Source organism: Meleagris gallopavo, chromosome 1 (assembly GCF_905368555.1).
Source record: "Meleagris gallopavo chromosome 1, MGAL_WU_HG_1.1, whole genome shotgun sequence".
NCBI lineage: Eukaryota > Metazoa > Chordata > Aves > Galliformes > Phasianidae > Meleagris > Meleagris gallopavo.
Window position 1 is genome coordinate 136,800,650 of NC_139404.1, and position 576,716 is coordinate 137,377,365.

At 40.2% G+C, this 576,716-nt stretch overlaps 5 protein-coding genes, 3 long non-coding RNA genes and 1 pseudogene across 26 annotated transcripts; 6 read left to right on the forward strand and 3 right to left on the reverse strand.

The window, feature by feature from the left end:
* Positions 1 to 29,924: 29,924 nt before the first annotated feature.
* On the forward strand, positions 29,925 to 80,091 carry NAXD (NAD(P)HX dehydratase). Of its 6 annotated transcripts, XR_014880830.1 has the most exons (13): positions 29,944 to 30,171; positions 30,893 to 31,692; positions 32,706 to 33,077; positions 36,308 to 36,458; positions 37,723 to 37,768; positions 39,600 to 39,688; positions 52,047 to 52,155; positions 67,216 to 67,266; positions 67,347 to 67,451; positions 67,809 to 67,929; positions 75,577 to 75,697; positions 77,786 to 78,048; positions 78,489 to 80,091. XR_014880830.1 is itself a non-coding variant. In XM_085215514.1 (12 exons), exons 1-12 carry the CDS (start codon positions 29,978 to 29,980, stop codon positions 77,934 to 77,936), a joined length of 2,310 nt encoding a protein of 769 aa, XP_085071640.1. In that variant the 5' UTR covers positions 29,945 to 29,977; the 3' UTR covers positions 77,937 to 78,190. The 6 variants fall into 6 exon arrangements, 4 of the variants coding, with proteins under 4 accessions (XP_085071640.1, XP_085071641.1, XP_085071644.1 ...); XR_014880831.1 differs by lacking the exons at positions 77,786 to 78,048; positions 78,489 to 80,091 and adding an exon at positions 70,936 to 71,055 and having other exon boundaries at positions 29,925 to 30,171; XM_085215514.1 differs by lacking the exon at positions 78,489 to 80,091 and having other exon boundaries at positions 29,945 to 30,171; positions 77,786 to 78,190.
* Positions 80,092 to 80,551: 460 nt separating this feature from the next.
* On the reverse strand, positions 80,552 to 123,228 carry CARS2 (cysteinyl-tRNA synthetase 2, mitochondrial). Of its 9 annotated transcripts, XM_085215523.1 has the most exons (17): positions 121,232 to 122,007; positions 120,994 to 121,106; positions 120,199 to 120,406; positions 118,178 to 119,277; positions 111,702 to 111,819; positions 108,671 to 108,742; positions 107,884 to 107,989; positions 107,099 to 107,182; positions 104,974 to 105,103; positions 102,214 to 102,347; positions 95,268 to 95,335; positions 92,167 to 92,233; positions 88,734 to 88,872; positions 86,881 to 87,004; positions 85,417 to 85,515; positions 82,246 to 82,509; positions 80,552 to 80,710 (listed from the first exon to the last, which is right to left on the reverse strand). In XM_085215523.1, the coding sequence occupies exons 5-17, from the start codon at positions 111,753 to 111,755 to the stop codon at positions 80,636 to 80,638; spliced, it is 1,416 nt and encodes a 471-aa protein (XP_085071649.1). In that variant the 5' UTR covers positions 111,756 to 111,819; positions 118,178 to 119,277; positions 120,199 to 120,406; positions 120,994 to 121,106; positions 121,232 to 122,007; the 3' UTR covers positions 80,552 to 80,635. The 9 variants fall into 9 exon arrangements, 7 of the variants coding, with proteins under 7 accessions (XP_085071649.1, XP_019465601.2, XP_085071645.1 ...); XM_019610056.3 differs by lacking the exon at positions 120,199 to 120,406 and having other exon boundaries at positions 120,994 to 122,007; XM_085215519.1 differs by lacking the exons at positions 118,178 to 119,277; positions 120,199 to 120,406; positions 120,994 to 121,106; positions 121,232 to 122,007 and adding exons at positions 116,830 to 116,880; positions 116,962 to 118,171.
* Positions 123,229 to 123,317: 89 nt separating this feature from the next.
* On the forward strand, positions 123,318 to 128,923 carry ING1 (inhibitor of growth family member 1). Its single transcript, XM_010728585.4, has 2 exons — positions 123,318 to 123,459; positions 127,282 to 128,923. Exons 1-2 carry the CDS (start codon positions 123,318 to 123,320, stop codon positions 127,983 to 127,985), a joined length of 846 nt encoding a protein of 281 aa, XP_010726887.2. The 3' UTR covers positions 127,986 to 128,923.
* A 25,267-nt stretch (positions 128,924 to 154,190) lies between these two features.
* On the reverse strand, positions 154,191 to 188,592 carry ANKRD10 (ankyrin repeat domain 10). Of its 3 annotated transcripts, none has more exons than XM_010728589.3 (6): positions 188,238 to 188,592; positions 181,871 to 182,023; positions 174,236 to 174,327; positions 162,384 to 162,619; positions 158,692 to 158,787; positions 154,191 to 155,850 (listed from the first exon to the last, which is right to left on the reverse strand). In XM_010728589.3, the coding sequence occupies exons 1-6, from the start codon at positions 188,436 to 188,438 to the stop codon at positions 155,384 to 155,386; spliced, it is 1,245 nt and encodes a 414-aa protein (XP_010726891.2). In that variant the 5' UTR covers positions 188,439 to 188,592; the 3' UTR covers positions 154,191 to 155,383. The 3 variants fall into 3 exon arrangements, with proteins under 3 accessions (XP_010726891.2, XP_010726890.2, XP_085071653.1); XM_010728588.3 differs by having other exon boundaries at positions 154,191 to 155,868; XM_085215527.1 differs by lacking the exon at positions 188,238 to 188,592 and adding an exon at positions 187,358 to 187,493 and having other exon boundaries at positions 154,191 to 155,868.
* Positions 188,593 to 188,648: 56 nt separating this feature from the next.
* On the forward strand, positions 188,649 to 194,282 carry LOC109363728 (uncharacterized). Its single transcript, XR_002109542.3, has 3 exons — positions 188,649 to 190,751; positions 192,014 to 192,051; positions 192,871 to 194,282. It is a non-coding gene; the product is annotated as an uncharacterized LOC109363728 (long non-coding RNA).
* A 19,321-nt stretch (positions 194,283 to 213,603) lies between these two features.
* LOC104917403 (uncharacterized) lies at positions 213,604 to 219,623 on the reverse strand. The gene is made up of 3 exons (XR_004162493.2): positions 217,465 to 219,623; positions 215,114 to 216,113; positions 213,604 to 213,699 (listed from the first exon to the last, which is right to left on the reverse strand). It is a non-coding gene; the product is annotated as an uncharacterized LOC104917403 (long non-coding RNA).
* Positions 219,624 to 220,077: 454 nt separating this feature from the next.
* Positions 220,078 to 328,685, forward strand: ARHGEF7 (Rho guanine nucleotide exchange factor 7). 4 transcript variants are annotated; one of them, XM_085215526.1, is made up of 24 exons: positions 220,078 to 220,267; positions 230,607 to 230,720; positions 250,645 to 250,684; positions 259,893 to 259,921; positions 261,384 to 261,468; positions 264,592 to 264,722; positions 267,168 to 267,369; positions 273,078 to 273,166; positions 279,532 to 279,626; positions 279,931 to 280,026; positions 287,978 to 288,100; positions 297,833 to 297,971; positions 298,829 to 298,888; positions 300,085 to 300,231; positions 301,514 to 301,600; positions 304,141 to 304,219; positions 305,226 to 305,365; positions 306,011 to 306,235; positions 308,167 to 308,260; positions 310,626 to 310,715; positions 313,924 to 314,100; positions 322,383 to 322,482; positions 323,056 to 323,110; positions 325,502 to 328,685. In XM_085215526.1, the coding sequence occupies exons 1-24, from the start codon at positions 220,103 to 220,105 to the stop codon at positions 325,622 to 325,624; spliced, it is 2,685 nt and encodes an 894-aa protein (XP_085071652.1). In that variant the 5' UTR covers positions 220,078 to 220,102; the 3' UTR covers positions 325,625 to 328,685. The 4 variants fall into 4 exon arrangements, with proteins under 4 accessions (XP_085071652.1, XP_085071651.1, XP_085071650.1 ...); XM_085215525.1 differs by lacking the exons at positions 250,645 to 250,684; positions 259,893 to 259,921 and having other exon boundaries at positions 220,079 to 220,267; positions 230,607 to 230,693; XM_085215524.1 differs by lacking the exons at positions 250,645 to 250,684; positions 259,893 to 259,921; positions 313,924 to 314,100 and having other exon boundaries at positions 220,081 to 220,267; positions 230,607 to 230,693.
* Positions 328,686 to 362,218: 33,533 nt separating this feature from the next.
* LOC146545632 (uncharacterized) lies at positions 362,219 to 363,000 on the forward strand (annotated as a pseudogene).
* Positions 363,001 to 395,758: 32,758 nt separating this feature from the next.
* Positions 395,759 to 399,661, forward strand: LOC146545633 (uncharacterized). The gene is made up of 3 exons (XR_014881268.1): positions 395,759 to 395,808; positions 396,408 to 396,523; positions 399,627 to 399,661. It is a non-coding gene; the product is annotated as an uncharacterized LOC146545633 (long non-coding RNA).
* Positions 399,662 to 576,716: the final 177,055 nt, after the last annotated feature.

The window sequence follows — 576,716 nt, forward strand, 5'->3', positions numbered from 1 at the left end:
GACATCATGTAATTACAGCGAGGCTGCTCATTATCCTTCCTGGCAATGTGGCGACGTGGCCACCGTGCTTGGTCTCCAGATGGTTTGGAATTCAGACACTTGGGACAGCTTTCGGAGGTGGGCGGCACACTGCATTCTCTGTCTGATTTCTGTGCTAAAGTAAAATCCCTTTGAGAGCAGGAAGGTCAGCCTGTGTGCCAGCCAAAAAACCTGAGCCAAGAATCACTGTAGAGGCACCAGAGCAGTTCAACTTTCTAGTATCCTGCAGTCTGAAAGCTGCCTAATTTTGCTGGAGAAAATTAGAGCCTGTTTATTTGCTCCCTTGCTACATTTCCCTACGTATGTTCATATATCCCTGAGTATGTTCCTATGGCAGGATGTCGTCCTTCCCACAGGCCCCATTTGGTCTCAAGGCGACAGGTGTTTTGTAAGTTCACATGGGGTGAAATGTTTGTCACAAAACAGGCTTGGTTTTTGCTGAGCTGACCTTGTTTTGGGGACAAATTGAGCAAGTGGTGGAAGGTATTTGCTACGCCAGCTACAGCTCAAGTGCCCCAGCACGTCATGAGTGTGCTGGGACCTTGTTAAATACCTGTGTCTATCTCTGTTTTACTTCCTCTCATAGTGCCTCTGTGTCCTTGGAATGTTGAATCCCACCACCAGCATGGAAATATTGCAGGGGAGCTGAATGGGACTGTTTGTAATGATAAAGGTGGTGCTGACAGAAACACACTGCTCTTTAAACACAGACAAATCCATACAGCAGGGCTGTGTGCCTCAGTTATTCAAAGAATGCTAGGTCAGGAGGAGAGTGACAAGGAAGGCCCAGTCCTCAATGTCAGATGGTGGTGGCATTCTGCTTTGTGAGCTGCCCCTTGGTGAAGTATGAGGTCACCGCATGACCTGGAAACAGCTGGAAGTTTTTGAAGCATGGCAATATCTGGCTTTGTTTGTGCTTAATGTCTTCCTTTATGACTTCTTTATTTGAAATGAGCAAATAAGTGTTCATGCTCATTAAACACAGGCATTCCCACTCATCATCCCCTGAGCAGCTCTAAATACAGCTCTCTCTCAAGACACTCTCTTTTAAGTTGCAAAGCCCAAGAGAACCATCCATTGCATTGCGTATTTATCCTTAAATAGACTAGATTCATGCTCTTCATTCCATGGATCAGTCCACAGCCTACCTTCCCTCCCTCATCAAAGCAAATTACTTCATAAGAATAGTTAGTCTGCTTTCTTCCTCTTTTCTCCCTCCCCTTTTCCCTCCCCTTTCCTTCTTTTGAGGCCACCAAGCTCCAGGTGGACCTGGTGAGCCTGGTTTCTCAGGAGGTGTCCCAGCTCTGCCCCACTTCCAGCCACCCGCCCTCCAAGCTCCTCAGCTGCAGGGCCGCTTTCTGTCAGAGGTGGAAGGAGCATGTGGCTGTGTTTCTGCTGCCTGGCAGTGTCTGAATCACAGCACATTGGAATAAGGCCTGTGAGTCAACAAGCTTGTCATGGAAGATCCTGATTGAATGATTAGAATTAGTCTGTGCTAACTAAGAAATCCTTACATGAGAAGCATAAGGCCACTTCAGCTGTATGGTCACTGAGAGGTACACTCTGCCTTGGGGCTCAGATGATAGAGATGCAGACAAGACCAGGGACTGAGAAGAAACTTCCCTCCCTATTGCCTCAGTCAGAAAGTAATCAATTGTGGTTCAAAGTGATTGCACAGCCAGCAGTTCTGGCAAGTGTGCAGTATGTGAGTTTGACATACACTTCTGGTTTCTGACTGCAGCATTTAAAGGTCTCAATGAACTCCACTAACATAGGATAAACCAAGTCTATCTTACTACTGTATTATCCTAGAATTCAAGAGAGCACTGTGTGTGTAAGGGAAAAGAAATTCACATGCCCACAAGAAGTCACAGAAGTATGGCGTTTTAAATGAAGACAGGCTGAGGGAACTGGGCTTGTTTAGTCTGAAAAAAAGAAGGCTGCAGGGTGATCTAACTTCAGCCTTTCAGTACCTAAAGGGAGCCCACAAACAGGAGGGGAGTCAACTCTTTGAAAGGCTAGATAACAGCAGGACAAGGGGAAATGGTATTAAGTTGAAGGAGGGAAGATTTAGGTTGGATGTCAGGGGGAAGTTCTTTACAGAGAGAGTGGTGAGGTGCTGGAACAGGCTGCCCAGAGAGGTTGTGGATGCCCTGTCCCTGGAGGTGTTCAAGGCCAGATTGGATGGGGCTGTGGGCAGCCTGGTCTCGTATTAAATGGGGAGGTTAGTAGCCCTGCCTGTGGCAGGGGGGCTGGAGATTCATGATCCTTAAGGTCCCTTCCAACCCGGGCCATTCTGTAATTCTTTGAAACGATTTCTTAGGATTTTTCTCTTTCCAGCATCATGAAAGCAAGAAGTTAGCTGATAGAAGTAAAACTGATTTTGATCTACTTCTTATAAAATCTTCAAGATTCTTATATCCTGTTTGTGACAAACAGGTCCACATCTACACAGAATCATAGAATCCTTAGAGTTGGGAGGGATCTTTAAAGGCCATCTAGTCCAGCTCCCCTGCAATGAACAGGAACTACAGCTAGATCACGTTGCCCAGGGCCTGATCCAGTCTCCCCTTGAAAGTCTCCAGGGATGGGGCATCAACGACATCTCTGGGCAATCTGTTCCACTGCCTCACCATTGTCACTGTAAAAGACTTTATCTCTAACTCTAATCTACTCTCTTTAAGCTTGAAAGATCTACATGAAGACCTACATGAAGACCTACAGACCTCAGCAGCATGCTGGCATGAATCTGAGCGCAGGCCTGACAGAATCAGATGGCACAAGCCCAGAGACCAATAATGACATGAGCCTAAATGAATGCAACCCGTGACCCTTAAATGTAAACTTTCTGGCAGTTGGAAAAGCTTTTTTTTTCATTTGCAATACTGTCATATTATACATATTATCATTATACTTCAATTCTAAGTCATTTCTTTAGGCTCTGAGCCATAGCCACCATGCTTCTCCATGAAGAAAAGGTGCCAAGCTCATCAGTGCTGCTGCTTGAATGGCGCAGAGGAGTGCTGCAGACACCACTTGAGGGCAAAACCAAGTCCCACCAGCAGTTATGCTTCCTCCCACCCCTATCCTCATTGCTACATTTTTTCCTCTGGGCTGGATGAGCTGTGATTACTTTTTCCCTTCCCCTTTGAACTGCTGCCCACCCAGAGTGCAGACTTCTCCTCTGGGCACTTGGTAAAGATGAGAATTCGATTAAATTTGGCAGTAAAGAGAAGCTGTCCTCTCTTTACATAGAAAGATAACATTGTAATATTTGAAGTGTAAAGCGATCATGTGAAATGACATTTACAGCAATGACTGAATAAGTTGGATATCAGGAAACACTTCTTTACAGAAAGGGTTGTGAAGCACTGGAATAGGCTCCCCAGGGAGGTGATTGAGTCACCATCCCTGGATGTGTTTAAAAACCATTTGGATGTGGTGCTCAGGGACATGATTTAGTGGAGGGTTGTTAGAGTTAGGGTAGTATGGTTAGGTTGTGGTTGGACTTGATGATCTTTAAGGTCTTTTCCAACCTGAACAATTCTGTGGTTCTATGATTTCTCCTAAAAATGTGAAAGCCAATCATGAGTTCTTACTTCAACCACCTAGGCTTGGCCCTTGGGTTAGGCACTCACCAGATATTGATGAATAATGAGATTTATTTAGAAAGGATACACTGATGTAGTGAAAAGGATAAAGAGGTTAACAATTCAATTGTATGTATGAAGATGGGATTTGGAGATGAGGAGAAGGAAGGATGATCAAAATGAGATTTCAAATATGCAGATGTCATTATGTTTTGTGTGTAAAATATTCAGTATTTCTCATCAAGTCACAGTTTACAAATAGAAAAAAAAAAAAAAAAAAAAAGGTGCCATGGTAGTTTTCTTAGTATCAGCTATTTTTGTAAAAGAAAATAACACAGTGGGAAAGAAGACTTCCTGGCTGACTTCCTCTGACCAATGTAAAGAGACCAAAAAGCAAACAAATAAACAAAAACCCACTTTACAGGACACTGTCTATATGTGCACTAAGGCCTACTAAACAACTCTGCACTTTATTTATTTATTGATGCATAACATCATTACCTTTGAAGGTTTGCAATACTATGACAACCTGTAGAGAATTCATATAGAATGCCACGTTTAGAATTTCCTATTCTTCTCTGTGTTTTTAACCATATATACATATATGCACCCCTTTACCTTGCAGTGTTTCAAGGAATTCCTTTGCATGTCAGTTCTTAGATGAGTTTCAATTTCAGCATGTAGGAATTTGCTGTTGATGAATCCTACAAAACTATGATGTTTGGCTTTTCTGCTTTCTTTTCAACAACTACATTTTCCGCTGTTACCTTGGAAATCTTGTTGAAATCACTGGAACTTCTATGAACTTCTCAATAGCCAAGATACAAATAAGCATGATGTGATTTGACCTTACACGACCTCAAATGAAATATTCTCCCATCTAATTACACAGACTTATTCCTGCTCTAAATTCAAGAGCAAAAAAAACTTTCAAAATCTCCTCTGACAGACAATGTTTACTGTTTGCAGCTGAAATCCAAACTTTTTTTTCCTGCATCTCTAGTACAATTATCCTCTGTATCATCCTGCTATGGGAAAATTTGACACAAATAGCAATCGCCCATGCTGTGTATTTTTTGGCACTTTGTTTCTGAGTTGCTGTGAGTTGCGTGCTACTGTTTGACATCTTTCCAGACTGTAGATGCTGCTGTGTTTCTTGGGAGCCTGGGAAATTACCTAGAAATGAAACTCGTAGCTGCTGATTTCCTCTATAAAAGCAAGTTGCTGAAGTAATTGCTTTGGTACTTCCTGTTCTGGCTTCAGCTCTGAAAGTCTTATTTGAAAAATTGCTTGCTTGCTTTTTTTTCGACTTGAATTACCAACCAGGAGGTAGGCATAATTGCAGTTTGCTTTTCTTTGACTCTTTAGTTATCAGTAATATTCCGTATTTTTGTGACGTTTTCATTTTCTGAGCATTGCAGAAGTGTAACCCTCTGTTCTGTACTGATTGACACTTCTGCAAACTTCACTGCAACATTGCTTAAATTGCTCATGGGAGCAAATCAGTTTTATATTCAGCCTGACATCACTGATCAGTACCAGCAGCTTGGAGCATAAAGTATTCCAACCTTCCTTCACACCCAGAGGAAGCAACTCTTAAATCAGAGGGAGAAGCTGGGTCCATAAAGGATGGGAGAAAGGAAGGAGTGGAGAGAGCAAGAAGCAAAATGCCTGAGGAAAATGTTCCACTCTATTAGGAGGTATTTTTTCATAGAATGGATCCTTTTAACTCACTGAGAAAACAGCTTCCCTTCTGCAAGGGAAAGGAAGTTACAGAAATGTTTGTTGAAATTTAATCTAAATTCCTAATTTAAGCAGAAGTTCTGTGTGAAACCCATTCCAGATTTAATATGATATAATCTAATTGATTTCGAACACTTGCTGGTGTCTAAACTGCTCTGTTTAAAGAGCAAAAATAACAAAGAGCAAAGAACACTTCTAGAACATACAGGAGATGTTAACGTAAGATATTATTATTGGAATGAGCCCATTCCTATTTAATTCCAATAAAGAAGCTTGTAATTCTCTAAAGCTCAGAGGAGATTACTATAAAATAACGTATCAAATTTGCTATTCTAAAATCAGAAAAAGAAAGAGAAAGGAGAAAACTCATTTAATATGAACAAACAAAACTGAATGGCAGAAATAATCGAAACTAAAAAGTGAAACAAAGATTTTTTGTCCAAAAGTGAAGAGAGAGGGTACAAAGTGTAAAATGAAAGCTTCTTTAAGAATGTGTTCATGGAAAACAAGAACAGACATGGGTGAAAAAAAATAACTGGGTATATGCACAGTGCTTGGAAGACATCAAGGGCTGCAAGGATTTCCTTTCTCAGTGAAATGGCAGATTGGGATTTCATAGCCTGTTGCTGGTCTGCTGCTCAGTAGAATTTTCTCAGCTCTTAAGAGCACTGTTAACAGTTAAAAATAAATCTAATATACAAAACATACATATACAAACATTAAAATCTTTGCTAAAGTTATGCTAAAGTTATTCAGTGAAGAAGGAACTCCTTGATTTTTACACTTCAAAGTTTTTATTAGGGTTATATATTAGCTAACTTCTAGACATGCAGACAATGAACCGAAACAGAAGGAATTCAAAAACAACCGCATACAAATGGAGAAATCACAAATAACACTTCTTGGCTGTATTCTTCTGAGCTGGTAAGAAAAAAATCCATCAATTTCAGGCAAGTGTTAGATCAAAACATTTTTTGGGTTTGGATGGATAACACAAGCAACTACACAATATATTTATGTTGATGCTAAGCATGGGTTCCCCAGGGCAGTGTCATGGCCCCAAGCTGCTGGCATTCAAGAGATGTCTGGACAATGCTTTTAGACATAGGGTTTGAATTTTGAGTGATCCTGTGTAGAGCCAGGAGTTGGATTAAATGCTCCTTATGGATCTCTTCTAACTCGAGATATTCTGTGATTCTATGATTTATGAGACATTGAGGTTTAGTAGTGCACTCAGGGCAGGAGGTGACTGTAGAAGGGGGCTGCAAAGGTCTCCTGGATTCTGGACCGACTCATCTCTAATATAAACTAGTGCAACATGACGACTAACAGCTGTCCAAGGTTTTATTTTTTACATTTTTAAATAATAAGATGTAAGTGCCCTCTTGCTTCCTTATTATCAGCTGTAAAGGTCATAAAACTTGTGACAATATGACACAGCTAGTTGAAAGGAAGGAAGAAATTAAGCAGTGTGGATTTTAGGAAGTAGTAAAGTATACAGTGGAATTAAGCAAAGAAATGTAGAAATCATATTTAAAATCAAAGAATTGAAAAGATCCTGCAAAAACTTTGTAGCTTGATCAAACCTTGCATGAGGTTAGTGTTTGAAGGAACTGCCTCCCAGTCTTTCAGCAGGAAGATCAGTAAGTATATCAATAGAGTGTAATTCCAGTTTGGATAGACCTTAAGCTCTTATAAATCTCCTTTAAAACTAGAAATTAAAAACAACAACAACAAAAACAGTAGGGACCAATCCTAGAATGGTAGAATTTGAGTTGATGCTGTAAGTCTAATGTATCTTACTATCTGATAGAAGTGGTGACTTATTGTTTGGGTCTTTGCAGCTTCCTCCCATTTGGTCTTCTATTTCTGAGAGGTTTTTCTGTCAAGCTTTTACTTGGTCTCCCTGGTAAGGCATATAGCTGCTTGTGCCCCGCATGTTTCTCTCTGGAAATAAAATCAACTCACAAGAGGCTACAGATATAAGTGGCACATATTTTCATTCTGTTAAAATGAACATTAAGTCTGAGCCCTCAGATGTTTTCAGGTTTTCTGACCCAGAGTTTATCAAGCACTTGAAATAAACTGTTAATTATTAACCAGTAAATGGAGGCTGGGATGGTCACATTCTGAGATCAGCTATTGCTTAGGGGTAAAATGACTCATGTCCTTGACAAGTTATGTTTTTGATTGTAGGGGAAAAAAAATCTACATCTTCATTATTCATCAACTGTTTGTGCATGTTAAGTGCATTAATATAATATGGTAACAAATGCAGTGGTAGAAGTAACTGAGCACCAGCATGTACTGGTGGGTCTTCAGTTTTCACAAAGTTCATCTGAATTAGCAGAACTGCTTTCTAGCTTTCCTTAAAGTCATGGATGGTATCTGAAAAGCTCAGCCCTCCATGGAAAGCATCCTGTGGGAAGCATCCTGAAACTGGAAGTTGTCCTTTCTACAACACAAAGGATATTATCTACCTGTACCCAAAGGCAAAGTAGATACCATGCCAGCAGCTTCATGAATCAGGCTGCCTAAACACGTCATCTCTGTTCTCCACAACTGCATCTGAACTGAGCCATGGATACGTGCTATACTTTGTCCTGAAGTCAAGATCCTGTGCTCAGGAGTGTTCCTCTGCACTGGTGCATCCATGATGTTCTTTCCATCTATTAGCCGTATTTATTTGTCTTTGTTCCCAGATTGAATGGCTTAGACATATACTTCAGGTGTTTTCAAAGGTCTTCTCTAGGAGATCCTGTCTGCTGATTATAGATGTTCCTAGGGTGAATTTCCTTACATTTATTGACTGTATGCATTTCTAGCACGTTTTCCACTTGATAGTTATATTTTTGTTCCATAAAAGTAGTTTTGCTGTCACAGTTGGATGCCTAATCAAGTACTGTCACTCTAGAACATTGAATCTCTCTCTTCTCCCTCAAAGTATGGTTCTTTAAAAGTGTTCCTACATGGAGGAAAAAAGCTAGCACAGTTTACCCAGACTTTTAAAAAGCTTTAACAAGATTGGCTACATGAGGTTATCACAAATACTGAATAAGTCAGGGATCATCCAGGAGAATGTAGTAAACATTCTGCTAATTTCTACTGTACACTTTTTCCTTTGAGACTTCTTGTCTCCCATCTGAACTTCCAGATGCTTTTATTTAAACACGCACAGTAACACAGTAAATTGTTAATTTGAAATGAATTAGAATTTGCACATGATTCTGTAGTTACATGATTGAATGCTCCACGTCCTCTCCTTGATACCTTTTCCAGTAAGTAAGATGAAAGAAAAAAACCTGCTTTCCATGTGACTCAAATTATGACAGAGAGAGGAAAGCTAAGTCAATATATCATTGCCCCATACTACTGCTAGCAGAAGCCTGTGGGTGGCAATTATGATAATTTGAGCTACTTAGAGCTGTATTCATGAATTTGGCTGCAGTGTAGGTATACCCACTGGGGTGTTTCTGTTTTGGCTAAGAAAGTGAGGATTTTAATGTGTTGCATCAACTTCCTCTCTCTGACTAAGAACATTTTTCATCAGAAGCTGAAAGTGGGAGCTCTCTGCTCCCACGTACCACCCTGTGTAGATGCTTTACAATTTTCAGGGTTGCATCCAAAGTCATGGGAGCCCAGTGACTGTGCACCTTGCCTCCTCTGTCATGATGCAAAAGGACATCATGATGACCATAAGACGTGTCAGAAGAATTGTCACTTTCTACACATCTAAGGGATTTGTAGTGATGGGTCTTTGCATAATCTGCAATGTGAGTTGGTGCATAGTCCAGTGCTACAGTATGTGAAGGTTTTAAGAACTTATGTTGCCAGGTCAAAAAGCACAAACTGGTCCGAGCACAAATGGACATTCAGAATATGAATTGCCAAATCTGGATGCTTAAAATTCTTATTTCATGCTTGGAACACCATACGCAGCCTGTTGCTGTTCTTTTTTCCAAGTAGAATAAAACTTGATGTTCAAGCAGGAAGGAACTACAGCAAACTTTATCTGACAAAGTAGGGAAATCAAGACAGCGGGCAACACTGTGCAGCATACATGCCCCAGCAGCATTGGCACAGCCTGTGCTGGCAGAATTACTTCTGAAACAGACTCTTACAAAGGAAGAAGTGATTACCATTTCTCCTAGACTCAATATTTCAAAAATCACATGCACATAGCATGTGTTATTTGTATTTATATTACAAAGTAGGATAAAATCTTCTGACTGAATACCTGGGATATGTGTGATCCCAGATGAGTTTTAAAAACAGAAGGCAATTTCTGGAGATGAGTATTGCTGGTCATGAGGGCACAGGAGCAGAAGATGTCCTGGTTATGCTGACCTCACCCCTTCCACAGGGTGAGCAACAAGTGGCAGCTACAAAGGGGAATTTGAAAGCAGAATTTGCGAAGGGAAAACCACCATCTGTGATGAACCGAAGATCTGGGTGTCTGCTTTTAGAGAGTAAGGTGTGTGAGGAGCAGCTGAGGCCCATGAGTGTGCTCTGCAGAGCAGAGGAGCTGAGGGGAGGCCAGATGGCGGCTGCAGCTCCTCACAGGGAGCGGAGGGGCAGCGCTGAGCTCTGCTCTGTGTGATAGCGACAGGGCCCGAGGGAACGGCATGGAGCTGTCAGGGGAGGGGCAGCTGGGGGTTAGGGAAAGGGCAGTGGGCACGGAACAGGATGCCCAGGGCTGTGGGCAAGGCCCCCAGTGCCGGAGTTCAAGGGGCATTTGTACAGTGCCCTCAGACGCTGGGTTTGAATGCCGAGAAGCCCTGCTTGCAGCTCTAGCTCTACACCGCCAGGTGGCAGCAGTCCTTCTTCTATCGGCTCCGCCTCAGCGCCGTTCGCTGTGGCTTCGGGGTTTTTTTCCTTACCAGTAATCGTTAATTAAAATGAGCTCCAACTTCTCTGCCGAGGCTCCCTCGAGGTCTCCAGAGGAACGGTCTGGGATGCTCACTGAACATCCATCTGCTCAACGGCAGTGTTTGCAAGTGTTTCATCGGGACGGAAGAGACTCTGGAAGCTGAAGGGCTGCATCTGCACGGCTGTGCGTTTGGACTGCTGAGCCAGCAGAGAAGTGGGTGAGGAGAAGTGAGACAGACCTCTGGTGCAAATCTTTCTGCTGAAAGCCCCCTAATCACAATCCAGCCCCAAAAGAAAGGTGGTAGTATGGACGTAACTCAATGAACTACAGCATCATGGAACTGCCGGAATGCTGCGACAGTTAGGGACTGGCATTTATCCTATTTGGATACAGCTCAGCTACCACTGCTCTGAATACGAGTGATCTCATCCGCAAATTAAACTGAACGCTTATCACAGCACAAAGCACTTGATGAAGAATGTCAGAGACTGCCCACGTAGCTTACCCTGTGGGAAAGCTCTGCTGATAAGAGCTTTGAAGGTACTGTAGTGGAGATGGAGAACGTCTTCCCCCAGATAGTCACGGCAGGAGCCCACAAGTCATTTGTATTGCTGTCACACAACGCTGAGATGTCAACATGCATGGGATATTGTGAGCATTCCTTGTCACACGCCAGAATCTGACACTGTAATAATCCAGAATGGCCGTGAACCTAGAAAGAAAAGATCTAGAGGCCAGTGCTGAACTGAAAGAGGTGAAGGGGGGTGTAGTATTTTAAAGAGCATTGATAAGATCATCACTTGATTTGTTATTTCCCAGAATAATCTGATACCATTCATCAGAAAAGTGCTACTAAGGCAGCAATGTGGATGTCCAGCCCAGTGTAAATGATTTCTCACAGTCTCTGAACTGGACAAAGTATTGGTAAGTGCTGCTGGCAACCGATGGCAAAGGATTGATCACGTATCCCACCACCAGGTGTGTGGTGAGCATCCTGTACAACTTCATGCTTGTCACAGCAGTACAGGGACTGCACTGACAGGGGACTTACAGACCAACATGAGATCCCTCCTCACACCTGCTGTAAATGGTTGCCATGTGAAGAGTGCTGAGTGTAAGATTCCTTGAGTTTCTCACAGATGCAAAGAGCCACTTCCATGTTTACATCACTGGAATTGTAAGATTTTTAACCTTCAGTCATTTTTTTCCTTGATTTTACAGCAAGTTTTCTGTTATGAAGTACTCTTCCTAAAGATAGTTTACATAAACAACAAAAGAAATGTAATTGCATCCAGAAAATGCTCACATGTAGACCGATGCTGCTAAGATCACACTTATTTCTGTGGAAAACTTGTTCACTATTTGTTTCTGACAAGCACAGGGACTGACAGCATCCCCTAAAGACATGAAAACAAATAACTCCCTTTCAAGAACGCTCAGTACTCCTTGCATTATGCTGGCACAGCACAGTGCATCCCCTGGATGAGTATGCAGTGCTGGATGGCTGCCTCCTCACCTGCAGGGCTTATGGAGCCCTCACCTTGCTCAGATTACCTGAGGATAACTTCTGGACTGGTTTGTGGCTTTGGGATGAGGAATTCAGCCCTCATCACTGCACATAGCCTATGGGAATGAGCAAGCATATGGAATTAGGCTGCTGGGAGCAGAAGGCACCAAGTGAGCTTTCAAATACTCCATCAGCAGTCAAGGAGCATTTTTCACCTCTTCATCCCTTACTTCCCAAATTGTGCTCTATATTCATGCACATTATCTGTGTATCTGTAGTAAAAGAATGACTAAACATTTTGTTTCCTCACCTACCTTGGAAATTACCTTCTAAATGGACTAGTACTCTGATAACAAGAAAAAATACTGCTGTTGATATGTTAAGGAAGTATATAAATACTCCTGAGTTACCCGTGGTTGAAATATCCTTAATCCAAATCTGCTTAGTTTTTTTGTTTGTGTGTTTGTTTGCATTGCAAAAGTCAAAATGAAGAAGGAGCAACTGAGAGCAAAAAAACCTCCGTATGTCCTTTGATGCCAGCTGTGGTGCTGTTAGCTTTAGATCTTTGTTTTTGCCCCTCATCTTTAATTAAGCTTAATGATAATGTGTGGTTTCTCAAATGTATTTTAATGGTGTAGGTTGCTCCAGGTGAATAAAAAATTTTGCATAGCTGTTACAGGGCTCTGCCAGCCCTGGGCATGGGAGCAGCAGTGCACTGTAAGCGTTACTCTGTTATCTGCAGCTAACTGATAGAAATGCTCTTCCAAGCAGCAAAATGCCTTCTTCCCAGTTTATCAGTGATGCTGCATGTCAACGGGTTATTCAAAAGAAGTGCCACTTTCAGTTCTGCTGAACTAAAACGCAGGTGACAGGAAAAATCAGTGCTTTTCAAACTGAAAGAAAATACCTTTGATTCCTGCTTGCTGTGCATCCTGAGTATGTTTGCATCACACCGGGAACCAAGTGAGCAGAATTTGATTCAATACTACTAACAAGATGTGTTATTTTCAGGTTCATGAACAAAAACCATTGGTTCATTTTTCTTCTTCCTTTATCTTTTTTTTCCTCTCCTCTCCTTCCCTCTTCAACTGTTGATTCATTCTCAACTATAAATCATCCTGGCTGGAAATTTTGTGTAAGCAATTAGAAATGAAGACATAAAGTGACCAGCTGAAAAGCTAAGGAGCTGCAGCTTGACACCATTTCCAGTGCTGTAAATGCAACAACCTGAACAACTTCAGTGCAACAATGACTGCTTTTCTGAAAAATTAAGCAACTTTTTAATGGAACATTTTGGAGCCAGTAGATTTATATCTATTTCACAATTGAAACATCTCCAAAGTCCAGATAACATTAAATTTTGCATGAGCTTCTGGGAAATTACAGAAGTTATTTTCCTTAAAGATGTAGAACAAAATTTCAGAGGGAAAAAAAAAAAAAAAAAAGAAGGTGCATGTGTGTTTCTCTAATAAGAGAGTTGTGATTCAGGATAGATAATCTCCAGGACAGATAATCTCTTTTTACGTAATCATGAGAGCGGGCAGAAAAAAATGCCCCCGATGTAAACCATGTACATTAATCAAACCATGTGCAACCTGAGCTGTTCAAGAAGTAACAGACAGTTGCAGCAGGCAAAATGCATTGTAGTTCATATTGATCTAAAAAAGCTATCGTATGTCTGTTTGGTCAAGTCACACAGATCACCTTCTGAGGGCAAGATGAAGTAATTATACTGTAGCTAACATATTTGATTTGTTTTTCATTTCTCCTATGGTCACCAGTCTTTCAAACTGTTCGTTAAAACTCTCAAAGCTGCATATATAACAAGTTTCTGATAGCTGAGGTAACAGACTGCTTATGCATCTGAGCAGAGGATCCAGAATATCTCTATTATTTCTAGCAGGAGCAGTTCTCTGCTGTATTCCTTGCTCTGTTGAACACTCCTAATTTTGATTCATTCTGTTGGCATTTTAAGCTGAAGGCAAAAATACATATACATACACAAAAAGGTTATTGCAAAGTCTTCATTAACTTTTTGGGAATGTACCTGCCTGCCCAAAACCTTGGGAGCAACTTTTCTTTTTTATTATTCACATTCCTTCCTTATTCCATCTCTCAGTTCACACCTCCAATTAAAAGGATAATTCAGTCCTGATCTTCACATTTTTATTTCACATTCTAAGAGGCACTTGAAACAAGCACATGGGAATCATATTACATAAATCTTACTTGTATGCATTGTACATGTTCCTGTCAACGTGCTAGTGATACTCAGCGTGGTTCTAGAATGTTTGCATACAAATCACGTTGCTGGTTACCCCTCACTCTATTACAGAAACAATTCACAGAACCATAGCATAACAGGTTGGCTGAGGCTGGCAGGGATACCTGCATCCCTTTGGCCCAATTGCTCTCCAGCAGGGCAACCCAGAGCAGGGTGCTCAGCCCCCACGCCTGGCAGGTGATCTCCAGGGAGGAGATCTCACAGCCACTGGGCACCTTGTGCCAGTGCTCCACCAGCAGTACAGTAACAGTGTTTCCTGGAGTTCAGAGGGAACCTCTGTGCTCCAATCTGTGGCTATAGCTGCTTGTTCTGGCACTGGACATCTCTGAAAAGAGCCTGGCTCCATGCTCTTACCAACCTTCCCTCAGGTATTCATATACATTGATGAGATCCCTCTGAGCCTCCTCTTCTACAGTCTGAACAGTCCCAGCCCTCTCAGCCTCTCCTCACAGGACAGGTCCTCCAGTCCCAAATTATCTTGGTGGTCCTCCATTGGAATATCTCCAGTATGTGTGTGTTTCTCTTGCACTGGGCACCCAGCACTGGATGCAGTGCTCCAGGTGTGTTTTCACCAGTACTGAATAGAGGGGAAGGATCATTTTCCTCCACTTTCTGGCCATAACTTTCCTAATGCAGCCCAGGACATCACAGAATCACACAGAATCACAGAATGGTCCAGGTTGGAGGGGACCTCAAGGATCGTGAATCTCCAACCCCTTTGCCACAGGCAGGGCCACCAACCTCCCCATTTAATACTAGATCAGGCTGCCCAGGGCCCCATCCAACCTGGCCTTGAACACCTCCAGGAATGAGGCATCCACAAGCTCTCTGGGCAGCCTGTTCCAGCACCTCACCACTCTCTCTGTAAAGAACTTCCCTCTGACATCCAACCTAAACATCCTCACGCTTCTTCATGGCAAGGGCGCTCTGCTGATTCCTTTTCAACGTGGTGTCCACGAGGAACCCAGGACCTTTCCTGCAGAGCTGCTTTCCTGCTTGGCCACATACTTGGCCTCAGTATATCCTGGTGCCTGGGTTTGTTCCTCCTCACCTATTAATCTCTGCACTTGTCCTCCTTGAACTAACTCAACTGTGAACATTGTTTCCTAGTGCTGAAAAACTGAAGCGTGCAAAAAGAACACGTAAAATGAAGTTGTGTCTGTAACACAATTCAAAAGGGGCTAAAGGGGTGTCAAAACCAAATTAGATCAATTGCGCTCATTCTTGAAAGCAACGTAACTGTTCTACTATGAATTGGCCCACACTGAGACCTTCTCCAAACAGTACCAGTAGCCAGTTTGGAGGCAGTGGGCAGGTAAAAAAACCTGCCTCTGCAGGGTCTGGAAGGATTACTGATGACAGATTCCTTAGCTTCCTCATATTTGTGATACCACAAAGTGTAGAAGACAACAGTGAACAACCCTGGTTTGTCTGTGCCCACATTACAAGAGCTCCCCTCATCCCAACCCCATCCCTCTGATGGTGCAATACTGCATTTTCTGTGCTTATCTGGTCAGACATGCTTCTTCTCCAAATCATGTCAGAAGTGTATTCTGAAAAACCCAAAGCATTTATTCCATACTACCTCAGCTTTCCAAGGAATGAAGAACAGATTTTGTTCCTGGCTCATTTAATTGCATCCGGACACTTCGCAGAAAGTGTAAAATGAAGCATCTGTGTCCCCAGCCAACCTCAGTGGACCACCTGGCCAGTGCAACTGTTCAGTGAATAAGATAGCCTGTGCAGTTCTGCATTGGGGTTTATATTTTGTATGCCGCTGGCCAAGTGTTCAAGCCAACATACTCATGATGGCATGCTCATAGCTTTTACCGAGTCTCTTATATGTCAAGTGGTATAAAGCATGAGCAACTGTGACCAGCTGCACTCCCATCCTACACCATAGACACGAAAAAATGCAGAACCTGCAACTTAGCAAGTGGATGTATTACAGCGATTTCAAAGAAGAAACTGATCCTTTACTCCATGAGACAGTTGAACTGATTAATACTGTCAAAAGACTTTAAGGCATAGTTGAGTAAGATATAATTAAAAACAGAAACAAATGAACAAACAAACAAGAAAAACAACCATTGCTTATCTTCAACTTCATACATTTTTTCAGATCTATAATATTTTGTTAAATAATTGTATGTGCATTTTATGATAGTTGGATAGTTCAATTCACTCTAGCTGATGATACTACACTTGAAACTTTTCCATGTACTGGTCACAAGAACAATTCAAGTTTAAACTCGTTCTAAACTGATAATATTACCTCTTGCTTCCTTTCACCAGCAGATCAAATTTCTTTTACAGTCCATTGTGTGAAAGTTCAGCCAGTAAACAGTTATCCTGTTTTTCTCTATTCCTTTCTTTAATTGGTCAGAAAGCTGCTAATTTGTCCTCAAATCACAAGCATCTCAAGATTTTATCATTCTCTATTAACTATTACTTCCAGTAATTAAGATTGGTCAACATATTTGAATTTCTTTAGCACAAATACAGTGTTTGTATTATTCAGGATAATGCAAAAATAAAATATCTATAACTTAGCTGGTATGTCAATGGCTAGAGTTAGTCAGGGTTAAGGTTTCATGTCAGTATTGCCTAATAAATGTGAGAAGATCACTTGTAGATATTTAACAAGTCAGCTGTTCCATTCTTTATCACTCCTGAATGTGAGCCATCCAGTCCTGTTGGTTACTGTAAATGTCTATCTCAGGTCTTTCCAACATTTATTAGTATGACCTCATTCTATTTTTGTTACCTGCAATAAGGGATACCAAGCACTGAGTTATTGATTGCCTAACTTTTTATGGACATTCCTTCTTTTTAGGATGGCATATATCTTTTATGGTGCATTTGCTTGGTAATTGATTATAAAAGGAGCCTACAATGAAAATCTGAGTCTTGGTGGCCCTTGGGGTCCTGGTGGACGGACATGAGCCATCAGTGTAACACTGTGGCTAAGAAGGCCAGTGGGATCTTGGGGTGCATTAAAAAAGCATGGTCAGCAGGTCGACAGAGGCAATCCTCCCCCTCTACCCTCCCCTGGTGAAGCCACATCCAGAGAACTGTGTCCAGTTCTGGCCCACTGGTTCAAGAAAGACAGGGAACTTCTAGAGACTCCAGTGGAGATCTACAAGGATGATTTAGGGCCTGGAACATCTCTCGTATAAGGAAAGGCTGGGAGACCTGGGGCTAGTCAGCCCAAAGAAGAGAAGACAGAGGGGATGTTATCAACACTTATAAATATCTAAATATATTTAGATATTGTTGAAAAGGCAGCAGTCAAGAGAATGGGGCCAGGCTCTCTTCATTGGTGCCCAGTGACAGGACAAGGGGTGGTGGGCACAAACTGGAACACAGGAAGTTCCATCTGAACATGATAGAGAAGTTATTTCCTATCAGTGACGGAACACTAGAGAGGCTGCCATAGAGAGGCTGTGGAGTTTCCTTCTCCAGAGATGTTCAAAATCCTCCTGAATGCTTTCCTAAGTAGCTCACTCCAGGGAACCTGTTTTAACAAGGGGGATTGGACTAGATGATCCCCAGAGGTCTCTTCCAACCCCTTTGAATCTGTGATTCTGTGTTTCTAAATACTTTACTTTCTGACACCTAAATTAAAGCAAATGAATTCTACTCTTACCTTTAACCTTCACAAGAAATGCAAAGAGGCTTTGAACATGTGCAGAAGTAAAGGCACATGAACCTTTTCACGGGCAGTGGTGTAACTTCAGATCTGATTCTGTCTACAATCGAAAAAGAGGTTATTTTGTCCCTACATCCTCACACGACATTAGTGTAGAAAGAACATGACAAAGGCACTACAGTCACCAAATAAATTTCTAAGTCCACCCACACTCCCACAGAATAATAACAGCATGATCAAGCACATACTTGAACTAAAGTGTTCCAATTCAGACTGGGTTTACCAGCATAACCTAATGACTACAGTAGCCAGAACAAAAGAAGACATTCACTTTTCTTTGGCAGACAGAAGGTGCAGACAGCTGCTGAATAGGTGTGAGTTAAATCACCACAGCTATTTGATCCAGTGCAGGTGAGTCAGAGAATTTCGAAGGCCAACACTTCTTGGCACAATTCACAATCTTTTCTTGGAAAGAACTTTTGCAATGACCCAGTGAACATAGTTAAGTAAGGGGTCAAAATGTAGAACTTAACAAAGACCAAAAATCTCACTTGCACAAAACTTTGAAATACTAAATAGGAATTTCTCCCTTTCTTTAAAAAGTATCAAATCCTCTAACATCTTGATAAACCTGGAAAAAGATATTACTTCTATGGCAATATTATCTACAGGTTCAGAGTAAGACCCAGAGCTGCACTGAACACTGGACAGCACCTGATAATTATTCCATTAATCTCCTTCACCTTCAGTTGAGGGAGATAACTTCAATCTAGAATGCATATAGACATGTGCATGAAGTATTATCTTGTTTAGCAAGCATGATCAAGAGAAAAAGGGCTTGTCCACCTGAGAATAATATAGGAATGTTTTCAGGACCTGTAGGGATCCAACAAGGAAGACTAAGGGACTTTTGAAATTAAAGCTTGCAAAGGAGGTAAAGGAAAACAATGAAGGTTTTATTAAGTATGTCAGCAGTAAAAGGAAGATGAGGGAAAGTGTGGGTCCCCTACTAAATGAGGTGGGTGCCTTAATAAGAGGCGGGCTCCTTTTGGTAGTGCGTTGTGATAGGACAAGCAGTAATGGCCTAAAACTTGAACATAGTGTCATTGGTTTACGGGCCAGTTCCATGCTAACATGCAGAACTTCTATACAGTAAGGGTGATGGAGCACTGAAACAGGTTGCCCAGAGAAGTTGTGGAGTCTCCTTCTACAGAGATATTCAAGACCCAACTGGATGCCCACTTGCAGGGTACCTGCTTTAGCAGAGGAGTTAGTCTCAATGATCCCTTGAGGTCCCTTCCAAACCCTGTGATTCTGTGATCCTGTATATATCCAGCTGCCTAGGAGGACAGCTTTGGGTCTGCAAGATTTTAACCATGGGCACAACTTTGAGCTTATCAACATCTTCTCTCCCATCATGGAAACTGGTTTGCACACTTGAAGTTAACAGATCACAGAATCACAGAATATTCTGAGGTGGAAAAGTCCCATAAAGATCATTAAGTCCAACTCCTGGCTCCACACAAGACCACCCCAAAATCAAACCCTATGTCTGAGAGCACAGTCCAGATACTTCTTGAACTCCAGCAGCTTGGGGCCATGACCACTGACCTGGGGAGCCTATTCCAGGAGCTAACATCCCTCTGGTGAATGCATGTGTTTTTGCAGGTCTTGCTATGAAGAAGTGACCAAGCTAAAGCAGAAAGAGGCAATGGAATACATTCCTTCTTACTTTCGTGTTGATGGCAAATAGAGTTCCCATATTCCCACTTGTCCTATTGGTGTAAAGGATGATTTTAGCAAACTGTCTAAGCACAATCACACCAGCACAAAATGACATGCATGAATTACGTGTTGGGAAGAAAGCATTTACAGAATTAGAAAGCCACCATCTGCACATTTGCATTTTCAGTACTACGTAAACTGTCCTATGGCTTTATGCTTAAAGAAAGACAGGTACTATTCTTAGTTCTGGTTAAAGCCCTGGCAAGTTTTCTCCTTGCAGGATGCTCACTGAACTACACTACAGACCTAGATGCTCTTTAGATTTATTAAGAGTGGATTTCAATGCTGATATTTTAATGCATCTCCCTGACACGCTTACTAGTCACAGGCTTTCCCTTATTAATGATTTGAGACTTCATAGTTCAGCTGCTCAGAACCAGAGACACTTCACCCCTACATAGATTCTTTAGCAGCTGTCTTCCTGTAGCTCCAAGCTTGTGAGCATTTGGATGCTTTGTTTTCTCACTTCTGCCACCTGTGAGACAAAGAGTCTCACAGACTTCCAGGCTCTCCAAAAATTATGTATTTTTGTTCTAACTGGAAGAAATGTTGGAAGAACCATATAAAAGCTAAAAAAAACAAGTGCTATCCTTCAATCTTTTATTTTCAGATGGTGTGGCACGGGTTCAAAAATGGATAAAGAAGGGATGAGGAGTTGTGCTATCATGAATAAAGATACCAAATCAGTTCACAAACACAAAACTGGACCATTTTCAAAAAAGTCAGGTGCACGGTGAGTGGAAGCTGTTCCAAGTCTCATGCTTATACAGCAGCCCACAGATGTTGTACGTCCATGTCTGAGCAACCAGCTGTCTTCTCATCAGTATTAAGTGTTCAGCTGACATTAAAGGGACAGACAGCACTAAAACTGAGAGCTCAGAAACTTGAATGGCATTTCTGAAGTTTGCTGTGCCTATGAATTATTGTGCATACTTATTTTTTTCTGAAACAACGGTATTACTGAGCATTTAAAAAAAAATGAGAAAAATCTTGAGACTTGCCGCAGAGCCATAAGCAACTTATTAGTACTATAAATATTCCCTAAAAATAAGAGGGAAAAACACGTATGAAAGCAACATCATAAGATTTCAAGAGATCATTATTAGACACAGAAACTAGAGAGAAGTGGCATCCAAAGGCCTTTGAGTACCATCATATTAACTTCCTTCCCTTCCTGGATTTTCTGACCTGCTTTGTAAAATAGTTTCAGATTTGTCTATCATATCTGATAACTCAAAAAAACAAACTACTATTATACAAGAAATATAAAAAGAGGTTATTCAGCATGATAAAAAAAGTTCTAAACATGCAAAAATACCAAGACCTCGTCAACTCCCTTTCTAACTTGTGCTATAACACAAATGATAACAAACGATTCTGTGATTCTGCGGTGCACCAATGAGCAGACTAAAAGGATTGAGATGAGATGAGTAGCTGTGAAGGCAGAGATGTTCTAGGGATAAAGGATTGTATTGCAAAAGGTAAAAGTGGTTTGAGGGAAAACTCAAAAAAAAAAAAAAAAAAAAAAAAGGAGACACTTTTTTATCCCGGGAATTACCTAATGTGAACTATGCACTGATCACACTTGTTTGGATAGTAAAGTCAGGCCTCATAGTTTGTGTCTAGCCAGCTGAATACAGCTAAGAAATTTGTAACAGCAATATACATACTTGTTTCTGGTGCGTAACCTTACATCTTATATGTCCTTCAATCTTCTGTCCTGACAGCAAAAGCATAGCATCTATATTCATGACCTACTTTTGGTTATTAGGTATATTTAGGTAAAATAAGAGATCACTGTTTTTCAGAGCAACATTTCCAAAACATGTCCCTGTGCAAATGCCTGCAAGACTTCTCTTTCATATTTACCTTCCCTTACACTCCTTGAAATCACCTGCTCGGTCCTAGAGAAGCTCAGTGCAGAAGATAAAAAGCTAGAAAATTCTAAGTTCCTGTTCTCTTTCCTTGTTTTACACAGTTTCCAGTGCAATGTTGTCCTCATTAGTATGTAGGACTTCTAAGCACAACAGTAATTATGAATGAGGATTCTAACAAAGCACAGTAGTTCTTCCCGTCCTCCTGATATCAGCTTTATGCTGTGCAAGTAGATAGGAAGGATCACTTTCAACCGTGGGCAAAAATTATCTGCAAGATTTAAGTACAGTTTGAATGCAAGGAACTCAACCTGAAAGTGATGCCTAGGTTATAAGTCAACCAGAAGAGTTATGCTGTCAGTAATGATTACAAAGGGCATAGGAGAGAGAAAATCTTTTGCCAGGTGGACAGCAGAGCACAGTGATATATACGGGTTACAGGAGAGGAATCACTTCTCTTTCCAGCATTCTTGCCTAAAAAGAAAGAAATCAAGAAAAAGAAGGAGTAGATTCACAGCACTGACACTTAACTGGGCTGCTCTATGTCTGCATTAGCAGTGAGTTGTATGGCAATTTTTTCTCCATCTGGAGAAGTGGCCCAGAAGTTCAGACCCAGAAAATTCACTTCCTGGAGGGATCTAGTAGTAACTAATTGAAAGATGTGCTGTTGTGAGCTGAAGGTGATCCTGCAGTCCCTGTAATCCAGCTAGTGTTTTTGTAAAGAAACATTTCTATGGCATACTGCCAAAGGACAATGAGAGTCTTTCAGAAGCAGAATTTTGCCCAGAACAGATGGATATAACAGCCTTTAGTTGCAAACAGAAGCCTAACAGCAGCAAAAAGGACATGACTGTGTATATAAACAGCAGCACAAAGCTGATAATGCTTTTAAAGCGGGCGTGCACCAGCAACACCTTGTGAAGGGAACGTGCAGTGAGCAGTGAGGGACCAAATGCTTTCTTGTGAAGGGCAAGAGAATTATCTGTGCATACAGATACTCTTTTGTTAGCTGATTGCATCTACTCTTAGTCGCTGCTGTTATGGATTCATGTGCACAGATTTTATGCTGATCTGCATGATCATACTGTATTTCCAAAAATGCTCTGTACTCATCTTATGTAAAAATTAATCAGTCCTTAAATTCTTGCACCCTTGTGCAATATACCAAGACAGCTTATAACCTTGTTCGTAAAGTCAGCAAAGAAAGCGGTAAGAATAAGTTGTGATAATGTCATTGTGGATTTCTTAGGGATGTCTGTTTTTTGTTTTGTTTTGATTTGTTTTTTAACTTCTAGGCTGATCAGAGGTTAGGATAAAAGAGAAATACATGAGGAAAGTGCCCTTTCTCTTGTTACAGGAGTGAGCTATACATACACTCACTGGCACTATAATATTTCTTTCTAGCCTTCTCTACACATTCTACTTATACTCCATATCTATACAGTGCTAGGGTTCTCATGCCACACCTTTTCAATTCATACAGTTTACTGTAGATAAGAGTGGCTACATATCTAGTTACCCTTGTCATGCAGCCACGAGTCCTACATCTTAGTCCATAGCCACATTATCAAGGCTGTGCCCATATCAGCCAGCCTGGATGAGAGATTCTGAACAGAGGAAGGTCCCAGGGGCAGCTGATGCCGTGTGTATTTCTTCTTGTGTCTACCTCATTAAAACAAGCAAGCAAATGAGCAGCTCTGGGGACATGCCCTTTTGGGATGTTCAAGAAGACTTGCACTGAAGGGTGTATTATACTCAGCTGTCCCAACCATCTAGCGTGTTTCTTTGTAGGCAAAAGGGTACATAATTCCCCCTTACCAAAAAAAGTTACCAGAGAGATGCATGTGGCTCCTTTGTCTTTGGAGAAACCAGAGTATCCTCAGGTACTCTAGACGCCTGGATACGTGCCAAGCAGACTTGCTAAAGTTAAAGCAGTACCTTAGTGGTAGCAGGAGTGGGGCTTTGACTGACTGGCCTGGTAGATATCTAATTTAAGATGAGGACAGTAGCTCTCCAGGCCCCAGTAACTCTAAGGACTTGATCTCCATTCCTTGAAATGGAAGTTGAGGTATGTGGATCACAGGCAGTTACCTACATTTAATAGCTAAATTTAGATGTCTACAGTCTGGAGCTGAGTTACACTCCATATTTCCTGTCACAGCTCTCACGACCTGGCAAAAATACTCAGCCAGAAGCATCTTCTGAAACAATTTGACCTCCTTTACTCCCACTTTTTTCCACTACTTTGAAACAGCTCTCACACACCTCCACAATTAGGTCATCCTTGTCACTTTGACCTCTAATTCTGAGTCTTTTCACTCACACTGAATAGGCTAAGAGCCTTTTAGTAACAGACATGGCACTTTGGAAGCCCAGGAAAAAAAAGACTATCTCCAGCCTGTGCACACATGAGATGTTTGTAGATTGATGCATCAGGAGGTATCCTTTGGGTCTTTGAGATCATAGAATCATTACAGAGTAGTTAGCATTAATCTTATGGCTGATAAAAGAGTCTGAGAAGCCTTTTGCCCTCAAGAAAAGGACTATACCAGTGAATCCTGGCTCAACAGGACAAAAAAAAAAAAACAAAACAGATGGAGAAGGGCACTGACAGGGAGCCCCTGAAGAGGGTTGAGGAAGCACGTGCAGGAACACAGGCTTGGCAGAACAACTAACAACCTGAAGCACCTGTTAAACCTGATAAATTATTCTTTTTCCATCAAATGTTTTCCATAATTGAGGCCAAGCTCTTTTCAGTGGTGCCCAGTGTCAGGATAAGAGGCACTGGACAGAAACAGAAGAACAGGGAGTTCCATATGAATATGAGGAAAATTTTCTGCTCTGCGTGGGTGACAGAGCACTGGCACAGGCTGCCTCAGAGGCTGTCAGGATTCCTTGGGGATCTCTACCAGCTGCTTGGCCGTGGGCATGGGCACCCTGCTCATGGGTGGCCCTGCTGGAGAAGGGGTGGGCCAGATGCCAGGCTTAGCAATTCTCTGTTTGCGGTGTAATGGTATTCTTCAATGTTTTTATCTTGAAATTACATGATACTTTCAAAAGCTGGCTATTTCTTGCGTCGCCATAATGAATAGTAATCGGTCAGCAGCTTTAATAAACGCAGGGAGGGAAGGAAGACCTAAGGTCTCCAATTTGCCCTACAGGTATCAGAAGTACAGTTAAGTCCAGAGTCGTAGCACTTCTTTTTCTTCACTGATTTTCATAAAACTACTTCTGAGCCTGATAAACACAGGGTGGATTAAGACTGTGTGTGCACAGCTGCAAATGAAAGGCATCAAATTTTATCTCAAAAGAATGGCATTCCATTTGGTGATTTTCCTAACCAGCCCATCTGCAGTGAAGCATTACAAAAGAGCACTCCCAGAGAAAAACCAAAGGTGATTAAATTTTCTTTCCAATGATTTCTCTCCCCATTAAACAGCTTCTTATTAAAGACAGTTCTGAATGTCTGAACAGAATGGGCAGCTTGTTAAATCCTTTCAGGTTGCTGCGACCTTAAAAACTTGTGCCACTGCAGTTGCCTGAATAGACACAGGACTGGTCACTATAGGCCTCAGGAGGTAATTTTTTTGCCTCTTTTGCAAGGGGAATCTTTCTGCTTCTTGTGACAGATGAGCTGATAAGTGACCAGATAGGGATTGTGAGTGACAATGGAAGGTGGGAATTTGACATATCATTATATTTCAGAGACCAAATGGAATTTTTACTGACAGAAAGGTAGCTTTTATTCCTCCCTAGGAGTGGATCAAATAAGTTCAGCCAAAAAAAAAAAAAAAAAAGCTTTCTGTATAGCAGGTGGAAGCCTTTGTAGCCACTTGGAAGACAGTTTTTAAAGACTTCTTTACAGCAGGTAACTCGCTGTCTGGCAGTTGAGATTAAGGCAGCTCACAGACTATTTCTTTCCATCTCTGTTGTGGCCTGCAGAAACTGCCCACCTGTGGCACATTTGGTATATTATATGAAAATGCACAGTAATGCTGCAAATGCATGAGCCCAGCTGTGCTGCCTGCTCCACAGCAATGTGCTCTCTTGCAGTCAACATACAACTGAGATTCACTTCATTTCCAGAAGAAAATGCAGAAAGGGGAAGAGTCTGAAGAAGAGGGACATGTAATTACAGAATAGAGTGGGTGAGATGTCAGAGTGGATGTACCTGAAAAGGGTTTTTAACCTTCTTCCTTTCTAAGGAAGTGAGTGTGGGGTTAAAGAGGTGTGTGAACATAGTAGGAGTTCACCTGACGCTGCAAACTGAAGATGATACTTTTATATGGTAGTACTGTCCACTTATTCCAGCTCTGCATCTGAGTTCTCAACTCATTATCGATCCAGAAGGGATGAGCTTCTCTGTGGAAAATCGTTGGCCAAATGAAGTAATTTAAAGTTGTCATAGGTTATTTGGGATTTGTCAGTCAGAAATAGGTACCATTTTAATTGTCATTATAGACTAAAGTAATAAAATTCCTCTGCCATCTCAACTTCTTAATATGCCCATAGTTATACTTACATAAAGGTGCTTCATACTGGGATAGCTATTTCCATATTGTGAGGAAAATCATCATTCTGATGTCTCATCTTTATAATGACATAATTACATGCAACATAGAACTCTTACCCTATTTTGGCTTTTATTTTTAAATGACATTTCTTTTCTCCAAGTACGATTAATTACACCAGTAAAATTTGTAGGGCTGGCCTCAACATTAAGAAAATGAATTGTTGCTACTCATACATTTATAAGCTGAAGTAACAACAGAAAGAAATAATATACATGCTTATATGCTGACTTTCAGGTAGAAGATACTGAAATGAAACTCAGGTACATGTGCTAAATTACACCTGCATACTGAACAGCAAGCGCATTAAGGACTAGAGTGCATTTTCCATATATGAGATCTCACAAAAAAAAGAAAAAAAAAAAAAAGAAAAAAAAAGTAACATAAACAGCTCTCAGAGGGAGAAAGGAGAACTGCAACTTTCCCCTTTGAGCAACAAAATTATGCAGAACTCCAGAAGTAGCTGGAGGCAAAGACACCAGCCATGGCATGCAGCAATCTGAGACTGAAAACAAATGCTAGGTTTAGATGGTTATGGGGAAAGCTACTACAAAGTCTCTAGAAACACCTGCGGACACAACTGAAATAGGTGACATGATGGATCTGCATGATGACTAACAACACATTACATGAAAAGAAAGAAAGCAAAGTATTTGAGCAAAGCATTTTTCACTGTTCAAATCCATTTCTGGATATAGCATGTAGTTCTTCTTCTAGCTGTCATGTCCAATACATACTGTGTTTTTCCTGGACTGACATGAAATGTGTCAGTTATGGTAAAACCAATGTATACTTTACAAATCTGTCCATCATTTTGAGCGTCTGTATCTTTCTTACATGCACAGAAAGCTGTGTTTTGTGGATGGGGCTGACTTTCGTGTATCTACAATTGATAAGAGGAGGCAAAGCTCCCATGCTCAGCTCTAATACAACTGAAATGAAACAACACACATGGCTATTGAACATTAAAGGAGTGATATATGTGATTTGATTGGGTGTGGTTGTACTTGTTACCATTTCCTTTCCCTTCTTCATTTGACTTTCCTATTCAGTAAATGTTATAGGGAAGCCAAAGCATACTGATGTTTCGGTTTTTTTTGTACCTGCTTGTCATTCATTCATTGCTGCTGTCATCTCTGTTGAATATAATAATGCACAGAAGTGTCATGACAAGAAGAATTATTATAGCTCGAGGCTGTCTTACTAATCAAAAACATGTAGTTTCTTTGCAGCTCAGAGAGACATCAAAAATAACAGACTAAATAATTTGCATGGTATAAAAACTTGTTTAGTCCTGTAGTAAGACAAATGCAATATTTGGTGTAAAACACTCTAATTCCACTTACTTTTATGGCAATAAGTTGTACTGATCATAACGTCTGCAGGATTGACCCTTTATTTTTTAATTTTAACACCTACCCTACTACTATCTTCTCTAGTACTACAAGCAATTCCAACTCCTACTTGTAACTAGGTAAGCGTTCAAATGAAATTAGGATTTCTGACTTTTTCATCTTTTTATGGTGAAAAGTGTTCCCACATTCCCGTTCCAACAACAACAAAAATGTCTCAGGCTATATTTTACGGGCAGCTTCAAGCTACTTCTGAGCTCTTCCATTCCCTCACTCCACAGGAATGTTTAAACCTTCTGTAGCAGTTACTAACGCGGATATGTTTTCTGATCTAAAATGGTGATTCCAGTAAAGGTTGAAAATTATTTGAAAGGAGAATGCAATAAAAGGATGTAGCAAGTTCTGCTGTTGCCACCTGCTGTTCACATTCCCCTTGGAATGGCTGGGAAAGGCAGGATTGCACAATCCAAGTGAATGGCAAAGACCAAAACATAAGCGCCGAGCGTGTACAAAGTGATCAGAAGTAGAAAGGAGTGAATGAGTGAAGATTCAGCAGGAACCCATAGATGAAAAAGAACAGTGATCCAGAGAGGTCACACTTTTGGGGTTTCTACATCTAGATTACAGCCCACTCCTCACCTCCTCTATGTATGAACATCCTGTTCCCAGAAAGCATGTGCTGTCAGTAATTGCAGCCATCTACTACCAAGTCAAGCCTCCAATTGTCTGCCTACCTTGACAGCAGCAGGAAACTCTCAGGTAAGCCATTGATAGGCAGCCTTTCTTTGCAGTAATTATTCCATTAAGGAGGAGGCTCTGCTGTGTTGACAGTGTGCTAGAAAAGGGGTTAAATGCTAGAACTGAAAGCTGACATCAAGACCTAGGGAAGAAGGCACAATACTCAACAACAGGTAGGGACCAGCAATGGAACATGTAGCAGAGCAATGATTTTGTCCAATGTATGAAAGGAAACCGCATAGTCATTCCTTCCCTCCATGTGAGAGGAGACAAGCAGACAAAGGGACAAAACTGTCAGAACAGGAAGCTCAGTAAAAAGTGCACCATTACATTTTCTCTCTCTTTTGTGGGGCACAAAATACATTTTTGATGGAAATTCTGATACTTGGTGGGATCAAAACCCATCTGCACTGTTCATTTCGGATTCTCCCAGCCTTTAAATCAGTGCTAGAGTTACTGGAAATCAACATGGACTTCCTCCTTCCAGCTGGAATCCAAACATGAGTGTAAGTAATGTGGTGTTCTACAATCTGGTAATTCTTTTCTAGGCTAGAATTTTTGCAGAAGCTAAAAGTAAATCTTCTGGGTTGCCATACAGCCAGATAACCAAAGGGTAAAAAGTACTACTTGTGTTGACTGCATACAAGGCAAATTTCACTGACCTGGTGTTGCTTTCAAAATCATATCAGATAACCAGGACCTAATGAAGAGAAACTTTTCAGCAGACAAGTTAATACTTGACAGTGCACTTGTCAGGCAGCCATGCTGCTGCCATAGTCCCCGAGTTACTGTTCAGTATGGGCAACTAAAACTCAGGTTGTCCATCTTGCAGTTTGCAGACAGCATGGCTTTTGTAAGTGATGCCTCCAAAATTGAAGGGTACAAATAACTACTGCTCAAGTTTGGTCCAAGTAAACCTGACAGATCTGTTTGGCCACATCATATATGTGTAAATAATAATGCAAAGGACAATGTTGTTTGGGCAGCCTGCTCTGGTGGGCTTTGAGGTCCCTTCCAGCCCAAGTCATTCTGTGATATGATACAATTCTATGAAATCTTGTCTGTTTTCAGCTTATTAAAAAAAAAAAAAAAGCAACCTGAAAGGAGATTGTAGTGAGATAGGGGTTGGTCTCTCCTCCCAGGAAACAGCGATAGAATGAGAAGGAAGGACCTTAAGTTGAGCCATGATTGGTTCATGTTGGATATCAAGAATTTCTTCTCAGAATGAATGGTGATGCATTGGCACAGGCTGCTCAAGGAGGTGGGTAGTCTAGTCACCATCCCTGGAGGTGTTGAAGAACTGTGTAGCAAAGGAACATGGTTAGTGGGCATGGCAGGGATGGGTTAGTGGTTGAATTTGATGATCTGAGAGGTCTTTTCCAACCCTAATGATTCAATGATTCCACAATTCTAACAATGCTAGAAGCTTTCCTGAGTTGTTAACAAGTCTTGCTCAAGTTACCCAGAACCGTCAGACAGAGATTAAAATTGTTTTGAGCTTTCAGGTGTCTCATGCATATAATCCCACCAGTTTTTCTTGTGTTTTGATTTACTGTGTAGATAAAGCAGGTGCTGCAGGACCACTGATGAACGCTAGCTGGCATTCCCACTGCCTCTCGTGTGTTTTAAAGAAAAATACTACAAGAATACTGCTTTAAAGTGATGTATTTGAGATATAAATAGCACCTAGAAATTAATCACGCTCATAAATCAGAGGTTTGCTCCAAAAAGCCCGGTGAGATGAGGGATGAGAAGTGCTTTTAAAAGCTGGGAGCAATAAATACAAATGGTAATTCCTAAACCTTTTAAATTCAATTACAAGGGCCGCGAGGCAACCCGAGGTCCGCCGAGCCGGGCGCACCACCGGGCCCCTTTCCCCGCGCCGGGGATGCGGGGTGCAGGCCGCAGGCGGCGCGGGGAGCCCCGTCCCTCAGCGCGGCCGCCATTGGCTGCCGCCGGGGGGAGGGGGAGCATGGCCGCGGGGCGCCGCGGGGAGGCGCGGAGCGGAGCCGGGCTGCCGCGCCCGCGTAGGCCGGCCCCGCGCTGCCCTGCCCGGTCCGGCCCGGCCCCGCCGCGGCGCGGAGCCGGAAGCCGCGCCGATGAGCTGGGTGCGGCGTTGGGCTGCGCGCTCGGCGGGGGGTGGCGTGAGCCTCGCGCCGTGGCCAGGTAAGCGGAGAGGCCTCTCACGGCGGGATGTGCGGACGGGCCGCGGTCGGCGCGGCGGCCGCGCTGGCTTTGGCCGCGGCCCTCTGGCTGCGGTGTGACGAAGGTACAGACAATTCCGCGGCGGAGCTCTAGCGAGGAGGGGGTGGGACCCGCCCGTGAGGCGGGGGCCGGGGCCTGGGAGAGCCCGGGGGGGAGCGGAGCGGAGCCTTCCGCCGGTGCGCGCCAGGGAAGCGGGCAGAAAAGGAGCAGCGGAGTCGACCCCGCGTGTCCCCGCGCTCGCACCTGCCCCGAGAGGCGCCGAGCCCCAGCGAGGGGCTGTCTCGTTCTGCGGGGCCTCTCCGGCCGCCGAGCTGCAGCGCCGTGCGCGCGTGTGTGTGTGTGTGTGTGTGTAGGGATCGCGCTCCACTGCGGCGGGAGGGAGGGGAGGAGGAGGGGGAGGAAGGAGGAAAGGAGGAGGGCGCTGCCATGAGCCGGGCCTCCGCGTGCCGCCCGCGCCGCCGTCCTGCCGCCCCCGGAGCTGCCCGCGGCGGGGGAGCGGCCGCGTGGGGCTGAGCGCCGAGCGGGGCGGCGCGTCGTGCCCGGAGGGCGGTGGGTCGTGCCCTCATCTCCGTCTTCTCGCCGAGGCAGGGCGAGAGCTGCGGGGGAGGCTTTGTGCGTGTCGGGCTCGGTTAGTTGGTGTTTTTTTTTTTTTTCTGTTTGTTTTTCCGCTCCCTTTCTGCAGGTGCCCGCTGGAAAGTTTGGCGGGCGTGCGGCCCGCGCTGGGATGCGGGGCCCGGGGCCCGGCTCCCCGCCGCCTCCCGCCGCACCGCGGCCGGGGCTGCCGTAGGCGCCCCCTGGTAGCGCGCAGCGCGGGTATTAACCTCCCCCCCCGCTCCCTCCCGCCGCCCCCCCGGCACCTCCTCTCTCCGTCCCTCCCTCCTCCTCCTCCTCTCCCGGTGCGCGGCCATTGCAGTGACCCCGGCCGGCCGAGGATGATCACGAACACGCGGGGCTTCTTGTGGTCGGACCTGGAGACGCGGGCGCTGCTGGAGATCTGGGGCGAGGCGGACGTGCAGTCGGCGCTGGACGGCAACTTTCGGAACAGCCATGTGTACCGGGACGTGGCGTGCCGCCTGGCCGAGCTGGGCTTCGAGCGCACCCCGGAGCAGTGCCGCATCCGCATCAAGGGCCTCAAACGGCAGTACTACCAGGCCCGGGACGGGCTGAAGAAGAACGGGCACGCCCGCAAGATCTGCAAGTACTACGACGAGATGGACCGAATCCTCAGCTGCCGGGGGGGGCCCGACGGAGCACCCGAGCCGCCGCCCCCGCTGCCCGACGGTCCGCAGCCCCTCGGAGGGCCGCCCAGCCCGGGCGCGCTGCACAACGGCCGCGAGAACGACCCCGAGGCGGACGAGGACGCCGGGCTCGAGTCCCCCCGCGACAACTTCGCCGAGGACTCCGGGGAATGCTCCTCGTACGCCGAGCGCCCCATCAAGGTGGAGTGCCCCCCCTTCGCCATCCCGGTGCCTCCCGGAGACGGTGAGTAGCGAGCGGCCCCCCCACCTCAGCCCTGCCGGTGCGGCCCCGGCCCTGCACCTTGCGCGTCCTCGGCAGCCTCGGCCCCGCGGGAGGGGAGGGGAGGGGAAGGAGGCAGCGCCGGGAGGTTCTATTGGTGTTCAGCGGCGGGGAACCGAGGGAACGCTGGCGCAGAGCTGAGGACGCTGCTGGTAGCGCTGTGCGAGGACGCGGCTGTCCTTCTCACCCAAGGGTTTTCCCGTTCCCTTTGGGTTACGGTGATGATGGAGATCCCGCTGAAAAATCTGCTTATTGTTGCAGATGGGGCAGAAGGCGAGGGGGGAGCTTTTACATAACGAATTGCTTGAGTTCTTCCATCAGCGCTGCTCCAACTTCAGCAGGCGCGCAGCCATCAGCCTTCACGCAGTGCCTCCCCCCTTCCCCTTCCTCCTTGTCCTTTCCCTGCAGCTCCGTGTCCGGGTTGGGGGTGGGGGGAGGGGGGGGGACAGCGCTGTTTGTTTGTTTTAAATCTAGATTAACGCTGGGCTTTAATACAAACATGAACCTGTCTTCAGCAGTTGACATCACTGAGGCATCAGCCAATTGGTTGACGTTTAACCAACCTTCTTTTTACACATAAACCCCATCAAAGAGTTGTTTACACTCGTGTGCTTTTGAAATGCAAATCCAGAATGCCAACAGACTGAAACTCAATTTAGATTAATGTAATTACCTGCAATACACAAACGAGCCTATACTATTTAATAGCCTTCACTTAAACCTTTTTAGAAGATCAAAAAGGCTCCTATTGTTGAAGTTCAGTACTACAACAATTATAAGATGTCTGCATGATTTTTGTGCTGCCTTTATAACTTTATAGAAGGCTGTGGGTATTTTTGCTTAGATCTGAAATAATGGCAGTTAGCATTGAAAGAGTAATAACGTTGTGACGCATTTGGTCCACGTTTCGTAGGGAGATTTTTTGCTGCTTTCTTCTCGGTCCTTCAGAAAAATAATTCTCTCTCCTCTTGTTTTAGGCTTTAAAGAAATGAGCGCTCCGACGGTTACCCCGCCTCTCAGTCAGCCCAAAAGATCAAAAAAGCGCCATGCAAATTTAACGTTGGATAAAATGATGGAGAAATTCCTGCAGCAGAGCGTGGATACAGAAGAAAAATTTTATAGATACGAAGAGCAGAGGCTCAAAATTGAGGACAAACGACGTGAAGCTGAGCACGCTCGAGAGCTCCAGATGCTGCAGATGTTGGGACAGATGTTGTCAGGAATTTCTTCGACAGTAGCACAAAGGGCACAGTCTATACCAACGAGTCCACCTCAGAGAGCAAACCATCGTTCATATGGGGATAACTTTAATTATAATGCTATGACAGCAGCACTTTCTCCACCGATAGGTACTTCCTTCTATAGCATAAATAAAAGCGAGTCTTTTTTAAAGTTCTGTGTGAAAGCCCTGTTAGTAAGTAGCTTTTGCAAATAAAAGGTAGTTGGAATAATTTAATATTGTGGTGAAGGTGTCTGTCTGATGTCAAATGGAATTAAAACGTCGTTTGTACCATTGTACTGATTATTTAATATAGATATGTTAGTTACAACAAATTTCCTTGACTGAATTAATGCTTTTCAAACTCTATAAACGTTGGGCTCTTCTTTCCACAATCACATCTCCGTGAAATGAAGTTAAGGAAGTTTTGTATATAAAAGGCAGGTGGGAAGAGGAAGTATGTTGTAGCAGAAGTTCTGCTGTTGCTGAAGCTAACAGGCCTGACTCAGTGTGTGAAGTTAAGGATGTGCATACGTTTTTTCCACGTTGGGAAGGGAGTGGCATTTTGCCTGCGCTCCAAAAAAGTCAAATGTTAAAATCCAGCTTCTTGAAAACTAATTTCATTATGTAAAAATTACCGGTCTCCTCAGTAAATATCACGTTACTGCAGCAGATATGGTACGATATGGAAACGTTGGCATTGCCTTTTATTCTCTGTCAGTTCATTTATAAATTCTTTGGGGGTCTGAATTTGATTTTATAGAGAAAGACAAAGCAAATGCGCTTGAATTAATTGCACAGACCTTTTCTTCTGTAACACGTGTGGGCCAGAAGTTGACAATCAGATCCTAGCATTTATTACCAGACTTTCTAGAGCCGTGGTTCTGTGTCATTTATGTAGTCTCCTTATGTGGAGGTATGCTGTGTGGGCAAGAGGAAGGCTGGTATTTGGCTGGTGCTGAAACCAGAGTGAGCTTTGGGCGCAGTGGTTGTATCCTGCTGTGTGAAAACAAGTCTCTTTGGGTTTAATTCTGTACTTCACACTGCTTGAAAGAGAAATTCTGGTTCGAAAGGAAAAAAAAATACAACACCCAAACTCACAGCATTGAATAATAACCCCACGCTTTGGATCCTAAAAGGTGCACACTGATTCCTGAGAGGATCTTTGAACCTTTACCATTCTGTGTTAAATATGCTGGGTGTCCCTGTAGATGGGTCAGGAACTGGATGTTCAGGCCTGCTAGGGGCTTAGGATAGGTGTTTTCTGATTGGATAGTTGGTCTGCAGGATTCCTCAGTGTCTGAAGGCTTTTCTAGATAAATTACAGCAAGTATATGGATTCTGTGTGTAAATGTTTCCTGTGAAAGGAAACCTGAAGTGCTTTAGAAAATCTCTGAGGAAATCATTGGACATTCTACACTGGTATGACAGTTCCTGCAGGGGTTTACCACTGTTTTTAAAAAACGTTTTTTGCCAGAAGTTGGAAGAGTTTTATTATCTGTAAAGGCTTGAAGCTACAATTTAGTGTCTCTTATTGGATTTCCTTCTGCAGGTGTACAGTTATACTACGCTGTGCAAAAATGCATTGCATATATCCCACTGTATTAAGAGAAACTTTGAATCTTTTAAATGTTGAGGGTGTAACAAAGTGTTTGCAGTGAAGTGCTAAAAATGAAGCTCTTCAGGCAGCACATCCTTTAAGGAATTAGTTTTCAGTTGTTTATAGCTAAGTGTGCCCCACTGTGTGCACTGGTAAGCGGGACTCTATTGAGAATTCCTTTCTGGCAATTCTGTTTTCTTTCTGTTTGTTACATAATTGCTTGTATTTACAAGATCCAGCAGCAAACGAACAGAGGACTTTCTGAAGTCCTCCTGAGGTGGAAGATAGGTATGTTTCTCATGTGGTTGAAAGCCAGTTAATGTATGAAGTGTGATTCAAAGAAAATAATCTGCCCTATTTCCAGAGGAGATGAGTGTTTTGTTTTACTCTGGGTTGCTGCAATGCTATTTTGGCCGTGGTCCAAAACAGGGTGGATTTAATTTTTTTTTTTTTTTTATCTCAATAGGAGAGGAATGCCTGTATTATAGAAGGATTTTAGAAGCAAAAGATCAGCCAGGAGTATTTATCGTTATAGAACACTAAAGCATTCTATTACTGAAGATTAGCCTGTCTGGTTTAGGTTTAGATTCTCCAGAGGATGGAGAAAAAGATGCTTTCTGCTGATAGTGCACAGATGCAGTTTTTCTTGCTTAGTACATTTTTCTTTCATTTTCTGGTACAGTTTTTTCTTCTCCAGTTTTTGGGGCTGGGCTTACAAAATGTTACACAGCTGGAAGCTGTGGACTATAGTGCAAGTTATTATTACTTAATTCTCTGTTAATATTTAGCAGTTCCTTGAAAGCTTCTTAGAAGTTCTGTAAGAAAAGAAACCTGACTGAAGTGTAGGAGTAGCTTTCCAATCATATAAACTGCAATTCTGAACAGGCTTCGTGCAGATATGATGAGTTGTGTCAAAATACAAGAGTTTTATTTTTTCAGTTTATGGCTAATATATTGTCCATTTAAGTACTGATGTTCGAATTTGCCGTGCATTGGGTGAACTGTTTAATACTCTTCAGTTATGTAGTATAATTGTTGAAATATGTTTTTCTTCTACATTTTTGCAGTCTTCTGAAACAGCAATTTGAATACGCAGCATTCTGAGTGTATGGTTGGTTTAATATGTAGTTTCACACTTAACTTTGCATCAGAGATCAATAGCTGCATTCTAGCTAAAAATGGTGGGTTTTGTAATGCTTGCAGCTAGTGCAGTTGAATTAGAGTTTTGCAGAATGGCTTCTGTTATGCTCCGTATCCACCTGCCAGAATAAAGCAGTGAGATAGGCCCCGAATCTGCCAAGAAGTGGAAGTCTGAGGGGAAATGGAAATAAAGTAGGGTATCTATATGGAATGTGGGTTTGGCTGTTGAGTACTCGTCTCATGTCCAGGTGTGTTAAGTGCTCACCAAGTGTACGTATTTTAGTTGAGCTGAATTATGGAAATGATTTGAGACTGAACTAAGAAGGTAGCCTTGTGAACGTTTTGCAACTTAAACTATTCTGGGGGGGTTGTTTCTTTCTGTTCATGAGCCCTAAGACTGTAAGCAGTGGGAATACTCACTGCATCAGACTTGAAATGCGTGTAAAAAAGTGATCACCTTCCCTAGCTGCTTGGTGTTTTAAAGGCCTTTAGGTGGTAAATCTTTGGGTTTTTACAAGGACGTCAGTTTGTGAATCTTTGAGTGACTTCGTTACTGTCTGAGTACTTAAATGCTGATGTGTAAGAAAGAGCATATTTTAAAGTAATACTTCTTTTTTCAGTTATAGAGAGATCTTTTTCACTGCACCGAAATCACACTCTAAAGGATATGGAGAATATTTTTCAACTGGTGCGCAACGTTATCCCTCCTCTAACTGGGAAGAGGCATAAAGGTCAAGATGGACGTATAGGCATTGTTGGAGGATGTCGAGAGTAAGTTATTCAGAAATTGGAGTGTTGTTTCCAAGAGGTTGAAGATGTCATTACTACTTGTAGAAGCCATTTAAGCTTGCCTTACATTTAAAACACGAGTATTTTTCAGAGTGCTTTACTAGTCCATCGTGATCTTTCTTATGAATGGTCGTGTTGCCCAGAGGTCATGACACAAACTTCCAGTCATGAATGTGACTGAAACTTAGAGTGCAGTTTGTACCTGTTTTTACTTCTCAGTCATTTTTGACTATGGTAACACTCTGCATTCAATATTAATGTCTTTTCCCATTGCATGACAAGGTTATGGAAGTAAATGGACTAGAATAAGACAGTTGATCTTTGTTGTATTTTGGTATCTTGGGAACTAGATCTCTCAAGTCAGGAATAGAAGGTTGCTGAGATCATCTTACTGTATGCTTATTATTTTGATGAATTATGTTGTTTACTAGATTTTATTAATATCCTGATTTATGTTCTCGAGCAATAGAAATAGCATGCTTCAGAAGAAAAATATATAAATCAGTTATATTGATCTAGAAATAAAGCCTCTGTTCTGTTTCTTGGCCACTTTCAGTAACGTGTACAATACTTTGAACAAGGTACTATACCTTCCTGTTGTTAATTTTCCCCTTTCAAAATAGAGGTGGCATCTTTCTTCTGTGAAAGAGATCTGCCTTTGGAGATCTGCCATTATATAAAGAGCAAAATGTGCTGTATTGGTTAAAATGGAATTAGTTTTCCTTTTGGTCTGCTAGGCTTGGGTTCTTACCTCTTGGCCCAAGCAGACACCTCTTAGAGTGAGTCTGCCTGTACCTTGCTCTTCAGTCTTCGTAAAGAGAATTCAGGGCAACTGGAATCACGATTTAGGCAATTTGGTTAAGCATCTGAGACCAGATGGGAGTGATCTAGGTCATGGATCTCAGGCTTGGCTTGCAAACAATGCTCGATTATTGTTCTCTTTTATTTGTCTGTTTTCAAACTTCCAAAGTTGATTGTCTGAAAAGAATTTCCTTTTTTACATCATGGTCTTTATAAATATTCCCGTGAAGAAAGCAGGTGACTAAAGTCGCTTCTTTGAAATTAAAGCAAAGTTTGAGATTGGCTTTGGCATAGCAGGATTTTTATCTGTCTTTGACAGCAAACATAAGAGAAAGCTTTTTAATTTGCCCTCGTATTTGAGTCTTCTTTAAGGCAGACTGATTTCCAGTTTATCTAACCTCATGAATGTGTTTCCTAATCTAAATTGTTTTTCATTTCATTCTAGATACACAGGAGCACCATATTTTGCTGCAATTACAGCTCTCAAAGTGGTATGTGTTCTTCTTCTATATCAATCCAAAATGAACTTTTTCATCATTTATGTTGGCTAAGTGCCATTTTATAAAAGCATTCGGTCTGTGCTGTGCTTGAAATTGGAGTTCTAAAAGGTGTTCTATTTAACAAAGAAAATCCTCAGTTTTGGATTTGTAGAAGTACTTTGTATGGATGTGTCACTTGCTGTTTCCTGTAAATATTTTCTCTGTATAACGTATAGGTAGAGATACTCCAGAAAATGGAAGGTTTTAGAGAGAAAATTGTTTTACCAGAGGCTTGGATAGCAAATCTGAAAACTTGCTGAAGTAGTTTCTCAAGTAACTTTAGATTAGTGTTTACTGTTGCATTTTCAGTGTTGCAGTCAGAACTCTTGGTAAGAATTGAATGAAGTAATCTTCTTTTGAAATCAGAGAATCATAGAATGGCCTGAGTTGAAAAGAATCTCAGAGATCATCTAGTTTCAACCCTCTGCTATGTGCAGGGTCACAACCACCAGACCAGGCTGCCCAGAGCCACATCCAGCCTGGCCTTAAATGCCTCCAGGGGTGGGGCAATGTGCAGCTTTAGGCTTGTAAAATTCTTTGGTGCTGTAATTCTAAACATTGTTGGTTGAATTCAACGTATCTTTATAGTGGCACACTTAATTTACATTATAATCTTTAGCTTTTAGGCTTTTTTTTTTCCCTAGAAGTGTCAACTTTCTTATTTTAGTGACAAATTAAATGACTAAGGATAAACTTAGTGCACACTACATGAATACTGTGGTGATTATTCAAAAGTACCCGAAACATGCTTACATAATATGTATATTTTTCAGAGCTCTGTGATCAGTACTTTCCATTCATTGTGCTCCTTTTGTAGGTTTGTTTGAATAAGCACCAATTCAGTACTTACTCAGTATTTCCTCCCACCACAATCTACACCCCCCCCCCCCCAAGACTTGCAGTCTCTCAAGGATTTTAACTGAAATTATATCATTTATTAATCTTCTGTAAAATATTACAAACTACTCAGCCTTCTATTCACTGTGTGCAAATACAGAAGTACATTATGGGAGTCCCCTCTTTGAGTAACTCGGTCTCAACTCATTGCAGCTTTACATAAGGAATCGCAGGATCATATTTATGAATTGCTTAGTAGTTTGAAATGTTAAATGTACAGGTAGTAAAGCAGAGGAGATGCTTTATTAACCTTGGGAAATTTCAACATGGAAGACAGATAGCAGATCAGGTTTCCTACATATTACATATTTTTATAGTGTATTTGTGTTTTTTTTGAGTTGTTAATGGAAGCTTGAGACTAAGCCCCTTGGCTTCGTTTAGCTGAAGGGAAGTTGTTGAAATTGTGCCAGACTTTATCTAGTATGGATTTGGCCCATTGAGTGAAAATGATAGGGATGGAATAGTACTGAGAGATTCACATAGCTGTGTTGTGCAAGTATAGTACCTTATTATTTTCCTTTCTTAGTGTAGCTTGTCTCTTGTTTAACTCTGTTCTCTTGCCTTTTTTTCTTGTCATGTGTGTGATGTTTTAATCTTTACTAATCTACTAATCTGCAAATGAGAACCATTGTTCAGATGAGCAAAGATTCAAAATCAGTCATCCTTCTGGTGAGAAACAGAAGAAAATATTTTGGAGTTTAGATGCAAATATAAGTTTTCTCTAAAATATTGCATGTTATGCTAAGTCAAAATAGAAAAAAATGAGAAAAGTTCCCTTTAACTACTGAGAAATAGGAAAAGAGGTGAATTATTTGCTGACTAAGCTTTGGAATTCTGAAGTTGTTGCTGTTTAATTGATAATTATTTTTGCAATTTTTCTTTTTAGGGTGCAGATTTATCCCATGTGTTTTGTACCAAAGATGCAGCAACAGTGATCAAATCATATAGTCCCGAGCTGATTGTTCATCCAGTTCTGTAAGTGACCTCTGTTTTGTTTAAATGAGTGGGTCAGGAGTAGTGGTTTGAACATTTCAGTCTGACACTTGATTAGTTTACATTAGTTTACACTTACTCTCACTTTTCTTCTTAAGTGTCTTGCTTTATTAGATATACAGCTGCTGCTGGGAATAGAAGGAAAAGATTTATTAACCAGAAGGTGAAAAGTTTAATAACCAACTGTCTTAATAGGGAAGATCCATTTGTGCTTTCCTGACTTTGAGTTCTGAAATGCTTTAGGGATGGATGAACTTGAGGTGGATAAATTGTTTCAGTGAGGTGTTACAGTGGTTACAGTAACGTGGTGTTTTGTCTGATACTGTATGATAACTAAAAAGACAGAAAATCTCCATGGGAGTCTTAGCTTCTAACTGTGCTTCCACTTGGAGTACAGCATATGGCTGCCTTCTAGGAAGGGTTGACCTTTCCTTCAGGGGAGCAATTTTAGAGTTCTTGATATCTGTGATAATAGAAAAGTTTTATATGAGGAAGAGAAGCAGCGTAATCAAAAACAGATGTGACCATGAACAGTAGAAATATCTGAACAGCAAAATTTCTGTTCATGGAGAACTGAATTGTGCCTACTGAATGGAGATTTTTTACTATGTAGGTTCTCTGTGTTGTCTGTGGAATTCAGATTCCAGTGAAGTCTTTAATCCTTCTATTTGCAAAGAGAACTTCTGAGTTAAACTTCAGCTTTTCTGTGAATTCCTGTAGATGTACAAAGTATGATGAATCTGGCAATTTTCATATCCGTATTGTATTAAGACTGAAAATCAATGATAATGTGTTTTACTTTTATTGCAATTCTGATTAATTTCACCCAGGCATCTGGCTAATTGTGTGAATCTGTGGTTCTGTAAACATTGCTTATATGACATTAAAAATGAAAAAAACAGGCAAATATCAGAATGTTCAGAATTTATTTGTTAAAACATCTCTTTTTTTTTTAGTCTCTTCTGAAAGCAGTCTTCTTCAGTGAGAAAGGAAGAAATCTTGACTGACTGTACTGAGCCCAGGCTTTAGTCAAATTTACAGTAACAACCTGTTTTTCCTGTAAAAGACTTTGTCTCTGATGTCACGTTTTTATATGATCTTTTCAGTGTAGTGAAGCAGTTTGAGTCCTGCTAGCATTGCTGGCCGCTCTTGATTCAGAACCTAATCAAGTCTTTGTACTTTCTCTTGAGCCACGCTTCATGCATGGGAGAAACTCCGGGTAAAAACCACTGAGCTATGACATTGTTTTCTTTTGTGTCCTTCCCTAAAACTTTGCTTTGTTATAATTTCTCTGTGACCCTTCAGAGTAACTAGGTAGCTGTTGTACCACTCTCTTATTATGCTAATCGTAATTATGGCCCCGTGTACTTCTCAGTTCACTGGTTGAACAGCTTGGCGTTTTGCCAGGGTTCAACTGCCATTTTGTACAACCAGAAGTCTGACATTTTATCATCTCCTCGGCAACTCGGCTGCTGCTACCTTTCTGTACAACCTTCACCTCAAGGGGGATCAACTTAAGGAAGGAACATCTTTTTGTTGCTGCCCTCTGAATGTAGAGGCTCTTCTGGCTCATCAGAGCTGCTGCAGCTGATCTTTGGTGGCAGGAGTAGCAGAGGTGTGTGAGAGCTAGACGTTGTGCTAGTCTGTTTCAGGTCCTTGGCAAATGCCTGTCGCTTCAAGGATGTCAAGAACATTATGTGTGAAGGATTGAGTAGGATTGTAGAAGGAGAGTTATGAAAATAACCATCCCTCTTGCAGAATTACCAGGGTAATTCCTTGTGGCCACGGCTGCGGATCATCCCAGATTCATTTAAAGTGTAACGTCTTGTGCTAGAGACACCCTATGATGCAAGTTTCTCTTGTAATTTATCTTGTGACTTCATTCTGTGTTCCTGTGTGTGAAGGTAAAAGAGCCAGAACTGCACTTTGTATCCTGGGATTTGGGAAGATAAAGCTTTAACACCTGGCTGTGTGTGTCCTCACTGCCTGAGTTGAATAATGTTCACCGTGTTTCTAGGAACAATGAATTGTCAACATTATCTATAGCGATATTTCCTTCTTATTCAGGGATTCTATCAAAGGCATCATTGATGACTTGGTAGTAATAAAAGTAGCAATAATAATTTAACCAGCTATCCAGTTCAGTATTTTTGTCTGACTTTTTGCTTACCTGTGGAGAAGTGAAAATTACAAAAGTCAAGGTCCTTTGGAGAATGGACTGCACTGTGTTTTAGTCATATCTACCTTGCTCTTCCTACTACCACCCCTGTTTTGTGCTACATTTTTCTGTGTTTTTTTGTTTGTTTGTTTTGTGTTTTTTTTTTTTTTAAATCACGCTCTTCCTACTAACTTTACGCAAATAAAGATAAAATAATACTGAAATGTGAAAGCCAAGGTTTATTGCAGGCATGTCAGTTCTTTGGCTTAGTTCATGTCGAGGAGACTTCTTCAATACCTGTTTTGAGTTACCTTTCTCTCTCTTGATAGGCCAGTGATCATAGAGCTGAATGAGCTATATGAACCCAGTTGGCTATATTTGAAAAGACAAAATAAATCTGTTCTGTTAGATTGCCTCTTAGGAAAACGTTTTCGTAATTGTACAGAGTTTTTCTTTGGCCCTTTCTCATTCAAAATGTGGAAAGGAGATTCAAAAACGTTGTTAGTTTGTGGAAGGAGGCTCATAGCTTTTAGTTTCGTTAGTTAAGAATAGCTATTAAACACAGTGAGACTAAACTGTATTTTGAGTAACCTGCTGGAAGAAGCGAAAGGATTTTTGTTACTGAAGCAAGTCAGAGAGAGAGCACCTGTCTGACCAAAGAGACACCTCCTGAATGTCTTGGTTGCTGGATCCTTACATACCTGTAGTGATAAAAGCATGCATAAACTGTGTGATGTTTATCTGAAACCACATTTAGACAGCAGCCTGGCTAGGAGTCACATGAGAAAGTTGTGTTTGTTTGTTGGTTTTCTTTCCAAAGCACTTAGGGTGAGATAAAGGTCAGTTTGCATGAGTGCTGACTCAGAGGAGTATACTTAAGCTGCTTCTAATCATGTCGTGCAGCACCGTGGACAAAACTTGTTTACAGACCTGTGTTCTGTGTCCAGTGTTCTTGGGAAGAAAAGCTGCTGCTTCTTTCCTGAACGCTGCCAAGTGAATAGAAGAAAGGAGATGCATTCATCTCCTGCTCTGTCTCTTTCTTCCCTGTTGTTGCAAGGATTCTCATCCCAGGTGAAAACTTAGAGGTGAAGTTAAAGATTTGTGGTGTCACTGGTGACTCTATTCTTGCTTCTTCTTGATACATAAAAAAGAGAAGCATACATATGTAGACACATTATATTCCAGTTAGGTCCTGGAATACAATCATCCTTCTGAATGCTTGCCATGCTGCTGTGATTTGACATCAGCATTACATTTCTTTGTTATTCGATCTTTCTTGAGTTTGAGTGAAGGAAGGCATGCCTGGTATTTTCTTTATTTATTATTGGAAGCTTTTAGGGTCTTACTCTTTTTTTTAGCTGACAGTTACCAAAACATGTTTTGACTGAGACTTATTCTCTTGTGTGTCCACAGCTGATTTGAAGTACTCTAGCTTTCTAGGTATTGGTTCAACTGTAGTCTGTACCTTTGAATTCAAGTGTAAACTAAAGAGTGATATCAAAGTGATAGAAACTTGGCACTTCATCAGCCAACATTAATTAAAAAAAAAAAAAAAAAGGAAAGGAAAGGAAAGGAAAAAAAAGTGTGTATTTGTTTTTCTAGGGGCAATGCTGTTTCATTTTGAGGAAGGTTACCTTGTCAACTCAGCTTCATGCTGTGACTTACAAAATTACAGATTTGGTTTGATTGCAGTCATTCCATTTGGGAGAGATTTTGACAGATTCTACTTACAAAGGCAGTTAAAGGAAATATTAATAGGTCAGGACTGCTTCTGTGAACTCTAAAATGTGAAAACAGCTGAGTCGAGACATTTGATTGTTATTTTACTTTTGGGGGGAACTGCTGTATCACACATTGGTAATGTGATCTAGATCAGAATGTACTATAACTGCTTTGACGATTAGGATATATCTAAAAGAAGACTGTAAGATAATTGTGGTATCTTTACAAGGCTGGAAGAGCTGCCCTTGAGTGCTGTTGCCATGTCTGTGTGAGAAATCTCCAAAAGCAGATTTAAGTGATAGCTTCTTCTCCTTCGGGGCTCTTTCTCACAGGATATGAGATGCTCTGATCCGAATAAGAGAAGTGACCCCATTTGTGTAGTGAGTTGAGGTTCATAAAAAAGGAGGCTGTGGTTGGGTCTGTTGCCTATAGTGCACTGACAGTATACCTGGTGAAATGGAAGATCTCATGCCTGTATGAGAGTCTTTGGTATCTGAGTAGCAGCTGTGGAATATGTTTGGGGTTTTATCAATAAGAATGGTATGATATGGTAACTTAGGCGTTTTTTGCAAATACGTACATTGATAGGTCATCCACACTCTCTCTACCTGAAGGTGGAACATGGAGCAAGGCTGTGGAATATGCAGATTGAGAGCAGTGTTTTGCCATGAGTGTGGGAGGCGCTCAGCTGCTGGATTGCTATTCTTGCTGCTGTGTTGTTGATGTTCTAATGAAACCTGTCATATATACATTTTGGTGTCTAAGTTAGTTTATCCGATGACTGAAGAGGAATAATTAATTTTATTATGATTCATTCCCTCCTTCACTAGGAGGTAATTTTTTTTTTTCCATTTTGCTCCCTGTCCTTTAGTCAGAATGTAGCAAGAGAATAACTACTGTCTATGAACATTTGTAGATTAAATATTGTGTAAGTATCCTTCAACAGCCCGGTAGGTGAAAATGATAGTTTTGTCTTCTAAAGTTTCTTTTTGGAATTTTAATGTATTTAATTCACTAAATATCTCTTTTTTTGGTCTCAAAATGCATCCAGCCAACTTCACGATACTGTCATCACTGAGATTTGCTCCACCTCATTGAAGTGCCTGGGGGGAAAGCTATGAGTTGACCATGGATCAACAAGATTTTCTAGAATAAGCTGTTATTTGTAGCTCTGCTCAAGGGACTAAGAGATGCTACGTGTAAAGTTTGGATTTCTGGGAACTTGGAGTAAATTTACAATAATGATTTAAGTATTGACAAATACTTACGATCGTATACTCTATGAGTATATTATTAATTTAATTTTATGCTCTCTTTGGTTTTGCCTATAATTCCTTTTACCTAACCTTTGTGGAATAATCTCTATCCCAGTCTTATTTGCCCATTTTCCAATACTGTCCTCACCTCACTCAAAGTTCACCACAATAGTTAATAATTAGCTTTCTGAGAGAACTGCCTACATTCTAGAGCTACACATTATGTCCTGTCTTTCACTCTTTTGATGTGCTGTATAACATGACAGGATCTAAATGTCAGCAGGTCTAGTGTTTGATTCAGATTAATATAATTACCTGTGGTAGTTGGACAAACAAAACCAAAAATTTCCATCCTCAGATCAGAGACTTGTTCTCATCTTTGAAGATAAGATTCTAGACTGGCTTTTGAAACTGCCCACTTAAAATGTCTTTGAGTTTACCTTTCTGACTTTTGCAGTGATACATTTTAATGTATTTGGAGTTGGCCTCAATCACTATAGCTGTGTGCTGATAAGGTTTTTAAAAATGTGTTCTCCAATAAGGTGCTGTATTGATGAGTTTGCAGGAATTTTGCTTGTATCCCTTGACCTTCTCTAGTAGGAGATCCTACTGATGGTGTTTTTATGAAGTCCGAACCAGATCTCTGATTAACGAGGTGGTTCCACCTGCCTGAAACAGAAGTGAAGAGCTGTGGTCCTGCTGTCTCCTGTCTGTGCTGTCATTCCTAGTTATCTATTATTTCCATAGCTCCCACTTACACCTGTGCTGAATTTGCTTCACAGTTTCTTGTTTCTATGTAAAATCTGACAAGGCTGCAGCTTTTCATGTTGTTCCTTTTCCCACTTCTAGAAAGCAATGACAGTAACTGTCATTCCTGTTGGTTAGGAAATGCTGCTGTGTTTAGAGCTTTCTGTGATAATTTAAAGCTATTGCCTTGATGGCTTTTGATCATTTGCTGAAAGCCACTCTTTGAGTAAAATATGGCATACAGCAGAATTTTGTTTGTTTTGGCAGCTGGAGAGCAGAGTTATGTTTCAGGCCCAAGCTGTCAAGTGTTCAGTTCTGGACAGTGACCAGCTTAGAGCAGACTTTCATATAGGTGGTGACTACTGAATACTGGTTACAGACTGCTGTGGAAGATGTTTAGAAACTGTGGGGAATCCTAGGGCTATAGCCACCATCTATTTTCAAGCTCTGGGTATTTTTTGGAAATGTCTACATCAAAGTTTCACCAAGATAAAGATCTATAAAACTGTCTTATATCAGTTTTTATTGTGTGATAGTGAAATATAGAACAGTTCTGAAGAGCAAAAAGCTTGACTTAAAGCAGTTGTTCTGCTTACTAGAGTTCAAAACTGAGAGGTATAGAAGGCTGTGTGGCTGTGCATGCAGATAGGAGGTAACACTGAGACTATGCAATACCAAATCCAGCAATTACTGTCATAAGCACAACAACTAAACCAGTACTGTTCTTGTACATAAAAATAGCTTGTGTGGAAAGCCAAGAGGATTTCTGTCAGCATGTGCTAATATTGGTTTGACAGAAGTTATCTGAAGTTACCAATAATTCACAAAGAAAATTTGTCCTCGCTTCTTCAGAGACTAGGTACTGTTTAATTTGAAGAGAAACTATTGTTTTTTCAGAGTTTTCCATTAAAATTACGTTCTAAAAGACAGATAAATGAGTGAAACATATAATATGAGGGTAAACATATAATATTCTTAAAACTGTGCCTTGGACCTCTCTATGTAAAGTTCAAGGAAGGCAAAGGATAAAGCTGTTTTGTCTCTTTGCAGGAGACTGCAGTCTTCTCAGCATGCAGCGAGCAAGGCTTTGTCTCTCTCTTACCTGTCAGTAATAGCAAGGGAAGTTTGATCAGAGAAACATGTTTGAAGTCCTTTTTCAGTGTTCCACTGTAAGACTGCGTATTTGCTTCTTTACCTCTGCTTTGACTAACAGACAAAAGTGTAAAGTTGATTGTTAGATAGGAGGTTTTCTTTCTGACACTTAGAATCATAGAATCACCGAGGTTGGAAAAGACTGCCAAGGTCATCTGGTCCAACTATCCATCTACCACCAGTATTTCCACACTAAACCACATCCCTTAGTACAACATCCAGATATTACTTGAACACACCTCCAGGGACAGTGATTCAAACATCTATCTGGGCAGCCCATTCCAGTGCCTGACCTACGTCTTGCAGAAGAAATTTTTCCTAATATCTGACCTGAATCTCCCCTGGCACAACTTGAGGCCATTCCCTCTAGTCCTGTCGCTAGATATGTGGCAGAAGAGGCTGACCTCCACCTCTCCTCAGCCTTGTTTTAGGCAGTTGTGCAGAGCGATAAGGTCTCCTCTGAGCATCCTCTTTTCCAGACTAAACAATCCCAGCTCCCTCAGCCACTCCCTGAAAGACTTGTGCTCCAGCCCCCTCACCAGCTTCATTGCTCTTCTCTGGACATGCTCCAGGGCCTCAATGTCTTTCTTGTAATGAGAGGCCAAAAATTGAAGACAGTACTTGAGGTGCATCTTCACCAGTGCCAGGTACAGATGGATGATCACTTCCCTTCTCTGGCTGACTACACTAATTCTGGTACAAGCCAGGATGCTGTTAGCTTTCTTGGCTATCTGGGCACACTGCTAGCTCATGTTTAGCCAAGCATCGATCAACACCCCCAGGTCCATTTCTTCTGTACAGTTTTCACGCTACTCTACCCCAAGCCTGTAGCTTTGTCTGGAGCTGTTGTGGCCAAAATGCAGGAGCCAGCACTTGGTCTTGTTGAACTTCATTCCATTGGCCTCAGCCCATTGATCCAGCCTGTTCACGTTGCTCTGTAGGACCATCCTGTCCCTAGGCAGATCAACACTTCCTGCCTACTTGATGTCATCTGCAAACTTACTGAGGGTACACTCATTTCCTTAGTCCATGTCATCAATAAAGATATTAAACGGGACAGGACTTGACGTTAACTTTAGACTCTTCCCTACCTACTAGACTTCAAAGGAGTTGGGTGGCTTAAGCAAGGTCCTTTTGTTGGATTACAGTTGTTATTTACTTGTTTATTCTGTAGTTGTCCTTTTCTGTATGTAGGCAAAGCTTTATCAGTTGCTCTCCATGCAAGCTAAAAATTTGAGGAAGCTTTATGGGTTTTGGGAGGGCGTTGGTTAGTTTCTTGGTTGAGCAACAATGAGCTGTCATCATCTAGATTTCCTGTAAAATGGTGTCTGATAGTATTTCACTTAACAGTGGTTAGCTGCAAATTAAGTAATTCTTTAAAGATGTAGTCATTGCCTCCAAATCTATAACTGTGGTCTCTCACCATAATCTTTATTGCTCACATCTGCACAATGTTACTGTTGTTCATTTCTCATGTTTACAAGTGTTACTGCTTACATTCAGCTTCACAAATTATTCCCATTGTGTATATCCATGGTGTGAGAATATATTTTTAAACCATGGGAAAGCCAGATTGTTTCCCAATCTCCTACTCCATCTCCTTCCAAAAAAAGCTTACTTTACTTAGGAAAATAAAAGGCAATAGAAAACTGGAAAATAAACAGGACACAGGAGGCAATGGGCACAAACTGGAACACAAGTAGTTCTGTGTAGACACCAGGAAAGTCTTCTGTGCTGTGTGAGTGACCGGCATTGATTGCCCACAGAGTTTGTGGAATCTCCCAACATGGGATCCTTAGCAGTCTCCAGAAAGTGCCTGGATATGGGCATCCTGTTCAGGGTAGTCCTTCTGGAGCAAGGGGGTGAACTAAATGACCTCCTTAGGTCTCTTCCCACCTCCACCATTTTGTGATTCTTTGAAATCCCTAACTTCTAGTGAATCAGAGTCTTGATCTGGGAAGGTAACATCTCTTTTTCCAAGATTTTTACACTCTTCAGAAATGCAAATACTATTTTCTTGTGACCTTGTAAAAGATCTTCTGAGTCCATTTTATATTAGTATTAGCTTTGTTCTTCAAAGTAGAGGTATTGCATTTGTGATTCCTGTTTTGTAAGAAAGCTGGGTTACTTTATCTTATGGCTCTGTGGTTCTGAATACAACTCTGATTCTTGCTTACTGGATTTTGGTCCATCCAAGCTTGAAGATCACATCTCTTTTGATCAAGAAGTTATCACCTTCATACCTCGTACCTTTTTAGACGCTTTAAATTAGCACCATATTTTTTTTTAGGTTGTGTGCGCACATCTTTGGCAGTGGAGGCGATAATTAAATAGAACAGTTTGAAATCGGGTTAGTAATCAGGCAGAGAAATTGGCATGAAGGGACAAGGGAGGCAAACAGTTAGTTGTGTGAGCACAGTACGCAGAGAACAGCTGAGAACCTGACTTGTATTGTGTGCTGGTATCTCTGGAAATATTATGGTTTTTTGATTTTTTGTTGTCGTTGAAGAGTGCATGTTGGCTTTGTCTGCAGTAGTAAACTGAGCAGAGCCAAGGCGTATGTATTCCCAGAGACCTGAAAATTATTATCTGTACCGTCAAATTATCCGAACAATATTGGGCAAGATTCTGCCTTATGCCAAGCATCCTCTCCTAAACAACTTCTTGCACTGCTGAGGAATTAATACAGTCCAGGCACTGTAGTAGGCAGCTTGGATGTTCACATTGCTCTGAAGCCTTGCAGTGCAGAGGCGAGTTGACTTCTGTATCAGAAAACCAACTGGTGCATGTTTGAGTTTTGTATGTAGATTGTAGCTGTTAAGGGCAAAAAGAGTTTCTGTTTGTGCTAAATCCCATGGTCAGGAAAGCTGGAGAGGATACTTCTTCATTATCTTCCCAAAGAAAAATGATCAAGAATGCTGATCATTTTTACTGTATCAGCTTGAAAATGTTGCTGCTTTGATATCTGTGTGTAGGAACAAGCAGTTCCTACAAGCTAGCATGATAAGCCCTTCTGCTTTGAGAAAAGCCAGAGAGACAGGATAGTGTACAGTGTCCTTAGCTGCATAATTGCAGCTGTTGTGAACATCTTGGATCTTAAAGTGAAGTTGGTGTGATGCTACTAAGAGGCAATTTTTGTTCTGCTTTCTTTTATAAGGAATAGAAATTCATCAGCTGTTTTTCAGTATGTTTTTATAGCTGATTTTGCAATGTAATAGTCATTATCACCATTTTAAATCTTTTGGCCCTTTGTATGCCGTGGGTTGCCTCTTGATGTGAAATTGCAAAGGAGTTATGTGAAACGTAATGTTTGTAAAATGCTTTGAAGATGAAAAGCTCTACAGTAGATTTTTATTATTACCCGAGGCAAAGTGAGCAGGAGCAGCTTAATTTTGGACTGTTCATTTCCCAAGAGATGGCTTTGTTTTGAAGAGCGTATGTAATCCACTGGGCTGGAGTCAGAATGATCTTATTTCAAGTTGGAATATAAATAAATTAGCAAACTTTCTACCTTGAGATTATTTGCATGAGAGGTCTGCGAAAGAGCAGAGAAAGTTTTGGTGCAATCTCGGCCCTGTTTGAAATAACATTTATTTGGTGTGTTTGGCTTCTGCTACCCAAATGTATTTCGAATCCAATCCTTTCAAACATCCTTATCAGTGAAGCAGCGTTTTGGCACAGATAAGCTCTTCTACAGCTATGATCATTTTCTGTATTTAATATGTGAACAATCGTGTCTGCATTCAGAAATGGTGACAGTTTATTAGAATTGGGTTTAATTTGGTTTTAATGCTCTAACACGTATAGAAAAATGTTACTTCTACCCCGGATTGAGATCATAAGCTAATAGGTGGCTGTAGGAATGTGCTGTATTGCTGCTGTTCCCTCAGCCCTTGGAGAAGGAGGAGCTGTGTGGCTCCATCAGAAATCCAACTTCAGCTCCCATAGCGGGGAAGCTGCTTCATGGACACGGCTGTCATCACGTGCCCCGCCGTCCCCGTCGCCCCTGCGGTGGGCCATCAGTTCCAGCCAGCAGCATTGTTTTGACAGAGCTGTTCTGTAGTGTCAGCACCGGGTGCCTCTGGGGAGCCGGCACGGCCGGGATTTCTGAGGCGGCTATTGTTGGTGAAGGGGCTGCTGGGCCGCGGCCAGGCGCGAGGCACCACAGCCCTACGGCCTTGAGCGGGCCGCTTCGCCCGCCGCAGCTGCGGCCGCTCTGGGCTCCTGCCTGGCACTTGCAGAAATCGCTGTGGAATTTGCTGATTCTGCCAGAGCGGAGCTAAACACTTGTTCCCAAGTGGTATGGCCCATCAGTACAGCTGCCGGTTACGGAAAACATGCGAGGGCTTTTATCCCTAATAATTGAGCTTTGTCAGATTATTGTGAGCTCAAAATGGTTGGAGTAATGCTATCGTGGAGTACCTCCTTGCTTAGCTTACAGGAAGCTTTTGCCCCTCGTGCTTCAGTTAAAATGTTCATCTATTATTGGTTGCTTAGCCAGAGGTGGAGGGGGAGGCTAAACTTTCCCTCCGTATTGCTGGTAAGAGTTAACTGGCATTGCCAAGCTGTGCTTTCATAATATTCTGACCTATTTACACAACAGAATGGATCAGAACAAAATAGATGGTTCTGGTGAAATACTGAATGCTGTATTGTAACAGTTACATTTGGCAGTGGGTATTCTCTTCATTTTTTCATACATAGACAAAATCATAATGCTGCCGAAACCCTAAGTATCAACCATCAGTGAGTAGCTTGTTTCTTCTGGGACAGTTTGGTTGTCATTCAGTTGGAACAAATGCTCATAAAGCAACTGACCAAAAAAGCTTATGAGTAGCTTCATCATTTTACCATGCAGAATAATCAATAATTGCATAATTTCCAGCAATTTACAGAATATATCTGGAAATATGGATCTTCTCTCCAACGTGTAATCTCCTTGAAGAAGCGTTAAGTAGGAAGCATGAAACTGTGACAGACTGTAGGAAATGTTGGTTTCCTGCCTTTTTTTTTTTTTTTTCTGTTTTGTAATAGCTATAGGGGATACTTGTAATTATTTCCTCATTTTTATGTGGTATCCCTTAAGGAATGAATTGAGAAGGAACTAATGTTTCATTTTAGCTATTGGACAATCGTTCAGTATTTCCTGAGCAACAAATGTTTGGTAGTTTGGAGGATACAGTTGCTTGATGCTCAGGACAAGAGATCTCTCTTTCTATCTTGCACCTGGAATTCAGATTCTGAGAATATTAAAATGGAGGGTTTTTTTTTAACGTCTTTTTTTTTCCTTCCTAATTCTGTTTAGTGATAGTCCCAATGCTGTCCATGAGGTGGATAAGTGGTTACCACGACTGCACTCAGTTGTCATAGGACCTGGCTTAGGCAGAGATGAAGCTCTACTTGAGAATGCTAAGGTAATGTGTTTATTGAGGTTTTATTCCCTGTCTTCATGTTGAATTTTATTAACCAATTTCGTATCTTTTGCTTGATTACACCGATGTTTCTGATTAAGGTTACCAACTCACAGATTAAATAAAATTGTTGCAATATATTTCCATAATTGAAACTGTGATATTTTCCACAGTTCATTCTCACCCACTTTCTTAAGAAATCTACATAAAATTGGTTCTTTTTGTTTGATTTTTATTTTTGTGTTGTTGTTTTTTGTTTGTTTGTTAATGAACGGTTAGTATTTATTGTAGCAATTATAATTTAAAGGGAAGAGTTTAACCTGGTATTGTTGATGGAAAATTGCAGCTGTTAATTATGGTCTTCATTATTAAAATTCAGAGGGATATTTTAAGTTAAGAGACCCAGATGGTTGTTTTGATTTGCTTTTGTTTTCATTGTTAAAGTTGCTAATTAGAAATAGATATTGGCATATCTAGGTTAAGGGCTCTGTGTTTCCTTAGGTGCTGAGCACCTGTTACTGTAAGAACCTCAGTATGAATTTGAGTTCCTAATTTTAGGAGCTATATTTGGCAGCATGTGCCAGGAGGTGTACCAAAGAACAGAGATTGTGTCCCCTTGCAATAAGAAATAATAGTCTTAATTATAAAATGTTGCAGAATTGTACTCTGGATAAAGAAGTAATCCTATTTTCTCTCAAGTCTTAATGTTGACTGAAAACAGGAGCTTAGATAGCTCTGTACGTTAAGCAATAGGCACCCACACAGCCTTCCAGATGCTCTGTGCTACTCCCAACACATCTTTGCATGTTCAGAGTGTATGTTTCAGTTCAAACAAAATTAGGTTGATATTAATTTTAAAAAGTCTGAGAAGTTACACTGAATTAATCAGTGGTACTAACAAGTGGAATTAATAGAATTTACAGAAATGTTGGAAGTTAAACAGTGGATTTACAAAGCGTAAGAAGCAAAAGATTAAAGACCATCCAAGCTGTCCAAGACATGTGGAATGCCTTGATAGTAGTGAAGGTCATTTTTACTAAATTTTTGTTAGAGAAACTTGCCTTTGAAAGTTCTTCACTCCTTTAAACCTTCTCCTTTCAAAAAATGTCTTTTATGACATAGAAGTACAAAACTAATAAAAAACATGGATTCAGAGTGGCAATAAAGGAATTTAGTACAGCTGATAGTAAAGCAAATTTGATCCTATATGAAAATTTTTATCAAAGATTTTTAGAACTTTATTAAGAATTCTTTCTCCAGCAAAAAGATTTGAGCGATGCTTTTTCATTTTTTATTTTTACTTTTCTTTCTAAAGAAAAGTGACTTTAAACAAAAGTAAATAACACTTTGTTTAGAATATCTAAAATACTGAAGCTTCTTCAGTACAAAAATTTCATCTGGATTTTAAAGATATCTGTCATGTTCTTATCTGCATTACAGAAGTATAGATATTTTTTACTTTCTTAGTAAATTATAATCATGCTTTTACTTCAGCTTATGAGTATGGTTGTTGAGCTTACTTGCAGTTAACAAAACAAATACAGCCAATGAAGACCATCAATTTGGAAGTTCATGCTAAAATCTAGGGCCATGTTTATGTGAGCTGTAGGTCTGACCGTGTTAATTTCAAGCCACATTAAAGCTCAAGTTCTTTGTCTTTGCTATAATTATGTAAATGTTAGTTAGTTATCCAGTTACATGCGGGTTTTTTTGCTTGTTTGAATCCCACAACCATTATCTCCTAAATTCTTCATTCAACCAAAAGCTTAAATAAGTCCATATAACTGGGGGCGGACACTGGTTGCGTGCTTAAGAAAGGCTGGTGTTTCTCTGTGCTGAGGAAAGGCTGTCTCCCTCTTGTTTCTGCAGTGAATTTTAAGCTTTGTATCACTCTTCACATTTCAAAAACCAAGCAAGTGATGATAGCATTGCTATATTAAACTTTTCTAGATTCTGGCTGAATGTGTAATTCTCTCGGTTCCCTTTAAGCATGCTGTCATTTGAGTACATTGCTGAGATGTAGATTAGTGTCTGCTTTTGTTTCAGGGTTTTGTATCAGAGTGGCAGTGACAATGAGAGGTTTCCTCTGTTCCTCTTTCCTCATTGAAGTGGTGAGGCTTAGTGGTCCATCGGCTCTCTGATGCTGTTTCTATTTGGGTCTTGTCAGAACTGTACAGGCACATTGCCTGCAAATGTATTTGTCAAAGCAGGCATGTGTTTGCTTTTTTTCTCTCTTCTGAGCTTTGAGAAATCAAAATGCTAATTCAGTATTCTGCAGTTTCTGGTATCGGACAATGGACAGTGACTTACTGCGAAATAGCTGTAATATTTGTTGACAAGAGTATGTATCTTGTCACTCGAAACCAGAGATTACTTTGCTTTCATGTTGTCATAGAATCATAGAATGGTTTCTGTTGGAATGAATTAAAGATCACAGAATCACAAAATTGTAGAGGCTGGAAGGGGCCTCTAGATATCATCGAGTCCAACCCCCCTGCAAAGCAGGTGTCCTACAGAGGCTGCACAGGTAGGCATCCAGGTGGGTCTTGAATATCTCGAGAGGAAAATCCACAACCCCCAGTTGTTCCAGTGCTCCATTACCCTCACTGTGAAAAAGTTCCTTTGCATGGTGGTGTGGAACTTCCTGTGCTCCAGTTTATGGCCATTTCCCCTTGTTCTGTCCCCACAGACAGCTGAAAAGAGGTTGGCCATGTCCCTTTGATGCCCACACTTAAGATATTTATAAACATTAGTAAGGTCACCTCTGAGTCTTTTCTAAAGGCTAAATGGACCCAGGTCGCTCAGCCTTTCCTCATAGCAGAGATGCTACAGGCCCTTTAACATCTTCGTGGCCCTCTACTGGACTCTCTCCAGGAGATCCCTGTCTTTTTTTGTCCTGGGGAGTCCAGAAATAGATACAGTACTCCAGGTGAAGCCTGACCACGGCAGACTAGAAGGGGAGGATCGCCTTCCTTGACAAGCTCCAAACCCCCCACTGTGGACAGAGCTGCTCCCCACCAGCTCAGGCTGCCCAGGGCCCCATCAAACCTGGCCTTGAGTGCCTCCAGAGATGGGGCACCACAGCTTCTCTGGGCAGCTGTGGCAGTGCCTCACTGTCCTCTGATAAAGAATTTCCACCTAATAGCTAACCTATTTTTCCCCTCTTTTAGTTTAAAGCCATTCCCCCTTGTTCTGTCACTATTAGACTTATGAAATGTTGCTCCCCTTCCTGCTCATAAGGTCCCTTTAAGTACTGAAAGGCTGCAATGGGGTCTCACTTGAGCCTTCTCTTCTTCAAGCTAAACAAACCCAACTCCCACAACCTTTCGCTGTAAGAGAGCCCTTTGATCACATTAATGGCCCTTCTCTGGACTTGCTCCAACAGCTCTGCATCCTTCTTTTGTGGGGGCCCCAGACCTGGACACAGGTTGACCTCAACAGACTTGAAAGGTGGGCCCAGGTGAACCTAATGAGGATCAGCACAGCAAAGTGCAAGGTTTTGCACTTGGGCTGGAGGAATCCCAGGCATTTATACATAATGAAAGGAGCAGTCCTTGAGAGCAGCCCTGCAGAGAAGGAGCTGGGGGTCCTGATGGATGAAAAATTTAGCATGAGGCAGCAGTGTGCTCTTGCATCTCAGAAAGCAAATGGTATCCCGGGCTCCATCAGAAGAGAGGTGGTCAGCAGGGACAGGGAAGTGATTGTCCCTCTCTACTCTGCTCTTGTGAGGCCCCATCTGGAGTACTGTGTCCAGGTCTGGAGCCCCCAGTACAAGAAAGACAGAGCTGTTGGAGAGGGTCCAGAGGAGAGCCACAAAGATGATGAGGGGGCTGGAGCACCTCCCCTGCGAAGACAGGCTGAGGGAGCTGGGCTTGTTCAACCTGGAGAAGAGAAGGCTGTGGGGTGACCTCATTGCAGCCTTTCAGTACCTGAAGGGAGCCTACAAACAGGAGGGGAATCAACTCTTTGAAAGAGTAGATAACAGCAGGACAAGGAGAAATGGTTTTAAGTTGAGGGAGGAAAGATTTAGGTTGGATGTCAGGGGGAAGTTCTTTACAGAGAGAGTGGTGAGGTGCTGGAACAGGCTGCCCAGAGAGGTTGTGGATGCCCCATCCCTGGAGGTGTTCAAGGCCAGGTTGGATGGGGCTCTGGGCAGCCTGGTCTCGTATTAAATGGGGAGGTTGGAGATTCATGATCCTTGAGGTCCCTTCCAACCCTGGCCATTCTGTGATTCTGTATCTTTATGATACACTTACTTCCTTCTCACTTATAGAATCATGGAATTGTTTGAGATTAAAGGGACTTTAAAGGTCTTCTAGTCTAACTCCCCTGCAATGAACAGAGACACCTACAGCTCGATCGGGTTGCTCGGGGCCTGGTCAAGCCTGATCTTACATGTCTCTAGGTGGAGTGCATTCACCATGTCTCTGGGCAACCTGTTCCAATGCTTCGCTACACTTATTGTAAAAATTTTTGTCCTTATATCCAGTCTAAATTTCTCCTGCTTTAGTTTGGAACCATTTCTACTTGTCCTATCACAACAGACTGCTAACAAGTCTGTCCCCTTCTTTCTCATAGCCTCCCTTCAGACACAGAAAGGCTACTGTCTTAATGCCCTCAATGGGCATGGTATTTCAGGTCCTTTCAACAACCTGTTGGAAAAGAAACATTTTATTGTCAGTTTCCTTTTATGCTTTTCTTCAGTGCAGTGATACTCTTTGAAGACATACTCTTAAGTTTCCTGATTTTGGTTGTAGTTCCATTTACAAGACATGCTACAAGAAGCTACTCAAAAAGTTATATCCCACTCTCTTGTGTGAGCCTGTGCTAAAATCTTTATATACTACTCCTCAGATGCCTGGGTGAGATCTGATGCTTCCTAGGTATGGGTTTGCAGGATCAGGATCTGCAGTTTCACAAAAAATGTACTAATGAAATGTTTTTTTGGGTTCTAATACTTGTCAAGCTGGATTCCATGCAGATATAGAAGCTCTAGACTTAGCCTCTGACTCCTGGAGCAAATAAGCAGTCCAAGCTATTCTCCTGAAAGAGAAAGGAACAAAGGATCATTTCTCCTCCACTTCTCAGCTCTGGACCATGCAGATTGAATTATCTCTGTTCCCTGTTCTGCTTCAATCCTCCAAAGTGCCATTGCCAAATCCTTTGTGGAGATTGTCTTCTGCAACCAACTTCCTTGTAGGCAACATCAGGCTATTTCTTTTTCCCCTTCAATATCTCTGATATTGTCTGAGACAAAAGTACCACTGCTTCCTTGTGTTCACTGCTGTTGGTATGCAGCTGGTGCTGGTTTAGACTCTCCTAAGACAGAGTTTAGCTGTCATTCAAGCAAGCCCAAGGTTGCTCACGTTGTTGCCTGTCAGAGCTTAAAGGCAGCATGTTTCCAAAGTTATTGGCTATTTTCCTTTTATTTCACATGGAAGTACTGTGCCCCTATCATGTCTGCCCACCACAAGGACTTTCATTCAACCATTTCAGGAATGTTTGCACTTCTGGTCTTAAAGTGATCTAGGTTTTCTTGTAACATGAGTTGAATTGAACCAGGGCAATTCCCACCCGAAGAGCAGTTCCTCAGGTTTGTGAGAAGACCAAGTTCCTCTCCTGCAGGATGATGAATGCAGCTCCTAAGAAAACTTTGGAAAGGAGTATTATCCTCCTTGTGTAGTTGTTGGGAAGAGCAAACAATGATTCCTCATGCTTTCAGATGTTCTGCATTCTGCCTTCTGCCTGGCAGTTACATGTTTATGGGCTTCGCTGTGTCCTGTATCACTTTCCAGCCTCTTTTCGTATCTCTCCCTTTCTCATCCTGTCATGAGTGTGATATTCCTGACAAATTTTGTGCTTCTGAGTTTGGTGAGTCTCTTATTGGGTACGTTACTGGCTCTGTTCTCAAGTGGACTGATACAGAATTGCTGTTGGAATAGCAGTATTGGTATCTATTGGTATCAGGTAGAGAAAAGCATTCGTCCTTATGAAGAGCCTTATCCTAATTGAAGCATGTCTGATGTTGAAATCATTTTCTGTTGTCACTGGGCTCACTGTCTCTTTCCCTGAACTAGTAGCACTGAATCCTGGACTCAGCCTTTCTGTGTTTCGTCTGACAGCAGCAAAGCTAAATTGCTGTTCTCAGCAGAGCAGGCTTACTTTCATTCTGTATGAGAGGTAATGATTGATAGCAAAGTAGCTCTGTGTAACTCATGTTACAGGGTAAAATCGACTGGGTTCTCAAACTGCATGCTCATTCCTCTTACTCAATTCTCAAGCTTTGTTTTAGCTCCAATAAAATGTGTGAAATACCAGCTGGGGTTCTTCTCCTGACTGAGGCCCTTCCTGGCTGCCATTTCTGACCGCTGGTGTTGGTAGATAACACCAGCCTTCTCTCTTTCCCCAATGCTACCCTCCCGAAGCTCACACACCAGTTGTTCAAAGAGCATTTTCTACTGAAGATGTCTATCTGCAGGGATATACGCTTCAGAAAACTCATTTTCTCTTGAATCTCTAGTTAAGGTTGCATGGAATTTTCTTGGCTTTAAATACCTCTTGTTGGGAGTAACTGAAGTTTGGGCCATTGTCATGGATCACCTCCATAGAGCCCATTTGAAGATTTTTCTTTTAGTGGATTCCCGGTCCCACATCAAATGAAGTATCAGCCTTTCTGCCTTTCTGTTTTGTTGCTGGGATTCATTTCCCACCTTCAGGCCCCACATCTTCAGGATTTAAGCTGAGAAGATCTTCGCTTAGGATGAGGCAGATGCAGGGATATGATAGAGTTGTGTTTCTGTTGGAGCTATACTGGTGCAGGTACAACTTGGGAACACCAGCACTAGGCAGATAAATGCCGTTGGTTATGCTAAGCAGTATTGCTGCTTATGCTCAGAACTATTAGTATTCAGTGGCTTCCACACAGATGTCTTGATTAGAAGAACAGTGTTTGAAAATATGCTAACAGAACCTTAAATACAGGTTTATGCAGTTTGCAAGCAGAATTTATTCTCTAATATATGTAATGGGCCTTGATGAAAGTCATTCACGGTTAAGTGGGATGTTTATTTGCTTTCTGTGTGCAGGCATATACTGTTGTCTAACTTGATTTTGAAGCTTGAGGTGTTCGTAAGAAAAATGTTGGCATTGAATGCCTTCTCACCTCTTTCTGAGCAGTATTCAGCAAGAAACTGTTGCTGCTCCTGTTCAGATATTATTTTCAATTACGTTGCTTTTAAAATTTAGCATATGACTGAGGCAAATGTTAAGCTGTCGTTCCTCCTCCAAGTCAGCAAATGATCTGCTCTGAATTTAAACAGAATGTACAAGTAGATCATTCTTTCTTATTTTCCTCTTTATGTAGAACAGAACTGTTTTGGTAACTACCATCTATAGCACTTTCAGTCCTGTCAGTTTGAACAACAGCTTTTAACATTTCCCAAAGCACTTGATGAGGTAGCAGGGTAACTCTTTAAGAAAGTTGTTTTCACCATCTGCCTGATTTAAATGAAATATTTTCCTGTGTACCTGAGGTTTTGGATAGAAGGGCCCAGCACATGACACTAGAGTTAAAAGACAAAAGACCCAGTTACATTGAATACCACATAAAGTATGAAATAAAGATGCTATTTGCATCAGGGAAGGGATATTTTTCTCTGTTAAATGTTTCTTTCATTCAGGTAGTATGAGTGGTGGTCAGTAGTTAATCGTCTCATATGTAAGGTTCGAGATCTTGGAGTGATTAATGAGCTAGTTGTAGTTATGCATACAGGAGTATATAAGTAAAACTGAGGCAGTTGGGCAGGTGATATATATAAATCTTGCCCACAAAGCAAGACTTTTGACATTGCTGAATTTTGGAAGGAGGGCGAGTTCTTGGATTACTGTGTGGGAACTAACAGAGACCAGAGCAGGACCTTTTGATGTTAACTGCATGTTTCCACCAGTAGCTTAAAAAAGCAGTTAACTTGGAAGATGGCTCTAATGCAAAGAATCTCTAGCAGTGGAACTCCAGTTTTCACATTTTTTTTAAACCTTCTGTAACAAAGCTATGCTGTTTAGGGATGTTCCTTTCCCTGCCCACCCCGCCATCCCCAGCAACTGTGGCTGTAGCCTTGAGCACAGCCTGGACTTGGAATATTTGCCTGCCTCAAGCTGTGCAAGACGACAAACTTATGCTTGCTAAGCCCGTTTTCCAAGCATCTCTGCCACAGAGCTGCCTGCTGACCTCTATGAAGCTGAGTCCATGCTAACTCTGCATTTTTGCAGGCTCAAAGCAAGGAACACCGAACTACTTCCTAGGGGTTTTAGTGGCCATCTGTAGGAGCTGGTATGCAGTGTGCTAGGGAGTGTGCTGCCTCGAGTCTGGCTACTCCAGCTTAGTCAGACGAAAGTCCAGGTCAGCCCAGTGTTTTTAGGTTAGTAGCACGTGCTGAACGCTGGAGCTAAACTGTAATGTCAGTCACCTCGGTGTCACCAATATTTCTGAACTAGTATCTGTGCTTTTAGAGAACGATCCTGTCAGCCTCTTTGATTACCCTGCCAGAGGACTGCAGGGTAGGATAACTGACCCTCGGGTCAGTACTGGGACCAATGCTCTTTAATATTTTCATCAATGACATCGACAGTGGGAATTGAGTACAGCAAGATCCTAGATGACACCAAGCTGTGCGGTGCAGTCGACATGCCTGAGGGATGGGATGCCATCCAGAGAGACCTACACAGGCTTGAGCAGTGGGCTGAGGAGAACTTCATGAGGTTCAACAAATCCAAGTGCAAGGTCTTGCACCTGGATTGTGGGAACTCACCCCCACTCCCCAAATCAGTGCAAGCTGGGGGATGTGAGGATAGAGCACAGCCCTGCTGAAAAGGACTTAGGGATACTAGTGGATGGCAAGCTGGACACAAGCCAGCAATGTGCCCTCACGGCCCAGAAAGCCAGCCATATACAAAAGAAGCATAGGCAGCAGGATAAGGGAGGTGATCCTCCTCCTCTACTCCGTGCTGATGAGGCCTCACCGGAGTACTGCATCTGGATGCAGAGTCCTCAGCACAGGAAAGACACAGACCTGTTGGAGCACATCCAGAGGAGGGCCACAGAAATGATCTGTGGAATGGAACATCTCCCCTACGAGGACAGGCTGAGAGAGCTGGGGCTGCTCAGGCTGGAGAAGGCTCCAGGGAGACCTGATAATTGCCTTTCAGTATCTAGAAGGGGGCTATAAGAAGAGGGGACTCTTTAGCAGGGTGATAGGGCGAGAGAAAATGGTTTCCAACTAAAAGAAAGGATGTTTAAACTGGATTGGAGAAAAAGGTTTATTACAGTAAGGTTGGTGAGGCACTGGAACAGGTTGCCCAGAAATGTGGATGCCCCATCCTTGGAGACATCCAAGGTCAGGCTGGGCAGGGCTCTGATTGAGCTGTGGGTGTGTAGATGCCCTTGTTCATTGCAGGGGAGTTGGATTAGATGAGCTTTAAAGGTCCCATCCAACTCAAATAATTCTGTAATGCTGATGAATTTCTCAGGCCTCAGCTGACTGGAGTTCCAGGTACATGGACATAGACTCGGTCACAAGGTACATTGTGCCCAGGTGCCAAGGGAAACTGGCAGTTACCTATTTGGATAAGTGAAGACATTATTCACAGAAGTCTGGTTACTGGCAAGTTGTAGACATGCAACCTGTTGTTTAAAGGACCTCACCTGCTCAGTAGCCCACTGAAGATATTTTGTCTTTACTTTGGAATATCTAGCAGAAAATTGAGTTGCATACTTGGCATTTTCAGATTGAGGTAGAAGGCACTTTTTATAGAGATTATAGCAAGGCTATACTGCTTACTGGGGTGTTGGAATGATTTTGTGGTCAGTGCTATCCAGTATTATGGTATGCTGAGTTTTGAACTGTCTTCAAACACACAGGTTAAGGTATTTTGCCAAGAATGGTCTGGGACATGGCTCTTTTTAAGGGACCTAGGAAATGCATTGTTTATTGCTGATGTCAGTAAAGGAAACCTTGCCCATAGTATCTTTCCTTTGCAAGGTAAAACGATGAGAGTGTGATGTATCTTTAGAGAAAATTAATTACTATTGTGAGATAAATGTTGCTGTTTCATATGCTGCTACAGTAGCTTTCTGTTTGTTTCATTAAGTTTCAATCTTTTATTGAAATCATTGACTCCAATTTCCTTATTTTTCCCTTTCAAATACTGAATGCCGAGGTTATTATGTAGTTAAACCAGTTCATCAGGAAAACCACAAGTTTACTACTAATAATATTTCAAATATCATTGCAGATATTCTTTCTGCCCATGCACATCTAATTTAAAAAGCTGAAAAGTACACTTAAGTCAGATGTGGGCAGAACTTTACGCAATGGCCTTTTCTGAGATCCCATTGAGGGCCAGGTTGTATACTGTTGAACAAAGGCAGAGTAAACAGAATACGTGTGCAATTGCTGTTCCATGCAATAGATGGGAGGAGTTCTGACTGGCTTTAAGAAGCTGTGGATGTTCCCTTGAGCATGCTGCCTGGTGTCTGTTCCTTGCGCCTTAGGATTCATGCTCTGTGAAGACTTCCTTGGTTGTCTGATCCTCCAGTTGTACCCAGGAGCTCCACAGCAGTCCATTCCTTCTCCATGGAGGGAATGGAAATGTTCCCTCCATTCTGCTCCTAGTTCTTGTTTCTTGCAGACAGTGTTTTATACTCATTCATATCAGTCCACTCCCTTTTTTCGATTAGAATGGTGAATCTGTGCAAGAGTCCTGCATGTCTCTGTTACTGGGGCATTGGTGACCATCGTGTTTCAAGGCAAAGATCACAGGCTGTAGGCTGGATAAACCATTCAGAGGGGTGGGTTTTTTGCATTTTTTACCTTCTTTCAGTAGTATCCTGCCCATTTGTTTCTCCAAACTTCTTTCTCGTCAGGTCCTTTCCAGCATGGATGATCTTGATTTCATGTATTTTTGGTTCTGGTTTTCATAGAAGCATGGAATGATTTGAGTTGGAAGAGACATTTAAGATCACCTAGTTCCAATCCCCTGCTATAGGCAAGGGAAACCTCCCATTAGACCAGGTTGCTCAAAGCTCCATCCAGCCTGGCATTGAACACCTCCAAGGTGGAGGCATCCACAGCCTCTCTGGGCAACCTGTTCCAGTGTGTTACCACCCTCACAGTAAAGAATTTCTTCCTAATATCTAGTTTAAATCTACCATCTTCCAGCCTAAAACCGTTTCCCCTTGTTCTGTTTCTTTCAACAAAGAATTGAAAGTTGGCTTTGGCAATCTATTTTATAATTGCCATTTGAAAGCTGGAACAGAAAATAGAGATTTCTATTGAAATTAATGCATTGCATTTCAGGGAATAAACATGGAGATTCTTTGCCCTTACTCTGTAACTTTTCCCAATTACAGTGAAGGGTTACCTTTATCCAGACAGAGCACTGGCTCCTACTGTGATACAGCTTGTTTCTCAGTTCTTACTGAGTAGGTTGCTGGCATACAGGTCCCAGATGGCCAGTCACAGGAGAAAGATTTTTCAGGGAATTGTGTGTTTCAGGAGTAGAGTGGGAGTAAATTCAGGTTAATTTTATCCTCTCTGGTTCCCTTCCTTTTAGGACCTCCACTAAAAATTGTACTCACCAAAGGACACTATTTTGGGCATTCCTAAATGTCAGGTATTTCTGGCCACTAGCAAATGATAACCTTGTGGAAGGTTGTCCCTTACAGCACCTTCAGGGGGTGTGTGAATCTCGGGTCATTTCAAAAGGCAATGTTTAGTTTCATCATTGATAACTGTATGTGCTGGCGTTTAATTGTGTGCAAACCTACTTTAACTTTGGAATTTGGGTGTTTTATTAGCAAAATTTCTTAGTTGTTTTAATTAGCAATATTCTAAGTCCTTTCCCATGTGATTATTGCTTGGGACAGTAGTGAGCAGCTAGTTCTTGCTCGTAGGAGGAGTCCTACTAGACAACATTAAATAGATTTTGGTGTGAAAGTGAAGTTATCCTGAGCTGTATTTATTATACAATCACAATGAAGGTTCTTCTAAATACACAGGAAAGCTCATGCTGAACATGGAGGTGCATTTTCAGATGAAAATTCATTTTTCTGCTTCCAGAAGTAAAACATTCCCTATAGAGGATGTAGCCATTGTTGCTGTAAGCACCTCTTATTAAAATAACTCTTGTATGCTGTATTTGCAGTAGTAGAGTGTTTAAAAGGAGGGGTGGGGGTTCATCTCACCTAATTCTTGATTCCTGAAAATACAGTAGTTAAGTTTTCTCTGCTCTCTCTATGAGAACTGAGGAGGGACAGATACATCTGCAGGTGATCCATGCCACCCTAAATGCAGTGCCTAAGCCAGATGCACTCCTGTTCTGAGCCTTTTGACCTTTAAATGGCAGCAGGTGAGATGAATCCTGTCCGCAATCGATAAGAGGCAGAGGTTCTCCAATGAATATTGTGCCCTTCAGGAGGTGATTATGTTGTGAGGGCTCTCTTATTTCTGATTTTTATGGTTACCACATTATCCCTTTTCTCCCCACAACTTCCTCTGTGAGGTTCCGTGTCTGTCAACAGACAGCTTCTGTCTGGATTTATGGAACAGGAAGAAAGGAAAATAATTACTTTTGGATTTATTTTATTTTTTTGAATTAAAAAAAGCTTTCTAAATAAGGGAATGGACTTTGTATCCCCTTATTGTTTTATAAAGGTAGAAAGAGAAAACAAAGATCGTTTCAATGTTAGATTAGAAATTGATACCTCAGAGACTCAGTACACAACAAAAGTTGTTTGGCCAGTAGATTTTACTTAACAAGATGGAATTTTTCTTCAGAGCAGAGGTCAAATGCCTCACTTAGATTGTGGAAAGCGTGTTAGAGAAGTGGGAGTTCAAAATGTTATTAGAAAGAAATGTCTTATTTCTCTGGGGTGTGCCAGTTACCTAGCCTTCCAGAAGCTATTTACCCGTACCTCCTGTGCTTGTAAATTCCACCTTTTTTTTCCCTTAAGCATAAATTCTTGAGGTGAACAGTGGACCTTGAGAATTCATTGATTTAACCTGTTGTTGTATGTATGTGTAAAGAGAAATTCTAGCTAGTAGCTGGGGGACCAGACACTAACAGCAACAGCCAAACCTTAATTGTTTCAGAAACAGAAAACACTTTGGCAAAATTAATTCACTGGATTGATTAAAATAAAGTTAAAAGAATTGTTTGGAAAGATATTGACTTCTGAGGTGTGATGTCTTGCATCAGACTTGGTTACGAGAAATATTTATTCTGTCCTCGAAAAAGAAGTGCCATGATAGATTGGTGTACTGAAACCAGAATAAATTGAGGATTCATCTTAATTAGAAGTGGGGCACTAATCATTTTAAGTGTACTGAAGGAATTTGAGGAAGCTGCTAATGAACAAAAAATATTATTTCTAATTAAAACTGATTATAAAACGAGGTTGCAGTGAATGGTATTCATATCATCAAAAATTCTGGGGGATGTTTCTTCTTACATATTATCTTGTTAATTTCTTGGAGTTCAGTGCTATATGATATCTACTAAGAAGAGCCTAGCACAGTTCAAAGGTAATTGGACTTCTGGATGTGTAACATTCATTTATACAGAAGAAAATACGAACCTGGGTGCTAGATCCGCAGCACTGTCTTATTGTAACCACTGAGTCAAATCAAATGTAATTTAAATTAAGTTAAAACAGCAGGCACCAAGCAGTACAGTTTCTGTGATGGAAATGTACGCATCTGTGTGCACATAATTTTAATGAATAAAGAATTATAGAATCATAGAATGGTTTAAGTTGGAAGAGATCTTAAAGATCACCTAGTTCCAGCCCCCTGCTATAGGCAGAGACACCACCCACTAGACCAGGTTGCTCAAAGTCCAATCCAGCCTGACCTTGAATGCCCAAGGAGGTTGTGGATGCCTCATTCCTGGAGGCATTCAAGGCCAGGCTGGATGTGGCTCTGGGCAGCCTGGTCTGGTGGTTGGAGACTCTGCACATGGCAGGGGGGTTGAAACTAGATGATCATTGTGGTCCTTTTCAGCCCAGGCCGTTCCATGATTCTTTTATCTCATAGGTTTTTTTTAAAATCTTTCAAAGAGAGGCTACCTAGTGTTCAGTATGTTCCTCACACAGCTGCTGAATATACTTATTTGTAAATTTGAATATTTTTATAGTAGCCGAATGGTATGAGCTGTATGAAATTTGCTATTCAGAGTTATATAAGCAGCTGAATATAAAAGAGGACCTGTGGCTTCCCAGGTGGGGATTACACGTGGTAGACTGTGAAACGCAGCCCAAGCTGAGAACTGTGCAAGTGTGTACATGTAATGGAGAGGTTGATAATCTGTAGTGGCTCCTAATGTAGCTGCAGCTGTGTACTGAGAGAAGCCCTCAGGCTTGTTGCAGTGGGTCGTGTTTCAGTCTCACGCTTACATGAAAACAGTGCCCAAATGAGCAAAAGTAATGTTGGCTTGAAACACACTGCTATGTTCTGGTCATCTATTTAAAAACAGAAGGGAAACATTGCTACTGCAACTGGAAAAATTAGAATCGTGTAGGAGTGAATGTGGATATGTGCATTCCGTCATCAGTAATCTACAGGAAGCATTGTGGGCTGTGTTTATTTTGACTGTAAGAACAGAGGTACATGTAGTACCCTGGGAATTAATTAATTAACGTTACTTCTTTGGATTTTTCTCTTCTTCGTTACTTGGAGATGTACATTTCCTATATGTGACTTAAGTTGGCATCGTGAGTCTCCTACATCAGAGGAGTGAGTTAGGCATTGTTTTCTTCTTTGCTTATTAATACCACTGTGTCAATTGTATGTAGGAGCCTTCTTGTCACTGCTTGAACTAGGGAGGGAATGATGCCACTGTAAAATTACCAATGGATGTGAAAATGTCATCTTTTACTTTAAAGAACGTAATAGAATTTATTTTACTGTGAAAAAGCATGTTATGTGGCCAGACTTACAGTATAGCACCTACCTTTTAGACAGGAAGAAAATGCAAGTGCCTTAAAGTTATCTGCATTTTTCTTTGCAGGCTATTATAGAAAAATCAAAACTGAAAGGAATTCCTATCGTTATCGATGCCGTAAGTATATTTTTGATTGATTCAGTGGCTTGAGATTTAAGAATCTATTCAGAAAATGTTTTTCTTCCTGTTTCTTGCAGGATGGACTGTGGATAATTTCCCAGCAGCCTTCTCTTATTCAAGGGTACCAGCGAGCTATTCTTACTCCAAACTATATGGAGTTTAGCAGACTATATGAGGCCATGGTGAGCTGTTTCCCTTTTTTGATACTTAAGTACACACAAGTTTAGTCTCGTAGGCTTTAAACGCCCTATTACTGGGCTAAACATCACGTGATGCCTCTTATATGCAAGAGAAGCATTGTCTGGGTTTTCATTCTGAGGCATAATTGCTTCAGCAATACATATTCTTAAATAGAGCTCTCCTTTACAGAAGACCCTTTCTTAGGTATTTCTGGCACTGCAATGGGTATAGAGTAAAAATACCTGGAAAGACTGATGATGATGCTTTTTCTTTTCCCCCCACATGCTACAGTAGCATGTGTTAGAATGTTTTGTTCTAGTAATAAAATACGTACTGTGTGTGGAATTCTTGTGTTATAGCTTAGAGACCCCGTAGACAGTAGTGACCATCATGGATGTGTTTTAAGACTCAGCCAAGCCTTGGGGAATTTGACAGTTGTTCAAAAGGGAGAACGAGATCTTATTTCAGATGGAGAGAAAGGTAAGTGAAATCTTTTGCTCTTAGCAATGTGATTTGTTTGTTTTCAGTTGAAGTCCAGTGGCTGACTGTATACTAACTGGTTGGCTGTATTCTGACAATTGAGAAGGGGGAGGAAAGGCTGTCTTTGCAGATCACCATTAGGTGCCTTATGTAAGTTGGTATTTTAAAAAAGGGCAATTTTCTTGCTGAAAAAAAGTTGCTGATTTTATTTTGAATGTAAATGGCTGTAACCAATGTCTAATACTAAATGCGTATTAAGAAACTCATTCACAGAATCACAGAATGGCTTGGGTTGGAAGGGACCCCAAGGATCACCAAGTTTCAACCCCCCATTCATTATTTTTGTAAGCTGTTTAAAAGTCCTTCACTGAGATGGTCTAAGTGCAGGTGTCACTGCTAAATCCATGCAGAATAATGCTGTTGTTACACCATGTATTGATGTGTCTGAAAAGAAGATGCCTTGAGGTTCATGGACTGCTTAGTTGCTTGTTATTGTCCTCCATGGGGTTGTAGATTAGCATGTACCTATATGATTTATGTATTAGCCCTGACAACTTTTCTTTAATTTAGCTCTAGATCATCATTACAACTTTTTAAAACTGTCACTTACTAATATAGTTTAAGTATACTTAACAAAATTAGCTGCTTGTCTTGTGTTAAGATTGTTTGCTGTGATAAGTATAAAATGAATTCATGAGTGTCTTCATCCCATTTTGACTCCATGGCATTATTTCACATACATAACAAGCAGCAGCCCTGCCCCTAATTACTTGAAATGCTGAACTCTGATAAGTACTGATGTTTTCAGAATATTTTTGCATATCTTTTTTTATTGTTAGGAGCAATGGGAGTCTTTTATAACAGAAAAACACGTGTAGTACCACAGTTGGTTTGTGCAGAGCCACTTTCCACGTAGCTCCATTAGTACAGCTACTGTAGCAGACTGAAGCAAGCTGAGATTGGAAACGGTGCAGTTACGGCTGCGTGGTGAAGGACTTTGGGTCATGCAGCACCCAAATTGCCTTACATAAGATCTGCTGTCATATTTGTACCAACGGCAGGCTTGATTTGCAACCTTGGAGTATCAGTCCATCCTTAAGGGAGAATGATCCATGCCAGAGGAAGAAATACCATGGCTCCAGTTTACGTCAGTTAGAGGCCTTTAGAGGACTGTAGCAAATCTTCTTCCTGTGGTTTTTCTGTCAACCATGTTATTTTTGTGCAGGCTTGTTGCTTTTGTGAGGAATGTTGGGAAAACTGGGTGACACTTTTGACTGAGCACATTGCCTCGTGTATCTCTGTTCTTTTGAGTTGCTCTTCTCAAGAGAAGTATGTTCTCAGTGCTTGCTGGAGAGAGGAGACACTCAGTATCTGTTGTCTCTTGTCGTGCAAGGTTCAAACAAGGGAGGAAGCAACTAAAAGTCTGCAATTTCAATTTTGAATGGTCAGGATGGCACAAATCTGGTGTCTTCCTCATGTGTTTTTGGGGCTTTCACTGTTATTTTTCCCCCCGCCTTTTCCTTTGTCTAACATTCTGATTTTATTTCTTTTAGCAAAGCAGCTTTTTAATTGGAAATAAAAACAACTCTGTGCCTTTGTAGCAATTGTTGATATAGCTATAGGCCGTGTTCCTGTTCTTACATTGGTTATATGATTGATGGCTTTCTCTCTCCTGAATTGCAGACATTACAGGTAGCATTACTGAGCCAGGAGAAAGCAGTTGTCAAGTTTAATACAGATTATAGTGTCTACTACAAACACTGTGTTCAGGTTTTGTGTTGCTGGTAAAGAGCTCCTGAGAATTTTGCAGAAAAGGCTTCAGCTTCCTTTTAACAATAACGTTCTCTGGGTCTGAGAAACACCGTTGGTCAACTTCTGAAGGGCTCCTCCAATGCAGCACAGAGCATGCTGTTGTGTCGCTGACCTTCAATTCTCTCCCAGGTTTTTCATTCTTAACTTACTGCTTTTTTCATCTGTCTGTCCTTTTGATCCGATGTCGTTATTTTTCAGCTGAGGCAACATACTTGATGTTTCCAGCGTGGGGGAAATGCAGATCACTGGATCAGGCAGTGTCCCCTGAGCACAACCAAATATTATGAAAACATCTGTGTTCTCCTTTTGCCTTTTATTTTTCATATCATCATCTGTCTATCATGCTTTAGCCTTATCTGTTTTTAGGCCTTTCCTGCTTGAGCTCCTGTGCCTAGCGCAGCAATACTGACGTCTAGCATCACTTTTAAATGTTCTCCTTTGAGCAGATAATGCATGCATACTTTCTGAAGAGTTAAGTGTCACTGCTCTCCAGAAAAAGTAGAAATTGCAAACTTAGCCATGTAGGTAAGTAGTGTGGTGTGCAGTGCTTGGCTGGTGTGGAAAGAAAGCTTTTTGAGAATACAGGGCTTTGCAGCAGGGAAAACAATGGCTTGATGAATACTTTTTAGCTTAGGTCTGATTGTAGTGGGTTTTTTTCAGTGTACTTTTTATTCATGTGCCTGTAGGAAATACATTTGACAATTTACTTGTGTCATAAAGTGCTTTGATAGTGGGCTGGAAGTACAGGCGTTGTTGGTGAGGGGTTGCTGTTAGCAGATAACTGTAATCAGAACAAACCAGCACAATAAGCTCTGATTGGAAGCTGAAGTTTAAACAAACTCACATCACGAGTAAGGCAGATTTTATTAAGAGTCAAAGAAATTAGCTATGAGAATAACATACCAAGAATGCTGATAGATTCCCAAACTGTAAAATGTCAGGACACCTTTAAGGTTGTTTTATACAAATCCCATCAGATGATTCAAGTGGTTCTTTGAAGCCTTAAAATCAGAACTGAATCACATACGTGGCCTCTGTGAAATCAGTAACGATCCTCCACTACAAATGAGGCTCTCCTAAAATGTCTCAGTTTCAGTTATGAGCTGCCAACTGCCCTGTAAACGTAATTGGCAAGATTTTAAATTAAGTTTTATATACTCTTTTTCTCTTTCCTTTTGCAATTTCACGTTATAGCTTGGTCTACACTTGTTGATTCCCTGCTCTACAAAGATGAGCTTCACCATGCTCTTAGTAGGTGATATCAGTGCCATCACTGACCAGGGTAGGAATGAGTACTCAGCCTATGGGGAAAAGGTAAGTCAGCTTTTATTCACTATGGCACAGCTCTCTAAGGCTTTCTTTTTATTATTCACTGGAGAACTGGTCAATAATAAAGTGTGGTTATACCCATCTTAGTTCCTAGCAAGTTTAAAATTTGGCTGGGTCCTTGAAGTAGAGAGTTTATTTTGCTGATTGTTTGGGGTTTTTAGTTTTTGTTTCATTTTGATTTAATGCTGAGTTTGTCCTATACTTTTGCCAGCACCTGTGTTTGTGCTCTCCTCCTTTCCCAAAGCAGAACTCATGGTAACCAGCCAGTTGCTGCTTCTTGTCTTCTCCTACCTGGAGCCAGTAACAAAACATTTCTCTCCTGTTGCCCAACTGCATGGACAAGAAGAGCAGAGCATGTGAAAGGGAGTAAGGTTTACTGATACGGGGTAAAAAACATCTCTTGCCCCGAATCCCCAAAAAGTACTTAAGAGTTTCTGCTATTTATTCCATACATGGCTAGAAAAGAAGCTATTTGGTGCCTGTCAGTCTCTGGCTTGCTTAGCTAAAAGCTGTTATGGTATCCAGCTGTCCTGTAGATTCTGCCTAGATTGTAACTGAAAGGCACTGCCTTCAACTCCACTCCTGCTTCTGCAGTCCAGGCAAAACAGAGCTTTTGGTTACCATCCACGGTCCCACTCTGTTGTCAACTACATGCACAGCTCAGCCTGTTGTCTCCCTGTCATTACTCGTCTATTACAGCATCCATCCCCTGGCTCCTGCACCCATCCAAGGAAAGAAATACAAAATTTGTTTTCTTTTAACTTACATTACCTGTATTACCTAATATCTCACACTCAAGGACCTAGCTAAGTTTTAGAAGCGTGATTAGTGAATATAAAAGTATAAGCACCCTTTATATAAAAGCCAACTTACATTTTTCCACATCAGTTGAGGGGTTTAAGGGAGCTTACAAGCAGGAGGGGGGGGGACCAACTTTTGCATGGTCTGATAGTGATAGGATAAGGAGGAATGGCTTTGAACTAGAAGAAGGGAGTTTTAGTTTAGCTGATAGGAAGAAATATTTTGCTCAGAGGGTGGTGAGGTGCTGGCATTGTGGAGATGCTGTGGGTGCCCCATCCCTGGAGGGAATTAGAAGCTGCCTGTTTATAGATAGCTCTATCAAAATTCGTGCTTCCTAGTCAGCTCCCAGTGCTTGATATCAGCAAAGCTGCTAAGTTCTAGTTGTTTTTTTTTTAAACTGTCATGACAGCTATTTTCATTTACATCACAGACTGTTTGTTTGTTTGTTTGTTCATTGTTGTGTTTTGAATTAAACATAGAATAGCAATAAATGTGTCATGCTTTTGGGTTTTGACCTGTCTGTGCAGTTTGGGCTGTGAGTTCCTCTGGCTCAACGCTTGCTGGTAGAGATAAAGGGTAGCGTGAGGTCATGGTCTGAATGCTTCCCCAAATGCTAATGTTTATCTTATCTTTAAGGCATGCTGAGAAGGGACTGATGGTAACTTATTCTATGGCCTGATATGTTGGGCAGAGAGCCACTAAAAAACTTGCCCATAGTTATCCAGGAAATGTGGGGCTCAATATTGAATTGTTGAGTATGTAAAGCTTGTGAATTTCTACTTTCCAATATTCTGGCAGTGTGACAGCCTTCATTTCTTCTTCCTGTTGTTACAGATTGTTTTAATGGACTTCTGTAAGCAAGAAACCTGTGTGTGACTCTGTGTGCCAGGGTGTTGTATTTGCTGCATACAGCTCTGGCAATGTTTACGTGCTGTTTAATTGCTGAAATGGTGTTGAAATTGTTGTAACAGGGCAGTGGTTGTTCTGACCTTAGTAGATCTTTCTTGCCTTATTTCATTCAGCGATTTTTTCAGTTACAGCATTTTTACTTCAGCTGCTTACTACAAGTCTGTGTGCTCCATAGGATTATTTTTTTTTTTTCGGAAGGTTGCCTGGCATAAATTGGTTTTCATTACAAGTCTGCCATTAATTATAGTGAGTTAGTTTTTCAGTTCATCACCCTGTGAAATAGTGACATCAGATCTGGTTGCCAGGAACTGTTAAAAAACAGAGCGGGGCACCTCGATCCAGCTGGCATCAGCTGCCTGTTTTTGCCTCTGAAGGTCTTGTTTCTCTGTTTACCTCGTCCACTCGTGTCCGTCCAGGCTGGATGGGGCTTTGAGCAGCCTCGTCTAGTGAGAGGTGTCCCTGCCTACAGCAGCAGGGTTGGAACTAGGTGATCTTAAAGCTCCCTTCCAACCCACACCACTCCTTGATGCTGTGATCTAACAGAGCTCAGGTAGTATCACCACCAGTTGGCACCGCTCGGGGCGGCGGTGTCAGGAGGGCACCCGCGTGGTGGCTGAAGAGCTGCTCCGTGCAGGCAGTGGGGCACGTTCAGTCGGGGTGTTGGCTTGGCAGGGGTGGGGAAGGCAGCAGCGTGTTCTTATTGTCGTAGGAGAAGGTTGGGAAAAGCATCTGGGAGACTTTGTCCTGTGCGGGTTGGGCAGCACGCCAGGCTGTCGCAACGCTGCTGTGGGATTCCTTCTTTTGTTTTAAAAGCTCTCAACAGCGACTGTTGTTCGGAGGAGCTTTTCATTCCTTTTCACACTGCCTGTTGTAATGTTCGTCATCCTTTTATTTAGAGATGTTCTTTGAGGAATGGAGCCTCTGTGCGAGAACTGGCCGGGCGTTATACCTTTCCCCCTCATTCAGTGAATTTCCTGTAATTCTGCTTCTTTGAAGCTATTGCTTGGATTTGTTTTCCACCATCTCTGTGCAGAGTACAAAGGTCTGCCTTTGTTGCTGCCTGTGAGGTACTCTGCACATATTTGAGACTTGCAAACAAAAGAGCACGTTTTTTTTTTTCTAGTGGGGTATTATAATTGGCCTAGTTTGAGGAGATCTTACTTCCCTGCACAGCTCAAAACTGACTGTAAGGTTGTGGGGCTGCAGAATAGTGGCAGATGGTGACATACAGCTAATAAGCAGGGGCTTGTGCTCAGCTGTCAGTCAGAAGGCCTCAAAGCTTTTGAACAGAGGATTTCCATCCTGCCTCCTGCCAGGAGTTCAAGACCTCAAAGTGAAAATCCTGTGAGATACCATCTTCAAAGTAACAGAATTAGAGGTAATTTCTCCAAAGCACTGTATTTAAAAAAAAAAAAAAAAAAATCCACCTAAGAGGGCATACGTTTTTCAAATACCACCCTCAGAAGAGTATTGCACTTGTGAAATTTGACATTAACTACTGCTCACTGAGAAACACCTCCGGAATCTTAATTTGGGGCTGGGGGAAGGGAGGGAGAAGAGCAATTGGGAAAATTAAGTGCTGTCTGCCGTGTTGGTGGTGACTAATGAATCTTTGCCCTCCCAGTGGCAGCAAAAACGCACAGCTGCCCAGCCTTGTGAGCCCAGCAATTACTGCTGGAAGAGTTGGGAGGCAGTGGAAGCGACGTACAATTCTCTGCTGCACTGAGTAACAAAGAAATGAACTATGCAAATGAACTGGAAAGGGTTTGCTTGTGTTAAGTAGGTTTTTTTTAATCTTGTTATTTAAGGCTTACCTGCAAGGCCTTCGATTTGTGCACAGATTTTTCCCATTATCTGAAAGAACACGGTTACTCTAAAAAATACGAATGGTAATCCCTTTAAAACTACTGAGCTGCTCTGTCACACACCTTGGAGAATCCCAAGGGAAAAGCTGTTGGCACAAGCAGTGCCTTGCTTCGTGCTGCCTTGTGTGCCTTGCTTGCCCAGGAGTATGCTAATAACTGGCTTCCTACTTTTGGACTTGCTGAGAGTGGAGAGCAAGGGTCTTACAATCTGTGAAACCATCTGCATGTCCCTCATAGTTAAAGCTCCACAGAGATCAGTTTGACCAAGGACCTTGGTGTATCAAAACCAGAAAGGCAGCAGCTGCTATGTGACAGAGCCTACCCACAGCGACACTGCTGACAGAGACATGCGTGGACTCTCAGGACACTGCTGACTGGCAGAGATCTCTTTTTGCCTTTGATTTCTACAAAGGCTAAAGAAAAGGCTGTTTACAGTAAACTTGCTTTCTGATGTGCACAGGCGGCTTCAGAATTGAGTTCCGTTTTGCACTTGCTCCTTGTAAAACACCTTGGTTTATTGGTGTAAATCCTGAAGTGCTGAGGCTCTGCAGAGTTGCACTCATGCAATGGGGAGATCTGGGCCTCTGTGGGGTGTGTGTGCATATAAGGCAGCATTGGTGGTGTATGGAAACATGAAGCACTGAACTGCTGGGCGGCAGCGTTCTCTGCAGGCTGAGTGGAATGGAAACAGCAAGGTCCATGCGTTGTGCCACGTTACCTACAAAGGATTAAAAAGTAACTGGAAAGAGTGTTGTTGTTTTTTTTTTTTAATATTAACACAATTTAATTTTGTTGTTGTTAACAAATAGCGTATTTCAGCATATGCTGCTGCCTGTGAGTTCCCTCAGAGCTTCACTCCCACAGCTGCAGCAATATCACGGTGTCTAGAAGAAGAAATGCACCTGACTGGTTTTGGTTTGCTCGTTCACAGTGCTTGTATGCAGTCACGAAGGAAGCAGCCGGAGATGTGGAGGACAAGGAGACCTCCTTTCTGGTTCCCTTGGAGTCTTAGCACACTGGGCATTTCTGGCTGGAGCAGAAAAAACAAACGGGTACGGATATTATTAATAATTTCTTAATTGCTGTGAGTCTGTGTTCCCCTGTGGCGACTGCTGTAGTCCTGCTCTAGACATGTCCAGATAAAATTGGAGGAGACACTGGGACTGAAGGATCCATGCAGTTTTGCAAGTGTGCTCTGGAGGTAAGGTGCATCACAAGACAAACGCTTCCCAAGTTTGAGGCAGAAGAAGAGTGTGATCTTGGCTCAGTTCCCACAGACACTTATGTATGGAGTGTGTGTTTCCAAAACAGCTGAATGTAAGCAGGAAGTGTGAAGGGTAAGCAGGTGGTGGTCACTCTCAGTAACACCTGTGTAACTCAGAGCCAAGCTTGGTGCAGTTTTGCTTTTGTAACTTGGTGAATTACCTTGCATTCACCTAAGTAATATAGAGGAGCAGGTGGGTTGAAACTCAAAATACAGGTTCCAAGAGGGTGACAGTTTTAAGGCCAAGCAGCTGCCCTGTTTGCTCATACATAAAGCAGACATTCACCTGCAGCTGGCTGCTGGCTCTTCTGCTGAGTTACATCAATTCCCAGCTGACTGCTTGCTCTGTAGAGTTTTGTGGTCTGTGAAAGAAGCTGCTTTAAGTGAAATGTAAAGGATGACAAGCAGTTGTTAGAGAACAACAGTGCTTCTTCCCAGAATGTAGTGAGCTATATAGAATGTAGACTGCAGTCTGAAGTAATGAAGCATCAGGCTTTTTCTTAGTCTAAATACTCATTTAAAAAAAAATACATTTAGTTCATCCTTATTTTCAATAATTTATTATGTTTGTTAATCCACTAAGCAAAAAGATTTCCCCAAGTACTTCTCAAATATGTCGTTAATGTGATTGTACATCCCATCTAGTGTTGTAGCAGTAGCAGTAATATACCCTTTGGTAGTATATGAAATGGTAGTTTGCATGAGAAAAAGATGTGGAGTGTTTCATTTAATTTGCTGAGCAAATGTTGGTATTACCATCTTATTGTTTCTTCCAAAGATTGTATTTTCAGCATTTCCTCACACGGCAGTCTCTCTCATTTGCTAGGTTTCTTTCCAATTCTTTCTGTATTTTTTTCAGTCTTGGATATTTGGAGAGAGGGTATCCAGGGCTGAGCACAGTTTTGAAGCTTAAGGCTGAATTCTGCCTTGCTGGGTGCCCCACTGAGTGTGGCTGACTGCAGCAAATGCCAGATCCCTGCTCCACTTTTCATCTTTCTCTAGTTAGTGTGCTAAATATCATCATCTCCTCGTTTCCATCACATAAATCGTAACATATCCAGAATGGAAAATGAAACCAGGGTTGTTGGTGTAGCTGAAGTTGCAGCTGTCAGTAAAAGAGTAACTTGATTTTACATAATGAAAAGGGCGAGTTCATTTGTGTGCGTGGCGTACACTGGATACCCAGCACATGTTCTGCAGACGCTCTGGTACAGCACACAGGGTTCTTCTAGTAAGCAAGCAGGATGCTGAGGTGATGGCTTTGCAATACCATAGGCATGAACCTGGTGCTAGGGAACATAAGAAGTGTGTGCAGGCTGTTGGGCCTCATATCTATGCTGCCTTCTTTGGGGGACGATCAGTGCTAGCGTTCATGCTAGGCACAGATACACTGTTAGGTAGTTTATCAACGTAGGGAGCTTCAAGAGAGTTTCTGTTGTGGCTTTCAGGTGTTACAGTGCTCTTGTTAAGCTGATTTAACGATACGTAATGACCTTCTGTGCAGTTCATGAGGTGTTCATACATCTTCTCACTGACTGCCACCTGGTTGTCCATGACCCCAACACTGCCTTTGAGAGCAGAGTCCCCTCTGTTGCTTATGGGGAAAGGAACTCCAGTGTTACACCCAAGGGCGAGAAATAAAAGTATGGTATTTTTTAGGGGCCAGCTAAGGTGAGGGCTGGGTTGCCATCCCATTTTTAAGCACTTTTTTACACCAGTGTGGCTGCGTAAGGGCTTGGTGTGCTCCAACTCCATCACTGAGGAGCTCCCTGGTCCATTATAGGGTTATTTGCACTGGCTGGATCAGTCTTACACAAGACTTGTTTAGAAGCAGAACGTTCAGCTATGGTTTATAATTTTATTTTTTTCCTTTTAGTCAAAATCCCTTCCTCGTGGCTGCATTTGGAGCTTGCTCTCTGACGAGGCAGTGCAACAACCAGGCCTTCCAAAAATTCGGACGTTCAATGACAGCCTCTGACATGGTTTCAGAAGTTGGAACAGCTTTTAGCAAACTTTTTGAAACCTGAAGTCAGAGCAGCTGAGAAGAGAAGGAAGACCGACGACTGCAAGAATCATTGCATTTACAGTAGAATTTAAGTAATGCACCCTTCAAGTGCTGTAGCAGCATCGGTATGCTAGGTAGATTTTTTTTTTATTTTTAAGAATAGAAAAATATGATTAATGTAGATATTTTTTAAGAGTTTGGAATACAGAAATGTTTTGGCTGAAATAAGCTGTAGTTGCAGATCTGTTATAATATAATAAAACTAAGCTGAAAGTATTCCTCTGTTCTTTTTGATAGTTATTGAGCAATAACTGAAATATGAACAGCAAAACAATGCACTTGAGACTTAGGTAAGAATAAAATTCTTCCACCAGCTCAACCGAATTTCTTAGATTGCACCACGGTTGTCCTGAGTTCATCCTTAGACCCTCTGTCTAGAATCTAACGATTGCACTTCATGTTTTGCCATGTAGTATAGTCACTTTAAGAAGCAGAAAGTCAGCCTCCTTGGAAAGGGAATGCATGAGCATTGCTTTAGATGTTGAATGTAACTAGTTGCCTTTTCCATTCCCAGTCCCAGAGGCAGCATTCATTTTGACCGGACATCCTTCCTTCAAGGTCTCGGCTTTGGGAAGATTCCCCCATTGCACAGTAAGGATATACTGTAGGTATATTAGTATTAAACAGCATTTATGCTTACCTGAGAGAAGAACTGTTTTCTAGTCCTTTAGCTGGTCTCAGTCATCCGGAACTGGGCACGATGACTTGTGTCACGTTCTCATTCAGAGAGGTGCTACGCAGGGTAGGAACCCAGTGCCACTGAACCGACCTGCTCAGGCTCTTGGGTGTAATGGCAAAGTGTTGTAGAACTCAAAGTGCTGCTGAACTGGAGCTCTGAGAACGTGAGCACTTACATACGTAGGTCGGTATCTGTTAGCCAACAGGAATACAAACTGGAGGAACTAACAGCAGACAACAGCATGTACCTGTACATCAGAGCTAAGGCAGGCAGCTGTGTGCACTGTGAGCCACAGGAACAGAAAAATGCTGGCAGGGGCCAAAGCTCTTTGTGGAGCGGCTATGCAGAGACATGACCAAGACAGGTCTGCCCCTGTTTGTTAGGCTGGCTCAATGGCAGAACAGCTCCACTCTGACATAGGGTTTGAATGCTGGAAACCTCCTGTGTGGCGCCAGGAGTTGGACTGGATGATCCCTGTGGGTTCCTTCCGATTTGAGGTATTCAGTGTCGGATATAAAGGGGAAGTTGAATGGGATTCTGCATAACAATCATTTTTCATATTTTTAGAAATTCAGTCAAAGCTTGCGAGGATTGACCCAACATGGAGAGAGGAGCATGTTCATTCTGAGCACTCTCAGAGAGCTGGCAGTAAGTGGTGCTACCACTGAACCTACACTCTAGCTCCCGCTTATTTACTCATTGAAACGCAGGAACAAGCACACAGTGGTGTGCCTTGTATTAAAACAGGTGTTAAACATTCATTGCAACCACTGTTTTCCAACTCTGAAGTGGAGGCAGATCGTGTCCTCATAGCTTGCAATAGCTTCCCACAGAAAGCACCTGGCTGCTCTGCCTATTGCCCCTCTGGCCCTTAGCATTACTACTTCTGTATGCACTGTGACTACTACCTCACCCCAATGCGTTTTGTTTTTCTTTTTAACCCAGTTACCTATTTTGTAAAATGGGTTTTTAAATGTTCGCTCTTTTTGGTCTATGAGGGTTCACAGACTTCTTAGAGCCTGTCTACTCAGAAGAGATGGATTTCTGGTGTTTACTTTAAGCAGTTTTCTACCCTCCCAATGTGCTGGGGGAAACCAAGGTACCATGATTTTTCCCTCTTCATTGGAGAAGCCCAACTCCTTTAAAAAATAAAAAAAATCAGCAAACTGATTTAAAACAGCTACTAGATCTCCTGCAAAACACTGAGCAAAAGGTTTTGTATCTAGAACATCAGTGGCAGGGTATCAAAATGGAATTTGTAGACCAAGCCAATGTATCTCCATCAGTACAGACCTCAACCTGCCATGTTGGTTAAGTCTACACAAGAGCTGTAACTTTGTTATTCACCAATGTACTCAAATAATAATTGTTACAATTTTTAAACATTCTGGAAATGTAGCAATTCCTTTCAGTAGGAAATAAAAATATAGCAACTTAATACTGTGTATTTCCCTGTGTTCTGAGCACCTTTGTCCCCCCAAAGCTGGGCTGCGTGAAAACCGCTGCTGCTTCCAGGTCATGGCAGCACAGAGTTACAGCAGCAGCACACGCACAGCACATGGCCTCACCCCTATCTTTGAAGCACACGCAGCCAAAGCAAAGAGGCATTTGATCTCACCTGCACTGTAATTGCCTTTATGGCTGTCGTCAAACCACACCTGACAGCCCCTTGGGTTTCAGTACTGAATGCTGATTCAAGCTGCCCCATACAGAGCCACCCTGCAGCCCTGGGTGAGGCTGGCACAACCCCTCCCACTCACCCCTGTGCTGTGTGCTGGCTGCTTGCTCCGTAGAGGCTCAGTAATGGGACCAGTAGTGCACTGCATGCACCACCTCCCTCTTTCCAGTACTGACAGACGCACCCTGAGCCCCTGAAATCACACTCTGCAAAAGCAAACTGAAAAGATTACACCTTATACTTTATTAGGATAGTGGCAGTATTTACAACGCAGCAGTTAAACCAGAAGTCCAGCGCTGAAGGCTCAGCTCTTCTCCTCAGCCTGCTGCTCTGCTCGCCCGCCTTCTGCCATTTCCCACGTCGAAGCTGTGCTTCTGTCCTGCAAGAACAAGCAGTGGGTCAGGCCTAGCAGCTGGGATCACAAAGGGTCTGTATCTGCCTCACACTCGGTCTGGGTGCCCCATAATGTACTATGTGCAGTACTGAGAGGGTTCAAATTTATTTCCTTATTTATTTTACTACATCACCCTTGTGCAGCAAAGCCATTAATCAAACGGGGAACAGAGGTGGTGATGCCATCCCCCAGGAACGCCTTTGGTAGCAGTAGGTTGATGGATATTTCCACCTGGTTGCTCGAAGCTCTGTAATTCAGACAAACCTCACATGCACTGAGCGACACGAAAGACAGCACGCAGAAGTCATAAACTCAATCAGTTGAAGAAATTGCCCTTTCTTCAAATCTGACTTTTACTCAATTCACTTCTAAGCACCCCCTGAGCTGCTACTACAGCCTACAGCAGCCGAGCCCTCCCTGCCCAAACCCCTCAGGGGGTGCTGGGTCAGTTTCAGCACAGCACAGAGAAGAACCCCTTGTGCTGCAGCTCCAGCAGTCTCAGAACAGCACCAGAGAACGGAGGTTCGGCAGAAGGCAGATGTGTACACACAGGGAAGCAAACGTTCCAGCTTCCCACAGCTCCCTCCGCTTTCACAGCTGCAGTTCAGCACCGCAGTGCTCTGTCCCTCAGCCCAATGCTTAGCAGCACGCTGGCTTCCATCTGAGATCCTGAGCTTTTAAGGGCAGCACTGACAACGCCTCTCACACTCAGCAATTAACAGGGATGCCTGTGGTCACCCCCTCACGTGATCCTGTTTTGTATCTGCCCAGTGGTAAAACGATGCAAGGACGCTGAGCACGGCTCATGTGCAAGGAGCAACGCGAACTGCTGAGCAAAGCAGGGATGATTCTGCATATAAAAAGCAAGATGGAACTGAGGGCTAAAGCTGAGGTGAGAACGCAGAGCCGGAAGCTGCAGCACCCCCTGAAGCAGCAATGCAGCATCTTGAAACCAGGAGGAGACAGCAACCCAGAGGATGACTGGAGGGGACTTCTCTTGAGCACAGTCAGGGTAACGCAAAAGGAGAAGATTGGTATTAGGAACAGACTAAAAGCAGAACGCACCATGGAGAGAGAAGTGGTACAGGAACCAGGGAAACAACTCAAGAGCGAGGAACAGACCCTCATGTGAGGACCTACCCTTTCGATACGGGTGTGTAGGTAGAGGGAAGGCAATATTTCCACCAGTCACCTCAGTTTACTTTCCCGTTCCTTTTCAGTCTTTTAAAACAACGCATATCACTCCTAGCCCTTCTGCTGTATTGAACTGGGACAATTTCAGGATTTCTGAACACAATGGGATTTTCAGTGGCAAAACAACACTCCCCTGGCAGCTGCAGAAGGAGCTACGGCTTGCACGGGGACACAAGGCTGAGGATCAGAAGGACAGGCCATTAGCTGCCTCCTGCTACTGCTGTTGTACAGGGAGAGGGCACAGTGATGGGAGCTGTGAAAGGGCACAACCGGATGCTGCCTGACAAACCATAGCCCATCTCATACGGGGAGCAGCTGTCTTCTACCTTGATGTGGATTCCAAAGGCAGCCAGGTCCCCACGCAGGCTGTCACAGGCCTCCAGGAGGGGTTTTCTCTCCTGCATCAACTGTCGTCTCTTCTCTTTCTGTTCTTCTTTTGGTCCTTTTGCTCCCACATCACCTTCCTCCATTTGCACAGTCTCTGTGGCTTCCGGCAGCACAAGAGCATAGTTCCGAACCTTTGTGCGGAAGCTCACGAGCTCATCCATCACATTTGAGAGCAGAGCTGTATTTCCTCCTCCTACTGCCACCTACGAACCAAACACGTCGTTTTAAAAACATCTGAGAACGATTTCAAAGTCAATCACAATTCAGCAGCCTTGCCACCTCTCTTGGATGCGTGCCTTCCATTACAGTGATGTAACTGAAACATCGCAGCCCATTCCTCACACTGGACAGAAGTGCAAAGAATCACAGAGTCACCCAACACTTTGGGCTGGAAGGGACTTCTACAGCCCACCACCCCAACCCTGTGCTATGGGCAGGGCTGCCCCCCACCAGCTCAGCTGCCCAGGGCCCCATTCAACCTGGCCTTGAGCACCTCCAGGGATGGGGCACCACCTCACTACCCAAAGTTATGGCACAGTCATACTTTCAAGTAGCTCCATGTGTTTCCAAACATTCAAGAGCATGTTGGAGCACGGGTACCCGTGTGAATGTAGCATGCTGCATAACCCAGCTGTAAAACTCATCACCACAGGAATTTTTGCTGCCCAAAGCATGCATCACTTACAGGAGATTGGACAAATGAATAGCAGCAGGGCCTGGCAGCAACTCTCAGCACAACAGAAGCCCAGCCCAACAGCTATGAGCTCCCCAGGAGTGAGCACACACACCAGCCTCCTACCCTGTGTATGAACCCCAGCCCTCTTCAAGGAATACAACCAAGGAAAATGAGGCATTTTTTAATCAAAGAATCATAGAATCACTTGAGTTGCAAGGGACCCTTAAAGGCCATCCAGCCCTACTCCCTACGGTGAACAGGGACACCTACAGCTCAATCAGGGTGCTCAGGGGCTGGTCCAGCCTGACTGTGAATGTCCAATGATGAGGCATCCACCATCTCTCTGGGCAACCTGTGCCAGTGCCTCAACACCTTTATTGTAAAGAAATTTCCTTATAACCCATCTAAATCTCCCCTCTTTCGCTGTCACATTTTTTTATTACATTTTACTTCTACTCTTAGTAAAGCACAGCAGTGCTGGAGGGCAAGGTGGCTGCAGTGATACTTGGCTGGGAGCAGGACTGCAGCTGAGTAATTAAAGCCAGAGGGGACAGCATGTCATCACAGAGCAGCAGGATGGGATGAGGAGGAGGTGCTGCAGAGGCTGGGAACAACTGGAGGGGAGGAACAGAAGAGAGCTATTTGAGGGCTTGGAGCTTGAGATGTTCAGTGCTCTGCACTGTTGTGAAAGACAGCAAACTTTCAAAAGAAATAAACATAGAATCATAGAGTGATTTGGGTTGGAAGGGACCTTAAGATCACCTGGTTCCAACCCCCTGCTATAAGCAGGGACACCTCCCTCTAGACCAGGTTGCTCAAAGCCCCCTCCAGCCTGGCCTTGAATGCTTCCAGGGAGGGCATCCACAGCCTCACTGGGCAGCCTGTTCCAGTGTCTCACCACTCTCACAGTAAAGAATTTCTTCCTGATAAACATTCTGAAGAAGTAGTTTATGGGACTGAAAGTAATAAATCTAAGAGCCACGAACCTAAGGCAGGGAGAAGAGCATAGTAAATGCTTGAATGCAGAAGGGAAGGAGAGTAAAGATGAATGGTGAATGGGGCTGAGCAGCATGCTTCTACAGGCACTACTGCCAACATTCATGGAAGCACTGATCCATGGCACAAAGGCAGGATCCTCCCCATGGAGGACAGCTCTGAATATCAGATCAGTATAACATGCCATGTAAAACACCACATGGGCTCTGAGAGCTGAGCTTAATTTTCTTCTTCTGTAGTAACAATCAATTCAAAGGGCCCATATGGAGTTTTCTAAGGAAATGTGGTCCTTGCCTGTCCCCAGGATGATTACTCCTGGAACACTGAACTCCATGGGAGAACTTAGGCCTCACCTTGGATTTTTGGGTGGACCTGCGTGGAACCAGGCATTGGACTCAAAGATCCTTGTGGTTCTTTCAACTCAGGATACTCTGTGCTTCTATGATTCTTTGCTCAAAAGCTCCAAACAGGCAATGATGCCTTCCATGCGTGGGCCAGAACCCCAGCAGTAACTGGGAGGGCTGTGTAAGAGAAACATCTACTGAGACTTCTGTCTGGTCAAATCCATCGTAAGTGCAAAAATGCATTCACCCTACCTGCCTGTGGCTGTCCAGGCTCCTTCTCTAACCCATAGAGAAAGGTAGCTTGCACCCAGATGACTGTACAAAATGGGACTACTGCAGAAGTACAGGGAGTTATGTTAGACTACATGGCTCACCAGCTGCAATGAATTGCATCTTAAGAGCAGGACAGACCCCCAAGCTGTATGCAAGTACCCCAACCCAAGTGCTGCTCCCAGCAGCCTCTTCTCTCATTTGTCAGCATGGCAGCAGCCAGCTCAGGGAGCCTCTCTTCTACCTGGTGACCTCACACCAACACTGTCTGCTTACCCTGATACCCAGAGTAACCAGTGCAGCACACAAAGAAGGAAAGAATTAAGGTGCTTTGAGTTCAGTGAAAATACATATCCAGTGACACTTGCTTACAGACAGCTCAGTCTGAAGGAATGAGCTGTTCTCCCTCTCCATTCCTGCCCTTCCAAGTACTAGGAGATACGTGAGGTAAAGGTCCTGGATGCAACTATCAGAAAAAGAGGAAGAGCCAAGTACATAACACATACATAAGGGTACCAATGTAAAGGCTTTCAAGTGCCAACTTTCTCATTTCATTCCTCAAGTGTGCGTTACTACAACACGACAGCTGCAGAAGTCATACAGGGACACCCACAGGAAGAAACAGGCTCCCACAGGGCTTCATCCTTTTCTGCCTGCTCAGATGCTTTTCTAACACACCGCAGCAGAAACCACAAGCAATGCAGGAAGGTTTACTGAAGCCATAAACAGCTCTGTTCCCTCTGATGCTTTTAGCAAGTGCTCCACAGAGCATAACGCTGACACTGTTACTACACACCAGCACATCCCAAAGAGGAGTTTCATACCTGCCTTTCTTCAAAGGACATCCCGAGGGCATTAAAGAAGCTTTCTACATAGGAAGTAATGCTCCCGTATACAACCGAGCTCCTGGGAGATCCAACATCCTGTTAAGAAACACTCAGAAGAGATTGTCTGGTCAATACTCATTACAGAATTCAGCTCTCGACAGCCAAGCCCACAGGGGAAACCACTGCTAATGGCACAGTTCCACCCTTACCAGTGAGACCCACCCAGATGGGGAATGACACGGCTCTGAAAGCACCCTCAGCCACCTCACCTCATAAAACCAAGGGGAAAGATGCACACGCATGGAGGGGGGCTGTTACCAGCAGGCACACTGAGGAAGAGATGCATGAAACCACAGCATGTTGTGTGTGCACAGCGAATGAGGCCTGAAAACTGCACTCTGTGCATGGAAGGGGCTCCACGCATGAGAACCAAATGAAGACAGAACTACAGGTTCAAGGGCATTCTTAAAATAAATGACCAAAAAAAAAAAACCACACCACCTTCACTGAGTGTCTTACTGATCTAAACAAGACTGCTCTGAGATTGCTTGTGGTGTTGTGCCATACCCTGCTAGCACCAGCAGTATATTTAAGAACAGAGGCCTTTATTTATTTCCTCCACATTTATTTCAGTTTTAAAGAAAAAAAAAAAAAAAAAAAATCAAGATTAAGTGACAGATTGAGAAGAGATTTAAGGTGCTAAAGCTTGCCTAGAAAAAGAATAAAGACACAAACAACCAAATTAGTAGCTGATACTGGGCTTTATCCAGTATCTCCAGTAGAATCTGAGATAAACCACAAACTGAAAATTGCAAAGGATCTGAACTGGAAGGAGCTGATGTGAAGCACTGAGGAAAAGGGACAGGAATGTACCAACTGAGATAAGGATTATGAGAAGATTAAAGAGGAGAGAGCCACGTTCACATGAATTCACTCACAGTCGTTAAGGAGGAAAAGTGCACACCTCTTGCCCAGGAGTTGAAGCCTCAGGAGTGGGGCTGCTCCCAGACACGTTCCTGAGGGCTCAGAGCTGAGCTCAGGCACCAGCATGCACCTGCAGCTCGCTGTGCCTGCCTGCCACAGCCCCCCAAGAACAGCCACCTCCTGCTTCCCCTTAGGTCAATTTCTATGCACGGACAGTAGGCAAAGAAGCACAGTAAGGCCATAAAGCCTGCATTACAATTAGCAGCGTGGCACCATGGCTTCAGGCCTTTCAAAAACCTCAGGTATAAATAATAGAGGGCAGCAAAAGAGACACACTTTGTCCACAGCGAGGCATAAACAACAGCCATATACAATTCCTGCTACACAGTCAGGACAAATGGGTACCATTAAGGTCAACAATTTATGGAGCTTTGTTTCTGCCGTTTTCTTACGTGAACAATAAACTAATCTGTCTGTGTTAAACAGTGGGACAGTGGACAGCTGTCATTTTCTGATCTCTGTATCCTAATGGGTTACCTTAGTAACAGCCTTAAGCTGTCTGTTGCCATGGTGAATGAGGTCCATAATTGCTGCAACAGCCCTGGAGGTGTCAAAGTCATCTGCAAACGCAGCCTTCACGTTTACCTTTGTGCTGGCCAGCCTGCAAAGAGGAGAGGCAACACTGAAGATAAGACAAACAAGATGCCAGCAGTATGCTGAATTCATCAGCTATTCAGCCAGATGGAGTCACTGAAAGGACACTGCCATTTCCTTCTTAGCTGCTCTGGGAGATGCTGCACTGGTCAGGAAAGAGCACATTCTGCATCTGCAAAGGGAGAAATTAGACGCCTGTCAAAATCCAGAGCGTTAAACCTGTTCAATAAACATCACTAACCAAAGGAACCAGCAACAGTAGAGCAATGCTTGCCTAATCATTTAAAACCACATGGAAAATTCACTTGATATTAAGCACATCAACTATTTGCTAAGCCCTTTTTCCCCCCAGTAGCCCACTTTTTGTGCTATCGGCACATTTCTCTTCCAAAGCTCTGTCCCACGCATCGCCCCAGTACTTGACAGGAGAGCTTAACCAGGGCTGCAAACAGTGCTGGCAGCTTTCTCTGGTCAGAAGCCAGATGAACTGCACACTGATAGGCACTGATCCAGGGGCCGTTTCACAATGATGCCCAAGGAGCACGGTTATCTGGGGACCTCCAGCTACTCCGGCTCTTCTGAGGCTCCTCTTTTCCCTGTTTTGCCTGTTGCAGGGTGGTTTTGCCTGGAGTGCCTGCCTCTCTATCAGATTGCTGCTACCCTAAACCCATCCCCACCCTAAGCTCTTCCCTGTGACTTTGCCCTTCTCTGCTCAGTACCTACCTCTTACCAAAAATATGAACTTTGTACCACCTTGGTTGTCTTTGTATTTAACAATACACAAGCGTTGCCCTCTTACATTTTCCACTGACAATCTATTTTGATTTCTTTACATGCCTCACACCTCAAAGCCTTATCCCCACCAAGTGTCCCACAGCCTCCAGCTGAAGCTGTCAAACACTACAAGCAGTTAATTCAGCCTCCCCTTCCTGTAGCATGCTTCAGTGCTTCCTGTGAGCCACAGTGCAGCCACAAGCTCTTCAATAACTACACACATGCACCACCAAGAAGTTCTCTCCCTTCTACAGCAAAGACCACCCTTCCCTCTCACCACATGCCTCAGAGCTGCCTGTATGCGTGTCACTTCAGAGCATTCACTGCCTCTCCTTCTCTCCTTCCAGAGCACCACACTCCTCAGTTTCACACCCAGCAGAAACCACATCTCCCTACCCTGGAAGATAGTCCAGTTTTCATAAGGGACTCCAAAGATATTCTCCTTGTCATTGTCAGGGTCCCAATAACCATAACTTCTTTCCTTATGACATCTGTCTTGGCCAGTTTCTGAGCAATCCTTCTGCCCTCTGCCCCACACTAAGCTGTCAGCACATCTGACTATAAGCTCACGTGCCCAAGGCACATTACTTCCCAGCTGTCCAGTCGCTAACACACATTCCTTCTGACATCCTGAGTAGCCTTACAACTTCACAGATTTTCCTTCTACATCAGTCAGGAGGTGCAAAAAAACCTACAATAGGTCAGGCATAGTAGAGAAGTAACAAGGATACAACAGATACAATAAAGCAAGCATAGCAAACTATGAGCAAAAACAGCTGGCAAGAAAAAGAAGGAAAAAAGCCAGATGAGGGGTGGCAGGGAAGATTGCTTCTCAGTCCTTCATCTTGTCCTGCTTCTTCGATAGAACTCAGTAAGCTACTGAGTTCAGCCCTCTAAGCCTGTCAGCAATTTGCAAATCATTGCAAATAATCACAGTCTTTAGATAGAGGAAGCACACTTACCTTTCCCACAGTACGTCTTCTCTAACAGGGTCACACACCAGCTGTCCTTTTATATAAGCATTTGCATCTCTAATAAATGAGGAGATTGCCTGGAGAATGTTCTTGGCATCATTCATGGTCTCATCGCTAAATTCTACAGCTAAGAAATGAAAAACAAAATATCTGAGCATTATGATACAGAGGATGTGGCTGTCACAGTTAGGCACAGTATTCTGACACAGTCATTCCAGCAAAAATGTTTGTTACTCTTTGTCACAGCAAATTTTTCTTAAAATTACTTGCACTTCTAATTAGACAGCATCCTTAAGTTGCAATAAGTGAATTATGAAGATCAACGTAAAAGACAATTCCTATATATGACAACGTATAACCTACTGGAAAAGAATCAGGCTGTTTTGAAGACTGTCTGGAAGCTCACTGAGGCAACAGCTCAGGTTTTTCTGTACTGAAGTGTTGGATGGGATGTATTTCTGATTGTCCCCACCAGATTTAAGCCAGGAGGACACAGCTTTGATTTCCCCCCGAACTCCATTCCTGTTCTAATTTAGGCAGGCAAGACCTGTCTTTGGAGATATCCAAGGGCACCAAACCCTAAGGCACAGACCCTGTGAGGGATACAGGCACTCACAGTTAGAGGACTGCTTCACCAGCACCAACAAATCTAGGACTTGGCAATCTGGATCATATATCTAGTACAGAATCCAACTGCAGTACCAAAGCTGAGCCAGCCATACCCATTTGCCAAAGTGACTCCCAAAGAAAATACAGACTGGTGGCACTCATGAGGGCCCACCTGTGCTGCGATCCATCACACCCAGCTCACACACCGACCCTTAAGCCCTGCTGACCTGGACTGCTAGCACACTGCCTGATGGCCAGTCAGCTCAGCAGGCTTTGTGGGAGCTGAGTCTGCTAAGTGTGCTCCTTCCAACAGTACCACATCAGCGTCAGTCACTTCCATTGAGGGGCCATAAACAGTTGGTGTAACATCACTTCAATTCTCCATACCTGGGGAGACCTAGCTGTTTGAACAGACTTCCCGTGGGATTCAGCCCAGGAGAGATGAGGCATATAACCCTGGGCTGTGTTTGTCAGATTTTCCACTTGTGTGCAATTAAAAATCCACATTACTGTCCCACTAACGCTGGTCTTAAAATTAAGCTTTATGAAGCTTTTTAAAAGGCTGAGGTACTGACTTTCAGAAAACGGCGAGGTACTGAAAGAGATCGTTGATATCTGCTATGATTACTCAACCCATCGCCCTGGTTACAGGGCTCTGAGGGGAATACTTGATGGAAGTTTATTCTGATGAAGCTTTGATTAAATCCATTCTTCTCCGCTGATTCAGGGCATTCTCCTGAACCGCCACGCACTGCACACACACTGCACACCACCATTCAAGCTCAGAAAATCTCTTAAGCCTGTTCCAGAGAGCAGCAGAGGGTTTTGGAGGTCAAACTCCAGTGCCCACAGCAGCTTCACCCATGTGCAACAGTGAGAGCAAAGCCACACGTGATGGAACGCAAGAGGAAACCCAGTGACTCGGGGTTGCAGGCACAGCATCTCTCCCCACCAGCTGCACCCAGAAGCAGCCAAGAGGGCACCACACGCTTTTACTGTGCTGCATTCAGGATAGACCATTTCCCTACATGGACCCAGCTGCAATTTATGCCAAGAAGAGGACACCCACAGGTACCAGGAGGAGAGCACAGTCTAGCACCAAGGCCCTTTCCATCTGGCTTTTTCAGCTTTCCTGCACAGGTGAGGCATCCAGCTTCGTGCTGCCACAACACAGGGTACTGAGCGTGCGACTGATGCCCTCACACTGATTTATTCGTTAAGTACAGCACAGAGGCCAGAAATCATTGACAAAAGCAGCATCGGCAGCTGAGCACATTCGCTCTTCTGTAAGCATCTTGTTGCTCCCCGACCCGCTGCGGAGATGGATACACAGGGTGAGGTGGAGGCAGGGAGCACATGTGGAAGAAGCACACGTGGAAGAGCCACCCAGCATTTTCCATCTGTTTCCCTGAGAGGAGGAGCCAACCCCAGTCTCCCACTGCTGCAATACCAAATTGCAGCACATCTCTTTCCACAGGCCACATCAATGTCAAACCATTTTACTGGCCATGTCTCTAAGCTGTGTGCTTCTACTGCTCAGTAATGCCAATGTCTGCAGCCAGAAGTGACACCCTCTAGGTGACCCCCCAGCCCCAGGGAACACAGCCTGATCTGCACAGAGGAGCTTTATTCTGGTGGACACCACCTCCACGTTCCAGAGAAGCGCTCTCAGACACTGGCCTCACCAGAGCGCTCCTAAAGGCCTTTCATGAGCTCACCCTGATGAGACCTTTAATAGCATCCAGCTCCCCAGCACAACCTCCTTCAAAGTCTGGGATGGCAGGAAACATCACAAATAGGTTTAGGCTACAGAAACCTTTTTAGGAACAAAAAGGAGGCGCTTAGGATCTCATTTCTGACAAAATCACTTTGGAAGCAGACAGCAAGACAAGAAGGAATGAAGCAAACTTATCTTTGAGCAGAACTGAGCTGATGGCATGGACACTTGCTGACGGACTGCATAACAAGTACCTGACTCTGCCTGCTTATCTGACATAGTTCGTGCCATCAGCATCACATCCTGACAAGCACTGCAGACCTTCCAGCAATTCTTACCTACCAAGCAGCATACTGGCACTGTATTCCAATACACCACCACCACTTCCTGTTATCAAATCTGCCTGGATTTACAAGGTAGCCCTCTGCTTTTATCACAGGAAGACGTTTAACCGCTTAGAATTGTCACATCGTTCTCATATGTGTCCAGATGCAACCAGTTCAGGAGCAGCAGAGAAGGATGTGCAGGCACTTGTAGGGCTCAGTATCATTCCTCACCTTGGAGGCAACCCAGCATCAATTCCTGCTTACAGAATAAATATGTGCATGACAGTTCTGTAGGTCCTAAGCCTTTTTCCTTCATCCTTTGTTTCAGTAACACACTCACATGAGATTCTCACATGCCCCCAGCTGCAACCCAGCACCGCTGGAGCATGCACAATTTATTTCCTCCCGTGAGGAAGGAAGGAAGGTATTCAGACAAACAGTTAAGCACTGCCCTTGATAAAGATGCTTTTCTAAATGTTGGCTTAAGAGCAGTCCTATAGGGAATCAGAGAACAGCTTGGGTTGGAAGGAACATCAAAGATCATCCACTTCCAATCCCCTGCCCTGGGCAGGGCAGCCAATCACTAAATGAGGCACAAGACCAGGCTGCCCAGGGGCCCACCCAACCTGGCCTCGAACACTTCCAGGGACGGTGCTGCCACAGCTTCTCTGGGCAGGGAACATTTCCACCCACAAGGAGAGAGCTCCAAGGCACCCCTGGAAATCCAGGCTGGGAGGAACGCGATGAGCCACACGCACCTTCTTCTTACCTGAGCTGTACCTGCTGCGCAAACAGAACATCCTGAACTGATCCGAGGAGAATTTCTTCAGAAAATCCTAAACCCGACCCACAAAAAGATTATATCATTAGCATCACATCAAACCGTTTCTCAATCTGCTGTTCAATCCTCTCGCACTAGTTTTACAACATTTTACAGCATTCAGGCAGACAGATTTTACAAAAAGCCCATAATCATACTTGAAGACAGGATTAAAACTTTAAATTAGAGATCTGGTCTAACGTCTAAACTGAAGTCTACTGCCATGTACGTATAAGATAGATGAGTATATATAGATAGAAGACATCAATATACATGAAACGTCAATCACGAATACATGGCATTGGTAAATAATTTGGAATTATTATCTGTGCATTGAATAGAGACTTTTGCATAAACAAACCAAAGCTATCAGACCAAAACTAGGACGTGACCTCGCAGGAAAGGACAGCTACCAAGTTTTGCAAAGCTTATGAAAGACTGGAACAAGAGGGCAACTTTTCTGGAGCATGTGAAAGAAAACTGAGTGAATAAAAATAACTCTTTTTTTAATGTACATATATATATATATTGCTGGAATTTATCTATGCTGGCTGCAAAACCTCATTAATTTCACCCTACTACTTATCTAGCTTTAAAAATAATTTATTACCCCTATAAAGAACTATTTAAATGCGTGGAAGGTACACTGATAAAACATTCAATCACTCAGCAGCTCTGCTCTCAGCAAGAAGGTTGGACAAGGTGGACGATTAACTGCCACTGCTTTCCTGATTTTTAATTTGAAAATCAGTGACAGGAAGTTTGTAACACTAAAGCACCACTGCCAATACAAAATCATAGGGTGAAGTCAGCGCAAGTAAGAAAATGTAGAAATGTCATTTGCTTAAAGGTGTACTTTTTGAAGTTTAGCTTCTGCTAGCAGCCCGAACATCGAAGAGCCTGAGCATGGAGGGCAGCACACATCAGCACTGTGCAGTCTCTCAAGTGGAAATAGAAGCAACAGAGGCAATCGGGGCAAGCTAAATCAAGAAACAGATTGTAATACTAAATGGCTGTTTTTAAAATCAACTCTGTGTAACTTCATGTGCTTGGCGCTCTCAGAAGCTTTATCACAGAATCATAGAACAGCTCAGGTTGGAAAACACCTTAAAGATCATTGAGTCCAACCACAACCTAACCATACTACCCTAACAACCCTGCACTAAATCATGTCCCTGAGCACCACATCCAAATGGATTTTAAACACATCCAGGGATGGTGACTCAACCACCTCCCTGGGGAGCCTATTCCAGTGCTTCACAACCCTTTCTGTAAAGAAGTGCTTCCTGATATCCAAGCTAAACCTCCCCTGGTGCAACTTGAGGCCATTTCCCCTCATCCTGTCACCTGTCACCAGTGAGAAGAGACCAACCCCACTCTCGCTGTAAGCACCTTTCAGGTATTGGAAGGGAGCAATAAGGTCTCCCCTCAGCCTCCTTTTCCGCAGACTGAACAGTCCCAGTTCCTTCAGTCTCTCCTCGTAGGCCATATTCTCCAAGCCCTTCAGCAGCCTTGTTGCCCTTCTTTGGACCTGCTCCAGCACCTCAATGTCCTTAAGGCTAATATGTGATAATACTAAAACAAGGAAATGAATTCTAATGAGGAAAACTTTGAATCTGGGAGGGAATTTCCAGAAATCAGTTCATTAAAAACAGAACATGGAGAAAGAAAGTACCGTAGATATTCCAAAGCTGGTTGCTTGGCTGTGCATCACCGCTGATTTTGGAGGTGAGAATTAACAGCCATTAAAGAAAACAAGACTAAAACACAAGAAAGAAACACAGAGAAAGGAAGAAGGGGGAAGAAAAATAGTGCAGCTGGACAGAGAGCATCCAGCGAGGCAGCAGGAAAGGCGAGCCATGCCTCAGTGCCTGCCAGGAATGTGCTCTGTGCTTCTCTGCCACCCCAGACAAAGGAAAAGCTGGCGGCACCATCGGAGGCCGTGAATTGTTCAGAGCACACTCACAAAGTTCCACAGAGGGCTTAATGTCCAGGATGCAGGAAGGCCGCATGGGAAGAAATGTGGTTCGCTGGGCTGCAAGTTACTTGCAGGAGAGGATTAATACTTGCTAACCATGTCTAATTGTGAAATTAAAAGACGAGACCAGCATGGGAAGAGAGCTGGTCTTGAATTTTTTGTTGTTAAGCACATTGCTACAATTGCCTCCTGCACAGCACTTTCCTCCATGCAAAGAAGCTCCACTGCAAAAATAGAGGGGAATATTTCCATACTTTTTTTTTTTTTTTTTCATTGCACGTGTTGCATTAATGGTCACTTCTCTGTCCTGCCTACAACATCTGCTCAGACTCAGGAAACTGCTGTGAAAACTGTGAGCGATGGATAATATTCCTGGGGGAGACAGGGCTTAACTGTATGCAGACAAGACAAGATGGGGAGAATTAAGAGTAAAGCAGCTCATGCCGATTTAAAAGGATTTTAACTAGTTTTCCAAGGGGCGGAGGGGAACATATGTGCTGAAACTGCCTCTAAAGCTTTGTCTCAAGGAAGCAAATTACCTGCTTCTAACAACAAGTGCCAGCTATCATGTTGGTGTTACGTACAGTGCATCACAGATGTGGTGACACAGAAACCCTGCTCTGTGCTGCACTACAAACTCGAGCTCAACCTCTTCATGGACCTTCACGGGGAAAAAAATAATGCAGAAGCTGCTGAATCACTGAACTCTCTCTGGTTAAGGGTTCCCTCTCTCTGACACACCAAAAGAGGACATAGTCATGCGGCCAGGTGGTAATTAAAGCTCTCTGTGCATCAGCAAGAAAGTGACAATAAGAAAAATATAATAAAGAAGACAGGAGACCAGTGTTTATGGTCCCACATGTGCTCTCAGCTCAGCCAGACCTAAGTTAGGAACCCTGAGTGAGAGCAGGCTTCCTGCAGTCAAACAGGTACACTAGCACTAGAAAAAGAACACTCTGCTTCACTTTCCCTGCTGTATAAGCACATGCTCACATTTTTTCTCAAAATAAGACTGTCGTTAGTATTTACATATTATGTATACACATTTCTTCAACACACAGATATAGATTACCTTGATCGTTATGTAGTTTTTTAATGACTTAGACATTTTTTCTTGACTTCCTTTAACATGCAAATGCCCTATAACAAAACAAAACAAATTCAATAAGTTAGTGTGCTTCTGAATGGGCACTGAACAAGAAAAAGCTCTGCACTGAGACACTGGAGTCACAGGAGGCAGCAGATGCATGCCAACCATCTCAATGCAATGCACAAGTTACTGTTCATAACTGTTAGCAGTCCTGCACACCTCCCCACCCTCAGCTCTAGCTGGGTGAATTGTAAAACAGAAGAAAATGTTATTCATTGAAGAACCAGGGTATGGATAGAAACATTAATAAAGAAATAACAAAGTCCCCATTAACTATATTGATAATAGATTTTTTAAAAATTAAAAAAAAAAAAAAAAAAAAAAAACAAGGAAGCATCCTTCATTCTTCACTGAAAAGTACCTTACCCTTCACAGAATCACAGAATTGTAGGGGTTGGAAGGGACCTCTAGAGATCATCGAGACCAACCCCCCTGCCAAAGCAGGTTCCCTACACCAGGTCGCACAGGTAGGCGTCCAGGCGAGACTTGAATATCTCCAGAGAAGGAGACTCCACAACCTCCCTGGGCAGCCTGTTCCAGTGCTCCGTCACCTCACCGTGAAGAAGTTCTTACGCACATTCGTGCGAAACTTCCTATGCTGCAGCTTATGTCCGTTTCCCCTCGTCCTGTCTCCACGTACCACTGAAAAGAGACTGGCCTCACCACTATGGCCGCCACACCTCAGATATTTATAAACCTGGATCAGGTCCCCTCTCAGTCTTCTTTTCTCAAAGCTAAACAGACCCAGTTCACTTAGCCTTTCTTCACAGGGGAGATGCTCCAGGCCCTTCACCATCTTTGTGGCCCTCCGCTGGACTCTTTCCAAGAGATCCCTGTCTTTTTTGTACTGGGGAGCCCAGAACTGGACACAGTACTCCAGATGAGGCCTTACCAGGGCAGAGTAGAGGGGGAGGATCACCTCCCTCGACCTGCTGGACACGCTCTTCTTAATGCACCCCAGAATGCCATTGGCCTTTTTGGCCACGAGGGCACACTGCTGGCTCATGGCCAACCTGTTGTCCACCAGGATGCCCAGGTCCCTCTCTGCAGAGCTCCTCTCCAGCAGCTCATCCCCCAGCCTGTATTGGTGCATGCAATTATTACTCCCTAGGTGTATGACCCTACACTTGCTTTTGTTGAACCTCATCCAGTTTCTTACTGCCCAGCTCTCCAGCCTGTCCAGGTCTCGCTGAATGGCAGCACAGCCTTCAGGCGTGTCAGCCAATCCTCCCAACTTCGTATCATCAGCAAACTTGCTGAGGGTGGCCACTATCCCCTCATCAAGGTCATTGATGAAGATGTTGAACAAGACCGGACCCAGCACAGACCCCTGGGGGACACCACTGGTTACAGGTCTCCAGCCAGACTCTGCACCACCAACGACGACCCTCTGCGCTCTGCCAGTCAGCCAGTTCTCAACCCACCTCACTGTCCACTCGTCTATCCCACACTTCCTCAGCTTTGTTATAAGGATGTCGTGGGAGACAGTATCAAACGCCTTTCTAAAATCAAGGTACATCTACCGCTCTTCCCCCATCCACCCAGCATGTGACAGCACCATAGAAGGCCACCAAGTTGGTCGAGCACGACCTCCCCTTGGTGAACCCATGCTGACTACTCCTGATAACCTCCTTCTCTCCCAGCTGTCTGGAGATGGTATCCAGCACAAGCTGTTCCATCACCTTTCCAGGGACGGAGGTGAGGCTGACAGGCCTATAATTACCCAGATCTCCCTTCTTGCCCTTTTTGAAGACCGGAGTGACACTGGCTATCCTCCAGTCTTCAGGAACCTCCCCTGTTGTCCAAGACCTCTCAAAAATGATGGAGAGCGGTTCGGCAATGACCTCCGCCAGCTCCCTCAGCACACGTGGATGCACCCCATCAGGTCCCATGGACTTGTGGACCTTAGTACTGCCTAGGCGCTCACGCACATCCTCTTTCCTGACTAAAGGGAAGTCTCCCATTCCCCAGACCCTCTCACTAACCTCCAGGGTGTGGGAAACCTGAGGGAGAGCCTTTTCACTGAAGACGGAAGTAAAGAAGGCATTCAGTATCTCTGCCTTCTCAGCATCCCCCGTTACCAGAACTCCCCCCCCTCCTCACTTAGTAAGGGGCCCACATTCTCCCTAGTTTTCCTTTTGCTGTTAACATACTTGAAGAAGCCTTTTTTATTATCCTTTATCACTTTAGCCAGATTCAATTCCAGGCGGGCTTTAGCCTTCCTCATTGCATCCCTGCAGGCCCTGACTACATTCCTATATTCTTCCCAAGTGGTCAGATCCTTTTTCTACATTTCATGGACCTTCTTCTTTCCTTTGAGCTTGCGCATGAGCTCCTTGCTCATCCACACAGGTCTCCTGCCACCTTTTTCCGATTTCTTGCTCACAGGGACGCACCGATCCTGAGCTTGGAAGAAGAGCTGTTTAAATGCTGACCAGCTCTCAGAGGCCCCCTTACCTTCTAACACCCGAGCCCACGGGATAGCTCCAAGAAGGTCCTGGAAGAGATTGAAGTTGGCTCTCCTGAAGTTCAGGGTAGCAATCCTACTTATTGCTTTGCTTCTTCCACTCAGGATCTTGAACTCCACCATCTCATGATCACTACAACCCAAACTGCCCCCAACCTTTACTTCCTTAACAAGTCCATCCCTGTTGGTGAGAATAAGGTCCAGTAACACCCCTCCCCGCGTCGATTCCTCCACCACCTGCATCAGAAAGTTGGCTTCAACACATTGCAAGAACCGTCTGGACCGTGCGTGCCTGGCCATGTTGGTCGTCCAGCAAATATCTGGATAATTGAAGTCCCCCATAAGCACCAGTGCCTGGGAACGTGACGCTACATCCAGTTGCTTTTGGAAGGCCTCATCAGCCCCCTCATCCTGATCAGGGGGCCTGTAGTACACACCCACAACAGTGTCACCCTTACCAGCCTGCCCCTTGATTCTCACCCATAAGCTCTCCACTGCTACATCACTCTCCCCCAAGTGAAGTTCAACACATTCTAGCTGCTCTCTCACATAAAGAGCAACTCCACCACCCTGCCTAGCCAGCCGATCTTTCCTAAAAAGCACATAGCCCTCCCTTGACTTTCCAGAAATATTTTAACATTTTCAAAGGTAGTCCAGTGATACCTTGAAGACCCAGACGTTTTTCTAATATGTAACAATTGCTGGTGGCTATCCCACTACATTTTTTTTTTTTAATTCCAAAACTGTATTGCATTGATACAAAATACATTATGTGTAAAATTTTCTGCACATTGCCAATTCCAAAACTTAATCTACCAAAACTGTGGAAATAGCTGTTCGTCAGAATGGATTAGACAGGATAAGGAAGACACTCAGATCTGCGTTTCCTGAAGTTCTATTTTAAAAGATTTTTGAAAAGCAAAGGGTAGTTTTTACAAGTTGCTTCTCAGAAGCTACTTTGTGAAAAACAAGTGTTCATTCTAATACTTGCAACGAAAAATCTGACAGGAGCTTGAAGACATACAAAAAAAGCCTGTGAGGAATATTGTATTTGGGAAATGAAGTCATAGATGTTATCTGGGAGTCTGCTCAAATTGGAGCTAGTGAAGGAACATGTGGGGAACATCAGGGCAACACAAGGTGGCCATCCAGATTTTCTACCCTTAAATTGTGTTCCCCTGTTCAGCTATTAGCTGTGCCCCACCAAGGACACAAGGCTGTCAGCCACAGCCTCCAAAGTCTGGCATCTCCAGAGCACTCCAGGCAACAAGGAGCATGTCTGCGTGGCAACAGGGGCTGCATGCTAATGCTGCTCACCAACAGCACCTTCATGTAGGCATGACTCTGACCAGCCCCCACGAAGGACTTCCATCAGAACCAACTCTTCGTCTGCTGCCTTGGGGAGTTTCATCAGATAGAAGAGAAACATACCCTCTGTCAAGGAGGGGTAGCAAAAGATCAGGGGATCCATAGATCCAGAACCAGCTACAGGAAAAATGCACAAGTCAATCAAAACCTCATTTCCATCATGTTTGCCCTGACTGCTACCAGGTGAGGGCATTTTCATTACATAGTTAAATTTAGTGCCCTAAGCAAAAACATGCAGATTGCCAGGAATACTGCACACCTGCAGCTGTAATGACTCCAGTAAAATCAACAGACACTTTTGTGAAGGGAAAAAGAATAGCTTGGGTGTGATTTTTTTTTTTTTTTTTTTTTCTTTTCTAAAGCTGCCTAAATATTGACTGACTTAACTTTTGGCAGCCAAATTTCTAACAACTTAGCCATGATTTCCTAGGAAAGTATCAGTAACATCTGAATTTGAAATAATACTCCTCTTCAAGAGTTTCAGTACTTAAAGAGAATGATTTCATTAAAGAATCACAAAATATAAGGATTTTCATAACTTTGGCTTGGCACTTTTCCCAGAGTACAAGCAGTCTAAAAATAAAGTCCTTATAAGAAGATTTATCCCCAGTGCAGGGGATTTTCTTCCTCTAATGGGGATTGCTCCTCCAATTCTGAGCCTGCTAAAATTCTGAAGTCTATTACCAGAATAAATTGTTTCTGAAGCTGATTCGTTTGCCTTAAATAATTCATGCTATCGTCCTCCAGCAAAATTTTTTTGAATTAATGCAATCTGTCAACTCCTAGAGAACCTCAGCATCCAAACTGCTCTTGCAATCAATGTTTTTTGTTTTCTTCTCCGAGAAATCTTTAATCCTCTTCAGTTTGTCTCAAAGAATACTCCCCCTGTAGTTATGAGTCCAAGCTCAAAAACTCGGACTGACTGTTTTATTTAGCAGAAGGCTTCAGCTGGCAGTAACCAGTGCATCTCAGGAGAAGCACAGAGAAATCCCCAGCACTGCAGGAGTAAAGCACACCCTGGAGGATGCACCAGCCTCTGGACAATTTCTGTTGACTTATAACAGCCTCTGCATTGGGAACTGAAACTAGAATTTAAAATTCATCCCAAACTGTACAAACAGATGCATATTTACACACACCAAAAAAAAAAAAAAAAAAAAAAAAAAAGCCAGACTAATTCCCAGGGTGTACCACAGGCTGTACAACTCTTGCTCAGACAAGTAACTCAAAGACTTCAACAAGAGATGATGCACAAAGTATTGTTCAGTAAGAAGAGAAAACAGACTGCAGTTGACTTTCTATTTCCTTCAGTACTTTGAAAACCATCCAGAACCACTGCAACTACAGTAGGAAGTATGAACTTCAAGCTTTCTAGCAGAACAACACCACCAGTATGATCGTAAAATGATGTAGTTCAGAGCACTTTGCAGCAGAATCTTCACTGAAGGACCATCGTACGAGGCAGCAGAGAACAGTTTTACACAACACCAATCAATATAACGCCAAAGATTGAGTGAGTAAAAGACAATTTGGCACAATTTAGTCAGGTGGGAGCAGTAAAGTCACTTCTGGGGGAAGAAGACAGATATGTAGAGGATACCAAGGCCAAGGTCAAGTTGAGTCAATCACTCTCTGTAGGATAGGCAGAAACTGAGGTTGGGCTGAGGGGGTTAAGGGACTATGGTGACATGCCTCACTGCCTCTGCTCTTCCACAGCACTGAGGGCTGGATGGGTTGGGTTGGGTTGGATGGGGCCCTGGGCAGCCTGGTCTAGTAATAAATGTGGATGGAGGTTGGTGGCTCTGCCTGTGGTGGCGGGGTTGGAGATTCATGATCCTTGAGGTCCCTTCTAACCTGGGCCATTCTGTGATTCTGGGAGGGGTGAGTAACTTGGTCTAGATGTAGCCCATAGGTGTTACAGACCTCCTTCTACCTTCCCAGCAGCAACTTCTTTAATCGTGCCTGAGCAGACTCAACCAAAGTGTCTGACTCACTCAGTCCTCAGTATTAATTCTGTGTCTCTTACTCATCACTCAATATAATGCTACTGGAGTATTTAAAGGAAAAGAATATTTATAAAAGCTTCTCAGGATAATTTACATAGTTACAGATACGTGAATCACATGTTCAAAACTTGCAGTTATTAGTCACTAGAGAATACGTTTGTTAGGTTTTCCCCACATTTCAAACCATGCAAAACATCTCAGCTGAGATGCTTCTCTGCAGGATCACTGCTGTGAGCTTGGTTGGTTCGTTGGTTCATGCAGCTTTGCATCCACTCTATTCTTATCCTCCAGTAGTACAATGTCTTTTTCCTACCATGATTAAAGGCTTTCACCATACTTACTATTTAGCTCAGCACTCGACTTAAAACTTCCTTTCAAGCCCACAAGCAACTGGTACTGAGATATACTGGAGAACTGCAGTGGTTTATTCCAGTTTCAAAGCTTTTAAATTATTATGATCAGCTACCTATCTAGCTGGCACCTTCATTCACCCATTTCCAGATACTGAAGGTTCTATCTTTAAGACAGCAGGAATTTCTACTTTCAGAAGAACATACAGAAAAGATCAATTATTTCCACTCTCTTCCTGCAGGACTGTTATAACCAAAATAAAATTTGAAAAGAAACTCTACCATAAGCATAAAAATTTTGGAGAAATTCAAATGAAAGAGAAAGACACTACAGGAAGAACTCCTCTTTCCACACTTTTCATTAGGAGTAAATACCGTATGTGGGTAATGCACACACTGTTATTATTTGGAGATTGATTTGGATGATATCTAGTATTTCACTGTACCATTTCATAAATAAAGGCATTCATTGTACAATTTCAAGGTTCACTCTCATTTTTGTTTCTTTACTTAGTGAGGAAGAACCTGGCCACTGTAGTACAGTATCTATTTGTAAAGTTTCCCTCACATTTCATGCCACAGAAATAGCAAAACTAAATAAAATAAAATAAAATAAAATTCCCTACAGCTCTACATGCCTCATCTACATATCATCAGGTGATGAATATTTCACTTACCAGAATGCAAAAAATAATTCCCCCACTGCTCACACTGATGATACACCTCGCACTGTGCAATTTCATTTTCATGATGAGGAAACGCAAGATCTATTCCACCGGTATGGATATCCAGCTGCTTTCCAAACACTGCACTGTAACAATATTTTCCTGATCGGTAAGTAGAACACTACAAAAACTTTCAGTAAAAAAGAAGAAAAAAAAAAAAAAAAAAGATGAAGCAATATAAATACATTATTTAATGACTGTAACGTAACATCAAGAAAGAATTTTTCACAGATCCTGGATATCAAAATTGCAGCAGAACTACACGTATGAGCAGGACCATATCTGCCCACAATGAATTTTCCTTGGTATGAATGATTATTTTTTCTAATTTAGATTAAAGAATGGTAAGCTCCTTTCCTTGTCCTGCTACAGTATCAGACAGCTGCCTTCATCTGCAGGCAAAACAACTTCAGATTTGGTATTACCATTCTTTTATTTTGTACCTGTGTATGGGGCTGCTGAATCAGGGCCTGAACCTCTGATTGATCACCTGAGGCGAGCAATGAGTCAGCCACCGGAGCACAGGTGAAGGCAATTCACCTGTGCTGCAGGACAGGGTGGAGCCTGGCTTCACCTCTCCTAGACCCATTTAAGAGCTGACTGCCAGTGGGGAAGGATCTCTTCTGGAGATCTGCTCCACTGGACTCTATTTTGTGAGCCCAGGATAGGGTGAGGGTCTTTCTTTTCTTACTCCAATATAACAATTAAATCAGCCAAGCTCCTGGATATACTGTACCATCTATATATTCATTGATTGTACAACCTGTCAGACAACAACCACCCAGAGCAGGATGCCCAAGGCCACAGCCAGGCAGCTGCTGGAGACCCCCAGGGAGAAGGCACCACAGCCTCTGTGCAGCCTATGCAGCACTCCATCACCTGCACAGTGCAGAAGTGCTCCTGGTGTTCAGAAAGAGCCTCTACATTCCAGTTTGTGGCCACGGCCTCTTGTCCTGGCATTGGGTCTCACTGAAAGGAACTTGTCTGTGTCCTCCATGCACTGTTCTTTCAGGGAATTATAGAAATAAATCTGTACTGATTGATATGTTTTTAAACCACCTCAGTTGGGGCAGAAGAAAATCAGAAGAGGAAGACAGTGTTTCTGTGGCCATTTTGAAGGCCTGTGCCCCTCTGTTTCTTTTCTGCCTGCTCGAAAATCAGATTAAGCATGGATTTCTGGAGACCTCATCTTGCCTGTGGAAGCACAGTGCATCCCATTGTAAGTTAAGCCCCAAAAAGGAGACCAGATCAAAGTCACACCAGATGGTTCCCTTCTGCAGGACTACACCAGTGACCACTGCTCCTCTGTCACCTTCCTACACATGCACTTCAAAGATATTTCAAAATTAATTCACCTAGCTCCAAGTGCTTGGAGATCTTTGGCAAAACAGACAAGTAGTTACTGCTTAAAATGGGTACCTGACAGCTGACTGTGACAGCAAAACACTTTACATAACTTAAAAGTCTAAGTTTCCCATTTTTCACCGTCCCAGATTACTATACTTACACTCTCTGCATGACTCAACACCTATTTACACGGCAAGAGCCTCATCCAGACACAGTAAAGTAAGTTTTTACAGAAAGAGACAGATACTTTAAGTAGCATCACAATAGCAGATATGCAATTTTGTAAAGGGTTGTTATTTCTTATCTGGAGTGCACTTCTGTCATAGGCTGCACTTCAAATGCAGCAAGCTTTTGTGTACTTCAGTTGCTTTAAGCACTGTTCCATAGTGCAGAAATTGTTTAGTGACATAAAATCTCTTTTTCTAAACGTTTTTCACTATCAAGTAGTTATTACTACCAACTTTAGATATACCAGCACAGCCTGTGGAAAACAAAACTAAAGCAGTTGTTCCACATGCTTTCAGTTTATTTCCAAACACTCAAGAGAAACCAGCTCAGGTCTCAATAATTTCTTATTAGCTTCCAAAGAAGACTTGAGACTAATGAAAACTAAGTACCATCATCAATCTTTCAGGATGAAAAGAGTTAAAGAGTCTTTTCTAAACACAAATTAATCGGTCATAAATTAGAACTGCACAAAACAAAGTACTACTATTCTGTGGAGTAAATAAAACAAAATTCCAAATTAAGAGCAAATTAATTTAAACCAGCTCTAAACAAACTGCTACCATGCACAATTTGCATCATGCTCACAGAATATACTGCCACAGAGAAAACAGAATATGTAAAACTGCAGCTGACTTTTAAAGAAAGCTGTGTAATGAGAGATGTAATTAGCACACGCATCCACAACTGCTGCTAAGACGAGGCCAGCAAAGTCTTTTATGTTCACTGGAGCTGGGATGGATTTCCATGCCCTGTCCTCCTCATACTGCACCATAGACTTGACCAGGTTCACTATGGGTTGCACAAAGTGGAAGACAGATGAAAGACATACTGTAACTTTTATGAAAATGCTGGCTATTCAGTTGAAGCTAAAAGACTCCTTAATGTGATCCTGTGTGGCTTATTCTCTCTCTGTGTGACGTTTTCTCTCTTTTGAGAGAAAAGTGACAAAATAAAACCAGATGCTGCTCCCTTAAGGTGGAGGAGGAGTTTGTGCCACACTCAAAATCCCCAAACTGCAGCAAATAGATTAAAACTGGTTCTTTCTACTGATGAGAAAAAAAAGCAGCACTGCTGCTACCATTGTACCGTGACTGAGAATGAGAAACAGCAATGGATTTAAAATACAAGAAATCTGACCTTGATATCGTGGAGCATTCAATGTGCCACCCAGGTCTTCCCTTTCCCCAGGGAGAACCCCACGATAACTCTTGAGGTTTGGCAGCTTTCCACAGGGCAAAATCTCTACCATGCCGCTTATCGGTATCAACTGCCACAGAAAAGAGAGTCGTTAATGGAACATGCCTCAGAAAGACAAAGTGAACAAATGAAAGAAAGTAGAAATGCATGCTTAGTGAACTACTCAGATTTTATTCCCCTTGCCCAACTTTTCCTCCATCTTTCTTTCTCTGCTTATACTGGGTTTTCCAGTCTTCTCATTCTGTTTTTTAAAAAAAAATTATATATATGTTGAATCAGATTTCTGCAGGCTCAGGAGATGGATAAGCATCTGGATTTAAGATTCTTTAATACATCATATCCTTCCAATCCTTTTGGCCTTCTCCGGTCTTATATCATCCATTCGCTTACTTATCAACCAGTTTCCTAGGACAAACAGGTTGCACTGTAGCAGCAGAATTTAAAAAAATCCTTCAATAGTCAACATTGTTCATCTGTTTCATCAGCAGATAGAAGTTAGATTTACTTCTTTTCCCTGCTTCTACCAGATCACTAACAAAAACACTGTGCACGACTGGGTCTAATCTCATCCCCCTAGCTTTCCAGTATCAATACATTTTTGGAGCTCAGATGGTCACTTTTCTCAATCTATTCTAATTGTACTTTATTGATATTATATAAAATCAGTTTTAATTCAGAATGTCATGCAATATTAAGTAAAGCACTTCACAAAAATCCATTACACCTGCTTCATCATTCAAAAATTGAGAAGAAATAAAAGGTAGAAACACAGCCCAAGTTTTATCTACTGAATCTTCACTTTGGCTCTTTCGCTATTTTGCCAAGCCCTGGCTGACTTGTGCCTGTTGATTCCATGTCTCTCCTGATTTTTTTTCAGCATATTTCTATCAAAAAAAGAAAATCACTCTTTGTCTACTCAGTTATAAACTCAATAACTGTCGCAGAATCTTCAGAGATTAGAGTAAATTTAGTAGCAAGTGAATTGAAGGGAAACAAGGTAAAACATGAGTGGTTGAGGCTCAGTGCAGGAGGCTCAGGGTCACATCCTGTGGAACTGTGAGCACCCTCAAGGGAAAAGACTTCACAACCTAGTGCTAGTATCCTCTGCCCAACTACATTCTTGTTTAGTACTGTATGCAGAAACCCTGTGAAGGCAGCAGGTTTAACAGTACAGTGAAACACAGCACATCCTTAGCCGTACTCAGTGGGGACCCCTATGCTACTAGGTGCCTGCAGCTAGTCAGGAAGATGGTTTCAGCCTGTCAGGAACTGCCTCTATAACACATTCCCTTTGTGGACTTTAATGATACAACTCCAGAGCAGAGCTGTAAAAAGCTTCTGGCTGCAGCTCACCTGAGTATCACCTCCTGGGCATTTTCAGGAATTGCAAACAGAACATTTTCAATGAAGACACAGTGAACTTCAGGACACAAAAGATGCAGGAGATCTGTTTTAAACTCTCCTACACAGAGACTTGACCATAGCTGATTTACAGAAACTATGGAGAAAATCAGCAATCCTGCTCAGCAAAACTGCAGCGAAAATAGAACACAGCTAAGGGTACCCCTGCATGTTACCACCAAAAGAGCTCACACGACCACTTTGCTTGACAGTAGTCTGGTGGTAACCAATGAAAGATGTAAATGCATCTGGTTAGTGCACACCAGTAGGGTCCAACTGCCCAACTATAACAAGGCAGGCAATGCTTCTTCCTGCCAACCCTCACTGCTGCCTAGTGTGTGGGCTGAGAGCATCACTTCACTATTCAGTCTGTATATACTGCTCCAAGGATTTAAATAAAATTAATAATCACAATTGTTCTAAGGTACTGGAACAAAAGTGGAGAGAAAAACAAGCATTTTTTAAAAAGACATCACTAAGCTTCCTCTTGCACTGGCAACACCTCAATAAGTTACTACTAAAACAATGATGCCCTAATTAACTAAAAAAGCTGTCTATATACAACAAGTTAAAAAATTGCTTCAGACTGTTGAATGAAGATTTATATATCAATACATCATGAGTTCAGACAAAGCATTAACACAAATTGCTACCAGGAACTTACCTGCTTCACTTTGTGTATCAGCAGAAACAGCAGTTAATACTCCATACCTTTCTCCCCAAGACTGGACATCAAAATAAACATTGCCTAATAGAAAAGAAATATTTAGCTTCACAGTAAAGATGGGGAACGTTCACCCATATACAATGGAGACAACATTTCCACAAAAGCAAAACAAAACACCCTTGGACTTCCATTTGAAATTCAGAAATGCTACAGCAGTAGCAGCCCACATTTCCCCATTACTAGCTTTCCAGTAACCTAACTTACTCATTTTGCACTGAAGATAATGTTGTTTTCTGGAGATCTCCCTGGGTTCTTCCCAGGACAAGTGATCCATCCCACAACTGAAGCATTACCTATGCTGTTCCAGTTACAATACACTTAACACTCTTCTACAAGCATCAGCTCTACTAAAAATTTCCCACACTCTGTTTGCAGGCATTACTTTTACAGAACATATGAGATGCCCAACTCCTGTTCAGAGCTAGCAGAGCTAACCCCCAGCTCCCTCACAAAACCTAGGCCAGGACTTCCCCACAGGAGCTGAGACAGCAGCTTATTACAATAAACATTTATGTTCAGTATTGAATTACTTCTTGTTTAGATATTGACTCAAGAGTTGTTCTGCACAGTTGCATCGTAACAAGCAAGTTGCTCACACCATGATAATCAACACAAAGAAAATCTGGTACAGCATATCTCATCTGACCCCGAAACAGGATCCCTTTTGAGTGCTTGTTTTCCACGCATGCAATAACAAGGAGTTGCCTTGCTACAAATCTTACCTTGGGAAGTTGCATAAGCCTGTCCATTAGCAATTATTGTCTTTATGAAGGAAATTATCTGAGGAATGTTTTCAGTCACTCTCATATATACTGTCGGAGGAAGGACCTTAAGTGAAGAAATTGTAACAGTTCATTAACCCACACGTAATGCACTGCTGACAAGCCACTCCAAATTAAGAAACTGACTTCAAAGAACATCTGTCCCAATTCTTATCTTAGCAAAAAAAAGAAAACCAACCTGAATATATCGTAAGAAGGTCACAAGCAGTACTTAAAATGCAGATAATATTAAAATGAAACTGAGGAAGAGACAGATATAATAAATAAATAAATCTACTAGCTTTCACCAGAGGCCTATTCCCTGCTTCTGGACAAGAAGCAAAGTCATCTGCAATCAAAGAATGAATATTAGATGCTTTATATACTTCAGGTCTGGATATTTCTGCATGACACTAAAGACATATTATTATTTGTGAATCAAGACCTTATTACATAGGGCAGAAAGTCTGTGCTCCTTTACAAATTCAACTTGTTCATTCCCCCTCTCTGAATAGCCAAGGTTTGCTTCCTTTCCCACTCTTAACACAAAAGACGTGCAATACAAAGCCTCTGTCTTCTCAGAAGAATGAAAAAGTAAAACACTACCCAGTCACTGAACAACACTTCATAAGACAAGCAACCAATCATGTTGTTTTTTTCCCCCTCAGATCAAACTGTCAAATTCAGATTCCTGACCAATATAACTGCTTGGAAAGACTCTAAAATGCAGAAGCTCAAGTGTCTGTACCTTTAATGATGCCATATCTTGTTTAAAGTCTTCTTCATACATACGAGCAAGAGCTACTGGCGATATATTCATCTGAAAAAAAAAAAATTAGTAAATCAAAATAACAACATGAAGTACCACAATCTTTTATCAGACAGTTAACAGCTAATTGGAGGACTTACAGAGCCCCCAAGGTAACGAGGCAGAGAGGCTTATTAATCTAGCTAACACTCATGGTGAGGCGATGCCAGCTATTTATAACTTAAGAGCAGTATTTCATCTAGGTTTTTGAATTGCCAAAATATTAAGATATCTTTTAAGAGAAAGCAACCAAATATTAAAATAATAAATTCTTTCCCTCCTCCTTTATTTTCCTCTTAAGAGGGTCATCTTCCATTTCCAGTGACAAGATATACTACAGCACATGGATATAAAATGCATTCCACCTACTGGCAAGGGACACCGATACCACCAAGATGTCAGAAAGACAGACCAGAGACTCGTAGGATGAGTCAAGATATTAATTTGCAGCGATTAAGAAAAATAAGATATTTCAGCTCATCATTACTCACATATTTCAGTACAATCAGGAAAATTAACTGTGAGCCAGTTCCATATTTTTCCAGGTGCAGTACTTCTCAAACATCTCCACATTTCTCATTCACGGACTGACTGACAGAAACAGGAGTACTCACAGAAATGCAATCCAAAAGGAAAGAGGCAATTTAAACATGACAAGATACTTGTCTCAAGTATTCAGAATAGGCCAAGACTTGAAAGACACGTGATGGCAAATCCTGTCCTAGCAAGCAAAAGCATGATGTGATAGGATATATGCTCTTGTGAGACTCCACCTGGAGTCCTGCGTCCAGTTCTGGAACCCCCAACACAAGAAAGAAAGGGAGCTTGGTCCAGAGGAGAGCCATGAAGATGATCAGAGGGCTGGAGCACCTCACCTACAAGGACAGGCCAAGAGAGCTGGGGCTCTTCAGCCTGGAGATGAGAAGGCTCTGGGGGGACTTTACAGCAGACTTCCAGTACCTGAAGGGGCCTACAGGAAAGCTGGGGAGGGACTTTTTGTAAGGGCATGTAGTAAAAAAAAAACAATAAAATGTTTTTAAACTGGACGAGGGTGGATTTAGAGTAGATATTAGGAAGAAATTCTTTACTGGGCGGGTGGTGAGACACTGGAACAGCAAGGTTGTGGATTCCCCCTTCCTGGAAGCATTCAAGACCAGGCTGGATGAGGCTTTGAGCAACCTGTTCTAGTGGGAAGTGTCCCTGCCTACAGCAGGGGTTGGAACTAGGTGATCTTAAAGGTCCCTTCCAACCCAAACCATTCTGTGATTCTACATGAGACCATCTCAAATCCAAGCTTTTACATCTTCTCTGAGTAAAAACCCACCAAGAAGAAGCCAACAGCCACTCTCTCCAGCTTGCACATAATCAAATCATTAACACAAGAAATCCAATTTTTTTAGTAGAGGATCTTTAAGGGGTGGGTATCACATCTGAACAAGCTGGTCTAGGTGGGAGTTGTGGTAAAAGACAGACATGACGCTCATCCAGCAATGGAAGGAGGAGGATGCTCAGCACTGAGACAAAGCCATGCTTCTGCCTGCAGACCAGACAGAGAGCTCTTACTGTGATGTGGTTCATCTCAACAAGCGAGTCAGATGCTCCTTTGATCAACAGAAAGACATTCACTAGGAGACAAGGAAATCCCTCCCATCCAAATGGGCATCCAATTTATCTCTTCTTCAAAGGACCATGGGGAGAACAGAGCATTCTCCTCACAGAGTGGATGCCCAACTTTCAGATTCTGTATAGATGAGTCCCACCAGAGGATGGACAACAAAATCAGATACATTGATTCTGGTTTTGTAGTGTTTCAGATACAGAGGTCCTCAATAAAACGTGCACAGAAGGGCAAGTATTTCAAAAAGAAAAAATATGTCACACAGAAGATTTCCTCACAGAGCCAAAGAATGGAATAACTAAATACATTACCTTCAAAATAAAATCCCATAGGGTTCTGACAAAGAAAAAATGTAAAATACATGCATATAGATTTAAAAAGGTTGTGGCTTTTTGTTGTTGTTAGAAAGTACGAGCCTTAAAAATAAAACCTGCAAGTGAAGTTTCTAAGGGAACAAATATATTTCTTAAAGAGAGCAGCGCTAGCATTCTTTTCAATGCAGTACTGCAAGAGTAATCATTTACGTAAGGATTAAATAAAATTATACCTGTCAAATTATCTGGCTCAAGCTTAAGACTTGCAACTGTAATTACAGTTCATTTTATTCACAATCCAAATTTCAAAAACCAATACAATGTTTATTTAAAAGAAGTTTATAAAGCAGAATACATTTGTGGCATTTTACAGTCCAAAAAAACATTAAAAAAAGAAATTGGAATAGTCATTCACAAGCTGTTACAAAAGGTCTGATTAAAAACCAACTAGGGGCTACTTACAGCCATAAAGCTTTTAATTAGGCCAATAACTCTGAGAATTCAGTGAAAAGTTGGATTGTGTTGATTATTTTTTTAATTCACAATTTTTGCATCGATCTTGTCACCGAGCCCCAGTCTTGTCAAGACTTACCCATACATTGTGTCAGCATTTACGCAGGCCATGACCTCAGACAAGGTTGAGGAGACTTCTGAAGGTGCTGACTCTGCAGCTAGATGGTGCTCGGCACCTTTTAGGAACTGCCCTCAACCTTGAGTATCGTCATTTACATGCAGTCTTTAACAATCAGTGACATAGAAAACACAACTCTCCTGGCTGCAAGTTTCAGTTCGTTTCAATTCTAATAAAAGGACATCATGGCTTTTTATTTCCCACCGTCTTCCAGACAAGGCATGAGGCTATGAGGACTACTGTCTCAGGTGCAGATAGAGGGCTAAAAATCTCAAAATTTCTTTTCTAAATTAAAAAAAATATACAGTACTAAAACAACAACCAAACAAATGTAGAACATTTTCCTATATAACTAGCAGTAGGACGTACCAAACGTTTGGGTCTAAAGCTGTAGTTTTATACACCTACCTCACTGGCTCTTTTTATGATCTTGTCATCTATGTCTGTAATCCCCATCACCATGATAACTTCAGTTTCAAAAAAACGAGTCAATATCCTTCGGATTATATCAAACCTAACATAGGAGCTGGAAAAGAGAAAGAGGAGCTTTTAGAGATGCAGTAAATGTGAATAAAACTCCGACAAAAATAAAAAACTCTGACAAAAATAAAAAACTCTGACAGCTGTACAAACACCCCAAATACCCAAATACTTGGGAAAGAAGGTCTCAAGCACATAAAATGCTTTTCCAAAATTAGTTCCGATCTGCACAGAAGTCAAGTAAATTTCAGTTGAACTGCTCTACCCTCTTCTGGCATTAGTGACACATTACAGCAAATTTTCCCCATTCTCTTGCATCTCTTTATGATAACAACAGGGTACTTTTGAAACTGCCTCTTAAGCAAAAGACTCTTCCAAAGAACACAACGTGACATATGAGCTGATCCTAAAAAGAAAACCACCCTAGTGCGTATGCTAGCAAGTTCTCAAAGCCCGCAGCCCAGAACATGGAGAAACAAACCAACTCACTTCAACATTGCTCACAGATGAGTAGTAGCTACAGATACAAGCACAGCTACATTTCATTAACACAACACCACAGATCTTTTTCTGACAGCAAAGAAGAGTTGCTCTGGGGGGTTATTTTGTTTTTCCAGGCTCTACATGACAACACTGAACATTCAGTGTGGACAGACAGACCCACATACAAGTGCCTTCTGTTGTCATGGGCTCTGCACTCTGAATTCTCAAAACACGCTTCAACTGGGTAAAGCCCAGCTTCTGTGAGAAATAAGAAAAGGTGACTGCAGACTCTCAGTCCATTCTGCGAGACCAGGAGAAATCTCAGCCTCCTCTGGCTTTGAAGAAGGCCGAGTGCACTGCACCTGCAGGACGGAGTAAAGGAAACCTCAAGAGCTGCAGCTCTCCATGGTACCCACTGCCCTGGCCGGGATGCACCCACAGAATCTGTCAAAGCAAATACATGTAGGAGAACACCATCAGTGGATCTGTACCCTTTTCCTCAGCTGCAGATATCAGTTAGCACTAAGAGAAACAGAGCTTTTGGAGTGGGTCCAGAGGAGGGCAAAAAAGATGATCAGAGGGCTGCACCACCTCTCCTACAAAGAGAGGTTGAGGGAGCTGGGGTTGATCAGCCTGAAGAAGACCCCAGGGAGACTTCGCTGCAGCCTTCCAGGAAAGGCCTACAGGAAAGACGGGAAGGAGCATCAGGGAGTGTAATGATAGGACAAGGAGTAGTAGCTTTAAATTAACAGAGTAGGTTTAGATTAGATACAAGGAAGAAACTCTCTAAGGCTAGGGTTATGAGGCACAGAACAGGCTATACAGGGAAGCTGTGGATGCTCCATCCCCAGAGGTGTTCAAGCCATAGAGTTGGATGGCAAGGTGTCCCTGCTCATGGCAAGGGGTTGGAACTGGATGGTCTTTTAAGGTCCCTTCCAAGCCAAACAACTCTGTGATGATTTCAGTGTGCAGTATCTTAAAGAAGAAAAATACATTTCTGATGTTGTATGCACTGTGTCCATATCAGAAAAAGGCCTTTTGGAATGTGCCACATGCTACCAGGGAGACAGCTGGTATTAATGAATACCAGCTCACTGGGAGCAATATTCATCTCATGTCATGACACTGTTCCAGAAGAATATTAAATTATTCTTTGGATCCCTTTCAAAGGGACAATAGCAGCATCAAAAAGCTTAAAATCAGATTTAACAGTGCTGCAGATTTAATTTCCAGAGCATATGCAATCTCTGAGCTGTTTTCTCCCCTCTGATCTTCTAACTTAATCGATGGAAGAAGCACTGCAATAGCCAAAGCAAATCTCAGAAAGCAGGCTCCCTACAACTTCAGCATCAAACTGCAAAGAAGAAAGCAGTTCAAGTGAAGTAGGTGCTCCAGCAGCCCAGAAAGCTAACTATACCATGGGCTGCATCAGAAGCAGCATGCTGAGCAGGTTGAGGGAGTTGATCCTGCATCTCTACTCTGCATTGGTGAGACTTCACCTGGAATACTGCATTCAGATGTGAAGTTCAATACAGGACAGATGTGGAGACCCGCTGGAGTGTGTGCAGAGGAAGGCCACAAAAATGATCCAAGGGATGGAACACCTTCCCTATGAGGACAGGCTGAGAGAGCTGGGGAAGAAAAGGCTCCAGGAAGATGTAATGGTGGACTTTCAGTATCTAAAGGGAGGCAAAAGAAAGTAAAGGACAGACTCTTTAGTGGGATCTGTTATGACAGGACATAAGGAAACAGTTTCAAAATAAAAGAGGGGACATAAGTAAGTTTTTTCACAGTAAGGGCGGTGAGGCACTGGTTGCCCAGAAATGTAGTGGATACCCTATCCCTGGAGACACTCTAGGTCAGGCCAAAGGGAGCTCTGAGCACCCTGATCAATTGGACTAAACGACCTTACAGGCCCCTTTCAATTTCCTATAATTTTTTAGAGGTGCCATACCAGTGCATGCAGGATTTATCATAGAATCATACAACGGCAATGGTTGGAAGGCACCTCAAGGATTATCGACTTCCAACCCCCTGCCACAGGCAAGGCTGCCAGCCATTCGACCAAGTACTAGATCAGATTGCCCAGGGCTCCTCCATCCAATCTGGCCTTAAACACTTCCAGGGATGGGGCACCCACAGTCTCTCTGGAAAACCTGTTGTAGCACCTCACCACTCTCAGTAAAGAACTTCCTCCTGACATCTAATCTAAATCTCCCTTTAGTTTAAAAACCATTCCCCCTTGTCCTATCACTGTCTACATGTGTAAAAAGTTTATTTCCCTCTTGTTCATAAACTTCCTTTAAAAATTGGAAGGTCACAATGAGGTCTCCCTTCAGCCTTCTCTTTTCCAGGCTGAACAAGCCCAGTTCCTTCAGCCTGCCTTCACAGGAGAGGTGCTCCAGCCCTTGGATCATCCTCGTGACCCTCCTCTGGACCCTCTACAAAAGCTCCACATCTTTCCTGTGTTGGGGGTCCCAGACTTGGGGTATTCCCAAAGCTGAGGCCTCATGAGGACAATCACCTCCCTGTCCCTGTTGGCCACTCCTCTTCTGATAAAACCCAGAACACCATTGGCCTTCTGGGCTGCAAGCACACACTGCCGGCTCATGTTCACTTTTTCATCAACCACAACCTTTAAGTTCTCCTCAGCAGGGCTACTCTTAAGGAGTTCTTCTCCCAGCTTGTATGCATATGTGGGATTACCTCGACCCAAGTGCAAAACCTTGCACTTTGCTTTGTTAAACCTCATTAGGTTCACAAGGGCCCATCTTTCGAGTTTATCAAGTTCCTTCTGGATGGCATCCCTTCCTTCTGCTGTATCAACTGCACAGCTCAGCTCAGTGTGATCAGCACACTTGCCGATGGTGCGCTTGATCCCATCATCTATGTCACTGATAGAGATGTTAAACAGTATCAGACCCAGGACAGACTCCTGGAGAACACTGTTTGTTACCAGTCTCAACCCAGAAATAGAGCCATTGACCACAATCCCCTGGCTGTAATCTTCCAACCAATTCCTTATTCATCAAGTAGTTCACTTTTCAAATCGATTTCTCTCCAATTTAGAAATAAGGATGTGGAGGGGACCTTGTCAAAGGCCTTGCAGAAGTCCAGATGACATCATGCCTTCACTTTTAGAATTCTTGAGATCAGATGCTGCAAAGATGCAGCACAATGAGGGACTTCTATAGGAAGGACACCACAGCAAGAGATATCACTCCACTTGACTTTATATTTATTCCCAGTGTGCTTCTGGCCTGTAGACTCCCAGCAGCAGCATTCCTCTCAGCTGTGCCAACCAAAGCAATATCTTTACAGCTCTACAGATGGGCCTAGCCTATCTGTAACCCTAAAAATACAATATAGAATCATAGAATATTCTGAGTTGTAAGGAATCCACAAGGATCATCAAGTCTGGCTTCACATAGAACCACCCAACAATCAGACCACATGGCTGAGAGCAGTGTCCAAACACCCCTTGAACTCTGGCAGCTTGGAATCGTGCCCACTGCCCTGGGCAGCCTGTTCCATGCCCACCATCCTCTGGTGAAGAACACTTTCCTAACCCCCAGCTGCCCATCCCCTGACAGCTCCATGCTGTTCCCTTGTGCCCTGTTGCTGTCACAGAGAGCAGAGCTGCCCCTCTGATAATAACAATAGCAGCAATAATAATAGTAATAATAATAAAGTATGTTCTGTCATCCAGAAGAAAGCAGCTGAGCAACAAAACGCCAAAACTGACATACACATGACTGCAGACACTGGAAGGAACAGTTAATGCCTCTCTCACTGAATGGTTCACCTGATCAAAAAAGAGGATGATCTTCAGTGCAGGCATCTCACTCTATCATAGGAAACAACCTGTGAAGGCACTAAAGAAGCAGCAACAGAATGGTAATGCTGCTGCTTATCTGCATTACACACTGCTCTGGGTGTGACACTCAGCCCCAGCTGTTCTTTCATACAACACTAACTGAAGCTTGGAAGTGGTTGTTTGGGCACAGCATAAAAAGATATGGGTATGAGAGCAACCAGAGCGTGCAGGGCTTCCTTTCAATCAGAATAAGACGGAGAACCGCCGACCAAAATCAACACTCAAGAGATGCAGAATGATGTGAGACCAAAAGGTGCAGTCCTCTGCCCTGCTAAATGAATAGGCTCCCCAAGGAGGTGGTTGAGTCACCATCCCTGGATGTGTTTAAAATCCATTTGGATGTGGTGCTCAGGGACATGATTTAGCAGAGGGTTGTTAGAGTTAGGGTAGTATGGTTAGGTTGTGGTTGGACTCGATGATCTTTAAGGTCTTTTCCAACCTGAGTGATTCAATGAGTCTTAGCTGCTCCATTGTCCTGCTATGCAAGCTCTCCTTCTTCAGAACAAAGTTTCGTTAGTGATTCACCCGTTAAAGCAGCATCACACGCGCCCAAGCAGCACTAGCAGAAGAGAGTAAGACAAAGATGAAAGAACTAACAGCTGCCATATCGAGACTTGGAACAACCCACTCCGCCAAAATCACACCGACACAAAGGGAGGGTCTCCTCTACTACCCGCCCACGATACCCGCACTCACCAGGCGTGCCCGAGGTGCGCGTGGTCGTACACGGTGGGCCCGCAGCTGTACCTGCCGAGAGAGCACACACCGCGCCCGTCACCCCGCGCCGGGCCGAAGGCGGCACCCCGCAGCCCCCGGGCGCCCCGTTACCAGGTGGCCACGCCGTCCTTGGCCAGCACCAGCGGCTCTTTGCTGCGGCTCCGGCTGTTGTACGCCACCACGCCGCACGCCCGGCCCGCCGGCGGCACCCACTCCCTCCGCCGCGCCTCCCCGCTCCGCCAACGCCGCGCCACGACGCCGCCGGCCCGGCACCGTCGGACCGCCGTGGCGAGCAGCATGGCCGCACCGCCTGCCCCGCCTCTCCGAGAGGAGGGAGGGGACGAGAGAAAACGGAGACAAACAGCCAGCCGCCACAGCCGCGCCGCTTGTGCAGAGAGACAGGCGGCGAGCGGGGTAGCTACAGCCGCGCCGCAGGAAGAGGAGGGGCCCGCGGCGCCGCGCCTCCCGGGGCGGTCCCGCTGTCGGCCTTCTTGGGTCGGAGCGCTGAGAGGAAGCTGGGGTTACACCGCCCGGATCCGCTCTGGAAGTTCTGAAGTGTGGAACCGGAGTATATAAAAGTTCGATGGAACGCACGCGCGGTTGCTAGAAGTCTTTTTAAGCTACTGCTTGTTTTAACCGCGCAGGTACCAGGGAAACAAGGGAGAACTTCGCAACTGTTCGCCGTATTTTGCCTGCCGCTCTCCAGCCTCTGAGCTGCTTAGGCTGCTGCCGCTTTCAGGAGGAGTCCTGGCGGTCTATGCTGAGCCTAGAAGCTGGTTATCCCACCTGCTGCAGCCCGCGGTGCTGCCTGCTGAAGCGTCCTGAGGGGCCCGCCAGGATGGACACGCTGGGCACTGGCTCTGGTGAGCTGCCTGCCTCACAGACATCGTGTCCTCTTGAATCTGTCGGGGACTTCTTTCATGGGCGTTCCTCGTGTTTAACAACAGCATTCAGCTTTCCCGAGGGAACGGCACGAGGGAACAGGATGCCCTGGGCTGTGGACACGGTCCCCAGTGCTGGAATTCAAGGGGTGTATGGATACCTCTCTCACAATGTGGTCTGATTGCTGGGTGGCCCTGTGTGGAGCCAGGAGTTGGATACAGCGATTCTTGTACCTTCCTTACAACTCAGAGTATTCTATGATTTTTTTATTATCATAGTAATTTCTCCCTTCATACAGTCTGCCTATACCTCACTTAGTTACACAACATCAGATATAGAGCTCTACCACGAACAAACGCTTTCTCTTCTTAATACGCAGCTGCTTTCCGTAACACTTCCCATTGAACAATCCTAACTTCTTAATCAAATAAGAAAGCTATCTTACTGTTTTGCAACTTGGAGGATGAAGCTTGAAGGAACCTTGTAAATGTTTGCTTAGTACGTTTCACAAGCAGCTTCACAAGCCCGTTATTTCAGTTTCCATAGCAAGCTGGTTTAGATGTCTTCACCGTTCAGCACATCTTGTTAGGAGTTGCCATTAACTCCGTTGTCTGCTTTGTTCAGTACAGTGCCGAGCACTTTCAGACCGCCAAATCAATACTAAATAACGCGTGTTTCACTGGCATGTTCACAGGAATACATTGCTGATATCTGTGGCCCTTCTAGAATGATTCTAGCCCAGGAACCTGGTGAGGAAACTGATCCTGAAAAGATAAAGGGGGGAAAAAGGCTGTGAAGACAAACTACAAACCATAGGGGAAGATGAGTTAAATCCACTGCAGTGGGCTGAGCTTCTTAGAGCTCTGTAGTAAACTGCGGTCACCATGTCCCAAGAGCGTGTATCAGCTCAGCCAGAGGCCAGATCAGTGTCTGTCTGATGTTTCCAGCTGCTTAGGTACATCTCTGGAAATCATGGTGGGATTCTGGAGCTCCTTGATCCATGTTGTATCTGAATTTTCTTCTGCCCTGGCCTTGCAGCACACTGTCACTGGTTGTAGTCAGAATTTGCATGGCACCCTTCATGCAGTGCTGTTTAAGCTCACAAAGCACAGCAGATGTGAATGGCAGCAGCCAGAAAACACATGTGAGGCAGTGAGACTGACAGTCCCAGGGCAAGCAAAGAGATGAGCAGCTGTATCCAGTGAAATACCTTTCTTCTTAAGCAGGGCTTAATCCTTGTTCTTCTATTACAATACTTTTTAAAGAACAAAAGGCCTAGGTTAGGTCAGTTCTTCCTGGGAAGCAGCAGAGAGACTGACTCAGTGACCCAAATGTTACAGTTCCATTAATCCCACACCACTTGTTGACACAAGCAGATATCTCTGTTCCAAACAGCTGTAAATGGTGCACGCTGCCCAGTGCACAGACAGCGCCTATTGGATGACAGTCTGAAGTGTGACTTCTCTGTTGGTCTTAGTGCTTGCAAAACTCAACCCTGCTCATCTTGCATGTTAAACTTCTGCTGTTTTGTTTCCAAACCTTCAGCTGTAAGCAAAAGTAATAGAGTTGTAAAATGCCATTATAATCTCCAATGTGAGTATGAATTCAGTCTCCTAAAAAAATGGACAAAGAGAAATGAAACAACAAAAACTACCTGTATGTAACTGTAGAAGAGAGAGATAAAGCTATTAAATGGAGAAAAAACAGCAGTTCATCAGAAGGAATAATTCATCTGAGTTGTCTGTGCCTATGAAGTATGATGACCAATGATCAGAAGACACTGTTTTCTAATAAATAGGGACACAGCTGTAGCAATTGCACAGTATTTCATGCAGTAATACTCAACTAAGGCAGAGAAAAAAAGTAGAAGTCCTTATATATCCTCAATATCTGCATTTATGTTTGAATGTTTGGAATTTTATGCTGCTTATATTAAGAAGTCAGAATGCTATGCTGATGAGCTGGAGACAATTTCTGGAATATTCATGTTACATGAATCATATATTATATACACAAAGTATGTTACACGGTAGCTGTATGAGCTGTTGATGTGGTTACAGGTTCCTCTGATTCTCCTTGCAAAGAGTTCAGCAAGGCTCCACGGCTCCAATAAACTTCCAAAAAAAACTTAAAATTGGGTTTCTAAATAGGAAAAGCCTTCGTACAATCAGAGCAGAGGAGCTTGGGAACAGGAGGAGGAGCGTTAGATACACCATCCTCCCATGAAGCACAGAAAATAGGAAGAACACAAAAGCCCACAACTCCCTTACTTCTCTGACACACGGCAGTTATTCCCCACGCTTGTGTTTGCTCTGTCACTGTAAGGAGTGAGCCTCTAATAACGAACTGAAACTCCAAAGTCTTCCATCTCATCTTCCTACTTCAGTTCAGAGGGAAAAGGCCCAATGTAAAATGTAGATAAGGAACTGTGAAAGGAGTTACCAAACACTCAGAACTCAGCCCTACCCTTGCTGCAAGACTGGCGCAAAGCTCAGCAATGCTTTTTCTGTCACTCTTCTGGCCCACACCAAAGGGCAAATGGAAGAAGACTGAGCAAACAGCACCCCTGCAGCAGGTGACAGTTCTCCATCCTCAATGCATCCACCGCCCATCTGCTTTTGAGCACATCACTGAAGCTTGGCAGGCCAGAGCTACACTTGGAAGTTACACCTCCCTATAACAAGGAATAGAATTTCTCATTTAGCAAATTAACAGGTACTTTTATGAACTGATTTCTTACTTGTATGGCAAAAGTGCACAGCTAACAGTGGTGATTGTTAAAAATCAGATGGTGATTTGTAGCTGAGTATTTGCTCTATCAAATAGCATTATTGTGCTCTTTGCACCTGTTGTAGTTTCCATGGAAATAAACAGGAGACATTACTTTCAGAGCTCCCTATGTATAATTACTCCTGTGTGTCTAGGATGGCTGTGGCCTTTCTTGTAAGAATGGCTCTCCCTGGGATTCACCTATATTTTTGTTAAACGTCTGGTTTCTACCACATTACAGCTATCAGCTCTGGTTCTCATGCTACCGGGGTCTGTTAACCATCTTTAATCGCTGACAGCAGTCAGCTTCTTCAAGGCAAGAGCGAAGGAGTCTGCGACTGCCCAGGTGGAGCCAGCGATTCAGTTGTGGTGCCTGCAGGCTGCTGCTGCCACTGCACAACTCTCTCAATGCCGCTGTAACTCAGAACGCGCGGGGCCAGGAACGCCAGCTTGGAGCGCTGCCTGGATGCTGTAGTACTCATAGTAACTTACGTAAGAGCTCAGATGAGCAACGTCTGCTTCAGCAAGCACAGCAATCCACAGAAACAGAAAACCAGGGGAAGAACCGAGAACTTAAACGTATCTTCAGGAAACAAGAAGCCACCCTGTGAAATAATAGAATCATAGCGCGCTTGGGTTGGGAGGGACCTTAAGACCACCCAGCTCCGACCTCTGCCGGGGCAGGGCTGCCAGCAGGAAGGGGTACGCGGGCTGCAGTCCTCACAGACACCTCAGAAACACAATCCTCGGGCACTACGCCGACCTCAGCCGCAGAACTGCCGGGCGGGCGCGGAGGCCCTTCCCGTGCCCCATACGACAGTCAGCAGAACGGCAGCGCCTAACGCACAACCGCACCAGCAGGTCTGGGCTTAGAAGCCATGAGTCAGTCCCCTCAATTAGGGGATTGCCGGTGACTTTTTAAGAAAATAAGACGGCGAGCGTTTGTTTTGCTTCGCGAGAGACAGGTTAGTTTTTCCAGACTCTCCCCGCCTCTCCTAACAGAAACCGGAGATCTTCGGGCGACCGCGGGCACGCCGCGAGAGGAAATTCCAGGTAAACAGGAGCACATTCCCTCCGAGCCGAGACGCAGCCGCCCCCATCCATCCCTTCAGCGCCCGCCCGCCCGAAGCCCTCCTCCCGGCAGCGAGGCCGTCGTCCTGGCAACGGGCCGTGACCACTGAAATAAAAAGGAGATTAAGGCGCTCCGCAGCGGCGGTGACGTCTTCCCGCGGCACGCGCAGTGAGAAGAGCGCGCTGCGTCCTGTATTTAGCGAAGAGCAACGTGCACGGCCCCGCGCCGCTGCATTTCACAGGGCGGGAGCACTGAGGTGCAGCCCCTGCACCTCGGAGCACCACCCCGAAGGGGCGGCGCCGGATGCGCGCGGCCACCCGCGGCTCTTTCAGTTGCCTCGGCCGGGGAGGGCGGGGACGCGTCGGTCCGGAGAACGCTTCGCTCCCGGCTCTTTCCGCCGCTTCAGCCCGTTAGGGCTGTGGAACACGGCAGCGGTACGCCAGCACCTCAGCCCCAGGGAGGAGCAGAATACTGCCGCCAGTCACTGACCCATCCCTCGCCACTAAGTCTGCCGGGAAACATAGTCCTGCCCTACCCCGCCAGAACGCGGCTCCATTTTCTGCTCGCGGGGCGAGCGTTGCGCATGCGCACTCCGCCCCCCTCTTTTTTCCTTTCTTTTTTTTTTTTTCCCCCTTCCCTCTTCCACACCCCTCGGCGCGTGTTCCCGCCCCTCCGGTATCCCGGGAGGGCGGTGTTGTCACCGCTGCGCCCTCCCTCCCGCCCGGCTCCGATTGGCCGAGCAGCCGCGGGGCGGGCCACGAGGGAGCGCGCGATTGGCCGGCGCGGCCGCGGGAGTGATCGATGCGCCCGCCCGCTGAGAGGCGGGAGGCCGCGCTGCCCTCCGCCGGGCCCGGCCCTGCCCCCGGAGCGGGGCGGCGGCGCCGCGTGGTCCCCGGCGCCCCGGCGGCGAGCGGCCGGAGCCGCTTCTCGGCTCGTCCTCGCCGCCCGTGCCCCAAAGCACCCCGCTCCCCCCCGGCCCCGCGTGCCCTCAGCGCCCAGGCGGAGCCGCTCTCCTCCGGGCACGACTTCTCCGGAGCCTCCGCCTCCCTCTCCCCGCGCCCACACTGCCTTCCTCCCCCCAAACGTGAGTAAGGGGCGGAGGAGGAGGAGGGACGAGGAGCGCGGGGCGGTGCCGGGCTCCGCCGCGGTTCCGGGCGGGGGAGGGGAGCGTGCGCGCGCGGTGTGTGTGCCCGCGTCCGTGTGTCCGTCCGTCCGTGTGTGTACACAGCGCGGGGAGGGCCGCGCATGCGCCGTGCGTGGCGGGGCTGAGTGTTTCCCAAGTGTTTGAAACTGGGATTCGGCTCCTCCACGTTGGATCGAGCGCGGCGTGCGGCGGCGGGGAGGCTGCGTTCGGGCGGCGGAACGCGGGCCGGGGCGGGCCGGCTCTGACAGCGCCCGGCGGGGCACATTCTGCTGGCGGCTTGTTTCGGAGGGGCTGGCCCGAGCCCCCTCCCTCCTCCTTCTCCTCCTCCTCCCCCCCCCCCTCCGCACGCACAAATCCCGCTGATTGTTCCTACCACCTCCTCCGTGAGTTCCCCACCGCGACAGCCATTCAGTCAGCTGCTCGGGCTGTAGGGACCGGCGGGGGCTGCGAGCTCGGCTGTGCCTGGCAGCGGGCTCCCATGTAGCTGCCGGGGGAACGGGGCACGGACGGCGGCGGAGAGAGGCGTGGGGAAGGAGGAGGAGGAGGGTTTTTTTTTTCCCCCTTTTTTTTTTTTTTTTTTTTCCCTCTCCTCTTTGCCGGATGAAAATGTTGAGTCCTGCAAACGGAGAGCAGCTGCACCTCGTGAACTACGTGGAGGATTATCTGGACTCCATCGAGTCTCTGCCCTTCGATCTGCAGAGAAATGTCTCCTTGATGAGGGAAATCGACGCCAAATACCAAGGTAAGCGCTCTCCCTGCGTGCGTGTGTGCGGTGCGGGGCTGGGGGAGGGTTGTCTCTGCCTTTCTTCTCCCCGCAGCTGGGGCTCGGCTGTTCGTGCCCCCTGCGCTGCGGGGATGGCAGCCGTGTGCCGGGGGGCCGAGCCGCAACGCTGCCTCTTGTCACGGGGCGGAACAAAAGGTCCCCGGCTCCTCGTACGGAGCGAGGACTCCGCTTCGCCGTGCGAATCGCCGGCCGAGAAGGCGGGGGCAGGGAGCGGGGCGTGCGGGGCACAAAGGGGGGCCCTACGCCGCCGCGGGGAGGCTTCGGGGCTACGGAGGAAAGTGCCGCGCGGACGGCAAGGGAGAGATTACAGCACAACATAGAGGAATGTACAGTATTCATGATGGCTGGAGTAGGGGAGAGAGGCGGCCCATGGGGGGGCGGGCGGGCGGGAGCGGAGGGGGGTTAAACAGAGCGGGGGGCAGGGTGTGCTTTCTTCACTGAGCCCGGTGAGGCGGCCCCGCTGAGCGGGGCGGGGGGGGGCTGGGACCGGCGGGTGCGTGGTGTGTATGCCTGTGTGTGTGTGTGTGTGTGTGTACGGGGGGTGGGGGTCGGCCGCGCTCACGGATGTGCCCAGCGCCGGGGTACCCCTCTCCTCCCCTTGGGGCACGCTGTACCCCTGCCCCACGGGCGGAGGGAGGGCAGGGCCGGGCCGGGCTAGGCTGGGGGTAGCTTTGTCACTCGCTCGCCGGTGTCCGCTCGGAAAGGGAAGGGGGAGGGGAGGCCGTAGCCGGCAGCGCTGACAGCCAGGGCGCGGGGTGGGGAGCACCCCACTCGCTCAGCCCCCGTGACCCCTGCTCGCGGCTCCCGGGGAGGTGGGGAGCGAGCCCTGCGGTGCTCGGCGGGCATGTCGCCAGGCGGCCCCTGGGGAGGGAAAGGGACGGGGGAAACTTCCGCGGGGGCTGGGCAGCGGGTGGGGAGACGGCAGTGGCGGGGCAGGGCAATCGGCGCGGTTGTGCCGCGCTCCAAAACCCTACAACCAGCGGGTGCCTCCGCGCTGTGGTGGGGATTTGGCGTCGGCGTGGCTTTTATAACCACCCCTCGTTAGCATAGCGCCGCTCGCCCCGCCCCCAGACGTGCTGATTGGTGGACGCCTTCCCCACGGGCCGTCCTCGGCTCGCCTCCTCTCGCTGATTGGGCCGCGGGACGGGTCGTTCCGCCTTTCGCCCCGCCCCCGTGTGACGTTTCGAGAAGCAACTTTTCTGTGGCGTTGATTTGAATATGTCGACCTGCCCCGGCCTCTGGTCTCCGATTGGCTGCAGCGCCAGCAGCGGGCAGGCCAACCTTGGGCGTCCGGAGGCCGGCGGCGTCGCGGGAGGGGGGAAGCGGCTGGACCCGCCTCCTCCCGCTCGTGAGTGGCGCGGCGGCACTGGAGGGGCGAGCGCGACGTAGCTCCGCGCGCTGTGATTGGCTCTTTGCTTTTTTTACTCTTTGCTTTTTCCGGCTTCCGATTGGGCACGGGGCGCCAGCAGGGGCGGGCTTCCCTCGTCGCCCACTCTGATAGGCGGAATGGCGGGAGGGCCGCCTCCGCTCCTCTCCGGGTCCCTCCTACCCCGCTTCCTCTGCTCCGGCTGTTGCGCTGCGAACCGGGGGACCGCCGCCGGTTTCCTGCCGGAGAACAATAGCTGCTCCGTCACATCCGGGGCGCGGCCGGCACTGCCGTGCATCCCGGAGTGCCGCTGCGGCTCCGGCGCTGGGAACGGACGCGTTGGGGAGTTGAGCCGCTGGGAATTAGCGCCGCTGGGTTCCGCCGCTTGCCGAGTGCTGCACGTCCCGACTTGTTGAGCTCGGGAGGGGCGGAGCGTTAGCTGGAGTAGTGAGAGCCGAGCTCCTTGTTGGAGGTAGCTGGTAACAGCGTGAGGTACCGGCGTTAGTCACGCCGGTGACTAACAGGGCCGTATAAAGCCTGTGTGTGCTTCACGTGTCAGCGCTGCATCTTCGGAATGGATTTGTTCAATTTGCCCAGGGATGGCAAAACCGCAGTGCCAGCACAGAAGTGGACAGCATCGAGATCTCTTAAACCAAAACACCACCCCCAGCAACAACAAAACACGTTAGGATATATTCCAAGCAGCTTTAGCAAAGACGTTTGCGTATGCGTTGATAATTTGCACTCGGTGAGTTGGGGTCAGATTCCGTATCTGTGTGCATCCTGCTCATCGAGCCAGAATGGACTCACCTGGGAAAAAGGAAAGCTGTGAGCAGAACGATGGCAGGGGTGTCTGTGAAGCCAAGTCCTCGTGAGTTAGGATGGCTGAGTGTGTGTGAGTACCACAGTAAAACTCCAAAAGCTCTGCCTAAAGTGAGTTTGTAGGTATACCCTAGAAATTGTCACAATTACCTCCTAACTCTTATCTCTTTTCTTACAGTAAATATTTAGTGAAAATTATGTTTCTGCATTTGGAAAAGTAAGTTGTGGGTGGTTTGCAGAATACGCAGGGCTGAAACAGCCTAGACTTCTTGGTTATTGTAGTTGTTGTGTCATCATCAGGGGTCTAATTGGCCTCATATGCTCAGCAGTAACAGAGCAGTATCAGATGGCACTTGCTGTAACTGAATGCCTTGCTCGGTGCATTTGGAGTTCTTCTGCATCAGCTGTCAAGTGAGATAGCGATTATTAAGTAACTCACTGGCTAACTTCTGTGCTGGTTATGCTCTCTCTCTCTCCCACTCTCAGTCATTCGCTACAAATATCTGTGTCATTATACAGAAAATGTCCTAGGAAGTATTCTATTACTTCCCCCTTCAATTCGGCAATTGACGTCAGAACTTTTGGTGCATAGTTTCTGTCATTATTATTACTTTCTTAAATCATTGATAAGGGTTTAAAGAAAAGAATTGTCAAAGTGCATGAGATTGTTTCATCTTTTTTTCTTTTTTTCCTTAAATCGGCACTTGCATTGTCTTCCCGAGGGACCTACTGGACAAAAGCAGTCCACCGGAGTCATGAGTCCCTGGGCAGATGTCAGCTTCAGGGAATTCATCATTGATCACAGAATCACAGAATGGCCAGGGTTGGAAGGGACCTCAAGGATCATGAATCTCCAACCTCCCCATTTAATACGAGACCAGGCTGCCCAGGGCCCCATCCAATCTGGCCTTGAACACCTCCAGGGACAGGGCATCCACAGCCTCTCTGGGCAGCCTGTTCCAGCACCTCACCACTCTCTCTGTAAAGAACTTCTCCCTGACATCCAACCTAAATCTTCCCTCCTTCAACTTAAAACCATTTCCCCTGGTCCTGCTTTCAAAGAGTTGACTTTCCTCCTGTTTGTAGGCTCCCTTCAGGTACTGAAAGGCTGCAATGAGGTCACCCCACGTCCTTCTTTTCTCCAGGCTGAACAAGCCCAGTTCCCTCAGCCTGTCTTCATAGGGGAGATACTCCAGTCTCCTGGTCATCTTTGTGGCTCTCCTCTGGACCCTCTCCAACAGCTCTCTGTCTTTCTTGTACTGGGGACTCCAGATTTGGACACAGTACTCCAGATGGGGCCTCACAAGAGCAGAGTAGAGAGGGACAGTCATCTCCCTGTCTCTGCTGGTCACCCCTCTTCTGAAGGAGCCCAGGATACCATTTGTTTTCCAAGCTGCAAGAGCACACTGCTGGCTCATGTTAAGTTTTTAATCCATCAAGACCCCCAGGTCCTTCTCTGCAGGACTGCTCTCAGCTGATCAGCTTTGTGTGTTACAAAAAGGTGTTGCTGCATGGGATGAAAAGTACAAGAAGGATTTGTTTCATCATGCTCTTTATCTGAGATCCTTACTGGTTTTATTTTTTCTTTGCAGAGATTCTGAAGGACCTGGATGACTACTATGAAAAATTCAAACGAGAGAATGACGCCGTGCAGAAGAGAAGAATGCTGCACTGCATTCAGAGGGCATTGATTCGGAGTCAGGAGCTGGGAGATGAGAAGATCCAAATCGTCAGTCAAATGGTGGAGCTGGTTGAGAATAGATCCAGACAAGTGGACAGCCATGTGGAACTGTTTGAGACTTGCCAAGAGACTAATGACACCACTGGAAACAGTGGGAAAGCCAGCCAAGATAAGTCAAAGAATGAGACAATCACTCAATCTGAGAAGCCCAACAATAAGAGGTCAAGGAGGCAAAGAAATAATGAGAATCGAGAAAATGCTTCAAATAATCACGACCACGATGACATCACTTCAGGAACTCCAAAGGAGAAGAAAGCAAAAACATCCAAGAAGAAGAAACGATCCAAGGCTAAAGCAGAGCGGGAAGCTTCTCCCCCAGACCTTCCCATTGATCCTAACGAGCCAACATACTGCTTATGCAACCAAGTCTCTTATGGAGAAATGATAGGATGCGATAATGATGAGTGCCCCATTGAGTGGTTTCACTTTTCGTGCGTGGGACTCAATCACAAACCGAAGGGCAAATGGTACTGCCCCAAATGTAGAGGAGAAAATGAGAAAACTATGGACAAGGCGTTGGAGAAATCTAAAAAAGAAAGGGCCTACAACAGGTAGTTTCTAGACTTTTCGTGGAAAAGAAAAAGAAAACCACCAAACCAGTGTATTTATTGTCAGTGTCACCTTTGTTGAGGTGAAAGGATTGTAAAATGTATATTTTTAAAGGAGGTTTAAAACTGAACCATTCCTGTTACAGGGACGGCAATAAGAGCAGTTTTGTTTTTCATTTGGTAAGCTGTAACAAGAATATGGTCTGTGGACCAATGTATTCCAAAAGTAAAGTTATAAGAGTTCAAACTAAATATCCAGGTGGGTCTTAAAAGATAAATAAATAACTTTTTTTTTTTTTTTTTCCTCCCAGTGCTTGTAGCACAGCAACCATTAAAATGTTGACGACGAATATTTCTGAAATGTAATTTCTTTTTCCTTATGGAAGAATGTTACTTACATTTGAGCAGAATTGTTAAAATAGTTGAGCCCTCTGGTTGTTTCTGAATAAAGCTGCAATATATTACACATGTCATTTCTTTCAGTGATGAGCAGTGCAAGGTCAAACTGAAGGAGGGTACAATTTGGTTCCTGCTACAAAGTGCCAGTATAACAGTTCGACAGCAAACATTTTAATAGGCTTAGGGGATTATTGAAAAGAAAAGCCAGTGGTTAAATTTTACACGGCAAATATTTTATATTCTGGCCGAGTACCACAAAAACAATTTTAAAATGATTGAATATGTTTTATATTTAACCAGGAAGTGGTTTAGTAATGACTTAACATAAACGAAGCTTTATACTGTCACCGATAGTAGTGTAGCAATCCTTAATTTGTTTAAGTTGTATAAATGTACATTTTTAATTGCACTTAATGTATTATACTTGGAAATGCAGCCAAATGCCATTGTGTAACTAATGTGCATTTCCTGCTGTATGTATGAAAATTGTACAGCTGTGATATTAAGAAATAAATGAAACAACTTTGACAGTTTGCTTCTTACCAATTGTGTTTAACGATCATTCCAAGAGTTTATTAAAAAAACATAATTTGTCTTTAACCTTAGCAGCTCCAGCAAGCTGCTGCTAGGAAACCTGAAACTATTGTAGTGGTAACCAAATTACAGTTCTGATAATCAATCTTTACAGACTAACAAGAGCACTGGAGAGTCAAAGCAGCACTTAACCTTCTGCCCAGCTACTCTTTCTTGTGCTTGCAGTCGCTCCCAGACCTGGCCATTTATCTGAAAATCAATTGCACGGAGCTGGTCTTGCTCAGTTGTTTTCATGCCTTTCCACGGTAGATGTAAATTATGCCACGCTTGTGTTATTGGCAGAAAGTTCTTTTGCATTACAGCGTTTTCAAAATAGTGTTGCAGCTGCGCCGGGGAAGGTGTTTTTATTTTTCACGGTCACCTCTCGTGAAAATCCATCAGCTGTAATAAAGGTGCGATGCTGTGGGTACCCAGATCTGTGCCGCAGCTTTGCGGCGGAGCTGTCACGCCGCTTCCTCTATGCAGGATCTCGGCTCTTCGTCCCCCTGCGGGCCTTGGCTGTAAGTGCAGAAGGGACCGACGGTGGAAAGGCGCTGGCAGCAAAACGCGGACGGAGAGGCTGGGACATCCACCGGGGTCAGAATGCAGCTGTGTAAGAGTGCGAGAGACTGGGGTTGGGATTTTGGGAACACGGTGCTCTCTTAAAATCCGTAATTGTTTTGCTTCCTGGATGCTGAGACCGTAATCCTAAAGTAATGCTTTTTTTCCCTTATGTATTCGAGCTGAGCTTCCTATTGGAAGAAGGAGAAAGAGCTTTGGACACAGGCAGACATAAAGGATTCGATGAGGCTGAGTGTTTTCTGAAGATGTTCAGGAAAGACACCACTGGTTCACCTCTCATGGATACTCCCCAGCAGGCAGGCAGACTCGCGGTGATGAGCAAAAATCATGTTGTATTTCTCACTAGGTACGCTACGTGGCTCAGGACACTACAGGCTGTCAGACCCTGTCACCTTTGCATTGCTCAAATGACCACTCAGCCCACCTCCTGTTCCCAATGCACTTTAGGATCGCTGTTATCTGCTGATAACCTTCTCCTTTTCCATCTCCACGACTGACCTTATTAAAGGCTGCCTTCATAATCATAATAATAGAACCATAGAATGGCCTGGGTTGAAAAGGACCACAATGTTCATCTAGTTTCAGTCACCCTGCTATGTTCAGGGTCACCAAACACCAGACCAGGCTGCCCAGAGCCACATCCAGCCTGGTCTTGAATGCCTCCAGAGATGGGGCATCCACAACCTTGATCCTGATAGCTGGCAGGACCCACGCTGTACCATTTGGAGGTCTGGTTTCAATCTGTGAGCACAGTTCCTTACTGTAGTTCAATTCAGGGGCTGCTCTCGGTGACCATTTCTCACTGTGACTGCCAGCAGAAGGCTCAATTAGGAGGGACACACACTTCTAGGAACTGAGTATTACAGCATTACCGGTATTACAGCATTAATTTCTAATATATAAAATACAGCACAGCTGTTTGTTGAAGGGGAAGTCATAGCAATAGGAATCCTAAACTTTTTAAACTTCTCGCTGAAAGCATTCAGGCAGCTGTACCCACTGCTGATCTGGATAGATGTCTCAGGGAAGCCCAGATAGTGTTACTGAGCACTTGAGCTGGTGATAAAATCCTTCTGACTAATGAAAACCACAGCTTCAACACTTGGGCAGAGGGAGCTGGCAGCAGACCTCACACTTGAGTCGTCTCCATCCTCGAGGAGCAGATTTGTTCTGCGAGAGGGCTGGTGCTGAAGGCACAGCTGGAAGGTGAAGGCGGGCAGCGAGGGTGCACTTCATGCACAGTGCCAGCTGCAGAATGCTCCTAGTGGGACAGATACAGGCTCTGTCAGGCTGAAACATGAGGCAGAGCAACGCGTCACTTCCAACCGTTCTGTCACCTGAAAGCCTCCCAATTAAGCACTGTCTCCATTAAGCAGCACCAACCCTGGCCATGCGTATCATTAGGTTTAAATAGGTTTCTTACTAATGGAGCACAGCTGCTTATTAACTGTGTCTTCATACAGAATGAATACAATTGAATTGGACTACTCCACTGGTCTTACTTTTCAGAGTATTTTTACTTAATCTTTTAGAATTGTCAAAATATTGTAAATGGTGCGTGATATGAAGAAGTTCACAGTAGCAGGAGTGTTTCAAAGCAAATGTGAATATTACGGGGATCCATTCTGTTGCTTGAGTTAGACTTAGAAACATAGACTCATAGAATGGCCTGGGTTGAAAAGGACCTCAAAGATCATCAAGTTTCAACCACCTTGCAGTGTGCATAGTCACCAGTCACTAGACCAGGCTGCCCAGAGCCACATCCAGCCTGGCCTTGAGTGCCCCCAGGGATGGGGCATCCACTTGCTTCATAGCCAGTTCAGTCTCTAGAAATAACGCTGCTTGTGCTGGCCACAGTCCGAAAGAGGTAAGAATTTCTTGCATTCAGTGCAACACCAAAACTAAGTGAGCTCATAATACTACACATGGCTTCTTAGTTTATTTTCCCAGGTATTACTGAAGTCCCAGATCTAGCAAGCAAAAGGAATGGCACAGTAGAGATGAAGCATCTCTGTGAAGTGCTGAGAGGCAGGACTGAGGTTTTCTCATCAGCTCAGAGTGGCTAGATTTCCTGGTAAGCGTTCTTTGGTGGTGGTAGTCAAAAAGAGCTGACATACCCATTGGAACCAGAGGAGCTGAATTGGTGGCTAGAGCAGGAGGGCTTCTGCTTGTTGGTGAGTGTCACATTGCTCCTTGAGCCCATGACCATGGTCACCCTATAGGCAGCTTTACAGGGCCTTACGGAAGCTCTGCTGGAAGAGATGTTGCTTTTAATTTTCAACAGCTGACTTTAATAATTCAGCCTTCATATGCTGCCATCAGCTGGGGTAGAAGGCTTGCAGGAGACCCCTGGAGCTGCAGGAGATGCAGACACCGCTGGCTTCATGGTGGTGAGATGTCTGCTCTCCACAGGCGTGCCGGATGAGCTGGGCCTGAACCTCCGCTCCTCACTTTTGCTTTGGGAAAGGGATTGTGATACAAAGACAGCTCCATTTGGCTGGTAGGGCCCAAAGAGATAACACATCTAGGGGCTGCTAACTCAGCATACGTAAACACATATATATGCTTAAAATAAACTTGGATCTTTCAAGTGTAGAACTTGGTGGAGACAGATGGAATTATCTCTTGCACTCTCACTTTGTGGGAAAATTAATGCAGTTTCACTGACTGTTGTCCCTCCAGTGCTATACATCCTGCACTCCCACATCATACACTTCACTGATTCTTTTTTTTTTTTTTCCAAAATAAAAATCAAACTTGCAAAAAAAAAAAAAAGGTCTTGGAGATAAGGATGAGAAACCCAAGTGAACTGTGTATAAGTGATTTACCTGAGTATGGGAAAGAATGTTCCACTGTGTTAATTATTAGATATACATCAGGGGACTTTATCCTTCTGCCGGCCTTCTCTCTCCTTGAGATTTGCATGGTCTCATCTGAAATAAAATGCTCCGTTCTCATAATAACTTCCTCAACAACTCTGGGAGCAGACAATTTATTGAGAGCTGTATCAGTGAAAGATGAGTTGTTAGATGCGTGTTCCACAAGGTGATTTTATTCAACATCTGAAAGATAATGAGTAACTCTTTCAGAAAGGTCCCCTGAGTTCTAATGCTTTGGTTTGTAGGTGCCCCCCGAGGACACGGCCATTGGAAGGAAATGAATGTAGCACAGCTTGAACCTTAATCAATTCTAATCTGTGGTCACAATTACCTAAAAACTTTGATCACAATAATATCATTTTTGGCATACTTCGCTACAGGACAGAAATATGATTGCTTAGATGCAGTGATTTCCACGCTCTATCAGGATTTGATTTATTTTGTAATTTGTCTCAGCTTTTTATCTGCTGAACCTCTTTTGCTTGGACTGGAGACAGCTTCAAGAAGGCAAAAGCAGTATATTTTAAACTGGAGTTACTGATACTACTCTCAGTCTTTGTCATACATACACAAACACGTGCATATATCTCAAGATACAGAAGATGTCATGAGAACTCTGTTGTGCTGAGCCTTTAGAATCAACACAAAGAAACCTTTACCAAGGAAGAGAGGGCCTTGTGAGGGGTGGGAGATGGAGCACAACAGCAAAGTAAACAGCTGGACTTCTGTATTAGAAGTAATCCTTTCTGAGCCATAAAATATTTAAAGGAGTTATAGCTAAACAGGTTCAAAAGAAACAGAACATCACATTTCCTGAAAAGATAAATACAAAATACATGAGACTTTTGCACTTCTGCTGGTTTTGATAAAAGGTCTGGAGGCTATTATCTACAGACAGCAGCAATACCCTGCAAAGCCAGAACTATGGCATGCCAAGCAGGAGCGTGTTGAAGAACTGCTACAGGTGGATTGCCAAGGTGTCATATCACCTACAGACTGTATTTTACAGGACATGTTGCTGACTGGGTGATACCATCCATGTCTGCAGAGGTGTCCAGGGAAGCTGTAGAACCTTGTCTTCATAAGCCAGAGGCAAGGCAGGGATGCATTCACTGTGTCAGAGCAGAAGCAGATGAAATTACATTCAACTTCAACCCACTGTGAAACCAAAGCTATGTGAATTTCTACAAAAAACATCATGAATATTAATTTCCATGAAAAAACCATTAGTATTTTTTTCACACTGAGGATTGAAAGATTCTATACTTATTTTCAGGAGAAGGCAATAGCAGTAACTACAGAGTCGCTTTTTCTTGATCACTGTTGCTGGAACAACAACAGAGGTTTTCAGGAACGGGTCTTGATTTTTGCAACAGGTACAAAGAACTGGGATTCCCAGCAGCCAGACATCTGAAGGGAATTGCCCTTCACATAGATATAGGCAGTTATCATCGTGCCTCTCAAATTTTAGGTGAACTGGGATGATCAAGAAGGAGACCATAGGACAGAGGTAGAAGGACTACACATGGACTATGCCAGGTATGCAGATGATTACTTGTATGTAGCATGGTTTGGAAATAACATACAATAATATTTTTAAAAATCCAATAGGACAATCTGGGAAACTACATGTGGGTCAGCCACAATTTACTGCCTTGGAAAATCATGGAGCAAATTCCCCCAGCACACGAAGGATGTAGAGCTATTGGGAAAAGTACAGAGGAGGGCCATGAAGATGATCATATGGCTGGAGCACCTCTCCTACGAAGACAGGCTGATAGAAGTGGGACTCTGTAGCTGGGAGAAAAGGAGGCTTCAGGGAGACTTTATAGAGGTTTTCTGATGCATAAAGGGGCCCCACAGGTAAGATGGGGAGAGACCATAACCATACCAGAGCATGTAGTGGTGTGACACGGGGTCATACCACTAAAAGAGGACAGGTTTAGATATGAAGAAGAAATTATTTACTCAGATGCCCCACCACTGAAGGCATTCAAGGCCAGGTTGGATGGGGTCCTGTGCAGCCAGATACGGTGGAATGTATCCCTGCCCATAATAGGAGGGTCGGACCAGGTCATTCTTAAAGTTCTTCCAACTCAAACCATTCTGCAATTCCATATCATCGTTCTCAGTATGCAGACTCAATGTCCTGGGCCTTGAAATGAAAGAAGCCTGAAGCTTTTATTGGCAGCTGTTATCTCCAACTACAGGTAGATTTTTTTTTTTGCCTCACTTCTTCCCACCAGCTTTGTTACTTGAGAGGCTATTGCCAGAGCAGTAATTTTCTCCTCTACCTGTTTACGGCTTTGTTCCTTCATCCAGTTGGAGAAAGAATGTCACTGCCTGAAAGGTTGTTCAGAGCTGGGTGCGTGGCCTGAAAGAGTGCAGTAATTTTGTGTGGGATCACTTGAAGCAAGCACTGCTGGTAAAATCCGTCAGGCTGAGCTATGCGGAATTCGTGACCTGAGGGATTCCTCCCAGCATTACCTGTAATCAGCAGCTTTTTTTTTTCAATCCCCTGCTTTCTGTGGTAGCAGCAATGGGCAGACATTCAGTGTTTGTGACATCCCAGGAGCCCATGGCTATGAAGTGAATACTGATTGCCACTTGCTGCTGTTGAAGTAGTCTGATTCTCACTTCTACTAAGGTTGTCTTCACATCTCTACAGAGGGCCCTGTCAACAGTGGGGTATAAAAATGTACAATCCACTCAAGATAGCCCTTTTTAAAACACTTCTCAGTTTTTGTACAGCAGGATGATGTAGAGAAGAACTGTGTGAGAAGACCTTCATCCCCATGGTCACAGGATAGTATGTGCACAACCATAGCTCCTGGAGCTACCAGTGACCAAGCAGCACAAGACTAAAGCTCTGGGCTGGCTCAGGTTTCTCTCTGTTGCCAGGGTGGCTCCAAGTTGCTGGAGACTGCCAACAACTATGCCACAGCCAGAAGGGCCTTAGCTGTGCCTGATCACCAGATCCATCTTGTACCTCCTCTCCATGGTTTGCTCTTAAGTTTGCTGTGCTCAAGCACCTTGCCATGCTTTAAAATCCTGGGCTCTGAGTGTTGTTTTTAGACACTAGATGCAGTGCCTGCTCTGTGTGACAGCAACAGGGGCCGAGGGAACGGCATGGAGCTGTCAGGGGAGGGGCAGCTGGGGGTTAGGGAAAGGGGCTGCACCACAGGGCGGTGGGCATGGAACAGGATGCCCAGGGCTGTGGGCACGGCCCCCAGTGCCAGAGTTCAAGGAACTCTGCTCTCAGGCTCAGTGTTTGAATGTTGGGTTGTTCTGAGTTGAACCAGGAGTTGGACTCGATGATCTCTGTGGGTCTCTTCCAACTCAGGATATTCTGTGACCTTACAATTCTATAAACTCCCATGAGAGCCCGGCCAGACTGTCACCTCCCACAGGGACTGCAGCCGACAAGACCCCCATGTCCTTTCTTATCATCCCTCCTCCTGCTCTTCCCACATTTCTGAGGAGGTTTTATGTGTTTCAGCATCACCTGGGGAGCTCTGGTGGCTGGAAGGGTTTGGTGTAGTTGCAGACCCTCATCGCCCATGTGAAGACAGAGCTGGAAGCAGGAGGAAAGCCAGGTCCTCAAGAAAGGTACATCAGACACTTCTAATGGAAGTGCAAACTACAGAACTATGTAACACTTATTAATGTTCTATTAATAGATAATAAAATTACCTAATCTACTAATCTATTCTCTGATGATAATTTGCTGGTTTGGACTGCCCTCTTTTCTGTTTATCTGAAGATCTCTGATGGCATCCAGTTTAATTTCCCCTTTCATTGAGAAACCATGTTTCCAAGTGTGAGAACTGTTTAGTGGGCTCTGCCTATTTAGCGATAATGATCTTTGTTGAGGCAGGCTGCATTCAGACAAATCCAGTTAAAAGTGTTTTTTCCCCCATCAGCCTCACCTGTCAGGCTGCTTTTTGTTGTTTTATGCCAACCACACCTGGTGAATTTTCCATACACTGAGGCCTTTGACACTGGAGGAGCTCCAGGCCTACGTGGCAAGCCAACAGTGTTCTGCCAGTAAGTGGTAGGTGTGCAAGCCTGGGTCACGTTATGAAGGCTCTTTCCAGGATTAAGGAAAACTTTCTAAATGAGCCATAGAGAGAAAGTGCTGAGATTTTTCATAGCTCCCTGTATATAAATTGGAATTTACTCAGAGGAAAACCAGCTCTGTAATGTGCAGAGATCTAGAGTACACCGTTAGATTGATCCCTTCTAGATGAAAATTACCCTCACTATTCTGTTGCATACAGACATCTTAAATTGTTAATGGAATTCCTGCCTGAGGGTAAACATTGTAGATTCACATTCTGAGATTTTTAGGAGCTCATTGGATGCTCACAACCATGGCTGTTAAATACAATTATTTGCTTTATACGTCTTAAAAAGATCAATATCAGCTGAAGAAAAACTAGGAAGATGGGGAATGGGACTGAATGTGTAAGAAGTCAGTGGAGAATCACTGTGCCTCAAACTGCCAGGAATTTCTGGATCTGACCAAGGTTATGTCCCTTAACCCAACTCTAACAGTGTCACTGGCCAGCCCTCAACTCCCTGGTGAATTCTATGCTGCTGTACTCAGCACAGGTGCTTTTAAACAAGAGCCAAACTCTCTCTCTTCATCACCTTTTCCAGCACTCAGCTCCAAGCGGCTCCTCGCTCACCTCCTAGGTGGGATAAGGAGAGAGACAGAAGGGCTTAACTTGTTTTGCTTAAAAGAAACTGTGAAGTGGTTCTCTTTCTGATGTGAAGCAGTTTGTCAAAGGCTACTTTGAGAGCCCTATTTCTCTCTTCCCATGAAAAACATGATTTAGTAAGGTAAAAGGTGCCTCTTCCTTGGGCACCTTCAAGGCACCCCTTTCTACCAAAACTTGTTCCCATGCATTGCTTGCAAGCAACATTACTTCCTGCAGAGCAGCTGGGAACCTGCCACAGAACTCCTGTGATATCCCGTGAGCTGTTTTCCTGAGTTGTATGGTGGCCCAGAGGACATATTTGTGCTTCCTTCTCCATTTAAGAAGCTTCTTTTTGAAAAGATACACTGCTAGAAATGTCACATGGGCTGTCACTTTGCTGCTTCGTCTGTTCTGTGCCTCAACCCAGCTCGTGGTGCTGCTGTTCTTCCTGCTCTCCTCTCACCAGAGCTGGCTTCCTTCTGCCACTGCCACATCAGAAAAGTCATACTGAGACAGAAGGAGCTGCTTTGCCTTTTTCTTTCCAGGTTCCCATTTGTGCTGTTCCTCCTCTTGCAGCTGTCTTAGGGTAAGGTTTCATGTGATGCATGAGCCAGCATAACAGCCAGTTGCTGCCAGGCAGGGCCAGCTCCCTCCCCATCTCCTTCCATCACCTTTGCTGGCTACACCACATGTTGGGCTCCTCTGAGAGCTATTTCGGGAGGCAAATGGTCACAGGAGAGGGTCCAAAAGGCACTGGCCATGGAAGACCAGCAGTGGGCCAGCATGACCAGCAGCCAGGACCAGCTGTGGGTCGCTCTGCTGGCTCAGCTGTGTGTGAGCCTCCAGTTCAGCTCTCTGCTTTTTGCAGGTACTCATCTCTCCCCATGCAAAACTGTCGCACCTTTGGATCGGCAGGCTTCTGTGGATGCTGCAAGTTCACTCATGCAAATAGAAAACTCTCCTCCAAGCAGAAAGTAATCTGTTCTCCATCTTTGAAATGTAATTATTCTTACAAGTAAAATAACTTTGTGCTTGGGGATCCCATTAAAAAGAGAGACCAACCCAGCTATTTTATTTTTAATCCAAGTTAAACCTATGCAGGCACTGGCATATCCCTTCATATAGGAAGAGTCATTCTATCCGATTTTACTCATCCCATTACTATCTGTTCCATTCAGCCTACACATTTCCTTATGCAACCCTTCAACAATGTCAGAAAACTTCAGTGTTGAATCACAGAATCACAGAATCTCCCAAACTGGAAGGAACCCATAAGGATAATCACATCCAACTCCTGGCTGCACAGGGGCCTGCCCAAAATGTGCTGCAGTGGTGAAGATGGTATATATAGCAAACCTTGTTGGAGAAGAAAAAAGATTGGCCCTCCAACATTGTGGGGAGAAGTGTTGTCACATTTGATAGCTCATTTGCTGCAAATGGTATCTTAATACAAGCATGTTTCACAGTATGTTAATCTTAAATCAAGCATGTAATTATTAAGACTGATGTAACACACCTGGAAACACGGAAGAGCAATTACTCTTCCTAGTGCCACTAGTTCAGAGCGTTTTGAAATGAACAGTGACGTGGAAGAATGTGACAGAATATGTTCACAATTCCCAGTGAGTAAATCAGATAATGCCATCCAGCCCAGTGTCCCCTAGGAAGTGGTCACATATACCATAATATATCCAAATGTATTCAGAATTTGGAATCCAGAAGGAATTAATAAGATTTTCTAGTCTGAATAGGCTGGATGGAGTTACGAGGTTGGCTTTTGAGCCGGATTTTAAGTGGATCCTGAAGTACTTTGTGGTGTGGCCCATACCTGTGAACCAGCTCAGCTTGAGAGTCAAAGGTCATCAAACTAAAAAACCCAACAATATTGGTTGTGATGAAATTACCTCTTCAGAAACCTTTGGGACGAGAATGATCACGTTAGCAAAGCACAATCATTCAAAAATACCTAGGAAATGAAATCCTACAGGATGTTGACACTAGAACAAGTTTCTGATGACTGAAAGCTCAGCTCTGATCCCTGAAGACTTATTTAGCCAGACTTGACATTCAGGCCCAGAAGGCTGTGCCAAGTCGTGCAAAAGCCCAGGACTTCATTTTCAGTCAGCCATTCCTACATTACAAGTGCACAAATGCCATTCTAGGCTGACCTAGAAAGAATTACATGACACTAATATTGTAACACGAGTCCATCCCCAGGAGCAGCCACACAGTTGGGGTTTTGTCTGCAAGCGCTCAGCTCCAAGCAGCTCCTCGCTCATCTCCCAGGTGGGATGAGGAGAGAGACAGAAAGGCAATATGAGAACCTGTGGGATGAGAGGAAGGCAGTTTACTAGTAAAGCAAAAGCAGGGCAATGCAAACAAAGCCAAACGAGGAGTTAATTCACTGCTTCAGCCACCGCTAAAGAAACAGTACATCACGAATAGCAGTATCTTCACCATCACTGCTGACATCCCCAGCTTCCTTCTTTCCTTCTTCTTTCCCTACATTTTTTATTGCTAAGCATAACAGAATATGGTATGAAATATCTCCTTGGCCAGCCTGGGCCAGCTGCCCTGGCTTTGTCGCCTGCTGCTTGGCACCCTCAGCTCCTTGCTGGCAAGGAAGGTGCCTTGCTACAAGAAGTAGAGAAGTCCTTGGTCTGTGCAACACTTCTCTGCGACAACTAAAGCACTGGTATGTTAGTACCACTGTTTTCAACAGAAATCCCAAACCTAACTCTATCCCAGGCAAAACCACGACAGTCTGATTTGTCACATTTCTAAAGCTGAGGTTCAGAAGTCACAGTGCAGTAGTTTGTTAGCACTGGCATGCAAAAGCTATCTGGCATAAGGCAGGAAAATCCAAAGCTGTGGTATTTCAGCTGTCTCCAGGACTTCAAATACAGCTACAAACAAGGATGAAGAAAAATGTTTGAGGAAAATATCTTGAATGCATCACAGTCAATATTGGATATCTATGTCAGTGAGGTCAGACCATTAACCATCATCGCATCAGAGAGTGTTACAGACACTCCTCAGACATGTCCATGGTCCAAAACCTTCAGTGATAAAAACCAACCTGTTCAGATTTGAGGAGAGGATAAATGATCCGTCCCTGGTACATCGCTCTCCATCAGACTTCTGGAGGGGTCGCAGGCTGCCTCCGGCCCCCCTTGGCTGGATAGAGTCAAGCAGCAGCTGCACAGAGCCTTACAGATGAAGGCAGTGCACACACATGCACTTGGACAAGTTGAGCATCCCCTCGGACTCCCACTGCTAGGAGCAGAGGCACCCATTTATTTTCCCTTTGAGCATCAAGTGTATTCTTCTCAACCATGGAAAATCAGCAAAGAAAAAAGAAAAAGGTTTTTGTCAGATGAAATATTTCTCCTCTGGTCATTACCTGGCATTACTAGCTCTTACACTTAGAAAGTAACCCCATGAAAACATGTGTGCTGCTCTTGATGGTCTTCAACACCCATCCTGACTGTCACACAGTGCTCCTGTGCCTCAAGCCACTCATCCTGCAGTTTGCTCTTTCTGAAGAGAACACCACCGCCTCCCAGCTCACTGCAAGATCAGCTCATTATCAGACCAGACTCAACATGAGAGTAAAACAGTTTAATTTGATCAAAGCAAAGCATTAAGCAAGTACAAAGTGTTATCATGCTTACAAAGAAAGGCAGAAAGCAGGCTGTCTTAGCTGTGTTTTCCTTCTCTTAGCTGTCCTCCCTGCTTTGCAGGGTACTAGTTCTAATAACTTTTAGCAAGGGATCCTGTTGCCACCTTTCTTGTTCCATTTGCACTGGAAAATGTTCTGGTTGCTCTTGAAATGTCAAAGCACATAGCTATACGGAGGTAAGCACCCTGTATCGTGCTGATGTTTAACCATTCCCTGCACCACTTTTACATCTGTGGGAGAATGCTAATAAGGTATTTTTAAATGTGAGCTGTTTGAGCAAGGAGACCTTAACATGCCAGTTTTTGCTCATCTGTTCACCCCTTCTCTCAAGGGCCAAGCACTTTGCAGCCATCATCATTGCACACACACACAAAGAGCCCTCGGGGACAGCACTTTCTGATTTCTCTTTCTGGAGACAATAGCTTGCAACAGGAACTTTACTCCAAGCTGCATAAAAATGTGCAACTTGCACACTCTAAAACGCCTGACCTCTGATATGGTTCTGTTCCCAGCATCCATGTGATGCCCTCAGTATCTCAGGGACGCACATGACTGCTGGTACAGAGGTGCTTGACCCCACAGCCTATGTGCCAGAGGGGCTCGCTCACAGCACACCAGCATTAAAGTTTTGTGGGATAAGTGTGCTTCAGGAGGAAATGGGAAATGTCAGACAGTCACCATTGCAATTAGCCTCATGGTTTTGTTTCAGCTTTTTGTCCTTTCCCTTCTCTTGCTCTCCCTTGGCAATTCTTACAGATTTCTCCTTCTGAAATCAGTGTAATTATGGGCTAGCAAAGGCATAGGTGGTATTACTCCAGCCTTCATCTCGAAAATTCAATGCTAACATAATATAAGGTGAGTAAACAAAAAAAAGGAAAACTATTTTTTTTTATTTAAAGATTTTTTTGTCTTTCTTGCACACGAATCATTCTTGCTTAAGGGATCAAAATTTATAAAGCAGCAGATCTCTGTCATACCAAGACTTCAGTTTGGTGTCAAGTTTTGTAGCCCTTGGATTAGGCTGTGAGAGAAGCAACAGGCAAGAAAGGAAAGGAGGAGATGAGCTGGTCTCTCTATTGGATGGAAGGCACAGGGCTAAAAGCAATTTCTGTGTTCTCTGAGTAGCTTCATCCAAGTGGAAAGTACCTCAAGAAACCTCCTGTGCTCTAAGTGCTCCCTTCACTGCTGGCAAATGCACACCAGCCAGCTTCAGGAGCAGTGAGCAAGCAGCACATGATGTGTGTGAAACAGGAAAGGTAGACTTGCTTTGGGCTGGAGGCACCTGGATCTCCTGCTAAAAGAGGAGTTGGCCTTCATGGCCTGTGTTGAGTGAGAAGCTGGAGAAATAGGACCATTCTTGTGATCCTTTGGTGTCTGTGTCCAACACATGTCCTGAATGAAGAAACACCTGCTCCTCCCTTCATTCTGGCTTCCCAGGGAAAATATGAGGCAGGTGGGCTTGAAGCCGAGTCCAGTTGTGAGGTGGCAGGTGTCCAGCAGAGTGACATGCTCCCTCACATTTAATCTCACTTCAGAAGAGGTTGTCCTTGGACTGGTGATGCTGCTGTGGTAGACATTTCTCAGGGGCCATCTCAGCTTTGGCAGAGTGACTCTCACAGGCCTTTCTTGGCCACTGCTGGGGTGAGGAGCGAACAGCAGACATTTCTGGGGTGATATCCTGCATGCAGGACGGAGAACTCCCATGGCACATCAGTGTTCAGAGTGCACTGGTGCCACTATGGAGCTGCTTCATACTTCAGCTGCTTCATACTTCAGCCTCCAGCAGGCCTGGGAGAGATGAGCTACCTCATGAGGGTTTCACTGCTTCACAGTGAAGTCTCCTTCACTGAAGGAGACAGGGTACGCACCAGCGAAGCTGGAGCAGGAGTTGGGAAGGCCAATGATTTGGAGGAAAGTCTCCATTGCAACACTGAGGCTTGGTGTACAAGGCCATGAGGCTATTGCAAGGCTTTTGAGGAGGCCACAGGGAGCCACATCCAACCTGCATGGCAAGCAAGCAGTGCAAGGTGTAATGCCACCAGCAAGCTGCACACACCAGCAGAGAGGAAGGCAGAAGCTGCATGCCCTTTAGTTTTACAGCTGACGAGCACCAAGTTGCTGCTGAAGGCAATGATGCCTTTGCAGGACAGGGTGAACAGGCCTGGGAGCAGAGAGGTATCCTGGCTCTCACAGCCTGGCCTCCCAGCCCAAGGCCTGTCCTCAGCCCTTCGGTGTCCCTCCACCAGGTCTTCCCTATGCCCCACTGTATCTGTGAGTAGGGACTGCCCAGCAGAGTGAGAATCCACAGAGTGGGAGCCATGTGTTTCATAACAGCTAGCCACCCACTGCTCTGTATGGTTTAGGGGATTTCCTCAGTGATTTTTTGCTGGTTTTCAAATTAAAGCTGCAGCCTCTCCCTGTTAAAATGATATGTTTCCTCACATATATAATAATTTCTCAAACGTTACAGCAAAAGGCACACAAGTGTCACGTTTACACCAGATCCATCTTCATTTCAGGCAGGTTACAGGAAAACGCTGGGCTTGCTGCAGCCAAGGGTAGCCCTCTCTCTTCCCTAATGAAGCTGTATGTTTTGAGAGGAAGGCAATAAGGCTCCCACAGCATCTGTCAGCACTGCATCGCACAGCCTGCTGTCTGCAAAGCAGCAGGAGCACTCCTCCCTCCCACACGCTCAGACCATTCCTCCTTGCAGATCCGGTGAGCCAGCACCTCTCTTTCCTCACAAGGGACCACATGCTGCCAAGGCCCCAAAAATGCAACCTGGCACAAGGCATTTGTTAAGAGCCTTCAGTTTTAAAGAAAGTGTGTCGTTTTCTAATAACTGATGTAGTTTTATACCTAATAACTGACGTAGTATGGGCATCTTCTGTTGTGGATCAGCCATCTTCTGATGGTCAGGCCGACAGACATCCTGTGCTTTTAGGATTTTTCCCTAGGTAGCACCTATTGCCTATGGAAAAGACTTTGAAGAGTACTGATGTACCTATGAAGGAGGTTTTGCCCACATTGCAGTGCAGACAGACTACCGCACCAGTAACCAAACACCTGGCAAGCTGCTCAGAATAACACAATTGTGGAAAGGGCATTTCAGCATCAGCTGCCCAAGAGATCCTGCAGGAAATCAGCTTTGCTCTGCAGGGAGCGGTACCTCTTTTTCCCTGACTAGAATGTGTCTAGAATCCTGTACACTCCACGAAGACTGCAGAGCAGATTGTGACAGACCACTTGTATTATTAACAATTTCAGCAGCAATTAAAAAAAAAAAAAAAAGAGAGAGAGAAAAAGAGAAAAATTGAAAAAAAAGTAACTTCATCTCAGCACCCATTCCATGTACCATTTCCAGCTGTTAGCTTAATGGTGCTGTTTTTCGTCCTGAAGGATGCACATGAAACAGTTTGCTCAGCCAGATAATGCCCATGTGCACAATTTGTAGGGGATGCATCAGGTGCTGGAAATATCAGGAAATATCTCAGAGTGCAACCAGGTGGCAGTGTCTCAGCTGGCAGCCAGGACTGCTGCGGAGATGAGTTTCATATCTACCTACGAGAAAGACAGTAAGGCCCTAGAGTATGCCCAGAGAAGGACAACAAAGCTGTGAGGGGTCTGGAACACAAGTCTTATGGGGAGTGGCTGAGGAAAATGGGATTGTTCAGTCTGGAGAAGAAGAGGCTCAAGAGAGACCTTACTGCTCTCCACAACTGCCTGAAGGGAGCGTGTGGCGAGATGGGGATGGGTCACATGTAACATTAATAGGACAGGAAGGAATGGCTCCAGGGGAGGTTCAGATTGGATATTAGGGAAAATTTCTTCTCCAAAAGAGTGGTGAGACACTGGAATGAGCTGTCCAGGGAGGTGGTGGAGTCACTATCCCTGGAGGTGTTCAAGAAACGTTCGCAGATGACAGGCCCAAGGATGTGCCTCAAATGAACATGCCAGCAAAAGAAAATTGGACCTAATTGGTAGGAACAATTATTAAGAATAGCTAAGGCTCTGTCAGGGAGAATGATGGATTTCAGGTGTGAGACTTCATACTATATTCAAGGTGAGGCTGCACCAATGGGAAATACAGTGGGATCATCTTTACTCAGTGGAACCATCACTTCTAACGCCTCTAACATGTTGCGGCTTATGGTGTTCAAAATATTTGTAAGTGATGTAGGGCAAAAAAAAATAAAACCATAAATAATGAGGCGAGAGGATTTGTTGGTCACGCAAAACTATCCAAAGTTATCTGAACTAAACTCAACTGCTGAGAATGGCAGAAGGATCTCAGTACTGGGAACTGGAAAATGAATTTGGGTGGAAGCAGGCAGGGTAATTCACACGGGGAAAATGATCTTAACAACACAAGCAGACATAACAATGAGCTCTCCGTTTTCTGTCACTATATAAGAAAGATGTTATTGTGTTTTTGAGCAGTTCTTTGCAAACACTGGTGTAATGCTAAGCAGTAAAGAAACTGTTGGTAATTACTAGGAAAGGAACAGAGAATAAAATAAGGTACATCATTATGCTGTGAATTTATGATGTGTCCTCTTTTCATGTGCTGTCATCTCATCTCAAAAGGTTGTGGTAGAAATGAAAAACAGATACAAATAATCAGGATTTGCTGTATAGGTCTGCTTCATATAAAGTACTAAACAGAATATGATTCCTCTCCTTGGATAATAGATGATTGAGGAGAAATATGAGATAGCTCTACAAAATTGTGTGCCGCATAAGAAAATTTATTCACTGTTTCTCACAGTACCAGGGGTCACCGAATGAAAGAGTCAGAGAACAAGATTAAAACAAACAAAAATGAGCACTTCTTCACGCAGAGCGTGCTGAAATGGTGGAGCTCATTGTCAAAGGATGTTGTAGAAGTGGAAACCCTAATTCCTTTAGCGTGAGATTGTCAGAGGTCAGAAAGTTTTATCAGGGAAAATATGAAATTGGATAAGACTGTCCCTGAGCCAGACTCAGTTCATCTGTTTCTTTTTTATTGAGTTCTTACGAAGAAATAAATGTAGGCAGGAAAAAAAAAAAAAAAAGAAAAAAAAAGACAGAGGGAGAAAAAAAAGAAAAAGAAAAATGATAAAAAGGTATTTCAGAGACTTCAGAGCACAATTACATGAGAAGAAGCACCAAAACCTCTGGGTGACCTGGGACTCGTGATGAGATGAAACTGTTACTGTGCTTGGCTCCTGGATTCCTGCAGAGCCATGGCGAGGATCGGAAAGCTGTTTGAGGCACCCACGACAGTGTGTGCATCCCTGGCTGCTTAATTTGATTGTTCTTATAAATAGGGCCGCTCAGTCCCACCTGCCCATAGCTTTAGCCCAGGGTTGCAGAGGTGCTGGTTAAGGCCTCCAGCGCCTCGCAGGGTCTGTAGTGCACTCATCAGGCTCCTGAAACCTGGACCCACAGCTGCCATCAAGTGCTGTCTTAGTCAGTGCCTTGTTCCACTTCGTGTAGGAGCCGAGGATCAAGGTTAAAGCATCTCACTTCTCTATCCCTGTGCAGTATGGCCTGGTTCCCTAAGGAAAGCCTTACACTTCCAAGTTAATTGGTATAGATGTTTCTAAAGTTTGGTACTACAAATCAAGCAAGAAATTAATTTCAGAGAGTGGGAGCCCCTACTTTCTCTCCCTCTCCAGCCAATTTCAAATGCTCCGCTCTACAAGTTTCTCTTCTTTTCAATTACAGTTCTCCCACGGTAGTAAATAAATTTGTTTCAAGCACACGCGTTTCTCTTCTTTTCAATTACAGTGCCCTCGCAAGTAATCCAATTTCTTTTAAGTCTTCAGTTCACATTCAACTTTCTTTCCAACAAATGTATATATCAGGTGGCAGAAATACCTCCCAGGCTCTGTCCTTACATTGAGGTTTTGGAAAGTGTTTTTTGTCTCTGTTACCTCTGAACTGACTGAAAATTCTTCCCAAATTCAGCAAGGAGTACACAGACCAAGTGACTCGTAGGAGTGCTGTGCATGCCACTTCTGTTCAGGCCATCTCCTTCAGTCCCAGTAGCTGCTTTAATCCAGCTGCAAGAGTGATGAGAGCGCTGTGTGTCGGAACTCCAGCCTTATGCTGATGGAAATGCATTCATTTTAACCTCCAGCAATAGCTGACACAGCAGTGAAACCCTCTGAAGGCTCCATCATTAGCTGTTGCAGTCCAATGTTTGTCTCCCTTGCATTTTCACTGAGCATTAGCAGACATGCAGGATAGGGCTGTAAATGCATGTGGGAAGTAGATGGCCAACCAAAGAAGATGGAGGTTGAGGACTGCCCTGTTGCTGAGGCTGTGAGGATTTGCACAGCCCCAGAAAATGTTGCTCCAGGACTCACTAAAGGCACCAAATAAGGAGGCAGGGCAATCTGCCAGTACACACACTCTGTCTGACCTGTGAATGGACATGGGGCTTCAAATCAAAGTCCATTTGGGTACCTTCCACATGTGCCATATTGAATATTCAAAAACTGAAATATTGGCAAAAATGTACTTAACTTCATAATAATAGGGACCTCATCTAAGCTGCCCACATAAGAATAAGGGGTTCAGACAGATACATGATTTGTAGTTCACACTTAGCATGCCACACACGTGGTTGGATTCTGGCAGTGTAAATTAAGCCGGCTGCATTACCCAATGAATAGGGAACAGTATGTTTCTGATGCTACAGCCACCTGTCAGCGGATGGATAGAGCAACCAGTAATCCATGAAGACCCTCCAAAGAGCTTTCTTTTGGTTTTGTTCATTTCATAGAATCATGGAATGGCTCGGGTTGGAAGGAACCTCAAGGATCATGAATCTCCAACCCCCCTGCTGCAGGCATGGCTGCCAACCTCCCTATTTAATACTAGACCAGGCTGCCCAGGGCTCCATCCAATCTGGCCTTAAACACCTCTAGGGATGCAAGCGACGGCCTGAAGTTGCCTTATCATTGCTGCTTGCATCTGGGATCAGGCTGAGCATGCACACCTCTCCTTTCCCACCCTGCCAGACAGATTGGTTGCAGTGCCTTTGGTGGAGAGCCACTGCTGACTCCTGGTGGCCATGGGAAATGGATGTCCACACTCACTCTCAATTAGACATTAAAACAGGAAGAGTAGCTCTATTTTCATTCTCCTCATCTAATTGCAGTTCATTTCCTTTTGGATGTGGCTTTTATTTGCACCCCACTAACAGCCATTTTTATTTCCTTAGTCTGTATCAGATGAGATTATGCCTTTTTTTCTCCCCATTTCCCTGTAGCTGTAGATCATTCAGCAGATCCCTAATTCGATTACTCTGTTCTGGGATCTGACCACAGCATTTGCTCTGCCTCTCGGCTGATACCATACTATTTCTTTCCTTACAAACAGTTGTTCTCTTTCCTTCTAAACTGTGCAGAGAAGCCCGTATGTTCCCTCAGACCATGTGCTATAAAGCACAGTAAATTACTGTTTAAAAAATCTTTCTGCAGTCCTCCTTGCACTGATGCCATTCCCACTGACACTAGAAAGTAGTCTCGTGGAGAAGGGCTCCAGAGCTGCTGTGCACAGTGGCAATGGCAGTGCAACTAGAGGTCGACTCAACCAGTGCACACCACATGCAGTGTTCTGCAAGGCAAAGCCTCCCACCTTCTACATGCACAAGGCACATGCTGAACAGCACTCCCCTTCCCACGATGCACAATGATTAAAATCCTTCAAAGATATCAATGTGCTCCAAACCCCTCCTCTAACCCTTTGGAGCAGACAAGGCAGTGTGTAGGAGTTCACCGATCTTTCTCCTCTAGCAAAACATTTGCTGGGGGCTCATTAAATGCCTTCCACACTTTGCTTTTGTCCCTTCTCGCTTCTGTGTCAAACATTCATTCTACCCACTTGCTGATGGAGGCTGCTGTTACAAAGGCATTTTGATTTTACTCTACCGGTGCAGCTCCTTGAAAGCCTCAGGAGTGGAGAACATGAGAGTGACTGGTGCTTCTGATGTGGCATTTGTATTTTTTCCCTATGCGCTATTTTTCCTCTTTATCACTTTCTTTCTCCTCAACAGGTGTAGAATATTGTTTGGGTTTTTGTTGTTGTTGTTGTTGTTGTTGTTGTTGTTGTTTGTATCTCTGTGTCTCTTCAGTTTTAGGGCACCACACACTCATGGGGTGACATTGTGGAGAATCAGGAGGAGGTTGAGAGCAGAGCTGGAGCCCTGGCCAGGCAAGAAATAGCACATCAATAGGTGCGCTCTGGAGAACCCTGCCCATTTGTGTTGACTAGAAAGCCAGAAGGAGATCTGAAAATGAGACCTCAGATGAGGTGAAAAAAGGAGATTTTGAGGCTGACACACTAGAAAGGTAGGATATGGAGGAAGCTTTTCTTAAATACAAACTAAATCAACCTTTACTTGCAAATAATCACAATGAGACACAATCCATAACATTTGCATTAACTGATATTTTCAAATATATCTCTACAGAGAACGTGTAAACAAAGAGAAGAAAAAAAAATGCATCACAGTATTACTGTCATCAGACATTAGAATTTCTGCTGTGTGCTATGACGTTTGGTTCCATCACACCATGGAGCCCAGATTAGATTTTTAATTGATTAGTGTTGTTGGTGCTGCTGTTGTTATTCCTAGAAGGATCTGCTCAGATGGATGGGGTGATCAAGAGAAGGACAGCACAAGCCGACATGATGGCAGAAGGCTTTGCTGATTGCTTGGAATTTTGGAGACACCCTGATGCCCATCAGCCCTCACAAACTTCTGCTCCTGAATATGAGGAAACGGTGTTCTGCAGTTCCTCAGGCCCATGTTGGGCTTGGATTGGGCAAATTCATCTGCTGCTTCAGTAAAAGGAAAACTCAATCTGCATCAGGTAAAAATGAGGGTGGATAGTGGACATGATCTGGACATGATCTTGGGTAATGTGCTCTAGCAAACCCTTTTTGAGCAGTGGGGTTGGGCCAGGTGATCTCCAGAGGTCCCCTCCAACCTCCCCCACTCTGTGATTCATTCATTCTGTGGTGCTAATTGTGGCAAAGAGGTTACTACAAGCCCCTAGGCCAACAAAACCCGCTCAGTATTTTCATCACTTTGTTTTGCTGCTTGGTCTGTGCTCCTCCTCTGCTTTGTGACATCCATGCTGCCTTCAGTCGTTATTGGATTTTCAGAAGAATTCTTTCTATACTGGGAAAATTCTGGTGAATCCCTGAGAATCTCAAAGAACAGCTCCTGTCCAGGAGGCCACCTTTGTCTCCTTTTGTTTTACAGCAAGGTGAGTTCATCACTCATTTTCTTGATGTCTTTCAGCATGAGATCATGCTCATGTTTGCTGTCTTTATTCTCATACTACTCAGTTGTCCTGAGCAAGAGGTCCCCTGTGCGTATCTTAGTTCTCACACCAAGCAAGTTTAGTCTGATGATGATGAATCTCATTCCTCTGTCTTTAGGTTCTGTAGGATTACTCCCTCAGCCGCTCTGCCTTTTTCTATTGAGGCCATGACAGGCTTAACCTCAGGCAGTGTACCAAAGACCTAATAAACTGAGCTCCTTATTTTGGGCTCAGCGCCACACTGACCTGCTTACAAAGCTTCCCACTGGCACTTGTCTGGGCAGGGACTGTTATTTTTTATACTCTACCAAAGTAATAACCACCTTAGCAAAACTATCGAGATGTGAAGGGCCCAGTGGGAGGCTACAGTGTGTGTCCCATCATCGAGGTTGTGGATGCCCAATTCCTGGTGGCAATCAAGGCCAGGCTGGATGTGGCCCTGGGCAGCCTGGTCTAGTGGTTGGTGACCCTGCACATAGCAGGGGGGTTGAAACTAGATGGTCCTTTTCAACCCAGGCCATTCTATGTCTGTGCATGTGGAGGAGCAGTCAGCTGCCCATCTCCTGCTGCCAATTCCCCACTGTGCAGGGGTTGAGGGGCCTAGAGGACTTGTTGCATTAGATGTGCTGCCATGAGTGGCAGGCTGGTGAAAAAATGAATTTGTTTTTCTGATTTTGTTTGTTTGTTTGTTTTTAAGTATGTGGTTTTGCACAGGCTGGACCCAAAGTAAGTATAGAAATATGCAAGGCTGTACTTCAGAAAGTGTGCGTTACCAATTCGGACTTGTACTGCAGGTAGGCACTAGCATGTAAGACAGCAAAGATTACTTTTTAATTCTAGTTTTCTTTTGTTCTCGGGACTTTGATGTTTTGCGAGGTAGTGCTTTTGAACATGTGCATTTGTAACCCAAATGGCAGAAACTCCTTAGTGATTTATAGCTTGATTATAAATATTAACCTGGGGTACATCTTCAGACCGCACAAAGATGATAGCTTGTTACAGAAGTTTATTAGAAAAGACTCACAGAGAAACTTTTCTCAAGGAATATGAATCTGAATCTGAACACAGATCAAGACGTGAGCACAGCCAGATGCAAGATCAGTGTTTGGAGAAGTACACGCTTGCAAAGGGGTTCCCATCCCTGGAGACGGGTCAGGCTGGAAGGGGCTGAGCACCCTGATTAAGCTGTAGGTGTCCCTGTTTGCTGCAGCAGAATTGGACCCGATGATCTTTAAGCGTTCCTTCCAACTCTAATGCTTCTATTATTTTCTGATTTTGATATGCTTCAACTTATAGTCAGCGCAGAGCAGAGGAGCTGAGGGGAGGCCTGATGGCGGCTGCAGCTCCTCACAGGGAGCGGAGGGGCAGCGCTGAGCTCTGCTCTGTGTGACAGCGACAGGGCCCGAGGGAACGGCATGGAGCTGTCAGGGGAGGGGCAGCTGGGGGTGAGGGAAAGGGGCTGCACCACAGGGCTGTGGGCACGGACCCCAGTTCCGGAGTTCAAGGATACCACCCTCAGACACAGGGTTTGAACACCGGGTGGTGCTGTGTGGGGCCAGGAGTTGTGCTCAGTGGTCCTTGTGGCCCTTTCAACTCAGGATCTTTCATGATTTTAAGATTCTGTTAGTAGTGATTTTAAGATTCTGTTAGAATTAGTCTCCTCTTCTGGAGAAGAGGAGGCTCAGGGGAGACCTTATTGCTCTCTATAGCTACCTGAAGGGAGGTTGTAGTGAGCTATGGGGGTTGGCCTCTTCTCTCATGTAACTAGTGACAGAACCAGAGGGAATGGCTTCAAGCAGTGCCAGGGAAGATTTAGGCTGGATGTTAGGAAATACTATTTCTCTGAAAGAGTGGTCAGGCACTGGAATGGGCTGCCCAGGGAGGTGGTGGAGTCATCGACCCTGGAGGTGTTCAAGGAACGTTTAGATTTTGTGTTGAGGGACCTGGTTTAGTGAGTACTACTGGTGTAGGTGGATGGTTGGACTGGATGATCTTGAAGGTCTTTTCCAACCTCGGTGATTCTGCGATTCTGTAGTGTCCGAAATGTTATTCTGTAGGTCTGAAGAGGGCTTGTGGGGCTTTTAAAACTTTTCAGCAAGTCTAATGACGCAAATAGCAAGATATTTAAAAAAAAAAAAATGCCTCCCGTCACTGGTGGTTATGTATGGAGAGACATGACTATGCCTGGTAGAACTTGGTCCACGTTGAACAGTATAAATTCTTAATGTAGTTAAGTCAACACCTTAAGTCAATCCATCAGTGGTGCAATTGGATCTGTTAGCTTCATTACTCTTGCAGTTGCATTGTTTGTACATAGCTGAAATTACAGGACAAACTGAAAAAGGTTAAATTCTAATTAAATGCAAGAAAACCTTTTTCTCCCATGCCACTGGTATGGGTCCTAACAGTGGCCTATGCTTAAGGATTGTATCTGCCAGTCTCAATCATGTTGTGATTTGAGAACTCCGTGTCTCAAGTTCTACTGAAAATTTATGTGAAAATTTAAAAACAAGATTTTAGGTGGCCTCTGCTGTTGTTTCCAAAAGTACCTATAAGGGCAGTCTGAGAATTCTTGTAATTTTTTATGTATAAAGAATTGCCGTTGTGTGATAGTGATAGGACAAGGCGGAGTGGTTTTAGATCAAAAGAGGTGAGATTTAGGTTAGATATTAGGAGGAAATTATTTACTTGGAAGGTGGTGAGGCACTAAGCAGGTTGCACTGTCCCTTCAGGTGCTCAAGGCCAGATTGGATGGGGCCCTGGGCAGCCTGAGCTGGTGGTGGGGTTGGGGCTGGGTGGGCTTTGAGTTCCCTTCCAATTCAAGCCATTTTATGATTCTGTGATTACACATCTCAGCTTTTGTCTGAGACATTTTCTACCACAGACTTCTGCCCTTTGACATGTTACCAATAATGGAAGGTACCTAGCAAACTCACACAGTATGTCTAAGTCATGCCTTCACTGATCTTCTACACTGAATTAGAATTTAGTACTTTGTTTCCATTGTGCCTGATAAGAGATAAACACCTTGATATCTCTACTAGTGTGTGGCTGAACACTCAGATGAAATCACAAGAAGTGCTTTTTAAAATAAAATGTTAAGACTTCTCTTTGAATTTGAAATACAGTGTCTTCTGAAGCATTCTTAGATAAGAGACGTGAAAAGCAATTGAATAAAACCAGAGTGTATACATTTTTTAAGATCTTCCTTTACAGACTATAAATCTTGCTATGTTAGAATTCTGTACCTAAAATTTTAATGTAAATGGACACATGCAAATTTTGTTGACACCCAAAGAAAAAATCCTTTAGGGATCAAGTTATAGCCAAGTACTTCTGATGACATATTTATTGTAACTTAGTGATGCTTTGATTTATTTGAAAAGCGTAAGAAAGCACATGCATGCGGCAAGCTCTGCAAATACAAAAAAATAATACTGTTGTTGTGTTAGTATGATGGTAATGGCACGTGCCTCTGGACACCACATAAACAAATCAAATTGTGTAAGAACAGAGCCTGGATGCAGTTATTCAAGCACGTGCAAGTTATGTGCATGCCAGAAAGAGTGCCTCAGGTGAGAGTCACCTATCCTTAATTGTCTTGTTTGTCCCCAGAAGGCACTGAGGAGTTTCACTGGGTTGGCCAACAACTTGCAGAATGACTGTGCAGCTGCCAGTGCAGCTCAGTGAGAATGCAGCTCTCCATCTGAATACACTGCAGGTATCTTATATGTAGATAGTAAACCATTTACGGCGTATTTAAAATACTGATTTCTTTGCAGTCTGTATCATTTTAAGCACAAAGGTGAGCACAATTTGCATGATCAGACAGTATTTTCAACCAGTTTTTGGAGTTCAGGGCTGACAGAAACTTTAAACCCAGGATATCTAGTATGTGATTTTCTGATTCAGTCAAGGACAACTGACTCAGCTGGCCCCATCTGCTTCCACATACTGACAAAATTATGAAGTTCTACAGTCGCTCTGAGAAAGATTATGGAGAAATGTGTTTTAAAAGCTATTAAGGACATGTTCAAATATCCAGTAAAAATATCATGTCTAAACAAAACATTCAGATACAATGTAATATGTTTATTTTTTGAATCCAAATGGTAAAGGTCCCTTTTTAAACAAAACAACAGAAAAAATAATCAACACAATTCAGAGGGCTTATCTCATTTACCATATTCTTCCCACTCTTCATTTATCATATCACAAAGCAGCAACTTATATTATTAGTGCTTATATAGTGCACTTATATGAGTTTTGATTTATGTATTAAGCTTTAAATACAACGTATATCTATGAGCATAGCCCAGAATACACAACATTACATTTTCAAAGCATATGTTAAAAAAAGGACAATAAATGTATATCCGAGACGGTCAAACTCAAATATTCTGACTTGCCAAACTCTATAACAAGTAACAGTAATTTTAAACTGCATACAAAGCAGAACAGTGCCAACATGCCTCCGGTCTGTGAGCTATGGTAAAATATCAAGCATACATATAAAGAAGAGAAGCAAAAGGAAAATGCCACAAATTCAGAACTAACCTGAGGCACACCTGACTGCGACTGCACAAAGGCAACCCACCTTCCCACTCTATAATGCAAAGAGCCCAACAACAGAAAGCAACTTCTATGCTATAGTAAAGTGAAACATTAACTTTTCCAAATTTTGCCTCTGCATTTTTAAACAACTTGCTCAAAAATGTGAAGATGAACATCTAATTATACTGAACAAATGTACAAACTATAAAGTCAGAGAAGCTCCATAAGATTGCCACTTTTCAACCTTGCATAGTGATAGTTGGCATTGATATTACTACCATAGCTTCGGCAGAAGATATGGAAAAGGAAAATCTTTACTTCTAAGTGATGCACATATGTAACATTTTCTTCACAAAATTCATTTAAACATAGTTTTAATAAAAGGGAAAACAGCTCTAAAAAGAGAAAAAGAGAAAGATAGTGTTCACAAGCTTAGAAATAAAAAAATACAAAACCGGAACATTCCATAAAAAATGAAAATAACCATTCCATCATAACAGCACCTACTTTATCACTAAACAAGCCCCATACATGCAACAAACTAAAACTATTGTATAAGGCTGTCAAATGAAAGGTTTACTTTTTATATAAACAAAGTGTAAAAATAGCAGTAAGTTGCAATTTTCAAATGTAATGCTATGTGAAGATTTTGTGCCCCCAGATTCATTTGGTAGCAATTTCAATATGCGTGTGATATAAAGGTCGTTGACCTAGGAGCCATGGTACAAATACATTGTGCCTAAGACAGTATTGTCATACCTCTGTTCAACTTTAACAGAATTGGAATGCTCAACGACACTACTAAGTTCAGGGATGCTTTCAGCAGTATCCCCAAAACCGTGGTAGTGTCCATAGTGCAAAGTATCTCCGGGGTCTTCCACCCACGAGGGGCGGTTAGAAACGCAGCTACTTGGGCTTCCATTCAGATGGAGAGATCCACACATATCAGTGGGATTATTCATGGCCTTTTCTGGCTCCTCGGTGCCATTACTGGTATGAATTCGATGCCTACCGGGAGAAGTTACTCCAGGAATTATTCCAGTAGGTGTTAATGTTAAACATTCTTCTTGCCTGGTATCCATCCCACTGAGCTGTTGTGCGGCGGTGAAATCCAAATGTCCATTGATGGCACATCCATTTGTCAGTGCATTCAATATGGAGCTACTGCTATTCATATCTGCATTAAGAAATACACCTGTCACCAAAAATTAAGAATAAATCGAAATACAACAAAACGTCTCCACTATACTCCACTGATTTTTAAAATGTTTCCATACACAACTTTGCAAATAAGCCTACCCTTTCTTTATCAGTAACAATATACGCAGTTCATGTTCGTAGGAGCTGGATTGAGGCATGGATTTTAATGTCAAAAATGCAACTATCTTATCTACATTCAATTATATTTCTATTAATCTTTCAAAGACATCGTGAGTTTTTCAGAAATTATTTCCTATAAGTGTAGCAGACTGCATTCTTAACTGTAATGCCCTCTTGGGTTCTAAGGTTGTAAATACACAATAATAGAGTATCTGTGACAGGGTGAAGAGTTGCCTTTTTTAAAATATTATTTTCTGTAGTAATTAGTCTGTGACTCATTTCTTTCTTTTCAGTGGTCATTCTTACAGCACAGAATACACTGAAGTAGGTTGAATAAAGAAATGTTATGCTGGGATGCTAATATAAAATGTGTCAATGTTCTTTTATTTAGAAAGTTCTTCAACTCATCTAGCAGCTTGCTAGATGAGATAGTGAGGTTTATATTAATGAGTTTATAATAACATCTGTACAATCCACATGCAAAAGGCCATACAATAGCAACAGCAGAGTGCACAGAAAACTAAAAAAAGGATTAGTAGTAGGGAACAAAATTCTAAAAATGTGCATGCAAAAAAACAGACAACTGTTTTAAAGCAATTTCTGTTGGATTTAGTAGTTAGTACAATCATTATTATTTCCATCAACAGAATTTCATCAGCATGTCTGAAATGCAATTTTTTTTTTTTTTTTGCAGTGGTACTCAAAAGTACTAGCTCAACAACTAGCAGAATACACTCTGCCTTAAAATGCCCACAGGTAAAGGACATCTAAAATTTATATCTGTATTAGTAAAGAATAGCGAGGCAATGTAGAAACCTACAGGTCTACACAGCTACATTTAAAGATTTTATGTCCCGTTGTTGTTCTTGGATATCTGCACGTATGTTTGTGAATACATAAATGCATAAACCTACGTGCAAAACAGGACTGCTTTTAAGTTGCATTTCCAAATCGAGCCAGTAAGTTCGTCTGCCTGCTGGTAATTTTCCACATTTAAAAACAACTGGATTCCTGTTTAAGTGACACGAGTACCACTGTTTGACAAGGAAGAATCAGAAGCTTTGGTTATTAGTCCATTGCATGGATATGTTTTGAAATATGGATACACCAATACACAAAGCCAAGAAATGTGTTAATTTTGTACCTCACTGTGTATACTAACCGGAGTTTCCTGTTTCATCCCTTCATGACGTCAACAGAACTCACTAACAACAAATTCTGATTGAAAATGAAAAAAAAAACCCCACCCAAACCCATCGAGACACCAAAGCTAATATTTCAGTGATGAAAACGCACAGAAAGAATTTCAGATAGTGTTTATTAACTGAAAAGTGCGAAATTTTAACTGCTTAAAAATAAATCCTTATAGGCTGGCTTTGCCAAGTCAAATTTAATAGAAGTGGCGCTACCCATAGTTAATATGCAAAAGTAGGTAATGAATAATTCTAGTGATAATTATAGAACGTTACTACGCATTAAAAATTAGCACCTATAGTAATAGAGAATATTTATGAATGACAATCATTTTTCCATAAATAAGAACACTTAGTAATTATCACTGGAAAATATCATAATCTACTTTTTAAGAACTGACTGCATATATATGTATATATATTTATTTCTAATATATTAAAATATCTGTCCATTATCATTCCCTTTGGCAAATCTGATTTGTGGTACAAAGCATAAACATTTTAATCACAGAACAAATTAAGGTAAGATATTCATTTCTCATTATAATAATGCACTATCATAGTAACTCCATGCTTTACCTACAAAGTGCATGGAAAAGCTGACCCCAAACAGGTTTTATCAAAGCTCTATGCACACCCTGGGGTTATCAAAAAGCATCGGATTGAGCAGCCCTGAAAAAAAACACCGTTAATATCCACTAATACCTCTAATATTATGACTGTTCCGTGAGGAAGAATCAATGTACAAAGTCCAAACAGCTTTCCGATACGGCAGTTCCAAATTTAGTTCCAAATTAGTTTAAGAACATCAGTATCCAGTCTTTTTTTTTTTTTTTTTTCCCCACTGAAACTCACAAATTTGTTCATAGCAAGATCCTGTGCTTATATTGTCTGAACAAATTTTGAACACATTATGTAGTCTAGACTATTCTTTATAGCATTTGTTAAACTATGCTGCGTACAGTTTAGTTGTAACATATATTATTTTCAAAGCTATATAAGCACTATGATATGTTTCCCTATCAAGTCTTATCAGCAAGTAAAACTATTTAATGGAAACAAAGTGAATCATTTACATTACTTCTGAGTTTCCGTTAACCTGAAATCATAGCAACTAAAAGCAAGGCACAACGTAATACAAGCCTCAGGTTAGAAGTGAAACAGCCACTGTGGATTTCTGTTCATCTGAGAACTGCTATTAAACCTTCTCTTTCACCATTACAATATATTGCATGAAACAGCTAATTTTAGACACCTACTAAAACCCCATGATGTTGGGTGTTACAATACAATAGTTTTCAAGACTCTAGTCAATCATGTGCAAAAGTAAAGAATTAAGTCTTAAAAATAAAATGCGTATTGGTTCTTGCAATGACAAGGCGTTTGCATTGCAGAAACAGTGTATATTTCAATTTCTTTTGGTCCAACAGAACTACTCTCCTGTTGTTTGGTGTCTTCGACCATTTGAATGTTGTTGTAGTTAACAGGAAACTGTCCACTCCCACCTGATACAACAGCAAACTCTCTGTCAACGTGCATATTGTCAGCATCGTCCTCAACTCCTCCATTCATCATTGGTATTAAGCCATCAAAGCTGTAAGCTGATTAAAAAAAGAGGTTTGCTTAGTCACTGGTGCACACTTGAAAACTCAGCCAACAAACAGATGAGTACTTTCACTATTAAAACAAAAGCTTTTTACATACAAATCTAAATTGTTCATGTGTGAAAGCTTCTGACCTTTGGGATAACAAGTGTGAAATAACAAAAGGTGAGTAGCTGCACCTTCATTACTATTCTAAAAAATGCATAATTACCACCGTACTTATCAGACTGCACCTATGTATCACTAGGTGTAAGTTGACTAGAGAGTAATTTAGGTTGCCCAGGTAGCACGCCCTGTGGATATAAGCAGACTCCATCCCAGAGAGCATTCAGTGTCAGTTAGGAATTTTCCCCCTTTGCTCCCAAGTTCCAGCTCCTATTAACTCATGTCCTACTCATGAGATGTTCCAGGGACCATCCAAGAACTGAACATAGATCTCTCCTGGTAAGAGCCAAGAAGCGTCGAGATATGGGAAATGCTTTAATAAGTGAAAAGGGTGTGACTGCACTCTCTCTTATCAGCACCCTCCAATGCACCCCTTCAGTATTAGCCCAACGGACCCTGCACTGTTTTGTTTTTTTTTTTTTGCTGACACACTTTTCTATACTCTGCACACACACCACAATATAGAGGGCTACTTCAGTAGGCTGCAAGTCTTTTGCATTACCTTTGGCACATGGGAAATCTTAGTAAACTACTTGCTTTTAATGAACCTTAAGCAGTTGCCAGGGCTTCAGGGCTCCAGAGTTAACATAGGTCTTAAAGGAGACCAGAGTTCTTAGAGAAGTGAGATTCATATCACCCTAGACCAGGAAGAGACATTTTCTCTGGATACCTAGAGGAATATGGTGTGCAGTTTCATGCTGGCATATGCAAGGGTACAGCCACTCAGCAATCCTCCCCATCTTCATCCCACAAACATAACCCAACAGCAGCTATGTCGAATGCCATGACATGCATGCAGGTCACCTCCTGCACACAGCAAACTAAGTGTGTTGAGCTTGTACAGCACAGTGCAAAAGCCAGTTTGCCAAAGGCCGTGGGCTAGATGGATGAGGAGGAGTGCAACAAACACACAAATGATCAACTGGCCTGGCACACATCATCTTTGCACTTGACTGTGTGACCCAACCGCCTCAGGAATCAAAGAGAGATTTCTGGAACTTACTTCTGAAGAACTGACATAAAATTCAGCTGACGTTTCTAAGTTAAAAGTGGAAATGATTCAGTGTGCATTCTGAATGCAGAGTTGCAACAGAAGCTATCAATGTACATTTGTTTAGCTTCTGGAGCTTGTTCTTGTATTGCATTTGCTTCCATCAGTCACAGAGCATCTTGTGTCAGCACTGCAGAAGCTTGAGGCTGAAGGCTTTTTTAATACTATGTGCCCAATAGCAGACTTGTGTGCAAAAAAAACAAAATCGTGTACATAAAGTTCATCTCCTCTCCAGTTTAGCTATTCCAGATCAAAGGATGAAGCCTGTTTCAGTATTTTTTTTCCCTACTCCACTGCTTACAATCTCATTGTAAATTGTGTATACCGTGCCAAGGCACTGTGTAGGCTTTTCTAAATTGCTGTAATCTGGTCATAACTGCCTGCACTCTCTGGATATCTTGACTCCCATGTGCAAATAAATGGCAATGCTAAAGGCAAATCTGCCTGAATTTGCTCATTTTTTTAAAAAAGGCTAGCTAAGCCCAAAGATGTACTGATGACTCCTCATTACTCACCTTTGTTGTTTACAAGGTGCCTCAAGAAAGGTGACTCATTCTCATTCCCAACAGGCTTTTTACATTACTATGATATTACTGATGTTGATGTCTTTGAAGGCAGACACTGCATCAGAAACTCCAAGTTTGGGTGCATCTCTTAATTACTCTAAAAATCTTCAAGCAAAGGCAGCAGAGTTTCTACCTTGTTTGCAAAGGTGTTAAAAGTCATACTGGTAAAAAAAAAAAAAAAAAACTCAAAAAAAAAAAATCTATTCTGATTGCTTCCCTACTATCTTGGTAATTGGCTAGGAGACCTCGTTCATTGGAACATATTGTACTTGTTTGCTTCATCTCACTTACCCATTACTCCAACTCCTTATGTAGAAAGATAACGCAGATATTGCTATTTCATGGCAACATATCACAGATGGCCCAGTGCCACTCCTGCAGATTCTGGGGGAATGCTACCTACTGACTACATTAGAACAATTTTCTGAAACCAAAGAGCTTGCTGGTTATGAATATCCAGAAGGAATAACTCTTCAAAACTAAAGGTGTGTATCTCTGACTTCAAGCAACGTCTTCTCATACCAGAACATGAATGCACTGAAAACATCATTCCTCAGTTGTTACGTCCATCTGTGTACTGTACTTTCTCAATCCAAGAAACTACTTAAAGACTTTATTCCTTGAAACATAACCTTCCATTTAATTGAATACACGCTCTTCTCCATCAGGAATTTATTTAGTTTGGAACAACTAGATAAAGTGGTATATCTTAGATATGTTTAGCTTCAGAGTAAACACATCCAATCCTCCAATCCCAGGACAGCTGAAATGGTGGCTGGATAGTAAGTACTAAAGCAAATGCTACAGAGTGACAACGTTGTTGTGATTTATTTTATTCATATCAGATTTTAAAATGTTGGTCCATTTCCACTCTCACTACCTGCAGTTAAGCACCAGTTAAGCCCAGCTTTTTTTGGCTCACTGTAAACCACACTTACTAGAACAAAACACAGTTTCATGAAGATGTCTTCAGTGATGGTCTATAGAGTCCCTATTCCATTGCTGGTACAGGAACAAAGGAGGTTTGAGTACAGAATGCTCAATTTGTCTTCAGTATGAGTTTAACAGGATGTCCACAACAAGGCAACAGGATATTCTCTCGCGTTATTCATGCAGTATTTAAGATTTGAAAAAGATTTCTTCATATAGCCACCAAAAATATCTTCAAGGTATTATCCTATCATTGCTGGCAGAGAAAGAAGCAGCATCTTCATCGCACTGGGCTGAATATGAATCCCTCAGATTCATTCCCATCTGATATTCTTGTATAATCTAACAGTTCCCCTTAGAAAACGATCCTGGATATTTAGTGTATGCTCACTTCATGTTACAGACACAATCCATACCAATTCAGAAACCTTTCTGCATCAAATTTATTTCACCCATCTTGCTTAGTAAACCATTTCTGAAGAATGAATCCCAAAATGGAAAATTACCATCGGAACATCTGGGCTTCTTTGTGAATTATGTGGCTCTCCTAAATGAGAAGAAAGCGAGGAAAGCAGAAGCTAATTTCAGCTTCTGCTCTTCTATATGTTATTCTTGGTGTTGTGTAACTACAGTACTCTCTGGGAATAGAAATTTCTGAAGACGTCAAGATGATGACAGGGAGAACTGAGATCATATGACATGTGTACACTCTTCAAAGGATGGAACAACTGTATTTACCTGCTTCTTGTATCAATACTTAATTTAGATATGATGGTGAGTTCGTGAATAACACTCGACATCCACTCTGAAAGGCTTTAAAACGTTTATTTTCCTCTCTCAGCAACAGTATCACCCCATCCCTTTTACCTCTAGGATCTCACCTTCCGTTCTAGCTTTCTTTACTCCAGCAGACTCCACATCTTCAAAGGATCTCTTTCGACTTGTCCCACCACTGAATGGATTGGGACCTGCATTCTGATGACCCCCATTTAAGGTGCCATTGCTATAGTAACAATTCAGATGACAGTTCTGGAGGTTCAAGAGAAACTGGGCACATTCTTGGAAGCCCTGGGTATGTGCAAGGTCTGCTGCTGTCAGGCCACTGGCATTTCTCAAGCTGTACAATACAAAGAAACTGAATTACACTCATTCATCAATCTAGCTCGTTGCTGCTGCTGCCCTTACTATCTATCTGCTGGCGATGAGAGAAAACATACACTTAGTAAATTTCCATTAAGAAATTAGTTATCAATCATAGTTTTATAACTAACTTAACTTTTCTCACATACATCTGTCTTCTAAGCAAAATTTGGGAGACAATACACTTTAAAATAAAATCAATATACTATGTGCTTTAAAAAAAAAGCATCTTCCTATTTAAACTTCTCAGAATGCTTTAATCTAAAATAGTCTGAAGTACCTGGCCTTTATGTAAACTTCAGACTAATTAAAGCCTTGAAATTAACCATCTATGATCTTCTGCAGTTTATTTTGTAATCTATATCTTGAGTAAAAGATCAAATACTTGAAACAAACTTAACATGACTTGGCAATTGTCCATGGCATTCTGGTTTCTAAGGTAACAATAAAATATACACACATAAAGAAAAAAAAGACAAAGATGCTATACTTAGTTATGCTTTGCTTATAGGATTTTTTTTTTTTCTGGTTTGTTTCTTATTTCAAAGTGTGTGACATCATAAGTGTTGGGACTTGCTTTCTTATTTGTATCAAGACTGTTCTCCATGTACAAGAGAAATGACACTGGAATTTGAATACTCTAGAGCACCAAGAATATTATAAATGAGAACAGGTAAGATACACAGACTTATGAAGGTTTAATTTGAAAAAGAGTGCAGTTATCACACGTATTTAAACAAACATACATGTCTGTGCACAGAATACAGAGTAATAAGGAAATGTGAATAAGTGGTGACAAGAGGGCTAAAAATGACAAAAGATGCCAATACGTCTTTCCTAATTTTTCTTCCTCCTTTCCAATATATCAGAAAATTGGATTTGTATCTGGGCTTCAGTAGTTCAGACAAGTTCATTACTTGAAAATTCAGAAACAGACTAGCCACAGAATAAGAATTGAGAGACTGATAAGACCTAATTCCCCTGTTGAAACTCATATGAAACAGAAATCAACTTATTCCAGCTCATGTGAAGAGCACAAAGAACAAAGCTTAGCTTTTCTTCCTAAAATGTTGCAAGCAAACATAACACAATGCAACAAAAACTTCAGGAACATAAACTTGAAAAATAACCATTCTGAACAAAAACAATAGCTCAGTTATTTCTAATCCACCTTATATTTGCTGGCCCCTGTAAGGCACTGAAATAAATTTAGACAAGAGCAAGTGTGCAAGGCTGCATATACCAAATTTTGAGAAAGGTTTGTTTCCCAGAAAAAAAAAAAAAAAAAAGAAGAAATGGAAATGTGATCTGAAGTTTCACCTATTTTATAATGTAATGAACCTACTAAGATTTTTTTCAGATCTCTCCCCTTCCCATATCCTAAAAAGTTTGTCCCTAATAGGTAAAGAAAAACTGGAATACTTTACAATGGGCTGAAGCACACTGGATGCAACATTCTTGATTCTGACAACTTATAACTTTTTCTCTTAAAAATCTGAATTTAACCTATAATTTTCAAAAGAACTTCCTTTGTCAGGAAATCAGGAAAGTGATTGAAAAAAAAATACAAACAAATCAAATAAAAAGATATTACTGGATCTAGATGACTAGAAACTTGCTGGCCAACTGCTACGTAAGAGGAAACAGTTTCTTACTATAAAAAAAATTCATTATAGAAACGAGAATAGAAATTGTTCACTGCACTGACTACACAAGACACAATAAGGAGCTCCATTTCTTATATGCAATCCATCTCTATACCAGTCCTTGATTATAAACTCTAATAATGTAAATTATTAGAAGGAAATCAAAGTAATCAAAGATTAACTTTGATATTAAGAATACTGTATGTGATGTGGACTGCACTGTCAAAATATCAGAAGGATATTCAGAGAGGTAATTACCATACTGGAGTAAGTTTTCAACTACCTCAGTTATTAGAAGGTCTCTAAAGAAATATTTCATTTCTCATAGCTGCTTCTGGAAAGAATTTGAATACATAAAAAGTATTAAAGTAAAGTGAAGATGGGCTGTGAAAGAAAAGCAGTAAAAAACAGCTTTGGACAGCACAAATGGAATACCTCAAAATTTTTTATTTCTTGAAAAACCTTTTTTTCCACCTATCCTCCATTTTTTATAAGTTAAAAATCCCTTCAGTTCTAGCTTTGAGCTGACTATCCCTAATCTTGAAATGGTTGAAGCTCAAAGAAACTCAAAATATACTATCTGATATTCAATCTTCAGGCAAGATATCCCTTTGTTTCTTCTAATCACGCTGCAAATGTGACAGCTCTATTTCACTATTACTCATAATTTAAAACCTAGCAAGGCTTTTTTTTGAAGAAGAAAAAGAAGATACTGCACCTGAGGACACCTGAGGACAGTTTTGTTTCAGGTCTCTTTAAACTAGGCTACCTAGCTAAAATAAGATCAAGGAAATAACTAGCTAGGTAGATTGGTATTTTTCAAAACTATTTTACAAAACAGCTGCCAGCAATGAAAGTATGAAAGGATGGAAGAAGTAATATTAAAGAAAAGAAAATCAAGCTAAGCCTTGTGCACATTATGTGCATTTCACAATTAGTCATCTAGTAAATAGCATTCACTGACTTGGTACTGTATTTTCTAAAGGTTGGTCGAATTTCTATCAAAACAGATATGTTCCAAAAAAGTAACAATGAAAACTACAGTCCTGAAAACATAATTCCACTTATTGGCACTTACTCCACACAGAACTGTGTCCGACACAATTCCGTTGCAGCGCTGACAAACATGAGAAAAAAAACGACTTTACCTTACTGAGGATCAAATACAGTTTTTGGTAGGTTGTTACACAGTTGATGCATTGTACACTTGGAAGGTACATGCATGTTACCATTTCCAAAGAAATTCATGAATTTGAATAAACAAATGAGTCCTGTTATCCTGTTAAGATTACTTAGAAGTATTTCATTTCGCTTTGCAGTTCATTCACTATATCTACGTACTCATATTCCTGCAGATAAATTAGAAGTATGGTGTTATTTACCCTCAACCTTCTTTATGGGCTGAAAGCCAGGCGCTGGAAATGATAAGGACATAATATTTACCTCAAAGCACAGAATGAGATGCTAACTCCAAAGCAAAGTAAGGAAAATACAATTGGAAAGATAGTTTTTCATACTATAAAGTTATTACAAATAGAAAAAATTCACAAGAAAAGTTGAAAGAAATCTGGATACAGGGAAGTAGGGGATCTTGAGGTTCCTTGACAGATTAAATTTAACAACTGAATTACTCTGTAGTGACAAGCGTTTCATAAATGAGCTGAAAATATGCACTATTAATTAAGAGTTAAAGCTCTGACTTTTGTATATACGTTCGTTCACATACCTTACACAGTGCTTAAAAAAAGAAAACACTCTTACAAACCAATTCTTCGTCATCCATCAATTGATGTCCTCAAGGCAGTCTTCAAAACTGACTAATTTTGGCATGAAGGGGACTCTCATTTTAATCTGCTTTTCTCCCTCCAGTTGACATCACAATCAATATCAAACCAACTATAAAGAAGATGCTATTGAAACTGAAATGCTTTTAGAAAAAGGCTGACCACGTGCCTAATTCATTCTTCAAAAGCAAGGGAACAACTATCCTGGCCAAACAGGACTGGTATATAGAAATGTAAAGTTAACTTTCAATTCAGCTTTAGTTTAGGAAGATTTTTTACTAACAATTTAAATGCAGTTGTTGTTTTGAGAAGCTCACTAGAGGAAGGAGAAAAATCTGAGGCAAGCTAGCAGAAAATATGGAAAATAATTCCATCATCATGAGCTACAGAAAAAACAGAAAAAATAACTTGGAATTGCTGAAGTGTACCTTTTTGTAAGAAAGATTTACTTCAAGATAATTAAAAAAAAAAAACTTGCTTTTAGAAGAATCTGTAGAATGAAAAGATGAAGACCTGTTGTTCTTGCTGAACTGAATTATAAATCATACTGAAGTTACATAAAAAGAACTTGATTCTAAGTTGTTCTATATAAACATGTTAAGCTTATTGAAGGAAAAAAGCAAGTACATTTTTATGCATTTTTGATATTTACTACTTGAAATACACCCTCTTCCACTTATAATGTCACATACCTTGAAAAACAAAACAAATTTTTGCTATAAAAGTCAACATTAAATCTCTTTGGAAAAGCATTCATAAATGTAGAAGAAGCTAAATGTATAATTTTTAAATAGTGATCACATCACCTCCAGCTTACTTGTGTTTTTGTTAATGCCATGCGACAATCTAAGAAATAAACCACAGTTTTTGTATATCAATGTAATATCTGTTAAAAATACTGATCTCAATTATCTATTGTTAGTTTACAAATAAAGTAGATAATCGTAAATTAGGGTAAGCAAAGCATGCAAATCTATAGATTCTATATCTGAATTCCTAGATTAGCATTAAAACCAATCACCGCAACAAATACCTCAACAGTATGCCTTGTGTGCAGAAAGGAAGCGATACTGAACATTCAATGCCACAACTGTAAGGTTTTCGGAGAAGCACCTGTGGCAGTTTCAGCAGTTTCTATATGGAATGCTCCCCCTTTCTAGGATTACTTGAAAAAATCAAGTCAATTCGAATTACGTAGCTGTAAAACATTGACATGTGTAGTTTTCACAGTTTCAGAATCTTCTGTTTGATTTAAACGGGCAATGGTGCATAAACAGGAAACTTATAATCATAAGGGATCACATATTTGCAGGCAACAATATGATTAAAAGTTACATTAACATACATAAAGTGCTGTAGCACATTATTCATTATGTAAGCCATTATCATGTGACCACCTTAACAACAAGATACTAAGCCTTTTATGCCTTTAAAGTATTATTACTTGCATCCTGAAACCCATTTGCCAGTTCTTCACTGAAATTTATATAGAATAAATTAAAATTACCAGTCAACCCATGGCTTCAATCACTTTAAATTTAGTAGGCTGTATCTCAAAAGAATTAGTAACTATTCCTATATAAAAATTAGCAGATACAAGGATTAAAACAAAAGGAGAAAGAAAAAAAAAGATCAGAACACGAAAACGCCCACAGTGAGAAAAAAGTTTCCTATAAACACCAGCATACTAGTCTAAAATTTCTACAGCAAAGTGATTTTAGAATACTAAACTTTAACTGTTTTAACCCTTTGGTGTCCAAATACAAAAGTTGCAAAATAGTTTTAAAACTTTTTTCGGATACCAAGATAAAAATATTCTTAACCAAACAGATGTGTGCCATTGCTGGGGACAGCTATAAGAATTCTAAAAATCCATGCTAGAATTACATCTTGGGCGTCTACAAAAGCACAAGTTGGTGCCAAGTTTTTATTTCACAACAAAATGTGGCAGCTGAAATCATTTTAGACCTTTTCAAATCATGGTAGAGATTCTCAGAACATCTTCCAAAATGGTAATGTGGTGAGTATCCTGGAAAGAAGGAAGCTCTTTGTGTAGTCTTTTTTTTTTTTTTTTACCCATCTTAGTCTTACGGTTCACAAAGGATTATGTAGCTACACCTACTGACACAAGAAAGAACTAACTAACCATGGTATACCACATTGGAAATACTACAGTCATCACCATCTGACGGTGATTTACTGCCTCAGTTTCTGGCTTAAGTGCTTTAAGAAAGACCTAAAAGAGTGGACTTCAATTTTCAGTATCTCTTGTGGAAATGTGAATCATTTCCACGTAAATTTTTGCCTGAAGAATATACCACTGCCTGACTTTGCCTGCTAGCAGCAATTAACAGTAGTTTTTAATTTATACTCTACTATGTAAGAGAGAATTCCTAACACAACTCATAAAAGGTACCAAATGAATATGTTAACCCTTAAAATGATATCATGCTTAGAAAAAACAGAAGAGACCTCCACTACTGAAGTGAAAATAAAGGCTTCCTAGGTAACTAGCAACAACACATTTCAAATAAGCATCTTGTTAATACTGTAGCCTCTAAGTCAAAAGACAATACATCCAGACAGTCATGAAAATCAGATCTAACACTGATGTTGCTATTATGTCTCTACAACCAGGATCTCCAATGCTTGCAGTAGGAAAGCATTATAGAAGACCATTAAGGAAAAGTTCAGATCAGACTCTGACTTGAAAAGATCAAGTCTTGTAATGCAGATTCTGAAAGGTGCCTCTGGTAGCAAATACAATCACCTTATTTCTCTTTATATAAATTGAAAGGCAAATACAGCCTGAAATTTGAAAAAGTAAGAAAGCAAGCTTCTTTGAAATGTGCCAAATACTGAAGAAAGTTCAAGAGATTTAGTAGAAAAAGCATGGACTTTTGCTTGGGAAAACTAAAGAGAGAGAAACTCCTTTTAAACAGATATTCTTGTGCCAAAGGGAAGAAAATATCAGGAATGAAAAAACTAATCAGATGGACTTGTTATTTTTCAATAACAGACATGAAGAGAGAAAAATTTTTCAAACTACATGAAATGTTAAATTTTTGTGACTTGACGCTCTCACTCACACAGAAGATTTTTTTTGGATTAAGAAACTACTGATGCACATGGAACATGCACATGGAAGCTTCAAAGGTTCAAATGTTCAATTTACATTGTCTTTCACACTAAGGAAAACTTATCTACCACACACCAGCAACATCTTGCAGAATACATAGAAGGAATTTGTATGAAATGTAAGAGTAACATTCTAGCTAAGTAATAGCTCCCAAAACTCTTCAAAAGGCTCACTAACCCTCCATGCAACGAGATACAACTCATAACCTGTAGCGTAAGTCACACAGCAGTAGAAAATCCTTTCTGACCAACCTGAACATGTTTTGGGCCATGCTGCAATTGTCTATGTTTTTTTTTTTTTTTGTCCAAGTCCAAAGAGACTTGCTGAACTGTGATCAACCAAACTGAAAAGACCCAAAGTTGAATAGCAAACAAAACCCGTATCAACACATTTACAACCAAAAGTTAATTAACTGCAACTTGCTTGCTCTAACAATTCTCCAATCACAAACTCAATCAAAATTTATCAGCAGATCAAACATGCCATTCATCCCCATCATCAGTGTCAAGACTAACCAACAGAACCGATAGGACTGTTGTATTTGGGAACATACCGTATCCTTGTTTCTTCCACTGTGTGTAATACCTCTCCTACCCAAGCTCCTCTTTGTAACGCTGGCCTCTCACCTACTTGCTGTCAGTAATAGTTTATTTTACAGAAAAAAAGACCTGTCTGAAAGGAAGCTGCACAGGAAGGAAAATCACTTCCACTAACAAAAACAAACAAAAAACTAACAACATTGTCAGAAATCTAAGCTACTGAGATTTAAAATTCTTATTAACACATTATTTTTCTTTACCCAGTTCTTTCGCACTGAAGTCAATAAAACCACCATAACTCACAGAGGCTTGTTACTAATGACTAAGCTCTCCTATGAAGCTAGATTATAACCCTCTGTTCTTTCTTCACATTTCAGAAGGGTCACAAAATATCACTGCTTTAATGAAGGATTCAACTTTACTCATAAGAAGTGTAACCTCTTGCACTCCTCCCTATTCCTGAGCTTCCATCAACAACTGCTTCCACTAAGAATAATCCACTGTGAAACTGAACATGAATTATTGAATTTGCTTCAGTTCGAAGTAGCCTGAGCTTGAAAAGTACCCAACAGATTGTATAAATATCAATATACTAATTAACCCATAAGAACTGTCTGTTGAAACACCACCTCACTCTTATTCCTAAACAGTTAGAAGCAGAAGCATTATTTTCAAGATGGGGTTCAAGACCATAAGAAAGTTGATGTTGCTTTTTCTATACTGAATCAATAGGACACCTCTGAATGTACAACAGTGACATAATAATGACTGTTCACATCACACATATTGTAACACCACAAAGAGACTGCAGACATATATTTAAAATTGGGTCGTTGACTAGCTAGGAAAACAAGCACGTGATAAAAAAGTAACAAGTTTCTGCTAAATTTTTAAGAGAGTCGGAAGAAACCCAGAAATATGCAGCCTTACTTTCCAACAAGCACAAATGAACCAAAACCGATGGCTAAAACCTGAGAACAGGCCATAAGAGTTTCCTGAAAAGGAAACTGATAGAAGTAGTAACGAAGTAATAGATGATTTCTACTTTGTTTATTCTCCTGAAATCTACATAGTTCTTCTGCCTGTCTACTAAAGAGGCAGAAGAGATTTTGAAGAAATTTCAGAAAGCAAAGAAGTCTCAGAGTTAACAAGAACAAAAGCTGAGACACTGTAGGAGTAGCCACAATCAAGATTTGAAAAATGTCCTATGACCAGAGCATGGGAAATCAGAACAGAGAAGTATTTCTCAGGGTCTTGCAGCATCCCGTCATGGTACAGCAAAGTGATTTTTCCAAAACCTTTAAGATTTCTGGCAAGAAAATATGAAGATTCCTACCTCAGTATTCAAGTACCTTGATCAACAAAACCCTGGAATGACCTAGTAATCATGTTCAATTGGATGCATCTCAAGTCACACAGAATCACAGAATATCCCAAGTTAGAAGGGACCGACAAGGATCACTGAGCCAACTCCCAGTCTTGGTAGCACAGGGGCTTGTAGAGACGGCTTCTGCAAGAGGAGGCAAGAGGCTGCTTTGTGCCGAACATGGCCTGCTCCAGATGGCTCCAATGGGCCCAGCACAGGCACAGCTGAGCCCGTCCTAATCCAAAAGGTACATCTCTCTATCCCAAAGAAATATTGCATTTGAAACTTCTCTCCTAGCTCCAAACCAATTCACTCTGTAATGCACAACTGTCCAAATTACAGTTCTAGAAGATCTTTTATTCAGAAATATTCAAACTTGCCATACAAGTGAACTGTATGGAAACACAGACATGGAGAGAAACAATTAAGTTCAAATTAGTATAATTAACAGCTGCCTTTGCCTACTTTCTTTTAGTTAATAGCGTCCTGCTTTAATAGCTGATCTTTGTATTTTATTTACATTTTATACATATATATATATACATATATGTGCTGTGACGCTACCTTTGAAACCATTTAACAACCCAGCATTTCAAAAATCACTTAAAAGAGCAAAACAAAACATGGCACCAAGAAGGCTTTTCCTCTTTAAAGAGCTGTGGATACTAATCTGTCACCATAGCAAATACACAGTTAACCATACATAAATTGCATTAATTATGCTGTTTCAGCGAAAATCCAGCAGTTATTATGGATACTTTAAAAAAAAAAATACTATCCACATTAAAAATCATTTACACAGCAAACCTTTTCACTCATATGAGGACATTGTGACCACCTGCTTCCCCCTCTTCAAGGGTCCATGAATACCATAGTTAGTGGAGTAACCATTTTTATGGCTGTAGGACATACTGTGCACAGAATATGCTTCAGCTAAAATGAGAAGGTAAATACCACAAAAAAATCAAAATATTTTCACTAGGGTACAATTATTATTTTTTAATATTACTAAAAAATTTACACAGGAATAGAGTCCCAAATTCTCTCTCATCAATTAGAAAAACAATGCAAAACTTCATGAAATTTAGAGACTGTAGGATATAGTATTTCTCTGTAAAACTAATACACTAACAAGCCTGAAATGACGTAAACTAGAGCAATTCAGGTGAGACAATTATTTTATCCTTACTAGACTATCATCAGTATTCTTCGGCTTCCAACACAACCAAACAAGTGAAGTATATGGGAATAGGGTAGACACCAATATCATAAATTACACTAGTCCAAGTAACTTCATTGTAACAGCAGTGTTTCAATAATTGCTCATTAGTAGAAAATAGCATTTTGCAGATGCTACAAAAATCAGGAAATCAATATAATCATTACAGATATGGGTCCAGTTTTCAAATCCAGGTGACCCAAAATTGAATCATCAGAGAAACACACATCAATTTGGCCTAATTTAACATACTGACACTGAAAACCGCATTCCATGGAATAAAGCTCCAACCCAGTCAGTCAATTAGCTATCTCTCTTAGGTGACAGCAGCAGAATTTCATCCAAGTCCTGTTGCTCTAAATGAGAAAGAAACATGGGTTGCTCCACAAGCCTATTGCATTGGCATCATTGATTTTATGATTTCCTGGATAGAATCTCATACTTCATTTACCTATAGAACCTGTGAGAAGTTTATCCTACTGTAAAGTAGATAGAATTCAAAGTTAGAAAACAGTGAATTCAAATAATTTCTTATTCACTAGAACTGCTATAAAATCTATGTCATTTCTGCTGCCAAGAGCTTTGGTCAAAGGCAAGAAACGCATTCCAAGGTTTTTGACTGTGGCTTGCAGATACGATGTTTAAGCGAGCAAAATCCAAATTACGTAAATTTAAGCTGCAGCCACAAATCCAACCTCAACCATTCATCTCCTATTTTTTAAGGTCCTATGGATATAACAGCTTCTCTTCATTTACATCAGACTCAAGTCACATATTTCATGTTGTTTATGCACTTTCATAACTTCCTTTGACTGGAAACTTTCTAAAAACCACAAGATCGTATGCTAATTGATGATGATAATTAAGGTTTGCTCAATTCCACAGTAAATTTAAATTCAAGTTTATCAGAAAACATCTGGAAGTGAGTACAAAATGGGAATTTATTAATTTATTAATGATTTAATGAACTGGACTATAATTTACCTGACAGCTGCATGAGTTATTTCAGTGTCATTGTCTATGAAGAACATCTTTTCATATAAAATTATTTGTTGATTACTATTAACATAAAAGGTTCTCTATTTCCTGAACGCTCTACGATTCCACTGAAAAAGTTAAAATTTATGGTAGATTTATCAGGGCAGCATTACAAAACAGTAAGATGGAAACCAAAGGGTAAAACAAGGAGTTAACTACATGATTCTTACTTCACTTTCAACTCAATAGTTTCACATTGCAGGTCAAAATACAACAATTAGTTACCATTTAAGATAAAAAGGCTAGTTCTAATTAAAACAAATTGCTAAAGTATTTACATTATAAGCCATAGAGCTTATACTCAACATTTCTAGGTGAAAACTGCATCCATATTGTCCATGCTGTAAGTTGCAAAAGTTTGTGAGATTTTCTGAATGTTTTTGCAGTACATAAACCTTTAAAGAAAAAAGTTAAAAGGGCAAATATACACGATTTACTAGCAAACAGTATTAAACTAACTGCAAAAAGTGTGCGAGATGCTATTTTGCACGTTTTTGCATTGTTTTCTGCATTTATTTACCAGTGCAAGGTGTCAATTTATAGTAAAAAAAATAACAACAAACTAAATAAAGTGTACAGTTCGGGGCCATCTCACAGAAGTGGGATACATTTTTTAATACATCACTTAAATGCAATACTAATATAGCACACTGGTATCACTTCAGTAAAGTAAACTTTATTACTAGACATGCGAAACATCTTGGGCTTTACTACAGTTGAACATGTCTAGCCGTCTTTTAATCAGGTGTCTGCTGTTTTGATTTTTCTTTCTGATATTAGTATCTATGTTTACCAGTCTAAGTTAGTCAGCTAAACGCACAACAATCAACAACAACAACAAAAAACCAACCACCTCACTTACTCTATTTGCGCACCGTGAGCCACAAGGGCACTTATGGAATCCACACTACCAGACCGTGCTGCTTTATGAATAGGAGTTTCACCAACATAATCCTGCAAAGACAAACTACATTTTGTCAAGCATAATAATCTTTCTAAAAATGACAGTCTTTTTACATTATTCATTTTAATTAAGAAAGCAGATAAAATAAAAGCAGCATTTATTAGCTAGCAAATATATCAGGTACTTTATGAAATGTTTTCTGCAGTAGGCTCTTACATACTTTAAGTATTTAGCAAGAAACAATTATAAAGGCATGAATCTCACATGATGAGCCTTTATCGAACAACTAGATTATCGAAGTCATATGCAGCAAAATTTGTTAGAAAAGATCAACACGTGATACTGTAACAAGTTACAGTAACATTTATCTCCCAGCATTTTAATTCCCCAGTACCCTGCACTTTGCAAGCCATCTTGAATTCAGAAGCAAGATGCAAGGTATGTGGGACTGCTACTACTTTGAGATCCTGCTGTCACTTGGTACTGTATGGCACAATAAATACTCACCAGGTGAGAGCTATCTATGCGTACCTCTGCAGTAACATAAGCATGCCCAGAGCTCACAGGACAGGTCAGATCTCTCCTAAGATAGGCACATTTGACTTATGTGTTCTACATACCATTGCTTTCTGTGTAACCTTTACTCATTTAAATTCCATTAGTGCTAACTAATACATTCAATCACTTCAACTTTTTATATTAAATGCAAATGTAATAAGAACAGAGTATTCTTTACAGGTCCTCTACCCAGCTTCACAGGTAAGAGGGAAAAATCTACGCAATTTTATATATGCAATTGGTAAGTAGCAGGTGAATTCCGTGCATCGTGACCTACAGGATAGAGGTGAAATTCAGTACTTGCAATTAAATTAATAATTTATTATTAACTTAATAATTTTACTTAACGTTAATAGTAACTAAGTAGTAGGAAACAGAAGAATGTGAAATGAAACACAGCTTTGAGGTAGCAAGTAAATGTTCAGTTACTGTTTTGTTACATTTTATCACAGTCCTCAACATTTCCATTGCATAGCAAGTTTTTTGTTCTTCTTCCTTTTTTCCACTATTCTTCTTTTACTGAAACATCAATACCAGCTTTACTAAGTCAGCAGTCTATACACAGAATGGTGGCCCATGCTTAGCTCTGCACTACTGGCTACACTGGCAGCTCTGAGACATGAGTATACTGAGACATGAGTATATTCAAAAAAGGATCACACCACCATCTTGACGTAAGGAACTAAGCACTGGAAATTTTCCACCAAGTTTCTGAGAAATTCAGTCGCATTTTCTAGACCATGTAAATGTAACTTGGAACGAAGGAAGGAAATTTGGATTATGTTCCATATATTCAATTTGCTAATTATGAATTTTATTTATTTATTTTAACACATTACAAACTCATGGAAGATAAACAAGTTTATCACTGTTTAAGACACATATTCAGCCCCAGCAAGGAACAGTCATGGAACAAGAAAAGGTTTACCTTCTTATTAAATTAAGGATAATTGCTGAGGTTGGCAAAGAGTTTAGAGACAGAAAAGAACAGAAAACTTCTTGTAGTCCTTAGTTATTAGGAAAGAGTGATAAATTCCTTCTTCCAAAACAGCTGTATCTCATGAATCGAAGACAGCTTAAGATGGTGAGGCACAGGGACAGGCTGCCCAAGAAACTCAGGATGCTCCATCCCTAGAGGTATTCAAGGCCAGGTTGGATGGGGCCCTGGGCAGCCTGACCCGGTGGCTGACAACACCGCTCACAGCATATCAGTTGGAAATAGATGATCCTTAAGACCACTTGCAAGCTTTGTGCTTTATAACTAACTTTGTATCATTTATTTTATTTATAGCTTTTCTAGAAGTTACAGAAGACTGATAATCCCAATGGAAGACAATTTTATTAACTATATGGAAACTCATCTGGCATTAATGCATCCAGAAAGATTTTTTTTATGGTGCAGTAAAATTTCCCATCATGGCACCTGTCATCAATTGCACCACTTTGTTATTGTTTCCATTCCCCATTTCTGTTAAACAGATTTAAAAGAAAATAATTTCTTTTTTATACTTCTTTTTCATTGCTCAGCATTAGTATTTATAGTCTCACCTTTAATTTAAAACGATACTCATCAATACAAAGTTCAGTTTAGGACAAGTCAGCTCACCTTGCCAATGCATATGATGAAGATGACAAAAACCTCTACTCGTTCAACAAATCTAATATGTTGCCCACAGTAAAAGCTAAACCAAATTATGAAGTACTGCTGCTGGGAAGTGTTAAAAGGATGAGAAAGGACCTTTGCAAAATGCTCCTTACCACAACATTATGAGAATAAGCTGTGTTTATTAGTTGCTCTAAACTTGTCACCAATAACCAGAAAAAACATCAGTGTCTCAGAATGTATGTCTTGAGAAGGACTTCTTTCAATCACTAGCCCAGAAAAAGCACACACTTCCTTGAAGCTAAGGAATTGAGAAAATAATTTGAGAATAAAATGCATGGATTTAGATTGTAATAGCTTTTTTTTTTTCCTTCAAATTACAACACCTATTTTCTATATTTACTAACATTAATTATCTTCTTCTGAAGTTCTCCTGTGGAACCACAACTATTTGCTCTCCCTATTGTCTAACATAGTTTCCTACATAGCTTTGTAAAGGAATTCTCTTTGGGTTATAAGCTATACTGAGAGGAAAAAAAAAAAAAAAAAAAGAGGGTTTCCACTACAAAACAGCTGTAGTTTATGTATTTTTTTTTTAACAGATTAAAAAAAAGAGGAAGAAGCACTCTACACGACTGAAAGCAACTTTGTTGACTGAACAATTGGAGTGGATGGCACTGAACAGAAAATGCAGTAAGATAGAGGTTTTTCTAAGAACACTGTCAAAATTAAATTTTGGGGTCCTCATTTACCCTTCTTATGTAGCACTGTACCAACTGACCAGACTTCTCTCATAATCCAGAAGTCACATAGCAAACAGATGTACAGGAAAAAATGTTTCCTAGTATTAACACAGCATTCAAGATAATACAAATTTGTTTGCTTCTGTGAAGATGATATTTTGTGTGCAGTGCTTCTGAACAGATGGAAGTGTCACAAGGCACCATAAACACACTTCCACACACTTTCCACAACTCACTGTCACACTACATCCTCCTCCGTCCCCTTGGAGGAGTGCTACTTTTATTTTGCAAAGACAAAGCTTTTCTCCTTTATTCAGCTCGGAGACATACTAGATTACATTTGATGTTTTTCATTTTACTGACTAGCTATACAGGTTAATTCCTTACTTTGCATTTATAAATGTGTCTAGGAAAACTTTTGTTTCTGTTGATTATTTTTTCCTTCAGTGAATTCATCTCAGCTTGGTTAATCAGTTTGCCTTTTGGTACAATGCTGCTTAGCCTCAAAAGACACATCCTTCATAAATCTCTCCTCAGACTCTGAGTTTCTCCAGACTTCTAGAAGTTTTTATTTGTTCATCAGTTCATTTTGTAATACTTCCTCCCCTTCAATTTCCCCCAGTTCTGTCTTTTTAGAATACAAATTTGTTGGTGTTACAACATTCCAGTTGAACTTGGAGTAGAAAGTGGAAAATTTGCTCCTGAATGATTCAGTTAATTTCACCTCTCATACATTTACTTCCCTTCCTTCTAAAAGTTACTTACCTGCTATATATTTTTTTTTCTTAAAGCTCTCCCATGCACACTTATACTGAAGGGTTTCGAACTACACAAGCAGTTGTATAATGCTTCTGGTACACATTTAAGACATAGAAGCACTATTTTACCTGACAAGAAAACCAATACCATCCCTTATTCAATTGATTCAATTTCAAAAGCCTGTATCTGACCACATTCCCCAAACGTGGTCAGATTTGCTAGGCCTAGAAATCTAACTAACCTGTCTGAAGCCAGAAACCAAAAGTTGGGAAGATTGAACTTTTTCCCACGTTCTTCAATAAGATTTGCTTTGAATCCATGATTGTTTTACCTTCTGGATTTTCAGTACAGACGAGAAATAATGGATTTTTTTTAATCTGGATTTAATCCAGCAGGCATAGACGGTTAACAAAGCTGCTAAAACACATAAGAAATGACTTTTTCCCTCCTCATCAAGGATATTAGTATGTTTACAGTTGTTGCCAGTATAGATGTCTACATTTCCTTTATCTGTCTGCCCTCACTACCAAATTATGATAACTAGTGGGACGAAAAGTTAACATCATCTGTAAGGATGCAGTATTTCTTAGCCCTTCCCCTTAAGGCAGGCCACATGACATTCTTCTGTTTATTTTTGCCAATTATGGAAGGTAACACAGAAGAAACATTTGATATACCGAGGTCAGAGGGAAAATATACTTGAATGAAATAAGAGGCTTTTATCAGAAAAAACTTATGAATATCTGCTGCATTATCTTGCACAACAGCACAGAATCAGTCTGCATTCTGACGTGGATAAAAACAAACAAAAAAAAGGGAAGTAGCAGCATAATTGCTTTGCACTGTTAGAGTGAACTAAAGCAGGCAGGAAGCTAAATGCAAGTTTTGACTCACAATATTAAGAACTATTAGTAGGCACTGCTCATTGAATAGAAAAAGAAATAACTTCCTGTTGTGTCCAGTGGCAGGCAGAAACAGGCAGGATCACTGCTTGGCTCTTTGGCTTTCTCTGACCCTTAGTGGGTAAGGGACAGCAGGGTATAACTGCCCACCAATCAAGGAGAGGGAAAAAAAAAAAAAAAAATGATTCTAGCCAGCACATACAGTTAAACAAGAGGGCTGGACATCATGGGATATACTCACAGAAATTACTTTGGAGAGCAAGGTAGAGTTGGGACAAGCAGATTTCAGCATTTATCCTTCATTGCTGCCCAGGACCTGTCTCAGACAACTGCCACCAGCATTAAGATATGCATTTTAATGTTTTCCTAAACTTCATGGCAGGCAGTATGAGCTACAATACTTCAGGGTAAATAAAAGGAAAACATGCACGCAAGTTCTACTGAGTACCAGAGCTTTACATTAGGACTGGGAGACTCGAGTGGATTCCTTTTCAGAAGCTATCCTTTTCTTTTTCCAGACGTGATTGGTTAGTCTGTAGCCAGTGACCAGGAGTCAGTTTGGAAGGGAAGTTTTACTAGTTTAAATATCAAGTATTCCCCGATCTTTCTCAGCATGTGTTTTGTATCCAGTGTCCATGGAACACTTGTCCTCACACAAGCATTAGCCAGTGACTATGTCTGTTTGAAGTACAGCATCAGTCAGCGAGCTGGAAGGAATAAACAGAATACACATCAGGAAATAGCGCTCCAAAACCTCAAGTGTGAGTGGAAGCCCCAGATGATCACCTCAAAGAGCTTGCAATTAAGTAAAATCATATATTAAGCAGTGCAAATCAAACAAGAATAGCAGGTTTTTGACTGCAATTCTATAAACATCTTGAAGGAACTGTGGAGAGCAAAGCATGCACTATGCTTTACACACTCGTGTGAAACATCACAAGTATCCGTGGGCTTCTTTTGCTGCAGGTATCACAAAAGTAAACTATCTAGCTTTGAGTGCTCATGCATGTGAAACCAGTGTGACTGACCAGATGCATCTTAATAAAGAGCTATTTTTGTTTCTACTGTCATTCTAACTACTGAGACACCCTCCATCATCAAATCAAACCTAAAATTTCTTCCTATTGTTCAATTAATATTTTGTGGAAGCAAAAAAGGAGTTTTTACAGAAGTATAACTTGATCCTACTATTATCAACAACATACGCAGCTTCCCACAATATCAACTCTCAAGTGCTGTTCATGCTGGTATCCTCTATCTGTAAACACCTAAATTTGCCTTTCAAAGTCTGTAGGATACTATCAGCACTATTTCATTTGAAAAATTCAGAATCACATTATTTCTTCCTCCTCTACTGTTTAGATTTGCTCTTGTAACTGGCTACCAATTTTTAAAGACTCCTGAGTCACTGGCTAGTCACCAGAACTAGCCTCCTCTAGGTGGGATGAATTACCAGTCTATTTTTAAACTGCACATCATACTGTCTTCTGCTTCCCTTACAATCATCTGTGCATTGCCCTCAGTCCACAGATAGCTCTCTGCATTCCTCTCTTCTTGAGAGCTAGCTGCTATTTTCCTCTTGCTTTTTTTTTTTTTTTTTTAAATAACCTCACACTGTAGATGTTCCAGGAGAACATCTAGAAGATATTGTTCTAGAACAGTGGTTCTTCAGCTCCATTTCAGCCTTACTGGTCAGTTCTTCTCCTTATCCACAGATGGAAACTTTCATTCTTCTCATTCATTCTCATTCATTCTTTTCTTCTCATTTGGAAGATATCTGTATACATCTTTACTCTGTGCATGCCATGTCTCCTCTCTAATCACAGTTTCTTTACATTCTTACCTGGACTCCAGATGCATTTCTAGTTCTTGTATTTTCTCTTCTGAAGATTCTACCACTATGCAGCAATAACTTATGCAATAAGTTACTTTTGTCAGGTATCAAGGAGAAGATGCCATCTATAGCCTCTGCATCCCGTCACCTTCATTGTTTCTACAATTCTCCTGGTGTCTCACAGCTGTTCTCAATGCACCAGCCTTCTTTTCTGAAAACTCAACACAAACTTCCCCATTTCTTATTTTTGCATAACTTAAAAAAAAAAAAAGCAACTACAGAAATGCAAAGTTCAAGTTCCCCAGCAATCTTAGTTTAACTCTAGGAATAATTGCTCTCATATAAAATCATAAATAATTTTGAGTATTGCTGTAAGGGAACACATTATGTATGCATAGCATACATAATAGATCCATTCAATACTAGAAACGTTTTCTCCAACAGTATACTATTTTTAAGCACTTGATTCTGTTACCATACCAGAGCATGAAAGCCCTTTACAAGAACTTTATGATATTAATGCACTCTGCTATCAAATAAATCAATATCTATAACCATGGTAACAGTAATAGAAAATTATCAATTAAGAAAAACTACACATGTATTCACTATTTGTTAGTAAAGAGCATGTTTCTGATCTACCTGCAGAAGTTATTAGAAGAGCTTTAGACATAACTTAAAAGATGATATCAGGATGAAACCAAACACATCTTACAGTAAGTCATGTCTTTGAAAGATGTCACTAGTTAGATATCTGACTAGTCATCAAGGACCCCAAAGGTCTCATGGCTCCATAGGCAATGATGAATTAACTGGCTAACTTTCCAACTCTTACATATTAAGATGTATCTCACTAGTCCTTTTTGCTTTTCCCCTCATGTGCATTACAAGATCAGAGCATTGGGTAATGCTGCCAACACCAGAGCAGCATGACACCATTTTGTTCGAGAAGGAGAAAGATATTAGTTCCTAAAACAAATGTTCTCCAGGACTTTAGTGATCTACAACATTTATGAGCCCTTCTCTACTACAGTGACATCTTAATTGTCAGATAAAGGGCTTTATTTGTCTTTTGGAGAGATGTTAAAAATAACCTGTCTGTACATGAATGTAAGGACCACACATACAGCAAGAAGGGACCAAGACACTCCTTACAGAATCATATGCGGACATGAAACACACATTAAATCATACCTGTTTGTTTATGTTGGCCCCCACTTGGATCAACCAATTCAGGCATTGTGGATGTCCTCCAAAAGCAGCAATGTGGGCTGGTGTTTGAGCAAACCGTGTTGTACTGGCATTTACAGAGGCTCCAGCTCTGACTAACTGCATTAGGCACTCCAGCTTTAAAGACATGAAGGAAGAAAATCCAAAAGCTGTTACACAGATGTACCACAGTTGGCACCTGCCAAATACATAAGTTAAGCCCAGAAAAACTCAACTTACTAGCAAAACCAAGTGATGCAAAACAAGGGAAGACATGAACACTAGGATTTGCCCCCTCCTTCAGCCACACAGCACACCTGAAAAATACTTAATTCTCAACCCCAAAATTCAATTCCAGCATTTATTTTTTGAAATAGGAGAGAGCCCAAGTAATACCTCAGAGCTAACCACAAAAGCTATTTGGTTCACTTCTGTCAGTGAAAAGTTTCTGATCTAGCAAAGCTGCAAATCTGCTATTAAACAGACATTAGCTGATGTTTTGCAAAACAAAGCACTGTTAGGAGATACACAGATATTTCCAGAAGAGTTTAAATGAAAATGCAAGAACGTTTTTACACTTCTTTAATGTTTTTCTGAAGTGAGAGAAGCAGATAATTAATTGCAGCTAATACCATTAATACCATGCTAAAAACCTATGCATGCAATCCATTATTCTCACAGTTTTCTTGTTATGACAGGTGAAGAAATGTTAAAAACAATACTGCATGTTTATGGCAACACCAAAAAAAAAATGATCTCTTTGCTTTGAACAACAACAACAAAAAAATGCAGTGTTGCCAAGCTATATTCTGACTTCTATTTTCCACTGGTATACCAGAAGTATCCAATATCCAGCTACTATATTTAACTGTTTGCAACATAACATTTGTAGAAGCTACCCGAACTACAGCCAGGATGACCTCAACTTTTACAAATAGCCTAAAAAAAAAAAAGTTCCTTTCCTGTCAAATAGTAACATTGCCTTGCTGTAGACAGGAAAGTTCTGCTGCTACAATAAACAGTTTAGTCTAAGCTTCCATTTGTTAGGGTTAAAAACAACCCTCCAAAACAACAAAACAAAAGAAACATCACATTGACTGTGGTCATTGGTTCACATACGATGAAAACCTCCTGGTCAGTGTTTTGCTGTTAAAGAAAATATTTATTAGCTATAGAATAGCTACAAAATAAGCTGTTCATAAAGAAATGATGAAGAAGCATCCAATGGTCAAATGGCAGCTTGATTATGAACTATGGAAGTGTGAATACTACAATTCTAATTTTTTTTTTGGTGCTGTACAATGTCTATTTTTATCAGTAATTATGAGTTACATGTGATTAAAAACATCAATCCTGACAGTATTTTCTACAGATCTGCAGATGTACTGCAGACTTCAACTTTATTTTTCCCCCTACACAATTCAAAGAAACATACTAAGCTTACTCTTTACAAGCAAGATTCCTTTGGATGGTAATCATAGGATCATCACAGAATGGTTTGGGTTGGAAGGGACCTTTAAGATCACGTAGTTCCAATCCCCAGCTATAGGAGGTGTCCCTGCCTGTTAGACCAGGCTGCTCAAAGCCTCATCCAGCCTGGCCTTGAATACTTCCAGGGAGGGGGCATCCACAGCTTCACACTGGGCAACCTGTTCCAGTGTCTCACCACCCTCACAGTAAGGAATTCCTTCCTAATATCTATCTAAATCTATCCTCTTCCAGTTTAAAGCCATTTTCCCTGATCCTGTCACTGCCTGCCCTTATAGAAAGTCCCTCCCCAGCTTTCCTTAGGTTCCTTCAGGTTCTAGAAGGCTGCTATAAGGTCCCCCCCCAAGCCTTCTCTCCTCCAGGCTGAAGAGCCCCAGCTTATCAGTTTAACAAAGCCGTACCATTAACTTACCACAAACTAACTGAACTACTACAATTCTAACAGCTCCACCTCCAGAAATCCCAATACTACTGAAGAAAAAGATAACACTTTCCCCACAACAAACAAGTACATTTGCTAGGGAAAAAAAAAAGTTTCATCATATATTTTTTAGAAGTGCAAAAATTGTGTATTGCTAATGCTAAATTACCCAAATAAATTTTATATTTGTTAACCTTAAGATTTCCCTTAGAGTCTACAACCTAGAATCTCAATATTGCTTAAATCAACCTTTAATAATGACTAAGAACTGTAATGCTGTAATCATTAGAAAGTGATGCGATAGAAAAAGCACCAGCTACCCCAAGAGGCTCCTCTGCTTCAAACAAAAATAAAATCCATGCAGTTTTTAAAACACCAAGCTTTTATTATAATTTGAAAACAATCAGAAACATTACGACTTCAGGAAATAGTTCCTGCACAGAAATAGCTGAATCAAATTACGTAGACACTGTAGCCTGGCAATTGAAAGGGGAAAAGCATTAAAACCAGTGCACCAGTGTCATCCCTCACTGTTTAAATTTGCTTTCTAAAAATGCTACATGATTAATTATAATTAAACTTCATATTTAAACATTCTTTTTGCATAACTTCCACATACTTTTTCCTCGGACTCTTGTAAGTATAGCAGTGAAAATGCATTTGCAATATCATCTACCTGACAGTCATACTCTCCCTCTCCATGGAGCTTTTTTGGGATTTTAACAACAAAGAGAATGTTTCATCCCATTAAAACCTGAAGCAGGGTCTTCTGCAGCACAGCAGTTAGAAGCTCCTACTTCTGACACTATTAAAAGAGCATGGTAAATTACTTGTGCAGAGGAAGAGAAAAACCAATATCCCACTGGAATACTTCTGCTCTGGATCAGGACATATCAGTCTGTATTTTTAAATAACATTTTAGAAGATATTTTCCACTGTACTGCTATACCTAAACTGATTTAACAAAGAAGAAAGACAGGCCTCAATATAAACCATACTATTGGCAAAACGCCAAGGAAGCAATGTGTGGTTTTTATTTATCTGTACCACTTTTGTTCCAGAAGAAACAATGTACTTACTGTTTCACTTCCTATAATGTAAACAGTCAAATGACAAAAATAGAAGGAGGAAGAGAGCACAAGCAAGCAGATAAAACTAAAGAAAACAGAAAGGCACATGCTAGTGGTTACAAAGAACAAAACAAAGGTAAGTGTAAGATATCACAGATGTTCAAACCAGCAAGTAAATTTGAACACGCTGCTATCTAAATCTGTACTGCCTTCTGGAATCAAAAAACAGGCCATACTGTCATTAAATTCCAGATATTGCAACTAGGAATGCTTATCTATCATTTAGAAATGACTCTGCTGCTGTTTCACTTATTGGGTAAGTGTAAGGTCCACAGTCACGTTCCAGAGTAAGTTATGTATTTAAAGTACATAATGTTTTCTTGTTTTAGTCATAGGGTACTATATTTTTATTGATACTAATAATAGATCAGTAATTCCCAATAAAAAGTTGTCATCTTCTGCACATTCACTTCTAACTTCACTCCTAAGTTAATTTTTTTGTTCCTTCCCTACTGCAGTGCATCTACAACTATGTGTAGCAAGGCAGTTCTATGTAGCTTTATTCCAAAGTGATTTTGCATTGTCCTTTGGTGCACAGACTAATGCTGTGCCTGCATGCATGCATGTGTGCAGAAAGGGTTTTAGATGTTACTGCTTACAGCAAGTTGTTCCGCAAGGACTTCTTGCAAAGAGGAACTAAATCAGCTTTGTCATTTCAGCCTCTCACAGGAATGCACTTACAATCGATCGTGCCTGCTGGACTGTGCTGCTGAAGTGTCCCGTATCAGATGAACGGCCATGAAGTTCGGTTGCCATTTAATCTCTTACAGGCAAAGAAAAATCAAGTGAAAACCCCACAAAATCCAATGTAACAAGTAACTCTCAGAAGAAGGAAAAGAATGTCATTTAGTAACTCCTAGTGAATGTTTCAAAAATAGAAGTTTTAAAGCCCCAGTGTTTTGAGATACAGAGAAGCTTCCCATTTGCAATAATGATGATTCCAAATTTTAGAAAAAACATAAATAACATATGACATGCATATAAAAACAGTTACTGTTTCACTTTCGGCCATCATCTATTAGCTGGTGAGAAGTAAAGTCAGTCAAGCATTGTACCTAATTACAGAAATGTAACTTCTCCAGAGCACTGAAACACAGGAGAACATCAGGAAATACTTCTCCCACTGTGAGGTGACTGGTAACTGGAATGGTGTGCAGTCTTCCTCCTTGGAAATCTTCAGAAACCACCTGGACACGATCAACCTGTTCTGGCAGCCCTGCTGCAGCCCAGGGTGTTGGACCAGAAGGACCCACAGGTCCCTTCCCACCTCAGCCACCCTGCAGTTCTGTTGCACAGTCTGACTCAAACATTACTTAACAAGGCTACAAAGCATGCAGGCATCTTTCACACACAAAGTCTACCTAATCTGCCAGAAAGCTTTTTAAAAAGTTTCACTTCACTTGAAAAAAAATAAAATGTTTTCTCTCTAATTTAAATGCAAGAAGTTTTAAGACAAATCTTTACTTTTTGGTGAGGTACCTAGGAGCGAACACAGCAAACAGGGTAGCTTGCACACTGACTTGCTCTCTCTGACAGCTTTCTATGCAAGAATCACTCCAATAGGAAAGAAGGTACACACGATTTACTTATTCCAGGTAGCTAGCAGAAAACTGAAGGTGCTTAAGGAAAACAGAACTGAACATATACTTGAAGGACACTAATGTGACTAACACACAAGTAAAGGATTCCTTTGATATGCTAAAAGAAACAGAGGGCTGGAGCACCTCTCCTATGAAGAAAGGTTGAGGGAACTGGGCTAGCTTACCTTGGAGAAGAGAAGGTTCCGGGGAGACCTCATTAAGGCCTTCCAGTACTTGAAGGGAGTGTATAAACAGGAAGGGGAACGGCTGATAATGAGGGTGGATTGTGATAGGTTAAGGGGGAATGGTGTTGAACTGAGACGGGGAGGTTTAGGTTAGATATTAGGAGGAAGTTTTTCACTCAGAGGGTGGTAACACAGTTGCCCAAGGAGGTTATGGAGGCCCCATCTCTGGAGGCATTCAAGGCCAGGCTGGATGTGGCTCTGGGCAGCCTGGGCTGGTGGTTGGTGACCCTGCACATAGCAGGGGGTTGAAACTAGATCCACTTTGTTTCTGAACACAGAAGATTACTTCCTGGATAGATAAATAGGCTTGGAGTTTTTGTTGTTTTGTCTTTTTTTTTTTTTCTGAGAGACAGTAGGACTACTTAGCTCTGCTTCTAAAATATTTTTTAAGCACTGCAGATGAAATCACTTAACATACAGAACCCATCTCTTCATGTACTTGCCTAAATCATTACACCTGCATGAATACATTGATCTTCCTTCCCTGGCACACCATCAATACACAGCATTAGGAAAAGAAGGGAAAAGAAGAGAGAGCGAGAGCACAGAGCATAAGTCCCTGAAAATCAGGAGGCAGACAAATCACTGAGGAAAAAAAAAATACGCACCCCTAGGCCTGAACGCTGGGTAGGCTGAACGCTTAGAAACAGGGAACGCCCAGCTCAAACAAACACATTAAGGCACCAGTCCTCTTCAGGTTCGAGGTTAGCGATAACACAAGGAAAGGAGGGCGTTTTAGAAAGCTTTGCGTATCTTTTTCCATTCGTAAGGAATTATAAACGCCCGCGTTCGAGCTCGTCAGTCGAACACAGGTAACGAGGAGCTCAGCGTCTTTTAGTACGGCAATACAATTCCCACTCCGCGGAGCTGCCCGCACCGCCGCCACTTCACACCATCGCTCAGGGGCTCTCAGGAACCGGAGGCCGAGGAACGAGGCCAAGCCAACGCTGCTACCCTTCACCTAAATAGCGTTCTGCCCGCCGGATCCACAAACAACATCCTCAGCTCAACGCTGCCGCTTCTTTTGATTCTCTACCCGCACGGCGACGAAGCCGAAGCGCTTCGCCTCCCAGCCCGAGGGCCGCGCAGGAGGCACACTCAAGCACACTCAGACACGCTCATCTCCCCAGGCGCCCAGCCAGCCCGTTGCGATAACACGGCCGGCACAACACGACCGTCTCCAGGTGCGGAGGAGCCTGACGGCGACGGCCGAGCCGGGGCCATCGCAGCGAAGGGAAGAGCCCCCCCCCCAGGGACGACGGGTGCCTTTCCCCAGCCCGGCCGCAGGGGCGGCTCTTCCCGACGAGGAAGGCACGAACGCCCGGTGTTGACAGGTGCCGCCGCCCCCAGCCCCTCTCTCTGAGGCGGCAGCGTCGGCGCCTCCCGGCAGCGCGCGAAGGGGTAAAGATGGCGCCGCGCGCCGGCCCGCCGCCCTCCTTCTTCTCCTCCTTCCCTTCGCCTCCCTCCTCCCGCCGCGCCGGGCCCCACCTTGCCGAAGTGCGCGGCCCAGTGGATGGGCGTCCAGCCGTAAAAGGAGTCCTCGGCGGCCAGGTCGGAGCGGGGCGCGCTCTGGAGCAGCGCGCACAGGGCGGGGAGGTCGCCGTCGCGGCAGGCGCGGTGCAGGGGGAAGCGGAGGGTCAGCAGCTCCTCGCTGGAGAAGCCCGCCTCGGGGCCGGCGCCCAGCGACATGGCGGGCAGGGCGAGGGAAAGCGGCAAGAGGGATGGCAGCGGGGCGAGGGGGGGGGGAAAGCGGGAAGGAGGGGAAGAAAAGGAGCGGGCGGGCCGAGACGTGCGGAGCGGGCTGCGAGCGGCGGCGACTGCGGCAGCCGTTACCGCCCGAGCACAAAGGAAGCGGGCGGGGCGGGGCGGCGCCTCCCCGAGCGGGCGGGGCGGGCGCGAGGCAGGGCACGGCGGGAAGCGCGCGGCGGCCCCCGCGATCCCGGCTCCTCCAATCCGCTTCGCGCTCCGCCGGGATGGGAGGGGGGACGAAGGTGGGGGGGTGGGGAGAGTTGGCTCGCGGTGCGCGCGCGGCTGGACCGTTTTTTCCCGTTGCCCGGGGCGGAGGACCTGTTGCAGCTGCCTGAGGGGGCAGTGCGGCGGGGAGAGGGGGAGCTCGCGTTCCCGCTGCTCGCCCGGAAACGCAGCGCTGCCTCCAGGCGGACAGCCGTCGGTACGGTGAGCCCCAAGCTCGGCTTGGAGCACTGCGAGTCCGTCTGACGGCCGTCGTGTGGTGTTAGCGACTATCAGTGCCCCGGTAGAAGGGATACTTGTCAGTGTGAATCACACGCACAAGATTTGTTTGAAACCTTGCCTCATCGGCCCCTTTTTTTCGCCAAAATAAAATAATAGTTACAAATCTTAGGATGTGTGAGGGAGGATGAATTACAAATGAGCCCTTCCATAGGTGGTGACGCTGAAGCACAAAGAAACTGAGCACTGTGGCCAAGGGAGGGAGCGCTGCCCACAGCCCCACAGAATCACAGAATGACCAGGCTTGGAAGGGACCTCAAGGATCATGAAACCCCAACCTCCCTGCCACAGGCAGGGCCACCAACCTCCTTTAATACTAGACCGGGCTGCCCAGAGCCCCATCCAACCTGGCCTTGAACACCTCCAGGGACGGAGCATCCACAACCTCTCTGGGCAGTCTGTTCCAGCACCTCACCACAGTCTCTGTAAAGAACTTCCCCCTGACATCCAACCTAAATCTTCCCTCCCTCAACTTAAAACCATTTCCCCTTGTCCTGCAGTTATCTACCCTTTCAAAGAGTTGATTCCCCTCCTGTCTGTAGGCTCCCTTTAGGTATTGAAAGGCTGCAATGAGGTCACCCCGCAGCCTTCTTTTCTCCAGGGCTGAACAAGCCCAGCTCCCTCAGCCTGTCTTTGCAGGGGAGATGCTCCAATCCACTGATCATCCCAAAATGGCTTTGAACATCTCCAGAGATGGGGCATCCAAGGCTGCATCTGGCCTTAGCTTTCACAGTTTATCATCCCATACACACTTCCTCTTTTGTGAGTTATGTGTATTTTTTCCCCACATCAAACCACCCTAGGCAGATGCTCGCTGTTTGACTTGCTTTGGAATTAAAGGTACCATATGATAGAATAGTTGAAAGAAGGAAAAAAAAAAAAAAAAACCACACACACACACACACAAAAAAAACCCTACCAATAGCTTATGTTATAAAAATGGTAATTACCAGAATGTCTGGTATTAAATGAAACAGCTTCTTCAACTGAAAACAGGCAAGCTGCTTTTACAGTGCATATAAGCACTGATGTTTGTAGTCACTCGTGTTGTTTATGATTATCATAAAAAGTAATGAATATTAAAAATATTTCTTTATTATGATGAACAGAAATTAACCAGTACTTTACTGAGGATTCATATTAAGGATTTGCATATGGTTTTCATCTCTTGCTGGGATATGGAAACTACCACACAGGTAGACAGTGGACTTTCTAATTTCCTTATAGAAATTCATTAACTCACTAACTTCCCCACTTCCTGAAAGATAGCTGAGTTCGGTTGTACTCATATTACAAATGAGTAAGTGAAATACCAAGAAAGGAAGTGGTTTAACTGTATTATGCAGGAATTCTGCTTGTGGAACTGAATCATAGCATCATTAATCACCAGAGTAAGTGGTCATCCGCAGGGACCTTGACAGGCTGGAGAGGGATGACAGAAATGTCATGGAGTTCAGTAAGTAGAAGAGCTGAATCCTGTATCCAGACAGGAACAGTTCCTGGAACCAGGACATGCTGGGACCACCCAGCTGGAAACCAGCTCTGCAAAGAAGGACCTGAGGTTGTGGCAGCCCTCTTCTCAGTGCTGCTAAGGTTGCATCTGGAGAACTACTGGGACTCCCGTATAAGAGAGACCTGGACATACTGGAAACAGTGCAATGGAGGGTCACCAAGATGGCTGGAGACTGGAGTGAGGAGAGGCTGAGAGGGTTGAAGCTCTTCAGCCTGGAGGAGACTCGGGATCTCATCGATGTAAGTAAATACCTGAAGAGAGGATGCCAAGAGCATGGATCCAGGCTCCTCTCAGGGGTGCCAAGTGCCAGAACAAGCAGCAGTAGGCACAAACTGAAACACAGTTTAGTTCAGAGTTCCCTCTGAACAGCGTGCAACACTTCTGGCACAGGCTGCCCAGAGGCTGTAGATTCTCCTCCTTGGAGGCCTCCTAAAGCTGCCTGGCTGTGGGCCTAGGCACCTTTCTCTGGTGGCCCTGATGATGAGGGGTTGGGCCGAAGGGACACAGAGGGCCCTGCCAGCCTCAGCCTCCCAGTGAGTCTACAGGCTTAAGTTTTATGACTAGAATTTTTGTTGTGAGGTTAACCTTTTTTATTTCCTTACTGGTTATCTACACCAAATATTCTAAAGTTTCACAGAAATGATATTATACTGGTTCCTTATTCAATTTGTAGTCAGCATATAATTTGGAGAATCACAGTTGTTTCTCTGTTTTTTTTTTTTTTTCCAGTTGTGATTAACTGCCCATAAAAATTTATAAATATGTCATTTTTAATATTCTGCTTTTCCACTGACTTCCTTAATATATCTTGGCAATGAGTTTTGTAGGTTAATTAATTGTAATTGTAATTAAATTCAACTGCAATTAAAAATGTTTTTTTTTAACTGCTGTCATATGCTGTGAAACTGGAACACAGGAATTCTGGATTTAACATTTTTTCTACATTTCATTACATTTACATTCTAATTCATTCTCTTCTCTATCATTATCCTGGTTAGACTTTATACTGAACAGTACAAGGCTTAAATATATTTCTGACAATCTTCATGTGTAAAAGTTTAGGTAAAGAGCATATAAATCTGTTATGTGGTTCTAACTTCCTTCTAGACAATAGGATTTGTTTCCCTAATATAGCTGCCTTTATGGTCTGTGTGTATATACGGTAATCCAGGAAACTGACCATTAGGTTTAAACTGTAACTTACACCCTCTTAAGAAAAGGAAGCAGTAATATATAACAACATGTTGGATTCTGGTTTGTATGAAGACAGATTTCTGCATTTAGTGTGCATTTTATAAGATACAATTCTTTAATGAAGTAGAGTAAATATTATTCTTACTGTATTACTTACACAACAAAATATATTCCTAATTTCTTATGACTCAGACGAGTTCAACCACTAAGTTTAGTTGCCCACATATATGTGTGTTTGGAAAAAATATTGTTATTTGCAGGCCTATTTGCATTAATTTTGTCCTCTTTCTATTCCTGATCTTTTAAGGGAAGTGAGAAGCTTTCTGTCTCTGTCAGTTCAAGGAGGTGGGTCTTCTGCTTACTCAGGAGTTTAACAGAACAGCATTTCCCCCAAGGGAACAAAAAAGATGCAGTTTTATTTTAGCTGGTTTTACTTTTATGTTCTCTTTTGCCTCAAGGGTGTGAAATGAAATAGTCTGTAAACGAGGACTTCTTGAATATTCGGTAGAGTCTAATAAGTATACATTTAGATACTGAATACATTATTTTAAAGTGTTTTGTTAAAATGTATCTCCTGAGCTCTGGTAAGGCTGCATCTTGAGTACTGTGTTCAGTTTTGGCCCCTCTCTACAAGAAAGACATTGAGGCCCTGGAACATGTTCAGAGAAGGGCAGTGAAGCTGTGAAGGGTCTGGAGCACAAGTCTTATGGGGAGCAGCTGAGGGAACTGGGATTGTTTAGTCTGGAGAAGAGGAGGCTCAGGGAAGACCTCAGTGTCCTCTACAACTAGCTGAAAGAAGGTGGGAATCAGCCTCTTTTCCTGGGTAACAGGACGAGAGGGAATGGCCTCAAGTTGCACCAGGGTTCGGGTTTGATATTACAAAAAGCTTCTTACCTGGGAGAGCAGCCAGGCAATAGAACAGGATGCCCAGGGAGGTGGTTGAATCACTGTTCCTGGACATGTACAAGAAACATTGAGAGGTGGTACTAAGAAACATGGTTTAGTGGGCAACGTTTGTGGTAGGTGGATGGTTGGGCTAGATAATCTTAGAGGTCTTTTCCAGCCTTAATGATTCCATGATTTACACAACTCTGTAATGTACTCTGCATTTTCTATGTGCCATTCTTGTACAAATTAATTACATTTGCTGATTTTTCTTTGCAGGAAGGTTGAAGATGGAGGACTTTATGATAAATCACACAGAATGGTCTTGGGTATTTTTGTACAAAAACAAAACAAAACCACAACCACTCCAACTTTGGAATTTAATTGAATACATACTTTGTTCAAATCCCTCTTTCTTTCTTATGTAGAGCTTGCACTGGTTAACATTTAGAGTTTTATTTAGTTGCCATACATACTTGTCTGGTGCCATTTGAGACGCCCAGGAGTATTCTTGCCTGTTGCCAACTGCTGCAGGAAAATGGTACAAGCTTACGTAGGTTCCCTGCCACTGTGCAGAGCTACATATCTCTGAATAACAGCCTTGTTAGGTTGCATTAAGAATCTACATTCTGACAAATAGGCCCTTCCTGAATATCATTTGCATTGATGAACCTGGTCACACAGGGACTTCTTCACATTTTATCTGGAACTGATTCCCTTAAAACAACCTGTATGTGTCGGAGTTTGTCGTGTAATTCCATGCTGTCCAAGTACAAAAGGACAAACTAATTCTGACATTATTCATTATTCATTTTATTTTGGAAATCTGTGAACTGTGATGAAAATGTAGCATCTCTTAAGATGCCATGTATTTATTTTAGCAACGGTGAGAAACTTTCTATAATTTCTTTAGTGCAAATAGAATCTGACTCATCATCTTCAGAGATGAGTTCAAAGTTTAGGTTTACTTCCTGGTTTTTCTTACACTTAAGACCACGACTAAGCATTGTACCACTTAACATACTTTGTTCGTTCTTTTGTGGATTTTTTTCTATCTTCACCTTTCTTCCATGAAGACTAACTGTTCTGTTGTGTTTGCTCCTAAAACAGCATGGCAAATCAACATTATTCCTTCTGGTGGAAGTTACTGGGAGAAACAGCTGAATTTTTTTGTAAAAGTTATTTTAATAAACATAGAAGCATTAAAGCCCAAGTGCTGAAATTAAATTTGCATAGTATGTGAGGCTTCTCAGGGCAAAAAGACCAGAAAATTAATAGCAGCAGTAGCTGCTAACATGGAAAGAAAACCATGAGTGGAAAAAGAGCAAACTGAAAGTTCTTTGTCCTCCTTTCCAGCCTTCAGTTCCCAGAATTTTGTTTGGCAAGGAAAGCAGGGAATCTGTCTGACTTTCAAATAATTACTGACGTATTACTCCATTGCAGGCAAGTAGCAAAGAGCAGCTGCTTATTGCAGCCGGAGCCAAACTCTCCCTTTGCCATCCTCCATTTCTTCCTGCCTTCCCTGGAGAAAGCTATCTTGCTGTTAAGTAAACTAGGATTGGTTTGCAAGATAAATTAAGATTACATTAGAAAAATATTTACTTACGCAGAAAGGAGCCTTTTAAATAATCTTCACTGCTTAGGAAACAATGTGATTTTGTGGGTAAAAAATAAAAACAAATTTGTTACTCTACTGTTGTAAAGCTGCCGTCTTTTACGAGCCTGGGAAGGGTGACCTTATTCATTGTGAGTTTTTGCCAATTCTGCCTCCACACAACTAATTCTTTTCCTGATTCATGATGGGACTTATCTGGGCCATGTTTAACAGAGTTCTACTGCCCGACAGTAAAGGAGTTGATTATGATTTTTGGCTTATTGACAAGTGACTTATTTACTTTTCAACGTTCCTTACAAGGTTTAACTGAAAATTAAGATTTCTTGAGAGAGAAAATATCTTTTAAAAACAAACAAGCAAAAAATCCAAGAAGAACCACAGCAACCTGTAAGAAATCAATATCAAACCATTTCCATTTATACTGAGGCTAAACCTTTGCAATAAAAAGGTCCTTCAATGTTCTTGTCTTCCAATAAATAAATAAATAAATAAATTATCTGCAACGGTACCTGAATACTGAAAGTTCATTTCTCCATTTATGTCCACACCGAAAATGAATATAAAACTGAATTCCCTAGTACTTTTATTCATTAACAAACTTCCATCAGAAAATAAAAAAAAAAAAGAAAATGTATGTGTGCGTGGAGGAGTGTTGCTCAAGTTGCTCTTTAAGCAATTCACACGATAACTCCCTGAATTCCTCCTGATTGTTCATTAGAGAAGATGACTCCCTGTATTCCTCCTGATACTTCATTAGAGATTCTGTCTTCCTCCCTTGTTAGGCACTAGTGAGTAGTTGCCATGTTCCACCCTGCTGTGCAGTGGTGGAGGAAGCAACCTGTACGTGTTACTTTGTGCTCTGTGCTATGCTGAGATGTAAGGAATGCTAATGACTGTGTGAAAATTTCATCTCTTGCATCCAGAAGGATACTGTGGGGTGCTGCATATTGTAGCTCTTGAAATTCATGGCTGCAGATGTAGAGTCTATGCAACTGAGCATGATAAATCACACCAAACAAATCTTTCTACATTAAGAATCTCTTTACAAACAATTACTGTGTAATATTCTGTTTTGCGTTTGGATGGAAGAAATATATTTAGGTAATATTTATTTGAATGTTAAATGAAATAACAAATAAATCCATGACATGACTGCATTTACACAGATGTGGAATTAATAAATCATCTGATTTTCCAATTCCATAATCTGGAAATCTTTCCATGGGGAAAGAAAAACATGTATTGAAGTGAAAAATGCCATATCCTCTTACAAAGAAAACAAACAAAAGTCTTGAGAAAGATGAAGAGTATGACACGTCTATTTCTAAGCCTGGCAAGTATTCTTGAAACCCTCAACCTGAGATTAGATGCTATGTTTGAGGGTTTAAGTCTCCTCATTTCAGAAAGAACGTGCTTCTCTCCTAACTGTGATTTAATCAAGCAATTGTAGCTCCATCTTTTTGTCAAAGAAGATGGTGTCTGGTGTTTTTCTTCATGAAACAGAGAAAAAAGACAGAAGCAGCTCACGTTATTACAAGGTTTCTCTAGCTAGCATAGTATGAAAGGAGCCATCTTGTGGTTGTCTATTTTGCAAATAAAATGTTGCTACAGCATTGCCTTGAAAAGCTGAAGTTACCTCTATAATTCTATACATTATATATAAAACTACCTCTATAGTTCTGTGACAATTTTTCTTCTACTTGTTTAGAAATGTTGCATTTTGAGTAAGACTGTTTTCACTCAATCTTTTTCATTCTATCAGATTTCTTATTTTACCAGACATTCAATCTAACCAAACAGAATTAAACTTTGTATGTTCATTCTATGTCCTCTATTAGTCAACCCACACCAATATTTACCAGTCCTCTGAGTTCTTACATCCTTTAATTTGCACTCTAAATTCTGCTTTAAGCTGCAGTCAATCATATCTCTGAAATACAACTCTCCTAGTAGAACTGATTTCTAAATAAGTGCCAAATTATTATTATTTTTTTAAATAATATCCATTGAAATTGGATCCTTGGGAACTCTGTGTATTCCAGATGCAAAACTGAAGTAAACTGACCTTCAGATTTGACTTGGGGAGACAACATTTGATAATCAGTCTGATAAATGATACAGTCTGATTTCTTGGCCTCTTTGATAATACACAATGACACTTAGATTAATCTTCACAACCCTGAGCAGATATAGATAAGTCTATTTCATATAGATTAGCTCACTGATGTTTGTATTAGGTTAATTAAATCTATTTTAAAAATCCCTTAGACAACTCAGAAGTTATGTATAAATAACAAGCCTAAGTCATAACTCCTGAAGTTAAAAATCTGATTTCTTTAGAATCATTTTAATTAATTAATTAATAATAGTAAAATTAAAAGTCAAATTCAAATTTTTGGACACTAATAATTTTATGTCCTTCTTATGTTGTAGCACCCAAACCTGCCCCCAGTGCTGGAAGTGAGGCCATCCACCACAGAGCACAGTGAGACAACCCCTCCGCTCACCCAGTGGCAGCGCTGGGCCTGGTGCCTGCCAGGGCACTGTGGATCCTTTTGCCTGCCAGGGCACACTGCTGGCTCACATTCAACTTGCCACAACCCCAATATCACTTTCCACGGGGCTACTCTCCATCTTCTTGTCTTTAGTCTGTACATAGATCCAGTGTTGTCCCATCCCAGATGCAGAATCCAGCACTAGCTCTTGTTGAACTTCATGCAATTCGTGATTGCCCAGCCCTCCAATATGCCAAGATCTCTCTGCAGGGCTTGTCTGCCCTCAAGGGAGTCAACAGCTCCTTCTTGGTGTCATCTGCAAGCTTATTTAGTATACCTTCAAGAAACATATCCAAGTAATTAATAGAAACATTGAATAGAATTGGACTTAAAATGGAGCCGTGTGAAGCTCACTACTGACAGACCTAGCGCAACCCATCAGCCAGTTATTCACCTCTCATGTTATGTTTTTGCCTAGCTGTATGCTGGACATGTTGTCCATCAGGATACTGTGAGAAACAGTGTTGAAAGCTTTGCTGGCATTCAAAAATACTGCACCAAATGACGTCCCTTGGTTGATTGGATCTCCTTTAATAAAGTGAGCCTCTGTGTATTTCTGAAGACAATCACAGCAGTGATCAAGGATCACAGGCTGATCTCTGTCTCTGCGTACTTGAGTGGGACTTGAAAATTTATTATTTATGCATTTCTATGATAATATGGATTTACTTCAGTGAAACTGAAGTCAGACTTAAGTACCAGGCTGACGTAATTATACAGTTTCTTTGATATTAAGAAGTATGAAAGTCAAGAACTTTTACAATTATGGTATGTTGTGGAGGAGAATAAATACGCATTCCAAGAATCATGGAATATAATGAATTTAAAACAGGATCAAATGTGAGAACGGACCTCTTGGAAGAGCATGTATTTTTATGATATTCTCTCTACTGTCTGAACTCTGTGAAAACCTGAGACTTATCAATGTATCCTCATTTAACAAAAGAACTGAATTTAGTTTATTAGAATTATTTGGATTCAACTTCCAGAAATTTCTTGTTGCTGGGGAATTTTGTAATCAGATATATTTTTAGTTTTAGTTTTTCTACAGAGGTCAGTATTTCCACATCAATAAACAAGAAGTAGGGTAAGATTTTCCTTGGGTATAAAAAATCCCTTCTGTCCACTACTTAAGGAGGCTTACAGCAGATCAATCATAATGGTATCTTCATACATTTTATGCATGTTTTTGTTTCTGCTAGTTGGGATTTCGTTGATTCTACAACCAGAAATTATCTTATTCAAATGGCAAGGAAAGAAGTAGAAGGATCTGGAGGAGAATATTGCAGTTCCATCATCCATAGTAAACTACTCGCCTACTAAAAATGAAATGAAATCCTTTTGGTACCTTCTCCTTTCTCCTATGAAGAAAGGATGAGGGAACTGGGCTAGCTTAGCTTGGAGAAGAGAAGGCTCTGGGGAGACCTCATTGTGGCCTTCCAGTACTTGAAGGGAGCATATAAACAGGAGGGGGTATGACTGTTTACATGGGTTGATAGAGATAGGACAAGGGGGAATGGTTTCAAACTGAGACAGAGGAGATTTAGGTTAGATATTAGGAGGAAGTTTTTCACTCAGAGGTTGGTGACACAGTGGAACAGGTTGCCCAAGGAGGTTGTGGATGCCCCATCCCTGGAGGCATTCAAGGCCAGGCTGGATGTGGCTCTGGGCAGCCTGGTCTGGTGGTTGGCAACATAGCAGGGTTGAAACTAGGTGATCATTGTGGTCCTTTTCAACCCAGGCCATTCTGTGATTCTATGATTCTACGATACGGAGGAACATTTCATACGTCTGTGCAAAAATATTTGTTGTTTTTGTACCCCAAGAAGCTTTCAGACATAGTATGTGTAGAACTGAATATAAAGTGTGAGAGTCTTCTGGATTTTAATCAGTGATATTTCTTGCAAATTCACCTCCAAATGCCTGTTGTCTCTTTCTGTCACTTACTTGGGTATTCACTTGTTCTTTCTTTTTATAAAACCTTAATCTCAAGAAGCATGGCATTTTTTATTTATTTTTTAAACTATTTTCTGTAGATGGTAGACATCATTTGAAACAGCTGAACACTACTGGAAGCCTATTGATCAACCTCAGTTCTTGCAGACATCAGCTTGTTTTTCACCAGTGTTGTCTCTTCTACAGTAGCTGGGTTCTGGTTCTGATCTAATCAGAGTGGGTTGTGCTTTCATTGACCTACCCAAAATAAAGAGAACTAAACTGAAATACCTGCTTTGTTTATTAGATTGGGAATTTTATTAGATAAACCTTTACCAGTGATAACTGCTTGTCTGGACTGAAGAAATGGCTACTTCCCAAATTCAGCTATGTGGTCTTTTACTGTGAAAACTTTGCCTTATGTGCAACTTCAGAACATTCTTCCTGTATCTGCGAGGTATGTTAGAATACTTTCTGAAATAATACAATTCTGAGCAGAAATTACCAATACTGGCCTTATAGCCTTTAGGCAGTATAAAACAGGAGGTTTACCTGTAAGCATCCCCATGTAATACTATTTATTCTAGCAGATGCTCTCACCTTCCAGCTGTAATAGTGACATACTTACAGTGAAATTCAGTATCCTCACATGCTGATATTCTTTTCACTGACCATACTTTCTCTAACAAATACACTGATATTTTAGGGGGAAAAGAAGATGTGTTGCCATTCTGAAGATGTTTGTGAAATTAGACTTAGCAAGCTCTATGGAGCATCTTACACAGAAGCTTAAATCACAGCCATTATTTATACCAACATTAAGTAATTGTGTAACCCAAAAGGAATGGTAATTTGTTATTTTAAGCAATCAGACAAGGCCTAAGAGACTTTCTGATATCACATGATGGCATGAAGATTAATGCTGAAATCTTTAGTGATAGCATGTTTAAAAATGATAGATAGTACTGCTCAATGTCTAAAATGAGTTATCTTTTTTGAAACAGTTTTTTTTTCCCTGTGTGGGAAATAATTGTTTGCCTATAACAGTATGCAGATGCATGACCACACTTGCAAAACAGCCTTAGCTTTCAAGTTTTGGAGAAGCTGATGAATATCCAAGTAATTAAGATACCAGCTTACATTGTAACGTATCAGGTTTGGTTCATTTGTTCTTATGGGTTTTCTGTGTTATCCTGGATAAGATTTATCGTCCAGATTAAAAAATGCTTCGTGCTACTATTGAGAGCAGCTGAAATCCTCTTCAAATAGCAGTTAAGTTTCTTAAAAACTTTATTGTGTCTGGAACTAGGTCTATATCCATTGGCAAAATAAAGAGGAAGACTGCTGGGGTTCCATAGTTTTCCAGTGTTTGTAAGGCTAAATATTATTTATGTGAATTAATCAACTGCTACAAAAGCTATGAGTATGGAAACGTGTAAAGAAAAGTTTACATGTTTCCAGGCAATTGTAATACATATAGTTGTAGAAAGTAATAGTTCATTGCTTTCTATGAGTGTAACAGTACATGAAATTTTGGCAAAATAAGGCAACATTTATTAACTTGTTTTCTCAGCTTAATGCAATTTATGATTTGTATTCAAGTTTCATAGATTGAAACCTGAACACATACGTGTTCACCTGCATGTCAGAATCAAGTTGGAGCAGTTTTTCTTTAAAAAAAAAAAAACATAATTCTGACTTTTTTTTGTATGTCCAACCTCAAACTTGTGGATTTCCACTGTCTCACCAGATGACTGCTGTAACTATTCTCCAAAAGAATAGCAACACTGTTATTTTCTTCGTGTTCTAAAGAACATTTCTGCTGTATTTTGTAGAGAATAATTAAGGTAAGTAATTATTAACATTCACCTCACTGAAGCTCAGGTTACAGCCCATTAATTTTGCAAGTGCATATGTGTGAATGGTGCTTTTTCCCCTCGTATTACTGTTGGCTAGTTCACATGGTCCAAACTGAACATATTGGCAGTTTTGGATTCCTGTCTGAACAGATTCACTATGTGGACACTCTTCTTCCCTATGTTCTGTTTTCTTTTGTCTGGCTAGCACTACCATGGAAAAGGTGAACCCTTATCCACTCTCGAGGCAGGCAAGGAGAAAGTCAGCTATTTTTAAGTGCTTATTCTGACTGGGGATTCCCCCTAACCCCAGCTGCTCTGTATATGTGTCAAGGCACCTTCTGGGTTTAAAAACATCCAGATTTCTTGATGGTGCCAAAGTGAAGAATGAAGTTCTTTGTAAAACAAAAGACACGGCAAAGACAGCAACAGGAATACAGTGTTTAGAGTCACTTCCTTGCTTCTCTGTCTCAGTCTTGACCAAAGAATAAAATCATTATGACTCATTTTCAATGTCTGTCCAACCTTCCATTTTCTCTAAAATTCTAGAAAAAAAACAAAATGGATGCGCACTACTGTTGGTGGTTTTAAAGATTCTTGAATAAAACTGTTGAGATGTCTGACCTCAGAAGTTAAAGTTACATATGTACTCTGTGTATTTAAACCTTATTTTGGAATATGAATGCTTTCCAAAGTATATAAAGCTTGATATAAAAAAATAAAGTGTATTTAAACTTTTCAGTTTTGGGGTAAAAAGCTTTACAAACTACAGTGAACTCGGAAATTCACTAGGGAACTTCAAGGATAATTGGGGATGAGGTTTGCAGTACTACTGCCGAAGGCAACTTTAGTTGGCAGACAGTTCAGGAATGAGCTAGAATCTCAAATTAATGGGATGTCTTCTGGAAATGAGAGCCAGGAAGGAAAATCCTACTGATTATTTGAGTCTAACTTTCTGTTTCTCACCTCTAGCCACCTGCCTGGACTGCTCTGACCAAACATGAGAGAGCTCTGCCAGGGCAAATCTTGCATAAGATGTTCCATGATTCTAGTTTAATCCAGCACTCTAGATTTGGGACGTATTTGGCTATTTCCAAGATCTGTTGGATCTGGGTGGTTTTTTTTTTGTTTGTTTGTTTTTTTGTTTTTTTCCCCAGAATTTCCATGGTTTTACTGCCAGGCAATTTAGCTGAATGCAGTTCAAATTTCCCCTGTATCTCATACTATGGAAAAGAACTCATAATAGAACAAATAGTCAGGGGTTCATATGGTATGATGCCTTAGGATTTTTTCTTGCAGTTGTGACGTAATTCTTACACAATGTTTGTGCTAATTTGTACAGTTGACGTACTGCAGGGAATGTGAATAGAAAGCTATCACTTAGGTCTATGTATCTATAACAACAGTGAGTTAAGAATTGGATCAGAGTGCTCTGACTCACCAGTGGTGATGATCAGCTTGTGATGGCTGTAATGATTCCTGCTCCCAGCTGCCCATTCCACCCCGTGACATGCCCTTTACAAGCCCCAGTTGCAGAGGTGGCTCAGCTGTTCATGTAGCAGCTGCTGTAGTTTGGCAATTTGTAGCTAAGTATATTAAAGTAACCCAAAGTAGTTTTTGACTTACTATAAAACACTGGGCTGCCAACAATAGTTCTTCACCAGCTGTTCTCCATCCAAAATATAGTCTGAGGAATATATATAAAATATATATAAAATATATCTCTGAGGAAAAGGGAACAGAACTTCTGTCAATAACCCCAAAGATCTGAGATGTTGGATGGGGGAAGTTATGCTGTGTACTGTGCTGCAAAACTCAGGAACATTGCCCTAGACTTAACCCAGCTTCAGATTCAGATGGAGCACAACCAAGATAACTCATCTCTGATTGTGAATCAGAACTCTTGGAGTAGGAGTCAGATCCAGATCGAGATTAAGTTTGAATGCCTATAAGGTGAATTTAGATAGGTGAGGAACATGTTCAATGTACAAAAGATTCAGTGACAATGGTCAGTGGAGCCTTGAGGCTCGCTTTACATCATTTTTAGGTTATATTCTCTTCCTTCATTGGCCATGCCATAAGTAAAACTTAATGACTCACATTCATCTACTTATTTCTGAAAGTATTAAGAACGCTGTACCTCTTTTCTTTCTTGGTCAATGTTTCTCTTTCCTATCTTCTGGTAACACTTCTTGAGTCTCTTTGGGATGTAACTGTCAGATTCTTCATGCACTCCTGTAGGAATCTCATGAATGTTAGTGGATTAAATAGTTTTTGCTCTACACAACAGACTCAACTTAGAGATGTGGCAATTTGGCTCAACACTATAGACAGCAGAGGGGCAACTTTCACAATTTGGAGTCTCTCACACGCAAATTGCCAAGTGTCTCATTGGATCAATAAGATTTTTAAAGATTGTGGGATGGCTTGCTCTTCTTTCTGTCTCTCATCTGCGCGAAATGGCATTGTGTGTTGCCTTATTAATCATTCAGATGTGCCTTTTCCTCCTGTAGTCTCTTTAGGAGCACAGCTGTTGTCTTGGGCTCAGTTATAGTGAGTCCTTTGTGGTTCACTGTATCCCTTGGTGACTTCATCTGCCATGAGATTGCCTTTATATCCAGAGCACCTTCAATTTTCTTCCAATATTCCCAGTATTTTAATACTAGAAGAATTCCCCTTAGGTTTGAAATGTACCCCTGTGGTGACCATTATTATGTTTCCCCTTCCTTCCAATATTATATTTTCCAGTGTTTTTCAACAGCTTGTCTTTTTAACACTGTTCTTCACAAGTGTGTCTGTGATTAAAAGGGTACATTGTTCAGAGATAAAAGGGCTACTGGTAGAACAGATGTCACTTGCAGGACTACATATCCCCTTCCCCTGGCAACCGACAGAAGTTCTGGCTAACTTGTAAGTGGGCATCATGCCCTCCCAACAGATGGTCAGAAGTGCAGGGAGCCAAATACCCATCTATGGGCATGAAATATGCTTAAGAGGGTCGTGTCTAGACACAAATGTTGAACCAGCTTTTGAGGCTGAGCTTCTGTGCCCACAGTCAATCTAAATGAAAGGACATGTTTTTTTAAAAAAGGAACATTCTACATTAACATATGGCTGCTTTGGTGTTTAGAGCTGCTGATGGAAGATCAAGAAGTAAGCAGCGTAGCTGAGTTTCACAAAGTTAGTTCAAGGAATCAAAGAAATCTGCAGTGCAGTTGCTCAGATAAACACATGTAGCCTTACAACAGAATTTCACATTTGTTTTCATAGAAAATTGAACTTGTTCTCTTATGACTTTCACTCTGTCATATTTACCAGCAACTTTAAAAATCAGAACGGTTTTTATTGTCATAAATCTGCCTCAGAAAATAAAGAAGTTACAACATGGATTAATAGAACAGTTTTGGTGTGTGGCTTTTTATTACGCTTATAATCATGCAGAAGAACCTGATTAGTTTTTAGCAAGTTTATAGGAGAAAGCCTATGTTGTATGCTACTGCAGCTGAGCAAGGAAATGTATCTTGCAACAAGGATACATAACTAGGTCAAGATTTTTGCCTTAATTTTTTTACAGCTGAAAATGCTTACTAAAATGCAGCCTATACTTTACTCACTTTGCTCGTACCTTCGACATCTGAATCTAAAAATCAAGCAGGTTTAAATCAGTTTCATGGTGTGCTAGATAAAGCCATAGCATGTCGTGACAAATAATAAATTTACTGACTGATATTAAGAAACTGATGGAGATTTATATGCGTCCTCAGCTGCAGAATTTGTTTTTGCATATTTGTAACGGAGGAGCTGACTTCAGCTTTGAAGGAGAAAAGAAGTAAGGATTCATGAACTGAGAGTGAGACAGTATTTTCATGTGAGATGAGAAACTGAAAGAATTGCCTTGTTTGTTGCTGTGTCCTGAGAAGGATGGCACAGGTGGATCACATACTGGTACAAAAATGGGGCAACAGTCCATCTTCACTCTGCATCACTTGAGGATTGGGACAGCTTTGGAAGACTGTCTTTCTTGAGGAAAAGGAGAAGTCAACTTCTAGGTAGTTCATGCTCTGGCAGAAACACTACTCACATGCAGCTCTAATTTGGAAGAGTATACCTTTCCCTGTGGTGACCTGGCTAGAGATGATTAGGATGTTTCATTTACAAGTAGTAATAAACAGGTATTGGGTAGTGATTTTTTCATTCACCACCAAGCCTGTTTTGATGATCACGGGCTGAAAAGTCATGTATCACACTGTCATTCACTTTTTGGATCCAACTTCATTCAGCTTCATGTAGATTCCCCAACTACACTGTGATTTCTGAGTATTATGAATTCTGGCATTTTTTAGAGTATCCAAAATCATTTGTGTTTTTTATAATTTCATTTTGTATGGATGTGCTATTTGACTTCACGCATATGCTTCTATAGCTGATGGAGATTATGAAGTCTGGCAGTAAGTGAGACAGCAGCATGCATTCAGCATCCACATTAGTTCATACAAGCATGTTTTTTTTCAGCTTTTCAAATGCTGTACCAGTATACAGTGCCCTGTGAACCCAGTTCCAGCTTCCTGGTATTTACCAGCCTGTTTTCCATTCTTTTTGGCCCAAATTTCTGCAGCCCTAAACATTACTATGATAAAATACCAGCTGACATGAAGACTCATAAGCAATGTGAAGTTTGCTTTTTTGAAGTTTCTTATACAAATAATGAACTTCACAACCGTGTTGAATTATGATGCTTGGTGTTTTCAGGCTCCTTGTCTTTCTAACATTTAATGCACATGCAGAAGGGTTAAGGAATGGGGACACAGTAGAGAAGTGTGTGTGTGAACACTGTGAAAATGCCTAACCAAGTACTTACTCAAGAGATTGTGGAAGCTACATGTTCTCCCAGCAGGTCTGGCATGGACTTTTCATATTTTTCAAGAAGGGAAGTAGTTTCATCCTTGTTTATAGGCACAAGTTAAATACGATCCCAATTAATACATTATTTCATATGTTTACAGAAAAAAAAAAAATCTGATTGTGAATCTCTCTGCAATGGTTTTGGGTAGTAAAGGAGCATGCATCACAAGTTGCTGATCCAGTTGCATGCTGAGAACACAGACATACATCAACCACCATAGGAGTGTCTTAGCCACTGGGCTGTGGTTGAAGGGGCAGGGGAAGGATAAAGGATTTTATCTTTCGTGTTGAGGCTGAGCTACTTTGTGGCATAGGGAGCTTGAGGAGGCTGAAGGGCTAAACCTTCAGCTCTTGAGCAGTCTGGAGGATGACAGTTTTTAAAATGTGTGGCTTCAGATTTACCTGCCTTCTGCACAGAAAATAAAATGATCATCTCTGAGTCTGAATATGCATTTTGCACAGGATCCTGCCTGTTTTCCCCACTTAGAAGCTTCTAGCTTATTAAATTATCCAGTAGTCATTCGGTTAGTAAATGTGTCTTGTCAGTGAATGATTATTAATTGAACTTGCTTATGCATTTTACCATGGTTAATTCTACACACTTACTGCAGAACTGCTGGGTGAATTAGGAGATCACTGGTGTGGTTAATTTGTATGCCACATACGATGCATAATTTGGAGCTTTGCTTTCTCATTTGTAGAGAGAACTGTTGGGATGCAGGGTGAATTGAGAGAGTGGGTGGACACCACCACCTCATGTAAGTTGTTTTGAGTTGTTCCTCAGATTAAGCAGATACAGGCTTGCTGACCTTCCTGGTTCTACTGTGACATTCCATGTTTTCCCTAAAACTTCAGCTCTTTTTTAATAACCTATTTTCTTTTCTTTTCTTTTAAATAAAAATAAAGCTTCCAACCCTAGATATTGGAGGGAATTGTCTGGGAATGTTACAGTGAACATGAGAATCCTGGATGGCAAATAAATGGAGCTGGGAATGAATTAATGGAAAACAAATCTGAGACTTTTTGCAGTGCAGTCCTCTCTGTATCTGAGGAACTGATTTTGAATTTGTAAAGACATGGTGTGTGAAACATAAAAAAATATGTAACAAAAAGTCCCTTTTTCTACGGTTGGTTATTATCAATGCTTATTGGGAGGATGACTGAATGGCTACACCAAGTGGATGGCGAAGTTATCTCCTAAAGGTTTGGAGTTCATGTTCCTTGGCATCACAGACATTTTTTCTTAATCTTTTCAGATATGCATTTGCAGACCGTCTGCTGTTACTTTGGTTATTTTCTCTCAGTTTTCCCCTAATTTGGTACAGTACTGTTTTGTTAATCATGTCACTTTAGGATATTTATATATATTTTTTAGAACTTCATGTTTCCTCAGCAAACTCGACTTCTGAATTATTAGCTTTACAAACCAATCTCAGCTTTCATTAGAAATAAAGTATCCACACATTTCAGTTTGTAAGAAAATGTTTGAAAATATGACTGGAGCACACTCTAGAGGCTTAAAAACTCAATGGCAGATAAATAACTCCAAATTTATTCATATTTCAAATCTCACGATCTTAAAGCCAATCTCATGATTTATTTATTTTTCAAGTTTGATTCATTTCTGAAGAAGATTTGAAGCACGACTGGTGAATAATATGGATTTACTTATCTCCTGTTCCTTGGAGGAACTGTTTTTTATTACTCTTTATCTGCTGACGAGGAGTCGAGTGTTATATCATCCTGATTGCTAAGTCTTATAATCTAGGTCAGAGATGGATTAAACTCTGCCAGTACAGAGAGGTGCTGGTATTATTTCCAGACCATTTTGGAAGTTTGTAAAATTTATCTTTGGGAGGTTTTACGAAAGCATTTTGTCCTGGAAAGAACAAATGCTACATTTCATACATTTGTTTGGAAAACTAGAACACGTGTATATGTAAATTCAGAAAATTCTGAACAGGTCTATAGATGTCATAAGATTGTATAAAATTTAATATGCCACTTAAAAAGGGTCACTACTTTAAATTGAGGTTATATGTTCTGTGCTGTTTTACATCTTGCCATTTGGTCTTGGAGCTTGCATGGAGAAATGGAAGCACAAGCTTGTTGTATAGCTTCATTTATACGTTGCTTCAGATTATGTGACCACGTGTCTGTCCATCTTCACTTTGCAAATAATGTTTATCTATATAAAATTGCCAGTAAAATGTGAAGCTTTTCAAGTGTAGCAAAGCATTAGTGCATTCTTGACTAGTGACTTCTGACACTTTAGGATAAGGCTTAGCAGTGAGTTCATGTTACCCTCTTGAAGCATCATGCAGATAGGGCTAAATGTCTGACTGAGTGACCTGGACAGCTGAGCGTTATTACTGTATCTGAGCAGCAGTTTGTAAAACCATTCATGCTTTATTCCAAGCTGTCAAATAGGCAGCTATCAACACTGTCACATTTTTGTTATTTTTTGCAGGTATTTGTTGAGCATACATATTGCCTGTTTGGATTCTGTTGATCATATATTATTTTATGCTGGCACTCCAGAGACTCAGAGATGAATCAAACCAAGGCATCTGTGTCTGGGTGTGGAGTTCATATCCAGTAGTCACAAGACCTTTCTTTTTTTAAACTGCAGTTGCTGTCTGTTCTCACTTCTTTGGCTGGTCATTGCTTCAGGATACAGAAAATTCAACCTCTGGTCCTAATTCCTGCATCCATTACACTGCTTTCTGGAGCACCATAGGGCAGAATAAAGTACCACCTTACACATTTACATTCCGATTTTTATTTATTTATTTATTTTGCTTCTTCAGGTGGTGGAAGGACTTCAGATTTTGGAAATTGTTTGAGTCACTGTAACAGAGCAGTTAAATGCTGTGATTGTAGTTACCAAGCCCTGACAGAAAACACACAGCTGGAAGTCAGGGATAAAGGGTCAAAAAACCTCTCAGTGATAAAAAAAAAAAATACTGATGAGGAGCAAAACCGAAAACACTTATTCTCCCTACATGAAATACAATGAGAACACACCTGGGTCACAAGAAGAATAAGATCTCTCACAGTTACTGAGGTGAGGGAAGGCCATGGTGACGAAAGCCAGTACATGAAGAAAAACAGAAAGAAATAAAGGCAAATGTCATGCTACTGAATCCAAAGAGGGAAGGAAGATGTAATAACATCTAAGAGAGTTAATATGTAGCCCTTTAACTGTCAATTAAATAAGGGAAATCAACAGCTATACATAAGACAGGACCATCTTAGGGATGACACCATTCATTTTTGCTTCTTTCAGTGAGTTTGCTACAAGTCAGTGGGCTTTGCTTTTTTTACAGAATATTTGTACTGACATTAAGAAAATTTGGGCTGTTTTTAGCTGCTATTACACACAAGCACGTGTAGTGTCAGCCTGTGTGGACTGATTAAATCACACTGCCTGAGTAAAATCTGTATGTATGCTGTGGTCTGAACTCTGCAGCGCAAGTTGGAGGGAGGCTTTTACCACTGGGGATGTGACAGGAAGCAGAAGATGCTCTTGGCTCTGCCGTGTAATGAAGTTAGCTCCAATTCATCGAGCTCATCTTACTGGTGGGGGGAAGCACTGTGAAAGTAATTATTAAGAGACAGAGCTAAGAACGTCACTGAGCTCAGCATACTAAGCTTTTGAGCCTTTGTGATTTTATTAGATGCATGAATGAAGTCACCTTTTTTTAAATAGCTGAGAGGAAAGGAAAGAGGCAAAGATGTGTGTTGCTTAAAGTCACGCTGCTAAAGAAGCCAAGGAGCCACTTGCTCAGACCCAGCAATTTATTTGGGGCTGCTATTTTCCATATCCTGAAAGATGAGCTGAGAAATTTGGGTTGTCCCATTCTGCTTTCTTTACCTGTAAATTCTTGAAGAGTAAGTCAGAACCCCTTTCCTAAATACAGCCTCTACTCCTGGAAAGCCATAAAGCAATCCATGTCATCATTTCAGTCTTTCTGGTCTTGAGTGACCAAAGAGAAAGTCTGTTTTTCGTCCGCGTTTCAAGAATAGAAGCACAAGTGATTGGATAGTTAGACGTTCTCCATACGGAGGATCCGTTTGATAACTGGCTGCTGTCTCATCTGCTTGCTCAGTGCTGTGTAAAAAAATGCCTTCAGCTTATTTCTATACAATTTTCCTAATGTCAAGGTGATTACTGTGGATTCTCTTCAGCAAATACTGCCACAAAGAAAGGCTAGCCATTTTTCTCTAAAAATTCGTGATTGCTGATCTTTCATTTACAGCTGTAATTTCAGTTCAGATGGTATTTTAGACCCTAATTTAGACCCAGAAGCGTTTCTTTGTCCTTTTGCTTGATATATATAGAAATTTCTGTATGAAATCATCACATTTGAAAGGGTATCAAAGTTCACGTAGTGCATCTTCCCGTTCCCAGGCAGGAACATGTAGAGATAGATCACTTCTGACAGATATTTGTCTCGTGTTTTCTTAAAGGTTGCAAACAATGTTAAGATTACAGCACCATGCCAAAAAAGCTGTAAAGACATTTCCCAGTGTTGAATCTGAATTTGCCTTGCTGCAATTTAAACCTGTTCCTTCTCATTTCACGCACCACAGAAATGGAAAACACATTATTTCCATCTGTTTTGCAATAGCCTTTTAATGTGTTTGAAGATTTCCTCCATCTTTTTGCATAGGTTATACATTTTCTGTATTTTGCTCTTGCTTCTTCCATGCATTCTCACACTCCCCTTGCTGTTATCAGTAGCATCATTAGCATATGTGCCTCTTGCTATTCTTAATTTTATTTTTGCATCAAATGCCTGCAGTTAGAACCTTTACAGGGAATTACTTCTTGATAGTGAGTCATCAAAACTTGTTATATTTTAGTAGGATTGTTCTAAATAAAGATTTCCAAAGTCATTACATCAATATTTTTGCTAAGTCATTGAAATTCTAATATTTTATTTGAATACTGCTTTCAGTATTCATACAAATACTCGTTTCACTTTTCAGCTCTGCAATGTAAAAACACCCTCTGCCTAAAAGTCAGGTGTGGATCACTCCTCTTTGCCTCTGGTTTCAGGATGACAGGTCAGATGATTTTTGTGGAGGTCACAAAACCCCTCCAGTCCGGGTCCCTGCTCAAAGCCAAGCTACCTGCAGCTAGGTCAGCTTGCTCAGGGCTTTCTCCAGTTCAGTTCTGAATAATTCCAGGATGGTAGATATTCAGCTCTTTCTTCTGGGTGACCCACCCCAGCGCTTAGCTGCTCTTCTGCATCATTTTACTTTTCATGCTGCTCCTTGCAGTAACACATGTCCTTTTCCCCTCAACTTCAGTCTGGGTACCTCCAAGGGGTGTCTGGCCCATCTCCTTTGCAGCCCCCCATCAGATTAGTGGAGGCCACAAGCTGATGCCTCCACACCCTGCTCCCTTCCGGGCTGACTTGGCCAGCTTTCTCAGCCTCTCCTTTTATTTCATGGGCTCTAGCCCCTCATCCATCCTTGTGGCCCCATGCTGGAAGGTTTCCAGATTGCTGAAAAGTCTCTTCTTGTTCTGGGAGGCCAGAACAGGATGCAGTGCTTCAGATGTGGCACCACAATTGGGAGCCATCCCTTCCTCTGCCTTGCTGGCTGCACTCCAGCACTGAACACATGAGGCAGCAGGACATTAATATGGCAGAGCTGAAGTTTCTCTGCTGACTTAACAGCTTTATTTTTCTCCTTTTGCTTCAGGCTGTTTCTGTAAGTTTTCTTCAGAAGAAGTAATATTTTCTCAGTAGCCACCATGCATGCGGTTTTACTTAGGGTTCAGCATCACTGCAAGCACCTCTCTCCATAGTCCTCTTTTACTCCTTTCTGTTACTAGTGCTCATGCTTCCCGCATCCTCAAACAAATAGGAACAGAAAGCCATGCTGAAAATTGATCTGTTTGCAGGCTTGCATCATCTGGATCCTTTGAAGGAATATCTCTATCATTTTCTTCCGTAAGATGTACCAGTATTATTAAGCAAACATTCATTCATCTCATCACCATGTTAAAACCCCCCTGCTAGAGTGGGAAGCGGAGCCTTCATCGTACTGTGGTTGGCAAACTCCTCGACGCTTTATTTTGGGAGCTCAGCTGGCTGCTGCAAAGGGACAGTTTCCGCTCTGTCTGAGCACATCCTGTGCTGGTTAAATACCTCAATCATGAACATATGTTACAGGAAATGCAGTTGTAGCACATAGTTCTTCTTTTTTTAAAATTTTTTTTATTCTTAGGCTTATGACTAAAGGGCAGTGTCAGAGTTCATGGTCGAAAAGACAAGAGTTCTTGACAGCCATCTTTTTTTTTTTTAGGTTCTTTAACTTGAAACATGATTCTTTTTTGTTTTAAATGCCTATTTAAAGCTGTAATTTGCAGTAAACAATTAAATACCTTTGTTGAAGCTGAATTAGCTTATGAGAGACAGATCCTAATGTTTACAAACCCAAAAAGAGAGTCTTACTTGACTAGAAGAATTGAATACTTTCTAAGTTTGTTTGCTTAAGTTCTTCAGAGTTATTTTTTCCACTGTTTGGAAAAGGAAGCTGCATTATATCCAGCTTTGTAGTCCTGCAGGCATGAGATGCCATCACTTCTTTCTCTCTTATTTTATTTTGCTGTAAAATACAAATATGTACACTTTACATAGAACCATACAATTTAATAAATACAGCCCTAAAACATATTTTAAAATAAAGCAAATAATCTGTCTCATATTTTGCAAATTAAAGCGTTCAAACAGAGTCTTAAGCAAAAATGCCCAGAGCATGAACTTTTATCTTCTTATTGTATGGATCAGAAGCTCTTCCTCAAGCAGTCCTGCTGTGTCTTTTTGAGGAGTTAGGGCCTCTTCCATGCAAATAAGACTTTGTCACACGATATTTAATTATGTTTAATTAAGGCTATAGAACATCTGCTCTTATAGTTGTTTAGGCACAGATCCTGTGTTAGCTAGTAGGGTCTGAATAAAAATTGTAGGGTTGGACTGTAGCTACTATGAAGCCAAATGCACGAGACGTTTCTGTGTAATGCTTATATGGTATTGAATACTTGATCCATAATTCTCACCAGTTAAGCCTTTGATAACTGTGCTACTAGCTGAAAGAACATAAAGATCTCAAGTAACTGCAGAACTCATTGCTTTATTATTTCCATTTATTTTTTATTTGTGCAAACTGTTTAGCTCTGTTCCAAACACAGTGTTGCATTTGTTGAATATATAGCTTGTTACAGCTTCTGTATAAAAAACAAACTTTGTTTAAATCAATATTCAAAATCCTGTGAGATTCAGAGCAATTTTCCCTGGACATGAATTATTTCTTCATGCATTAAAATCAAGAAGAGAGAGCGAAGAAGAAAAATCCCTATAAAATTCCCCCTGGAGAACTTATAATTTGGGGGGGAAAAAAAGGAAGTTTGTATTCTACATAGAGAAGGAAGGAGCCTGGAAAGCATGTGATCTTCTTGTGTCAGTGCCCCTCCAGTTGTTTTACAGTTTCTCCATAACCAGTTGGATCCATTCTCTAAATATACAATGGTGCGTGGTGGTGTATGATCCATCTTCTGCAGCAAAAGAGAAACATCATTTCTGGAAGGATACAGATTCCAAAGGATGCTCCCTTGCTGGAGCTGGTAAATGGTCCAATTCCACTTTTAAGGAAATAGCAGCAGTGGATGGTGTCTCTAGGTTTCCATTTGTTATTTCAGAAAGTTATTAATGACAGGAAGTAGCGATACTTGCCTTTCACTCTTGAAATATTTCAAGATGGAAGATGTTCAAGAGACTTATTTTTAAGCTGGTTTGAGCAAATGGAGTGCAGTTATAGAGGCATCAGAGTGGCTGATGGCATTTTTTTCCTAGCTGGTTTGGAAAACAAGCCAAACTCTAAGCTAAACTTCTGAGCAGCTTTAGTGTAAGGAACAGCAAGTTGGAATTGGTGCAGGGGACACCATCCATGAAAGATCTGCCTTCTCCTGGCTCAGTCTCATCTGTTTTTTATTGCTAGAGTTCTCTGAGTTTGAAATCTCAGGTGGAGCATTTTTGATGGAAGTCTGTCTGTCCCCTGAGTGTGCCCTCTTGCTATGCAGATTTATATGATATATATAGCCTAGGAAGTTGCACCAAAGAAAACATGATGCTACCTTTAGCTTATTATTCAATTTGATGGAAGGGATTATTCTTGTCAGGAGAATTTGCAGGCAGAAGTTACGACAGATGAAATTGATCTGCAGTGATGTCTTTTGGGAAGAAAAAAAAAAAAAGATAATATGAAATTTCATACTTTATGTTTAAAACATTACTTTTCCTTTCCTTTGCACTGGAAAGTAGGAGAACAGTCAGATTCGGAGTGGCTTTTGAATGTTTTGTCAGTCCTTACTCATGTAACACTTAGAACTCATTTGTGAGAATTTGCTTGAGAATGTACTCCAGTGTTTGACTCCATACCAACTGGTTCAATAATCCTATTTTGGAGAAGTACATGACCAGGAGATATAAATGTATGTGCTGAAGTGTAATGGTGTTATGGTAACCATTACTGGTTCAGACAGTTGTATGGGTTTGGATGGAACAAAAGGATGAGAAAAAAATATGAGTTTGAATTGCAAGGGCTACATTCAATTTCAACCTTTTTTTTAATGCTTTCCCCTCCCTGCCCCTTCCTCCCCCCCCTTTTATTTTTGCAGACTTTGTCTCATTTCCTAGTATATATTTGCAAGGTTAAATAGCTAGACCAAGTTATTTTGGTGGTGTTACTTCTTCACAGCAGCATGAAGCTGTGACATTCAATCCACAGCAGTGGAGCCAAATAGCGTTTGAGGATCTCTGCGTACATTATTTATGTCAGACATCAAAGCGGGAGGCTCACATTTAGGTCTCACCTCAGCCTTATGATCAAATTTAAAGGCAGTGGCAATGCTGTTGTGAGTTACGCATCAACTGTAAATTGTTTACAAAACATACCTGAATGTTAAACCACCTCAGATCGTTGCGGTGTGATTAGATGGTGAATGTAATTTACGTGCCGAGCAGCAGAGAAGTTCTTCCTTGTGCTAACAAGCATGCATTAAAGCTGGCTCTTGCTGGCTTCCTTCCCTTAATATCCTTTGCTTCTGAAGTTATTGTTTGATACACTTCCCCATCCCAAATTAGTGCAGGTAGTGCTGATTTAGCGCTATTTAGTGTTGATGTAGTAGCTGCACATGTTTCTTCTGACCGCCGTATGCGGTGAGAAGCTTTTCCTTTCTGAACTGAACAATTATAGACTTGTTTTGCTGTTAAACTGAATATGCAAATAATTATGAGGAAAATAGGCAGCGCTCCCAGTAAAGCCTCTGGTTTCCAAGTTTCATCCAATTAGTACAGAAGGAAGCTTTCTCACACAGCTTTTATCATGGCCTGTTTCACTGATCAGCTTTGTAGGCAGAGAAGGGACTGAACACTCTTCAGATCAGAAAGCAAATATAGAGCCAATCCATTGCAGTAATCACTGATTAATGCAATGTAAGCTTATAAATACCTTCACGTTCAGTCATGGCAGGTAATATGTTGGAAATAAATAGAGATCTTCAGTATTTTGGAAGTGCCCTACAAAATCCAAGCCAAACAACGAGAAGCTTATTTTGCTTAATTTAAAAAGAGATTTTATCTTACCTACGCTGTTTCCCTTTTGTAGCTGTATCTGATAAGGAGATGGAATATGCCCGCTGGAAACTTGCTGAATGATGCTGAAGCAATGATTGTAGTGCCGTCTTTCAAAATATATTTGACATAAATGCAGAAACTCTCCATTGGGAGCTTAGGAAATATCAGCAGAGAAATCAGGCAATCCTCAGCCCACAGTCCTTATAATGTTTTCTGACCTAGTTACCATGCTTAAAAGCAAGAATATCCCATTGCTTTGTTGGAAGCGAGGGATTTATCACAAGGCCACTCATTAACAGAGGTCTGGCCTCTGCTGACGAGGGTCATTTTCACATTGGACTCCAAAAAACTGCAGGAGAAATTTAGAGAGGTCTAACCCAAAAGATGCTAAATGACAGCAGTATGCAACCACTAGAATTCTATGAAATCCAACATGCCAGCGACTCTCTTGTTTCTCCTCTCCAAGCAGATGTGGTGTGACTCTGAGTATATACCTTGGCTTTTATATGTTTATACATCATCAGGATTCAAGGCCTCTAGAAGATCCTGTTTGCTAATCTGCTTGTTGTCTGACTGCCAGTTCATCAGAGCATACTTTGCAGAGTTACTTGGCTAAAAGGAAAAGCGCCGAGAATGGCAATGGCAGCACACAGGACTACAAAAGCTAAGGAAAAATGCACAATTTATCGGAGCTCACAGAGAGAAAGGCAAAGTGCTGAGCCAAATAACCATCTCCATAGCCCATCTCCAGCAGGTAACTGCAGTTTTAATCTGCAAAAAAAGTGGACCTCCACCCTTCTCCTGGTGCCAGATAACAGCATCAGAGCAAACCTTTTAGTCTGGGTAGGTGAAACTTCACTGAGCCAAGTGGGTAGATCTTCAGCAAGAATTTTGCAGGAATTGTTCATTTTCCATGAGGTTTCTTTCAAAAGGAGCACTTGGGGAACTTGATGCTGATGGCTGAGAGTGGCAGGAGCAAAACTGGGGTGAAAAGCGGTGATACAGAAACCTACAGCCCAAATGGATATAATATAAATATGTGATCAGGAGGGCTGAAAGGGTGCAGATGCTGACTGTAAGGCAAACGGTGACATTTATTGATTGTAACATTTATTGACTGCAACATATATTGGCAGATCATTAAATGGCCTCTATCACCTTGGCGCTTCAATACCAACTGCATGCAAAATACACATCATCAACAAATCATACTGTAGGACTAAAAATAAAAACCCTATAAACTCACGTGGTATGATGCAAAAATAGCCCAGGGAGGTTTTACATGCCTGGTGAAGCCGACAGCTGCTCGTGCTGAGCTGTGCTGCGTGGGGCCAGCAGCACAACCCCTGCACCCAAAAACAGTGAGGGATCAGCAGAGGGTAACACTTGCACTGCCAGATAGAGATGGTGATTTACCATGCAAACCTGGACTGATCCAGGTTTATGACTGTATCAAACATTCCCAGTATGCTGAGGAATCACACAGTTGTAAATCAGGATCCCTTCCAAAAGTCTACAGCTATTCAACCCCACCAAATGACCAGGTTTCGTCTTCTTTCTACCTGCTGTTTGCACTGCACTCAAAGTGTGGAAGGGTTACCACACCATGAACAAGCACAAGCTGGCAGAGGTCTGTGGCAATCTTAGATAAGACTGAAAAGCATTTGTAGAAAAGGACCCTGCAAAAGACACGCAAGGGCCACTGTGCATAGCTTCTGGCCCAGAGGTCCTATAGCTCAGAGATTTTCTTCCATTAACCCAGTTCACTAAGTGAATTCTCCATGCAGTGCTGAACGAATGTCGTTAGCATTCCCTCTGAGAGGAGGAAGGGCTTAGAGTGTGGTTCTGCATGTTTGACTTGCACAGAACACTACCCACCATGACGAATACTTGGCCCAGTCTGATTCTGGTAGAGACAGGGCTGGGTGAGCCCAATCCCTGCTGCAGCCAAGTCACAGATCTGCTTTAACCACTCATCGTATGCCCTTCTAAAAACAGCTGGGCTACCTTCCCCACTGTTTCTTAACAGCATTGAAGGATTTTACAGACAGAAGGATTTTTTTTTTTCCCCTGAATTCTAGCATTAATGTAATCAGAATCTGCTTATATCCATTTATTTTTGTGATAGCACTGTCCTTAAGCTCACATGGCTCCTGTCTACCTGCAATATTTACTCACAGTGGTCCTATCCCCTTCTCCAGGCTTTCTTTTGCCAGATGGAATGAGCCAAGCTCTCAGATCACTGCCACGCTTCTAAGGAGTCTGTTCCAGTGTGATTTCAGTTTTCCTGAACACAGCTGTCCAAGTCTCCATGCTGCAGTCTAAATGAGATTTTACCAATGACTCTGCAAAACACTTACCCTTCCTCTGCCCCAGTTCCCCATCAGGCGTATCTTAGAATCCTCTTTTTGTGGATGGTCACATCAGTGCTCTGTGATCAATGTTTGCAGCCAAAGTTTTAGGGCTCGTTCCTTACCGATGTCACAGATTCATCAGCTCGATAGAGCAGTGACAGCTGCTCCCAGCCAAGATCTTCCCCTGCAGCTCATAGGACGCAGACCGTGCTGGGACCTGGAGGCTGCCAACTTTCCTGCCCCCAGGACCTTACCCAGGGGAACTACCGATTCACTGCCACCCAGTCTGCAGCATTATGAAGGTGCTTACTGCATCCCGTGCTAACAGAACACAGGGTAAATGGTAGTAAATACACATGAAAAATAATCTGAGAATCTTGAATCCTGTTTAATTGAAATTCAGGACCTTTTCAATCATTTGTAGCTGCTTTGATTCCTAGCCGTCTTGTTCTCATTCTTCATTTCTTTCCTGGTCTTCATTAAGTGTGAATAAAATACTTCAAAAATGCCAATCAAAATAGATTTCTTTCTGCAGAGGGAGCCCCGCGTGACTCTGTTGTCCTTCTCCATTTCTCCCTTCCCCAGCTCTAACCTTCATCTATCACACGTGATGTAGACCAGGCGAGGACCGTGCTTCTATATTCATCTCTGCCTCAAGCAGAATGCTCATTATTGGTTTCTGAGAGAATAAAGAACACAACAGATCAATGCCATTATCTCAAGCTGCACTTAGAAGACAAATGTGGTGCAGCTGTTGCACTGATGGTCTCAGGAGTACAGAAGCAGGGCTACATTTGGGGCTGTGGCAAAATAGCCAGAGGGCTCTGAGGGCACTTCCATCCAAAGAACACAGCCAGGGTAGAAGTTACAAACTCTCCAAGGATATAATGCTAAGAGTTGTCTTCACTGACCTGAAAAATGAAGCAGATGTTAACAGAACTTTCAAAAGCGATCTGACCCGGTGACAGCATTTCTGCTTCGGCATGGCTCTAATAGCACCTGCCGTGAGGTAGCACAGCGACTGGGCTGTAGGCTTGAGGGCTTTAAGTAGTGCCAGGGGAGGCTCAGGTTGGGTGTTAGGAAAGAAGGAGCTCCTCAGGAGTTGTGAGGCACTGGCACAGACTGCCCAGGGAAGGGGTGGAGTCACTGTCTCTGGAGGTGTTCAAGAACCGTGTGATGTGGCACTGAGGGACATGGGCATGGTGGGGGTGGACTGGGGTTTGGACTAGTGGTCTTTTCTGACTTCAGTGATTCTATGATTCTATGAAATTGTAGCTGGGGAAGGTTTGAGTATTTTGGAGGAGAGTGCCCGCTATCCCCAGAGTATGTCTGGCTGGCTGGGTGTGACTTGTGGCACCAGCCATGGGGTTTTGCCTTCAGTGGTATTCCTCTGCGAGGGGAGGGATCTCTGCCTTCTGCAAGCATGTTTTAGAGATACATCTTGTTTTGTTTTGTTTTGTTTTGTTTTGTTTTGTTGGTTGCTTGTTTAAATAGATGAAGTGGGTCCAGAGGAGGGTCATGAAGATGGAAGAGCTTATTCAGTCTGGAGGAGGCTACTGGGAGACCTCATTGTGACCTTCCAGTACTTGAAGTGACCTTACAAAGAGGAGGGGGACCTTTTTACACATTCTGACATTGACAGGACGTGGGGGGGAGGAGCTTGGGGGAGGGAGGATTCTTTACTTTGAGGGCAGTGAAGTGCTGGCACAGTTGCCCAGAGAAGCTGTGGTGCCCCATCCGTGGAGATGCTCAAGGCTGGGTTGGATGGGGCCCTGGGCAGCCTGAACTGGTGAGGGACAGTCCTGCCCATGGCATGGGGTTGGAATGAGGTGATCTTTAAGGACTCTTCCAACCCAAGCCATCCTGAGATTCTGTGATCTGTGTGTTTATTGTGAAGTACTGCTCTGTAGGGATGAGACTTTTTCTCAGGAGGATGTAAACTTCCATAGGGTGAATCTCTCTGTGATAGTTACCTGCTGCTTGGGAGCTTTGGTTTCTGGTCAGACCGATGTTCAACCAGTTTCCTCCCCACTGAGATCCTGACCTTGGTTTGGCACAGGGAGAACTGTACATCTATCTAGAGCACCTCCTCACTGCTCCAGAGGCTGACAGACGAGGTAGTAACAGCCATAAGAGCCCCGTCCAACCTGGCCTTGGATCCCAGGGATGGGGCGCGCACAGCCTCTCTAGGCAAACCGTGCCAGCGCCTCACCTCGCTCGCAGTAACGGATCGATCCCGAGCACCCTCCCGCTGCAGCCCGCTGCCCCCGTGTCGCACAGGCCCCGCCGCAAGCAGCTTGCGGAGGCGGGCGGCTCCCCCAGCGCTCCGCATCCGCGGAAGCTCCGCGCCGCTCGGGCCGCCGGGGGGCAGCCGCCGCCCGGTCCGGTTCCGCGGGCGCGGGGAGGGGGGGGGGTCCGCGGGCGCGCAAGCCCCGTGCCGTCACGGGGCGGGGAGGAGGCGGCTCTGCGGCTGCATGTGTGTGTGTGTATGTGTGTGTGTGTGTGGCGGGGCGTCGTCATCCGCATTCACATGGGGGAGGCGGGGGCCTCGGCCTGAAACCCCCGCCCGGGGAGGGGAGACAGCGATCCCATAAAGCCGCCCCCCCCCCAACCCCCCTTCCCTCCAACCCAGCTCCGCGCGGCCATGACTTCGGCCGAGCAGACCGTTACGTGGCTGATCGCCCTGGGCGTGCTGGAGTCGCCCAAGAAGAGCATCGCCGACCCCGAGGGCTTCCTGCAGTCCTCCCTGAAGGACGGCGTGGTGCTGTGCCGCCTGCTCGAGCGCCTGCTGCCGGGATCCATCGAGAAAGTGAGTCGGGGGGAGCGGGCTTTGTCAGGCCGGGGGCGGCGGCACGGCGCGGGGGCACGGCGGCACGGCGGCCTCCGCCTCGGAGACCCCGAAGGTTCGGTGCTGAGTTCCTCCCGGGGAGGATGGAGCCGGCGGGAGGGAACAAAAAGCGCTCCCTTAGCCCCGTGGCCGCCCCTAACATTCGCGTTTCACAATTTAATTTCCTTGTGCCGCTGTGTAATGCGGGCTGTTGTCCTGCTTGCTTGCTTTCTTTATTTTGGCTTTTTGGGGGCCTCCGTGTGCTGGCACACCTCATGGAGCCAACTTTCCCCATCTTGTTGGTGACTACTGAAGGTCACCTGGCAGGTGGCTGTGGTCACCTGGCGTGTGGCTTTCTTGAGCCTCAGAGTTGGAAACCTTTGTAGGGTGCTGGGTTCGGAGCGGGCTCTTCAATTCCCCACAGATTGTCACTGCTTTGTGCTGATGTTCACCCTGCTACGTTTGGTGGCTCGGTGCTGTCCTCATGGACTGCAAACAAATGGGGGATGTGGAAATGACACTGGAGCCCACAGGTGTTATGGAAATGACACAGGAGCATGAGTAACACAGGGTCCAGCGCAGAGACAGCTGGCTGGGTCTGCCGTGGCCTGGAGCAAGCTGCCCATGGAAAATGTGGAGTCTCCTTCTCTGGAGTGACTCAGAACCCACCTTGGTGCTGTCCTGTGTGACCTCCCCTGGGGAACCTGCTTTAGCAGGGGGTTGGGCTAGATGGATCTCCAGAGGTCCCTTTCAACCCCTACGGTTCTGTTATTCTGTGTTTGTGATGCAGCTGGAAATAATGCGTGTCCACTCCTTGGCAGCAGTCACACATTGGGGTGCAGACCCCCTCAGGAATAGTTTGTTGGTACATCCTTCTGTCTGCACGACAGCCGTAGTGGTTTCCCAATCTGTCTTGCTGTGCCTCCCTGCCTCTGGTCTCCAGAGCCCCACGGAACTGGATGCTGAGCACTGGGGCAGCACAGGGCTATCCCTGCTCTCCTGGTTAGCCTGGGAGGATGGGGTCTTGAGATGGAGTAGGGAACAGGTTCTGCTGCAGGCACACTGAAATAGATATGAATGCAATGGAAATAAGTGCTAGGAAAGTGTTTTCCAACTTCACGTGCTTCTGTGTACGGTGCAGCTAGGAGTGGCTTTGATGTGAAAGAGAGGCATGCTCTTGTTGTCATGTCAAAGGAGACAACGCTTCTGATACTGGGGTCCCTTCCCAACCCCAGACTTAGAGGAGGCTGTGCAGGGGCACAGGAGGAGGCTGTGCAGGGGCACAGCTTCTCGCAGGAGCTGTCAGTGGGGTGCTGCTGTCCATTCTGCCATACAGAGGTGAGCCTAATGGTGCAGGGATGTGCAGAGAGTGATGATGGCAGAGGAGAGAAGGCCTCTCGACCTGCCACCTACCCCAGCCAGCCTGTGTCCAGCTCTCTGCTAGAGCTCTGTGTACCCACTGATTTCTTTGTTTTGTGAGCAGAACTATACGTAGTTTTTGGTCTTTCACACTGTGCTTTCTAGCCCATAGGTGCCTTTGAAAGACTCACAAACTCATGTTTCAGTCCAACTTTGTGCATATGCTTTCTCTGTAGTTTCAGTGCGTACCCCACAGTGGTAGCTGGGAGCACGAAAGGAGTATGTCTGAACTATTTGCATAATACTGTTCTCTTTTTTTTCTTTTAATTCCTGTGGCTTGCCAATAAAACATATAACATTTATATCCCTATGTCTTTGCATCCTGGTATTTTTTTTTCCTCCATGTCTTTTTTTTTTTTTTTACTACTACTGTTCATTTATAGAGATTTTTTTTTATACTGAGCACATTTTAAATATGAGTCCCTTTATTCCCTATTTGTCCTGAAAGACTTCAGCTCAAACCAGACTTGTCTGAGCTCTCACCAGTATCTGGTTTGGGCCACAGATGGTTCAGCTCTCAGTATCATTTAACATCACAACTTTCTATGAATATCTGACATAAGCAAGAAATTGGAAGACTCCCTCAGCTTATCTTTCTGTTAATACAAAGTAGCAACTAAAACCAACAAAGAAGGATTGCTTATCAGTTTCTTGAAGATGTTTTCTAGCAAATGCTCTAAAAGCATTTCTTTCTTTCAAAAACTGTTTTGTAAGAGGACTCAACACTCATAGGAATTTAATAATGTATTTTTGGCATTTTGTGCTTTGAAAGCCTCTGGGTACCCTGCAAGTAATTAGAACAATTTTAGTAAATAAGGGTTGTCTGCCCATAGAAAGAGCAAAGCACCTGAAGGTCAGCTAGCAGATTGTTTTTCAGTCGATAAAATGAATTGGTGGGTTTGAGGGCTGGTCGGTGTTCTTCCTGTAGATTGCATTGTGTTTGTGTGCTGTCTTTGTGCAGGGTAACTCCTTGTCAGGGAGCATTGGCTGCGTTTGCCTGTCTTGAGCAGCAGACAGGTATTCAATTCATCTGATTCCAGGAACTGTGAATGAGAGTGCATTGGAAGGCAGCATTACCATGCATTGCATCTCTTGCTTTTGGGCTACTGCTGGCCACTGTGCTGCAGTTGCGTTGCTTTTGAAGAGTAGCCACGAGGAGGTAAAGCCAGGCAGGATTTGGGTAGAGCAATGGTCCTGATGAACAGTCTTGTAACATGGGAAAGGGGCAGAAGGCAGAACAATTGCCTGCAACCAACAGGGCGATGACTGCCACCTTCCTTTGCCCAAACCCAGCGATGCCTCAACTCCTTAAAGCTCAGACTTGCGTTGCGTTGCATCAGTCTATGGATCTATGCTAGTGGATGGAGAGCTGTACTAAAAGTCATTCGAATGGGAAGCCAAGGTTTTGTGTTACAGCTTCTTTAAGGCTGAGCAGCCCTGGGGTCAGGGAGAGGCTGCTGCAGCCGTACTGCCATGCAGTTGTTCACTGCTTGCGTGTCTTTTGCTGCAGAGATCATTCTCCAGACAAATCCCTCCATCGCAGGCCCATTTGACCCACTTTTGGTGTTGTAAATAGAGATTAAAACTGGAGCGAGAATTTTCCTTGTCATCCGTTGCTTCGCGCTCCATTAAGTTCTGTTTGTACTTTCATTTTTGGCCAGTTGCTCGACTGAAACATATTACTTTGAGGACGGCTCCGTTGGCTTTGGAGGAAACAGGATGTTCTTTTGGGGAGGAAGGAGTACTGTCTCTCAACTGGGAACTTCTGTGAGGGTCTGTGACCCCTCTGCTATTGGTACATCCCAGGGACCAGCAACAGCCTTGACTGCTATGCCTGTGGGGCCTGGCCTCCTGGAGGATGTTCCAATGGTGGGTGTGCAAGAGCAGCCATGGGAAGCTGGTGGGTAATATGTTTCCTCACTGACGGAGGCTCAGCATATGGTCAAAGCAAATCTTGTTTCTCCCTGTAGAGGACTGGGCACTGGGGTCAGCATTTGTGGTTATTTGTCGGTGCTGGGTTGGGACTAATGGGAGGTTTGACCTAATGGTTGAGGTCTCTGGAGAAAAGAGGCATTCTGAATTTTAATTTGGGAAGAAATGAGCTGTGTGAGAGTCCAAAGACGAATGGAATACTCTTCATGAGCACAAGTGCTTGGAGTCTGAGTCCCCAGAAGGAGTGTCCAGGCTGCCACGTGTGGTGACCATCTCAGCGGCCTTGCCTTATGGTAAGTGTAAATGCCCTTTGCTTTGGCCAGATGAGCTCTGTGTTCATAGAATCATGGAATGATCTGGGTTGGAAGAGACCTTAAAGATTGTCCAGTTCCTACTCTCTGCCCTGGGCTTGTCAACCACTAAATCAGTAATTTGGTCAGCTTACCCAGGGCCCCATCCAACCTGGCCTTGAACACCTCCAGGGATGAGGCATCCACATCTTCTCTGGGCAGCCTGCTCACTTCTCACTGATTCCACTTAGCCAAGTACTTCTCTCTTGGTGACAAAGAGTGACCTAACTGCAATGTTTCAGACTTTGCAAAGAAAGGGCAGCCAGCACTGATCAGAAGCAGCGAATGTTGCAGCCAGAGACCTTTGCAAGAGCACAAGATGAACTGCAACCAAGGTTGCAGGGACTGCAATCAGATGCTTGTGAGGCAATATGAGCACCCTGTGAGCAGTGCCACCCATCAAGTGGTAGTGCCAGCTGACTAAGCAGTCTGAATTTGGGAAGTAGCTCTGGCACTTGTGGGGCTGCTAAGGTACACCTGGCTGAACCAAGAGACTGCCCTGTCAGTGCTCAGCAAGACCCAAGGGAAGGCACTGAAGCAGCAGCAGGTCGTCTGAGGACTAGGCCAAGGAAGGGAGAAGCAAAACCTGCATTTGATGTGCATGTGTTCTCTCCTCTTAGCAGCAATCCTTGCATAGAGACTCCCAAGGAGATTATTTGCGCTTCTGGTAAGAGTATTCCCAGCTGGGCAGCTGTGGCTGCCTGCAAAGGGAGACTGATGTTGCTGCAGGGAGGGTGAGTCCAGCTCCTGGGGAAAGCTAGCCCAAGTGAGATTGTTAAAATGCTGTTTTGGTTTTTTTTTCTTTTTCTATGTAGGTCTGATTCTCAAAAGTGTTCCTGTGAGCTTCCTCATGGGACTGTTTGGTCCACTTATGGAGTTATCATTGACCACACTGACTTGCAAGTACAGAATACAGAAGGGGCACTGGTGGAGAGTGCTGCTGCTTTTTGCACTTATTTGCTGGTTCTTTAATTCTGGTGGCTCTGATGTCCAGAGAAAGACAGTGTGCCAAGGAAGCAGAGGACCAGTATCTGCATTTGCTGTCCCTTTTCCTTAAAAATCACACCCTGTTAATGCTGAAAGATCTAGACAGACCTTTTGATATGCCAGGCCTACAGAAGAAAGGGTAATTAACGAAGCTATTGATGAGGGAATTGTTTTAATGAGAAAAAAATTCAGAGGAAATTTAGTTTTGCTGATCTTGTAATAATGCCCTCTCCATAGTTCCTAGAAGATACATTCTCTCTAGGTTTGTGTGTAATGCCTACAACAGAAGCGGCACTGCCTTAGCCCTTGGGTGCCCTGCTGTTACCCAGACCATCCTCCAAACCACATCTGTGGCTAAGAGAAAGAGCTCTGGGGTGCCCAGTGTGCTAGGGAGCAGAATGCTCTGCATCATTCGGGTGAAGATGCCTATGGTTGTAACTCAAGCCTTAGAAAAACTGCAACTGTGGCCTTAAAATGGAAAGGCTCATGTGAGCCCCTGATGTGGAGCAAAGCAGTGCTCTCTCCCCTCAGCATCGTAGATGTGAGGTTGCAGCTGTCAGCCACCACTGATGCAGGTGATGAGCTGAGAAGTTTCTGCAGCCCAGTTCTTCCCTGTGGACCTCAGCAGGCAGAGACTCTCCTGGTGCACGAAGGGCTATTCTGGTCTAGGAGAATGTCATTCAGGTCTCCATTTTCTGGCTCTGCAGTGAGTGCGATTGGAAAATGCTGGCACTGTGCCCAGGGCAGGGTCTCTGCTGTGGGATTTTAGTAGGCCTGTGGAATATTTTCTCACATCGAAGTGAAAAAGCCATCAAATCCCACACCCCTGGCAGATACAGCTGTGCTGACAGAGCTGTGCTTTAGTTGGCTCCATCGATGTCACCGGGGGAAGTACGGTGCGGCTGGCAGAGGAATTCCCTCTCTGGCATATGTTCCATCCACACGGAGGACTGGTGCCAGCACCGCTAGCAGCAGAGCTCTCCCAGTGTAAACAAACCCTGAGTGATTGGGCTCCCACCGCCTCAGCTCGTGCTGCGCAGGCGGTGCTGCCGGGGCTGTGGGAGGGTGCGAAGCCCCCACCTGCCTGCAGGGTGCTCCCCAGTTATCCGCTGCAGTGGGTTTCCAGCAGCCTCTGCCTTCATCCTGGAGCGGAATTTCTTCGTGTTTCTTCGCCGAGCAGCTCCGAGGAAATGCTCCTCTTCCTGTGGGCACTGTGTGTTCGTTCCTGCAGTTCAGTGGGGCTGGTAATATACATCCGCATGCATGCAGATACCATCTTTTTATGTTAAAACAGAAAGAAAAAAAACAAAAGAAAGGATTTAGAAATATCTGGAAATGCTGGAAAAAATACTCATCCAGATGTAACCAGACCTCTATGTGCATATTCATGGTGCTTTGTGCATCAGTAGAGTCCCACCTGGTTCAGTTCACAGGGTGGGTCTACAGGTGGCTCAGAGCTGCAGCTACAAAAAAAACAGCTTTCATCCTCAGTTTTCCATGCTTGACATTCTCAGTTTCTTTGTGCTGTCTTAACATAGGGTTGTTTTTCTTTTTTTTAGTGTGCTTGGAGATATAAAAATGTAATGGAAAAACTACATGTAATGTAATGTGAAAACAAAACTATCATTTGGAATACCATGATGCCCTTAACTTGATATGTTTATATCTTAGCCTTAATCAAATATCTGTCTTGTGGGAGCTAGTTTATAAACTCTGATGGGAATTTGATCAGGGTCCAAGGGAATTAACAAAAGCACAGTACTTCCACTGCAAAGAACATACTGTTTTGCTGAATGTTGTTTAATACAGGTGCAGATCTGACAGGATGAGCTCCAACAGCTGTATCAGGCCCACAGTGTTATTTTCAAATGGCAGGTTAGAAAAGAAAAAGTGGCTCTAAGTGTAGTGTGGGACTCAAAGAAACAGCTTATTAAGGCTGCCACAGGTTGACATTCTAAGAACACTGCAAATTTTCTTCCCAAACTTGACGATATTAGCTGAGGGCTGCTGGGGGCTATTTGCAGTAAGGGAGAGGAGCAGCTAAAGCAGAACATCAGTGTGTTTCAGTGCAGGTCACTGTCGATGAAGGCTGGTTAGATGCAGCAGTGTTCTGGGACACGTGCAGAAGAAGAGCTCAGAGCTGGAGAAGCCATCACCCGAAGTGTTCTTGATCCCGGGTGCCCTGATGGAATAGAAGCCAGGTGAGCAGGGAGTGCAGCTGGTGTGGCATCAGGCATTACAGGTTGGGAAATGTCAGTATCAAAGAGCTACAGTACAGCAGAAACAGTAGGATGCATTGCTCCATTGAGCCTAAAGCCCAGGCTATGCCTTTCTAAGAATCCTGCTCCTTATTTTTAGTTTAACTATCACATTTCTCTACTGCCACCTCATATCACAATTAATATATGGGAAAAATGATCCAGTGACACACTGTGGCATGGGACTGTATTCTTGTGATACTTACAGGAGAAAAACACATTCTCTTATGGTTTTATTCTTTTGTAACGCTCTTTAAAGCACAAGGCTGGCCCTTTGTAGGGTTTTTCTCCTGGTGTGCCTGCCTGAAGGCTGGATCTTTAAACTACACTCAGGCAGCTACACTCACAGCTACACAGAACACCATTAAGATTGTGCTGGACACAGTTGCTGGTTGGCAGTACCTGTTCTGTTTGCTGGTGGTTTCTGTTTTCTCATAACTGGGGTGGTCTCCCTTCTCCCTTCTCCCTTCATGCTAAACCACTTTGTACCTACTAGGTCACACTACATAAATGAATGAATGGCAACAGAATTACTACACAGAAGTTTTAAAAAAATCAGTATTTTGCTGTTGTCCTCATTCCTTTTTTAAAAAAAAAAAAAAAAAAAAAAAAAAAAGATTTCTGTTATTTTGGCCCATTTTGCTCATCATACAAATGCAAGCAGGCAGCTGGTTTTCCATATACATAGCTGATGATGTCGCCTTCTTATTAACTTATAGTTTACTCCTTACAATCAAGCAGCTATCTTTCTGTCTTTTAAACTCATTTATTACATTATACATTCCTCACTTAATTTCTTTGTATACTTTCCCTGCCCAAAAGGTGGCCTTTTTCATATTTTTTTTTCTTAATGCAGCTCCAGTTATGGTTTTGCTCCTGTTATGTCTCTGCTTTGCCCTTTTTAAAGTGCGTTTGCTGTTTTGCTTAAAGCCGTAGACTTCCTGGAATCATAGAATGGCCTGGGTTGAAAAGGACCACAATGATCATCTAGTTTCAACCCCCCTGCTATGTGCAGGGTTGCCAACCACCAGACCAGGCTGCTCAAAGCCACATCCAGCCTGGCCTTGAATGCCTCCAGGGATGGGGCATCCACAACCTCCTTGGGCAACTTGATCAAAACAAATGTAATTTCAGCTGGATGATGCCATCGATTTGTATCAGACACTGTTTCTGGGTGGCAGAAAAATGTAGTCCACTTTTTTGCAGTTGTGGTACATTGCATACGCGTCCTTGCTGAGCTGTCCCTAATTTCTAGAACTGCTCCCTGAGAGATTCAGCCTCTATCAGAGCCTGTCCGTGAACCACGCAGAAGTGGTGTAGGCTGTTGCTCCTGCTCTGTGCATTACCTTCCCTTGTCTCTCTGAATTCCACTGTGGAGCTCTGATCCTTAATTAAGAATCTGTCAGGTTCCTCTGGAAGTCCTGTCTTTTCTAATTACATGTATTCCTTTTTATTTGTATGACTGTAGCACGCAGAAGTTCCACTTGAACACTGAGGCCCCTTTGTGCTACGGGTGCTCCAGGCCTGTAATAAGAGGGCAGCCCCTGCTAATGAACTGGCAGCGTGAGTCCGTGGCAGCCAGGGGAGGAAACAAGTACTGGATAGGAAAACTATATAAGCTCTCCTTTTCATTGCCTTTACGTACAGGCAGTCTGTTAAGCTAAGTAATTCTGAAGTATGACCCTACTTCAATCACTGAGGTTTTATATTTTGTTGTTTATCCTTGCTTTCTGAATGCATTTCCTTTCAGTACTTACCTGCCTTTACCCTGCAGGGTGATCAAAAGCAGCTGCTATGCAAATAGTTTAAGAAAAAAAATTGTAGAGTGCAACTGTGTAGTTATTGTGTATCCCATGTCAGATAGGAATATGAGGTAGAGCAACCTAGAAGGGTAAACGTGGAAATACTCGCAACACTCTCCAGAAGTGTTTGTAACAGTGGGTGTTGGGATGGTTGGCTAAGCTTGAGGATTCCTACTTCTAGTGAGTGAATCCAAAGAATCACAATGTATAGCACACAGTAAATGCAAAACTAGCATAAAAAACCAACACGGGAGGGATGATACTCGCCATGTTCCCTGCAGGGTCCATTGCCATTTGTGTGCTTTCCGAATGCGCTGTGATTGCTTCTCAGGCTGTTGTATGCACGTGGGACTTCCTTGGCACTGCCTTTACCTTCTTGTGTAGTCAAGGGGTTGTTCTCAACCCATGGCAGTTTACCGTAGTACCGATCGATGTGTTTGTGTGCATGTTTGCTTGAGAAAAGTGGAACTTCTTCCATTCATATTGCTGCCAAATTACTTGTATTGTGAAAAACTGTGGTGTTTGTGTAAAATTAATTTGAATTTTGTCTTGAGAAAGCAATAGCAGCTCATGTTTTACATTTCTTTATTCTAAGGTGTGTTTGCTGATGCTTGTGGTACTGTGAGGTCAGAATACTGGATACAAACTCCGCAGGACAGCCCTGCCTTGGTTGCAGCTTGATGTTTGGACTCAGCCTTATGCTGAGCTCCACGTGCTGTGGAGGTGGATATTATGCATGTAGATTAATTTCCATCGGTGTGTATGCAAAGCAAACCTTCCTCTCTAGTGTAATGTGCAGGCAAAGGGCACAGCACCCAGAGGCTTCCAGAGCACTTTGGCTTTCCAGCTCACACAGAAGGACGTGCCCGGGGCTGGAGGTCTGTTTATCTCTTGGTTTGAGCAATATTTTGTTTGGTGGACTAATTTGTTTAAAAAAAAAAAAAAAATCAATTTTTTTCTTTTTTGGGGGGGATGGGGTGGTGAAACAGTTCTCGTGTGTGCCATTAGGTGAGCTAAGCAAGGCTCCAGTACAGATTCTGCATAGAGGCTGAGCTGTGCCAGGCGTGAACGTGGCGTCTTGGGCTGAGGTTTCTGAGATCCAGCCACGGCTTTCTACTGTGGGGTTCCTCTTTTCCCGAGGTAGGAAGGGGCTGAGGCTGACTATCGAACCACGGACAAACAGAGCTAGTCAGCACTGGGCCCTGCAGCCAGTGGATTATTAACCGGGTACCGACACATTTCCCACGGAGCTCTTCCCAGGCTTTTCTCTCAGTTATTTCTAAAACCCGCCCAGGATTCCGCTCTCAGAGCAGCCCGGTGCCAGGCGGCGGCCGCGCCCCGCCCCTCTCGCTCCCGTTCCCGCTCCCGTTCCGCGCTGAGCCGCCGGGGCCGCGGCAGCCGGGCTGCGCGCTGTGCCCTCCGCCCTCGCACGCCATTTCCTGCGCTCCGTGTTTACTTCCCGGTTCAACCCTTTCCCAGGCAGGAGCGGAGGGAGCGGGAGGTGAGGGAGCGGGGGCCGGGCCGCGCCCCGCGGGGCCGGGTCCGCGCTGAGCCGCCGCCTCTTCTCTTCCAGGTGTACCCGGAGCCGCGCACGGAGGGCGAGTGTCTGAGCAACATCCGCGAGTTCCTGCGGGGCTGCGGTGCCTCGCTGCGCCTGGAGGTGAGTGGGGCGCCGAGGGAAGGGGCGGCGGGGCCGGCCGGCTCGGTGCCCGGGGGAGCGGCGCTGCCGCCTTCGTGCCTTTGTGCGGACAAAGATGGTGGCGGCCGCCCCTCCCTCGCCGTGCTGCGGGTCGGGGGCTGCGGGGTCGGGGGCAGCGCTGCGCTTCGGCTCGGCTCCCGGCCGTGGGGAGCTGCGCGGGGGGCTGGTGGAGGAGCCGGGCTGCGGCGCGCCGGACTGCACGCCGTGCCCGTAGCGCTGCTCGGAGTGCGGCAGCGCGGTGGTGCCGGTGCGGCTCTGCCCCTCTCGTGCGGCGGGCTCTTCGCAGCCAGATCGTCCGCTTTGAGCGGCGCTGGGGTCGGCGTGTGGAAATGAAGCGCTAATGAGGGAAAATGGTAGATGTGGTTTCTCCCGAGCATCCTTCGGGTTACATAAAAACCCAGCGAACTGCCATATTTCCCAAACATGTGTTCGCAGGGTTGCACATTAGCGAGTCCCACGTTCCTTTTATATTTAGCTGTGAGAGGGACGTGCTGCTGCCTCGCTTCCTTGATGGGTGTGTGGGAGAGAGAACTGATGTAATCCAAAGCACTGCCCGACTTCTCCGCATTGGAAAGGGAGAGGCACTGTAATCTCTGTTCTTAGATGCTTTTTTGGGGTGGAAAAGATGGTTTCTGGTGCTTCTGAATGTGAATTGGCTCTGTGTTGCCTTAATGAATTCTCAGGTTCTTGCAGTGCCTCTGGTCCTCCCTGTAATGCTGTGGGGCTGAATATCATTTAAGCAGACTGAGCTTTCCTGAGGCTCCGCACAGTGAGCTATCATTACTGAAATTAGTGATGCAGGGCTTGCACTTAATCCTAGGTTCTGTTCTGGGAGAAGATTAAAAAATAGTTTTTAGTGCTGTCCCTTGTGAAATTAGACTTCCCCCTTCAAAGAAAATCTGCTAGGGAGGAAAGAACAGTTTCTATGGGATTCAGAAACCGGGCTCTGGGCTGAGCTTTGCATTGTCTGTAACGTTTGGTTTTCTCTTGCAATAGCTGACTTCCCATTCATTTTTTATTTCACGTCTGTGTTAAGTTTTCCATATTTATAACCTCTCTGTGTGAGAACTGACCTAAAATTCAAGTAGTGGAGATACGTGAGCTACAGGGAGTTGGTGAGGGGAGATGCTTCAAGTCTCAATTCAGAAATAAATTGCAAATACGAAAGCGAAAGGTGGGAAAAGATACAGTGAGTATCCATCTCTTTGTACTCATTCCCTTGGTAGGTCTCTCACTGAGCTTGGAGCTTTTCCAGTTGTAGTTTGCAGAAAGCTTTTGTCAGCTCTTCTGCTCAGAGTGGTAAGAAAGCGAAGAACAGTGATTTTAAAAAAAGATAATTTTTGTCTTATGCTTGGAGCCTGAATATTTTTGAGCATAACCAAATTGTTAGCATGGCTTCTGGGGCTTCTCAGCAAGGTTGCCGGAAACTCCTTTCTTACGTGGAGGCACTTGGCTGCAGCAGCTTCCAGCCCAGCGTGTTGGAACAGGAATTATCCCAAGCTACCAGGAGAGGTGAGAGCCTGGCAGGAAAGGGCACAAATGCTTAGGTTTATGGAGCCTTCTGTGTTTGTCTTAGGAACTTTGGTTATGCTTGGAGGTTGTCCATTCCCTGTTGTTTTCTCATTAATTTTTCCAACCCCCTGGCTGTGGCCAGAGATGAGAGGAAGGGCAGCCCAGATTCAACAAGTGAGTATCTGGCAGGGGCCTCTTGGCCGCCTGCTAACCCTGGGCTCTTTCTCCTCTCTGCTGTAACAAGGTGTGAGTCAGCCCTTGTGGATCTCTGCCTCACTTGCTGTGGGAACTGGGGAGGTGCCATAGCTTCTCCATGCAGCATTGATGTAATGCTTCCTTACTTGTGGTTGGGTTTGGAAAGAGGGTGGCTGCTTGCTTTGAAGACCGCCTTCTGTTTTTGCATTGAGTGAAGAGTGTCTCTGAAAACAGTGGCAGAGATTTTTCACGGGAGAGCAGATTAGATAATGAGTTAGTGGTGAGTATAAATATTTGACAAATCAGTGGATGTGATTGTGATCTTTAAATAGAATAAATGTTTGAATAGTGCAGGTAACAGGAAACTAGATTGGAGCGGGGACATGTCACCTTCTGTGCATGGATGTGGTGATTTTTGTAACATATGTATTCTGCCTGCAGTTTTGCATGGCTTTACACGGAGCTGACTTAGACTGGCATTTAGTTGTATGTTGTCAGGTTGGGTGCTTTCTCTCTTTGATTTTTGGAGCATGGTAAGAACACAGCACTGGTTTGCTTAGCCTGGGTTCAGCAGTGCACAATCTCTTCTTGTTCTTAGATCTGAAGTTATCATGAGTAAAGTAGAATTGTGGTTTTACAAAATTGTCAGAGCACTTTGCTTTTTATGCTGTATGATTCTAGCTTTGGAACTTAGATGTGTGCCTGAGAACTTGATGAACTGCTATGGTTAACAGAAAGATGTGTCTCAGTGGATAGTTTCTTTCAGATGTTTTCCTCTATGGTTTCTGTTTGTTGAAGGATGTGATGACTGCTCTCTGTCCTGTAAAGATAAGGGCAGAGGTGAGAATCTTTGTTGGTTTGGGAATATTCTGATGTCTGGAAGTTATCCTTATTTTCATCCTTTGCTCAATGAGTTTAAACTGTTATATATGATGTTCAGAAAGCATGGTTCAAATTCTAATGAGAAGTATTGCTGTTCCTCAAGGGAAACTAATGGATCCATTTCTTCCTTCCACGGTATTTGATGTGTAAGTGTTCCAAAACAAAATGAGTGCTTAATCTGGGGCTTGCAAATAAACCTTTGTAAGTTGAAATCTGAGTTGGTAAAACAGAAATAGTTTCAATTAATAACTGTAAGATTGTTCTACAAGTGTTTTCTTAACACTTCTTAAAATACTGATTTCTCATATATAGATTAAAAAATATTAGACCTGTTAACCACAAAAAATGTTCCTGAGATCTCAACTAGAGTTGAAAGACTGAATTTTCAACTCTATATTATTTCTCCCTTCTGGAAGCTGTTAGTGTTTGCTTAGAATAATCGTAGTGTCAAGTGGTTTGAAGCTTTGAAGCTTCACTGCGTTTGACAAATGTCTGCATAGATGGAACAGACTGTAGGAACAGCTGGCTACTTTGCAAGTTCATAATGTAGTGTGCAGTTTCCTTAGGTAAGGAGACAATTTGCTATATATTGTTCTTACCAATTTTGCTTTAAGGGCTATTTTTCCACACAGTTTCACCTTTGTGTGAAAAGATGCTTAATGACGCTCCATTTTTGGAAGAATGACCTCTTTGTCAAAACAGGTTCCCAGGAAAGGCCTGCAACATAGTGGTTGTGCATGGCAGACTCTGTTCTAGAAGAAGATTATTAGTTAGATGTACTTGATATGGAACTCGCTGCAGATATGCAGTATCTTCCACTGGACGCTGGCAGGAGAGACAGAAATGAAGAAGTGATGGTCCTAGAGTGTTTGTTCCTTCCTGAGACACCCTGAGTTTGTCTGTGATGATTGTCTTGTTCCTACATTGGGTTACTCCATCACTGTTCTTTTTTTCTGAGAAATCTTAGTTTCCTGGGTATTTGAAGTCTGTCTTTGACCAGAGATGTGTAACAGTCTGTGGGGCCAAAAAGAAGCCCTGAAGAACTTTGTCAACATCAGCAGTGGAGGAGTTTATTAAGGGAGCAATTAAATGTAGGATAATAGTAAGTAATATCTTAAGAGAAAAATAGAAGTACATTATAGTGCTCATTGTTTAAAGCACTGAACACTTGGTGTATCACATGAATGCCACCTACTTTATCGAAGTAGTAAAGTCCTACTTGATCAAATTCCCAGAGTAGTATCTTGCCAAGTGTATCTTGATCTCAAACATACTTTGTATTTCTGGTTGTTACTGTGATGGAAAAGATGACAGCAGGCTAATAGAAAAGTACAGGTGAGCCATGGACTTGAGAATCTTTTCCCTACCTGTCAAGAGACCTCCTTACTTCTGGCATTCATGATAGTCAGTTTATTACAGAGGAAGCAATGCCAAAATCAAAGTTTTGCTTCCTCAGTGAAATAACTAAAGAAGAAATAAAGCAAACCTGGCAATGCCATGGAATCTAAGATCCCCTTTTGTTCATCAGTAAATCTCTCGTGCAAGAATTTGCCCTTAAGGTTTTGAATGCTACATGCAAATTTGGGAAATGAAATCTTGGGAGCTATGATTTATATCAAGATATGCAAATATGTCTGTGATACAGCTGTAGCCCTGGGGAGAAGTTTGCAAGAGGTGTCAGTGATGTTCTGTTAGACCAGCTCATCTTTTGGGAGCAGGGTTACGCACCTTTTTCTCTTCTTCCCTGTCCCACTCCTTCCACAACCATAGCAATTAATCTATAAGGTGATGCTGCTTTTTCTCTCCGAGCCTTGTATATTTCCCAAGATAATGATGGCTGCAGTCCTGCTGCCTTTGTGGCCTTGGAAAGGTATTTTGCAAGTCAACACTCGAAGATCTGTTTGTGCAAGGAAAGTGTCGAGTTAAGTTGCTGTCATGAAGGGAGCTACATGATGTCTGCTAGTGAATTAGGAATGCCTAAGGTTCTAGTAGAGAAGAGTGTTAGGCTAATATTACGATCAGATTTTGTTGGAGATTTTTATTAGAGATTGGAGATTAAAATTAGATTTTAAATGTTTGTATACCTGCAAATTCTTTTGTATTGCATGGTGACCTAATACTTGAAGCACACACACAAACTAGTGTGCATGTGGAGTGAGTGTGTATGGCATGGTGAATGTGCCATGGACATTGATCCGTTTGTCTTAACTTCATGGACGTTGTACGAGGGGTGTCTGGCATGCCGAAATACACCTAGAGCATTTCAGTTGTCACTGCATACAGGGGGAGTTGGGGAGGTGTGCACGCTGTGCTTCTTTGCTGTAACTGTTACCTAGTATGTATCTGCTCAGAGCGGTTTTGCAACAGCTTGAATGGGTAGCTCTGTGGTTCAGGATAGGCTTCTGTGTTACTGCTTAATTTGTGTGGTTCATTTTATTTCGAAGATCTGAATAAACCCTTGCACAGTAATTAAAACAAAAATATATTGCACAGTTAATCTAGAATCCACAGCAGACTTCAGCAATGCACTCTTATGCTTGAATACAGCAAACAGTTTTCACAAAAGGGTTTCAGTGTTTCTTCCTGACAGAAGGAGCGTGGAAGCTAGGAGAATCAGGAGAAATGGGTCGGTATAGAGAGCCAGAGGAGGGGAAGCTTTTGCACAGAGCATCAGGGCACCAAGGAAAAAAAGGAGTTAAGAGAATACAAAGGTAGTTTGATGGCTTCTGCTCTTCTCCTGGCTTGCTGGAGGAGTTCTTGCCCTGATTTCTTTAGCCCTCCCCTGCCTTCCAGCTCTTTGGTGTGAATTTCAGCAAGGAAGGGCTGCTCTGTTTGCCCTGCAGGAGGAGGAGGGACTTATCTTCTGCTTAGTACTGAACAAGGTGTGAAGGCGGCTCCTGAGCAGAGGAGATGTGAGCTCTAGCAGGCATGGTGACAGGAGGGACTAAACACAAATCACCTTGCTATTAGGTGTCAGATATTTCCTAAGCCTGTGTGTGACACAGATAGATCTTTTTTCCTCCCTACATACAGTATGTGTTATAGATAGTATATTCTGAAAACTTGAATACCAGCAGCTTGAGTTATGTAGCATTATGTGCCTTTAAGGTGTATTTTTGGACTCAAGCTACCAAAAAGTAGTTACATCTGTAGTGCATCCTACAGTATATAGCAAGTGGCATTGGTTGGTCTTTGGGAAACTTTTCTATCAAAAATAGGATGCAACCAGAGGAAAGTTTTACCATAGAATATCCTGAGTTGAAAAGGAGCTGCAAGAATCATGGAGTCCTACCCCTGCCTCTGTGCAGGGCCACCCAACATTCAAACCCTTTGTCTGAGAGCAGTGTCCTCATGTCCTGTGAACTCCGGCACTGACGGCCGTGCCCACAGCCCTGGGCATCCTGTTCCGTGCCCACCGCCCTGTGGTGCAGCCCCTTTCCCTAACCCCCAGCTGCCCCTCCCCTGACAGCTCCATGCCGTTCCCTCGGGCCCTGTCGCTGTCACACAGAGCAGAGCTCTGCGCTGCCCCTCCGCTCCCTGTGAGGAGCTGCAGCCGCCATCAGGCCTCCCCTCAGCTCCTCCAGGCTGAAGAAGAACTGAAGAACGATTCCAGGAGAACGGTTACTTTGAAGGTTACTTGAGATGAGGACTGCACAGAAGAAAGTCTGGATGCATGAAATGGGCTGTTGCTATTTTTTGCTGGTTTCAGCATAATATTTCTCTGATTTGTGTTTGGGAGCTTATATGTTGATTCTTGCGTGTGACAATGACAAGATATCAAATCTAGGTCATCTTATGACTTGATGTAATTTCTTAAATGCTTCCAGCGTTGCTACTATTCCTGATTTCTGCTCGCATGCAGATTTCTTGGCATGTGTGGGAAAGGTGATGTACGCCCTGTTGAGCAGAGGAGGTTTTGCAGGCTTGATTTTACAAGATTGTCTTGATGAGAGGAGAAAGTATCTTGCTTGCTTCCTCTAGTTTAAAGGAGAAGGCATACTTAGAATGTGGTGATTTTCCCCTTTCTTTGGGGGGAATTAATCTTACTGTGTTGAGCTAAATATCCAGCTAGTTAATAGTTCTTACATGTTTTCGCTTGTGCCTTCTATTTCACTGTAGTGACTGTATGTAGGCATTTCACCAGTTGCAGTGCTGCTTGTGGCACTATTACTGAGAGCTAGCCTGTGGGAAGCATAATTTTTCTGATGTTATTCACTTTTCCTAGGTCTTTACATCAGGAAGCATTGAAAAAATTCTAGATAATGGAGCAAGTTGTAGTGCTGATAACCTCGGCCTCGTCTTACTGACGGTAAGGTGCCGTGTCCTCCTTCCTCCAGCCTCACCGTTCTGATGGCAGGTCCGGAGGCTGTCAGTGGTGTGGGAAGATGAGGCGATGTTTCAGTAGGTGGCAGTCTTCTCTGGATCGCTGCAGAGCGCTGGTGCAGCCCGGTGTGGGGGAGAGGGGGGAAAGAGGGAGCTGCGTCTTTCTGTCAGTGCCATCTTGTGGGCCGGGCACGAAGCCGGAGCCTGGCGATTCATAACAAAGAGGGGAAATAAATCCTTCTTATTCGGGGATGACCTGAGTGGCTTCCTCAGGTGTTTCTGCCCCCCCCACGTCAACCTTTGCTGTGGCGAGAGTGAGCAGCCCGACAGCTGTCTGTTTCAGTGCCCTGGTTCAGTGTGGTGAGCTGCTGTGCCTCTGGGGGAAGCGTGCAGGCTGCCCTTACGCTCTGGCGTATGGGGTCAGCAGAAGACTGGGGTGAGGGTATGCTAAGTTGTTTCCTGAAGAGGTTGGGCTCTTCAGGAGCCCCTAGGCTCATAGCTAATGGGTGATATTTTTGATTAATCCTGATTAATCCTTCTATCCCTGTAAGCTGTAGCTGGATTTACAAACAAACAAAACAACAGCAACAAACAAATAACAAAATAAAAAGATCACCAAAAACGAAACCCTGAAACCTCACCAGAGCACCAGCCCTTCCAATTTCTTTTGACTTGTGTTTTCATGTAGCATATGACCACTGCTCTATTCATCATCAAGTTGGCTGAGCTTCTCTGAGTGGAGTATTTAGAAACAATTAACTTGCAGTTGCGTTTGAGTCTGATTTAGAAACAAAACGTCAACAACTGAGCCAAGCCCCTGCTTCAGTACAAATCCTCAGTGCTACTTGCTTTGCCAGCCCTACAGAAAGCACAACATAGCAGGGAACTGCTTCAGGTGGTCAAATAAAGGAAAAACTAGAGAGGGAAACAAGCAAACAAATAGGAGGCATTACTAGCTGGTGTACTGTTTGTGAAGGACAGATCCTGGCCTGGTAGCTTTGGGTGATTTTAAGTGATTTTCATGTACTTACAGTTTTACGTTCCCACCCCTTATTTTCTACGGCCCTTCACTTATTTTCCTTTGGGAAGGGGGCACTACTACAGTGGTCATCAGAGGGAGAACAAGTGGTGTGGTTAGTGATGACATGGTAGTGATGTGCTTAACAGTTTTATTATGCAGGTACTTGTTAAATATCCTGTGAAATTTCTGCCTGGTGAAGCCATCTCCCTCTGATGCCCACTCTAGGCTGCTTTGCGTGATCAATTTAAGGGATCATTAGCTGCAAGTACTAGTGAAAGCAGTAGATCCTGTTATAGTCTGGAATAGGTGTCAAGGCTGCAAAACAAGCCAATGCCCTAGTTCTATTTAGGTTGGATCTCTTTCCATCTCCTCCCATTTCTTCAGAAAGGGGGCTTAACTGGTTGGACTCCCTTGTGTAGATTGCTGAACTGGTGGATGGGAGGGGTGAGGGGGGATATCATTACATCTTTTCTTTAATGGTGTTTGCAGTGCTGGAGAAAAATTAAATGCTCCTCAATTTGTGAGGTGACTTAAGCGTACTGAAATTTGTCTGAATAGCACTCTAGTCTCTGGGCTGAAAGGGCAATCACTCTGTTTTGTTCTTTTGCACCTTTACAGAACACCAGTGACAGGGATCGAGGGCATCCCAATACTGTCTGCATGCTGCTAAACATGCTGCCTGCTCTGGCAGTGATGGAGCATAGTACAGCAGGGCTTCCACATGCCTCCCTGTGGCTGTGCACCAGGCTGCGTCCTTTGCAAACAGAAACTGGAAGTTCAGTTGCAGTAGAGCTAAAATATTTGGTAATGCAATTTGGTATGGCTTGGTATGACATCGCTGGTGGTGAATCTCCATGATCTGCCCATCTGAGGAGTCACTGCAGCCACGATGGAGGGGTCTGTCCATTTGTTTTCTGGGACCATCTCTGCTTAGCTGTTTCATCCTGTGCTACTTCTGGTGTGTGCCAGATACCTTCTGGAGCCAGCTGCCCTAGTAAATCCACAGAAATCCAACCTGTTCCCTCCCTACACCCTAAAAAGGAAACGAAGCAGAACTGCCAGCAAGAGAAAATCTGCTTCCCCCAACCCCCCAGTTGCTGATACAATGAGCCTGGCTGCCTCAGTGTGGAGTCTGTGTGCCAGGTTTGGAGGAATTAGGGATGTGGGTTAAGGCTGTGTATTTCAGCATTTGTCGGGGTGAAATTTGGAGTCCTGCTGTAATCTTCAAACAAAGTAGTTTTGGTAATCTCATTGATGGGCAATCTCTGTCTGTGTAATTGGAGGCTGGAGAGAAAGAGAGTGTCACACCAGGACAGCACCCTGGTTTAGATGAGTGCAAGCTGCTATGGAAACACCCTTGGCCAGGCAGGCATCCACCGGTTTGACTTTCCTTACAACTCTGGCAGCAAGCATGCATTGCCCGAGTGCTATTTTTACTTTTAGTTGTGTTTAGCCTGTGTTTCATGTTTATTTCTTGTGAAGTGTGAGCAGAAACACCCTTTGCTTTATTTTTAGATGAACTGCCAGGCTCACTGTTAACTGTTTGGTGCTTTCCTGCCGGTCTCTGGTGGATCCGATTTCTTCCATCATGACTGCCTTCTCCCCCTCCCCCCAAAGTGAACCAGAGTGGAGTGGCTCAGTGACTGGCATAAAGGACACAACAGAGAAACAAGTGGACTGGGGCCTCCTCTTTTGGCAGCAGCAGGCTTTTGGCATGGCTTGACTTTTTGGCATAACACCAAAAAGTACTGGGGACTGCCAGCCTAAGACACTGCTGTTGCTTATTCCTCTTCTTTACTGAGTGTGTCAGCATAAGAATTATTGGGCTAGTTTGTGAAGAACAGGGAAACAACCCCAACCAAAAGTGAGTATAACTTTGCAGCTGGGGTCAGTTTGTGTTTCAGATATTCTCAGTTTGCTCAGTTGATGGGAGACAGTGAAGCAAGAAGATTCATCAGCCCCCTACCTCCAATACTCTCACGTAGTCTCTCAAGTAATGAATAGAAATGAGGTTTGGGGAGAAAAAAAAAAAAAAAGAGCTCCTAATTCTAGAAGTCTGTCAGCAGGCAATGCCTAGAAGCAATTTTATTTAGATCAGCAGAAACAACAAACAGAGGTAGAAGTATTTAAGTGGTTTTACATGCAAAACATGTTGGAACATTTTTCTTGCGTGTTCTATATGTTTATTAGCTCCATAGAGTGTCTTTGAAAATGTTCATCTTAACTGATTGCTGTGTGCAGTCTAAAAGCAGCTTAAGTGCAGGAATAACATTGTAGTTCATCACTTCCTGTCACTTCATCAGGTTCTTTGTTCTGTATATTGAAGCATTTTAAGTGTGTGGAGATGGAATAATATCCCACTTCTTCCTCAAGATTGATACCCAACATTTAGGAAAGTGCTTACACTACAAATATGGAACAGGGTATTAATCTATACTAATATAATCATCTTTAGAGTAAGCCATGCAAATCTATCCACCCTACAGGCTTGCGAGTAGAGTATAAAGGAAATTACAAGAGAATGCATTTTCATACCCTTTGCCATGGGCTACATCTTGTGTCACAGGAACATTTTGCAAAAGGGAATTTTCGTCTATAAATACTGCTAAAGCATTTTTGGTGCTTGACAGTGAAACTGAGAGCAATTCTTCATTGTTAAGATACAGTTGTTGTAATTAGCTGACTTTGATACTGTAAACTACTGATAGTTGAATTGACCATATCTAGGTAATATTTATGGCCTAAGTTAATTTAACTACCTTAGAGGGTTCTCTGGATTTGCTGTCAGCTTGTTCATTTCTTTCCTGCCTATACTTGCTTGTTAATATAGTTTATGTTTTAAGTTTTTGTTATTACTCCTAACAGGGAGAACTATCCCATTTTCAAATGTCAGTCTGTCTTTCAAAATTAAGTGAATGATTGCGATTTTATTTAGAGCTGCTGTCAGCGACTGAGGAAGAAAATGTAGATGTGCCTTTTAGGGATATCTGTGATCTCAGGAAATCCTCTTTGGTACAGAAGTGAGCAGGAATATTTATCATCATTCATCCAGTCACTTTTTTTTTTTTTTTTTCCTGAAGTGAAGCACTGGAGCATTTAGTTGGGGCTATTTTGCACAGATGTTTAAAAGAAAAGAAAAGAAAAAAGATGGTTTAAGCTTTAAAGTAGGTGGGGTGGCTGCTTACCTTTTCATTACAAAAGCATCTCAGGCCCACAGCGCAATTTTTGCATATTAAGCTTCCCTCAAGTCTAATGTAGTGGTGAATGCTACTGAGACGTTGAGAAAACTGAAGAGAAGCTTTTAGGTTTGGCATACGTCTGTATGTGCTTTGTGATCATATGTCACTGCTTGGCTTTCTGTAGGAAACTGTCCTAGTTTCAGTTGGAAAGCTCATGTTTCTTCTGTGCGCTGGGCTGGAAGAGGTGCACACATGCTCAACTGCTGTGTTACTGAAGCAGAGGAATGAACATGACTTGGTTTATACATTAAGCTCTCGACAGCTGTTTCTGTTTCAACTTTTCCATTCTCCCTTTCTTGTTGGCTTTGTTGTCCCACTTGTCAGGGGGTTTACAGTCCTGATCCTTCCTTCTGCATGTGCTCACTAGTGGTTTACCATGCTGTTTTCTTTTTCCTGTCATTGTTAGCCTAGCATCAGCTGTCTTATTCCTGGCTTTCCAGGTCTCTGGGACGGTGTCATCTCTGCTCAAGAGAAGGGTACTTTTCCATCTCTTTCTGCTGCTCACTGTAGAGTGGCGTGGTACTTGTCAGTTCCCTGAAGCAGTGGAGAACTACACCTACCTAAAATAGTAGTGCCAAAAGCAGAGTGGTTCGGAAACACTTATCTACTGTGACTATGGTCAAACAATAGGCTTCCTGAATGTGTGGCTGATGCTCCATGTCTGGCAGTGTCCAAGAGACTGTTGGGCAACTGTGTAGCTGAGAGCAATCTGGGGAGACGTGGGGTTTGCTAAGACTACTTTCTATAATACTGTCCTTCCATTGCTTCCGGCTCCGTCTGCTGGACTGCAGCTGAAGTTAGTCATGGAACCTTCCTTAGATAGTCAACAGAAGAAGCACCTCCCATGAGCTGCATGGGATGCATGTCCCTCTAGGTGTAGACGTAAAGGGAGACGGCACGGACATCTGAAAATCTGTTCCCTGAAATGAGGTGAAGTGCAGTCTTGGCTTTGTCGTTCTTCTTTACCGTGCCTCCTTAGTTCTGAATCTAGCACTTGTGTGCTGATGTTTGAGTTGGGCACTTGCTTTCTGGTAGAGACTCCCTCTGCTGGCATTAGCATCTGACCCATTCTTTGTAGGTGGAGTCCTCTGTGAATCTTTAACAGACTCAATCTTTTCAGTGTATGTTTATAGACCGGTTTAAAGAAAAATGAAGTGAAGCCAGAGAGTCTTGAGCTGATCAAAATTAGGTGGTTTTTTTATTTTTACTTTTTCTGTCTGGGAACAGTTTCTGGTACATTTTAGAAATAAAATGACAGAATAGAGAGCCCTTTAAAACCGTGCTGCAAAGCAAGCGTAGCTGAAAGTTTGAATTTCTACAAACTGAGTCCTGGCAAGCATTGTTTTCTTGATCTCGTTGCTAGTAATGATGGGGTTGGGACCTTCTGTACAAAATACTGTTAATAAGGTAAGGCATGAGGCAAATGCACTACGTGAAGAATGTTGGGAATGTTTGAACTTTAAGACAGTGTAATAGAAAATAAATCTAATACTGGGAAGCGTTAGCATTGCTGAGACTGCTGGCCTTGACACTTCAGTTGTGTATTCATGGCAGGATTTTGTACCCTTATGTGGTGCACGTGACTTGAAGTTGAAACTTCTCTTGTGCAGAGGCTAAATTGGCCTTAAGTCAGACTCGTAATGAGAGAATTTGTGCTTTAGCAGCACAGAACTGGCCCAAATCAGCCATCTGAATTTGTTATAGTATAAAAAGTATGTATTGCAGCGGAATAACCAAAATATGCTGATTGCAGAAAGGTTGCTGATTTGTAGTGAGGCCTGTCAGACATCTGGTAGTGCACTGGTACCACAGTGCTCAGCATTTCAAATAGGATCTTTGTGTTTTTGCTTCACTACTGAGAGTTGTGGAGCCAGACTGAATTTCACCTAATTGCTGTCTGTAATTGCCTTGGAGTCTGGGTTTGTTCTTGATAGTTGTTAATGCAGGTCTCATCAGAGAGCAGCCTTGTTGCTAGCTGAATTCCAGTAGTTTCACCAGATAAAACTGCCCAAGTGGAATAAGTGTACCTTTGTGGTCATGTCTACCATTAGGTACCTGCGGCGATGCTTGAGTTGAAGTACACTGAGCTTTGTTGGAAATAATCATGATTTTAATATCAAGTTTTTTCCATCTTTGCACGTATCTCAGCTGTAGTAGAATATGGAAGCTTTTTGTCTGAAAGAGGAAGCTTCAGGTGCTCACCCTGCATGTTAATGAAAGATGTGAAATCCCCCTTAGAAGGTGAAACTCCTCCTTTGTTTTCCTGGCTTTTGGAAACAGTCTCTCCGAGGGGATTTCTGGAAGCAGATGCAGCCTGCATTTGGAGTTGTTGAGCTGGCTATTTTGATTGTTGAAGTACTTTCTGCTCAAGCAGCTTGCAGAGAGCGCAGCTGCTCACCTACTTTCTGAGTTGGAAAAGTTTGGGACTGAGTTCTTTGGCCAGCAAGCAGCAGGATAGCATTGGGAGGGAGACAGCCTTGTGTTGAAAGGTACTAAGGTGTTATGTAGGACTTAATGGATTAAATTGCTCAGAAAACAGTAGGTGGATGACTGTGTAGCTAGGGTGATGCGTTGTCACAAAGTAGAACTTCTATTGCTTTGGTACCATCCAGAAGTCACATCACAGCTACAGCTTCCTTTGAAGCGTGTTGTAGTAACTCAGACTCGGAAAGTAGTAATTAAATTTTAGAAAGAAAGTATAGGTTGTAGTTTGAATGTCTGTCTCTGGCAGAAACTGCTTTCGCAGCTGCCAGAAGGTATAATGGGAGCTATTGCTTCATGCTTTAAGAGCAATCTTCACAGCTGGGTTTGTTGTCTGGCCACTCTGAAACTAATTACGCTCCAAAGCACTGAATGTAAGGAGTATATACTGTATGCTATTACTGTATCAGGTGCGCAGTATTGTACAACATGCCAATTTTGTACAAAATAAAGCAGGCTATTCTGAAAGCCTTGCAAAGGCTGGTGTTAAAACCAAGGTGGCTTGACTGACTTTGACAGAATAAGCATTTTCAGTCTGTTCTTTAACTGAAAGAAAAATGCTTTTTAATAACTATGGGTCAGATTTGTTCTGAATGGTGTATGCTTTCGAACATGTGGTGTTACTTCTAGGAGGATAAAAACAGTATATTCACTTGAAATTGTTCACTAGGAGTTGAGATGTATTAGAGAACTCAGCATTGTCCTAGGCTGTTTAGCCATGCATTCTGTTTCTTGCAATGTAAGTGAAAAGATTCTCACCTTTGAAAGAACTTAAATGTATTCCTCTGAATATGAGTCAACTTCTTAGTGTTGTCTTGTATGCATAACATGTCTGAGACAACAGCTTTTTGAGATAAAGTTACTGGAGACTGTTAAAGATGTGGTTCCAACAAAGCAGAATTGCTTGTTTTCTGATGTTTCTGGAACATCATATTGGAAAGATTTGCTTAGTTCTTCAACCTGGAACTGCATGTTTTATTCAGTTGTGTTATCATATTGCTTCCTTTCATCCTGCTTGCAGTATCTGGTGTCACTTCTCATTCATTTGAGAGGAAATAATGGGACTTGGGAAAGTTGTCAGTTTGCAGACATTTGTTGCTTTTTGATTGGGAAAGAGGAAGATATGCGGTGACTGTTGAAATGAGATTTGGATTTAAACACAGCTGAATAAGATACTGCCCAGAAAGTGAGCATCACCGTTCCAGGTACATACAGGACACCCTGCATGTGGAAACTTTGTGCTTCTGAATGCTTACTGATGGCTTTTTAGTTGCCGACTGTGCCAAGGATTTGAAGTCGTGCTGTCATTGCTTTCTGTTGCCCTTTGTTGTTTCAATTTGAATCAGGATTAAAAATTCCTGCAAGTAAATACTGTCCCCTCCTCCAGGAGCAACCCTACAGTGCCTCAGCTTTGTGCCTTCAGCCTGCTTTCCCTGTTTGCCCAGTTATAGGTAACAGAGAAGCATTTTCTGTTGTGTTTGGACAGTTTGTGGCACAAGCTGCAGTAGGCTTCAAACACAGCATAGGTTGCAGTATTGGTAACATCTTTATGTCATGGGCTGTATTTTTGGGTGTGCTTAGACAAAGAAAAGCTTTTGCCCCTTCTGTAGCTAAGCTAGATATTAACAGCTGATACCACCTTTGCCTTAAGAAACAAGGAACACAAGAGGGCATCACCTTGGGCATTGCTTGATGTGATGCCTGCTTTTGCCACGTGCAGAGCATCTTGCTCATTTTTGTCTTGAATTCCTGTGAGGCTGGATTCTGTTTGCAGTGCAGTGTGGCTCTCTGGAGATCACCAGGACCTTCTGTGATCTCAGAGCCAAAAGGTGGGGAGGTCTTAAGGCTGACTGGTGTCGGTCACATCCATGTCCTCAATGTGAGCTTCACACGATTTTTGGCCATGTTATAATGGAGATCATAGTCTAAATAAGGATTATGAGTTCTCTTATTTTGGCTGGTTTTGATTCATGCTAAATGACAGAGTATTGTAGCTGTTTATGGCCTTACAGTGACTTCTGATGGAGTGTTTCTCAGAATGCGGTAGCTTTATGCAATTCAATTGGTATCCTTTCTTCTCAAAGTGTTATGTGGATGGCAACTTCAGTTTTAAGTATTTCCCTCTAGGTGTTTCAGTTGCTCTGGAAGCCACATCCTTCATCATACATCATATTTCACATTGATGTATCAAAGAAATTAGTGAGCTACCAGCAGAAGTCTCACTTGCACCAATTGCTTCGACTCAACTCTGTTGGCTGTGCAGACTGAGATATTTAAATAGCAAAGGTTAAATGGGGAGGGGAGCAAAATACCCAAAATGTGTTAACATACCACACGACACCTTTTAATAACAAACTATCGTTGCTATTCTCTACCATAGTTTCACCATAGTGGCACAGTGATACACGTGGTGGACTTGTTTCTTCTTGCCTGTCTTCTTATTACTGAAATCTAAATGTTTCAGTGAGCTGATCATGTAGAAAATGTGGAGGCACGTGGGGTACAGTACAGCCATGGGGTGCCCTGAGTCAGGATTGGACCTTTAGTTGAGGCAATTGTAGACAGAGATGATGGATGTATCAGTGTTCTTAATAGCTTGATGGACTTCTGTAGCTTTTTTAAAGCTTTCTGAAACTATTTTGAGCTTTTTTTTTTTTTTTTTTTTTTTTTTTACCTCAACATCCCATGGCAATGAGTTCCATGGATTGCTTATGCATTTTATAAAAACTTCCTTTTGTTTGTTCAGCTGCTGCAGCTGATGCCAACAGCTACTCTTGTTCTTACGTTATGGATGACCTTCTCCATGCTGTATGTGACTTCATATGGCACAGTAACAAACCTTACTGCATCTGTGTCCTGTTGCATTTTGCCATATGTTGATGAACCAGAATGGTTTTTAAATTGTGGAGATAGTATGGAAATAACAAAAGCCATTAACTTGTTGCTTCGATCTTTCCTATTTATTTCCAGCATTGTTTCTTTAGAATGTCATGAAATCTGGAGTTATTAACTGACTGTCCTCTTGTATTTATCAATGGGAATAGCTATTACAGAACGTTTGTTTTTAATAGTGAAGGTTTCTCCACCCTCCCTTCAGTGAGGTCCTCCAGTTGTTAGCACTGGATTTCACTTGCCATTGTAATATTTGGTCACCTCTAAGATTCTATGGTAGCTATTTGTTATGAATAAGGTAGTGATTAACTTGAGTGATTAGATATTCCAGCAATGTTCACTCTAGGCTTTTTGTGAAATGATGTGTGTTGAGTACTGCGGGTCCTAAATAGGATCCTTCTTGGACACTTCTTAGATGATCTCTTCCTAGCAAAAACCAATTGTTTGTGAATAGCTTTTGTTTCTTCTTGAGTATTTCTGACTTTTCGCAAGAAGTATTTTTTTTTTTTTTTTTTTTTTTAAATCTCAATGTTTAGATCAGATGTAAAGAAAGAGTTTTTTGTGATAAGGGTCGTGAGGGACTGAAACAGGTTGCCTGGGAGGTTCTTGGATACATTCAAGGCTAGGTTGGATGGGGCTCTGAGCACCTTGATTGGGCTGTAGGTGTCCCTGTTTTTGCAGGGGAGTTGGACTTAGATGGCCTTTACAGAGTTTAAGTTCTTTACAGAGAGAGTGGTGAGGTGCTGGAACAGGCTGCCCAGAGAGGTTGTCAATGCTCCGTCCTTGGAGGTGTTCAAGGCCAGATTGGATGGGGCCCTGGGCAGCCTGGTCTAGTATTAAATGGGGAGGTTGGTGGCCCTGCCTGTGGCAGGGGGGTTGGGGATTCATGATCCTTGGCCAGGGTTGGAAGGGACCTCATTCTGTGGCCTTTACGAGGTCCCTTCCAGCTCAAACCATTCTATCTGTGACTGCTCTTTATTAGAGCTCTTGTCAGTTTCTCAGGCTTAGTAGACACTGGCTTTATTGGTCTGCACTTCTCTTGACTCCTTCCCTTCTCCCTTTTCCTAGATCTCTAAAAGCCTGTCTGTGTTTGCTGCCTTCCATTCCTCCTTTTGTGGCTGTGTCAAATACAATATTGTGTTCTATCCTTAACATTTCAATTTGGTGTCTGGCTTCTCTTAAGCTGACAGGTATCATTTGGGGCTGGTAAGTCACAGATCCATTTGATCAGTCTCACTGACTCTCCTGTGAATTCTGGCATGGAGATAACCAGCTTTGTAGTAATACCTGGGAGAAAAGTATTTAAAGGAAGCAGTCAGCCATTTGAAGACTTAACACTGATTTTTGCAAGAAAAAGTAAGCGTTGGAATCTATGTGAACTGCCAGCAGATGTGTTGACTCTTCCTTCTACTTAAAGAAGAGATGAGTATCTGAAACAGTGTCACCTGCACAGAGGTGTTGGTTGTTTCTGAGTGGTGGGAGTGCACCTGGGGCCGGGCTGCTGCCATGATGGCATGAGGTGAGGCCTGCACAGGTTCCTAAATTAGGCAGGGGGTTACCCTGCACTGCCTGGCACCATGGTACTTATGGCCATAATGCTGCAGGTAGGTGACTGGGCTCTTCTCTGGGGTTGGTCAGGGTGGTGAAACCTCATGCTGCTGGCAGGCCTGGGGGTGGTGAGTAATTGCGTTGAGGCTGCATGTATTGTTAGCATTGTGATTTTATTTCTGTTTTCCTCTTCTGTCTAGATAAATAGCTGGTGTATTCTCGTGAAAACTGCATTTAGTTTCCAAGTCTCTCTCTTCCCGATTCCAGGTGGGGACAGTGAGTGAATGAGTGGGTGGTGCTAAACTGCTGCCTTGCTGCCAGGGTAAACCGCAACTGGCAGGGTTGGGACAAATGCTTTGTCACACTGTAACCAAACTGTTACCAGGTGGTGGCCAAAGCTTGCTCTGTTTTGATGAGGAAGCCCAGTGCTGCCTTGTGGCTCAGGATGCCAGGTCAGGGCCCAGACGGTGGTGAGGTAGGGTGTGCATAAGTAGGCAGCTGGATTCAGGACCCTGTTTTGTAAAGGTCTGAATGCCTGTGGTTGTGTTACTGGGAGAAAAGGAGTACGGGAGATCGTACTGCTGAGACTGTTTGCTCACAGCAATGCCTTCAGTTCTCTCTCTCAGCTGGGATACCCAAGGCCATTGGCTAGTGAGTCAGAACCTTACAACTCCTGCAATAGCTAGTTTCTTGGAAAAGTTCTCTTTATTTCCTTCAGCTTGCATCCCCAGGCATTACTATGAATAAACAGAATTGATGTGGATTTTGTTTTTGTTGTTGTTTGCAGTCTGCCATAGGCCATCTTTTATGGAGTTTTAGAAATACGTGTTAAAAAATTCCAAATTCCATAGACTGCAAGTGTGAATTTCGTAAAGAAATCTGTTGTCCAGCATCAGTGTGATGTTGAATAATTAGAATAGGGAAGGCTGTAACTAGTTTTCCCTGTTGGAAAATACCTGACTTGTGATGCTTCCTGTTGCCTCAAGTAAGTCTTCTTCCTTTGACAGACAAAATGTTTAATGTTTCCCTCCCATGTGTTAGCTTGGGTGCTAATTTGGTCCTATTTTGGGCTGGTTTAGCTCATGAAAGTTGCAGCAAGCTTCCTACTTCTTGCTGGATGCATTCTGTTTTTTTTGCCATGTCAGCTGTTAGAATGAGATTGCTGTGGGAGTCTAATGAATCCCATGTTAAACGAGTGTGAGGTCGTGGGAGATGGGAGTAAGGGAGATTCCCCGTTTCAAACTGTGCACTGATCTGTGGGCTTTTGAACCTGAGTCAGAAGGTTTACTTGAGGCTGTACAGTGTTTCTTGCCCCTAGGGATCTGCCTCACCCTTGGCAGGGATGATTGGTCTTTCCTGGCTGCTGCTGAATAGCCTCAAGGTGCAGTCTGTTGTGGTTAATAGGCTTTGGCTTTTGATGTTCTTTGCATGAAGATGTTGGGCCCTCTAGCTGCCCAGCTGTGCTCAGGCAGCTAACCCAGCTTTGCATCTGGAGTGGTGACTGACGCAGAGCGGGGATGGTGGAACTTGTCCCTGACTCCTAAATAAAGTCCTGTGCTTTAGAATCACAGAATGGCCAGGATTGGAAGGGACTTTGAGGATCGCTAATCTCAAACCCGCCTGCCACAGGCAGGGCCACCAACCTCCCCATTTAATACGAGACCAGGCTGCCCAGGGCCCCATCCAAGCTGGCCTTGAACACCTCCAGGGATGGGCATCTGCAGCCTCTCTGGGCAGCCTGTTCCAGCACCTCACCACTCTCTCTCTAAAGAATTTCCCCCTGACATCCAACCTAAATCTTCCCTCCCTCAACTTAAAGCCATTTCCCCTTGTCCTGCAGTTATCTACCCTTTCAAAGAGTTGATTCCCCTCCTGTTTGTAGGCTCCCTTTAGGTACTGAAAAGCTGCAACGAGGTCACCCTGTAGCCTAGAAATGGTGGGTGATCCTGGATCATGTTATTGCATGTGGCTGGAAGAGAGGGAGAGATCCAGCCCTGGACTTTGTTAACAGTGTTTGTGCTTGCTGAAATCAGAATTGCAGGCTGTGACTAGAAAAGGGCTCACTTCAGAGGAGCTGTAGCTCAGAGCATGTGCATGGTTCTGAGCAGTTAGTGGATTTTGAAATGGAAGTGTCAAAAGGGGTAGGCTTGGATCCAGCTTAAACTTTTTTTTTTTTTTTTCCAGGCTAGCTCATTTCAGCTAAATGTGGCAGACTTACTGTTTTTCTTCCATTGATTATAAGTGGAGGCTTCAACAGGCCCTATGGAAATTCAGTAAGCCTTTGTTCTTTATTTTGCCGCTTTCCATGGTATATTCAGGAAGCAATTGAGATTTCTGATAAATTCTCTGAGCTGAAGGATGGTAACACTCCCTTGTTTTTTGTTGTTCTTGAATTTTTAGGCAACCTTTCCTTTTCCTTCCCACATTTTTTTTCCCCCCCAAACTTATGCATTCTTATCATGTTTACTCAAATTCTGACCTATGCCAGAAATATCAAAATCCATTCTCCTTCAGTCTGCCTCCTTTTGCTTTTAGTACACATTTAACTATACAAGCACTTTCCTTTTTTGACAGTTAATGCTTTTATTTAAAAAATAAGTGTGTATGTGAAGTGCTTCTGCATGCTGATGAGCAGCAGGCCAAAGGTGGTGCTAGTTTAAGGTCAGTGGGACTGTTGTTGTGGCTCATGCCTTGTCTATGGCTCTTCCACCACTGATACTGAATCTGTGCATCGTCTGACTGTGGCTGGCTTGGCTGGCTGTGTGCATTTGTGGCTTGGCTGTGTGCATTTGCTCCAGATGACACGTGAGCACGTGGTAGCCTTTAAGTTGTGGTTAAATCATGTGGTACTGTAGTAAAACAGCCAGCAGGCTATTTTAAGAGGGCAGGCGATAACCTCATGTAGTACAAAATCTTTTGCAGTAAAATGACTCTTCTGTAACACCTCCCTCCTCCACTTTCAGCTCTTACCTTCTGCCCTGCTATGTCTAAACATTGGTGTTGGAAGTCTGTGGTCTCACTATGTATTATGGTAGTGACTTAACCTGGTATTTAGCTACTGTCATCTCTGTTTTGCAAGCAATTACTGATAGGACAGGTAACGCTACATGTTTTGGATCAAAATAAACTGTTTTTCCTACTTTTTCTGCAGATTTTTCATGATGTAAATGAGGTACTTGGCTTCATTACATAGCACTCTTCCCACTCTGTACAGTATGGCTTTTGATATTGAGTTGATACTGAAGAAATCATTTGAGAATTGTTGGCAGAATATGTATCTAACAGAAGGCATCTGAGATCAGTTGTGGTAAGCCATCCTTCCTGTGTTTTTCAGTAAGAGAATGGAAGTGTTTACAATTTAGCTGATATGTACATTGTTTTAGAAAGTAAATCAAATATTAACATCTCAGTTCCTAATATTAGAAGTCCTTAGCTTCAGGTTTCTTGATTATATTGTCTCCCTTTTCATTAATACTCGGTTGATTTGGAGCCTTCAAAGATAGGATTCGATGTCGCTATGGAATTCAGGCATCGGCAAATGGTAGTTTGACTCTTCAAAATTGAATTCTTTCTATGGAATATTTATGCTGACGATTAGCCTTCAGAACCTATTCAGAGGGCTGAGTTTCCTCTAGTCTTCAGCCCAATTGGACAGTTGGCTTCTGAAGTCCTAAGTGATTCTCATTTATTGCTGTCCAATCATCTCAGCTCCTGCATTGATTGCATGTGATCCTGCTCTGGGGTCAGTCTTCACTTTCATTGCTCTTGATATTTTCAGTTAGTGTGACGTGTTGGCCCAGAGTTTAAATGTGAAGAGCCATTTCTTGCATTCTTTTTCCTTTGAAGTTTTTTCCTAACTTGTTTCTTTCTAACTTAATATTTAAATGGTAAAAAAAAAAAAAAGCCATGAAATGATATGCAGCTGTGATGCATGGATTGCTAAATAACACTAGATTCATTCACTTGTTTATATATCAAGGCAGGAAAGAGTTTGAAGGTTTTTTTTATAGTTACTTGAAAGTATGAAGCTTTCTTCTTGTCACGGGCAAGAAGGTGCAGATCTGATCTGCCTGTAAGGTTTACATAATACTTCAGGACATGACGTATTTCCTCTAAACTGTATCTCAAGGGTGCTTGCATTCTCCATGCTGTTTCTTCATGGGGGTGTTGGATGGAATTGGTGTGGAAATAGGTGCCCAACAAGAATCTGAAATAGAGGATATGGAAAGAAGGATTAGCATCCCAAAGCTGATCTACCACTCTGACTTTTAAAAAGGAAGAAAGCTCAGCCACTCCAGTGACCTGCATCCATCCAACTGCTGAGTTGCTCCAGTCACTATTGCTACAGGCATCCTAGGAATGTAGAAGACCAAACTCTCCCATTTAATTTTTTTAAGCAATTGCTAGTTATTTACAAACTGATTCAAACATCCAAAGGCCTAAAAACACAACTGACTTGACCGGCTTTATCCTGCTGCGTTGATTCGTATACATTCATATGAGGGAGAAGAAAATGGTTTTGAGTATAAGCAGCTATTATTCTCAGAATGACAGGAACAGTCCTCGAGTAGATGTCAGCATTGTTCTCAGAAAAGCAGGAACTAGAAACTGCCTTCTTTTCCTGCAACCTATTTATTTTGAGACAGTCTCCTGGTAGTTCTGTGTGCCTTATTGTTTGCTTTGTCTGCGTGTTTCTGAAACTTGGCCTGGGCTTCTTAATTATGGCACTACATCCAGTCCCATTTACAGCTTTGGCTTCTGATCCTCTCAAATCCTTCCGTGCTGCGTTAGTTTGTCGTCTGTGGTGTCTAAAACACTGAGATTAGGAGCCTTTATTATTATTTTTTTTTTAAGCCAAATATTGCTGATAAACTGTAGTTTGTTTACACCAGTGCTATGCTGATAGAGGCTTCAGAAACACTTGCATTCTGCTTTTATAGGGCTGGATGATATTGCTTTTCAAGAAGAAAATTTCTTTGACATTCTAGAGAAAACCTGCAGCATTCTTGTGAGTTCTGCGAGCTCACTGACATCCTCAAACTGAGGAAATCATGTAACTTGAGATACTGAGCACCTGATCTGAGGCATCAGAAAATGTTATTATTTTGTACAGTGTTTTTTTGTTACATACACACATGCTCGAGCCCTTCACTTGGCATGCGCTGCAGTTTTTACTCCTCAGTTCCTTCAAATATCTTTAGTGGTTTTGTTGTTAGAAACTGGGAGGTGGAGAAAGTGGATTTTCTTAGTTCTCACTTACAGAAAGAAAAACAACTTAGAGTTCAGTAAAATAACCTTTACCTTTCTCTTGTGGTTTTCCCACAGTGTGTATAGCTATGTGACGGTGTCAGATATGTTGGCAGTCTGTGCTGGATTGAGAGTTAATTTCTCTTCCTCTTGTGAAAGCAATAATGAAACTTCATAGCAGTGCTATCTATATTTCCAAGCATGTAATTTATAGGCTTTTTTGGTTAGGTTGTTTAGAGTGCATTCCTCATGCATTTTGACCTGGATGTCCACAGCTGTGTTTCCTTATTTAGGAAAGATCTTTACATAGTTCTTGTCTCTATATATGAGAAATAAAGGTGAGCTTTACCAGGCTGAGTCTTTCTTAAGGAATGTCTGTCTGAGTTTCCTTCCCTGCTGAGATAGCTCTCTTCATGGACACTGCATCTTGTTTAGCTGAAGCAAAGCAGTTGCATAAGGATCCATTCTAATCCGTTGTGCTGGCATTCACCAAGGAATCTCAGTTTTGGTGTCCTGATGAAATTTTGTTAGTTTCATCCCAACAACTTCTATCTGTAGATCCAAGAGTGGGAGCTTCTTGAAATCCCCATGACTCAATCATTTACTAGTATTACATGTCACTAAATGACTCTCCTTTTCCACTCTGTCCCCCGGTGACAAGGGTTTATCAGTCTGTAATATCTTTTAAGATTCAAAATGAACAGGATAACTCAGGTGCTCCTGCTCCAGCAGGGGGATTGGACTCAGATGATCTTTCGAGACCCCTTCCCACCCCTGACATTCTGTGATTTGCAAGTGAGTTAGGATGGGTTATGATAGCTGTACTTCTCGTTTGCCTGTGCAGGTAGAAATATGGAGCAAGCTCTTCTTGTAAATGAAAAAACACATGCAGCTGTTGCTAACCCTCCTGTATTTATTTTTAAATCACATATTTTTGGCAACTGCTAAAAGCCTATACTTTAAAGTACAAGGTTCTGTAACTTTCTTATTAAAAAATCCTTTTGGAATTCATTTGAAGATGCTAAATTGCCATGTTTTGTGTTTAAAAAACATACAAAATTCGGATAATCCCGGGAATTGTATAGCTCATCTGTGCAGATTGTTTGCCATGTAATTTTTTCTGAGGTTTGTGAAAACTTGTGTATGCTTAGTTCTGGTGATGTTTAGACGTTGCCTTTGAAGCAGTGGCTTGGGTGGAATGTTGTATGGTGTTTGAAGTGAATCATTAGTGCCTCGCAGCTGGCTTTGGGACAAAACGGAGATGGAAAGCTTTAGTACATCTTCAGGAAATCTAAACAAGATTTCTTTAACCTTTATCCTTTTCAGATTTGTGTATTCAGATGAATGCGTGCATCTGTACACACAGGTGTGCATATTGCAGACTTCTATATGCTTTTACTGCCTGTGCCTGCTTTAGTAGATAACAGGTTTTTAAAGTATTATTCATTGTGGAGATTAAAGCTATTTATGTGATGTGGTGCTCGTAGTGCAATTAAGCTCTTTTGGTTTTGAGGAATACATTTATATGAGCAATAAATTTTATTTCAGATCTGAATCTTTATATGTTCTTTACCACTGAGTTTTAATTTCCCTCGTGAACTGTTACAAATAGCCCAGAAACCCCATACTGCAGATCTGTTCTCCCACTTATTTGTCTTGCTCTTAATTTGTCAAACGACTTGATTTATTTAGCTTTCCCTTGTGCTGTGCATTACAGTTTGGACGACTGGATGCATCATACAAATTTCCAGAATGCTGTAATCTTCTTCCCTTTTCCCCCTTCCCCTCCTCTCTGTTGTCATAGCTCCCCGCTTTCCTTATCTCCCCTTTTACTGCCGCAGCTTTCAGATGATAATTCCCTGCTCCCAACCAGCTGCTGCATAAAAGCTGAGTGAGGCTGAGCTCTCTCACAGCTGACCCACCGTTGGAATGAACAAAGACATCGGTGCTTTGCCTGCAGGCTTACCTATGTGCTCTGGGTGCGTGAGGGTGAACCACAAGGAGGTGAAACACACGGGTGGCCTTAGCTGGCACCTCACCAGCTGCTGTGGGCAGGAACACACCGGAGTAGTGGTGGAACTAAAAGAGTTGCTGGAGGTTCTTGTTTGTGAAGGTCACTATTTCCTCACTGAGAGGTTTGTTGTTTTTTTTTTTTTTTTTTTTTTTCCCCCCTCCCTCTTTCCCTGCTGTTCACTTCTCTGTGCTCCCATGGCCAAAAGCACTGTGGTCTGTCTGCCAGGAGCAGGTGGGATGACGCATTGCATGTGGTCATGCTGCTTGCTGCCAAACCCTGCAGGTGATGCAGAGACCCTGCTCATTTCCTTCCATTTCCTCCGGGGGAGCAAGCCAATGTTCTTTTAATCTTTTACATAGGGGGCCCTAGGCCACCGAGCTGAGCTAGGAAGTGTCCTGCTGGTTTGGAACACACAGCCTGAGGGTCACAGCTTGTTGTAGGGGTAGGTTAGCAGCGGCAGCCTATCTGTGATTCACAGATAGCGGGGCTGTCCCTAAATTAGCTGCTGTTGCTCACAGTGCTGGGCTGTAAAGAAAGCTGTCATCTATCTTCGTCAGATGCTTGAAATGTTAATATCTGCTGAGAACCCTGTGCAGTAAGTTTGAAGCATTAATCTAGTAAGGAAATATATATTTAAAACAACCTTTTTATCTTCACCAGTATGTGAACTTACCTTACTGTGAGATGCAGCTTTACTAATACCACAATAATTTAAGCCAGTTCAGATTGATAGAAAACTTACTTGAAGGAAGTGTGTGTGCGCCTGGAAGCTTGTCCAACCACCCCTAGTTTTTCTTATCTCACAGAATCACAGGGGTTGGAAGGGGCCTCAGGAGATCATCCAGTCCAGCCCCCTTGCTAAAGCAGGTACCCTACAGTAGGTTGCACAGGTAGGTGTCCAAACAGGCCTTGAATATCTGCATAGAAAGAGACCCCACAACCTCTCTAGGCAGCCTGTTCCAGTGCTCTGTCACCCTTACTGTAAATAAGTTCTTCTGCATGTTTGAGTGGAATTTCCTATGTTCAGGTTTTAGGCCATTGCTCCTTGTCCTATGGCTACGCACCTCTGAGAAGAGTCTGATCTCATCCATTTATGTCCCACTGCCCTTTGGATATTTATAAATGTTTATCAGATCTCCTCTCAGTTGCCTTCTCCTTAGGCTGAACGGACCCAGATAACTCAGCCTTTCCTGATACGGGAGATGCTCCAGGCCCTTAATTATCTTTGCAGCCCTCCTCTAGACTCCTTCTAGGAGATCTGTGTCTTTTTTGAACTGGGGAGCCTAAAAATGGACACAGTATTCTAAATGTGGCCTCTGCAGAGCGGAGGGTGAGGATCACCTCCCTTGACCTGCTGGCCACGTGTATTTTTAATACACCCTAGGATGCCGTTGGCCACCTTGACAACCAGGGCACACTGCTGGCTCATGGCCAACCTGTTGCTCACCAGAACCCCCAGGTCCTTCTTTGCAGAGCTCCTTTCCAGTAGATCATCCCCTAACCTGTGCTGGTGCATGTAGTTATTCCTCCCCAGGTGCAATATTCTACACTTGCACTTGTTAAACCTCATCAAGTTCCTCCCTGCCCAACTTCCCGATCTGTCCAGGTTTTGTTGAATGGTAGCACAGTCTTCAGGTGCATCAGCCAGTCTTCTCAGCTCTTTATCATCAGCAGGCCTTGAAGATGGTTAATTTGAAAACAAGTCATTGCTGCACATTTTTGGTATTGCTTAGTTTGCTCTTACTTGACCTTATTTTCTTTTTTTTCTTTCACCTATGTTTCACAAACACTCTGCCAGTGTGTTTGTGACTTCAGTGGATGCTGCTCCTCAGGGATATAAGGGATGAGTATTCCTGTGTTGGTTTTATTTCACTAATATTAGGTCATAAACACCTTTTGAACAGAGTTCTCCACTCACCGAGGGCTGACAGCTCAAGTGATTTAGAATGACCTGAGTTTATTACTGTGGCCCTTTTTCATGCATTGGGATTTAAGTGGATGGATACAGAAGTCAGTTGTGCTGTGAAATGAGAGTATGGATTTGGTAGCTGAAAACCATTACATGGGTGAAATGGATCTCTGAGGCATTTAGCTTGATGTTTAGGAAACATCACTAATGGGAAAATCAATATAGCTCCTATGAAATGAATTTAAGAACTGTCTAATTAATAGCCTCTAATACAATTATAAGTGAAGAATTACCATCTAAGGTACATCTTCCTATAGGGTATTTGCTGCATTGGTACCTGCTCATGTTGTTTAACATTTCATTAATTGCAGGAGAAGCCATTATATAATTGAAAGTAATATTTGCTTCCTGTTGAAATTTTAGCTGCAGGAAATCTGCTGGCTGTGACCGAAAGGGCTGCTGTGCTCCTGGGAGTGTGTAGTGCTGTGAGTAATGCAAGGCAGTTTGGTCAGGTCTGCTTTAGAATATAGCATGTGTCCAGGAGATTGATAGGTAAGACGTTGAAACACAGGAGAGGAGAGAGAAGAACGTGCGAATGATGTTATTGGCCTGTTTTCCTGTTCCTGAACAAGAGGTGTAAGGCAATCAGTCTGCTCACCTTCTGGAGTTCAGTGATTTCCAGTGAACTGTAAGGAGTTTCATAACATAGTCCTGCTCTTTCCTTTATTTAATAGCTATGCTTCATGTTAATACTTAAAAGGCATATCTGCTTGTGGTCACTTCTGTGGAATTTGAAATCAAAGGGCTGATATTTATTTGCTTGAAATCGTTTGCTGGAAGGATTTGGCTTATCTGTGTCCTCGTGCAGCGTGACTTATGCAGTTGTACAGTCACATCCTGACTGATGTTTTTCCCTAAGTGGCGTGGGGGAAGGTAGGAGGTGGATGAATGGGAGGGTAAAACTTCCTTGCAGGTGGTGTGTCTGCAGAGTTCAAAGTTGTTTGCCTGTGCAGCAAGGAAGGATACGCTGGAAGAATTTTTCCATGCGGATTTGCTTAGTGTCTGTATAGCCTGTCACACAGTGTTTAAAAGACAGTGGCGTTATTCTCAAGCTAATATATTTTGTTTGCATATTTAGGTTCTAAGAGCTATGGCAAGGATGTGCAAGTCTGAACTCATGCTATGCTTCTGCAGTTTGAAAAGTGGGTTATACTGCTGTCATGGGAAGTAATTTAATGTGCAGACTTTCTTTTGGTAACGGTGTGCAGTATGAAAATAACTGAGCTCATTACTCGCATCTCAAAATTCAGCCTTGGTTCTGTCAGTTACCAAAGTGTGCATGGATGTCCTTCTGGCCGTGCTGAAGGGAGAAGCTGCTGAGGGACTCTCCCATCCAGATGAGATGTTTCAAGGGTCAGCTCTTAGGTCTGCATGTAAATAGCAGGACGGAGATGGCAGTCCATCACACACCCGACTTACTGCGAAAACCTGCAATTAAACCTTTTCTCTAGAAATCCCACGAAGCTCCTCATGAAACATCTTGAGATAATTTCACTTAGTTGGAGGGGCTTCTTGGGTGTACTGTGAAATCAGCGTGAGGATGTCGTGGCCCTTTCATTAAAAAAAACAAACGACCTACTGGCTGTGACAGTGCCGAGGCTTCCTGTTGGAATGGCTCTATATAAAACCACAAGGAAGCAAACGTTTCTCTTATCCTCTCATTGTGCTGCTTCCTGTGAGGCAGATTGGATGCATACCCTGGATACAGGCATTTTTTACGACCTCAAACATGTTCTAAGGCCCAATCAGCTCCTTCTGGGTCCCTCATAGTCCCAGCACAACAGGAAACGGGGCACACTCGCATCCCGCTGTGCTCCGCGTAGCTGGCCTGGCAGAGCCCTGGCTGAAACCAAGCTCAGGATGAAGGTGAGCTGAAAATGTAGTTGTAATTATGCTTATTTCTTACATTTCTGTAAGTTTTAGCTACAGTTCATAATGTTTTTCTTAAAGTATCTTTATCTTGTTTATCTTAAAGTATTTTAATAATTCTCTCCCCCTCTGCCTGACCCCTTCCCCCAGTACCTTTCTGATTCAACGCCCGTGCAAGTGCCTGTGTCTATTTCCATTCTTTCTTAGACTCAGGGCCACTGTTTCAAATATTCTTTACAAATACCCTTTTGAACTACCTGTAGCACAGTGAAACTTGGTGAAAGTGATCTTAGTTAACTCAAGCGGGAACTGCTTGGTGTCTGTCAGCTCTGCCCCTGACTGTGGGATCCTCAGGCTGTCCGCCAATTGGGAGATGCTGGCAGCAGATGATCCTTTGGTTTGTCAGTCTGTGATGTGGTTACTTTTAAAAGCTTCCACGAAAGCTTTCACTGCTCCATTTCAGCTGCTTCCCAATGCTCCGTTCTCTCTCCTGAGGCAGCAACCTCTCTAACCCTGTAGGCTGCTGGAGGATAGGTGCAGATCTGCTGGTAGGATGTGGCTGTTATCAGGAAAACAACCAAGTTCTTGCTGACTTTTTTAGTTAACAGTTGGGACATTGCAGGAAACTGAATTTTTTTTGTTTCTGAAATTAGTTGGCACAACAGTGATAGCTGCCTTTTTGCTGTCCTCTTTCTAATCTTTCTAATCTTACACAAGAGAATACTGTTATTCCTTTGAATCTATGCAGAATCAGTTGTGAGAGCTGTTTTCATGAGATTTTGGATAAGTGTTTTCATTACCTCAGGCAAATATTATGAATTTTTTCTTTTTCTCCCCTTGAAAATTCAGATGTTTAATGTCATCACTGCTTGCTTGAAAGCTACTAGCACGTTTTCTACAAGATAGTTTGAGGTTTGAATCTACTTCCCACAGTTAAAAAATAAAATCATCCTCAGCTTTCCAAAACTCATTCTAATTATATAACCTATCCAGCAATGTAGAATTCATTGACTTCAAGGAACACTATTTTCATCTCTGTCTTGTAGAATAAAGGAGTGTGTATGCTGCTGTAATATTTTAAAAGTATGTTATGAACAATTGGGTACAGTGCTTGCAAGCTCCTACGGAATAAGAAGAGTGTGCTGAGAGGGTAGTGCAGCACTCCAAACTTTTTTTTGCCAGGATGACACTTGATATCTTTAGCTTATATTTTCTTCCTTTCTTTTTGACTCGAATTCATCTGTTCCTATGTTTTATTTCTATTGAAAAGCAAGTTTTTTTAAAAAAAAAAGGGGAAGAGAACCCCACAGTTTGACGGATCTGTGACAGCCACCTGAAGACTGATGACCTTGAACAGGAAATAGCTCCTCCAGTTATGGTTTGCATAAGGATAGAAATGCTTTGTTTAAATGCTTCGTTTAAATGGTTCCGTGCTTAATGTATGTTCTTTTGTTTTCAGACTTTTGATGCAAATGACCTATATCAGGGTCAGAACTTCAGCAAAGTTCTCAGCTCTCTGGTTGCTTTAAATAAGGTGACTGCAGGTAAGTGCAGCTTACTCTTTTGGTGCTCTCTTGCCTTGTGTTCAACTTGCAGCAATGTATATTTATGCCTGTTGCTATACTTAGGATGAAATAAGTGTCTGCAGCCTTTTAAGAGGTATGTTTCTTTTTTTGGTTGTTGCATCTTGTTGTTAAAGCTTTACCATTGGCCCTGTGGGTTCTGTAGTCTCTTCTTCTGCAGCAGGAAGTTTTGCTGAGAATCTAAGACTGAGCCTTTAAGCTAGCAATAGCTCTTAGAAATCAAGGACCTTTGTTTAATAGTGCTATTAGTATCTTGTCCCTGTTATGGTACATCTCTGGTCCATTACTGAAGAGTTATTTTTTTTTGTTTATTGATTTTCTTATGTCAGGTGTGATTTCTGCAAGCAAATTATTAGGGCTAGTGAATGGGCATGGAGTAATATCATTCAGTTCTTTTGAAGCTGCTTATACTACTGCTTCTTATCTTAACTTTGAGTGGAAATGTTGATCACTTTCAGTGCATCTTTAAAGCTGCTACTGCACACTGACCGTAGCAGTCTTCATGAGGAGGGGAAAGTGTGTCTGATCCAAACATCAGTTGAGTAACATTCTCATCAAAAAGTCACTATTGCAGGTGGTCTTAGAAGGGACCTTGACTGGTTCATTTCATGGAAGTAGGGAGGTAGTAGTGTTGATACATAAATCAGAAATCAAAGCCAGGTGCAAATTGTGTTTGTGCCTCTTTTATAGAAACCAAAAGAACTGCGTAAGTCATCTTGACCAGCTGTTCCTCCTAACAGTTTTCTTGTGACTGTAGGCCTTTTGGACTCTAAATATCCCTAGTCTAGTATTGAAAGATGGCTTTCAGATCTGGGTCTGCATAAATTACATGGATACACAGATTCTTGAGATGGATCTTTGCACACAGGAGTGTGAGTAATGAGCCTGAAGATTGTCTGATGAAAGGCTAAGTGTGAACACTCCATTGAGTTCTTTAACTTCAGGAGGGATAAGTTCAAGGGATGGGTTACCTTCTGTAGATGGGTAAGGGGAGAGGAACTGGTACAGGGAAGTTGAGATAACTGTGAAGAAGTGTTACAAACCCTGGAAATCTTTGGATAGATGGAAGATTCTGTGAAACTAACAGATTAAATATTTATCTAACATGCAGACTCTGTTACTAGAGAAGATTCTTGAATTTTTTTATTTTTATTTTTTTTTACCTTCCTGGACAATAATCCTTTTGGAAGCATAGAATTAACAATAAAGTTATGACTTCCAAATGAAGTCCGTGATCTTGTCCCATTTTTCTCCAAGCAGTTTATGAAAACGAATTTGAATATTCTTTCTGTAGTGGACTATAATCACCACTGTTTGTATTAATAGTTAGTTTTAATACAGTGGCCTCAGGTGCTTTTAAGAAAGCAACTTCAAAGGGGGAAGTTTTTACGACTTCGGTGCACAATTATATCCTTACAAAATACTCAAATTAAAATGAATAGTTTTAGTCTTGCACTATTTGAGTAATAAGTTTATGCTTCAAAAAGTATATAAATGTAATGACTAATTTAAAAAGATATACCCAAACAAGGTAATAATTGTAGGCGTAGGGCATCCTCTGCCAGCATTTTTCTCCTGTGCTCATTGCCAGTCTCACCCTTGTCTTCCTGCATTTCAGCTACTGTTAGATGCTGTACTGAGGTTGAAAGGCGTTCTCTTTGAGATTAATAGAGTTGTCCCATTGGATTTGATGCGAAACAGCAGATGTACGTTGTTCACCTAACTCTGTGTGGAACGGAACCTGCTTGTGTCACTTTGCTATACCAAAAATAATTAGGATTGTGTAATCACAGTTTTAGTCTGAAAGCAGCCAAACGGGAATATGGTTGTCTGTGTACCTCTAATGTAGGTCAAATGCTGGAGGTGCACAGCAAGCTACTAGGAGGGATTAGCAGGCATAAAAATCGGCAGAGCAGGTAGGATGGGAGACTTGTGCAGCCTCGTGGTGTCCAAGGTTGGGACACATGGCTTATAGGGCTCCTTGAAGCTCAGATGCTCGCTCAGTTTCTTTATGTATGGAAAACATGAGGGAAAAGGGTGACTTGTGGTATACAAGCAAAGGAGCAATGTTTGCTTGCTTTAACGTGCCTTGTGTATAAGGGCCATAAGAGCATTCCCCATCCACAAGGCCTGGCTGTGAGGGCTGGGAGCTGGCTGAGAACTAGTGCAGCTGATAGCAGCCCCATCTCCTTGTAATGCTGGATGGAGCTCCATGTGGATCTCTGTGGTGGGACCCTGGCATGGAGAAGATGCTAATGCACAGCTAATGCCTTGCTTGAGCTGAGCCCCTGCCCTGCTAATACACAGCTCTACCCCTACCATGGGTAGGCTGATGTTGGGAGGGCTCGACTGATCACCTCCTGCTGCCCTGATACCCAGTAGGCTGGCAGAATGAGCCCAGCCCTGCTCGTTCTGACAGCCCCTCACTCTCAGTCCTTTGGAGAGGATACATCACAGGGCTTTTTTTGTTTGTTTTTTTGAGAGAGACTAGTGAAAGAGTGGAAAAGTTAGCTTTATTTATTTATTTATTTATTTATTTTTTTGGGGGGCAATGCTGGTGTTCTTTCCTTCAAGCAAGCAGCTTTCTTCCTATTCCGCTATTCCCTCTGCCCTCAAAGAAGAAGAAATAGCTGATCTGGCAAAAAGGATGGGAGAGGAACGTAGGAAGACAGTGGAAAGAATGCTTTAATTGAGAAGGAGATGGTGGTGGTGGGGAAGAATTAAGAAACAGATGTGGCTGGCTTTACTTCAAGCAGATTCTATGCATTTGAATTTCGTAGCCACCAGCTAAAATGATGTTGGTTAATTACCTTTAAAAAGACTGGTAGTGGGTAGGAATGGAGAAATGCAATCCTAACCCTCCTCTTCCTAAGCAGCTCAAATTATTTTCCTGTCTGTACGTGAAAGAAGCTGAGAGTGTCTGGATTTCAGATCATACTGTTGCTTTAACTTTTTAAAACTGGAGTTATTGAGCAACTACGGATACCTTAAGCCTGCTTTAAGCATGCGAGTTTTTCAGAAGTAGGCAGAAAGTTAAATGCAGATTTCTCAAATTCTAATTGTTGCTTTGTGTTCCTTCCCCAGACATAGGGCTGGGCAGTGACTCTGTATGTGCACGTCCCTCATCTCATCGGATAAAATCTTTTGATTCTCTGGGATCTCAGTCTTTACACAGTAGAACTTCAAAGCTCTTTCAGGGCCAGTATCGGAGTTTGGTAAGTTCTGTAATTCAGATGTGCTGAGATGTGCTTTTTAATTTTTTTTCCTTTTTACTTAATTTATAAATAAACAGTTGTGTAACAAACAACTGATTACTGTTTTTCTTCTTTTACCCCTGCATTTCAAGCCTGTGAAGTTCTGTTTTTGCAGCTTTTCTTACGACGTTCCAAAGTACTATGCAGCTTTCTGTGACCTTCTAGGGTAGTGGTTTTTTTTCTTGGTGGCTTTTTGCCTCTGTTTTTTCCCTTTCTCGATTACCATTCCATGTTTGCACGTAGTGTTTTGCAGCATTTATTTCATACTCTGAAGTATAAGGTCTTTTTTAATCCTGTGTTTGTCACTGGTTGCACTCACTCTGAGTTCTGGGAGAATTAACGAAAGATATTCAGACCTCAGCAAGGATGGTACTTCTAGTGTTGGCAATACTGGTAGTTATTCCCATTTACTGTTATGTTTCAAGATGAATCTTTCAAACAGCTTTCAGGTAACGGAGTGGCACGGGCAGTTGCTTTGCACTGCAGCCTTAATCAGGGTGGGGTATGACATTGAAACTAATTGTGACAAAATGTGCTTATAGCGACTGAAAGCTTGGTAAGGAAGGTTCCAATCTGTAAACTGCTTTTTTTTTTTTCATGCTTAAAGGAGGCTATTTTGAACTATGTGATGATTGTTGTATGGAACTTTAACACAGTGCTACGTGTGGCTTGCTGTGTTTTCTCTGCTATAGCAGAGCCTATGCAAGTTCTCGCCCTAGGCCACTAATTCCAGCTCCCACTGTGCTGTTCACCACCCACTCTGTTTTGCTGATGAAACCATTTGTAGGACTAGCTGTTAGCTGGATTACTGAAATAAGCTTTAAGAATTTGTATCAGATCTGAACAGCTGTGCAGACAGTTGCAAAGGGATGGAGAAGCGCAAGAATGAGGAGAAGAGAGCTGGTGACAGAAATGAGGAAAATATATCATTTGGTTTTGCTGCTGTAGATGATCAGTTTGGAACTGTTCTCACCAAATATGTTGCTCATTTGATTCTGCTGAGGAGCTACTCTGTTAAAGTGAATTGGCTGTAGTTGATATAACTATGCAGTGTTGCTGCTCATTTTGTGACTTCTTGCTGTTTACTAATCTTGCTAAGCAGTTTTACCAAGTGAAAACACATGACATACAAGCAGAGGGCTAAGGCAAAGATAATTGTTTGAATCTGTGGCAATATAATCATCAGACATTTTGCAGCTTAGAATATCGTGAGGCTTTCTGTATATTTTCCATGTTGCATTTTCCCTCATCTTCCTACATTTTCTGAGTTATTAAGTCTGATTGTTAAAGTGAGATGTGATACAGTAACATAGTTGCTACAAATACGAACTAAGCTGAGGCGTTGTATGTAACGATGGAAAAAGAAATCTACAAGGGAAGTATTTTAATCACCTCAATGCATACCTAATATGTAAGTGGAATTCTGTTAAGCTGGAGAGCTGACTAGGATCACTCACACAGAGGTTTTCTCACATATGTTAGATTTTTTGGTTATACAGGTAGCTGGCATTACTGTGTAAAGATGGGTGTGTTTAGTAATCTTATTCTCGCAGTTACAGTGCAGTGGTTTGTATTTGGATTACTTAAAGCTGTTCAGGTACTTAGCTTTTTTAGCTTTTTTAAAGCATAGTAGTTTGTCCTAATTCTACATTGCTACGGGTAGCCGAGAAGAAAATGCCAAGTTTGAGCATTGTTCGTTTGAAAGTAGCTGTGAGCATTTAGTTATTACAGAACAATAAACCTCCTCATTTTTATGAGAGATAAGCATATGATGTACGTTCAGCTGCAAGCTGAATGTGCATCCAATTAGTACCTATTCTAACCTTGCAGCAATTGATTTTGTAAGTACTTATTTGATGTAGATTGCATAACTGATTCTTAGGCTTTCTGGAAGGACACAGTCTTCCTCTGTGGGCAGGCCACTGTGACTTGCACATTCTAGGGAGGGGAAGCTTTAAGTTGCAAACTCTATTTGTTATCCAGCAGTAAAGGTTCTGAGTCAAACCCAACTCAGGAACCACCACTCCTGATCTGGAATGAGTTAGAAAACTCTCTGATATAAAACTGTTGCATCTTTGTAGCTGCAAAAGGCATTTTCAGTTTATGCTATATAGAGAAAAGAGTTGTGTTTTTTGTTTTAGTAGGAACTACTCTCATTTTTTAGTTCTGTTTCCCCATTTTGATTTGAAGAGGCTGAAATAAAGTGATATACTCTGGGGACTTGCAGATATCAAGAAATGAAAATGAGACACCTCAGAAATGGCAGATCATCCCTTGCGAATCCTTAGAATGAAAATATGCAGATTTGTGTTTTGGGGGAAGAGGGCAGGAACTATTTGTATAAATGCTTCTGTTAATGAAATAACTGTTTAAATATCTAAAGTTATCCTTCTGTATTCCTACTAGGACATGACAGATAACAGCAACCATCAGTTGGTGGTGAGAGCAAAATTTAATTTTCAGCAGACAAATGAAGATGAACTTTCTTTTTCAAAAGGAGATATTATTCATGTAACAAGAGTGGAAGAAGGAGGCTGGTGGGAAGGAACTCTAAATGGCAAAACAGGGTGGTTTCCAAGTAACTACGTACGAGAAATAAAATCAAATGGTGAGTTTTAAAGTAGATTGTATTTATACGATTCTTTATTTTGGGTTGAGGTGGATAGTTGATTCAAAACTGTACTGTTTTCAGTTTCAGCTTGACTGTATTTACTGAAGTTCAGTCACAGAACACATTAGTGCTTAGGAACTCATACTCCTTGTCCAGTTTGCTATGTGGATCACTCCAGGAGTTTAAGTTAACAGTAAGCATGGAGAAAACTTCCACATTCTTTTGTCTGTCTCTCTTTTGAGTTGGATTGCTTTGACTTCCTAGAACACTAGATTTTGCTTCTAATGTTGATATGCTTTGAATTGATGCTTTGGGTTTAAGTAGTAAGGGATTTCCTACAAATATTAAAAAAAAAAAAAAAAAGAATAAAAAGGAAAGAAAAAAGAAAAGGAAAATCGTGGCACGAAGCAAACAAAAGTGTGTCGTTCCTGGAGGAAAAATCCCTAGTTCTACCAAAAAACTTCATAGAGACAGTTTCTTTTTGTTAGGCAATACATTTGTGATATTTTTATCTTTACTGTTCCCACGTCTTCCTCTCTTCTTTATACAAGCCGTGCTCTTACACCAATCCTAGATGCTGAAAATCATGTGGTGAAGGTGCCTTCTGTGAATGTCGTCTTCATGACTAAATATCAGAACAAATTTTTTTACCTACTTGAACATTGATGTGGGTGACATGATGTACTTTTTGTCTCTTCCCTGTCTTTACCTGCTTTTGTTGACTGGAAACAAACCTTTTGCTCTACCCCAAGAAGCTCTGTAGCTTTGCCACCTGTAACCTTGTCATAGCTCCAACCAAAACAAATTTTTCTGGCCCTTTATTAGGCAGCTGAGACAGATGCTTAGTTGCTCAGGCTGTGAGGTTAAAACCCCATTTTAAAATGTATTCTTTCTCTTCCAGTTGTACCCTCTTACATTTTTCTTCCTCTTCCTCCTAATTGCAGAATGTTGGAGTCTCAAATATCTGCACCTCTGTTTTTATTTTCAACTAGATTTCTCTAAGATGTACTCAGAACATCTGTAGTGTTGTGGCAGTCTTTCAGCCATGATGGACTTAGCATTGTTACTCACGTAAAACATTGCTGCATAGATCTTGTTTGAATTGCATCGGTTCTGACGTCATCGGACTCTGGAGATTGGAACCTGGGTTAGCCAGGAGGCTCCAGAATTGAAATAGCTTTTAACACTGAGCATATAAGAACCAAAAGCTGCCAGCAACTGGAAGGAAGGTTGTTACAGTCTTTTGAGAATACTTGACATGGGTAAAGTGACTTTTCTAAGCAGGAAAGCCAGAAAGCTATGAAGCTGAGGTTAGTACAAAGTACAGCTCTTGCCAGTTCTTGCAGCCCTTCCTAATATCTGATTTCTAGGGCCAAAATGAACTGCTTCCAGGTTTAAACATTCACTTCTCACAAACGGAAGAGTTCTCTGCTAAGATCTTCATTTTGCTGTGCTCTGTAGGAATGTTTCCTGTGTGGTTTTCTACTTCTGTAAGGCTGCTTGCATTCTTGGAGCGCTTTGTGCTGATTCCCTTCTCTGGAAGGGAATAAGTGCTTATTTGTAATAGTGCTAGCACAGTATGCTAGCTGATATGATATGCGTATGATACTTGTAATGAATGGTTGTAGAAAAAATAATGAGATTTTTGAGCAAAACACAGCATTGTTTTCTCATGCTAAATGATGACTTCGTAAACTTTGAGGAAATAAATTTGATTGGGATAGGAAAGGATTTTTATTTTACAAATAAGGCACTATCACATTTAAAAGCTTGCTTTTTTAAATTTCAGAATGGAGAAAAAAAAAAACCTTGAAATTTGGTACTTCACATCAAACATACAAGTAAAAGAGAAACTGAAGTAGTATGGTTTTCTTTTTCCAGGTATATGCCTACATATATGCCTACACTGTAAGGAAGAGATGGTCTGTTTTTTCTCTTCCTCTGTTCTATGCATGTTTTCAGTTTCCACTTCTCAAACTCTCACATCTTGTCCTTTTTAATGTTCTCTGATTGCTAGTCAGAAATATTTTAAAATGTGAGGACCTAGTTTCATGCTGCTGTAATGTTGCACGTGGCAGGATGAAAGATTCGTACCATCTGAGTTTATTAGATATTTGACACTGTGGCTTTACTGTGCTTTTTCCTTGCACAAAGCCAGGAGAGAATGTGAAGACTTATGTGGAGCCTTGTGTCTTAAACTGTTGGTCCTGTCTTGCACAGGAGAAAGATTAGGAGATTTAGAGAGCTGAGGGTTACCTACTGATGAAAGAATAGTATTTAGCCAGAACACGAAGCACTTCTCTTAGCAACTGTCATTAGCCAATCAGTTTTATAAAAGAATTCACATGGTAGCTTTCTGGGTTTTATCACTGTAACCCATTTAATGGCATGATTATGCAAACAGGAATATAGCTTTGAAAAATGACATTTGGTGTCACAAACATTTTTCTAATTCTTCAAAGAAATTAATGTGTTATTACTGTCTAGCATCTCTTCTGTTATGCTCTCTTGACAGTTAATGTTGATAGCAGGCCCAGTACAAATCACTGTTAATAGTTCTTCTGTCGTGGGAAAAGTCAGTATGGAAAACCAAAGTGCATCTGGTGGTCCCATCCTGTGGTGCATGGGGAATGGACAAATACACTTTCAGCTTAGTGAAAGAAAGAACGGGAATGCTGGTTTTCCTCTCCGCACCCATGCATACTTGAAGGGATATTTTCTTCTGTCAAGTGGAATTCTACAAGCAAAAACTGATTAGAGTAATACTTGAGTGGGTGCTTGTTTGGTTTGAATTTGGTCCTGTGCTGTCCGTACTGCATTTTCAATGCTAAATGTAACAGGTTTATGTAGGGACTAAAAGACAAGTAGGCAGAAGAAAAGAACCTTTTGTATGGTGAAGCCTGATTAAGGCACACTTGAAAAATTACGGCTTTCAGTACTTTGAGAAGCAGCACTTAGGTGTTGGGATGGGTAAGATGCTAGGGTTTAACTAACGTTGCTGAAACATATGGATTTTGTGGCTTAAGACCTTTATACGTTCCCAGTATGTCGGATGTGGGTCACACCTGCTTGAAATATTTATTAGATTACGCTGCATGTTTGTGAAAGTACTCTGATGTTCTATCATAAAGAGTAACAGACAGTTATTTTTGTTTATGCTGAGAAAGTGATATCTTACGTGCAAGATCAGGATTTTCTTCTCTGTAACACACTGTAATAGAGCTAATTGCAACAAGACTTTTATCCTTCCTTATGAAGCAAGGCAGTGCTTAGAGGCAGGATACCAGATGTGATAGATGGACTGATTTACTGTGCCTAATTCTGTTTCTACAATAGAAACAGCCTTTGTGTTCTACAAGCTGAATGTTGATTATGGCTGTTCAGGCAAAAGGATTCTAATGCACGATTCTTTTTCTGTGTCTTCTCTTTAAACCTGAATTTTATCTTGTGTGTGGATAACTGAGTCTGCTGAGCAGCTGGTAACATAAATTACTGTTTATTTCAGCAAAAATTTCCTATCTTCAGCAGTTTAGGAGAAGATTAATGTTAGGGAAGAGATATATTTTTATACCCTTTAAGATGACAGAGTAGCCAGTATTCTGTGACCAGTCAATTTGCTCCAGAATAGCAAGGGTCAGGCATCTGTATTGTGACATAGTTCAGTAACAAGTACTTACCTTTCTGCTTGAGTATATCGGTTTCGTCAGCTCTTCCTTTCATGTTTTTTGGGAAGTGGAAAACCTTCAGGTTTTTAATGAGCCTGAAAGTCACGATAAATTGTAGAATCAGATGAGAGCTCCCACAGAGAATGAAAATAAATCACTTATGTGCAAATGACACTTTCATCATTGAGTACAATGAAGCAAGTTGTAATTGTCCCATAAATGAGCAGCATTCTACATAAATATGTAAATAAGTAACTGTGTGTAGAGTGTTAACTTAGGTGTTTCTTTTGCATAGACTGTGTGATCACAAGTCTGCTTGGGTTTTTGGTGGCAGTAGCCATCATTTGGGATTACTTGATTGTATAGTAGAGCACCTAGTGAGAGCATCAGTATTTCCAGCTGCACTGCTGGGAGCTAATGGGATTTTGTGCTCTCTCAGCTTACAGCTGACTTGAGGTGGGGGTTCTTCACCAAGAGGGTTCTCATATCATCTCAGGGTATGGTATGGAGAAATGTTTTTGCCCATGTTTGGTAGCTCTATGACCGTACAGTATTTTTAGAATAGCTTCTCTGAGAAGAATTCCAATGCAATTCAGAGAAAACCCTCTTCAAGATGCCACGAGTGGCCCTGGGGACTAATTGGCCTGCTGGCTAACCCCTCTGACTAGCCAGCATAGCCAGGAGGCAGGAGGACGGCCTGCAGGCTGTGTGCCTGAGGGGCCTGCTGGGCAGCCTGCGAGAGCACTGAGTCACTGCACCCTGGGCACAGGCCCACGGAGGCTGGTGCCTTATGGATCATTCTGCTGATGGTGTTGCCTTCCTGGCCATCTTTTCTGGCATGGGATTTCCCCATAGCTGTCCTACAATGGAGCTGACTGGGTTTTTCTTGTAAAGACAGTTCTGGGTCTGAGACTTGCATAATTTATTCTTAATGACCATGTGGTATCATGATAACTAGAGTTAAATTGTATATGCTTATTAAAATGTTTTTGAAATAGAAACTTGCTTTTAAAATCAACATAAAACTTTGAGTAGGTGTGCTCTGATGATGCTTTTTTTGTATTGTTTACATTAATACGACTTGAAGTGCTTATCTGAAGTTTGCATGTTTAGGCAAGCGTGCTTATTTGAAACAAACCAAAACACCACAATGTCCTGACAAACACCACAGAGCATCCACACTTGCTGGTGTGCTAAGTCAAATGTGAGAGATCAAAATGAGGTGCTATAGATTTTAACTTGTGTTTTCCCAGCGTGCAGCATGATCCTCACCTGAGTCAGGGGAATAGTTAAAGTGCAAGAGGAGACTTTAGTGTTATGTCTTTCCATTTTGGGAGCCAGCACTCAGCTTTCAGGACAACAGCTCCGATCTTGAAGACACAGGCTCTCCTTCCAGAAGAGCACGTGTAGCTGAGGGTTGATTTCCTATGGGATTATTATATAAAGGCATACATTTATTGCTACAGTAGATTCTGTTCTCAAGTACATAAGCATGGGAATTTTTTTTTTTAATATTTCATTGACGAAGCTTATCTTGTTTCTTTCTCTAAATGGTTTTCTGAGATAGGCGCGTGGTAAATCACTTTATTGTACTACGTGGTGATTCTGTTTGAAATGTCTTGCCTCTGGTATGTTTGACCTTCATTTGCTCGATTGTTTTTACTGAGTTCATTAAATTGATACCAAAATTTGCTTGAAAGTGCCAGTAGTGTGTAAAATACTTTTATTTTTAATTGCAGTCTATGATGTTTTGCCTTTAAATAAATATATTTGGAAAAAGCTGATTTTATTAACTGACTATCTAGTTCCAGGAGAAAGAATGGAGAGGTTTTGTTTGCCTTCAGTGAGATTAGTGTTACATTTATTATGACCATATAAACAATCTTGATTCCTTGCCAATAATCCCTAGCATCATAAATATGAACATTTCCTAATGAAGCATTATTTTTTCCATCTTACTGTTTTAAAGTGGTTTGTTTGACCTCTAGTGTTAAGCTATGAAATTGCACCCCATTGACACAAAAATACCTTTTATTTCAGAAAAGCCGGTCTCCCCCAAATCAGGTACATTGAAGAGTCCACCTAAAGGCTTTGATACATCTGCAATCAACAAAAGTTATTACAATGTGGTGAGTGAACCTTTCTTCTCCTTGTGAGCATATATAGTAGAACCTCATTTAATTAAATGCTCTTGTCACTATAATGAAATTAAGCCTCGTCAGAACACTACTGTTGAAACCGGATAGGAATTTTAGTGAGTTCTCACACAAACAAGATCATTTCAGTTTAATGAAATATCATGCATATGGATTCTAAGCATGATTCAAAATTGTAGTCTAAAGTAAGTGAATAATATGCGTTACTGTAATGTATTCTGCTCATTTGACTTGCTTGGCTAGTTGTTAATTTCATTTCTCTCACCTTAATATGCAGTCGCTCTTCTCCAGCCACTATAAATTAATGGAATTCTGATGTATGAAAATGATTAAGAATATTTTGTTCTTTTGTTGAACAAGACGTTGAACATCTGGAATGATTTACCTTCTTTGTATTCATGCTTATACATCGACTTGGTTATTAACTTCCAGAACCTCTCCCTTATAACTGACGAATTGATTTCATGGCAGAATTTGCATAGCTAGAAAATATGGATCGCCTTTAATACGCACCCAGGGGTTCTGTAGTTGAGTATTCGTACCTCTTTAATAGATAATAAACATGAAATTTAATCTTTAAACCTGATGTAACCATTTTGTGAAACCTTTGTTTACTAACAGGAGATACTTTAGGAAGCAAAAACTGTATGATGCTTTTTGTTAACCACTGCTCCCTGCTGGTGTACGAAGAAAGCACAAGCATTCTTTCCTTTTTCTTTGAACCACTGTCTTTGGTTTTCTTTTCTCTTCATCTTATTTGTCAAGGTTAGAAGGACCATCAACATCATTTCATGCTTTCATCTTTTGTGATTGTGGCCTGGATAACGTGAGCCACCTGGAGAATGGAGCAGCTTTGCATATAGGCCCCTATCTGAAAATATTGAAGCACCCTCCTGCTCCTCCCCACTCACTTGCATGATGCATCTGTCAACAGCCATAATTGCATGGTAAATGATGGGCTCTGATGCTTTGGCTGTTGCGTTCCACACCTGCTAGTTTTGATGAAAATGATTGACGAAGGCACATATCTTCGAATAGCAGAAGTAATGCTCTCATTGTACTACATGCAGCAACAAAATACCAGATTGCTTCCCTTTTTACTTTTTCCCTGTGTATCTTCATAGTCCATTTCACTGTTTTTTTTTTTTTTGAAGTTGCTGTAGTGTGATGGTTGTTTCTCTTTAATTGCTGTTTTGATGTTAAAACCTATGGTTTTTTTCCCTACAAGTAAACTGGAATGAATGCACAAATACAGCAAAGATAAGGTTTAATTGTTTCAGTGGGTAAAAGAGTGCCTCTTACTTCAATTGAATATATGTCCATTATGACATTTTAGTCAAAATAAATTGACATTTTATTTTTTTTTTTAAGCCTAAAGAGGGCTGCTAAATCTTAAGGTTTCTCTGATAGGTCCACATATTACATAAAGTCATAATAAATATACATAACGTAATAATAAAATGTCATGTGTTAAATCAGGGTTTAGTTAAAGCTCCTGTTTGACTGTGTCCAAAACGAGTTAAATATTATGTTTGCCTACTTGAGTTAATAATTTAGGCCAGTTTCAGGGGTAACAGTGTACCTCATTAAAAATAAAGTAAATGTTTGAAAGCAAATGGCTAAAACCATAGTTAAGGAGACTAAGTTACAAAAGGCCATACAGTTTTGAAGTAATGTCTTTGTTTTCTTTTTATAATTGTTTCCTGAATAACATATTGCCATTATCACAAAAATTTGAGTTATTATTCGCTTTAGGAAGCAGCTAGCCATAGCTACATTCTACAGCTGTCTTTCTTCCTGTTGTAAATGATATGTAGTGACATTGGTGACATCACACACTCAGAACCAGGCTATTTTTCACCTTGATCAGGTGCATTCATCTGATGGGATAAGTTTCCTTCTGTTTTGACTGCTAGCTGTTTATTAACTAATGAGGGTCTGTCGTGTCCTGAGGGGGAAAACAGACTTATCCATAATAATAATAAAGATGGTAAATTAAAGCATTGGCCCTAGAATATTGTTCTTAAGTCTGTCAGCAGTGAATTAGATAATTGTTTTGTTTTTACCTTTTTCCGCACTGTAACAAATACCTCCAATTTTTAATCTCCTTATCATTTTTATCCTTATTATTTTTGTTTAAAGAATGAGAGGCTGTGCTATAGCATGCACTTTGTTTCCAAGAGGTAAGACTTTATTGCTGTTCTTAAAACTTAAATTAGGATAGATAGCATTTACATTTTCTTGAAAAATTCTAAGTGCTTACTATGGCAATATAACCCAAATAATTATTTTTAAGTCATTACTATGTAGTGATTTTTATAGGTAGATGAATATTCGAACAGTTTAAACTGTGAATTGAGTTTTTGTTCTGTTTTGCTGCGTAAGCTGCAACTCCTGCTTTATATAGCTGGTCATTGCTACAGATATGGTTCTTCCCTACGATAAACATTTCATCATCAATCCACATGAAACCCATACTAAGGGTCAAAAAAGAGTAGCTCCTAAAGAACTGTAGATGAAAGAACATAGTCTGAGTTAGAGTAAGCATTAAAAACTGTGTTGCTGTCAGTTGACAGCCAAGCATGTTCTGGGACTGGCATGCTGGGATTCCTTGCTACCGTTGAGTTGTGACTGTATTCCTTCATACATACTGAGACCCTGTAAACCTCATGATTATTTGTTGCTATCTTTCCTAGGGAAGGATTTGTGCTGCAGGTAGCACCTGTGAGTGTGTTGGTCAGCCTGAGGAAAAGAATCAAAGGACAGTTTAGAGGAAACTCAGGAAGTGGTAGGAGGGGCTTTGCTAATCTCCCCTTCTGGGAAAACAACTGCATAGGCTCAGGAAAGTGCTTAAAATGAAGATGAGACTGCTTTCTTCTGTTCTTCATCTCCGTGTAAACGTGTTTATGGATTTGCAGAACTCCAGCTGAAGTTCGTAACGCAGATCATGATGGTCTCTGTGCTTTATTAGTGGTGCCTTGCAGTTGGGGTTGCTTGAAAGTATGGGATACGTTTGGTTTATTGTTACACTTTGCCTAGCTGGAGATTGTGGGTTAGTGGAGTGACTGTGCTGCAGCATCTTCTCCATTTGTTGGTACAAGTCTGAACAGGGTATAATATGAAGCAGACTCGTTGGGAGTGTTTCCAACTTGACCATGTAGAAGTAATTCAGTAGCCTGCCGCTGAAAAAGTGATCACATTATTGCGTGTTATTCCCACAGTACAGAATGGGTTATGTTTTATTTTTTCTTGTTGATTCCTTGAGATCTTAAAACTTGGCATCCCACATAAAATTATCTTGGCTTAGAAGATAATTGTGTGGAGTCTAAGCAGCTTTTCTAAAAGCTGGTAAAGAAATGGACGGCATTCTCTCCGGTATGAGTATTTTGATAAGTGATTGGAAAACAACTGTGCCTTTTGAGGCCCTGCTTTTCAAGTTGGAGCAAGTATTTGTATTTATCAAAGTTCATGGATGTTTGAGAGGGCACTGGAGATAATGGGATGCTTTTATGGTGCTTTACGCTGCTCCTCTTGAGACCTCTTTTAGGGAATATAGTCTGAGTTTCATGATCCAGGAACATTAGACATTGACTGCTTTTGCTGAACATGTGATACTCCACTTGAATGCTTTACTGCTTGCATAAAATGAGAATGTGCTGCAGGATCATGCCCAAGTGTCGCCTTTTTCTCCTCTGTTGGAAGGTGATCAGCTTTGTGCAGGTCATTTAAATCCATTTTTGGGTGGTAGCTTTCCCCTTAGGGAAATGACTGAGGTTTTGTGTGACAGAATTGTTAACCAAGCTTGAATTTTCCATGCCTTGTGATTGAGAGAGCTTGTGCTCTGTGAGCTCAGTTTTCTGTGCCTGCCATTCATCAGTGTTACGGATTGTAAAAGCTGCCACTTCAATGCTGCTCTTTTGGTACCCAGACTTATCTGTGCAAATGTTGTGGTGGAGCTGTGGAAACAAGGTCTTCGAGGTCTCATGGGGTCTTGCAGCAGCCAGAACACGCGGAAAACGGGAAAGGGAAGAAAGGTGATTATCAGAGTTTACAGGCAAGATGTGGATATGAGGAATATAAGGGTGCTCTGGTGCCAGAATACGGAATTACAATACGGAGCACTTAGTGCTTCAAAGCATAGCCAAGGATTTTATCCTTGTTGCTTCGTCATGAGGTTGGTAAGTCAAGCTGGAAGGATGCAGAACTTTACAGAACGGATGTTTTAGAGTGATGTGAGCAAGACTGTTCTCTTTCAAAACATATTCGGTTAGAAGTATGTTGTATGGAAAAAAAGAAAATAGGCTGAATGTACTTTGAGAGATGTTTAAAGCTGTGTTTATGTCTGAACTATTGTGCAGAATAATGTAAAGCAGTATAAGGGTACCTACTTCAAAACCTGTACAAAGTATTGTTTTATTTAGTTTTTTTTTTTTTTCCAATTAACTTATCTGGATGATGCTTTTACTGAAGTTTTCCCATTTTTTTTCCCTTCATCCTTTACATCTTTTTCCTCCAACTACTTCTACATATTCCAGAGAGCCTTCAAATAAAAAATCCTAGTGAGCACAGGAAAATAATTGAGCTGTTAGACATGAAACTAGTTTTATTTCAGCCTTCTCAGAAAGCTGTTTGTAGCAAAGGGTGGCAAATACTCTGAGAAAATGGAGCACAGTCCTTCAATGTCTCTGCAAACTTGTTGATCTTTTTGTCTTTTCATGTTTTCTGAAAATGTTCAGTGTTTCACCAAGTTGCTGTTTTCTTGTCCTTGGCTTGGTCTCCTTTTCCCAACTAATGACTTTAGCAGGAAGATTTTTGTTGGAAAGGCTGTATTTGAAAACACTGATCTTGCATTTGGCTTTGAACCATATGGATCACAAGTACTTTTATGCTCTCATGTTAACAGCTGACTTCTTTTGTATTATATTTGTTCTAGAAAGCAAGTTTTAATTTATTTTATGATCAATGGATGTGTATTTTTCTCTTGTTTTTCTTTTACTGCTTAGACCAGAGAAGACTAAAAAGATTTTGATTCTTTTTTTTTTTTGAGTAATTTTTGCTCCTGCGTTGTATTTCATGCTGTAGATTCCTATTTAATAGCTACAGCTTTCCTTGTGACATTTTTCTGTCATCATGTTTAGCAGAGAATGGAGACATTTTAATCTTCAGCTCAGGATTCAGATTTCCAACAAAAGAATGAACTCAAAAGTGGTCTCTCTCTTTCTCCAAATGAATAGAACCATTCAAGGAATAAGCAGAATCAATGACACCAATGAAAGGAACAGTGAATTCTTCATTGACATACTGAACTATTTAAAGTTATTTCATCAGGTTTGCGTTTAGGAATGAATGGCTTTTTTTATTTCCTAAGAAAGAGTATTGACTACAACACTGAATAATGCACTCAATTACAGTCGTTACTATAAATGAGATATTGCTGTAGGCCTGGCAAATATGGCATGTAGCAAAAAAGAGGCTTGTGGTGTGGCTTATCAGCAATAATTTTCAAAAAGTTTTCAAAGCTTACTGTGTTTTATGTGTGGCATTTAATTCTGATGAATCTCCTGCTAGATCACTCGCTTTTTGAAGGCAAAAAATAATTTGTGTGCTAGAAGCACTGTAGATTTTGACATGGTTCTCTTAAAGCAAGCTCCTTAGAGATGACCCATTAAAATGCTTTCTTGTACATAATTGGGAGTATTCCAGTGTTTGATTCATGTTCATCCAAAAAGCAAGTGTATACTGTACATATATATATATTTTTTAATTTCCTTGTGGTACTGTATTTTACTGCTCTCTTGATGGAAGCTTGAGCATCCTCATTTAAAAAGATCCTTGCAACAATACTAATCATATTGCAAAGTGAAGTCGTCGGTTATTTGATATTTATAAATCTGACCTTTTAGCGAGAACAGCGCATCTGAATAAGCAAACTCTTTGCTGTAACTTAGACTGAGAAAACAAGTCGTTGTTTGTTTCTCTTAAAACTTCTAATGTGCTTTGCCATTTTCTGATCTGTGACCATTCTGAAGTGCACAGGAGGAATAATTACTCCTAGCTCTGGAAGGACGCACTCTCTTTACGGTAAAAGTTAGTTAGCATAATGTAATTATTGTTAGCACTCCTGGTGTGTGGCTGAGGGGTAGCTTGTGTGGTTGTGTATGTTTTTTCTCTTTGAGTTCTGTGAGTATATAGTACTTAATGCTTTTCTGCTGATGCTAAATGTCTTAATATAAGAGCGTTCTTTTAAATTTTCCCAGTGCTAAATAAATACGTTTTAAGACTGGTATTTGTTTGAATGTTTTTGAAAAATACCCATTAGCCATTGTCATTTATTGTAGGTGCTACAAAATATATTAGAAACAGAAAATGAATATTCTAAGGAGCTACAGACAATGCTTTCAAACTACCTGCGACCATTACAAGCCAGTGAAAAGTATGTGAGTTTGTTTTAGCTTTTAAAATAAGGCTGCAGACCACTTGGGTACTGGGGAGGGATTATGTCATTAAAACTTTAGTTCTAGTGTTAATGTGCATTTTCTTGTGTGGACTGAGATCCTTGAGGCAGGGGTTTCTGTCTCAAGTTCCTGTCATTCTTCTTGCTTGCTGACTTGGACAGGTTGCTTCTGGCTCCTGATCAAAGAATCAGTAAGCATTTTTTTTAATGTTCTAGATTTTCTTAAAGAACAAATACTCGATAACTACAAACATAAACATGTTTTGTTTTACCTTGGCAACAGGTTAAACTCAACAAACACTTCATACTTAATGGGAAATCTGGAAGAAATAAGTTCTTTCCAGCAGATGCTTGTACAGTCTTTAGAAGAATGCACCAAGTAAGTACTTTGCATACCGGATGGTGTAGAATTCTAACAAGCAAATATTTTATTATTACTTAATTTGTTGTGTAAGTTAACGTTTGAGATAAAATTTTGTATCTCTCATTGTAATGGTATTTGCTACAGAAAAAAAAAAAAAAAGTAATAGATGTGTAGATAATCATTCTTTGCTGGTACAGGTAAATATTGACCCTGGGATGCAAATGCAGAGGTAGGAATTTTAAAATAGTTAGGAAAGAATTTATATATTTCCATAATGCAGTTATGTGCTAGCAAGGAGGTGATAAAAAGTGTGTTTTTTATTGTAGAGGCAGGATTTTTTAGGTCTCTTCTTAAGAGTGTAAGAAAATGAAGGTAGCTTATGCTGTGATGGAACAGTGGAGGCGAGGGGGGAAGTGAGTTGGATGAAGGACTCCATGAAAAGAATTTTGGTCGATACATTTTTGTCCCAATCAATGGAGGTCATCAACATTTGCTGGGATATGTATATAGAATAGACAGAAAGAATAATCTGAAAAAAAAAAAAAATAAAAATCAGTCTTAATGCCTGTACTGTATTATCTAAGAATCATGAAGCAGAAAGGAAAAGTGGCATGAAGAATGGAAACATCTCTTTTCCTTCTATGGGTTAGATGAGTTGTAGCAGGATGTTTTTCACTATTCCTGCAGTGAAGGTGTAAGAAAGATGGATATCACATTTGTGTTTTCCCAGGTTTCTGCTGTTGAAACTCCGCAGAAAGTGTAGTTCCTCCTCTTAATCTTGCTTGAGTCCTTTTCCTTGCTTGTGTTCTGGTTTTGTCTGACCACGTGATGAGCTACTGTGACTGCTAATCCAAATTTGCTAATTTCCTGCCAAGTCAGTCATTTAAATTGCTACTAAAGGCTGAGACAAGTTTTAGTCTGTGCAGGGGAAATACTGGAAGCACTTGGCTGCGAGTAGGAGTGAATGTCTTGGACGGAGGAGAAAATACCTATCTTGGCAGCACTGATTGTACTCCGTGTATTTTATTTTGACTTCTTCCTCCTCTGTTTCTCTAAGCTGATCTGTGTTAAGAGGAAGCTTTGACAAAGAGTTAATTGTGTCTCCTCTAGACGTTAATTTCTGTCTGGGCACGTTGCTGACTTTGGATCTCACGTCCTCCTACCATCTGGCTTCTCTCCCTCTCTTCTTTCTCTAGACAGCTTATACTGGAGAGAATGGAAAGGAGCTAATGATTTAGCAGTGGAAGGGAGGCATTCTCAAAATGATCTTTCTTCCATGCTGCATTTGAGTAAAAAGGGTATTCTTTTTGGCAAGTTCAACTCAAACACATAGCTGACCAAGTCGCAAAGCCCTGAGGATGACTGTATGCCCACGTGCTTAGATATTTTGTTGTCTTTTCTCTTATCATTTCACTTCCTATTGTTGAATTATTTTTTACTATTATCTTGCTTCTATAAATCACAAGTTAAGAAAATGAGCAGCCTGTCGTCTTCCAAAACTTTTGATTAAAGTGCTTTTAAGAAAAATACTGCCTTCAAACAAATATTAATGCTAGCTTCATTTTAACTTGATATGTAGATTAATGCTTTATCTTCAAGCTTAAAGCAATGTTTTAGAGTTCTTTCTGTGATTTAAATATTAGCACACTCTTTCATAATGTCCTTTGTTTTTCTCCTGGGTAAGTGAAATATTACCATGTAATAAATTAGGAAACATAATGGATCATAGTAGGTGGGTAGAGGAAGTGATGCTTCAGGATTACTGGAGGGTTACTACAAATGTTTTTAATTATTTTCTTTTTATAAATACGCTGATCATGCCAAGTTATATTTTCAGTTCAATTTTCATCATAGCGTATCAACTTGAGCATCCAACTTCCTCCTGTTTTGAATCTAATCCATCATAATTCTTGTAATGTAGAAGAGTGCTTGCCCTGCTGCCCTGTTTTTTGTCATTTTGCCATGCTTTTTTGGCTGGTAAACCTGTTCTCTAAACTCCCAGGCTGAAAATAGATTTATCATTTTATTTTATTTTTGGCAGGGAACTTACAGTGCCATCATTCAGGCACTTCAAGTTGCAGCATCCGGTGTGTTGTTCTGTTTATTTTTTTTTATCTTAAACTTGTCAGAGTGACCAAACACAGATGTTCTGCCACTTGTTGTGTTGCCAGTCAACACAGCTCAACAAATTCTTGCCCTTGTGCTTGTGAGTTTGAATGTGAGTTGGGTTCTGAACTCTGCTTGCATCTATTTGTTGTTTTAGTTCTCTTTAATAAATCCTTGAATGTGGAACTTCCTGGTGCTATTTTTCTTTTTGCCTGCACCTTGTTGACTTCTTCTCATCTTCATGTTGCTAAACATTGGTTGCTTTCACAACACTTCATGCTGTAGTGGGTTTTTTTGGTGTATTTGGGGGAGAGAGGCATTTGGATACAATCAGATTCTGATTGTGTGTCCCACTTCCTTCCTACCCTGCCTGATTTTTCCAAATCTGAAAGCTTTGCTGGTGCATTGCTGAAGGTTTGTCCTCTTTGAACTTGTCCAGGTTGGCTTCACTGCAATGCAGCTGCTGTGCTCCTGTGCACTGCTCAATCTGTTGCAGTCTTGGGAGTTTTTCTGTCTGGCTGCCTGAATGCTAGGGACCGTGTAGCAGATGCTTTGAGGTTACGTCTGCTTTTGCAGTTTCTTTTTATTGTTTAGCAAACAAAAACAGTGTTTTAAATGAGTCTAACTAGCATTGAATGAGAATCTTCTGACTGATCGCTTCTTTTCAAGTGTGCTTAGTTTTGATGGATTGCAAAGCACAGCAATGGCCAAGATAGAGAGGTGCTGCTGGAGTCTTCAGCTTACAGAGAAGGATTTATGATGGCAAAACAGAGTAAGAGTGCCCCAGTCTCTTGAAGAAGGAGTGGTCCATTGTTCTAAAGCTCTTTGCAGATCTGTGATCCAGTATCAAATCTGAGGAGTGTCTCAATGAACGAATCTCATTTTGATTATATCTGGGCTGATCCAAGTGATCCCTACACTGCAGTGCTGCTCTTTAGATGTTTTTGGAGCAAGTGGTTGATCAGATATCTCTTGCTGGAAAAAAAAAACCTCATCCATTCAACTAGGAGTACAAGCTGTCAGTCTGTGGCTGCAGTTCTTAGGACAGGTGTGCCAAAATCAGCCAGAGTGCCTATGTATTATCTTCTCTGTAGCAAACTGAAGTCCCAGCTGCTTTTTATGTAGCAACGTATCTTCCTGCACCATCACACCCATAGTGGGGTTTTACCTTCTGTTTCCCTCACATCCTCACTCTTGCTCATCACAGCTATGTTTTTCACCTTGTTCTGGGGTGGTCCTGGAATGGTGGGGATTAAAAACAGGGAGTGGGGTGGAGGGGAAGGGTCTAGTTGTGAGCAAGAGAATGCTTCTCTGTAACCCAGGACTAATGGGTGTTTCAGAATTGATTCTGAGTGTTTGTCTGTCATGTCTGTTAAAGGCTCGTTCTGATACCTCCTCTTGCTTTTGGTTATTGTGACTATCAATAAATAAGGCTATCTATGTTAAGTGAACTTGAACACGTTACCTTCAGCTTGTGTGAAGCAAACATGCAACTTCACTGATGTTAGAGAAGTAAGGTAAATATGTAATGAAAGGTATGACACTGAAGAGAGCACTGAAAAGTAGATTGATTACAAATTGAATAGTGTCTCAATTTGTGAAAATAATAGCTTGGGAGACTGTGAAAGTTTTCCTTATTTCAGCAACCCTGTTTGTGTCATCTCCTCAGGCTTTGCAGTTGTTTCACATTCCTTTCACAAACTGCACCTTTGAAGTTATTAGCTGCCTTCATCATTTAATCATCTTGGTAGACCTTCACTTGTTTTCAATCTTGCACTTGTAACAAATGAAGTTACCATTGATGCTCAAGGCCTTACATAGAGATGGGAAGAGAGACAGGAAATTTCTTGTGGAAGGAGATGGAGAGGAATAGAAAATGCTGCCGAGATAATACACAGAATTGTAAGGATTGGAAGGGAACTCAGGAGACCATCGAGTCCAATCCCTGCTAAAACAGACTCCCTAAATTCCTTAATGGTTAGTCTCCAGTTTGTGACAGGCTATCTAATTGTATGTGCAGGGACAGTGCATGACAGTCTTCTGGTAACCTTACAACAAGGTGAGATTTAGAGTTGTAATCTCATCCTAGCAAAAAAGAAAGCTTACAGGCAGCATGAGATGCTGATTACATTATCTGTATTTCTTTAAATTTGCCTTTGTTAACCTTGTTATAATTTGTCTGGATTCATCAGTTTACAACAACCTTTACTGTGGTGTTGTAAAGGTCAACAATGCAAAAAATAAGATAAACTTCAGAATACACAGGATATAATTCTGTAGTGTTGCTGTTTCTCTGTTGGCTGCCAGTCAAGCTTCAGTCCAGGTATGATCACTGATCATGAGAAGTCATTGTCTTTCTTACTGCTCTCAAATTATTTTGCTATAGGAACCCACTTTAAATCTGGGGAACAGAGCTGGTAGCTATCAGATATAGCAACAAAAAATGGTAATTACTCAGTAATTTAGATGCTGTTGTACAACAGTTGTGCCTGCATAGGCCTTGTTAATGTTCTCTAATCCTGTAAATGAAATTAAACATGTCCTTGGCTTTCTTATAACTGAAGCTTTTTTCATTCTTTTAATATATCTACATGTATATATGTGTGCCTGTATTATGTATACTGTTATGCTTACAATTCCTTTTTAGTTGAGGTATTAAATAAGAGAATATTTAGATGCCAACATCAGAATAAATTATAAAACTATGCTCTTTATTGAATTGGAACACATAATTACCAGAAGGTTTGTATGATTTGGTGACAGGCATTAAATTGTTGTTTTTCTGGCAATTAAAAGAAATGGAGATAATTTATTAATTATTCTTGTAAAATTAGTAGAACACTCAATTAGTGTATGTAGTTGAAAAGTTGAAGGGAATGAGTGGCCACCCCCTCGTGAAGTCTGTTGATTATCTTAATTCAGCAAAGAATATGTAGTATGAAGTTACAGTGCATGTGCAGCATGTGAGAGAGAATAATACCGATCTTTCTGCTAAAAGAACAGCAGGCTGAGGAGACACAAATGTCTGCTTGATGTGAGAGGCCGTAATTCACTTCCCACCACTCCCCTCCCTCTCCCCCAGGCAATACAGTATGAAGAGACCATTTTTACCATTTTTAGCAGTTGTTCATTGGGGCCTCTTACTATTTAATGCTGAGCTGTATTCCCTGTGTGTGTCTACAGAGTCTGAGATTCTCACTGCTTCTATTGCTTGAAGAATGTATTGTTAGCTCATGCTTAGATTTATTGAAGGAGACTGACTGCTGGAAGGGAAATCCTGCAAGGATGGCTGTATGAATAGCATCTCTCAGTTTACTGAGGAATGCTCCTGGTTTCCCCCAAACGCCTGCAGAAGCTGCTGCCCTGTTAATGTCAAAATTAAAATTTTATTTCAAGAGAAATAGTTAAAAAATATGGGCCCTGGCTTTTGATGTAAGGAGCACCTTACATCAAAACAGTGTGATCAAAATGCAGCTAGCATGGTGTGCTAATGGGGAATTCAGTCATCATTTTCTGGATGTCTTCAAGTGAATGGTGTTATCGGATAAGGTTTCCCTTGTCTCACATCTGAACATCTCCACAGTCAATTTTGATTTTTCAGTGACTTGGTCTTCCTTTGCTGTACAAAGGGAGTAGACAGCATCTCTCTTCAGAAGGAAAACACTTTGTTGATATTTAGAAACATTACGAAGATATTAAGAACAATGAGATCTTTGATTTTGAAATGAAAAACAATATTCTACCTGAGAGAGTTGTCTGAACTAATGTCAGCATGAAACCACCAAACTGTGCTAATGGTAGTCTGTTGGGTGTTTGCTGAGGACTCATCTAGCTTCGGAGCAATGTGAAATATTGGATTTAAGAGTAGTTAAATTGATAAAACAACAGCGAAAATTCCTGTTTTCTTGAGCCGGTTGGCAGGATGTGTCAAAGGCTTGGCATGTTGATGTTAGGAAATGCAGCCTTTATGCAAGAAAGGGAAATGTATGAAGGAAATTAAAACACTATTTTAGACAAAGGATCTCAGACAAGCATTATAATCTAGGATTGCTGAAAACTTTACACTGTCTTCTAGGTAAGTTCATTGTGGGTTATGCAATCAACTATGGTTCATGTCATAGAATCATAGAATGCCTGGGCTGAAACAGGCCTCAAAGTTTCAACCCCCCTGCTATGTGCAGGGTCACCAACCACCAGACCAGGCTGCCCAGAGCCACATCCAGCCTGGCCTTGAATGCCTCCAGGGATGGGGCATCCACAACCTCCTTGGGCAACCTGTTCCAGTGCGTCACCACCCTCTGGGTGAAAAACTTCCTCCTCACATTGCTGGCTTGTGTCTATTTTGCCATCCACCAGTATTCCCCTTGTCCTTTTCAGCAGACTTGTTCTTTATCCTTACATCCCCCAGCTTGTACTGGTGGTGGCAGTTGTCATGACCCATATATATACATCCTGCTCTTGAAGACGCTTAGTCTTTCAAGTGGAGGTTTCCCTGTTTTAAAATAAGAAAGTAGTTTCATCCATCCTTACTTGTGCTTGTTAGTCCGATTCATTCTTTCTAGTATGGATATTTTAATGATCAGTTCTGAGAATGGTGGTGTGGTAGCAGTAAAGAAGCAAGACTAGACAGACTTCATACTTCCTGTTGGTGTATGTTCAACTTAAAGATTTCTTTGTATTTTTAAAAAGTGTGAGAGTGTTTTTCCCCATGTAAGAGGTATGCAGCTTAAGGAGATGCTAAAATAGAGCAAATCTCACAGTCTTGTTTGTGCTGCTTATACTGATCAGAATCAGAGCTCAGGCTTTCTGCAAATTGTTCAGGTTCAAAGCTGTTGTGATTCAGTCATCTTTGTATATTTACACTCCAGATGTTTTCTTACTGCAATTTGAAATGACAGTTTCTGCTACAACCTTTTGAAAAACATGTTGTACATTCATATTCTTTTTTCCTGTTCCCACCACCTCATCACTTACATGCAAAAAATGCATGTGTATCTTTCTGACAAACGTTATCAAAACTGATTAGGTTCACCAAAATGTGTATTATTCTATTTCACTTGCAGAGTATTTTTTTTCTTCTAAAGTAACTAATGCTACTGTTACAATGTTATTCAACAAAAAGAATTTTTCTGCACAAAAAGGCTAAGGTAAAATTTGCTGCTTAGCAGATGTGGCTCATTCTAGCATGGAAGACAAAGTATGAGTTGCAGGAAGTATTTCTGTATTGGTGGTAAAGCAGTATTTTTGTCCTTGTGGCAAATGAGCCATAAAGGTGTTTTGTGATGCTTAGAAAGCAAGATGAGGGATGATTGTGTGAAAACTACCTGTAGTTGCTCCAGAACTGGCTATTTGTTCTATCAGAACTTAATATGGTACTTTCATGAGTATTTTAAGCACGTCATATTTGTTGTTGAGGATAGAGAGAGAATCCTATTGCTTACTTGATCCAGTTTTGCTGAAATGCTGTAATATTCATTTCAAGACTTGGCATGGTGTATACATGGATAGTAACAATAGATGCACTGTGTAAAAATCAAGCTCCTAAAAAATATGCTGATTAATTCTTGAAAAAGGCCAGCCGAGAGAATGCCTTACAAATATGTCATATTATGCCTACGCTTTGAGGATGTAACCAAGCCTGGCAGATACAGGACTGAAGTTGTAAAGAAGAAAGAAGATGCTGTTGTTTGCTGGCTGATGCCCAGAGAAACCCGTATGTTCATTTAAAATAATAATGAAGAATTAACGTCGTATAAACTGGCTGGACTTGACTCACAAGAATATACTGTTTAGCCTGGGTTTAACTTTCTTCTTTGGTTCATATAATATGAATGTAATTTCTTTGTTACTCCATTTTTAGGTTGCCTGAAGCTCAGCAGAGGGTTGGAGGATGTTTTCTAAATTTGATGTCACAAATGAAAAGCTTATACCTTGCCTACTGTGCCAATCATCCATCAGCAGTAAATGTTCTCACAGAACACAGGTATGTTTACCTTGTGGTCTTCAAAGAGTTGTACAGGAAAAGTGGGTAGCAGGCACTCGTGCTGTAAAGGCTTGTCTTTTGTTGACATGCATTTGGTATAGTAGAACTTGTTTGGGGAAAAAAAAAAAATAAACTCATAGCTTGAAGTTGGTTTGTGTCCTCGTGGCCAGCCTGTAACTTTTGGCAGCTTCTTATCGGTTCAGAAAACGTTACCATTTACAAAGCACATACTGAACTCTGGATATGTAAAACAAACCGTATTCATTGTCGTCATCTGCATTTTAAGGATGTAAAGATTTAAAAAAAAAAAAAAAAAAAAAAAGGTTGTTTGAAGTAGGCATAATTAACATGTCTACTAGTAGGCTTTTAATGCAGTTGGCTAATTGTAACTTATCTTAGCCTGTGCTTTTGTTAGCATGTACTTAACTTTGTAATAGAATAATGGAATCACAGAATAGCTCAGGTTGGAAAAGACCTTGAAGATCATCGAGTCCAACCACAACCTAACCATACTACCCTAACTCTAACAACCCTCTGCTAAATCATGTCTCTGAGCACCACATCCAAATGGTTTTTAAACACATCCAGGGATGGTGACTCAACCACCTCCCTAGGAAGCCTATCCCATTGCTTAACCCTTTCTGTAAAGAAGTTTTTCCTCATATCCAACCTAATCCTCCCCTGGTGCAACTTAAGGCCGTTTCCCCTCGTCACCTGTCACCAGTGAGAAGAGACCAACCCCGCTCTCGCTGTAAGCACCTTTCAGGTATTGGAAGGGAGCAATAAGGTCTCCCCTCAGCCTCCTTTTCCCCAGACTGAACAGCCCCAGTTCCTTCAGTCTCTCCTCGTAGGCCATATTCTCCAAGCCCTTCAGCAGCCTTGTTGCCCTTCTTTGGACCTGCTCCAGCATATCAGTATCCTTTCTGTACTGAGGTGCCCAATGATATGCCCTTGGGTTGCTTTTGAATAACATGAGGAGTGTGAGCTTTTCAGGCTTACATGATTTGTATTTCTTGTGTGTAAGATGTAGGATGCTGAGTTAACAATGTAGAAGTTGCACAGTTTTGGAATGACCTTGGATTTGTATAGAAAATAGCAGAATCGCATCTAGGATGGAGTGTTGAGGCCAGAATTTGATTTTAAGTCTACTTTCACAGAATTTCACTGTGTATTCTGATGAGCACATGCTGCAACAGCTGTTAACTTGATGCTGTTTGTTTGCTTGTGATGCAGTATGGAACCATGACCTTCTCTTGAAGGTCAGACGCATTCTGGCATCTTCCCTGGTTTTTTTTTCCTTTTTTTCTCTTTTTTGTCTTGATGTGTTGGACCAAAGTAAAAATATTTTAATATTCTTAACTCTACCTAAATTGAGAGTAGTATAATGGTCTTGTTTTCTATGCTGCTAAGTTCTTCCAAGAACTCACATTTTATTTTGACAGCAGCAGTTTGTATTGTATTTGTGACACCTGTAATAGTACCAGTCCAAAAGCTCCCAGTTACCAAAGACTGAGTTATCATGTACATTAGTAAAACTTTTGTTCTACCTTGCTTTGAAAAATAGGACTGCAAGTTCACATTGCAATCCAGGCTGTTTTTAGTTTTAGTGTTTAGTTTATTTTTTTTTTCAGACACAATGAAAATTAAGACAATTTATAAAATAGTCATGAAATTCTACTAGTATTTTCTTTCAGATAGCTTATTTCCAGTACCATTATCAGTAAATACTAAAATGTTTAGATGATTCAAGCTTGTTCTTTTAAAATAATCTTAAGTTTAGAGTTGTTGTTTGTGCCTTTATGCTCTTTTCATACAGAGATCTGGGCTTTAATCTGTAGGTGGGAGGTGGCAAGTGATTGTGAAGTGAGCACATGCATTTAAGATTTTGAGGCATTTGTAAAGGATTATCTTAATTTTCAGAAAGCTGTTTCCTTTGTTTTCCAAAAGTTGTATTTGAGAAAGTGATAAAAATGTGGGGGAGGTAAGTGAATTGTTTCCCAAATCGGGAAGAGAAGTGTTTAATCTCCTCTGCGTTGCTTTGGGCATGGGCATGCAAAAAATAGCTCCTGATCTGTGAAGTCAGCTTCGTGTCAAGCCCTGATGGAGTTGGTACTATGGGATAATTAAGTAAATCAGGTGTGGGAATGAGCTCACAGCAATTGTGTTGTTTGTAGGAGATAGCTCAAGGGGGAAGAATTTTTGATAAACAGTTTTATTTAATGCTACTGTGTACCAATGCATGAGTCAAAAGAAGTGAATCCTCTATTTTATTATTCTGAGGCTTTCAGTTTTGTTGACTGCCAATGCTATAGGTAGCAAACAGCTCAATGAAAGTTTCTGCTTGAGGCAGTTGCTTTGAAGAAGTTAGAAAATGGCTTTAAACTGTTTTGCACTTCTTTCTTCTCAGAATACGAGGTACCTTTTTAATTACATAATTTTAAATGTAGGGACAAGGAAGACACTTTTGCCTGGAATAACCAACCTGATTGAAGGCACGGAGAAAATGAAAGCAGTGAGCACTGTCTCCTTGTTTAACTAGTTGAAATGACTTTATTGTATAGGAACATCCTTACTGTGAGATTTGAGGCTTGTTGTGAGTGTAATAGTAATGAAACAGATACATGCATTTAATGCTTGATTAATATTAAAATGAGATCTTCCAGGGATCTCATAGGCAGGTTTGGACTTCAAAGACACGATGATTTGTTTTCTCTTCCTGTGGTATGGCTTTGTGTTTTAATACGAAGAAAAATGTGGCAGAGAAAAGTTTCAATTCTTGGATTTGAGTATCATGTTTCTAACAGCTGTGCTTTTCAGTGGCATGTTAGAGTGAGGAAAAGGGAACAGACTACAGCAGTTTGATGCAGAATATAAATTCTTATTGTCTACTTCAGATTGTTTCTTGCCATAAACACTGTCTGCTTCATAAAGGGACCGTGTGCCTTAACTGTGAAACACACTCTACAGAAAAACTAGTAGGTAATTTTAAGTCAGATTCTTAAATCACAAAGTTAGTAACGTCTGCAGTTGATTAAATTCATTTTATTTATTAAACTCACAAAAACAAACCTAAATCTGGGTGGTTGCTCTAGGTGCTATCATTTTGAAGTATTAACTGTGCTGTTTCTTTAGCCAGTTAGATCACTAATATCAAAATTCCTGTAAGCAGTCACCTGCCTTAATGAAATATACCACCTCTGAAGATCTTGTATCACTTTTTGGACTTGCATGTGTTCTCTTTGAATAGTATTGTAGTGCCTGTTAAGGGGTCGTTGACATCTGGTAAAGAGTCTGCACATCCGTGTATACGTATGCAAACTGATACTAAATTATACAGAGTTGTTTTGATCTTGTAGTGAAAAGATATTTTTGAACAGCAATTTTATAAATAAATGGTAATAATTTTAAACAATTCTACTTGAGATTTAAAAAGAGGCAGTCAGTGAGAAAGTGACATTTCTTCCCCCATGCTGTTCCATGTGGATGCCGGCCTGATGTTTCCTGTTTCTATCGTCTGTGCTTCTCTATCATATCTAAAAGCAAACATGGGTAGTCTTTTCCTTCATAGAAAATAAGGTGTTTGTGCATATATATATGTATGTTCAGATGTATGTGTATAATACAGAAAGGGATTAATCGTATTACTGTGTATGAGCTTTTTCATCTTCAGACCTTAAAACCACAAACATCTTTCATTTCCTTAAGTTAATTATTAATAGTTAAACTACTAAAATGAATATGAAACAGACTTACGTGTGCGTGAGTACACAAGTAGGAATGAAACCCAATACAGTTCATAGAGGTGTTCAACAGCTAAATGTTTCTCAAGTTATTTGTCTCTGACAACAACAACAACAAAAACAGCAATCTTCTGCTGTGTCATTTCTGTTAAGGTTGGAGCATTATGAGCAGATTCTTGTTTCTGGTTTCAGTTATATTATCCAAGTGTCAAAATAATTTTTCCAGCCTTTCATACAGTCTTGAAATTTTGTAGGTACCTTTTGGGGACTTGCTTCTGAGCCATGGCGTATTTTTTTCCAGAATTACGATTCGTTTGGTGTAAAAACTCAAGAATGTTAAAGAATGGAGTAATTTTTTTCTGAGGCTTGTCACCAGATTTTGTAATTGTGTCTTAAGCCACAGGCTAGAGCTTAAAAGATGGAGCTTGCCGGGCATAGCTAGGTGGTGACCCCTGCTGAGATCAGTGTTCTGCTTCCACCACTGTGTGTTGTCCACGTTCCCTTCTCCACCAGCTCTCACAGTAGCTGTGGTGCCACTGTACACAACCTATATTTTCTTTACTGCATTCCGTAACAGTCATACCTCTTTGGCAGCATTGTATGAGATATCAGTTTCACTATCCCATAGTTTTTCTTCAAGATCCCAGTTCAAGCGCAGGGGTGGGTGGTCAACTGTAATAATGCTATGTTATTTTTTGGAGAAAATTGGTCAAAGCTGTCCCACCTTAAGGGCATTAAATAGTGTTATTTGCCATTTGTGCTTCTTATCGGGGAAATAGGCTTGCCTTCTAGTAAGTGAAAGAAACAGGATGAGCAACCTAAGACGTGAAAGAATTTCCCGGAAACCAATAAAAAAAACCAAAACAGTTGAATACAAAGTACAGTAATGAATAATTCCAGAGGAGTGAGGAGTCCCAGGAACTTGAGCTGTTACCTACCCCTGGGGAAGATCAGAAACCACAAAGTTCAGTGCAAAGGCAGAGTCCAGCAAAGAAAAAGAGGTGGCAGTAGCTAGAATGGGAACGTTTACAGCATACAAAGGAAAAAATATTTAAGTATAGAACTACCTGGAAGGTGGATAATGTAATGTGTGGGTGGGGGTACTCTCAAAGCCTCACTTGTCCGGTGGGACCTTATAACTCTTCTTAATGAAACTCTTCTTAATAAATGTGGAGAAAATTAATCAGTAATAAATATGTAATTACTGGGGAAAGACAGGTTTTTTAAGCTTTTTGACTTTCATTTAAAGTAAACATGGAATTGTTTAAGCGATACGGATGGAAAATGTTTCTAAAAGAAAAATATTTTGCTCAAAAAGAAGCCTCAAATCAGTAATCTCTGTTGCTTTTATTGCAAAATAAGTTCTGAGCCAGTTTTCAGCTGGAAGAATAGCTGGGAGCTATTTGCAGAACTCCACTTGTTCAAGTATTAGTTTTGTTGGATCCTTCAGTTTTTTTAGATAACAAGTCCCACATATATTCTGTGTTTGCATCACTGGCTTAGCAGTCTGGAGAAAGCTTCTGAAGCTGAAACATCACAATTACTCCGTGTAACTGGAGCATGGAATACAGATCAGCCTGACTCAGAAAGCTCTTTGTGCCTCCCCCATTTATGTGCATCTCTGAGCTTGCAAGTGTGCAGGCTGATGTCATACGCTGATCAGCAGTCCTTGAGTGAGGAGCTCAGCTGAGAAGTTGGGAACTGAAAGCAGCGGTTGAGGGGTTGCTGAGCTGAGCTGTGCCGCAGCGCTCTCAAAATGCGGTGCCTGTGTGCAGTCCTCAGACCTCTGAGCAGTGATAGCTCGTGCTCCATCTATTACAAACAGAGACCTACTTCAGAAGCGTGAGTTGTGATTTTAAAGCTGCATTTTAATTCCTGGATGTGTTTTTCTGTTACTGTACGCGCATCTGAACTTGTTTTCTTCCTTCCCCCCAGTCTGATTTGCAGCTGTGCTAAGAAAGATTTGAATATGTTAATATGGCTTAAAGATACTTTTCTAAAAGTTCCTTTGCTGTGAGCTAACTTTAGTCTGGAGAGGAGGGAGAACTCTTCTGCTCGAGATTTGAAGCACAGCGTTTTTTATTCTGTAAAGTGATGCAGGCTGTGTATTGAAATCTTGACCGCTTCTTTCCGAGAAGTTACTTACGTAGGCAGTTTTGAGTCCATTGATGATTTAACAGTTAAAAAGCTTTTCTTGTTCAGCTAAATTGATTTTTATTTTTTATTCTTTACTAAAAAAGCAGACAACAACAACAAAATAACACAAAACTACAAGAGTAACATATGGCTTAATTGTGGGCTAGAGCTTGATTTAGTATATACTGACTGGGAAGTTGGTACTTATAAGCATCAGTTGAAACAGTGACATGAAAGAGCCATTGTCTTTGTCAAAGCAGCTGTGCTCTTAAGCTAACAACACGGATATTTTAAAGCTGCTATTAATTAAAGAAACTGTTGTCGTATTCAAACAGTGTTTTAACCCACCCATATTTTATTGCAAGCAAGTCTTTCCATTATGTTTCAGAGTTGAGTTTGTCCTTTGTGAATAAATGAGGGACGGTCGCTTTGAGCTAAAATCATTTCCTTCTTTGCCAGGTACTTTTTGTTCCTGTACCTGTAGAGATAGGAGGTTGGTTTAGGTTGAGCCAGAGAGGTACCAGGGTCTGCACCGGCACACCGTTTGAACAAAGCTTTGGCTCCTGTTGTTAGGTGTGCGTGCAGGTTCCTTTTAGACTTTGAACAAGTGAGCATGTCGAAACTTGTCAGAGCGACCTATAGAAGTGAATGAAAGAAAACATTGTCCTCTTGGGAAAGTCGGGAGGGAAACTGCGTAATTCAGTTTTAATTGCACCTTTTAACACAGCTCTGTGTAAAAGGCTTCCTGGTGATGCAATTGTTAAGCGAGTTTTTCAGGACTCTGTGTACATTTTAAACCTCAGCTCACTTCAACTTGCTCTGTAAGCTCTTGCACTGTGATTAAAAATGAGGCAGTAAACAACAGTGTCCTGTTCTAGAGAGCAGTGGCTAGCATGGCAACCGCTGTAACCTCGCTTAAGGGTAGAATCGCTTACTTAAAGCCAGGGGTTGCAGAGTAGGCAGAGAAGATTTTGTTTATATTTTATTTCAGATTTCAAAGTAGTCACCTGTCAGGCTTCAGTGAGCTTTTTCCCCCCCCCCCCCCCCCCATTTTCTGACATGTCTGTGTTACAGTGCTGAGATCAGGAAGAAAAGGCACAGTGACAAACAAAGGGAATATGAATGTGGGTGAAATTGAGTTGGTAGGCACTGTTTTCCTCCTACTGTAAAGGCATTAGATAATGAAATATTTATTTATTTTAAAAAGCATTGTGTTGTGGGATAGCTCAGCAAATGCCATTTATATAATGGATTTGTATGCACACAGCAGCATGGAGATAGCCAAAAATAATTAGGGATGTTTGTGTCTTGGCAATCTAAAGATGAAAGAATGGTATATTGAATGAAGGGAATCAATGGTTGGCTTGTACTATGAAATGTACTAATATTTTTGAGATGAAAGAAGCTTGTATGGACACGTACGTCTATCTGAAGTGGGGATGAGTAACGAGGCATGAGAATAGAAATAGTTTGTAAAGTTAGGCAGCAGAGGCTGCATCTGCCTGAAGTAAAGAAAAGGCAAAGAATGAGTTTATTTTCTGTTAGTTCTTGTGGCAAGAAAACAATAATAGATAAGGGGACATGGGGTGCTCACAGGGAGAATTAATTAAAAACAAGATAGATCAACCTAATGGTATACCTGAGATCGATTCTATATACAGAGTGAACAGAAACGTAAAGCATTGTATCTTGTGACAGAAGGGCTTTCACAGGTGAGCTTTGGTAAAGCTTTGTGTAGAATCTAGCTGTGGTGCCCTGATTTGTCATCGTCCTCTCCCCCCATGTCACTTTGCACATTCACTTGTCTGAGGCAGAGGATGTGGGACCACACCACAGCCAGTCAGTGTAACGTTCCAGGGAATCAGCCATAAATCCTGGGTTGAACGAGTAGCTGGCAACCCTGTAAACCAACATAAGTATGAGTAGTAGTCCCTAAGTCACCTTGAGAGTGCCACCTGAATAAGTTGATAACTTTTTTTTTTTACACTGAGTAAGGACTCAGGCTGACCTGGAGTCACACAAGTGTTCTGCTTGTAAGTGATGGAGGAAGGAGGCCTACCTCCTGGGTGCTCTGCTGATCCCTTCCCTATACAACTTGACAGTACAAAGAAGGTGCTGGGAAACTTCCTGGTCTGCTTTCTTAACTTTCTATTTCAGAAGTGCAGACACACACCCGGTATGCACTGAGAAGTGCCAGGGCTTGGGCTTGGTGTCCTCTGAAGGAGGTTATGTGAGGTTGTGCCCTACCAGGCGGCAATACAGAAGCAGTATTGGTGTATTTAAACAAGGTAGTATAAGTAAATAGCAATTAACTAAAGGCAAATAAGAAAAGTACTTTCTGTTCTTTGAACCTGAAGAAAATAATAGCTGGAAGGAGAGAGATTTTGGGGAAGATGTATCCGTATGAGAAGACCTTTGTTCTTGGTTTGCTCTCGTTATCTACTTGGATAAATTATGCTAATAGAAGTGTCAGTCCTTCTGAGATGGGAAGGGATGTGTGTGTGGGAGGAGGGGTAGACAGGGTCAATTTTGTCTTAATCTGTGTTTTTATATGGACAGCTCACTGTTATTTGGACCCATGTATTTTTATGTATTATAGCAATGTCCTGTCAGTGTTATTTTTTTCCTTAGGGAAGCTGAACAGATCAAGATTTGCTTTCTTTTCAGTACATCAAAACACTGTGCCCTAAGTTTGGGGAAACTTGCCCCTCCTAGATTGTCACCTAGGCTTAAGTGAAAGAATTTTGTTAATGAGACCCTAATGTGCAAGTATTCCTCCTTTATTGCAAATAGTTGTTTAACAGTTACATTTTCTTAATTTATTTACTGTTTTCAAAAGAATTTAATCTGACAGCTGACAAAGGCTTTCTTTGAAAAGTAAGACTACAAAGGCAAACAAGTGTTTTAAGCCTTGATTTACAGGGAAGTAGTGTTGTTAATGAGCTGAAAGTAATGATTTTCAGGATAGCTTACAAAAGATTTTAATGATTATCACATGATAGTATAGGGGTTTGTTTGAGAACTAGTTAATTTACAGTAACAACTGCTCAAAATGCTAACAGCTCCATCTGCAGATGACTAGAATGGCATAGCTTGAATGCAGAAAGGATTTTCTTTTTTATAAGTAGCTTTCTGAATTTTCTTAACTAGATTTTATATTCAGATATGCATGTACTTCTGCAGCGTGTGTTTTCTCAAGACTGGAAATAAGCCCAGATGCTGCTGTACCTTCCTTTCCTTAAAGAAAAGGCTGATTTTTTTTTTTTTCCTTCATTTTTTTCATTTATTTATTTATTTAATTTTAGATGACCAGTAGCAACTTGTCCTCTACCTTATTTCTCTGAAATTTCTGCTGTGTAAGGAAGCAGAGAATGTAGATAACACGAGCTTCATTGGTAGCAAAGTGAACTTTAATTCTATTAAAAGGTAGCAAAGCGACATGAGAATTAATGTAACAACTGGAAGGGATGTGCTGCAAGTCAGTTGTGAGAAATGATCCAAATATGAAGACTATGGGTAGAGGAAATACCAATTCATGATGTTTGAGAGTGTTGGTTTCTTAACACGTTTCTGACATCAGCGTTAGTTTATGTAATTATAAAGACCTTGAAACTCTAGCTCATGAGGATGGACTGCACACCAGTTTCTGATTATTTACTATTTGTATGGCTGCTGGTTAGTTGATCAAATGAGAACTCTTAAGTTGTACTTGAGTTCTTGAATTTTTTAATTTATTTGAATTAATGTTTTATCTGCAGAATTAATTGTGTGTGAAAGACTGAAGAGAAGAATCTAATTTAATTTTAATTTTCTTGGTAATTTGATATTAATTTGCTTAAATATCTTGTGTGTGCAGTGAGGAGCTAGGAGAGTTCATGGAGGTGAAAGGTGCCAACAGTCCTGGGATCCTTGTACTGACCACAGGCCTCAGCAAACCTTTCATGCGTCTGGATAAATACCCCACGTTACTCAAAGAGCTTGAAAGGCACATGGAGGTATATCTTATCAGCATTTATGTTCCAGCTTAATGATGATTTGACAACAATTATTTTAAAGGTACATGTCAAACATGATGGGACCCCAAATGACCTTTGTTTCTCTTCCTTCAGCCTTCCAAAGTATGGGCTGCCATATTTCAAAAGGTGGTGCAGTAAGACTTCCTGAGAAAGTGAAACGTTTACAGTAAAACTAGGCTGCGAAGCTAACCTTCACTCCTAGAGTAGTCTTGCAGGGTCTGCAGTTGACTTGATGTTGGTTGTTTTTTTTTTTTTTTTGTTCTCCTGTACACAACTTGAGGCAACTTTATCTTGTAGGAGCGCTGCTTTTCATCTCAGGATTTCAACCTGTTGGACACATCTTGACTTCTACTGAACGCTGTCCAGAAATGATCAGCATTTTCATCTTATAGGCTAGACTTGTGATCTGTGAAGGAGAGAGAGAAAGCAAAACTATTACTAGTTTCTGAGTCACATGGTTTGTCAGTCAATGACTCTGAAGGAAATGTGATTTATTTACAATAAAAGGCAACAAGCCAAATAAAACTTTTAAAAATATACACTTCCTATTAGGAGTTCAAGTTGGTAAGCGATTTTTTGTGTCCAGAAGGACGTGTAAAATTTCCTTGACTCTGTTGTAAGCATAAGAGTCATCTACAGCATTTCTATTTTGCTTTTACTGAGAAGAAGATCACCAGTATTTTGAATGGGAAGGCTATGGAAAGAGAACAGAAAGGTTGAAAAGCTTTTATTTTATAGGATAGTTTATTTGCTCTTAGGTAAGCCTATAAGCATTTTTACTATTATTTTTTACTGAAACTAAAATTTTTATTGTATGTTTTTCTCCTTGCTTTTAGGATTATCATCCAGATCGTCCAGATATTCAAAAATCCATGACAGCCTTCAAAAACCTTTCTGTAAGAGGAATGAAAAACAGATCATGTATATTTTCAGCAGCATGCTTTCCAGCTTAATCTCTGTTGCTTTTAAAATGTGAAACACTTTTGTACACATCTGTATAAGAAAATTTTGTGAAAGTTTTGGGATGTTGGAGATTAATGTAGTTTGTGGGCAGAGCTAAGAATTGTAGATTGTTGGGGAGCTACAGCAAATAGACTATTGACAGAAGAGCCACGCATGCATTTTGCATCTGTCCGCTCTCTTGTGCTCCATTTTCCTTTCTATGTGCACTTGTGACCTAAGGATTGTATTTTTGAGATTTTACAAAGGTGCGTTCATTCTAGGGGTGTAGTGTTGGAGTTGAGGGAGAAGTGATAATGGGTATAGTGCAAATGAGGATGGGAATATAGGAACTTTAAGTAAGGAAGAGAATAAGCCTGCTTTGAACAGATGAGTTGTTATTGTCATTTAAAGGACAATAAATCTTAAATTTTGAAGAGTTCAACTCTTAAATTTAGGAAGTATAACTGCAACAGATGTATTTCTTGCATTCTCAATTACAGTAAACTTAACTTTTGTGTTTCCTGTTAGCAGTGCATCCTGATGGCACTTCCTATTTTTTACATTTTAAAGCAGAAATTTTACTGTCTTGACTGTGTTCAGAAGAGGTTTGAGGATCCCCGATTCTGAGTGCTTCACAAATGAGAGGAAACAATTCTTGAGAAAAATTCAAGTGAAATAAGTTGGGAGTATGGTTAGTGAAAATAGGTTGGCAGGAAGTGTAATAGAAATAGGAGCAGAAGGTTATACGCATTCAGTTTGCACAATTGACAAGTCTCTTGTAATTCAAGTACATTTTTTGTGTAAGCCATATGTATTCAAGACAGCTGTGTTACTGCTTCCTGCTTAGCCTAGCTGTTTTTTCTTACAAGTCCAGAAGTGTAAAATGTAAAGGAAAGGGAAATTTAAAAAATGAGGATGTGACTACGAATTTGTAATTGAAGTTGGTCTATTAAAGAAAGAAATAATATTGAAGTTAGCAAGATTAGTTTTATACTGGTAATAGAAATATAAAAAAAAAATGCTTCGCATTTAGGTACTGTCTTCTGTGTGCTACAGTGACAATGGTACATATATAGTGGTATTTCTACCTTCAACCTGTTCCATGTTGATAGAGTTGATACTAGAGAATATTTTTGCCTCTGTTTGTTAGGCACAGTGTCAAGAAGTGCGGAAACGGAAAGAACTTGAACTACAAATACTAACAGAAGCAATCCGTTGTTGGGAGGGGGAAGATATTAAAACACTTGGCAATGTGATCTACATGTCCCAGGTCATGATTCAGTGTGCTGGAAGTGAGGTAATGTAGTTCTCATCTTTACTGTCAGTCTTCCTTTCTCTTTTGCAGTTAAATTGATAATCATTTTGTAGCAGAAATAAAAATACTTTGTTATATTAATCTAGAATAAAATCTTTCTGCACTGACTTAAGGCTTTTATAATAAAATAGGAAATAAGCTACTGGAAGATAGGTGTTCTCACTTGTAAATAGATCTGACGTGGTTTAACGATAAGCTATTGTCCTGTATAATCAATTAAGCTTTGAACTTGTTGGGAGTTTTTGTATTGCAACCATATTCAATCAGTTTCCTCCTTTATGTATGAGGAAAGACAAAAGCACTTTTGCAACTGAATTCTTTAAAGTTCGTCACCAGATAACTTGCTACCAGGTATTATGTTAGCTGTTTAAAAAAAAAATCTATCAGTAGAGCAGATAATGCATCTTCTACTGCTGCATCTTGTTTTAAAGAAAAAAAAATCCACACCAAACTCATTATAATTAAAATGTCAAATGTAATGGACTCTTAGAAGTTTCTGCATAGAAATTGCTTTTTGACTAGATATAGAACATATTAGTTTGTGCAAAGCATTTGCTTTTTTCTTTTAAATGATGTACGCATCTGTAAAGACTGAAAAACAAATAGAAACATTTAAACTTGGAAAGAACCTGTATGGTGTAGCAAAGGCGTTAGAAATTGAAAGAGTCACTTTGAAAATGAATATATTTGTCATTAAAATCAAAACTTAGTGTTAATGCTCATCTTAAGTGCATCCTCAGATTAAAAGAGAACAAAGCAATGTTGTTTCCATTCTGAATATAAGCATTATTACTTTCATCATCTTTTTCTAATTCTGATACTAATCTGATATTCTGTAAAAATCTGATTTTTATATTTGAGAGACAGAAGTCTTGACATTATAGTAACAGTATCCAGTCAAGTTTTGTATATTGTTTATATATATTTTTAATGTTCTTACATTCAGTGAAATCAGCAAATTGGGTGTTACTAAATTAAACAAGGCTAGTATTTCATCCAAACTGTAAAAATTAATTATTTAAATGAGAAGGCTATGCTTTCCAAGAAGGAATATAGGCATGACAATAGCAGCTTTCAAATAGAAAATGAAATAATTCTCACTTATTCTACCTTTATGGGAGTTTAATTTTGCCAGGGGCAAGTATTTGTGGTGTAACTGTGGAGTTGTAATTTTGCTGATCATTTTAAATAATATAAAACGTAAAAAGGGGAGAAAGGGTCTTGTGATGTTGTATTTACTTTTTCATTTTCTTTTTTTGATAAGGAAAAGAATGAAAGGTATCTTCTTCTCTTCCCTAACATTTTGTTAATGTTGTCTGCCAGCCCAAGAATGAGTGGGTTCATCTATCAGGTAAGGTAATACATTTACATCTGTGTAAATGCTGGCGTGTATTTTTGCCAAATGTTTCATAGAAAACTTGGATTGTTTAATTTCTTCTTTTACAAGTAGAAAAGGTAGCTTCTGCAACAAGAACTGATCATTTATTTAAAAAACAACAAAAACAATAAACACCAAGAAAACAACCTAAAACAACGAGGGAAAAAAACCTGTTTCTTCAATAGTAGTGATTCATTTGCCATTTGGGATTCCTATGCATCTAGTCACAAATTCTGACTTTATTAGGAGCAATTAAGTTGTAAAGTTCACTTTTTGTATTCATGGGAGTAGCTGAATTTATCTGACTGTGTTGTGTTAGGTGGTTCAGGTAGATAATTAAGCTTTTGTTAGCTTTGTGCTGCTCCTGATAACCTTTGGTCGGTGTTTTGTCCTGATGTAGATGGACAAAAATATTAAGAAAGGCAGGTGAGTGCTAGATCTCAAGTAGGACAACCAGAATTCTCAATGAAGGAAGATGCTTGTACACTGGTTACAGAAGCAACTGACTGTAAATTTTTGTGCTAAGAAACAACAATATAGAATTAAACAGCGAATCTGTCAGGCTTAATTCTGCCCTCCTATTTTGCATTGCATAAGCTTTCTTCCTTCTCTGTCCTATTTTGTCCTTCAGGTGCACAGCATTGTTCAGTAAATAAGCAATTTTCTGTGCACTTATTTTCAGCATCTGTTCAGTATGTTCATGACACTTCCTTAGTATTTACTGCCCAATCCTCTGTTGAATGCTAAACTATTAATTTCTCTTAAGTTCTAATGTGATTTTTTTTCTCAACACTAAGAACTCCCTCCTTAAATCCTAATGTCTGCATTCTCATAGCAAGGAAAAATTGTTTAATCACTCTGAGACACTGCTTGGGGAGTGACACAGTGAGACAGTGGCTTGGAGCTGTGTCAGGATTGCATGGCACTTGCCATCCAGATTTCTATTTTGAGGTTCTTGTCTTCTAAGTAGGACATGAGCAGATGAAAGATGCAACTCCCTCATTTGTTCCAAAAGAAACAATGTCCTTGAAGTCAGCATCTTTACCTGATTTACGCCTTAATGTCTCTTTTCCTGATTGGTGCATGTTTATAAACTGAGAAAAGAAGAGAGTTCCTGATCCTTGACGTTTAAGTGTAAGCTGCAGCTTCTCTGACTTTACAGTATATTCTCTGTGTAGTTCTGAGTATTTGATGTCAGCAGATGTCAGGTGTTCTGGGTCGTAGTGCTGATATTTGCCATTTGAGTTAGTGGGGAGTGTATTTAGTGGTAGTAAGTGGAAGTTATCAGGAGTGCAAGCAGTGTTTTATGAGAGGGTCTCACAACTGTCTGTTGATAGGAAGGGGAATGCAAGCTCTCTCTGTATCTTTATACTTCTGGTTTCCATGTGGCTCGGGTGATGATTATTCTGTTGTTAGTCTCTTGCCTGGTGCATTCCCAGATTCTCTTTTTGTTTGTGTCTTCAATTCCTGCACCTCACTTCAGTGTGGCTGTGCTGTGTTGTTCAGGAACCAGCAAAAAACTGAAAAACAGATTTTAGGCAGCATTGTAAGGTACAGCACTACCGTGTTTCCTTCATTGGAAAAGTTGTAGCAAAAAGTCTTTTCTTTGTGATTGAGCATGTTTCGTGCATAGAGAACGCCAAGTGATTTCAGCTCAACTTGTAAGAAGCCTTTGTCCATCCTGCAGTCATTTAAAAAAAGGAAAATAATAATAATAAAAATTCCCTTCTTTGGAGCCAAAATTCCTCAACACATGGCATTTGCACTTTTGCCAGCGTGTTCTGAATAGTGCTTCTGTGTAAGAGAATAAAGAATCTGTCCTAAAGAATTTCTTAATAACGTTGCATTTTTGGTAAAGTCTTTCATCCTGACAGTGTTGCATTTTACCTGTTCTTCTGTGTTTTGAAAGGGGCAAAAAGTTATCCCAAACTGACTTTTTTTTTCCAGACTGGTTGGGCTTAAAATGAGAGTAGGTTTGTTTTCTTAATATATTTGAGAGTGAGTTTGATAGCAGTGTGGATATTGGAGATGTAAGTCTTCAGTATATAACTGATGGATTTGTTTAATGAAATCTTCCTTTCTAAATATACCACAAACAAAATTTGTTTGCAGATATATATGCTTTCAGGTCAGTCTCCATTGCTTCTGATCTTGTAACAGGGATGACCCTGAATGTCTCCGTTCCCAGAACTTGAGACTATGATGGATGACTGCTGTTATGTTTGTATGGATTTGTAGCCTGCATAGGTATATCAAATAGACTCATTAAAGTCACAGGTGTTATTTGCAGGTGTTTGGTTTGAAAACTTTTGTTACAAGGTGTCTGTGTGGATTTGAAAATATTTTAAACCCATCAGCATGTGTTTTCATGATTGCCAGTTTACTCTGTTGCAGCTGTGTTCATTCAGAACTTTAAGTTGTATACATTTTACTTGGTAATTTTTTTTTTTTTTTTATTTTGGCTTTAACTTTATCATTAACTGCTTTTTTTTTTTTTTTTTTTTTTTTTTAAGGGGAAGCTACCAATGACTGGAATGACTATCACAAAGCTAGAAGACACTGAAAACCATAAAAATGCATTTGAAATATCAGGTACTAGTTACAAATATTTTTATTTGCTGTTTACTAGACTGTGCTGCTCTCTGCAAGGAAGGGAATTTCAGACAGTCTGGAGGAGCTTTAATCAAAATCTTTCCTTTAGAAATGGTCTGTCTCTTCACTGAGAGACCTTCAGTAGCTCTGCTATTCACGATTGCAGTAGTGCTTGTTTTGGATGCTTTCTGTCTAATCAAGTGATTTGTTTTAGCATGTAACTTAATTCCCTGGGCCCAATAAAGTCAGAATCTTAGGAATATACTTTTGGAGCAAAATCCTCACGGTGGAGACTTACGCCTTCATTTGTTTCCTGGATCATTTCTGCCTCTAAGCAGGTTGTGTTTCAGTGAAGTAATATTGAGACTCTGAAGTGGCAGCTAGTGTAACACATCAGTGCTTCGAGGTGGAGGGAAAAAGCAGTTATGGTACTTGTTCTTCTGAGATAATAGCCATGAAGCTGACCTCGGATGAGGAATGTGATGGGTTAAAATGGAGTTAACTGTAGAAATTAAAGTAACCCTTGGTAAAATCTTCCAGAGGTGTTCCCAAGTGACTCTTGCCTCATCTTTCATATTAGATTCGGCCTGACCTTACGACCTTCTCTGAACAATACTTTATGATTTTTCCTATACTGAAGCTTACGGACTAACGGGGTGACATTGTAGACTATATGTTAGCTTTCCTGAGAAAGATGGAAGAGTATAAAGCTACTGGGTTCACCCTTTGGAGCTAAGGGTGGACCTGTCTATTACATATATTAGTTGTAATAATTGTGTTTAATTATCAAAGATAGAAAAGCAGGTAGAATTCTTTTGCTTCATAGAGGAATAAATATGTGGAGGAAATGTTATCACATAGAAAAATGTTGCTGTTTTTTCAAAAATACTGGTTAATTTTTTTGCATAGTAATAGATGAATATGATGTTTCATGAAATGAGTTATCGTGTCAGTTTGACTAAATTGTTCTTCTTGGTTTCCAACACCTTATTTTTATGTCACCTAGGAACTATGATTGAAAGGATACTAGTGTCATGTAACAACCAACAAGACTTGCATGAGTGGGTCGATCACCTGCAGAAACAAACCAAAGTCACAACTGTTGGGAATCCCGCCATTAAACCTCATTCTGTGCCATCTCACACAGTAAGAAAAAACACTTTGTGCATTGAAGTGAATCAGTAGTGTGTACAGAACTAGGTTATCTGGCAAATGTGCTGCTATGTTAAGCATTTTTTTGACCATTAGTAACAAAAACTATATGCTACAACTACAGTTTGCTTCAAAACATTTTGTTTTTAATTGCATGAGGTAAGAGTAGAATGTTTAGTTCCTGGTATAATAGTTTAACAAGGTTAAAAGAAAAAAAGCAATTATAATTCTGTTTTGACTAAGTAGTATGTCATCATCTTTTTAAGTATCCTTAGAACAGTAGGTTTTAACTGATGATGGTGTACTTGAGTCTGTGGAGAAACAATTTCCTTTTGTTGGCATCTTTTGTATTCTGGAGTTGATGTGAATGGATCTTAATTTAACTCTGACCTTTGTGGTGAAAGAAGTGGGAGCCGGGCTGCTTGTAGCTGTTCTTTCTCTAATGCATGCTTTCTCTGTGTTAGACAAAATGTTTTTATGCTCAGTTTTTCCAAATAATAGTTCAGTGTTAAAATTTTAAAACTCTTAAGTAACAGACAAAAGGACTAGATAAGAGATTTTCACTGGTTCTTTATGATAGTTTGCCTTTATGATGATGCCATGCTTTCTTTCCCTTCCCACAACCATCGTCTTTGACAGCTTCCTTCCCATCCAGTAACACCCTCCAGCAAGCACTCGGACAGCAAGCAGATACCACTGACTCCTGCATATCACACTCTCCCTCATCCATCACATCATGGGACTCCGCATACCACGATAAACTGGGGACCTCTGGAACCTCCTAAAACACCCAAGCCCTGGAGTCTGAGCTGTTTACGGCCTGCACCTCCACTACGGCCTTCAGCAGCACTTTGTTACAAAGAGGTGAGCTGCAGCAGACAAAAAATATTACTGCATAGTCTGCCTACGGTGAGAAATGTAACTCTTTCACATACCAACATTTTAATTTTGAATGTGTGTGCGTTAAGAGTTAGCTCTGAATCAGTGGTAATGGACAGTGAAAGCTGTTCATTTCATGTAGACGTTTATTCTCATGGCTCAGAAGATTCAAAGGTTTGCTCGGAGAGTATGTTGACACCTTTTCCTCCCTGCCAAGTATTTCCACTTATTTTCCTACTTTGTGTTGTTAAGAAGTTCTTTTTTTTTTATTATTATTTTTTAAAACCCATCCAACAAAAACTAGCAATTGATCATTCCAGCTTACTGCAAAGTTGCTTGCTAAGCATACTGAGGAGCATCTAGTATAAGGGATCTTCTGATTCTTGGAAGTGCAGTATGAAATCATTCTGAACAGCTGTGGGGGTATAATGGGCTCTTGGTTCACAGCTTAGATTTTAAGATGCTGTTGTAGTTTTTAATTAGCATATGGTATGAAGCAGGAATCTGCTCTAAGAGAAATACAACGATGGGGGTAGGTTAATTTGGTCTTTCCATTACACTGTGTGTGGCTTTGTAAATACTGAGAAACTATTAGATTTATGTATGTAAGTCTGCCTATAAGAAGGAGAATACTGAATGTTGTGTGTCATGGTGATATCTTCAGGTTTAGTATTTTTCTGTAATGCATTCTTATAATTCTAATTTAGTACAAAGCAACAGGACCCAAAAAGAGTAGTAAATTTGGAGTCATAGAGTTACAAAATGGTTTGAGTTGGAAGGGACCTTAAAAGTTATTTAGTTATAAACCCCTGCCATAGGCAGGGACACCTTCCACTAGATCAAGCTGCCTAAAGTTATGCCTGTGAACGTATTTTTTTTCTTTAACCATATGATGTTAAGAGAACAATGTTATTTTGCAGGCATGTGAATTTGCAGTTTAAACACAGCCTAAACACAGTGCAGTGCGGTTGGTGTTTTTGTTTGTTAGTTTGTGCTGGGTGTGCATTTATGACAGTTTTGACTTCCTTTTTTCCTCACTTTGTACGTCTGCTAAGCAGCAGGGTGTAAGTGATAGGTGGCCTTCAATTAGGTGGTTAGTATTTGGGCTTGGTTGCTACAAGAGGTTCTCCAGTTTAGCTGTACTACGTATTCAACTCTTTGTAAGTTAAATTGTTTTCCTGGCTTTTATGTACGGCACTGCATTCTCCAATATGGTTAAGTTTTACTCATCAGGTGTTTAGCCTATGACAGTATTCAGTCTGTCTTCATCTCCAGTCTGTCCTGCTCATTCACCTTTTTACCTTCTTGTTCTGTACTTTTATAGAGGATGGCTCATACCTATAAGGTAAGGGGTAGATGAGAATATTCCTTTTTGTTCCTGTAAAATTAGCAGTTTTTCAAAGTTAGCATTGTTTCTCTAAATTAGCATGACTATATTTAGAGCAGAAATGCTGTTTGTAGCTGAATTTCTTTTGCTGTAGGTCTGTTCTGATAAAGCTCCAAACATTTAAAAATGCTGACTTTAAAGAATAGAAGTATACTACCTTCCAAGCTTCCTTTTTTGGGCCTTTTTTAACCTGCTTCTAAGTAGACAAATTAAATGGGTTGTTTCTTCAAAGGTTAAGGGAAAAAAGTGCTAATATATGCTTTTTTTTGTTTCTTTTGCTCCAGTTCCCAAACAGCCTGCATGCTTTTGCAGCAGCTTTTCTGTATATTTCTGTTCACAGAACAGATAAAATATCCAACTTAGCGTATGGTTGGAGGAGGAATAGAAAGGAAATGAGCCGGGTCAGGCAAATCTCATGTGCCAAAGAATATTAGTAAACTGAATTATGGCACTCTGCGTCTTAGAAACTAACCTTTGAAATATTTTAGAGAAGTTCTACTCTTTTTTTTTTTTTATTCTCCCCACACAGGATCTAAGTAAGAGCCCTAAAACCATGAAAAAGCTGCTTCCCAAACGCAAGCCAGAACGGAAGCCATCAGATGAAGAATTTGCACTGAGAAAAAGTAAGAGACTTGAACAAATATCTGCATAGTACAAAGACTGGAATTAACATCAGTTCAAATTCTTTGCAAGCTAGATGTACAGTCTAGACAGTCTGGTTTCCTCTCCCCTGGCAGGGGAGAGAGGGTAGGTATCTACAGAGGACAATTTCTTTTATTCACCTTAGGCACTTATGTCTTGCTGGCATAAGTAACTTTCTAGAGTCATGCAGTTGACTACAGAATATAGGAGCTTATCCAAGGCTAGGTGGGAGGCATCCTGCTTTCCTGTGTTAGTGTCTGTACGCAGATAGGGGAAAAAAATATGGGGAGGAAGGCAGAAATAGCAGGATGATGCACAGAGATTTATTTACTTCTAATTATGGGTCTCTCAGCAGCACTTGTACTGTGTTGCTTTTTCTAATTAGCTATTAAATAGCTTGCAAACTTAATCTCAGTATGTTTAGAAACTCTTTTTTAACTTCTACCACTTGGATAATGTTATTGCATTGTTACTGTTTTTGATACCTTTGCACTCATACCTTCTGATCAGATGTGTTCTATGAGATCTAATCATTGCAGGCTCCTATGTGGTCAGAGAAAGGTGCTTGGTCCTGAAGCAGACAAGCAGACTAGGTCAGGTGGTATAGGGTGTTGAAGTGCCTGGTAAATTTGTGTGAATGAATGATCCTATTGCTTGTGTCAGTAAAAGATAAGATGTTCAAAATAGCTGATGTTCACACTTGAAGGCCAGAACCTTTTATTCCAACTTCTGCTTTTGTCTGCTCTTTGCTCGTGAGCTTCTTAAGTCTATGTGCCTTGACTGCTGAATACATGAAGTATGTTATTGTTAACACTGTCTCTCCTCCTATCAGACAGCTTCTCAGGATTTCCTTAGTTTTCATCTTGTTACTGGCATAAGGAAGAAAATTAGATTTAACTACAAAATGATAGTAAATTGGTTGTCTATTGTCCTGCATTATGTAATGCAGTCCATTCTAGTCATGTCCCTGATACTTGCTACAGTATTTTAGGTCTGCCTTATTGCGTTCTGTGTGCAGCATGTGTATAGTCTTTTAGTAAATATGTGGAGCAGCTTCTGTTTGTTCAGATTAGATTAGAAATATATCTGGGTTATAAAAACCCAAGTTAACTGAGTTTTTAAAGTATCAGTGAGAGCTAGGTAGTAACAAGCTCTGATGCTCAGCATTAGTTGGAAACTAAATGTCTGTGTGTGGGCTTGGATGGTATATATGCGTGTGAGCCATGGCCCTCATTTACTCCATGAATATGGAGTATGGTATGTTTTTCTTTAGTGATAAAGTTTATAGTTTAAAAGAAACGTCTGAATATTTGTTTGTCATCCGGCTCACACTTTGTTTAAACATGATTCCCTTCCATAATTTTAAAAAATTTGTTATGAATTGACCAAATAAGAAGCATCCTTATTTAAATCTGTCCAAACTCTTAAAAACCTTTGTGGCTAAGTATGGTTATGACTCTCTGTAATGAAAGAGCATTTTTTTTCTAGTTCATTCTTATTCCTCGCTGTAGAAGATAGCATGTGGTGAGTTGCTGTTTTCATCAGCCTAAGTATCAGGCATAAATAGAAGCTTCACCTTTAAAATGAGATTTTTTTCCTCCACCCTTGCGGCAGTAATTAGAGGCTTAAGTTCTATGGTAGTGCTTCTTCAGCCTGTTCCAGTCTGTGGGCATGTAAGAGTTTTCCATTGAAGGATTTCTATCAAAACTAAAGCTTTCTGATAAATAGGTTTGTGTTTTATATCAGACAAATGAAAGAAAGGCGTTTCAGCTGAGTACCCTCTCAGTACCGATTTCAGAAGTGAAATATTTGTTTTGCTGTGGTAATGATATGGTGCTGCTTTCTAACTTCAACAAAATCCAGTTATTTTTCTTGCCTTGAAAGAGAGGGAACTTGTATACTTTGGAATGCCTGCATCTCTCGAACTGTGGGTAAACCAGACCTAGTCAACATACTTCATCAGTTAGTTTGTCAGGCAGTCCTGACAAAATATTGGACAGTTGACTTTCCTGTCACAATAATAAATTACAAAAAACAAATCTGGATGCTCTGGTTCACAGGTGATACTATTACATCGTGATGTTTAAAGCATTATATTTTTATAGTAATTTCTCTTTCCGTCGTTCCTTTCAGTCATTGAAGCTTGTACTTTCTCTTTCTGTCATTCAGTCATTGAAGCTTGATTTTTGAAATGATTAAGAATTCTAAAGGTTTGATTAGACTGAACTTTAGTCTCAATTCAAGTATGTAGAATTTAGCTTTAAACAAACATTGTTTACAAAGGCCTGTCTGTGGTAAGAAACACGTGCCCATATTTAAAATCTTGTTGTTTTCCATTGTTTCTAGGTACAGCTGCTTTAGAAGAAGATGCTCAAATTCTTAAAGTCATTGAAGCATATTGCACAAGTGCCAAAACACGTCAAACACTAAATTCAAGTAAGTTAGAAAATACTGATACGACTAACTAAGCCACGTATCAGATTGTTTTTAAAAAAGAGAAGTGTAGTGTAAGTGGTCTCTTTATAAACAGCAAGCTGGACCTATTAACTTAAATAAGTTAATAATCTGATTTTGGCTTAGTAGTAATGCTTGAGTGATTATGTGTTTGGAAGCCAAGGTTCATATTTATATATAGTTCTTTCAATGCTTATTTAAAGTAAATTAGAAGTGGCTACTTGGATTTAAAATTGCCAATGAATCAGAGGTTTTGAGGTGTCTTGCTAGAATATGACAGCTGTCCAGTGCGGTTTTTGATACATTTCAAGAAGTTGTTGGTAAGTATTGAGGAATGAAGAATAAGTCACAATTGTGGAGAAGTGTACTTCTATTTTATTTGGTTCAACAGTCTTCTTTTACAGAAAAGTAACATGAACCTGTACAATTCTTTTTTTTTTATTGCCAGCCATTGTTTTTAGTATTAATTACAAACTTTAATCCTATGTCGTAACTTCAGGAGAAACTGTTCTCAGATCTTTGTGTTGCTTAAAGCCATTTATAGTTTCTCAGATCAATATCTAGCGTATTGAAAACTTGTAACATGCCTCTGGGGTCCTCCTTCATTTAATCCAAATCAAGGTTGCCATGTGGAGTCCCTCTGTGTTGTAAGTAAGATGTTGCTCAAAGCAGGGGAGTCCATCAGCATGTGTTCTGCTTACACAAGAAAGGAGAAAATGCTGTTAGGTTTGTTCCAATTTGCACCATTTTCACACTGATGATTAAGGATTTAATTGAGGTGTCCTTGAAATGCTGTATAATGATGCTGGAGTACCTGGCTGTTTTTGCTATTGTCAGGAATTAGAAGGATAGATATTACAAATTACTCCTAGTCCATTGTTTAAATTAGTGTTAAACACTGTTACTGCTAGCCACAGGTCTCTGTGACTGTGTCCAAGCAGAAGCACTTTCTGCAGACAGGTGAGAAGTTTCAAAGTGCAGTTGCAGGCATAGATCACATATTTACATAATATATGTTCACTTACTGTTATCACCTTGAAAAGTGCAGAAATTTTGTATTTGTATGTACTTCAAAAATGGGAATATAAGCCTTGTATCAGGCTTTTAAAACATTTGAAGTAACAGCAAAAACCTTCATTTTAATTTTTGATCTTGAACTGTAGATCTCCAAGGTGATAATTATCAGTTTCACAAATTGGCTACTATAACATTATTTTTGATTAATGTTTGACCAGTTTTCTGGCTCTACAGTCATTACTGTAGTGTGTTGAATTGGATAAAAGAAATTTAATGTGTTCAAAATTCTGAAGATATGCTGTTGTTCCAACAAAATTAATTGAGACGTTGCTGTTAAATGCATTTAATTGGATTTGTTGATTATATTCAAGGATACTGTGACAAGAAATCGTTGGGGAAACATTTGCACTTGCACAGTTGTGTGTGTGTGCAGGCATCTAATGGATATGATATTTTGCTTGCTGTTTTTTTTTCCTTTCTATGTATATTTAAGAAATATACATAGTGCAGTTGGTATCATTTCATACATCAGAAGTCAGCAGCTTTTATTTGCTCGTAATTGCAGCAAGAAACAAGTGTTTTGCTGCTTTGTTTGGAAAGAGTAGTGTTGCCATCTAAGACTTCAAGTTTCTGAAGATCCCTTTGTAGATGGGAATTGGAAATTGGGGGAAAAATGGTGCTGGGATTCCTTCTGTGGAAGCATTGGTCAGTGTAGAAAAACAGAATGAAAGAATTGCCTATCGTCAGTGAAATATTCCACTTTTACATACCACTGGCTTACCTCTGTGTTAGTTCTCTGCCTGGCCCTCCCATCACTGATTTGCTATTTCTGCTAGCTGCACCTTAATGCAAAGCCCCAGAGGTGCTGCCCTTGGCAATGCCAGCTTAGTGTTGCTGTGGCGCCAGTGCACATTGGATGGGAGTGGCAACTTTTTCTTTTTGAAGGTGGGAAAGATGTAGGGATTAGTTATATATGCAAATAAAATAACCAGTTTCCTCTGTTGCTTATAATACTGTGTTTACTTAACATTTCTGTTCCAAATGAAGGCTTAAATCTTTTGCAGTGTCATGCAGACTGTGGCCAGTTACATAGTTTTCAGATACTGCCAGGCTTTTTTTTATTAAAAAAAAACAAAAACAAACAGAACAAAATAGCAACACAACAACAACAAAAAACAAAAAGGGCAAATAGGTGAGAGAAAGTGTCTTTAATCATCTTTATCTGCTATTCTAAGCATTTAAAGTATCTAAATGCAAAGACAGATTCAGATAGAGGCCAGCTAGAAGAGGTGTGTGTGAGGGTATGTGAGGCACCAGACTGTATTGCTGTTAGTCTCTTGGCCTTGTTTTTCTGTCAATCCAGTTTCTACTTGGTTAAACAAATAACAGGGTTACAAGCACAAAGAAGCTTCAGCTTGGCAATCCCTTTGAGTGGATATGAGATGGTGCTGCACATGTAGAAAGTTGGCAGCTCTGCTCTGCATGAGAACCTTGCTTTTTTTCCCCCTGCATTTTCCTCTTTGTAATAGTGACACAAGCACTTATGTGGCTGTATTGTGAGCTGGTGGGAAATTATTTGTCTACCTGAAAAATAAAAATAAAGGGTTAATTACCATTTGAAGCTGTTCCCTGACCTGGTTCACCAAGCAGCTGTACAAATGGCTGTGTCATTGCAAGGGAGGGAAAGGATGAAGGTATGGATGTGTAATGGGGAAGGGGCTGTTGCTTTTCACATCAGCACTGAGTCATGCTGGCTTGCTGTGTTTATTGCTCTGTCCCAAATCAGATTGCCCCCAGACCAGAACTGATTCTTTATTTGAAAAGAACCGAACTCCTTCATCCAAAAAATCTACCCTCAAACAAGATTTTGGTTACTCAAAATTCTCCACTGAGACTGCTTGTAAGCTTAAGAAACACTTCAAAAATTTTATTGTAACAGTTCAAAAATTATTACAGTGAGTGTAATTTGTACCTAAATCCCAAACAAAAAAAAGAAAATGAAAAAAAGAAAAAGCTTTGGTGCCTTTTTAACAATATTTTCTCTTTTCCTTCTCTTCCCATCACCTTTTGCTTTTATTTCATGTGTTTGGTTGTGGCTATTCCTTACGTTCTCCTCCTCATCCCACCTCTGCCTATCCACATCCACCATTTCATTTCACCTATACATCCTTAGCATGGCAAGGCACTGACCTGATGCATAATCACGTCTTGGCTGATGATGACCAATCAAGTCTAGACTCCTTGGGTCGTCGCAGTAGTCTTTCTCGTTTGGAGCCTTCAGACCTCTCAGAAGACTCTGACTATGACAGTATATGGACAGCCCATAGTTACAGAATGGGGTCTACATCTCGTAAGAGCTGTTGCTCATATATCTCTCACCAGAACTAATGCACTTCTGAGCTTTTTCTTAACAAATGCTTGTTGTATCACAGCCTGCTTTTCTTAGATGTTTTCTTGCTGTTCCTTGTCTCTTTAATGTGATATTTTAACAACTTCTGAGGGAGCTTCTGAAACTTCAGTTATACCTGGTGGAAGGCTCTATTGCCAATGCACATACAAATAAGTCGTTCTAAAAAGTGTATATCCTGCCAAGGATGATATTTCTTGAGGGCTTTTTAGGTGACAGATATTAATTTGTAGCTCTGAATGGTCTTTACTTTTGGTTTTGGTCAGTGTAGCAACAGGTCCTTTTTTCTTTTTTTCTCCTTTTGAATACAGCACATTTTTGTATTTTGTACTGAAACCATACTGGCTTATGAGCTGAATGCCAGCAATATGGAAATACTTCAGTGATAGCTGTTGAATTTTCTACATATTATTAACAAAACTTGGAGCTCGTAGTAAGAAAAATATGGTTTAAAAATTAACGGTACAAGAGCTATGAAATCATTCAGATTCACATATCTGGCCCGTTTGTTTGGAAAAGCGTTTGCTAATCCATGAAAACTTGTTTTTATACTGCTGTCTCTTCGTTGTTGCTTAGACATCTATATGAAGGATTGCACTGCTCTCCCCCTCACCCTCAATCTGGCGCTTGTCATGAAAACCCAGCAGTCCATGCTCATTACATGCAGTGTTTTGATAATCTCATATTACCCGTGGTCATATTGTCACTTTACTGTATGCAGTAGTGTGGCAGAAAACAGGGTTTAGATGTTTACTTGCCTGTTAAAATACACAGCTTTCAAATGACCATTCTTCCTGAAAAGACGAGATGAAAATCGGGTTCCCCAGATGAAAGCTCAAGTGTTCAGCACCTGAAACTCTAGGTACAACTGCAATCAAACTGGCTTGTACAAAGTTCTTGAAAACAGAATGCTTGGCTTTTGGTTTTACTGTTTGGAGCATGTCCGTGACAGATTTTGTGTCTTGTAACTTTTCTCACGAGCAGGTTTGTTTTCAGCAACAGCTCTTCACCTACAATCATGTTGGCTTTTCAGAGAACTGTGACACCTTATACACAGCTGGCGGTCTTGAACCTGTATCTGGGGCATGGCTGGGGTGAAGTGTGTGTTCTGTCTTGTGGATGATGCAATTGGGATTGAAACAAAAATAAAGTGTTTTCCAAATCTTCTTTAGCATTAGAGAAAAGCAGATGATAAAAGGACAGAAATAGTTCTCATTTTCATCAGGATCTCTGAATGCAATTCCTCTATCCCTTTAAGTGTTATCCAATGTACAGCAAATTCAGAGTAGTTATGATGTCGTTAATTGCTGCCTATTAACTGCTGCCTGGGGATTTGATCACTCTGTTTAAAAGTTTACAAGTAATTAATACCATCCTGCCGGTTACGTGATCAGAAAGTTGGTAATTGCTAGATATGAATGATTCCACGAGGTGATCAACATGGAGAAGCTATTTCAAAACACTTAATATTTGTAGATTTGCATTTCATCTTGCATTGTTTGATCACCTGCTTTATCTTTTATCACTGTTGCTTGTATTTGAAGGCTTGACTAACAAAAACAGTAATGCTTACTAAACTGAATTTTTAGGGGCACATCTTACTAGCAGTCGTATATTAACTGAATGGCCAGGAACTTGTGTATGTTGAACTTTTTCCTAAGAGGAGGAGTGTTGCTTAGAGAAATGAAAAAAGTGTGTGTGCTCCATACCATTCCACAGTGCATCTGTAAGCCACTTCACTTCCCCTTTTCCTTTGAGTTTTTGTTTTACATATATGGAAAGTTTGGATTGTTTTTTTTTTTTTACCCTGTTAAGCTGTGGTGTTCTAGTTAAGTAATGTTTTCTGCATTAGATCAATGATAATTCTTTTATGTCTGTTTCATGTTACAGTGTAAAATAAGTTGGAAATACAGTTGCTGCACTTGAATTTCCATATCACGCAGAATGTTTTGTTGTCAAGATTTGAAGATTTTATTGACTTTCTATGCACCAAAGCTTTGACAGTTTACCACCATTAATTATTGTAGCACTTAAGTCATTAACTTTAGTTAAAGTTCATAATTATGATCTCAAACTATATTACGTGTTTAAATCATGCAGTGTTACAGACCACTAACTATTGTGAATTGATCAGGAGTATTACTGCAACACGCTTAAAAAAAAAAAAGAAAAAAAGCAAAGTGGAAATGGTGGTATTCGGTCCAAAGGTTCAGTGTTTCTATTTTTGTGGAACTTCAGTCATGGTAATAATAGTACCTTCTGTTTATGCAATTCTGTAAAATATATGTGTACAGTTACTAATATACTGGAAGGATGGAGAATCTGAGTTAGAAGGTAGGTTCAAGCCATTGTCAGCCCCTCTTCACATGGCTTACACAGTGTTCCCATGAATTGGTATTTGCTATAAATTGAAGCCAACGAGTATTAATAGCGTGTTTTGCATAATCTTGCCAAAACACAGTAATGTGTATATAGTGACGTAAAACATAGAAAAATTAATATATATTGTGCACTTCATTCGTGAATGGGAGAAGCCATTTTCAGTAGGTAACTGCCTTTTGAAAATACAAAATGGATGTATATCTGAATGTTGCATTGTACTGTACAGTATGCATATTGTTTGTGGTTGCATATATCAATTAAGTGTTTTGTTTTATATAAAAAAGGACATCTGTTATGTACAGTTGAAATAAATTTTGCATTTGCTAGACTGTGACTTTAATATTTAATTATTACACAGGGGGAAAGTACAGCATAACTGGTAACTTAACACTTGACTCCCTTTTCTCCCAGTACCTCCTTTCTTCCCTCCCTTCTCCATAGAGGAATCAAATGCTGAAGTGAAAAAGCTTTTTTGAGTTGTGTATAATCTTTGTTTAATGTAATTGGCAACTGCAGGAAATTCCGTATAATGTGAAGTATGTGTCTTGGTGTTTATTTTCAAATAACTGTTCAGAAATTTTGTCACTCATAGAATGCTTTTGTAGTCTCCCTCCCTCCTTAATTATCTTTTTTCATTTTCTGAATTGGTATATTTTCAGTAAAAGCACAGTTGAATAATTGGAACAATTTCAAATGTGCTACTGCAGAACCTGTTACCAGAGATACAGTTTATGAATATATCGATTTCTGCAATGTTTCTACAACCTTATTCATTTTCAGGATTTAATATCGTACATTTTTTCTTTAAAGCAAGTCATCTTGTGTTTCTATTTAAAAAAAAGTCATATTTGAGCGTTTTAAAATAAAATAATCGTTTAATATGTGTACTAATAGAACAAAATAGTTCTATCAAACAAAAAAAATACACAATCTAGTTCTGTTGAAAGGTCATAATTTTTTTTTTTTTTTTTTTTTTTGCTATGACTTAAATTTAGGTTTTATCCTACAGCCCTCTGGTTGCATTTTTATTTGTATTGCTTAGTGAAATGTAGTAAATGTTGTGGGATAACTCTTTCAAATTATTGTCTTTGAAAAATTTGCCACTTCTTCAAATAATGTACCTGTCTTTCAAACTCTTCATTCTGTTCTTAAGTGACTAAAGCTTGGATGTGGAGTTGTATGTTTATTTAAGTCTAATCTAATTATTTTCTTTTTATTCATCAAAATGTTTTGTTGTAAGCTGCCTAGGTCTGTCATTTGAGTCTTGTGGGATTCTTTCCTAGTTGCGAATTGCTGCTAGTAAAACAAAACAAAACAAAAAAGTAACATTTTTGTGCTAGAATTTTTTGCTACTTGAAGGTTTCACAAAGAAATTGTGTATTTTTGCACAAGTTATTTAAGGGCAGACTCCCTTTTGCCTTCTGACAGATCTATAACGTGAAGGATTGCCTTTCTTTTCCTCTCAATTCTTTTAATGTCAACACACACAGTTTGGGAGCTTTGACATTAAATGCAGTGAGAAACAGAAGATGAATTTTGCAAGTCTGCTTATCCACTTCAGCATCTTGAATGTAACTAATACAATGAAAAACTGCATTCTAAATAAGGAATTCTTTTTTCCTGTTAAACATTTCCTTCCACAGGGAAGTAATGTGTCTGAATATACCAGTGGCTAACTTGTCTAAAAATTGTCTATGAACATGCATAGGTCACTCTGAAAGCAATGCCTCCTGTTGATTTCCATGAAAGCTGTAACAGATACAAAGAGCAAAATATTATTATTTGATAGAGCAAATTCTCAGCTACAGAACACTTTTTCAACACTGTCGCCATCATTAGCTATTCATTTTTGCCATCAATGAACAGGAGCCTCTGGGCAACGCATTTAACGATCTGCATGACCGTCTGGAGCGTGGCTTGTCTTTCATGCTGCTATCACCATTGCTGCAACGCACCGCTGAGTGCCTCAGGGCGCTCACATCCACCATTTGTTGTTCATAAGTGTTCTACACGTGTCTATGAATGGCAGTTTTTTTCCTGCATGGAGGAATTCCTTTGCCTCTTACACACCTCTGTGCCAGACACTGTTGTGTCACACTGCCCCTCTGCTGCCATCTGTTGCAGGGCAACAACGTGTAATGGGATATTGATGGGAAGGTTCAACCCCTAGTGCTGTATCACCAACAAATAAGATAGGAGGCATTACTCTTGGGGCTGCCCTTGTATTTGTCTTTCAGTGACAAGTCAGACTTCTGTCTCTGAAACTTGAAATAATTTAGATCTTTGTAGCTTATGAAGAGAGCCTAGTAAAGTTGATAGAAAACAGCTATGCATTCGTAAACACTATTTCTAATTTTTGACCTTTTATTGTGCATTATTCACCTCCTTTCCTAATCATATTAAAGGTGTGAAAAAGTATAAAATGATAAAGTATAAAAGTATAAAAGTCTGAAATTCTCAGGGTTTTTTTTTTTTGTTTGTTTGTTGGTTTGTTTTAAACAAACCACCATCACTGTGAATCTAACTTTCTAGCTTAAACTAGAACCTCATAATCTCTGGGAAGAAGGCAAACTCATAGCACCACTGTGAATATAAAGTACCCGGGTTGTGCCTTCTACTCAAAATGGCTAAATGGAGGAAGGAGCTCTGTTCTCGGACTTGTGAGGGGAGCCCGCTTTGAAATGAGGCCTGAATTTAACGGCTTAAAGAATGTGAAATGAATACCCGCCTCCATATTGTTATTGGCTTAATGGGTTCTTTTTTTTTTTTTTTTTTTTTTTTTTTTTCCTTTAGACAAGCTGAGAACTGCTTGCCAGTGTGGCTTGTTAGGCTGAGATGGAGATCAGGCACTGAAAACTAAAAGCAGTGGTCTGCTACTGACAGGCCTGCTCTGTGTGTCGTGTGTGTGTTGCAAAGGCCTCGAGGCCTGGTCGGCTGTATTACTGTTTGCTTTATTCTATTGGTTTAGCTAACTCAATCTCCAATTTAGGGTGCAGTATTGATAAGAAGCCTTGTAACCCTTTCTTTACTGCTCTAGAGCTGGGAAATGCTAAAGCTGAACCTTTACTTTCTTGATGGCATCTAAGTGAAGGTTGAATGTCAGTAATAGTGGTTTCTTATTTTGCCTTTGTCTTAATTATAAAGCACTCAACATGGGATATCTCATTCTTCCAAGATTCTGGACTTATTAGTTTCCCTAGTGAAAAGTTATGGCAGCTTCCTCAGCTTTTATATTTCTCTGATCATCAAGCAATTATTTGAGTTTGCCACACATCCCTTTTTTTCTCTTCATTTAACAACTCCACCAAAAAATAAAACAAAACTACACCTCTCTAGTAAAGCTTGAGATTTTTTTTTCCCACTGTAGTTATTTTTAACCTAGGACTTCTGGTTGAATCATCTCAGGAGATTTAGGAGCAGAGTTTTTGGTGGTCAATCGAACCTTCTCTTTTTGCCTGTTTGGCTTGGACTCTGGATTCTTTCGTGCTCAGTATCTAGGATTACTTAAGTTGCAACAACTTCCTGACCTGTCCTCTTAGTACAGCTCTGTGCACAGCCTCCACTGTACTGGAATGCAGCTCCCTCTTCAAGTCCTAAGGCTGCAGCTTGTAATCCTTTCTGGAGAGAAATAGTTACGTGGAGAATAGTCCCTGAGAAGCTGGTGGAGGCCGAAGGATTAGTTTATGGAATATTGCTGAATACTAGTTACCAAGTAATGCTGTTTGAAGTTCATTTGAGATGCAGAAAAGAAATAAGGGCTTTGGGCATAAATGTTACAAAAAAGCAGGACAATTATGTAGCTTCATTTTGCCTTTTGAACTTAACACCTCAAATGGGACCTGACACATCAAACCTGACGCTTCTGTGCACGTACTCAGTTGATAACAAGATCCTCCTTCGTTGCAGGATACATGACCTATGCGTTTGTACTTTTGATAGTTAGCATGTGCAACTGGGGTTTAAAAAGCAACTTTCTGTTTACATGAGAGCAGTGAAGGTGAGGGTCACACTTGTGATGTCCTGAATTCTGCAGTAGTTGATATTCTGTGGCACAGGAAAGCCAGTGTTCGCATGAGCAGTTTATCTTGTGTAACTGTGTGTATGTGTATTGTGCGGTCTCATTGTATATATGATGTTGGTCAACGTTTCATTTTTATGAAGCAGTGTATTCTGTCTCAGTAGTATTGTTTATTGTACATGGATGAGGATATGCCAGTGTAGACTTTTACATGCATGTGTGTATATATAACTGTATTGGGATTATAAGGATTGATACAGAGACTCAGCATTTAGCAGTAGCTGGTACCAACTGAGGTCCTGAAATAACATTTCACTAAATGTAAAATGTTACACCTTGGGCAAATGAAGCAAAGAGGTAACCAATTAATTAAAATGAACATAAGATGACTTTTTTGCAGTTAAAGATTGATAGTGCAAACAAACATCCATGAGCCTGATTTGCTGTGCTTGTTTTGTAGATTGCTCCTTCCCTGCAAGATGAGGGAGGTTATTAATTCCAATATTTGTTTGCTTCACAAGATCAAGAACTTATGGCTTTCAAGGACGAGATTCTGTTCTCAGATACTCAGTTGTCTTTATTCCATGAAGTTTGACCATCATGTACTGATATGTTTGATCTTTCCTTTCAGGTTAAGGAAACTATTTTCTATGTTACAGATGTTTAAATAGTCTAATGAGCTTAATGTGTACTGCAAAACTATGTTCTCTACAAACTCATTGTTTAAAACACAAGACTGCAGCTGTTAGAAAGTCAGGATTTTCCAGTGAGCTTGAATTTCTTTAACATGGTGTGCTGAGGTCATATGTTTTATCATGAATTTTGAAAGAGAAACACTGTTAGCACAAAACCTGCCGTACCTGTTGAGCTGTGCAAACAGTGCTGGAATGGAGACAATCTTTATTAGTAAAAACTCATTACAGTGAATTGGTAGGCAAGCATATGTTGTTATACTTGTATATTAGTCAAAATATGCAAGAATTTTAATGTCTTATCTGTGGTATTTATTTGAATTTTAGACAAATATTTAGGGCAGCAGTTTGTTTACAGCCCATCTTTAAAGAAATTTGTTGCAGTCTAAATAGTGTTTCTAGAGTACATACTTTATGAATGGATGCATAGCAATTAGATTCTTCTATTATGAGCTACACTGTTAGAATTTGTATGAATTATCTTAATGTTAAAAACTGTAATGATTATAGAAAGTATTCTGAAGATGTTAGAATGTTTTGAGTATTTGTTAAGCCGTTAAGTACTTCTAAAAACTTATTTTAAAATATGGTTGCTGTATTTCATTTATGTGACTAAAAGATTGTCTTAAAGCGTATGTGCATGTATGTGTCTATGCACATATGCAATTGTGTTGTTTGTGGTGTTTTGGGGAAAAGGTTTTTAACTTTTCTGTCGTTATACCATTTTGGATTTGTATCAGTGTGAGATCAGAATCTATCCTTGAGGCTTAAATTGCTACTTCTTGAACATAGTTATCTGACTCAGCTATGGTGAATTTGTATAGATCTTGCTGGTAGTTGACCAGTGCCCTATTCATTGAACTGTGTAACATCCCCATCAATAATGCAGAGGAGTTATCATCACCAGGATGGAAATGTTAGACTATAGCTTTTTGTTGTAAGGCTGTGGTTTCGAATATAAAAAAAAAAATAAAAAAAATCAGTAATCTGTGTGTATGAAGGGAAGGGGGGGGGAATTGAAAGTGATATACTTTGATCATGCAGGTGTGTCATGCAATGAATGAAATAATGATCTTTAAAATTCCCCAGTGCTGCTTGCTAGGTTCTCATTTTGTAATCTATTTTTACAACAGGTTCCCGCAAAGAATCAGCTCCTCAAGTCCTGCTTCCAGAAGAAGAGAAAATCATTGTAGAAGAAACTAAAAGTAATGGTCAGACTGTTATAGAAGAGAAGTAAGAGAACATTTAATGAATGACGGATTAAAACAGTAAACTTTGCACTTCTCTTCCTCCTCCCATTTCTTACTGCAATGTGCATGGTATATAAATAGAAGGGGATGTAGGTTCTTGAAGTGTGCTGCCAGTCCTTGTGAGTGCAGTTGGCCTTCATTTAAATGCTTGTTGCCTGACTTCTCTGCAAATGGTACTCAGTTTATTCCTTTTATGCCCCGGAATGTTATGCTTCACTTGTAAATAGTTTTTCCAAGTGCTTTAGGATTTCATTATTAAATTGATGTTGTCTTTCTAGTTCACGTGTGGTGTCATTCTGTTTTCTTAAGGTGCATTTTGGAAGTCAAATATCTTTCTGTTAAAGAAAGCTATAATGTAGGCACTACTGTAGGTCAGTATGTGTTTGAGGGGTGTAACCTGTTCAGAGAAGCCCTTGCTACTGTTAAAGAATATAAATCAGGATAAGAGAATTTTTAACATGAAATTGAACAGATTTCATTTAACAGTTTTGTCTAATAATAGATTTAAACATCATTATGAAAACCATTGTAACAGATGATCTTTTTTTCATTTTAGAAGCCTTGTTGACACAGTATATGCATTAAAGGATGAAGTACAGGAGTTAAGACAGGTTAGTAACTTGCTACATATATAGCAACATGGAGAATGGAAAGATAAGGCTTGTTATTAAAACAAATGCAGGTTGTAAGTTGATTTAATTTGATAGGAATTAACTCTGCTTTTGGACTAAATTCATATCTGAGATTCAAATTGGTGTTGCTTACTTTTAAAATTGAGAGATAGCCACCATCTTTTGTTGCTGTCATTAGTAGCCTTTGGGAAGAGCATGATGTATCCTGTGTCTGAGGGGATTTAGTTATGTTTCATTGATTTCGGATGTTACAACTTTTGAAATGTTTAAAGCATTAAATTCAGTTCTGGTGTATTGCAAGCAAAATAAGTACGTAGAGACTGAAATTGCTTTTGCTCTTGATTTTTAGTAATATAATTATTTGGATTTACTTAGGCCTTCATTTACAGTCTTCCAGTAACCTGAACAGCTCCTACAAATACTCATTTCAGGAGTTGGAATCCTGTTCTCTGCCTATCATGTGCCTTTTTTAATGAGGTCTAACCCTAGGGATAGCTTAGTGTGCTTGTTTGTCATGTGGGAACTTGCAGTATATTACACTTCAGTTGCTTGTATGAAAGTTGCAGCTGATATTCTAAGCATGTTTTATATATCCAAATGAGTTATTGTGAAAATCTTTTATTGACAGGACAAAGCCTGTTTAAACCATATTTATATGCTACTTTACATACTCAGTTCTCAAAACGTAGGTGAAAAAGAATTGAGTTATCCCATTCTCCAATGCATGAATTTGCAAACTGATTTTAACTGAAGCCAGATAAAATCTGTGTTAAATTAAAATGTGTTTGTTTTCAAATTACTTCAATTTTTGAGCTCTAAACATGTATCTGAATTCTGTGCCCAGTATTTTTAAGGGTGTTATGCCTGTTTCTTGAAACAAGACAAGTTGATGTGGTTTTGCAGTTTTCAGTCTACATTGAAACATATGTATTCTAGGTTTGATGTGAATTTTGCAGTCTGTTTAGAAATAAAGCACAGGTAATAATAATAACTCACTAACATTTCTGTGGCCTGGCTGCTTCTGTACAAAGGGTAGAAGTGCTGCCTCATTGAGGCCCTGCTGATGTCTCTGTGATCCTAAAAAAAAAAAGTCACCCTCTCTTGTAATCTGGCATCTTCCAAGGCCAAGACTTATTAAAGGCTAACTTCGTTTTCTTGTAATATCAGGGATGTTAGCTTAGAAGGCTATTTTTGATCTGCTGCTCTGATGTTACCAGGTGGAGAAGTGGCAAAAATAATCTCTGAGCTGGGAAGGTCCTAAATGACCCCAGAGTTCATGCATAAAAGCTGTCTGGGAGTACATGGTGCACTAGTTGGTGTAGATCGAAGAGTAAACCACAAAGTAGGATCCTTCTCATAGTGGTTTCCATCAGTTATTCATCACTTGTTCTTAGTAGTGCATTCCTGAATTGGCAACAAGTGAAATTGTCTGTACTTACAAGAAAAGATTGAAATTTCTTGTGTTTTTCAAAAATTTGAGGAGAGAATGTAGGCAACGGCTGATCTTGTTCTGTTTCTAGAAATTTCTGTAAATGACAACTGATGGGAGTCCAGTGGGACCCGTGGATTGCAGACCTGTTTGTGTTAAACCCATAGACTCTATCTTGATGGCCTTGTCTTATCTTCTGGTTGCTTCCCCACTGTTGCCAGCATCAGCTTGGCCTTTTCTGGATTAACAAATGCAAGAATTTCTATGGTTCGGTCAGAAGCATCCTTACAGTCTTCTTGTTTGTGGTATTTCAGTATCATCCAGTGGTGCATTAGTGTATATTCTCAATACTGGTGTTTGGTGAAACTCAGAATTGTCTTAGGTAATTGGTATTTGTGTGTGTTAAACTTCGGTCACAAAACACTTCTCAGAGAACACAATGGTTTTTGAGGTACTTCTTTCAACTGTTTGCTTACTCACTGAAGGAAGGTAATATGCATTAAGTTTCCAGATGCTATTCCAGGATTTTAAAGCTAGGTATAATTACAGGAAGTTCTTAGAGGGATACTTATTCTACTATTGTTGCTCTGTTTCCCTTCTCCATTGACAAGAGAGATTCTGCTGCTGTTGATTAGCTTTGGGCAGAAGAATTCAAGACTACTGGCCATTTGTTACTGGCACTTGCATTATGAAGGACCTCCAGGTCCTTCAAATAAATAGGAAATAGTTCGATCTTTGTTGTTTTTAGTTTTACTATGTGAAGCAACTGTCACGTGTTAAATTTTATTAAAAGACTGTACTTGTGAACAGCTAATAACACACTTACTTCTGAATTTGTAATTGATAGTGTGTGTGATCTCTTCTTAAGAAAAGATCTTTTCTTAAAACAAAGAAAAACCAACCCTCAACCCAAAACTAATAGTTCTGTCTCTGTTAAACAGGATAACAAAAAGATGAAGAAATCATTAGAAGAAGAACAAAGAGCTCGCAAGGACTTGGAGAAGCTTGTTAGAAAAGTTCTAAAGAACATGAATGATCCATCTTGGGATGAAACCAATTTATAACTATTTTTTTTTCTTTCTATTGAAAGACCAGTTGTAAAACTGAGCTGGGAAGCCTTCTGACATTAGTCAGTGTTGCATCAAGAGCACTACAAAACAGGATTTAACTGGATCTGGTGATTTCTTGCTCTGAACATATAGAAACAGTCAAGCCATTCACTGAAGCAATCTGTACGTTAGGTATTGGAGACTGTGGATCCTGAACTCTACTAAACTTAATTTGTTTGCATCTAAATTACCTCATTTTGCAGAAAGTGCAGCATCTGACTAAAAGTCCATGTTTTTCAGTGGCTTTTTAATTAAATATATATATTTTTCTTGTAAATATCTGTAATTTTGAATGCATATGTGGTTGGTATATCAGGGCTGATATGTTGTTTTTTTCCTCTTGTTCTTACAACGGTCACAAGTGTTAGAAAGGTGGCAGTACTGTCTTAGCTAAGAAGGGTCAGAGTTCTTTGTGGCTAATTATGGATTTGCTCCAAATTACTCACTCATCACACATGCAAATTTAAAAACTTGTTTTTCCTATTGACCAGTGTATTTAAATCCTTTCCTGTTATTTATGTCTGCACATACATTTGAAACAGTTTACAATTGTTTAGAAACAGTATTAAACTACAGAAAATGGTTTATTGAGGGTGGAAACAAATTTTAACGATACTAATGCCCACAATTTATGTTCATGTACTGTTATTTGGCAGACTAATCTGTTGTGCTTTGCCACCAGAAGACTGATGTACTTGCCTGCTTTTTGACTGTGATTTTTAGGTGTTTATGTACTACATTTTTTTTGTTGTTGTGCTTAAACATACAGCTGGCTGGTAATTTAATGGATCATACAGTTTGTTAAAGCAAAAAAAAAAAATCAATCTAATCCATAATTTTGTGAATAAATTGTTGCTATTTATTTTTTATGGTCACAACAATTAAATTCTAGCTAACTTTTTTTTTCTTTTTTGTTTTTTTTTTGCATAAGATGCATGGGCCAGGGCAAACTTCACTCAGAGCTTTGTTTTTTTTCACCACTGTTTAAGATTTGGGTTGTGGAATTCCCAAAGTGTGGAAGTAGTCATTCCTTTCCCACCCTGTTTTCTCAGCATACTGCTGGTTTCTGTCCTGCTAGGAGTTAAATGGAAACAATCTGGAAATATGATTTTTTTTTCATCATACTGTAATTCATTTTTTTGCATCACTGACAGATTGGAAAATACATATCATGAACATGCCTGAAAATTTTTATTCCCTAGTCTGATAGGTGCAATTACCACAATCCTTTTCTTTCTTTAAAGTAGAAGATGCTACATTACCACAAATGTTGAGCTTCATTTGGAGCACTTAAAATACCCATTCAAGCTCATTGTAAGAGTCCCTTTGATTTCAGCAACCTGTGGGTCAAACTGTAGGTGGTACAACTTTCTCAGGAGTTTTTCTTCACTTGACAGCAGATGTGCAGGTATAGCACAGACCCAAGTTGCACCTTTTGTCATCTTGATTTTCTGCTGCCCATTAATTCTCCTTAAATGTAAGCAAATGTTTATGTAAACTGTAATGAATTGATGCCAAAATGATTAGGGTGGTAAAAATTATCATGCACATTGTGAATCTAATGAAAAATGTTTTTAAAACTGTTCTTTCTAGAAAAATGTGGATAGCTTTCTCTTTTCTTTTAATAATAGGAAAGAACATTAATGAGTACATTATTGCAGAATTCAGTGAGAATGGGTACTTAATTTGAACTAGTTGTCTGATTTTAAAAGCTGAATAGATTTGTAGTATTTTCATCTGTGTTCTTCTGATTTCTTCCTTTAGTTCTAAAGGAGCAGACTGGATAGAAAACTTAATGTCTACAATATCTGGTTAAATATACTCACTGAACTTTAGGTTTTTGGCAATTCTTGATAGCAAAATCTTTTCCTAGCAAAATCTTAGCAGTTGCACAAAAATGTGTGCTGGCATTTACAATGATCTTCATCTTTAGAAAATAAGCTTGCTAAAAGCTAAGTGATATTAAGCCCTGCAAATTCATGGCTAATTGGCTAAATTTAGGGTCAAGAATGACAGTATAATTAAAATTTTGCTAACACTTTTACTTCTGACATTAAGGCCGTTCTCAGATTGAGTTGTAACTTTCAATTGAGCATACGTGAAAGGACATTTCAGAGGAAGTATAAAAGGAGAACATGAATCTTAGCAGTATTTAGTAAATTTTAACTCAGGAACAACTTGGATCATAACACAACTTTGTTTTACATCATATTGTAAAGAGTAGCATTGCTGTGTAAATTTGCTGACACGTAGTATCTGTGATTACAATAATTTCTGACAGTACCCCTATACTGATATCTAATGAATATGCCTTAAACACTGGGATCAAGCAGTTGTTAAATATGACCAGGACTTGGGGACTGATTTTATTTGAGGTGGATTGGGATGATGAATTTTTACAAAAAAAAAAAAGGAAAAAAAAAGGTTAAAAAAAAAAAAACAAAAACACCAAACCCACCTAATAGTATATGTAGCTCTTGTCCTTAGCTCTAGTGCAGAGAGTGAGATTCAGGCTTTTGGGAACCAAGGAATATCTGAACTTTTTTCTTTTACAATTTGTTATACTGTATATAGAGTGTAAATTTCACCATGGACCTTCTGAATTGTTGGAAACTTTATATAAGCATGGATAAAAGGGGCACTGTTTATTTAACCTATTAAAGGGTTATTTCTTTGCTCTCATCATTTAGGGATGAGGAGATGAAGCCATTTCTTATCCTGTAGATGTGAAGCACTTTCAGTTCTAAACTGTCCAAAATGTAGCATAACATTTCTCTGTACTTATTGATGTATGCGTGTTTGTCTCACCATGTCATGGCATCTTAAAGATTAAACAACTGACTGCCTTTGTATAAACTTTCTTAATGCCAATTATTTAGTGCATTTAGGGTGTCTGTTTACAGTATCTGTGGAGAAGTCTAGTGAAGTTTAGTTTAGACATCACGATAATATCCTGGTATCGACTACTAAAGTGTTCATGCTACACTGTTGTAATTAAACCATGGTTTTTCCCCTACCTAATGAAGTGTTACATTTAATCTAATGCGTGGCTGATGTGGTTAAGAAGGAATACCTGTTGGTTTTGTTCTTTTAAAATTACTTTTCATAAGAAATAACTCTACTATTTAGTAGCTGGAATACTGTCTTGAAAGGGCCTTTTCATCATCTTTTATACCAGCAAATCAATGCCTTGAAAACAAAACCAAGCAACAGTTGTTGAGAGGGGTGTGAGCCATTTGCTTAAAATGTCTTTCAAAAAGACATTTGAAGGGTTAATAACTGAGCTTAGATTTGTGAAATAAAACGTCTATTTCAGCTCAGTTTATCAAGTAGGCATTCTTAGAGAATAAGAAGAGGACTTGAAATGGAGCATTGTACAACTTCTCTTTGAAGAAATTTTTTTTCCTGCTCTTCTCTTGGTTCATCATTGTAGAAGTAGAGAGAAGGAAGAAGAAGGTTGTTTGTTTAATCACAAGTTGAAATCCACATTTACTTTTCTTATTGTGTTGTTCCTCCCACCATCCCCTTTTTGTGTGTCTTTTTATTTTCGTGGGTTGACCTTACTTTGTTGCCACATCTCCACTCAGTCACTCCTACATTCCTCAATAGGAGATGGGAGAGAGAGTAAGATGGAGCAGCTTGATGGGTTGAGATAACGACAGTGGGATCATTTACTAGTCACTTCAGGCACATCAATTTATTGCCAGTTGAAAATAGAGATGAGTGGTGAGGAAGAAGAACGAACTAAAAACACCTTTACCCAAGCCCTCCCTTCTTCTCAGTCTCTATTTCACTCCTGGCTCTTCTACCTTCCCTGCACTGTCCTTAGTGGCACAGATTGGACAGGGAGTTAGGAGTTGCCATCTGTCCATAGCAGTTCCTCCCACACTCCTTTCTCATGCTTTTACCTACTTCAGTTTGGGATCCTCCATGGACTGCAGCATGGAGGTCTGCCCTGATGTCTTCATGGACTGCAGGGAGGCAGCCTGTTTTGCCATGGCGGTCTTCAGAGCCTGCGGGGCCCATCTCCACTCTGGCATTTGGAGCACCTCTTCCTATCCCTCCTCTGATCTATATGTTTTGCAGGGTTGTTTCCTCAGTCTTTTCATCACTGCTGCACTCTTAAATATCTTCTGCCAGAGGTGCTATCACCTGGCTGATGGTCTCATTGTGTCCTGTGGTGAGCCGTTGTGGAGCTGACCAGAACTGACCGTATCCATTACGGATGGCCCCTGGCCTCTTACACAGATCACCCCTGCAGGCCTCGGTGCCACCAACTTGCCGTAAACCCACTGCATTTAATAACATCTGGGAGCGAGTGGGTTCACTGGGATTGAGAAGTGTCCCCAGAACCTGTGTATAGTACACCAAAACGACTGGCAAGTTTGGTAGGTAGGTACACCTTATGGCAGATGTGAGTGGGAAATAGCCTGATAGGAACAGATCAGAAATGTTTGGCATTGTATGCTTTGACAGCTATGGGAGTATGTCAGTGGAAGGTCTTCAGCATTTGGGAGGGCGTGAGGATTGAGAAAGCAGCAATGTTAGTGGTGTTAGGGGAGAGCTGCAGCAGTGCTTTGAAATGGAGAGGGAAAATGCATTGGCTGTGCTGGCCACCCTTCCTTCAGGCAGCGCTGAACCTGGAGCTGAAGATGATACTGCAGGCTGCGCTGGCAGAAGCAGCAGATTGAAAATACAGCAGATAGAAGATAGGCTGCTGCCAGCACAGCACAGTTATTTCTGCTCACATTGTGATGGGTTTCTGAGGAAGGTCTAAAAAGATCTTGAGATGCTTTTCACTACAAATGACTGCAGCTGTGCTAGCATTTCTAATTTAAGGCTGTGCCTCCAATCTGCTGCTATTTGTCCAAGGGATATCTAATTTGTGCCCTGTTGGATCTGCTGCATGAAGTAGGCTCAGACATTTAGATACAGAACCCAGTGTAACCCAATTGTTTTAGACTCTTTTGCTCTATCTGATAGAGCAACGGATGGGTAAAGAGGAAGTGTGAAACTGCTGTTAATTATAGGAGTGAGAGGCCTAAAATCATCGGAGGATATGTTGGGTGAAATAGGAGATGTAGATGAAATGTGTATGTGTTTGCATGTGCTGATGCTGAGCCATCATGGAATTATGGAGATTGCTTTTAGGAGAAGTGCTGAGACAAAATTTGAGATGGATTTGCTCTGGAAGGCATGCTCTGTAACTGGGAGAAGGGAGGTGGACTTGCTGTGTTTCACGTGGTGTGCTCTGTGTGCTCTGTGTTCCAGCTTTCTCCTGGTGTGAACCAAATATAATCTTGGGATGGTAGTTGAGCCTGGGCTTGGGGCTAAATCAGCCTTCTGAGCTCTTCATTAATTTATGTGGCCAAATTCTTATGTTAGAAGAAAATGAGAGCTAAAGTTCAGTGAGTTACTGTGAACAATGACAATTTTATTGCTATTTAAATAGCAAAAATGGTGGCAGTCTAAAATTTGCCCATTAGTCCCTTATGTTGATACTGATTTCCTTCCCTTCTTTGCTTGAATGTGCACAGGCTCTGTGCATGGCAGATGTTAACACATGTGCTTTGCTTAGAATATTTTTTTGGAATATGTTTTTGAAGCTCCAGGGAAATAATATCTACCTATTAACCTCCACTATGAGGGCAGGCTGAGAAAGCTGGGGCTCTTCAGCCTGGAGAAGAGTCCAAGGAGACCTTATAGCAGCCTTCCAGTACCTGAAGGGGCCTACAGGAAAGCTGGGGAGGGACTTTTTATAAGGGCATGGAGCAACAGGATGAGGGGAAATGGCTTTAAACTGGAGGAGGATAGATTTAGACTAGATGTTAGGAAGAAATTCTTTACTATGAGGGTGGTGAGACACTGGAACAGGTTCCCTAGTGAGGTTGTGGATGCCTCCTCCCTGGAAGCATTCAAGGCCAGGCTGGATGGGGCTCTGAGCAACCTGGTCTAATGGGAGGTATCCCTGCCTATAGCAGGGGCTTGGAACTAGGTGATCTTAAAAGTCTTTTCCAACCCAAACAATTCTATGATTCTTTGAACTTACTGTCCCTCTGGACAAAATTTACCAGTCACGGGCTGAAAGGGTTTACTTAAAATTTGACCTAGCCATGAATGTTTTTTTGTGTTTTTACCATTTCTGTGGGGCACACGTGAATCACTGTAACATCTACATATCTGGTGTCATGAGGGATCTCAGTACAATGCAGTGTTGAGATAATGTGCTGTGATCAGCAGCTCATTTAATCTTAGACCTTGTTATGAGGCAGGCAGAATTTCAGAGAAACTGAGAAATATTCACTGCTATAAGACAGGTCTCATCCATTCCCCAAGGTCCTCTCTTGCACAGTTTACTCCATCCACTACTCTCTCTTGTTGGTATTGGTATCTACTTCATCAAGTGATATTTCTGCTGGTACTTGAAGATACAGAACTCTCTTACCTGTGCTAGGTAAAACATTGTATGGTGGTCTTAACTAGTAGCATGAGGGAAGCTTGTTTACCAAGGACGTGAAGCTACAAGTTCAGGAATCTGATGCCGGGCTATTGCAACACCAGTACTTCACAAGGGTTTGTGCCTCAGCATTCAAACCTGGTTCCATGTATTTGCTGAGATTCTTACTCAGCGTCTTTGTTAGCGATGCAGACAGTGGGATCCAGTGCATCCTCAGCAAGTTTATGGATGACACCGAGCTGAGTGGTGCAGTTGACACAACAGAAGGAATGGATGCCTTCAAGAGGGACTTGGACAGGCAGGCCTGTGCAAACATGTTCCAAAAGACCACGTGCAAGGTCCTGTACTTAAAGTTGTAGCTGAGCTGCGGGCAAGATGTGCAGATTCACATCTTGAATGTGGTGACTCCTCTTGCAGGTACCAATAAGATGTCCTGGACTTGCTGCTGAGGAGCTTGGGTCCTGCCCAGTGCATTTCCTGTCCTGTTTGTTTCCAGAGGTTCTGCTGGGTTTCTCACCAGTGTAGTAAATGGGAAGACGTTATCTTCCTTTGTGAACTTTGAATGAAGTTTTCCAGGGCCCTATTCTATCTCAGTCCTGGTGCACGCAGTTTCTTGACTTAAAAGATGGATGGATTTTGTTGTGAGAGAACATGTACTTTTTGTCTATTACTTCATTAACAGCAAAAATGATCGCAAGCAAGTTGCTTCTTTGCTTCAACAAAATAGTTTGTTGTCTTGATGGTCAATGAGCTTCATCTCTTCAGTACAGCCCTTAGTGTGACCTCACATTGTTTGGTGGAAATAATTAAATTGGATATTTACTGTCATCAGTGCTAGATTGAGCAGCTGGGTGTGAAAATACAAGCTCCTTTCGGGCTGGGGGTTAGGGAAAGGTTCTGCACCAGAGGGCAATGGGCATGGAACAGGCTGCCAGGGCAGTGGGCACAGCCCCAAGTGCTGGAGTTCAAGGAGCATTTGGGCAGCACTCTCAGACACGGTGTTTGGATTTTGAGTGGTGCTGTGTGGAGCCAGGAGTTGGACTTGATGGTTCTTTTGAGTGCTTTCCAACTCAGAACACTCTATGATTGTATGTTTCCTTAAAGGTTTCATCATGTGGTTTCTGTTTGTAAAGAGCTGCATTCCTCAGCCAAGCATAGATGTTCTTCTCTAAGTGACTCCTCAAATACGGTTTTCCTGGTTACAGAAAGTAAATGAGATTTGAGTGTATATTGCTAATCCTTGCTATGTAGTCTTGTTTTTTGATCATATCTTCTGACACTGTTTTCTGGTGTTTATTTGAACAAGCCAATTGGGTGTTTCATCCATCAACCTCTGTCCCCAAGGCTGAGATATCCTTATGTTTGAATAGCCAGGGGATGTAGTAGTTTTCTGATTTGTTTTTTCCAATTAATCATTGAGAGCTGATCCCTTCAGCTTACCTGACCTGGCTATAATGCCGGAAGATCAAAAGTGCCAGGTGCTTCCTCATCAGAATTTGTCCATCTGAATGATGGGTTTTACCATAGTGCCTTATCAAACATCTGCAGTGGAACCACCCTTGGTAGCCAGAGGCTGATGGCAGAGCTCCCAGCTGCACCAGCAGCCTGATAGCTCCTGTCTGTCCAAACAATCTGCAGAAGGGTTGTACCGAGTTTAACCAGCGCATCAGCAATGGTGTAATGCTAATGACAAGTGAAAAGTATGATCAGTGCTGGTGTAAAGGATTTCCCAGCTCCCACCCAAAAGGCAGTGCTGCTGTGGGACCTCTGGCTGGAGCGGCGCTGGTATGGAGGAGCAGATTGTCTGCTAAGGAAAGGAAACAAAATGGGCATTACCCAAAAGCAGACTTCTCTGACAGGGTCTGTTGCATCTCAATTACTATGACAGACTGAGTGCAAGACTCCTGTGTCTGGGATACAGCTTTTCAGGGATAGCTGGGGCATGCAGTGTGTCCTACCCTGCATCTTGCCCCCTGCATCACAGTGAGGGCTGGAGATGAGCTTTGTCTACAAATACTGCATGAGAAGAACATCCTTCAATTTTGAGGGGTTTTGTATGCTTAGACAACAAGTGGACCTGGGTACCAAGAGTAATTTTTCCTACTTGTGGAAGAGAAGAAGAAAGCAGATGACTAACAGTTACATAATTTAGTGATTATATTTGTGTGTTATTCTGTGAAAGTAACAAGAAATGGATTTGAGAATCTTGAGTTATTCTCATTGAACAGGTTTGGTTTCTGGTTGAATGGTGCATGGAAATATTTCTGTGCCCAGTTTTTGGGTTGCAAAGCACATTCATCGATGATCAAATTGGAGTCCATCGTACCTGAGGAGCTGCCATGGATGGCTGCACGAATCAGCACTGCATAATGTGCCTGCTGCAGGCTGTGACAGGGGGAAGCTGTTCTGAAGGAACATCAGGACTAAACTAAAGCACTCATCACTATTGTACAAAGCATGGTGGAATCTGCTCCTGGAAATGGTTGTTCTTTTTGCTGTTACTTTGAAGGCAGTGAAGGCTTCCAGCATAGCAAAAATTGTATTCCAGTTATTTTTGCTTCTGTCAGTTTGTAGCCTATTGAAATTCTATTAGAAATGTCTTTTAAAACGATCCAGGTTAGGAAGCAAAGTGAAATAAGATTTCGATGAAGAAGCAGTGACTGGGGAAACATTTGCCTGAAAGGAGCAGCATGCGCTTCTCTCACTGTTCCCAATGGCCTCCTGTTCATGGAGTGTCAGATCTCATCAGCATCCACCATGGGATACTCAGAGTGATCAGCTACACCCTTTTCCAGGCAGAGGACAAGCTGCTCAGAAGCATCCGTGCAACAGAAACAACATGGGACGGGAGGAAAGGTTGTTTCTGCCTAAATAGTGATGTGTGCATGTGAGGCTGGAGTGTCCTGCACAGACCCAAGATGCTGTGTGTGTGTGTGTGTGTGTGTGTGTGCTGGAAGGATTCCTCTTGTCAATATAAAAGAAGCAGAGACTTGAACAGAGCATTTGAACCATGGTGTAGCAATGGTTGCCCTTTGTGTTGCGCTCCACAGCAAGGGAATGGCAGTCAGCTGGTTTGTATGCAGCTAAATTAGGTGGCCTCATACAGAGAGGCACTACTGGGGTGCTGTGGGCAAGGAAATTGGGAGCTGTGACACAGGACTGGGCTCTGTGGTAAGAAAAGGACAGCGCTAATGCCCTTTTCTTTTTATCCCAATGGGGGAAATGCTGGCACAGTCCTTCAGCATGGCAGCATGTCCCATATGCTTTGTACACTGTGAAGAACATGAGTGTGAAAACTTGTTGCATGATGTGACAGACAAGCTTAGGGATGCTCACAGCCCTTGTTTGAGGCAAAGGAACGAAAAGGGCTGAAAATACCATACAATCCACGAGTATGATCCCAACAGAGGTGGAAACATTACATCCTCAGGGCGTTAAGCTCCTCCTTCTGCTGTTTTCTGCTGTTTCTGCTCTGAGTTTTGCCTCCCCTGATGGTGTCTATGACACTGGAACACCATGTGACTTCACTGTGGGAAGAAGGTGGGGAATGAGGTCCTGAGCACCTTGGAAGCAGCTGCTGACTCAAGCTGCACTCAATGCTTTGGTATTTTCTCTCATGCAGAAGCATTAGGTTTCTCCTTCACTGCTTCCATTAGTGTCCAGGTGGACCTGTGGATTTCCAGAAGCTTGCAGATCTAGTGTTGCCAACAGAAAAAAACAGCAAGGTGCTTTCCACGTGCAAGCATTTACTTTTAGTTTGTTCTTCCTCATAGCATGTTTCCTTCCAGTCAAGTATGTGAACTACACCAGGTCAGGCAACAGCACAGATGCTAAGCACTTGGTTAGTGTGTTCAGATGAGGATGTCTTCAACCTATCCACAAGGAAGATTTTCAGATAGTAATGTTGGAATATATAATTCCAAATAGTTGGAACGCAGTGACAAATCTTACTCTGTTTGTACACCCATTTTGCCATATTTGCAATATTTATAATGGCTTCATGACTGATCATAATGATGTGCAGTCAGCTTTTGGCTTCCCTTAAAGAGCACCCTCTACAGAGCTTTTCACTTCTAATTGATATTAGTTCATGAAATTCAAGAACTCAGTCCCTTTGCCAAATGTAGTTGAAGTTCACCTGGACTTTCAAAACTTGTTCAGGTTGGAAGGGGGTATGGGAAGCAGGTGAACTGGCCAAGTGGTTTTGTGGCTCCTGGTACTACAGGAAGGCAGTGTCAAAATGGTGCATGCAGACTTGGAATGGAGCGAGTAATTGCTCATCGCTCTTGAAACAACTAAAAATAATACGACAGATCTGGTCAACATCAAACACAACCGTTTTATGGAGCAGAAGGCAACTGTACGTATGAAAGAGTTCTTTTTGTCACCATTTCATATCTTACTGAAAATGCCACTTTCCCTGGCATTTCATTCTGAAGCAGCATTTTTCCCCAAGAAGCAATGAATCAAGACTTAATGCAGCACCTATCAGGGCAGTGCTGTCTGGGGATATCAGCAAGCAGAAACGACTCCCAGCAGCAATCACAGCTCAGCAGCCTGATGGCCAGAGGTCGTGCTTGTGGGCACCCGTGTATGTTTGCAGTTTTGCTACAAACCCCTTTATAAAGCCAACAGCGCTTTGCTTGTTTAATTGCCAAATTCTGCTTTAAGAACAGCTGCCCAGTAACTTCGGAATAGCGTTGCTGGGTGCGATGTCCCGAGGAGCCGCGGGGTCACCATCAGCGGTGGCGGAGCTCCTCCTGCTGGCTCCTCCTTCGCCCCGGCGGCCGCGCTGCTTCCCACGGGCAAGACTTGGCTTTGGTTGGTTGTGCGGTTGGGTCTTTCCCCCTGCTTTTTTTTCCCCCACCCTTCCCAACCCCTCTCCCTCCTTTAATTTTTTTTTTTCTATTGTTATTATTATTATTATTTTAACAAAGCGATGAAACTCTGCAGGCAGGGAGGAACTGTTTGTTCGCATGAGATCAAGCCTTGTGAGCCTGATGTCTGGCTGTGAGCTATAAGAATGAAGGGGGCAGGCCCTTCCGCAGGATCTGTTGTGTCACTACAAAGGGATATGATTTCAAACTAAAAGATTGGAGATTGAGAGTGGATATAAGGAAGAAGTTTTTTTACTGTAAGAGTGGTGAGGAGGTGGCACAGGTTGTCCGTAGAGGTGGTCGATGTCTCATTCCTGGAGATGCTCAAGGTCAGGCTGGATGGGGCTCTGAGGACTCTGATTGACTGTAGGTGTCCCTATTCATGGCAGAGGGGCTGGACTAGATGGCCCTTAAGGGTCCATTCCAACTCAAATAATTCTATGATTCTAAAAAACCACAGTAAGTTCTTTGGGCTCAGGGTGCTGTTTCTGCTCAAGGAGATCTAAGTACCTGAACCCTGTTGTGGACCTTTGGAAAGCTTCCAATCTGACGATGAAAAAGATGGATGAAGTGGGCTGTTCTTTCCTGGGTAGAACTTTTGACTTTTTCTGCATTGGTTGTAATGTGTAAACTGGATCTGTATTTATGCAAGCCAGTGATTTCTGGAATGCTGTCCTCTTAAAAATGTTGTGGTTGAAAAGGTCTGATTTTCAGATAAAATGGTGGGCTAGACTGACTGAACAGGCTAAAATTAAACCAGATCATTGTGAAAAGCCTGTATAAATAATAAGGAAGAATTTAGAAAATGTTGTAAAGCCAATGGTAGTACCAGTGTGTGAATGGGTAGGTAATGAATAAATGAAACCCAAAGTGGGGGAAATTACTGACTTATACTGTGTAGCAGTTGCATGTGTTTTTGTTTATCTGTTTTGTTTCTGAATGGATATTTACTCAGCTTTGCCACAGTTAATACATTTCAGAGCTTATATTACTATATGGAATTAGAGATTTGATGTAGCAAAGAGAAACACACCTGAAGTTTATCATCTTATAATCTCAGTCTGAGCACTGAAGGTAGGGATCAGCTAAAGTGATGTGGACTGAGTGGGCTACTGACACTGATGTGATTAAAACCATTCAGGCTGGAGGGAAAGTAGGGAGGTGTCAAGTCTAACCCCCTGATGCAAGCAGGGTCCTTCTAGAGCTCAGATCGAGTTGCTCAGGTCTTGGAAACCCCAGGGATGAAGAACTAACCAGTGAACACAGGTGTGCTTGAGCTGCTGCTGGTTTGGAGACAGCCTGGGCAGGTCTCCAAGGCTGCAGGGCAGCTGCTGCAAGTCCTGGCCCAAAAAATTAAATGGTACTCTATGCAGCCAACTGCTGGCCATGCTCTTCTTGTGCCCCACACTGAGTACCATGGCGTGCTTCTGCGCTGCCACCACACTGTGTACTGCAGCATAAAAGTGCTCTGTGAATCCAGACCGCTCTCTGGAGCCCTTGGACTGTACCACTGGTTGCTGAGTCTCTCCCTTTACTCACAGTAGTGAAGGGGTGGCAGGTATGCAGCTCTCATCTGTGGCTCTGCACCACAGACACATCCAAATGAGCAGCTGCTGAAGGACTTCTGATGAGAAACAGCTCTTTTAATTTTGCCTTTCTAATGTTCGTGCTCAATTGAAATCAGCTCTGCATCTGGGAAGCATCCTACTGTAAGTTCAGCATCCTCTTTTCTGCTCCAGGCAGCGTCCTGTGTGAGCCACTCCGTGTGCCAGCACTGAGCCTGCTCTCCATTTTTAGCTTTCTTTCTAGCTGTAATCATTTTACATTCCCATTTTCACTTTACACTATAAAAAGCCTTGCTGATGAAAATGTTGAGCTTACTTATTGTAAGTGCATTGAAAATGGTCAGTCACAGCATTGGTACTTTTCTTTAATCTTTTCTATAGTACATATTCATTATTGTCCTTCCTTCCTGTCAAACTGGGAGTAAAAATTTCTGTTCCATTAAACAGACTTGAGATCCTGAATTCCTCTGATGTGGATAATTTAGACTCATCGTATATTTGAATATGAAATAATTGTACATTACTAATGGAGTCTCACCATTTCTACTGTATTCAATCTGTCTTGTGTTCTCCTCAGCTCTAAGACTGGCATCACCAGAAGTCTTCCACTGAAGTGTGTTATGACTTGAGGACTATGTTGCTGTGAATAGTCAATTCTACTTTTGTTTTATTTGCTTCCAGCTTTAATTTAGTCTGGATATGCATTACAGATTTCACTTTCAGTGATTATTCAGATAATGCAACTGTTTTCAGTGGAATTAAATGAAAAGCTAAGGTAAAATTCACTGCATTCACGCATTAGAAAACAGGATCTCTATGAATAATGGGGTAGAAATGAATACACTCAGAAAAATAAGGAAGGAGCCTGTATAAATGTAAGGCAAGCACCTTTGTCATGGGGGAGAGAGAAATCTGTGAAAGAGCATACTCAGTGAGAAATGAGAGGGGTGATTTTCTTTTGACTTTTTCTGCGTTGGTTGTACATGTGTAAATTGGATCTGTATTGATGCAAGCAAGTGATATCTGGAATGCTGTCCTCTTAAAAATGTTATGGTTGAAAAGGTCTGATTTTCAGATAAAATGGTGAGCTAGACTGACTGAACAGGCTAAAATTAAACCAGATCGTTGTGAAAAGCCTGTATAAATAATAAGGAAGAATTTAGAAAATGTTTTAAAGCCAATTGTAGTACCAGTGTGTGAATGGGTAGGTAATGAATAAATGAAACCCCAAGTGGGGGAAATTACTGACTTATACCTGTGTAGCCTGAAAAACTCTCTTTGCTCAGCAGATTTTAATTCCAGAGTGGAAAAAAGGTTTAGGATATTTCAGGAACAGTGGACAGTGGTCGTGTCTTTGTGTTCAGGTTACAGAGTTGCAAGCTTCCCTTCCTTCACCTACTCCTCATAACCTTTTTCCTCTCTCTAACTCCTTTTTCTATGTGAAACAAGTGTGAAACACTCATATGCATGTCCACCTTCTTCAGTTTCATTTTCTGTTATTCCACATGGTATAAAAATTACTTCTCTGCATTTTCCCATTTATAATTGGTTACTGATAGCCCTACAGATTCAAATAAAAAGTAGAGACCACTCTCCTCCTTTAAGGAAAACTAAAAGGAAGTCCCAGCTTCTGGTCTGCTCTACCAGTATCTTTTCCAGCACTGGGAGTGATACCTAACATTCATCACATCTCAAAGTATGCTTTGCTGTCTGTGCCATTCTTGCATGCAGTCTGAGTGCTGCTGTCACTATTTAGAGGAGGAGGAAGAAATAATGCTGAGGAGCTGTTGATGACTAAGTGCAACTGTTTTTCAGCCTACGTGAATGTGTTCTCCAGGTTAATAATATTTCTGCTGGTGGCCTTCATTGCCTTTATGTGCAGCAGGTGAGGGCTTTTACTTTATTAAGGCAGTTTAATTCCATTGGCTTTGACAAATCTGAATTAATATTTTCCATAACTTGGTTTTGAGCATAGAGGGACTTTCACAGATATTGAAATTCTGTCCTTTCTTCTTTTTTTTTTTTTTCTCCGGAGAACATCTGTGCTCGCCTGCTCATTGAATACAAAGTAAAGGTAGGAGATGAGAATTATTTGTGTGGTGAAGCACAGCGAATCCATTTTGAGTGGATGGTGATTTGATGCGACAAACTTCTTTCAGCCATGGAAAAGGACTGACAGGCTGATTGTAATTTTATTCCACTGAACAGAGGTTTTTAGAAAAATTGTCTGGGTCTTTTTGAATGGGCTTGACAGGATCCTTGCTTAGGTGGCTGGATCCTGCCCTGGTTGTGAAGGTCAACTACAATCAAGATGTATAAATCATCTCTGTGTGAGCTAAGTATCCAAGCTGTCCAAGGATCATGTCAACAGACTCTGTGGAGTTTAGAGAAGCATGCAGACATTTGCTGTCTGCTTTAGGGGATGAGCTGAACTTACTTTAGGCTCCAGATATGCTGTCAATGAGTTGGACTTGATTCAGTTGCCTGAATTCAAAATATCTTGCCAAATCTGGTGCCCTATGGTATTAAGATATCTGTCAACATCAGTAGATGTCTTATAGAACTCCTGCCTTGCTGAAGTTTGATCAGAAAACTCAGCTCATACTGGATACTTACACATAAGCAACTGAAACAAACCTTATCCCTGTATGGTCTGTAATGGGATCTTAAGCACCTAGCTCATGTTCCTCATTTAGGTGATTCATTCTAAGGCTGAATCCTTTCTAAACTCCCTTTCCCAGTGTCTATCTCTCGTTCCTCGGTAACCTAGCAATGCTGTGGCTTGACTTGCTGCTCTTCATGCAGATTATAATAGGCTTAACTTGTGCATGTTTACATAAACTGTGAATTAGATTTCAACAATAGGTAGAGCAAGGGCAGTCCAAGTACATCCTTGCACAAGAGCTGGGCATGGAGTTACCAGCTCTTGAAGCCAGACTTTCACGGTAGCAGGTGTAGCTGCTGCCCTACAATTTCTTCTCATGTGGATGTAGAGAGTATTTCTGTCTGTCTTGGGCCTTTGATTGCAGCTGGGGAAGGCCCAGATACAATCAGTCTTCAGACCAGGACTTGCCCAAAGACAGACGTCCTAGCCCACTTCAATTTACTAAATTGAATTCAATATTCTAAAATAAATGTTAGCAAAGAGGCTTTTTCTTCTCTAACAATGCTGTTGGTTTTGTTGGTTGGTTTGTTTGTTTGTTTGTTTGTAGAAAGCTGAAGCATAGTGTAGAGAGAATCAGAAGAAGAAATGAACAACCATGGATGAAATCTTATATTTCCATAGGGCACAAAGCTGTACATCAGTATTTTGAATCTTCTGACAGTCTTACTGTCTGCAGAGCTCTCAGTGTATCCCCGGCACCAATATGATCTATTAAAAACATTCCGATTTTCCCAACTCATTTGTAAAAGTTATTTGGCTATAAGGTAGTGGTCACCACTATTAAGAGATCCCATTGAATAGAATTTTCTGGGCTTTGTGAGGACTTGTATTAATGATTGGGCTTGTGGGAATACATATCAACTTTATGGACCTCTTTGAGAGCTCATAAGTGCTCAAGTTTTCTGTAATACTATCTACGAAAAATACGGAGTGAAATGGATAGTTATTTCAGCAAATATTTTGGAGTATTCTTGAAAGGGAAAAAGCTGTGAACTTGGTTATGTCTTCAGCTGGCACTGAAACAGCGTGGAGGTGTGGGCTGCAGGGCTGTGAAAAGACCAGGTGTTCTGTTGAGTTGTGGCTCAGTGGTGACTGAAGTTATTCCTGCTCTTAGCTTAGACTAAATACTGACATGATTCTGTGTTTATCAGCATTGTAATTTTGCTGCACTATACTGATCTTGTAGTCTCTGTTTCCTGTAGGCAGTATTTACCTCATGTGACCTATTTGACCTCCCCCTGTGCCCTAGGCTTTTGCTCTTACTAACTGCCTCCCTTTGCTGCACAGGTACCAGCTAAGTATTTCTGACTGTTTAATTAACGTAATTAATGTCAGCTCCCAGGCCTTCTGCTCATTCTGACCTTAGCCTCAAGTGTGATGCTTTTTCAGACCTGGAGTGAGATTTGTGTGCCTAAAATCTCTTCTGTTTCTTCCTTAGATGCATCAGATGATGCCCTAAAAGGTAATATATTTCTTCACAAATCTTACCTTGATGAAGTACAAAATACATAGTAGAAGAGGAGGGAGGACAATCCACATTTGTCAATATCCCTAAAGCCTCTAGATCATGATTTGTGTGTTCTGTTTTCTTGAAGAACATCTGCTCTGTTTAAACACTCTCTTGCATAGACTGAGATGGGGGTTTTATGACATTGAATACATCTCAGGCTTCCTAGGGAGAGAAATATCACAGAGGCCTCAGTTGCACATCAGTCCCCTTTCCTGTTCCTCTTGAATTCACTTTTTGAAGACCATGAACTCTTCTTTCTAACTGGAATTTTGTGGTTCTTCCAATCTCAGATGTGGTTATGGGGTATGGCAAACTTTTTGGTGTCTTCTTCCATACCATCTCCTGTGTTGGCACTTTCTTCTTGTTCCCTTTTTGTTCGTAGTCTCATTTTCAAGACTCTTGTATTTCCCATTATTTTTACATAGCATGCTATTGAAACATCAGCAGTTCAAGATGTTTATTCCTCTTGTGTATTTTCATTCTGTGAAACACTGCAGAAACTGACTTTTCACGTTTCTGATTTGTAAATCACTTTCTATGTGAGATGCCTCTTCGTGCCTGACAATCCCTTGTCTGCAAATCCATGGATTTTCTGTTGATAAAAGGCTGGAACTCGCCTTGCTCTGTAACCTTAATGTTCCTCTTCTTCTTTTGGTCCAGTTCAGGATGTTCTTGTGGTCTGTGTAAATATTTGTGCTGACATTAAAGGAGAAAAATCCATCTGATAAGTGAGGTTCAGAAATCTCAGTCTATAGCCCAAAGGGACCTCCCTTCCCCTCACCTAGGGTGTCACACATTTCTTTGCATTTGTAGATCAGTCTATGTGTGATCGTAAATGATAATTCTGAAGGGTAACATCAGGCTTTACTTCCTAAAATTCCATTCCTCACATTTCAAAGAATAAAAAAACTCTATAATTATTGTTTTCCAATGTAAAAACCTGGAATTCATCTAATCTGTCATCTTTCAGTCTATTATTAGAGAATTTAATGCCTTCCTGCTCTTGACAATGCATCCTGGCTCTTGGTAAGCTGTACCTTCTGAGCTCAAGGGCACAGCTCTCTATGTTCAGCTAGGTTTCTCCACATAAGCCTATTATCTAAGTTCCTGGTCTAGTTCCTGAGGTGTGGTCAACAAAAGGCTTAACCCAGTTCCTTCCACATCCTTGTTGACCAGTTCAAAAGTAGGCAGCAGGATGCACGTCCTGCAGGTCATGTCCTACCTGCCTGCTCTGTGTGGATGCTTCAAACAGCACTACATTTTGGGGGAGATGAACAACCTGAATGCTTTGTCTTCCAGACACATCACTAAGCATAAATGCTGTGAAGTCCTACGACTTACAGAGGTACCAATTTAGACAGTCTTGCTGTGTCACAGTTGGTTTTGTTTGCAAGTATTTCAGGAACCCCAGTACCACTGTTTTGCCGATTGTGAGCACCTATGTCTGGTCAGTTTGACACTGACTGTGCTCCGCTTAGAGCCTTAATCAGTTATCCATACTTTGGCAAGTACTTCATGGTAACTAGTTAGTGCTGTGTTAACTAGATCTCAGTTGTGTGCAATAGTATCTTAAAAATGCAGCACACACAGATACCTGAATTTACCCATTTTGGTATGGAATTAGATCTCCAGGTGTGTGCAGGCAGTGCAGTGCTATTAGAAGCCTATGCAATCTGAAAGGCTGGACCTGTGAGCCTGACTTTACCACTGTTCTGTCTGAGCCTGACTGATTTGGGGCAGTGCAGAAGACTATGAAGGTAAAACAACAGGTGACGATTGATATCAACCTAAAAATAAACTCTTATCAGAAGCTGCAAGTTTCTAATATTTGTCCAGTGGCTTGGAGAACCAAAGGTTGCGTAGGGTCATTAATGTGTGCAAGTTAGTATGTTGTGGATGTTGTAAATTCAAGCATTTTTAGAAAGGGTTTCTTGGCACTTCAGAAGAACTCTAAGGAAGCTGTTCCACTTGCATTGATTGAATTCAACTTTGTCCTTCCTGACAAAAGTTTTACTTTCGAAAATCTTATTCCTTTTACTTTCAGCACAAAGATATCCATGAAGTGATGCTCAGTGGGTTTATGGGGGTGAAGTATTTTGGTTAAAAAAGTTTGCATGGGAATTAAATTGCTGAAACTTCTTTTATAGTTGACCATAAATTCACAATCAAAATTCATTTCACAGTGGCACGCATTAGCAAGCATTCCAATGATATGCTTTAACCAAATATACATTGACACTGAAAAAGTCAAATAATCCAAACAATCTTCAAGCTGTAATAGATCAAACTAACACAGTAACATTGGGAGCATGAAATGCTCTCATTATGAAGTGGTCCTTAATGCCTGATTAAATTATGTATAGAGACTTCAACTGTTTATCCAAGTAAATTGTTTTTAAAGTCATTTAAATGATAGCTGGAAAAGAAAATAATGTGACTGCTGTTAAAACACTGACTTATATTCATGAGCTAACAGCTATGTCAATCACACTGCTTGCCTGCCTGATGACGTCCCGAGTTTCTTTCTTTTAATTATTTAGGAAACTCTTGAAAGAGGTGGTGATATATCAACAGAGAGACTCATGTCAGTATGTCCAAAATTTCAGATATTTATTTATCGCTACCAGAAATCAGGGAGATTTTTGTAATTTTGTTTCTTGCTATTCTAACTGTTGCACAGTATCTGCCTAGAATGCTCATCTCTAGAGTTATATCATATCTAGGAGATGTAATTTGTTATGTAGACAAGTAATCCTAAGAAGACGTCTTCATAATGGTAAAGGTAGGGTCAGTGGTAGGATAGAAAGAGAGAACACATGTTTCTGTTCCCTAATACAGAATTGAAAAGAGAAATATGGCTCTTCTGGTAACAGGTCTGAAAGATTAGGAGTTATATGGTGGTCCTAACTTAAATGAGATCTCTGTATTTATGAATCTTCTAATTCTGTAGCTGGTAATAATAAAAGAGAACTGGGTTTTTATGATGATGGGATCTATTTGAGGATTGAGGGCTACCAGAAATAAATTTTTTTCAGGCATGTGAATGGCAATAAAATCCTCAGGAGGCAGCATGGGTTGGCCAAAAAGTTGCTTTGTGAACCTGATACATTCCTATAATTACATATCTGGCCTGATAGATGAAGCAGGAGTGGATATTGTTTATCTAGATTTAGGTACAGCTTGTGGAGGTTGGTCTGTGGTGGGCAGATGTCTCCTAGAATGGACCTCTGAGATGCCAGGGAAGGTGTTATTTGAGTGTCATCAATTGCTGTTGTTTCTTTCTTTTTTTTTTTTTTTTTATTCCTTTGTGGGTGCACAGATGAACTTCTATTGTATAACCCAACAAGCAAATTTTAGTCAAGTGAATTGCTCTGCTTGTAATTGCTCTCTCCATTGGTTATAAAGGAAGCTGGAGGTGACTAGCAGAGATTTGACCGTGGTGCTTGCAGGTATTCGAGATCAAATGGGAAGAATCCTCTTCAGCATAGCCCATCTGATGGTGTGTCAAAGAGACTCAAACCGGGGACTACTCAATGTAGAAACCAGTGACAATTGGTGTTCCTTGGGGGTATGTATTGAGATCAGTGCTATTTAACATCTCCATTGGTGACATGAACAGTGAGATTGAGTGTATCCTCAACAAGTTAATGGGTGATACAAAACTGAGTGGTGCTGTTGACTTGCTGGAGAGAAAGAATGCCATACAGAGGGTCCATGGCAAGATCAAGAGGTAGCCTGTGTGAGCAGCATGTAATTGAACAAGGGCAGGTGCAAGTCCTGAACCTGGTTCAGAGCAATCCTAAACATGAATATATAGAGAGAGCAGCCCTGTGGAGAAGAACTTAGAGGTACTGGTGGATGAAAAGCTTGAAATGAGTCAGAAATGTGTGCTTGCAGTCCCCAGAGGTAACCTTTACTCTCAATTGCATCAAAAGTGGAGAGAGTAGGTCAAAGAATGTGACCCTTGCCCTCTACTCTGCTTTCATGAGGCCCCAGCTAGAGTACTGCATCCAGTTCTAGGATCCCCAGAACAAAAAGGACATGGATCTATTAAAGTCAAGTCCAGGGGAGGCTATAAAATGATGTGTTCTGTGTTCATTCTTGGTCATAGTCTACTGCAGAACCTTTATTATTGTGTTGAAGTCTTTGACCATTGAACATTGCTTTTAAAAACTGTTTGCATGTGGTGCTCAGGGACATGATTTAGCAAAGGGTTGTTAGAGTTAGGGTAGTACGGTGAGGTGGTGGTTGGACTTGATGATCTTTAAGGTCTTTTCCAACCTGAGCGATTCTATGACTCTAAAGAGCTGGTAGAACCTCTCCTATGAAGAAAGGCTGAGAAAATTGGGGTAACTTAGCACTGAGAAGTCTATAGAGAGACCTTATGGCATCCTTCCAATGCCTAAAGAGGCTTACGAAAGATAGGGAAGAATTCTTCATCAAGGAGTGTAAAGACAGGGCAGGGGGTAATGTCTTTAAACTAACAGAATAGAATTAGATCTGAGGAAGAAATTCTTCACTATGAGGGCGAGGCTCTGGCACAGGTTGCCAGAGGGGTTATGAATGCCCCACCTCTGAAGGTGTTCAAGGCCAGGTTGGATGGTGAGTTGGAACTAGGTAATCTTTAAGTTCCCTACAAACTCAAACCGTTTTATGGTTCTATAATTCTAGGAAAGAGCAGACCCAGAAATGCCTATCACAGAACATAGGAAAGAGTTTAATTTCTTTACCAAGTTGAACCTTTGCTCTACACCTAACTCTGAGGCATTCTCCAGCTGAGAACTTGTCTATCACCATTCATGAAAGTGAGTTCCTAAGCTGTATTTTCTTATTCTGTTCTCTATTATCAACATTTGGAAGATGGCTGTTCTTTAATCTCAAAAGTTTTTTTTAAAGATGCTTCAAATTAAAGCAACAAGTTACATAATAGTTGGCACAGCTGCGTAGGGGTTTCTTAGACATATCCTAAATCTTGGAGGTTACAAAGGGAGGGATATCTGTCTCTACTCTTCAGACTGCAGCGTTTTGCCATGGCAAGGACTTCTCAGATAAGGGCAGGCTCATCACATTAGGTTTCCAGGGGTCTTTATCATGGAAAATGGGATGGCTCTGATGTTTGTGCAGAGTTAAATAGCAGTGAAAAGAACTCAGAAGGTGGCTGTAGTATTAAAACATTAATTTTGAGTGTAAATGTCCAATTATATGTTCTCTAGTGAACACTTTGAACTTCCTGCCCTTAACTACTATGTGGTGATCACTGACCTTACATGAGATGATGGGCTAAAATGCTGCAGTGCTAATTTGTAAGTCTAGCTGCCAAAATGTTTAAACCTGTTGCAGTTATTTTAACTTTTTCTCTTCTTTTTCTTTTTTTTCTTTAGAGGGATGCACTGAGAAAGACAAGGGACAGGGAGTGGGGGAGGCAGAGGTTCCTATTTGTCATCATTGTGTACTTGCTAGGCTTTTTTTCTGAATTACTCAGTGAAGTAGAGTTAATGTATTTTCTAAGAAAAAAAAAATGCTCTATTATGCACTAATGTATTTTTCAAGGAAAATTCCTTCTGGGTCAGCATAAATGTTCTATAATATTTACTGAAGGAGCTATTTTTCATCCATAAATAGTTTCTTTTATACTTCAAAAGACAGAATCCTTCCGGCTTAGAATTAAACTCAGAGTGTTGCTTTATCAGACCATTTGTTGTTGCAGTAGCTGTTTGATTACAGATGTACATCTTTTTTTTTTTTTTTTTTTTGTCTGATCTTTTTAGAGGCCAATCACTATGGTAACCACATCACAGAAAATTGCTTGGTCTCCTTAAAATACCCTTCAGAAAAAGGTCATTTGTTATTAACATTTTCTGACTAAACTCAAAATGATAATAACATCAGGGATATTGTTGTCACCATTTCTATGCTTGCGTGTGCTTTTCTTTATGGTGCACCTTTCAGCTAGCTATCAAAACAGGGCAAAATATTGATGCTCCAAAACAATTGTAACACAGCAAACTTTTGAATATGTTTTGAAATATGGAGATTTGCTCATGTGCCCGAGTTTCAGCTGTTAGCACACAAAGCTTTGTTTCACTGTTTCTGTTTCTCTGATTCTGAGAAACATCGAGGCTGAATTTCCTTTTTCTACCTCTGCACGATGGTGCACCATTGAAAAGAAGGAGCAGGCAAATGACTACTGCAGACAGCCATCTGTTGTTGAATGATGAAATAGCTGTTCTGGATGGCCATTTAAAAGCCTGGAAATGGCTGGTTAAAGGTTTCTGCTCTCAGGGTGAAATGCATCCAAGGGGTGTTAGATGGGAAAAATCAGGTCTGATTATAATAATAGGGTCCTAGTCTGTGAATTGAGAATACACAAAGTTGTTCTCTTTCTGGCTCATGCCACTTGTGCTCTGCTTGATTGGACACGTTGTTTCTTTGCCATTTTACATTATCTGTGTCGCCGGCAAAGGATTCTCACATTTGTATAGCATTCTTGTTTTGCAGATAGCTATTTCCATCCAACTTTTATTCAAGCACAGTAAACAATTAAAAAAAAAATAAATCCCTTTTCTTGGAGTTCCGTCATTTTGGAATTGACAAACAAGTTAAAAAGGCTGCCAAAAGAAAGCAGTAGTTGGAGGAAGTTAATTCGCATTGATGTGTGCATGTTACTGATAGCAAGTTATGCCTATGACATTCTGACATTGCTTCTCAAAAAAGAGAAAGAGTAGAGTGGAGTGAAAGACTAAGAGGATGTTCATTTAATTGGAAAGCCTACTGAGATCTGAGGCAGCTGAGGCAAAGGATGCACCCTTTTTCTGCACAATGGCATTGGTTGAAGGTTGTATATAAGGTGGCCTTATTAAAGTGACAAGGCAATTTAATTCTTTTGTGCACAATGATTCTACTTCATTGATTTACAATGGGAAGGATATAATTTTGCTAGTGTTGGCAAAAAGCTCAAATGTCAGGCTTTTCAAATTGCCATACTTGCCTTGTTCAGGATGAATAATGAATAAGTCACCTTTTGTCTACAGTTAAATATTCTTGAATAAATACAAAGAACATAAAAGACATAAATGATTGCCTGATTTATATTTAAAATAAAGATCAACATTGTGATAAATGGTTGAAAATGCTTAGTGTGAAGTAATATGACTATGCTGATAATTACATTATCAATTAAGGGGCAGTCCAGGTGTGGAGTGTTGGAGAAGGGATGGCAGAGAGAAACCCCTGGTGTGGAGCGTGCCAGTCTTCACTGCCTGGGAAGTGTGTGTGGGGAAGAGACCCTTAGCTATGCAGAGGATCTCATGCTTAAAATTCTATCGCTAAGTATACCAAAGCATCTATTCTCTCAGGAAGCTGTAGCTTTTTCTACTCACTTTGTCACAAGCAGGATGCACTGGTCACAGTTCTGGAAGCTGATTGTGTTCCATTTATGGGTGCTTTGGGTGGGCAGTAAAGACTGTTCATCATTTCTCATGATCTACCTTCATTCAGAGTTGAACAGATTGTAAAGACCAGTGTTCATAGCTGGCATCATTGTCAAGGCCTGAGTAAAACTACTTGGAAGAAGATGAGATGGAAAAAATGTACTGAATACTATCTCAACATCTGATTCCTAGGCCTGTAAGCAACAGGTTTCATCTCCAAATGCACAAGTACACAACCTCCAGTTTGGTTAAAATAATCAGTTTGAAATCATGCCCACTTCTGCTACGTTGTTCTTCTTCTAATAGAAAGCTTAGGTTGTCCTAGGTCAATCAGAAAGAGGATGCTGCTTAGATATTTCTGTTAGATGAAAGGTGTGCTTTGAGGTAGCAGGGAAACCTCAGAAGTAGCTGGTTGGCATGAGGGTGTGTTATGGTAAAGATCTCAGGATGTTCCATGTGGAAATGCGGGAGGGCAGTGGAGTATGTACAACACATGCTTAGGTCCTACAATACTTAGATCATGATGATGGAAGGAAGGTCCAGTGCTTGCATGCAAGGAGGCCTTACAGAAGTGCTGTAGGCAACTTTAACACCTTCATAGTTTAACATGGGCAATTTTATACCTATTCACATACTTTTATAAGTCTGTAAGTCTGAGACGGGGATTTCTGAGACACTTAAACAGGCAAACCTTCAGAGATGTGCAGTATGACATTAAGTTGCCACCGATGATAGATCATCAGCAGGAGCAATTACATCCTCCATGCAGAGAGCTTCTACTGACTAACGAAATATTATGCAAGAGCAGCAGACTGCAGCTCTCTAAACAAACCAGACAGTCTGGAGTGTAGAAATTGCAGGAAGGCTTTAGGGGTATCACTGACAGAAGAGTTATGGTGAGAGCCTTCCGTTTGGGCAAGGACAACGTTGTGCTCTTCTATTTGCTCCCCTGAGGCCTAAAGTTGAGAGTGACTAGTTTTTCCCTTGCTGCCAAGAGCCCTTCTGGAGGATGTTTGCGGCCCTCTCTATAACAGGTTTGTCACTAACTGATTCCTGAGGACTTTGTGAGTTTACAGGTGGCATGAAAAAGCTTCAGGTATGTTTAGTTTTTCCTGTTTTTTTTTCTGAAGGAAAAAATGCTGGCTATAGTACCTCTTTCTAATGTGACTTTTAATTCTAATGTTATGTCAAATGATTGTTTTGCAGGCAGTTATTGTTAGGAAATAAAATTTTGTTTCCTATCAATCAAGTTATCTGGAAAAAATCCATATGCATAAGAACTTACCATTCTGAAGCTGCAAAATGTCTTCCCTTCCTTGCTTTTCCTGATATACAATTGAACTAAGTGAACTTCCAAGATTCTATTGCAAAAGAAAAATGAGAATATGAACATTGCATGTGTCTTCTAGGGATCCTGAATAAGCTTCACATGGTTAAAAAACTTCCATTAAGAAAGAAAATTTAGTGCATGCTTTGACTTACCTGAGTTGTATGGATTATCATGATCTAGACTGCACTTTTTCTTTCAAGTTGCTACTATGAATCTAATTTAATTGTTGTAAAAGTTTCTGTACATCTGGATCTGTGGAAACAGCTTATGATTTCTTTGTCCCGTGACAGTGGTATTGTAGATTTACTTGAAGAACAAGACTGTTGTATGAATGAGCATGGTGAGCTGCAAGGGGTGGGCAGTGGAGGTAGGAAGAAGACAGTGTGTAACATTATTCCTTTTGGACCCTGTGCAGAGTCCTTGCTGAGTCCCATTTTCAGACTTCTAGCAAGTTTTCTGTGTCAGGAACAAAACCTGTGATGAAGTAAGATATTTCTTTGATGCAGCTGTGCTTGTATCCGAAGAACATCCAAATAATTCACCACAGTCTGTTTGCTCACTTATACTTGTTGAGTTGAAGACTATCTAAGCCTATTTTCAAGTATGTTCACCAGAACTTCTGTGTTTGACAGAACACAGTTGCTTTGTATTCTCATTGTACCTTTTCCTAGGGCTGTCCTGTTGTGGGTTTTTGTTTTAGTTGACGTGTGGCTTTTTCAATAGCTACTCTATCTACAGCCATGTATTCTCTCTGTTAAGTTGGATGGCCAGCTTCTGCTTAATCCTTGCCTGCACAATTTTTGTTTAAGGGTCAATCCAAGTTCTTAGGTTCTTCATGAATGGAGAACAGAGATTATGATTAATCTTTGCTGACATTTTTCTGTGAGTCCATCTTCACAATATGGCCATGAGATACACAAATGAGGTATGCTATTAGTATCAGACTCCTGATGGAAAACTTGCAAGAGATAGAAAGAGGTGTCCTTGTTTACACATCTGACAGCTACGATTAATAAAAACCTCCAAATAATGTAGTCCTCATTACTTTTCTGTTTGCTGGGACATTTGCTACCATGAAAAGCAAGTGTAAAAGATTTTCAGGGGCTTAACTGGTAGTGTGAGGAGCAGAACCGTTTGAATACTGCTCTTCTGCAGGAGGAGGGCAGAGTGAGATGTGCAGCTGTTATTCCAGTGCAGACTAAACAAGTGCAACTTCTAATTTTCACCCCAAAGGAGACTTACAGAGAGCACGGATTTTCCAGTCAATATTCATTAAGCAAAAGAAATCAGTATACAACAGCCATTTCTATTGCAAGAACTGGCTGACAGAAAAAATAAAAAAGCACAGAAAAAAATTATTTGCAAACATCACATTTTTTCTCCTGTATCTAGAAAATGTTGAAAGAATGGAATATTTAAAAGTTTCAGATATTTCTCAGTGCACTTCAAGGCTTCCTTGCTAGGTTTGCTTTTACAAGAATCTCTTCTAGTGCTAGGGAATGTTAGTGTTAAAGGCCCAAAACTAAGAATAGGAATTTTCCAGCTGTATCTGCTTCGACCATCCTCACCTCTCCCAGCTCCATTCTTGTGCCATGAGAAATGTCATATAAGCTGCTTTGTTATTTTCATTTAGTATGAACCTAAAGACTAGGGAAGCTGGGAGCATACAGATGAACAGTACCTTTTACCAGCTCAGGTAATTCCGGCAACTTTTTTGTTTTGACATTAAAATAAGTCTGCTGAGAAGAAATGGAATGTTATACTATTGAGATGACATTTTTAAGAAGGATTTATATAGCACTGTTCAGGTAACGGGCTCTCCAAACCCACTTTGTCTGAACAATGTGTGAGTAAGCCATGGAGGAGCAAGTAGTAAGTCAAGAAATTCTTGTCCCTTGTCTTGTTTTTTTTTTTTTTTTAAAAAAAAAAGGAACAGAACTCCAGAATTTATGTGAACCACATTTAGCAGATTATCCAGTTATGCTGATCTGTCATCATAGATTCGGTATAGTTTCAAATTTGGAAGAGATCAGTGATTGCAGTTCAGAAACTGCCTTGTATGTGTAATGGGAATTTTTTTAACCTGAAATTCCTAGGTTAAAAATAATAAAAAAAAGAGTTACATATATATGTGTGTGGGTATATAGTTATTCTAGACAAAAGTAGGTTGTTTTCTTTGTGTTTTAAGGACAGATCAAACCTAAACAGTATGAGTTCTACTCAAAGACGTGTCTCAGAAACTGACCTAGTCCTTTTCCCTGCTTAATATATATGCTGAAACACTGTAGATTTTCACAGAATCGTAGAATGGCCTGGGTTCAAAAGGACCACAATGATCATCTAGTTTTAACTCCCTGCTATGTACAGGGTTGCGAACCACCAGACCAGGCTGCCCAGAGCCACATCCAGCCTGGCCTTGAATGCCTCCAGGGATGGGGCATCCACAACCTCCTTGGGCAGCCTGTTCCAGTGCGTCACCACCCTCTGTGTGCAAAATTTCCTCCTAATATCTAACCTAAATTTCCCCTGTCTCAGTTTAAAGTTTTGTGATGCTGACTGTATGTTTTCTCATGCTAAGCATCTCCTAGAATGCATTTTAAAGCCAGCAAGACGACTCTTTTTTTAAATTTTATTTAATTTATTTATTTATTTATTTATTTATTTATTTATTTATTTAGACCAGGAGGGATCTTAAACTTGCAAGTATTTTGGCATAGCATGCCCTCTGCTTTTGTTTATGAAAATATAGACCAACACAGAGCGGTGGAGGGTTGAGTTATTTCCAGATCATGTCTCCTCACTGTCTTGTGTGCTTCAGCTCAGGATTTCTTGAGGACATGGTGGAAGGACAGGTAGAAGGAGAAGAAGAGTAGTGGGTCTTTGGAGGGACTTGAATTTCAGCGCTTCAGCATCAAAACGTGCAGTGGAAGTGACTCACAATCACTGTCACTGGTGTGGAAATGCACCACCATTGCCTCACTGTGCTCACATTCACTGTTTGGTCTCCATAAACATTCTGCAAGCATTGATGAATATCAGTGGATACAACTTTTTTTTTTTTTTGCATTCAGGAATCCCATTGCACACCTTTGTTTCATCGACACTTCCATGTCAGACACCATTCTGTCAGAGTGACCCTCTGCTGCTATCTGTCACAGGGCAACAAAATATGATGGAATATTGGTGAGAAAGTTCCATCCTCTACTGCCATACCAGTGACATCTGCCTCTGATGTCATGAGGCAGATAATAATAATAAAATAGGACACAATTCTTTTGGAGAAGCCATTGTGAAATGTATAACATAGTTAACATATATAAGTAACAAAACTAATTTTAACTGTTAATATTATTATTATTTTTTTAAGAAAATAACAAAAACTTAAAACAAGTGGGATATGTGACCCTGTTTTTGGGACACTAATACGTCAATGTCAGGTTCAGTGGTTGCAGTTCTCAGTGAGCTCTCCAGGTATTAGTAAGAGATTTTTGATGAAATTTTACTGTTCCTGTGGTTCATCATTGAGAATATTTGTTCACAAATGTATGAAGAAAAAGTGCTTACAGTGAGAGTGGGGTTTTTCACTGGTGACAGGTGACAGGACAAGGGGAAATGGCCTCAATTTGTGCCAGAGTAAGTTTAGGTTGGATATGAGGAAAAACTTCTTTACAGAAAGGGTGGTTAAGCACTGGAATAGGCTCCCCACGGAGGAGGTGGTTGAGTCACCATCCCTGGATGTGTTTAAAAGCTGTTTGGATGTGGTGCTCAGGGACATGATTTAGCGGAGGGCTGTTAGAGTTAGGGTAGTATGGTTAGGTTGTGGTTGGACTTGGTGATCTTTAAGGTCTTTTCCAACTGAGGAATTCTTTGATTCTATGAAAACAATAGTATGAATAAGGTGTAACTGTGAAGCTAAGGTTATCTCTCTCTGGTGAGAGAAGGATTATGTCTACCTGGTAAAGAGACCTAATAAAATTTTTCTTTGAGTTGAATTTCAGATTGAAACTTTATACGTTCCATTTGAAAATGTGCAGGTAATTTACTTATGTCAACTGAAAATAGAATTGTAAACAAAAAAACAAAACTTTTTTTTTTTTTTTTTTCAATCTGGAAATGTTCTCAAATTCCTTTATCACAACGGAAAGCATGGCTCCGTATTTTTGCTGTTCACAGGACTGTGTTTAGTCAGTGTATCAAAATCTACAAAACTACTAGCTATCTCTTGAGCTGGCACTGCCCAGTGCCCTCCCTGTGCCCTGCTTTCAGCCCAGACAGTGCTAATAGAGCACTGATGGTTTGGCTTGGCAGAACAGAGCAGCTGCCATGATGGCATAGGGCCAGAGGTGACTGCGCTGAGAGCTGTGCTGGGCTGCAAGCAGGCCACAAGTTGGACATGCCTGGTTTATGTGGTACATTATGTTGAAGTAGTGCACGCTGGCTCCCTGACATACGAGACCAACATTTGCTGTATTTTTATTTGCTTTTTGGCGTGCAAGAGTTAAACAACAAAGACCTGACTTGCTAGTAAAACAGATATCAGTGGGAGTACATGTGCCACAGAAAGGAAAAGAAAGTGTAGTTGCTCCTCCTTTGCCTGAAAGTAATTCATAAAGTCTGGCCAAGGCATAGTTTTCCATGTATTTCTTTTTTGACTTTAAAGTACAGATTAAAAACAATGATGCTTCTACCTATTGATTCCTCAAGGACTAGTGTGATATCTTATTGTTAATTACAGCTTTTCCTCATGTTTTGGGCTGTAAAGACAAGCTGTGATTCTGTTTCTGAGACTGTTTGCTAGAGTAGATCATCAATAGATGAGACTAAAAGATGATCACTTAGCAATAAATTTTCTCTCCTCTTTTTCACTGCTTTCTTGGTTTCTTCCTTTTGTTGGATTTAAATGTTTGTGATTTTCATCTCTATCCATCATAGCACGCCACTGACTGAATAATACACTTTTACCAAGCCCCCTTCTTTCTGTGAAATAAATGCCAGTAATAATCAGTCAATCATTCAATCCACTTGCATGTGGAATTTAGATGTGGCTGCTTGAATCAGGTTTATAATACACCATTTCTTGGTACAGCATGTTCTTTGATAGTATTCTTCTAAACAACTACTTCCAACTGCACTTGAAAGCACCTATGAAAGAAATTGTTTGTGACGCTATACTCAGTTTAAATCGCCTTCTCTTTTCTCCAGCATTTTTGTTTGTATTTCATTTCTATGCAAATTATATCCTTCTGAGGTAGTAAAATTTTACAAAGCAGATGAAATGTAGCTATGGAATGAATTACAAGCAAAAATCTGGAAAATATGTTTGTGAAAGGAAAGCTGAGGAAAACATTTAAATCTTATTCAAAGAGAATTTCAGAGCAACACTTAGGCAAGTATTACATAAATGTATACCTATATTAAATGATTAATTTACCACAGGTAATATACTTGAAGGCTCAGGGACTATTTTCCTATTAGCCTGTGCGTGTAGCACTTGTCAGCTGAAATACAACCTAGGTATACAAATGCATTTAACTTCGTCGTGGGGAACTGCGGAGGAGGAATTGTGACTGCAATGCTTGTAAACACCTACACAGCAACAGCAGTCACTACCAGCATCCCAATAGTTCGTCTCCATTAGAGCAAGTGTGACTGAGGTGAACCTCATGGGGAGAATCCTTGATGACCAAGAATAATTTCTCATAATCTCAAGTGCCAAATCTCTGCTAAATTCATTAACAGCACTGGCAGATCTGCTGTGAGTGCTCTAAACAGCTATCAAATTCTCAGCAACTGATCTCCAAAATGGGAGATTTGATGGCAGTGCATTTGTCGGTCAAGAGTAATTTCCATTCTTTGTGCCTCGATGAGGTTCCTGCTTCCTCTCACGAGAAAAAGGCAGGCTTTGTGAAGATTCATGCCCCATCTCATCATTTACCTTGGAAGGCTGTGGGACCAAAACAGATGATAAGAGACTAAAGTGTCTCAGGGACATCAGTACATTCAGAGCTTCCATGAGAGAGAGGAATTGAAGTCCAATCTAAACGTTGTGCTGACATCCAGGAGATACTGTAGCAAATCTTAATGTGAAACTTTTTTCTTTTTCACTTGTGCTTCCCTGTTGACAACTGACAAGTTGTATGCTCCATCTGGTGTCTAGGGACGCTGTGTCACAAATGCAGGGAACTTGCAGATCTGCTAACCTAGGTGCTACCTCCACCTGCCATGCTTACAGTCTTACTTCTGAGTTTTCTTTTGGCACTTCCACGTCCAGATGTGCCCAATCACTCTCCATTCATACCAATCTTAATATTTCTATTACAAATCTCTTTTCTCATGGGTGGATTTCAAGACATGGTTTAGTGGACACAGAGATGATGGGTAGATAGTTGGACTAGATGATCTTAGTGCTTTTTTTCAACCTTAATCATTCTATGATTAATCACTTCAGGTTTCTGCATCTATGGAATACTTCCTCACTCCTTAAGGATGGGTAATGATGATCAACAAACATTATCTAAACCTGCGTAACTAAGGGAGGGATCCAAAAGGTCATGTAGGGACACACAAACTGAAATGCAGGCAGATTTAAGGCACTGACATCTCAACCTAGAGGTGTACCTAGTGCCACCCAGCTCGAATCCCAAGTTCCTCATGAATTTCTCTGATTAGAAAAGGTGATTAGCTGGTGTCTAATGTTGCTGAAGGTCCACCAGCCACTGCATGTGCCCTTAAAGGAAGGGATCTTCAAGGAGAAAGCCTCCTCAACATGTGTTGGAAGAATTCAGCCCTGCATGAAAATGCACCGCAAGAAATTCTCAGGACGCTGGTTTGGAGCTGTTTAGCTCGCTGCTTAAAAGCACCCCACTCAATCTATGCTCTCCAAAGGGAATCAAGCACCAAAGCATCCTGCTTCACACTTCAGAGGCCAGGTACCCCTACCATGCATTCTCATGAAATGGCAATTAAACATGTAATGCTCTCACTTTCCGCATTAAAAAAAAACACAATTCCTCTGAACAATAATGGCTGAGCAACAAAAAATAACCCCCAAACCAAAAAAATAGCAATCTATGCCTATGCTTTGCAGGAAAGCCTGTCAAGTAATGAATTAATCTTGACACATGGAATGCTTATATTGAGTGAAGATGACATGAAGCTAAAACATTCCACTTATTTCAGCAGATGCAGCAGTGCTTGTTCTAACATTTTTATATTTTATATATTTTTAAGTATATGGCAAAGGAAACGTAATCTTTAATTTGATTTTCCCTTAGGGATATCTTTCATTATAAGCTAGTTATGAGAATTCTGTAATGCAAAATAGAGGGCTACGTATGTGTGTTGTTTTTCTTTTTTTTTTTAGTACTTCCTGGTATTATGGGTAGGAAAAAAAGCTCACGTTATTGTACTGAGTGCATACATTTGTACATACTAGTTGTGTGGTAAATCCAACTCAGGGTGGCTTGTAGGTGTCACACTTCCTGTGTGGATCTGGTGAAACTCTATAGAATCCTATGTTAAGTTTCAGTGTCCCCGAACAACAAAATGGGATAATTCATTGGATGAAACTCACCAAAATTATGATAGTGAATGGAGTGATCAAATGTTACTGACATACAAATTCAGATAAAAATTTATTGGGATAATAAAAGATAAGATTATCTTACTTAATCTTAGTAATATCAAGCAAAATCTTAGTGTGGATGGGAGAGCTGATCCCAAACAACCCTTCATGGCTGAGTCTTCTGAAGAGGCAGAATGCAAGTTGAAAATGCAGCTAGGCACAAAGGCTTCTAACTCCAGAGAGACAGGCTCCTTCCTTCAATTCATTAAGTCCTTGCTTTCACCCCACATCAATTGTGCATTGGGTACATGTACAGAGGGGTGATAAGACACCAAGAGATGCAGTACTTGCCCAGCCTCATGGGCTTACACCAGCCAAGCTGAGCTATTAGGGGAGTTTAATTTAGGTATGGATTTTGGAAAGAAACCACTCTCCTATTACACTCTCCTTTTCCTCCAGCAATAATTTGCCCTCTTGAGCTTGACAAGGGGAGGCACAGCATCATTTGCAGGTGTATAGAATTACTTCAGGCTGGACGGGGCACTGGGCACCTGATCAAGCTGTAGGTGTCCCTGTTCTTGCAGGGCAGTAGGACTAGATAGCTTTTAAGAGCCCCTTTCAATTCAATTGATTCTATTAAAATGTCTAAGTCCAATTAATCCTCTAGGTTTAATGTGTAATGGGTTTATAAATGGACATCTCCAATTGAATTCAGATAAAAGACTATAAAATTACATCCAGAAGGACAACAAAGCAATTGTTAGCCACTGTCTTTACAAAAGAAGGACTACAGACCATGCAGATAAATCAAAACTGTGTCTTTGAAAAAAAAAACAAAAACAAAAACCTAGTGTGTAATTAAATTATGTAACTCTTTATGGTAGGATATGGTAAAGTAAACAAATAAAATATTTAAAAGGATGTAGAAAAGCTCAAGGATAAGACTATCACTGGTTTACTGAAGGTAGTTATATGTCCTGGGAAATCCCTGTGCTTCTCAATGAAACTGGAAGGATATAGCGGGAGAAATATAAACATAATAGTAGCCTCCTTTACTCCTTTATCTGCTAAAATCAGAAACAGAAAGTTATTCTGAATTGACTTTTTCCCTCTTCCTTTTTGGGTTTTTATCTTAGTCTTCTCTCTCTAGGACTAGTGAGCATCACTGAAGTAACACTACAGTAATGCTGGGAAATCTCAGCACACTATAACATTGTCAAGAGTTTTGCAAGCATTGTGTTGGAGGAATACTTTCTCAGAATAGTTTTAAGGGGCACAGTATGATAGTTCTGAGTTTGTTTTCCTAAGGGAGCTTAATTTTACAGACTCAGTGGGGCTCCTACTCAGAATTTAAAGGGAGTGCTGTGAGTTAAGTTGGAAAAAAATAGTAACAAGAGTTATTCTTGATTTTAAGGTGTACATAAAAATCTAATGCCACTCTAATCCTTTTTTTTTTTTTTTTTTTTTTTTTTTAGCTTCAGATAGAGCATTTGGGTTTATTGATGTGGTAAGTATAGCAGAGAAGGGGAAAATGCTGCTTTTTAATGAAAACCTCTGCTGGAGTTTTCTTCCAAGGGGACAGAACTCTTTTAAGGATGAAGAAAACCTCAAAACTGTACCTTTTATTTCTTGGTAAGAGCTGTACATACAGGATTTTTATTTAGAGGAAGGTCAATCCTTCCTCTTACATAGAGTTTAAATAGCTTAACTTGGAAGAACTTGGTATTCCAAAATCAGAACATCACTAGCTGGTGATCTTAGCCTGGTAAGGTCTTGTTGCTAGTGACTCTGTGTTCACGTTCAGCCAAGACTGAAGCATCTGTTTCTGGTGCACCTTACACTTTCCATCTTTCATGGTCTCCCATGTTAGTTTTCTTCACGGAAAATTCCCCATTTGGTCTAGATCGAGCTACACCTCTCAGTCCTGTGGACAGTACACTGCAATGCAATTTGTATTTCACACCTTGCCAGGCCTGGCTGAGGCTCTGCATCTTTTCGCGGCAATGCACTAAAGCAAAAGCACATCTGGCTTGATGTTCTCCTGCAACCAGAGGGAAGGCATGGGACTGGGCCAGGAATTGTTTTAGCCAATGTTATCATGAGTGAATAAGTAGTCCAGAAAGGGTCATTTTGCAGCCTTCTGTGGACCAGAGATAGGTAATCTGGGAGAAATATAGGGATGCTGCTGGGCTGTGTAGGGGTGGAATCAGAAAGGCCAAGGCCCAACTGGAATTGGACATGGCAAGGGGTGCAAAGAAGAATAAGAAAGGCTTCCATGGGTACATCAACTGGAAAAGGAAAGTCCAGGAGGGCATGCCCTTCCTAGTGAGCAATACAGGCGTATTAGTAACAACAGACAAAAAGGCTGAGGTATTCAAGAACATTTTTTGCCTTAGACTTTACTAGTGCTTGCTCTACACGTGGCCCTGGATTGGTTTGAAAAGTAGGAACAGGAGAAGCCCCCTCCTGCTGTAAGTGAAGATCAGGTTCATGATTGCCTGAGAAACCTGAACCTCCATAAGTCTGTGTATCCAGATGCAGCCCAGAGTCCTGAGGGAATTGGCTGATGTCGTTACTAAGCCTCTCTCAATGATATTTGAAAAGTCATGGTGGTCAGATGAAGTCCCAAGTGATTGGAAAAAAAGGCAATATAACAACCATTTTTAAGAAAGGTAGGAAGGATGACCCAAGGAACTACCAACCTGTCAGCCTCACCCCCTGTGCTGTGAAAGATAATGGAGCAGATCCTCTTGGAAGTTATGCTAAGCTATATGGAAGAGAAAGAGACGATATGGGATAGCCAGCATGCCTTCATGGGCAGGTCCTGCCTGACTAACCTTATCACTTCTTATGGTGGTGTAATTGCATCAGTGAACAAGGGAAGAGCCACTGATGTGATGTCGTCTATCTGGACTTCAGTAAGGCCTTTGACACAGTCCCCCATAACATCTTTAAAGGGGCTTATAAACAGAAGGGAAATCAAATTTTTACCAGCCCAATAGTGTTAGGATAAGGGGGAATGGCTTTAAACAAAAAAAGGGGAGATTTGGGTTAGATGTTAAAATGTTAAGGCCTTTAACATAGTCCCGCATTACATGCTTCACTCCAAATTGGAAAAATATAGTTTTGATGAGTAGACTGTTCAATGGACATGGAACTGGTTTTGAGATCATGTCCAGAGAGTGCTGGTCAATGGCTCAGTGTCCAGATGGAAATCAGTGAGAGTGGTGTCCATCAGGGGTCAGTGCTGGGACTTGGGCTCTTTAACAGACTCATCAGTGACATCAACAGTGGGATGGAATGCACCCTCAGCATGTTTGCAAATGACACCAAGTTGTGTGGTGAGATTGAAACACTTGAGGGATGGGATACCATTCAAAAAGATGTCAACAGGCTCTAGCAGTGGACCCAGGAAAACCTCATGAGGTTCAACATATCAAAGTGCAATGTCTTGCACCTGGGTCGTGGCAATCCCCACTATCAGTACAAGCTGGGGGATGTAAGGATAGAGCACAGCCCTGCTGGAAAGGATTCAGGGATACTGGTAAATGGGAAGCTGGATATGAGCCAGCAATATGCCCTCGCAGCCCAGAAAGCCAACTGTATCCTGGGCTGCATCAAAAGAAGCATGGCCAGCGGAGTCGAGGGAGGTGATCCTGCCCATCTACTCTGTGTTGGTGAGGCCTCACCTGGAGTGCTGTGTTCAGGTGTAGAGTCCTCAATACAGAAGAGATACAAACCTGTTGGAATGTGCCCAGAGGAGGGCTACAAAAAAGATCCAAGGAATGAAACACCTCCTCCTATGATGACAGGCTGAGAGAGCTGGGGCTGAGAAAAGGCTCTGTGGTGACCTGAGGGTGGACTTTTAATATCTAAAGAAGAGTTTGTGGGAAATAAAAAGGGGGACACACTCTTTAGCAGGGTCAGTTGTGACAGGACAAGGGGAAGTGGTTTCAAATTAAAGGAAGGAAGATTTAAATTGGATGTAAGGAAGAAGGTTTTTACAATAAAGATAGTGAGGCACTGGCACAGGTTGCCCAGAGAAGTTGTGGATGCACTGAGCAGCCTGATTGAATTGTAGATGTCCTTTTTTATTGCAGGGGAGTTAGACTATGTGACCTTTGGGAATCCCTTCCAACTGAGACGATCCTATGGAAGCACTGTGACATTTCAATTCACACCGTTAATTCTTGAAGATGTGACTGAGTAAGGAACAGCTTCATGGAGAGTAAGCTGTTGCCTGTTATGGCTTATAAACTAAAATAAAAGGCCCTGAGAAGGATATCCTCTCAAAGAGCACATAGCCTTTGGTTTCTTGTTTTGAAAGGGTGTTGAAAGGAAGCAAAGTTACCCACATCCTGTGCTGCGCATTTCACATTATGAATTGAAGATTTGCTTCTTTTTCTTTCTTGTTCCTAGATATTTACACAGAAATGGATAGGGTTGCAGAACAACAGGCTGAAGGTCTCCTCAAGTTTGGCTACCACTACTTATGGATATCTTTGCTAGAGCTCACACTCACTTGCTCACCTGCACTTGCTGCAGCTGCTGCCGCACAGAGGCCCCTGTGGCCTAAGGTCTCATTGTGGTTGCTGCACTCAGATCCCCACCTGTGCACACAGAATGGAGAGCCCTCATCCAGGAGGGTTAGAAAGGAAGTTATTAAGAAGGGAATTCCACACTGATCAGGTGAAAAAACTGACCATACAAACCAGCAACCAGATGCAAAGAGCACTGACACTGGCATGTGTGACTAGGTTGGAATCGATGACTAAAAATGAAAACTTTTGCTCCAAATCCCCAGCAGAATGCCATTCATTCACAAAGCTGCTCTTCTCTTAAGAACAAACACGGACAGCTACAACCACATTTAACATTCCTAGAAAAGAGCATCATGATGTTCTCAGTGTTCCCAGTGCTTGGACATGTAGAACTGCTTACATTACACTTCAGAAAAGGACTATGGGCTGGCAGATTTGCATGGGGAGTTCTTTCCTATGGTATCTACATGGAGACAGCTTTGCAAGATGAAAAATGCAATATCTTCTCAAAACTTGATCTTTCTGATATCATACTATATGTCTACTTGAGGCCTAAAGCTGCCAGCGTGCTGGGCAACTAAACAGTTGGTTCAGGTATGCCTGGGGATGTGTTAAATATGGACTGAAAAAAAATGGCAGCATTGTTGGTTCACATGAATTTGCTCCCAGAGTGCGACCAAAACCAAAGCACATTCTGTCTCTGGATGCTGGATTGGAGTCTCTCTTCAAAAAAGGTGAAAAACTAGAAGGAAAGACACAGGGAAGGAAATTCTGACAGCGTGGGAAATTAAACGTTGTTATAATTTATCAGGGGAAACAACAATGTCCTTCACTGCACGAATTTCAACTCAATATGAATTTATGCATGCATTCCAGTTCAAGTAAAGCTTTTAAACCTGAAATAACACATACAGGGAAAATCTTATACTGTGCATAATGCACAATGCTAGGTTAGATAATTATTTTTGCCCTTCAAATCTGTGAATTTCATGTAGTTCATGTCTGCAAGAAAAAGGAGTTTTGTTAATGTGTGCTAAAAGTGTAAAGCATCCAGAAGGCAGTGAGGCCTGGCACAGCTGCCCAGAGAAGCTGTGGTGCCCCATCCCTGGAGGTGCTCAAGGCCAGGTTGGATGGGGCCCTGGGCAGCACGGGGTGGGGCTGGGAGGGTTTTGAGGTCCCTTTCAGCCCAAGCCATCCTATTATTCTATCATACGATTCTACAACCCAAAGCTAGTTGATGTGCAATTGGGAAGACTGAGATGAGAAATGGGAAGATACATTTCTGTAATGGTTACTGGCTGGTACAACAACAGCTGCTCTCTTCTGTGCTAGGATATTAAGACACATTAAAAATGCTCCTGTCTTTGTTAGAAAAGATGAGGTTAATTGGATCAAATTTCTTTAAATTTTTATATTTCTGTCTTTTTTTTTGTACTTCAGAACATCATTTAAGAATGCCTGATACATCACATGTGCCTTTCTCCATGAGGAAAATTGTATCTTTCATCAAGGTAATGTGTTTTTTTTTAAACTGTCAGAATCATTCCGATGAAATGCATGAAGAAATCAATAGCAGAATTGTATTAGAGAAAAAACACAGCTTTGCTCACAGTTAAAGGTTTCAAGTTCAATAATGCTGGACTTTAAAGAGAAGGAAAGAAATCTCCTTTTTTTTTTTGCTGTAATGCACTTAATGCATCGTACAGAGAATAACAGAAATGCTGTCCAATAGACCCTTTGTGTTTCTCCTCAACCTTTGCTATCAGCTTCCTTTTCCATTTCTTTTTAATTCTCCTTGCTCATTTTCAAAAAAGATCCCCCCCCCACAATGCAAATGAAGCTAATTTATTCCAACATTACTGCACCAGATATAACTATATCCTGTCACAAACAACAACAGCGAAGTTTAGAGAACTATATTTATTTTGAAATATCAGTAGAAAAGATATTCTTGGTTCTGTTCTTCCTAAGATAAAATGAAGGAAGATAAAAGAATGTGCTAACGCCATACATACAGGTTAGTTGGTTGTTTTTTTCAAACATACCTGTTCTCAGCTGAGAACACAGTGGAAAGGACCAGAGAAACAAGGTGTAGCTGCCTGCCTTGTATTATAAATAAGACTAGTTATCAATAGTTATTTTCTTCAGGGATCCTTCTGAAATTAGGACTGGCCCCACACAGCTGCTGTTGCTTGGAGCTGTTCCCACCTACTTACTCTTCACTACTTTCAAAGCTGTAGCTTAGTTAAGTTGTCCTCAGTAGTAGTCTCCAAGTTATCTTCTTCAATTCAAATCTGCTTCAGGGAGTTGTTTCTCATCGCCTATCTTTGAACTGAGCTTGCTTTTTTCTGTGCTGTCTTAGAATATCCCTCCCAGCAACTAGTCTTTCCTTACATTTTTTTATATTACTTTGTGTGGGTTCTTCTGCTAGCTAATTCTTTCAGGGAATTTTGCTTTCTGATTTTAAATAGCATTTCTAATAAATAGAATCTGCTTTTCTTATGTGAATACTTATTGTTCTGATTAGAGCTAAATGATTTCTGCCAAGGAGAGACAATAGCCTGTATACTTACAGAGATCTAAACTGGATTTTAAGCTCATGTGGTCTGAACATCTCTATATTAACAAAATGGCACGGTGGGTTGTGTTCCCTCTGCTGTCTCATTCTAGCTGGAAATCAGTCTCTGGGAATACTTACAAAGGCATTAATGTGATTAGGGACATGTTATTTCAGACAACAGACAACAAACCTGTTGTCTCTGGTGAGTCAGGGGCAACTCTGCGGGATGGCTGCTGGAAGGCTCAGGTCTAGGGCCTTTCTTAGAGGGCAGACAATAAAAAACATGGGAACAACGAAAAAGTCAATAAAAAGCTAAAAAAGTTAAATTCCTCTAATTCTAGCAGAAGTGCAAATAGTATAAAAAGAATAGATGAAGTTCTAGTTTGAAGTTCTGTGATTCCTTGCCTTCCTCTTTCACACATTAGAGACACCTGTGGTCTTGTATCTAAGCTCTTTCTAAGGCCTTCTTTACCTGTTGAATGCTGAAGTGCAAGGTGACTTGTGGACTTGGAGAGCAGAAAATAGCTGATAGTGCTTTGACTTACACTTGTATGGAAACGATAAAATTGCCTGGTGAGGATTGCCTGGTGCTGACTGCTTCAAACAGTTTTAAGGTAGATTATGTCATTTCTTTTGAAAAGGGACAGTTTTTGTATGTTGGCTAAGTAGTGATTTTACTAGTCGAATGGGTCAGACATTTCAGCACTTTTGTTCTGAGGTAAAGGTCCTAAATCTGAGCCCAGAAATGCCTATTTCATCTCTCTCTCGTGTTGGGTCGTTCCAGTCTCTTAACAGAGAGTGAGTGAAGGCAAAAGAATGGTCAGGACCTGCAGGGAAAGTAAAATATCAAATAACAACCTTCTCTTAAATGGAAGATTGCGATGGGAGTGAGCATAAGCCTGCTGCTGAAGTTAAACCTGAAGAGATGGGACACGCTAGAAGGGTCTATGGCAGAGGCTATGGAAAGATAAAATGAGAGGAGGAAAAGGCCTAATGAAGAGTAGCATCTGCTGGAAACCCTCTGTATTGCTCTTCTCTGTGTGATTAAGTACACTCCCATCCTATTTTGTCAAAGGTATGGGAGGGATGACTCTTCATCAGTCTCATGGAAAGATTAGTAAGAAAGATCTTGTAGGAGTAAGTCCATGCATCTTGTTTTTAAATGGTAACAGCAGCTTCTCTTGCTTGCCCTGTGTAATACTCTAACAAAATGGTGTGGACAAGCCCTAGGGCTGTTTTCCTTCTTATCGTCCTGACAGAGCACTCAGTACAAAACCATGACTCCTCCATTCTAGTGCATCTTTCCAGCTGACAGCATCTGTCTCTTGTGCATGTTGAGGAACTGAAATTAGCCATGGGTTTCCAGCTCCAGTTATACCTTTATACAAGTAAATTAACTTCTGATTTAGTAATGTGTAAAATACTGTCAAATTTCTTCAGTATGAACTTCACAGCACGTGTTAGAGGGCTGTTTGCCATTGGTTTGCTTGGTACCTTGTGTGGTGGGGCTTTTTATACCTCCTGTGAACCACCTGTCCTGAATAAAGATAGTTAGCAAGTGGGAGAAGGTGCTGGGTGTGGGTAGTGCTGTGAGGGTCCAGCCCTCTGGTCAGGCCTGAGTGATTGATCATGCAACATTCTCAATGTTTTAAGTGTATTTAAACACTAAGAAATTAGAATGTTTTTATTTGAAAGCTATTTGAGCAATTTTTCATTCCTTTGTTTTTATTTTATTTTATTTTTTACTTGGTCTGGACATGATTTTTTCCTGTTTTTCCCACATTGGTTTTGCTAGCACTGCATCATGCCTCAGGGGAATGCAAGCCACTTCCACCTACTCTTCAGAGAAGTTTCAAACACTGTAAAACATAAAATGAAAGAATGAAGGTGTTTGAGGTGTGAGTGGGATGAGACTGCCACCAGTTGAGCTGTACACTTCTTGGTACCTGGCTTTTCTGAGCTAACAGTGGTCTGCGTGTGCACTGTATTTTGTAGGTAATGACCTGACTTTGTGAAACAGCTCTAATAAAATCAATAAAATCACACTATAAAATTTAGCTTAAAATATGGTTCTTTGGAAGTACATACCTTCTCTCACCGACTCTGATGCCAAAGCAAAGGTTTTCAGGCTTGTGTTACCTTCATAAACTATATATTTCCAGTGAAAGCACTACAAGACCAACGTTTACAAATAAGGTTCATATTTAATTTCTGATTTCTATTTCACAAAGGACATTAATAGTCTCATTATCCCAGTAGAGAAACTTCAGCTCACTGAGGTGAGCATCAGGACCAAACCCTTTGAAAGGAGCAGCTTCTGCTTTTAGCAAGATTCTTCTTTATTGTGAGCTTTTCTCAAGCTAAAAAAAAAAGAACCAGAGAGGAAATCCAGAGCATTCTGCTATTCCTGATTTGAGATCCACTGCAGTTTTAAGAGACCAGTTCCCAAAGATAGTATCCTGACTCTCTGCTTAGGCCCACTAACTCTGAAAATACACAATGAATTAAAAGGAACATAGCACAAGATGGTAATTGTTTACGTGTAAAATTAATTCTAGTTCTTGCCATTTGTATGTCAGGCAAACGCATCAACCAGCACAACCCAACTTGGACTTGTAATAACTACAGTATATTTCCTTCTTTTGCTTTTCAAAAGTTGACATCAAACCATTAGAAGATAGAAATGAATTAGTTCCGTTTTTGCTGTAGCTGTGTAAAGACACGGAAATTGTCTCATAATGTGCAGCATTTGAGTCATTCTGATGTGCTGTGTATGAATTTTTGGGATGGTCCTTAATTTAGTGACAAAACCAGTTCAGATCGCAGCGGTGGTACAGAGGCTGCGTTCGTAGTACAGCATCCAGGTGTCTGTGGCAAAGTCCATCTGCTCCAATTCAGTTCTACTCTTCTATCACATGTTCTGTAAGCCACGTGAAAAAAAAATAAATCAATAAGTTTTAAATCTTTTTGTCTGATACAGCAAAATGGATTTGTTCCCTTTTTGGTCTGACAGCGTAATTTTTATTTCTTATAGAAAAAAAAACCCTAAGCCCGATCTTGAGTTACACAATTGTTAAAAAGCCTCAGACATCAGCAAGCAGCTTTCAGAAATGTTTAACTTCAAAACAGTCAGGTTTTTTTTTTTTTTTTTTTTTTTCCTTTTACATTTGTTTAAAAAAATTATATTCCCTCCAAATGAGACCTTTGTGCCAAGTTTCATTCTGGAGCACAGCTTTACAGCTGAGCTAAAACCCCCTATAATAGGAGAAAAGTGACAGACCCTTAACTATAGTAGCATGAACGGCACTGCTATAATTCCTGGGTGAACTTTGTCCCTGGATGTGTGTTTTTGGAGTGTGCCGGGGTGACATTCAGCCTCTACATTCATTTTTATGATAATTCAGAGTAAATTGTGGTGCAATAAACTCTTCAAGCCTGTCTTTCTTGTGAAAGCCATGAATCAATCAGCTGCAGGCTTTTTTGGGTCTTTTCAATGTATAGTGATCATTTAGATTTGACATGCATTGTGAGACCTTGGCTTAGCTCCTCTCTATGGTCTGTCATTAATTCCAGCCTTTACTGTTCTGAAGTACAGTGAAGGATGACTGAGAAATCATTGCCCCTCTTCAGCTCTGTTATTGCACAAAATAGCAGCGCAATAATTTTTTGTCAATGTTTTACTCTAAAAGCTTTCTACATCAGTTTTGAAAAGGAAGCAATAAAGCCCATTCAATGGTATGAATAAAAATCCTTTGAGGTTTAGGCGCAGGGCTGCTTTTCTTCAGCTGGTAATCAAATTGGAGCTAAAATGAAATTGAGTTTTCTTATGAAAATAGCCTTTGTTGCTGGGAAGGCTGGTAATTCATAAACAATAACCTGCTCTTTTGTGTGGATAATAATATATTCATGTTCTTTCAATAGGGTAAAAGCCAGACCTAGTGCATTATGGTACAGTAAAAATAGCAGAAGGAGCTTGCTGGAATAATCTTGAAGAAGAAATGTAGCATTCGGTGACTTAAGCTTTCAGCTCCCATCTGAAATTGTACTTTGCTTTTATTTGCGAGCCGGGCTTTAGTTGTTGATTTGTTGCTGCTATACAATATTTGGTTAATTGTGGAAGATCTCAAGCTGTGCTCATCACTGCTCCCGCGAAGGCTGCTGCCAGCTGCTAGAAGCAGAGCCTGCTGCTACAGGATGTACACTATTCACAGGAGCAGCCTCTCAGCGCTGATTATCACTGAAGAGGTCCTCGCTCTCCATCGCTGCACCCCGCGCGCAGCCGGACTGCCGAGCGCGGGAGGAAGGCTCTCCCCTCTCCTCAGGGTAAGGTTAGAGGCGCACGGCGGTGGGCGAACTTGGCTGGGAGCGATCCCCCAGCCCGCGGAGGATGGACGGCGTGTGCTCAGACTCGGGAGCTGAGCGGGGCTCAGGGACGATGAGAGGGGCAGAGCCAGGGCTCCCCATTCTGTTGCTGGGTGCTCTTGGAAATGTTGCCTCGTCTGCGTGCTTTTGGGAAAACTCGCTTTCGGGGTTCGATCCGGCGCTGGTGCTCGTCTGTGTTTTATGGTGCACCTTGCCGTCGCAGTGTGCTTTGCGACTCGATGCTAGGGGTCTCGATATGGCTGCGGGATGCTTTCAAATTCCTTGTGTGGGCAAAGGAAAGGGGCTAGCAGAGAACTCCGGGAGCGTGTCCTGTCTGGGGGACTTCTTTCTTTGCCTCAGCTTGTGGGGAGCAGAGGGCAAAGTTTGGTCTGAATTCCTCAGATTACCTCCCTGGGTTCTGTACTGGTGTGTGCTTTCACCTGGTTGATGGCTTTGATAGTCTTGAGCTCTGAGTGGTAATAAAAATAAAATTGGATTCAGACGCAGGCTTGCAGAAATGCTTGTTTTGGGGTGCGTTTGCATATGAGAGCAGGATTCCTCAGTCTTACCTGCTGTATGAACTGAAGTGGAGGATTGCTTCAGGATTTATCTTAATTTTGACAAGTGTCCCTGCCTTGGTGACAAGAGTAGCATTAAAAACACCCATCAGAGTGCATGGGCAGAGAGGCAGCCTGAGAAGTGATCAAAGTTGTGCCATATTTGAGGATTTCAATGGGATGGGAAGACTGGAGGACAGACAATGTCTCGGTGGCAAAAAGAGCTTTCCCCAGGGCTTCTTACAGGAAACACCTATGTAATCCAGACTCCACTCTTTTTAACTCCAATGAAGAAGGGATTAATGTTTATAATGTTCACTCTATAAACTTTCACCAGGGCTCAGAAAAGTTTAGAAACACAAAACAAAACATACCCTTGGCAAATATAAACAAGAATGCGAAATGCAAAGATTTACAATGGGTATTATTTTCTAAGTAATATTGAAGTTAAATCTGTACCATATGGAAAGCTGTGTTGGTAGTTACATAGGTTTTTATTCATTTTTAACAGTGAAATTATATGCTTAGCAAAAGGAACTTTTAAAGGCACAGTGGTAACTGACAGTCACAGCAATATATGTCATTATCCAATTAGTACACACAAGTGTGTTTTTATTATTCACTTAACATACCTCTGTGTTTGGCTCTCAGAAATACAGTGTTTTATTTCTCAAAGAGTGTTAATGTTGGTGCGTGTTTTATTGCTGGAGTTGGAGATAATATTTTTGCACATTACATTTGTTAATGTCTTTGTTACTGATTGGATTAACTCTGTTTAGAAGAAATTTCTAAAATGAAAAATTGTTTTTGTGGGTAAATGCTAGTTAGACAAAATGTAGCATGTACTGAATTCCAATTTTCTTCCCCACTGGAAAATCTGCTTTGTACTGCATTCAAACTTGAATTGAGATAAATAATATTGCTTTTGTTTAAAAGAATGATAACGCAATGAAATTTCTGAGTGCATTTGAATGGAAAGTATTTAGCATATAATAGAGCATTTTTAGTACTTGCTAATATGAGAACAGAGTCTATTCAATTGAAGCATCCTTTTTGTTTTGTTGAAGAACAAACTATCTAGCAGTGTGTTGTTGGCATTTATTTCCTTGGGATATTGGTGAACTGACAGATGTGGTGATGATTTTAGCTTTTTAATTACAAGCTTAGTGGAGTTGCAGTACATGGTGCTGTTGGAGTTCTTTAGGAGCAAACAGTTTGGTAGCAGTTGGACATTGCCGTAATCCTAGCACCAAGTAGATCAAAAAGGTGTAACAAGTTTTCCAAAGAATCCGCTTTGTTCACTGATTTAAAATAACTGTCTTGCTTTTTTTGCTATATTTAAGTAGGATTTAGTGAACATGTTTGAAGTGGGGTGTGTTTCCTAATGTTTCGTATGCTGGCTTCACCTTTGTCATGGAAATGCAAGCTTTGTTCTGGGACTCATGAAGAAAGGAGGCTTCACTTAGGTGCTTAGGTGCTGTGTGCTTTGATGAAGCTCTGGTATGTGCATAAACCCCAAGGAAAGTTAACTCACTCTTCAAATTGCACTAATATTAAATAGTTCTCATTTAATAGCACCAGAGTGGGACAATTGTTTTCTGAAGTATAATCTTTCTTCTAGAGATGTACTGTTGTATCTCATGCTTAAATGCTATTCTGTTATTTGGGATTATTATGAACATTTAACCATCACTGAATCGGTCAATGACCTTCAAACTCATTTCTTTGTGACTCTATACACTATAATTCAAGTATATTTGATGTTTACAAATGTTACCTTTATATTCCACTGTAACTTACAAAGGTAGGTATTTTCAATTGCAATTCACATCTATAAGTTCACAAAATAACACTTATTCAGTCTACGTAGTCATCAATTTCATGGTGCTTATTCTAACATGCAAATTAAAGTTGTCCACTGTTGACAAAATTGGTTGAATGACATGCTGAACATTTGCCCTGAAATGTTAGGTATCGATTGATACTAGAGAACAAATTCTTACTGAGTAAGTATTTCCCTACAAGTGTAAGACAAAACAGGTAAATTGAAACTATTTTGCAATAAAATTGCTGACAATTAAGTAATTAAAAGCCCTCAACTCTCTGTTAAATAAAAAAAAAAGAAATAATAATACACTTAAGTTTGATGTATTTTACCTGATAAATGCATCTTAACACTGGAAGAAAAGATGATTCAAAGATGACTATGTAAAAATAATATTTGAGAAGAAATACATCCTTGTCAATAATGATGATGATGAAGGTCACAAACTACTGCCCGCTTCAGGTGGATGAGTATTTGCAGAGTGCTGCTTCTCATATCTTCCTGTTGTATTCTTCTGATTCTTATGTTTGATAAACTTTGTAGATACTAGTAAAATGCTATGCAAATTTATGCAAATTGCACAGATAAAGTTCAGAGCATCACAAAGCTTCAGTACATTCGTGTCTGTCTCTCCTTCAGTCCTTGAAATTGAATAGCTTGTTTATGGGCAAATTTTGTTTTCTGCTAGAATAAGATTACTAGATTTCGATTTTTATTCCCTTCTCAGCTTTCAATACTCTCTGCCTTATCAGTGTTCTTGAATCTATGTGGAATATATAAAATGAAGTGCTTCAAATACTTTCATTAAGACATCCAAAAAGGGCTCTGTAAACAAGGCTCTGCTTCTCAGTTGCTTGAGCTTTGAATTGTCAGCTGTTATAAACTCACTCTTACTTTCCCAGTCTGAAATGTGTCCAGACAAAAGAGCGGATCCTTAACATGTTTGATGTTGATATTTGAATACTTGTATTTTGCTTTGAAATATGAATTATCTACTTTATGAAGAGATGTGGTCCTTCCAGTTTACTCAGTGCCTGTGATATCATAAAAGAAGTATTATTTTGCAGCATAACTCAGCTCATTTTACCAAGATTTTTTTTCTTTAGGACCACTGAAATTACACATATCTCCTCCAAGGCTCTTAAGACAGAAATGAATCAGTAAAAGTAAAACTTTTTGCTGGCAATCTAGTTACTTAAGGAGCTTCAGGAGTTTAAAGTAGGGATTTCATCTTGGTAGCTTTCCTTTAGAGATTCAAAATGGACTGAAATAAACATAGGAAAATAAGCTGAACAGTGAGATCCTGTTATGAATACAATATCCTACCTCTCCATGGCGTGGCACTTTGTGCTTTTTTTGATGATTTCAATGAAGTAGGTTAGAAGTGGAAGCTGACATGGCAGCTGCATTGGAGTCCAAAGGACAGGACATGCTGCAGGTTAGAATATAAAATTGGAATGGGAGTGAAGGAAATGGATACAGCAATCTTCTGGGGCCTAGGGCAAACCCACTACATCAAAAAAAAGGGCCTGCTGCGACTATAACGAGTTTTAAAATGGTATTGAAGACCTGTGAAAAATCAGGTTCACATTTAAGTAAGTAAATTCTAGATCAAATGGTCTCTCAAAATGTTTCCAGCACCGCCTCTGATTAGAATACATGGTGCAAAATCAAACCCATACTTATTGGGTATATTGAGTAGGTACAGCACTGGGGGGAAGCAACAGAAATTGGCAGTGCTTTGGAATTTGGAAAAGACTCCTTGACAACATGAAACAGTCAGTTTTTTAAGTAGGCTTACTTGTGTCTTTGTGATAGACAGAATTTCTTTTTTTTTTTTTTTTTTTTTTTTTCTTTTTCCTGCCATGGATTTTTTTGCCTCGCTGTTTTTTTTTTTTTTTTTCCTGCAAAATAATTTCATCTTCTCTTAATTTTAGTTTATCATGACTAAAAGCACCAGTCTGATTTCCCTAGAGCATTTGATCACTTAAAAATGTCAGTAACGAATGTGAAATCAGATCTATGCCAGTGAGAAAGTGATGGGAAACACTGGGGAATCAGGTCTGTTCTCTTAGAGAAAAATGCTAGGTTTCTAAAAATTGTTCAAATCACTTTTCCTATTGTCAAATGTTAAAGCATCAGAATTGAAAAAACTTTTTTTTTTTGATTTCCTCCATAATAATGTTTGATAGCATTAAGAAAGTCTATAAAAATGTATGTTCCCACCACCACACTGAAGGGAATGAAATAGCAGAATAACTAGAATGAGAAGTAAGTGGTGCATCCACTACACAGTGTTGCAGCAAAAGGAAAACTTTTAAGGCCTATCATTTTTTAAAATGTTATGGAAAATTGCCTTCATGGTCCAGGCTTGATAGCACATCTGAAGTATTAAATACTCATCCTCAGACACTTGTATAACCCTTTTCCATGTACTGATTACGCTGAAGCAAGACTACATCTTATAATTCTACCAATCAGCAAGGATTATACAGAGTTACAAAAACGTAATTTCAGTCTCCCTGGGAGATGGAACATCCAGCTGCAAGACATTTATAAAGTGTGTCAAAAACTTCATATCGTATAGTAGCTAGCAAAGCATATCTTGTTTTTGAGAACTGCTCTACAGTGTCTTTTTGGAGTTGGTTTTAATCTTTCATCAAGATCTCTTAGAAGTTTTTAACCAAAGTACACACAAATATATTACTTTTTCACCATGCTGGAAACATGACATTATGCTGCTTGAATTGAGATTAAAAAAAAAAAAAAAAAAAGTACAAACAAACATATCAACAAATGTTAAAGAATAAAATGGCATTTGATTTCATATTTGATTTTTTATGCCATGTTGATAACACATAAAATGGATAATAGACCATTGATCTGCAATTCATTTCATAAACTGACATAACTCTACTGAAATAATTGCAATAATTTATTTGTAGGAAGAATCAAATTTCTTAAGAAGACCTATTGTGAAGAGCTTTTAAAAAGTAATTCAATATGTTTAACAGATTTCTAAACCAGAACAATATTTTGAATGAGAGTTTACAGCCTATTATACTAAATAAAGCATAGCAGCACTTATAATCAGCTAATAGTCTGGGTAGTGGAACAGAATGAGAATGTGATTTACGAGTTACTTATACTTAGATGTGTGTATCAGAGACTGACGTAGCAGGCCAAAATCACTGTTAGTCTTGAAGTCTGAGTGCAGATGTCCTGGATTGACTGAGTATACAAAAAGGTCCATTTGATGCAGACTACAAAACTAGCGATAACCTTGCTGTTTAAGATTAGATTTTGGAGAACAATTTGTTGTGCTGTATTTTCCTGTCGTTTTTTGTTACATTTAGCTGAAGATTCTGTCTTAATATCTCAACACCAATCCAATGCAGAACAGATCATGTTTCTGTGTTGCTATGTAGAAGAAACACCCAGCTTTGAAAGTGTCCAAATTTTTATCCTACTGGAAAACTATGCTGGAGAGTCAACTCTTTGAAGCTGATCCACTCCTGAGCAGTGCTAGTACGTAGAAATCCTGTTTCATTTTGCATTTGTAGGGAGACTTGTATGAGTAGGAGGAAAAGGGGCATTGATCCTCTTTCAATCTGCTTCTCAGCATGGAACGTGGAGCTTAGAAAGATGAACTTTGTAGTTATTTTTAAAGCTAAAAACAGTCTTTAATTTAGTAAGGGAGCTTGCTGTCTGGAACATTGCATTCGCATTGTCCCTGTCTTGTGTGACAGCTCAGCAAAAGGTAAAATACTGCTCAAAGAAGCAAAGGGTCTTTAAGCTGCAAATCATGTTGGTGATTTCAAAGCAATTGTCTGTGTGAAAATGGGGATCTAGTTCCATGCAAAGAACACGAGTCAGAAGAGAATATGAGGATGAAATGCTGCTGATAATTCCATCCACAAGTCACTATAGAAATTGGGAACATTATAGGCTCTGGGAACTTTTAGGAACTTCCTGGCATTTTCTTGAAGCCTTACACATGGCTCTGTCAATATGCTATGTGTTTCTAAAGGCTGTTGTTCAAGCACAGAATCATGTTATTCATCAGACAAACAGACAAATGGTGTCGTAGTTCAGACAGCCAGTGATACATTATCACTGAGCAGTTTGTAACTTGGACCTGACACTGAAAGAGACAAGGAAATTTCCAAGTACTTCTGAGTAGTGTGTGAAGGACTGTTCAGGCTTTACAACACAGAGTGGATATGCCTACTCTGTCTGTGAAAGATCAACTGCATTCATTTGCTGTATAACTAAGAGAAAGTGCTATCTGCTGCACTGTACTGACTGAGGATGAAATCCTTGCATTAGTGGATTTATATCTGAACAGAGTATTGGGCCTGTTGTTTGGAAGGATGGATCTAATTGTATCTTTTGTGTTGTAAAAATATATGTCAATCAGAAGCCTATGAGCTCTTCCTTTTTTCAGCCCAAGACAGTCACCAGTGACTGCTTTCCTGGGTAATGTTTTCATACAGAAATGCTATGAGACTAACTGTTCATAAGGGATAGCCAAAGCACAATCATAGGTAGTAATAATTTAAAGCTGCTCTCATTCCAGACTGGATATGACTTAGAAACCTAAAGATAGAAAGATATTTGTTCAGTTACTAAGCTCTAGAGCCAGTCACATGCTCTGGTGATTCTGTTATCTGTAAACTACACTTCTATTCTGAATGGCTCGGGAACATTACCTTTCTTATGATTTTCATTCTGAGAGAAGGAGAAATAACTGCTAGCTCTAAACAATAATGATTCTATAAGTCAATGAGGAGCTAACATCCAAGGCTCTATAGAAGCTGGGTGTCAAAAGCAGCAGAAAGGGCTTGCTAGCTATTTTGGTAGAGGGTCACATGGGCAGTGACACTGCATCATCTTTTGTGTTAAGGTACAGAAGTCTGGCTGGCTGAGCATGATTGAACATTCTCTAGAAAGCTGAAGAACACGTGAGTTGCACCAAACACTACAGAGCTCCCCTCCTCAGTAGCACCCTCCCTATAGAGCTGCCTTGTGGAGAAGAGGGAAACTACTGCTAGTTTAGTTTGTGCTGGATGCATAAAGAGAAGAAAATACTGTAAGAGCTTACTTCAGTTTAGCACTGAGAGTGAAAAGAGGAAAGAATGTATTTCTCTTTTCCTGCCTACCTCAATTCTGGGGATAGGAAAAGTCAACGAGCATACGGAAATTTGACAAAAAGGAAGCAATTGCCTCTCTGAATCATGACAATTTCCTCCTTTTCCCTTACCCTCTTTTCCCGTTGCTGGCATTACTCTATTTCTTGGCAAGGAACTTTTGTGATACTTTCAGCTACACAGAGATGAGCTTCTTTTGATGCTCTAGCTTTTTGCTTTTTGAAAAGGAAGAAGACAAATTTCTGCATTGCTTTTCTCTCCTTTAAATCCTTCTAAACTCTTAGCCTGTTAAAAATCTTATATCACTCCGAACTCATGTTGTATCATCTCTAATCTGCTGTGATTTTGGGCTTTGTAGTCACACTGACAGATCATCTTTAGCTTCTTTGATGCATTTGTGGGCATAAGTTTCTTGAGTGTCTTCAGCTGTTCATTAATAGCAAGAAGAGAACTTCTCCATGGTACTGACTCATACTGTAACGAAGGATGGAGCTCAGCAAAAGTTGGTTCCCAAGTTGTAAAGAGTCATGAATCTTTGAGGCGTCAGGTTTAGGATGTTTATCTTACCGACCTGATACAGAGATCCTTGTTTCAGAGCAGGCACAAACTAAGCAGACCAATTTTAGTCCCATACTGATAGGTGATTAAAGCTGAAGCACAACTGGGTATTTCAAGTAAACATATTGTTTCAGATGATGCATCTGCTAGATCTCCTAGCACACAGGGCTTTGAAGTAAGTTCAGATAAAAAAGATGCTGTATCAAATCAACTTATACCTTCTGAATGAACAAAGCAATTGAATGGGTTATCTGGAGAAAGTTTAACAGAGAAAATTGTGATGCCTATCAGAAATCAAGCACTTGTGGAAAAAACCCTTAATCACTAGTCCCACAGCTCTTTCTTTAGTATGGTTTTCACAAAAGATGGGGCTAAGCATTAGAAGTATCTCTGAATTTCTGCTAAACTGCTCAGCAGGCATGCCTTATGGCCCACAGAACCAATAAGAAACTTTTTTCCCCCATGTGCCTACTTTTACTTCTTAGTAACAGAGACACGTTCTTCTTTAAACTCTGTGAAGAATTAAATATGGATGACTTAGTGTCAAGGTGGAAACTTGCTGACAGTGCTAGTAAAAATGTGCTAAATTGGAGCTCTTGAGCATAAAAGGGATTCCAAATAAGACTAAAAGATATCACTGGATTCCAGCTCCTATATGCAGATACATGCCATGCTCAAGGTATAGGCTTGGTCCTCAATATCTTGTCGCTGAAAAACCATCAAGCTCATTCATGGTTGCTGGCAGACACTTCTTTGTGACCTGACCCTGAGGTGCCATGTTGCCTTGTGATATGTGTAGCATCTCTGCATGTTTACTCTGTGACCAAAATGAAGAATGTGTTGAGAGCTGAGAAACTAACTTAAGATACCTTCCTCTGACAGACAATATTAAATCTCTACAGTTGTTTGTCAGGTAATAACATTGCCATTTGTCTTAACTGAAGTATGTAAATGAAGCATTGTAACTGAAATATCACATTTTGGAGATATTTCATTTTATGGAAGTACCTTTTTGCTTCAATGACGAGTAAAACCTGTTAATCCCTCTTAGTGATTAGTGTGCGTTTGGCAATAAATATGTTTTCTCCGGTGAACCTCAAAGCTTATATAGGCCAAAATAAATAAATAAATAAATAAATAAATAAATAAATAAATAATTAAATAAAAATCTGATGCAAACAGGCAAACACAGATATCTCACTGCTTGTTTGTGATTGAGGCTGAATGCTCTGGTGATCCTCTATGTTGGCAGGGAGATGGACTTGGGCAAATGGCATCCACCAGCTTTATTCTGAGGATGTTTTCTAGGGTATGGTGACCTGTTGTTTTCCTTTGTACCATGAAGCTAAGCAGAATTGTATATTTTCACACATATCAGTTAGATAGGGCTAACTTTTCCAAATTTCTGTATGAAATAAACATAATGTAACTCAGCATCAGTTAGAAAATATTACGTCTTGTAAATGGAGGTGTGTTACAGCTAACAGTAGAATATTCCTGAAATCTCCTTACAAAGTCAATATTAGATTTAAAAGAATGAAACTAAACACCATGATCCAACAATGATAGATTAATAGGTGTTCTAATTAGTGATAGCCAGTTTATTATAATAATTAGTAATTGTAACATGTTACTACAAAAGTACTGCTTGGGGAAGCGTATGTACCCCACAATCTGTGGAACCTACTAAAGAAGATATGCTGTTTTGATGGTGATGTTTGGTTGTTTCATGAACATTTGAAACTCAAATTTGAACATGGATATGGATATGGATATTTGACATTTGGACATGGATATTTGAGATATTTTTATCTCAACAGTTTGAAACATTCTGTAGTATACTTTGCTGTTCAACAATTGTTATAAAACTTGGGTTTATGGTCGTAGGCATATTTTAAAATAATTTCTCACAAACAGTACATTTTATTACAGTTTTTCTTCTCTTGTAAGTACAGTTTTATCCTGGTTTTGATAAGAAAGATTAATGCTTGTAACATCTGCTCTCTACCTTTGCACAGTATCTCATTCATTTTTCATTCTGATTTATATGAATAGCAGTTCTAAACATTTAGAAAATGATCTGTGAAAAACATCCATTTACAACCAGTATTAATTTTAAAATGGGAATGGCTCAGTTGTTTGTCTTAATTATTTTTTCATTAACAGAGAGAATTAATTCATTAGACATATTTGACTTCAAGTCTGCAAATACTTTCCTTGGTTTTCAGCCCATGAAGAGTCCTGATGAGTGGTGACTTCATATTGTTCAGCATGGGAACCTATTTGCAGACCTGAGGACTTAATACTTGCTCTTGTACCTCAGCTGATAATAAAGAGTTCATTTGCTGATGACTGCTGAAAAGAAGCTTGCTTTTCCATCACATTCTTTTAATTTTTCTTCAAATCCAGTGTGTTGTAAGGATTAATAAGACATTTCTGGTTTTCTTGCAGATAATACTCACTTTTTTATAAGAAATTTTTCCATCAGTCATAGTTATCCTTGCCATTATATGGTAGCACAGAAGCTGTTTGAATGCAGAAAGCAAAGTTCACCTAGAAGCAAAACCACTGTTTCCAGATGTGGAGGATTTCTCAAATCTTAACTCTTCAGTTAAAATGAGCATGAGCATTCCCCCCTTGTTGGGGCTAATGCATTGGGTAGTTCAGTGCAGACGGAATTTTTGAAAAATAGAGCAAGAAATCTTTCCCAAGACTCTTCAGTAAGAAAAATGGAAACTGCCAGACATTTAAAACCAAGGGATGCTCCTGTCATGGGTCTAATCTTGAAAGTTATGACTCAAACTTTATAGATTTCAAATACTGTGGATATTTAGAATGTAATAAAAAATCATAGTCATACATATGATTGCTGTTGTTTTGTCGGTTATGACTCATAAGTTTGTATGTTAATCATTTTGTGTTTTATAGAGAAAGTTTGAAAGTTGATGAAAGTCGATTTTTGCATTCAGTACAGATCTGCACGACTCTGTGAATTCAGGTTTTAGTAGAGTTCATATAAAAACTTTGTAATACCATTATCACAGAGTCCATTCAGTCAGTTGCTGATGTATGTGGAAAATGAAGCTCTACGGGCCTTCATCCACCTCCAGCTGCTTAAACTACTTGTTTTTGCCTGTGATTACAGAACAAGTTTTAGGGCTTGGCTTTAGTATTAAAAAAAAAAAAAAAAAAAAAAAAAAAAAAAAAAAAAAAAAGAAGAAGCTTGAAAGTGGTTTATAGTAATGAAGAAGGAAATTTAATGGATCATATTTTGTTGTAAAGCTATTTCCCTAGTCTTCATCTCTGTTAAACATTACTCCCTTTGGCTTTCCACAGCTTTCTATATTGTTGGAAGACTGTTGCACCTGCTCCCATTCTGAAGTAAGGCTATACCATTTTATCTGGTCTATTCTTCCACTGTGGGTGAAAAGTCCTCTCCATGACTGAGATTTCAAGCTTAACTCTTGAGTTACGTAGGACCTCCCTGTATGTTTGCTGCTTTGCTCTCTGCTTCCCTGCTAGACTTGCCAGAGATTGTGTGATTCAATCCTGGGCGATGCTGATTGTACAAAATTAGGTTGTATGGAAAGAGATAAAAATAACAAGCCATCACTGTTCTGTTTCTGTAGCATCAAAGACAGAACTAAGGATACGGGACTGTGCTGAATTACCAGCATACTTTTTCCCAGAACTGGAAGAGTGTGGAGAACACTTTTTTTCCACATTAATTTCTTCGTGCTTTGAAGCAAGAACTCCCTCGTTGTGCTCTTTGGTTATATTTGAATTGAAAGTTTACTGTTGAGGGTTGCTGAAAGGCAGGTTGGTTATCAAGTCACTCTGTGGGGCCCTCAGGGAAGTGGCAGGCAGGTGACACGGTGAGAAGGCCACCACAGTAGCTAAGTAAGTAGCTGTGCAAGAAGTCCTCATGTAAGAGTGTGTTCGATTGATCTGTGTGAGCATGAACTCAAAAAGTCTGGAAAGTTCAGGAAAATAGAAATAAAATCCAGTCTCATGGAATGCTACAGGTGAAAGCTAGTAGAAGGGCACCCTTTGCCCTGTAAAGCATGAACATTTGTGGCTTACTTCCACCCCACGCACAACTTTACAGTGGAACAATAAAGTTTGTCATGATTGTTTAGAATGTCAGAGGTTGATGGGATCCTGTATCTTTTTAATTTCTGATTCCATCTGTGTATTCCTGAGAGGAATTTATGTAGCAATGTGTTGATGGGGTTGTTCCTAAATAAGATGCCTTAGATATCTCTGTTACAGAAATGCAGTGATGTGATCAGCCTCTTCTTGTACAGTAGATGGTCCAGGCCCTTTGCATTTTTATCCCTTCTCTGGACTTTATCTAGTAAGTCCATGTCTTTTTTGAACACTGCTGGACCCAATACTTCATGTGAGTTTCAACAGTGTGAAGTAGGGGGGAATGATGGGATCATTAACTGTTGCCAATATTTTCCTGATGCTGCCCAGGATGTGACTATTTTTTCACTTCCATTAGTAACAGCTGTCCCAAATCACTTGTCCATTACCTGCCAGCAGATATCATATTTTCACTGCTTTGGTGAAGTAATGCTTTAAAAGCTCTTGTGATCTGGGGCTGCTCCAGGTGCATATAGTGCTACGCAAGACCCTGCAACAAAAATTTCAGTAGGAAAGTGATTACCAACAAGCAGTCATCTCATGTGGCACAGGGCATGTGGAATGGCAACTGAGGGACAGTTAAAAAAAAAATAAATCAATTAGCAGTAAGAATGGTTATTATTAAAGATAGATGGAGGTGTTATAAGAAAAAAGTAGTGTGCTTGCAGAGTTAAATGCATTAAAAGTAGAAAGGTAGGTATCTTTCTATCTTGATGCACATTAAGGCGTGAATGTAGGACATGTCAACACACAGTAGCTACGTCTTCTGTTTTATCTTGGAGTCCCATGTGTGTCAGAGAAGTCAACGCTGATTGGATTTCTACTTTGCTGATTGGATTTTGGTGGAACTTTTAATAAATCAAATCACATTGTAACATACAGCATAATTGGACCTGTGCACATCCCCCTACGATTAGTGCTGCCATCTGTGTAGGACTGAGGGGATATAACGAGTCTTTCCAAAATTAAATCTAAGCACTCGTAAATACTTGTAAAGTTATCTTCAACAGAAGAACACTAAAGTCAGTTTTTGATTCACCAGAACATATATAGCATTCCAGCTGCAATAACAAGGCCAGAAGTCTGAATGAAAATGATCTCCAGACAAATGTATACCAGGATCATTCTACTGTGAAACTGTAAAACAAAACCAGCATTTATATGCAAAACAGGTCTTGACTCTACTGCCAGTGTTTTGCCACTTCTACTGCAAGACTGGCAAATGCTACTAATATAGTCTACAATCATATGATGAAGACCAGTATTTTGCAAGCAGTTTTATAATGCTTTGATCTCTGAAAGCATAGAGGAAAAAAACCAACTTTTTAAAAAAGAGAGGCAGTACTCTCCTGCTGATGACACGGTTAGAATGTATTTGAATTAACAATTTCATTCTTTGTAAACATTACAGGCTTTTCATTTAGCGATCATAAAGTCTCTGAAAGGTTTTATGTTTTATGAAAATAAAATATACACAGCAGCCATATGCATATGACAATATCAAGGTGATACTGAGGAATGACTTACTGATCCTTCTCAGTGTTTGTAAAAAACTGAATTCTGAGATTGCTGGAAAATGCAATTTCCACACAGCAAAGCACAGGTAACTGCAGGCTTCCTGGTAACAGAGAATGCCCACTTGGAGAAAAACAGACATGAGGCAAGCACGTGGTTTGGACTGAAGTTTAGTAATTCTGATTGAGTTTTCACCAATGTATAGAAAAGCCACTTCTGGTTTGGAGATCAGTTGGGAATGTTGCTATAGTCATGAGCAACCAAGAAGATATAGATCCTATTCCCTATAAAAAGTGAACTAGACTTAAAAGAAAAACATTACCATATAGGAGGATTAAATGAGGGTGATTAAATGAGTGGAGGGTTGTAAGAATGAATTTGTCAAAGATAGGGAGAGATTTTGTGTATTGTCAGAAAAAACATCCCACAAAATTAGGGCACCTAGGACGAAAGCACTTCAGAAAGAAGCAAGCAGACTGTATGGACATTGATATTACTGACAGGGAAAGGCAAGGATCAGAGGTGTGTTGGTGTACCCCATATAGCAATAGGCATTGAAAGTGAGGACATGTGACTGAGGTGATGGAAGAGAGGGAGTTGGAGGAGCAGATGGTAGCAGTCGGAATGGTGATGGTGAAGGATCTAAAAGTGTGAGCAGGTTTAAAGGGGTCTTCAAAGCCTGGAGCAGGAAAGGGGGAATTCCTGGAACCAAGACAAGAGCTAATATCAACAGGAAGGAGTCTTGATGGTGCAGATAGTTGCCAAGTACAGAGTACGTTAGGAACACAATGAAAGCAGGTCCAACTTTAAAAATGTGCTGAGTGTACATAGACAGGCAAGCCTCCCCCCCCCCCCCCAAAAAAAAAAAAAAAAAGCAGAAGAAAAGGAAAGTACTTGTGTGTACACAGCAGCAGAAGACAACAGCAGAATCCAGGCAAATTCACTAAAGACTAGCAGGGAGGGATGAGCACTCAGTTGCACTCCTCTAATTATTACTCCAGTATGCCTGTAATGTGAAAGAGATGCAGAGGTGCCCAGCAGTGCTTAAAATTAGGAGGCATTAAGACAGCGGAATGACATTTATGTCAAAAAATAAATGTATTAAAACTGTGAATCACTGATGCTGCATGGTGTCAGGACTGTATCAGTTCATCAGAGAAAGAGGTGAGAAACCTCAGAGCACCACAATGATACAGTGAAGGATTATGCCCACAAGAAGAAAGTAACAGCACAAATGGTGAAGTAGGCTCATTGCCTTCACTGAAACTGCTTTTTCTGCAAGTTATATAGGGACATAAGTGCCTTGCTGAAAGCAGAGCCCAAGGGTAGGGATTTGAACTTGTGTTTTCTTGGCTTTCTGCCTGAGCAAAATTTGTTCTGCCACACCGACCCTGAAGTACAACTTCTGTTTACATTATTTGCAGTGCTCTGTGGGGAAATGAAAGCTGGTAAGGCTTAATTTTATTTGTGTGCTTTTGAAATTTTATATTATTATGTATTTCTTGTTGCACCATAGCGAAGCTCAGATTTCCATATTAAAATTAATAAAATTAAATTAATGTGAATACAATATTCCTGCTGAATGCACGCTGACTATAAAACATTCTCATATTATTCCACAAGCATATTTATGACAGCCTATTTTACTGTGTTTTGAGAAGAATGCAGATCCAATTGAACTTTAATCATTCCATTTTCTTACCCAATTATGACAGAATTCACACATAATCCACATTTGAATACCACTTTTAAACTAAGCAGTAATAGAATAAGTTCCATTGCAATGATATATAAGTATGTTTTTGACTGTTGCCAGCCTATAATAACGTGCTTATGGAAGCAGTGGCACTTACTGGAGAGAAAAATATTTGTTAAAGTAGAGGTTATGTTTGTAACTAACATTAATTTGTTTTATTGTGGATGCTGGGCAGAGAACATCGCAGCTTCTGTCTCCATTCAAGTAAACAGATAAAATTCAATCAGATATGCCTGCATTATGTGGACCTATTAATTTAGCAAAGACTGAATACTTTTGCAATAAGTAATATCACTGCTTTGTAGGAATCAGTGAACATTCATTGAGTGCTCAGAAGAGTGGTGATGAGGTGTAAGCTGTGGTATTATATAACCACAGGTTAATTCTGAAGAAGGAATTATGTGTGGTCAAAATATTTAGAGACTAGAGCATAATCCAAACAAAGCTGACTGCTTTACACTACTGTGAGAGAGTCCACTCGCTGCTCAGTGCCCAGTTACAAGGAAGGAGACCAGCAGGAGGAACATGAGCATCTGTGTGACACATGGGCCCCTACATCCAAGCCTTTGTACAGTCTTTCCTCTTTCCACAACTACCACTGAAATGTTCACAGAGTTGCCAGAAGGGAAAACGTTTCAAATCAGGAGACATAAGGTGGATAAATTTTTCTAGGGCTCCTTCCTTGCTGTGTGCCTCTTGTGCCCCTCTCTCCCCCTTTTGCAGGCATGGGGGAGTGATGCAGCAAGCCCATGGATAAAAGGCATTTCTGAAGAGGTCATGTCAGTGATTATCCCCCCACATCCTGTTGAAATTTCTGCCTGTGGGATGGTGAAATAGGCATCAGATTTGCAAAGGTGTTTTGCGAAAGTATTGTCCCTTGTCAATCTGGCCCAGCAACTGCCTGTGGAATTTATGATTCTAGAAGCATTATGACAAACAATTCATTGTTTCAGTAAATTTAATTTCAGGGTGCCAGGAGACTCTCATTTACAACAGTGTCTGGTTTTGTCTGATAGCTCTTGCTACCAGAGGTGAAAAACAGTGAGCATCAATGGGAATGATTTGAATATTTTATTAAATGATACAGCAGCCTCCACAGAAAGCTGTTATCAGTGAAATTCACAGTACAGTCAATGTGATGGTATACAGTTATGTTTCCTACCAGGCTATTGTGGATACTCTGACTGAAGAAATGCAGTTAGGAGATGTTATTTCTCCTCTGGTTCCATGAATCCAGAAAACATGAGATGAACAAAAGAATTGTTCGTTCTCTGTGTCATCAAATAAAATTACTTCACTTTTCTTCAATTTATCTGTTGTCTTTAACATGGTCTTTCATGCCAGATGGAGCTGCTACTACTGGAAACAGATCTTCCAAGAGAATTTCTGAACAGGAAACTAGAACTCAGAGTATGTTTCTTTAAATAGAATACCACATACTTCAAGAGAAGTAGGTAAATATTGCTTATAATACTAAGAAATCATACTGTGGTACTATAATCACAGAATCACCGAATGGCTTGGATTGGAAGGGACCTCAAGGATCATGAATCTCCAACCCCCCACCACAGGCACGGCCACCAAGCTCCACATTTAATACTAGACCAGGCTGCCCAGGGCTGCATCCAACCAGGACTTGAACACCTCCACAATAATAACATAATACCATTTCATGATTTTCAGAGTTTTAGTAATAAAACAAACACTTCTCTGATGAAGATACTTCTGCATCTTGTCTGCAAGCCCTCCAAAAGTATAAGAACAAGTGCACTTCCAGACTCTATCCTCTGCATACAATTAGTGATCAGATAAATTGTGCCTCTATAGTCTTTCACTATTTAGCTGATTATACTTTGTGGTAAAGGATACTTTTGGAAATTAAATCTTTGCATGTCTATTCCCCTTTTGAACCTAAAATAAGCTTCAATTTTAACTGTATGAAATCAAGGAGGACTCAGTTATTGTTCAGAATAATTAAATAGCATTTAAAAAAATATGTTTTAATCATTTCTAAATGAAGTGATTTAATGTTAATTGTGAAGACAGCATCACAGAATATAATTTAACTGCTCAGCTATGCCAAGTTGTATATTTCTCATGTTGTTTTGGTTTATGGCAGTCAAAAAAGCACATGGGAGATCACGCCAAGACACTGAAACTTTAAATTAAAACTCTAGTTGCTTATCTAACTGCCTCCTATAAAATACTGTAGCTTTACAGCATAACAGTGAATAATTCACTACTGGTTTATGGCAAAGAGAAAACTATTCATCCTAAAACAAATTGCCAGAAGTTACTCCATCTGCCTTCAGAGTCAAAGTTAAACATTCAATGGACTATAAGTAAAATATATATATATGACTGCTTTCTTATCCTTAGGACCAGTATAAAATTCTGTTTTCACTTGGATACAAAGCACATATTTTGATATTGCAGTAATAATAAATATATGGGGCCATACCGAAGACTTTGATGCCACTGTCACTTCCTGTGAAGATTGGGTGTAGATGCTCTTTTTCTTTTATTTTCTGTATTCAGAAAATGAGGTAGGGTGAGTTTCCTTTTGCCATGTGTTATATGGGGGAGAGGAAATAGTTCAAGTTCACTGTACTCCCTATTCTACAGTTACTGGAAAGGAAAACAAATTAAGAGCACTGACACAATGAGGTAAGGCAGAACCAGAACTGTTCCCTTGCTGCCCCGCAGAGCTTCCAAAAGTAGCATCAGTCAGTATGAAGAGGTATACAAGGCCATAACAATACCACAATAAATTATTTTGTGCTACAGGTTTGGTGGGAGCTTTTTGTTCCTCCTCCTGTGGCTTTTGGGTCCCACTGGAACAAGAGTGAGGTCACTAATTTTTCTAATTCAAACAGCTACCTCTGTGCTTATCACTCAGAATTCAGAACTGCTGAAGGGAAAGGGGCAACTCAAGAGAGCAGTGTGCATCACCCATTAGTTTTGGGATGAAAGGAATAATTTTCTAGAAATTCCTGCCTTTCTTCATCAACTATAAATGGGAGCTGAGGGGATTACCTGAAAAGTGTCAGTGTTCTGCTGGCCTGAGTAAGGGCATGGTAACTCCTTGCAGTAGCACTTTTCTCCAAATTGATTAAGATGATCAACTATCTCAAGAATACAGAATCATTATTCATGATGTCTTTGATCTGGCCAGTTTGCAGCATGCCTGTGCCTGTACCCTTCCTTGGCCCTGCCTCTCTGTGAGAGTTGTGCACCTTTCCCAACACTGCTGGAGCATGTCTTAGCACCAAATTCACTCACAGGCCTTTCTCATGTATAAGTGGGGCTCCCTTCCCTGTCCTGTCACACAGTGTCCTTCCCAGCTGGCTGCAGAATTGTGCTGGTTCTCGTGCTTCTTTTCTCTAGACCAGTGTCTCATTAGTGCCCTCATGCACGTGGAACAGCTTCCAAAAGGAAAGGTGATGATGCTGCTGGCACCCAATTTATTCACCATCACTGCAATCACTGTGGCACCTTCAGGAGGCCATGGTGAGTTCCAGGCAAGTGTCCACCTCATGGTTGATTGATTGGATCAGAATGCTTTTGTACAAAAAAGAGTGGAGGGCTGGGTCAACGCTTTCCCTTGTGCCCAGCTTTCCCATGGAGGCTCACAGTCCATGAGCATCTCCTTGCTTAGATCTCTAACATGGGAGGTTATTTTTCTGCATGTGGTTAGGCACCTGTGAAATTGCTGTGGTTGAGAAATGAGCCATCTCTGAAGGTTGGGTGTTCCTGAGGTAAGGAAGAGTTTAACCCTGACTTTAAGCACTCAGGCACCTTGACAGATGGACTAGATGATCTCAGTGGTCTTTTTCCATCCTTAATGATTCAGAGATTCTTTTTGCACATGCTTGGCGCTGAGTGCTTTTCTTCTTTTGCAAATACAGTGGCATTACTTAATTTACAAAGGTAGTGTCAAGTAGATGTTAAAACCATAGGGTGAGCTGGTGAGCTTCCCCATGTATCAAACTGTGGATTTGCAATCTTTGACTAAAGAGTCTTCTAATCACTGAAAAGGCTAGTGGGCATGGATGAAATGAGGCAAGTGTGCAGAAATATTGTACCTGCAAGTGTACGAGTTTAAAATGCTATGTACTGCTTTTTTGCAGAGTTTTTTTAGTGGTGATTAACACATTTTCAGAACAGTGTTTGGCTGTTCAAGATCCACAAACCTTTCATACAATCATCAAATCATTGAATTATTAAGGCTGGAAAAGAATGCTAAGATCATCTAGTTCAAATCATCAACTCATCACTGCCATGCCCACTAAACCATGTCCCTCAAATAAAGTTTGATTTAGTAATGGCCTCAAGTTGCACCAGAGGAGGTTTTGCTTGGATATCAGGAAAAATTTCTTTACAGAAAGGGTTGTTAAGCACTGGAATAGGCTCCCCAGGGAGGTGGTTGAGTCACCATTCCTGGATGTGTTTAAAAACAATTTGGATGTGGTGCTCAGGGGCATGATTTAGAGGAGGGTTGTTAGAGTTAGGGTAGTATGGTTAGTTTGTGGTTGGACTCGATGATCTTTAAGGTCTTTTCCAACCTGAGCAATTCTATGATTCTATGATTCTGTGTACCTTTGTGAGTACCTCTGAATGATGGAGCGTTAAATCTTTCCCATCAGTGTAAAGTGTTGCAGATCTAGCATTAAGTAATCAGAATGTAGTGAATTTTAATTACTATTGCATCCTGAGAGTGATCTGAAGATCATAAAATGTAATTATACACTATGATTATTTCATCATTAAGCAAAACGTACCTGAGTGTTACCTGAAAAGGAACATCCTGAATCACTTCTAACATTTTTACAATTCTAAAGTGACTTTATAAGAAAAGTCTCACCAAAGTTGTAAAGATAGAATTGTAAGTCATGAGGTGCATAAAGTTTGGTGATGCTCCTTTCTCCTTTTCCCCACAGACCTCATCTTGAGGAAAAGTCCAGGATGCTTGTCTCTGCTCCAATATCTACATTTTGGTCCCTGTTGTAACTTTCATTTCTGTGTTTTCCAGGTGTTCATTTTCTTTATTTCCATATTAAAGTTACACTGAGTAGAATTAATTTAAATAGAGCAAGAAGAGAGGCATGTATAAATCTTGTTAAGGACTTTTCCCTTTAGAGCTTGTATATCATTTAGTCATTCTTCACTGTTCACAACACGTACATTGTATGAATTTTTGGTTTTGCTCAAAATGGAAAAATAAATGATTTCATTATACTTTACTGGAAAAACTTTTAGATTAATGTATAATTCTTATATACAGCCAGTGCTACATGTAAAATATGTCTGTTTTAAAAGTGTGCTTCTTTATAGTATACTGCCCAGATATAAGTCATCGTTTTCAATAACTCCTGAGTCTTAGCCTTGACACTTTTATTCCAATCTCCACTACATACTGAAAATGCTTATTTTATCTCACAGATCAAATAAAAAGCGATAGGAAGATAGGATTTTTCTTTAAGAGCCTCATTCGTTGCTATTTTTCTTGAAGAGAGAGAAGGAGGTGACAGTAGCAGTTTGTCAAAATACTTATCCTCTCACTCTCTGGAATTTCTGGGGGGGATGATTTTTTTTAGTCTTTCATTGAAATGATATTTCTTGACTTATACAGAAAAAAAAAAGAAAAAAAAAGAGATGTTAGCATGCATTAAAATACACTGGGAAAAAAAAAAAAAAAGAAAGAAAACAGTATAATTAAGCAGCTGGAAGAAAATGAAAGTATGAAACTATAGGCTGAGATTTTTTGACCTTAGCTAATAACTTTAATATCTTGTTTTCAGATAGCACATTATCTTCCTTTTCTCTCTGAAAACCCATATATTTCAAGATTGCCCTGCAAAACAGGCCATATGATTTTAATTGCTCCTTAATTTTTTGCAATTTCTCTAATGAGAACTTCTATTGACTTTGCCTAAAAGCCTGGTCCCCAAAGAAGGAGACACCCATTTAAACTGTTTCTGTAGCGTGCCATAAGATCCCTCCACTTCCATGACTGTGCCCTATAGGACAGAGCTAGTTACATTTTTCTATGAAATGAAAAACACAACTTCTTGTCTTGGTATGCAGGGTGTGACTTAATTTACTGATTGATATTTTTTACAGTGCCATATGCTACTTCCAGAGTTAAACCAAATACAGCTTCCTGAATGCAAAAAACAGACGTGATAGACATCTTTGACATGGGCCCATGTGCAGTTTATTTTATTGACAGTATTTACAGAAGTCAGCTCCCCCAGTTTACATTAGAAGGAACTTAGGACTACTAAGTGCTGAAGTAGTTAGCAGTGTTAATATGAATGGTTGATAGAAGAAATGAGGAGGGACATTATTGGTCAGCATAAATCTTTGAATAAGTTACATTATCTGTACACTTCCAGCTTTCAGTGTTCCTGGGGACAAGGTTGTTGCTAAGCAATCACATAATTGGATGAGCAGATTCAGAGATTGTTAGCTTTGCTTCAAGCAGAGAATTCACAGTGCAAGCTCTGCGACTGCTACCAGGGAAGGATAAGGAGATATGAAGACAGCACTGAACCATCCAGTGCAGAATCTGGTAAGAATCTGAAATACCTGTTGAATGTCTGCATTTCCCAGGTGACACATCCTTTAAAGGTAACGACAATATGCTCCACAGATGTCTGACTATGGTCAGTTGTTACAAGATGTGGTATGGAGCTGGACTGTGTTGGACCATGTCAGCCAGTGTTCCTCTAACTACCTCTTGTTATAAGGTTACCTGTTATATGTCAGGTGTTAGTTCACTCTCAGTTTTGTCTAGCAGTTGCAGACTCCTCTAAAGATCAGATCTTCCAAAGGGCAGAATGTATGAGTAGATGATTCATACGTTCATATAACTGTGTAAAACCATACCCTGTGGAATGGTCCTTACAAAGGACCCTTTGAACTTGCACGTCACCAAAGTACATTTACAATCCCTGCACAACAAACCTAAAAAAGAAAAAAAAGGTAAGCCCTTCAATCACTGGCAGTCTAGGTGGTTGGTTACTGTGTACCAATGATATGTAATACACATAGCATTTGGAAATATGAAAGATGAAAGTAGATATAGCCTGAAAAATTGAACTTCTGAAGGATGGTCTGACTCAATAGCCTGAATTAAAGAACAACATGAGGAAATGTATTTCCTACCAGTAAAGCAAATGAACAGTCCTGGTTTTCTCATGATCCCAGTGTAGCTAAAGAAAAACTAAATTATAGGTAATGAAAAGATTAGTTCAAAGAATAAAAACAAGTTTACTTTAAGAAATTTTTGAGTATACTAATGCTAAAGAAAAGCGGAGTCTGTAAGAAGAGAACAGATTCTTTAGCAGGGACTGTTGTGGTAGGACATGGGGAAATGGTTTCAAACTAGAATGGGGGAGATTTAGATTGGATATGAGGAAGAATTTTTTTTACAGTAAGGGTGGTGAGGCACTGGAATATGTTGCCCAGATAAGTGGTGGATGCCCCATCCTTGGAGATGCTGTACGTCAGGCTGGATGGGGCTCCGAGCAGCCTGATCTAGCTGTATATGTCCCTGTTCATTGCAGGGGAGTTGGACTAGATGGCATGTAAAGGTCCCTTCCAACTCAAACAATTTTATGACTCTATGATAAAATTAGTAGAATCTGAGACATAAGTGAGGCAGTTAGAATACTGTGGCCAAGTCAGGATTTCTGGAAGACATTGACTAAAACTTAGTGGCTATACAAAAAAAAAAAAATTAAAACATTGTTGCTGTGATGGGCCATGATGGAGTGAAAAAAAGATGAAAATTCATTGAAAAACTCAGACAGTGAGAACTCTGAGTTCTGTTATGCATAAAGGAACACACAGTCCAGGCTGAGTCTCATTTTAAAAGAAAGTATAAAAGGAGAAAGCATAAGCAAGTGAAGATAACATCAGATGTACCAAAGGAACAAAATGAGATATAACTAGCAAGAGACATCAGAGATGCACCTAGCAACAGAGAGACACCAAGAAAAGAATTAGGCTACTCCACAGTAGAAAGAGAAAGCTATTGATCAACAATGCAGAAGTGACAGAAGTGTTATATAGCATTTTTGTTTATCTTTACTGAAAGTGTCAGCTCTGATCAGACAGAACCAAACAGTGTGAACCTGGAGCTCTTAGTCTGGTTACACTCAGCATGTTGTTGCAGGCACAATAGAGACATTTTGTGCCACTCATAAAAATCTAAATGATGTAATAATGACATTCTGTGCTGCAGAAAGGTAACTTCTAGCATTCAATGTGCATTCATAGCAAGCTGCTTAAAAGAACTTGCCCTTTATTTATCAACATCTTAAAAAAGACTTTAGAAAGTTGAAGGAGTGTCCTTTGGTTTCCTCATTTTAAGATGATTTCTTATTTGTGCATTGGAAAGAATGAGTATCTCAAACAAGTGTTTACCTGTATGTGCTATATAACTGCCATACAACGTATTGTGTACCTAGCTGGACTACATACTCTTTTAGTGCTGACAATTTTGTATCTACTTGATATGCAAAACAGTGTACTAAGTCCAGGCACTCAGGGGTCTCTGTATTCATAGAATCATAGAATCATTAAGGTTGGAAAAGACCTCCAAGATCATCTGGTCCAACTGTCCACCTGTCATCCATATTGCTCATTAAACTATGTTTCCTAGTACCACATCTCCACATTTCTTGAACACTTTCCAAGACAGTGTCTCAACAACATCCCTGGGCAGGACATTCCAGTGCCTGACAACTCCTTCAGAGAATTTTTTCCTAATATCCAACCTGAAACTTTCCTGACAAAACTTGAGGCCATTCCCTTTTGTCCTATTGCTGGTTACCTGGGAGAAGAGGCTGACCCCCCACCTCTCCACAACCTCCTTTCAGGTAGTTGCAGAAGGCAATATGGTCTCCACTAAGAATCCTCTTCTTCAGACTAAACAATCCCAGCTCCCTCAGCCACTCCTCATAAGATTTGTGCTCCAGACCCTTCACCAGCTTCATTGCCCTTCTCTGGACACTCTCCAAGGCCTCAATGTCTTTCTTGTAATGAGGGTCCCAGAACTGAACACAGTATTCATGTGCATCCTCACCAGTGCCTAGTGCAGAGGGACAATCACTTTCCTGCTTCTACTGACTACACTATTTCTGATGCAAGCCAGGATGCTGTTGTCCTTCTTGGGTACCTGGACACACCGCTGGCTCATGTCTACCTGAGCACTGACCAATGCCCCAGGATTATTTCTTCCATGCAGTCTTTCTGCCACTCTGCCCAATGCTTGTATTGTCACCTGGAGTTGCTGTGGCTAAACAGCAGGACCTGACACTTGGTCTTGTCAAAATTCATCCCATCAGCCTCAGTCCATCAATCCAGCCTCTGTAGGGCCTTCATACCCTCAGGCAGATCAACTTCACACCAGGTTTGTGTCATCTTCAAACTTACCAAGGGTACACTCAATCTCTTCATCCAAATCATCAGTAAAGATATTAAACAGGACAGGCCCAGTACTGATCCCTGGGGAACACCACTCGTGACTGGTTGCCAACTGGATTTAACTTTGTTCACCAGCTTACCAGTCCTCCAGCCAGTTCTTTATTCAAAGGGTGTACCTGTCTAAGCCATAGGCTGCCAGCTTCTCCAGGACAACACTGTGGGAGACAGTCATAGGCTGCGTAGACTACATCAACAGCCTTTCCCTCACCTGTCAGGCGGGTCACTTAATCATACAAGTCCGTCAAGCCTGATTCCCTGTTTGTCCCACACATGGCATGTGATCTTACTCAAGATAATCTGTATCATAACGACCCCAGGCACTGAGATCAGGCTGACAGGCCTGTAGTTACTTAGGAACTGTTGCAGAACAAAAATCCCTGCAGCAAAAACCACCACTGTCCCCAGTCAATACACACAATTAGTTCTGAAGACTTTAGCTGAAATTTACACAAAAAACATGCTTCCCTCTAATCTATTTTACAAGTGGTGGATTATTTTTTATGTTGCACTGTCAAAGGTGAGAAGCAAAAATGGAGAATGTGCTCAGGCTGCAGCAAGTGCTGAGAAAGGCTCTGAGAACAGAGAGCTTGCCCTTTAACCTCATTGCTCTCAGTAGATCTACATGCTGCTACAATAGGAATGAGCCATGGGTTGGTGGCTAGAGTGGCCCCTGCTTAAGGTGTAGTTTGGTGATGGTGACACTTTGTGTTGCTGGTGGGTCAGTAGGTGCTGAGTAATTGAGTTGTAGCTATATGTGTTGTTATAATTGTACTTTTATTTCCATTTTCCTCTTCTATCATAGTAAACAATTTTTATCTCAACCTATGAGCTATATATTTTTTTCAATTCTCTCCCTCATCCCTTGAGGACAGTGAGCGATGGACTCTATGGTGCTGAGCTGCTGCCAGGTTAACCCACACTGGAGTGACTGCAAAATAAAGACCAGTATTGCAGTGTGAATGGAAAAGGCATTCCACGTTAGACAAAGGTGAGATCTTGGGGTCACCTTTCTTTTCTTCCCCAGCAATCAATGTGAACTTATTATGTTTTTCTAATGTCAGATTGCCTGAAGGTAAGAGAGCTAAATCCTCCAGATATCAGTTTGACATTAAGAAGCTGACCTTATTTCTTTTGATGTAGTTCTGCAAAAACGAAGACAGTTTGCTTCCATTCATGGGCATGTGGATGGTGCTGCTTTTTCAATTCAAGCAATGGAGATAATTAAAATGGTGCTTTCAGACATACTTAGCTAAAACCTAATTACCTTTCTGTTAAACTACTCATACTCCCTAGAAATGCTTTGGTGTGACTCATTATATTTTAGGAACTCTTGAGTATGTTTCTAGAGAAATATGACATGCAGATGTGGGAAGTTCTGACTCACCTTCTGTTTTCCTACATCATCTAGTATAATATGAAGGGATTTGGTGCCCTGTGCCATGCACATACTTGATTAACTCGTTGGCCTATGCTTGATTCTCTGATACTTACAAGTATTTCTACAGGCAAGGTATGTTTTGATAATCCAGTGTGGGCATTTGCAGAATGACATGAAAAAATGCAATAATTATATACTTCTATTGAGTTAACAGTTTTATAATTTTGCACTTACAGAAGTTTTAAGAGACCCAAAGTAATGCAAATTGCATTCGAGACAAATTTGACTGTTTCTGGTTCATTTCACTAGTACAGATTTTTAAAAACAAAGAAACAGTGTATGGTAACAGTCTTATGTATACATGCAAAACAACTTAAAAACCTCTAAGTTAAAAAAAAAAAAGGATTAATTATAAACCAGTTGAACTTCTTTCCTGTTCATATTTAAAAGTAGTGCAGTGGGGAGCAAATGTATCGACACTATGCTTCTGGATACTTTGAGTAAATGAAAATTAAAGATTTGTAAAAGTTTCTATACAAAAACTTGAAAGCGACTGAGAATGTTGTCTTTTTTAATCATGATTTCCACACCACACTTTTTCTTGTTATATATATTTTTTGTTTAAATATACAAAATAAATGAACAAAAATATCCATCTGCATTACTGTCTGTAAGGAAACTGTTTGGTCAGAGCTTGAACTCTTGATTGAGCACTTGGTGAAGGAGTGTGGCTGGCCCAGGGAGCACAGGCCAATTGTTTGCACCTGTGATCCCCACATGACTAGATGGGGTGGACTGATGCTCCAGCTGTCCTGCGCTCGTATAAGGGTCAGCCGCTGAACGGCAAGCATTTCTTGGACCTAGGCTGCTTCCTGGAAAGGAGTGCTTCAGATCCAGAGAGCCCCTTCACCAGTTGGGTGAGTTCCATTCTTCTTTTTGTATATGACCATTAGCCTACCCATGAATGCTTTGCCTGTTGTCACCAAGAACCTGTCAGAAGCAATTTTGCTTCTTTCTAAGCAAAACTCTGTTCAAAGCAGCTTTTTTCATGCAGGTCCTACTTTCTTTGACAGTAGTAGGATTCCCTGTCCATGTCAGCAGCTACATCTGTCTGTAGAACTATCTGAGTATCTCTTAGAATTCTAGACTAAATCCTTGTCAGCTAGAAGGAGAAAACAAGCAACTATGTAGGGAAATTTAAAGCTTCCAGTATGGATTTGAAATAATAAGAACAAATCTATTTTTGTTTTTCTTAACTTCATCATATAATTTGAGTTTTCTTGGTGTCTCCACATATTGTTATGATAGCAGGTGAAAATAACAACTTTTTCTGCAGTAGCAAAGCAACTATCAGTTTAAATCAGTGATTTTTTTTGGGGGGAGGGGGGCAGAGGGAGAGCACCATTAAAGGCAGGCAGAAGATGCTTTCAATAAGAAAATCTTCAATTAAAAATATAAAGAAACATGCTGAAGAATCCTGTATTATGCTTCCCAAAATTGTAGTTCAAGCACACATTGCTTTCATTTTTTTTTCCTGTGGACAGAGTTTCCAATTAAGAGATAATCTGATACATCATGGATTTTACTTTTTCACAGAAGTCATAAATCATGAAAAGCTGTCTGTAATGTACTATGGAAGATGGAGTTAGCGGAACAAGGCTAAAGCTACACAGCTACTTTCACTAGGCAATGACTAATCTACAAACATTAATATTTCTGTGTTCTGCAAAATATGGATGGATAAATACATTGGTAATATTATAACTTAAGTTTGGGAAACTGATTTCTAAATATACTTAAGTAATTAGAATCTAAGATATAAGGACTATTCAGGAAAAATGAAGTCCAGTAAGGAAAAAGTAAAGAAGCTTTTGCAAAAGACTTACTAAGTTTTTTTTATTGTTTGCTTTTACTTATGGTGTTAGTTGCAAAATGAACATTTGGTTTGCTGTGTTATTCAATGGAATGGTATTAGAGAAGAAGGGAGATTGAACTGGCAGTGTTTTAACAGCTGGTTTCAGAAGCAATAGGAGTTAAATCTTGCAGAAGAGTTTTCCATCTAGTGTGTAAACAGTTGGCTGGGCAGATTGCTTTTCCTGCAAGCCTTAGAGGTAATGTGTATTTGACTTAGTTTTGAGTCTTCAGTCTTATTTCTGTTGGCATACATCCTCTTATTATTTACAAAAGAGCTCTAGCAATCTGACTGTTGTCATCCTTGTTAGAATCTCACCTTTGCAAACCTGTGGGCTGTGCCAATGCAGTGGTTTATGGGGTCTTCAGGATTGTAATTCCAGAATTTTACTTGTGTGAGAAAATAAGAAAAACTTTGAAGCCTGTACTTTGATCCAGTATGTTAAAGGATGAGTATTTCTTCTGGGTGTGTAACAATGTGCAATTTTAAGGTTTAAAATACTGCTAGAACACTTAGCAATCTAATTTATTTTGCTTTTATTTCATGTTTGGCAAAAACATACTCTTTTACAACAACATGTGTTCAATGAATGTACTGGGAGTTGAGGGGAGTTAACAAGGACCTTAAACCCCAGACAAATGTACAACTAAGGTACCTCTTAGATACCTCACTACAGCGACTATTCCTACTCCAAGAAAATTCATTCTTTCTGTGGATTTGAACAGTAAATCTAATCTTTTTTTCATTCTTTATCCCACTTTGCTTTCCACCTCCTTCTGATTCCACTTTTTGGTGTTGTAGACTGCTTGGAGAGGTCCCGTTGCTGAATGCATGACATCACCAATGACAGCAACATGATATGATAGTTCTTCTTGGCTCCATTTGATGGCAAAGACTTTCCAGGTCTTCAGCTCTGAGTTACCTTGTAACAAATCAACCTTAAATCACAAAGCTAAACTGGAAATATTGAGAACTGCTGTCTTTCAGTGATTTAAAGGCAATGGAGAGGGCAAGAAGCTTAGCCTTCTAGTTACAGCCTATACACTGCTTATAACTGAAGTCCAAATGATAAGCATCTGTTTCTCAGAAACAACAGTCTTCAAGGCTGGGGGGGCAGGAGGGAAAGATGTATGTGAAAAAGGTTCAGGAGGAATATGTATGCTGTAAGCTCTTTTGTCCTGTCTGGGCAGACTCTATGTTCCCTCTGCATATATGCACCGTATGTTCATTCCTTTTACGGGCTTTGACTTCACTGTTTGTAAACTGAATAAAATAATACTTCTGCACCTTGAAGGGATGCTACTTAATGCAAATGCTTTTAATCTTACTGTGTCTAAATAGTTTAGAGTGTAGATTATGTTTGTATCTGAGATTCTTAGTGGATAAAAACTTTGCATGAACATCTCTTAGTTGCCAAGGGTCTCAGTGGTGCACACACAAAAGCAAAGGTAGAGACTTTAGCTCACTTTTTTTTTTTTTAAAGGGAGAACTGTGAATATTCAGAAGGGACAAAGCTTAAGATCTGCACCTTGCTTAGACAAGGGAGTGATTTTCTGTGTACAGTTCTTTCTCTTTCTGGAAAGAGACTTTATTTGTGAGAAGGGATTGACATCTTTACGTGCAGCAGCATAGTTCATGCTGCTAATTAATTTGAGTATGCTTCTCAGTTCTTGGTGCTCTCTTAGCTGCTGCCTTATCTCTAACTTCTTTCTCAAGAGTGAGCAAAACTGGCATATTAAATAGAAGTGATAAGTAAAATGGACTGGTTATGTTGTGGCAAGTTTATAAATGCTTGTCAGACACAGTAGCTAGTCCAATACTATTTGGAATACTTATCTTTTAATACCTACAAATAACTTGGCAAGGAAGTAATAAGTTTGAGATGTTTTTATCCTTAATGCTCATTCAACAGTTCTATTATTGTTATTTAATCATCATAGAATCATAGAATGGCTTGGGAGGGAAGGGACCTAAAGGATCACGAAGCTCCAACATTTAATATTAGGCAGACTGCTCAGGGCCCCATTCAACCAGGCCTTGAATACCTACAGGGACAGGGCACCCACAGCCTCTCTGGGCACTCTGTGCTAGCACCTCACCACTATCACCATAAAGAACTTAAAAAGAAAATCTAATATTTAGAAAATCTAATATTGTTTGTAAGATTTCAGTGCCTAGATTTCTAAGTTTCCCTTTCCTGCTTAGCTGGGACAAGAACGCACTCTCCTAAAATGGTTGTTCCAATATATGCAGTCTGAAGAGACTCTGGAAACCTTCTATTTTCTAGAGGAGCTAATAGTGACTATTATTAACTGTTTGCCCAGTTCGTTAACTCTTAGCAACTGAAGTTCTTTAAAAATACGCTAGTACACTGGAACTCTGATCTGATCTGTACAATACGGGATGATCAAACAGCCAGTGTGTCTCTGCTACAGAAAGTTTGGTGATTTCTTCTCATACCTATATAGTCAGATGGGGGGGGGGAGAGTTAACACCATTCCAATCATTACGCTTTTATCTGAAGTGCTCCACTGCAGTGTTCTGTATAAATAGTCTGGACTTGTGAAGAATATAGGAAAAAAAAAAAAAAACAAAAAAAAACCAGATGTTGAAATTTTAATCAAAATGAAGAAAATAGTGGCTAAACATTAGATTGGTAAAGAAAATCTTCCATATTTCAATTAAATTATTAATCAGTAGATTTTTGCTCTTCAGGTGTGTGGTTGAAGACATTCTTCAGTCTTAATTACTATATGGATTACAACTAACTGTAAAGAAAATTGCTCATGCTTCCTAACTATCAAATCTCACAGAACTTATCATCATGTGAAACTAGGTGACTCTGTGCAATTGAAGTAGGTTCTTAAGTGTGGGGACCAAGGGTCAGAGTACCAAGGAGCTGAAACTGTCTTACGAGGTCAGTGTTGATTAAGTGATAGCCTGAATAACTGATACACTTATCTTGTAAACTCAAGGCCTATTCACTTTGGACACTATTTTTATTATAACCTCTTATATATTGAGAACCTAGTGCTAGCACTGCATTACTGTACAGGAGACTTACAGATAGCAGTTCTATCTGCACTCCTGCTTGGTGTAAGCTGATATTTTTCCTTGAAATTCATTAGGCTTCTTTTTACAGTACAAGAAAGTAGATAAACTATTCATGCTTCATCCCAGAGACTGAAGGCAACTTGCATTATCAGAAAGGTCACAAGCAAGCTTGTCTAACTTTAGGCTCTTCAGAGAAGTACCTATGTGAAGATGGATAACCCTAAGCAGTTTCTGTAGTTTAAAAAAGAAAAAAAAAAAAAAGAGGATGCTTCAGTGTGAGAGTTATTCCATCAACTAAGTAGGTGATTGTGTTTCCCCAAACAGGGGGAAGTCTCCTAGGTTACAATGAAATAATGAGAGTGAAATAAGAACCACCTCAGTGGACTCATACCTATACGGGGTCTGATTTCTCCTGTTTCATTCTTAATAAGTAGCATGGTGATAAACATGTTAGAAGAGTGCTGGTTATGTGTAAGTAATACCTGTTTCTGCATCCAAATGTATGCATAGGTTTGCACATAAGGCTATTTTGCATTTGTGATATGAAATGTCATCACTACACTATATTGATCTATGTGAACTTCCAGAAGCTGGTATGTTAGAAACTAGAAAGTTTTTCCTCTCTTCAAATGTGAACTATATCTATAGCTTGCAAGCTGGGGGAGGAAAGATCACTTCACAGGTTTTTGAACTCTTTACTCCATATACTCCTTCTCTACTCCCACACTAACTCATCCATTCATAGATGGGCTTGGTCTTGCATTTGTGACATTCACATAAGTAAATATTTACGACTGATCTTTATGTGGATATTTAAATTGGCCATATGGGGAGGGGAGCATGTTAAGTGACAGACATTGAGGAAGAAAATCTGTCTTTAATCAATGTACACTTTAGTTATAAAAATGACTGAAATAAATCTTTGCATAATATAATGCTATATTTACTAGTAAAGATATATTTAGCTTATTTTTGACTGTCATTTAGACTGAACATGGGGTAGTTGCTACATTACAGGGCTGTCGAAGTCTCGTGAAATGATCTACTTCTGAAATGATTAATTTGCAGCCTTAGACATAGCCTTTTCTCTCCAAAATGCCCTTATCTAAAAATAGATCTACTATGCTGTTTGCAAAAGCATTCTGCAGGAAAGTGTGCAAAACAGAAAGCAAAGAGGTGCTGATGGATTTTAAGAAGGGAGAAGCATGCATTTGGCAAGTGCCGTTGAGAATAAAGCTCTCATTGATTAGAGATTTGTGAAGGTCGCCGCCATCTAGTGATGAGATGGTGAAGATGTTGCTCAGAACTAAACGGCAATGAAATTCTGTATCCTTTCCAGCAGTGTCAATATTCCCCCAGCATGCTAGATGGCATCCCGAACCACTGTGGGTTTCTTGAATGTTTCATGGCATTTAATTCAACTAAGAACAGCAGAGGCTTAGATTGAAGGTGTTTATCCACGTGGACTGCTTTTTTGCTACAATACTTGAGCAAGTTCTCATATAAATGACAGCATCTGAGTGCTGTTTTAAGTAAAAATGTCAATCCATAAACTTAATTACAAAATAAAGCAAGCAGAAACAACAACAAACCTAAACCAAAGATATCAGAATAACAGAAGTTTTTCACATACATATTGGATGGCACGTGTTCTCCTTTATAAACTTTGTAAAGCCCATGGGCAATGTCACAATTATAGTTTAAGAAGAAAAATATGTAACTAAATACTCCAACTACTTATTCACGACTCGGCAAATTATTTGAGCCCTGTATATTGCTAGGCATGTGAGTCGTCCTTGGTGCTTTAGTGTAGATTAAAAATGTTTACAAAATTATTCAGTGTCACCTGAACACGATGGAAAGCGTGCATCTGGGTTGGGGAATATATTTTAGAATGTCTCAGAATCTGCTCTGTCTATATGAAGCATGTACCTGGTTGCTGTCTACAAAGGTAGCTTTTCTGTATTTACTATTATGGTTAGTTGACACGCTTCCTCAGGTCTCAGCTGCTTCTGTGTCATTTCTTCCTAATGTCTTTCCTGTGCAAAGAGCAAAAGGTGTAACAAAAGGAAATGAAGCGATGGGTGAAGCCAGGCTTTTGACTAAGCAGCAAGTATGTTAGAACTATTCCTAAAATAAGAGGTACAAAGTTTCTATTTTGTGTAATAATTTAAAGCAACTGAATAAACAAACTAAGGCAGATTAAAGCAAGATGGAACTTTGTTTGCAAACCCCACAAATTACATGTACATTTGAAACCTTATGTCATGAATATCCAGTGTTTTGGCTTGCCTGGGCTGCACTGAGTGAAGAGTTGTTGTCTTGGGCTGCATATAAAATACATAGCATAGCTAATGTACACAAGTAGCAAAACTGTTTTAGTATTTTTTTATTAAAACATGAGAGAGAGCAACAAAACCAGACAACTAGTGGGATGTTTGACCTTGTTTTTGTATCAGGCTGGTTCTGTGGAAGTGGTTGCAGTTCTTAAAGAGTTCTCATAGTGTTCATTACATTTTTTTGATGAAACTTTATTCTTTCCATACTTCATCCTTGAAAACAGTTGTTCACATGTATACATGCTGCCAAACAGCAATGACACAAACAAGATGTGATTATGAAGTGAGGGATATTTCTAAGACAGAGCTTATAAAAGTTTCAAGATATAAAATCATTAAACCTATTCTCAAATTCCTTTATTAAAACAGTAAGCATGGCTGCATTTTTTTTTTTTTTTTTGCTGTTCACAGGACTGTATTTAGCGGATGTATCAAAATGCATAAAATTATTTGCCATAACTTGAGTTAGTGCTGTGCTGTGCCCTCCCCATGCCCTAGTTTCAGCCCATAGAGTGCTAATAGCACACTGATGGTTTGGTTGTTACTGAGTGAGTGGGAAAAGTCACTGCCATGATGTTGGTGACTGATCACCTAAAAAATGATTAGCAGAGGAATATGTGGGAATAAGGATGATTTACTACTGTAAGATTTTGCTTCCCAACATCTACTCCAATTCACATAAGGAGACCCACTTGTTACTGACTGTGGAAGAACTCCATTGACTGATGTGAAGGTATTAGCTTAGGAAAATTAATCCATTTCATAGTTCATATAAAGGATGTCATGTTTGCTCTGGTGTGCATACAAGCTTCTGAACCTTCTGCAAACTGAAGCTGAATAACAATAATCAAGCCTCCTGGCCTCAAATGTGCATGTCACTGTTCCTAGGTCACTATGTTAGGAAAGAGGGGAAGCTCTTTGCTTCCTTTCCAAAGCTGGTTGTTACCTACCTGCCAAAATCTGGTGACCTTTCTGGAGAAAAAGCATAATTGAATGTGTCATCATGGTACTTAATCTGATTCATTATCTCAGCATGCATCCCTTCAACAGCAGGGGCATGAAGGAAGAGCATCATTATAACAATGGCCTCAACCAATCTGCTAGACTTCTGATTTCCCCAAATGAAATTGTGCCAGTAGCATACATTACAGAAATCAAATTCAATCTGCTTTGTACCACTTGTCTAAGTTTATTATAGCTGACTTGCTGTTAGAAAACGCCTGTTGTCCAATCATCTATTTTAAATATTATACTAGAGACAAAGCTAAATGGTACCAAGTCAGCAAGGGGGTTGAATATGATGCAAGAAATAAGTCTTTTGGAGCTGCTTTTATGGAAAGAGACCACTGTTCTTGTTTTCTGCAGGAGGTCATTTAAGGAGATAGTCTTTTTACTAATACTGAAAAATAATTTCTTTTTTGGAATGATAAAAAGAACCAATCCATCCACCTAGAATACTGGTACTACCCCCTGTACAAGAATAACTGAAACTTGATAAACTTTAAAAGCAACAGATTAAAACTAAGGAGATCATTGAAGCTGAGGATGGATAAATCATGCTTGAGACTTTCAATGACCAAAGTGAAATGCACTCAGTTTCTGAATATGTTTGTGAAGACACAAGGATATCTAACTCTCGATACTGCCTAGCTGGTAATATCTATTTCCAGTAATGATGGAAGAGAGAGCAGGCTGTTGCGCTTGTGGGAAGTATCAAGCTGGAAATGGTGCTTGGAACACAGAAGGAAATAATTAACAAATCTTGAGGTAGAGGGATTTATAAAAATATTTTTTATATAACCCCCCGAAATCTGAACTTTGAGATACTGTTTATATAAGATTTATTGTTTGAATTTGTGACTTAGAATTGTGATTGTCATTAGAACACCAGAATTTTGTAATGCTCATCTTCTCTATCAATGAACAATCCATTTTCTGTGCCATGTTATCTTAAAATTAAGACAGAATGCAAAGCAACCATGATGCCCCTTTTAAAATTGTTAATGAAATAAATTTTGGAAAGAAGAGTGTCCTCTACCAACCCCATCTCTGGATGGGCACTTGGGCGTTTTCTCAAGGTGCAACATGTTGGTTTTGAACTCCCTCTGCTTGAGAGAGCTATTGAACAAAGATATCCTGCTCTTCATGTTTGAACTGGCAGCTTGCTACATATATGTAGGCAAAAATCTAATATACTTGTCTGTAGAAGCAGGAAGCAATTTTCTGCCTGTGAAACTTGTCCTCATGCTTGGACATGTAGTTTTTCCTTGGGAGTTACTAGCTTCTGTCTTTCATTGCCCTGCTTAGCCTGCGCCTACTGTGAACTGCATGACTAGATGCCTACTGTATGGATCCTGTAGGATCTATTTCATTTTGTACTGGATTTCATTATCAAGAGCTGTACACCTGTATAACTTGACTTCTGTCTTTAGAGAATTTTTTTTTAAATCTGTCTGTTCTTTAAGGATGTGACCTAAAGAATGTGTTATGCTCTTGGACTCTGTCTCTTTGTTGCTTGACTTCAAGGACAAATTTTTAACACTGATTGATTTTTCTGTGGGCTCATGACTTTTAGTGGCTTTATTCAGGTGTCTCTTGGCTTCTGTTTTGGCCTTTTTGTATATCTCTGAAGTTTACAATGAATGAATAGCTGCTCAAATTTCTTTCTCTAGAGTTGTCAAGCCTGAAGGCTGTGCTCTTCTTTAAGCATTTCCATTCTGGTTTTGCATAGTGGTCAGTTCTAGAGACCTCATGACTCAAAGGACAAACTAAATCACTTGGTCTGTCTTTTTGTGATTAAACCCCATATAAACAATAACTCTGTCAGCAATCCCCTGCAGCATGGTACAAACTCAGGTTCTTTAGGATTAAAGGTGGACCTGGCAGGGGAGTTTTAGTCAGAGCTGTGGTGCTTTCCTAATGCTGGCTGATGATGAATCACATGTTCATATGTTGTTTTCTCATTCCTGCATAACAGAGACTGGAAGCAAACTTGTGCATTTTTATGTACTCATTGTCACTGTCAGTGTGTTTGGGCTGGATTCATTTTATGTAGTGTACAGCCAAATGCTTGAGCCTCTCATCTCCTGTTTTCAGATGGCAAGAGATTTTAATGTGTTTTCAGGGTGAGATGTGCCAGAACCTACCACTTAACAGTTTGTCATTCGCATTCAAAACATTTAATCATTTAATTAAGCAATAAGACATTAAGCCATTAATGTGTGTCCTGGGTATGCTGTGAGACAGAAGACCAGAGGCAGAATTACTTCAGTTGCCTCAGCAGTGCTTTTGTGCTTTGGTAATGTGCATCCTGGAGTGGCCAGTTGCTGTCATAATATGGGCTCTCTGAATCTGAAAGGGCTTTTAAATTTTTTAAGCATGTTTCTTTAATGTTTTATTGACTACATTTCTCTCCAGGAAAAATGGCTTATTGATGTTTGTCTGTTGAGAGGCCCACATGCTAACTCTCTGCTGACCCTGGCACTTTCCTGAGCTATTAAAATACATTTGAACTACCTTTTCCTCAATCTTGTGTGAGGGGCAGGGGGGAAGCCAGACTGAAAAAATTCTGATGAAAGTAGGGTCACAGTTTAGAGTCTAATCTCTATGTAACTTCTGCTAATATATGGAAGTGCTAATAAATATCTATGTATGCTATTTATGTTATTCAATTTCGTGCCTTTCAGAAAGTATAGTAGATGTTTGAATAAGTCTCACAGCAAATCTGAGCAGGTAAACTGAAGTATGCAGAATTTATATTTACCCTGGTAAACGTATTAACCTTAAAAGAAGAGATTTTTGGCCTCTATGCTGAGGAATGCAGAAAGTTTTGAAACTGTTTTCTAGAGAGGATGACTTCATCTGTAACTGCAAGAATATATATAATGCAGGTACCTTCCATAGTCCCAGTCTGGATATTGTTTGGGCTCCGTACCTCTGGAACACCACAACATTCTAAAACTCATACAATAATAAATATATTAATATATCATAAATAATAAATTCAATACAATAGTTAATTACTATTTTAAGATAATGTTTATAATATTAAAATATTTTACCAGGAGGACTAGCACAGTAGGTTCAGCTGTTCATAGTCATTCATCCTGATGCCCTTCTAGGTTTCGTCCATTCGTGAACCTCCTAAATCAGTGTATTATCACACTGAACTACTATTGCTTCTAAGATGTTGAAAATGAACAAGTGCATTTGGGAATGGCAACAGGAGGCATGAGAAAGAAGAGATCTTTCAAGCCAGTTTTCAGTGTGATAAACTTTTATCATTCTGCTTCAGTTTTCCATTTTCCAGTAGGATTCGTTCTTTCTTTTTCGGATAGTACAGTGATTAAGATGTTGAAATTCTAAATGTAAGTGTGAGCAACCCCTCTCCTTTCTCTCAGACACACGCACTCCTTGGATGCTGTTGTCTACTTTCATCCATCCTGACTGTCTTTTGATTACTGTCGTTCACACCATTTCTTTCAGAAAACAAATCTTTGTCAGTTTTTGGGGTATGTATTATTTTCCAAAGCAGCAGAGATTAATAAGCTTAGGAAAATACTTAATTATTTAAGATAACTTTTAAGAAATGCGGTGACTCATGTAAAAACCAAAACCTTAACCATACAGTACTGTAAAAAAAGATGTTGTACCCTTGATGCCTTTTATACCTGTTTCTTTCTTTGTTGTTGTTGCTAAGGATATAGTCTCTTTCTTCAGTAACTTATTAAATCTTTATAGATAATTCATGAACTCTTTTGTTTTCTCTTTCCTAGAAGATTGTTGTTATCCCAACTGTTTTCTGCACTTCTTTCGACTCATTACCTCTCCACACTGTTTGATTCACATCTTTCTTGAAGTGTGGTGCCCAAAACTAGACATCACATTCTTGCCGTTGCCTTATTAGTACTGAGTAGAGCTGAAGTTCCTGCAAGGCAAGATAGAGTGGCTCACAAAGTACTTCAATCTGTATCAACTGTTAGGAGTGTCAATAGGCCACTCCAGCAGTCAAGACTCACTGAGATACAGGAGAGTCCTTCTCACGTTCCCTCCTTTCACCCTCTCCTAGCAATACACCTGCTGCAGTAGAGAAAAGCATGCTGTACTCCTCCGTCTCTAGCTATGGATTATTCACGACGTGCTGGTAAGTCAGAGTCAAGGCTGTAATGATTATCTCAGGATGACTTATTATTGCTTTCTGTGAAGAGCAGAATATACCAATCGTAGTTGCTGAGTTTTCAACTGTACTTACCTCTTCGTATGTTGTCTAATATTCCTGAGAAGCATTACACATCTGGTTCAGTGATACGCATGGATAACTGTGATAAAGTAACTCTATTTAAAAAAAGGAATGTCCTTTTTTTTTAAAAAAAAAAGGATTTTAAAAAAAGGGAATGTCTATTTAAAAAAAAGAAAGTGAAAAACCTTCCCTGTCTACAGTTTTGAGAAGTGATGGAGCCTAATCTTATTTCCCAAAGTAGAATATCTTTGTGATTCAGACAGAGAATATATCCTTTACCCTAACTTTGTTGTAGTCCACTCCTTTAGGTAGTTTCTCAAATTAAAATGCTGTTTATGTAACAATTGCTCTTTTTCTTCTTTGTATTTGCATGAGATTCTAGTTTTGAGTTGAAGGGCTGAATGTACCAGAAGAGAGAACTTCCAAATACCACTGATTTATTTTCAGCAGTTTTTATAGACTCTGTATCAGGTTCAATTAGAACATCCAGATGCCTAGAAGTGAATTTGAATATCTATGATGGGTGAAACTGAGAACTGTCTAAATGTCACTGATTAATGATTAATTAACTGCAGCTCTTCCAAAAGTTCCTCTAGGGAATTGAAAGTAGAAATGCTCATAACCAGCTGCTGCATAGTGATTTTGACAGTACTTTTAATGGGATGTAAATCTAGAACTGAAAAATCTGTGTCAGGAATGTCCATTTTTCTCAACTTTGGCAGTGAAGACCAGTTGATCCAGTAAAATAATTGGGAAAAGAAAGGATTCAATGGAACTAGTCCATGCTTACAAGGTAAATGTATGGATCTTAACAACTTTGATAGCCACTGAAAGTTCCTCTTTTTTGTAAAAAATTTTTTCTCATTTCAGACCAGTAATTGTGTAGAGGTTTTGCCTCTGATATCAATACGTGATTTAGAATCTGAAATCCTGTGATTTTTTTTCCTTGGTTTTGACAGGTAAAACTCTGACTTATGCTGACATTTCTTTTGCAGAATCAAAATCATTCACACATTTTTAACTGTAGAAAAAAAGTAGGTTGCAAGTCAGAGGTGACAACTGACTAATGACTGTTTCTTCAGGTCTCCTCCAAATTACTTCATGTTTTACTTTTGTATAGAAGCTGAACAAGTTTCCAGAGAAGTCTGTAAACTTCTAAAAGCTTGTGTTTTTTGAAATATGATGTCTATCATTTGTGTGCAATTTATGTTTTTAGTAAAGGTACTGAGTATTTTTTGAGATGTTCTCTCTGCATTGAATGATTTTTTTCATTCTTGATGCTCACTATGATGAGAGACGACCCGCTAGCTGGTAGCATCTGGAGTTCAGATCCAGGTTCAGATCTGTTTTCCTGAGGCTGCATTATAAGACAGAACAAATAGTGCAGAGGAATTATGTTGACTAGCTTCTTGTCAGAGTTCCCTTCAGTGATGAATTTGGCCAGAGTAGAACGGAGGATTTTTTTCTATCTCGTCCTCATGTGATCTTTGGTAGATATATTGCGTCTACCCTGATCAAACTGACCACTAACAGTTGCTATCTGCCAACAACCACAAAGCGTGTTTTGTGGGATTTATTGTGGCCTTTCTCAGAGGTGAGCTTTCTCGTAGTTCCACCAGATGTCGCTAAAACCCCTAAGTAAAATAAATCTGCTGCCCGGCAGCACGAATGATAAATAGGAGTCAGCCGCAGAAAGTTGAGCTAGCAAAGACACAGAGGACAAATATAAGATCTGTTCTGAGATTAGTTGCAGAATTTGAGTTGAATAAGGGAGGTTTAGCGTTTTTTGAAGACTTTCTTCTCTGAAAACGTATCCCAGACTGGCACGTTCCTAAATAGCAGTTGTGTGGAGATAACAGATGGAAAAAAATATAAGCTCATGTCCAGTTTCTCCGGTGAGTTTGTTCATGAAAGTTCAGAACTGGCCTGTAAGTTTAGCTCAAGTGATCAGAACAAAAGTTGCTCTGACCTTAAAAACAAAAAACCAGTTTTTGAAGAACATGGTAAGAATTTTCATGAATTTGGCTCTGATCAATCTGTGCTCAGCCAGGGATTATGCTGCTGAATAACAGAGGGACAAAAGGAACAGAGGTCCACAGAAGTAATGAATCCAAGGCACTTCATACCTCTGGAGCCACTAAACATAAGCCCATTGTCAACAGCCCTTCCTCTTGGCCATAAGCATCATTATATATTTTTATACGGATGTTCTTTTGTTTTCTATGCTTTTGTTCAGAAGGAAGCAGACATTAAAGACCTCAAGTCCTGTGGCTAAATCAGTGTTGTTCATCTCCTGAATTCCTTTAATTGCTTGCTTCTACTGGAGTCAAATAGGGTATTCTCAATTCCAATTCATGGCTTTGTGTTTATTCTTTAGTGCTTATTTCTCAGGCAGCTCTTCGTCCCATCTGATCCCTTCATCCTGTTTTCGTCATCAGTTCTTAATGCACATCAACATTAGTCTGGAATTTAGGTAAGAAACTTGCCTTTATCTGCCTGATTATTGTTTTGTTCTTCTGATGCAAACTTAGGCACAGAGCTAGTGTTAAGAACAGACAAATTTACTTTAGGTGAGAGATGCTTTTGTGTTAAGGTTTTTTGTTTAATTTCAGTTTCTCCCTCAGTGTTTTTAGTGTCATCTCTTTCTTTCAAGAAAAATCAAGTTGAAGCAACATGACAGAGAATGCAAATCAGCAGCAGTATATTCTTTTAAAATGTGTAGTAGCTAAAAGCATGAGGTTCAACATTTTTAGTTGCTATAGCTTTTATTCTATGAATTCCTATCAAGAACTAATATTTAAAAGTGTAAATGAGAGGAAAAAATAGATTACATTTACTATGTGTCTTTTTAATATGCAAAACTGAATGTGAACAGAGAAAAAGATTTCTAATTAGGTAAATGATTCATTCTTGATGCATTAGGATATGACTTGTGCTTAAGTAATTCCAGCTGGAATGATGTCCTTCTCAGTTATGTAGAAAACAAAGAAAATAGTGCTGTGGATGAAATTCTAATAGTTCTAACACTGAGCCAGTATAAACCAGTGTCTCAAACTGCATGCCACTTGAACTTATGCCACTTGAACTCAGAAGCAGGCATTCACTACTTCTTTTCCCAATAATAGCATTTACCTGATATAAAAAGTTAACTCGAGAAAAAACGATTAAAAAAAAAAAAGAAAAAAGGGTAAAAAAAAAGTGGTCACTTGAATCTTGATGGTATCAAGTCATGCAATGTGGAAAGGTTGTGAATGGCTGTATTCCAGGGTGCTGAGCTGTAACCTTGCATTACTCTGCATCTGAATGCAGAGTAGCCAGATGCTGCCCTTTCTGTGACTGCCTCTATCACAGGCTGCTGAGAACCTTGATGAGAACAAAGGTATCTGTGTGCCTAGACAAACTAATGCCGATGCTGCTAGAGGACATTTGAGGACATCTGCGGCACCTAGGTACTTAGGAAACAGTAGTAGCTATGGAAAGCCCATGGATTCAGTGACATTTTCTGATCTCTGAATGATTAAGTAATCATAATTTGATAATTTTAATTTTACTTTAAGGAGAAAAACAAAAACTATATTAATGGAGTATTATACTCCTCCAGCTATTTACCTTTGGTTCTTCTGCGCTCTGGATCTTTACTCGTCCTTGGTTGAAATAAGACTTAATTAAATTGGGCAACGTGCACTGTTCAGTGTTTGTAGTCATGGCAAAATGTGCCAAAACATGTTGTTATTCTAGAAATAGGGATCTGAGACCTACTCCTTTTGCCTGGTTTCTGTTACACAACCAAGAACCTGCTCAGTGATTTCTTCTGACCTTAGTGGGAAGTAAATAGTGGGCTGAGAGACAGAGTCTTTATAATAGCTCTTGAGCATCGCTGGATGAAAAGATTAAGGAGATTAAAAATAGTTTACATGGTGGAAAAATGCCTTACTCATCAAGACTGAAAAGCTTTCCTGGTCAGGTTGGTTCTAGTGAAGTTATTTACAAGTAAAACTGATGAGAAAAGGGTTTTGCAGTTCAGGCTCTTCGTGTGGTGTGGGGCACCTAATTCCTTGCCAGACTTGCTTTGAAGAGATTTTGAATTATCTTGACTGTGGGTTGAGGTACATCTAGGGCTCTTTATCTTGTTTCGTAAGCCTCTGTTTACGTATAAAGAAAATCATGAACATGGCATGCTGTTGAAGGCAATGTCCATAATCACGTAGACATCTCTTAATCATTTCTTAATCTGAGGTGGCCAATTAGATTATATTAGCTGTGTTGAACTAGTTTCAGCTCAGGATGGCGACATGTGTTCCAGGCAGTAAGGAGACCAGAGGCTAAAATTGTACTGCTGCTTTGCAGTCCTAAGTGATGAATGTACTTATAACGTAATAAATGATTAAAGCGTTGGTAGTCTCTAGAATGCTTCACCCTCTCTGTCTTGTCCCTTCAGTCTGTCTTTGGAGTAGAGGGTGCCAGTGAAATGCAAACAACACAACTATCAGCAGAATCATTCAGATATAGTGGAATTGATTTGGTCATTGAGACTTAAGCCTCAGAAAGGAGGTCTCTATTTGCCCAAATTGTCTCCTATGCAATGACACCACAGTGTGGGATATAGAATCATAAAATTATTTGAGTTGGGAGGGACATTTAAAAGTCATCTAGCAATGAAGAGGGACATCCACAGTTAGACCAGGTGGCTCACAGCCCAGTCCAGCCTGATGTCTCAAGGGACAGGGCATCCTCTTCCTCTCTGGGCAACCTGTTTCAGTGCTTCACTACCTTTATTGTAAAATCAAACAATAATCAAACCCATAAACTTTTTCCTTATATCTAGTTTAAATCTTTCCTGTTTTAGTTTGAAACCATTTCGCCTTGTCGTATCACAACAGATCCTGCTGCAGAGTCTTTCCTCTATTTTCTTATAGACCCTCTATTTAGTTACTGAAAGGCTGCTATCAGATCTTGCTGGAGGCCAAATAACCCAAACTCTCTCAGTCTATCCTTGTAGGAGAGGTATTCTGTATTTTGCATCTTTTGACAGTGTCAAAAGCCTTACTGAAGTCCAGATAGATGACATAAGTGTCTCTTCCCTTGTCCAACACAATCATAAGAAGCAATAAGGTTGGTCAGGCAGGGCCTGCCCTTGGTGAAGTCACCCCTGGTTATCCCATATCACCTCTCTCTTTCATATGGCATAGTATAGTTTCCAGGAGGATCTGCTCCATGATCTTACCTAGCACAGGGAGTGAGGTTGATAGGTTGGTAGTTTGCTAGGTTATCCTTTCTACCCTTCCTAAAAATAGATGTGATACTGCCTTTTTTCTAGTCACCAGGGACTTCACAAGACCACCATGACTGTTCAAACACAGAGAATGGCTTGGGCAACTAGACTAGCCAGTTTCCTTAAGATTTAGATGCATCACATCAAGACCCATAGTCTTACAGATGTTCAGGTTCTTCAGGTGATCACAAACCTGATCTTCACTTACAGCAGGGGAGGCATTGCTCCCCTAGTTCCCATCTTCTGAACTATTTATTCAACAGCTGTGTGTAGAGCAGTCATTAATAAAGACTGAGGCAAAAATATTCTCGAATACCTCCAACTTTCTCCTTGTCTGTTGTTACTAGTACTTGTATTGCTTGCTAGGAAGGGCACACGCTCCTGGACTTTCCTTTTCCAGTTGATGAACCCATAGAAGCCTTTTTTTTTATTATTATTATTTTTTTTTTTTGCATGCCTGGAGCAGACACACTTTGTGCTGAAGCAGGGAATTGCCTGCCTCGCCTGATTGAGGGGAAGCTCTGCTAGGGAACAGCTGCTGGGTGCCACTGTCATCAGCATTCTGACGTTGCAGGGGTGAAGACAGGAGCAGCAGTGACATAGCTTTGAGGCTCTGGAACTTGAGGGAGAGGTAAATGAGGATGTGGTGGGACGCCCACCTTTTAGGTTGTCTAGGGTGAGGTGGCTGTCTCAGAACTGCTTCTACTAGGAAGAGCAAAAGGTGATTGTAGGTGGCTCCCTTCTAAGAGGAATGGATGGCCCTTTAAGTTGGCCCAACCCTAACTGCAGGGAAGTGTACTGTTTCCCTGGGGCCTGGGATGTTTCTAGCCTGATTCATCCCTCTGAGTATTATCCTTTATTGATAGCTCAGACCAGCAGCAATGAAGTTACTGAGAGAGTCCTGAGGACTGTCAAAAAGGGCTGAAGGAGACTAGGGTGGTTAAGTGGATGGAGCAGGTGTACAGGTAGTATTTTCTCTATCCCTTCTATAGCAGGGAAGAACACTGGAAGGAGCAGGAAATCCCATCTCATAGATATGACTGAAAGATTGGTGCAAATGCAAGAATTGTTTGGTTTGGTTTTTTTTTTTTTTTTTGACCATGGGGTGGGGTTTATTTAGCACCTGGCCTGATGGTTGTGGATGGTTCTCAGCTGTCTCAGAGGGGGAAATAGATTCTAGCCTAGGAGCTGGCAGGGCTCATTGAGAGGGCTTTAAACTAGATATGAAGGGGGGAAGCGGGTAAAATGAGGCCTGCTAGAGATGAGTCAAGAGGAACAATGAGACTGGGGGTGAGGCAAGACGCTCAGCTGAAGTGCATCTACACCAATGCACACAGTGTGGGCAACAAACAGGAGAAACTGGAAGGTGGCAGTTGCGCCGCTAGACCTGCTATTCACAAACAGAGAAGGACTGATGGGAGACATGAATGTTGAGAGCTGTCTTGGACAGAGTGACTATGAAATGGTGGAGTGTTTAATTCTTGGTGAAGTTGAGGCAGAAAAACTGCTCATTCACACTTCCGGAGGGTGGACTTTGAACTGTCCAGAATGCTGGTAGGGAAAGTTCCTTGGGATTCAGTCCTGAAGGGTAAGAGGGTCTGGGAAGGCTGGCTGCTCCTCAAGAAGGAAGACTTGAAGGTGCAGGAGCAGGCTATCCCTCTGTCCTGCAAGATGAGCTGATGGGGAAGAAGACCAGTGTGGATGAACAGGGAGCTTTTCCTGAGGCTATTGGAGTGAAAGAGAACACAAAACTTTTTTATGGGAATGTATTAACAGTAAGAGGAGGGCTAAGGAGAATCTCTGTCCTTTACTGGATGCAGCAGGGAACATGACCGCTAAGGATAAGGAAAATGCTGAAGTTCTCAATGACTTCTTTACATTTGTCTTTAAGCGTTAGACCAATTATCCTTGAGGTACTTGACTCTCTGACCTGGTTGTTTTGGATGGAGAGCAGAATAAACCACCCATGAGTCAGGTGGAAACCTCCCATGACCTATGAACAATTTTATCTTTTCCTCTGAATAGAAGAAGGAAATGAGAAGTCCTCTGGGGAATGTAGTTCTTCTCTTCTGAGACAGGTATACCTGGAACTATTGAAGAACCTTGATGTTGAGGGCAACCCTTTCTCCCCTACTTCCTTGCCTGTCTCTTCTGAGTAGCATGTAGCTAGCTGCCCTCCAGTCCTGGGAATCATCCCACTATGTTTCAGTGTCAGCAAAAACATGGTTGTCTAGTAGCATGGCAGCTTCCAACTCCTGCTGTTTGTCTCCCAAGTTGTGTGCATTGGTGTAGAAGCACTTCAACTGGGCAGCATATATATCTTACAGCCTTATAACCTTATAAGGCATTATAGCCTAGGTATAAATAGAAGTAAACTGTAGTGAGCAGAGAGTAATTTCCCTATTTATATTTCTGAAGAGATCTCAAAGAGAATACTGTCATCAGCCTCCTTTATAATAGGGCCTAATACAGACATTGTCTGTAAATGTTTCAATATAATAAATCATAAGCTGAATATTAACAGCAATACATTGTTCATCTGCATTTTCTCTTTTGGAACTCTAGAAACATTAAATACACATTAAATCTAATAATGCTCATATGAGAAAGACATACTAGGGTTCTGCAAATAAAGGATGGAAGGATTGCACAAACTAGCCCTACAGCTGCACTGTACCTTGAGTACAGAATCAACTGCATGCTATTTCAAAACTGAGATACCTTAAAATCTGCTTTTGTATTATTTATATTTTTCTTCCATGATCTCCTTAAAGGAGACTGAATAGCCTCAAGTGCATTTTCAGACTTTAAATAAAAGCATGAGATGGTAAAAATGCATGTTTTCTCCTTAAGTATTCAATGAAAAAGATTCCATGTGATAGTCATTCACAAAGTTATTGGGTTGGATCTTGATCCATCTTGATCAGTAGCAGCTGCTGCAGTGAGGCACATGAGGGGTATCATGATTGCTGTAGATGGTAGTGATGCAGATAAGGCCCAGCAAGCAATGATATAAGTGTCTGTAAATAAAAACATGCTAGTGGAGGTGGGATCAGTGTAAACAGAAACAATACATGCTGTTCAGCTGAGCAAATATGTTATGCAATGCAGCTGACACAGGAATAGCCTTAAACAATAGGATTAATAAGATAGTCAAATTGTTAAAATGTAAAATGGTTAATTCTTGTGATATCTAAATTTGTTTTAACCTCAGAATAGCAGTTAGAACTTTTTCTTTTTTTTAAACTGTAACAATGCAGACCGTTTGGGGTAATACTCACCAAAATAAGCATTTACTAGTATATAAAAATAAAAGCAATATACATTTTCTTGATGCCTTCCTTATGTCAAAATTTAATGTTCTATTGTTCTGACATCTGGACAATTAGATAAAGATGATAAAAACTGGAGAAAATGGACAGCCAAGCTACTCACAAAGTTAGGCATCTTAGCTGTAATCAGTATTTCAAAATACCCTAAATTTCAATATTTAATCAAGCCTTTGGCAGTAAAAAATGGAGCAAACTCCTTCCCCCCCACCCCCCCTAAAAAAAATAAAAAAATAAAATAAAATTCGGCCCTGCTCAAAGCAAGTTCTCTAGAAACTCACCCCAAAAACTTCTTAATTGTGTATGCACAGAGTAACTTGTTATGTGAGGGTCTTCACTTGTTAGTATCCTATTTTAAGGCATCGTAAGTGCATCTGATCTATTTAGTGAACTAAAGTAAGTGCTAGATGTGGTTGTCACATGAGGTCAGATTATTTTTGCTGCTCTTTGGAAGGAGTGTGAAGCAAATGTGGTAGCAAGAAACAATGAAATAAGAGGTTGTGTGCCTTTTCCATAAGGGACAGACTGAATGGTTTCAGGCTAGCTTGCTTTCTGACACCACCAATTTTTTATTTCATTTATATACTTTATGTATGTATGGAAAAAATGAAGCATCTATTGCATTAAAGAAATTTGGCCAATGTTGGAAATACTTTTGGTTCTCTCAGTGTTGGAGGCTGCAAAAAATTCGTAATGCTACATTTGCAAGGGTGTGATAATAACAAAAATTTGTATCCTTGTTGGCAGTTCAGGTGTTTCCTCTTCTTAAAATAATTTTCCTGGATGTACAGTGTGTTTTGTTGATGATATCTCTTTAAAAAAAAAAAATAATAATCAGAGAGGTTCTCATTAAGAATAAGCAGAAGTATGTTTAAGGAAATATTTCTTAGGATGGAAGAAATAATGTGAAGACCTTAGGAATTTTCCACTATGGAGAGATACACACTCCTTAAAGTAAATTGCTCTCTTACTAAGTAAAGGCTGATCTGAAACTGTCTTCATAGTCATCAGGAAGACTTTTTCCTTGTATCTAACCTAAATCTACACTTTCTAAGATTGAAACCATTTCCCCTTGTTCTTTCACAACAGACTCTGCTAAAGAGTCTGTTCCCTTCCTACATTTGTTCCCATTGCATCACAGGCATTCATATTAGAAAGTTACTTCACGAAGTAAACGAAGACTAATTTTGTAATACAGACAGGGACTTCTTGGTTTTACATTGAGTTTCTAAAATGTGGAAGATCTGAGGTGTTTCAAAAGAGCTTCTGCATTACATTTCCACAAACTGTATCGTGTAACCAAATGAAGTTTACCAAATCTGAACACTTGTTATTTCTGCTTTGCATAAATATAAAAGACTGACCATTTGAGCTTCAGTGTGCTGATTTAACACTGTTGCTGTGACCGCAATCCTTCATGAAATAATGTGTGATATTTTAAAGTGTCTATCTACACAGGGAAGACTGTACATGGTTCACAAGATAGTGAGTTTTCAGTGATTAAGCTCTTCTGTATTACCTCCCTCTAGATGAATCTTGGTTAGGGACATACATTTTTTACTCCATTTTCAATACCACAGTCTTTGTGGTAAGAGTAATACAGACATACCAAAGGAGTTTTGGAAAAAGAGGCATAAGTGCGCAGTCCAGCAGTCTTGCCAGGGCAGTTTTGTATCTGTTAGCCTCAATTCTTCCTATCTAAGTGATATTCCCATCTCACTTTCGGCTCTTACTGTTCAACTGACAGTGCACCTGTGTAGTGCAGTGAAGGTGTTTTGGTCTCTGACTAGAAATGCAGTTGACCCTGGCCTATTTTGAAAAAGCAAAATGTATTTGTTGTGAAAAGCACTTACACAGCAAACTGTAATTACAAAGCAGTTAGGTTAATAGGGGAGACAGTGAAACAGACTCATTTGATTTCATTTGATCCAGCATCCCAGCCTACCCACTGATCAAAACAATGAGAACATTCCTTTAACATTCCCTTTTATCCTTCTGGGTGTTAGCATATTCTGCTCTTTTCTAAAACGAATAAATACCAGTTTAACTTCAAAACTAAACTTTTTCAAAATTTTTCGAAATTAAACTTTTTTTCCCCCTCTGCTTGTAATCAGTGGTGTTATCTATGACAGTCTCATTTTCGGTCTGCTACTGAGGTGAGGGAAATAGTAGATTATTGGTTTCTTGCACTTCCGATTTGAACATTGGATTTAGCGTGTAAATGAGATATTGCTCTTTATATTTTCTCTGGCTTCTCACAGCCTTAGTTTTGCCTTTCTATGAACCTTTGAGAATTCCATTCTTGCTTCACGGACCAGTTTTACAACAGGGTCAAAAATATTTTCTAGGGTGTCACAGATATGGTCCATTTTATTCAGAATGACTTTTGTGCTTGCAGTGCACTATTGTCCTATAGCTCAACATAGCACTTTCTTAACTGTATGCAAAGGAGGATTGGAGACTATCCTTTCCTAGGTGGGACTTTTCACTGTGAGAACTTGTCCTGGCACTGGGGATGGCTATTACCAGAAAATGTAAGGCACATTCAAAGATTTGGGGGTAGCTGCTTGTGAATGCACTGTGATCTTCGATGGTAGGTGAGTATGACATGAACAGGATGTAATCTTGTCCTGCAGTACTGTGGGTTGAATGTCCATGTCCACAGCTACCTCATGCCATCCTAGTGTGATTACTACTGATAAGGGTTAAAAATCATTCCATCCCTTGAATATACCTTTGAAAACATCCATAACTAGGCAATCAAGCAAAAAGATTGTGCTTCAAAATGTGGTTATGTGCTCTTGGAGCATGTGAGTAGAGTTCAAATCTTTTAGAGGTTGTTGGTGTTAAAGAGGAGGGAATGGCCACAAACCATTTTGTTGGTTCAAAGCTAAAACAAGTTGGTTGACATGTACAGATTTTCATCTCATTTTGAATGGACATTGTGATGGTTGCACCTGTTTTGACTTCTTTTGTTGTATTAAATTCCATAAAATTAAAAGTTGTTTTTTCCTTTTGAATTGTTAAACAAATATTTGCTCCTAGAGCAGAATGGTAGGACATCATTTGCTTCCTTAATTTGTCACGTCTACTTAGCATGTATGACAATATATGCTTAACTGAAGATAAAATGAAAAACAGCTGAAAAAATTTGTCCTTCTCAGCATGTACCTGGGCCTTAAATGACTGCAGACACTTAAATGTGGTGAATATTCATCCTGCACATTACGTTTTTAGGAATATCAATACAGTTTAATACTTCTGTCAATAACATCGAGGAAATCATTATTGAGAAGATAACATTTTGCTGGTGATCTCTTTTGGAAAAGGAACAGTATTCTGGGCCACACACTGTAGAGAAGATTTTGGAGTAGCTGGACAGAAATATACTCCTCAAAATCATAGTGTTACACATTATCTTTTGTTCAAATATGAATTTAGATGAACATGATGTCTAAAAGCTATCATAAGATAATGACATTTTTGTAAAAAGCCCTGATAGTTTTGTTTGTGAGAGATTTCTTGCCTGGAAACTTTCCAGAAAGAAAAAACGGTGAAGTGAAAGATGTGACTGGTGTAGGACACTTCAAGAAACAGGTGGATCTCAGATCTGTAAGCTTGTTTGTTGAAGAATTTGGAAGACTACATGAGAAGGCTGAATGAAAGGGGTAGCCAAGCAAAGACAGGTTTGGGGCAATTTCGTCACACTCATTACTCTGAGTACCTGTTTGAACATATTCACTAAGTACTCATAGTAAAAATTTCAGTAGGTTTGTGAGATTTTTCTATCCAATTGTTGTTTTTGTTTGTTTGTTTGTTTTTGAGTTTTACTAATAATTCATGATGCTTTTCAGGCTTGTCTTTGAAAATCTAGTACTGATGAGTCTGATGGAAGACTTTATTAAACGAGGAGCATTTACTTTCAATAAGAGGCAAAGGAGTGGAGGAGAGAGAATCAGGCCGAGTTCCACTATCAAATACGCATTGTAGGATAATTTCACTCTGATTTACTTCCCATTCTCAGCTTTTCATTCAAGTTTGATGTATGCTTAACATACTTTCCTCTTTCTTTTGTGATAAATGTTAACACAACTCTTTTCTTCAATAATTATGAGCTTATATGCAAATACAATTTGATAGAAAAATCCGATGCAGGTCCTGGTAAAGAGTCAGGAGACGGCTGTAGGCAAACTGAAGGAAGTGTGGAAGCAACATCCCTGGAAGTGGTGTCCTTAAGTCATAGAATCATAGAATAGCCTGGGTTGAAAAGGACCACAAGTGATCAGCCAGATTCAGCCCCTCTAATCTGTGCAGGGTTGCCAACCAGCAGACCAGGCTGCCCAGAGCCACATCCAGCCTGGCCTTGAATGCCTCCTAAGATCGGGCATCCACAACCTCCTTGGGCAGCCTGTTCCACTGCGTCACCACCCCCTCTAGGTGGAAGAACTTCCTCCTAATATCTAACCTAAGCCTCCCCTGTCTCAGTTAAAACCATTCCCCCTTGTCCTGTCACTATCCACCCTCATAAACAGTTGCACTCACTCCTATTTAGAGTATTCAAATATTGGAAGGCCACAATTAAGTCTTCCTGAAGCCTTCTCTTCTCCAAGCTAAACAAGCCCAGTTCCCTCAACCTTTCTTCATAGGAGAGGTGCTCGAGCCCTCTGATCATCTTGGTGGCCCTCCTCTGGACCCCCTCCAAGAGTTCCATGTCTTTCTTGTACTGGGGGCTCCAGGCCTGGATGCAGTACTCCAGATGGAGCCTCGGAAGAGCTGAGTAGAGAGGGACAATCACCTCCCTCTCCCTGCTGGACACTCCTCTTTTACTGCAACCCAGAAAATAGTAGGCCTTCCTCTTATAATTGAGAACTTATTCTAGATAGTGAATGCATAGTCCTATAAACAGATTTTTTCCTGTCTTCAGACATTCTGAAAGGCTGTCCTCATCTTCTGAAACTGCACTACGTTATTGAAGTTCTACCTCTTTCCCCTGTGTATGATGCTTCTCCAGTGGTACAGAGCCAGCATATTCCTTCAGCGGTGTAATAACGTGTAGGTATGGAGAGACACATACCACTGTGCTTGAAGGAGAAAACAGAAAGCTGGTGCTTTTTCTTTCAGGTTTGTTCCCAGTTTCTGCTCTTGTTTCTCCATCAACCACCATTTTCCAGCCTTCATTCAGTCTTAGAGATCACTATCTGCCTGAAAGTGTGATCTTTTAATTCTACATTCTCTCTCCCTTCATTAGATCAGTTTACACTGGAGAAGAAAACAAGAGGCTGATTTTCTATAATTTTAAACTTCTGCAGCTACTGTTGGATATTTAAATGTTTGGATGTACTCTATACCCCCTGAAAATGCTATTTCAGGTGTTCAATCTTATACTACTTGCTGAGCTACTTCAAGCTGTGCATAATCGGATAAACTAGGTGCATGTTTTCCAAGGATGCAAGGAATTAGTGATTTAAATACATATCATTCCTAGAGCTGAGAAAGTAAAATTCATGTCTTATATTTGCTACAGTAAGCACATACATGAGCTTTGAAAAACTAAAAATGTAAAACATAGATAAGTAAAACAAATCTTTTAAGAAAGCAACCTGTACTATCCCTTGCCATTTGATGAAACACATTAAGCAGTTCCTTACATAAAATTGAGGTTTGAATGCTAGTAAATACTCTGGTTCACTGCAAATCAACTGCTGATTAAATCATTCTGTGGGTGACCTGCTGCCTGCAGCTTTGGTCTGCCTATACCATTTCTCCTGGTGCTAAGACTCACAGGCAGCCTATTGCTTTCTAATCATCCATACTGCGATGTCAGTGCCAGGCTACCTGATGATCACAAGTCACCACACAGCTATTAATGCGGCTGCGGAGTAGCCAGTGGATAAGTTCTGTTATCTTCATTTTACACGTGAGACAGGCAAGGGAAGCAAAGATATGGTAAATGATATACTGAAGGCCACAGAAAAAGTTTTTGGTTCAAGATGAGGCTGTCTGCATTGGATGTGTACTCCAGGAAGATGTGAATGGAAAATGAGGGGAAAGCCAAGGAGAATCTCATGCTGTCTTGCAAAAATAGTTATGCTTCTAAACACTATAGCCATTTTTTTTTTTTTTTTTTTCTTGCTGAAGGAGTCTTCATTTAGTAAGATACGATGTTTCTTGAATACTTAGGACTACCACCCTCTTCCAGAGCTAGAGATGAGTGAATCTCAGCAGCGATTGCCCATACTCTGCTTCCTTGTGTTTGATATCAACATGTGGTGAGATGGCTAGTATAAAATTCCTGTCCCTCATTTTCCAAATTGGTTTTCTTAGGGCCTTGAAAGAGCTGGAGGAGGAATACAAACTGTGACTTCAAGACAAAGCTTAGTCTTTTGACATGAGGAATATGTTGTTTTTCAGTAAGGTTCCGCTCATCTTGTTTGAATATTTTCTTCCACTTTGCAATTCTTTATTACAGTTATTTTTAAATATTCTTTGATCATGCTGCCTTAGGGTTGTTTATCTCACAGAATGTAGCCTTTTGTCTCACAAGAGCAGGTTCACTCCCTCCCTGCCTCAATACATGCTAGTGAACGTGTCTGTGTTCTTGCTGTGCAGCGGATCTATTCACAATTTTATGAGTGGAAAGGGCTGTTTGCCATGTGGAGCCCAGCAGGGCTAATAGCATATTTTTTTCCCGTGAGCTATTATCCCATTGGATTACCACCTGCCTTTTTACTATTTTGCAGGCTATTTACATGGTCAGCTGATAAGTGATAGGTAAGCTTACTACTAATTGAGTTTCTTTTTTAGGAGTGTAATTTGGGATGGACAGACCACACATAAGGCATCAAGAATAATTCTCTAGGAATATGTGAGCTTTGACTCAGGTTAGCTACCAGGCTGAACTGCAAACTCCATGCACTCTAGTAGCTTCAGACAAAATATTCCCTTCTGGGAAGAAACTCTGCACTTTATGACAGGAGGTTTGGGAATGATGATACAACCTTGAGTAGGGAAGGTACTGTTTTATGCTGCTCCTCTCAGTTTCCTGGAACAAGGAGGTGTAATTTTCATAGGATGTCCTACGAAAACCATTTTATAGATATTATTTTAAAATTCACAGTCTGGTATGTTTGGTCCCCACTGCTTCCACAGAAAATTAGGAACAGAGGAGGTGCTGGTGATAGCTTCCAGAAAGGTCATTAAATTAATGTTACCCATCCAACAACATCAAAAGCAAACTTAAGCTTTTGCCAAAGACTCATTTAATCCCTGAATTCAACTGCTGAATTGAAAGCTTACTCCATTCCCTCCAAGTATTGACAGCAATGCTTCAGTGGTTAATGCTATGATGAGTGGTTTTCCCTCAGTATAATTACTTACCTGAGAGCTGGAAAGCATCACATGTTTTTATATAAGTTGTTTTACATTGGTACTACATAATTCAGATTGTCCATTCAGAAGACAAAATGTCTTAATCTTTGTATTCAAAGTTGAGACTTGAAGATATCCAGGATTACTTCAAATTCTCTTACAGATGTTTAATCAGCTAGATTAAATAGATTAAATACAGAGTTCCCTAGATCATATGTTAAATTTTGTGAATGCATGACACTTGTAGAACAGAGGGAGGAAAAGAGGAAAGAGGGGCAGAAAGGAAAAGCAAAAAGGGGGAAAAAAGGGAGAAAGAAAAAAAATTCTGATGGGAGAAGCTCATGATTGGGCAGATATAATCTCATTTCTGTTTTCTTTTTGCCATCAGAAACTGTTCCAGCAATATAACTATCAAATTAAAGAAGATGGGAAGGAAGCTCAACCCTTGTAGCTTGAAAGTTGTTACCACATATCTGAGTAGCACATCATTTCTAGATACCTTTTTCATTGTACTGACATTTGTAACAACTTAAACCTAATAAATGTGAAATATATGACAGGAAAATGAGAAATAATATTGAGTTGCCACGTGCAAACTCCTTTTTAAATAAAGACATTCCAACTTCACCCATCTGCCACTACTTCGGCTATCATCGTAGATGAGAATAGCAAAAATGCTGATTATGTTGACATTGCTATGGATTTTGCCATGAGCATTAATGGCATTAATCCTTTCTCAATCACAGATCTACTTCCCTCCAATGTGACATGTTCTAATCTGTGTCGTACTCTTGTAAATGTTGTTCTCCTAAGTCATTCACTATAGTCCTAAATGTTGTTCTTTCCATTACTTGGAAATAAAATGAATTCTGTACTACTTCTTTTTCTGTTTCCCCATTCTGCACTCCCAGATACAGCAAAACTCAGGAAAAAAAAAACTTGTTCTTCTGCATTTTAAGCCTGTCTTCCTCTGGATGGCCTTTTGTGTCATTGAGAATTATGCACCAGTTCTGAGAATGCTTCTCTTTTTATGTCATGATTAGTGGTGTAATTAACAACAGTGACAGATACAGCACTGTGATTAGTCACAGTTACCATCCCTTGAAGTCAATGGGATTACATGCATCTCAGAACTCATGTTTTAAGCTTTCAGCAGACTCTGGCAGATATCTCCAGATGAGTTGTATTTGGGTAGGGTTTTAAGGACTGTCTCTGCAACCTAACCACTGTTTGAAAAGCAAATGAAGTAAAAAGTGCTAAATGCCAAACCAACCATCAACCAACCATCATATTTCAGGCTTTTCAGGAAAAGGGGTGAAGGAAATGAAATGGAAGTTTTAGCAATCAAATGAGATTCTTGATTGAAATGCACGCTAGAAATCTGACTTTTTTTTTTTAAGATAAAACATTTTTTATGAAATATAGATCATAACTACATAATGACCTAGTACTGTATCTCTGAGGGCAAGGAAAAAGAAGTGCTGTTGCATTATTATGAGTTGAAGAAAAGCTACCATGAGTAGTAGAACTGAAATGACCACTGGAGAGCAGCCCTATTATTGGTTGCAGTGAACATGCAGGGTAGTTTTCTGTCCTTATCTTTTAATTGTTCTTTCAACCTTTGTATCCTTTACTTTATGCTTTCAGAGGAACAATGCAGAACATTTGTTTTCCGGATTTTGAAGAGAGGTATTATTCATTTCTCCTTAAAGATGTCAATAATTTGCACAATAATGTTTTGCTCACTTGCAGAAGTCCTGCTATGGTTCCTATCTTACTGGGTTTACTTCAAAAACTGGAGCTTCTTATAATTCTCACATTTTTCTCTAGTGCTGCCTCCAAAAGACAAATAGCACTGAAAGGTAGTGATGCTGGAGAGGCAACGTTCTAATTCAAATGAAATGTCTAGCCTATTTAGACACCTGCGTGTACAGTCTATATTCTGTTTCTAGGACTCTGTTATAAACTGGACCACATCTTTGGGGTTCTCTTAGATTGAAAGTTCTATGTAATCAACAGGGAATTTCTCTTAGCTGTTATTGTGGCCAAGGTATGACAGAATTACATGCAAGAATGTCTTGAAACAGGATCTCAAAGCCATGTAAAATATTTTGTCACCTTCTTTAGCTCAGATTTCTTCTAGTCACCACCCCAGCTTCCTCCGACCTTACTGTCTCTCAGTGCTCCTGCTGTAGAGCAAATCCATCTTGTTTGAGGTCTCCTGGCCTTACTGTATGCTTTGCATGCTGTTTCTCTTTAGATAGTGCTAATTGAAGATTGAAATGCTCTCATGCTTAGTGAGAGAAGGATAACTTAAATTTCTAGTTAATTATCTCTTGTATTTTAAAAAACAACTGCATTATTATGTTTTACCCTTTGAAATTTGACTTTTTTTCAATATGATAGCAGGTCTAAGATCTCATTCCAGCTTACTTGCTTTAATAACAGAACTGGATCTCTGGGTGATTCTCAGCGAATTTTTTTCAGCAGAGAGCTGGTTTATGTTAGTGCAAAACCTCAGTTCCTGAAAGGAAAGGCTTTGACAGCTCAACTTTGATGAGGCAGGAGTTCAGTAGTTTCCAGAGAACGGCCACACTGTCCAAGTTTGGCAGTGGCTAGCTTTGATACTGGTACCCATCCTCTCTTAGTGGAATTGAGTAAGTAGCTTTGAGATATCCTGCTCTTCTACTAGGAAAAAAGGAGAATTGTTAGTCTTCTCTTCTAAAGACTTTTAGGAAAGTATAGTTCAAGAAGATTTTCTCCAGTACATGAAATATTTTAAAGTAGAAATACCTAGTCCTCTGTGATAGATTATCTGTTTTGAAGTGAGCTGTTATGCTGTTATGACTCACAATCAATTCCCTCAAATATAAATATTAGATAAATTAGTACAAAAGTAGCTCACAGAAATCTTAGCAGTTGTTTCTGTTTCCTTTTAATCAAGGTGCTACCCTTTTTGGTCCTGTGCTCCTTTTGTGGAAGAATTGACTGCAGCATGGCATCCCACTTCTGTACTGTGGTCAGCAATCCTTCTGCAATGCCTGTTGCTCACACAAAGACTGAAAAGGATCACAGCCATCTAATGTCATGTAGTCAGAAACAGGCAAATTAAGATACTTATGCTATGTTAGGTACCTCCCTCATTTATCAGTATTTATCACCCACTGTTTATCTAGCACTGCTGTGATTGAAACTTCCAAGAGTGTTTTAAAAGATGTCTCTGTTCCACAATTACAGAATGAAAAGTCTCTCTTACCAGTATCTATAAGCACTTCATGCTGATCTGCTGTGTTCTTGGCAGTAGCGTGTGGATTACAAACTCTTTTTTACAGATTACAAACTTTCTGAAAAGTCGTTTCTTTCTGATCTGATTGACATGATGCCCAGAACAATGGTTTTCTCATTTGTGACTGAATTTCCTTGGTGCTCTGATGTTATCTTTAAGGAACAACCTTGGTAATTTCTTATGTTAAAGTGACTAAAAGTGCACCTTTATAAATCTGCAGAAAGAAGTCATGCTCTGTACCCCATGAGCACTGGAGGCATCTTGTAATCCTTGGCTCTGTGTGCCTGTCATGTCATTTTCTAATCTCCTCTTCAAATAGTGTATTAGGTTAATATCAGCTGGTTACTGGGCCCAGCACAATTTCCGATGTTTTTTTTTTTTTCCAAGAAAAAATTGTTATTATTATTTTTTTTAAAATGGCAAAGGAAACTGTGCAGTGCAAAAGGGTGTACTTAGTTGCATTAAAGCAGTCTCCATCTTTGCCACCAGAGTGGTGGCTTCAGCTATGCTGAAACACTCATGAGGCATAAGAAAAAGAAAAGGAAAATCTCATCAGTGACAGCTGTACAGGGATGATTTTTCACTCATTGGAGAGACTGTCATAACTCACAGTCCTGAGAGAGTGTCTGTTTCTCACTGTCACTGGTGAGATAAGCTATATTTAATGCTGCAACATCAAAGCTGCCAATTTGACATTTGCATTTAGTGGTGCATTTACAAATTAAACACAGTGCCTGCATGTATTTGGTCTGGAAGAGTGTAAATGGATGTAATTATAGTAGAGATAGAAAAGAGCTTACTTTAAAAAAAAAAAAAAAAGTTTCAAAGTGCAGATTTTATTATTTTAGGAACATTGGACAGATACAGATTTAAGTAATGTGGATTTGTTTATAACCAGCAATACCACATTAAAACATGCATGAGCATGTTGAGGTTGGACTTGTGATTCTGCAATTACTATAGGGTATCTTTGGATAATTCAGTGTTAAATATAAAAGAAATTCAATGTCCAGATAGCTATAATTAATGTAGAAATAAGAAGTTTATCAGCAATTAAGATGGGATGTATATTTGTGAATGTAAGCAGTGGTGGCATATAATTAGAATGAGAATATCCTAGTTGATTATCTGTTTGTTTAAATGAGGCAAAATGCATCAAGTTCCTTTCAGGTAGTAGAATATATAACAAAGTACAGATCAGGATTAAGCATCACTTCTTATTTTCTTTAGAAGACTAGTGAAGTAATTTAAAAGCACTGGATAGAGCCTGTTGTACTAAGACAGTATAAATCTAAAGTATGGGTGACAAACATACAATAGTTACACTTCTTCACTATCCATGTGTCCTGTGCCTGAACTATTTATTAACTGAAATGTGAATGGGCAATGAAGGGCCAATTTATATGTTACACCAAGAGATGTATTACAACTGCCTGAAGTATTGATTTCCTTCCTTTGCCTATTCTTGATTGGGATATACACACATAGAACAGCAATAATGTGGGGTTTCCTTATCAGATCTTGGATATTTCCCCAGACTGTCTGCAACCATTAACCTTGCATATTATCTGACTTTAGTGATTAGTACAAGGGACATAAAACTGTATTGATGTCCGGCCTAGGGTTAGAATGGTGAGCTGAAATACTGGAGTTTAGATTTTGCTGACTTGGTGATACAAATGATAGTATTATGCTACTCCTGTGAAATTGCTAATTTGTCACTTCTTTCATGGTGTAGTCAATGATGTGGTACTAACGAATGAGGCTCATAATTGCATGATACAGAACTGTAGCTTCTTGTTGATTTCTCTGTGCCTATATTAAGAGAGAAAGAATGTCAGAACTCTTTGTTCGCTTCACATTTCTGTGACATGCTGCTAGACGATCAGAAGCAATGTAATTAATGCTAAGGCTATTGTAGTTCTATAAGCCTAACTTTGTCTGTTGTACTCATTACTTTTATGGGGCACTTTAGTAGGATTTTATCACTTTGCTTTTGCAGCTCTGCTGTAGAATGTACGTATGGCATCTGCAGTGAACTTCAGCAAATAAAGTCCTTCAGGATCCTATAGCTGCTGTCCTTCTGAGATTCCCTCAAGACATTTTTCTGCATACATCTCAGAGATTATCCAGATAAGCAAGAGTGGGTGAACTGGGTGCTGAGTAATTAAAGCATTTCTGTTTGTCTACTGACTCATTTTTACTTAAGTAATTGGTTGTGCAGGGAGATCTATTTGGACCAGATAAGCAAAGTTCAGAGGCCAGTAAAAAAAAATACTGCTTACAACAAAGAACACTCTTACAACAAAGAATGTTAAATTTTGAAGACTAAGCACGTATTTAAGATATTTAATATATTTGCAATATATTATTCTAATGATTTCTAAAGTGACTTTTTTCTGAACCTTGACTTCAGAGGGTTGATGTACCTTGAAACTCAAACTGATAATAATTTCCTTTGGAAAAAATTCCTACAGTACAGTAATCCATCAAAACCAAATTTATTATTTGTTTGCTTAGGAAATGCTTACAATTCTAACTTTTTATCTTAAACTGGACTGTGATTTCCTTTGTGAGATGAGAGGTCAGTTTTCTGTTCGGTTTTATGCCTCTTCCAAAAATGTTATTCAGCATTCAAAATGTTGACACCTATTATTTCTTTTTACAAATCTACTTATTCTTTATCAAAGTCTGTAATTTGCTATGCTTAGATTTAACTAGAAGATCCTTTAATCTTTCTAGGCTTGATTCTTTACCATTTGCAGCTATAGAACTGTAATGAACTTTCAAAGATGCTGAAGCTATTATATTACTTACAAAGACATCAGTATAAATAGTTTTGCATTTCTTGCTTTGGTTTTCAAGCCAGTAGTCATGCTATTCTAGAAGGTATTATTCATGTCTCTGAGTTTGGAGTGATACCCTCCTCCTGCTGACGAATTCCTTTTCTGTTAGTGAAGTATTAGCAAATTGCTGTTCTGCTTGAAGCTTTGTAACAGAAGACAGGAAAGCAACTGTTCTTCAGATTCAGGTTGTCTATAGGTAAAGGTAATTTTGTGCTGGTTCTCACAGAACAGGAGCCTGTGTCTTCAGAAATTAGCAGACAAATTCTCCCTTCAGTATCATTCAATAGCAAGTCAATTGCTTTTTTTTTTCTTTTTTCTCCCCGTATCTTTACCAGATCTTGAATTATATGTGGACATACAAACATATAAACAGTAGGACCCCATAATGCAGAGTTCATGGCTTTTTGAAAGACAGGATAGTAGGATTTGGAGAAAGATAGTGAGTAGCTCACGCTATATTTGTATTGTGACTGCCTTTGGCAGGGGAATTTCTTTAAGGACTTGGCCAGTGCAATTTAACAAATGAACCAGTGACCAAGAAACCAGTTGCTATTCCTAGTTCTGTCTCCAGGCAAGAGTTTATCTTTAGACTTTAAAATTCACAGATGGTCTTCCACAATGTGCACAAAGCCAAGTATAAAAATATTTGAAATTAAGTAGATATACTTTTTTCTTCTATTACTATTGTTATAGTTGTCTAAGAAATTATTTAAGAGAAGTCTTGTAGACAAAGAAAATATCTTTTAGTTGGAACTAGCATAACTGTAAAAAAAGAAAAAATCAGCAAGCTCTTGGTCATACAAACACATCTATTCTTCTGAAAAAAGAGATTAACATCTCAAATCTACAGAAAAATTGGTGTTTGCCCTGGATTTAGTTTATATATATTTTATTTAGTCTGAAAGAAAATGTTGCTGCTTTTTGTGGTAGAAGGGTGTTAACAGTGATTATCTCCCAAGAGATGGGAATAATGTACACACAGGTAGAGCAGAGGGAGGGAGGAGTATGTTTCAAAAACAATATATCTCTGGAATTGATTATTTATTGTATCCAGGAATGCAATGAAAGTAATTTTATGGTTGTCTTTTGAAGCTATTTCTGCAGGTCATTACTAAAGAGCAGGTTAAGGATCAGAGAGGGAATGGTCACTGAAACCTGGATCTTCAACTGTTTTTTTTTTTTAATGGTTGTGTGGTCTTATCCTGGAGCATAGCAGTAGTTATGTTTGGACTACTCAGCTGCTGTGAGAACTCTGCATGAGGCATACTCTGTGCTGAGAAGTACTGGGATCCAAGGATTGATTGATTTATTTGGGGGTAAGGATTGGGATGGTATCTAGTTTAGTGTTGCACAGAGATATTGTAGAATCATGGAATCATGAAATGGTTTGAGTCAGAAGGGACCATTAAAGCTCATCTACTTTCAGCCCTTCTGCCATAGGTGGCAGGGATAGCTCCCACTAGACCAGGATGTTCAAGTTCCTGTCTAACATGGCCTTGAACATCGCCAAGAATGGGGCAGCTTCTCTGGGCAGCATTTTCCAGTGCCTTACCACCTTCTGAGTAAATAATTTCTTCCTTATATCTAATCTAAATCGATTCTCTTTTGATTTAAAACTGCTCTCCCTTATCCTATCGCTGGCAAGTTGGCAAGTTTCCTGTTTATTATTCAGACCAGACGTGAGCTGTAGCCCATTCAACTACCAACCCCCTTCCAGAACCAGCATCTTGCATGTGAAGGACGTGCTTAAAAGATCACACAGCCAATTTCCAAGTCCTCTCCTTCACAGATGCTCACTTACACAGGCACACATTTCAAGAGAGCGCAGTACTTTAAATGTAATACTCTTGATGGCTCAGAGATGAATTCGAGCAAGAGCAGCATTTCACAAGGCTCACTAAGAAAGCTTCTTATCTTTTCTTCAGAAGTCTGATGTCATGACTGAAGGGAGAGGTCTGGGGAGTCAAAAGATGCTGGGCTAAGGATTTGTCCTGTTTCTGACAGCCCCAGAAGAACAGAGGCCTTCTACCAGTGTAGCTGTAAAGAACTCTGTCTAATGAGTGTGCCCATGGAGCTCTTGTATGGCCCTCTAGCAATAGGACCCAGTGGAATGGCATGGAGCTGTGTCAGGGAAGGGTCAAATTGGGGATTAAGAAAAGACTCTTCGCCAGAGGGTGGTCAGGCCCTGTAAAAATTTAGGCCCTGAATGCAGCGGTTACACCACCGAGCCTGCCAGAGTTCAAAAAACTTTCAGATATAGAGGTTGGATTTTAGGTGGTCCTGTGTGGAGCTGGGAGCTGGACTTGATCCTTCTGGGTCCCTTCCAACTCAAGATGATATTCTCTGATTCTACTGAATTTACAGCTTTCCCTCTTCTTGTGCATAAACTGGAAAGGTTCAATTCTAAAAGCAACTGATAAACTAGCTGGCTGTTTCACCAAAACTGTTCAGACTCTACACATACTGCTGATGGGGCTTAATGTAATGGTAGAAGATCAAAGAAACAGGACAAGTTAACATTTGTTTTAAACAAAAGAGGATATTTTTTACCTGAAATCCTGAGTATTAGAGCGTTCTTCTTCAGCTGATAAAAGAAAAGCCATTGTTGCTACAAATTATCTGTTTTGTCCTCGCTAAAATATAAAACATTTCTGTTGAAAGAAAATACAACACCATAAATAATTAAAACCATTCCAATTGACTTTTTTGGTCAATTTTAATCTGAACTTAAATCACAATGGTCAGCCTTTTTATTTATTTTTTTTAATTACTGATTATTTAGAGAGATTACACTAAGCAATTACTAGTTAATATCCTTAATAGCCAGTTTTACATGTAGACCACTGCTATGTTGCCACTGGCCTTGCTTGAGAAATATAATACACTGATTATCAGATCACATCCTGTATGTCCCCAGTATTAAAGAGAACAAAATGAAAGTAATATGAATTTCACTGATAAGGACCACTTTTGCTGTCATTATGGTTCTATCAAAATGCACCATTCTAATATTAAGCACAGATTTACATATCTTTGAAATAATACAATTATATGTAAGAAACCTTGCCATACTGAGATCTGCCCCATGATGTTATAGGGAGAAATCTACTTTTGTTTTTGTTCTGGACATGCATTTTTTATTTTTATTTTATTTTTTTCCCCCTGTTGATTGAAGACACAGTGAGGCAACAGCCTTTTTTCTTCGTATTTTCTGGATGGTTACAGTGGTTCTGTCAGTGATAACCTGGGTTACATATTAAATGACCTTGTGGAGGTTCCTTTTTTATTGTAATCAAGCATTTAGCAACAACTAGATGGTATATCTGTGCCTCACAGTTAGTTGTTTCACTGAGATTAAGGAACTATGGACCTTCTATATGTGCTATTATTTATTGAACCATGTTTGAAGAAATTCGTCTACTGCTTTTCATTGATGGGAGTTTCTGGCTAACAGCTCTTTAAATAAGTGGAAAATGCTCAGTTATCACCCAATGTGAAAAGGATCAATAATAGTTTAGTAGTGTCTGATAATTGCAGTGGCTGTTATACACAAGAGCTTGCATCTTCTTGAGTGACTCTTATCAATCTATTGTCCATCATCATCTGATAATCAGACTGCAAATATAGTGGGGAATTATCCCTTTTTGAATCAAGCTTGTGAAAAACATTTGAAATAATGGTAAAAAAATCTCATTGTTCAACTCAGCAGGGAGAAAAAAAATCAGTATCTGGGTGACTGTAGTGAGAAAAGGACAAAAAAATCAAACGTGCACAAAAATCAAACGTGCACTTGCTAAGCAGAAAAATACATATAACATAATTATATATGGGGAAAATATTTCTGCAAAAGTTGGAGAGTAGACTAAAATATTTTCATTTATTTTCCAAAGGGATCATGACCCCTTGTGCTACTCAGGACTGTGTTGGTGACTTGAAAAGACACACGTAGCAAGAAAGGTATGCTGGAGTGCGGCAGGGTGCATCTCTTGTTGCTTTGTTCATGAGAGAGCAGCAGCATCTCTGTTTCACAGCACAGTCATCCCAGTGCTATGATGGTCTGTAGCTTTGGCTCTTCCCTCCTGCCTTCTGAAGTAATGTTACTCTTGGACACACCAGGTTTGTTTACAAAGAGGGAAGTAGTTATTTCCTTCCCTTTATCTTGCTATGGCAGTAATAGTGACTTTTTAAGCACCATCGCCCTTTTTATGCTTCTCTCTCCATTTTCATTTTCTTTTTCTATTTATTTTTCTTACTAGCTACCTTTACTAACATGCACAGCGTGATTACCTTAGATTTCATGGGCTTTATCCTCTGCTGAGAAAAGCCTGGGTGTCAATTTTCATCTGTAAAGTAGAGTAAGCCTGCCCTCTCAGTCTTTCCTTGTACATCATGTGCTTTGTCTTTGTGGCTCTGTGCAGGACTCACTCCAATTATACCCAATATCATTTTTGTAATGGGGAGCCCCAAACTGAACCATGAATAGAGGGGAAAGATCGCCTCTCTTGATCTATAGGTTCTTCTGTTTCTCTGGTAGTTCTGTAGTTTTGTTGGTCTTTATTGTAAAAACTAATAAATAACTAATGTTCAAAATGAATGTGCTATGATGTGATGGCATAAATTCTATTTAACCATACTAAATCTTTAGCACCAGTGTTGTGTTTTGGAGAACTCTGTGAAAACTTTATATCAAATCATATCACTGACTACTAATTCAGACTATTTCAATTTAGATCTTACCAAATAGTTTCTGTAGTAGTATTTAAGCCATAAGTCTTAAGCTATGGTGGCTATACTGTCTCCAAGAAATGATTTTGCCTATTTTTGAATAAAAACTTGGGTTTTCTTCCATGTGTTGCATTTCTTTCAATGTAAAGGGTTAAATGAGGTATTTCTTTACCGTGGCATGTGCATACCTCCAATTATTTTAAAGGCAGTTCCAGATTATGAGTGTGGTCTGCTGTGTACTGTGTATCTTCTAGGCCCTTCAGAAAGGATTAGAATTACAAAATCTCACTGAGAAAACACTTTTGACTGAGGGAAACTTAACTAGTGGTTTCTTTTGTAGTCCTTTGCTAGCCAACTTGAACATAATCAAAGTGCTCTGAAGCAAAGCAAAATTTTATGGTAGCTATAATACAATTAGTCAAATATTGTTCTCCAGTATAAACCTACAAGACTTTCTCTCTGGAAGGATATTGTTTTTTGTTTTTTTTTTTTTCCCCTTCGTGTGTCATTCAGGACTGACAAATACCACAGGTTTTCCAAAAATATCTTTTAGATGGAATCTGTTAGATTCCAAAGACATTTAACAAATATTTCAGATTAAAAAAAAAAATAAAAAATGTACTCAGTTTTGCATTAGTTATAAATCCTCCCAAAACTTTACTGTTTCCCAGTCTAAAAAAGGGAAACAAATGATTCCTCATTGACCCCAGAAAAGCAGCATCACCATGTATGTATTGGGGAATTGGTTTTGAGTTCCATTCTCCTATGCTTCCTCTCCCCATATTTGCTGTACTTCTTAATCCTATATAAAACACTGTGGTATGTTGTTGATTGGCTTTTTATGTCCAGTTCTAGAGACAGAATCATAGAATCACCAAGGTTAGAAAATACTTCCAAGATGATCCAGTCCAACTGTCCACCTACCACCAATATTTCCCCACTAAACCATGTCTCTTAATACAACATCTAAACATTTCTTGAACACCTTCAGTTCAACACCTTCAATCACCTTCAGGGACAGTGACTCCACCATGTCTCTAGTGTCTGACCTCTCTTTTGGAGAAGAAGTTTTTCAGCATAAAACATGCCGTGCTTACTGAAAATAAATTGTAGATGATTATACCAAGGCGCAATAAACTTTTATACACAATTTGTTTTTCTTAGAAAACTCAGACCTTTTAAGTAAAAAATGTGATAATGTTTTTGTATGATCTCTGATCAAACAATGATATGTTTGATATGATATGATATGATGAACTTAGAAAACAATGTCTGTTAGAAGTTATCTCAGATAAGTGCTCAAAATTAAGGCAGGATGTTTTCAGACTTCTGTATTGTACTAAAACAAAGACAAAATTCATCTGATTGGGAAAAAAGGATTTTGCTGAAGAAAGAGGAGTTTCATTCCCATTCTCAGTTATTTAGTTTAGTTTCCTGAGTGGAGGCTGTCACTCATTGTAATAAGATCTAAACATATTCTGTAAATTGTTAATACAACGTAGACTTAGTGGAAACTTAGTAGACTTAAGGCAAGAGTACTTGTTACAGATGAATTTCAAAGTGGGGAATATTTCAAATGGGAATACAATTGGTTGGAACTCAAAGCAGTCAATCATTGCTCTGGGCCAGAACAAGTGAAAAAACTTCTCTACAGCGCTTAGGCTCACATTACATCATACAAAAGCAGTGTCAGCCTCTCCTATTTGACTGAGAAATTTTCTGAACAGATGAGTGGATTTCCATTCAGATAGTTAACTTGGATTCAGCTGTTAGATACTTGCCTTGCTCAGCCTTTTTATTTTGGAAAAAAAACAAAAAAAAAAACCCCAAAACTTCTGGCTCAATATTGCTTATTGATTGCAACAAGCCTTTTTTTTTTCTTTTTTTTTTCTTTTTTTTTTTCTTTTTTTTTTTCTTTCTTTTGTTCACCCCCCCCCCCCCCCTTCATCTGTTTGCTTTGTCTTGGAAAGTTGGATGATGTTCCTTTCAGAGCTGCTCTCTGCTTACCTCAGAGCTGCAGAGTACCATCAGGTTTGTTTTATGCCATCTCCTCACTTTTTATTTGAAAAGGGGAAGCTCCTTTAACAGAAGCGAAGCGTAACAGGGTGGCAGGTTACATCCAAGTATGTTATATGTCATCAGCCTGCAACAAAACTTTCATTTCAGAGTAATGACATCAAGTAAAGGATTTAATGGAAACATCTTCAGGTAAGAAGATGTCTATCAGTGATCAGTAAATTAGCATATTTAATTGGTTTATCCTTTCAACAAACCTAACACTCACTTTTAACATTTTAACAGCTGGTCTAAATGTTTTTATTATTATTATTATTTTTAGTGTTTGGAAAGATATGAAACTGACTCTTACATCCTTTACATGTCATCAACTCTCGTATTCCAGGGCTGTATCAGAGTGCACAGAAGTCTGCTCACTTGCTGAAGACATTACTGACAGAAAGGAAAGCCAAAGTATCTCTATCCAACAATATGCTGAGGCAGTACTGAAGACTGTCAAATCTTAGGCACTATTCATCATTCAGCTTGACATCTGCTGAGACAATTTTCTGCAGTTGCATTTAGTATTCTAGTAGATTTATTTGTATATAACCATGGCTTCTCAAGAAATGGCAAGATAGAAGAGATCTGATATGGGGTCTCCCTGTAAAAACACCTGTATTCTAAACCTAAATGTGCCCTTATTTTAGGTTCCACTGTATCTAAAGCATTGTGCCCCAAGAAAACCATCAAAAAATTAATTTTTTTTTTGTTTTACAAATTGACCTGTTCAGAATGGAATTGGGTATAGCTTTTATTGCTCTTAGAATTCAGCTGATTTTCAGAGGGTGGAATGACCCATTTGCTTGTGTAAGTATCTCAGACATCTATAGGTTAATAAATTCAAGAAAAACATATCCTACTTTGCCACCTTTTTCCATTGTTATATAAAGTACACCTTTGTGAAGTAGGCGCATACATTAGTGGGAGCTTTATCTGTTGATTTCTCTGTTTCTGTCACCATTATAATATTACTTAATCACAGCTTTTTGTGTCTAATTTACCCAAGAGTATTTTTAATAGAAGCATAAAAGAAGTTCAGTGCTGGATATGAAAAGAAAAGGAACTGGGGTCCAGTCTCTTTGGCAAATACTCCATAACAAGGTAATTCTTTAAAGGCATATCACATAGCTCTGAGAGAATAAAACAAATACTTCAGAGTCACTCTGGTCTTTCAGATAAATACACAATTAGATTATATGATTTACATTAAATGATGTTAATTTACATAGTAAAATATGTAAAGCATTCCCAAGGAGTCAGGACTGATCTGTACAACTCAAAAATGCCTTCAACAAGCACACGCTCCCCCTGGCAAATAACCAGAAGTAATGTTTTAGAGCTTTCATGGTGTCTTTGGGAAACTTTCTCACAAATTATGAATAAAATTAACAGCTGCTCATTCTCATGCGTGCTATCAAGTTTTTTACACACCAATATATCAAAGTTTTTCACATGTCGGCGTAATAATATGTGAATATCTTTAATATTCATGAGGCATAAATGCATGTATCTAAGAACAAATAGGTAAATGACGTAAAGGAAAGTAACAAAAGTGAATCAATTCATTAGGAATGTATCCACTTTTGGTTTTGTGAAACAAAAACTGTTAACATCTTGTTAACGAAATACACAGGAGCAATATTTTTTCTAAAAAATTTTATTGAAATAAAGCTTATATTTTCACATTGAGAAAACGTCTTGTGTAACATACACAAAGGACACAAAGTGTGGGGAATTAGGGTGAGACTGTCTTCTTTTTCCTGGAAGATGGTGTGTCAGAGAAGGGAATGGACTATGTAGAGTCTTCCAATCCCAGCCTCAAAAACTTTAATCTGTTGCAGAACTGTGTTCTGCAATTAGCAGAAGGAAGAGGTATCATATAATGTAAAGGTCTTTTACTTTTTCCACTTCTTCTCCTGTACTGACCTGAATGGTTAGTGTAAGGAACAATGCTATGACTGTTAATGAGCATAGGCCTGTTTAAATAAAGAGGCAGTACTTATTCATCTGTGTTGTTTACGGAGCAGCAAAGCATTGCAAGATTAAATAAGAGGGCTGTGTCTTCAAGGTTTCTTGATTGGACATAAATATATACCATTGTAGGCCAGGGTTTTCCTCATCTAAGATGCAAAAATTACTGGATGAAAAACCTCTAAATTAAACACAAGAAACAACGAGGCCTTAGATTTTAAGAGATATGTAGTTTGGGATTATTTGTTTTTTCTTCTTTTGTTATAACCACATATACCTGACATAGGTACAGTATTGATCCACCTACTGGTGGTGAAGCTGGCTTTTTATTCATCTGGCGGTTGTGTTACCCTTCAGTTTCATGTCAGTTCATCAAAATCAATTCCCTTTTGATTTTTGTAACAACGGAGATGGGTCAGCTAACAAATGACAAGGGGCCCTATTCACGACAAAGCGATTGTTGCATTACAAGTACAGTTTTGTAGGAATTTAACAAAAAGCACGAGACCACAATTTTCCTGCATCATTTACTATCTCACATCATTCCTCAGACCTCTTCAATGCCACATAAGATAAGGCAGGCTAGTCACCTTCTTAAAGAAAAATGCACCAAATTCAAAGGAGATTCTTTATTTAAATGTTTCCTAACTTTTTGTGAATCCTAACATTTTGTGAAACCAACCCCTTCACTATTACTCAAGACATCATTTTCTATTTATTTTAGTTATTTATCACAGACTATGTAGGTGAGGCAGGAGTTCAATGGTGCAGGATGAACTGGTCATTACTCCTGTTAGACAGTCACAAATGCCTCTTTGAGGCTGCCTTGACTTTTCAGAGTCTGGAAAAAGCCACCAAGATCCACTTGAGAATTTTACAGAGATTTTTACCAACTGGCAATTGATGCAAACGTATGAATTTACAGAGGAAAATACTACTCTTTGTTTTCAATAGCATGGGGTTAGTGGTTTAGGAAATCGAAGATTTAACACTTTGCTTGAGCTCATTTTCTCCTCTGAATGTTGCTAATTTTTGTCATAAACTGAGATAGTGTCTTCTATCTCAGTTTGCCAAACGAGATGCCAAACAGGCTACAAAATTGCCCCTAAGATTGGCATGTTAGAAGAGTTTTGTTCAGAGAAAGGCTGTAACTCCTTTTCCAATGTTTCCTTTAATAATACTTTCTGAACTTTTTTCTCCAGGAATTTCTGATTACTGGTATTTCTTCAGCTGTAGCAAGGGCAGACTTTGTCATTATTAACTTGTCTTGGAGTGGTCTGTAAGCATTCCCAGGTCGGTAAAGAACAGATTATTCTGTTTCCCTTTCAAAAATATTGCATGGGGATGGTGTAGACCTCTCTGCAAGGAGGTGGCTTCCAGCCTCTAGCTCCATGGGCTATTTTGCAGAGTCTTTGCTTTCTCAGATCCCAGAGATGTTCCAAGTGCAAATTTAGCTCTCCCCATCTGTACTGACAGCCAAGACTTATATTTTTTTGAACACATAACATAACTTAGGCTGTGGGGTGTCCTCACTGGAACTGGAACTGCATCTAGATGCTTTCTGTATCTCCCCAAATCCATGGAAAGGGCCATCGTTTAGGCCATTCTGGTCTTGTTTGTTGTTGATTTGTTTTTTTTCTTAATTACTAGAGAACTCACAAGAGAAGCAGTTTCTGTTTGTCAGTCAAAGGGAATAAAAATGCAAACAATGACAGTATTATGCCTGTATGGATGTATGATTTGCATGTAGATTTATGTAAATAGCTATGGAAATTAAGTTGGCACTTAGTTTTCAATAGGTTACTGATACGGCTCACAGAGTTTCAAAGTTTTCACAGCCATATCTTAGTCACAGAAGTAACCTGTTTCTAGATAAAGAGCAGATTGGCCACTGTTCCCTTCTATATTTTACCTGACACTAGACATTCCCCCTCAGTTATATTTGAACCGATTCATATAGTTTGTTTTTAACCCTAGAAGATTTAAGCATGCAAACCTTTTTTTTTTTTTTTTTTGTACATATTCTTGTTTGTTTGAATTTATAAGCCAAGAAGCAGCAATATACTGGCCTCTTGTTCAGAGGGATTGGAAGCCAGCAGCCAGGAACACACTGGGACAATCTTTATGCAGCTGTTTAGGCATACAATAGAAATGTTCATTGATCCTAGTGAAATACCTATGACACGGCTATTATTATAATATACCCATTTCTATTCTGGTGTTATATCTGCCATATAAACAGCACTCTTTAGCCAAGGTGTTGTCCAGACAGCGGACTGATAGGAAAATGCCTTATTCTGGTTGTTGTATGTATTCTACTGCAATCTTATTCTTGATTTGAATGGGAATATCATAGATTCATTTTGCAAGACTTTGAGAAATATGCCTTTCAATGTTTCTTTTAAAACAGCTCCATCCTAATTTTAAAGTCAGAATACCCACAAGTATTTTAGGTGGATCAACACATTCCCTTTGTCTATTTCATATTTTCTGAAATGCTCAACAGTGTTTTTCTTCTCTCTGATCAGAAATTCCAAGAGCCATTCTTTCCTTCTGGTACAAGTGTGTGATTTAACCTGTGTCTATTTGGAGCAGAGATGCTGGTAGTTTATCAGTGCATTTTTTTTTCTCCCAGTGGTCTTCTTAGTAAATTCTAAGTAATTTCTCCATTTGCAAGCTATAATGAGAAACAGGTTAAAAGAAAAAAAAAAAGGCATTTTAGTGGAGAAGGGAATTAAAATTCAGCAGCCTAATATCAGCAGTAGTTTATAGCTGGGCCTTGGAAAAGGTAGCTCTGTGTCTTTTTTTTTTTTTTTCTTTTTCTTTTTCTATGTGTGTGTGTGTGCACTTTTATTTCCTTTGATGTCAGCAGGGGAATTTTCTCTGCAAGACCCATTCCCATCTCACTTTTCTGCTTTCAGATCCCTGCTGCTCTGGGTTTTTTCCTTTCATTTTGATATATGTTATATTCTTCAACCTTCCCAATTGAAGGTTGTAGGAAACTCAATATTGCCCTTAAAATAGAGAACACTATTGACATGAAAATTCTTTAAGAGGTGGCCCTGCTTTTCATATATGTTGAAAAGAATTCTGCTGACTGGGAGGACTTGGCCATGATGGAAGCAAAATCTTCAGAACATCATCCTATGCCTAATAAAATGGTGGAAATGGCAACTTGCCATTGTCAATGTAATGAGAACACATTTGACTATTCAATAATTGTACAGTAATTTGAAAAATTATGATTTTATGTATATAAGTTTATGTCTAATGATGCAACTGAGGTTAAAAATGTGCTGTAATGACCTGATAATCAAATCTTTGAGCTCTATAAAACATGGCAAGCTCTCCATCTCAGTTGGAAGTAATTTCTTTTCTATACTTCCTGGAACAGAGGCTAGAAAGCCAGTTGAATGCAGAAGTGGGAAATTTCTTGCAGTGTCCAGTTATAGAATGGCTAACATCTTCCAAGGGGAATTTAATCTAAATTCTCTCAAGCTATTTGCTGACTTTTTGGTGACCCACACTGTGGGCTAGCAAAGCAGTATGCGAGGGAAGCTTGTGGTTGTCTCACACACTCAAGTGCAGCAGTGGCCGCTGGTGCATTTCTTGCTTTTACAAATAGATGGCACTTTTGACTTGTACTAAAGCAATTCAGCTGGTAGGATGCAATACCTGAAAAAACACTTTCTAAGGTTTTCTAAGTCAGGCATATATTTGTTATTGCTTATATAGGGGAAAAGAAATGAGACAATTTGAAATAGTCTGGCACGTATATCTCAGGTGGTGAAAGCTTAATAATATATAAAAAAAATAGTAGAACGGGCAAATCAAGTACATATGTAACATATTTTGAGATTCACATCCTGGCTTCTCAGCACAAGCTGAAGGAGATTTATCTTTTAATACTGAGTTGTTTTAAACATGAGTGAGGCAATTGCCACAAAAGTCTCTTATTTGCTGCTTTTCTGGTCTACACGTGTGCACACAGAGACACGCACACGGGGGAAAAAATCAGCTTGTTGCCTTGCAAGTGTTACTTATCATATTAATTAAAATCTGGTGACACGATAACACTAGCAGCTGTGTGGGAAAGCGAGGGAAATTAACAAACGTTTGATTTGTTGTGTTGCTAATGTGACACTTATTATACAGGTCACAGTAAAACAATACCTCAGCCAAAATATGCTAATACTGGTGGAGAACTGTTGCAGTTGTAAAAACACTGGTGTTTATTATAATGAGGCAAAATAGCGTATTACCTTTAGCAGAGTGAATTGCTGTTTCTCAGGGCAAGAATACAGCGTCTCTGAAGCTTTAATAATAGGATAGATGTAGAGAAAGAATAAAGTGAAATTAGTATACTTATTCATAAAAGCCACTAAAAAGAAAACAGCCTCAGGTAGGAAAAGCGCACACAGCTCTTAGAAAGCAAAATGTGTAGTTTCTAATGGACATGGATTAAATGGAGGATGTCTGCAGCTTCTTCATTCAACTTTACAAGGAACTTTGTTGCAAGAACAAAAGAAAATGATTTACTAAGATTACTAATATAAAAGATATGTAGCACTGAAAATTAATTACACTTAGAAATGGATGTATGAACTGCCCTTTTCCCCTGAGGGAAAACTAATACATAAGCTTATTTTTAATGGTGGCTTATATGCAATCAACCGGTCTGATGACATTTGTAAACAGTGACTTTGGGATTTGAAAGAACTATTCCTGCACAATTGTTGGACCACATATAATTGCTTGCCATTTAATACTTCTTCTCAAACTTATCTTGATTGTTTTTGGGGTCTTTTTTTTAATATAAATTTTTTTTTTTAAATACAAAAACAAATAAATTTACAGAATTCAAATCTGAAATAGGAAAACATTCCACAGCTGAGGTAAAAATCAATAGTATATATTCACCATTTTGGGTGCCTATTTACATCCTCCCAGGAAGAATTTGATTTTTACCTTTTCAAAGATTCTTTCATTTGCACCAGATTTTCATCCCAAGGAAAGATATTATATATTTTTTTTCTTTCTGATGTTTTGATCATTTTACTGAAATGGGGTGTATGAAGTCAACCATTTGTTTGACAGTCTTTGACAGCAGATTATGTAGATTTTGCCTGACAGAACACTAGTCATTTGAACTGAATTCCGAGTGAACAGTCTAGATCAGAGGTCAGGCTGCAGGCTACAAATGAGGACAGATATTTCACCTTGCCATGTGAGGGGACACGAAGAAGAACACACACTGGCAGTTGGTGAGAACGGAAAGGTTAAAGCAGAGTTGATCCAATTACACAATATTTATACTGTAAGATTGTATTGAAGTACTTCTGAACCTCCTACACCTTCAGTTCACAGCAGAAGCAGATTCTGCATTGCTAGACTTCCCCAAAGAAATGTAAACACGCTCTTTAAAGAACTGCTCAAATCAAAAATACTAAACTTATACCTATGGGTCACTTGTGTTTCCCATCATTCAACTTGTTTTCAGTTTCAAACAGGATATCACAGTAAGGGTATGTAGGCGCTGTGCCAGACTATACTTCCTTATTCCTTCCCTCCTTCCAGAATAAACCTGTAAGAAAAAGCATACGAGGAAGAGAAAAGAGATATCCAGGGCAAAACGTGGTTACAGGCACTAGAACTTTTGACTTTTCAGAGGAAAATTTCCAGGTGTAAAAATGTAATTCTTATACATTAATTCAACTATTGGTAAATTAGAAGTAAAAAAAACCAAAAACAACAACCACCAACAAATGAATGAAAATGAAGAGGAAAAATTATTTCATATTTTAATGGTAACTAGACCGTGGTGTGAATGAAAGAAATTTGCAAATAGCTTAAGCTTTCAAAAGAAACTCAAATTTATTTTTTTGGTGATCAGTAGTACTATTTACACATAGAAAATAAGGAACATTTCAGCTGTTGATTAAAAAAAAAAAGGAAGAAAATTATAAAAGGTTTTGTTGTTCTTTACTTCTGAATTACATGCAAGTGAAAATGATTTTCAGAGGAACATTAGTATAACACTTGCATTTATCCTCATGTATTACTCTCATTCCTTTATTAACATCTGCGAAAACATAGTAAAAGTCAAAGCAAAAGAGGTTAAAGAAATTCCAGAAAGTGATTAAGTTTTGTTTTTGTTTTACTTTTGTGGAATCTTTATAAATTAGACGGATTTTTTATGAACACTTCCACCTTACAGAAGCATCAAAGAATGTCTCTCTGTTCAAAGAGGTTAAGGATACTGAATCAATAATAAAGATGCCAAGAGTACCATTTAAGTCTACTAAGCAACTAAAATCCTAAAACCATTATGTGAAAAAAAGAGAGAGGAAGAAAGAAAACACTTAAGGCTGATGAAATATCAAGGTTTATTATTCTATTAGACTTTGACAATGAAATGAAATACACAGACCTCTAACAATGTTATTAAAATAAAATTTCAAAGCTTGATTTTTCAATCATGCAGTGAAAGAAAGAAGACATTTTACAGTCATATCTTGTAGAGTATAGGAAAGTTCTCTGTCAAAGCTGTGTAACATTTTGATTAAGTGCTTGATAGATTATAAATATAAGTCAGAGCTAGCAAGACACTATAATAAATGGATTTTCTGAGAATGACTTGTGATCAATTTCAAATTACAGAAGTTTGTAATATACTCAGTTTCTCCCTACATATGCTCTCCTTAATAGTGACTTCTATTACATGTGTGTAGTTTTATCTGTATATAAGCTCTCAGAGTCGAAATACAGATGTGGATGGCATGTGCAAACATATACATTTGTATGCACGTAGATTTGCACATTCACATCTCTAAACACGCAGTTTCAAGTAAAGGGTTGTACACTCACCATTTTTGTTTTCATTAATATTATTTAGCGTGTGATTGCACTTTTAGAATAGACCTGCCATGAATGGATTTTGGACAGACAGACCAGGTGCTGAATTGACAGATGGTTACATAGGAAGTCAGTGGCAAATGCAACACCACAAAGAAGGAAGTGAAGTGCTGAATTGTGGTGAGCAGCACAACGCTTTGCTTTTTTTTTTCTTTTTTTTTCCTGTTCCTTGTTTTCACTGTAACATAACTTTGGAAGATCTCGAAGGGAAAAATATTTTGGGTGGAAATAGGCAGTAGCTGATGTAGTTCTGTGCTCTCAACTTTTGTTACCAGTACTGCTCAATGAAATAATATAATGTATAGATATAATTTAACCTCTCTCCCCTGAGTTGTTTGAAAGCAACCAGTCTCTTAAGTACTATTGATCTATGCTCTACCTTGATTTTAATGGGCACTTTTATTATACTGTCTTTGGAACCTATGCTATTTGTCCCTAAGTACCTTAATCTCAATAATTACAATTATATTCATTATAAAAAAATACTCCATGTAGTACCTAAAAGTATTTGACTCTTACCTAGAATTAATTTATCATTATCTTGTTCTGAATTGGAAAAAAGCCTATCAAAAAAGATAGGAAATGGCTAGAGAAAGAAGAGGCAATTTCCAAAGAGTTTATCTAACATATAAGAGAATATTTCCAGTGAGAGTTGTAACACACAGCATGTTTTAATGAGTACGTTAGTAAAGTATTATGTTTACAGTCAATTGTTTGTTCATAAATAATCAGTCGTGAATTATAATCTGAAATTATTTTCTTATGAATATGGTCTGATTTTTATATACCAAAGTCTTTACAGTTTACAGGGAAAGATTCTTTATCAGTGCAAACCTGATAAATTTGGCAAGTTGTTAACTTTTGTCACTTATATTTGTTTGTTTAGATTACTGTAACTTGCTGTACAGTGTATTTGGAATAAGCATTAGATTAACAATAATGGGAACTTTCCTTTTGAAATGTCACAGATGTGCCATTCCCTTTAATTCCGCAGAAATATGGGAAGTGATGATAGAAAAGGAGGAGTTGTTCAAAATATGCAATTTGGTTTTGGGGGGGAAATTTTTAAAAAGGCCAATTTCCATATATCAACACTTCTCAGTGAGTTCCATGAAGCATTTGGATACGATTTACCAAAAACAGTTTTTGCATCAGGAACATTACAGTAGCTAATCTGCATCTGTAAAGAGCGGGAAATGGAATCACATTAGGTATAAATGTAATGCAAAAAGAAATAAAGTTAATGCAACATTATGGTAGAGAATTTAAATGTACAATAGTGAAGACATTCAAAGTTGTGGTTCCCACAGCAACAATAACTCAGTTTTATGTACATTGCAGCATTATATATGTTTTATTCCTTAAAGTAAAATTGATATAGTTTTTTTTTCTCAGCTGTGCAGGATGACATTTGCACATTAGGAAATATTTATCTCTGAAATGAAACTGTGGATGCAGGGTATTTCTATATGGAAATTCTTTTTCACTAGAAGGTGGGAGAAATTTTGGTTGGCAGAAGGGTACTCAAATTAATGTGCAGTAATTTAATGTTGTTAACTCTTTAGTGGATAACCTGTCATGAGATTTGCTAGAACTACTTAAATATTTAGTATTTAAATATTATGCTTTTGTTCAAATCTTAGATATTATTTATTTTGCATCTAGCCTGTCTGAAAACTTTTAAACTTGCTTTCTATTAAGCTTTTATGCTGGCTGGATCATCCATGACGTAAACCCTTCAGCAAAATGTGATCTCTATTACAAGCTTCAGAAGCCAACTTAACTGATTTCATCTGTCTGTTTTAAAACTAACAGATGATGAACTCTAATAAGCAAATGGATTGAGAAATAATAAAAAGGTTAGCCATCTGCATTTGTTTGCATTCTTCACCATAATTTAGGGCTTATAATGATAAAGTAGAAATCTCATTTTCATTTGCTGCCTTCTTTGAATAAAATAAACTCATTACATAAAAAATGGAATATAATGCAGCATATTCATCCATGAGGCTCCTCCTTTGTGGGCTATTAGTCTAATTTGAATTCTGAACCTTCAGATTCCCCAAACATTGACATCTATCACTCAGGTGACAAAGCAACTGTTGACCTCTCTCTGAGTACCAACCTCTACAGAGATACTTGACACATTCTTCTTGAAGTTGGTAGGATGCATTCAGACTATAGCACAAAGTTATTGCGTGGCAGTTAGTAATAAGTAAAACTTGTATATTTTTTATATGGAATATTGAATTACAGATTGTTTGGATGGTTTTTCTATAACCTTTTGTCCCAGTGAGACTTTGCCTTTAGTTCAAAACCCATCAACCTAGGGGTTCTACAGTATTTGTTAGGGCAAGTGGGAATTTCTGTTATATAAGAGAGGTAGAGCTATGGCTAGAAACAGAATGATAAAGCATGGGCTGGGTCACTGTGAATCAGGAGATGGAATATTCCAAGAACAGTTCCTAATTTGTAGACTTTGCGCAGGTTAACCCTCAAACAGTGAACATTCTCATGGCATGTTGTCCATTTCATTTGTATACATAGACATTCTCCTGAAAGCTCATCTAACAACTAAATGTGTATACTCATCCAAGAAATTTGTGCTATAAGAATGCATGTGCTTCTGAACAGCATAGTGTCCACAGTGCTTAGGTCTGGCTCCCCATGGACTAGACTGACAGCTCTCTCGCTACTTAATGGTGGGCTAAGGCTTTGATATGCTGTTCCTCTGGGGCTGGGACTTAATTCTCATATTTAGTGAGGTATTTTCAGCTCAAAAGGTCCAAAATAATATGTGGACACTGTTGCAGCCTACAGCCATGATATTTTCACAGCATGAAACAGAGTGTATGCGTTGTATGCTCAGGGAGTGGGATGACAATATGCAAATGTGGGTGAACGTACTTGTGTTGAAAGACTGGGAAGCAGGGCAATTGAACCCAGTACAATCTCATCCTTACTATGTATTTAGAGAGATCCCTTGCACAAATCCTATTCAGATTTTTCTGAGCGATTAATAGTTGAAACACTTAAAAAAAAAGCAATAGATAAGCTAAGAGTTTTGTGGTATTGACTATCAGTTTGAACTTGATCCTCACAACGATATAATAAGCTGTGTCATCTTTTTTTTTTTTTTTTTAAACTAGCATTCCAGGCATGATCAAATATATATCACGAAGCTAATTAATGAAGAAGGGATATTCTTAGCTCCTGTGACGTGTGAATGTTGGTTGCCAACACCTGTGAGATAAGTGGGCTCTTGGGGGAAGTGTGCTATTGATAGGGCAACCATCAGACTCACATCTGCTGCCCAGACTTCTGGTTTGCTGCTACCAGCATTTAAATCCTAGTCTTCCTATAACCTGTTCTAAAACAGACTGTCATCAGAGATGTGCCTTCAAATCTTTACAGAGTGCCCTTCTGTCAAATATCTATTAAATGTCCTATAAATACAATGTGTCTGAAATTCATGTTGTTTTTTTTTTTTATATTCCCAGCCAGAAAATATTTTTTTCCATTGGTAATAAGACTTTTTTTTTTAGTCTTTTTAGAAAAAAAAAAGTAAACAGACATTTGTTTTCCATTAGTCAGCATCTTCCTTAGCAATTTTGTTAAATAGTCAGATCTTGTAAGGATTAAAAAAATGTTCTCTTAAATTTCAGTTCTGTAAAATGCAGAATGTGCTTAAAGGGAGTAATAGAGAGAAATTTACACTATATATCAACTTCATTCAAAAGCAGAAGAGATGTCTGTTGAGAACCCTTCAGTACAACCATTTTGGAAAAAGAGTGACATCATGAGTGAAAGCCTGTGCTATAGTGTGATAAATCAGGATTAGATCCAACCACATGGACCTAATTGTTGCCACAGAATGTTTCCAAATGATTAGATATCACACACATGATGCCAGAATATCATAGGAATAAGATCTAAAATCTACAGGGCTGTAGTGTAAACTAATGCATGCATAATTATGTTGACTTTGTAAGTCATTCCAAAAACAGCGAAAGACCATGCTGAATGTAATTTTACAAAAGATATAATTTCTAAATTAATGTAACAGGCTTTGATCTTCAGAGAAAAAGTCCTTCTAACACCTAAAATTGTAAAGACACACTACATTTTAGCTTTTGTATCCAAAAGATTAAAAAGGCATTTGACCAATTTTTAACTGACTGCAAAGCATGATAGCTCAAATTCTCCGTGATGCTTTCTGTGTGCTGTGTACTGATTCTATAGCATAAGTGCCAGCACAGACTCCACATCTCTAGGCTCTGATTACTCAAACTCTGTTCACAGAGAAGATTTCAAACTTTGCAACTTTGAACTTAGGTTGTAGTATCTCCTCCATCTATGCTGTCAGTTCTGAAGCCAAATTTTTTACTCTCCTCTTTTTCTTCTTCTTTTTTTTTTAATATCAAACATGAGAAATCCTAATAGTTGAATAAAGAATCCAATATTTTTGATCCATACAACTGTTACCAATGCAGAGGAGACTGTTAAAGATACTAAGATTGGAGGCAGTCTGGGCTGCAGCAACCATGCCCTGGTTGGGTTCGTGATCTTGAGGAATGTGGACCTGGCAAAGAGCGGGGTCAGGACCATGAATTCAAGAGAGTGAACTTCAGGTTCTTTAAGGAATTGTTAGAGAAGATCTCTTAGGAAGAACTCCTTAGAGACAAAGAAGTGAAACAAAGCTGGTTACTCTTTTAAGGATGCCCTTCTGTGAGCACAGGAACTTTCCATCCCTCAGAATAAGAAAGCAGGCAGGAAACCAGCAAGGCCTGGCAAGGACCAAACTGAGGGAAAAGAAGGGCAAGTGCTAGTGGAAGCAACGATGTGTCACCTGGCAAGAATAGTCCAGACATGCAGAGATGAGATTAGGAAAGCCAAAGCACAGATAGAACTGAACTTGGCGAAGGATTTTAAAAAAAAACAAGAAGGAATTCTACAGGTACACAGACAAGAAGAAACAGGGCAAACAGAGTGTACCTCCTCTGCTAAGTGAGAAAGGAGAACTGGTGACAATGTATATGGAGAAGGCTCAGGTACTAAATTAGTTCTTTGCCTCAGTCTTCACTGGCAGCTAGGATTCTCACATCTCTGTACCTCACATCTCTCAACATGAACCTCTCATTGGGAACTTGGAGAGCAAACTCCCCCCTGCTGTAAGGGTGAAGCAAGTGCAAGACCAACTCATGAGACTGAACAGGTACAAGTCCATGGAGCTGGATGACATGCACCCAGGGTCCTAAAGGAGCTGGCTGATGTGGTTCTCCTGGAAGATATGGTAAGGCACATGAGGGATGAACAGATGATCCAAGACGGCCAGAATAAGAAAGCAGGCAGGCTTCAACAAGAGAAGGTCATGCCTAATCAGTCTTGTGGCCTTCTATGATGGAACGGCAGCATCAGTGGACAAAGGGAAGGCAAATGATGTCATCTACCTGGATTTCTGCAAGGCCTTTGATATGGTTCCTCCTACATCCTTATATCTAAATTAGAGAGAGATAGATTTGAAGGATGGACTGTTTGGTGAATAAGAAATTGGTCAGAAGGTCACAGCCACAGGCTTGTGGTCAATGGTTCTATGTCCAGGTGGAAGCCAGTAATGAGCAGTATCCCCTAGGGGTCTGTCTTGGGACTGGTACTCTAACATCTTTATCAATGACATGGCTGATGGAATCGAGTGCACCCTCAGGCAGTTTGCTGATTACACCAAGCTGAGTGGTGTGATTGATAAAGCAGAGGGAACGGATGCTATCCAGCGGGAATTTGATAAACTTGAAAGGTGGGCTTTTGTGAGCCTAATGAGGTTTAACAAAACAAAGCACGGGGTTTTTGCACTTGAGTCAAGGAAATTCCAGATATATATGGAAACTGAGAGAAGAACTTAAGGGTAACCCTGCTGAGAAGGACTCAGGGGTTTTGGTTGATGGAGATGGTGCAGGGGATGGCCTTGAGGATGATCCAAGGGCTGGAGCACCTCTCCTGTGAAGACAGGCTGAAGGAAATGGGCTTGTTCAGCTTGGAAAAGAGAAGACTGAGGGGAGATGTCATTGTGGCCTTCCAATATTTGAAGGAGTTTATAAACGCAAGAGAAATCGACTTTTTACACTGGCAGGACAAGGACAGATGGTTTTAAACTAAAGGGAGGAAGATTTAGATCAGATGTCAGGGGGAAGATTTTTACTGAGAGAGTGATGTAGTGCTGGAACAGTTTGCTCAGAGAGGTTGTGGGTGCCCTGTCCCTGGAGGTGTTTAAGGCCAAGCTGGATGGGGCCCTGGGCAATATTATCTAGTATGTGATGTCATGGCTGGTAATTGGATTGGAACTTGGTGATCCTGGAGGTCCTGTCCAACCCATGCCATTCTATGGTTACTACCATAACACATTACACATATGACTTGTCTTCGGAGGTCAGAATAGACAACAAAAATACAGATATGTGTTGATCTTGCAGGATATATCATAAACTGTGTCTCATTTTTAACTCTAGATGGCTTTTGATTGCATCATTATTCCCTGCTTTCCAAATGGCAAATACACACTTCAGTTTTATTTCATGTGATTTCTCAAAATATTTTGCTTTCATCTTTTTTTTTCTTCTTCTTTCCCCTCCCCCCCCCCCCCACATCTGGTAATAAGCTTTGTCTATCACATTTTCACATTTTAGAAATTAATTTACTCAGGTATTCTAAAGGTCTTTCAGATCTTTTTGTTTTACATTCTCTGTGTTCTCAAATTCCTTTAGGGTCTGGCTGAAATACTTCGCCTAATCTTTGCCTAATGCTGCCTTAAAGTTTACTCCTAGCTCCTGCTTTACTTTCTTCTGTCATTTTGCAGACTGATGTTCTGAAGTTGCTCATTTCTGATTTCAGAACAACACATTAAAAACATGTTGATTTACCAGAATTCAACTCTGAACCTAAGCAGTTTGCCACATTTTGGTTCTCATTTGGGATGGAAATGGTTAATGTACTGCAAGCACAGGAATCATGCTTCCTCTGTTGAGTTTAGTCTGTCCAAACTCTTGGTGAAAATCTATAGCTAAAAATACTTTTTCCTTTTCAGCTATTGTTTAGCACTTGCGTTGACAGTTCTTTCCAGATTAGGAAAAATATTCTCTTTTCTTGGTTTCTTTCTACTGACCATACAATTAATCTACTCCGATAATGTCTGTTTTTGATTAATAACTTCTTATTTCATCACAAGGATACATAAGTTTATTTAATTTCTCAGCATTGGTTAGATTTCTCTTGAAAATATGTGAATTTTTGAAGTCTTTCCAGAGTAAGGAAGGAGTTTTCTTTACAAATTCAGTACATTATAGGTATTATCCCTGTGTCCTTTATTTTCAAATAAACTTCTGCAGGTTTGCCACGCTACTTCAGTTCTGAAGAAGCACATCATTTTTCACTATCATTTTCTCTTGTCCTTCTAAAATAATTTTTTTTTTTTTAGTGTAAGGATAAACATCCACTCCCCAAACCATTTTTAAATTGATCTCTTAGTTAATTATTAATAAATGTGGAAAATCAGAATGTAAATCCAACATATCTTGTGTTTGTTTACTCTCTATCCAGATTTGGCTTATCACAGTACTAGAAATTTGAGCCTCCACTGGATTTTTGAAGTAATCAGTTACGTCTTTGCATTCCTGTCTCTGGACAGGAATGATTAAATAACTTAATAACGACAATTATATATATATATATATATACAGCCCCCCCCAAAAAAACTGTTTTTCCTTTTGAGATATTGTTTAGCACTTGCTGTTGACAGACCATTTCAGATAAGGAAATAAACTCTTTTCTTGGCTTTGCTCTACTGACCATATAATTAGCCTACTTGGATAGTGTCTTTTTTTTTTATTAATAACATCATACTTTATTACAGAGATTCACAATATTATTTATATAATAGTAATATAGGCTAAAGATATTTAATTCTTTTAAAATGATCGAAATTCTTCTTACATAATGGCAATTATATTTTAAAGAGTATTAACAGTATGTAGGTTTTAAAGTGTGTTCAGATTTTCAAGACTTTTTACAGCCTTTAAGATTTCATACAATACCTGGTTGAACACCACGAAAACAGTCACAAACTAATGCTGATAAAAGACCAAACTTTAATGCACAGCTTTTTATTTAAAGCTTTAATGACAGTAGAAAATCTTCATTTCATTTTTATATTTGAAGTGTTTGTTTCAAAACAGCTCTAGCAACACTTAAGATTATCACTGGAATAAATTAAAAAGCCCTGAAACAATTACTTTATTTCACAATAACAGTTACAGAAACGTTCACAAATTGTATTGTTATCCTCTTTTACATTTGTACCAATAGATGACCAGATAGGATCTCTATCAAGAAGAATCCTATCAACTAAATAAAGCATCCACATTTTTTACTCTATTACATTTCAGTTGTAAAGGATGGTATTTTCTTCTTCAAAATGACCTTCTGTAGAAAACGCAGTACCTCCTGACATAAAATATGCACTTTCCTAAGCTATTTATAAAGTGGCCTTGTTAGTGGTGGCCAGTCTATAAGAAGACTGTATCTTCAGTGTTCCATTTCTTCCATAGAAAAAAAATCAGAACTAGTGCTCAAACATTATTTTGTGAGCTCAGTGTATAGACATAAAAGTATCTTCCCTGACAATACAAAGTTGGCAGATAATCTTGAAAAAGCAGTTGCCAAATCTGCATTGAAAAAAACAATATTTTGTCATTGAAAAGGACTGGAAGAGAGGAGAGGAGGAGAGGAGAGGAGAGGATAGGAGAGGAGAGGAGAGGAGAGGAGAGGAGAGGAGAGGAGAGGAGAGGAGAGGAGAGGAGAGGAGAGGAGAGGAGAGGAGAGGAGAGGAGGAGTGATTTAAGGGACTGATTTTTTTTCCCGAACCAAATCACAAATCTTGCGTTAGTCACTTTTTCTTGGGATCTCATACTGATCCAATTTTGTGCTGGAAGAGGATGATGGAAAATTTAAAGTAAAGCAGGGGAATTTTGGAGTAGCATTCAAGGAAAGCCGATAACAAATACTGGAAGATAAATCTTACAACTTAAACCTAGAGCAGACAAATCTGTGGATTTTCAGAGGATTTGATGATAGCTGAAAACACTGAAAGCAGATATTATGCCACAAAGACTTCTCACAGCTGTGTGTGTGCTACTCTGGGCTCAGATGCATACAACTGTGAAAGAGGCCAATGATTGTTAATACAAGGGAGTGTTATAACTCATACCATGGCTAGAAAGAGTAAAAAAAATTTAGATTTGTAATCAATTAGAGATGAGGAAACTTCATCTCAATCCTTTCCAGCCATAATTAAACTGAGTTCAATTAAAAAAAAAAAAAAAAGTTTAAATTCCAGGAAAGGAAACTCACACAGGGGAGATATACATGACTTCTATTGAAATACCATTTTCCAACTGACTGCCTTCCCCAAGTCAAGCATCTTTTGTGATGAACTTCCTTGAGATTTCAGATGTGTCTTCTCTGAATAACATTAGCAGCTCCGGATTCCTATCTAATGCAGTAGGAAAGGCAGTCCTGCTGCCTCTGCCTTCCTTGCTAGCCCTGCAGCTGGCTCTTCCACAAACTTCTTTGAGACTGACAAAGTGGGACCACTGAGTGTCAGAACAGTGCTTTATCATTTTCTCAGTATTTCCTAAACATATTCTCTTAACTTACCCTGGTTATGATCACTGAATACATGGATAAATGAGCCAACAGGAGTATTCTCTTTATAGTAGTAGGAATTTTATACAGTAATTTTCTATGTCAGGAGAGTGCAAGATTTATTCAAAGAGTTCTTTCTACACAGTGATGATCACATAATCTGATCCTTTCATTCATTTCTGAAGGAATTGCTTATATCAGTCTTGAGCAAGCTCGTTGGGATTCCCATCTGCCCATGACCATCTATTGTAATCTTGCACTCCTAAGGACGAAGAAGTAACTGCTCAGATACCACAAGAATTTTTTTTCCTCTAAAGATTACAAGGACAGGTTATTCTGAGAAAACAATATTGTTCTTAAGACAGAAATATGGAAGGAAGTAGCAAGAGAAAGCTGATACATAACATATATATTTTTACCTTTGTGTACTTAGTAATACAGGCCTTTTTTGCCTATCTTGTTGGAAATGAGCTTCTACTGCAGTGTTTATGGTTAGATGCAGCTGTCTTTACAGATGATAGCAATACTCTGTATGTAGCTGTCCAGAGAATGGTATGAAGGCTGCTTCCCAAGGGCCATGTATTTTTCATCTTTGGTGCTTCCAGCTCTTCATACAGGCTTTGATTTTGAACATAGATATCCTAAGAAACTTTGGAAGGTCTGAGGCAGGTATTTCTCTGATAATCACGTAACTTCTCATAGAAACGCATATTATGCACCATGTAGCTCACTGCTTTGATTTCAGTGCAGCTTTCTTCCAGCTGTTTCTGAAGACAGTTAAAGTCCTTGTAAAAATATTGATATTGATGTTAGAAGAATGTATAGTCCTATGTCCTGTACCAACACAGAATAAAGCAGACGAGCAGCTTATTTCAAGTAATAAATGGGCTTATATACAATAAAATAAATGCAGTAGAACTGGTTAATTTTTCATACTTTAGGTGAGAGGACAAAACATATTCATACAAAATAGTTCTAATTACAATATTTAACTGAGTCTTTAGCACCACTATGTCTATGTGGTGAAAAGGCATCCAACTTTGTTACTGATTCTTTTTATTATTTTTTATATTGTAACCCCCACTTTTGGGGGATGGGGTGGGAGCAGCAAAAAAGGCCACTTGTCCCGAGAGAGCTTATTAATGACTCCTAGAATTGTGTGCTCTTACTGGGGAAAAAGTGCTTTACCTGTAGTCAATCCTGATGAAATGCAAGGTGAGGTCCTATGATTGCAATACTTATTTTACATAAAACATCAAGTTGGCCTTTAAATAGCAGTCCCAGAAGCACAAAGCATTTTATTATCCATTAAGTTACTTAGCATCCACTATATTTTTTTAAAGTTATTTTCCCCAGAGGAGTTCCTAATATATGGTATTCTAGCAGAGAAGGAAAAGAGAAAAGTATCTACAGCAAATAATCTTCTGCTATGTTAAATTCCCATAATTTAGGAACTGTAGTAGATAGTAGGAGTGTTGAGAAATCCATGTGATATCTCCCTAAATTTGGGGTCTGTGCTGGAACACTGTGTGGACAATGTATTGAAGCTTCTTTGTCTTTTTTTTTTCCTATTCTTTTTTCTTTTTTTTTTCTTTTTTTTTCTTTTTTTCCCTCCTTTAATAAGATGAATAACTTATATCCAAGTTTTTTCTTGAATTTCTGGAATGCAGTATTCTTCTACGTTCATTCACACCTCGCAACTGCGGGTGTAAGACTTTATGTGAAGGATCCATGTGGTTCTCCTGGAGGGGAAAGAGAAGTCAGATTGGATGCACTGTATGTATTACAGCTGTGCAGAATCTCTATGAAGATATCCATGCCAGGTACTTAACATAAACAAAAGGTTTTGGCTCCATTTTGTAAGTGAAAACCAAATGGATCTTGATTAGGTTACTCTTGAAAAAAGAGGTGGATGGAGTGGAATTAGTCACAACTCCTGAGTTAGATGCCTACAAGAAGTCAGTTTCTTTGGACTCCACCTGAAATGAATCATCTGCTCTCAGTTGTCAAACTCTTATTTAGGCTGTCTGTTAGGCACATGTCAAGTTTGTTAAAAGGGAAAAAATTGTTTCACAAGGCAAAGTCAAGCTCAAAAGTTCTATATTTTGTCTGGTTAAGCAATTTAATATGAAAAATGAAATGTGAGAGGCATTGAACTCCGGAAACAAAGAAAATAAGTTATTGGTGTATGGATGTACAGAGAAGGAAGACAGCTTTATAAAATGAACTAACCAAGGAAGAAAAGAAGAGCTTAATTCAAAAGGTGAAGATAGAACTTAAACAATTGCAGGGTCAGGGACAGGTTATGGCCTTAAAGTTAATATCATCAGTGACAATATCTGGAGAAATATCTTTTGATTCAGTTTCCTGAATTACCAGTATCACTTTCTTAATATGACTGCCTTTCAGCCATCTCACTCGCTAGTATGTCTAGATTTTCTCTATTTTTTAAAACTGATTATATATATTACACAAGATACAGAGACGTAGTGGCTGAAGGTGTTCTCCAAATAACAAGAAGTACAGAGACAAAGTTTCATAACCCGACGACAGATTAATTTTCTGGGTGTTTTTTTTTTGTTTGTTTGTTTGTTTTTGCTGATGTCATTATTGCTAAAAATATAATTTCTTCAGCAAACATGAGCTCAGCTTGATGGTCATGTTGTGAGTAATAATGCATGTGCCTTTTTATTCAAACTCAGAACAGATTTAGTTATGCAGGTGAAATTCACAGTGTTGGAGTTCCCTTCAGCTTGGGAGCAGCTATTGAAGTACTGGAAGGCAACTCTGCAATGACACTAACTGTTATGTGGTAGGCAGGTAAGAACTTCTCTGAAGACTATTCAGAAAATGTAGAAAAAAAGAACATTATCAAAGGCTTTTGGTAGTTGAAGGATGCAGCCAGACACCCAATTCCGAAAGCTTTTAAGCTTTCCTATGCACTAAACCAAATTGATGCACAGAGAACAGGGTATCTCTTTCCATTTAGGTTGTTATGAAGTCGAGCAGTATAACTCAGCAAGAGATGTCTAAAAGATCCCCCCAAAGATGATAAAAGATTTGGTTAGTTAACTAGCTACTTATTTCAGCTATCTGGAAAAACGGAGCAGAAGAAGAACGGAGTTCTAGATTTCATCTCTAATTTGGAAAGTAAACTTCTAGGAGGAGAAAACGATGGCCTGCCAACCCATGTTGTTATGCCTAGACTCTCCTCAGAGATCATATTTATAAACCTGAAATTATGTGACTGGAAAGCAGCACTGTGATTGCAGTTACTTATAAGTCAGCATATTCAGGCTACCCTGATTTTGAATGTGTTCTTTGCAAGCCTGGTGGACTGTAGCCTCACCTTCTCTTATCAAGTCATTGATCCATACTTAGAATTTTAATCTGTTTGCCATGGTAGGAGTGCTCATAATTTAAATTAAAAAAAAAAAAAAAGGCACTTGCAGCAACTATCCTACATGTTCTTAGGGAAGAGGATCTGCAAAGCCTACCATGTCTTGGAAGCATTTGCCCTCCTTATTTTTTAGCAACCATGAATGGACTCTATAATCCTAAATGACTCAATTCGATATAGTCCATTTCCTTTCAGGTTCATTTCTTTACGATACTACAAAGGGAGTAACTTTCAGCTTCCAACTACTCACAGAAGGTTCAGTGTAGTGCATCTGTTTCATGTACTTTGTGTACACAGTGGCTGCTGATTATATATTATTCGCCAACATGCTAAGTACAAAGGTGGGTACTTGCCATATTTGATAGCTTAATTTTAAAGGGGGATTGTTAGCAAACAAACCTCAGAAATAAAGCAGAAAAACGCCCAAGTTTGGTGACAGCTTCTCCCCTTCTCCTAGGGAGGAGCTGCTTGCCTCTTCAGCAAGAATTCAAATGAATTGAAAATTCCTTTAGAACTGACAGCCCAAGTGTAAGAATGATAAACGGCTTTGGCCTTGATAATTTTTATTAAGCACTAAATGTCACATTTAACCTGCATTACTGAAAGCAATTACCCATGTATCAACAGTCAAGCAGTGCAGAGCTAGACGCCTGAAGCAGCAGCATTATGCTCCATCTGGGAATAAGGATTTTCAATTAGAAGGCAAATAGCTGGAGAGGGGATCAAGTCCTCCAGTGGCTCCCAAAGGAGGCCTATGAGAAGCAAAGTCTTCATATCCAAGTAATCGCAGGCAATGTCAACAGAGATTCCAAACCATCTGCTGCCAGAGTAGCGTTTACTTTATCAAATCTCAATATTTACAGAACACTGATCAGCTCGTGGGACCAGGATGGCTCACTGCCAGGGTGTTCTGGGAAATTCATTTTAAGGTGTGTTTCAGTAGGCTAATTAATTTACAAGCACCTGTTTCATCACTGGGAGCTGTTAGCACACCAGATGAGCTGCAGCAGGGGAAGGGGACTTTTTATCCAGGCTAAATTGATTTCAGTTGATTTTCATTTACTGATGGCACAGTTGTAGTTTAATATGAGCAAGGCCTAAAGACTTTTTGTTTATTAATGTATAAGCTGGTATAGATAGTTTATTATTTATAAAAATACTTAGCACTAGGAGAGATGTGAGATTTTTTAAGCTAAATACTGCAGACACCTTCATAAAGCGTGATCCAAATATTATACAGAGCCTACTCCACTTTCGTTAATTGTTTTCTCCATTCTGTGTTTTATAAGAAGAAAATATATATACAGCATTTTCTGTTGCAAGATGGGCCTAATTCTGCTGGGGTGTCATTCAGAGACTCTTTGTAAATGATGCTGTCAACCTCTATGAACCTAGCACCAGGAGCTGTGCAGCCTAATGTCATACTACACTGTTTCCCAACTTCTGTGTCTCAGTTTCCTCCAGAAATAAAGAGACTATTATAACTTCTTACAGTGTTTCTTCACATCAGGGAGCCAATTCAGGATTAATTAGTTCATGTTTGAATGTCATTTTGCAAATAGAAAGTTCAGGATACTTCTAGTTAAGATGTGACAAGTGGCACAGAGGATTGATTTGTAAAGCCAAATTAATCATTTTTGTTTTATAACTGCAGTTTGGAATTAGGGCTCATTCCACAGCTAGCTGCAGAGCTTCCACAATCTCTGTGTGCATTCTGGTAATGGCTAATGGCACATTATCTATAGGAGGGTTGTCTTCAAAGCAAGCTGGTCTTCTGAACATACAGTATTTTTCCAACAAATCACTTGGAGCATAATGACACACCAAGAATGAATTGCATATTGTTCTTCTAAAATTTTAGAGTGATATAGTTAAAAACAGAAATCAGAGAGTAACTTGAAAAGAACGTGCGCTAACACAACAGGATAAGATTTAAGGGGTTTGGGAAGCCATGAGACACTCAGACTGCCTGTGAAATCTTCCGCCTTTCACTTCTCACTCTGTGAAATGAGGAAATTATGAGCTGCCTCATATGTCTTGCGTTGCACTCTTACACTAGGGACAGTGCTTTGCCATGTGCTACAGCAGCAGTTACTGCTCCAGTACTGGTTAGTTCCTCTTGACACTGAACTAAAAAGAAAAGAGAATAATGATAATTTTGTTATAGTAAAGTCAAAATAACCTAGCCTGTACTGATTTCCTCTTGACACTCCAATAGTACCATTTTTGTCCTTCTGAATTACTGGTCTAGATCTTCTGTTACCATATGGACGATGTGGTACTTATCTGCCATAGAGGGAAGGCCTCTAAAAAAGAAGGCAATTTTAATTAGGAAATGAAATAACAAATAGTTTAGGTAGCTGGAAGTTCACCTTAGATTCTTTTTAATGGAGAAAAAAAATGCATTTTTAACTGATAATTTTCTACTGGTGAAATGTTTTTGGGGGCTTAGTGCACTGTAAGTCCCCAGATCAAAACTGGCTATCTCATGTATCTTTACTTAGAAATGAAAGCCTAGATGAAGAAATCCTGTAGGATGTTGTTTCCTGAAGATAGAGACAGTATACAGGCTTTTGTTTTGCTTCTAAATTCAGGTCTATTGTTCTCTGGCAAATTTTGGCCTACTTTTTCAAGAATCAATAAAGATGCTTAAAAAAATCAATTAAGCTTATATTGTGTTAGGTAACAACCTATATATGGGAAGGAATTTGAGTTAGTCTCTGGTAAGGAGTTTTTTAAGCTCTGTGAATGGAAGAAACTAATGGAACTACTGGTCTAGTGAATTAGAAGTGGGTTTGTTTTTTTCTTAAATTTAAAATTCATCAGGCAGTTTTGTGTTTCAATCCACGGAATGGAGGAGAAAGAGCTTGGGTCAATTTTGTGCCCTCCTTATTACCGTGTGTTCCAAGAGGTGCCTTGGATCAGCAGTGCTCCTGGAATATCCGTAACATTTTATGTGATGTCTTCTTGACGTGTTCCTGATGTTTTAGGAATTGCACTGAAGACTTTACATGATACTTGTGATACAGTAGAGGATTATTTTCTGCTTATTAACTGCAGGATTACCACAATTTTTTAGGGCAAATACACAAACAATGAAGATATTCCTCCCTACAAATCAGTAATATTGTTGCAGAAGACCATTCATTTTTGCATATGATGGTATCATATGGTCATGACATTTTTCTTTTAGTATAAAATACATTTGCTTGTTTTTAACTGTGTTCATTTTGTGGTCCCAGTCTGAAACATTCCCCGTCTTTGGGTTCAGTTTGACGGAACAGAGCGTATTTCCAGTTACTTCTTTTGCTCTCCGCTATGAGTTTCTACAACTTTGAACACATGACTATGATTTCATCCTGTTTCCACTGGTAAAAGCAGTGTGCTTTGGAGATTTATTAGTCTTTTTCTTCTCTTTGTGTGCAGAGAAATGAATAGAAAAGGGATTTTTCTAAGTGTTGGTTTTGTTTGTTTGCTGTGAGACATTTCATTACTTTTCTCAGAGGCTGTTTGATTGTGTTTGAGGGGTCTCCTTTATATGCAAAGTGGAAAATTAAGAACATTTAATTTTGGCACTGGGCTTAGAGAAGGTTCTGTAGTTTGTTTAGTATCTGAGGTAAGTGACTGAGATAATTGAGTATGATCATAAATTTGCTGCTTCTAGTGTGCTGATAAAGTTCTTGAAGTTGTGCACAACAGAAAATAAGTCATTTTCTGTTTCACATGACTACTTCAGTCTAATTCATTTTTTAAAAAGAATTTTTCCACATTCTATTTCTTATTTTCAGAGAAGGTCACATTCATCAAAAGGTTCAACATTAAGAGGATGAGCAAATAACTGTTTTAAAATGAAAATGTTGTAGATTTTCAAAATAGGTGAGATTTGCTTTGACTTCTCAAGTCTGAGAAAAAAACAACTCTCTGAAGAAGGAATGATGAAGAGAGCACATTATGAGCATATTAAAAAGCTGATCAGCAGTCCTCCATATGTGGCAGTGGTTGTTATCAAGTTACCATTGCTTACAATTAAAAGAACTTTTTGTCCAATTTCTTGCAAGTTCAGACAAAAATACTAATTTATGTTCATATTTCTATATTGCAGTCACTACAGTGATGGATATTTTACATTTGAAAGAAATTCTGGTAGAAATGTAGATCAGGCAATTTGGGATAGCACAAATTCTGACTTTTTTAGGATTGTTTCGGTATATCTCACGGCTTTAGAACCAGCTGAAATCAGTTTTATCCAGAAAGAGAGTTTTATCAATCATTTAACATGTACATAAATAGCAAAAGTGTAAAATCCCAAAGATTCCAAACTCAATAGCAAAGCTTTCACCAGATTTAAGATTTTACCCAGTAAGTTTTGAGAAAACATGTCAGATTTTCTCCCGCTGTAGTTATCCTGAAGTAATTCTCTCTAATGTTTTACAGAGAGTGTAGTGAATGATGTGGTAAGCCAACCTGGGGTGGTAAAAATAACAGCAATTAACAGAATGGCAGAGGGAAAGGAAGGCATTGTTAGTACTCTGATAGATGTGATGCGACATTATGGCAGGAAATAGGCTGGGAAGCCTATTTATTCCCCAGAGAGCCTACAGTCATGACTGTATACCAGGTTGTTTGTTTTTTTTTTTTTACAAGCGTACTGACCCACAATTTCTGTGCACTGTTAGTTGTGGTGTTTTGCTGCTAATTGTTTACATGCACTGGGACAGCTGCTTTATTTGCTAACAGAACTCAGTAAATATTTAAAGTGTTGCAGTTTGAGCACAGACTAGCAGCTGTGGGAACAAAATTCTGCATTTGCTCACTGCTGCTATTTGTTGTGGTAGAAGTTACTCCCTTGTAATGCACAAAATACATATTTACTCATTAAGCCCTGAATTTAGCATGGCCATTGAATTATTATGCAGAAGCCTCCAAAAAGTCTTAATTACTAAGGAAAGATGCCTGGTGCTGTTCAGCCCTCTGACCTAGGGGTGAAAGGATCTATATTTAACTTTTAACAGGGTCCATAATCTATTTGCTTCGCATCCCCATCATTCGCTTTGTCGTTCCGTTCTACTACCCTTTCTCAGCCTGGCTTCCACGATGCTCTCACAAGGGTGATTCAGCATACTGTAATTTTATTGCTGGTTGTTCTGTTTTCTTTAATGGGATTTGTTTGACTTTGCAATATTACTTTAAGCTGCGATATGTTGTAGGATGAAGATGTTATTATGACAGTGTTCGCTTCTCTGTAAATTACAGTGCCTTGAGGATTGCATTTTGAGACTTCGTGTAAACACTTTACAGAGCTAATAACATGGATACCATATGTAAAGCTTGAAAAATATTTAAATAGGGCACATTTGAAGGAATAAAACAATCAAAAGGCTTTTTGGGGGATAATGAAGATTACACTGAATTGTTTAGACTCAATGTACAGCTTTTAAAACAGAACCCATATACTATAATCCATTTTCCCTATTCTTTCTGCTTAGCTACAGTTTATTTGAACTACTGAAATATGTTTTCAGCAGAATTCCTCTACAGTAATTGATGAGATCTCTGGGATAATGTATTTGGAACAACAACCTTTCATTTAACGTGACAATTATTAGTCATTTTTCTTAACAGTCATGACTAGAAGAGTTGTTACAAAAAATGAAAACAAGCAAGCTAGCTGGTTGCTTAGACAGAAATGCAGCAGAGATGTTGCTTGGATACTTTGGTTGACTCCAAGTACTATTATTTTTTAATCTTTCTGCATTTCTCCAGAAAGCAAAAGAGATGCATGACTGGAGTCAGTACTTTAAGTCACAGAGGATCTGCAGACAATAAATGTTACTAATACAGTATTTTCAGTATAAGGCTTTATATGGAAGCTGAAACACAAGCCAAGCCTTTGATCAAAATGTTTTTTCATTATTTTTCTTACAGTATTTCTTTCATATTACAATTCCAACACTGTCCCTTTCCCTTCCTCTGCCTCTCTTTCTTCTCAAATTCTGACCTTTGTTTGATTCTGTTTAATTCCTTGGAGTTATGTCTGTGTGAGCAAAGCAAGCAGTTATTTTAATTGAAGGGCAACGAAACTGGTGAGGCGTCTGGAGCACAGATCTTATGAGGAGCGGCTGAGGGAGCTGGGATTGTTTAGTCTGGAGAAGAGGAGGCTCAGGGGAGACCTCGTTGCACTCTACAACTTCCTGAAGGGAGGTTGTGATGAGGAGGGGTTTGGCCTCTTCTCCCAGGCAACAAACAGGACCCAAGGAAGTGGCCACAAGTTGTACCAGGGGTGGTTTAGATTAGACATAAGGAAGAACTTTTTCTCTCAGAGAGTGGTCAGGCACTGGAATGGCCTGCCCACGGAGGTGCTGGAGTCGTCGTCCCTGGCAGTGTTCAAGAGATGTCTGGATGAGGAGCTGTGAGATACGGTTTAGTGCTTGTGGTAGCAGTGGTAATGAGAAGATGGTTGGACTAGATGATCTTGTAGGTCATTTCCAACCTTGTGATTCTGGGATTCTATGATTCTATCAATTTGATTTTAGTTGTTTTTTTTTTTTTTTTTGTCTGGTTGGTTATTTTGGTTTGTTTTCCCCAGTTTTGTGTACTGCTCTGTCTGGCTTAGTGAGAGAAGTTGACATAGCAAGTCCTTGTCAACCTAGTTACTGTCAGCTGTGTTAGAAAACTAGTGGCAGATGTCATGTGACATAATAAAAACACAGTCATCTTGCTGCTGCATTTCTTCATAATTTGGGTTCTGGCAGTATTATTTTGGTGATAGTTGAACAATTGGACTGGATGATGACCTTGGAGATCTTTTCCAACCTCTATGATTCTATGATTTTTCCACATGATTTCCATGGGATTTAAGTAAATTTCCCCCTTAAATTCCACCCCCTCCCCCCACCCCCCCTTTATTTTTCAGTTCAGCTATGGAACTAGTGGTGTTTGCATTTCTTTAATACAGATTCTAATCTGTGGTTATGCATACAGCAGCTCTGAGGCCTTGACTCTTAGTGGCTCATCTAAATAACCTGAAGTTCATGTTTCTGAGTAATTCTGAAATTCACAGCATTTTAACCACTGGAGTAAATGCTGCTCCCTCCATGTTTCAGGAGGTAACTGGCAGGTGCCCACTGGCAGGTCTCGGTAATGCAGCTCTGAGCAAAGCACCCAGCGATTAGTGACTCATCATTGAGACACTGTGTTGGTGACCCTATCTGACTACTATCAGTACAGAGCACCTTTCCACCTCTAACTTTCTCCTCTTTGTTCACAACTCTATTTCTTGCTGTCAAGGAATCTGAAGACTAGGAACCAGGATCTGAATCATCAGAAAACAGCATGTAGTGTGCTACTGTCTTTCTCCAACATAAAGCTGAACATAAGGCTGTGTGGTTTCCTATATAAAGTGTCTTTTGTGAGACTGCCTCTTTGTTTAAACAAAAAGAGAGAGAGGGAGAGAATGAAATATACTATGGAATACTCAAGCAGATGCTTGGCATTATATTAACACATGTATTATGGCGTATCATGTAATGGTACACTGTGGGGAATAGTAATGAATAGTTTGGAGCACAATAATGTGCATTGTTGATGTTTGTTAAAATAAAGATATTCAATTTATAATAAAAGGGATTAAAAGCTTAATTCATGACTATGTTAATATTTGTCTGCAAGTACACAGATAAATGGTAACGTACCTTATCACATTAAACACCTGCACGTACAAGTTCCTCTGCTGAGATCTCCATGGGATTGTATGTTTTACAGAGCTTAAACTTTCATTTCCCAAAATAATGATATCATTCATTTACAGATATAGATAGGCTCTTCTTACTCAAACTCTATCCTAAATGAGAATTGTTACTTCAACTACAAAAATGTGGGATTAATTACCACAGTGATTGCCTGCTGCATCATCTGATGGTATTTGTATATAGAAGTTATATATTTTGCAACCATCTGATTGCCTGACAGAAGTGAATTAAGACTTTCTAAAATACACTGCTGTTAAAGGTAAATGATACCTCCAACATGGACGTGATGAGCTAGGTGGTGGTGGCAAACAGATCTCATCTCAACACAGATCATCTACTGTCTTTCCCACTGGCATTTCCCAGATGCCATCCTCTATGAACAACAGAAAAAAAAAAAAAAAAAAAAAAAAGTGCATTTGTGAAGAAAATGCATAATTAAGGGGAGTGATTGATGTCTGAACTATTTCATTGTTTAGCTCTGCTGTGCAAGTGTTTACAGGCTTACTGGATGCCAGTACAGGTTCAGTGCATTTGTCTGGAAGTATCCAGACAATAAAACAGCAGAAGCACCCACCATATTCTCCTCCGTGAAAAATGTCCAAAATAAATGGTGATAATTCAGATCCTAAAAGATCTTTGCTTGTTAGTTCTGCTGCAGGCAGTTCAGAAAAGGAAATCCTGTGAAAGCAAGTCTAAGAATGGCACAGAGCAGTCCTGAGCCAAGTTGTCAAGTTGGAGACACAAAACAATTTGGCTGCTTAACGGCAGTTCAAAGAAGGTCACCGGACACTCAGCAAAAGCATCTTTCTGGAGGGAGGAAAATAATTCTAGATATTTCTGCTAAATGCTAAATGAAAACCTGAGTGAAAACTCCTTTCAAATGGTAAATTAGGATGATATTTTTTCAAAAAATAGGGTTCTTCTTTATATTTTAGAAGAAACCAGTACATCATCTAAGCGCCAAGTAGAGTCACAGCTGTTTATGAAATCAAGATTTAATTTAAAGATCTGATGTGAAAAATATTTTTTGGGATCTCCCAGGTTTGTAGCTTCATCACATGGTCAAAATATCTTACACATTGACACGTGCACTGTAAGTCTTTGCGAATTTGTCCTCCACATAATCAAGTCTCATAGACAACATTCAGTTTCTCACATTGGTTCTACAGAACTCTGGCCTCTCTCCCATCCCTCTGTTTCACACACATGCTTTTTTAAGCATTTCGAATGCATTGTAATCCATTTTCTATTGACTAACATTTTAATAGAAAGGTATAGTTTATTAATTGACTGTTCTCTTAATATATAATTTTCTTTTTATTCTGTACTGCTATTCTCACCTCAAAGGAAGATTTCACATTTTAAACTTATCTTTTACATGCAGTTTGATTGTTCAGTCCTGTAGCATGATGGAGGAATTATGACCCTCTTACCTGTGTCAATTGCAGTTGTCTAGTGTATGACTATAATTAGAGTTTCAGTCTGTGTTTTCAGTGAAAATTAAGTCTTTTTGAGGAATGATAATCTTATCAAACAAGGGAAGCAGGGAGTCTATCATTTGAATGTCATCCTGTAACTTCTAAAGTAGCCGTTCATTAAACAATTCTTGCAGAGGTGTTGGGTGTGTGTAAATGCGTGCATTGGGAGATATTTTGCGTACCTGAGTGTATATGAGACACCTACCTTAGGCTGGCAGTGGAAGACCTGTGCTTGTCTCAAACAGTCGTAGGACACCAAGAACAAGAAACCTGAGTGTTTAGACTGATGCCTGTTGCCTATGTTCCAGAAACTGTTTCTTACACTTGTTATCTACCCATTAAGTGGATGAAAAAAAAGGATAATTTCACAGAACCGTAGGGGTAGGAAGGGACCTCTGGAGATCATCTAGTCCAACCCATTCTAGAGCAGATTCCCTTCAGTAGGTCGCAAAGGAAAGTGTCCCAGCAGATATCCCTGTGAGAAAAGAAACAAACAATTCTCATTTTTTCTACAGATTTGTGTCCCCCGTTTTTCCCCTGTAAGTCATAGCTTTAGCTTCCCAGTCACACAGCTACACACAGGTCCTCTGAGTCCTGAATCTGAAGTATAACCTGCTGTAACAGATCTCCCTGTTCCAATTAATGATAATTCCACATCTCTTTATTTGTCTCACAGAATGGATCGTTTTAATGTGTTGTATGAAGATATGTTCCTGCTAGGCTTATCTTAGATGCTTTTTGGCAAAACAGTATAAACTTTAATTTTTTACCTTCTAGCTTGAATTCATGTTCCTCTAGCTGCACTGAGTCACAAAGGACCTACACCCAACATTGTTGTCAGTGGGGTTATGCACTTGGGATCCTGGGTAAGCCAGAAGCTTACAAACAGTAAGTAGGAGGCAAGAGACGTTAATAAACCTAAAGTAAGATCTGAATCTTGCTACTGGTAACTGTTTGCTGTGTTTTTGATTTTTTTTTCCCCACAGACTTGGATCTGCAAATAGATGCAGACTTTAGAAAATGCACATCATCTCAAAACTAATATACTGTAAAAAATCTGAAATCTGTTAGTTAGCTGAGAAGCAGGTATGAAGCTCACTTGGTAAAATGTTGAGGGCAGAACCTGTCTCAGAGTTGCTGGCAACTCCCTTCATGAAGGGAGTCTGACTGCCAGTAAAGCAACAGGCTTGAGAAATGTGTGATTTCACACAGTAATTTGGGATGATAAAACAAAATATCTACAGACAACACCGTGGCAAGACAGGACTGCCCCCAAACTATGGCTCAGAAAGTTATGAATATTATGAAGGAGTCCTTTGTTTTGATTGCTCTTGTTCTCTGTTGGTTTCTGTACACTGTTGGTAAAAAATCTTACAATTGACAGGAATTCCCTTCTATTTTTTGTTTATTGCAATAATGTAGACTGTCACAGGATCACTCTGGATTACAGTTTCAGAAAGCCTTAGTATGAAGCAGAGGACCAGGAAAGGGAGCAATAAAACTGCAATTTAAAGAATGCAGATACACCCATTTATCTAAAAATCTTTTGTCTAACTAGGGAAATGCTGTTGAAAAGACTTGATTTTAAAACATGAGTGTCAATCATCTCTGTTTTTCTTAAATCTTCATGAGATGGCACTAATAAAAATAGCTTTGTTACATAATAAATAACTCTACTAATCTACAAGTATGTTAAATAAGAGTTGATTATTTTCTCAGTAGTTCTATTTTGACAAGTAAACCTTTTTGCCACACAGCTGTTCTTCTGAAATATAGTTTGCACACTTACTTCATTTTTTAGTTCTGTTTCACTTTTTTGTTTTAAAATATACATTTTGTGGAATTCTAACTCTTTTTTCTTTTTTTGGTGGAGCAAATCTTATTCCTAAGGGAAAATGGAGGGAGTGAAACTCGAGAAATTTTCAATTCATGTTCTTTTAAAAATTATATATGTTTCTAAATGACATCACTAAAAAAAAGACTCTTCAAAAATTCCTTATTCACACTAATATTTTAGATCTGTCTCTGAACGCATATTTTTAAAGATAACTACCGTATGTTTGGAGGAAGATCAGTTTCTTTTTTTCCTCCCTCTTATTTCTGCAGAATGACTTTCTTTTTAAACACTGGGACTTTTGTTATGTTAATCAGTCAGGGAACATTTCCAATTCAATTTTACCTGAGCGCTGGTCAGCTCGAGTTTCCTTTGTTTGATGTCCCTTGAGCCTTCCCTTGTCTTTTAAACTGTAATTTAGTTGGAGCTGCTGTCAATTTACTCTGTCCATTACATTTACAGTGATATTCCAGACATTGTCTTCTATTCAGTCTTAGAGAAGTTCCTCGACCTAAACAAAATGTGCAGGGAAAAATACTATAGAAATCCAAAGTACAAGCACAGAACTACTGTTTGCCTATGTGCGATGCATCCACATAAATTAAATTGTTGCTGCCTATCCAGTTTATTGTTATTTTGTTTTTAACCTAACAGATCCTTACACTCAAGAGGGATACCAAATGGTAATTAATGAGGATTTTCAATGAAGTGGACATGTCCTGTACAACTAGGCAACCAGCTTGCACTCTGCTCTGCCATGTCTTTATATTAATGAGATTTTAAACTCTGCTGTGTTTTCACTCTACCAAACAAACCTTACTATTAAGAGATTAAGAGTTGCTGTTTTGTTGTTTTTTCTTTTTTGTCATGACTGCCAGATGTCGTGGAGCTCAACAAACAGCAATTTCCATATCAGCAAGTTCCTAAGGCTTCAGTTTTCCAGGTGAGATAGAGCTACACTGTATGGGAAGAGAAATGGGAAAGCCCCAGAAAGAGGTTGCTAAAACTGATTTTAACTGCTGAGTTGCCTTTTCTCAGGGTGATGCCAATCTCCAATCTCCATGTGCGCTTGTGGAAACTGTTATCCAGGACTGGAGAGCGTAAAGATAAATTTCAGAAGGGTGCTGCCTTTTCTTGGGTCTCTCAGAAAGGAACCAGAAATGATGTGTTTAAACGTCATATGGAGAAGAGTTAAACTTCAGTTCATGTTGGTGATCTTGTCAGTGACAGCTAGCCATGCGGTGCTACTTATCTTTGCTATGAAAACCAGCAAAGATGTTTCTGTTCATTATAGTGGAAGCAAGATCTTGGCCCATGATAATACCACTGCTTTCAAGTGTTAAATTTCATAGGAGAAATGAAGCATAAGACTGTCATGCATGTCCTTGTGCTGTGAAATATGACAAAAGCCCACCTGAATGATGCTATCATTGCTGACAGACATTTTATGGCATGAGAAGGCTGGCAGACCCTGGTATAAAATCAGGCACCAGAAGGAATGTGTCCTTTTAGTCATTCTCCTTTTGCATAGAGACAGGCCAGAGATCTCCAGCCCCTTGCTGATGCCTTCACCAGACCTCCGTAAATTGTTAAGTCTAGAAAGGGAAGAATAAGGAGCAGGGACTTTGAGAAACTCAAGAGAGGTGAAAACAGAAGTGCAGCATATGTGTTCTTCTGTGGCTTTCTAGGTATTATGAAGATGCCAATTTTTTTCTGTGAAGCACCTAGGGTGGCTGGGGTTGCTCTTAGGGCTGTCTGTCTTTCTCGTGTTGAGTTCCTGGGCTCTAGGTGAGGGCAGCACTGTGCTGGCACCTGGATGCTTTGGGATTCCTAAGAACCCCAAGGCCTGGGGTACTTGCTGTGGCAGGACCAAAGACCACTCCACAATCAGGCTGCTCAGGGAAACTCTGCAACTGCATCAACTAGGGGGTTCTGTCCTTTTGCATTGATCTTATATGGGGAATGATTGATCCCCAAATAGCTACAGGCCCATATCCATAAAGAATAGGTTTTCTGTTTCAAACAAAAGCCGTTTGACCTAATGCTGCAATACCTGTTCAGCTGCAATTCCTATGATGGTGAATTTATTTCTAAAGGTGCTGTGACCTTGGCTTCCTTGTGTCCAGAACAGACTGGAAGCTGTATTTATCCACATGCATTCTAGAGCAAAGAGACATAATGCAGTTTCAGAAATGACTTGATGTTTCCGGATGTTCTGCTTGGAATCTGCCATTTTACCAGCCTGTTTTGTACTTATATCTACAACTAGCTTTTCCCCTTGAGGCTAGAAGAACGTATCTAGGGTAGGAAAATAATGAAGCTGTCAATTTATTCATCCGCCTCTAGTGTGAAGCTTAAAAATAGGATGTGATCAATAGCTAATGACAGGACGCATGGAAGAGCAGGAGCTGCCTCCCGACTACCAAGAGGCTTGACAAGGTTACTGTTCTGGCAGGATGTGGATACTTGTAGGACCCTAACCTTTGTCAGAAATGCTTGTTGTAATTATCACAAATCTTCCCTGGCCCTTACCTTCAATCACTTCCTCAGCACAAACAACTCACAGAACTGCTTTTCCATTGTAAATTATATTCAGTACCCAGATTTTAAAAGGGCTAACTTATGGATTTCTTTTCCTGTCCTGTTTGGTTGATTCTGTTTTTCCTTTTAATTATGACAGGAGATGGTCATTGTGTTTGGTTTTATTGTATTCAACCTCACTGACTGATATACCGGTGCTCTGTATTTACTGCATATATGAGCCATATGTATGGATTTGCCTTTCATTCTAGTCACAATCAGTGAAGCTTGTTTTAAAAGCCACTACAAAAGGAGAAATCAGTTTCTACAGATTAACTTTATAGGACTTAACTACATGTGTCAGTGTGGAAGCAGAGCAGTGGGTCTCAGGTTTACCCCATCGCTGAGATGAGCTGGGAAATTCCAGCACCTGCAGTCCTTGTTTTGGGCAATTCATCCGCTCCTCCCTGTGTCTGGGATGACTTCTGTAACCAGGAGAGCCAAAAGCATAACCAAGCATGAACTTGGTTAATGGGAATCAGGTGACTGCTTTCAATTGAACCTATTTAACTGTTTATCTGTTACTTTTAAAGGAAGCTTAGATTGTGATGTTGCCTGATGCTGTTTAGGCCAGCTTTGGCTACTGCCTGTGCTTAAACATATCCTTGAAAATTGCTTATTTGCTGATGGCTGTATTAAACAATAGTCTAGTTATGTACAGAGAACAGTTATGTATGAAAAGTAATTGATTCCATGCCGAAGAAATGATTTAAATACAAAAATATCAGTGAAGTATTATTTTATCTTTCAAAGGAGAAAACACAACAAAACCTTACATAGCAAGGAAGGGACAGCTACAAAATGCCCAACTGTAACAGGAAGAATCACAATTAAATCCGCTTATGATTATATCTTGAACAACACTTATTTTTAAGCCAGATGAAACAAGAAGTATTATGAATGTTAATTTCCTATCAGAGTACTGGTACCAGCTCTCAATATGGAGAATGGACTTGCCACAAGAGACTTAGGTGAGATATACTGCATAGCTCAACTATAAAAGAAAGTTGTGTCACTTATGGTTTATACTGATTGGATGGCCTCTTTCAAAAACAAACAGAGAACAGAAATCAGGTTTAGGCTGGTACAGAAGGAAAATCAATTACAAGGGGGGAAAGAGGGAGAGGAAAATTACTTCCAGTGGAAAAAAAAAAATCATATTTTTTGTTTCCTTTTTTTTTTTATGGTTTCAAAAGAATCTGTTGAGATGAACGTTCCCTTCATTGTTACATTTAAAATTGTTTGCTGAATATGACCCAAAGTGATGATGAAATCTCTGTTTCTGCAAAGGCATCATTTCTGTGACAAGTTCTGCAAGTTCTATTTAGCTCTCTTTGCAACTAACTCAAAGAATTTCTGCAGTGCCTCTATCTTAGACTTCCCCTGATCACCCACTGGGATTGTATGCAGAGTAGAGGCTCTACTGAAGAAGTAGAGGCTGTGATACAAGATGGTGATCAAAACATTTCTGGTCAGTGCTACTCTTGGTAGGTACTGCTGGCAGCTCAAGGAGACTAATCACTGACTTTGCTCTTGTGCTCTTCTTTTCCTCTTCTGCAGCTGCTTTTTCGTACTCTGAACTGTCCTTTCATTACCATTTTTACCATTAACATGTATTAACTAAGGTTATTTTTCTTCTTGCAGCTTTACTGCAATTATATATTCTGCATGTTTCTTTTTCTAGCATTCCTTCTAGCCTTAACCTGGGCTGTCATTACCAGCAATAACACAAAGTTGGATTTAAATTCAGTGATGTGTCTAGGATATACTCTGGAGTTATGGAGATACTCTGGATAGTAAATCATTTTACCAGTCAGTCTGCTTTCTATGCCCTCAACTTCTCTTTGTTGGAAGCCACACTATTGGTAGAAAACAGATCACTGCACATATTCAGCAGTGAACTGAGACATAAAATTGTGCTGAGATGCACTTAGGCACATAAACTCTTACCTCCCTTACGTCGGATTCAGGATTAGCCAGCAAGACTTGTTCAGATCATCCCTGAATGTGTCAGCATGGTTGATTTTGTGCCAAACTGTTGGTTTTCAAAAAAATGATAACTTCTGAAAATCATGTATTTTTCATACCATTAGTCTTCTTGGCCATACTGTGGGTGATTTAAAAAAAAAGCACCTATAAATAATAAAGAGTTTTCTGCTTGATTTTTAGTCACACGACAGGAGTATGGAAAACCAGACACAGTCCAGAAAATTCAGAAGTTCCTGTTCAGTGGACCAACCAAAACATAAAAAACAGCTGAATTTCTACCAAATGCACATCTAAATGTATTCTCCATCAGAAAATAGCAATTATTGAATACATCATGTACAATGACATCAGGGAGCAAAATGTTCCTCACGCTGCCCAATGGACCATGCTGGAACACCTGTTTCGTATCATGAAACCATTTATAATTGCTACCAAAGAAGTGAGAGCTGAAATGGCATCATTAAATCTAATTCTGCCAATCATGTTTTTGTTGAAAAAAATCCCTAAAGGGAGAAGGAAAGAAATAAAATGTATTAAAATCATTTTCCATTGCTTTAAATTTTTGAGCCATGGAAACAAACAAATACTGATACTGTGTGTAGTCCTAGAGCTGGTAGCTATTCCTAGGACTCTGCAGCAACAAACATTCATTAAATGTATATTTTTCCTTGAAGATGTTAAAACAGTGGTCTTTTCAAATGACCTCTCATTGTTCTCTTACCTGCCTTCGATTCTACTCCTTGTAAAAGAACATCTTGATTATTTTTTTTCTGTGTCAGCAAGTTGTTTGAAGCAGTAAGTCTTTCTTGTTTGTTTACATTCTTCTGTTTTCTAGGGTCCTCAAATGTCCCTTATAGTAATGGATTTACCTTTGCTTACAGCTCAATGAATTTTGTGTCTCAGACTTTCAAATTGCAACCTGACCAAGGCAAGTAACATGCTCAGGAAACCCATCTTTTGCTATTGCATTTCATCAAATTTTGGCATGAATGCAAACGCCATTGGAAATTCCGTATTGGAAAGCATTGGCACAAATGGCTCTGAGGTAGCAGTGGAGCAGGAGCAGACATGCAGCCCTGTGGAGCCATCTGGTATCTCTGCCCACATTAAAATAGCAAGGTGTAGTCTGAGATGCGTTCTTTGAATACAAGACCTGGTACAACTGTATTGGCTAAACAGAGGTTATTTTTCTTACAGCACATTATCCCTAGTTCAGAACTATCTACTGGAAACAAATAATGTTTCAAACTACTTATCTTGATTATACTAAGCTCTCAATGGAAGTTACTTTCTGCTCCTAGGGTGGGATATTACTCCAGCCATGATCCCAAGACATCCTACTCTCAGTACATTTTTAATGGGCAGAAGGAGGGTGTTTATGAACAGGCCACATTTTCATGATCTGGGGCAGGACTATATTTCTCTCCCAGACAGTAACAGACATCTTAGCATTTCCATTTCCAGGTCTGGAGTCCCAGTACAAGAAAGACAGGGAGCTGTTGGAGAGGGTCCAGAGGAGAGCCATAAAGATGATGAGGGGACTGGAGCACCTCCCCTATGAAGACAGGCTGAGGGAGCTGGGCTTGTTCAGCCTGGAGAAAAGAAGGCTGCGGGGTGACCTCATTGCAACTTTTCAGTACCTAAAGGGAGCCTACAAACAGGAGGGGAATCAACTCTTTGAAAGGGTAGATAACTGCAGGACAAGGGGAAATGGCTTTAAGTTGAGGGAGGGAAGATTTAGGTTGGATGTCAGGGGGAAGTTCTTTACAGAGACTGTGGTGAGGTGCTGGAACAGGCTGTCCAGAGAGGTTGTAGATGCCCCGTCCCCGGAGGTGTTCAAGGCCAGGTTGGATGGGGCTCTGGGCAGCCCGGTCTAGTATTAAAGGAGGTTGGTGGCCCTGCCTGTGGCAGGGGGTTGGAGCTTGATGATCCTTCAGGACCCTTCCAACTCAAGCCATTCTATGATTCTATGATTCACTGACTGTTAAGCTTAGTGCTTTCACAGAATTTTGATCCTATTACTTCTGTGAAGAAGTGCGCTGATTATGGTATTTCTGTTCCTGTACATTAAAGTACTGAAGTACTCTAACAGTAAAACACTGTAATTTGGCAGATACCAGTTTGACTAAATAACAGATTGGAAGAAGGAGATGATGCACAGAAATAAAATGGATCAACTAGATGTACCTGAAGGAGGGGGTGGCTAAACCCACCACTTTAGCAAGTGCCAGGAAAGCTCAATTATTAAAGATCAGTGAAGAGACCTGTAAGAAGACTCCAGGGTGCTGTCCACACTCAAATTATACTGGTTCTTCAAAAATCTGTAGCTGTAGATGTCCCTGTTCATTGTAGAGGAGTTGGACTACATGACTTTTAAAGGTCCCTTCCAACTTGAATGATTCTATGATCTTATGATTCTATGATTATTTGAATCTAAAATGATATGGGAAGCAGAAGACAAGTGGGAGAGACCAAGAGGATGATGTTCTATGTGGCAGAATGGCTTGTGATATGGAAAGAAATGAGTTTTGGAAGGATCCTTTTGGAGTTAGTTTGATTATTCTCTGCAGTATTTACTGTTCAGATTGTCTTAGAAATTCCTGATTCATCTTCATGTGGTTTTCAGTGGTGGAAACCTCATTCTGATATTATGATGGCTGTAATCTATGTGCTAGGAATATTTGCCCAATGTACTTCCTAACTTCTTTGCAGAATTCTAGGAGGCTAACCAAAACTCTTTTCAATTCAGCCATTTAACTGGCAAACAATGTCACCAGTATCAAAGGTCATATATGAAACTGCTAGCAATTGTCTTGCTAGGGCAGATTGTCACCATTTCTCTTTCGTTTATTTCCTTTAGAGTTCGTCCTGCTATGGTAAATGATAATGGGGAAAAGTGATGAGTATTTCTGTCACTAAGGAAAGCACATTGAGAGCTTTCTGTAGTCTTCAAATTCTCTGCTGCTGGCTCTTTCATCTTGTGCATAGTCCCATTACCATCACAGCAGTATGGGGTTAATTTCACATAGCTGCATGCTGATACACGTTAGCCAGTTTCAGGCTTAATGCAGGCTTTTCCTCCACCAGCATGGCTATGACTGGAGTGTGATCCTGTCTTGCTAGCACAGAGAAATGAACATTAGCATTTTAGTTTGGCTCTGGAGCATGCATTTGAAACCAGCACCAATTATCTCCAGTGTACTGTACTGTGGTTCACATCATAGAGTAGTCTCCTAGCATGTGAATTTGATTCTTTTTGGATCAAATCAAATTGAAAGATGCATTCTTGGAGGTCACCTAATGTATTCCAAACAATAATGGGAATTTAGCCTCTGGGAACAGAACAGAGCCAGTCTGAAATAAAATCACTGGAAGCACGCAAACTTCAGCTCCTCTGCATCAATTGTTTCCCCTTACAAATGTTCACCTACTGGGTGACAGGCTTATATATATATATCACAGCTTATATGTCACTGGGATGTAGAGTAATGTGTGGGTTACTCCTGTTAAGGCATTGCTCTCAGATTTTATTTATTAAAGTATTACCTGGGCTATACCATTGCTGTTGCAGTTCAGCTACCTATTGTGGTTTGTTGTTGTTGTTTGGTTGGTTTTTAGCCCTATTCAGTACATTAGATGAGCATTTTGTGGATATGTATGAATATGTATATATGTGTGTGTATGTGTGTACAGACATACATAAACCTACTGTTTCAATGTTTTATAACAGATGGCAATGTACTAGATTTTTAATCGGTGCATCCTTTTGTCATAATGCAAAACTAATTGTGTTGTTGTGTGCTGGAGGTCAAAGTTGTTATAATAAAACATCTATCCTGGAGCTTTTTAGAGGAACCTGTTTAAAAAGGTTAAAGTGGGTAATTATCACAACCCTAATTTACAACTACTTGGCAATAAGAGTTGCTTTTCAATGAACCGTTTATTCATGATCTGCTGCTTCACACTGCAGGATTCTTCTTGACTAGGTTAGAAAATGTAATTAATAAATGATAGGATTATTTATGGTTCACGGTGCCAGATTGGGAAATACAATGCTATACAGAATGAGCTAAAAATTATTCTTACAAGCAGCATCTTGGTTTTTAATCCATGGATTGGATTGTTGCATTACTTGATATGGTGTGGTGAACTCCTGATGGTATTCATAGGACATCATTTTGTTTGTCAGCCTTGCTCCTCTGTGTGCCAGTAAAAATGGACATGATCCTTTGAGAGCAGACTTAATGAACACCAATATGTTAATCTCTCTCTACTTGAAGTAGGGTGGCAATTGTGTTTGTACTTAGTTTGACTGTATTAGTGATTATCTCAAGCCCCTAGTGGAAACTGGAAGATAGTTGTATTTGATAAACATGAAGTAATCCTTTTTAAGAATTGCTGCTAGTAATACTAGTTAAGGAACAGGCAATTTCAAATTACGACAGTATGCTACACTCGGATGATGTTAACTCTAATGTGTTTATTCATGGGCAAAATGCCTGGTCTCATGTTACTGGAGTTGGAATTTTTCTATGATCTTGAAAGGATCCAGGCCTAAGTGGAAAAACAGTCTGAGTGATAGCATTCTATGTGATTATTTTTATTAACTACTGCTTCTGTGAGAACTTTTTCACAAGGACTGATTTCTGCACAGTTGTATAGAAAACAAGCATAAAATCTAAATCTGAGGCGCGCTGGTTCTATGCCACACTCTGTACTGAGAACAAACTGGAGCAAATCAGTGAAAATCCAGGCTCTAGCACTAAGCTGAAAGGCACTCTGGACGAATTCATTTTCCAGTTTATTCTCATCTCAGATCCTTTTTAAAATGCTTTCCTCTAGCAATAAGGATTTCCAACAATGATTCTAAAATATGTCTGTGTGTTTAATTGATACAGAAGTAACCTAACAGGGGAATTGAAAAATGCTTTTTATGTTTAGATGATGATTTGAATCTTACAGTTTTAGAATTTCAAACAGTGAAGAACACTGGGCATAAGAATAATAGCTGAAACCTAGCGGATATGCAGGTGTAACTGAGGTTAGGAGGCACTTTCAGAGGTCCAAAACCCCTACTCAAGTAGGGTCTCCAAAGATGGATATTCCTCAGATTCACTGGGCAACCTGAGCCAATGAAAATTAATTAACAACTGTAACAACATTTAGTTTTAAGTATAATTAATGTTGTACTTTTCAGTGTGTGGATTTGCATAACTTACATATACAAACAATATTGCATATTGATTTTTGTTTTAAGACTAAGTTCACTTTATTGCAACATTACGGGATTATAGTTCTAAACACTAATTTAGACCCAGGAATTGGTTCTCTGTTGGAAGCAGTGGTGTCTGCATTCAGATCCTCTGATTGTGTTTTGGGTTGAATGTATAATTTGTTTATGAGAAATAGGAGAGAACTAATAATAAAATCAGTTAGCTTTTGTGGACACATACATAGTTCCTATTTTCCCTGATAGAACTAGAAAGACTCTTGCTCTTCTAAAACTGTCTTCTAAGACTGCAGAGGAGTGATATGGAAGATACCTATGAAGAAAGATAAGATTATTTTTTTCTTATAAACATATAGAGAAATAAAAGCCCTTATATTCCAAATAACAGAGATATCATATACAAAGGAAAACTTTTTCTAGTTCCAAGAAGAACAGTGTTCATCTTTCTCAAGATATATTCTATTAATTCCCATATTTCACAAAGATAAAGGTGAAGATTCTGTAAAAAATGTAAAGAAGTTTATTATTTCTTTTGTATAGAATCATAGAGTCATAGAGTGGTTTGGTTTGGAAGGGACCTTTAAGATCACCTAGTTCCAACCCCCTGCTATAGGCAGAGACACCTCCCTCTAGATCAGGTTCTTCAAAGCCTCATCCAGCCTGGCCTTGAATGCTTCCAGGGAGGTAGAATCCACAGCCTCACATGGGCAACCTGTTCCAGTGCCTCACCACCCTCAAAGTAGAGATTTCTTCCTCCCATCCAGTCTAAATCTACCCTCTTCCAGTTTAAAACCATTTCCCCTCATCTTGTCATTACCTGCCCTTATAAAAAGTCCTTCCCGAGCTTTTCCCCTTCAAGTACTGGAAGGCCACTATAAGATCCCCCCTAGAGCCTTCTCTTCTCCAGGCTGAAGTACCCCAGCTCTCTCAGCCTGTCCTCACAGGGGAGGTGCTCTCCGCTGGACCTGCCCTAACAACTAGAAATTGTCAAATAAATATTCCTGTGGTGATCCTTGTTTGAATGACATTCAAGCCTGTATCTGGTCTGTGAAGGGCAGTGATGTTTTCCTGTTTAGTTAAGTGTATCATTCAATTCAAACTTTGGGGTTTTTGTTGTTGTTGTTTGTTTTTTTCCCCTATTTCTTGGTGATTTACAGTGGGTCAGAAACTTTAAAGTTTCAATACTTTCTGCCTCCATGCTATGCTCTCTTATGTGTCCTTTTCCACCTAAATTTATGTCGTTCTGTTTCATTCATAAAATCTCCCTATGTACAGTTACAGGAAGTGCCTTGCTATCTTTATCTTGCATCCACCATTTCTGCATGAACACCTGAGGAACTTCTTTCTTTGTGACCTTATTTCTGTTCAAGTATTTTTCTTAATAGGCTTCATTTTTTTATTTATAATTTGATATGCCTCAGCTCAGCTAGCACTTTCTGCATGAGAAGGAGACAGTCTAATGTTTTTTGAAGTGGTGGATGAACAGTCTGCTATTTTTAATCAGACAGTTTTAGTGTTCCATTTCAGGAGTGGGCTAACACATCCTCTCATAAATACATGAATTCCTCCTCCCTCATCCTGGTACACACACACACCTGCATAAGTGTCAATTTAGGCAAGTCACATGGCCTCAAATTTCAAAAGATTTTTGATTATTTAAACCAGCTTATTATTTGTTCTTTAGTAGATCAGTGCATCAACCAAAATCACCAGTCACCTCTGAAAACGTTGCCCAAACATGCCGCTTTTGAAGCAGGAGACAGAATAAAATTTCCTTGTCCCATCCTAGGCTCTGGGAGATGCTGAGGCTATTGGGGGTCACGTTGTCATTTCCACAATTACGTGCATGTTTCTATAATGAATGGCATCTGGGGGGAAAGCAAGGGAAGGATTACAAGCACATCTGCTTTCTGTATAGAAAAGGCACTTTAAACCACTCCTCACAGTGTACACCCAGAAAAATACCTGCTGCATTACCTTGGAACTTGCAATCTGTGCTTTGGTGACACACAACTTTGCCACCTCTGTCTGTGCTATGCAGGCAGCAGCATTGCTTACAGCATGGTACAAACTTAGGCCATCCACAAGACAGCTAATGATACGATTTTCAATCTTCCTGGATGATTAAGCCTTTATTTCTTGTGTCCTCAGCAACCCAACTCTTCTATGCTTTCCTTTCCATGACATTACACAGTTCAGCTTCTTTTGATCTTGCATATAGTCATTTCTCAAGCTATTGTATCAGCTGCGAGTCTTTTCTTCTTTCTAGAAGTATGTAGTGGCACATTGTCTGCAGAGGGCTCTATCTCTTAAAGATACTCTGTAAACCCACTTTGCTATGCATATGCGCAATCCCTGCCTGTAAAGTGCCACCTCTTAGCTGCGTGGCATGGAAGATAATAGGAGTTTGCTTCACAACCTACATGAGTGACAGAAGTTCAGCACAGTGAATTGGCTGTGGCTCTTGTGAGCAATCTGGCCATCCCAAATAGACTTGCAGTAGCATGACATCATAATATTGTCTTCATCTCTCCCTCTCTTTCTCACCTAATCATCCGTAGAATGAGGACACACAGTGATGTGTTTGTGTATCATTTGGGATCAGCAGCCAAGTCACCTGTGAATTATACAGGTCAACAGAAATGGAGGTTAAGCTTTGGTCCACGTGCATTCTTCCTGTGTCATCAGAGATTACAGACAAAACAAACAGAGATACACCACATGCCTTTATTAAATGATTTTAGAATTGCTTTATTACAGGGAGACTGAAAAGAGGAGGGATTATATCTCTGAATGCAAAGCTTATTTTCTCTGATCCCAAGTCATGGGAGGGTGCAGGGGGGAGCATTTTAATTGATACAAAAAAACTTGACATAAATGTGCCACAGTACAAAACTGTAATATTCTGGTAGTTTGCAGGCATAGTGAATGTTGTATGTCAGTGAGAAAAATCAAGATTACTCCTCAGTATCGCATTTAATGCCTTTGAATGTACTTCAGGATTGCACAAGCCTGGACACCAATTCTTTTCTGCTTTTTCCTCAAATATATCCCTTCTTCTCTGTCATTCTTCCCTTCATTTTCTTGTAGCCTTCTGAGTAGACCACTAATCCTGTATTCCCCAATTCCAATCAGCAGGATCCCTGCTTCTAGAGTGAGTTACAAGTAGCTAATTCCACCAGCCAGTTCTATAGGTGATGCCCACAGTCTATTTTCTGAAATATATTTGTTTTCAGGAGACTTCTTTAGTTAGATAGCAAGGCATCAGATACTTCACTGGGGAGCTGGAGCAGAGGAAATGGGACGGTGATTTATCTCAAATCTTTCTGATTTCTTTCAGTGTATAAAATAGGGCAGAGAGTGCAGTTCTGGGAAGAAATTTTGAGTATTAATATGTCAGAATGACCTGAGAAATGGCTTATGGGCATGGAGATATCTTCTTTTTTTCCCTAGCTGTGTCAGTTAGGCTAATAAATGATACTACCTCTCCCTACAAACTGCCAGTTGAAGTGCTTGTAGAGGAGTGAAAGGACAGTTAGAAACGAGCAAGAAGCTCCAAATATATTATGAAGTAAGGAAGGTATCTTGGCTTTAGATGTGACCTGCTGAGATAGGTAGTTTGAATGCTAGCTAGATAAATGCAGCTTTGAGAAAAGTTATGGCAAGGGGATGAAGGCAGAGACAAAATGAATTTGATCATCCAAACACAACCACCAAGGTGGAAGAAGGGTGGGAATGACCAAGTACAGGATATTTGAAATTTATGAGGGAAATACTTAGTATTAGCAAATTCAGCAAAATATCAAAAACAGAAGATGATAGTTTTGCTATCTGCTCCCTAATCAAAACAGAGACCATCCTGAATCTACTTCTAACAACATCAAATTCTTCTTTAATATGGAACGTCAGAATTTATTGAAAATGGTGTGGTAGGAGTATTCTTTTCTAATTTCTGCAACATGGTGGAGAAATAACCCATCAATTACCCTGTACATGATTTCACTATTTACAGCATATACTATTTGTTTTCAACATTCTTGAACATTTTTTATATAATTCTGTTGTGAAGGGAATAGATTCCATATGAGCAGCTAGTCTGCCGTTAGCCTCTAGGCTTCCACCGTTACAGATCTTCGTATTCGGGAATCCACTGTTATCATTGAAAGAAAGAAATAACACAATGAGATTCTTAATTAAATTCTTATGCAGACAATACATTTGTTCTATTGCAAGAACCATTTACTAAAAGACTCTCAGAGAAGTTTGTTGAAGGCATCACATCCTTTTATTTAGCTCAAAAACCTTTCAAATTCCTACACAAACATGGGAAGGAAACGCTCTTACTAGTTCAGGATTTTTTTTTATTAATACCACTAGCTCTCCTCTCTCCACACACATCCTTTCAAAACAATTTTTAGGCTCTCTTAATACAAACATATTGAGAGATTGGTCATAAATACTGTACTGATTATTATTGCTATGAACAATCTGTTCATCACATTACTGGTATTAGAAATGGAAAGACCAATTAGACCTGTTAACCCATCTTTTTGTCAGTAAGTTGATTGGGAATTACTGAAGCATAACAATTCTAAGTGGCTTTTCATATGAATGCCAAGCTAAAATGGATATTCAGAGATGCATTAAGCATTTATACCTGGCACCACATTCCTCATTTAAAGATCTACATGTTAATTTGCAGAAGTGCAGCATAAACATTGTTCAGCTTCTATGCATCTTCATTCCAATATTCATACATGTGTAAGTGTTGAACAGTAAAACTGTGGGCCAGATGCTGTGAGTAAGGATGAGGAGTATGGTTATCATGGATTGCTGGGATATAATACTTAGAGAGTGGTGTAACAGGAGAAAATTGATAAAAGGGCTCAATAATTGAACTACAATAGACATAGGTAAAAAGTGTTAACACTAATATCTGAATGCATTTAACAGAGAGCATTTAAAAAAAAAAAAAGAAGATAGCATTTCTCATGCTTTATGTCAGAAAATGGCTTATCCAAGCAAATGGAGTTTCTGAAAATGGCAGTCAGTGAAAGATTCCATGAGAATTACCCCATGGGATGTACAGCAAGAAGAATATGTTCAGAAGAGCATGTTCCTCTTACTTTGTGTTGTACTCTAGTCAATAGGTTTTTGAGACTGTCAGAAATTCTTCAGTAAAGAAATATAGAGAGGTGGCTGAGAAATATTTCTTTGGAATTTACTCTTCCCTCAAGATCAAATAATTCCTTTGAGATATCTGGAAACAGAGGACAGACTTCTTAGAAAGGGTGGAATTGCGGAGCCCTGCCACCTCCTCAGCTTCAGCTTCCTTAAGGTGAGGTTGGGAGACAATTTGCCAGGTCTGACCCATGGTTTGTGGGATTCGCTGACTTTTATTAAAAATCTCTGAAATTTGTATATCTACTCTGAAAAAAAAAAACCCAAACACATTGATTCTACTCATAAACTAAGCGCATAAAATATTCGTTTGAATTCAGGCCAATATTTTCAAGTGTAAATAAGACATCTTTATGGCAAGTTTGAAGTCAAATGGCTCTATAAAAAAATGGCAGCAGAATTAATTAATTAAGCATGTCTACTAATCATATGTCAGAATGATTCCTATTTTGATGAGGATTCATCAGAGCAGTCCTCTTCCTCTTTTTTTCCTTGTCTGCATAGTCAAATATTTGGAAGGTATTAGCAGAACTGGAGAGGAGTACAAGTAGTTACCGGAATGTATTACCCTTATCAGTCCTAGTTTTTTATCTCATCAGGTAAAAGCTCATTTTTGAATGTTTGAAATGCAGATGCTGAACTGATTACTTGCAGTGACTCACTCTGGTGTGGCTTCTTCTCACACAAAAGTGCAAGTGTGGATGTGGAACTGAATGTACATTTCAGATAGAAGTAGACCTGAAATACTGATCCTCACAGAGTGTGAGATTGTTTTGCCTTTTCACATCAGCTACAATACTAACAGTGGTAGCATTGCTTTAATTAAAACACTTTAGTTGCTGCTGTTTCCTTGCTTGGAAATTTTTTTTATGAATATTTGTGCTGTTTCTCTAAACATTTTAAATCGCAGAAATGTTACGAACTGCCCACCATTTTTAAACATGTCATTTTTAAATGTTTAATTAAAAAAAAAAAAATGATTTCATCCTTGGAAAATCCTAAGTCTCTTCATATACCATTTATCTTTGATACTTAGGTCTCTCCACCTGCAAGAATATTATTTGGACTCAGATTTTGTGTGCTGGAGGTTAGCATAAAAGCACTATGGTATGTTCAGCCATCTTGGCATTGTCATTTGAGGCTTTTTTAATTAAAAGTCTGCCTTGGAGTATGTCAAGTGCTCCTGTATTTTTGCCATTCTTCTTATCTCTATGGCAACAAAAATATTTCAACATTTACATGGGCATCATATTCTTTGCTAATGTACTATCTGAACTGTTTGTATGCTGAGAAGGGGAACAGCAGAGATTGGCTTCTGCTGGCTGGGATGCAGGAGTTGTCAAGACAACCAAGAGGCCTAAGGATGTCCTTACTAGTAGCATTAAATTGAAGCTTTAAATTAATTCACCCTCATGTGTTTTTGTAGCTTATGCTGTTAATTGAAATAATAGGAATGACCTTCCCTGTACATTCAGAGCACCTGTCCTATTAAAATTGCATGTGCTATTTACTTAAGTACACTCATCTATCAGACAAATCTAGCGTGAAATAGGGGAAAATGGAAGACACTTATATTGTACTGCTATGTATTGACTTGTAGTAATAGGAGAAGCTGCTTTTCTTGTGTCAAGCTTGAGATAGTTGTGATGAACATTTTATTCTGAAACTTCATTTATTTCTGCTTTCCACTCAAGAGCCTTAAGACTGCATAGCTCCAGACACTACAATTTATCCTATGCTGCACAATATAATTGAAATGAATAGTTAAACTTGTTTTTTTCTGGCTGTAATATATTTGAAGAAGCTGAGTATCATGTTTTTGTGTATGCAAGAGACTGTCTTCCCTTCTCAACAGAAAAATAACCAGCAGGAACTTTTTGTTCAAGCCATGCTCTTGCACAGACTCCATTTGTGAAGATACTTTTAATCTTTTTAAAAAGTATTTTTATAAAGGAGCTGGTTGAACTTTGTGTCTGATAGTTTAGATTTGCACATCCAAGAGTGTAGGAACATCAGAGGGAAAAGATTAATAGCTGATATGTACATTTGTTTTTCTCCTCAAAAGAAAAAGATCTGCAAACAGCTGTTTTGCTGAAATTCACAAGAATGTCATTTTGGTGCTTATGTATACAAGATAATCTCTCTTGGTGTGCTCAGCGCAGAGCAGAGGAGCTGAGGGGAGGCCTGATGGCGGCTGCAGCTCCTCACAGGGAGCGGAGGGGCAGCGCAGAGCTCTGCTCTCTGTGACAGCGACAGGGCCCGAGGGAACGGCATGGAGCTGTCAGGGGAGGGGCAGCTGGGGGTTAGGGAAAGGGGCTGCACCACAGGGCAGTGGGCACGGATCAGGATGCCCAGAGCTGTGGGCACGGCCCACAGTGCCGCAGTTCAGAGGCCATTTGGACAGTGCTCTCACACGTAGGCTTTTTTTTTTGGGTGACCCTGTGTGGAGTCAGGATTTGGACTCAGTGTCTTTATGTGTCCCTTCCAACTCCAGGCATTCTATGATTCTCTGTTAATTGTTTTGAAATTGTGTGTGGGCAATGATGCAAAAGTCCTTATGGAACTAAAAGGATTTAGTCCTTCCCTGCAACAAATTTAAAATACAAATTACCAGTCTGTATTCTCATGGAGCTTTTCAAATAATTAAGAGGAAATCGTGTGTCCAGTTTCTGTTGGTTTTATGGAAACCTCACGATTGCTAAGTGTTGATACTGAAATGGAGGCTTGATCTCCCCATATTTGAGACCAAAGGCAAAGCTCCTTGGGAATTTCTTGCTGTAATACTTGAATGTGTCTCCATCAGTTACATTTCATGGTGTACAGAAACCCTAAAACAATCCACTGACAGAATTGGTATGGCAATTGGCTAAAAAACAAACGTGCTATGTAAACATGAATACCACAGCATGAACTGGAAATGCTATAAATTCTTTTTTGTCCTTCTGAATGGACTGATTACTGGAGAGGGCAGGAGGCAACCAGGTTCCCTCTGTTATTCCTTTGGCTGCTATAAATCTCACCACACCTGGTTCCATCTCTGACATGTGGCAGGGGTGTTGCAGTCTGTATCCACAGCATGACTGCAACCAGTTTACTGCGTACATATTAATAATGCTCACTCCCGCTGGTATTTGATACATCTGTGAGTGCTCAGCACATCTGAAAATCAAGCCATTTAATTCTAAGTACTTTAGCTGTAGAGTAAGGTTAAATTTTAATTTAGGTATGCAGGCTTGACTGTTTTCCATCAAACCTTTCCATCAGCCCACAATCAGCAGTGCTATATAGGGATGATACTGCAGAATTGTACAAAGAAACTCATAAGCTCCCTTAACGTATAGTACTTAAAGCATAGCTGTATATAACACATTTTCCTAAACTTAAACTGGCTATCACTCAGTGGGTCTACATCTGAAAGAAAAGCATTGCTCTTTTAGCCGATTAGTAATACCCATTTGTCCATGCTCAGCCTCAGTCTACATATACATAGAGGTATTATTGGTAACAGTGAAGTCATCTTGCATTGCCAAGATGTCCAAGGCCCTTGACCAGAACAGCTTACCACTCTTTTCCCTGTTTTCAGCAACCCTGGATACTTACTGAAACTCAAGGTCTCCTATGATAGTCTGTAGGTGTCTTTTAAATCTACTCCCTTTTAGCTGTATCATATACTTGTGCTAAGGAAAGTGATAGTGAAAGAGTGACGGAAAGTAGTTTGGGCAAATCAAAATCATCACATACTTTCTGGATAGCCTAGAAAAGAAACAGGGCTCCACTACAACTGACTTAGGTGCCTATGTGTGATACCAGTATTAGATTTAAAAGGCCTACAGGGAACAGCAAGAATTATTTGAACCTGTTCTTACTGTGAGGAAGCTATTTCTCACTTTGAAGATGTACAAGGGTATTCAACTATCATAAAAGTAGGATTTAATGTTATAGAAATGAGAGGATAGGCTGCAGTGGCAATGAAACCAGTATGAATTGGATTGTTATTGCTTTCCTTCTCTGAGAGAAAAAGGCAGGACAGGCACAAAAGTCTCTGAAGCGTCTTTAGGATTGGCATCAGACTGGTGAGAGCCCTAGAAATTGCAGGAGCCCAGACTTGTAGAGATCCCACAGCCTTCTCAGAGTCTTGTCTGGGAGATGTAGACTTAGCTGACAAGTGTCACTTTTTGAGATCTCTAAGCAAAGTTTTCTTAAGGGTAAAGAAAATCTCAAGTATGTACATAAGAAATTGTCTCCATGGCTCTTCGAGCTAGAGCTGTTCCAGCCATTGAAGAAGTATAGTTGGGAGTGACAGTGACCAAATGTCAAGCACAAGTCTGTCATAGTAGGTCAGGCATTTCAGATGGTATCTGAATGATCAGATCTGCAAACTCACATGCAAGTTCCTTACAGCAGCTAAAAATAACGCTATGCTGAATTAAGCTCCTACAAGGCTCTGGGACATCTGGATGCATTTTTCCCTTTTTGACCTCTATCCATACTTCCTGCAGATGTGACATGCCTGCATAACAGTCACCAAATGCAAGTCAATATAGAATATTTCCTAAATCTGGACTAGCACAACATTAACGTGTCTCAATCATCTGTTAAAATAAAATAATACCATGGTAATAATACTATTTCTGTAATTTATCTTCAAACAGTTTGTTCTTAAAAAGCTCTCTCCTACCTCCTAACTTCCTAATAATGAATCTGGAAGTGGTAAAGACTTACCTTCAGACAAAGGTTTACAGAACATTTCATGATTCTCAAGTTTTTATATTTAAATATTATAGCCATCGTATATAATCTACCTTTTCCCTCCTTTATGCCCTCCCCATAGTTTTGCTCCCTCTTTCTGGGGCCTGGATATGGCACATTAGTGTTTCCTTATTAAAGCAGCTTGCCAATGTTTTCTCTGTCTTCAGCACTGTGGGATATTTCATTGACACTCAGGATCTCCTTCGATATTCTCTCTCTGTCTCTCTTGACATTTTTGCAAGGAGGGAGAAAGAGGCTGGGGGAAGGTGCATATAATGCTTCCACTGCTGAGCAGTATGAATTATATCTGCTGGAGTAATAGTGTGAAGTGGCAGGGATCCGTTTTGATGAATCTCATGCTGATTTGTAGCCCCAATTCTAGCTGTAGGTAACACTGAACACCTGTTTGAAGTACCAGAGAGATGGAATAAAGCTGTGTACAGTAAATATGCTGTGTACTGTAGCTGTTTGTTTATTGTCACATGGTAATTAATTTGCAATTATATGTTGAGACATACCAGAAGAGAAGTGCTGAGGATAATTCCTACCACCCAGAAGGAGGCTCAGCGGTGACACTTGTTAGACTCTGAGCTAGCTGATTTTCTCTTTTCTCATTGCTGATTGTTTTTTTCTTTTGTCTCTGCACAAAACAGAAGGTCACAAAGGAGACTTCTGTGAGGATTCGTGCCTGGATTCAAATGGGGCTGTGGTGCTCTAGAACAGTATTGTCTCAAACAAACACACAAATGTAAAAGAGACAGTGTGAAGATGTACATGATTTGTCTCTGACATCAATTGCATCAACACACCATTCATAGCACTGCAGTGCAGAAGGGGAAACTTGCTGCATCCACCTGTGAAATCTTTGCCTCTTCATCCAAACACCTGCTTTGCTTCTGTTTAGCTCATTCAGGAGCACCTTTTCTTTTTACCATTCATCACTCACCTGACTGGTGATGTCTCCCAGGAAAACCAAGCTCCTGCCCTCGTCTTTAAAATGATTATAACTCAAACATCACTTTTTAAGTGATTCTTGTGTTTTGCTGTGGTACTTCACAATGATCTTCATTCTCTTCCAACTGCTCCTTTCACTGACCTCATTGTACTTTCTTCCAATATGTCTCAATTACTTGGAACTCCAGCTTTTTGAAAGTAGAGGCCCGAATTGGCTTTTTGCTAGCACATGCTAAATGAACAGAGCATCCAGAGGTCTCTTTGACAGAAGTGCCATAACAAAATTGCAAGACATAACAAAACTGCAAGACAACAGAAGCAGCTGTGTTAGATATTGCAGCAAGTGCTTTCATTGCAATTTTATAACTTTGTCTTTTGTTCCTGTTACACTGTTTTTAGAAATAGCTTCTAACTAGAGTCACAGGAAGTTGATGATCTCTTCCTTGCTTTTTCCTAAGAATGATTGACTCTTGGGTCCCTGCTTGATACTGAAACACCCAGAACACAAACATATGTCTTTGTATCTTTCCTTCCATGTCTTGAAATTTCTGTCTTTCCAGTCTTCCATCTATTTCTTAGTATTTCTAGTTTTGATTAGTCTCAGAGTGTTTTAAGACGTACACATAGCTAAATTAAAAATCTAAATTTGAAAGTAGTTTGTTATTATTTCACTACAAGGGGGAATGGTTTTAAACTAAGACAGGGGAGGTTTAGGTTAGATATTAGGAGGGAGTTTTTCACGCACAGGGTGGTGACACACTGCAACATGTTGCCCAAGGAAGCTGTGGATGCCCCATCCCTGGAGGCATTCAAGGCCAGGCTGGATGTGGCTCTGGGCAGCCTAGTCTGGTGGTTGGTGACCATGCACATAGCAGGGGGGTTGAAACTTGATGATCATTGTGGTCCTTTTCAACCCAGGGCATTCTATGATTCTTTGATTCTGTCTATTCCATTATTCTGATGATGTGTCTGTCCTATGGTTGCATAAATGGTTTCCACAAGGCACATCAGAGTTTGATTTGTAGCTGAGAATATGTACATGGATATTGAACTTCTAGAGATATTGACTTGTTTTACACAAATTTATGATCAACTGCAAATATATTGAGTATAAAAATAAAAATCATTTGACAGTAAAATATGAAATAAGTCAATTTGCCTCAAAGAGAGTGCTAACTTAATTTGCAATTATGTCATGTTAGAAAAATAGAGAAATACTGGCTTCCTCTTCAAATCTTCCCATACGCGACATTTCTTTGACATTTTCACATGTGCTTAAAAGTTACACCTAAGGAATTCATTTCCATTGCTCTCACTTGGTGTCCAACAGTGAATGATATAAATATTTTATTAGGCAAACCTGCAGGTTTCTGAAGATTATATGTCTGATCAAGTTGACCCTTATAATTATGTTGTCTTCTGTAACTGTGGGATCTCTTTTAATTTTGCAGTCTTTTTGTAAATATTGAGCCATAAAAAAATATACAAATCACAAGCAAAAGCAGACTGAGAGTAAGAAAAGGAGTAAACAGGTCTGTTCTTGCTTGAGAAAATTCACGTTCTCTGTTGCTGCAGAGACAATGCCTTAATTCTAAGTAAATGAACACAGTGCAGTGTGTCCTTAGCTTTTGAAAAATCTCTTTTCCCAGACTGTTTTCCTTTGCTTCTTCCTCTTTTATGGTAATCATTTTGGATACTTTTGTTTTGTCTTCTTTTTCTTGGAACATGGGATTTAATGGTGAGATGCTTCTGTTGCTCAATCTAAGCACTGCAAACTCAAAGGCTTGCAGTTCTGTCGAACTCAGATGGAGGCTGCATAGAGAGAAGAAAACATTTTGGAGATTTTTTTTGGTACAATCATTGACAAGTTGCTTTTTTTTTTAGATTATCTTTCATTTAAATATGTCTGCGCCTGTTGCCATTATGAAACCTCTACCTCTGCTATTCTCTGCAATTTCCTTCTGCTTACTGCAATTATTAACTTAGCAAACACTTTTTTCTTCTCTGGGCAGCAGTACAAACCGTGCCATCCTCCTGTGCAGGAAGAGGCTATGAAGGAAGGCTCCATGAAGATGTGCAAATCCCTTTGTACTATTAGCTTGATGCCTTGATGTTTTCCAGCACATCAGTTCATATAAGAGAAGATGAGCTAAAATATTGGTCCAGCTACTTAATACAGATGACTATTCTTGTTTTTTTCCATATTCATCCCATTTGAATTTAGTACTTAGCTGACATAGCTAATGTAGGGCAGTGTTCCTTCTTAAGCAGTAGAGATAAATATGCAGCTCAGAAACCAATTCAGATCTTAAGTGAACTGACATCCTCTTGAAACATCTTTTTTCCCTCCATAGACTATAGGAGAAACTACAATTCTATCTCTAGGTCTCTATCAAGCCACTTTCTGAATTTCTACTTGAATGACTTGAGAATAGTAAAGAGAGGCATGGCAGCAGAAACCATTCCTGTTTCTAGGTAGTCTGTGGAAGTCTTGCTCCACTGTGCAGAGATTATGAACTAGCAGAGAATTCTACTGGCTTTTGTAAACTCCACAGGAATTAATGATGATCATGAAGACTTTGGGGCTGTTCCTCACATTTCTTCATGCACACTGTTTTTGGCTGTGCAGCACAATACAGCTAGTTCAATAAAGAGTGGTGGCCTGCTCAGTTTTCTCTGTTAGCCTCCCAACATCTTCATTCTGATGTAACAGCTCAGTTGATCTCTTTGTTACACTCAGGTACTCCAAAATCCTCCTCTGCATTCAGAAAACCTTTCATCTCCTTTGTCTTTTCTAATACTTCTAGATAAATTGTCATCGACAAAGGCATGTTTTTATGCCTTGGAATGTAATATGAAGGTACATGAGGGCGCTGAGCTGCAGGATGCAAAACCAGATGAAATACAGTTAGAAGATAATACAGAACAACAGGAGCCAAAGGTAGTGCTGTTTTAGTGGAAATAGTTTCTGGACTGAATTATCCCCAGAACACATTCAGACTTTATTTTGGAGAAAACTTCCTGCAGTCATTCCAAAAAAGCTATGGTGGGAGCTAATGATTAAGCAATGAAAACAAAGGCTGTGGTAGCTGAGTTGATTCCTTAGTTATCTCATATTTAATTGTAACTATCGCTAAGGAGCTATATACTAGATTTTCTTATTTACTCCCACTCCAACATTGCAGAGAACCAGGTGACCTTTGTTGTGAGTGAAATCAAAATGATGGCTGGGATTCTGACACCAGGGAAAGTATTCTACAGTTGGATCAACCTCCAAGGATACACACTAGTTCAACATCTTGCAGAGAAGCTTACAAGCAATGTGAGAAATGCCTGGGTTCAACAGTCCAGGCTCAAGCAGTATTCACTATGCATCACAATTTATTTCGCAGTTTTTATAAGAGCAAGCTACTTTAAGAACAAGATGCATGGTTCTGAAGAGATAGAACAGTTTAAATTTCCTCCTTCCTCATGCAAATTACCTATTGTTTCCTCATTGGTTGAGGAAACTCTGGGGTTTACAGCCTATCTGATGCTTCTAATTCACTTAATTGGATATCCTGTCCCTGATTACTGCTTGATTATCCCCTCCCAGTTCTCCTCCCATTCTTGTCTAATTTTTATCTACTATGATATGCTGTGATAGCTTCTTATAGTTAACTTTCTCCTCTGGCTATCATTCAAAACGCAGAACTGGTTTGTACGAGTACATCTCCTGATGTTAGTCAAAAATGCAGAACTTCATTTCTGCAAGCAAGAATTTATCTTGTGTCAAAGCTCCACGGCGCCTCTTTGGATATCTTTAGAGTAATAATATCTTGTTGTTACACAAAAACAACATTTCTTTCCCCACAGCAAGTTATGACCTCTAGTAGCACCCTCTGAAATAGCCAATAACAACCAATTTATAAGCCTCTTCCCATAACCTCCTACTTTAACCCATGTAATTGCTCTTTTTTTTGACTTTCCTTTTTTTGCTACTCCTTTTTGGGCAAAGAACCTTGCTCAGTATTGCTGGCATCCCCATGAGCTTTGGAGACCTGAAGACCTTGTCTGTTTCAGTTCAGCAGAAACCTGCACTTAATCCATGAGCCTTCATAGTGAAATGTCTTTGCTGGAGACCAGGGTTCCCAGTGTCAGTGTAGATAACTGCAGCACTTCCAGGAGACCCAAAGACAGCCGGTGAAGCCAAGAGATTTCTCTGAAAATCCAGAGTGTAGGTAAGAATAATGAAATATTGACACCATTGTCAGCGACTCTATCTTTGGTACCTTTAAACAAAATCTATTAAAATTCAGTATAGATTATATAAACTGCTTTAATTTCTACATAGCTTTGATTGTTAACTGCAGAGAAATCTGTGAGGTGATAAAACAGCATTTCTTATTTTTGGCTCTCAGAGAAGCATACGTTATACACTGGAAAGTGATTTAAAAACAACAAATGCTGAAGCATTTCAACAAAGGTCTCTCAGAGTTGTTGAAAACAGAGAGGCACCTGCTCACATACAGTGCAGTGAAAGGTGTGGGAGTGAGGAGCATGCGTGGAGGGAATGAGGAAGAAACAAGGGATAAAGGTGCAGCCAGAGGCTGCTGCCTTATCCATTCAATTTGCTAGTCTCCCTACAGTACTAAATCCACTACAGCTAGAGAGCTACTCCATAGCTCCTTCTGAAGCATCATGACTCCTTACACTTCCAAAGCATCCTCACTGCATAGCTCATCACACGGCCAAGGAAGACAAGGCTAACAAGCATCATATCTTGTGTTGAGGGAAGGTGGGTTAGTAGAATAAGTGTGGTAAATCACGACAGTACAGGAACTAATTGAAATCTGTGATTTTTTATTTTTATTTTTTTCAAATGCTGCAAATTTCTTTCTCATTCTAGAAGGTATCATGAAGTTGTGTGGATGAACTAACAGAAGTGGCAGCGTGGCTTTGTAGTTCCTTACAGAAAAGTCTACTTTTTTGGCTTTGGTTAGCAGCTACTTGTAATATCCTGTAATTTATAGAGGTAGAGAAAAAGCCTACAAACATTTATGATCTTACAGAGCAAACAAAATCTATACAGTTAAAAAATGACCTAAGCAACACCTGTACAAAGGGTCCACAAATTTATTTTGCTCTATACTCTTGTAATGAAATGTTGTGTTCTCAATGTACTGGAGAAGATGGGAATTTTGCAGGCTATATCCTAATGCTGCCATGTCTCAGTGAAAGCAAACTCACTTTAAATAAACACTGAATCCCATTTTAGTCAGCACTGTATCTCTCGATTGCAATTTATTTTTCTTTAAATGTGCAGAATGAGACTCAGAGCTTTTCATTTCTTAAGAGATGAACAACTGAAGCACTATGACACATTTATATAATGCTTAATTTCAGAAGCAAGGAAATTAGACAAATGGATATATTGAGCCCAGAATTTAGATCAGGGTTCAGCTTCTGAGCTTAATGCAGTATATTAGCCTTTTAAATGATATTCCTTTTTTGATGTAGTCTCCATCACCATTACGCTTCCTTCCCATTGAAGTTCTTCACGTATACGTTACAGCTTCTTACTTAACTGTGGCAGAGGGCGAAGCTAATTAGATTGATGCGGATGATAATAAAACATATCCATTGAACATTTAATCTGTGTGTCTGGGAAAAGATAGACTGGTAACTTAGCTCCCTTTCTTTAAGGGAAAACCCCCAGAAGGTAAACGAAGAAACCATAGATTCTATAAAGACAGGAAGAAATGGGAAAACTACATCCCCACATTATCATCCTTCTACTGAGCTGAGATAGGGAGTATTAAGGAGAATTCTGTGTGGTTGAACAAGCTTACATAGACACACAGAACTAAATGCAATGCATACTACAGCATATAAGAAGATGATTTTTTTCTTTTGCTAGTACTTCCCCTGTGTAAGGGTGTCAATGGTTTACGGGCTGGTTCGGCCCGGTTCCGTGACTAGAAGGGCGGAGGGATCCGCGGATCCGCGCCCCCGGAAAAAAAAAAGAAAATAAGGGACCCCGAAATAATTGAAAACAGTGGCAACAATCTGAGGTAAAACAAAGTAATTTACTAAATATGGTATCAACAGAATTTTATAAGGAGAGAGAATGTGAAATTGATAGTGGATCGGCCTTACCACAACGCTGAGATGAGAAGCGCAGGCAGAGAAGCGCAGGCGAGAAGCGCAGGCAGAGAAGCGCAAGCGAAGCAGCGCAGGCAGAGAAGCGCAAGCGAAGCAGCGCAGGCAAAGAAGAGAGCATCAGGTGACCTTGCCGGGAGTTATATCTCCTCGTTGACCGCAAAGCCCCCTGGGGAAACGTAGCTGCTCTTCTCCTCTGGACAGGCACCCGGAACTTGAGCATCAGCAGTCAAACCCCCAGTGCATTGCATGATGTTATGATGTGGAATACCGATAATGAAAAATCATGAAACCATGACATTCCACCCCTTATTCCACATCACTACATCATGCTTAATATATACAAACAAAATATAAACACACGCACTAGGAATTACTGACTGCACTCCCTCAACATCAAGTTCCCTTGCGGTACACATTGAACATCCCCGTTTTCCTGCATCACCCACCAAGTGGACCCAGGTCCCTGGGCAAAAACAGTTCCACGAAGAGGTTTGTCCTTCTCAGAGGCTGGAATAACCCAAACTGCCTTTCCCAACATATTCTTTACATGTACAACAGGGACTTTATCTCCCTCTACGGTATGTAGGGAGCTGGACTGGGTTGGACCACCACGATTGATAGATCCTCTGGTATTGACTAACCAGGTGGCTTCTGCCAAATGCTTCTCCCAGTGCTTAAATGTACCGCCTCCCATTGCTTTCAGCATAGTTTTTAACAACCCATTGTATCGTTCAATCTTACCTGAGGCCGGTGCATGGTAGGGAATATGGTAAATCCACTCAATACCATGACCTTTAGCCCAGGTACCTACAAGAGAATTTTTAAAATGAGTCCCATTATCTGACTCAATTCTTTCTGGGGTACCATGTCGCCACAGGACTTGTGTCTCAAGACCTAGTATGGTATTTCGGGCGGTAGCGTGGGGTACTGCATAGGTTTCAAGCCACCCAGTTGTTGCCTCCACCATGGTGAGCACATAACGCTTACCATTACGAGATCGTGGCAAGGTGATATAATCAACCTGCCATGCCTCCCCATATTTGTACTTTTGCCATCGCCCTTCCTCCCAGAGAGGTTTCATTCTCTTGGCTTGTTTAATTGTGGCACACGTGTCACAGTCGTGAATGATTTGCGCAATAGCATCCATAGTTAAATCCACCCCTCGGTCTCTAGCCCACTTATATGTCGCATCTCTCCCTTGATGGCCTGAGGTCTCATGGGCCCATCGGGCTAGAAATAATTCACCCTTGTTCTGCCAGTCCAGATCTGTTTGGGCCACCTCAATTCTGGCAGCTCTGTCTACCTGATGGTTATTTTGCTGCTCTTCAGTAGCCCTATTCTTGGGCACATGGGCATCTACGTGACGCACCTTTATAACCATATTCTTTATTCGGGCAGCAATATCTTTCCACAGGTCAGCAGCCCAAATAGGTTTACCCTTTCTTTGCCAGTTGTTTTGCTCCCACTGCTGTAACCACCCCCATAGAGCATTTGCCACCATCCACGAGTCAGTGTAAACATAAAGCATTGGCCACCTCTCCCGTTCAGCAACATCCAAGGCCAGTTGGACAGCCTTTACCTCTGCAAATTGGCTCGATTCTCCTTTTCCTTCAGTGGCCTCTGCAACTTGTCGTGTGGGGCTCCACACAGCGGCTTTCCATCTACGGTGTTTCCCCACAATACAACACGATCCATCTGTGAATAGGGCATATGTCTTCTCATTTTCGGGTAGTTCATTATATGGTGGGGCCTCTTTAGCACGTGATATCTCTTCTGCTGGCGGTGTTCCAAACTTTTTGCCTTCAGGCCAGTCCATGATCACCTCTAGGATTCCTGGACGGTTGAGATTCCCCATCCGCGCTCGCTGCGTAATCAGCGCAATCCACTTACTCCAAGTGGCATCAGTAGCATGATGGGTGGAGGGACCCTTTCCCTTGAACATCCAGTTCAGCACTGGCAGTCGAGGTGCCAGAAGGAGCTGTGTTTCTGTACCGATTACTTCAGAAGCAGCCCGAACCCCCTCATACGCGGCTAAGATCTCCTTCTCAGTTGGAGTGTAGCACTCTTCAGACCCTCTGTACGCCCGACTCCAGAATCCCAGGGGTCGGCCTCGGGTCTCTCCTGAGGCTCTTTGCCACAAACTCCAAGTGGGACCTTTCTCTCCAGCAGCAGTGTAGAGGATGTTCTTCGCATCCTGTTCCATCCGTACTGGCCCCAGGGCCACGGCACGGGCTATCTCTTGTTTAATCTGCTCAAAAGCCTGCTGCTGCTCAGGACCCCACATAAAATCATTCTTCTTCCGTGTCACCTGATAAAGGGGGCTTACAATGAGGCTGTAGTTTGGAACATGCATTCTCCAAAAACCCACTACACCCAGGAACGATTGTGTCTCTTTCTTATTAGTGGGTGGAGACATGGCACTGATTTTGTTGATCACATCTGTTGGGATGTGACGACGGCCATCTTGCCACTTTATACCTAGGAACTGAATTTCCTGGGCAGGCCCTTTCACTTTGCTTCGCTTAATAGCGAAACCAGCACACAGAAGGATCTGGATTATTTGCTCTCCTTTCTCAAAAACTTCCTTTGCTGTGTTGCCCCACACGATGATGTCATCAATATACTGTAAGTGCTCAGGAGCACCTCCCTGTTCCAGTGCAGCTTGGATCAACCCATGGCAAATGGTTGGGCTATGTTTCCACCCCTGGGGCAAACGATTCCAGGTATACTGAATGCCCCTCCAGGTGAAAGCAAACTGTGGCCTAGATTCTTTGGTCAAAGGAATGGAGAAAAAGGCGTTAGCAATATCAATGGTGGCGTACCATTTGGCTGCCTTTGACTCCAATTCATATTGGAGTTCTAACATATCTGGCACAGCAGCACTCAATGGGGGTGTGACTTCATTCAGGCCACGGTAGTCCACCGTCAGCCTCCATTCTCCACTGGCTTTACGCACTGGCCATATGGGGCTATTAAAAGGTGAGTGAGTCTTGCTAATCACTCCCTGATTCTCTAGTTGGTGAATCAGCTTCTGAATGGGGAGCAAGGAATCCCTGTTGGTGCGGTACTGCCGTCTGTGCACCGTTTTTGTAGCAATCGGTACTTGTTGCTCTTTCACTCGTAGCAACCCCACGGCAGATGGATCTTCTGACAGGCCAGGCAAAATAGACAACTGCTTAACACCTTCTGTGTCTACAGCAGCTATTCCAAAGGCCCATCGATACCCTTTGGGATCCTTAAAATATCCCCTTCTGAGGTAATCAATACCAAGTATGCATGGAGCCCCTGGGCCAGTCACAATAGGGTGTTTTTGCCAGTCTTTACCAGTGAGGCTGATTTCGGCCTCCAACATAGTCAGCTCTTGGGAACCTCCAGTCACCCCATGAATATAAACTGATTTTGTCCCTTGGTGACTCGAGGGCATTAGAGTGCACTGTGCACCAGTATCCACCAGGGCCTTATATTTTCGTGATTCTGATGTGCCAGGCCATCTAATCCACACAGTCCAATAAACTCTATTATCCCTTTCCCCCCCTGGCTGGGGGCAGGGCCCCTCTATTTGTTACCTTCACTGTCTGCAGCAACTGGAGCAATCACCTTTTTAGAGAAGTTCACCTTGGTGGTTGATTTGTCTTGTAACTCTCTTACCCGTGCTTGAAGTACAGGAGTAGGTTGTTTATGCCACTCCTTCATATCTTCTCCATGGTCACGTAGGTAATGCCACAAGGCAAAACGTGATGTGGTCTTACTGTTGTCACTTGCTCGAGCAGGAGAACGTCTTCTTTTGATAGCTGAGACATTAGATGCCACCGGCTGGGAGGAAATCAAGTTGATCAGCCCCTCCAATAGGCTGTTTTGGGGATTCTGGTCCCCATTTGATGTATCCGTTACCTCCATGGATTTATCAGCTTCAGGCACGGTTGATAGTTTGTCTATTATATCTTCTTGTTTGTTTTCCATTCTGTCCAGCTTTTCAGCTACCTTTGTAATGGCTGAAACACAAGCTCGCAGAGGGCTTAAATGTAACTCAAAGTCTTGAAGTTTATTAACCAATTCACTTATAAGGGGTCTTCTTTCCCCTCTGCCATACATTGCTGCAAATGTGCTGGCGTACCTTTCTGGTGCGGTCTTTGTGAATGTACGCCACATGTTTGGTGTACACCTGACTCTCTCGGGATCATGCTCTTGGTCTGGCTCGTCAGGAATGAAATCGGGGCTATGTAGCATTTCCACCACAGCATATTCTCTTAAATAACAGATGCCTTCTTCCATATCAGCCCATTTCTTTTTCTCAGGCATCAGATCATCTTTGAAGGGGTATCTTTCTTTTACAGCTAACAACATCCGCTTCCAGAGGGTAAAGGCCTGGTTCTGGCATGTACTAATACCTCTGTCAATGGCTGAGTCCCTAGCAACGCCACCCAGTTGGCGAGCTTCTCTACTATCCAGCCACACACTGTTGGCCCCATTGTCCCAACATCGAAGTAACCAAGTGGCAATAGGCTCATTTGGGTGACGTGAAAAGTCTTTTCTCAGACTTCGAATTTCATTCATTTTCAGAGATCGATCAACAATGGTAACGATATCTTGCTCACCTCTTACTCTTTCGGGACTTCTTGTTGCCCTCATTGGCGCCGGTGACCGTGGTCTTACTGAGGGCCCCTCCCCTGGACTTAGGGGTGCTTCTTGTGGATCTTGGAGCCACTCCTCTGGACCTCTCTCCTCTTCTTTCTTCTCTTCTAACTGAGTCGAGATTCGTTTCATTTTCCGTCCTCTTACAGGGGCAAGTGACATCAATTGTGGTGCTTCCTGTAGTTGATCAGGTTGGTCAGTTCCAATGCTCTCATCCTCCAGTTCAGCTCGGAGCCTGTCTCGTTCGATTATGAGAGTATCTAGCTCAGATTGGAGGGTGTCTTGTTGAGATTGAAGACTGTTGAGTTTGGATTGCAGGGAGTCTCTCTCAATTCGGAGGGCATCTCTCTCAGATTGGAGGCTGTTTCTCTCGACCAGGAGACTCTCTCGCTCATTTTGCACTGTTTCCCTGAGACTCTCCTTTTCAATTTCACAAACTCTCTCCCTCTCCAGGATAGTATTGAATAAGGCCCGGTAAGCATTAGCCAGGCCCCAAACAATTTGGGCCTCCTCAGATCTTCCTGAGTCACGACATTCCTGTCTCAAATATCTGTTTAAATTTTCAGGGTCTTTCAGGTGTTCTGGAGTAAAGTTCCATGACACCGAAGATTTCCATCTCTCTAAAGTCTCACCCAGGCCTCTCCACATTCCCTGCCACTCAGTATTTACTGGTTTTGGGGCAGACTTCCTCAAAATATAATAAATACTAATAATAAGTGAAATGGTGAGCAGTACATTCACGGAGATTAATAAGGTGATCAGGTGAGCATTGAAAATCCGCATAAAGAATTCAAAGGAGAGGCTGGAAACCTGCTTAAGAATCCCCAACCCTGTAAAATTAGCAGCTCCCTCTGGAATGGTATGCCACATAATATGCAGATGCCACATAGTTATTTCCATCCATGTTTTCAATTGGCTATATATACCTATTGCTCCATAGAGCAAAGTGGTGAACTTAATTAAGGCCCAGTATGTTTTTAGCATTAAGAAAGAAGAGACAGTGGCATGCAGCCCCTTAAAAGGCAGTTTCAGTAGAGAAAGCATTTTTTCTCTTTTTTTTTCTTTTACAGAAACAAGATAGCAAGGCTCAAAGTTTACAAATATCCTAGAGTATTGGCCGTCCGCCTGGACTTTTCAAGGTCACGCTTTCAGACAGTACTGGTGAAACAGATAAACTTTCCCAATGAAGCTGTCTGAGAGCGGAGAGAGAGATTTGTTCAAAAAGCTAAAAAGCAACTGTTGCCCGCATTCTCCACCAAGAATGTCAATGGTTTACGGGCTGGTTCGGCCCGGTTCCGTGACTAGAAGGGCGGAGGGATCCGCGGATCCGCGCCCCCGGAAAAAAAAAAGAAAATAAGGGACCCCGAAATAATTGAAAACAGTGGCAACAATCTGAGGTAAAACAAAGTAATTTACTAAATATGGTATCAACAGAATTTTATAAGGAGAGAGAATGTGAAATTGATAGTGGATCGGCCTTACCACAACGCTGAGATGAGAAGCGCAGGCAGAGAAGCGCAGGCGAGAAGCGCAGGCAGAGAAGCGCAAGCGAAGCAGCGCAGGCAGAGAAGCGCAAGCGAAGCAGCGCAGGCAAAGAAGAGAGCATCAGGTGACCTTGCCGGGAGTTATATCTCCTCGTTGACCGCAAAGCCCCCTGGGGAAACGTAGCTGCTCTTCTCCTCTGGACAGGCACCCGGAACTTGAGCATCAGCAGTCAAACCCCCAGTGCATTGCATGATGTTATGATGTGGAATACCGATAATGAAAAATCATGAAACCATGACAAAGGGAACTGTTATGTCAGGCCTCAATTGGCGATCGAGCACCTGAGGAAGGCAGTGGCTGGCCCAGGGAGCACAGGTGCACGCAATTCACCTGTGCTTCCCATGTGACTAGAATTGGGAAGACCAGGGTCCACCCCCTCCCTGGGTTCATCTGAGGGCTAGTCTCCTACTAGAGAGGGTTTCTTGGCTGTATGCTGTTTTTTGAGGAGGAAAGTTCTGTAGCTAGAGACCCTGTCATCAGTTAGATGAGTTAGCTTTTTCTTATGGTATCGTTATTGACATTCACTATGATACTTTGCTTGGTATTACAAAGTGTTTATTGGAAGCAATTTCACTGCTTCTAAGGTCCAACACCTAACTACAGAAATGGCTTTTTTTTTTTTTTTTTCCTACCAGGTTTGTGTGTGTGTGTGTGTGTACTTAAACAATTTCTTTTGATAATGACAATGAAAAACATCAAAACTTAAATGTTCAGTACAATACTTTCTTCTGGATTATATTTTTGTTCCTTTAATAGCAAATATTTTTGTTTGTGTTTCTCATTTGAAACAGACAAGCTGGAAATGGTTTTCATAGTTTTTGTTGCTGTTCAGCCAGTGAATGAAGTACAGAGTAATTACTATGTTGTTATTCTTTATACGCTGGTATTTTCTGATTGAGCACAAACAGCTTTCCACCAACTCTCCTCTGTTTTTGCAGAGTCTAGAACAGCTTTTCACCCCCAGTTCTCCAACAGTTTTGACCTTGTAGCTCTCAGGAAAGCCTACAGCAGCTAACTGGCTTCAGAGGAGCAAATGCTTAGAGAAGAGCAGGTATCCACATCACCTGCTTTGGTTCCCTAATTAAAGTGTGATTCGGAAATGTTGCTTCTAGGAGCCTAAGTTCCTGAAGATGCTTTAAAAAAAAAAAAAGAAAGTAAACATACTCACTAAAAAGGAGTCTTCAGAGAATAATCCAAGCAGCTGCACTGACTAATTAAAGTGAAATGGTGTGAATGTTGCCTGGAAAACTGAAGGTGCCTATGCTGAAGTGTGAATAAAAGCTTGCACATGTTGTTGCACATGCTTAGCATCCTGCAGCATTAAACAGCTTTGTGGTCAGGGAGATATGCAGTACTCTTCACCAGAGGTATTTTGTTATTCTCGTTATTCTGTAGCAAGGAAATCTGGATACACTTGCAGCAAAATATTTTCACTTTTCACTCTTTTGTGAATTTTCAACGCTGAGTTTATAAATACTCATCTGGTGTATGACCAAATCTAACTATTCTTCGAGAAAGTTGTTTGTTGGTTTTTTTTGTGTTTTGTTTTGTTTTTTAATCGGAGTGTCTCCTATTCGGTAGTATTTGCAAAGAGCTTTGAAGATGAAAGCATTAAGTGCTTGCTGCTATTACTACTATTACAGAGTGTGCTGTAGGTATGCAGTGTAAATCCAGTGAGGCTGGTAGAAATCTGCTAGGGTTGAATCCATTTATTTTTATTTTTATCTTAACGCATTTTATATCAAATCAAGTTAAGGTCACACTACGACCTATTTCAGTAAAAAAAAAAATGTATTTATCTTCAAAACCACTAAAACACCCTGAGAGTCAGGTTTCAATGTCATCCATATCCCCCACCCCTCCCTAAGTGCTTTCATCATTCAAAAGCTTACTATTAAACTCCTTTATTTTCAATTTGTTGCATTGGAGGAAATGTTTGAAAGCTGTCATCTCCTATGGAAAGGCACTACAGCAATGACTTTCAAAGAGCATAAGTCATTTTTTAAAGTGGGCCTTAGACTTCTAAGTTACTCAACTGCTCTTGAAGACTGTGTCCTTTCCAGTAATATGAAACAGCACTGCACCTTTGGATATCATAATGAAAGCTTTATACATCACTACCTAGTATTTTACTTGAAGAGTGAATAAAATGATGAAATAAAAGATCAGGGAAAGCTGTAGAAACAGGAGGAAACAAGTATGTATTTTTATATAGATTTCACCACTTGACATAGAATCACAGAATAATTTAAGTTGGGAGTCATCTAGCTCATCCCCACAACACAGAACACCACACACAATATGATTTATTCTTTTTCAAACAGAAATAGTATTCAAAACTCTAGGAAGATTAATTGTACAAACCACCTAGGCTCCTCATCCTGTCCTGTTCCCTCTGCTTTCCCAGTGCCTAAGAAATGAAGCGGGCAAAGCATCTTTTTTGGGGTAGTGCAGAGCACTTGTGAGCACCTCCCGCTGGGAGATAACGGTGTTGTTGGGTTTTGCCTGGACAGAAGCACCTCACTAATATAACAGAAGCTTATTTTTTCTGGTTAGATCGCAAACAATATCCCACCTGCAGATAGAAGGAAGATTTAGTCAAGCTTTTAAAAATCTAGTCTTTGGGGTGTATCTATAGTGAGATGCATAGTAGTGCTGATGTTTGTACTGCAGACATGAATCTTCTCATGTTTACAGCAAAACTAGCGAATCTACCTAGCAGCTCAAGCAAAATTGCCTTTTGCTACCTTTAGGATGATAACTCCGCCTTTCCTTGAGCAGGAGCAGTCATCCCAGCATCCACTGCTGATGCTATTAAGGAGATAAACATGCAGGCGCACACAGATGGACAGGATTAAGGTAATGCTGAAGTTACTTTTGGCAGCATGCCAAGGAAGATTCTAGGCAAAACTTTTAAAAGTGCTTAGACTCAAAAAACAGGAATTCTGGATGCAAATGAGAGACTCAGAGACATCTAAACTAGTTTCCAAAGTGTTTGTTAAAGCAGTGAACTGAACGTAAAATGTTTGCAGAACTTGAAGGTGGAGGAGTTAAATGGAGTGGTACAGTCTAATAATGAAAATATTTGGCCCATTTGAAACAATAGGTTTGCAGTTACTGAATTCATGGTAATTAAATCACAAGGTTGCTTCCCTAGGCTTTAGAAATTGGCAGTGGAGTTCTTGTAATCCTCTTCTGATCTTCTCAGGGCATCAGGACTGCGGTTTATTGACATGTAATTAGATCAGGATGTCACTACATCAATGTCAGTGTAAACATCACTAAGTAAGTAGCTGATCCTTACAAGATCAGCAACCTAATCTCCTCTGGGATGCCAACAGGCTTTGTTAACACTTGAGCTTAGGATTGTATCTGTTCTTTTAATGCCTGACTCTCAACAACTGTTGGAGCTTTGACATCCGAAGTCAACCAGAACCTGAAGTTAAACTGGTTGTATTGATGTTCTGGAAGCTGCAAAAGCTTGACTGCTGATAGATTTTATTGATCAGAAAACAAATAATGAAATGTTGCTGGCAACACTTTTTGGCAGGATGGGGACTTTGTAGCTTGTGCTTTTAAATTGTCTGTGTGTCAGCTGTTGCATAGATAACTGAAATCACTAGGTTTTAGTCACTGTAGCTGATTTTACACAGGCCTTATCTACAGCTTTAAAATTCTGCAATTGCAGTTGAAAAAAAATCTTATGAAAATATGTTAAAAGATAACCAGTAATCTATGATAAATTGTCAGCAATTATTAAAAAAAAAAAAAAATCAAAAGAAATTGTTTCACGGGGTGGAGTTTTAAAGTAGAAGTTCAACTTCTAAAAACTTTTTTAATGGAGAAAAATATCTGGAGATTTCTTTTTATTCTAGGGGGATATTAAATGTATCTTAAATGTGCACAAACTGTAAATCTTGTTCAGTAGTCAAGAGATTGCCAGCTTTTCTGAGGTAGATGATGTCAAAAGACTTTTCAGTGGGTCAGTATATGGTTAATGCCTGTGGTAGTAATCTGGTTCTCTTAGCTTTCAGATGCACTTCAAAATCATTCAGTAGATAACTGGGCTTCATGAGCATGTTCTACAGTGGGTATGCGATTGAGGCATATATGCCTGTTCTCTTGGGGAAGATGTATAATGACAGACATTATAATTGCTTGAAATTCACAAGCCTAAATATACATAGGTGTTTAGACACAGCTTAAACATGTAAAGAACTGCAGCTACAGATACCACGTGCTGAGCTCATATTTGTTTTAGGCAGCCAGTAGGAAATGCCATTTGTTTTATGTGCTTACCAGAAAGTTTAACTAATGGATACTTCCAAAACTTTAGGTGTATTTAAGCCTTGTAAATAACCCAGAAGATTCCAGCAGTATTTGGAACCTAAATAAATTTTAGCAGTTGCTACTGGTAGTTTGTAATCAATGAATGAATTCGTTCTGTCATGTCATTTCTCAAGGCTATTGCACACCTTTAAAGTATAAGGGGGGAAAAAAAATCCCAGACCTTGCAGGCTTTTGTATTGGGATGTATGGCCATGTGGGGAACTGCAGCACTGAGAACCACAGTCTGCTGCCATAATGTCGGCAGAGTTGGAGCTGGCCAGCTGCTCTTTGTGCCCTTTGTGCTCCAGGGCTCGGCTTGGGAGCTTTTATGGGTCTGTTTACTCTGACCTGCATACATATCAGGAAAACTTAGGAAGTGAGCAAGAATAAATCCAGAAGTTGCGCGTGGCAGAAAGCTCACTGATCAATCCACCTAAAATAATTTCAGAATTTTCATACACAAAGCTATCTTTAAGTTCTTTTCCCTGGAAGCTAGAAGGTTTAAATAGATTTAAAAAATACTTCCCATTCTGGAAGCCAGACGTGAATTAAAATTACTCTATATAGTATTTAAGCTAACAAAGCAGTTAAAGTTTAAAAGCTGTTATTACTGGAAAACAGGAAAAAAAATCTAAATACAAAGTTAGAAAAAAATTGCATTTTCCTTTCTTTGGTTTCAGTCAGGTAGAACACAAGCAGGGACTAGAGGAATCTGTGAATAGACTTGATGGAAACCGCAGAACTGGCATTTCCTAACACAGATTAGGCTATGCTGGGACCAATGGGTCAAAATATAAAGAGCTGTGGAATGACCTGTATCCCCCCCAAAAAAGAAAGGAATTCAAGGGTAAAATATTCACATTTGCGCTCTGAACCAGAAAGATTGCCATAGACACATGTGCAGTCATATGCTAAAAACCAGATAGATAGAAAAGGGAACCCCTGTCTCAGGCATATAAGGAATATACCTTTCAAACATGACTTTTAGATTTTATCCAGGCTTACCCAGAATTTTTTCCTGTAGTTTTAATTCAAAAATTGTTTATTAAAATAAGACATGTACACTGTTTAATCTCTGTTTAAGTTAATATTAAAAAAAAACAAACCTGTTTCCCTTTGCAGGTAACACTCAAGTTCAGTGGGCAAGCTTATTGTACTGGAGGTTAGGCAGAGGTTTGGGCCATTTGGTGGAACAAAGCAAAGGTTTTCACAGTTTTCACAGCTGCTAATCCTTTAATCAGTACCTCAAGAAAAAAAGTTCATTAAAAAATGTCCACATCTTCTGCTTTAGAAATTAACAATGCTGCAGATGTATCAATCCCTTTTCTATTTGTCTAAGTAAACCAGCTTATATGAATAAGGGAAACTGAACGAGACCTCTTCCAAAAACACTCCACTAGTCAAAGCTGGAAAGGTCAAATTGTTTGAAAATGACTAATGATTAGTTTATAGTTCCTTTAATACACAGGTTCCATAACAATGGAATTAATCTTTAGAGGAAAAACATTAGAAGGTAGTTTACTCCCAGAGGAGACGTGCTGGGGTTTTGTACTAATAGTTATGATGAGCACTCATCAGGACAGACAGCAAAACCCCAGGACGTCTCATTGTTTAATCAGTTCGGGTAATAACAAGTTGATTAATCAGCTGCGCTTCCCTCTGACAGAGCTGTTCATGTTTGCAGCAGTGGTAGCATTTCTCATTCTGCGTAGCACTGACAGCAGTGAACTCTCAGCAACTCCAGTCTCTGACTCTGAGCAGAAAGAGCAACGATTCATTAAGCTCTTCATATCTTTTCCTCCTATATATTGGGGAGAGGTTTATTTGTTTGTTTTTGAACCAGAAATGTGTCCTTGCAGCCCAGAAAGCCATCTGTGTCCTGGGCTGCATCAAAAGAAGCATGGCCAGCAGGTTGAGGGAGGCGATCCTGCGTATCTACTCTGTGCTGGTGAGACCTCATCTGGAGTACTGTCTCCAGATTTGGAGTCCTCAGTACAAGAGAGACATAGGTGGAGGTGTCCAGAGGAGGGCCACAAAACTGATTCAAGGAATGGAACACCTCTCCTATGAGGACAGGCTGAGAGAGCTGGGCCTGTTCATTGTGGGGAAGAGAAGGCGGACTGAGGTGGACTGACAGAAACATTTCAGTATGTAAAAGGGAACTATGGGAAAGAAGGGGGTGGACTCTTTAGCAGGGTCTGCAGTGACAGAACAAATGGTTGCAAGCTCAAAGAGGGTAGGTTTCGGTTGGGTTTAAGGAAAAAAAGTCTTTTACAGTCAGGGTAGTGAGGCACAGGCTGCACGGAGATGCAGTGAATGCCTTGTCCCTGGAGACTTTCAAGGTCAGGCTGGATCAGGGCCTGGGCACCCTGATCTAACTGTGGATGTGCCTGTTCATTGCAGGGGAGTAGGACTAGATGACATTTAAAGGTCCCTTCCAACAATAAGGATTCAATGATTCTGTGAATCTATCTCCATCTCCACACTTTTCTTCCTTTCTGAGTGAGATCCTTGTAGACGCTCTGAAGTATGTTTTTGCACAAGCACACATTGATGCAGTGTATTTACATTTATGTGCTTTTGTATCAAGGCATAGTTAAGGACAGGAATGTGAAAGAGAAATAGGTGCATAGATTCCCAGTTGGATAAGTCACTTGTTTACATGATAATCTGTTCCAAAACTGCACATCAAGGGCCATACTCAGTGCAAAATAAATATGTTCTATTACATGTATTTTTAAGCACTACATGATTGTGCTCCAGCGATAACAAAAGTGGCATACCTGAGTATTAGTTGGAGTCCATGCTGGTCATAAATGTGTAAGCTAAAGATGGAGGCAGACATGAGTTCCAGCATGGTACAATTGTGAGTTAAACCCCTGATCCTGCTACAATGCAGTGAGCCTGTAATTGTGAGGAATAGAATTCCATTTTTAATTTGGAATGAGCTACATTAAAGAAAATACAAGAAGGTATACTGTGGTTATATATAGCTGAAGCGTTGCAGTGGATCAAAACAATATTTTTTTTGAAAACTATTTAAAACTACTTTATCAATTTTGAATTATACAGTTTATTCTGAGAGCATGAAAACGTTCATTTATCCATTTTGCGAATGGGAAAGAAAATGATTAAATGGCAGTGATGACCAGTGAAATTCTATGCAGTCGTTTACTATTACTATCCAGTAATGCACTTTAACGTCTAAAGTGTCCTTTGCTGACAGCTCCAGAGCAGATCGCTGGTGTTTGCTAGTGCTAAAGTGCTTCTTTTTAAAAATAATTCGTTGTACATTTTGTGTGACCATACTAGGATGTCATGCTTTCTTTTTTGCTGGGTATTAGGTGAAAGGTTTAACGAGGGGGTAAATAAGCTACATAAGCATTGCTAGATTTTAGGTATTTTTCTTCTTTTCTGGAGAAATTTGAATTTATGAAATAGACAAACTACAAATGGAACTTTGTGCAGTCTAGAAGAAAAAAGCTTGTATTACTGAGTGTCTTTGCCTTCTGTCCTCTCAGCGTGCCTATCTCTATGTATGTCTTTTGTCTAATTGCACAATAATCATAAAGTGATAATGTTTGCAACTTGCAATTCTTATGGAATTGTGACTTAAAGAACAAATGCATTTGCATTAGTGTGTGCTATTATTCCATTAGGGATAGGAAGAGAAACATATCTTTGAATTTCAAAGACCTTCAGTGCATTAAATTGAAATCAGTCACTTAATGGACAGAGAAGGGAGAAGAAAGGCTATCCTTTTTTTAACATTTTCTTTTTTTCTTTAAAAATTACTGGAATAGAATATTGTGATAAAAGTGAAGTCATCAAGTGAGCATTTAAGAACATCCCAGGGCAAAACTTGAAATCATTTCTTGTTGCAGACGTGGGATTTCCACAGACTTCATGTTGTGTTTCCTTGTTACCTCAGAAAATGTAACAAACTAGTTTGTTAGAAAACCTGACAAACAAGAACATTTAATCATTCTAAGAAAGAAAAAAATCATTTATTTGCTCAGTGTGCTTGTTTCAGCTGATCAATAAAAACTGAAACTGAATGTAAGAGTAGAGAGAATTTCACTTCTCCTTGGTTACTTTGGGCCAATTTTCTCGTTTCCCTCCCTGTTATCAACTGGTGCTGTAGTCTGATGTTTGGTTGCTACCTTACAGAACTGGGGTTAGCTTACAAAATGCTCTGAAGTCCTACAGATAAGAAATATGGAAAGTACTGATGAAATGTGGAGATGAAAAGAAGCTAAGCCTTACATACAAATTCCAGCTGTGTTTATATCAATCTGATTCAACCTCCTATAATAAAAAAATAAAGCAAAATAGGTGACAATGGACTCCAACCCACCATTTTTCAATTTTATCTGCAAATGGGCATTTAAACTAGATGTTTTACTTGAGATGTACATCTAATATAATGCTATACTTTATTTGCTATAGAGGAACAAGTATTAGGCGTTGTTGTCATACATGTATTTTATGAACTGATGGCAAGGAGAAATTATTTTGTTACACTCAAATATTCTTAAAGTCCTTGCCTCCTTTAGCATGTTTTTTTTCCATCTGGGTCTCCTACCCAGTAAGCTGGTCCCATGGAGACAAAGCATGTGTACAGTGAAATTAATACAAGAAGACTGTGATGGTGCAGAAAGCTGTTATTTATGTTCCAGAAGCAATATGCACATCCCCTTTAAGGAGGAAATTCGTAAAGGGAAAATGCTGTGAATTGAGCTGCGCAAATCTGAAACAGCCGACTCACAACAAATTCTCCATCTGATTTAAAGGGATTCACTAAAAACATTTTTACTTCCCCTCTTTGAATGAAGAAGTGCCCTGATGACTGCAGAGGCATGGTACAAAGGACATCCAGGTCAATGAATGCCTTTGCTTTGGCTTCAGTGGGCTTTCAGTAAGGTCACATTGAGAGTTGTGGTGTGCAAGGGGCTGACATTTTTCAGGAATGCATTTCTACCATTAGCTTCATTTTGAAGAGTCATTAGTTGTATGTCTTTGCTCAGATGAACCTGTAACTTGCTATCCATGCTTTTTATATAGATGCAACTTTAAAGTCTATTTTTGGGCACATTTCTGGGAACTGAGGAAAACATACAGCAACACAAATGGAGGGAGGTAATGTACTTTTGAGAGCATGCAAAGGGTTCTGAAAAATACTCTCTTTGTCCTAATGTTTAATAATAAACCCAGTGTTCTACAGAACCTTTTTAGGATCCTGAGTTTGTATGTGGTTAATTCTGATATTTCCAGCCTTCTAACTGGCAAAAACATAGAAACTCTGAGTTGATAAATCATGCTACCAATCAAGATATGAAATGCAATATACAACTCCGAAATTAAGTGATTTTGCATATTTTTCACCATAGAGGGAAATGTGAGTTAAATAAAGCTTTTCTTTGCAGCCAACACTCTATTCTTACATCTTTAAAAAAATAAAAATAAAAATAAGCGGACACAGTCATATCATTAGCTCAGATGGCAGCTTTAAGAAATACTAAAAATTGCAAGACTCAGAATGAAATAATGAAATCTGACAGCAGCACAGTTTATATGTGAGATTATAAGTCTCTCATTCAAGCGTGTGTTACACAACCTTCTATAAATACTGTTTCCCTTGTTGCTGTCGCTGTCAGATTTTGCTTTTCAGATAGTCTCTTCTTCTAGTGTTCTGCTCTCGAAGGATAGGGTGGAGAATTGCCTTCATGTAACTCATACAGGCTAGCAGTGGGTTTGCCCATATTTCAGATTGAGGGAAGCTATGTACCTGAAGTACAGAACTGGGATACCTCTTACACATTTGTTTTAGATAGTGCTAAGGAGCTAATGTAATGTGTAGGGAAAAGAGATGACCTTTCCTTTCTTTTATATCATTTTTTTAGGTTCCTCCTCTCCTGCTCCTTCTGATTGAGCAGACAAGTTAGGGTGATGGCCCATCACCCAGTGGGACTTCAAACATGCCATTTCTGTCATTTCTCATCACTGCCATTTCTGATTATTCCCTTCTGAAAGCTGGGAGAGGACAGGTAGAAAGCACAGGCCAGAGCCGTGCCACAAACCTGACCTCTACTTTAGCAGCAGCACATTGGGTTCTGCTGTCCGTTCCCCATCATGGACGTATCACCCCATCAGCTTAGCTAATTGCTGCCAGTTGCTTGTCTCTAGGTGCGTCTTCTCATTGCTTCCTTCTGACTATGTAGCAGATAGGCAGAAAAGGCAAGTGATGAAAGAAGTCGTGTGTCTCCTTTGCCTCTGAATACAGCATGCTATTGCCGCATTGGCTCTCAGGCCTAGATTGGTTACTTCATGTTTTAGCCATCCCTTATGCCTGGATACAGGTTTGCTTTTAAAGCATTTGCTTTTATTTCATTTATTCTGCACGTAATTAATATATGTACATTGATTTGAGGGATTGACTTAATGACAGGGAAGAGGAGCTCTGCTTTCCTTTTAGGCAGAGGAATGTTTGATGGACTGGATATGTCAGGCCAGAGAAGTGTGCATTTACCACAGGGGGTTATTGATTCTCCTGGGGTGCCCCTGGCTAACAATGGTGTCTTTAAAAGATGAAAATGCTTTGGGTTTAAGATGGGATATGAGCCAGGAAGAAAATCATGCATGACATTCTCAAAGACACAGAACAGTAAGGTAAGTTATTTTCTCATGTAATACACATACTATGTAACAGAAGCATGTGTGCCTTTCTGCCTGAGGAGGCATGGCATAGTATCCTGGTTAATTCAGGCTGCAGGAGGAATTCTTACAATGTAAGACTGCAAGAGAGGCAGTAACCTGGGAAGAAAAACCCATAGAGTTCTTGGTAATTTTTGATTGCATCTTGATTTCATTTCATGAACTCCTAGAAAAGACATCCCCTTTCTGTGAGTGTGCTAATGCGAAATAGAGGGACAAATTGGTGGAGAATTCAAATTGATGGAGGAATAATTTCATTTATTAAAATAATTGATTTTAGCAGGCAAGATCTGAATGTGTGTGTGTGTATGTGAAGGTACAAATGCATATACGTGTATATGTGTATGTATCTAAAGATGTATGCGTATATTTAAGTCTTTAAATCTAAATGCATATATAAATATAGATGTACAGAATAGGGAGAACTGTGTATTTGTAAGTGCATACATGTATATGCATGTGTGCTTCTTGGATCATTCAACAAGGAAACAGAAATGCCACCATATGGTTTACGTATTCACCTATGTAGCTCAAACTGGATAAACTTCTAGAATAGTGCTGGTTATAAAATCCTTTAACTGCTCACAACTACCAAATGCTAATTAACAAAGAATCTATTTTACATGAATTACAGCTGAATAATGCAGAAGGTTTTTTCAACCTAGCGAGAGGTTTATAAATTTGCTACCTTGCAATGAAGTCTACTTACAGATTGTATTGAGTTACATGGAAATAAAAAGAAAGGCTTAAGCGACTGGCTCTGAGTCAGATACTGAAAATGAATGTGGTATCAAGAAGTGTAGTTATTAGAAATACAGAAATGATTTGACAAAAACAAAAAACAAAACTGGAAAAAACAAGAAAATATAAGGGTCTACACTTAATTAAATTAAGTAAGTATGAGTTGTTAGCTCTTGACATATCAACATTGTAATTTCATAAATTAACCTCACCTATGAGTTTATCATTGAATGAAACATTTGATCTAAGCATAAGATCTTCAAGATTTGTGACTATATATTGCCTACTTCCCATCCAGTTTGACAAAAATAGTGAAGAGAATATTGCACCTGAATCCTGGTTTCATTCATAATACCATAAATTATATAATGTTGATAATGCTTCCAATTCTTCATTTTTATATTAATTTTTGCTCTCTATGCTGGTGATATTGTTTAGAATGTTCATTCTAAATGCATGTCTTCTCCAATCAAATGCTATATTTACTGCATTATACAGTGTTCCATTTCACTATTCAAAATAGCTCCTATAACTGTTGTCTTTACTGGAAAAACCTTTCTCCTTGATGTGCAAAGCTGCATCTGTTTGTGCTTCAGTAGTTTGGTATATAAGAAGGGGATAAAGTTATATTTTGAATGTTCTTGAATAATATTCCTCCTTTCTGGATCTTAGACTTTCAAGCACAGTAGGTTTTATTGTTTCTTTTTGTTAGAATAATGAACGAGACATCTGTAAATTATATTCTGCAAAACTACAGAAAAAAACCCTTTCATTTTATTTTGGGGAATGGAAATCATAAGAGGCGTACTTCATGGATAGAAATGTGTATTTCTGGTAGTTTTCAGGAATCATAGCAGGAACGGACAGTAATTATAATGTGCATTTCAGTGCTTTTCAGGGAATTTTTTTTACCTTTCACATTTTCTGTGTTTCTGGCATTAATTGTCATCAATGTACTCAAGTGACATCCTTTCTTTAGTTACAGGTGTGTATTAGAGGTTTAGCTGATGGATAGGTTTTGCCTTCATGTGGAGTAGAGAAGACAGACAAATATGCGGTAACTTTCCAATATTGCCTTATTTTATACACAAGTTAAATTCAACATTAGTCAGCGTTTAGTGTCGTTGGAAGCCATTTATTCTGGTCCAGGAAAGAAAAAAAACAGCAAAAAACCTCCTTGATTTTTGTCAACAACGAGACATACATGGCCTTCTTGAAAAAGAAACTGGTTTCAAATGGCTGGAAACTGATGTGCCATTTCACTAAAAGCTCGTTGAAGTAGACAACTTCATTTTGTAGAGCTGCCGTTCAGATCATTCCCATCAAGGGTAAATTTCCTCCAAATAACACCTGCCAACACAGACATATTTTCACTACAGACTTAACACTGTGAGGCTTCTCCCTTAGAGCAGAGGGAGGTGCCACACCACAACATGTAGTTACGGAAAAGGTTGGTTGCTCAGGTCTAGGTTTTTCTTGCCTGAAGTTAGACTGAGGAGTTCATGCTGGACATATGTTTCTCACTGGCTTCACGAGAGGCCATGGAGAGAAGAGTTCCCCTTCAGCAGAGTGATCAAGTTGCTGTGTGACTGAAGACTATCTTCTCTGGTTGTAGAGGGAGATGTCTTTGGAAAGTTCCTAGCTCAGCTCTTTGATTAGATATCTAAAGTTAGGTTGGATTTATGAGAAGGCAGCTTGGTCTCTTTGAACTTTAGTTGTCACTTACAAGAATTTTGTTGTTGATGTAACCTGGAGCATACTCCCTGATGCTCCCAATTGCTCTGAACTCATGCTTTAGAAAAGCAGCTCAAACATCTTTTCACCTCTCCTCAAGTCCCCAGCACAGCTCAGATCACAGAAATTTGTCTGCTTGGCTTTGTCCTGAGACTATTCCACTGTGTTATAGTGCAGTGTAAGAAAGTAAAATGTATTGAATTTGGCCAAGTGTCAATGAGTTGATATCAAGGAAAAAATTACAGAAGGCTATGTTGAACTTATCCTCACAAGTGAAAATATAGTACAGTTATGCTGACTGAAATCCATTTTACCTTAGTCTTGTGAAGACAGATGATTACCTTTCTTTCTTTACGGAAATAACCCCTGATCTCAAATTGACCTTTCTGAATTCATAGAGTTTTCTATAGAAGCATCACAAGCATTAAGGTAAAGCAGCAGTTTTTACTCTCCTATTCAAAAGTATTTCATGAAATTCTCTGAAAAATAGACATGACCTGTAAATTTGACATAACCAAAGGAAAAATGTAAAATAAACTGAGTAAAAGATTTAAATGTCATTCCTGGCAGGAACGAAGGACGTATTTGAAAAGGCTTACTAGGAAGCACTTTTCATAGCCTTAAAGCTAACTTTATCTGAGGACTATTGTATTTCATTACACAACAATGGCAGGCACTACATAAATAATGACAGACCTGCTAAGTTACGAGAATGAATATGAAATTTCAGGGACTTTGAAGCCCAGAGCAGTGATTCATATTTTTCTGTATGAGTAGTGTTCATCCTCTGTAGTTTGTATTCAGCTGTGATTGAAAGAAAACCAAAGTTTTTTTTCTAATTACATTAAGCAAAATGCTTAAATTAAGATACTTTACTCTCTGAAATAAAATAAGTCCCATGGGTATTAAATATTTTCTTCTACATTCTGATCCTGTTTGCTAGAAGTCTCTTACTGTGTGTTTTCAGTCATGGTAACCGGAACTAAAATATGTATAAATAACAACTGCATCCCCCACCACTCAAACAAAGCTCATTTAAAAAGAGCTTTTCTTACCCTGTTCACTGAACACAGAATTGGACCCTTATTGTAACGTTACCCTTGTAGAGCTATAGGGCACAGATAGTGCAAGCGCACTAGAACTCATTTGGCAGGCTGAGAAATGCGGTGAATTTCACATAAAAACAGAAACGTGAAATGCTGAAGTTATTTTCTATCTTTTTTTTACTTGAATGAATACAAAGCTCATATCGAGTACGAAAGCTTTTACTGAAAAATTGTTCTATCCATGGAATAAAATCTCCAAAGAAGTTATCTGAATCTCTGTTTGTAGCAATCTCTGCTTGTAAATAGCTGAATGGCAGGATGGTAATGATATTGTCCAGACTGACCAAAATTCTGCTGTCTCATGTTAATCTGGTTTCTAGTTCTCTCTGTTTTCCTAGAAGTGTATTTAACATCTGAATGAACAGCTCCCTCACAGCACTCTGCTAGTTCTTTCTCCTTTGTTCTCAAGGGTCACAACTAGTAATAATTACTTCAGTAGTTGTTTTTCCTGATACGTTAAACCTAAAAACGGGATCCAAAGAGAGGTACAATTCTTTAAGGACAGCATTATTCAGTTTTAAACAATCCTACTAGAAGAATGAGACTTCTATGCATATCCAGAATTGCTTTTATAATAATAAAAAAATGTTCTACAACTGATAGCAGTATGGGAATATGAACAGCACTGACATAAGTCTAGTCAGTTCTATGATAGAAGTCAGAAGATATTCCTTAACTCCTCTTTCTTTCTTTTCCTTTTCACACATCTTCCTGAGTCACCATGAATTCTCAGCTTGGCTTTGTTTTTCAGCACTTATTGTTTGATAGATGCTATTTAATTACATTCTGTTTCTTAAAATATTTGATTATTTGGACTAGAGTTCATTCCTCCCGATGTGCCATTGCCCATATCAAACACATTCACTGCATTTAATCTAGAATCTTTGCAGTTTACTCATTCAGACCTGTATGTTTTCTAAAAGAGATTTTCATTTTTCCTTTCGACTGTCCTATTTTTCTGTCAATAATCAATGCATCTGTGAGCCATTTCTTTGCTAATTACAATTGAGTATCACTATAAAGATGTTCTTTCTTAGAAAAGGTGCTAATGCCCAAAGGAGATGAAGTAGAGCTATTTCACACATTATTTGCTATCTATCATATAAAGTGAAGAAATAATACTGTAGAATAAAGAGAATGGCATTGTACAGCTGATAAACACTTTGTGAAGGATTAGAACATACCTTCTTTTGCTTGTATTTTATTAATGTATGTGGTATTTGTACTATCAGAGTGTTACCGCACTTCTTGATGAGTGAATGTCATGTCTGTTGGTACCATTCCCTCGCATTAAACTGCAGACAAAACCTGTAGAGGCTGAAATCAATACCGTGGCAATTTTGTCCCAATCTCTTCTGTAGCAGTTTTTAAACAAAGAAATGTGGAAATGCCTTAAATACCAAAAAGACATGGAAATAATTGAAGAAGAAAGGAGTCGGGCACATTTGTTCTACTCCCAGAGACCTTCCTATTTAGTGAGGCAAACATGAGCAGAAATATTCGTTCAACTCAGGGTAAATATCTACCTGTTTTTTTAAATGCTCGGGGTGTATAGGGGAAAAAATACACTTAGTGATATATGGAGGAAAGAAACATAAACCACATTTGTGGACAAAGTAGATGACACAATAATGTTACGAGATTTTAAATGCTGTATCTGTTAGAACAGGGAAGTTTGCCTCAAGTTATTTATACAAGCTTTCTCAGATTCAAAACTGGAAATTTTCAGTGTGGATTTTGTGTTTGGTGCAGCAAGAGTTGCAATCCCGCTGTTTATCTGGGGCCACAAGAGCTGACTGTGCAGGTTCCCCACTGCAAAGAGCACTTGCCTGGGGCCACGTCAAGCAGTTTGCTCGTTTCCTTTCTTAATTTCTTTCCTTTGCATTACCGAGAGGGTTACGGCAGATTTTTGGTTCACATAAAAGTGTACAGTGTTAACTAGGTGACATATGGGTGGATGAAACATTACTGATTGTCCACTGCAGCCAGGGAGGCTGAGTTTCCATAGAGATAAGAAGGAAAAGTGCTCCGTGCAACCTAATTGGTATGCATCTCCAGATCAGGTTCATTGTGCTTTTGCTAATGACAGGGTTGTCTCAGTAATAAGGATGGTGCACTGGAGAAATTTGCTGCCTTGGTATATTTTTCCCTGGCAGAAAACTACTTAGAGACTGTAGTCAGTAAGAAGAGTGACTGGCAGGCTGAAGGGGCTGCTTAGCAGCATATGGGGGAAGGCTGGCGCTCTGTGCCACATGCATATGGCTGCCATTAAACTCCAGCTTTGCGCTTTGTGTATTTCTGGTCCCATGCCAGTAAGCCCACCTGCTGCAAGAATACTTGTAAAGCACAACTCAAAAGTGATTGAAAAGCTACTAGAATAAACTGTAATAACACAGTGCTTCACAGATGGGACATAATTGCAAGCTAAAGTGTACAGCCTCTGCAGTAATGAAAACATGAGCCATTAAATTAAAATCATAAGGGAAAAAACTATAAAAGTCTGTTGATTTTTTTTTTTTTTAGTTTTATTGCAAAACTTCAATTTTCTTGCTCTCATTAATCAAATACCATAAAACTACAGTGCTACTGTGTTGGAGTGAAGATTCAGGCAATTAAAATGAATGTAGATTAAAATGATGTAACTTTTTTTTATTTACTTACTTGCATAACTCAGGCCTTGGGCAGTGTTGGGAATGGGAAGCTGACATGAATCCATCAATTTGCAGATTAAGGTACAGTTGCGACTTTGCACTTGGAATTCAGTTATAAAAAGTTGTTTTACAGGAGAAAAGGACCAGCGTAGATCTTGTTTCCACAATGTCATTTTCATCCTTTAAATAATGCCAATTTGATTTTTGTAAAAAAATAATAATAATAATAAATAATAAATTAATATGAAAAAAACAGATTTTAAAACTGTGTAAACACACAAAACTACTTGAGCAATATCAAAGCAGTTTTAATTAGTGGTAGTGTGGTAATAATGAAATCACTAATCTGACATGTAATTAGTTGTACGGTGTGTATGAGTGTTATGTGAAGCTGAATGGGCTCAGCAGGGCCCTAATACATTCTGGCCTCTCAAGGCGTTCTCTAGTGGAGAGAGGCCTGACAGAGCCATCTTTGTTCTGTTCCCTTTCTGTGGGTGGGCGATGCAAGGAGAAAGAAACATTTGTTTCACAGTAGTCACCGAAGTAAACAGCCTGTAAAAGCCTTTTTCATTTTTAATTATGCATTTCCCCAGCATCCGTCATAGCAGAAGTCTATAGGACAGGTTTTAAGCAAGCCTAATAATGCCTGCCTGGTTAAATATGCATGTGTATACACATATATATAAATTTAAGGGAATAACTATAAATCTAACAATTGAGTTTATCTCTACAACAGGATCTTTCCTCCTGTTAAAAGGTTGAGTACTTATAAATATGCCATTTATACAGCATTTATGTGAGAGTTGCATTTGACCTAGCAAAGATTTTGGCAAACACTAGAGGTGCTAATGAGCTTCTTGTAAATGTTTGATCCCATCTCTTTTCTCCTCTGGTCTTAAAAAAGAGAACTGGCCTTAAAAAAAAAAAAAAGAAGAAAAAAAAAAAAAAAAGAAATCCAGCAAAAAAGCACTCTCTGAAAAAATAACCATGAGCTGGCTGGGAGCTCGTAACAATATCAGATGACTAACATTTCTTAATATTTCACTATTCAAAAGAAATGTATTTTTCCTCACCAAGACGAAGGTGTGCTGCTAGCCTACACCTAGCCTACAGGCTTCCCAAAAGTGTAGGAAAAAGTTGTCAGCTTTATTTGCTGTTGCAGAATTGATTTTTTTTTTCCAGTAGTCAAGCAAGGCAACCAGGCATCTTTTCTCTGAATGAGATCACTTAGTTCTTGAGTAAACAAAACACAGTGTTTTACTCACACTTGGTAAATTTAAAGCTTGCTTGAGTGATTAGAATCCAATTATTGCCAAGCAGCAATATCCAGGTGCAGACAAATAAACATTGAAGGCAAAGTGGTTATAATCAGCTACTGGTTATTATTACTAAAAGTCAGGCTCTAATGCTAGTGTTTAGTACACAATACAGGTATCTTCTCTGAATCAGATAATTTAATCACTGCTCTCCCACTGGTGCTCCAATGCTTGTATTTTATCAATGTTTTTAGTAATAAATGCACTTTACTATTGCTATATGACCACACAGGTCCTTACTTTTTTAGTAGGACTGCTTATTGGATGTGATGTCTGTGCATCTTGACAGAGAAATATACAAGGCAGTGGGAAATTATTTGGAAAAGTTGTCAAATTGCTCTGTCTCTGTGTAATTTATTTGCTGCAGAAATCACTTGAGATTGTTGGCGATAATTGAATGGGAATTTTTCTACATAGAAAGTTATTTTTATTGTCTTCAGTGAAGCTCAGTAGCCAATAGTAATGTCTAACCTTACATTGCCACTTTTGCAAACTCCATCTTTCTGCTTTGGCTCTAGTGTTGTAAGTTGGGAATCAGTAGGGATATCTGCAGCTAGAAAGTTCAGTTTGCAGAAACGGAATTATGCTCCCTTCTTATTGTGCTTGTCCTCATTGGTGCCAGATTATTTTTGTAGGTATGAAGCAGCAACAGTGGTGACCTTTGGGTTGCAAGAGACAAGGATTTTGTGCTTTTCTGTCTCAAAATAAAGTCAGGTAAATTGGAATGACGCTGACATATTGCATGTTGTTCCCAAGGTAGCCATACCAACTGTATCTTAAAAAAAAAAAAAAAGGAAAATGTGAATGATTGTGCTATCTATTGAAGAAGTGAGGGTATCAATTAAATTCAAATGTGAATTTAATAACAAAAATGACCTCCTCATTTTAGAGGACTCCTCACGTGTATTGAAGTCAGTAAAACACAGTGGCCTCAACATTTCCCCAAGTTTTTCAAACTATTACTTAAGCAATTCAGAAAGCCGAGTCCCACATCTCCTGCAGAGTGCTCTGTCTGAGCACTTCAAGCATGCACAGGAGGTGTTAAGCACCCATTTTTGCTGACATTGTGCCAATCCTTACCTGGTGCACTATGTGGAATTAGTTAGGAAACATTTCAAAGTGCCAAATTCTTTTAGCCTATCTCATTACTTATTGAACTTACTACTTATTGTAATGAGAACTGGGAAGCTTCAGCAACACTTTGCAGGACAGCCATCAGCATTTACTCAATTAAGCTTGTATGTTTGTTTCCTGAGAATTAGACAATTAGGTAGAGAAGATGTCCAGACACAAACCCTTGGTTAGTGGCCCTATAGGCCTACTGCTGAAGAGTGCAATCCAAATTTTAATAAAGCGCATGATAGTTTTACCTCTGAAATCCACAATTTCAACAATAATTCCAGCTTTGTGACATGAAGTAACTCAAATTCAAAAGAATCGGAAATGGAATTTAAAGGAGACTTAAGAAGGTTAACGGGCATATAATCAATGATTATATGTATGAATGTATTTTAAAATTAGCAAAAAAGACATCTAAAAAGCAAAATGGGATTTGGGTAATAGAAGACTTCATTGGTGCTCAAACACAATATATTAAGCCAACAGAAGGCAACCTTTATCTCTTCTGTCCACTGAACACACATGTTGAAATATTTCCTTCACTCAGTGCTCCTCTGCCACTGAGTCATGTCCTGTGCCTGGGTGATTGCTCCAGTCTTTGTCTTATTCGAAAGGTTTGAGCAGCTCATGCCTCAAGAAGTTTAGTCAGTGTGAGGCTAAATGCTGAGGAGGAGGCTGTGCTTCCCTACTAACCTTTCTGAATATATCTCTGAAAGTGTAATTTCTTGATAGTACAGTTAAACAAGTCTGTAAATGGCTTTGAAATCGTAATGGAATACTCGAGCATGGCTTATGTGTTACTTTATCTACAAAACGGCATTGTCCCTTCTTAATGTTTTTTGAAATATTCCTTAATTTTTGAGCTAATTTAACACATTCTTGACTATCAGTTCCCAATCTGCCGTTTCTGCTCTGCAGTAGTTGACTGAAGATCCATATACAGAGTGCTGTTAGATAACAGTGACCATAAGCTGACTCTCGAGAACAGTACATATTCAATGTCAGCACACAGTCCTGTCCAACTTTATTTCTGTGCTTCTCCATAAGTCTCAGTAGCAGGCTTTCAAAACTAAAGGGTCTGAACAAGAAAGATAAAAAGCTGTTGCAGATGTTCATCACCATAAGCAGAGAACAAGTTTTTTAAGATTTTACAGAGAACAAATTTTGTGGAAATTGTGCAAATTATAGAAATGCACTTTGAAGTATTTGAATGTAATGTATTTGCAAGTTTAAATTAAATTTTGAGAATTTTTGTTGTTGGAGATAACTATATTTTCTCCTTGTTTTCTGTTTGTGCTTTGCAAAACAATATCCATGGAAAAAGTAAGTAAAAAATATGCTTTTTTTTTTTTGCTTTTGACAAATATGGGAGCTGCAAATTACTGGTGGAAAATTAATATTTCCATCTTTGTGTGAACTTGGTGAAAAGCCAATCTTCCACACAGCTGCAGAGGTGCAGGGCCAAATTAATTCGTGGTGCAATTCAATGGAATGTTGTGAAATGACATCAGTAAGAGTTTAGTCCCCATGCAGTAAAGAACAGCGTATAAAATTCTCATGGTGGTAAATGGTTGTTTAAGTGCAGTATGAATAGAAGCTGATGTATTTCATTGGAGTTAGAAAGGGACAAAAGCAGGTGTGAATAAACCTTATTTTACTTAGAGCTCTTTAATTCCTAGTTGTCTTTGTTTAATGGTGCATTCTTGCCCTTATATTCCCCCCTCCCCCTCCATTCTCCCATTTACTTATGTAGACAGCAACACTACACAGATGCACTATAGAATTTTTTCTGAAGGTTAGGGGGTGCAATGTTTTAGGCTGTCATGAGCCTACAAACTCACCCTGTTCTCCATTGCATTTCAGCTCAATTTACCAACCAGCCAGTGGATATTTGTGATCTTTGAGCCCAGAATTACATAAATCAGAGATAGATCTGAAGTTATGAAAAAGAGGCTGCTGTTGTGCTCCTCCTGGGACATATACCCATGCTTCCATTCTGATGGAATCAAGATATGTGGGAAAGGGTGCTCGCACATGCCTGTCTCAGGTCTTAACCTATTACAGGTGTCTTTACAATCTGATTAGGTATTGTTGTGTTTACCTTTAATTCTTGTCAAATATAAGGTTGTATACTTCTTTATTTTCTGTAGTCAATATAGATTTTTTTAGGAAATATTTCTTCTCAGAAAGAGAGCTGAGGTATTGGAATGGATTTCCCAGGGAGGTGGTAGAGTCACCATCCCTGGAAGAGTTCGATGAAAAGGTAGATATGGCACACAGAGACATGTTTTAGTGAACATGATGGTGATGGAATATCAGTTGGACTAGATGATCTTAGTGGTCTTTTCCAATCATAATGATTCTATGATAAAAGAAAAAACATGCTTAGAATCTACCTCTCTTGATTTCAAGTTTAAGTACAGAGGAGGAGGAGAGCTCTATGGTGCGCATGTATGGCATGAAGGAACTCCATCTCTGCATGCATTTACTGTTTAAAAACTTTGTACGGCAACCTGCAAGTGTTTATGGGAACAGATCAACAGCTGGATCCTAATGAGGATTTGCATTTGAAGACAAACCATCAGCCTAGTGAGCACGTGTGAATTCGTTACTCACAGAGTTCCCAGTAACCTCTTGAGGTGGGTCTGACAGCAAGTGTTTCATCCATACAAATATAATATTTTTATGTGCTTGGATTTTGCACAGAAATATTATCAATTCTGAATAAACAGCATGTAATGTTGTTCATCTTTTTTACGCAGGTGTTACCCTGCCAGGCTTCAGCAAACTGGTGAGATTCATACAGTACAGCAGAACTAAGTTAGCTTTATCCTGTCTTGTGGAGTTTATCAAGCATAGCAAGGGCAACTACCAAGGGCAGTCAACTCTCCTTTTCTCACTTAAAGCTCTCAGAATTGCTCTCTAGTATTTAGCTTTTTCTTCCTTGTAATGTAGGGTAACTGAAATTAAGAGTAGTACTTCATATGTACCACTGAAAAAAAAATTACGTTTATTGAACTCCCGACTTCATTCTTTTTAAGAGTTCCAGTGTTTCTAATTAGAACTGAGTTTGTTACTCTAATAGCTTTAATTCATATTAGAATACCACTAAGACACAGAAAATTAGTTTTACGTTTTTTCTTTTTCAGCATACTTGGAGACTGAATCCACTTTAGGCAGCACTATGGATTTAATTAAATTCCACCATTAACTTACAAAGGCTTTTTAGACCCTTACTTTGTCTCTTAGAAGTGAGTTTACATGTAGAAAATTCATTTCATAGGAAATAATTTTTAGAGTATATGAAAAGGTATTAATAATTATCATTACTTTATATTGGACCTTAGTGACATGGCACGAATGGCTTTGATGTTTAACCAGTAGCTGTGCTTCTCAGCCTTATTTTCGTTAGTGATTAACCTTGACTTACAATATAACAGAAGAACATAAGAAAGCTATAGAGAAGGATACTGTCTCTCAAAATCTGTTTGCCATGAAATTACAACTCATTTTCAAAGAGATGCATGTCTGCGACTGATTACTTGTTATGAATGATCACACATGAACTTTCATTGGCTATAGTGGTTCATAAATCAGTTTGACATTTATATATCCAAATTAGATGCTGCAGAGGCTTCAACTTGTGCCTATTTAAAATATTTAATGGGAATACATATTTTTTTTTAAGAATTCTAATCTTGGGATTTTTTTTTATTTTTATTTTTTTACATAGATCATAGAGATTCATTGGTTTAGTGTATGTTTTTGAAAAATTTAGTAAGACCTACGCTACATCCTAGCCAGGATCTCACCAGCCTAAGAACTTCCTTGTTGAAAAGTTAAGGAGAAATTGCAATGCCAGTGTACTTTCAGAAATTCATGGATCATTTCTGATATTAACATCTGAAAAGATGGATTTAAGTTTTAAAATACACCTCCAGATTTTCCTAACACAACATTCTGAAGAGTAAGAAATTTGAGCTGCTGTGTGCTGCACATTAATTATAACAATAAACTCCTCTGAACAGACTTCTTTCTCTAGCTCTGGGAATTACCTATGAGGGAAAGAGCCAGGAGAAATATACTTAAAGAATGAAGGGCGGTAGTCAGAGAAAACTGATAAAAAAATATACATCTTTCAATTTAATATTAAATGTGATGGAAGGAAATGTGAACACATTCGGCAAGTATCACACTGGTAAATATTTAACTCAGAATTCAAATCTTTAGTCCCAGAAACAGCTTTTGTGATATGAGGGCTCCTCTGAAAGTTATGCCTCCTTTTTTCTCACACTGGCCCACAACGTCAGAAGTGGCTGTTGGTGCGTGGTACCTTCCCTCCAATATTCTGTTAGATTTTGTTGCCACTAGACAGATGGCAGCAGAGGGGCAGTCTGACAAAATGGCATCTGACATGGAAGTGCAAATGAAGGGGTGTCAATGAATTCCTCCATAAGGAAAATTGGCACCCACTGACTTGAAGAACATTTTTTGGGACAGTGGATGAGAGCACAGTGAGGCTGTGGGTGGTGCGGGAGTGGTGACAGCAACGTGAAAGACAAGTCATGTTCTGGATGGCTATGCACAGCTGTTATACCACAAAATGAAGAGTGTCTCAATCAGTTCATCCACATCCATGAATTCAACTAATGATGGTGACTGTGTTGAAAAACAGTGTACTGGAGTTATTGTGGTCTTTGCATCTGTTGCAGTTTCATGAAAATAAATAGGAGGCATTACTTTTGGAGTGACCTATGTCTTTTAAAGACTGTTACATTGTTCTATTCAAGATGGACTCCTATATCAAAGGCAGAACTGACTGAAATCAGCATCAAATGTAATACCTTTTCTTCTAAAAGTTTAGTGTCCTGCTCCCCTTGTCTCCCAGTTCTAAAATGAAGCCATGAAAGAAATTGTTACCTGTGACCCTGTTTCTACATTCAAAAATAAAAATAGAGTAGATCTAGAGTAGCTTATACAGCAACCAAACTTCTCAAACACTGCAGTGCCTTAAGCAATTCAGTTCTTAAGCCAACTCCTGTTCTTATGTCTCTCTTCCCAGTAATGTGGTGGAGAATCAGCATAAACGCAATTTATTGTCATTTCCCAGCTGATGGTAGCACTAATCAAACTTAAATCAGTGCATGGTACTAAGATCTCACATCCATCCTTATCTTTTTACAGATAAAGGTAACCATCACCTTCCATTTTGGCAACCAAACAAAACCATCTTCTTCTCTAGGTAGAAGATGCTGACCAAAAATGTCTTTTCTTCCTTGTTTCATAGAAGCCCAGCATGTTGCTTTGCTCCCGTATTTACTCACACCTGCTGATTACCAGAAAATGGATCGGAAAACTTCTTATTCTTCCAGAATATTCAAAATCAACATGAAGCTACAGTACGAAAACACAGTTCAAGAAAAAAGCAGTAGGTGTTTACTGCTCTGTGAACTCCTTCTGAGTTCTATTTTCTATTATGCTTAATAAAAACATCTTGCAGTTCTTCAGTGCATAACCAAAAGTGATCCTAACAACTTGAAGTTACAGATTAATTCAGGGATGACTCTTACAGAAACTTGTTTTCTTTAGCATTTCTCCACTATTCAGAGTATATTCCTTCATACTGCTTACCTCCTTCCCCATTTTGTGAGTTCTTTTGGATGTTTAGAGGCTGCTCTTTGTCCTAACAACCTGACCAACAAAGCACTGCAACCAGAGCAATCTGCAGTTTTGCATTCTGTGACTGAACTCCTGTTTGGCTAATACAGGTCTGACTTCAGATCTTGATTGTTTTGGTTCAGTATACTTGGAATGAAAAAAAGCGCCTTGGAAAGAGCTTCAACTAATCAAGGAAGCAGCAGACTATTTGACAATGTAGGTCAATTGTGAACACATCCTAGTGTTTCTTCACTTTTTCGCCTCATTGAATTCTGATCCTAGTTCAAGGTCTCTTTCTGATATTTAAGGTTCTCTATATGGTTGTTTCTACCTCTCTTGGCAATTATATTTTCCTCTGCGAGGATGACCTTCATGACAGATCTGGTCCACTAGAATCAAAAGAACTGTAATAGGAATGGAAAGTGGCAAACACGAGAGCTAGATGATGTAACTTTCTATCATGAAATATAAAGAAACAAAGACTTGAACATCTTTAGAATACAGTGCAAAACTCAAAATTTTCAGCTTTTTAATTATTTGCTACTGACACAGAGTCAACATCTTTATTTTTTTTCCTTCTCCATCTTCTTCATTATAGACTTGCTCTTTTGTGTATTAGGTCATCATTTCCAGAGATGTGGCTGAAAGAGCTTCAAACAGAAAACTGAGCAAACAGTCTGGCTTTAGAAGGAGTTTAGATTAGATGTGTGTAAATACTTCCATCGGTGTTCATACACCGTCTCTCTATACTCCATAATTACCTCGACAATCCATCATTTACCTACAGATTCACACAGGCGAGACAACCTTGAAAGAAGAGTATTTTTACTCATTTGGTGATGACTTGATTATGAAGGCAAACACTTGGTCCAGGTACACTAATAGGATCTTATAATATAGCCATTTCAGTTTTTGTGCTAAATAAGATTCGATTTCAGGGTCTGGGTTCTTCAAAAATTCAAATGGCAAAGTAGCACATCTTGCAGCATCCCTGTTTTCCTTACGCACTAAAGGTGTGATAAAAATATAATCTTTACTGGCGAAGTCGATACTTTTCCTCTCAGAAATCGTCTAGCATTGGCTTGTGGCAATTCTGCCATTTTGTTTGAGGTCTATTTTCAGTTGTTAAGAGAGATGTGCTTTTTATGAGTACACAGTTCTGCATCTAAACAGACAACCTTAACTTAAAACAAGTGAAACACGCATATGGGCTAGCCATATGGATGACAGTATCAATTAGTAGAGACTTTGAATTTATTTTTTATATTTTGAGCACAGGGTGAGACCTGCCTTTTTCCAGCAAGTGGCAAATTTGAATGTGAAATGTCATTAGTGCTGTTTTTCACTAATACAATTTCTTTTCTGAATAACAAAAAACACATCAGTGTTATTTTTAATAAAAAACCCACCCTTTAATTTACATACATTTAGGGTGAAGTAAATGAAAATGCATTATGTTACCACTGTGCTATTGAATAATGAGCCTATAGGGTTCTAAATGGGAAGGAAAGTTGTTTTTCAAGCCTTGTACCCACTGTTCCTCTTACAAAGGCACCATTGTGATCAAGATACATGAACTGGGTTTCTAACAGTAAAGATCCACCTTCTGGCAGAGAGACTGGGAAATAAAGCACCCCTGTAAGCTGCCACTTCAGCGGGAGAAGCCGAACTAACGAAGGAAGGACAGGTGGGACTGCTCCCTTGGCCTTTCAGTGACATTTACAGCCTCTGTGCAAGGACATGCTCTTTTCTTTCTGTTTCTATTTTCTCCAGTTAATCAGGTGACTTGAAAAGAAGCTAGATAAGGGTATTGTTTGCACTGACAACATCCTGATGATACTGTCAGAGGAGATCACAGGAAAATGTTCCCTTTTTGAACCAATAGAGTCATTAGGGAGAGTACTCATCACTTGAGTGCATCTAGGTTAATTACCACAGAAAATCTGGAACTGGCAGCTATAATTTTTCTGAAGAAAGTACTGCTATTTTTATTCTTGATGTCATAGAATATCTCTTAAAGTACCTCACAGGACCCCGTTTTATAGTTCAGTGATACAATAATTTTAGAAATATAGCTTTCTGGCTTAAATTAGTGGGATACTATCCATAGAAATTTAATGAAAGTCCAAACTAGGAGTTATGTTCCATATGAATGAAATTCAGCTCGAGTTGCCAGGACTGATTACTCTCCTTTCCATAAATGAGCAAGCATATTTCTCTATTGCAGTGTCACTTTGGAAAAGAGAGAAATGTCAGGTTGAGATGAATGACTTATACTAGCACAGATGTAGCAAAGTGTCATATGCCTTTTTCTGTTTGCTATGGTACCTTATGGCATAGAGAATCCAAAAACCCTCCAGCGTGAGACAAACACAGAATGCTGCTTTTGGATCAGCATCAAAGCACTCACAGAGGATGCCTTTTTAGGAAAACAGAGGCATGGTATGGCTTAAACTCACCCAGTATTCAGTGAGTGCTTGCAAACCTTAACAGTATTCGTGATTTTTAAAAAGATTCTCAAACAATAAATGGAAGCAGCTTGAGTGTGCTGAATCCTTATTCAATTAATAATTCTTAGTGTATCTCTACCATGGTGCCTGTTCTCCAGTGACTCGTGAAAAAGCACCGAGTGGATCTTTAGTTTTATTTTATTTTCATTCCAAACTTGTTGGGGGTCAGGAAAACTTTGTCATGTTTGTCTGTTCTGATGTTGTAGACAGGCTCAGCAGGCATGGTCTAGCAGGAGTGGTCAGTGCGATTTGGAAAATTGCTCATATGTAGTAGCATAAACACAATATAAACATAAAATAGTTACTAAAGCCTCAAAATGTGGAAAGTATTTGGCTACAGATTTTCTGTTCAATGGTTAGTGCAATGTATCTCACATCTTTCCATCACCTTCTACTTCACTTTTTTGCTGTGGTAAATTTTTAAATGATTCACTGTAAATATTTCTGAGACTTGTTTTGATTGCATGATAGTTGCTTGAGAATTTTGTTGCAGATTTTCAGTTCTGGCGACTTCATGTAGAAATGTGGCCACTTGACTGTATTGTCTTTTGCAAGCAGCTCCCTCCATTTAAATTGTGAATGCTTTGATGATCCCTTCCATTCGCATTTGAGTGAGGAGCTGTAGTTTGCAAAGAGATTAAATTCTGTCAAGTTTCCTTAAAGCAGACAACCATGTTGTCTGCAAGAGACATGCTAAGGAGGCAGTTTTACTGTTATTATAATAATGAACAATATTATTAGATGTCATGGAGTCTCCACTGTAGAGACTAAAATGAATCCTGGCTTTACAAGTCCCTCTGGCCACAGAGCAACTTAATTTTTTAAAAATTTTGGTTTCAGACCCATTTCTGAATCCAGGAGAAGTTCGGGTGACAACAACTGTTACGGCACGGAGAAAATATTTCTGGCTTCCAAAGCAAACATTTTTGTAATTGCCCCTCATTTATTTGTATTTTCTAATTTGCTAGATGTACTACAGGGAATCCTGCAATTACCCGCAGAATGTACTGTCAGTACCTTCCTGACTGAACTACCACCTCTCCTACACTTTGTTAGAGCTGTCATTCAATACCGCTCTGATTCAGACTCAAGGGAATAGCCTTGACACAGTGCACTGAAGGCAGTATTTGCAGAGAAAAGAGATAATCACTGAGCAGCAGCTTAGTTCTGCGTTTGTGTGTCCTGTGACCTCTCGCCTCCCTAGCCTTGGCATAAGGACTTAGTGCAAGCCCCTAGGATTCTTCTGTTTCCCTTTCATGGTCCTTTACCCTGAGGTGCCGTCCAGGGGTACCTCTGATGGGTTAATATAGTTCATGTGATTAGAGCACTGAAATATCACAGTCTGTTTCCCCGAAGGTGTGAGGGAAAGCTAGAGCAATGTCTTTTTCTTCTGATATTTGCCAAGATCATCACCTTTAACTGTGCACATTTTATGAAAGCTGCTCCAAATAAAATTGATTTTAAGAAATGAAACCAAATGAAACCAAACATCATTTTTCCTTCACCCCTGTTTGGTATTATTCTTAGCAATATTTCTTTTATTTCAGGTTTGTTTAGCATTCCTAAAATCCAAGTTTTGCATCATTTTAGAAAAATGCTGTTATATAAACCTACCCTTAGATTGAACTGTCCTTAAAAAATCATTTTCATTTGTAAAGTCCGGCTGCAGTATTTTCCATTAGATAGCTGCATACAAGAAGTGAAAGCACTGATGTGAAAATATTAATTGCTTAACATTCTAGTGGCAAAATACCATCGTCACAACTTGACATCGAAAATCTTCTTTTTTTCCCCCTCCAGAATTATGTTAAAAAGACTGTTTTATTTATGCACTAGTATAGATCTGTATGATACTTTCAGAAGAAAATATCTGACAGGTTTCTGATAGTGCAGTATCCTACATCAGACACACTACAGCTTTGCACAAGGGACTGTGAATGAGAAGAGGAACACATTAACAGAAAAAATAACGTCCCCAAATCCTTACATAAAAACTTTCTGAAATGCAGCTTGACAGCATTTCTGTGTAGTGAATTTTCTTTGTGTTATCCTGATATTCAGGGAAGACTTAATTTTTCAGCTTTCTCGCTGTCTGCTCTTAGTTTGAATCATGAGTTGACAGAACTGTGTATGTGCTTTTCTATACTCCTCATTAGAGAGTGTCCATTGTGGAGGAGGGAACTTGTACAGGTACCTCCATCTAGTTATCAAACATTCATCTTTTGCAAATGGTCATTATAGCCACTTTTGCTTGACATATCTTTCTCCTTTCAGACAATTCCAACTGTTATAGTAAATGTTACAGTATATGTTATAGTAAAGATGCAACAAGACAGAATAAGGTTCATGAAATTATTCAGTTTACATCACAATTACTCACAAGTAAATTGAACGTATCTTGTGTATCAGGTGTCCGCTGATGTTCCACTTGTGGTGCTGTATCTGCCCTAGAAAATTGTCCCTTTCTCTAGGTCAGGACCATAGCTAAGCTAACGGGATACATGGATACAAACTTTTCAGGCTGGGGCTTACTATAGTCTTCAGGCTATGAATCTTATCGCCTTTGACCATCAATTCTTTGTCAACAGACTAAAAAGTAAACAAGTAGAACATGCTGGGAAAGAAGCATATAAGAGAAATTTATGGAGAGGGAGAAGGAAAGAAGTATTGTCTCGATTTTTTCCTTTTAAAAAAAAAAAAAAGTAATCACCACAACAAAAAAATCTGTCCAAACAAATTTACTGTGGAAATTCTGAATGCTGCGGTTGGGCTTCTTGTACAGAAAAACTCCCAGACTGTACAGCATTTTCCTCAGTTGGGGAATCATCTTTGTGCATCACAGGGAGTCCCCAGCCACTGTGTGTCTAGGAGCATTGCATTGACAGTCCAACTAGTGAGACCACACTACAGAAGTGATGGATTTATAAAGCAACCCACAGGTGCACTTTAACATGAAATGCATTAAATTTCTTATAAAAACAATTTCAGACAAATTTTACTCAGTAAAAAACTTACATTGATCTAAAAGTGCTTGCACTTACAAAACTTTGACTGAACAGTGCTACATGCCTTTTACTTCTGAAGTCCCCTATGCAAAATTCAAACTTGTTTTAGCAGTCAAATATATTTGGGTGCATCTTTCAGCCTGACAGAAAAAGGCATTGCAAAGGGAGCTCAGATGGGTCAAGAGGGTCATTGCACATAGTGCCAAAATTTTTCCATTGAATGAAGAATCCCACAAGGTCAGTGGACAAGCTGTGTAACTTCTAGCTTTCATGTGACTGTTGTACACACCATATAATTTGTTTTTGTTAATGACTTTTAGGTACTTCAGTAAAAGTAGCAATTACATTTCCTTATTGCAGCAAAGATACCTCATTTTCATAAATCTCAGTAATTGAAGCATTTTTATTTTCTGATTACTTCTTATGAACTTCTAGGACTCTTTTAAGGAAGATAGATAAAATTTGTACTTAAGTAAATGGCAAGCCATTCCCAATTACACAACTCTCCCCTCCCTTCCCATGGAATTGGTGATTTGACAACAGCACAATTCTGGACATCAACAAAATCTGATCATGGTATATTGAATCTCTCTCTGATAAAGTGTATCATTACTCTTAGTTACAGACTTCAATTTAATTAATTAATGGCATTAGAACATACTAAAAATAAAATATTATAAGGTTAAGCCTATATTTGTATTTCTTTGAATGTTTTTATTATATTACACATATGTGCCCTTGCTGGCATTTGGTGCATGAAAGTCAGGCCTAGCAATGCTTCCTCCAGTCTCAAGAGGTCTATTCTCTTTTCAGCTGAAATTACTAGGAGTTTTTGCCACTGAAGCATGGTCAGAGCACTTATAATTGAATAACTGAAAGAGGTGTGTGTGTGTCCTACATGCTGGCAGATTACCTAGGAGAGATGGTAGCAAAACATCATAATTATACGTATCAGTTGCTGAGTTTTGTTATTGAGAGTCATTAGTAAAAACAATATGTACAGGATATTCCTAATTATCCCTTCAGTGTGGTAGCTATTCAAAGCACTGGCAGAAAACTGCACTACCCTCTCCTTTACTCTCTCTGTGAGAGTCAACTCCAGCCAACAGGGATCTCGCTAGCATATCTGTAACTCAGCATATTTGGTCCACAATATTTTTATGCCTTCTGGGGAGACCTGAAATGTTTTCTGCTTAATAGTAGCTGAAGATATTTTTTTAATGTTTCTCCTAAAATTTTATAGCAGATTAAGTCGTTGTGTGTTTTAAAATTAATGAGACTACTTGCATTTTCATTCTGTTCTGGAAGTGTGGGCACTTCAAAGCAAAGGTAACAATTACTGTGCCTACTCCACTGCTTGATTGCGTTGAAAACTAGGAACTCACCTCTAACAAAGACTAATTTGCTGTAAGGTTCGTGCTTTTTCTGACATGCACCCTCTGGGCACTTCAGTTCTTTCCCACATCTTTCTCTCTCTGAAAAGTTTTGGAAATAGCTGTGCTGTTGACTGGAGGGGAGAATCTTTTTGACTTGTACCAAGGTTGGCTGTATATTGTTTCAAATCTCTGTTTATATTTGATTTGCAAGAAATTATTGCATAATTGAGTTTCTAGTTGTTCAAGAGACTTGGAAACAAATTTTCTTGAACTTTTAAAAGTTGAAGTACTCAGAAATGGCAAGGTGAAAAAGAAAATGAATAACAAAGATTATTTCACTAAAACCTGTTCAACAGGTGGAGCTATATGCTGCCAAATAGCGTTCAGACATGAAATCTGGATGATGAGATCTTTGTTGAAATATTTTGAAAGCTACAGATAATTTCCTGCACGAAACACGTTTTTCAGGTTTTATGAAGCATCTTTCTGCAGTTACTCCAGATCAGGATAAGAAAAATAAGGCTCAAAGAGGGTGGTTGTGATTTTCTGTGTTTTCATTATTGAAGAAAAGCTTTGCTCCTCTGTTCCATAGATACTTAAGAAGTAGTAACTGGTGCTGGTAAATCCTGGAAGTTGCACAGCTGGTGTTCAGCATTGTGTTACTGGTAAAATGTAATGCTACATCAAATATTTATTAATCAGCATTATGACATTTCTTCTTGCTATTAGTGAATGAGGTTTGAGTGACAGAAAAATAACAAAAGACAGTTCAGTAGAAAAGAGCTATAGATATAGAATGTCTTATAAAGCACCCTTCTCTCTTTCATTGCCGGTTTTGACCAGTGCCCCTTTGAGGGAGAAGAGAAAGATCTCTGTTCACGTGAAGACAGCAGTTCTCTTTTTACCCTTCCACTGGAAAGAGGAATTGCCTGAAATTCCTCATTCCTTTAGAATGCATTGCAAATACAGCTTTGGAAAATGAGTGAGCTGTATTAATATCACTCATCAATTCATATTTACTATTACTAGTACATCAGAAGGTGTTCAATATTCTCATGTCAGAAGATGAAATATGCATAATCCATGGCAGTACTCAGTTTCCATCCTATTTTTACAGAGAGGAAGGTATTATTTCAGTAACAGGAGGTAACACATTATATGCAACTACTATGGTGTTTAGACATACCTAGAGAAGAAAAGGGAGGAGCTGATATGTGCAGCTGTCAGATATTTGTTACTTGTTTTTTGACAGTGTTGTACCAGTTTCTTATTACATCTGTTTATAAAAATGCGCATCAATATTATTAAACAGTAGAATGGCGATCACAAGAGGAATATTTTGTAACAGTAGTTGTCATTCTTTAATCTTTGTAAGAGGTTTTATTTATCTCATCATAGTACTTTTTTTCCTACATTAGTGCAGACTGTGTCAGATTTGCTCACCTTTCTTTGGGCTAATGGAAGTTGTGTGATTGAGAGTATTGAGAGTATATCCTATCCAGTATGAGCAAAGCACCGAACCATATCCTGTCATTTAATCCTCTTCATTATCTACCTCTTTTAGATTAGGTACTTACTTAATCTTCAGAACTGTGTTAGTTGAACATGCCAGAGTTGGAGGGCTTTAAACTCACACTGGGCAAGGAAAGAACAATGTAGATATTTCAGTTGTATTATGATGAACAGTGCTTCTCTCTTCCCAATAAGTTTGTATTTATAGACTTGCACAGTTGGGATTTTTATTTTCATTTATTTATTTATTTTTAATCATAATGCCAACAGTACTGTTTATGAGGAGGTCCTACTGGTAAAAGCTGTGTAAACACACAAAAACCAGAAGTCCAGTTTTGAAACTGTCCAAGCCTCAGACAGCTAGTAATGAGGACAAGATTGCTGAATGAAGCACTGCAGCTAAGTGAGAAGAATTGTTGCATGCATGTTGGTGGTTTTTGCATGAGAGAGGAACAATTTCTAGAAAAGCATTGCTATAGATTGCACTAACCTATGAGAGTGGCCAGTGGTAAGCAAAGTACCCTTCTTTAAGCTGACTGTAAGACAGTACCAAGGTGCATGTCCATTTGTCCAACAGGCCAACTTGAATATTTGAGTACAGCACTTCATGAAATGTTTGAATAGGTCTGGGCATGTGGCTGTGCATGTGCACAAGTGAAGGGAAAGGAGAGACCAAAGTAGAAGACATAGCATGAAACAGGAGGAGAAATCCTCGACATAAGCCAGTTGGGCTTAGATATGTATCAGAAGAAGTCTTTTTGGTTTGGGAAGACACAAACAATACATAGACTTTGAGAGAAAAATCTACACTCAAGAGCCAGTGGAGAGAAGAGTTAGGCTGGTCTGTGTGACATGATAAAGAATGCATGAAATAAATGGTTGAATTAATTACAAGTACTTAATATGTTATTGCCTTCATAAGATAGCAGCCCTCAGTTCCCATGATGCATTATATTGTCCACCACTGGGCAGGGATAACTTTGTAGTCTGACATCCTTCAATTCAATTAGGACATCTACTAATATGATTCTCCTTATGAATACATGTTACACTGGATAAAATAGCTGTACAGCTTTGCTAACAAATCATTACTAAAGAATATTTTATTTTATATTATTTTATTTTATTTTATTTTATTTTTTGACTAGAAAAATAAGCTTCCTGGACGTTATTTGAAGTTAATGCAAATGACTAGAGACAGTGAACTATATCAAAAGACAATTTATTTATTTTAACAGTAGAGAAACAGTAATCAGTCTTCTTTTTATTTACTGGATTTTTGCACATTTTTTCATTCAAAATAAATGTAGGGGTATGTCTCTTTTGACCAACAATTTGGCGTAGTTACCTGGAGCAAAACTGTAAAATTTACTTTGCTCATTTTTTTTTCTCTTTTTTTCCTAGGCACTTTATAGGTAAATTATATTTTGTATCATGATACCTTGTCTTTGCTTTCCATGTTTCCAATTCTTTGAAAAAAAGAAGTCATCAAAAAGAAGTTTAAAATCACAATGACTTTACACAAATTGAGTGTATAAGCTAATTCCAGTTTTTAAAAAGATCCTCTGTAGCCAGCTTGTTCTAGCATCTCTCACAAGAAATAGTAACAATCCGTTTAATTGTGAAATCTGAGATTGCCTTTTGGAAATTGAAGTTGTAGTGGCATACAAATGAGCTACTACCAACTCTTATCAGGACTAGCACTTACATAAATGAAATTACAAATCAGTAGTGATTTGTAGTGATTCACATGAAAAAGTGAAACATTTCAGAAATGCTACTGCAAATCATTTTGAAATTTCTGATATTTTTTCCTTTCTTTTATTTTTCCTTTAATTTGCCTGAAATTGTCCACTGGGTAAAAGTTTTCAGAAACTGTTTCAAATTACTATTATTTTTTGGAGAAAAAGTAGTTTGCTCCTTTAAAAATGGCTAATCTTAATGTATTCTATTGATTGTATTCAGAATGTCATATTTATTAATTTATTTATTCCATTTCAAGTCCAGGACTTGGATTTTTATTGATGAACTTGGTCTGAAAATGAAGTAAAATCTAAATAAAATATTGTTTTCCTTTACATTTTTTAAAATTCAATTTTTCTAAACTTAGGAACTTTTCTTTTTACTGTTCTATTTTCAGTAGTCATCACTTGTACTGATATGGCTTTTTAATTACCATTTCAGAGTCAAATGAACATTCATTATAGTACAAAACAAGAGAAAAAATCTAAACTAAGCAACATCATCAGATTTTTCTTTTTTCTTTTTTTAACTGATTAGCTTAAAAGGTATACCCATCATAATAAGAAAAAGTAGCACAGGGAACACAGTTGAATTCAAACACACATGGTATTAATCTCACATAATGAGCATTACTTCAATTGGCAGGAGAAACTACACTAAATAGACGGTAAACTACAATTGGCTTCCTAAAAAATCATGGCCCTTGACTTTAATTTGTCCTTTGCATCAGTATCTTATATTTAAGAATGCTTATTATTAGGTCTTCGTGCTGTGCTCTCCTCAGTTCCATGCTACTAATTGGTTTAGAGTGAGTCTGGTGTTCTCTAATACACCCTCCTCTGTGGCTGCAAAGTCTGCAGGAATTACCACCACCCACCGTCCTCTCAGTGCTTTAACAACTGCACTTATTACACCATATAATATCTCTTTTGTAGCATTTTCCAGTAATCCTTCCCAATCCAAAAGATATTCTTGATGAGATGTTGGCAGTGGTATCCATCGTATCTTTTTCCAGTAAAATTAATATTAGTTAAATTTCTTCTTTTAATCTCTGTTGATTTAGATTTGTTGGCACTAGAATAAGTTTGCTGCTGCGTTCACTGATGTTCATATATCTGGACATGAATTCTATGTACATTCTACATGTATATAGGGATCTACGTGCTTGTGTATTTTGTGTATTGAGTAGAATCATTCTCGTAGGTAATGAGTGAATCTTTAAATGCATGTTGGTGTGGCCAGATGCAGACTGATACATGCTCATCTGTCTGTTTTGTAAGCTGGCCATATTCCCAGAAAGGTTTATCATTTTGGATATAGAGCCATGTTAACACAGATATTCAAATCACAGGCTGGTGCTTTCTCATTTTCAGCCAGCTGAGATTGAGAGCAAGACAAGGCAAACTTGTACACTTGGAGGTACCCCAGAATCTTTTCATAAGCACTGTTTGTGGGATCCTTCCTTTCCTTCAAATTGTATCATATGCCAAGCTGACGACACTCACTACTTTACCTAACTGAATTCAGAGAATTTGGCAAACTGTATGAAAAAGGGGGAGAAGAACAAAGAGGGAGATGCTGGATGGCCAAAATCCAGAACAATTCCTCCTAACTTTCACAAACTCTTCAAAAACCTCTTTCACAACAGTACATTCGGGCAGTTTTTAAGGATGCCTTTAATCAGAAGCCTTTTGTAGTTTCACAGAGCTGACTTGGGACTTTCAGCAGCCAACAGGAAAGTAGGATGCAAGGATAGATTTTAAAAGATTTTATCAAAGTTTAATCATGATCATGAGACCTTTTGTCCATTATGGAAATGAGAGGTAACCATTAAAATTTGCAGCAGGTTAAACATTAGTTGTGACAAAATGCTCAGCAAACACTCCCACTCACATTGTTACACCAGCTCTCGCTCTGCCAGTCATCTTCTTTCACTTGGTTCAAAGTGGAGTTTCTGCCATGGGATAGTAAGGTCTTTGATTGGCTCTGGCCCTTTGAATATGCCTCCTGGAATTGAAGTTTTCTCAAAATGGAGTTTTTGGTGTTTTTGTCTCATAATGTACTTCTTGCTCCTCCAGCAGAAATGCCCTGGAAGGTATTTACAGTTTTTGGTACAGACAAAGCAATCAGTTCCTAGCTTCTAGGTGTAATAATTAACTCATTTATTGCAGCTTAATACTGTAGGAACTGAAAAACGTAACGCCTGTCTGAAGGAAAGGGCTTGAGCTGATGCCAGTTGGATCCTCCCAGTTAACAAGTATTTATCCTTCTCTGAATTTAATCCAGCCCAGTTCATTGCATAGCTTGTGGGTGTATTGTTGTTGTGAGCTCAGTAGTAACAGAATAATTTCTGCAGTCACAGAAGTTGCTGGTTTGTGTTTGACTATTAGTAAGAAATGTAAAAGTGCCACTCTAAAATGTTTCATCAGAAGATGAGGAAGGAAATGGACAGGTTGGGCAGCTTGAACCACTACTATTTAATGTCAGAAGAGAAGGTGTTTAGAACTAATACTGAAGTTTTAACTTGCACTGTTCCGTTTCACTTCCAAGTCATTTTTAGAACTGGGCAGAACCGCTCATTTGTTTTTCACGGGAAATGTTTCCTCTTGCTGAGATTTCCTTTCAATGCACATTAGAAAAAACAAAAACAAAATTTCTCTCTCAAAATTTTTTTTTTTTTTTAATATTTAAGTCATTTCTTGAAATGTTCTTGAACCAGGAACACATTTACATTCTTTTTTTGCATAAGAGTGCATCTTTCTTTTTATTTAGAGAAGCTGTAGAGCCCTTCTTCGCTTCAAAAATACCTGGAATCATTAGTATTCAAGGCATCAATTCATACACTGGTGGGTTGATTGCTTCCAGTAGTCACCTTCTTCCTTCTTCAGTACCTTCTGTGACATGTGAGGCCACCAAAGAGAAGGAACTAACAATAATGTTGATCAAGCCTCTCACACATATGCATTGGATTTAACTTGCCGTGTTAGCAACTTTATCATCCTGTGTCATCATGTAGTCCCCGCAGAAAGAGTGAGATGGTGAGTGACTCCTTTGGCGCACCACAGTTTGCTATCATCAAAGGTATCACTCTGTTTGTAGGCAAGCTAACAAATCAGCTACTTTACTCTTTAGAGCTCAGAAAAATGTCTAAATCTTGGAACTGCAAAATCTCACGTCCCCATTAATAATGACTTAGAGAATGCTATTCAGATCTGCTTACAGGTCTCAAGGAATTCAAGTTGATATGATAGTGCTGGTTACACACAAGTCTTATTTTCTAAATTTTCTTTGCAAGCAGGATGGCTATGAATTTTAAATTCTGAGATATTGTGAAAAAACAAATTCAGCTAGGATATGTCCAACTATCCAGCATAGTCTTCTGATGTTATTTTTTTCAGGTGCCTAAGCATATCCAAAATAATATTTGCAGTAGGTCATCAGATGTAATTTAACTCTTGCAGATGATTTGTACCTTTGTGGAATGGATTTTGGTGGCTTATGAGAATCTCACAGGATTCTCTGTGAGAGATTCTCAAATCTCTGCATTTGTCAGCCATATTACTTCTTGGTAGCTCTAGGCAAAGAAGCTCTGGTTGTGATCCTACACTGTAATATGCTCGTGACAGTGCTAGACATTGTGGGACTATAAGTGTTCAACCTTGCATATTGTTGTCTTTTGTGCTCTCCTCTGTACCCATTCTGCAGTTGGAAAATGACAAGTTCAACAGAATATTTTATGAAAGTGGAGGAGATGCCATGAAGGCTGCTGCATTTACTGTTCAGTGTGGAGAACAGAAAGCTGTGGGAAGACATGATAGCAGACTTTCAGTACCTAAAGGGGAACTGTAAGGAAGAATGGAGCAGGCTCTTTAGCAGGACCTTTTGTGATAGGGGAAGAGGAAATGGTTTCAAACTAAAAGACAGGAGATTTAGGATGGATGTTACTTTCTTTTTTTTTACAGTAACAGTGGTGAGGCACTGGCACAGATTGCTCAGAAATGTGGTCGGTGCCTCATCCCTGGAAACATTTGAGGTCAGGCTAGATGGGCTCTGAGCAGCCTGACTGAGCTGTAGGTGTCCCTGTTCATTGCATGGGAGTTGGACTACAGGGCCTTTAAAGATCTCTTCCTACTCAGATGATTCTGTGATTTGATGATTTATATCTCAGTGTGTGAAACATATTTATTATCAAGGATTTGATATGAACTACATTACCAACAAAAAAGCCAGAGTAACAGCATTTAAATGAACAGTGCTACTCTCTGTTAATGAATGCTATAAAAAATGTTACAGAACTATCTGCAACAATTTTTAGGCAGTGGAGATCTTATTTTCAGTAGAAGCAATTCCAGGGAAGCATCACTGCTTTACATCCATTGGCTGATGCTATGAGTATACATTTTTAGATTGCATGTTATAATGAAAATGTAGGGTTTTTTTTTTCCTATTTTTACTTCAAAATGACCTACGTCAAGCATCTTGCAGGGCCTTGGATTTACTTTATTTAATGTCCATTTGTACTACCTCTTCATCATGCTCAGAAGTTACCCCTTAAAAGTACAAATTATTGTGGAAATTACTCAGACTGCATAAACTGTTGTCTTGTTTGTGGGTTGTTTGTGTGTGCATGTGTGTGTGTTTGTTTTTTTTCCCCAGTGAATAGAAATATCTTAAACTATGTTTGTGACCTCATGCTTATGAATTATCATGAAAGGCTACAGAGACCTTGTGGCGGAAGTGGCAGAAGATGTCAGCACTGGAAGAGATAAGCAGTTAGGGAAATGGGGCTAGCTGCAGGAGGAGAAGTGCGAAAACAAAAACAAAAAACAAAAACAAAAACAAAAAAAAACAACAAAGCAACAGCAACAACAAAAACAATATAACCAACCCACAAAAAACCCCAAGAGAGCAGAAAATTGCTTCAAAAAAGGAGGGAAATGGGAAAGAGGAAGGCAGTAGCAAGAGTGGGAGGATGAGAATGAAGAGGGGAGAACAGCTATTTTTCCTCCTTATATCCTGACTGAGACTTTTCCTGAAATGCCCATGCTTTTTGTGCATATTGATTCTGTCATCCTCTTCAGCTGTTTGAACTTTCTATTGGGAAAAATCAAATTTAATCCAGATTTGTTTTTGGGATCTGTATTGTTTGTTTGTTCCCTTGAGGTCTGAAGGAAACAGAAAATGCAAATGGTGTGATAATCAAAGACCACACAAGAAAAAAAGACAAATAGAAGTGAAACTGTTTGGGAGAAGTCTGATTTTCAGGAACTTCCAATGTGATAGTCAAGTTTCTTCACACGTATTGTAAGAAAAAAAAAAGCATGGGAAGTACACATAGAATGGCTTGAGTTTTAAGGGACTCCTCTACGAGGAGTGACTGAAGGAACTGGGCCTGTTTAGTCTGGGGAAGAGGAGGCTGAGGGGAGACCTTATTGCTCCCTTCCAGTACCTGAAAGGTGCTTACAGCGAGAGCAGGGTTGGTCTCTTCTCACTGGTGACAGGTGACAGGGCGAGGGGAAATGGCCTCAAGTTGCACCAGGATAAGTTTAGCTTAGATATCAGGAAACACTTCTTTACAGAAAGGGTTGTTAAGCACTGGAATAGGCTCCTCAGGGAGGTGGTTGAGTCACCATCCCTGGATGTGTTTAAAAGCCATTTGGATGTGGTGCTCAGGGACATGATTTAGCAGAGGGTTATTAGAGTTAGGGTAATACGGTTAGATTGTGGGTGGACTTGATGATCTTTAAGGTCTTTTCTAACCTGAATGATTCTATGATTCTATGACCTCAAAGACCATCCAGTTTCAACCCTCTGTTTTTGGCACAGTTGTCAAGACCTCACCAAGCTGCCTGGGGCCCCCTCCATCCTGGCTTTGAATGCCTCCAGGGATAGGGCTTCTCTGTTTCACAGCTTCTCTGGGCAGCCCATGCCACTGTCTCACTGCATTTCCTACTAACATCTAACCTAAATCCCCCATTTTAGTTGAAAACTGTTCCCCCTTGTCCTATTACTATCAGACCATGTAAAAAGTTGGTCTCCCTCGTGCTTGTGAGCTCCTTTTGTGTACTAGAAGGCTGCAACATTTCCTTAGAACTTTCTCTTCCCCAGGCTGACCAAGCCCAGCTTCCTCAACCTTTCTTTGTAAGAGAGGTGCTCCAGCCCTCTGATTATCTTCATGGCCCTTCTCTGGACCTGCTCCAACAGCTTCATCCTTCTTGTGCTGGGTACCCCATGCCTAGATGCAGTACTTCAGGTGGGACCTCACAAGGGCAGAATACTGGGGGACATTTACCTCCCCCTCCCTGCTAGCCATCCCTCTTCGGATGCAACCCAGGATACTGTTGGCCTACTGGGCTTCAAGCACACACCGCTGGTTTATGTCCAGCTTTTTGTCTACCAGGATCCTCCTTGTCCTTCTCTGCAGGGCAGCTCTCAATATGTTTTTCTCCTGGTCGTATATATATATCCCAGACTGCCCCAACAGGAGTGCAGCAGCTTGCACTTGGTTTTATTAATCTCATTAGGTTCATGTGAGCCCAATTTTCAAGCCTGTTCATATCCCATTGGATGGCGTCTCTTTGGATGGCATCCCTTCCTTCTGGTGTATCAACTGCACCACTAAGCTTAGTGTCATGAGCAAACTTGCTGAGGGTGCACCAATTGATCCCTCTGTCTGTGTCATCAATAAAGACATTGGAGAGCACTGGTACCAAGATGAACCCGTGAAGGGATACCACTCACCACTGGCCTCCACCTGAACATAGAGCTGTTGACCCACAGGCCTCTGGCTGAAACCATCCAACCAATTCCTTACCCACTGAATAGTCTACCTTGCAAGTCCATCTCTCTCCAATTTAGAGATAAGAATGTGACATGGGACCATGTCAAAAGCCTTGCAGAAATTCAGGTAGATGATATCAGTTGCCTTCCCTTCATCCACCAGTGCCATCACTCCACTTCAGAAGGCCACTAGATTGGTCAGGCATGACCTTCTCTTGGTGAAGCCATGCTGGCTGTCTCAGATTATCCTCTTGTCTCTCTGTGCCTTAACATGTCTTCCAGGATGGTCTGTTCCATTATCTTCTCAGGCACAGAGCTGAGGCTTACTGGCCTGGGTCCTCCTTCCTCCCTTTCTTGTAAATAGGAGTGATGTTTCCCTTTTTCCTGACCCTGGGAACTTCACCTCACAGCCATGACTTTTCAAATATAGTGAGGAGTGTCGTGGCAGCCACACCAACCAGATCCTTCAGGACTCTGGGTTGCATGTTATTGGGCCGCATAAACTTGGGCCACATAAACTTGTACACACCAGTTCATCAGGTGGTCTTGAATTTGCTCTTTGCTTACAGTAGGAGGGATTTTGCTCCCCCACCCCCTGACAAGAGTAGCAGGGACTTGAGAAACGTGGGAAGCCTGAGTGCCAGTGAAGACTGGCAAAGACATGAAGAACTCAGCCTTCTGCATGTCTACTATGTGGAGTCTAAAACTGAAAAGAAGATATTGAAAATATAAGAATGGGATAAATAACTTTAAAAGCACGCAAAAATGTTCAATATCATTAATAAATGTTAGCTTTTCAGGCAAAGCACTTTTGCGCAGCACTTTCCTGAAAATTTGTTTTGGCACTGTTAGATGATGACTCCTAAAGAAAAACAGCATACTTCTTTGCTTTTGTTTGCCCCTCACACAGTTGATGCAATTTGTGTAGGTTAAGGGTTTTCTTCACCTGACAAAGTTTTATTATATGGTCTGTGCGAAACAACTACTTGCAAATGCCACCTTAACCTGGAGGAAAGCAGGGGGTACCTCAATACCGCCATGAACTTGTAACTGATCCAAGCAGGAGGAATGAACTCCTGTGGAACTTTAACAGATTAGTACAGCAGAACAATTTAAATGTGAGTGCACTATAAATAACATCATGTTTCTTGGAGAGAGGGACAGTGAAAAGAAACTGTACTAACTTGGAAAGATAAATGAATGTTGATTTAATTGGCTATTTGTGCCAATTAATGATTATCTGTTTTCTTCTTCTTTTTTTTCTTCTTCTTCCCTTTTTTAATCCAAACAGAAAGGTTAATCTAACTATACATTTAAGGCTTTTAAAGGCTCCATTACAAGACTTATTATGCTAAAAGAAACATACCTGGCATGCTGCAGTTTTCTAAATGTATCAGCGATGCATGTAATGATTCACTTAAACCATCATGGTCAGAATTCTTTTACATTATTTCTATGTAAATTGGATGCTTCACAATTACTATAATATGTGTGAAATTCCACTTATTATTTCTTTTAACATGGAAACTTTTATCACTTAACTTCAACTCACTGGACAGAATATTTGAACCATTTGCAGTTATTAGAGCATTTTTGTTTGGTCAAAATCCTTGTGGGATTATACTTTGGAAAAATAGCATGAATTACATTCAATGTAACAGAATGGCAATTTCAAATATATTAGGGGCATCGGCAGTGCTTGTCATTATACTTAGAATTCAACATTATATTTTATCTGTTATGGACTTGTTTTTACATCTGTGTCTTTTATCTTCAAGACACTTCTATTAGCATGGAACATGAAAAAAATGATAATCCATAAAGGCTATCTAGTGAAGTACACCTACCTTTTCACGTTCTGCAGAACCAATGTAAAATGCTAGCTTGTGTCACAAGCTTTTTAGCTTCACCTTACTACTCAAAAGATATTTTGCTGTATCCTGGGAATCACTGAGTGAGCAGATGCAGCAGAAAGTCTCCTCTGGTAATGTTGATGGTGATTTTCTGCTTCACCAGTCCTGAATCTTGGTGTAGGATGTTCCTCAAAACTTTCTGTGATTTCAGAAAGTCCCAGTCCACCTCAGGAGGAATAAAGCAGAATAGGAAAGAAAAACTTTAGAATAACTGATGCCCTTATAATCCAGGCAAAAAGAACTGTAGGAAACACTATTTTAAATTCCTGCTTTGCCATTCTCCCACTGGCAAACTAGCCCAATTTGTTGCCTATTAGTTCTGGATAGATGTATTTGGCTGTAACAAGGTATTCTTTGAATAGGGGCTTGAAATTAAGGTGCTTTGAGTTTGCTCCAAGAACCTGCCTCAGAGATCATTATTTAATGGAATTTTGAGGAATTCTAAGAAGACTTAGAGAGTTTAGATTACTAGATCTAGACTTAGATCACTAGAGAGATTAGTAATCATTAGAACAGCAAGTGGGTTGTGCAGAAGACAGTGTACTGTATGTTCTGTGAACCAGACTTGCAGGACTACGATTTTTGATTGTTCTGGGGATCTTTCCAAAATGTCTTTTCTTCCACTGTCTTCCTACCATGTATGTGTCATTTTGGAAGGGAGAATATTTTCTGCCTTGGCTTCTTCCGATTTTAAAACTTCTCAATCTTTTTCTATTTTAACCTCATTTTATGGCATCTCCAGAAAACAGTAGATTTTATAAGACTAATTTATAAGATTAATAAGCTAAATTTGTTTGTTAGTTTCTCTATCATGTGAAGTTGTCATCTTAAAGATAAACTCATGGAGCAGATTATGTTCTCAGTATTTTAGTTTTTACTCCAGCAGACTCTGCTTCTCATCCCTCAGTGAAGCTCTCTCATTTTAATTTGAGTCAAAATGCCTCTGGTTAAAAATATACAACCCCAATTCTAAGGAGAATTCTCACTTTCCAAAGGTGGTCTTCCAGAATTTCCAAAATTGCATCTGCTTGAGCTCAGTGTATCTTGAATTTCAGTGTCAAAACACAGAAGATGCATTAAAAACAGGGCTCAGTTTCTTTTAAAGCAAAGGCATTATACAACGTGATAAAAGCTTTATTTCCTTTTGACGAAACAGGTATCTGGCAATAACATTTCATTCTGTTATTTAGGGAATACTTTGCTTCTCTACAACACAGATGCAGGCAGTGAAAAATAAGCTTAACATAATTAACAGTTATTTTTCTTTATTTCAAATGCAGTCATTTTTTATTTGAATTTGTATTTGCAGCACAGTTTTTGGCTACTTTTACTAAACAGTTCAGAGGTGATATACTGAATTTTTCTGCTGTATGTTTTACGCATTTTAACGTAATGACTATCTGTGATATATAACCAAATATCTATAGCTACAGAGAATGCATATACTGTGTATTTTAAATGTCATTTTTAAAACACATATTTAAATTTCATATTGTTGACAGAATTCAGAATAGCACAAATATTTTAAAAAAAACATTCACTACCCTTCATATCTTCACTACTGTGCACATTTACGGTGTTATTTTCTGTATGCACATATGCATTTTAAAATGAACGATTCATCTGAATATTTTCTTTCTCTATTCATTACATTTTTACCTCACTCATTAAAATGCAGAATGAGTGCTCACTTTAAATTTTTCTTTTGAATCTAAGCTACTTGGGAAATATGAGGTAGTATATCTCTGTGCGGTGCAGTCACCAGCTATTTGAACAGATAAAGTTGGAAATGGTAAAGACTTAAGTTTCCTCATAACTCATATTGGAATTAATGACTCTGCTCAGAGACGTTGGTTTGGAGGACAGAGAGCGAGCAGTGCTGCTATAGAGAATGAGCCACTGGCAAGTCAGGCAATTCACTGAGGATAGAATGATTAGCCACAAGGAGCACTTACAATGTGCACTGGTAATTTAGGTAATTGTATTGCAGGGTTTGTAGATCCATGAATTACAGAGATCTTTTTAAAAGTATATATTGTACAATTTGAACATATCTCGAAGCTGGCTCCAGGAAGAATCAGCTATCAAGTAACTCGAATATGATAAAGTAGCATTAATGTATAGTATTTGGAATAACACGTAGAAAGTAACATACCGTAAAACCATAACATGTATGTTTATCATATGAACTTCTTCACTAGAATGTTGGGTATGTAAACATCCTCAAACACAGAAAAATACAGAATTAAAGGCAAAACAAAAAGGGTGAAAAGTCTTAAGGTGGAGGTGACATTATTGTAATACCATGTTAGATTGATGTATGTTATCATTTTTAAGTTATAATGCAGTCACACCTAAACTTGCAAAAAATTCTTATATTTATTTCCTTCTTCTCTTCACTGCATATTTTCAAAGACCTCCCAGAGTTAACATTATAATATAGTTAGTTGCTACAAATAATCTGCACTGATTATAGGAAAACTGTCAGTGTCTGTTCAAGGTCTGAAAAGGCTGCAGCAAATAGCTTTTCTCTTTGCCATGGAGACTGGGGTCTGTTTTTACGGTTACTCTGGTAACCAAAGCCTTTCTGGTGCTAGTCCTTTTCAGTTACTTTAGCTATTAAACCCTCTGGTTGAGACAAAAGGAAGGCGGTATGCAGACACTTCCCTGTAAAGCAAATCTCGGGGTTAAAATTGAGCAAAACTTGTAATAAAAGAAATAAAAGCGGCTTCTAATCAGCTGGTTACATTGCGGCTGTGAGGTGTTTCTGCTCCTGCCTACGTGTGGGAAGCACTGGTTTGATATGTTTGAATTTTTATCTGATTATTACAGGACTAGAAAATGGATTAGGCATCTTCAGTGCTGTTTCAAGGAACACATTCTCTTGAATGTATGACCCTCCTCACAGAGCAAAAGTTATCAGCTAGGGGGAATTTTTCATGGGGAGAATTCTAACATCACTTGAGGTGAGAGATATTAAAATAATTCTAAATAGAGTTTACAGAATGCTGCTCTGAAAGTCATGAGTTTGGTACTGGGAGTTCATCCGCCCTCTCAGGTTCTGTGGTGCTTTAGAAAATAAAGTCAAAAAAAAAAAAAAAAAAAAAAAAAAGGCTGACCTGAAAGCTTATCCTCATCATGGTAACAAAATACTCAATTCAGTGATCAATTTCATGAAGTTGATTATAGAAGATTGGCAACAGCATCAACAAAAAGAGAGAAAACTGAGTTGTAAAATATTTAACAGCTGAGATGGTAGTAAGTGTCACTTCTGCTAGGAGTCGGTAAGTGTAGGCAGACTCCCAAATTATCTTGTTTTTCAAAATAGTAGTGTTTTCACCTTGGGTAAGGGCTTATTATGGCAAGCTTTTACCCTCCCTTACACAGTTTGGTTTGAGCTTTCTACTCCGAATAAAGAGGATTTTTCTCTGGAAGAAACAGCAGACTAAATAGACCACAAATAATATGCTTCAAACTGAACAATCCATTCCTGCTTTAACATGGTCAAACTAAGTAACTCTAAGCACTGCAATACCCATGGTGATAAACCACTTTTGAGCAGCAAAGTATTCAATTATTTTTCATTTGAGCTATTAAATGTGTCACACAGAAATTCCCTATTGCTGTTTTCACCCACATAGATTACCATGCTTTAAAAAAGAGAGTAACTTTGTCCTACTATAAGAGAGTTCAAACTAGAACACCTCAAAATAGAGCAACTAAATTAATATCAGTATTTGTTAACAGAGAGGAAAGCACCTGCAGTATTTAAGAACTGAAGTATCTCTTCATCCATGAATTAAGTGCAGGATCAGAATACTGGACTGATCTCAATTTAATCAGATTTGTGCATTTCAGTAGGGAGTGCTCATTTAAATCTATAGGCATAGTGTAAAAGTGGTAACCATGGTTTTCTGAGGCCACTGTTGTAGGTAAGCATCACTACTACAATGGGCAGGTACTGATTCCTGACGTGGCCAGATGTGTGCCACTTATAGCCAGGTGTTCTCGCACAACAAATAATGTGTATTAAACACCCTTTTTGTTCCATCTTCTGAAGAAGACAGAGGTCATGAGGAGAAAGGGAGAAAGGTATGTTCCCAAAATAGCTGGCAACAAAATGAAATTACTTCCATAAAAGGAAACGTGCTATGGTGACTGACCAAAAGAACTTATGGATACTTGTAGTGAAAGTGGCTCCAGCCGTTTAACATTTCTGCACAGTTTCCAAAATTAATGGGTTACTGTAAAACTTTCGGCTAAATCTGTCTACATCTCTTCTTCCACAACAGATACTTTGCTGTTTTCAAAGAAATAGATGCTGTAAATGATAAAAAATTATCTGTGCATAACTATGTGTGTGAAAAAGCCCTCACCTGTAAATTAGGTAGACTGTAGAATGGCCGCTTTCTGAGAATTGATTTTGCAGTCATTCAACTAAACACCAAAAGCTCTTCACATGGGAGGTTTTTGTTACTGCATTTCTCAGTAGCATTTCTTACTTGTTCATTGTGTTGATAACTTTGTGTCTCAGTGGACACTGTAGTTGCAACCTCCTACTCACACTCATGTTCAGTAAAGCCATTGGAAATGGCATAGAGCAGGGTTTCCAGGCTTTGTGCCCCTTGCCAGGTCCCTCACAGTGTACGAGTGCTTCAGTGAGCAAGCAAATCAGCCTCCTCTTTACCTGAGGTAGCAAATAAAATGGATTAAGCTTTGACCTGCTAGCTTTGGTTCCCCATTCCTGTGCCCAGGAATGATATCTAGGTGGTGCCCCTGCCAGTCAATTACCCAGTGCAGTCCCTTTTTTCCAGGAGAATCCAATCTGGGCTTATGGGTGAGGGTTTGCTTGAGCAGCACTGTGTAAAATGCCACTACAAAATCCCTCATTCTCCTTCTCTGCAGGGTCAGGCACAGAGACTTGCAAACTGTTGCTTCTGCCCTTCTTGTAGACGGAGACAGAGATCCAAAACAAGCGGTGCACATGGTGATGGCCAGTCTGCAGCCCTGCATGACTTCTTGCCCATAGGGAAAATAAAAAAAAAGGTATTTTTCCAATTTTACAGCAGTGAAAGCTGAGATCCTTAGAAGCTGAGTGACAATTAAGATCAGAATTTAAATATGAGCACTGGGATCCTAACCCTACATTTATCTGAAAACTTCACAGCAAAGGGCTTGAGCAAAACCTTCAGCTACACTTGAAACATATTCATCTAGGGTAAAAGCATTTCTGAAGTAATGCAAAGCAGTTCAAATTGAAAGAAAAGCATATTTGTGCACCATAGCTTGCAAATCACACAGTTCAGATGAAGCGCCTAAGCTGAAACCACAAGATATGGTCATCTAATCCATAGGCAGATGGTATACAGGTAAATAAGGCAGATTTCTTCCTTTTGTACAGAGGTACACATATACTAAATGGCTTGGCAGGCCCAGTCATCTCCAGCAAATGAGTGAAAGTCTTACAAGTACACTGATCACATATAGTTGGAATGCTCCTTCCACGTTAGGCTCCTCTATCTTACTAATTTTTTATCTTCTTAAAAATTATCTTTGTCAAGTCGAAACCATAGGTCTGTGTTTCCTGGAACTTTTGCAGTGACTCAGGATTGCCCACAAATCCCCTCAAGGCTGACCTGCGGCAAAGCTCCTGGGAGCCTTCTAGTCGTGCTCCTCTTCAGTAGAATTAAAATCCATGAGGTATAAGTACTTGACCTTTTGTGACTTCTGTGAGTACAGGGATTCATGGGAAATGATGGACAGGAAGATTAGAGCTGTATGAATTTAGAAAAAGCATCTTTTACAATGAATGTGTGATGTCTAATAGAGGTAGAGATGGTAGTGAAATCAGGAAAAAATACCTTTACTCATGAAAAGGATTTGATGCAGCAACAAGCTACTTTGTATGTTTTCCATTTCATAACTAAGTAGGCACTCTGGCCACGTACTGTTTGTTGCCAGAGCTGTTATGGGAGTTGGCCCACATTTTTCAGGTCATTTCTTGGTTGTACCAAGAATGTCTTGTTGCACAGTAATCAGAAAAGCAAATATAGAGTAGATTCAAAGAAGTTATCCATGTAAAACTGTAATATTCACCTTGTGTAAGTAAAGATTTTTATAAAAAATGCAGTTGAGCAAGACCCTTATGTGTATAGACAATGTTCAAAACCATTATTTACAAGTAAGCGAGCAGCACTCAGCAGCAGAAGTATGACTGGAGATCAGTTTCTCTGGCTGTCACTCTTGTGGAGGTCAGTTGCCTATACAGAAACAGTTAGAAATGTCTGAGAGATCTTTATTTGTTTGAGACATCCTTGTATAAATGGCAGGTACACTGCAGGAGATATGATGACCAACTCTGGCCTTGAGACCCTCAGCCATCTCAAATATAGTAGCTGACTGTTTAGGCAAGTAAGACAGCTATGTTTGCCTGCTTAAGCTACTAAATCACAGGTGTAGATGACCAGCAGGAGAAAATCCCATGGCTTTTACTGAAAGATTAACTCATGTAGATCATGGCTTTTTTCTGTAAAAATATATCACTATAGAGTCCAAAAATAATCCCATCATAATTGCTTAATCCAAACACCCAGAAAATATTCTTTCAGGGAAAAAAAAAAATTACACAAGGAAAAAAAGTAAAGTTCTTCTAGCTCCCTGGAAATTTTGTAACAAGTATTTGACTATCATCTTTGACTTTCTCTCCTTCAAAACCAAAGTAGATGAAATCAACCTCAACCTAATTTCATTTTAATCATTTCATGCCATGCTCACAGTTAATTACAGTAGATCTACAAAGCCCTACTGAGGAGTATGCTGTCAACAAATGGGTCATTGTCACAAATACATTAAAACACTTAAAAGAGTTTTCAGTATAGTGTAGACTGAAATGTCATTTAGATAATTTTAGTTCTTTTTCCTAGAAAAGATCCACTTTTATTCTTACTTACTATTTCTTGAAGATTTCTTCTACAGCATTAACCATTCAGATAGTCACACAGTTGTCAAAGTTACTTCATATATGGTTCATGTTGCCCTGACAATTTTTAATTCACCGTCTCCCAGCATTTAACATATGGTCTCAGTCTGGTAAACAGCTCACAAGCCTCATAATTGTCTTTGCTTTCTTATAGCCTCTGAATGCTATAGCTATATAAACGTATGAAGTTCTCAAGCTTTCATCAGAACAATACTTTTTAAGCCTTTCATTTGTGTATTTTTTAAATGCCATTTAAATGTGACAGAGATTTACCAACAATACACATGAATTAAAACTGATGAAATAGTTAATACTGCTTTTTCAAAGCCTTCTCAAGGTTCCGTGGACAGTCATGTGGTGTTTGTATCAGCCTTGAGTTTGACCATGCCTGCCATTGAGAATTGATTTCCTGCTGTATATACTTCAGGGCTTTATGCAAGCAACTGAAATAAGAAACCTTCTGCAAAATATTTTGGTTGGTTGGTTGGTTTGTTTGTTTGTTTGTTGCTGTTGTTGTTGTTTTTCTGTGAAACAGAAAAACTTGCTTGTTTGTAGTGTTTCATTTGGCCAAACTTGGAACTAACCACTCTCTAGCCAGCATTTTAAGTGGTTCAAGTCTGTGTAGAAAGCCTTATCCTACTAATGACATGAAAGGTGTTTAGATATATTGTGTAGGTAGCCCAAAGCCAGCAGAGATGGTACCTGCACTATGTCATGCTGGGTTCCCATGGATTTGGTAAACTGGATGATTCTTTCTGGTGTAGATGGGGTGGCAGTGAGGTTTTTGCTGATGCAGTGGAAGAGAAGCTACCACTATATTTGTAAGGTTAATAGCAAACAGAAGTCCTGTTGTCTAAGGGAGAGAACAGAGAGGATTCGAAACACTTCCCAGGAGGAAGTGTTGGCTGGAAATACTCTTCCTCTTCTGCCATGCTCCATGTGGAGATGTGGAGTCTTAAATGGAAAGAGAGCAAACACAAGGTAGTGCGTCCCCATGGCACACAGCAGCTTTCTCCCCAAAACTGTCATCTTGCTGGATTCTTTTTCTCCTGCCACTGAAATTTTCTTCACCAGTTTGCGCTGGAAGCAGAACTAGTTTCACATACTTTCTTTGAGACCTGCTAATATATGGTGATAAATGGTAGGGGGCAATGTTATTTTTTCCTATTAATTTCTGCTTATTCTTTTGTTGAAGGAATAGTTATTTAGCAGTTAATTATATTTGTATTCTTTCACAGATATACTGTAACACTGTCTTTAAGATTATAGTTTTCCTTTTGTAAATCAGTGTTTGTAGGACATTTACATGTAGTATATACTCATTTCCCAAGACAGTGCATAAATTTTTGCTTTGGCTATTATAAATCTTTATTAAATAAGTTATGCAAATGCAATATATATCCTCAATTATCTTACACCTTCCAAATGTTGTAGAGCCGAAATCCATGTAGAGGATTGATAAAGCCTCTATTTATTAAATTACCTACACTTTTGCCTAACTTTACCACAAGGATAGTTACAATACCCTCAAGCTTATCTTTTCTGGGCCTCTGCAAAGTTATTTCAATGTAAATTTGTAAAATGCCCTGACTCATAAAGGCTAATGCTGTCCCTGCCAAGCATAAGCTCAACCCACAGATTTATTAGCAGAACTAGTCTTGAATTACTGATATAAAGCTTATCAGTTTAGTTGTTATTTTGAGTTCTGAAATTTGTAACTTTTAATCCCAACTGAGTTGATTGGTTTTATAAATCTAGTGTTTTATCTATTTAAGTCTTTGAAGCACAAAATTAGAGGGTTTTTTTGTTTGTTTGTTTTATTTTAGTTGTTTTTCTTAGACGGTTCCTATAAGTATCTTTTAATTTTAAGGAAAAATTTATGATCCCTTTTAGGTCGATGCTAATAGAAAACACTGTGAGCTTTTTATTCTACAATTAATGAAACAGATACAGATATTACTCTATAAATTTAACACTGGAAGTATATATGCACTTAATTGATATTTTTTAGATGGCTTGTACAGGATGCTTCTGTGTTCCAATACACAATTTCAACAGGTGCAGGATCATTAATAATTTAAATCTATTTAATCTGCTCTTGCATGTGCCAAACCTTATTTATCACTAGTCATTTCTAGGACTTACACTTCTTTCACTAACCTCCGTCACTTCTAAGGAATACGAGGAAGCCTAGTATTTTCTACAAAATGTAATTCACTTTACATTAGGCCTTCAATTTGCAAAATAGCTCGTACCTCCTGTTAGGAATCAACCTCTGTCAGTCTCCATCAGAACTATAAATACACCCAAGTAGTCTTACTGGATTTGTCTTATGTGGTGTGTCTGGTATTCTCGATGTTTCTTGAGCTTCGTTCTGTAGGACTGGGCCTTACTCATGGACCTTTAGGTCTGAAGCCTGAAACGTCACAAGCAGTTTCTTTACATTGTTGATAAAGTACTAAATTTCACTATTCCAAAGGCCCTTATCTGGAGTTATTTTGTTTATTTGTTTTCTAGCAAGATAATATACTTCAGCTGTATCATCTGATCAATTGCACCTCATCAGATCTTCTCCTTTATGTAATGGAAGATGAAAAGAAAACCCATAGCTTTTTAAATAGGAGCTAGTCACGGGAAGAACTTCTAGACTATACCTATTTGTTTTTATTTAGATGCCCTTTCCAAGAGGACAAAGAGCTGCGATAATGTTTGTACCCGTAAGGATTCTATAGGGTTATGACTGTTGCATGTGTATGCATACACACCCACTCACATGCACAGAAGAGAGGAAGTCATTTTATTTTACACAAATCAGCTACTTAAAGTAAATTGAGATATATAGAATTTACCAATGAAATGAGTGATTTGATGTGAATAAAAGAGGTGGTGTGTTGTAAATCAGTACTGACAGCCAAATGGGAAAAATTGACAGAGCACTGTAATCACTCCCAACATCCACTGAAGTTATTGATCCAGAACCTCTATAATCCCCTTCACATAACACAAGCAATTTCATATAATACCTGTAATAACAGTGCATTCAAACTCAAGTAGCCATCAGAAGCTTTGTATCTAATGGCGAAGCAGGCCTCTGCTGAGTAAGTGTAACAACTCGAGCACAAAACGCCGATGACTCTTGCCTTTCATAGGGATCGGCCTACGGTAAGAGCTAGTTCAGAAGATAAACAGTTCCTAACACCAAGGAAAATGAGCTATTAATTGCCTGCTTGCTAAATATGTTGTAAAGGCCGAAAACCCTAGGTGCAAAATCACGAGAATGTAAACTGGATTCGGAGACCGATAAACTCCATATGGCAGCTATCTGATGTTAATTACAAGAGAGGAACGAGGGCTGAGAGGTATTTAGCTGCTGGGTCATTACATCCTTCCCAGGTGTTTTTCCTGTGAAATGTTGCACCAGTTTTACAAGCCCCTTCCCTGGCTGATGGATTATTCCACAGCCTTATCAAAGCTTTGCCAGCTCCTCATTAATATATAGAGCGAGCAGCACTGCTCTATATATCATTGTCTTCTTCTTGGGGAGGGCTAATCAGTCAGGCATTATCAGTCAGTCAGCAGAAGGCAGGCAATCAGGCCTGACAGCGGAGAATCATGGGAGATCAGGGAAGGTTAAATGAGGCTGACAGTTGTGATAATGATGATTATACTATAAATTAAGATATGATGATAAAGGAGAATAAAAGACACAATCTGAAGCAATATTTGGTTTAACATGCCTCTCTTTTTCGGTACTGTTAAATGGCCATAACATTTATCACACTGAACAAGAATGGACATTTAACTACCATGATAAAATAGGACAGCATCAGATTGAAAACCCAACAAGTTGTGATTATTGTGTCAGGCACTTTTCCACTGGTTGAAAAAACTGGAGATAGAGCATATGTTATAATCATTCATGCATTATTCTGCAGAATGAAAAGAAAATAGATCTATTTTAGAAATGTCTTCCAGACTTCTAGATAAAAAAAGAAAAAAACTCAAAAGGAAAAAGTTAATATATTCTTCTGCTTCCAAGACCATTTTTTATCAATGAAACAATAGGAAGCTTAGTGATATTTCCTCCCCTCCACCTCCTCATAATGAATCTGTGTTATTTATTAGATGATTTGGACAATTTCTATTTCTCTGCTAGTCTTTTATTAGATGAAACACCAAAAAAAGAAATAAATACTTGGCAATACTAAATAAATATCATCTGACTAAAAAATTTGGCACAGTATTGATTAGGGTGGTGTCCTGTGCACTGCATGAAGAAAGTCAGCAGAGGCAGTGCATAGATATGATTTCCCTGTACTGGCAGGAAGGAAAAGTTTGGAGTGGGAAGTGTGATATCATTTATTAAACCCATGCACTTTAGAATAAGTCAGATAGTAGACGGTAATGCCTTTTATGTCTGAAATAACAGTTGCACTTCTTGCAGATTTGCCAAAGCAATTGTTGTCTATATGCATGTATACGTGCAGATCTTTGTATAAAATAAAAATTAATGATTTGCACAGGTATATAATTTTTTTTCACTTAACTGTGTCCATGTAGCTATTTCCTATTGCAAAAATCTCAGACTGAGCCAATGGTGTAAAGCTGTACTCATCTATTTTGCACAAAAAATACCTGAGTATATTTTTGTACACTGCACTTTTGTCATGCATGTCTATCTATAATACTCTTGCAAGTCTGCCACATACCAAATATGTGCAAGGAGATGATAATTTGATGAATCATTGTATTATTTGGTTGGCAGCTGATCTGTGCAAATGGAGCTTTTGTGGAGAAGAAATAGCCTTCAATTAGTGTATGCTGCATTAAAGTGAGAGTGCAGGAGAAAGAAACAAGTATTTTAAGAGTTCCCCGTTTTTATTTTCTCCATTTCTAATTACCTCAGATTGGGAAGTATTCTCAATATAAAAGCTGATTCTTAATTGTAGAAGTGGTTCAGATGACTGTGGAAGTCAGAGAGATTATGATTCACCTTATAAATTAAACAAAGTTAGTACATATCAAGGCTCCTGTGCAACACAACTTCTCTAGAAGCTGCTCAGACACAACGGTGATGGCAGTCACTTAAGTGCCATAGACAAACAGAAATCTTTGCTGTGATTATAGTGATTACCTTTTCTGCAGTGACTGACTCAATGGAAATAAAACCAGAGCTATTTTGCAGCAGATACAGAAATAAGCCAAAAAAAAAAAAAAAAAAAAAAAAAAGCCACCCTGAGATGACTGCTGTAGTATTGTTTTTCACTGGAAATGGTCTATTGTCTAATGCACTTTAGATCAGTATTTTTATTATTTGATCAGTTTGATTTACCAGCGTAGTGAAAATTGCACACATTGCCTTCATACAGATGTAAAGGAAGGAGAGACAAATGAGTTTATAAACCTGACAGTCTGTCATGGAAGTGCTTATGCAACCAGAACTCTCAGGCTGTGCAGTTTGCTCTTCAAAATAACCAAAAGATATGCATTATTAGAAGACAAGGCAAGAGGGTGGAAGAATACAAAGAAAGAAATATGATCAAATGGACTAAACTAATGCAGCATGCTATCCTTATTTATGGGTGTTATTTTTTTTGTTTTTTGTTTTTTTTTCTGTAATGATATGTAGCATTTTGCCTTGTTTCAGTCTGAACCATATTATTGCCTCTGAATAAATTCACCGGAGTTCTTTATGAAGACAAGGATTTCTTTTTGCTATTTATCCTCCCTTCGATCAGGTTTTTATTAAAGAAACAGTACTGCTTCAGGGACTTTCTCATGAGCTTCTTCATCAATTCAAGTGCATGCTAAAGATGTATTTGCAGGACATCAGTCCAATAAACCAGAAGGATTTAGTGAGATAATATATATCTTCTGATAGGCAGAGAGAAGATATGCCTGTCACAATCAAGAAAGAGGGAGGAGACCAGAACAGAGATTATGACTGTGTACTTTGGGGATATCTATTGATAGAGTCAAGGCGCTCTATGAAGGAGCAGATTCAACTTAGGTTCTTAGAAAAATGTGATAAAATCCATCATTCCACCCACCCTTACCAGCTGAAGCTAACCTGAAAAGAAAACAAATGTATTTGGTGCGTTGTTGGAGGATATGTGTGGTATTAGAATTAGTTGTTTTCAAAGCCTTTACTCCCTTGCGGTCAGCTGAGTGGTGAAAATAGTAACATCTATTGGGTTAAGTATCACTTGCTGGCCTCAAAAGTCCCCCGTAGGCCATGACAAAAATGAGAGTCAGATCAGTGTAGTTCAGGGTAAATTTCAAACTTCTTAGGGGGAAACTCCCTAGAAACTCAGATAAATGCAATGGGGATTTTGTGATCAACTGTGGTGCAGCTAGGATTTCTTCTGCAGGGAGTTTGACAGGTGTGGGCTTACATCCCTGGTTCTTAGATATTAAGGTTTGAGAACCCAGATCCTTTGTCTTCCTCCAAACTTCTTCCTCCCTCTTCCCCCCCCTCCCACCCACTCTCAGTGATCTGAGCATACAGGGTGTACCCAGCGGTAGATGGCCCTGGCTAATGCCACCAAGTCTGAAACGCTGAGCTGAGACTCATTAGCCTCGTTATAAAAATGCAATTGGATGTGTGGTTTATCATTTGGAAGTAAGGTTCTAATTTTGGCACATAGGAGGCTGCAAGCAGGAAAATATCTTGTTCCTTATTCCATTTTATTAACTTTGTTTTGTTCGCTTGAGCCTAGTACTGCGTTAGACTTTGAATAATCACAGCTGTACAGGTAGCTCCAGTGGAGTGAATGAGAGGCTTTTTCAAGGGCTCTGCTCCCTGCAGAAATGATTTGTACCTCTGCCTGATTGTCACTAACAGAAAATGAGAAATAGGAACATTCAATGCAAAGTAATGTGTTCTGTACAATTACTGGATTAATAATTTTATTCCATTACTGTGTGGGGAGAGAGGACATCAGGTTGAAGATCTGCAATTCTAGTATATTTCTAAGCGTCCTGTTAAGAGAGTGAGCAAGGGTCAGGAAACTTAATTATGCCATAACTAGATAGAAATTGCCAAGTGATAAAAAGAAACATCCAGCCAGATTCAGCAGGAAATTACAGCTTTAATAATATAGCATAATGCCTACTTCTATACAATTATTGGAGAGACCCTGAATGATTTTAAATAACAGGCTTGGTTTTCCAGTAACGACGGGGAAAAAAAATCTGAAAAGGACATTTTGCATTTTGCTGTAAATATTTTTCTGAGGTTTTGAGGGTGTTTTTTTTTATTTTAAAAAAAAGATTAAATTATTGAAATCGTATATTTACTATTAGTAATATGGAAATGTTATTATTCTGAAATGAGAGAAAGGTGATATTTATGGAGGAATTTCTACTCGTGGAAATTAAGCCTGTGGAATTATATTTTTGGTCTATTGTGCTTCTGTATTCTATCTGTAATTGTGAACCAAAAAATCAAAGTGCACTGAATTTTACATGAAATATTTTAGTAATGAATGCTTTTTGTTTTCTTTTCCACACTATGACCACGTTTGAGTTCAGTATCTCCCTAAACTATATTATTTCAGTCAGATGCTTATGAACAGATTGAAGAAGTGCTTTCGTGCTGACATACAAAATTTCCTTATAATTCTGTAGTCTTTATGAAAGATTAAAAAAATACTTTTTTAGAGAATGCTACTCTTCATCCTAATTAAAAACAGCTCTTTTTTTTTTCCTTCTTCTATCCCCTCCCAGGTGAAATAAGATATTTTAAATATTAAACTCTTATCATCTTTGTAAACATTGGATGTGATATTAAGGCCTTTTGCTATATACGTGCATGTGTTTGTCCATTTATTTCTAATGTAAGAAGGAAAAGTCATTTCTGGTACTAACCCAGGAGAGCCCAGCATTTCATTTTGTATTCTGAGGATGCAGATTAATCAACCTGACTCTCTTACCCAGGGCTAGCCATTCTGCCTAGAAATCTGCATATCTGCATATTACTGTTCTTCCCTGAATTTAATTTCCTACAGGAGCTGATATTAATCACCCTGTTTAAACAGAGGGGATTTGGGGTCTATACAAATATGACATTTTTTATGGAAGTTGTAGAATATTTTCTCCTTTTTCATTATTATTTAAAGAGACAATAGCTTGGTGCTTTAAATGAAACTATAGGAGATTATTTTTGTTTATTAGAGTTCGTATATATTTAGTTTAGATTTTAATCATAAAATACAGCACACCAGGAAAACTCTTTTGCATTTTTCCTTGTAGAGTCTGTCTTGAGTGTCACTAAATTTCCTCCAGATTTCATTGCATATGGTAGAGCAGAGTTGGGCCACATGCATCTCACGTATATCATGGCTGAGAATGTGTAACTCCCTATACTTAAAACTCATACCAATTTAATCACCCGAGTACCAAGAATTGGACAAGAAGACAAGCATTTTTGTACCCTCAGAGCCAACTGAGTTACTTTACTGCTGGTGCACTGAGGCAGAAAATTGTGGCTGATTTCTTGGGTTCCCACTGAAATCCATGAGCCAGATCCAGACCTTCTGAGGCTTAACCCAGGTGATTGTAGGCTGAGCAGGTGACCAGGTAATGAGGACAGCTTATGGGCCAGGCTATCCATGGTATGGCCCCATATCTTCTGCAGATACCTAAGAAAGGACCAGAAGAGCTGTGACACGGTCAAGGAGGGGTGGGAGAAGGAGTTTTGTCGGTAGCTGTCCCTGTCTCCTATGCCAGCTAAATCTGTATCTACATAAGGCCACTGGCCCTGTCTGTGTGTGGTAAGAGAGAAAATCTGTCAGAAAATTAGGTCAAACAGGGAATCCTCATTGCTAAAAACTGCTTGTTGTCACCAGGCTAAAATGATGTCAATTTCAGAAAGGCAGCAGCAGAAATGCCTTAGCTCTTCTACATTAAACCCCTCCATATTTTGTATTTGAAAGTAGAGAACAATGAACTGTCACTGTGTGACTCTACTGGTGTCAAATGCATTGTATTGGACAGGAATTTGGTCCAATCTGTCTGTCCCTCAGCCAGTATTATTTGGCATATTTCATTTTGGCTGCCTAGACTGCAGTTATGGTCCAAGCACAAACAGAACTTGAAGAACAACATGCTTGGAAATATGTGCCTGCATACCCCTGGAGCCTCTGCCAGCTGGAAAAACAGAACATACATCAGTTATTGACTAGATATACTGCCCTTGTTAAAAAACGAAGCTGCCATCCAGGTTTTTGTTTAAATTTACACCCTGGCCTATTGTGGCACTCAAGGTTAATTTGGATTGGCACTTCCATCACAGAGATCTGTGATGCAGTTCTGAAGAAGATGGCAGGGATGGCAGGATGAAGAAATTGGGGGGGGGAGGGCTCTGCTCTTTCATATTTTCATATTAAAACCCAGCCTCCTGTTTCTTTTCTGTCTCTTATTTATGTCCTCAAAAACTTCATGAGAAGAGGTCAGATATTATATAATTCTTGCTTTCTCTATCAAGGAATACATACAAGCTTCTGGTTTGTGCCATCTTTGGATGAAATTTAAACGCAGAATGGCTGACTGCTGTCCATTCAGCACTAGTACAGAATGGGAATAATAAGTACATTTTCACATGAGTTGTGAAGGAGACTTGTTTTCCCTGCAGTTTTTTAACCAGATATTGCCTGGCTTCAGTCTGAGCCCCTGCAAATACTTGTGTTGCAGTTCTCAGAGAGTTTATGGTACCTTTAGGCAAGGAGACTGAGGTGCTGCAATCTACAATCAAGACAGGTATTGTTACTCTTTGCTAAAGTCATTGTGATTTTTTTCCATTTCTAACATGAAACAGAATGAGAGGTTAATCTAAATATTTTTCTACAAATTCTATCAGGTTATTGAAATGTTTTCTTGTTTTAGAAAACTTTCATAATAAGGTTTAAAAAAAATCAAGTAACTATGACTAACACAAGATTTTCTAGAGGCTTTATTATCAAAGGTCTTGGCATTACTGTGAAGAGATTACTGGCATTCATATCGCTCCTCCTGAACACCTAGGCTGCTATATTTTCATTGCCTGTTACAAATCACAAGGGTATCACCCCAGGCAAATAACAGCCTAGCATGTTTATCTGTCTGTGCTAATAGCATTTCATTTGAAGTCTTAAAAGTCACAAGTGGCTTAAAAGGGCACTATTACATGACTTCAAGTCTTATTGCAAAATGACTAGGTCCAGTTTCATTTGTTCTGCTTTGAAGTATTTATGTCCCTGGGCTGTCTGATTGCAGCCTTTGCCTATTCAAACTTTGAGCATGATCCCCTTGAAACAAGATGCGGTCTTCTCTAGGCAACAGAGAGAACTTCACTTGTAAAGATATTTGCAGTCTTAGTTATGGGGCATCCATTGGTCTAATGTTATACACTGGTACTTGCTTTAGTACTAGCTTGCTTGCAAAGGACCACATTAGATAAAATTGCAGTTTTGTAATTAATTTAGGTTATCTGTGTACATTCATGTGGAGTATAGAACTGAAAATTATTTAAAACATTTAAACACAGTTTTGTATCTTTTTAGAAAAACACAGACATATCTAAGATTGGTAGCCTGGACTGAATGTGTCCTTTCTGACGCCCTTCAGATAAGTTATATTAAATATGTTTTCATGTTAAAGCTTGTATGCTTGGAGTTTTTGGTAGGAAATAAATAGAAAATATAATCTGCATCACAGTCAGTGTACCTAAATGAGAGTAGATACTTATGAATTTTCTGAGTTGACACAAAAGACAAGTATGCATTTTTATTTCTTTGGTCAAAGCGTCTCTGAGACTGCACTACGGTTGCTAGACATAGCCACTATTGCTCTTTGCTAAAGGCAAATTATGTCATACTGGTGGACAGAAATAATAATAGAGAACTCTTTCTAACACATACTTAAAATGTTTTTATGTAATTACAGAAACAGAAAAATTGCTCCACCAAGTTCTTAGCAGGTCCTCTGGACAATATTAGACATACTAACTTTTGACCACACTGCAAGTACTGCATGCTGATTTGGCATGAAAGCATTGAACTTCAGCATAATTACACAGGATGAAATCTGAGAACATTTTGGAAAAATAATTCTTGTTCTACGTGTGCTTTTGTGAGGAAGTTATGTAACAGATTTTAGTTAACAGATGAATAAAAATGCAGAACTGGCAAATTGAGTTTCATGTTAAAGTATTTTAAATCCAGAATTAATTCAGAGTGCTTTTAGCAGGAAACATATTTTGGCATAATATATGCTATGAACATATTTTCCAGCTATAAAACAAATTGCAGTGCTTTGTTTCATAGATAATATTGTCATCCCAAAATACACCCAGCATAGGTTAACATACACTACATTTTGCAGTAGCGGGTACAAGATTTTCTGTAAAAAGTACATAAAAAAGTAGAAGGGGAAGGAATAGATCTGAATTAAAAGAATACAGTTATAAAGATTGTAATAAGAAGGAATCTTCTCTAAGAAGTAAGAGGTAGTGCAACATATGACAGGAATATTTTTTTATTTAAGGCCTATTCTATAACCAGATTCTTATTTATTTTACTGAAATCAGAAGAGTGTTCCGATCTGCAAGAGCCTGAGTGGGGGAGATGTATGTCAGAAGAAAAGATAATTGATGGTAAACGTCAAATATTAAATCTTGATCTGGTTATTACCCAGCATATTAGCGATGTAAGTAGCTTAACAATTACAGCTGTGATTGACTAGGTGGGATCCAAAATCCTAAATATCAACTGCCAAAAGGGATAATTATAACACATTAGCACCTGCGTGCTTAGACAAGATTGACAACTCCAGTCTAACATCTGCTTAATATCACTTTCATACTTTTCTTTTTTTTTTTTTTTTTTTTTTTAGAAAGGAATAACAAAGATTTTCTTGAAGCATAACAATAATTCAGCATCCATGTTACACATTCAATTGATTATAGTTGCTTGTTGTGTTTGGTCATGTTTTGCACCGACACATTTAAAATTAAGTAAAGGCTTTTTGGGATTAGACAGTCACAGCTGTGATATATATTTGACAAAATGTACCTGTCATAATCATTTGAAGAAATCCCAGTAAGTGCGCTGATCTTCAATTGGCTGGGCTGACCAATGCAATTGAAAAACAAAATTAAGCTGGGTTTGAAAAGGAAGGACTTACACTCCCACAGCTCAGACAACAGAGAGAAGAGCATTCAGTATTTGACATGAGTAGCACAAGAAAGCAGCTCAGTGAGGCTGCTCACAGGGACAAGGCAACATGTTCCCCACCCTGCACAAATCCCAACCATCCCAGCTTCAAACACAAGACCAGATGATCTCAGGAGTTATGACTGCAGGGCCAAGCCCTGCCTCAGGACCTCTCACAGATGCTCTGCCTCTCCAGTTCTGGGGCCCCTCTCAGAGGAATTTGGATGTCATGGTGTAGATGATACTTTTCTAGCAATCAATCTCAAGGAAGTCAGAATGTTTGCCTATGGTAACACCAGCACTGCTGCACCCAGCTTTGCAACACAGGAACACCTTATAGAGGAGGAAGGTGACAGCAGCACTATCATCGTGATACAGTTTCAACTGAACAGAGTCATTACTTTAGGAGGCACAGACACATTTCTCTTACCACAAGCTGAGAGCCCTCCCTGGATCTGTGTGTTCGCATGCTGGGAAAGTTCAGCAACAGTAGTTCCTTGATTTCTTCTGGAATTTGAGTTCATTTTTAATTGAAGCTAGCAGAAATTTCTCACAGGAGACATAAACATCTACTGTCACATATCTCTGAGTGGACAAAAGGATCCACTTTGTAAATGTTTGCTAAAAAAAGGACTAAAATTCTCATTGTCACTGGGTTTAGTTTTACAGTAGCAGAACACTGACTAATTTTGCATTGGGTTCTTCGTTGCTTTTAGTGCATACCTTTTCTAAACTTACCAGAAACCCTAGGACTGAATTCCAAGAGACAGAAAGACAGCTGTGTTGGCTCAAGGCTTCATAACTTTAAGGCTGCCTAGGGAGGTTCTGTAGTCTCTATTCTCAGAGGATTTCAAGATCCAAAGCCCTGAGCAAGCTGGTTTGATCCCACAGCTGACTCCCCCTGAAACAGAATAGTGGACCAGAGGCCTCCTGAAGTCTTTTCAAAGCCATATTTTCATACAATTTCTACTTTCTGAAATTCTGAAAAATTCCAAAATGATCCATTTGTTAGATAATATGAGAAAGATGTCATATGAATATTTGTCACAGTCACTCTCTTGATACCAGCTATTTTTAAACTCTAACCTATTCTGTATGTTTCAAATTGTTTATTAAGATATTAACACTGATGTATTAAAGTATGGAGTCGGCTGAAGTCTTTTACATCGTATGTTGATACCATTGCATGATGAGTGCTTTGCTAAAGTACATTATTGGCAGATCTCTACTGCAGAACTGAATTTTGCACTCAGAGCAGCAGTTAAATTCTCAATAAAAATTAATAAATAAAATCCTCCTATGTGCTGTGAATGTTCATGTTAACATTCCAACATTTTTGGAATGTTAGGGAATACATAAGAAGAAAATGTCCAAAAAAGTTTCTTGCATTATCTTTGCTAGTTATAATGACCTCATTTGCATTTGATTTAAAGAAGTGATTATTAGAGTTTAAGTGTAAAAATGTAACTTAATTAAAAGTTGATTAAATTATCTTTTCATTTCTAAGTAAACATTGTCACAGAAGAAATTGCGTGAAAGAATTGGACTAGTCAAGTTAGTTTTAAAATGGCTTTGATTTTCTAGTGACAGAAAGGAGGAAGCATAAATTACACAACAACCTTCTGCATGTGAGATGATTGGGGGAGTTCATTCATAGCATGTTTGAAGGGAAACCACTCAACCTCAGTGTCTTGAAAATTATGGTGAAATATTTGTTTGCAGCTGCCTGGAAGCGAAGAGTTTCTGTAGAGGAAAAAACCTTTATATTAGTGCTTGCATCTATGTCCTCTTTTGGCATCTCCCTATGTATTAATGAAAGAAATTGGATTAATATTTGTGCACTGCTGAAATGATATTAAATTAAGACAGTTGGTTCTCAAAGGGAGGACATTGGTAATTTGGCATTTCTACACTGTCAAAGTCATCAGCTGAGAGAGAAGAAAGGATTGAAGTGTATGGTTCATGCCCAACACCTGACACAGCTGTCAATTCTTCCCTTTAAAAGAAGCTAAAATGACGATTTAGCAATACAGAAGCTGCCATTCCTATGCAGATAAACTCTGTCTTACATTTGTTATGTTCCTTCCATTAACAGACATTTTGAAGGAGGTCACAGTGACTAAAATAGACTACTCTCTAGCATATTAACATCATACAGTTGATAAAATTATACATATACTCTACAGTGATAACACTTACATAAGTGTGTGATTTTACAGATTAGGAATTACATATATGAGTGCCTTGCTCATAACTGTGAAGTTTGTAGATGTATATGCCTAAGGCACATATTTAAGGTAGGCTACAAGAATGAGGGAGATTTCCTATGCTGCCTTAGACTAATATGCAGTTTGATTTCATAAAATCTAGCAGTAGTTAGACTTTTTAAAGAAAAATTTGGGCAGAGATCCCTTAATTGCTGGGGCTTTTTAGTATCACTGGTTGTTCCCTTCTTACAGTACAGGTAAGTCCAGGAGTTCTTCTTTTTATACACACTTGATATGATAAGAAAGCACAGTCAATATGGTAAAATGATTTTTGTATATGCTGGAAGGATTCTTTTCTTATCTGTTATACTATTCTGTATTCACATCCTTGCCCAGATTCCTTATCAATCCGTACTGGGCTGATAATAAATTATTGTTTCACATACAAATTTTATCAATTTGTATTGCTTTCTAGATCAGTGTTTTCATTTACACAAGCTTAATTCTTTTCTGTTTTAAAACTATGTTGTTTTATTATTTGTCCTTTTTCAAAGTTAGAGCCCATTACTCAATTTTACCTATCCAGAGCTTATTCCTTTTACCACTTTTGATAAAATATTTCCATAAATTTCACTGACAGACCAGACCCACTATTCTTTTGCTTCTTTATTCATCATTCCCTGACTTCTGCAAAAAGAGTGCTGGTATACTGAAGAGACATGATTTGCCTTTACAGCAACCATTTGTCCATTGCATGTTTGAGTGCTTGATGGACAACATTTTTATCAGGCAAAATAAATAAGTAGAATCCTCATCTAAATGGCAAGATGCTATGTAATGATAAGGGCAATCAGATCTCCTTCAGATTGTTAGATGATCACAGAACAGCAGTAGTGTTTGCAAGCTTTCTCACCAATAGGTAGAGCAAATAATTCACAATGAATAATGCATCCAATGAGTTTTGTCTCTCTCTGATTGTGGCATATGCACAAGCAGTCATGATTTTGTCTAATCTATTCATTATTCAAAGTATTTGATTATTTTGGGGTGAGCTTTTTAAACTCCATGAACCTTTTCCTATGAGTGTATACAGTTTGATTTACTTTAATTATTTGTGATGATTAGGCAAATCATGAGGACAGTACACCTTTTTATGGAACATATTTGTGTGAGACAATTTTTGGTACTAATATGTTTGTACTGAAAAGTAATTTTCAGTGGCAAGAAATTTTATTTTGAACTTCACTTCTACTTATTTTTTGTCAAGTATAATTTACCAAAGAAACACAAATTAGGACCACAAACAGAGACCATTAAAAACTTTACCTACTGTGACATCACTTACTGGGTCCATGTGAAAAATAAAGGAAAGAGACTTGGGCTTCAAGCCAATTAAATCTTTACCTTTTTACTTTTGACCATCAACATGATGTATACAAATATCAGAGCCTATGAAAGCCTGTTCACCAATCAGCAACCATATAATAAATCTATTCATGTATCAGTCACCCCTAATCTATGTCAGTTCTGTATAATTTGATCCCTGTCCTCTATTTCCACTTGACATTGAATTCTTTTTATCTTGGGAACACATCTTGTTTTGGTGATTAGTCCATAAATTCTGTCAGTTAGAAGCTGATCTCTTTAACTTCATTATTGTCCTCAAATGTTGTTGGGTTCATCAGAGATGCTTGAACTAAATCTGTCTGTGAAAACAATGTATTCCATTAAAAAATACTGCCATATTTATGTCTAGAACAAATGCTACTCTCTTCCGTTTCAGCATACAATGTATTAAATTTCTTTCAGAAACATTGAAGTGGCATTGCCAGCACATCAAACTTTACAAAGCCCATGATGTCAAGGTTTGTTGGATACAGTTCCCCTGTCCCATACGTTTAGGTAGTTATATATATTAAGATTCCAACTGGTACCTATTTTATCATCAAATTGATCCAATTATTGTGTTTTTTCACCAAAGAAATATAATCATGAGCAAGTTTCTCTTATGTATCTTTTCAAACTTGCACTCAAGACATCTCAAAAACTCTAGGGCTTCTACACTTCATTTTAAGCTGTATACATTTTGGAACCTGAGACTATATTTACTCCCTATGTTTGTGGCAGACCTGAGAACCAGATTTTCCTCAGGGATCCTTTGTCCCACCATATCCATGACACCCTAGGAAAGTACTGGTTTTGTGGGTGAAGGAGGACTAGTGGTGCCATTTCACAGGCTGAAGCATTTTTTTTCCTCTTTCCCCCTATTACTGGGTTCCAGGCTCATCCAATGGCCCACACCTGACCTCTGGCAGCCCTGATTCAGGCTGACGGTAGCTCTTGACTTTAAGATGTGGTGCAGGAGAGGGCAACTGTGGTTCTCCCTGCTTTCATCTGGGCAGTCAAATCTATTAGCTCTGCTTTCTCATACTCAAAGCTAACCCTGCTCCCTCTTCTCTCTTCTGGCGTGGGACCTATCATGGCAGACTGATATGAAGCAATAGTGCTTTTCTACTGCCTTTTCTTTACATATTCGATGAACAGTTTCTCACTTCAAAATAATGTGCAGATCTCTACATATTTGCAAATGAAATGAGATATAGCACTGAAATATACAGAAAAATACTAAGGAACTGACTTGACATTTTATTTTTATCTGTCGGTGTCCGCATTTCTTCCTGTTACTCATAAACTTTTAAATATTGGATATAATTGAGAGTAGATTATATTGATGAAAAAGTTAAGTCAGATGTCAATTTTGAGGTTCTGCTACACAGAGTTGTTTAATCTGTGAGTTATCTGCCTAATTCACTTTCTGAATAAGATCAATTGTATTATCAATCTATAATACAGACACTTTTCAGGCAGCAGCTATTGACTGCTCTTGTATTTTTATAGTGAGTGGGCAAAATCTCAAAATCAGATCAGATTCTTGTGCTGATGCATATTCCCTTGTTAATAAATGCACTAACTGAAGCAAAATGGGAAGAGAAAGGCACACAGCTCATCAAGTGCATTAAGTACAACTTCTTGATCTTGGGAAGAATGGTGCCACAAGTTACTGCTTTAAAGTCATTCTTTACTATTGCAATACTGTGAAAAAAATTGAGGAAAAGAGATTAACAGAGGGAGGGCATACTGTCTGTCAATCTGGTGGACTCTTATTAAAGGACCTCCTATATTTGTTCCACGTTCTATGCATATGGAGTAAACTCCAGAAGCTCTGAAATATTCCAGTATATGCATTGATAGTTGACAGTCAATTTCTTATAAATTTTTGGTGAAGTGCATGAAAGGAGATTTCAGTAATGGAGATTGCCTGAATGCAAGGGAAATAGGTCTCAAACAACATTTTAGTGCTGGAATTAACAATCTATCCATTATAAGTTCTTCTGTAGGAAAGACTCTGCTCCCTCCCTGAGGCAGCATTATTTGGCTATCAGCTATTTCAGGTAGTACTGTAACAGTAACTCCAGCATATCTCACACAATGCTCTGGCGATTTGTTAAAATTAACTTTACTATCCTCCACTTTGTTTGTTCAACTTGCTGAAATCAAGTATGTTCACAGCCAAGTAGTTTTCAGTCTCATATGAGTACAAAATTCTGACAGAATCACTCTGAGTTTAAATCTTCACTGTTACTTTCTAATTACATCCCAAATTATACAGAACAAAGATACATCTCCTTTAAAGCCCCAAAACTTTTTCCCCAAATAGGGAAAAAATGAGGATGGTGGTCTCACTACGCTACCCCTCCCACTAACTTTTTACTTTACGTAAATGACTTTATTTGGTAATATATACTTTATCTGCTATTTCTTGATTACATGGTGTTTTCTACCAAGTCTCACCCTCATCAGAAATGTGCCTTAAATATACCCTTTACTCTGGAGACATCTTCCCACACTGCCAAGCTTCTCCGAAGCCAATTGCACTTGTCTCCTTCTGAGGAAATATTTGAATTCATCCCAAACTATTTGGAATGTCTCTTTAAAAATGATACTGCTGAACACCAAAGCTTTACTTCATTTTAAAGTTTCATGGCTCATGCAAAGTTTAATCTCCTTTTCAACACTGATGCTGTATTAGGAAACTGTTTAGTTTTCTGCCTCTGTCTTCTTTGACATTGTTCTGTAAGTGCTGTCTTGTTAAGAATAATGTTTCTTCTGTCATGGGTATTCCACTATCGTTGCTCCATCTCCAAATATGTTTTTTTCCATATCCACATGTCAATCAATAGCTTGCCTTAAACTAGAAATGATAGTCAGTCGAACTCAAATTAAAGATAACAGGTTTTATGCTGAAACTTAACTACTGATGGTGGAAGAGACAGTATCCATGGTTTCAGCAGGAGTGAACACAGCTCCACAGCTGGATCTCCACAACTGCTCATGCAGTTCACAAGAAATAAATTTGAGGTATATCTTAGAGGCAAAATTCCAGAGAAACAGCTGCCCATCTCAACGTATGCTCTAACTGAGATAAATGCTTCATGAAGGTAAAGACAAGCGATTCTATAAAAAGAACAATACCTGCCCACAGTGGCTGTTTATAGGTGTAAACGTATAGTGCCTAGACAGAAAGTGAGGAACTGAAACAAAGTCTACTAAACGATGTGAAATAATGTCTATTGAGTTCATGTAATTTTGGATGAAGATGCAATAAACATCTGACTCACAAGTGTTCTATATCCACACGGTTACAGGAAATAAGTGGTGATTTTCAGCTTCTTCATTTTATTAAACCTCCTGTAGCAGTCTGTGATACATTTCCAAGTGTGTGTCTGTATATGTGCATGTTAAAAATGTGTATACATATGTGTCTGTATATATATATATATATGCATACTCTATTTTTATTATCTTTTATTTGTTTTGAACATGTTTTCTCCAATCTGTTTCCTTTCTCTCTGTCAGGTCAGTTTATTTATACAAATAGTACTGCCTCCTATATACATGAAAACCTTCCTATCTCTCACAAATTTCCAGTCTTTCCTGAGGACTGATTGGTACTGCAACATCATTTTGTTGTGAGAGCAAATGTCATATAATAATTGTTGTTCCTTTCTATATACTTTTATAAATGCAGGGACACATAGAAACTATGCTAAATGAATTTCATTCCTCAGTCTCTGTGTCACCTGCATTTTTAGATGTTATATTCTAAGGAGCATCTTGTTTTCAGAAATGCTTTTTACTCTGCATGATAAGCATGATAAGACCTTGATCCTGAAAGGAACCTCTTGGTGTTTTTGTGTTGTAAAAATCTTTTGTAGGGTAGTGAGAATACTAGTTTGAAAATGTTTTTTTCCACAATTGAACAAAATATTCTGACATTCTCAAAACCATTGATTTTGAGAATGTGATTTTACTTTACTTACTTTACTTCTTGTGAGTTGACTAACAAATCTAATTTCAGGATACCAAGCTCAAATGTTTGGGCCTTTCTCTTATTTGACTTGTTTAAATATATGTTCACATTATCTAAATGGCAACCCAAAGATAAAATAGCTCATTTGAAAACTCTAAAAACCTATTTCTGCCATTGCATAGATCTTAAATGATACTGTGAAGTACATTCCTATAGGAATTTAAAGAGGCTACAGAATTGCTGAAGAAAAGTAGGTGATGTAGATGTCAAGTAACACCTGAGTACAATGAAGAAAATTGCAAAATGCAATCACCTGTTTTGTGATTGCTACCACATAACAATAAGTAATATTAATATATAATAAAAGCCAATGGCTTTGATTAGCAACTCTTTCATTTTGTTGGTGTTGAAGTACTTCTGCTCTGATCAGCTGCTGTCTCCTCCTGACCCCAAACTGCCACTTTATACTTCAAGCTTTCAATTTTTTAGCAGCTAAAATTGCTGTGCAGAGTGTATCCTCATCTTGTCATTTCCTTCAGCTGCAACATGGCCCACAAATTTGCACAACGAGCAACTGATGGGTTGATATGCTACCTAAAGGGCAAGGGGCCAGATCAAATAACCAGTTTTTAGCTTTTAGTTTAGTTTTCATCTCCTTGGTTGCCAAAGAGGAAGTTGTCCTGAGTGAAACGTCTCAGTCCCTGTGATGAAAGCTGGACGGGAATCCAAACACCTGTCTTCAGGAGATAAACCTCTGAACTGTGTGCATCCACCTTCACATGTCCAAGTTCCTTCCTGAAAACCTTCAGACATCCAAGTTCAGAGAATCACAGAATGGTTTGGGTTGGAAGGGACCTTTAAGATCATCTAGTTCCATCTTGCTTAGGCAAGAACACCTCCATCTAGACCAGTTGCTCAAAGCCCCATTCTGCCTGGCCTTGAATACCTCCATGGACGGGGCATCCACAGTCTCTCTGGGCAATCTGTTCCAGTGTCTCACCACTCTCACAGTAAAGAATTTCTTTCTAAAATCTTCCTTCTTGAGGTTATGTATTAACTCCTTTTTCAAAGGATACAGCAAGAATCTCCATCTTTATGCACAGGGGTGTTTTCATGTGCAAAAGCCACTCATCTAACTGCTACTACTTGGATGTGTTTGTGAAGATGGGCATCCAGACTTCAAAATTTGTATGTAAAGGTTTTATAGAGAGCTGAAGCATTTTTAATGACATGCTTTCATCAGTTATTTTCATGGATTACTATAAAATCTAGCACATCTCATTTTTATAGCCTTTCTGATGGTCAGAGACAATATTTTCTGCCTTTAGATCTATTGATACAACATACTTTTGATAATCTTCTCAAAATTCTGGTATG

Bases quoted from the DNA above. Each gene is read 5' to 3' on its own strand.
- ARHGEF7 (XM_085215526.1), top strand. From the start codon at position 220,103: ATGACTTCGGCCGAGCAGACCGTTACGTGGCTGATCGCCCTGGGCGTG. The intron at 267,370-273,077 runs GTGAGTTTTAAA...CTTTTATTTCAG, and splicing joins ACGAGAAATAAAATCAAATG to AAAAGCCGGTCTCCCCCAAA. The intron at 322,483-323,055 runs GTAAGAGAACAT...TTTTCATTTTAG, and splicing joins CAGACTGTTATAGAAGAGAA to AAGCCTTGTTGACACAGTAT.
- ANKRD10 (XM_010728588.3), bottom strand. From the start codon at position 188,438: ATGTCGCTGGGCGCCGGCCCCGAGGCGGGCTTCTCCAGCGAGGAGCTG. The intron at 174,328-181,870 runs GTATGATTTAAT...TTGTCTTTGCAG, and splicing joins GGGCCAACATAAACAAACAG to GATTATGTTGGTGAAACTCC. The intron at 155,869-158,691 runs GTGGGAGTGGAC...TTTTGGTGACAG, and splicing joins AGAGTTTGCTGTTGTATCAG to GTGTATTTCTTAATGCAGAT.
- CARS2 (XM_085215519.1), bottom strand. From the start codon at position 117,149: ATGCTGCTCGCCACGGCGGTCCGACGGTGCCGGGCCGGCGGCGTCGTG. The intron at 111,820-116,829 runs GTGAGTGCGGGT...TCTCTTTTCCAG, and splicing joins GCGCACCTCGGGCACGCCTG to CTCCTATGTTAGGTTTGATA. The intron at 102,348-104,973 runs GTCAGATTTCTT...ATATTGTTACAG, and splicing joins GAATGCTCCACGATATCAAG to TGCAGTGTTTGGAAAGCAGC.
- NAXD (XM_085215514.1), top strand. From the start codon at position 29,978: ATGGCCGCGGGGCGCCGCGGGGAGGCGCGGAGCGGAGCCGGGCTGCCG. The intron at 37,769-39,599 runs GTATGTGTTCTT...TTTTCTTTTTAG, and splicing joins CAATTACAGCTCTCAAAGTG to GGTGCAGATTTATCCCATGT. The intron at 67,452-67,808 runs GTGAGCTGTTTC...CTTGTGTTATAG, and splicing joins GCAGACTATATGAGGCCATG to CTTAGAGACCCCGTAGACAG.
- ING1 (XM_010728585.4), top strand. From the start codon at position 123,318: ATGAAAATGTTGAGTCCTGCAAACGGAGAGCAGCTGCACCTCGTGAAC. The intron at 123,460-127,281 runs GTAAGCGCTCTC...TTTTCTTTGCAG, and splicing joins AATCGACGCCAAATACCAAG to AGATTCTGAAGGACCTGGAT.